Consider the following 530,175-nt stretch of genomic DNA (forward strand, 5'->3'; position numbering starts at 1 on the left):
TCACAGAGCAAGATACAGCAGGCCAAAATGAGCTCAACATAGATCACATACAAGATGTAGAGCCAAGCGATCAAAACGTATCATTTCAGCCTGCAATTGAGCAAGTTAAGGTGAAAAGTGAAAAGCCAGATCTAGAAGAACTGGCTTTGAATAGCAGCTCTGGATGTGGTTCTCCTTATCCTAGTCCAGACTATAGTTTTGACCCAGCTTGTAATGAGGAGTTTGTGCACAACAGAATGACTTTAGTTCAGTCAAAGCTGCTAGAAGACTGGAGGCCTGATCCAGAGAAGCCACAGAAGGAGACTGAACCTTTGGATCAAGAACCCAGCCACAGTCATGGTAATGGTTAATCCATAATAGAGTATCACAATACTGAAATATTGTCAGTGATTTATGTTTTATTTTCTCAGGCTCCTCAAAAATCAATTTGCCATCCAGTGGCTGCGTTTCTCTAGTCTCCACCCCGTTTCACAACCTCTACCTATCAGCAGACGACAGGACCTCCCTCACACAGTCAGCTCAAAACTGTAATGTGCAGGTGAGGACAAACATCCATTACAGCCTGTATATTCTGTGGCCGTGTATTTCACAGTTAAAATGATCTGTGTAATCATCACATTTAGCATCACAGAACCATATTAATGAGTGTGGAAGAAGGCACTGTCGCAACCAGACCAAGAAAACAGCAGCTTTTCCCTCCCGGGTGCAGCCCGTATCACTGCAGCATGTGCAGACGAGACTTCAATCGCCTGGAGAACCTGAAGACTCATTTAAGGATACACACTGGTGAGCGTCCGTACAGATGTTCATTGTGCGGGGTGCGGTTTCGCCACTCGGGGGCACTGACACGGCACTTCCGCATTCACACCGGGGAAAAGCCGTATGTATGTAAAGAGTGTGGGAAGAGTTTTAGAAACTGTGGAGGTCTGCGCTACCACCAGAAATTACACCATCCTAGTACTGTCTTTGACACATCAGGCATATAAAATGATTTAATTGGTCAGTTTTGATAGAATGCTTGTTGGAATATACAATCAGGTTTGAGGTTCTCAACCTGGAACCTTCTGTAGTACTGTTGGACTTTCCTGTGGATTTGATATGATTAAAGGAACACTCCACTTTTTTTGAAAATAGGCTCATTTTACAAGTCCCCTATAGAGTTAAATAGTTGAGTTTTACAGTTTTTGAATCCATTCAGCCGATCTTTGTATCTGGCGGTAGCACTTTTAGCATAGCTTAGCATACATCATTGATTCTGTTCGGTCCATTAGCATCTCATTCAAAAAATTACCAAAGACACTTTGCTGGGGGCTTCTTTCAGGCGCTGCATAATATCATTGTGCTGCTGTAGCCATGGTACGGCCACGAAGATCCGCGACTATTATGCGGGAATGAGAAAGTAGTTCCTAGTCATATAGGTATAGAAAATCGCAACTTCTCATTTTCAGTTGGTCTTAGCACACGATGTAACTGTAGAAGAGTCAAGTTTTAAATAGGAAAAATATTGAAAGTGTCTTTGGTCATTTTTTGAATGAGATGCTAATGGACTGATCAGAATCAATGATGTATGCTAAGCTATGCTAAAAGTGCTACCGCCAGATACAAAGATCAGCTGAATGGATTCAAAAACGGTAAAACTCAACTATTTAACTCTAGGGAACTTGTAAAATGAGCCTATTTTCAAAAAAAGTGGAGTGTTCCTTTTAAGTCATGGACTGTGAAACATCAACAACTATCATAAAGTTGAGTGTTTGTGTTTGCTGAAACATTGTTATTGTTTTATTTACATGGATTTTGAAATAGGATCTGATCTTTGTCTGAATAATGTTAAATAAACACCTTCAAACCCCTTAACTGCACTGTATTTGAAAGGCCTAATTAGAAAATGTTCTGATGTTACAACTTGGCTGAGAAGACGCAAGTATATTTTTAGGCTTGTAATTATTAAATATGCATTTGAAACGTTTAGCTGTCTTATGTTGTCAAAATGAATTATAAATCAAAATGTTAAAATAATCATAAGAATATTAGGTCACACTTTAGATATAGGATGCCTACTACTATTAACCAACTATTTCGGATTTATTAAATTGATGAAAAGTGACAGTAAAGACATTTATAATGTTACAAACATGTTTTTTTGTTTTTTGTTTTTCAAATAAATGCTGTTCTTTTGAATTTTCTATTTATCAAAGGATCCTAAAAAATATTTTTCACAAAAACATATTAAGTAGCACAACACGGATAATAATATTTTTTGAGCTTATCAGAATGTGACACTGAGGACTAGTGTAGACATTGATGCCTGCTGGAAATTCAGCTTTGCCATCACAGGAATAAATTACATTTTAAAATGGTAATATTTCATAATATTACTGTTTTTCGTATTAAACAAATTCTACAGTGAAGAGACATCTTTCAAAAATAGTCATATTGACCCCCAACTTTTCAATACTGGGAAGAAAATGTAAAGAAATATTGGACTGTAATATGAATAACGGGAATCTAATACCCTGTCAAGTCACATATAAGCCTTCCTCTGTGCCTTTTTTAATTAGGATCTTCCTTCATCCATTCATCTCCACAATCCAAGATAGACTGGAACTCATATGGTAATGTATCTTGCTTGGTTCTTTAACAATATAAGCCATTAGTGACTTCTGAAAATTAACTAAACTTAAGAAGTTTAACTCATATTAAACACAATTTGTGTTCAAATTCTGTTTTAGTTATCTCAAAATGTATTATTTTATTTATATCTTCAATTCTTATCGACTCCAATCCTATCAGTGGTCAGTATAGGTCACTGGCATTGTTTGGGGTAACGCATATCATCTAATGAGAGTTATGTAGTCAGATTACTTTTTTCGAGTAAAGTAAAGCATTACCTTCAAATTTATAAGAAAATATTAAATGTGTATATATATATATATATATATTAGGGATGCAACAATACAGTTAGTCCACGGTTCAATACGGTTTTTAACCACGGTTTTCGGTTCTGATGGCTTCAGTTTATCAGTTTTTTGCTATTCTATTTTTAAGCGACAGGAACAGCAAGAGGTTAAGGAGAAAAAAGACTTTTTCTATTGCAATACTCTTTCTTTATTTTACTTAAAAGAATTGGAAAACCTTACTTAAACTTAAAACTTTACTTGTACACATTCCTAGTGTATTGTATAATATAAAATACATATATATAAGGGTTTACACTGGCAGCTCAGAGCTGTACAGCAACATTTAAGTATGAAATTGAATGAATAAATGTAAAAATAAAATACTACATAGACTTCACTATAAAATATACATTGATTCTTATTAAAGCTACTTTATTAGTTTTTCGGTCAAGAGCAGTGAGGGATTTTCTCTTTGTGTTTTGTTGTTGTATTAACATTAAAGGGATAGTTCGCTCAAAAATGAAAATTCTGTCATCGAGAAATGAATACAGGTTTGAAACAATATTAGAGTGAGTAAATATTGACATAATTTTAGAGGTGAACTGTCCCTTTAAGAACAGCGTGTTCACTAGTAGTCGGGGAGCCAAAGTCTCAAAAATGGGTTGAACCTGACATGGTCTGCCATACCTTTGATTTGTGTTTTTTCTGTTAATGTTGACCCTAAGAACCAATAATTGGAGGGTCTGCTCTGCCGGAAATATCGCAAAAAAAATTGTGGCCATTTTAGTGTATGCACCCTTTATTTTTTATCAGAAAAATGTTAAAGGGGTGGTAAAACACATTCTTTTGAAGGCTTGACTGTGTTTGTGGGGTGCACTGTAACATGTGTTCATGCTTTGTTTTAAAAAAAATTGCCTTATTTTTCATATATTTGACCTTTATTCTACACTGCTCTGTCCCTCCTTGTAAAACGGTCTGATGCTTTCCGGGTTGTATGAAGCCAGTCCCTCAAAAATACGCAATGGGCTCAGATTGGTTAGCTGGCCCAGTGTGTTGTGATTCGCTAAACGCCTAGTGCACGTATGTCGGAAACGTCACGCCCCTTACCGGAGGCTGTGCTTTGGTCAGTGTTAGAAACAACGGCGTCAATAAAACCATACCAATCTGAGCCCGAATCAGACCCAGAACATTTGAGTGAAGATGATCGAGCAGAACCTGTTCAGTCCTCAAGGGTAAAGACTGCGGATCTATAATGATCGCTACTGAATGGCACTTTAACTTTTGTATTTTTAGAACGATTATAGCCAAATATCTGTCACAAGAACTAACCCAAAACAAACACTAAGCACTGGCTTTAACTAGTAAGTTAGCCACATCACACACAGAACCATGTTTAGCATGCCTGTAGATAAATAATACATAAAAGCTCTACTCAAAGAATCATTTACACTAATGTCAGGTTCGCTGTTGAGATTTTAACGTTAGTGTTTGTAACGTTAGGTGTTCGTCGGATAACGTTAAGTATGAATGAGCATTTAACAGACTGGTTTGCAGAACAGCGTTGTCATCTGTTTACTTCCTTGCTACAACCTATTACAGGAAAACACATCGATGAAAAATAAATCAGACTTACAGGTTGTGGCCCGTAAACAGCTTCTGTTTGTAAATCCAGCTTTCAGGACAAGCCGTTGTGCATATCCTGTATTGAACTCGTGAAGTTTGTGGAAGTTTGTGTTGTCCTCCGTGAAATGTGCAGCGCGCGCGTCATGCATCCACGCACCGGCAGTGTTTTTTCACGCAGCTGACGTTGTGCAAATCTGGCATTGAAATCGCGAAGACGGTGGATGTTCTCCTCCGTGGATGTGCTGCAGGAAGCCCCGCGCGCGCCTGTTCCCCGCTGACTCAAACACACGTGCATATAACATGTTTTATGTTAAACGCTCTGCAACGCACCCCCGTCCCTATGAAGGCTGAACAGAGCAAGTACCCCAGACCTGCAATCCGGATGAAAATAACAGCGTTTCCTCGGCATCGCGGCAACAACACTCCAGCCTGACTATACCACAACAGCGCCGCGATACAAAATGGCCTCACCCCCCCCTTATTTAATCTTCTCGGAGGAGGGGTTTATGTAAATATTGAGCCTGGTGATGTCACCAACCCTGGAGGAATGTGTGTAGTCGCCTACTGGCCGTTTGCTGTAGTTCTTAGAAACTGATTTCTTTAAAAGCAAATATCTCCCTTTGCTTTAAACTTTGAACGTTGTAGCTTTGCAGATGTTGTTTATGCTATAGAAGCAACATTACACGTTAGCTAAAGTTAGAATAGTGAAATCGTGGTTTACCACCCCTTTAAAAATAATTTTTTTCCTCAAATCCTCAGTGGGTTGGGTAAGCTGTTAATAGATGTATTCCAGATACACAGAACACATGTGCTGACAACATCCACTGAAAAAATAACTTTTAAAACACATTTCTAGATGATTTTGCATCAATTTAATGCAAAAAATAGGCGTTTTCTCACTTTTTTTCCAGTATTTTCATCTTTACTTCATTGGCAATCAACTATTCCCCCAAGTTATGACATCTGTCAATATGCCATTCTTTTCACCAAATAGTATACTCATTCCACAGAAAAAATTATAAAAATCCAACCAAAATCAATGGATCTGTGATTTCACTACTAGTTTGCGATCAACAAGCTCAGAACCTCAATAGCATTTTAGGCTGCTCTCAAAATTCCGAAAGACATACTGGATATTTAACATGGTTGTTAATGTCCACATTATTAAACATCATGGCCTAGGCATCTTTTTAATTTCAACATAACCCTGTTCTCCCAATGGAAGAGTGTTGTGATCTTGGCAACTGCTTGGCAGACATCCTGGGCAAGGTTGAGAACTTGTTCTTGCTGCTTAGGACTGACTTTCACCCGGTCGTCCTCACCTAACTGTGGAGTTGCATCTGTTATCATCCATGCCAGGTGGTTATACAGGTAAGAGCTTACTCTTCGGGATGCATCCAGGTATGATATCTCTAGCTGCAGTGATGGGTCTTCAGTCATACTTTCAGGCATCTGCTGACTTCCACTGGCTTGAGCTGTTCTGGCTTCTCTTGCTTCCTTCAGGATCTGCGTACGTTGGTTCTGGAGGTCCTTCCATGTTCTCTTTGCAGTGTTGTAGGAAGAGACTATGGTGTCATCTGGTGTCAACTCAGATATTTGCATCATCTGAGGATTTTTTCCAGAAATAAAATGCATAATTCTCTCGTCTCAGGGGGATATGAGGGGGGAAAGTACCATAATTTGAATATACTACCGGGTTTCTACTGATACAAAGCTTAATCAAAGTCAAAGTCAACTTTATTGTCAATCAAAACCATGCAACAGTACATTACACAGCAGACTGAAATTGCGTTTCTTCCATACTCCAATGTGCAATATTAAAAATAGAGAAAGACTTGACACACACTAAGCACAGACTAACCATAGACTAAACATAGGACACCACTAGAAAAGTGCAAATAGATATTCCAGAAATATAGTTCGGTTGAGGTATTTTAGTGTAGTATAGTGCAATACAAGGTGCAATTTGGAAAAAGTGCAAGGTAGCAGCATGAAGATAAATACATTTTGTAAACTTGTTACCTTCTTGTGCAAGGGGATATTGGCATATGTACATGGAGTAAAAAGAAAAATGTATTGTATTATGTAAATACATTATTTATGTATTTTAGTCTTTGTGTGTATGGGTTGTGGGGGTAGGGATTTATAATCCAATTTTCGTGAGTGAGTTGAGCAGTCTGATGGCTTGTGGAAAAAAGCTGTTGCTGAGTCTGGTAGTCCTGCAACGCATACTGCTGTAGCGCTTGCCAGATGGTAGGAGGGTGAACAGTTTGTATGTAGGGTGGGTGGGGTCTTTGATGATGTTTGTGGCTCTTTTGTGGCAGCGGGATGGGTATATGTCCTGGATGGATGGTTGGGCTGATCCGGTGATCTTCTCAGCTAACCTCACCACCCTCTGTAGAGCTTTCCGGTCAGCAACAGAACAGCTACCATACCAGACTGAGAGACTACTTGTGAGGATGCTCTCAATGGCACCCCTGTAGAAGGTAGTGAGTGCCAGTGGGGGGAGGTTGGCTCTTCTCATCCTGCGTAGGAAGTGGAGGCGTTGCTGAGTTTTCTTGACAAGGGAGGTGGTGTTGGTGGACCATGACAGGTCATCAGTGATATGCACCCCCAGAAACTTGGTGCTTTTCACTGATTCCACAGCGCTGCCATTGATGGTAAGGGGTGTGTGTGGTTTGCGATTTCTCCTAAAGTCCACAGTTAATTCCTTTGTTTTATTGACATTGAGATGTAAATTGTTGGTGTCACACCAGTTGATGAGTTGGTGTACCTCATCTCTGTAGGCTGAGTCGTCATTGTTACTGATGAGGCCCACCACCGTTGTGTCATCTGCAAACTTGATAATATGGTTTGAGTTGCTAAATCACTGAAGTAACCCTTAAAGTTCCTTCAAATTTGAGAGCATGCAGCCAACATTAATTTCTGCTGGAACATACTTTCTGTGGAACAACCATTATTTTACAATTGCCACCTACTTCATTGTGCCTTCTAAGGCGGGCAATCAAGGACTGACATCTGTATGAGGTAACATTCTGAACTCCATGGCTTTCCAAGTATTTACAGAATTCATCCCTCAAAGCTGTAACTAAGAATATGGCTCTTTGAAAAAGGGCTCATCTATCTGAGATATGAGTTGGTTCAGTGCAGCATCATATGTAGTGGTGGCAGTACTAGTCCTTTCCTGTGAACTAAGACGCTTTGTCAGGTAGTTGGTCATGCATTCCTTGTGGTACCGGAAGACCTCAGCAATCATATCAGTACACTTGTTTCCATCAGGACCACACATCTTGTGTAGTATCTCTTCATCTTCAAGTTTGTTTGCTTTTTCCCAAACTGCATTCTGTCTGTCATAAGTGGCGATCAAAATGAGGGATCTATTCCCCCTGGTCGTGCGTGCTCTACTGATCTGCCCACATTGTCACCATGGAATAATTGAAATGAGCTGGATGAAAGAGCTTGACTTCTGGCTTTTCAACTTTTTTCCTCTTCTGGTCAACAGTTTTACGATTTGTGTACTTCGCACAACATTGTGTGTGCCACAAAGTATTCCTCCTAAGAAAGTCACATTGAGGTTTCAGCCCATTGTCAAGTCTGTATGAGACCTCATCCTTTCTGTTGGTTACAGCATATAGGAGGGAAGGGGTAGCCTTGATTTGTCAGTTTCTGAAGAGGATCAGCATCTCTGTCTGTTTTCTGACATATTATGCAAGCAGTATAGTTGGGTCTGAGCAGCTTTCTCTTCAGCTGTTTGGTTGAGAACTCAGGCTTCATCCTTCATTCTTCTCCAATTCACATCACTCCTCTCCTGTTCTCTCCTGTTCATTCCTCTCCCCTCTCCTCCTCTCCTCCACGCTTCTCCTCTCTTGTTTAATCCTAAAATAAGATCAGAACCAAATCTGCAAATGGGAAATATTGTGCATTCAGGTGAAAGAAATCATCTCGGGTTACGACTGTAACCCTTGTTCCCTGAAAAGGGAACGAGACACTGCATCTAACGACACTTTGGGGACACTCCCTAAGCTGTGGAAATTAAAGAGTGCTTCGTGGATGTGTGTGACCGACTGAAGGTATTAGATCAAAGAGTGACATTGATTGAGGAGCTGTATCGTAACATCTCAGCCCGGACTGCGGAGACGCAGGGAAGAGTGGGCTCCATCGGGGGTCAGGCTAGTGAACTGCTACGCAGTATGTCTGGTCTGACCATGAAATTGGATGAAATGTCCAGGTCCATTCATGAACCGGACGCTCGCCGCTGACGCTGAGGATCAGAACGGATTGATTGATTATGGTCTGGAAAATTACAGAAGATCAGCTAAATGGATTAAGATATTTTCCCTCATCCCAACGTCCAGCCTGTCCCTATCTCTCGGTTGGGAGGTCAGCTTGACAGCTGGGTCCTGCTATCTTGCTTTCGTTCCCTGTGCACGGCCATATCTCCTTTCAAGGACAAGCCACAGAACTGAACTTTGAAAACATCTTAAGTTATGGCTAACATTCTCACACAACACAGGAAGCCAAGACTCTTACTCGCATCATACACACCTCACCCCATCCCTGCCCGCCATCCAACCGTCTGCCTCCCCTTTCCTCCTTCCTATCTCCCTTACTATTCCCAACAAAAAATACCATCACGTGACCACGTGTACTGTGTGTACTATGTATGTAATGTTTGCATGTATGCTTAGCAATCTGCATTTCTTTATTTCTGGAGAGCGTGTGGCGGCGCTTTAAATAGCTGCGGCTCGGAGGCTTGCTCCAAACTTCATTTCGTTGCATTGTACTTGTACATGTGTAATGACAATAAACTTGAATCTCATCTCATAGCGATCAAGCAGACGCTCCATGCGTCTCATTCCCTTCTCAGGGAACAAGGGTTACAGTTGTAACCCGAGACGTTCCCTTTCGTGGGAACTCGCACTGCATCTAACGACACTTTGGGGAACGAATAACCACTAGGCCACACGAGAATCACGCCCACCCTAGTGCGAAGCTGGAACCCACGCACACTTAGGACGCGAGCACCCTAGCGCCAGGCGTCGCAGGGAGTTGCAGATTGTAGAATCTATAAAGGCGTGCGGGGTGGCCCACCCGGCTGCCTCACAGATCCTCCTGAAGCGAGATTCCAGAAAGGAGGGCCACAGAGGATGCCATGTCTCTGGAATGAGCCCTCACGGCTATTAGTGAAGGCAAATTACGCACCTGATAAGTTGTGGCTATAGCCTAGACAATCCACTTACTGATTGTCTGTTTTGACGCAGGCAGCCCTTTCTTGGGTGAGCCAAAGCACATCAACAACTAGTCTGACTTCCTCCACTGTGAAGACTTTTCCAGATAAACTCTTTTTTCCAGAACTCTGCTCTGACCGGGCAGAGCAGGTGAAGTCTCCTTTCTTCCGCCATCACGTGAGGTGGAGGATGGAAGGCCTAAAGAACCACTGACCGTGCCACACTCGATGGCAACTTGGGCACATAGCCCGGCCTTGGAAGTAAGATGGCCTTAACTCCGCCAGGGACAAACTCCAGCAAGTTGGCGTAACCGACCCCGGTCCCCCACCGTCCTCAGTAAGTGATAGCAAGAAGAAAGGCCACCTTAAAGGTCAGGTTCTTTGCCTCAGCCGACTCGGTTCGAAGGGAGCCGCAGACAACCCTTCCAGAACCACTGCCAGATCCCAAGTTGGGACTCTGGACCGAGTCGCAGTTCTCATCCTCCGAGCTCCATGGAGGAAATGTACAACCAAATGGTGCTTACCCAGAGGCCCATCACCTACAGGCGAGTGGAAAGCTGCAATGGAAGCCATGTACACCTTAAGTGTTGATGGGGTAAGACCGGCGGAGAAACCGTCTTGGACGAACTCCAGCACTGAAGTCACTGGGCAGTTGACTGGGTCCACCTAACGCTCTCTACACCAAGTGGAAAACACATTCCACTTCATGCTGTACAATCTCCTCGTGGAAGGAGCCCTGGAGCTGAGTAAGGTCTCAACTACACCTGCCGATAGGCCCGTCTCTAGGTACCAGGCCCCCTCAGGGGCCAGTCCCAAAGGTTCCACAGCTCTGGCCGGGGGTGAAATATTGTGCCCCCTGCCTGAGACGGGAGGCCTGCTAGCAGTGCTACGATGTTCGAGAACCATACCTGGGTCGGCCAGCAGGGTGCTATTAAAAGTAGGCTGATCACTTCTTGGCGGACCCGCTCCAAGACTCCTGGGAGCAGAGTGAACGGGGGAAATGCATAGACGCAGCAGCCACGTCTGCACTTGAGAGAAAACCACAGAGGGCAGTGGAATGTTTCTCGAGACGCGAACAGATCCACTTCCACTGGGCCGAACCTCTCGCACATGGCTTTCACCACCTCTGGGTAAAGTCGCTACTCCCCAGACCTCAGCCCCTACCTTGACAGGACGTCTGCTCCCTGATTTTGGTCCCCGGGGACATATATTGCTCGACAGTCTCCCTTGGGACCACAGGAGGATCTGGTGTGCCAGTCTGCATAGAGGGCTGACCACTGCGACCTCAGACCCCCATGATTTGCAGGGTTGTCCCAATACTTTTGACAATATAGTGTATTTCAGACTGACTGCAAACTCAATGAAAGTTTCTGAATTCTGCCAGCTACTGCAGGCCCACCTGCCACAGTCTGAATGTTGGTCTTTCATAACCAATTTCAGTTTTCCAATTTTACTTCCAATAGCATATTTCCAATATTATATATTTCCAGTCTCTTATGTAGGGGAGCGCGGGGCACAACCTAACGCGGGGCTAGTTGTAACACGCATGTTTTAACCCTTTCCACACATCCCAGAATGACGAAACTTAGTGTATTTACTAGTTGCCATATCAACATTATTTAGAGAAAAAATAGCGCCAAAATGTATAAATCTCTGGAAGATATTACTGAACATGTGTTTAACCATAGCAAAAGTAAATTTCTTACTTAAGTTTAGTTTTCATCTCTGTTTTTTGTGTTTATTCAAGACAAATCTGATAATATCTTAATCTTATATCTGTTATTAAACAGTTGAGATCATTCTTTAATGCTGATCTAACCAGCAGAAGACACGAGCTGCGGTTTAAATCCCAGTTGTGCAGGTGGGGTGTGTTGTAACACTGTGTTACAATGAGCCCCTATTAGAAATATGCCATTATATTCTAACTTAAACCACGAAACCATGAGAAAAGGGTGAATAATGTCTGAGAGTTAATGTTCAGAAATTATTAATTATTATGATGTTTTGAACTGTATAGCTGTATTTAGCGATGTGTTTGTAGTCAAACTCAAAAATGCTTATATTTTTAATGATTAAAAAATGCCATTATTTTATTTTAAAAAGTTAATACTTGTATTTTGTTGACAAAATATTTTAGTTTGTCTTGTATATATTTTTTTGATTATATCAGGTAACATTTTAAGCTGTTATTTGGTCATGTTACATTGTGCCCCACCACATGTTACAATGTACCCCACCTATGGAGCATGTTGTCACATTTCACTTCCATTCTTTCGGGGTAAATCAAGAAAAAAGTATACACTGTATTAATGAAACAAAACCACATAATTGTACCAGACATGTGTGCAATTAATGTGGGAAAAAATAAATACTCTGAACCCCAAGTGGATTTACACAAACTGAGAAAGTCAAAAAGCGTTAGGTTGTGCCCCGCTCTCCCCTACGTTAGTACCACACTCTTATAGGGAGGAAACAAATGGTACAAAAGGCTTTTTTTTTCACTTTTATTCCATATGTACTCTTAGAGGGTGCATACTAGTACCTTAACGGTAAATATTACCTCAAATGTACATATCATATAAGTACCTTTTGAAAGAATGCCACCATAGTGACAGCTTTTATACAATTTTGTGTGTGTAATGTGCTGATATTTTTAGATTTTGTGATTGAAAGCAATGGCTCATTCATATTATTTGCAAAGTGACAATAGGTTTACTTTACTTTATTGTCAGTATACATACATGTACAACAACACACACACAATAACATATTTTATAATAATTTATTTAAAAACGTGATCACAGCAGGTATAAAGGAATTCTTGTATCTTGCTTCTACAGGTCCCCCGTGTGATGTATTACAAAAAAATATTACAGAATGTTTTGAGTGAAATTTCTATAATTTCCCAATTCCCATACATTATACATTCCTATGCTAATGAACATTGCAGTCACATTTGATTTACTTTTATTGTCATGCACCAAAAATTATTTTCTGTGCACGTATAGTGACAGAACAGCATGTTAATTCATTTAGCATTAAAATAAATACTGATTTCACTGTTATATACTGTCAGACACATGTAAGTGCGAGCAGAATGTGTTTGTGAGAGAGAGCACTGAACGCCTTCTGGGGTCTGTTGTCTTTATGTCAGACAGCAGGAGGCCCGTCTGCACTCTCAGCTTCAGCACAAATCTTACATGCTTTTAGCTTCATGAATAAAACATTTGCTCGCGCAATGCTATTATTAATCACACTTTATATCCATCTGAACATAAGCGGTTATGTCTATCCCTGAATCAATGACAGGTTTCTATCTTATCCAAAGCATATTTTTCCGTTAGTAAAGCACTTAAAGTATGCACTAATTGGCTTGGTATTCTAAGACTTCGTTATGTGGGTTATTCAATGCAATAATCATCATTTGTCATTGGTTCTCAACGGTGCAGTGAGGTATTTTTCTGACTGAAAATCTGGAGAACATTAAACCTGCTGTCATCGTTTTCTCACCCTCATGTTATTTTATACTTTACTTTGCTCTGTGGAACAAATAAAATGAGAATTTCTGATAAATATTCATGCTGTTATTTTTGATACAGTGAAAGTGGATTGGGACATGTAACAAAAAAGGAATTTCATTCAGTTGCAAGTTGAAAATCTTGTTTGCCAGCTGTGGTCAGCATCAATTATGTTCCAACAGGATAAATTTGTTACCTGGGTAAATTCAGGCTGATCTAAGAATAAAAACATACTGGTAAAGTTTTTAGATTTCAGAGCTTTCAGTGAATTTATACTAACATACTATAGTTTTTGAGCAAAGTGAAATTTGGTTGCCATATTTTCTGTATCGAAACATCTCTGTATCTGTCTGTACCATCCTCTAAAGTTTAAAGGGTTAGTTAACCCAAAACTGAAAGTTCTGTCATTAATTACTCACCCTCCTTCAACACATTAAGATATTTTTGATGAAATCCGAGAGCTCTCTGACCCGTCCATAGACAGCAATTTAATTAACACTTTCAAGGTCCAGAAAGGTAGTAAAAAGATTGTTAAAAATCTATGTGACTCCAGTGGAGAATATTTTTTGTGTGCAAAAAACGACTTTATTCAACAAATCTTCACGTCCGTGTCATTCTCCTACGCAGTTTACAGTGGCCAGCTTTGCATCAGCATCAAACGCATGCGTTGTGGTGCTCATGTGAACAGCATCGGCCAATGGTAAGCCGCCGTTCTGGCGTAGCTCTGATGTAACTCGGAAGCACTGGGCTGTATTTACTCGGTCAACAGCACAGACGTGAAGAAATTGTTGAATATATATATGTTATTGTAGTTATTTTTGTTTGTTTTCTCCTCACAAAAAGTATTCTCAACGCTTCATGAAATTAAGATTGAACTACTGGAGTCATATGGACTATTTTAATGATGTTTTTACAACATTTATGGACCTTGAGCTCTTGGATTTTATCAAAAATATCTCAATTTGTTTTCTGAAGATGGACGAAGGTCTTACGGGTTGGGACGACATGAGGGTGAGTAATTAATGACAGAATTTTAATTATTGGGCCCTAAAGCCCTCTCGGGGACAAATGTGGGCAAAATAATTTTTAAATAAATAAATAAAAAATACTTTCCTTAATCTGAGCGGTACAAGACTTGGCTACTTTTCCTAAGTTTGCCACCTGAACACACACACACACACACAAAATTGACTAGATTCTACAATGTTAAGTGCTTGAAAAAAAAACATAAGAATGAATGGGAAAAACTGTAATTCTGAGCATATTTTTTTTAATTTGTCCAATAAGAATCAATAAATCCAACACAATGCAGGTCATACATACACACAAATGATGGAGTGAGCCTATACAACATTCTAAATGTGGCAAACACTCACACTCGCGCACACACACACACATTCACAAAAGCATTGCATTGAAAGCCATTAAATGAGCCTATAATAAACAGTCACTCACACATACACAAACAAAGGAATTAAATGAGCCAATAACTGGGCAATTTAAAAAGAAAATTAACACACAAAAAAAGGTTAAAACATTGGTTTACAGAGTTCAGCCCATGTGCAGCCATTGAGTTCTATTGTCATCTAGTGGCTATTGATATTGTAGCTTTACAAACGAATTAATACCATCATAGGTCACCAAAGTCACCACATTTTTAGGTTTTGGCTGAGGTTAAAGAAATATTAAATATAACATAAAAATAAGCATATTTTACATAAAAAAATATGGTACTTTTAGAGGTAAATAAATTCATCAATACCCCAAAAATCACAAAAAAAAGGCATAAATTGATCTAATTTGTTTTATTCAAAGTGGTGATAACATTTATTTAAAAAAAAAAAAGTAGGATCACACCTAAGACCTTCTTGCCCAAAGGTGGGATTATGGGCTGTTATGTGAGGCAGGCTTGGGGGTTAAACCTTTGCCAGCTTTCACTCCAAAAAGATGATAGAAATTTGAAAATTTAAAAAAAAAACATTCTTAAAAAAAATTTAAGATTTAAACTTGAAAATATACAAAAAGTTTTAGGATTTTGATTAAACCAAAATTTACAGAATGACTAAACGAGTAAGAAATTCTGTACTATCTCTGAGTCACTAATATTATATATGTACATTTGTGACATTGATCAGGTGACTCCTTTGTACAAACAGTCAGATGTTCTTCCACTGAAGCACAAGATGCTCTTTGCATCATTCTCAAATCAACTTATGAAGTTCATGCAGCTGGAGTTCTGCTGCCATTAAAGCCAATGGGGGACAAATCAGATACTAAGACATCATTTTCAAATTAACAGTATTGAATGTTTTGTTGGTGGCCATATTTTCTAAATCGAAACATTTTGTCTGAAGAACCATCCTCTAAAATGTAAACCTTTGGCAGCAGTCACTCTAAAAACATAGAAATTAAAATATATCATCACATCAGACATTAACAAACTGACACCAACCTACATATTCTGTTCAGAAATGTTCTTTATTGTCAGCAAACTATATTTCAAAGATCCCTTATCATTTGCATGAGAGGTTTTGACAAAAAAAAATTGAAGCATAATTACTTTATAAATACTTTGATGGGGGAAAATGGAAGTATCAAATTAAAAAAGTCACAGCTTTTTTATTTGATGGCTGCATGAATGAGTTTTGTGCGTGTCTGCATGTGTCATTGTGCTTTCAGTTTTTCCCACTGCTCTGGTGTCAATGTTTTCTGCTCGAATGCATGGATCTCTTTCAGCTCCTCGGCAAGGCAATTATTCACCATCCTAACAACAAACATAAACACAGACATTTATAAAAACATTGCATGAGGTCAGTAAGTCTATTGATCCCAGCATGCCTGTTCCTCACAGCTTGTCTCCACAGCGCCATCCTCTCTAAAGACAATACTCTTCCACATGACTTGGTCCTGTAAAAAGACCCAGATCATTCTGCTAAGCCTGCACATCTGCGCCCGCGTCTCAGGCATTCTCAGCCAGCTGGGACTCTTATCAGCTGCGGATGACCTTTGCACAACACTCTTCACTGCATCCTTGATTCCATCAAACCACTTTTTCCTTTCATTTTTAGAATGTTCCGTATCAGCATGCCAATTGTGTTCTTAAATGGCAAAATCCATTACTTATATGAAATGCAACCAGCTTGCCACATAACAGTAAAGTGCACTGACTGATTAACATAAAAAGGGCCACATTTATTTCTCTATATATTATCAACAAATATCAACATAAACTGATTTTACATAAACTGTCCTTCTATATTGTGTTAAATTGACTGCACTGCAAATAACTTACTGTCTATTAAAAGGTGCAGTAAGTGATTTCTGAGGAACGCTGTTGAAAGTGGATCGGACTGAGCACCACAACACACTTATAGCCAATCAGCAGTAGGGCACGTATACACTCATGATGGGGGAGAAGATAGAGTGAGAAAGAGGGAGATATGAAGAAAAAGAGATGACAGAGATAGGTGTGGGCAATATACTGGTAGACACAATAAACCGGTAAAAATTTGTCAACCTGTAGAGATTTTGGACTATCGTGCTTACTAGGGATGGGTACCGAAAACCCAGTATTATATGAGCCCCGGTTAAATTATGAAAGGCCGCAGTATTGATAAGCTCCAACGCTATCGGTTCTGCTGTCGGTACTGGAGAAATTAAGACAATACACTTACTATTTATTATTGATATAGACATTATCTTGCAAATTCTATCTTAACAGCCGTTTCTAAATTAGATAATATTAAACCATTTGTCTGCGATGCATTTTTGCTATTCGCAATCCAGAAGAGAGAGAGCGAGCTCTCTCACGTGGAGCTACAACGCGACAGTCGCTGCTTAATGAGTGATGATGGCCAAGAGAACTAACAAAAATTTGTTTCTGCTTACACTTAAGGGCTGTGAAATTAATCTAATTTTATTTTCGATTTCGGCTTCCAAGGATTATAAAAAGAATATATGAGGTAAAACTATTATAAACTGGCCGAGTTCCGTCGAGCGCTACTTCCGTCCCTTCAAAGAGGTGTGCTGTCATTTCTCCCTAACCCTAAACTTAACGTCATAATCAGTGTTTGTTGTAAAATGCAGTCTTTACTGTTGCTAAATTGCGAGACGTGTTTGATAATAAAAAGAGCTATTAAATGCACAATAATCCACGCAAGAGACACTGTTTCCAACTTCAAGGCGGCTTATGTGTGTGTGTGCTGCAAAACAGACGTGCACATTATATTTTAGGCTTTGTGTGCACGTCTAAACATCAAATACACAACAAATAGCCTATGTCAAAATGAACGGCTTGGAGAGTATTCACTTAAACACAGTTTATATCTTAAATGGGCATAAATAGTTTGGATAAATGGTATAATATGATATTATTAGATCTGCACTCGATCTTAAAAGGGCAGCGTCTAATAAACCTGCTGACGATTGATCCATTCATTTAAATCAAAGAGCTCACAGCTCTAAAATGAATAACTTTAGCTTTAGTAATCGTTAATCTATCAATTTATACAGTGAAAACTATGCAGTGTTTTTAACATTTCATTACTTTATTAGATTTCTTTGTAGGCCAGTGTTTCCCCTACCATTGTTTTGGGGGGGCGGCCCGCCCTCCCAAAATGACCCCCCGCCCCCTCTGAATGAATGACAAAAAATATTTGTCATTACGGTCGACAATAAGAGTTGCCCGATGGTCCAGTGCAGCATTAAAGTGTCTCTCAGTTTGATACTCGCAAAGCACAGCAACAGCACACAAGCACGGCCATGCGTCTCACAACGCGCAAATATTCACACAAAATTATATAAAAATGCCTGTCTTGTTGAGTATCATTGTAAACATAGTCGGTAAGGTCTTTTAAATGAACGTAAACATTACATTTGCCAGTCACCGCCAGCATTTATGGTCATTTTCACAAGTTTTAAAGGAACACTCCACTTTTTTTGAAAATAGGCTCATTTTACAAGTCCCCTAGAGTTAAATAGTTGAGTTTTACCGTTTTTGAATCCATTCAGCCGATCTTTGTATCTGGCGGTAGCACTTTTAGCATAGCTTAGCATACATCATTGATTTTGATCAGTCCATTAGCATCTCATTCAAAAAATGACCAAAGACACTTTCAATATTTTTCCTATTTAAAACTTGACTCTTCTACAGTTACATCGTGTGCTAAGACCAACTGAAAATGAAAAGTTGCGATTTTCTACACTTATATGGCTAGGAACTACTTTCTCATTCCGGCGTAATAGTCGCGGATCTTCGTGGCCGTACCATGGCTGCAGCAGACTTAAAGACTTGGATTCCCATGCTAAACATGGACAAAGTTTTTTTTTTTTTTAAGTTGGACTTTTGATGGAGTATTTCTGTGCCAAAAATACTCCTTCAGGTTTCTCATAAGTTTCGGAAAGTTTTTTCCGAGTATGAGCCAAAGTGACGTCAACAAGGGCGGAATGTCCATGTACGGGCTCTTCTCCTGGAAGGGGCGCGCGCGACTAGAGCGAGAGAGCAAATGCATGCCCATTAATGCGCTGTGCTCGGCTTTAGGGTAGTCATCGGCTGCGCGCTGCAGTCTGAGGACTTCACGAAATCAACAATGTCACCAAAGAAGTGTGTTTTCGGTTTTCAGGGCAAGACAACCCTGCACAGCGTCCCAAAGAACCCAGCGTTAATGGGACAGTTGATGGAGTTTGTTTTTCCGGAGCACCAACGGAGTTGTGTAAGTGTTTTTGTTTGTACCCTGAATTTCGCCGACGATGGTTTATAAACAAGCCCCAGTTCAACTCCGGATTTGTAGCTCGTCTAATGCTGAAAGATGGAGCAGTCCCAGCGATTAAGGTTCACGGTCGTGCGTTGCAAGCCGGCGGTGAGTAAAACTGCTTCAAATGTTTTTGTGTCGTTCATTCAAATGCGCTACTATTCCATTTTTTTTCTATGTAAACACGCACTAGTCTGACGTGCAAAACCGTTCCGCTTGCTACTGCTAACATTAAATCGCATACAATAGTACATAAACCAAATCATGTCCTCATAAACCACGAGTAAACACACAAAAACGTTGTAAAACTCGCGCATGACAAGCCGCTAAGCAAGTATATAAGTTACAGTTACAGTACATACCATTGAGACGTCCTGCTGTAGTCGTCATTGCTGCTTGTCCTGTTCAATATCAGCCTCTAGATCTGATTCTGGATCATAAATGTATGGCTAAATCTGATTGATCTCTATAGTTTATTTAGGATAACGTTTTTTTCCACGTTTAAGGATGTCACAGCTTCCAGACGCTCTCAACGCAATAGCTGTGCGCGCTCGTGATTCTTTAGCTCCGCCCACACGATACGCCGCTCTGTTTTTTTTTTCCGGAAAGACTCTGTACACCGTATCTTTCTTTTATACATATAATAAAACTAAAGACTTTTCGGAGACATGAAGGATGCAATACTACTCTATAGGCACTCAAAATTGACCCTTTAAGGGCGTTTTCACACCTGAAAGTCCCCACCAAGGTCCGAACCGAAGTTCATGTTTTGATACTTTTTATACATTCGGTTAGTTTTGGTTTGGTTTCACATTGCAATTATGCAAGCGCACTAAAGAACTTTACATGACGCACTTGCGTCCACTCGTCATCATCTATGTGGGCGGCATCTGGACATTGATTGGTTTGTAAACGGACGTGCGTCTGACGTCAGCGTCTTTGACAAGAATGAAAGAACGGACGCATATCACCGCCACTATTGAACAGTGCGCAATGCTTGACAATTTTTTTATTCGTTACGTTTAAAAGTGGACATTTCAAGCTTTATATACACATATTTCTCATGTTTGTGAGGCAAGTAGCCTGCTGAGTTTCGGTTTATTTGAGACCCACTCCAGTTCATGTGTAAAGCATGTGATCGCTCCCGCGATTATTGTCTGCTATAGACTATTTGCTTCTTATTTATTAAATCCAGGCAATTATCTGATTAAAATTAAGATACAATTTATACAAAACAAAATTCCCATTAAAGAAATGCTTTCTAAGCAAAATCATACAAAATTTAGTTCAAAATTATTTCGTACTTTCTGTCTTCTGACATATTGCGCATATTTTCACTTTTCATAATCAATGTAGCCTAGATTGAATTTAAAAATAACATTACAATATTTAAACATAAACAGGAACTTCCTGTAAATGGTCTGAAAGTCCGAACCATACAGAAAATGCTTTCACACTAGAAACGAATCAAACCTTTGTTCAGTTTGATCCGGACCGAGACTACCTCTTTTCGTCGGACCAAATTTCGTCTGTTTGGTCCGGACCGTGGTACGGGGGAGGTTTCACACCTGCAATTTTGATTTGGACCAAACTGAAAAGTCCGAAAATCCGGACCAAACAAGGTAGGTGTGAAAACGCCCTAAGCCTCTGCTCATAGAGCGCATGAGAACTGAACTGAATGCTTTTTGCTGCCTAATTGGGCTTGAACAGTTAAATACACATACCTGTGTCTGTGTGTAAAAGTGACCACATATTTGCAAGTAAACAGAGTAATTTATGTCTTAAAGGTCCCATGGCATGGCATTTTTCTATTATTTTATAATGTTTCCTGAGGTGTACTTATATTGTTAGTATGACTTTTACATCATAAAATGTCATAATTTAGAAATAAAAGGCATTTTTTCTATACTGCTGTTTGCCCTGTGGCTGAATGCCCTGCTTAAAGAGGCGTGTCTGCTGTGAGACTTCAGTAAAAACGCCCACTGTTGTGATTGGCTGACATCTTTGCATTTTAAATGAGCGGAGGGGGCGTGGTTTAACGAGGTCTACGAGGCACGAGCAGGCACGAGCTGCTGCCAGAGAGACGGATGGACCTGAGTTCACTTCACATCAGTTCTCAGCATGTCTGAACTGTTGTAGTTACAGCATATACTTCAGGTTATTAGTCTATTTCTAGTCGGAGGGGCTGTCACTCATGTCAGAAAGTTAGTAACTTTAGTAAATTATGGATCAGCGCTGACTGGAGACGCGAACCGTTTAGAACGATTCAGTCCGATTTGGTGAACTGATTCGGTTCACTAAAAAGAACTGGTTCAAAAGAAAGATCGTTCGCGAACCGGACAACACTAATGTACCAGAGATGGAGCTCAGCGATTGCTAACAAAGTTATTTATAGTAACTACTGAGTTATGAGAGCGCTGTCAGTCAGCACGAGTTTATTGTGTTTGTATCTGAGAGTTCTGAATAAACACGAGTCCCAGTCACACCGAGTCCGTCTTCATCATTATTACCAACTTTGTAACACACGCAAAGTACCATTACAGCTGTCGAGATGAACGAGTTAAAAGTAAGTGTTGATAATAGCATTATTTTTTAAATAAAATAAAAGCGTCAACAGACACAACAGCAGTAATCGAATGTAATCCAGTTTATTGTGGGGCTAGGCTGGCTAGCCCGGATATGCTCACGCTTACCCCCCTTCTGCTTAATCTCGCGCCGCGTTTGGTGCCTCCGCTGTGGGCCAGATGCAGTACTGGGGGTCGGGGATGTTGAAGGCCGAGCTTCGGCGTGTGTGAGGTTTATCTCTAAAGATGTGGCTCTGCCGATGTTGAGCAGAAACTCATGACTGTATGCACATTTTAGAACCGATAGACGCGACGAGGACGTACAAAAACACTGACTCACAAGATAGAAAACACGAAAACACCGTTCTGTCGGGAGAGAGAGAAGCCGCATTGTGTGCACGAATAATAAATAATTAGCTACACATCAGAAATCACTGATCACAGATCAGAAGGAACTGAAAAAAGACTTCTGTTTTCATTTGTTCATCCAAACACAGAGAAACTGCCAGCATTCACTCGTTCACAAGCCATGATCTCTCCAGCGTTTGCATGGGCGTGCCAGATTCTCTGGGCGGAGGAAAGGGAGGGAACCGTTCCTGCTTGGACGTCAAACCAGGAGACTTCAGGATTGGCTAGTCTGGCCTGTCATTTTCTCAAAGGCAGAGAAAGACAGCCAGAACTCGGGTTTACACCGATCAACATTTCTATCCACTTGGGGACAATATTCAGGCTAGGGGAACTCATATTAATGTTGAAAAACCTCATAAAATGAAAACTTCATGCCATGGGACCTTTAAGTAAACATTATATGAGAAAAAAAACTGAGAAAATGAGAAAGAACTACGCACAAGTATAATGGGTCCGTGCAGTCAGTCTTAAAGTGACAGCATCCAAATTTACCTGCCATTGTTATGCTAATCAAAAAAAGAGAGGAAATTTCTCACTGCTCTTTATTGAATCACTTGTTAAGTTGAATAAGAATAAATGCATATTTAATTTACACAGTAAATACTAAAAAAAAATTATATATATATATATATACATTTGACTACTTTATACATTGTATGTAGTATTTCTCGTGCTTGAAGTTTTTTCAGGGTTTTTTCTCAGTTATTGATTTTCAGATTTCAAACTAAAATTGTTCAGCTTTTAACTAAAATTGTTCAGCTTAAAAAATAAATACTAATAATAAGAAAGGTGCCATATAGACGCATTTTCACTACTGGTTTCAGCCTTTTGTATTTTCTAGTATGGAACATAACTAATTCTCCAGTCCAAAGGAATCGTGTGCAGAAGAAGTAACTCACCTGTGTCTCTGCAACAATGGTTTCCCTTCAAACTGAGGGGATACTACAAGAACTTTAAAACTGGCAGCACATCTATTGGGAGACGTGTCTTCTACATCCTGAAAGAAAAACGGATTCTGATCAAGTTTAGGCATTTCCATGGGAAAAAGCAACTGCTGCCTGTTTAACATCGCACATGTATATTGTATGATCTGTAATTCATTCTGATTCCAACTTCATCTGGCTCTGCGGTTATTACATACCACGTGTATCGCACCAATCTCCGCGATCAGTTTTTCACGAATCAGATCTGGGGTGACAGACATAATTCACGGATAAAGTACAAGCTTTGGTGACGGCGACGTTTTTATAAACGCTGAGGTTATGTATTTTAACGTACAGTTGACAGCGTTATGCAGTAACTACCGGTATGCCTTATTAGTAAGGAGGAGCTTAGTAATAACAACCATTAGGGTTTGGAATGTTACAGAGGCCACGCCTCTTAAATAGTAGTGACCAATCCCTTTATCGAACTTTTTACCAAAGGCGTGAAAACTGACCAATCAGAGCAGAGAATTTGAGGTCCTTGTTGTTATCGGTGTTCCTTTCATTTACTTGATCGGAAAAGCCAAATCATTATTTTGGAAGATGATTCAACTAAATTAAATCTATATAGAGGGTTACATTTTTATTTTTAATAACCTTATTTATATAAAAAAATATTTAACTTAATATTGTATACGCTTAATAAGTGACTCGCATCGTATATTTGCTCAGGCCATACCCGGACATCTTTGACGGGATAGTTTGAAACGAAAGAGCCAACATACCAAAACAAATGAATGTTTTGATGATTCAAGTGAAGAAAAATAATCAGTTTGTAGTCTTTACAATTATGCCGTATTTATTGATTTTAAATAAAAATGTTCGATTATAGTATATAGTTATATCGCTCGAGATAAGGAACTCTTGAAAGGTGCTGTATAAATGGCGAAATATTAAATATTTTCAAGTGAATTGAACATATTACATATGAATGAGTAGGAAAGAATAGTCTCCACGTTACTAGCCCCTGCAAAGGTATTTGAGCTAACGTTACTGTAGAAAATAGGATGGTGGTAGAGGTGGAGAGTTTCTATGGCGTGTATATGCTGTACTGTACTAACCCGAAATTCAAGGGTCGAATATATATTGGCTTCACTGTGAACCCAGAGCGCCGTATCGGTCAACACAACGCAGGACGACACCGAGGAGGAGCCAAGAGAACCAGTGGCAGGGGGCCGTGGTGAGATATCAGCTGAAATTTTCATATGGAGAACAAATTACAGATCTCTAAACAAAGACCCCGGTGGTTCTGTAAATGTACGGTTTTTTTTATTCATTTTAAGGGAGATGGTTCTTATTATCCATGGCTTTCCATCTGATATTGCAGCTCTAAGGGTAAATATCATTTTCTGTTTTTGTGTTATATCTTGTCGTTCATTTCCCCTTTGTACAAAATTATCTTCTTTATATTTACTTTAATAATACTTTAATTAATACCTGTACTTTACCCAGATACTTCGAATAATAATGATTTATATTTTAAGAGCATAGCATGTAGTTAATCTGGATTGCATTCATACGGTGTACTCATTCATATAGAACAGGGTTTTTCAAACTGAGGTCCGGGGACCCCCAGGGGTCCTCGAGAAGATTCTAAGGGGTCCCCAGAAAATTTCAGAGAATAAAAAGACAAAGCAAAAATGGATTAAGTCTACCGAACATTCTAACTGTTTAATTTCTAAATGTTTCTCACCTTTCTTGCTGTATATATACAGTCAAACCAAAATGTATTCAGACACCTTCAACATTTTCTCACATTATTACAGTTTATTTGCTATAGTTTAGAAAATGAAATTAAATATGACAAAAACTTAGTTAAACTGCATCAGAACAAATTCATCTTGATAATGTCAGATAACTTTGATAGAAAGGTATGTAATGGATTACAATCAACCAATCAGCTGTCAGCAGTTAAATTTAAAGGATTAGTTCACTTAAAAATGAAAAGTTCCTGATGTTTTACTCAACCCCATCTCATCCAAGATGTTCATGTCTTTCTTTCTTCAGTTGAAAAGAAATTAAGTTTTTTGAGGAAAACATTCCAGGATTTTTCTCCTCACCACAGACTTCCATGGCAACCAAAATGTTGAAGGTCCAAATCAATGCAGTTTCAAAGCGCTTCGAAGGGCTTCAGAGGCTCTGTGCCATCCCAGACGAGGAATAGGGTCTTATCTAGCGAAACAATCGGTCATTTAAAAAAAAATTTTTTTTAAAAATGAATATACTTTTTAACCTAAATTGCTCATCTGGCGCTGCTCTGTGACGTGCCAAGGATTGCACAATCACTTCGGCAAGGTCACGTAGATGTAGGCAGAAGTACCGCCCCAAGCGAACATGCGAGGACTAATACAAATGCCCTTTACCAAAAAAAATCTTCAATTTCAAAATCGTCAGACATCGTTGTTTTACCTTTTTTTTTTTTGCTAAAGGGCGTTTGTATTAGTCTTCGCATGTGCGCTTTGTAAACAAGTGGGCGGTACTTCTGACTACGTCTAGTGTGACCTTTCCGACATTTTTTAAACAACCGATCGTTTCGTTAGATAAGACCCTATTCGGCGTCTGGGATCGCGCAGAGCCTCTGAAGTCCTTCGAAGCGCTTTGAAACTGCATTGATTTGGACCTTCAACATTTTGGTTGCCATGGAAGTCTGTGGTGAGGAGAAAAATCCTGGAATGTTTTCCTCAAAAAAAATTCATTTTGACTGAAGAAAGACATCTTGGATGAGATGGGGGTGAGTAAAATATCAGGAACTTTTAATTTTGAAGTGAACTAATCCTTTAAGTACACAATTAGATAATACCAATTTAGGTCAACCAATGACCAAGCAATGCTTCATTTTGTTCAGTCTGTGCATTAGCAATTAAAGAAAAACACTTAAGGTCAAAACATGGTCAGGTCAAAGTGTCTGAATAATTTTGGTCCCAAATTTTTATCAATTTTACTGGTAGTCCACTGTATGAAGAATGTTTGGGTATAATATGTCACAGTTTGCTTTATTTTGCTATCCTCACTTACATAAATGAACTATAGTGTCCTGTACCCACTAGTAAAAAATTATATCTGGGGTCTGAATTATTTTTGGTTTAACTATACCTTCCAGAATTGTATATGTTTGCTTTGTGTCTTCTCTTTATAGTCCCTTTATCTTGCTCACTGGGGTTGTAAGGCAGTATTCTAAATTCAGTATGCTAACTTACATTTATTGTGAAAGTTGCTTATTCAAATAAGTTCTTCAGGTTTATACAGCCAACATTAATTATAGCCAATTTAAGTTTGGGAAAAAATATGTTGCATTTATAATGTCACACTTACTATTTATCTAACAGTTTAAATGTTCTTCATACATAAAGATATATAGATGGATTTTAGGAAGGGGGGTCCCTCATAAAAGGTTCATCATATTTGGGGGTCTTTGGCATCATAAAGTTTGAAAACCCCTGAACATACTTTTTTTTAGCTCTGGAAATGTAAGTACTTATCATTCTTCCCTCGGGTCATTTTGACCAGAAACTTATTTAAAAAAAAAAAAATTTAAATTGTGTGATCATCAGAGTGGTCCAAGACCTTAGACTTTTGTCGCACTTGAACCACGAATACACACACACACACACACAAAAAGACTGGATTCAAGGAGTTTTGTGGTTGAAATTTTAAAAAGTAGCAAGTCCTTCCTTCCCCTTAGGAATGCTTCCCTATATATATATATATAATATCTGATCAAAGTACTCATAAAACAGTAAGACTATGCAAAAAGTACTCGGATGACCTACTATTTTGTGTGTGCATATGATATAAATATAAATATGATATAAATGAATATAAATATTATGTTATCCTTTGTTCATCTTTCCTCTGTTAGTTTGAGTGGGCTTGGCAGCATCCGCACATCTCTCGTCGTCTGTCCCATGTTGCCCGCCGCAGCCGTAAAGAATCCAGTTTGCAGTTCCACTGGCGTGTAGTGTCAAACATGTTGCGGGTGGCGCCATGGAATCGACTCCCCCTCACTGTGCGCTGGCTAAAGCAGGAGTACCGGATGGACTTTAGCCCTGTGCTGCAGCCTCCTCTGCACATTCCTCTAGCGTTTGGCGGTGTGCGTGCTAAGAGGAAACCGCAGCACGAGTGTGAGAGCCAAGAGGAGAGACAGGTGGAGCGGTGTGTGTTGTGTGGGGTTCTTGTTAAGGTAAGTTTCACTCTGCTTTCAAAGTAGTTTTGAGAAGCCAGATCAAAATCTTGCAGGAATAACTGTCTCAATCATTGGGTTTTTCTTTTTTTTTTTATGATTTCAGACTGTGGATAGACTATCGTGTCTCCACCCTTCCTGTCAAATGGTTTGTCATCTGATTTGCCTGGCTAAACACTTTCTGAAGGCAGACCCTTCCCACCTACTTCCTGTCGAGGGAAAGTGCCCTGGCTGTCATCACTCTGTGCTGTGGGGGAGTTTGATACGACATAAAAATGGCTGTTATGGTGATTTGGAAGAAATGACCTCGTCCTCATCTCAGGTCAGCTTTAATATGCTATCAGAGTGTATGTGTTGTCAATAAATTAAACAATTTTCATTAAAACCTCAACATCGATTGCCACCAGAGAGTTATTAGAAGCATATTTTCAGTTATTTTACAGAGATGTCATATGTAATAGTGATGCATGTTATTAAAGTGCCCCTATAGGGGCTTTCGCACCAGGTAGTTCTAGGAACTAGGAACTAACCACCAGGGTGGTTCCCAGAGAACTAAAAGGTAGGCGCATTTTCCTGGTTGCATTTGCACCGCCAGTAGAAGCTCTGGCGAACCTTTATTTTGACGCCGCTGCAAACGCCAGAGCCTGAGCACACACATTCTCCATCTTCATTAGTTTATGATCTGTTTAACAGTCCTGTCTAATACGTTATTAGATAGAACTATACAAAGAAAGTAGACAGTATATGAAAAAGTATTAGCTTTTGCCGTGTGGATGATGTCCAATGTCGCTAGCTTAGCTGAAATACATAATCATGTTTCGCTTGGTACCCTCAAAGTTATTTTGGATTTATATGAATGTAAAGGTTGAGATGTCCATCTATCACTGTTTTCCATGTTCGTAGAGTTAGTTTCTGGAGTAAATATATAGACTATAAACAGTATGTTTGCATGGCTTTTTAAAAAAATGGCGGGTGCTGGTGTTTCACGTGGGTTCGGCCAATCATCATACACTTACGTCAATGGTAGTTCATATTGTGCTGGGTTAGACCCTACTCTGAAATAGGAGCTAAATTAGTTCCCCCAAAAGGATTCCTAGAACTAAAATCACTGCTAGTTCCTGCGGGGCGGTTCCTACTTCCGCCATTAGTTCTAGGAACTATGAAAAGGTTCCTGCGGTGCGAAAGCCCCTTATTATGTTATTTTAAAGGTTTCTAATTTAGTTTTGAAGGTCTCCTACAACAGGTTTATATGTATCAAAGATAGAAAAAAACACTTGAATTTTCTCATAATGTACATTGCACTACCACATTGTGCAATGATTCTTAAACGCATCCAGATTCAGTCTCTCTAAATCCCACCTTTCCGCGAGCTACTCTGCTCTGATTGGCCAGTTAGCCCAGTCTGTTGTGATTGGTCTACTGCTTACAGTGCGTGTCGGTAACGCCCATTACCATTTCTGAACTTCAGCTCAAGAAGATTCCCAACGCTCAGTGATTGAACACACTGTAAAGACAGTAACTATGTTGTCAATTTTACCATATGAATCCGAGCGCGAGTCCGATGATGAAACATTGGAAGAACTAGTTATTCAACCTGAACCTCCATCGCAAGGACGACTTGATCAGGACGTTTCTCAGTGATGCGCTACTCAGTTTGACGTACATTATGTGAACTAATGTGAATAAGTTATTTGACATTAAAGTTTGTAAAACAAATTTTACTCTATCCTTTATCATTACTCTAAGTAGTAAAAGCGACATTACTGGACACAATCACACACACTGGCACACAGCTGATTAGCAGAACCTTTACAGTTCAAGGTCCTTTCACAATGGACGCGATTTTGACACGCAAATAATTTGCGCAATGGTTTTATTTTTTGATCAGCTGTTTGTGTAATGAGTGCTTCCACACAGAAAGGGCCTTAAGACTAGCCTGACAAGCCAGACCCACATCAAGATGGGTCTGGGAACACACCATTGGCAGGGCTCAATCCGAGGGGCGGGATAAACGGTTGTCTTTCAAATTCCCTCTGCACGCAATAGCGCTACAACCAACCAGAGCAACGAAGAAGGTGAAGCGGAGCTAGTTGATAGATTAAACTTTGGCCGTACTCTGCAAAATTCCGAACACATCTTCCTTTTTTAAGAATGACTTCAGTCCCGTTCCTTGTTCTTTTCTCAAAGAAAAGCTTAACTCCAAGCCTTTCAAAGCCGATTCAAAAGACCGCTGTTCGCCAGCTTCTTTTCTTTCAAGTAGCACACGGAACCGCCGCAAGTCTGCCGTCATTATGTTAAGCCCGCCCACTATACACAATGTGATTGGCCTGACTAGAGTTTGGTTTTTCCAGCTCGCAAGCCAACGGAGAGTTGCTAGATGCCCTGGCTGCAAATTATATTTGCTGCCGCTAGGGTGCGTCTAGATTTCTAGGCTACCTTAATACAATAATAACGCGAGTTAGCTGGAAACCTACACAATATAAAACACAAAACTACCTATTTTAAAGAAAATATATACATCAATAATTATTCATACTTACAGGTTCTGATTTTGAGGAGCAAGTTGTTCCAAATAAATTGGGTACTGTCCAATCTTTAATGTACAAGCATTTTTTAAATCGTATTTAGACCTCGTGGAGATTTTGAGAAGCAGTCTTTCCCCAACTGATATTGTTCACTTAAAGCATAACCGACTGTGTTTATATGAATACTCGTTAAGACGGCCATTTTGACATAATTGTGTGTGTATTTGACAGTTCGAGTGTATAACAAAGCACAAAACAGAACTGAAGGGATCACACACTTTCAGAGAGGTGGCTTGTGCGCACATCTCGGTGCGTGTGTCAGACAGCGTGAGACTGCAAGGAGTTGTTTTTGGCAAGTTATTGCGTTTAATAACTCTTTTTAACGCCAAGCAAGTCACATAAGTAACAGTCGTCTGCCCTGTCTATTCTCTGCTATATGCGTCAACCTAAAACGTACACTTTTCACAATGTTGAAGTAGCCTATTAAAATCATTCAGATATTGCGTGCCGTTGCGATATGCAGTTCGCGATATGAACATTTGCGATATTTCGATAATTCCGATATATTGCGCAGCCCTAATTCACAGACAGCTATATTACACACTGCATGAAAGGTAATATTTGAAAAAGCATAATAGGGGCACTTTAAAAACTAGTTAAGAGTCTGTGAAAGTTGCAGCTTTTAGTAAGACAAGTTAAAGAACTGAGATGTCCCAATGATTTCATTAAAGAACTCAATAATTGTTTTTATTCTTTTAAACAGAGTCATTGGACGGATGAACTACAGTTGTGAAGAAAATGTGATACAGTAGTTTCTGCATTTTAAGAAGTTATCATTGGACTGGAGAGTCTGAACTGACTCCGAATGCACAAAGATTCACAAAATGAGATGAAGCATTTAACTCAGGTGACCTTTTGACCTTCAGACACATTTTAAAATATGAAGTAAAACATTTTAATTCAAAAATTGTAATTGTTAAAACATTGTGTGAAAGCTCAGTCAAGGCGAGAATAATGACTGAATGACTAAAAATGTTTTTAAAACTGTGACAAAAGTTTTTAAATGTGGTTATTTTTTATCTGAAATCATGTGTGGTCATATTTATTGGACAATAAATCAGTGAATTTATGTTTTAGTGTTTTTTTTTTCCCTTGGTTGCAATGTTGAATTATCACTTACAAACAAATGTTCTATTTGTATGTTTACACATAGATGGAAACAGATGAACATTAGTAAGAATCTATAAACCGTGAGGATTATTGATGCAACGAATAAAGGCTGAAGAGTGTAAACACTGCAGCTCAGTGGCTTTTTATTATTGCTTGGTTTGATCAAGTAGTTTGACAACTAATAGTGAGTTTAAAACGGGATTACCTGTGCAAACAAGGAGGATGTTTGAAAGCAGTCATAACAGTTCTCCTAATTATTATAATTTTTTTTGCAATACTGATCAGTGCCATTGGTGGGGCAGAAGGTCTTACTGGAACAATAATAATTTAATGATATCTGTTAAAACATTCAATTGACAAGGTGATTAAATTCAAAGGGTTTTATATACAGTATTGTAGGTAGGAAATAAAACATTTCATACTGTATGTAAATTAAAATGTATACAAATGAAATGATCAAAAGTGATGGAATATTAGAAACAGATGATGTTAAACTAAATATGTTTCATAAAATATTGAGGGTAAACACAGTAATTGTTGGTTAAAGTTATTTTTAAAAATAATGTTACAACATTACATTACTTTCTAAAAAAAAAAAAAAATTGTACTGCTACTTTTTATGGAAAGTAATTGAAAGTAAATGACTTTTGAGTTACTTTTTCCTCATCTGTGCTGGGCTTACTTGATTGCAAATGCAAATTCACGCCTGTACAGTAGAGGGAGCAGCTCAAACAAACCTTTCAGATGTGCTGCCATTTTGTATTGCAGAAGAATAGGACACATGAGAAGAAAGTTCAACACTTACTTATGCAAAAAAAGAAAACAAAGTGATGTTTATCTAAAGTCATTTTTGCTTATTAGTATGATTGAATGGAATCATCTAAGGTCAGCAGCAAAGACTTAAATACATAAAATGCATCAAGTACATGTGTATTATTTAACATATTTAATTACTGCCAGTTTGCATTTCACTGTTTTTATTCATTTTGAGGAATACTGAATCTATTTTTGTGCAAGTGAGTTGTGTAAATGCATGCCCACATTTAGACTACAATAACCATCATGTTTACACACAGCGCACCCAACGCCTCTGCATCTTACTCCCGAATTCTCTTAACATGGGGACAGGAGACGTGTCAGTCAATAAATAGGAAAACAAAGTAACTTGCGTAACTTATTTGAAAAAGTAACTTTGTTGTCAATTTAAAAGTTATGCACTACTTTACTTGTTCCTTGAAAAAAGTAATCGGATTACGTAACTCAAGTTACTTGTAATGCGTTCTCCCTAACACTGTTCACAGATACCTTAAATGTATATTAGATTTGAATGATCAGTTTTATACATGTTGAACAAACAGTGGTTACATATATATATATATATATATATATATTGTGGATATATGTATATTTCTCCAGGCTCTGAAGGAAGGTCTTATCACGGAAATTGTCCTCACCTAGGATCTGGAGGTCTGATAACCGTGATTACCGGCTGAAAGAAAACACAAACACAATTAGTGAGTTATCATATCTTACAAAATGATTTACAGTTTGAATGTTCACAGTGTCTTACCACACTCGGCGTGGGAGTACAGCACTGAATGACCTTGCAGCAGTATGCAGCTAAAGTGGCTGAAAGGGCAATCAGGACTGCCAGCACCAGCATTTGTAATGCTAGGTAATTTTCAAAACCAGTCTGTGGGTAAAAAGATCAAAAAGTCAAGTCCCATTTAATTATATAGCGCTTTATACAATACAGATTGTTTTAAAGCAGCTTCACAGTAATGAACAGGAAAATAATAATAGTGATGTTGCAAAGTTCTTCCATTATGAAACGAACTCAATTTCAGCTGCAAAGCAGCTTAGTGTCATTGTAGCAAAGTTCATCAGTTATGAAGCTAACTCAATTCAACTATAAATCAGCATTATGAACCAAAAATGAACTGTGTGCCAACCAATCCTGATCTCCCCTACCCAGAATACCATATGATAATTATTCATTTGCAATACATTTGTATGACTTACTTGTAAATGTATACATATTGTATTTTGGGGAGATTTTTCTTTAGCCAGCCAACAATGAAATGTGTTATGGAAAACATTAAAGTGCATGAAAATGCAGATCACAGAGGCCGAACAGGCCACAGCTTGCATTCCTAAACAGGCTTTCAGCTGAAAAAAATAAATAAAATACAAACAGTGTTATTGGATGCACCAAGGTCATTTTTTCCTTATTGAATTAAATCAAATTGCTTATGACTAATACACACGTTTTTATGTGTCTGGCAAAATGTTATGATCTGAAAACTTACAGTTGGGAGGTGAAGATTCTGTGCAGCTATTGCCAGACTTCCAGCGATAATCATCTATAAAAGGGAAAGATCAGGACATACTATACACTGTCCTTAGAAAACATTCAGATTTTAGCCCTTGACTTTTCTCATTTATTACACATTTTCAGGGTTGAACTTGTTTCAAAATAGATTTACTGAATGATTGATCTGTTGTATTGTATGGTGACCGGGAGGGGACATGTTCGGTCCACTTAGTTTTGTTGTGGCCACAGTATATTAATGTGATAATATGTCATAGCCACAAGATATTAATTTGTGGGAACGCCATGTAAACCCGTAGGAACATGATAAGTAGTGGCCACGAGATCATTTTGTCGAGATAACGGCATCCTTATGTCGAGGCCACGTGATGTAAAGTCGCCACGACTTCTTTATGTTGAGGGAACGACATCTATTTCTCATGGCCATGAGTTAAATGCGTAAACAACCTGCACGACCATAGCAAGCTGGAATTATCAGAAATGGATAGGCTTCTAATAATATTTGTTTTTATTAAGAATGACTAAATAAGGGCAGAATTAAGGAATTATTATATTAACCTATATTATAGCACATTGTGTTGCGTGCGATGTTGCTGCTGTTTGTGTCCTTAAAGTATATCGAAAAACAAAAGAAAATCACTCACTGCTCTTGACTGAATAACTTTTGTAACTTTAATAAGGATTCATCTATATTTCTATCATGACAACTATCAGAAGATTTTTAGCATGGTAATGGATATGACAATGTCAATGAATTTGGTCTTGGCGGAATAGATCTGCTATGCTGCTGTTGATAATTGCTGTTGTAGATTATTGCTACTGCTGCAAGTACAGGAACTTGCTACTGTCAATACATGAGCAGATATGCTGCTGTGAGCAATATATAAATATAAATAGCATATAAAAATGTATTAGTTATACAAAGAGCATATATAAAATTACTCGTAGCAGATCTATTCAGGTGGAACTGGGGACGGTGAAGGGTTTCAGAGGAATGATGGGTTAAGGACCCATCAGCCTACGCCATCGAGATATTCATGGCAGAACTTGGTATTTAATTTATACAATGAAGAGAATTGTTACTTTACATTTGTTTATTCAAATTCTGTACATGATAACTATTTTTAGACCTACCCGAAAAAACTTAAAACACTGTTTATTTAATTTCTATCTTTTACTTGTTTTTTGTTGTTGTTTATAGATAAATTATATATAGCCTAAACAAATAAATAAACTCTTATTTATGACAGTTTCCTTGTCAATGTTTGTTAGTAGTTTTTGCTGTGTTTTATATTATTATTTTTTGTGTGTGAAGGTGCCAGTGAAAATGTTTTCAGGGCAAATTAAAATTTGAGCTACTGGCCCGAACGAGCAACAACAAAAACCCTTAGCGTTGAGCCCTGGCTTTATTCACTGAAATGAAAAGTGTGACAACTAACCCCAGTCTTCCCTTATATCCAATACTATATTCCTGCAATACCAGAGGCTGCAGTTTTCGTTTCAGTGTTATATTTGTTTATTTTTAGCTTAATCAAATAAGCCGTTTCTATTTTAATATAGGCCTAGTTAATTCATTAATTGGCCCCTATAGCTATATATTGTTTTTATAGTGAAAACCAAACGAAATACATATTGTTAAGATGACAAATGATTCTGCAACATGTGAAGTGTAGACCTACTCACGATCATGGAGGCAATGCCACTCACTGTCCATGAATACATGGCCATGTCATTCACATATAACACCACGATCACAGATGTATAAAACACAGCCAACACAATCTGCGTTACCTGTAATGAACCACAACACATTTACGAAAATTATTAACCATGGGTATTAGGCTATATTTTTTTTTGCCTGACATTTAGGCTAACCATAAATGTGCAAGTGTTGTTACTAAACCATGTTTATAAAAAAAAAAAAAAATCAATCTGCGGAAAAAAAGTGTGTAGCTCTACAGTTAGTCATTTTTCACATCCATGAAAACAAGAGTTTGAGAGCACAAAAAAAGGTTTGTCAGCGGTTCAGCTGAAAAGTACACGCACTCCTAGTATTTTGGGTTCAGCCTCCAGGTATTTAAGTTTTTGATTGGGGTTTTTCTGAAATCGGATGTCCAAAATCTCTCCGGAGTGATCTTCTCCAGACTCAATCTGTGGTTCATCTGTCGACGACAGTTTCATGATTAAAGTGATTCATACACTTACATTTATTAACACGAAAATAAAGCTAAATCGCCATACTCATATTAGTTTTGATTCAATTCAACAGCATAAATAAATCTGTGGATTTCATTTTTGGATGCATTCCTGAAGCATTCCCATGAGCATTCCTAACTGAATTAAGAGGAAGAATAAACGTACCTGCCATTTTGCTGATCCCCTAAAGAGGTAGCCTAAATTCTCTCGAAAATAGAGGTAAAATATTTTTCCTTTCTCTACGCACTTATGTACTGTTTACTGTTTTGGAGTGAATTGGTGCCGCCCCTTTATGGAATCAAGTTCAGGAACATCTGAAAACAGTTAGTCGGCTGTCAGGAGCCTGAATAATAGACGAAAATACATCCACAAATATCCACAGGCTTATCTATTCTCTTATTGTCTCTTAGTTAAAGCTGTAGTCTGATAACCCTTACAAAATAGAAGCTTATTCAAGTGTGCTATTATAGCCTACTTCTTTTAAACTAAAAACAAGAAAGATTACTTTCAGTTAACTTTTTATAAATATATTAAAATTAGGTACACTCATGGGGGGGGGAGTTTTTGGCAAAATATGGGAAGTTGTGTGATGAATTACAAGTGATATTCAAGTATCAAATCATGTCGTATCAAATCATGTTTGCTATCATCATTGTGTTTCAAATCATGAAACATAAGTTGCATGGTGATGCTCCAGAGCGGTGTCTTCGAAAATCTGCTGAGAAATATTGTCATAAATGCATTTCAGTGAAGCATTGAGGAAGAGGTGTCATTGTGTGGGGAGCCTTTCTAGCCGCTAGTATTGGTGAGCTACTTCACTGTGAAAAGTTATAATGTTTTGGAGTAGGCCTACAGGAGAATATTGCAGAATGGCTTGCTTCCCACAAATGAGAAGTTGTTATCTAAACAGGAATGATCAGATGTTATTTTTCAACAAGACAATGTTCATGCCTGGTTGGTTGCAAAAGCAACCAAGAAGTGGCTTGAGAACAAATCCATCATCAGGCTCATGTTTTGGTCTTGATCAGAGTCCAGATTTGAATATTTGGTCTCACATTAAAATTAAATGAACTGGGAGCATTTTTCAACTAGGCTACAGACTCTTCTTTCTGTAAAAAGCTGTCTGGAATTTTCTAACCAGTGATGTGTTATTAAAATGGTTAAGACCATTTAAAGACCACTAAATATTTTGCCATTTTTGATAGACATGTACTTAAAAGTATAACTAAGTATCCTAAGTACAGGCTTATCGCAAGCCACCCTGTAGCCCAAAACTGATAGCCCCCTGAAGCTAAGCAGGTTTGAGCAATGGTCACTACCTGGATGGGAGACCTCCTTGGAAAGCTTACAAGTAAACTAGTAGTTTACTGAGAGTATACTTCATAGTGTACTTTCATTAACTAACAAATGTGCTACAAGTATTTGACTAGACTATCAGTATATATAAGTTCACTAGTACATTTGGAATGCAAATGAAAAAACGTGGTTGTAAAATAGTTGTGTACATGTGACATAAACAAAAATCCATTAACCCTTTCAAGTCTACTACACTCAAAGTTTATTAATGTTACACTTAAAGTATACTTTTGCTTAAAACTGGGCCGATTTAGTCTAGTAGGCTATACAAAAAAATTCACTTGAACTTTACTTATACTTAATAAAATGAGCTTGAAGTAGCCTATACTTTTTTTGTAAGGGGACCCACAGCACAGTCTGATGTCTTTCATGATCAATCTTTGTTTGTACATCAGGAAAAGTAACAGTACTTCAACACACTATTTTTTATTATTTATTTGTTACTATCATTATTATTATTTTTTCCATATTCATCAACCCATTTTCTGAGACCATTGGCATTTAAAAAAAAAATCTATTTCCTCTTTATTTCTCATGTGAATTTTGTTTAAAAAAAATAAAAAAATTCTATACATGCAATTCATCATAAAAAATGTACAAAAAGTATGAAAATGACCTGATGAAAATCACTTGAGAAGTTGGACACTCTTTTACAGAGATAAACTAGCAAATAATCCGTTTTATTCAAATAAAATGTTGGGATTTTTAAATCTTTCAAATTTTTGTTAACATGCTGTTCAAAAATGATCAAAAAACACTGTCTTGAGAGGTAGTTTTATTTTATTTTATTCCAAATAGCATCACAAGGCATTCACACATACAGCCATTCACACACAAACACCTTCAATAAATGTTTCAAACACAAATGTACATTTATCTTCATCATATATAAATTATAAAAATAGAAACTTAGAATACAACATATCTGTACATCAATTAACATATTTATTTATTGAGAATAAACAACAAAGAGCATGTAACACTAACTGATCTGTTATTTTTTTAATGAATATTAACATAAAACCATTGTGGACAAGTCTAACTACAGCAGATTTATTACGGTACATTAAGAGGGTGAAGGCATGTTAAACTCAAAAGAAGATCAGGATTTTGTGAAAGAGAAATTAATGGGGTTAAATGTACCTGTTTTTATTATTTTACTGAGCGCAGACAAAGAGTTCTATTCAGAAGACAAGATATAATGTACATAATCCAGAGTGTTACCTTCACTTTGTTTGACATTACAAATATTTGTTTTACAAAAAAAAACACAAAATAAATAAATGGAGAACGTAAGGTAGATCCAATGTATTCTAATGGAAAATGGCAGGATGTGGCATTTAATGTCGTCCAACATTTAAGATGGCAGTGGGACTGCACCACCTCTAGTGGTGAAAAGAGAGAATAAAAACACGCTTATTCTGATCTTTCTCACATTTTCTTTTATATTCACAGATATTTACATACTCCTGAAACATACATCATTATGGCTACATATATAGAACACTCTTTGTACAAGGAGTGCTTTAGGTAACGCCGTAGCCCCTGATCATTGTATTACAAATCTGTAGCTCTGTATTCATAGCTACTTTATCTCATGCACTTTAGTGGGGATAAATATACCTTCAAATGGCACATTCTCTGTCCTTAAAGGGAAACTCAAAACAATCAAACATTTCCTTCACACTTCATTTCCGTTTTGACAATTTCATGCAAAACGATTTAAAGCGACATCCATCATCTTGTGGTCCTTTGTCTGTGCAGATGATTAGCCTATGAACAGAACATGCTACATCTGGTCCCTGTACGATGGCAGAGGTTTGACACCACAAAACACCGCCAGTCCCATTCCAGAGAAGAATAACTGCCTTGCTCTGGGAATGTGGTTGGTTTATTTTGCAGTGGCCAAGTCCAATCCTCACCATCTGCTATCAGTTCACAGGTTCGACATGCTCTCTCCTAATGAGAGAAGATTGCTAAATAGTTGTGTTACGCATTTTCTCTCTCCATTAAGACTTGGGCACTACGGGTCAGGACCGGATCATGGTCCCATGAGGGCACACTCTTTGGAGGTCCATTTTAGACATTATTTCCATATATCTTACACCAAGGTGCCCAATGAATCAGCTCGTACTGTATGCTTTGAGGGCCCCTTTCCCTGGCAAAGACCCTATAATCCAGCCCTGCCATAGGCCACAGTACCTTCATTAGCAGTACTCAGACCTCTTTATCTGTAAGGCAAAACATCATGTTCCCAGTATCTCCGTCATTCAGTCATTATTTGCTGCTGTGAAGCATCAGTCACAGAGCCCTTTTTGGTGACAAATCAAATTTGATTTCAGTAATCGGCCCAGGATGGGCAGATTCTTCACAGCTTTGCACTGCTCTGGTCTGGTCTGCGGACCTTTTGGACGTTGAATCCTTAAAGAGGAAACAACTACAGAATTACACACACACAGATGCACAGACTGTGTATGTCCACGTTTGTGCGCATGGCTTTAAGAATGGTACACAAAAGTGCTATGAAAAGAGCCTGCTCGTGGTTCCGCTCATATGTCTGATCAAACACATGCAAAAACTGTAGAATAGACACAGATCTACACAGCATGTTATGTACACAGGAGTGAATGGACTGGATGGTGATGTAATGGAGTAGTAGAGGAGTCAGTTGTGTATGTGCTTCTTTGTGTAACTGCGCAATCGTATATTTGGAATGTGTATCTTTTCTTTGATTGTCTGCTTTCCTCTTCTCCTCCAGCCCTCCATCTGTGTTTGTGAGAATTTCACAGAGTTTAGTTTCAAAAATCACGTGTGTGCCAGTCTTCAGATAGAGCTTTCTTCACACTGTGCCAGTGGTGCTCCTCTTAGGCAAGGCATCTTAGAAAACTCCTCCTCCATCTCACTAAGAACATCCCCAAGTCCCTCCTCCTCTCCATCTGGCCCCGCCCTTTCTCTACCGTCCATCTCCTCAGCCAGGTTCACAGCTGATTCCTGCAGTTTCAGTCCACTTGAGTTGGTATAAATATGCCTGCCATTGTGCCCGCCCTGGTGCATGCTGTGTCCGTGACCGTTCAGCGTCCCGTTCCTTTTCTCTGTTAACGGAACAGCCTCCGACAACAGACTGGCACTGCTTGGAGACTGCGGCGTGTCTGTAGAAGGAAGCAAGTCCCGGCCTTTTTCCAAAGTGGACGATGAGTGCCCGCTCCCTCTCATGCCACCTTGCCGTTTGTAAATTATAAACAACAGGATGACACCCAATACAAAACCTGCGACGAAAAAAATGATGTGCGAGGCCAGGAAGTGTCGGCTACCCGCCATGGCCACGTTCCCCTCCATGCTGGGGTTGTCAAGGGTCAGTTGGTACTCGGCTCTGCGACAGGGTGGCTGATCTCTGCCCACTTCCTCACATAGGCACATGTAGGTGCCCAGGCTATCTGCTGTGACCTGCACCTCCAGGTCATAGTTGTGGCGGCGGGTGTGACTATCAGGGGGATGCTCCCAGCGGCAAGGACGAGGAGACACTTGCACACAAGAAAGCAGGACGCGCAGACCCTCTTCGACGCGCATTTCAATTACAGGTGGGGAACAAAGACCTAGAGTTACAGAGAAAAAGTGGGATACAATTTTAGTTTTCATTGCAAAAAAATTAAATGCCAAGGACCCCCCAAAATAATGCCTCTGTTAGGATGTGGGACCTTCTTCCTCTCTATCGCTATATATATGCTCACTAAGGCTGCATTTATTTGATCAAAAATACAATAAAAACTATTAAAAAATGTGAAATTGTATTACAATTTAAAATGACTTTTAATATATTTAAAAATTTAATTTATTCATGTCATAGCAAAGCTGAATTTTCCTCACGCATTATTCTATATATATATATATACATATTATTATTATTATTATTATTATTATTATTATTTTTTGGGATCATATATATTTGTTTTTTATTTGTTTTTTATTTTACTTACATTTTCAATCCAATGTAATTTGTACAGCACTTTTAATAATCATTAAAATAATCCCATTCAATAATAATAATAATAGTAATTCAATTTAATTTCAAAGCAACAAAAGGTAATGGTGTGGAGAAGGGGGTGTAAAAAGATGCAAAACAATTGCAAATTAATCTTCAAGAATGGAGATTAACATACACATTTTCTCATAAAACTGTATGTATATTTAGTTTTTATTTCTTAAAATACATTGAGCTACTTTTTCTTGAAATTTACACACACTGAGATTAAATTATTGTCTGTGTTTCTACAGTACCAGATACGGTAGACATTAAATACCACAGTCAGACTTACCTTCACCTTTGTTGCATTGCCTGACCAAATCTTCTGCTTCTACCACTTCCCCAGGCCTGAAACATAAATTTAAATTGTTTTGACGACAATGAACAAAGGAAGGAATTTTGTGAGTCCTCATATGTCTTTGTGTGAATACGTGTTTGTGTGTAACATACTTTGCCATAGCACAAGCTCCCTCTTTATGCCTCCATACACAACCAAGGCCTCGGGCACGTGCACACACCTCGCAGGTAGAGTACAGAGAACAACCGACTATGGGTACCTTCACCAGAGAGAGAGGAGAGCCCACCAGAGCCTCATTCTACAGGAGAAAGACAGAGTGTCGGTTAAGCATTCACTAGTCTTTAGGTTAAAGATGCACTATTGTTCTATATCACAAAAAACACTACAATAAAACATTATAAAACAGTATGTGATTACTTTGTATAGCAATATGTTATTCACTGGCTCCTGTGCAGAAAACAAGGGGACTTCTTCAATAAGAGTTGCATTTGGACCAACTACAGCGACTTTGTGTAGCTCTCCATGATCTATAAATACACATGCATGTATATAAGCCACACATTATTAAACTGAATCAAGCATATCAATACACACAAATCCACAATTAATTATAATTGTAAAATTAATTAATCCACAATTAATTATACAATTTAAAAACATTTTTTTTTACATTTTATGTTTAATCTCTCTTACTTGTTCCAAGGTGCAAAACAGTGGCTATTTGTTGCTTCGTGCCACTGGAGGATGTTATTAAGGTAACGGCAAGTTTAGTGTATGTGATGCCATTTCTGATCATTAATGGTGCTGCCACCACACTGTTCTCCATGAGCGGGTGATCACGCATGAACGTCAGCACTTTATCAGGCAGCTTCAGAGAGGACTCAAAGCCCTGCTCCTTCAGAGCACTATTCAAACACTGAGAGTGATAAAAGAAGAGAGGATTATTACAGATTTAAAGCCAACAGTAATGCTAGTAGTGAGTGAAGCATAATGCAAGCAACTCAAAGGTCAAGGAGTCCTTGGAGTACATATACTGATAATATACAGCCATGCAGTCGTGGGCTAATGGTTAGAGTCAGACTGGTAACCCAAAGGTTGCGGGTTTGATTCTCAATACTAGCAAGAAAGGACTGAGGTGTCCTTAAAGGGTAACTTCAGTGATTTAGCATTAGGCTTTGTATCAGTAGAAACCCGTAGTATATTCAAAATATGGTACTTTCCCCCCTCATATCCCCCTGAGACGAGAGAATTATGCATTTTATTTGTGGAAAAAATCCTCAGATGACGCAAATATCGTCATTTTGCGTCCTCGGAGGATTTTTTGGCCAGAGGCTAAAGACTACAGCCACTAGATAGAGCTGTTCCGCATGTTATCAACCCGCCCACAGGGGAGAGATCTCACGCACAGAATGTAAGACACAGACGGCCGCACGGACAATCATAACGGAGAGCGGTGCAGAGTAAAGTGAGTGTTTCAACTTTTCAATGAATTCCTGTGATAGTTTAGCTTCCATATGCGATCTGAAAACGTGCCAGACTGGCGCTTAACGTTACCTCAGCTCTGCTCAGCTCGAATGAAATCTGACACTGCTGCGTCTGTGCCGTGACTTTCGTTCGGCTCACTCACACTTTATTGAAAAGACACATTCAGTTTTTAATTGTAGTGTTTATTCTCTAACTGAACGAAATGATTGTATTACTATGAAGATCAAAACGACGGTGTACGGAGTGGCTTTGTAGGGCAGCGAAGCAAGTGCATTCTGGGAGTTGTTGTCTTTCATCCACATGAGACAAAAATACATTGTCTGTCTTTTCTCAGTCTAGAAGGCACCAAATTCAAAAATAATTTCACATTTCTACAGCATAAATGACCCAGTTTAAATACAAAGCTTAATGCTAAATCACTGAAGTAACCCTTTAAGCAAGGCACCTAACCCCCAATCACTCTCCAGATGCCACAACAAAAATGGCTGCCAACTGCTCCGGGTGTGTCTGCATGGTTTGCAGTGTGTGTGTGTTCACTACTCACTACTCCACATCTACTCACTACTGCACTATCTTGGATGGGTTAAATACAGAGAACAAATTGAGAGTATGGGTTACCATACTTGGCCTTCACGTCACTTTCACTTTTTCACTGTCAATATACAGTATATCTTGTATATCCCTAGTTACTTTGGATTAAAGTGTCTGCCAAATACATAAACGTAAAGGCTGGAATACACTACACGACTTGAAAATCTGAAAAGATTTTAAAACACTAGACAGCACTTACACTTGCTGACTTTGTAAAATAAAAACTTTCCATCACATACTACGACAGAGGATCACAAACTATCACATTATAAGTTATTCCAAACATTATAAACTCATGCAGAAACATGAGCTTTAACTGTAGTAGTTGCTCAAACAAAACAAATCAAGCCAAATGCATGTGGATGGGTCTTGGGTAGGTATACATGGTCCTTTACATATTGCAACAGTGGCTTTATAGTCAGTTAGGCATGTCATACACTACAATAAGTGTTCTAAAATTGGCTTAAAACATAAAACATAGATGAAATCATAGTCTGAGGCTGTTCCCATCATACACTACATGAATTGAATTTTTGAGAAATCTGCAGACTGGTTATGACTTTGGGCAACTAGCATGGACTCCACCAGGCTGAAAATCAGGGCAAAAATCGGAGCAAAAGTCATGTAGTTTATTCCAACTTTAGGATTACAATGTGTAGATTACGTGCATATTTGTATTATATCATCCCCAAACAGTTCCCACAAAGTTGGAAGCATGAAATTGTCTAAAATGTCTAGGTATGCTGAAGCATTAAGAGTTCCTTTCACTGGAACTAAGGAGCCAAGCCCAACCCCTGAAAAAACAACCCCACACCATAACCCCTCCACCAAACTTTACACTTTGCACAATGCAGTCAGGCAAGTACCGTTCTCCTGGCAACCGCCAAACCCAGACACTTTGCATTGCACTTGGTGATGTAAGGCTTGGATGCAGCTGCTCTGCCATGGAAACCCATTCCATGAAGCTCTCTACGCACTGTTCTTGAGCTAATCCAAGAACAGTAACACATGAAGTTTGGAGGTCTGTAGCTATTGACTCAGCAGAAAGTTGGCGACTTCGGCGCACTGTGCACCTCAGCATGCACTGACCCCGCTTTGTGATTTTATGTGGCCTACCACTTTGTGGCTGAATTGCTGTTGTTCCCAATTGCTTCCACTTTGTTATAATACCATTAACAGTTGACCGTGGAATATTTAGTAGTGAGGACATTTCACAAATTGCACAGGTGGCAACCTATCATGGTACCATGCTTGAATTCACTGAGCTCCTGAGAGCGACCCATTCTTTCACAAATGTTTGTAGAAGCAGTCTTCATGACTAGGTGCTTGATTTTATATACCTTTGGCCATGGAAGTGATTGGAACACCTAAATTTAATGATTTGGAGGGATGTCTCAATAATTTTTACAATATAGTGTGAGTATAGTACTATTCTATTTTATATGTTATTATACAATGCTATCACACGCATATAGTATAATAACATATAACATAGAATAGTACAACATTGTACTATATGTGTACTGTGTTTTATGTACTATATGTGCTGTATCATCTAATATTGAATGATGAGGTACAATGTACAGTATATCATAAAATTGTACCATACTGTATTGTATCCACCTTCTTTTTTCAATACAGATGTAAGCTATTTTCTGGGAATGTACAATACTTCTAAATTACAAGGTAAATAACTGGAAGAATTACAAAGTGTGGTAATTGGTACACATATTTGTGCTACAAACCAGTATGTTTATAATTACAACCAAACATTTAAAGAATGTGGGAATGTGGGAAATACCATGAAATAAGAAAGAAATACCTGTCCTGGTCGTGGTGTTGGAATGGGCTCTGGATTAATCCAGTTCTCACAGCTCTTCTTCAGCTCTTTAAAGGGTCCATTCATCACCTTAGTGATCTCCTCCAGACTGTACACACACACAGCTGACAGCTCCTCTCTTTCCCTACACATTAAATATCAACACATCAGAACACACACAAGATCAATTGAGAAAAGAAAAGCAAAGAAACAAAATTATTCTGAAGAGATGAGATCAGCTCAGAAGCTCTGGTCAGGTCAGGTCAGGTCAGAGGTTAAACAGATAAAAGTACCACTGTGAGGTGAATATGCCATAGAAGTGTGTGCTGCTGGGGTCTCCAGGCTGGTGCTGTACAGTGAACACATCAGTCAGAACATTAAATCGCTGTCCACTTGCTCGATCTTCACACACCAACTGAGCCTTTAGAAACGTCGTCCACCGCCTCTGCAGAGTCTTCATACCACCTACATCAGACTAGAAAACAGAGCGAGAGACCAAAATAGATCAGATATGATATAAAATGTGTGATGAAACACAGACAGATGGCAAAGAAAATAGGAACTTTATGACTGAAGAAATATTAACTCAAGTGGAACAGTACAATTACATAACATTTCAACTGAGAGCAGAACTACTGTACAACATCCCTCTGAGACATCACAGGCAAAGCCATGAAAGACTAGAGGGACAAGAAAACACACTAAACACACGTCTAGTTCCTACCTTGCAGACCCTGGCAACTCTGGGCACTTTGACTTTGGTGTAGAGGTCATATTCTTTAGCCACCTCAGTGAAGAAGAAGTACATTTTGTCATCTTCACCGGTAGGATTGTTCTTCTCGTCCTCTTGAATGAAGGCAGAACTGACAAACTCTGGATCTGAGTTCAGAAACAAGCAGGAGTCAAGAAGACTGTAGTTATAAACAATCTGGGTGTAAATTCACATCAAATGATGGCTTTAATGTGTAAATCCATGTGTCTGGATGGATAGATGAGTGTCTTACCACTAAGCCAGTTGATTGATTGCTCAGTCCGGATGCGTTCCTGCTCGATGCCCGTTGCCCTGGAAATGTCATACATTGTGCCAAGGAAGTTACTTGTGGCGGCAGTGTAAAGGATCCCTCCTGAATGAGTGAAAGAGAGAGCAGCAGGTGAGGAGTAAAACCGAAAAACACATATTTTATCTATGTATTTATTTATCTTTAATTGGTAACACTTCAGTTTACGGTCCAATTCTCGCTATTAACTAGTTTCTTATAAGCATGCATATTACTAAGATATTGGATGTTTATTAGTATTTATAAAGCACATATTAATGTCTTATTCTGCATGACAATATTCTACATCCCTTAATCCTACCCAATACCTTAACAACTACCTTACTAATTATTAATAAGCAGTAATTAGCAGTTTATTGTGGCAAAGGTCGTAGTTAAAAGTTAATAGTGAGAAATGGACCCTAAACTAAAGTGTGACCCTTTACTATTTTATTAAATCAAACTGCTTAATGATGATCTAAATATGCAGAAATGTTTCTGTGAGGTTTGAGTTTAGTGGAGAGAAAGCATCATCACATCCTCAATCGGCCAAAATTTTGGGAGAAAAAATATATATATATATTTTAAAAATGCAGTTTTAATTTAGGGTTAGGGTTTTGGTTAGCATATATAATTAGCTTTACAGTGTACAGAACAATAATAGACTAAATCTACAATTTCAAATTTAAGTAGCAACTGCAGTCAAAGCACAAGGTCACTTGCAGCTTTTATTTTAATCACCTATTTAATTATCTATGCCCTCATTTAGATAGCTATGTACATGTGTTTCTTACCTGCCATGACAGCGGTGTAATGCTGGCTGGGCTCAAAGGGGCATTTCCCCTTCCCTGTCTCCATCTTCATGCTACCATCATCATGTTTCTCCAGAGTGAATGAAGAGATGTTCTAAACGAGGCAGAGAACAAAGACAAATGTATTAATTGTCTGTCCATAATTTTAAAAAGAAATTAGCAAACATGGGATCAAGAAAGGAGTAAGAAAGAGAGAGAGAGAGAGAGAGAGGCACGTGCTTATGGTCATATATATATACCGCAGGTGGAAAAATGTAAATCATTCTAGGGTAACAGATTTATTGAAGTTCTTTTGCCACAATCCATACACACACAGCATATGCATACCCACCATATTTTGTGCATGTGCTCACATTTCATCATCTTTTTCATCACACATTTCTTTTTAACTGTCTTACTTAATAGTATGACAATACTTGAGTCAGTGTAGTTGTGGAAACATGCACACTTACAATAAAAGCACACTGGGGATCAAAGGCGAATGTCCCACATGCATATATGCGTCCATCTCCCAAAAACTCCAGCAGACGGACGTAATTCTTGCAGTCATCCTGTGAGGGGCAGCAGAGTAAAGCATGACAAACTGTGAGACATTTTTTTATACTGCGAGACAAAGAACATTCACATTTTATGTGTTTTGTTACATTATATACACTACTGTTCAAAAGTTTAAGGTCAGTACCTTTCTTTTTTTTTGGATACTTTTATTCATCAAGGATACATTCATTTGATCAAAAGTGACTGTAATGGCATTTATAAGGTTACAAAAGATTTCTATTTGAACTCTCTATTCATTAAAGCACAAAGGTTTTCAACATTGATAATAATAAATGTTTCTTGAGCACCAAATAATCATATTAGAATGGCTTTTAAAGGATTTAGTGACTGGATTAATATATATAATCTCACAGCACATATATAAAAGCGTTTAGGTTTTATGTAAGAATATACCAAAACCAATTTAAAATTTAAAAGGTAATTAGTTAGAGATTTTAAGTAGCAATTGCAGTCAAAGCACAAGGTCACTTGCAGCTTTTATTTTAATTTTTTATTTTAATCACCTATTTATTATTTTTTGGCCTATTATTATTACTATTGTTATTATTATTATTATTATTGTTATTATTATTATAATTATAAAGGTAGTGGTGTAAATGTATCTTTGTCAAAGATTACAAACAATATTCTGGGCCATTTCCAAAAGTTAATGTGTGTAACAGCACTGATGTACACAGCTTGTGTGAATGTGTCGAGTTTCCCTATCAATAACAGTGATTGGTAACCTGAACCCCACTGGGCTGTATCTAAGACCCCTAGATGTTTTCTACAGTGACACCTCCCCCATCTTTTATCCTTTAAAGGGCACCGTTAATCGGTAATGATTGACATTTCACAGTAGGACAATTTATAATGCACACAGGAGGTTTTCTTGCACAAGTGCACCCTAACTATCATATAGCCTACACCATGCTGGAATTTTGATGAAAGCCATTTGGCTTTACTCGAAACGTTTCCGTTTCAGGACTAGGCAGACCATTAAGTACATCAATAAAGAATTATGAGAGACCATTCTTTATCGATTCAGATTTTTCCATGTGTTGTAATCAAACGTGAATTTTTTTCAAGAAAAAAAAGTGTATTCAAATGACCAGCCGCAGGTCAGCAGGGTCAATTAGCTCACTTTTTCAGATCTTTCTCTTTCGTTTCCTCTCTTTCTCCATTCTACCATGACATACCTTTTGTTTGCCTAATCACACCCTTTCTGACCCTCCCCCACTGGGGCCTCAGCCCACTTGTCAATCATCCACAGGCCCCTCCCCCCAACATTGCAGCAGTGAATGCTAAACACAAATAAGTGAGCTCATTAGCTCGCTCTCACACTCACTCGCCCCATGTGCCGCCCTCAGCTGAGAGAAAGACAGAGAGAATGACATGCACACAGGGAACAATACTAAAGTCTGAGTGTATAAGATCAGGGGTTTTTTTATAAAAAAGGTTTAAACATGAAGAAATGAATATTACTTTAGGAAAATAGGTTTCAAATTATCGTCAGTAGTCAAATAAGACTAATTTTATCTTGGTAAACCCCGTTTTTGGACACGTTCACTCACAGAATAAAATCATTGCTGACTTTGAATTTGTGCATTTCTATAGAGGCATCTGTAACTGAGAATATTTGCTTTTGTGTGATGCTTAAGAATATTCTTTAAAATAAACAAAGCAGGCAAATGATGGATTTTGGAATTAGGAGCTTTTCCAACCCTTTTCCACAAGATTCACATAGTTTGTTTGCTTACTATTGAGCTCTTTAAATCCCCCCAACAAAAACACACACACACTACATCATATGAGTTTACCTCGGTTTTTCCCTTAGCAACACACGATTTCCTCCTGTCTTCTGGAACACTCCACTCAATCTACATAGATATTGAGAAAGATAGAGAGAGAGGGAGAGAGAGAAATCAGTACTTCAGATTCTTTCCTGGTTAAAAAGAAACTATGTCAGCCATGAATATGCAAAGCATGTTTGGCCTGTTAAATACAGAGGTTTATATAACACATGAGAATGTGAATTGAGTATCTGTAAATGTTATTTACTTATTTATCCCTATTAATGTCATATATAACTTTCGTGGTCATTTACACAACATTGTAATCTAGAGTTCAGGGTACAATTCTTTCAAAAATGAAAATAATTTGAGTAAACTGACATTATATCATTTTGTGTTGGACAATGGGGGTGAAGTAACAAATGTTGAGGTGAAGTACGTTGTTTCATCGCCAAAAAGCTCAATTCTCATTATCAAAAGTAGCAATATATGAAGAACAGCTCACACAGAAATCACTTCCAAACTAAGCAGCTTTCTGTTGGTCAGCGTGGCGAATTCATGTGAATTCAACTTGAATCCGATTCCAGATCGTGTGTGGATTGTGGACTTCTCTTGTAAAAACTTGCTGAACAGTTAGACCAATTTGTCAGACTATGTCCATATTGGACTGTACATTTTCCTGCTCTTTTAAAAAAAATACATGACTGCAGAATGCTGCGACTGACCAATCACAATCAAGTATTTCAGACAGCCATTAAAGCTTCTACACTGCTATTTTCACATATCTCACAGCACTCTCTGGTCTTTTTATTCACATAATCAAATCATTTCAAGCCAAATCAATATTTCATGTCCATTTGATTATTTATTTATTTGGCAAATTACACCCCTTTATGATACAGTACCTGACCGCCTTGAGGTTAGAAATGAGAAATGAGGTTAAAAAGCAATATGTGTTTGTTCTCAATAAGCTGAAAAAATATTTGAAAGAGAAATTATAAACCACAAAAATCTAAAAACTCTTTGCCTATAGGGACAAGATCATGACTTTTTAGCACAGGAAATGAGTTACCATGATTTCAGTGCTATGATCTCACCACAGTAGCTCTCCTTAATCTTATAGGCCTATCTAATATTACATGACACTTGACTGAGTAGTTTTGCTTCCAGATAGTGAACAGTTCAGATGGAGGTATGGTGCAAGCATGTCCTGTGCTTTGACATCCTGTGTGCTCGAGGGTAAACGGACGTGAAGCTACATTACGTGTGTGATGAATTTTGACTCTGATGACAGGAGACAGTGAGAGGTGACTGCTGGGGGAAATGGGAGTGCCGTCGTGGAGGGTTAATTTGGTTAGAGAGCTGCAGTAGCGTCCAGGGATGAGATCATCTAGTTTAGCTTGATGAAAAGCGGTGTATTGAATCCTGTTGGGCTGTCTGTTATGATGATTATATGGGAGTATGTTGGTGTGCAGTTATTGTTATTTGGCACAAAGCATTTTACGTAATGATTTAGCTGATCATTCCACTTGAATTAAATATTTTCTTTTTATTCGAATTAAACAAACACAGACGTCTCTCTTGTACTCTACAATTAGCGTAAATTGTAGCACTTGACAGTAAGGTCACATTTCTTAACATAAGTAAATGCATAAGCTATCGTGAGCTAACAATGAACAGCATTTATAGTAGAGTATATATAGATTATTGGGGCGCATGTCTGCAGCAGGTGCTGAAAGGATCTACAAAGTTGCAGGCACTTTGAAAATGGTTCAATACTTGGGAATCCTTCTGAATACAATGAAGCCAAGTATGGAGGATCTGTGTGGAGAGCAAATGTTTATTTACCAACATGATAACGATCCTAAACACACCGTGCGCATGCAACAAAGTTGTGCACAATTAAAATTCATGCTCAGCATTTGCACCAGTCTTTGGGCCCTATTTTAACGATCTAAGCGCATGGTCTAAAGCGCACGACACAAGTGCACTTAGGGCGTGTCCGAATCCACTTTTGCCAGTTTAACGACCGAAAAATGGTCGGCGTGCCCACCACATGGTCTAAAAGGATGTGTTTAGGGGCGTAACGTGCAATAAACCAATCAGAGTCTCATCTCCCATTCTCTTTAAAAGCCAGTTGCGCTTGCACCATAGCGGATTCACTATTTACATGGCGGAATTTGCAAGCAGAAAGACTGAATCCTTTTATTTTTAATATTTAAAAATGTTTGTGTGCTGCTGCACGATGTGGACCTGCCTTTAGACGCATATTACTAACGTGCTCTTAAAATAGAAATAAAAATATTGCGCCATTGACTTTGGACCAGGTTTTTGTTGGTTAATGGCACATTTCAGTTCCTCAAAATAATACACCTCGTTTTCAGACCAGCACCACCATGGGCATACAAATGGGCGCAAATGCATGTGCTATTTGACGCAGGACGTGAAAATGATAACTGTGTCAGGTTGAAACTAGCAAAAAAACACTTGCGTCGCGCCGCATTGTGCCGGGTGTCTGATAGGGCCCCTAAAGTGGCCTCTTCGGTCCCCTGACTGTAAAGCCATTGAAAACCTTTAGGAAATTATAAACCTGAATTGTGATCAATCATGCAGGTCTTCCAATGAAGCTCAACTTAGGAAAGAACTTAAGGAGGATTGGAAAGACATGAAGCATGACACATGCGTAAAGTTTAGTGAGTCAATATATTGTGCAAATATTCCCTACGGACATATCTTAAGATTAGTATGTAAATTAACAGTATCTATATATGATTTATTTATACGCAAATTAAGAGTGCTGACGGGATGATGTACTTTTGTAGGTCAACCTGGAAGTTAGCATCCCCTTGGTTTCCTCGACAAAAAGGCTTTTGCATTATTGTCAAGCTGTGACATTCACTGCAAGAGAAAAGAGAGCTCACCAACTTCCTCTTCGATAGGTTAGCAGTATCCACGGCAATGATTGCATCACGCGCGCCAAGGTACAGCATCCCAGACACACGGTCCAACAGGAAGGTGCTGAAGTTATATATGCTCCTAAACTCAAGGGAACCCAGCTTAGAAATGTCTGCTGAGAAGAAGAAAAAGAGAGAAGCATGGATTAAATACCAAAAGATTTATCACAGCAAGTTAGTAAATTAATTCATATAAGTCACACATATAAAAAAAAAAAATATATATATATATATATATATACACTTTCTTCCTTGCATCCATGCACACACAGATTCATTCTAAGATTATGATATTTGTCACATCCTATACACTAGCCCATTCACAAACCCATTGATATGATCAAATTTAAAGCTAAATATGATTTCACCCTTCAGATAGTGAAGACACATGAAGAAAAGTCAAGAAAAGTGAAGAAAGTCGGTTTTACTAAATTTGTGAGGATATTTTCTTTCAAGAATAGCCAAGCATTTACATATATGCACACACTATGAATGTCTGTTTCGCATCAGTAAGGATGAGTAATTCTGTTCAGATATGTATATTAGCATGTGGGTTGAGGCTCTGAAATTTTAATGCGGTTTAAGATGTGCTATATCTGATGCCCATGGCAAATTTAATACAGCATCTGCACTGCACTGCATTTAATCTGTTCCTCTATATTTAAAATGTGAAACACTCATTTGCTCCATTACCCTCGTCATAAGTGTATTTAAGAGCTTAGAGAAATATATATATAGACACAGCGAAAGAAAGAGCACAGCAGAGACAATTTGAGGAAAGAGGACAGATCACACTCATCTTGTAGTGTGATATGAGTGTTAGAGGGTAAGTGACACTAAGAAACATAAAAGTCTGAGCTGAGTTTGCTTGTTGAAACCAACAGAAATGTTATTCATTCAATGAACGCTCATTTCTTGAGCAGTTCAGACTCTTAGTATCCTGTGTCCTGTCTATTTAATGTCTGAACTCATGAAACGACATTAAACACAGATTTGATGTGAAACAGAAAGGCTGTGTGTGATCAGCCTGGTATGTGTGCGTATAGATCTGTTTGCCTTTATATTTGTGCTTGTTTGTACTGACTGCAGCCATTGGCTCTGGATCTGAGCACATGTTAATCACTTGTAATCGCTCTTCTACCACTCTCATCTCAGTCAATCATCCTCCATTTCTTCTTCTTCTTTTATTTGCATACATATTCTTTGTAATTCTGGCCTGAAATGTTTAGACAAAATTCTATCCCACACTAAAAACAATCCCTATATTAAGGCCTATTCACACCAAGATTAAACTTTGTTGTGATACATTTTTGAATTTGAATTAATGGAATATTAATGCGTAAAGGCCGACAAGAACATTTGCATACCATCATTGAGACTGATTTAACGAAGAGATGTTGTAATATCTTTTTCATTGGCCAAACAATAATATCAATAAGCAAACAATAAGAACGTTTTGGTCATGTGCCCGAAGATGCTGCTGTTACATAATATGGTTGCTCAGGTTTTCTGAGTGTTTGCTTTAGTTGTTGATTACTGACATTTCTCTTGAAGTGCTCTAAACATTAGGCTTCTAACATGATATCCTTTTCCCAATCATATCAAACAAGCACACACATTTATCTTCTTAAGAGGCAATGAACAGCCTTTAATACAACAAGATAATCACCTCCTTCTAAAGCTAATATCTGACAGCTGCCAAGCCAAATGTGTCCTGATATAATACCTCACTAATACTCTATAGCACAAAAGCATGTGTGAGAGTACATGGATACACACATACCGGACCTGAGATAGAAGAACACTGAACAAACTGTACCACTTTACCTAACAAGCACATTTGAAACTGACCATCACAACTCACAAGCAGCCATTTTATATGAAATGCAACTGCAAAACCTCTGTAAACTGTAAAAACCTGTAAAACTCTAAACAAACAAAAAAAAACCTTGTGTTATGCGATGACATCAGAAGAATGTCTCAGCATTTTTCTTTGTAGTCAGCCACCAAACCTGCTGTTCAACTTCGAAATCTGTTTTACAATTCAGACTAACATACACACAGTTTGACAGGTGTAAGATTATTCTCAAATGAATTCACAAAATGGATTATCTGCATGTTTGGTTGATAGCCAGAAAAAAAAAACTGCTGTACTTTCCAAAGATGGATGGCTTACGTGAAACTGTTGAAATGCAAACAAAGCAAAGAAATGTGTACATGTTTTCTACAGTTTACATCAAACACACGGAAGACATAATGGATAGTTCAGATCACAGATGCTGATTGGTGCTAGCTTAATTAGCCTACACTATACAATATAGACCTAAAATGCTATAATTAGCTAAAATACACAACAGTAACAGTTATGATCTGAAACATACGTTCACCAGTTGCTGTGTATGTATAACCCCATGCAGTACCCATAGATCCCAATTATTAGTCTGCCAAAGTTGCCAGGGACTGTATCTTTAGACACCTTATTGCTTAAATAATTTGTATAGTACAAGAAGAGTATATCGAAATGGAATAAAACAAACAAATTCAAACAATTCCAAGCCGTGGCACCAAAATTTCTTTTTTTAAATGGCTATGGCTCCAAAATCTGATTGGACAAACCAAGTTTAATATAGCCTACGTACATGTGACTGCACATCAAATCAATTATTAATATGTTTATTGTGAAAAGAAAACAGCAGTAATTATTATTATAATTATTGCTGTATTGTTATTGCTATTTATCAACAACTATAATTATTATTATAATAATAGTTGAAGTAGTAGTAGCAGAATTAATTTTATTATAATTTAATAATAACAATACAATTATTTGTGTTGTTATTATTATAATGATCACAATAATCGTATTCATTTTTATAATAATAATATATATTATATATGTAATAATAACAATACTTTTACAACTTAAATACATTAAAAGACCTGATTTTATCAAAAAATAATTTGAATATTCTTCTCATTGTCTCCTTTTCCATCCAACTCTCTCTCTCAATCTGTGCCTCACAACCTGCCAATAACAAACCCCACCCTCTTTCATCATTTCTAGCTGTCATTCCCAATGAGTGAGACAGAAAAGCGGAAAGCAAATGATGGAGGCAGTAGATGGAAACAGACAAAGACACTTGCTTTAGGCAAGGTCCTGCTAAATGTCATTGTGTCACACTCTATCCTCTCCCTCCAGGTCCTTCCAGAAATGTTTCCCCCCTGCTGCGCATACCGATGTGGTTTTGGTTCCTAGAGCTAGGCCATCTGCCACGATTCCCCCAAACCAAATGCCAATCTCCTACAACTTTATGTCTGACCACTCATCTGTGAGGGAGTATGTGTGTGTGTGAGAGAGACTGACTGAGACAGATAAGACACATTTAGAAATGCGCAGCAGGAATTGATGCAAGAACAAATGTTCAAAATTTTCTTGCAGTCCACAGGCAAGTTGAAATGGTAAAATACAGAGCAATGGATCTTGTCACTAAGGCTTCAGTGCGGCACTGTCATAGGCTGATACAGCAGCCAAAGCCAACCTCCCGCCATTAATCATTCATTCAGTCTCAGCACATTAATCATGAATGACGAACGAGAGAGAAGGGGTAAAAAAGGGGGAGAAGAGGGCAGGAGTGAGTTTGGCGTGTTTGGTCTCTCCTCATACCGCTCTGTAAAATATTTTCTTTCTCCTTTGCTGCCTTCTCATGCCCAAACTTCTAAAATCATATTGATTTCCATCATTCCCTTTCTCTGACACGCTGTACGGCCACACAGTGTGTTGAGTGGGCTGCATAAATGCTCTCTGATTGGCTCTGGCTGCTGGGGGATTTCGAGAATTGCCATTTTAGGAGGAGGAGGAGGGGGGGGGGGGGGGGTTACTACTGCTGAATAATGTACTCTAAAACTGAATCTGTCAGTCATAGAGAAAACTGCAAGGGAAGAGAGAGAAGCTTAACAGTATTGCAAAAAGCATTGCAGTTTGTTGTGTTTAAAGTTGTCTTTTTTATGCACAAACATTTAAATTTCATGGACCAAAAAAATGAAAATAAAAATATTAAAACTCTGATAAAAATGTCAAAAAAATAGTTTGCAGTGTTAATATTCTGACAAACACATCTAAATATTGCAACCCAGGCAGAGAAAAATGCCTCTACCTTATTAAGGAAAAAATAATCAATGTAGGCTTTATAATCAAATAATTATTCAAAAAATCTGTGCCAACAAGGAAAACCCCTGAATTGCTCATACAAACACATATTACTAATACTAAATACACACTCGTTCACCTGGTCTAATTTTCCAGTAGCCCTTCAACCTTGACTCATCCAAAATGACTATTCCTACTGTGGTTTCCCCGCTGGGAATTTTCTGCGGCTTATCTGCTGTGTCAGGAGTAATAGAGAGAATAAAACGCTGAAGCCCTGATTTATGGTTTATTCCTCATGATCGCTTCATGGTTACTGTGGAGACTGTAGTTGCAGCTGACTGGCTGAATTGATAAAGCAAATTCAAAGAGTCAGGGAGAGGAAAAGAGATGGATGGGGACGAAAAGGGAGGGATACTTCTTGCAAAACGAATGCAATAAATTTTACCTTGTGCATTTTTACACACCATAAAAACCATGGTGTGACTTTTTACAAAGGTGGGGACAGCACACCAGACATGGCCATAAATGATGTCACCGCGGGTAATGGCTCACGATGTAATTTTTATTCATCAATGAGATTGTTTGATTAGCGTCACGGTCATGTTCATGTTTAGTTTAGTTTTTGTCATGTCATAACACTCTGTGTACTCCTTTACATCATAAGATGAATGGCATTTATGCTAATATTGGTCTCTCTGTTTATCCCGAGGTTTACTATAGTCAGCCGGATCCGGGCCTTATCCAAATCAGATGGTGGACCAGCGACTAGACATGACCACAATGCTTCCCTGAAGTGTCAGCAGAGATTGCGTCAAGACCAGTAGTTCTCAAACCTATCCTGAGGACCCCTCACCACTGCACATTTTGTATGTCTCCCTCATCAGACACACCCAATTCAAGTCTTGTAGTCTCTACTAATGATCTGATGAGTTGAATCAGGTGTGTTAGATGAGGCAGACATGCAAAATGTGCACATGTGGGGGGTCCCCAGGACAGGTTTGAGAACCGCTGAACTAGACTGTCCCCTGTGAAGGCCTCATCGACACGACAGTGGCACTGATCCTCAACAAACCCGTCTCCAGCGTGATGACTCCGATTTTCAACCAGATGGAACTGGATAAATATTCTGAATGTTCCGATCCAATCTGACTTCTGTAATGCTGCCTGAATCATAATCATGCACTGTTCGTTCATTGGCCAGAGAAGAACTGGCTCCCTGACTGAGCCTGGTTTCTCCCAAGGTTTTTTTCTCCATTCTGTCAACTGATGTTTTGGTTCCTTGCCACAGTCACCTCTGGCTTTTTGCTTAGTTGGGGACGCTAAATATTCAACTTTATTACTGATCTGCCTGCATTGACACCATTGTATGAGAATTGGACTGAGTTGTATGAGCTGTATTTACATCACTGTTTTCTCCACATTAGTTATCATTCAGTTTAGCTGTTCCTGTTTAGTTCCCTCTTTTAACCTGTGTATATACAGTATACTTCCTGTTTTGTTTGGTTCTCTGTCCGGTCTTGTTTATGTAAAATGTTGTGATTGCTAAATCTTCTTCGATCTCATAAGTTTCTCTATTGTGTATTCAATAAAGTCAGTTTTTGTCTGATACTCCTTCTTCGTGCGCTTTGTACATAGCCAATATGTTACAATTAGCTTATCCTTTAAAATGTTGAGATGGTGAAGTAAGTAATATTGCACTTCACACACTAGTCTAAATCTAAAACAGAAACAGATCTTTAATACATGCGTTTGAAATAGAACAGATGCACATCGATCAAACAAGAAACACTTCCTCTGTCTCTTACTGAAAAAAGCAAACATGACAAGTTATCTCAGGAGTATATGGAGCACATAAAAATTTGCTTTGAATATGAGCTATAAGATATCATCTCTCAAGCGTCATTACAAAAGCCCTTGTATTTGGTTACATCATTGATAACAGATTTCCTTAGACAACAATGATGCAACTGACACCTATGAGTCACAGGAAATACTTTGTATTCATTCTCTCAAGTAACTAACAAACACATATCATTTTTTTCCTGGGGTCAAAAAGGAGGTTTATTCCAACAGCTCAGGTTTAAAAGTACGTCAAGAGTTTTATTTCATAGTACATCACGACAGAGCGTTGGGTTTAAGTGACTAAGTATGTGTGAACTTGCTTTTCTACTATAGGGACTTTGAGTGTTATTGTTGTGGACAGGTTATTTGACAACAGTCTGGAAGTGGATTGTGTATGTACACACTGACTATATCTCACTATCAGTCTCTCTCACTTCATGTCAGATCACATTATTGTTAATTCAACCTGTCAACAGATATAGAATTTAAATCGAATGTGTAGTTCACTGCAAGGTTTTGAATGTTGTTACATCAGAGACACATTAAATTGTGACTTACTAGCATTTCATCTAGTCTTTATTAATATTTTATTCAAAAGCGACTTACAGTGTATTCAGGATACATTTTATCAGGCTATTTATCCCATGATACTGGCATTACTAATGCTAAGGTATGCTAACTGAGCTAGGCAAAAACACTCAAGAGAAAGACGTCCAAATTAGTCCTGACTTGACCACACACAAGGGTCTATTGGACATAATCTGTAATGACAGGTGGCCTGGAGGGGAGACTGTAAAAAATTCAGGGTTAACTTGACTCGACTGCAGTCAGGCTAAGTGTTTAGAGTGTGTTGAGAGTCCGTTTGTAACACTAACATTTAGCAACTGAGTGAATTTCTCAGGCCCAACATTAACAAATAGAGAAGGAGAGGAAGTAAACTGCAAACACTCTAGTCACCTGAGAGTCTGTGATAAATAAGCTCAACAGCAGGGGAAAAAAACAGCTGCAAGGAGAACAATAACCTTGATCATTTAGTACTTCCAACTGGGCTGTGTTTCTCAAAAGCATTGTGAGCTAAGTTGATCGTAGAGATCATTGGTCCCCATGAGGAAAACATCTTATAAATCAGACTAAGTGATGTTTTTTGAAAATGTAAAAATGCAGAATGTTTCCTGTGATGGGTAGGTTTAGGGGTAGGGGCAGTGTAGGGGGATATAAAATACGGTTTGTACGGTATAAAAACCATTACGCCTATGGAAAGTCCACATAAAAAATGAAAACACAACATATGTGTGTGTGTGTGTGTGTGTGTGTGTGTGTGTGCCCGTGTGTGTGTGTGTGTGTGTGCGCGTGTATTTTGTTACAGTTTGTTTAAGCTATTTGACATATTTCTTGATATTTATGTCTTTCTTCTGAATACAGAAAGGCTTCAAATATAGATCAAGACATTTTCCTAAATTGTTTTTCACCAATATAACAATATATACAATACAATATGATTACTAATTTCAGTTTTGAATCAGTGAAAATGAATCAGCATTTGACTACTATTTGACTACTCAGCATTTGACTACAACTCTAACAACTCTACTTCACATCTCTGTCTTAACACCCTCAAACTCACAAGTCGGAGGATGGATTATGAAACTAATCTAATGACACAATATTTAGAAAAGGGAATTGTGAAAAAAAAAGTTCATAAAAAATAAAAGATTTTATATTGTCAAGAAAATCCTTGAATACTGTGAATATCTGATATACAATCTCTCCCAGCCTTTTTTCCATTGTTGGGTTAGAACAAAATCTCTGTTTTGTTTCAATTTGTTTTTCAATTGCCTCATAAACATGACATCAATTGCCTCATAAACACGACATCCTCAATAAACCCGTCTCCTGCGTGATGACTCAGATCTTTCGAATATTCCTATCTAATCTGACTTCTGACCTGTAATGTTGCCAGAATCATAATCATACACTGTTTGTTAATTGGCCAGAGGAGAACTGGCACCCCGACTGAGCCTGGTTTCTTCCAAGGTTTATTTTTCTCCATTATACCACCTGATGGGGTTTTGGTTCCTTGCCCCTGTCGCCTTTGGCTTGGTTTGCTCAGTTGGGGACACTAAATTTTCAACTAAATATTCTAATAAATTTTCAACTATATTACTGATCTACCCGCAATGTCACTATATGATAATTGAAATGAGCTGGATGACTGGATCTCCAGAATCAAAATCTGTTGCATTATTTTCCTGTTTAACACTGTGAAGCTACTTTGAAAGAATTAGCATTGTAACAAGCGCTATAAAAATAAAGGTGACTTGACTTGATTCAATTAAATTTCATATTTTGAACAATCAGCATAACACTAATCATCTGGAGGACATAGCATTACAGTTTGTGCTGTTCATACAGTAATTATCTTATCTTTCATCCTTCCTTTCTTTAGTTCTCATCAGTCACTCTATACAGAATGGTTCATGTCTTTGACCAACCTGCTCTTTCAACCCACCCATATACACACACACACACTCACTCAGAACAACAGAACACAGCTGGCGGATAGACGTTCACCAGCTGCACATACAGTATGGCTGCTGGTGTGTCTGCTGCACAGTTTGACAATAGAAGGTCACATTGTATTGTTTTCCATTGTTATGTTAATTGCAATTAGCATGTAGAGTAACCCTAACTAATCTCTAAATCTAACTTTTTTTTGCAATGAAAAATAGATAATTTATGGTATGTATGAACCATTTTCCATTTGGAGTGCTTTTGCATTTTACCTCCAAAAGAATAGCTATGTCAAAAACAGACACTAGCACACAGTGTTCCATTTTGATTTGTCTGAAATTTTGTATAGCTCAATATAAATAAAATGTTCAATACAGATGTAATAGTGTTTGACTTTTTGACGTAACACCATTTAATAAGGTTTAGTATAATTAAATTAAATAATTTAAGTAACATATGTGCACACATATTATTCATAGGTCAAGCCATTGTTAAATTTAGCTGAATTACAACAGACAGAAGTAGTAGTAAATGAAGATCCAAGTCTTATTGCTGAACTGAGCCAAATGATCTGGCTCACCAAATAGAGACAGAATTCCCATCACTATTACACACACACACACACACACACACACACACACACACACACACACACACACACACACACACACACACACACACACACACACACACACACACACACACAGTTGATTTGGCTGATATCAGATACACACTCACAGATTTAGCAAACGGATACATTTGAAATAATAGAAAGTAGTGTCCTTTGAATAGTAATGCCAGTAAAGTTTGACCTTGTGGGGACATTTTTTTGTCCTCATGAGGTAACAAGCTTTTAAATCATACAGATTTATAAAACATGGAAACCCAACATGTGTGTGTGTATGAGTGTGTGTTTGACATTAGCTGACTGCTTGCATTGTTACACTGAAGTACATTGTGTGTTTGCTGATTGATGGTAGAGGTCAGTCACTGATCAACATCCTGTTCACAACAGAGCGTGTGTGTGTGTGTGTGTGTGTGTGTGTGTGTGTGTGTGTGTGTGTGTGTGTGTGTGTGTGTGTGTGTGTGTGTGTGTGTGTGTCAGTTGCAGAGAAAAGCAGACAACTCATACATAACTGTCTTACTGGGCCTAAATAGGTTTCATTGTCTTCTAGTGATCCTTCCATTCTTTTAAATGCTTCCACTGGACTAGTTGTTTGTAACATTTTATCAATCGCTGTATTTTTATGTAGTTTGTTGTCAATAGTTTTATTTCATTTAAAGTAACATCTAGTACATTAATTACAAAGACAGTGTCCTGGGAATCATCTAAAAGAACAATAATGACAGAGCAGGATAATCTAATAATTATTACTTAATATCTTATAATATGTAATATTTTTTTTACATTATTTATCCATGTTCAATGTGCACAAACTATAAAAAGCTGTAAAGAATCCATGTAATGACTGTGGCTCAGTGACACATTCAGCATTGTTCTGTTTGTTTGAGTATCAATGGACAGGACTGCCCGTTTGTCCAACCAATGGCAGATTAGAGAGAGTGTTTGGGATCATTATTTTTGCAATAGCATTTGGTTTATGCAGCTAGTGCCAGAGAAATTAACCAATTCACTTTTAAATGTCTTGTCTGACATTTTGTCATTTACCACATTCTACAAATACGCAAGGATATTATTGCCTATAATATTGCTGTCTCACAAGCATTAATTGCAATCTGTGGGTATTGTCCATTATAAACTGATACGGTCTGATATTTTCTCACAGAGATGTTCTCAACATTTCACGTTTCATAATGCGTGTACGCAGAAATATCACACTAATGCTTTTTATGTTCCAGTTTCTCAGAAACCATAATTTGCAAGTGTTGAGAACATCACACGTACACAAAAACAATAGCAAATGCACATACATATACAAAGACCTTGCTTGTTCTTATTTAATTCATAACCAAATTATATAATGTATCCTGACATTTGAAATATGCTCATTGCTCACAAATTATACACTCACCTAAAGGATTATTAGGAACACCTGTTCAATTTCTCATTAATGCAATTATCTAATCAACCAATCACATGGCAGTTGCTTCAATGCATTTAGGGGTGTGGTCCTGGTTAAGACAATCTCCTGAACTCCAAACTGAATATCAGAATGGGAAAGAAAGGTGATTTAAGCAATTTTGAGCGTGGCATGGTTGTTGGTGCCAGGCGGGCCGGTCTGAGTATTTCACAATCTGCTCAGTTACTGGGATTTTCACACACAACCATTTCTAGGGTTTACAAAGAATGGTGTGAAAAGGGAAAAACATCCAGTATGCGGCAGTCCTGTGGGCGAAAATGCCTTGTTGATGCTAGAGGTCAGAGGAGAATGGGCCGACAGATTCAAGCTGATAGAAGAGCAACTTTGACTGAAATAACCACTCGTTACAACCAAGGTATGCAGCAAATCATTTGTGAAGCCACAACACACACAACCTTGAGGCGGATGGGCTACAACAGCAGAAGACCCCACCGGGTACCACTCATCTCCACTACAAATAAGAAAAAGAGGCTACACTTTGCACAAGCTCACCAAAAAAGGACAGTTGAAGACTGGAAAAATGTTGCCTGGTCTGATGAGTCTCGATTTCTGTTGAGACATTCAGATGGTAGAGTCAGAATTTGGCGTAAAAAGAATGAGAACATGGATCCATCATGCCTTGTTACCACTGTGCAGGCTGGTGGTGGTGGTGTAATGGTGTGGGGGATGTTTTCTTGGCATACTTTAGGCCCCTTAGTGCCTGAGCATTGTTTCTGACCATGTCCATCCCTTTATGACCACCATGTACCCATCCTCTGATGGCTACTTCCAGCAGGATAATGCACCATGTCACAAAGCTCTAATCATTTCAAATTGGTTAATTGAACATGACAATGGGTTCACTGTACTAAAATGGCCCCCACAGTCACCATATCTCAACCCAATAGAGCATCTTTGGGATGTGGTGGAACGGGAGCTTCGTGCCCTGGATGTGCATCCCACAATCTCCATCAACTGCAAGATGCTATCCTATCAATATGGGCCAACATTTCTAAAGAATGCTTTCAGCACCTTGTTGAATCAATGCCACGTAGAATTAAGGCAGTTCTGAAGGCGAAAGGGGAAATATATATATATATATATATATATATATATTAGTGGTGGGCATAGATACATTTTTTTAATCTAGATTAATCTCACTGTAATCTTGGAATTAATCTAGATTAAAATGGCTCATTTGAATGCTGCCGAAGGCATTCAGAATATGTGTGCTCGTAAGTGATCCTTTGTCTTTTTGTAGTTTGAATAATAAATAACTTCTGTCCCTTTAAGACCTGACGCACGCGTGGATCCCAAACACTGTTCCTGTGAGCTGGTTACGACTGTGTTTACGTTAAAACTCACCAAGATGGGCATTGAGACATTTTTGAGTGTATTTGACCATTATTAAGATGGAAAAAGGAGCTAATTTTTGCACTTGTATGTCAGAGGCGGCTTTATTACGGTATGTGTGTGTGTGCGCTTCAGACGCGAGCGCGAAACCTGCGGGAATGAGTAGAATTAACGTTATGTGCAACCCCACGCGAAATTCAGACCGGTCACACCAATACTAACACGCAGTCTGAGGACAAATCCTGCAGAACACGCGTTCACCGTGTTCAGAGGGTTAACCGGCCTGCATGAGAGGAGGCGGGTGTGTCAACTCGCTGTCAGTCGGAGAGGAGAGGAGAGCACAGCTGATATCGATACTGTAGAAAATGAGTATCGTATCGTTTCAGATATTTCAGTATGGATACATATCGAAATATCGATATTTTTGACAACACTAGTAGGCATACACACAGGTTCGGTCTCTCGCCCCCTACAGTGCAATTCGGCTAGGTATACATCCGCGCTAAAATATCAAGGTGAAAGTCATCATAGCTTGCGTAGTATAGACCCAGCTCCCAACCCAACTTTGAGAATAGATTAACGGCAATATTTCTTTTATCGCCCGATAAGAGTCTCGAGTGTTAACGCAGCACGTTAACGCCGATAACGGCCCACCACTTTATATATATATATATATATAATAACTGTAATAGATTATCAATATTCAATGCATTTCAGCACCATAAGTATTTTCATATTCCACCAACAGTAACTACCAAACCTACACTAATCTATGCTAAAGCTAAGATCAACTCTGTGCTTTCATTGGCTTAGCGCTGGAGTCTTCAAAAGCTCAGCGCTTTGGCTTTAAGTGAAGCTCTTTGAAAGTGTCTTCAACAGAGACAGTTAGCAGCTCCTCCAGAGAGCTGAGATTTACAAGACTTTAGACATGGGAGAAATAGGACTAGAGCAGGACTGAGGACTGCAGATAGACAATAAGACAAACACAGTATTTTGACAAGTGGATGAGTATTGGGAGAGTTGGGTACTCAGTGGGCCTCATTTATGAAACAAACATATGTCAGAAAACTGTGTACGGCTGTTTCCACGAAAAACTTGGCATTTATCAATATGGACGTGAGCGGTGGCACCGATCAAATCTCATGTCAGGTCTCAGCTCGTCTACTTTTTAGTTAGCGGGAATTTGCGTACAGCATAGCAAATCTGGCGAAGAATTGAAATGAGAGCATTTTGATTATTTAGATTATGTTCCTGACTGACAACCAAAGCTCATTAGTCTCATTTGTCATTAGGCTCATTAGTCGACCATTAAGTTTAGAATGTCAAATTATATTAGCTTTTCATGAGCAAATAGCAGCATAAACAACAGAACACGAGGATTCACACATCGTCACATCTCACACCTGCATCGCTTCTGTGAATGGAGAAAAACAGAATAAAATTAACTTTACACACACAACGTATCAGTTCTAGCGTGTTTTTTTGTAACTAGACATTTCAGCTATTCCAGGGTTTTTCCTGCATTGAAAATTTTTGGCCCGCCAAAGCCTTATTTGATGAGTTATTGTGATTTATGAGTGTAGAATAGATGACTGCTGCACTTGTGATACGGCCGTGTTAACTGAGTGACAGAGTGACGAGCAGAGAGCTCCTCCCCCCCGCGCACGCTCTCTCTGTCTGTCGATATCTTCTCATATTTCACATATTGGCTCATATTTCACATATTAATCAAAATCAAAAGGTCGGAAGACCGAATCCATGTTGCACGTGCCACATTCGGACAATTTTTTCCTTGAATTACCGCTGGGTGTGAACTGCGCTCAAAAAACGTTGACTCTTCTCTGACCAGCTGACATAAACCATAGTTTCAATAAACGGGAAAACATTATATTCAGTTATGAAGTGTATTCTGTATTGACAAATCTTTTGCGATGTTCTAACAGACGGGATTCGCACACAATGCGTCTGCTAATGTCCGATTCGCAAACCAATGATTCCTTTGAATCTAATCATTTTAGCGACTGGTTAGAACAACTGATCCGTCCAACACTGAACGAACGAATCAGTTTATTCATTTACTCAGAACGCCTCTGAAAAGAGAACACAAGTGTGCTTACACAATTTAGCAAGAGTGGATAGTAAGAATTAGTTTAATCATCCACAGTCATTCAGCTTATTTATGTTGACAATGTGTAGTGAAATATAATTTAGTGTAGACTGGAGTTAGGTGAGACCAGAACAAAGTTGTTAGCTAGCTGATAATTGTACTAAATTGTATATGGTAGAAAATTAGGCTATTTGTTATTTTTTTAATGCTACTTTTTAATATTGATATACCAAAACAATTATCAGTAAATATTGTAAAAAATAAGGATCAAAAGGAACAAACATCAAGGTAGAGATCATACATAATATCAGATGTCAAAATAAGATAAGCAAAAATTACAAACGGTTTCTTTGCATTTATTTTAAATTTATTGTCAGTATTGCGCTCACAGATCACGTAGGTAGAGTACTTTTTTACTGTGTGTGTGGATGACCATGTCTGTCAGACACCACCGAAGACCATTTTTGACCCAGGAAAAACCCTGTATTCATTATCAAACTAAAATGCAGTCAACCAAACATAAAAGTTACACTGCTTAAATTAAATGGTAAAATCAGCATGCCCAGCGCCCAACCAAATACATTTTTGCGCATGTGAAGAATGCTGTTTTCTGTGGATATTGAAATGCAAGTGAAGTACGAAGCCTTGTTTGGCTGGGTTATATCCCGCTGGAAAGATGAATGTGTATTTAAATTGGGTCATTTATGTATTAGAAATGTGAAATTAATTTAGAAGTTGGTGCCATCTAGACTGAGAAAAACCAGAAAATGTAAGTTTGGCCCATATGGATGAAAGACAACAACCCCCAGAATGCACTTGCTTCGCTGCCTATGAGGCCACTCCCAAGCCACACCTACTAGGGATGGGCGTTTTTGTCAATTTCTCATTTCGATCATCGATAGGTCTCAAAAACGAGTACTCGAGTAATTGGGGGCGGGGCATGTACAGGGGGCGGGGCATGTGCAGGGGGCGGGGCTTGTCCGTCATTGAGATAATGAAAATACTGTTATGAAAATGGTTGTTGACAAATACAAACGTGACATGAAAACATGAACATATAAAACAAAAAATAACTGCTAGATTATGATGCATAAATGTCTTTGAAAAAGAAACATCTTTATAAAATGACCGTCTCAAATAACCAAGTCAGTAATATCGAGCTTTGCCTTTGAGCTGAAACTGTGGAATAACACCACCCTGCAGAGCTTGCTAGCGGGTTAATAAACTCAACCAAACGCACCCTATATCAATATTAATATGAAGATTATTATGAACCTATTACGACATAAATCAACACAAAAGGACGTGAATGCGGACGTGAACTTCAGCGTGCTAGATTTTACAGCCGAAGGGTTTGAAACGGAACATTTTGAATGCGCTCTTCCCTTAACAACGCTGATACACGGACAACGAAAGCACACAGAAACAACATTTTATTAAAATCCTGTTCTCATTATAATGCTTTGACAGATTGACTCTGCACATCATGCACTTAATTTTATTATTCATGATCGAAGCGTTTACAGACATCACTGCGCGTTTTCGAACTCATAGCGAAAAACCAACTTTAAATAAACTAGGTCTACTGTTAAAAAATACGAGAACAGTATAGCAGTGCTGCATTACTAATATCAATGATTCTGAGAAAGAAATAGCCTATCTAAAAAGAATATGACTGTCTCTAAACCATCATGTCGAGCATGAAATATGCGTTTGAGCTGAAACTGAAGAGAATGAACAACAGCCGGTATAACGGCAGCGCTTTTCTATCTTATTAAGCTCAACCAAACGCTTCTTATATTAGATTAATCAGATATAGACAACATAAAAGTATCTTACAACGTGCATCTGCAGATAAGGACGCGAATGCGATCATGAACTTCACGCGCCTGTCTGAGTGTTCTCGCTAGTTTCTCTGTGGATCAGCTGATACACGGGGAACTAAGCACAGATCATTTACAGCTTTCTATTTCCATCGTGTTTTCATTATAATGCTATGTAGGCTATGACAGATTGGCGCTGCACATCTTGCACTAACCATTTAATGATCTCATGATTCCAGACATCACTGCAGTGCACGCCTTTATTTCGCCGCGGTCTGAAGGCGTGCTGTAAAACGCTAACCAATCAGACCTCCGCAAAACGATGCAATAACCAATAAAAAAGAGACAAATATATTTTTTTCAGGGCGATCATCGTTCTCATGATCGATGATCGCTGTCACGTTCGAGTACTCGATTACTCGACCACTGTTGCCCATCCCTAACACCTACCGGTTACATCACTTGCCCACCGCGGCACCACCCCACCGTCGTGTTAATTTTTATAGTAATAAAATAATTTAGTTCAGTTACAGAACAGACACTACAAATAAAAACTAAACGTGTCTGCTCAATACAGCACAAGCCGAATGAGTGTCGCAGCACAAACGCAGCAGGAGTCAGATTTCAATCATCACGAGAGCAAGGAGCTGACAGAAAAGATGATCACAGAAGATTTGGTTTCAAAGCGAAATGTAAAAGCTACTATTTAAGTGAGTTTGTCATAGTACCGTTTTGTTGTTGTGTTTTTCATTGGGAATAATAGGCTAATGAACCCACAATTCAAGCATTCATTCACGGTCTCACAGTCATTCACGGGGGGGGGGGGGGGGTTAGATTAGATTTTATCTAATCTTTTGACTACAACTATTTGTCCTAATATTTCGTTTTTATGTTATTATGTTATAATAATGTGGGTGAGATGCATGTGCAATGCAAACCCAAAATCCCTCCACATACCCCCTGAAACCTGTTTTAGCACCTTGTGCGGTGCACGTGCCCTTAGTTGATAATCCTAGCTTTATATATTTCTGTTGTGCTTTATTTCTCTCCATACTGGTCTGTTTAGAGAATATGATAAGAGCGTGGGGCCGTCACTAATCGCACTTGCCCTAAATTCGCTCCTGCTCAAGAGGATTACAGAGAAGAGTGGAACCAAAGCTCAACTTAAAGCACTTGAACAGCAAAAACTAGCATAGTCTTGATAATTCTTTAAGTACTGAGTTATCTTTGCAGATTATCATATTTATTATTTTCATAGATTAGAAGCACCAAGCATTGTGCATCTTTTGTGCAAAAACGATTTGCCAATAAACATTTTTTGTTATGCTGGTTGAAAGTCTCTTCACATCCTGATAGCAATCACTAAGTTAAGTGGTCTAAATGTATTTGTATATATACACACTACCAGTCAAAAACTAAGGTTTTTTAATGTTTTTGAAAGTAGTCTTAATCTCACTAAGGCTGCATTAATTTGATCAAAAATACAGCAAAAACTGTATTATTGCGATATATTTTTACAATTTAAAATAACTTTTTTCAATTTAAATATATTTTAAAATGCAATTTATTTCTATGATTCAAAGTGAGCATCATTACTCCGATTTACTGCTCAAGAAACATTTATTATTATTATCAATGTTGAAAACAGTTGTTTAAAAAAAGTTTTCAGGATTTTTTAATGAATAGAAAGTTCAAAAGAACAGTATTTATCTGAAATATAAAGCTTTTGTAACATTGTACCACCGTTCAAAAGTTTTGGGTCGGTAAGAATTTGTTTTGGGGGGGTGGCTAAATTAATACATTTATTCAGCAAGGATGCATTAAATTGATCAAGTGACAGTATAGACATTTATAATGTTACAAAATCTTTATATTGACTAAAATGTATGCATTTCAATGGCAACACTATCAACGTCGAACGCTCTGAAGGAAGGGTGGGATCTCATGCTTTCAAAGCTAGCTTGCTATTGCTAAACTCTCCGAAAATTGCCTACCCTACCTTTAAACACTTCAGCTGATATTTTTATTATGAGTGCACATAACTCAACTACCATCCTCTTGGTTGTACTCGTTTAGAAGTCAGAATGAGTAATCCTTTACGAAAAAGTACTGTGGGTGTACAATGGTACAGTGACTACATGCTAACATCATTGAACATGACTGCCATTTTCATTGCCATTGCCATTTTATGTTCTCCAAGGTAGTTTAAAGAATAGAATGGCATCATTATGGTACATGCTAAAAATAAAAACCATGGTATTATCATGGTATATGCCAAACAACAATGATATTATAACCATGCGTCAAAAACATAATATTGCCATGGTGTCTGAAAACCATGGTACCATACTAAGCATTGATACAAAACGTGGTATTATGTTGTTACTTGTCAAGACAACAATGGTATTATGAATATGCCAAAAAAACATGGTATTGTCCAAGGTACATGTGCAAAGAAGGATGGTTTTATGATGGCACCATGTTTAAAAAGCAAAGTATCACCATGGTAATTTTTAAAAACACAAAACATAATATTATTGTGCCAAACAACAATGGTATTATGTCTGAAAACAAAGTTTTATCATTATACATTTCTAAAAACATGGCATTTTCATACAAAAATGTGGTATTATCGTGGTACATGTCCAGAGATCAATGGTACTGTGACCAGGGGCGGGTCTAGACAATTTTTCGTGGGGGGGCCAGGCTGGGGCACAGACTCAGAGAGGGGTGGCACATTTAAATACATGTAAACAGTGAACCAGTATAAATAGCCCTACACTGGAGGTAATAATACTGTATATTATTGATATCAAAACACATTATAATGAGTGAAAAGGAATTAAAAATGAGCAACTTCAAATGTGATATGAAATAACAAATAACTCAACAGTAGTAGAAGAACATGGGTTGTAGTAAATGGAATGCAAGCATGATTTTTGATGGACCAACATTAGACAACAGTAGAAAGGCTTTTGAGCTCAACAAGAAGCTGTAGCAGTGTTTATTCATATTCATATTACATTATAAATATATTATTTTTGTTTCCCACAGGATTTTGTGAGACTGTGCTAGGTAGACATTGGTCCCTCTAGGCTAGGGGTTGCTCCCCAAAAGAAAATTTTGTTCATTTTAAATTTAAATGCATAAATCTGGTGCATTTTGAGAGAAAAATTAAGTGACTAGATCCATAAAGAAATTTGTTTTTTGTAAACAATTTTGTACTTTAGTAGTAATTTATTTATTGGTTGCATAGATATGAATGGTGATGGTATAGGGCACATAAATGATAGTTCATAAATGGTAAAACATGGAGAGTATGCATTCAAACCATCAAAAATATACAGCAAAAGAGGTTACCTTCGATGAATTAACTTATTTCTAGAATAATTAGTGGGGGCCTGTAATACATATTTTTTATGTGAATATTTAGGCTATAGGGTCTAACTGTTCAAATTACTCATGGTTCAGTCTGTATGTGCTATATTCAGGGAAAAAAAAAACTACTGTCAAATAAAAATAAAGAAAATATAGAAAATAAAAACAAATAATCTAACTATGCAAAAGCACAAATAAATACAATCAGAGCAAAGATACTTATAAAATAAACAGTGCTTTTCAGGTTTTTCTGGTAGGTCTAACATTAGTTCTCAGAAATGGAATATCAGTAATCAAATGTAAAATTACATTGCACATTTGACTGTATAAATTAAAGACTGTTATTAAAGTTATAAAAGCTAAAGCAGTGAGTGATTTACTTGTCTTTTGTAGTTTGATTAACATTAAAAACACACACAGCAGGAATATTAGTTTGCTAGAATACTCAAGACGATCATGTTGACAATTTTTGTGTGAATTTGTCCGTTTAAGCGCAAGACTTTAAAGAGAACTCAATATTTGCTCGAGACGCGAGTTTGCGCGCTTCGGATGAGCACACACACACACACACACACACACACACACACACACACACACACACACACACACACACACACACACACACACTTCTCACAGCGTGCACAACTTCTCATTCGCGTTTTCTAACTCCTGAATTGGTTTAGTTTTAGTTTATGTTTGTGCTCAAATGTTTTTTTATAAGCTTTAAAGTAGAGAAACCAACCACCGCACTTCGCCGTCCGTTTGCGCCCACTATTTACTCCGATAACAGCACGTCATGGTAGAGTGGTTCCTCCCCAGTGCGGAGGCGCTCCACAACAACAACAGGGCGAGGAGTGCAGTGGCCACTTGCATGCATACAATAAAATATAAATAAATCAATGCTCTGTAAAATATTAGTTTTAGTTAAGAAAACCGCTGGAACTACTTGTAAAGAATTCAAACTGACAAGTCCAACAACATATTACCTTCCGATTCTGATGGGTGGGGGGGCACTTGGGGTGGCCAATTACATTTTGGGGGTGGCCCATGCCACCCCAGGCCCCCCTCTGGCCCCGCCCCTGACTGTGACCATATGTCAAAAATTATGATTCATCAACGATTATATATGTCCAAAAACCAAATGGTGGTATAATGCTACTGGTACATCTCCAAAAATATTAATCCATTCAGCTCTAGGTCAGTGAGCCAATGAAATTTTCAAAGCAGCTGAACTGATGCTTGAGCTCTTGACAGTGATAATGACTAATGGACTAGTGGTACTATCACATTATTAATCTAATGCAAATTATAAGAATCTGTAATGCATGAATCTTCATCAACCTTTTTCAAAATCACCTCTATGTAATTCTGAACACATATCCAGCAGAAACAGGCTAAGGGCTGGGCTCTTCTGTGACCTGATTAGGACATTGGTATTAAAGCTGGATCCATAAGCACAGTGTGTCATTAGGTCATCTTGGGGTCAGTTTTAAAGCCGTTCTTGGTACTTAGACTGTGCCATAGGCTTTTAATCTCACTAAATGCTGGGAATACCAAACACAATCTTCAGTCAGTCTTGAACACATGTGTCTGCCCGTCTGTCTGTGTATCTATTTACCTGCCAATCTGTTTCCATTTATCTGTAAAATACAGATGGTAGAGTGGAACGACAGATGATTTTCAAAGAGAAAAATGTGATATGATCACACAGCAGATGGAGCGATCCATGCATGTCAATCTACATGTCTTCCACAAAGGGGTGAGTTCATAGTTCAAAGAGCTGTTGCCATGGATTCGGCTTGCTAAAGTTCCAATGTTTCTCCAATCATCAATGTAAAAAACAGCTACTGAAGCAGTACTAAACGTTTAGCTTCATGCTCACTGACAGTTTCCTAAACAGTGCTTTCAATTCCATTTACAAAAACAGAAATGCCAGGGGAAGAGAGAGAATATAAGAGAAGCTGAATCTCAATGTGCATAATTCTACTTCTTGCTAAAAGCAGGCCCTATACAGAACTGATGATGAACTGAATATGTACTCTTACTTACACTACCACTCAAAAGTTTTGGATACAGCTATTAGTTTATTGCTACTAATTTTTTTTTTTTTATAAAAGTAGTAGATACACAATTCTTCATAATTCCTATACTTCCATTATTACATTGTAATAATGGAAATATAGAAATTATGTATTGACTAAAACAGATGTTAAACAACTCAACCTATCTTATATTTGACCTTCTTCAAAGTTGCCATTTGTCTAGATAACCGATCAGCACACTCTGTTCATTCTCTAAACCAGGGTGGTTTTTAAATAGTATTGAAGGAGAGAAGGAAGTGGTCACATTATTACTATTACAAATTTTTTTGTTGCAGTTGTGCTAAATCTCAAGCATTGTTTAATTAAATCCATTTCATAAGAAACAGAAATAAACTCAGTAAAGTGTGTTCAAATGTTTGACTGGTATTGTGTATGTCAAATAAGCATGTAAAATGCCTGTTTGTCAGTATCTGGTCATATTTATGATATGGTAGTATTATACCATATATGACTATCATCTTTATACAACAGACTCATTTTTTTGTGATTTGAGCACCTGATGCACTCTTAGATGTTCAACATGTTATAATTGGAGACACACTAACTAAAATCTAGCATTCAATGTAGTATGGATAGTATGCAAATTGGAATGCAGTAAATAAAGCCATTGGGACAGTCATATAATATCACATGCATCTCACCCACAGAGAAGTGAACTTTTCAAAAATTGTTTTTCTGAGCCTCGTCGTTTAAATTCACTATGGGCCATTTGTGGTGTATAATCTCTCATGCAAGTCTCAAAAGACAAGCTTTCATCCTGCAGCTCTCATAAGTCATCCTCTCCTCTCAGTGCCCAGAGCGCTGGATATATATTCGATTGAGGATTATCATTGTGCGATTTACCACATAAGATGTGGAAAACTGGATATGAAAAGACAAAAGTGATAAAAAGCATGCTGCTAAATGCAAACTTACAGTGAGGTACCAACATCTCAAACCAATTACATTATAAATAGATTATAAATATATTATAGTGATTAGTAATAGATTATAAATATATTAAATGCATAATGTATCTTATAATGTATTAACTTCAAGCATGGCTCAAGCTGCATGAACTCCACAAATTTGTGTCAAAGCCAAGGACCATGTTTTCCACTATGACTTAAAGGTGATCAACAACCACTAAACATCTGTTTTCAGAGTGTACCTATACGTGAAGTTTAATCAGAAATGCACCATGCTTGTCTCAACTTTGTTTCATTTAATGGTTGAACACATATCATAAAGCGCAGGAAACACAAAGTGCCTATGGGGTTTCTATTCATTTGCCATCAGTGTTAAATATTAACCTGCATGTGTTCGGCCCACCATCTTGAAATCAATGATGAGAGTATTTCACAAATGTGCACACACACAGATAGCAGATGGTTTACTGATGACTTCAAGATCAGAATCCAAACTCTCTTCTCCCTTACCCAAAAATCCTCTGCTCTTTCTGTCTCTCTCTCTCTCTCTCTCTCTCTCTCTCTCTCTCTCTCTCTCTCTCTCTCTCTCTCCCTCTCTGCCTCCCTCTGCTTTCACTCTTTGGATGACATACTGAAAGCCACTTGGCCAAAACTGAATTCTCATTTCCGGATACTTGTGCTCTACTTGGCACAAGAGTGAGATTATATAAAACTTTTTTCCCCATCATCCTCCTCTTCTCTGCTCCATCCTTGTCTAATCATATACCCATTAATCATTGATCAGATGACCTCTGACCTTACTTTATTGAATTAGACAGAGGAAGTGAAGGTTTGCTAACTTCACTAAATGGACATGTAGGCCCATGGGACTATGGCTTACAAAAGTAAAATTCTCAAAAAGACAAAAAGAATAGTGAGGAGAGAGAGAGAGAGAGAGAGAGAGAGAGAGAGAGAGAGAGAGAGAGAGAGAGAGAGAGAGAGAGAGAGAGAGAGAGAGAACTCAAAGGGAGCGAGAAGACATTATCGCTTTGGCGTATCCATCCCCAGAGTGCAACGGTGGATTAAACTAATGAAACACTCTTGACAGTCATCTCTCCCAGAACTACTGAATGAACCCACAGAGCCTGTTAACAAGAAGAGCTCCAAATCTCTCTCACTCTACCAGTTTATCTTTACTTTACTTTTCATCACTCTTCTCATCACTCTTTCTAATATATACAGTGAGTAAAATAAGTATTTGAACACCCTGCTATTTTGCAAGTTCTCCCACTTAAAAATCATGGAGGGGTCTGAAATTGTCATCGTAGGTGCATGTCCACTGTGAGAGACATAACCTAAAAAAAAAAATCCAGAAATCACAATGTATGATTTTTTTAAACTATTTATTTGGATGATACAGCTGCAAATAAGTATTTGAACAGTAGCCAAATATAATAACCAAATATAATATTTGGTACAGTAGCCTTTGTTTGCAATTACAGAGGTCAAACGTTTCCTGTAGTTTTTCACCAGGTTTGCACACACTGCAGGAGGGATTTTGGCCCACTCCTCCACACAGATCTTCTCTAGATCAGTCAGGTTTCTGGCCTGTCGCTGAGAAACACGGAGTTTGAGCTCCCTCCAAAGATTCTCTATTGGGTTTAGGTCTGGAGAATGGCTAGGCCACGCCAGAACCTTGATATGCTTCTTACAGAGCCACTCCTTGGTTATCCTGGCTGTGTGCTTCGGGTCATTGTCATGTTGGAAGACCCAGCCTCGACCCATCTTCAATGCTCTAACTGAGGGAAGGAGGTTGTTCCCCAAAATCTCGCAATACATGGCCCCGGTCATCCTCTCCTTAATACAGTGCAGTCGCCCTGTCCCATGTGCAGAAAAACACCCTCAAAGCATGATGCTACCACCCCCATGCTTCACAGTAGGGATGGTGTTCTTGGGATGGTACTCATCATTCTTCTTCCTCCAAACACGTTTAGTGGAATTATGACCAAAAAGTTATATTTTGTTTATATAATTTTATGTAAGTTTATATTTTCTCCCATGACTCCTCTGGATCATCCAAATGGTCATTGGCAAACTTAAGACGGGCCTGGACATGTGCTGGTTTAAGCAGGGGAACCTTCCGTGCCATGCATGATTTCAAACCATGACCTCTTAGTGTATTACCAACAGTAACCTTGGAAACGGTGGTCAGCTCTTTTCAGGTCATTGACCAGCTCCTCCCATGTAGTTCTGGGCTGATTTCTCACCTTTCTTAGGATCATTGAGACCCCACGAGGTGAGATCTTGCAGGGAGCCCCAGTCCGAGGGAGATTGACAGTCATGTTTAGCTTCTTCCATTTTCTAATGATTGCTCCAACAGTGGACCTTTTTTCACCAAGCTGCTTGGCAATTTCCCCGTAGCCCTTTCCAGCCTTGTGGAGGTGTACAATTTTGTCTGTAGTGTCTTTGGACAGCTCTTTGGTCTTGGCCATGTTAGTAGTTGGATTCTTACTGATTGTATGGGGTGGACAGGTGTCTTTCTGCAGCTAATGACCTCAAACAGGTGCATCTAATTTAGGATAATAAATGGAGTGGAGGTGGACATTTTAAAGGCAGACTAACAGGTCTTTGAGGGTCAGAATTCTAGCTGATAGACAGGTGTTCAAATACTTATTTGCAGCTGTATCATCCAAATAAATAGTTAAAAAATCATACATAGTGATTTCTGGATTATTATTTTTTTATTATGTCTCTCACAGTGGACACGCACCTACGATGACAATTTCAGACCCCTGCATGATTTCTAAGTGGGAGAACTTGCAAAATAGCAGGGTGTTCAAATAATTATTTTCCTCACTGTATTTATTCATCAATTATTATTGAGCATTGCTTTTAGCCTGTGAATGCCAGTTATTGTGTTCTCATTTGTTTTCTGTTTATCTCTCTCTCTTGCTCTCTCTCTCTCTCTCTCTCTCTCTCTCTCTCTCTCTCTCACACACACACACACACACACACACACACACACACACACACACACACACACACACACATGTTAACTTACCTACAGAGTTCAGAATGAAAACACATGACACATGAAAAAAGAGAACAAATTACATTAGTCCAATTATTTAAACAACACTTCAATTAATTCATCACAACAAATTGTATACCAACAACTTACTGCAATGTGTGAAAAATCACAGTAGGATCTCTAACATCTCAGTTGTTTCTCCCTAATGCAGTGAAATTAAATGTAGAACAAATAGAGACTTTTACTTAAGTGTCCTGCTTCTCCTGAGAAAAAGTTCCATGTAAATCTCACATTCTATTCTACAGTTTCAGAAGAGATCCCAACAATGTCTCAAACTTTGCTCAGATTTGCCAAGATTCAAAGACGTATTGATTACAGACTTAAAAAAATATTAACTCAAACCTTTCTCAACAAATTCTTCAAAACCCAACTTATCTAAGTTACATTCTTGGCATTCATTTTAAAGCTCTATACTTTTTGTCATCAGTTTTTGTTTTTAGGGGAAAGGGGCCGTTCTTACCAAGGACGATCACTGTAACTAGAACATTTTCAGAGCTGATGAACAATGAAAACATTGACAAGTACAATCCACCTGCCTTTGAAGAGCTTGTACATTTAAAGTGGCAGATAACATGAGCTTAGCTTATAACAAAAAGAAAAAAGAATGATATAGTCTATTGACGTGGATGCTAATATGTATTGTTATACAGGTAGTTATTGTTCTTGATGTAAATGGGCCTAAACACCAAAAACTTGATACATGAAGCGCTGAAATCTACATTCAATTCTACATTAAATTTGAAAGAGCAACATCTAAGCAATAGAACTTTTCTCTGTTTGATATCCACTACGACCTAAAATGTTGAACTGCTGTGGAAAATCTGCTGTAAATGCCATGGGTACAAATGGAGACGGCTCCCGCATTCATATGGTGAATACTAGAGACTCAACACATACAAGAGAGCTACAGATGATCATTAGTGTATCTTAAGGCAGTTCTTGGATGACTGGGTTTTTAGTAATATCACTGTGATTTATGAGGCTGTTAAATAAAGAATTCACAATGAAGATAAAATCCAAATTTTCCACCTGTGGCAAGTTAATATAAGCAGGAATATGTCTGGAGACCTTGAGATGGAACATAACAACGCCATGCTTCACTGATAACCCAGAGGAATGAGCCAGTCAGACATAACAGACATGCACACACATTCACATCAACTTACTATGTCTCTGTTTTTCTCCAAGGAGAACAAAACTCTCTCTTACACATGTACACTACCATTCAATAGTTAGGGATAGTAAGATTTTATAAATGTTGTTGAAACAAGTCTGTTATGCTCACCAAGGCTGCATTTCTTTGATAAAAACAGTAATTACATATTAAGTATATTGTAATTACAAAAATATAAATGACATCATTACAATTCAAAATAACAATTTCCTATGTTAATATACACCAATCAGGCATAACATTATGACCGTGAAGTGGTGAAGCGAATAACACTGATTATCTCTTTATCACGGCACCTGTTAGTGGGTGGGATATATTAGGCAGCAAGTGAAAATGTTTTCCTCAAAGTTGATGCGTTAGAAGCAGGAAAAATTAGCAAGTGTAAGGATTTGAGCGAGTTTGACAAGGGCCAAATTGTGATGGCTAGACGACTGGGTCAGAGCATCTCCAAAACTGCAGCTCTTGTGGGTTGTTCCCGGTCTGTAGTGGTCAGTGTCTATCAAAAGGTCCAAGGAAGGAACAGTGGTGAACCTGCGACAGGGTCATGGGCGGCCAAGGCTCACCGATGCATGTGGGGAGCAAAGGCTGGCCTGTGTGGTCTGATCAAACAGACGAGCTACTGTAGCTCAAATTATCAAGAAGTCAAGAAATAATCAAAAAGTTAATGCTGGTTCTGATAGAAAGGATAGGTCAGAATAAACAGTGCATCACAGTTTGTTGCGTATGGGGCTGCTTAGCCACAGACCAGTCAGCGTGCCCATGCTGACCCGGTCCACCGCTGAAAGCAACAACAGTGGGCACGTGAGCATCAGATCTGGACCACGGAGCAATGGAAGAAGGTAGCCTGGTCTGATGAATCACATTTTCTTTTACATCACGTGGATGGCCGGGTGCGTGTGCATCGCTTACCTGGGGAACACATGGCACCAGGATGCACTATGGGAAGAAGGCAAGCCGGCAGAGGCAGTGTGGCAGCTTTGGACAATGTTCTGCTGGGAAACCTTGGGTCCTGCCATCCATGTGGATGTTACTTTGACACGTATCACCTACCTAAGAGTTTTTGCAGACCATGTACACACTTTCATGGAAACGGTATTCCCTGGTGGCTGTGGCCTCGTTCAGCTGGATAATGTGCCCTGCCACAAAGCAAACATGGTTCAGGAATGGTTTGAGGAGCACGATGAGTTTGAGGTGTTGACTTGGCCTCAAAATTCCCTAGATCTCAATCCAATCGAGCATCTGTAAGATGTGATGAACAAACAAGTCCGATCCATGGAACTCCACCTCGCAACTTACAGGACTTAAAGGATCTGCTGCTAACATCTTGGTGCCAGATACCATAGCACACCTTCAGGGGTCTAGCGGAGTCCATGCCTCGACGGATCAGGGCTGTTTTGGTAGCAAAAGGGGGACCAACACAATATTAGGCACAATATTATGCCTGATCGGTGTATTTTAAAATGTAATTTATAGGCCTGTCACGAGAACTACTTTTTGTTTCGCGATATATCGTCCCAGAAATAATTGCGATAAACGATATTATTGTCATTTTAAGACTATTTCATGCCACTGAATATATAATCCTAACCTAACAGCATAATAATGCAAGTAGACCTACACACTTTCAAATTACAATCTTTTAATTCTTTAGATCATGGAAATTAAGGCTTAAAAATATATTATCCTTAAATAAAAATAAAATAAATTGAATAAATAGTAAAAAAACATTTTCCATTGTGAAACGGCTTTAACATTTGTCATTCTGCGTTGACATTTATATGTGCACTGGAACAGGGGATTGCGGCTTTGAAATCGAGTCCATTTGGGCTTATTCTTCCAAACTGTCAGTAGTTGTCAGGAAAACACTATAAAGCCTCAAATAGCGCCTTTTCTTCACCTGTCGATAACCGCTCTCTCTGTGTATGAAGGAACTGTCTGAGAACAGCACAATCGAGTAAAATGTTGATGACATTCATTATCATGTAAACATAATGGGCGATATATTGCATCACAAAAAATTATTGAGGTCATGTACATATATTGTGCGATATATCGATATATTGATTATTGCGACAGGCCTATTAATTTATTCCCTTGCAAAAGTGTAATTTTCAGGAGCTATTACTCCAGTCGTCAGTGTCACATGATCCTTCAGAAACAAGAAACATTTCTTATTATTATATGTTGGAAAAAGTTGTGCTGCTTAATATTTTTGAGTAAATAAATACATTTATTTCAGGATTCTTTGATTAACAGAAAGTTCAACAGCATTTATTTGAAATAGAAATTGTGTGCAACTATAAATATTTACTGTACTGTAACTTTACTGTTTTGATCAATTGAACGCATCGCTCCTGAATAAAAGTTAAAATCTTGCTGACCTTAAACATTTAAACGGTAGTGTACATATAACTCTCACATGAAACCACTGTTCTGTCTGCTAAAGTTCTGCCCCCTACACACACACAGGCAGACATATAAGAAGCTTTATGATTAAAATAAAATCTTTAAGTCACATCTGCGACTCATTTCTTCTGGTCCGCCTCTGTGTGTGTGGTACAAAACATCTTTGAAGCACATGCCGTGTCCTCCAGAAGATCTGGGTTCAGAACAGCCACAAAGCAGCCAGTCACTCAGACAGACAACAACAGGCCTGATGGACAAAACTACTGCACATGTCTGAATCTATTTGTGGTAACCATTTTAAAACAAGAGTCGGTGTTGATGTGTTTGACAGGAAGAGAAAGACTCTTCCAGAGCACTTAGATGCAATTTTGCCATGAGATAAAATGAGAGATGCATTTCTATAGGTTGCAGATTCATCAATATACACACACACACACACACACACACACACACACACACACACACACATCAATTCCCAAAAGCTAGCAAAGTTCTCATTGTTCGTAATTTCATAAAAGATGACAGAGAGTGGAACAGAGCCCCTCTGTCCATTATAGTGTGTGTGTGTGTGTGTGTGTGTGTGTGTGTGTGTGTGTGTGTGTGTGTGTGTGTGTGTGTGTGTGTGTGTGTGTGTGTGTGTGTGTGTGTGTGTGTGTGTGTGTGTGTGTGTGTGTGTGTGTGTGTGTTTGACCCATGGGAAGAGAAACAGCCTGCCCATTAAGTTCAATTTTCCAGGGATTTCACGGATCTTCTGTCCAGTGAGTTCGTATGGAGCTACATAACAACAAGAGCAAAATGACAGACACATACGTGCATGTGTGTGTGTTCAACAAAGCACATTTTAATTCGTCCCACGTCATAAAACGCCAACCAACTAAACTAACCTCATATAAGTTATGCTGTGTCCCAATTCACCCTCACATCGAGACACATTAATTTCAACACAGACCAGAACGGCAGTCTATTTCACGTCTGCTGAGCATTGAGACCTCAGGCCAAGGAGGGTTTAAGCTATTGCATCTGCTATATTTGTCTTTGCTTAAAAATGTGAGGTGAGGTCTAGTTCAGTCAAGGTTATGATTAAGATTGTGTTTGTGTATCTGTGCTGTTAGTGGCGCCAAATAGAATTGCAAAAGGGTGTTCTGGTGGTTGCTATAGGGGATTTATAAATGGTTGATAACTGGACATAAGTCTATATTTAAAAAAAACATACAATACAAAAATGACTTTATATATAAATAATAGAATAAATAAATACATACATAATACACACATACATAAATGTAGCCTACTTCCATCCATTCATCCATTCTTGTCCAATCTAGGATCGTGGGGGTTTCTTGAACTTTAGACAACACCCTGGATGAATGACTAGTCCATCACAATAATGAAAAAATGTATAGGATTTTTTCATCAGTTTCATTGTCTGCAATTATATGAAGTTCTCTGATAATAGCAACAACAAAACTTTTCCTAAAAAATTACATGATTCGAGGTATCATTCATGTCCTGAGCACAAAAAAGTTTGAGCAAAGACTTTTGATTGTAGACCTGTTAAAAAAAGTATTTTTAAAAATCACACAATTGGTAAAGCCAGATGTTGACATGTCAACCTCAAACAGAGGGTCACAGAGCTGCAGCGTTTGCACTCTTCAGAAGTGGAAGAATGAATGGCTTTCTTACAGTTATCTCGGTACACTGAACTGAAAAATTCGAAAGTAGGCCTACATTAAGATCAAAAAGGCTATAGACATCCGCTTTAACGCATTGCTTTGTCTTTATATTAAGATTACTAAACATAGTATAAGGAACTGAACTGTTGTGATAACTGTTCACCTCTAAATTTGAATGTGTGATTGTAACCACTTCCCTCTTCTTCTGTTCCTTTTAATTTTTTGTGAGCATCCTGTGTCTATTACCTATTTTCTGCTCTTATTCCAACGCACAAGCTAGTCTATTTTGTGCTGTTTTACCATTGGATTCCCCTGACCTCCTCATTCCCTTTTTCTGCCACGTCTCCCTCGTCTGGGTTCACACAAATCTGACTGGCTCTATTATCCCTGTCCCATCCCATGCCAGCGGGAAGCCTCTCCTGGGAATCTCATCCCTGTTCCTCATTAGAGTTTCACACTCAAGAGACAAAAAGCTCAGGGACATTAGTAAAGCTATGCAGGACTTTGCTGTGGGCTGCAAACAAAATGCAGAAATTGTGAGGAAAAACTTTTGTCTTCTTGCTCCACAGGAGATCGAAATCAAGCCAGTACTTCAGGAAAACAGCTTGGTGGAGAGAAGTCAAGAGTAGATGAGAAACAGAGAGAGTTGGAACTAGTGACTTTTGGAAAACAAAAACTGGACTGGGAAAGATGGTGATTATAAATCTCGGCGTCAGATGTACTGTATGTTCATTAACTTCCCAGAGTCTATTCATTGACTGTCTGATGCATATTGCACACAAAACTGGTATGAGTAAGGGTGGAATGAGTCCAAGTTGTTATCAGTCTGTTGGGAAACAAAATGGTTTAAATGTATGCACTAAAAGTTTAAGGTCTGTAAGATTTTTTTCATTTTTTGAAATGCTCACCAAGGCTGCATTTGTTTGAAAAAAATAAAAAAATAAAACAGTAATATTGTGAAATGTTATTGAAATTTAGGAAATGGAATTTCTATTTTGGAATTTTAATGTTTTCTTTTTAAATATATTTTAAAATGCAGTTTATTGCTGTGATGGCAAAGCTGAATATTACTCAGCAATTAGTCTTTAGTTTCACATGATCCTTCAGAAATTGTGCTAATATGCTTATGTGGGGCTTAAGTAACTTTTCTTATTAATGACCAATGTTGAACACAGTTGCTTCATATTTTGTGGAAACCATGATACATTTTTTCAGGATTCTTTGATGAACAGAAAGTTCAAAATAACATGTTTTTCATTGTAGATCATTATAAAAGTATTTGATGCCACTTTTCATCTATTAAATGAATCCTTGTTGAATAAAAGAAAATCTATAAAAAAAAATCTTACTGACCCCAAACTTTTAGTGTATTGCATAAGTTCTTCCACCTCACGTATGAGTGTTAATATATTTCTCTTCAGCGTGGTTTTCACAAACTTTGGTTTCTATACAATAAACTGAAATAAAAACTGATGTGCATGTCATCATTTGTCAGTGACAGCACGCGTTAGACTGACACTTCTGAAAAATCATCAGCACAGAGTATGTTACAATCCCCAAACTGCTTTTAACCCCTCAGATAAGTGAGTGATACTTAGACTGATTCCTTATGACCATAAAAGGAGATTTTGGAAGACGCAACAGTATCTTATCTATATTTTTTATTGTCTAAAAGCAGGGAGAAGACAATATTTTCTGGAGCAGTTGCCAGAGAAAGACAAACTAAATAAACAAATGAAAACCATTGTGGGTAAAAATGAACGCAATGGAGAGTCATTCTTTAACGCAGCATGAGGCGGTTTATGATGAAATGCAAATAAGCCATCTGCAGGTGTAGAACATCGTTTTTTTCCGGTTGAGCAGATTCTGTCCACAGGAGATTGAAAACATGACCTTGATCACAGTGAGAGGGAATGTCAGTAAAATTACAACTAAAATACAAATGAAAGTTTCTCACGGAGCACATGGCGATTTGTCACAGTTAAACGTGGAACATTGACCCCTCCGTGCTGTTACCATTGAAGATCCAGTGTAGCAGAGCAGCGATAACATGTGAGCTAAGCATTTTATATTGTCATGTTCAAATCACATCTGAGGAAATGCCAGGCTGAAAACTTGACATTCATTTGCTGTAAACTTGTCTGCAAAACAGCACAGAAGGGGTAGAAAAACTATTCTCACACAGTGAACAATTCTGAAAGCAGGTTGTTAGTCAAAGACTGCATAAACAGACATGGAAGAAGAACCGAGAAAGACGGAGAGAGAAACTGTCCCCCTGACTAAGCTCATGACAAGTTGCTGTAGATCTGCTACCTGAAAGACAAAGAAAACCCTGATCTTACAGTCACATCCTTCTACAAACAGGACAAAAAAGGCATCATAAAAGTTATTCAAATGACTTGTGCACAATTTCAAATAGCTTTGTGTGAAGAACAGACCAATATTTGGATGGTGCTATTTTGTCATTTAGGAGCTTAACAGCCATGGTTATTTTAAACTATCCTTACATAGAAAGTATGAGTTTGAAATTCCTCCTTTTTGTATTCTATGGGGAAAAAAATTACATCATACTGGTTTGGAACAACACGAGGGTGTAAATAATGACAGAACATGTGAACTATTACATCTGGATGCTATCTAGACAGTAACACTGTCACTTCACCTCTGAACTGTGAACTATTTGAAGTCTGCGTTAGTTTGATCAGCTGATGCTCAATGGTCATGAGTTGTTTATAAGCCTCCTCATGAAAGGAGGGTTCATATCACATGAATCAAAATATCAGGGCTGTTTTTTTCCCCAAGGAGGTTAAAACACAAAAGTCTTTGTGTGAGGGAACACAGGTGCTGAGCACGCACAATATAGCGTCACAGACATAAGATCGGCCTTGTCACCAGATACTGGCCTAAAGTCTTATTACTCAGGGCCCAATCTGTTCTTTCATCTGTCTCTTTATGGCTACACACAGACACACACACATCATCCAACCCCTTCCAACATTGACTTTCCAGGTACCCTGTGCATTAAAAAGTGATGCCAAGCAGTCCATATGTGACAATTTGGGAGTGAGAACATAGTCTACAGAGTAGGTTTTAGAACAGAGCTAGACACTAGGATTTTGACTACAGTTACATGGTCATGAATCAGTTAAGATTACAACATCTACCTTATAAAATAGACCCAGTTTGTCCTTTATGAGCTAGGAACACATATAAACACACATAGGCCTAACCCTTGTGGGTCTATATTCATTACAGTACAAGTAATGCATGCATCAACATTAAAAAGCAGCACACAACATTCATGTTTGTCTTCTTAGATCAATAGCTCCTGGACATGTTCATTGACACTCAACAAAACTCTCTTTCATGATGTACTATCCATTACACACAGTTATAGACTTTGAGGCTGCATGTGGATATGTTGAACATGTCATAAAAGCATCTTCAATGAATAATTCCTGCTTTTCCGGCCTCATCAAAGAGATTTAGAGCAGGGAAGATAATGGTCACAGTTGGGGAGTGGAAGAGAGTAGAAAAAAGTGAGATTTAAAAAAACTTCCCTCAAAAACACAAACAGTCAAATACGCTACCGCTGACTCATCTCAGTTTTTCCGAAAAGATTAATTCCCTCAGTTAAAATGTGTGAAATGGTATCTTTACGGTGGCAGGGCCTTTTAATCCTTCAAAGTATAACAGGCTCAAATGCTTTTCCTGCCTAGCGGTTCTCTTACACTGCGACCATTTATCACAGCCATGCCTATTTCAACTTCGTGATCTTTGGCACTGCAAATTTCCATTTGTGTTTACCCATGCAGAACATCCAGAAACTGAACCTATTTCTTATTTTTAAAGCATTTGACCCCAAAAGTTTCTGCAAAGAAAAAAGACAAGTGCGGATCACTTATTTATAGAGATGACACAAAACACAAAAACCAACACAAACTGTTTGCCAGGGTGTTGCTATGCAGTATCTAAGGTGTTCTAAAGCCATTCAAAGTACATATGATAGTTCTTACGGTGTGGTCAAACAAAGTGAGGAGATGAGGATGTAAGTGCAGAAGTTTTAATTTAAATAAAAGAAACAAAATGATAAAAAAATAAAAAAATATTAGCATACCTCTCCCCATAAAATCATTGCATGATCTGAAGAATAGACTTTATAGCTCTAGAGAAAAAGCACTACTAGTAATATTTGCTGTAAATACAGACCTATTTACGGTTACAGAATTACACTAAAACAGTGGCGGCTGGTGATAATTATTTTGGGGGGGGGGGGGGCAGTATCAAGATGCATGTTGACTAAATTCAAGCATTAAAGAGAAAACAGTGTCTTCACTACCCACATATAATTGAATGAGGAAAGGAAAAACAAAAGAAAACAGCAACAACAGACAAGCATGTTGACTACTTGACCATAAATTTTGCTCTCCTTTTTTTCTGGCCAGCAAATTTCTCAATGACTCTATGATTAAAGTCAGTCATCTTACTAGTGTCATGACGTTTGCATTGTTCAGTTAGATATTTGAGGTCACTTACCCCCGTTGTTGTCCACAAAACTTCAGTACTGACACTTTGAAATAATAGAAAGGGAAAGCAATAAAGGGCATTGCTAACAACACATCCAGCCAGCCACCTACGTTTCTCATAACAAGTGCGTGAAGCTCCGAGGGCAGCTAAGTCTTGTCACTGGCCTGCTGGTGGATTTGTAAATTGCGTTGGTCCGGTTCGAGATCCTTTATCCTATTTTTTCTTCCAACGAACGCGTTGTGAAAGAATTTGGTTTAACTGCTGCCATCTCTACGAAAGTGATCATCCTAACAAGGTTTTGGCGGAGTCGGAGTGACGATGTCGCCCGCGCACTTTCGCTTTAGTGGCCAAGAGCGTAAAGTTGAATGACAGGTGACGAGAACCAATCAGATTGGATCAAATAACCCGCATCCAATTCTGATTCTTTAATTCTGGATCTTTAAGAAACCAATTAGAGACCAGCTTCAGGTCACATGCTGCCCGTATATCTTTGGACTCAGATAGACATCCATTTGTCCGGCATCCCTCGCGCATGTAAAACATATAAAATAGTTAACCGATCAAAGCCAGTTTTTATTAAATGCTGAGGCTCTTACTAACAGCCGGCACGTCGTATGAGTAAAGTATTTTATTTTTATTTCACTTTTATATAATTTTTGTATACATGTATATTTCTGGAATTTTGATGGGGGCGGCGCCCCAGCGCCCTCTATTGACCAGCCGCCACTGCACTAAAACTAAAGCAAACTTTCCATTGATGTTTGAGCCATATTTAAATAGGGTGATGGTCAAAAGATGCTTATTTGATCTACCAGTTTGTTTACTGTGACCACATGAAATACAAAAAAAAAACCATACCTGCACACACACTGACTAAAAAAAAGAAAAATATCCCTCTTGCAAAAAGTTTCCTCTTGGAAATCCCTATGCAAAAGTCCATGTACAATGACTAATTCATGCAAATGAAAGAGAGAAACTATGATGGAGGTTTTTAAAACTCAAACAAGGCCATAAACTTTTCCGACATTCAACGTGTTTCTCACAGTTCCGAGAAAGGGCGGACTATATGTGAATGCTTTCTGGTTGCATGGTCTGAATGCATTGTTTGTCAATGCATTGTTAGGCATAATTAGATGAAGATATTTGTGGAGAGAAGTGTAAAAGTAAATATGTATGTGGCAGCACTAAAATAAAGGATGGAAATGAAAGTGCAAGTATGAGGTCTAAATGTACATTCCTCACAGGCCTGTTTGAGAGGAAGCTTTTCTACTTCCTGTTATTGTGCGGATTAGCTCTCACCTTTATACATACCAGACCTTGGGCACTGAGAGTTCATACACACACAAACAAAATGCATGCTAATTACACTCAGAGGATTTACCTGTGAAAGCTCATGGGTTTAGTCTGAGAGTACTTTCTTTAAAAAAACCTCAAAGCCCATTCGCTCTTCTCTTTCAAACAGTCCCGCTCATTCATTCCCTCTGTTCTCATCAACACATTCACAAGCACGAAACGTATGTGACAGATCTGGTTCTTCAGAGCAGCAGGCATCTAAGGCCGTGCTGTGGGAGGGAGAATCCAGGGCCATGGTGCTGTGTGCTGGGGCAAACCCGCCCTGTCACGCACCGCCCCCTACCCCAGATGAGAGAGAGATTTGACTGAAGGTACTGCTGTCACAGTTCAAAGAGACTTACACACCTCGAAGAGAAGAGAAGAGAAGAGAAGAGAAGAGAAGAGAAGAGAAGAGAAGAGAAGAGAAGAGAAGAGAAGAGAAGAGAAGAGAAGAGAAGAGAAGAGAAGAGAAGAGAAGAGAAGAGAAGAGAAGAGAAGAGAAGAGAAGAGAAGAGAAGAGAAGAGAAGAGAAGAGAAGAGGAGAGAAGACGAGACGAGACGAGACGAGACGAGACGAGAATGGAAAGAGATTGGCTTTTTAAAAGATGCTTATTAGAGAGAATGAACTGGAGAGATGGTTATTAAGAGTCTTCAAAAACAATATTCAACTCAGGCTCAAAATAACATTAATCCGGCCTTTGATGAGGCTCTTGAAATGGGTAATTCAGCATAAATAGACTCCACACGTCTTGTTAATGGCCTTTAATATGCAGAGCCGTTATAAGATGATTTTACTGCATGGCCGTAATGAAATAAGAGCTGCTTTGATTCTAATTAATTTTCCCTTCATTGGTCAAAACAAAATAGAGCACAGTTTTTATAGAGTGTGACTAGCCAAGAGTGCATGTTCAATTTCTAAAATGAAGGGGGAACTTGATGAAGGGGATTATAGTGTTTTCTGTCTTTAATGTCAGTTTTTATGAACTAATTCACAGTTTGGGATAGAAGAACTATATAAAATTGCTTCAGAAGGCGGAAAACACAGATCAGATACTTCACAATGACATCAGAAACTGTTCTGAGTTTGTGTTTGCTAAAGAGGTGTTGGAAATCACATAAAAGACCCCCTGTGGTGAAAATCAAGTATTCAATGTTGTTTATATGTCTATGTGGTTTTTAAAAAGCTTTCAGACAAACCATGTGAGAATTCATAAGTCAACACCATTGCTAAGTGTTTTCAAGTGAAACAAAGACAGTCTCAAAAGCGCGGTTCGAAATCCCTGGTGTTTCTGACATCACAAATTACATTGTACCCAATCTCGTCAACGTGCGGGTGGGTTTTAGCATATCATTAACTGCTGCAAAGATTAACCCGGTATATTTTACTGTTGATATGAAAAATCATGTACATTTAGCAATATAGCAGGTGAATTATGTACAGTATATATGATATGATGTCATGATGAACTATATGCCAGTGGCGTTCTATGATGTTCAAAGCGTTTCTAAGGATACTGATTTTTAGAAGGCAGACTGAGATGGCGAACGGGAACATGGTTTGTGTAGCAGTAGCAACACATCATTAGCTGTTTGATAAAGTCAAGCAAAAGGCTAACCATATTAAAGGGATAGTTCACCCAAAAATGAAAATTAGCCCATGATTTACTCACCCTCAAGTCATCCTAGGTGTATATGACATTCTTCTTTCAGACGAATACAATCTGAGTTATAAAAAAAAAATGTTCTGGCTCCGGGGGGTTAATAAAGGTCCTCTGAAGCGAAGCGATGCATTTGTGTAAGAAAAATATCCATATTTAAAACTGTCGTATGCGCGTTCACGAGAGACTGGCGTTCCAGCCTATGATGTAGGACGCAGACGTAGCGTAAGTTCCGGTGACGAACGTGGAAGCGCAGAGGATAGAGCAATACAAACTTGGTTCTCGTGAGAACTAGCACATTCTCACCGGAGAGTCCTACGTCATACATAGCATATGACAGTTAGCGGATACAGTTTGTAAAGTTTTAAATATGGATATATATTTAATATATTTTCTTACACAAACACATTGCTTCACTTCAGAAGGCCTTTATTAACACTATTATATGTAATCTTTAGAAAATTTCATTATAAATATACATTTTTAATACTGTACATTTTAGTGATGTGATGCCTTAATTGAATTGCAGCATTTAAATATATTTCATATTTAGTTTTTTTTAAATTTTATATAGCATAATAGTAGGCTTATAGAATTTTCACATCGGCTATTTATCATTAATAGCAACTAATTATCAGCTTTTGATATCGGTGAATACTTGCATTAAATCATTGATTAGTTCAGGTTCATTATTATTTTTGGTCCATCCAAGAAATAAGAGCCAGAAAAAGCACAGCGCAAAACTATGGCAGTTATGCAATGACAAATTTATACACTTTTTAAAGGCTGAGGAAAGAGTGCGAAAGAGAGGGAAAGATAAATAATTGAAATAGAGAGATTTCTAAATGGATGCTCTCAGGTTCACAGGAGGTCAATGATGTTGGTGATGATGATGGTCTTAATGAAAAGGACAGATGAACTTCTTCATGATTCAGACTGGGCAGTTGAGTTATTCTGAGATCTGAGAGGATACGGGGAACACTTAAAAATTTAACATAATGGCCCTCACATGAGAGACCACGGCACAGTGAATGTTAAGAGGAGCAGATTTTAAAGAGTCTTTTCTTGTTGACACAAGCGGCTCGAGCCCAAGAGTTTTCAAGCATAAACTTTAGGCCAGTGGAAAGGCTTAACTTTATCACATTGCCTAAGCAGATACTTTATCAGCTGAAATTATCATGCTCCACTTGAACAAGAGCTGTGCTTAAAAACATCCTGCCCTTGCAGCCATGATGACGCAGGCCAAAACATCAAAGCTGGAGATAGCAAACAGGACTGTGAAATATATTTAGAACAATGATAAAATATATTAACCACATAACAGCAGCACTGAAAAAACTTAATATGTACACTGGACTGTATACTGGAAATGCAATTGTATTATCCCATGTGCAAATGTGAGAGTTTTTAATTTTTAATGTATTTATTGTCAAATTGTGTTATATTAAGCGAATGAGAAAAAATGCACATTGTGCTTTTAGTTTTATGGATGGCTATAACAATGACAGATGAAGCAAGCCTAAACTACCCTCACATCGTCTACAGAGAAACTTCTGAGGCTTTACAGCTGTGTGTGTGTGTGTGTGTGTGTGTGTGTGTGTGTGTGTGTGTGTGTGTGTGTGTGTGTGTGTGTGTGTGTGTGTGTGTGTGTGTGTGTGTGTGTGTGTGTGTGTGTGTGTGTGTGTGTGTGTGTGTGTGTGTGTGTGTGTGTGTGTGTGTGTGTGTGTGTGTGTGTGTGTGTGTGTGTGTGTGTGTGTGTTAGGACGGGTGTTTTCTGGAATCCTTCCCATCGATCAATAAAGCTTTCCTTCCACTTAAGACCCTAGATCACATGACTCACTATTGTAGAGTATCCATTTAGAACCATCTAGGATTTGCAGGAAAATAGACAAACTGAGATAGAACATTAAATTGAGAGACAGAATGAGAGACAGAAACACTGACCATGTTATCACTGTTGGAAAAAACAGCATATGCTGGTTAGGTTTTTTTGAACCATAGCACCTGGTTTGAGCTGGTTTAAGCTGGTCCTTAGTTGGTCATGAGCTGGTTTAAACTGGTCCTGAACTGGTTATAAGCTGGTCCTGAGTTGGAGCTAGTTGCTTAGGACCAGCCCTTGACCAGCTCATGACCAACTAAGGACCAGCTTAAACTAGCTGGCATGCTTCAAAACATACCTAACCAGCATATGGTTTTTTTTCCACATGAATGCTCATAGTTATTTATGTTTCATGTAAACACATGACCCCCATTGCCATAACATGGATAAGGCAATAATATAATATCATTGTTTCTAGAAATTTGAATAAAACAACTAAGATATGCTTGTGCTAGTCTGTGAATTCTGTGTCACGTAAAGAGCGTATTCAGAATTTTGATTTATTTAACATTTATCTACATGTCTAATCAAAAGTAAATGCAAGTAAAACTTAAATGAATATACAGACAGGATAAAAAAAAACTACATGTTGGAGTTAATTGAACTCTTGTGTGCTATTATCAAGGATATGAATGAGAATGAATGACATTTCTAAATAATTGTGTACAATAACTCAAATGAATTAAAATAAAATAAATGGCAAGAGAGTGCATCCCCAGTAATGAACATTTCTTAGTTTATTCAGTACATGCTAATATATTAGGCTGATATATTCCCATAAAGGAATATTCCAGTCGCTGTACAGCATGCAAGCACCTTCACACAAATAAAGGCTTAACCAGAATATAGACCTAAAACTGTATGTAAACATGGTCAACATGATCTCTATAAATGGGCAAAACAACTGCATGATTCCAGAAGCATATAAGACCATGCACACAGTATACAGTACAGTGTGTGTGTATGTGCGTGCGTGCGTGCGTGTGTGTTTGTCTCTCTTTTTGCCGAGCTCCTCAGTAGTGTGGTGGATATATATTTTTGAGATATATAATTACAGTGCCCATAACCAACAGTGAACATTATGATATTCTCAGTGGGCAAAAAGCCAATAAAGCCAGTAGGTCTAAACTTACAGAGTATGAGATGTGAGCTGGCCTGCGGGCGATGACATGACAGCATGGACTGCAGAAGCCCTCACCCTCCCCCACAAACATAAGACATTTCTCTCACAATCCATTACAATACACACAGCCACACAACACACACATGTCCATAATCTTACATGTATGCAGTGATGGTTTTCAGCCCATCCTGTTATCAATCTTATGTGACAAGCCATTATCTTCCCAATCCCACACACTTATATTCAAAGAGACACACAGAGAGCAAGAAATGCTGACAAAGCTCAACACTAACCACTCTCAGCAGATGTGACCCCCCCCCACCTTCCCATGTTTGTCCAGTCATTAGCCTACACCTTCCATTTGCCCACAGCAAAATGCAAAAAGTAAAAAGACGTGCTTCCTGACTGTAAACCGCACTTACCAATGAAAGCACTACATATTCCATCAGCTAAAAGCCCTATACACACAACAATCCTCATATGAGATACAGAACAACAATTTAGAGAGATTTTGGGGGCAAAAAAGGGCCACTGTCAATTATCAGTTCTGTAGTAATGTATGAAGCAAAGTTCACACAGATTGCTGCAATTTCATGTGACCAACACATTGCGAAATCTGTGAGGGATTCCTATTTAAACGACTGGATTTTGGCAGTGAAAATTTGCCAAACAACAGTATATGTAACCACACCTTTACAGCAATAGACCTTGTGTGGGTATGCCTATATAACATTTTTGACAGGAATGACAATGAAGCTGAGAGATAGAACAGTGCGTTTAATAGATTGTTCCATTGTTTCAACAACATACGACTGCTCAGCGGATGAAACATTCTTTCTGAAAAAAACTTTGCAAGTTGTAAAAAAGATTCCGTGATCTAGGACCTTTATACAGTGCGCGCCATTGTAAAGACTTTAAATCTATTCTTCACTGCCTCGTTTTAATCCACGTTTAATTCAATAAGGTGTTTAACCTGACTGAGGTCTAAAGTGGAAATATTATTTTCTTAAAGAGCAAGTGTATCTTTGTCACTTGTTGTATTGTTCTGTCCAGCTTAATATAATGTAGTATAAGTAATCCATTGATATGATTTTTCCCAAACAAGTTAAGCGCAAACACGCCGCTGATTCTAAAGATTTCTCTGCTCATGTCAATCTCAGTGCTGATCGCCTAACCCTAACCTAAACCCTATCCATAACCTTACAGCATTACTGTTTGTCACAATCTGATCCATGACTTTTCTAAGCTGTGAACTGAATGAAATCTGAACTTTAGTTGACAGGTGACTGAGAGATAGAGTTGACCAATGATACTGCCAACATGGCAGGGCTTTAGTTATCTGGTTTGACACTTGATGGAGAAATAACAAATTTCTCCTTTAAGATCTTATATATCTCCATATGTGTTAGCATAAACAGCAGCGGCTAGGTGTAAAATGTCTCTCCCTTCCTCAGTGTACTGGTATGCAGTGGCAAAGTAGAGCAAAAGGTTAAAATGCATTTCCCTCAATGGCACTGGCTCACTAGGTGGTGAGTGGGAAGCCAGGGGGTGGGGCTTCTTCCTTCCTGGCTGCCTGTCAGCACAATAACAGGGTTTCCCAAATACAACACTGCTGGAGCACTGCTGAGAAACTGCCACACACAAATGATGGCTGAGGACTAACAGGAAGGTTTGGGTGAGATGCAGAGTGGCCTGTGTGTGTGACTAAGCAACAGTCTGCAGATCTGCAGAAATCGCTCTTTCAGATGCACAAATACTGCCCATTCAATGCTAGTGAATCCTAATCTTAGCCTTCAGAAATATATTAAGTTCGATATTTTATATCAAAATGCCTTTAAATGAGACATACAGTAGCCTCAGAAAGCATTTTTACACTTTAGCACAATGTCAGAATGTCATTTTAGATTCAAAATATCAATTCTGAAAACAAATGATGCTTTTCTTAGAACTTCACTTTCTATGTATTTTTTAAATTACTGGTTCCTCTCTCTTCCACATTTGTATCAATAGTTTTATAAATAGTAAACACGCTTATTTTTGTGAGTTTCTTTTTTTAAATTGTGGGCTAGGTATTTTTTTATAATTCAAAGAAGTTCGTGGATTTTTATGGTTAGCAAAAGGTTGAAAAAAAAAAAGAAAAATTGTGTCTTCAATTACTCAACCTCATGCTGCATAAGAACACATTGGTTCATGTGGAATCTCAAAAGTGCTTATGTGGCATAGGAGAACAAACCTCACTGGTTCTCGTTTGTCAAGAAAGCACAGCGTAACTTCTGTTTACCATATTTTATGTGCTCTATGTATGTGTGTTGATCAATGTTTATAAGTGAATAAAAATCTAAATTGAATCTGTTGAAAGCAATCATGTCAAGTAAGTCACCTTCATTTATATAGCGCTTTTTACAACACAGATTGCTTCAAAGCGGCTTTACAGTGATAATAGAAAATGTATTTAGCTTTAGAAAAACATGCTAAAGTAAGTAAACAGCTAAAGTATATCTTATGAAACCGCGATTTCAAGATAGTCGCATTCAAGTGCTTTATTGTCGGAAATAATGGAGGACCCCAGGACCCCATTCATTGATAACCATATAATTTCTGTCATTTGTGTTTCACATATGTTTGTGTTTCAAAAGTCTTATGGGTTTGGAACAACATGAAGGTAAGAAAATGATGACATCATTTTCATTTTTTGAGTGAAGTATCCAAGTTTGACACACTATTGAGGGTTAAGCAAATGTTCAAAAACTTTTTAGGGTCACTGTGTTAGATTGCACGTCATGACATATTATTGATATATCAAACATTTTTCATATGCACAGGTGCAGCAAAATACAAACAAACACACACACACACACACACACACACACACACACACACACACACATTTATGCGCAAGCGCATACATCTGATCGTCTTTTCCTGGTGTCATGTTTGCCGTAAAACTGGTTAATCAGGTTCAGTAACTCATCTGCAGGCTTTTCATTCTTTATTATGAAAACAAGAAACACCCCCACGAGCATTGAACTGCATTCTCTAAGCCTTACACATCAGAGCTGACAGACCAAATTAAAAGTTTTCTTTAAATTTAACTTCCTAAATATTTGACTACACACTCACCCAAGTTTTAGTGGTGGATGAATGCAGCGTGTAAGTTGATGGATTCTCTGTTCATTTTGTGCTAGGGTGATGATGACATTGTGTGCTAAAGGCAGATGCAGAAATAAAACCGTCTGCCTATGAGTAGTATATGTGTGTGTTATATAATATAACAAAGCAACAGGTTGACAATAAGAGTTCCGCATGTGGACTGTGGATGAGAAGAACGAAAGGACACAAGAAAGAGACACTATAAATGCTGGGAATGCAGGGTATAATGATCAGTAATTCCATGACATTTGTCTGAGTCAGACACACACAATTTTTGTGCCACCTGCTGATTAAGATAAACAATATTTTGCCAGCACACCCAGCTAACAAAAGCCATTCAGAAGATGGATCACATGACAATACACACCTGTAGCTATCCAAGAGGAGTCATTTGTGCTTTAACAGCACAGCGTTATTCAGCAATATTTCAAAATATGAATAAGTACGACAGGAACCCCCCCTCCTCCCAATGACATTCCCTTTGGTCACAGCACTGCCTGATCGGATCAGTCCATTTACTAAATAGCAAGGGGTCTGTGACTCTTCATGCCTTATATGGTCCAATCATAAAGGCCAGACAGTGGCTGAATTCACCCTTTTTCTGTATTCATACTGGGCTGGTCGTAAATACCCAAGGGCAGCCAGGATTACTGCCAGCCCACTACTAATGTCCCTATGCTTTTGTGTGCCATCGGAAAGTACAATCATTCACATTCAGCCTCTTTTTTTCAGCATCTCACGTTGTCTTTTTCTTCCAATAATGCTACACACATCTTCAGCAGTTTTCAGAGAGTAATTATTTCTAAATGTTATAGGTAATAACTTGTTTTGTTTCAATGGCTGATATGAATTTAATTTGGTTATTATAAATAAAATACTATAAATAGGTTATATAGACACAAATATATAACTATATACTGTATAGCACTATATACACATGAAGCCCATCAGCATGGAAGCCACATCAGGTTTTCTGTAGAAATGATTTGCAGGCATATGTATGATTAGTTTATTCTGCCAGTGAAAGTCTCCAATAACAGGGGGATTTCTGAGATAAAGTGAGTAGTTTTCATTTGGTCATATGATCTCAGCATGTCAGCCAGTATGGATCGGAGCCAAATGGCTTTTTCTACCACTAATATATATATATATAATCTTCATTTTTATATATAATATTGTGAAATATTTTCATAATTCAAAATAACTATTGTCTATTTTAATATATTTAAAAATGTATTAAAGGGGTCCTATATAATGCCCCTTTTTACAAGATGTAAAATAAGCCTCTGATGTCCCCAGAGTGTGTATGTGAAGTTTTAGCTTAAAATACCCCAGAGATAACTTTTTTATAGCATGTTAAAATTGTCACTTTTTGAGGATGAGCAAAAACGCACCGCTTTTGTGTGTCCATTTAAATGCAAATGAGCTGCTGCTCCCAGACCCCTTTCAAGAAGAGGGCGGAGCTTCAAGAGCTTGTATTAGCAGCTCTGATTACCTCAGGCAGAAAATGTCAGAAACGGTTCAGCCTTTTATGTTCAAACCGGAGTCGGACAATGATGGAGACCATATAGTTGGTTTCTAAATGGATAGTTGACTATTTAAAGTCATTCTTAAAGTCATGATAATCTACAAATCACTCATGTGGGAACTGTTGTAAGATGCCTACAGAGCCAGAGAATAAATGCTGTATGAAGATAATTTAGTTTCTTATTGTATTGCAATAAATGTGAAAAGACAGATGTGACAGCTTGAGCAGACTCCTAAATATGCTCTACTGCAACTCTTTCTCTTCTCAACATGGCCTCACCCCCTTTGTAGCGTGTTCCCGGGGGCAGGGTATATATACATTTTAGGGTTAGTGATGTCACTAACCCGTGAAGAAGTTTGTTGTAGTCCCTACCAGCAGCTTGTTGTAGTCCCTTAAAAGAGATTTCTTTAAAGTCCCAGTGAGCCGGAAGTTGCAACTGATTTTATTTCAGTGCTGTAATGTATTTCCAAGTGAAACGGAATATTGAATAGAGGGCAGGGTTTTGCTTCAGCGCTCCTCCTCTCCATCTCTCACTCGTAGCAGACTAACGGTTGCAGGGGAGTGGTTAAGGATATTCAAACCCATTGCCGTCAAACTGCCGTCATCGGAAAGGGAACGCCATTCCAGACCGGAAGTTACTTTTCAGATTTTGATTAAAGATTACCACGGCAAACCATTTTTTTCTGTGTATTGGCTTGCACGGGTTAATTGTTCACCCTAAGACCTGTAATGTGTGCTAACAAAAGTAAATAAGATCTTTAAAATAAAATATCTCCCTTTGCATCAACTTTGAGCATCGTAACTTTGCAGATGTTGTTTATGCTCAAACAGCAACATTACATACTAACTAAAGTTAAAAAAGATAACCATCTCTTTAATATATGTAAAATGTATAAATGTGATGACAAAGCTGAATCCAGTCTTCAGTGTCACATGGTCCTTTAGAAATCATTCTGAAATGCGGAATTGTTGATTAAGAAACTTTCCTTATTTTTATCAGTTTAATTTTTTCAGGATTCTCTGATAAATGATGACAGTCCAAAAGAACAGCATTTATCTGAAATTTTTTGTAACAGTGTAAAAGTCTTTACTGTCACTTTTTATCAAATGCATGTAAAAGTAATTTCTTTCCTCCCAAAAAACCTCACTGACACCAAACCTGAACGGTAGTGTGTATCATTTTAACCATATTCTTGAAGTACTATGCATTTCTTTACTTATAAAACTTGTAAAGGAAAGGAAACAATTAGTGAGTGCAACACTACAGTGCTAAGTTTTTAATGTACTTAATAACGGTCTCTCTCTCTCTCATCAGCCTCCATGGGCTTATTAGACTTCCCTTCCTCATTTTTGGCTTGCCCTCTTCAAGATGAATGAGTAATCCTTGCAGTCTGGTTGCTAATCTTCTTTACCCTCCAAAACCATGATGACCCAATGACCCAGACTTTAATCACCTGATCCCTCTACTGTAATTACATGATGAGGGGTGTTGGTGGTCTCCCCTCTGCCCTCAAAACACACACACAAACGTGAATTTTTGTTTTGTAGAAACTGGCAAGATGCAGGATTCGAATACCCCTTTTCCACCTGAATGGTTCTGAAGCATTCTGAAGCCAGAGTATGTTCTCAACCAGGCGAACAGGCGAACCAGCCGTGTTTCCTTTGACTTGACCCAATGACCGTTAAAAAGGCATCCCTCCGACACGTCCCATTATGGTTGAAAAATAGTTCCAAAATGAAAGTTGAACGGACATATCTGAATGCATTTTTAGGAAATGTTCTGTGTTACATATTTTTACCGATTTATGTCGTCATACAACTTATGGCCAGGGACACAACGTTGCCGCCGGACCAATGTTTGCTGGGGAGGAACGAATGGTGACATAATTTACCTGTTTACCTGACCAGTCTATAAAAAAAAAAACATTGCACGTCCCGGTGTTTGTTCAGGCAGTGCGGCACTGGCGTTTTGCTTTTCATAGTACAGGGAGTAATTCTACTCTTATCTGTCCTTTTCGGAGATAAATTGAAACTGAAACCGTTGATTAATTTGCTCTCTCACACACTGGGTCTCTCTCACGGGCATAGTTTTATATATTTACACATAAAGAGCAATATAGTGCAATGTTATTAGATTGCTCAACGAGAGAGCGGCAGCATTATTTTGATCCCAGGGTTAAAGACCAGCAAGTTTTTAGGGCCAGAGTTGAACCGGCCTTTCCGGTTCAATTCGAGAATGGACATGGGTCGGGAACTTGCACCGGAACAGTGAAAAGGGTTACCGGAACGGTTGAAAAGGGGTATGACAGAACCAGGATGAGCAGATTATAATACACAATACATCTGTTTGCCAAATATGATATTATATTTCACCAGCGGAGGATATTTTATTTACACAGAACTTTCATATAAATTTGACTAATAAAAGAATCCACAAACATTAGAGTCCAGGTTTTATTGTGATGGAAAAATGTAGATAAAAAAAGAAGATTGAAAAAATAAATAAAAAAATAGAACGTGACAAAGTGAGTGTGCTTTGAACAGTGCATGTGTCAGTGCTGCGTGTGTGTGTGCGTTTGTGTGTGTGTGTGTGTACAGACCAGTTCACACCCAGTCTCTTTATGACAAGATTAATGACAGTGAGGTCATCGCTATTTTGTTTATAGGAGGGTAGCATTATTCAAGTTTATAGTTTCTCATTTATTTCACTTCATGTGCACATAAGGGGATGACTTCATGTGTTTATTTGTTAGCTTAAAACTCAAGGCCGACAAGGGTTTAATGGCTAACTGGGTGACTGATAGGAGATATATATAAGAATGATAAATGAGACACTCTTAAACTCTTAACTCTTCAAATCAAATAAACGCATATTTTACACAGTATTTATAACAGAATATCTATATTATGCCCTGACATGACTCAGCTCAAGTACACTGCTGTTCAGACGTTTTTGGGTCAATAAGATTTTTTAATGTTTTTGAAAGAAGTCTCTTATACTCTAAATAAATAATCAATTGGCTGAGCCTATACTTTGGTCTATCACAATTCAAGACAACTCAATACACAAAAAACAGTATTGGGTCCATTTAGGGACCAGGGCCATACTGCAGAGTGACCTAGAAATGCTCTAATTGGCCTCTACTATATATGTGTGTGTGAATGTTTATGTACTCAGCAGCAGTCATTTTTACATTTTAGCCACGTTCCTGTTTGCACTTTATCACACACTGATATTGTGAAGCCAAAGGCTCACTTCCACTACTAACAATGGCGAACAAACACACTCACACTGTGGCATTGTTTGGAGGTCGCATTAATCTCTATCACACACTCTAATCCAAGGAACACAAGCTGTTTCTTCAGTTATACTGCTGTAATCACGTTTAAAAGGCCCTGTTCAAAAATATTTGCTCATGACGTTAGAGAAAGCAGTATGTGTGTTCATTTACTCATCCATTAATTATTAATGATTATCTAAATGAAGGCGTGCCTGCGATCCTGTTTAGATCCTGCTTTCCTCCTGCATGTCTTTCTTTTTGCTGTTTTCTCTCTCTAAGACCCCTTGAGGGGAGATCACTTCACATCAGTGTGTGTCTCTCTGTCACTGTGGAGTATGAATAGATGCTCTTTCAGTGTAACAAACACACACACACACACACATACACATAGGAGAATAGCAGGGAATACATTTATCAGCAGTGCACTGACTTTCCCAGTTAGTGTCCTTGGACTAAACAATGGTACACATCTGACAGTACAAATAGTTGAGATAAACGCATTAACCACGGACCAACATCTGACCTCTCTCTCTTTTCCTGTCTCTCTTTTCTTCTATCAAGCCTCATTCTCTCTCACTATGTCTTGCATTCCACCTTCAAATGCCATTGCCGTAGTTTGTGTGTGTGTCATAAAGGCATGATGTGATGAATAAACTCTTCAGGGCTATTATATGATTTGGTAGCATACACACCCTGTAAACACTAAGAAATGTTATTTTATGTTATTTTATGAATTATGCATGTCACACAGGTAGACCAGAAAAAAAAGCTGGTTTTCATCTGGTCTTTCGACATCAACACTGAAAATGAAACCACTTTCATGCACATTCACATGTTATTGTAGCCTTGTTTACACTAAACTTTTCCCAGGAACTAGGGACTTTGGTACCCTGTGTGTTTCAACCACAGGGACCAGGGTCTAAATGAAGCTCCGGGTAAAAGTTTCCCCCTCAGAAAGTCAGTGCTTTACTAGGTAATACTTTTTCAAAGTTTAGGAACTTTCGAGGGTGGAACTGCTGATTGGTTGAGTTCACACAGGATTTTGATTGGTTGACTCCATGCAGCATTTTATTTCAACCACCATTTTTAAAAAAAGTCATTTGCGGTGTGTGCAGTAAGAGTAGTTTGCTATTCGAATCAACAATAGAGTTACGATGGACCGATGACAAGGTTCAGGCATATATTAAGTTTATATACGGAGGACAAAATCCAGTGGGAACTGGAAAGTCGCATGCAGTCCTACGTCACCGGACTAATTTGCCTAATCTTCACTATACTTAAAAAAAGTTCCTAGGACAAATTGTTCTGGGTAATTTCGGTGGAAAAGCATCTTAAATGTGTACAAGTAAAATGTGTGTAAGGGAGATCGGGTATAATTGTCACACTTTTCACTTCAGTGAATATTTCTCAGAACCGGTTTATTTCTGAAAATAAATTTTTGCACAGACATAGACCTTTAAGTGCAAATATGTATTTAAAATAAAGTAAACATTTCCAGGTAATTTCCAGGTTATTACTCAGGACCAAATATGCAGATAATTGAACAAATATTAAACTTGTGTGACATTTTTTCACTCTAACGCAAGTTGTCACAATGGAACCTGTGATTAAGTTGCCTGTGATTAAATTGTGATTTCAGGAAAAGTTAAGCAGTAAAACAATTATGAAGCACAAAAGGAAGCATGGAAATCCAAAGAGTAACATAACGTACGTAATTTAAAAATCTTGCACTTCAAACTAAATCATACATAGACATAAGAAATCAAAAACCTACGTGGCTTGCCCTACTGTCAGATGTGTGTGTTTATTTATGCGTTTGAGACGCATTTTCCTCAGCGGATCTTGTGGTTGTATACTTACAAATTCACGAAAGTATTTCCATCTCACATAAAAGGTTTTCCTGACAGCAAGTGGGTCTACGTTTAACATCACAGACTTCAATGAACGATTGCAGGAGCGTACCGTATTCTGATCCCTGCCAGATTTTTAAAACCCCTAAATCCCCAGTATGGGTACATTTAGGATTAGGTGTGGGGTTAGGATTAGGAATCAGGTAACAGCCACAATGAGAGGGGTAATAATTCGGCACAACACTGCGCATGTGCATCAAAAAAGCGCTATATAAATGCAGTCCATTTCAAATGGACAGAGCGGATTAGAAATGGACCACAATATTTTGTAAACATATCAACCATGACTTCAAATCGAGATACGTACCGAAACTTACCGTAAAATTAAATAATATCGAAATATGAAATATTATATTGTATAAAATTATATCTTTTTTTAAAATAAAATTTGGTAACTGGCCCCAACTTGACACTTAAAAAATACACTTTTATTTCCTTTCAGTTAAAAGATAAGTTCACCCATTTTTGGTGTTGTCACAATGTCAGTAGTATATATAAATTAACAATGTGTATTCTTTATCTTTGTTACTACAGAATCAAACTTCCGCATTTTTGTTTCCCCACTCATGGACAGTCGGATCAACAGAGGGACAGCGGCAAAGTCCCAAGTCCATTTTGGGTGTCGTGGTTTTTGGCAAAATTTAACACCACAGCCCTTTTTCTCTGTTATCTCTAGTAATATACATCTATAGTCTATACATCAACATAATTATGATGATACCCTGATTTTAGTTTGGAGGATAACATTTACCAAAACAATTTTAATTTACGTAGGTTTTGATCAATATAACATACAAAAACCATTGCTAAAGAAAACACACATTTGTATAATTGGACTTTTGAGTAAAAACCTTATTTCTAACATATAGATACACTACCCGGATAAAAAAAGTCGCTGTTTGGATTGATTTAAAGATTGATCTGTGAAAGAGTCAGTGATTGGATCATAATTGCAGTGATTATTAGCATGTTACATGTTTGGCAGCAGTTCTTCTAACCCTAATTGGTGGAGTGTGTAGCTTTTCATTTCTTACAAGCACATAGGAAGACACATCATGGCCATATTCCAGGATGACAATGTCAAGATTCATCAGGCTCAAATTGTGAAAGAATGGTTGGTAGGGAGCACGAAGAATCATTTTCACACATGAATTGGCACCTCTGAGCCCAGACCTTAAATTAATTGAAAGTCTTTGGGATGTGCTGGAAGAGACTTTACACAGGGCTTGACTCTTGCATTGTCAATACAAGATCTGGACCAATAATTGACCCACCTCTTGATTGAAATAAATGTTCCAGCAAAAACACTCTAATGTGACAACTAGCCCTGGCCTCCACTATTTTAAAGTAGTGAAGCCATAAGTGTTTTTTTCTACAATATGAAACTATTCTTTCTTTAATATCTAAATGGTTGCTCCTTAGCTCTTTCTCAAAAATGTGGGTCATATGTAAACAAACAAACAATTTTTCAAGTAAACAAGCTGTGCCATATTTCAGAGTCGATATATATAACATACAGACAAACAAGCACAGAAACAAATCTCAGCTGACTGTTGTCAGGCATGGTTGCCTGGTACCTCTGGACATGAGCGCTTACGTCTTACACTAAGAGCCCTCAAGACTAATGAGAGAGAGAGAATGATGTAAAACACATCTGCTTGTGTCCACTGTCAACACAGCCTTTGAAACTGTACATGTAAAACAAACACAATTGTCTGCATTCAGCCATTTCTAGCAGCTTCTAGCATCTTAACACTATATATGGTAAAAACTCGAATGTGATTTATTGGCTAAAATGAAACTGCACTGTTTAAAATGTTTAACTAAATGTCATAACAGAAGATACAGTCAAATGTTGACCTGGTTTATTTTAGACTTTCTACGTTACTGTACATCTTTAGAGTGACATCAACACTGTTGTTTATACACCACAGCTTTACAGAGTCTAGGCCGCACATGCTTATAGACAGCGACTATACATCTGTAAATTGATCTGCTATATATTTATAAACTGAAGCTATCGACCTCTGTCTCTGTGTGCATATGGTGTGTTCTGGTTACAGTCCATTAGTATGTGGTTTAATGTTTATCGAATGAATGTTACTTTGTGCCCGTTAATGTCCTAGCATTGTGATGAGGTCACGGACATTGACAGGGGATCACTCACTTTATTAATATTAGGCAAACATGCCGTTATCTACAACAATTCATGACAGAAAAGAATATTGTAATTTTAACAGTAAAAGACTGTAACAATGCTACATGTCAATTCGTTAACTGTAAGTTCCCTTTAATACATACGATGGGAAAGAGATATTTTAATGTAATTTTAAAGTAAAATAGCAAATGTTGTAAAAAAAAAAAAAAAAAGAGTTAAATAGATTGGTATCTACTAATCAAAGTTTTACAACAGTGGCCTTGATACTTCATGAAGGGCTGTTGGATTTACTATTTTTTTTGTTTGTAAATGACAACAGTCTGTAAAATCAAATGTACAGGTTCCTCTGTAAAATTGTTCATACATTTTACTGTAATTTTATGCTGTTAAAATTACAGTATGCTGAGTTAGCTGGCAATCACAGCTGGCAGTTAAAATCTGAAAAACAACATGATTTATTTTACAGTGTGAGTATTGCGCTAATAGGGCAGCCTTTTGAATACTAAAAATATCTTTGTGCTATGAAACTACCATTTTGCTAAATAATGAAGCAAAATGCACGATTGACTGCATTTCTGTACAATATGATCGTAAGTCTCAGTTGGCTGAAGTATTAAAGGGGTGTTAAACCACGATTTCACTATTCTAACTTTAGCTAACGTGTAATGTTGCTGCTTGAGCATAAACAACATCTGCAAAGTTACAACGTTCAAAGTTTAAAGCAAAGGGATATATTTGCTTTTAAAGAAATCAGTTTCTAAGAACTACAGCAAACGGCCAGCAGGCGACTACACACATTCCTCCAGGGTTGGTGACATCACCAGGCTCAATATTTACATAAACCCCTCCTCCGAGAATATTAAATAAGGGGGGGTGAGGCCATTTTGTATCGCGGCGCTGTTGTGGTATAGTTAGGCTGGAGTGTTGTTGCCGCGATGCCAAGGAAACGCTGTTATTTTCATCCGGATTGCAGGTCTGGGGTACTTGCTCTGTTCAGCCTTCCTTGGGACGGGGGTGCGTTGCAGAGCGTTTAACATACAGCATGTTATATGCACGTGTGTTTGAGTCAGCGGGGAATCAGGCGCGCGCAGGGCTCCCTGCAGCACATCTAACAGAGGAAAACATCCACCGTCTTTGCGATTTCAATGCCAGATTTGAACAACGTCAGCTGCGTGAAAAAAACACTGCCGGTGCGTGGATGCACGACGCGCGCGCTGCACATTTCACGGAGGACATCACAAACTTCCACAAACTTCGCGAGTTCAATACAGGATATGCACAACTGCTTGTCCTGAAAGCTGGATTTACAAACAGAAGCTGTTTACGGGCCAAAACCTGTAAGTCTGATTTATTTTTCATCGATGTGTTTTCCTGTAATAGGTTGTAGCAAGGAAGTAAACAGATGACAGCGCTGTTCTGCAAACCAGTCTGTTAAATGCTCATTCATACTTAACGTTATCCGACGAACACCTAACATTACAAACACTAACGTTAAAATCTCAACAGCGAACCTGACATTAGTGTAAATGATTCTTTGATTAGAGCTTTTATGTATTGTTTATCTACAGGCATGCTAGACATGGTTCTGTGTTTGATTTGGCTAACTTACTAGTTAAAGCCAGTGCTTACTGTTCGTTTTGGGTTAGTTCTTGCGACAGATATTTGGCTATAATCGTTCTAAAAATACAAAAGTTAAAGTGCCATTCAGTAGCGATCATTATAGATCCGCAGTCTTTACTCTTGAGGACTGAACAGGTTCTGCTCGATCATCTTCACTCAAATGTTCTGGGTCTGATTCGGGCTCATATGGTTTTATTGACGCCGTTGTTTCTACTGACCAAAGCACAGCCTCCAGGTAAGGGGCGTGACGTTTCCGATAAACGTACACTAGGCGGTTAGCGAATCACAACACACTGGGCCAGCTAACCAATCAGAGCCCACTGCGTATTTTTGAGGGACTGGCTTCATACAACCCGGAAAGCATCAGACCGTTTTACAAGGAGGGACAGAGCAGTGTAGAATAAAGGTCAAATATATGAAAATTAAGGCAATTTTTTTTTAAACGAAGCATGAACACATGTTACAGTGCACCCCACAAACACAGTCAAGCCTTCAAAAGAATGTGTTTTACCACCCCTTTAATCTCTTCATTTTAAGTCTAATAACAGAACAAAACTGTCCATCGTTACATCCACATTCAATTCTCTGTTTGCGAACAGAGAAATATTTTATGTGGAATTCGTGATCACCTAATACTTTTGCCAAGGTTACAAATTACACTTTACCATGGCAATGACAGCATGGTGGATATAGTACATCCGGATTTCCTTCATACTATACACATTCATACTTTAAAGAGCATACTTTTTAACAACAATAAAGTAAGTTCCCAGACAGTATGCGATTTTGGATGCAGCCATAATTCTCTATTTGGTTGAATTATGCTTGAACTTACATGTCTCGGATTAAAGGGAGGTCGACAAGAGAAACAGGTCAACTAAACCACCGGGTGCTTTTTACAGAAAGGTCTAATAGGAATAATGTTTGATTATATGAAAACACACCTACACTCTCAGACTAAGAGTGTTTGCAAAGCTGCTTGTATCTGATTTTTTGTCTTAGATATCCATATATATTTTTATAGAGCCAGATACCATCCATGTCAATGCGTACAAATAGTTAGTTGCAAAAGGTAAGATCTAAAACAATTTCCTGTTGTAAAAGATCCACCTGAATGCACTCCCTGTCTTCGAAAGAACAGATGAAAGAGACTGTGATAGAGAGAGTGAGTTGTATAATTTATCTCCCTTGGACAAATGCTTTTGAATGATTGGTGCATTTAAATTAAAATGTGTATAGTGATGTTTTTCTTGAATTTACAAATTACAGAATCTACAAGCTTCTGTTATGCAAATCTAATGCTCGCTAAATGACTAACCAGTCAGCACAGAGCGTCTAACTGAAACTGAGCAATGAAGCGCCATGTTAGTTTAGGACAGACAAAAACAGGCTGTAGGAAATGAGTAACAGGTGATTTATGGAGAGAGTCATTGATGGCTCAATAAAATTAAAGGGTTTGTATAATGATAAAAGAAGAAATGAGGTGAAAATCCATTGAATCAGTAAGAGCTTTAAACTGTGGCCAGGAAAACAATGCATTATTTAGTGACCTACATGTTGACTGGAATATTTGACTGTGAACACTAATGCAGAATCGAAGACACGCCCACACAAACCAACTGAATTTTCACTGTGATGCATTGCTCTACTTTCCCCTCCCATCCAAACTGATAGAGTGACTGAAATCAAAATCACCCTCTCAAATGACAGTTTGTCTGAGTATAATTCACAAAGACATGTCTACATCACATTTCCTGCCAAATAAAGGGATTTTTTTTAATGAATGGGGTGGAGGGTATGGTGGAATATTACAATTTAAAATAACTATTTTCTATTTAGATTTTTTTAATATATATATTTTATATATACAGTCAAACCAACAATTATTCCGACACCAGATATGTGCAGGACACTATAGTTAATTTATGTAAGTGAGGATAGCGAAATAAAGTAAACTGTGACATATAATACCCAAAAAAAGTTTTGGTTTGACTGTATATTTTAAATTTTCAGCATATAAATATAACTTTTCGCAGCCATTACTCAGCGTCACATCATATGTTGGTGTTCAAGTAACATTTTTTAATGAATAGTAAGAGATTTGAAATAGATTTTTTTCCTTTGTATCAGTGTTAAAGTATTTACTGTCAACATTTATTTATTTATTTTGCATATATTAAATGAAATAAATATACTAAAACATTTTCACATTACAGTCACATTAATGAAAATAAGATTCTTTTGCATTAGGGTAATTAAAATTAAAGCTGCTGTTTTACAAAAAATTATATAATTATATTCATGTACAACATGAACCCATTTTCCAAACCGTGTTTTTGTCTTACCCTGAATCATTACGGTACACTTATAATAAGTGTTTATATTGGGACTATTTCAGACCAGACTGGTAGGAACCGCTGCGGAGGAGCACAGTCTCTGCGTGACTCGTCATATACATAAACAGAGAGAAGTAGCTCCGGCTGCAATGTTCTTCTGCAGGACGCATGCAGTTCTGTTTATTAACCCCTAGAGCGAAAAAGTTACAGACTGCAGCTTTAAGATGAAAATAGTGTAAACAATGAAACAAATCTTAATGGTCCTAAAAAACAGGCTTACTTTTCTTTTAGGTAAATATAACTACTTCTTTCTTTTGAATTTGGGGTGAAATAAGTTCTTGACAGGTTTTGTGGGATTCACATAAAAGACGGAAATTGTATCACACTGAGACAGACCCCTCTAATGCAATCCTATTAGTGGATAATACACAACACTGAACCTCACATCATTAGAAGTCACTTCTGGTGACACTCTCATTCTCATCTGCCTCATCCCTCCATTCTGTTCTCTCTCTCTGTGTCTTAAACTCCAGTCACTCTCATTATATCACAAAGCTTTCAGCCTGGTTAATATTTTCACGTTAAGTCGAAGTATGAGATCAAAGGCTGTGTGCGCTTTTAGAGTTTCATCCTCTTTCATGCGTCTCTCGATCATGCCTGACTCAGAACCCCTTTTACGATTCAAAAACACAACACTTGAATTACCATAATGGAACAAGGCTATAATAATTTTTTACCAAGCTGCTTTTGCCAAAGCCAGAGGAGCACATGCACCAGAGGGAGGAGAGAGAAAGAGAAAGAGAGAGAGCAGGAAACGCATACACATTCTGCTTCCTGTAACACTCTTTCCTTGCCCTGCTTGGCTTCATTCCAAATCATTTCAATTTGTGAAAGAATCTCTCCAGAGAGACATGCATCAAAATTATTTCTTTGTCTGAGATTTATTCCTGCTCACTCGAAAGAGATAATTCAACCTTTTAGCTTGATGAGAGCGAGAGAGAGAGAGAGAGAGAGACAGAGTGTGGCATCTGTTGCACAGCCACCCGAAACATATGCAAAAAATCATTCCGCATCTTTTTTTCCCCATTTCCCTCCTATATTACAGCCACCACACAGAAGCTAAGGCTGTGCCTGGACTTCCCAGCATCCACTTTTCCCCATATGGCCACGACAGGGAGTCTTTAGTGCTTTTCTTTGCGCTCTGATCAGATCTCAGGCTCAGGGTTGGAAGGGCTGATCCTAGATCGGCGTAAACAGGCAACCTGCAACGAGACCAGTCGGGGAAAACCTCTATTTGACAAATTAACCTTCCTCAGTGTTTCACAAGCCATCCTGCTTTAATTACCACCTCCAGTGGCCAATTACAGGCCAGCAATAAAGAAAAGGATGAAAGAGAGAAGGGACCAAACAAGGCATGGGTTTTACATCTTCAACCTTCACCTCCTCAGCACAATCAGTGATTCCCATTAGTCAGGCCTTTTCTGATTGAAACAGGGGAGGGTCGTATACATGTTTGTGTGTGTATGTGTGTGTGCATGCGTGTAGAGAGAACTCCAGTCTTCCTTTGTTCTCTCAAGGCTGCATCCTGCCATTAAGGGTTTGAATAGGTTTGCTGGGTTTCCTTGCTGGCACAGTCATGGTTGGAGCAGGCCCTGAAAAGAACACCGCCAGAGTCTCACTATATGGTTACCGCTGTGATCTAGGTGGTTATAGAGGGTCCCTCCTTCAAATGTAGACTTTTAAGATTTGATTATAATTCCCAATCTCTCAATTCAATTTGGTTTACATTAATTTGGCCATATTTCAGTTATTTACATTTAGTCATTTAGCAGACACTTTTATCCAAAGCGACTTACAAATGAGAGCAAAAGAAGCAACTAGAACAGTCAAGGGCAACAGTATGCAAGTGCTGTAGCAAGTCTCAGTTAATCTAGCTCAGAACACACAGGACAGTTTTTTTTTATTTATTTTTTTATATAAATTAGACAGACAGAAAATGAATAAAATGAAGTTTATAATGTCAATTTCTCTTACATATGGTATGATTGAGCAATAATAAGTCATGGTCAACCATGATAAGCTTCACAGAGCTTATTGCTTTTATGATATAAATGGCGGTTTCATAAAATAAATACAGAGCAACAAAAATGTTCTACCAAACTATGTAGTTCTTTAGCAATGTTTAAGAGAATGGCTGCAAACAAAGCAACACAGACACAATAATAGATGTAATGAGGTCACAGGTGTGTGTTTATAGAGTATTTTACAACAGCTTCCAATGTGGCTCAGCCAATCATAATCAAGGATACAGCAAGGATTCAGCAGTAGCATCCATCACCACTAAAAAGGAGTTGCAGAAAGCACTGGCATAAAGTAAAAGATTTACCCCATGATTTTAAGAATTGATAGCAAATAGTTTAAATGAACATTGCGATTAATCAGGAAAAGTTTAATTTTACCCAGCCCTCCCCAACTCGCTGCAAGTATCTTTGCTGTCCATAGGAGAAACAGGAGGCACAAAGATAGCAAAGTCTAATGGGTTTAAAAATCACTATCCCCAAGTATGAGTAGTGAGTGCTTGAAGAAAAAATGGTGGTGAAAAAGTAACAGTGTGCCAGAGAGTGCATCAGACAAACCAAAAGAAAGGGCCAGCATTCAGAACTAACTCAATAATATCTAAGAGCAGATCAATACGCACATATTCCTTCAACTGTGGCATCATGTCCCATCTTTCCCTCAGATCAATACTTTCCAATCAGTGCAGAGCTCAGCAGCTCTAAACTCTGTCCCCTCCCGCTGACCCACAGCACCTTCTTCATCAATCATGACGTCTTATCACAAATTCATGAGCTGAGTCAGTCACTGGCCAATGAAAGCAGGTAATTAAATGTGTTCCATTGTGAAATACACAAAACTACTGTTCTAAGGGATCAGTAAGAATTTATTTTATTCAGCAAGGATGCATGAAATTTATTAAAAGTGACAGTAAAGACATTTGTAAAGTTAGAAAAGATTAATATTTCAAATAAATGCTGTTGTTTTGACATTTCTATTATCAAAGAATCCTGAAAAAATATATCACGGTTTCCACAAAAAAGTAGCACAACTGTTGATGATAAGATCTGTTTCTTGAGCACCAAACTGGCCAATGATCATGTGTTTTCAGCTATGCCATCAGAGTAATAGGTTACATTTTTTAAATGTTTTAAAATAGAAAACAATTATTTTAAATTGTAATAATATTACTGTTTTGTTGATCAAATAAATGCAGCCTGGGTGAGCATAAGAGATTTCTTTCAAAAACAAAACTTATTGTAAATGCTAGTTATTGTCTTACACTGTGTCTACACCGGATGTGACCAGTTGTCGAGTCGCACACTCCAACAGCTTGAGGCTGTCTACACTGGACACGACAAACTGACCGTTGCAAATCCATTTTTTCTTCATGCCAGAAGTATCATGAGTGCTTGAAGTTGGGGTGTGCCGGTTTCAGAATTGGTGATGACGGTTATGATGCGAGTCAAATGTGACGGTTCGTAACATAACCGTCGGGGGGGTACATACCTTTATCAAAGAAAAAGAAAAAAGTCGAACAACGACTGTTGTGAGCATCCTGTGCTTTTCAAGGTCACATTTCAGTCAAACCACACCAGAGTTCATTTGGAAGCGGACTGAGACCCACCTTTTAGGAGTCTCGGTCCGCTTAATTGGTGCGCACCAGGGTTCAGATGCCAGAGTTCATTTCAATCTAACCAAACATGTCAAGTGTGAACACACCCTAAGAGTTTAATGCAAAGACTATAACACCAGACCGCAAGACAGACAAATGCATGGAACGAACTGCACATTTGTACCAGACATATGCAGGCTGAGGAAAACAGATAGACACTCATTAAAATAAGCACATGAAACATTTAATGAGACACAGAGAGCTGTTTCCTACCACCCTGCAGTGTGAGTTTTATTGAGGGTGCAGCAGTCTTTACTCAGCTCTTCTAGCGAAGGTTGCCACAGTAGGGACCGTCACACCTTCCCCAGAGGACGCACACACATAGTGTGTGTATATGTCACACTGCACCACAGAAACAGGTCGTTACATCTCCAGGTGTGGCACAAAGCAGCTCAAAGTTCTGCTAATATAAACATCCCGTAGCTGCATTATTGCACAGCCTTGGGCTACTGAAATCAAATCAGTTGTTCCTCTGAAGCAATTTGAATAACTTTATTAAGTTGTAAAAAAATTACGCAATAATGTCAAATGGCGCATCATAATACGGAGCCCTAAAATGTGTAGACTGTGTTCTTTTGATTGGTTGATAGGAATGTTGTTCCAGGACCAACAAGTATTTTGATCCAGCACCATGTTCAACTTCACTCAAAAAAAAAGGTTCTATATGGCACCAAAAATGGTTCTTGGCTCGTAATCATAGGGGAACCTTTTTTAGTGCTATATAGCACCAAATTTGGTGCTTCAGTGGTTCTTCAGCGGTTCTTCAGAGGTGCTATATAGCACCTTAGTCAAAGAACCGGTGAAGAACCTCTGAAGAACCGCTGAAGAACCACTGAACCACCATAATCTGTGCTATATAGCACTAAAAAAGGTTCCCCTATGATTACGAGCCAAGAACCATTTTTGGTGCCATATAGAACCTTTTTTTTTTTTAGAGTGTTGGCAAAATCCCGATAAGCTTATGTCAGTGAGCACTGAACACACTGATGAGTCAGGACACTGCATTACTGTCCGCTCATCCTCTGCTGAGGAGAGTTGGCCAGGTATGTGTGCCAGACATCAGAGGGCGTGTGTCTGATATATCAAGACTTAAGATCTACTTGGAGCCTCCTGCAACACAAAACACTTTTGTACCAGAAAGTTGATCTGATTGTTAAGCTTGAGCACTAATGGATTGGAAGTTCTATATGATGGCGTGTGTCTTATTGGGTGTGAGCCTTTGTGTAGGTCAGGATATGTGCGTCAGCGCATTTAGTTAAAAGCACTGGAGCGAAGAGCAAAATATAACAATAATGCGCAAACAATGCATTTAAAAGCAAAAATGAGCATTCAAGAGCTTTTAAAATCCTATTCATATTAGTTTAAAGGCCCCAATATACTCACGGCAAAGTTCTTTTTTGTTCTTTGCTTCGAAATATATGTGACCAGCAATATACTGTTAGGCCAAATCCACACAAAGCAAGAGCTTTCCCTATCCGTTTTTTTTTTCCTCGTCTCAAGAAAGATCTGCGTACACACGAAACCGCTGAACCCAACTCAAAACGATGTAGTATACATTCCAGACCAGTATGTGTCACTGTAATTCTGCCACAGAAATACACTAAAAACGGAAAAGATCTGCGTACACACGAAACCGCTGAACCCAACTCAAAACGATGTAGTATACATTCCAGACCAGTATGTGTCACTGTAATTCTGCCACAGAAATACACTAAAAACGGAGAAGAAGAGACGTGGCTAGAAGGGGTACAGCAAAGGTAGGACGTGAGGCAAAATCTCACGATAAAATAACAAATAAATGTACTACTTGCCAGATTGTGTTTTATTAATGCCTACACCTACCCTAAACCATGCAAATACAGTAATTAAATGACGCAATATTGATGTGCGCATGCCCAGTGCCCGTAGTTGTATCCCTTCTAGTCTTTGCCGTGCGGGACGTGGTGTGATGGCATCACCGTTTCACAAAATATACGGATTGGCTGTACACACGAAAACGCAAGGGTGTCGGTTTCAGATTTATCCAAATCCAACGCCAACCACACTGCTGAGAGCAGCGTTTAGATGAATATGTAAATTTGTGCTGACCAGATGTCTGACCTCGACGGACTGAAAAGGAGAAAATATTTCCATGTGAAAGGAGGCGGAGCCTCCGCGCACACCTACCTATTACGTAATCACCACAGACCAATGGTAGTACAAAGGTGTTTACCAGCCGTAGAAAACTTTTCCGGAAAGTTCACTTTGTCAAACTGTTTCGAACTCCCAAAACGAACTCCAAACGAAGTTCGTTTTGGCCTGATTTTGTTTGAAATGACGTCACATCAGTTTTTTCGCTTGAAGTATTTCGGGGCCTTATTGTACTTTAAGTACCAATACCACAATGGTGTTAGACACTGCACTGCCATCTATCGACATGGATCAGCGTGATCATCTTTTATGTAAATTACACTGACACTAGTGAGAGGTCTACACAAAAATTAATTCCCTTACCTGTCCAACAAAAAAAGAAGCAAGCAGGGCATCACTACTCCATCATCAAATCTTTACCTTGTGTATGCCATACCAATGTTTGTGTAAATTTTTCAGGCACAGATGTACTGATTCTCCTGTCACTGGTAAAGCATGACAATAAGTGTGTCTAATTGTCACATTTTTGCTCTTCAAATCACCAACCTACCATACGATACTAGCATGTCTACAGAGGTAGCAGCTTATGAGCATGACGATTCTCTCCAACATTTAGTGAAACACCGTGGGTCACAAAATTTCAACATGATGAAAAACACATACTCTTGACAAAAACACAATTTATGTCTTGTGTAAAACGTTTTAAATTTGCACAAAACTAGTATGCACCTTTAACTAAAAAGGACAGACTATGAATGCTATAACACTATTTAATATGAATTCAGAGTAAGATCAAGATGAATATTGAAAAAATGTGAATGGTCAAACTCAAAATAATGAAATTCTGAATGAATTACTTACTTTTCAGGTTTTTATATACTGAAATAGTTAAAAAAAAAAAACACATTATAGCTGGAAAATCTGGCTATTCTCAGACTTGACAGACTTGTGAGAATTAGAAAAGTAAAGCATACGAAAAAAATTTTAGTTATATGCACACAGGCATGCATCAAATATGGCTTCACTGTTCAATCCATTTCTTCATCATTACAATCTACACCAGGTCTGTATTACAGAGTCCAGCAGACAGACGGAAAACAGACTGACATGCCATATTGGCTTTCTCAGTGACGGATTTAACGTCCCTGTCTGAGAATCAGTTGGGACAAGGCCGTAGATTTGTGTTGCCTTGACTGAAATTGTCAGTCTGGGTTGTTAGGTAATCTGTCTGACCATTAATCAGTTCATAGTCATTTTGCAACATGGATCAAAGAGCGAGAGGAAGAGTGTAAGAGAACAACAAGAAAGCTTCAGCAAAGCCTGAAACAGACTAGACAACCTATTCACAAATGCAGCATGACCTTTGACATTTGACCCAAGCTGTCTGCCACACTGGTCTTACCCTCCAACGCCAGAAAGGACCTTTACTAGACCTTGTGTACTGTTAGCCTGCTGTGCTGTTTCTATTATATTAAGTTTGCATGAATATACCCTTGAAAAGAGATAATCTAATCAACACTGCACTTTAAAGTGTTTCTAAAGACATGAAATTAAATTAGAGGGATTCCCATGAGAGCCCCTTCTCAGCCAGCTATAAAACAATAACATTGGAAAAATACATGTTCAATAAAAATAGTATCAGATAAATTGTGTCAGAAAATATCTGATACATTTATGGGGGACTAAGCAAAAGGTTCAAGAATTTGAAAAATGCGGGACACAAACTCTTGACACAGAGTTAAATTGTTATCCCACAAAATTAAAACAGCTCTCATCAGTGTGCTTACGTTAGCGATGACATTTAACACAAAAAACCCATTGCTGGTTTGTTAGGAATGCAGCACAAACGTCTGTGAGGTTTTCTGCTGATGCACGGAAGCCCATAACGCTGTAGGAGTGAGCTGTGAGAAGAATGCAAAAGTCATGACCATGTGTAGGTGGAAGAGAAATATCTGAAACCAACGCACAAGATTCACCTTATTAAACCTGTCTACTTATATATTGCTTTATTTATTACAGCTGTTCCTCCATGTCTCATAATACATTCCATTTTAAGCTACTGCTCTGATGTTTGATTTGAGAGTCCTTTTCTACTAAAGACCACAAGCCAGCATGAATCTGCTAATTCTCCATCACCAAACAACCAGCCCTGAATGTTGGAAATCCTGAATTCTACACCATTGTATAAAGCATGTTTCCAAAACAGGAGATTTTGATTTAGTCACGCTTCACAACGTCACATAAATGTGTGAAACGGTGACCATTGTGTTTGAGCCCCTAATCATTTTCATGTGAGTAGAATTAGAAACTATTCGAGGGTACCCATATGAGCCACGCACTCAGGCGGAGAGGTCAGACGTACATGGACTGCACTGCACTATAACACATTTTGATTATCACAGGAGTAAAGAGAAGTATTATGATCATGGCTACCCATATCACTCTGCCCACAGCAGCTACAAACTGTTAATAAAACTAGTCTATAAAAATGTTCTCACTGTATTTCATACAACAGTGCTCTGATTTAATGGGTCAAAAGCTGTTACTGATATTTAGTATAACATCACTCGGCTTGCCTGTGTTTATGGCATTCCCATGTTGTGATGCATGTGTGTAAATTGAATACAACAGCACAATTGCAAGCGTAAGAAACCATTTTTACATAAAACACTTACATGACATTAAACAGTCAGAAGTAACTGAATATGCTTGATGCAAAGAAAGTTCACTAAAGCAGACTTGTGCCTTGTGGCTGATAGTTTAGTGTTATTTATAGTGTGTCTGAGTGGACTTTCTGTTCAAAGGGTGCTCAGGTGAGGAGAGGTGATGAGTTGGGTGCTTTGGTGTTTCCAAGTAGCAAAATCTTCCTTTCTTCGGACTGGCATTTCACATAATTTCAGCACCAGCAGGCTTATGGAAAGCACAAATCACTGTCTAGTATGCATTATGCAGTCTGCCCCAAACTGTCAACTGCTGCTTCATGGTAGCCTACATATAAGTGCGCAGGTCTGACTGTATCTCCATGAGGAGCCAAGTGCTGAGTGAGACAGTATCAGCAGAATAAAGTGAAACATCTATCCATCTATCTATTTAAGATGCATTAAACACGATCACACACACACACACACACACACACACACACACACACACACACAATGCTGAATCGACAACTGCCACAAATTAAACCATACCGATATGTGTTTTATTTCTATGGTGATTTTTTTCCATAGCTTCCATGTGTGCGCGCGCACAGGTTGTCACCTGCCTCCCGCCTATTACGTTCATACTTTTCGTTGCTTTGGAAAATGCAAAAGCTCTCGCTCACCAAAAGTGTCAAATAACACTTTAATGATTTGCCTTTTAAAACAGCTTTTTATGTAGAGTAGCCTACTTCTCTGCGTTTCAAACATGTCAAATAGAGATGTCATTCTAATAGCTATTGTTATTTCCTGCATCAATTGAACTGAACTCACCTCCATGGCTGTTGACAGTGGCGCTCCAGGATGAGATCGTGTAACACAGCAACACAGTTAAAGCAAACAGACTAGTAACTGACTTCATGTTCCGACAACAGGAACCGCTCTTCTACTAGTTCGTAGACAGTCCTCTATTTCCAGTCTCAGCTCCAGGTCATTATAACGAGGAAGGCTGTAGATTTGGCTACACAGTTTATATGGTTTAAATATGTAAAATATGGATGCTATTTTTACTAAACTAATTTTAAGTCAGCATATTCTTGCTGTCCGCAACAGAACAGAAATTCAAAACGTCCACGATGTTCTTATTCTTTGACTCTCGAAATAATCACCAGCACAATTCGGCGCATCGCACAATATGGGTAGAAGCCAAATCTGCTCGCTTCCAAGAAAATGTTCAACTTTCCCGAAGTTTAATCCGATGTGAAATACATTCGCTGTCAGAAGCTTGAAGCAGAAGAAGCGCGTGTAACCTCGCGTTCAAATCCTCCAGCGCTGGCTTGCCATGAACACAAATTCAATTGTCCCGTATGACCACCGGATACATATGACCACCCGTCCGAGTAAATTATATCTGAATATGTCCAATGTGGGATTTCAAAAACATTTACAACAGAAAGGCAAATGTACCAGCATGAGAAAGAAAACCAAAAGCGTGAATTCGCTCTCCAGCCGTCTCAGTAATCTCTAATAGGCAACAGAGGCTTCAGTCAAGTCCTCGCCGTGCCGTGCCCCGCCCCGTTGTCTACGTCACAACAGGTAAAGCGGCTTGATTTCAAATACATTTTATATTATTATTCTGTTTAACGAATCTGGTTCAATTAACGATTCTTGTAGTACCCTGAGGAATAAATAGCTAGGCTACTTGGAAAAAGATTATTGAATGTAGGCGCTGCCCTCTGTTAGCTGATGAACTCATCAGACTTCAATCAGAAAGGCTACAATTCTTTAAAATATGTAATATAAAATATTGAATGCATGTGTAGCCTATATAATGCACTTCATATATAAAATATGAATAAAAAAATGCATACATATAGCCTACAAATATATGTAGGCTATATTAAATGGAATTATTTCGTACAAAATGGAATCCAATCTAAATAAGACCTGACTCTGAGCCTCGTCTTCCTGGTCAAAATTTCTATCAACTCAGTAATTATTATAATTAGATTCAGTTCTGATTAAATAGCGTATAAACCGTTTCTATTCATCCTTAAAATAATTGAAATTATAAATGAAAAGATGTCCCACTCCCAATTAGTGATAGGATACCGGTATATGACATGATGAGCTGTCATATAGGCTATGTCTATTAGACTATTTATGATTAATGCAAGTTGCGACGGGAACGTGAGGGAGTGCTTTGATGAATCTACTCTTATTCCCGACAAAAGCACGGGGGAGGGCGGATTTGCGCAGGCCACGACCCGCTGTCCATCTGCCTCTCTGTAATCCGCGCAAGAACAACGACATCTGAGGGCTTCAGCACTCCCTGGATTTCACGGGGCAGCAGGACAAAGGCCAGCGAATCTAAGAGGCGGCGAGCGGTCAAAGGTGACGGAGGAACAAGTTGCGGACTGATAAGCTAAAGTTTGTTGAGGAAATATATATATATATATGTTGAGCAACATCCAGGTTCTTCGCTTAAAAACGAATCATCATCGATGACTGTCGTTTGTTTTAACGACCATTTCGCCATTATGTGCAAATGTCATAATGCGCAGTTTGTTTGTAGGACATAAGTATTGACACTCATCACGACGCCCCCCTCTGGACAGGTGAGCATGATGTTTTACGGGATAGTGCTTGATTTTTTTTCTTTCTCTAATTAAAGGGACATTTTGGTAACATTAATTAATTGGTAATCATTTCAAATGTCTTTTCTGTGTTCTCTTTGCGTCCTGTTAGTCTTTTTAGTCTGTTTTATCTTTTGAACTAAAAAGGCAGAGTCATTAATGACCAATGTAGTGACATCAGTGTTGGGTGGTGTTCTATAAAATAATAGAAATTTGGATGATAATAAAAGGTTTTTTTTAATCAACTTGCACTAAACAATGGCTATATTTTTTATGAGCCTGGTTTCTCCCAAGGTTTTTTCTCCATCCTGTCACCTGATGGAGTTTTGGTTCCTTTGGTTTTGGTTTTTGGTTCCTCTGTCACCTTTGGCTTGCTTAGTTGGGGACACTAAATGTTCAACTATTACTGATATACCTGCATTGACACTATATGATAATTGAACTTAGCTGGATGATATCACTGTTTTCTCCAGAGCGGCTTTACTGCAAAAAACTAATTATGTTGCATTATTTTCTAGTTACCACTGTGAAGCTGCTTTAAATCAATCTCCATTGTAAAAAGCGCTGTAAAGGTGACTTGACTATTCATATGTTCAAGTTTTATTGCCATTGTCTAAATAACCAAGCAATAATTAATTACTCTACCTATATTATGTTCTTAAACTCTCATCTAGCATGAGTTCCACTCAACCTACTGAACTCCAAAAAACTCTTTTATGGACCAAACAAAAGGACAGAAGTAGGCATAGGTGAATTCCTGGAGGCCCAAATGAACTGTGTGCTTTTAATACTGTTCTCATATCAGCATCCCATGCCTTCATCATCCCAGATTACATAGAACGACTGATCTCTGGTCAGCTTCTAAGGTCTTTTATATAAAGGTCATTTATATAAAGACCAATCAGCTATGGCACGTTGAAAAGACCTTAAAGGGATTGTCATGGAACTTATCTGGTGGAGGACATTATTATTCTTCCCCTGAGCTGAGCGAGTAACACACAGTGTGGGGCCTGAACCCTCGAAGTGAGGTCTAGCTGTCCCCTGAGCATAATGAAAGAAGTGTCGCGGTTTACATAGAGACCCCGACAGAGACCTCTGACTGGGATATTTCTAAAGGGTCACATCCACAATGTAATATCTTAATGGGGGGAAGTGGAGGAATTATGTGTGTGTATGTGGTTCAGGTATACCCTACATATGGGGACAAAATGTCCACACAAAGACTGCAATATCCAAAATCCTTGACCTTGTGGGGACATTTGTTGGTCACCCTGAGGAAAACAGCTTATAAATCATACTATGACGTTGTTTGAAAATGTAAAAATGCAAAAAAAAAATCTGTCATAAGTAGGTTTGGGTTTGAAAATACAGATTGTACAGTATAAAATCATTATGTCTATGGAAAGTCCCCATAAAACATGAAAAAACTACATGCTTCCGTGTGTGTGTGTGTGTGTGTGTGTGTGTGTGTGTGTGTGTGTGTGTGTGTGTGTGTGTGTGTGTGTGTGTGTGTGTGTGTGTGTGTGTGTGTGTGTGTGTGTGTGTGTGTGTGTGTGTGTGTGTGTGTGTGTGTGTGTGTGTGAAAGGAGTTAACTTTTAAAATATAAAAATGTATCTGCACTCCAAAAAAAAAAAGGTTCTATATGGCACCAAAAATGGTTCTTCGTCGTAATTATAGAGGAACCACTTTTGGTGCTATATAGCACCATATCTTAACATGTTCTGTACATGGTAGCGGTGCTATAGCACCTTAGTTAGCGGTGCTATATAGCACCTTAGTCAAAGAACCGGTGAAGAACCTCTGAAGAACCGTTAAAGAACCACTGAAGCACCAAAATTGGTGCTATATAGCACTTAAAAAGGTTCCCCTATGATTACGAGCCAAGAACCATTTTTGGTGCCATATAGAACCTTTTTTTTTTAGAGTGTGTCACTCTCAATGGATGTGTGCATAGGCAAGATTGAAACTATAAAATCAGACTGAATGAATTGCCTGGTGTGTGGACATGGCCAGAGCAAAAGCAGAACTTGCAACAACAACAAAAAACAACAAATCAAAAAGAACATTAAACAGAGACACTAAATGTGGCCTTCCTCACGGAGGTCCCTCACCAGAACTGACTCAAACAGAAAAGATGAATTATACTCAACCCTTTCATAATAGGGGAATAGACATGATACATACATACACACATAAATAAAATAAATATGTATGTCAGTATATGTCACTATCTATAAATGTGTGCATAAGCGAGATTGAAACTATAAAATCAGACTGAATTGAATGAATTGCTTGGTAATCAGTTAAATGGAAATCATTTAGCAAGCTCTTTAATTATGTGTATGTGTGTGTATCTGCTAGCCACTATCAGTCCTGGACTGAGAGATGACCTTGCGGGAAAGCATAAACAGGCACAGCTATGGACAAACAGTTTCACAATTGGATTAAATGTTTGTCTGGATAGTCACAGCACAAACCCTCATTAATTAGATGTGTGCATGTGTCTCATTAAAATACCAGATAATGTATTAGTACATTGAGGTCAGTGACACTGTGCAGCAAATGTTAATCATTTGTCATAAGTCATTTATTATAAGGATAGCAATTCACAGTTCAAAAACACAAGTGATAATAAAATAGGAATATATGAATATTGGTCTTCCGAAATAGACGGAGCTCTGCAAAAGCAACAATTTATTAAATATAAAAAATATAAAATTCAAGGTTAAAAAAGGTTCTGCTTTTAAATCCTCCCAAAATTGGCCCATTTACTTTCATAAGTGCCTCACCTCATTTTTAAGAGGATGAGGGATGAGTCAAAATAATTTGTTGTGGTAATAAACATTATTCCATAAATGCTGTCAAGCTTAACTTGTACTGAACCCAGAATATTCTGTAATTCTAAAGCTGGCAGTGCTTCGTGACCAATGGCTGTCCAAGATGACTTTGGCAGGCACCCGCCAACCCAGCATGCACACGGTCAAACTGACTTATAGTACGAACACAGATAGAAGTGTGCAAACTAATGCATATAATAATTCTGGAATATCAACAGCTGTGGAAAGAAAATAGCAAATCAGGAAATCATCAAAACACAAATAAATGTGTCCATAACCAGATGCACCAATCAAAAGTGTATTTCACGCACTGATGGGGGGGCACATTTTCAAAGCCAAATATATTTCCATTTCATCAGTATGTGTGACTATTCCAGTATATTGGCCACCTCTACCCCTCCCCCAGTCCTTACCTCTCACCTCCAATAAGTCCTCACCTTCCTCTGCCTCATTACTCCAGCACTGTTCATTGACTGGCTGAGGGAGCGTGTTGAGTCATCAGCAGCAGAACTGCAGGTCATTAAGCGGCCCTGCCATTTACCCCGTGGTCTTGTCCACCCGTGTAATAACAGTATTACTCACTCCTTCACCTCAGGCAACTGGACCAGCAGGACACAGGTGATGTGATACCATCTCTAGAGATATCTGTTCACTATCTCTGGTCCACATCTCCAAATGGCCAATCTGGTTAGTTGCTCCTGAGTAGACGGACATGTCAGATGACTTTTAGCTCTGTGCTGGTGCTCGTGAGGGGGATGGTATGGTGTTACATATACCATGGATGTTTTCCATCCCCCAGCCTTGACAAAAAAAGGAATCACTGAGAATGTCAAGATGAGATTCGATATTTTGTGAATTCATGCAAACAAAGTAAAAGGGAGAAAATATATCATTCAGAATTATTGTTAAAAATATGCTGGAGACATAAAGGAAACAATTACGGCAGCAGCTATTTGCATTAAGTGTAAATAGCAACTAGATTCTATTTACACTAAATGAAAATAGTAGTAAGATGCTATTTATAGGCTACTTATAAATAGTGGCAGATACTATTTGCACCTCAGTGTTGTTGTACATTAAACGGGTATGCAATAATTACAGTATAAATTATTATATTTATTAAATTATTAAATGGGTGCTACATTAAAGCCAATAAAGCCCTCCCTAGACCTACCCCTAACCCTAACCGGTAAGGCCCCGATCAGACAGAATCCGTTTTTCGGGTTTAAACTAAAACTATTAATTAATAAACACACATTAGACACTATAGCCGCTTTTCCACCGCCGGGCCGAACGGTTCTTAGAATGGTAAGGAATACTTCCAGTTGTGTTTCCACTTGAGCCTGGCACGGCACGATTAAAAACTGTTCTCAGACATCTCATATCATCAGTAAACCGTCACGTTACCAAGGCAACGACTGATGCATTTGTATTACATTCCAAAGAGCAGCTGCTATCAGCCCCACACTGGAAAATGAAACCGTACCAGCTGGCCCGGATCGGCATGGAATGGAACAGTTGCGCAATATGAACAATTCGGCCCAACAGTGGAAAAGCGGCTTCTTTTCACTTTTTGAATAATTTCTTCATTTTTATTGAAAATAAATGCCGTTCTGATCTGATAGGTGATGGGAAAAGAGAGTAGAGTTCAGCTCGGGTCTATTTGCGTCAAAACTCTCTACCACACACTTTATCCCTACACTACTGCTACTCTCGTTTCCGTAATTTTATCTGGCCCAACCAGACGTCAGTGGGCGGAGTTAGTGTAAATAGCCTCTGTCAACAAGGCAGGCTATTTGCATTTTAGATGTAAATATACACTCTGAAAAATTACATCATTATGAAATATTCTCAATCTACATAATTTATAAAGTAAATGTAGGGATCTTGATTTGGTGGATTTTTACAACTGAAAATTGGTCAGGAATTGTATTTTAGATAAGAAATAACCATGTAGGTCTATTTTTGCCAACGAAAACCAAATAAAGAGCAGAATGAACTATTGCATCTCCAAGCAACACAAAGTAGCAGTAGTTCATTCCTGAATGAATCAGTTGAAGAATGGATTCAATGACTCGTTCATGAAGACAGGCTGCATCCGAATATGCATACTTCCCTATACTATGTAGAAAAACAGTATTTGAAAAGAGTAGTATGTCCAAATTCAACGGTCTTCTGAAGATTCTGAAGTGCACATATAATGAACACTTTATTATCCCTTGAGGCCATGGAAAAAGATTAGGAAATTACAGTAAAGAGACGCAACTGATGCTGGTATAGGCAGTATTGGGGTAATGCATTACAAGTAATATGAGTTATGTAATCAGATTACTTTTTTCAAGTTACTAGTAAAGTAACACATTACTTTTAGATTAACAACAAAATATCTGAGTTACCTTTTCAAATAAGTAACACAAGTTACTTGGTTTTCCCATTTACTGACTGAAAAAGTACCGCAAAAGTAACATAAAGCAATTTTTTTAAGGGAGTAATGCAATATTGTAACATATTACTTTTAAAAGTAATTTTTCCCAACACTGCTGGTAGGTCGCATGACAATGACAACCTGAGGAATGTTGTTCTTCTGGATTTCATTTATAGCCTACCACACACATTCATACTTTTTTAACAGTCTGAAAGTAATAACTTCTTCAGATGTATATTCAGAGAGTGCGATTTCGGATGCAGCTCTTCACAAACAAATCGGTTAAGTGAATTATTGAATAAATCACACAAAGACTTGTCGCCACCTTCTGCTGAGACACTGAAAACCCACCACTGCACAGACTGACACTGTACTTCAACACTCTTGAAAATCTGCTTGGAAATGTCTTAGTGGCGTAGTCAGTAAAGCGTATGTCTAATGAAAATCCGCTTGGAGAATCAAATTCGAGGACCTGAGGATTTATAATTAAGAATACAACAACAAGTACTTCCTCTACTGCATATGCATACTTTTTTATTACAATACATTTACATTTAATCATTTAGCACACCCTTTTATCCAAAGCGACTTACATATGAGGAGAGCAACAGAAGCAATCAAACCAACAATAGGGCAACAATATGCAAGTGCTGTGACAAGTCCCAGTTATTCTAGCACAGTACACGTAGCAATTAATAACTGTGACTTTGTTTTAACAAATCAGCTGAAACTCAGTCAGATATGCTTTAACAAGTAGTCAAAATACATGGGGTTAAAAAAAGACAAACTTGGACTATACACCCACACACTTACAAACAAAGAAATGTCAAGCCATTATGTGCCAACACAACTTCATCACCTCTAATGTTGGTTTACATCATTAGTGTACTGCAGCATGTTCTTGTACTGAGAAGACTGTTTGATTTAATAAGCACATTACGAAGGAGCCATTTGCTCAATTATAAAGATGAGCTTTCCATTCAAACTAATTAGCCTATTACTCAGACAGGTAGACACACTCACACCTAAAAAAGGCACATACACATACCCTCATTTCCACTGTGTGTTCTCACATAAAATCTTGCTTTTACCCATTAAACCTAATGCACATGCATTTGCCTTCTCTTCCTTTCAGTCTCCCCATATATGCTGCCCACTCATGCACATTTATGCATTTCAACCCCATTTAATTCAATTTGATTACAATGATGGACAGAAAAATGGAAGGAATCTGAGACAATGAAAGTAAAGTGGTAATGGAGTGAAATAGAGGAAAAACAATGAGAGAGCAAGAGTACATTTTGAGACAGAGAAAAGAGGGTGGTGAAATTAGATTCTACTACTTTTCCTGATCGAGTGTATGAAATGTACAAATGTATAGAATAGATTATTAAATGAAACTAAAATACCAAGGATCATTGTGCTAGCCTTATTAATTAGGGCATGACGAATGCAGTAAAGTCATAAAATGCTTCAATCTTTTAAAATCCGAGACATTTATTTTTTTCATAACATAATTTGCAGGACAGAAATCCACAGTAGGGGGTGCGATAAGGGGATTGTGGTAATCTCACGCCTTGACTGCCACACAAAATATCAAATCATCCACCAACAAATCACTGTCTGATAATTACTGAACAAACATCGGGGTCTTACAGGTCTCTAAGGAACTACTAAACATGCCCTCACTAAACAAGCCAGAATATTCATGACTAATCTGCATACCTTTAAGGAAGGGTGACCTACAATAATTAAAGGGAGGATGGGAAATTTTTCTTTATGTCAGATCTTGGTTGTATTAGAAATAAGAGGCTGAAAGATTAGCACATGAACTTTGAGTAAAATTTTTATGAGATAGTGTCGAGGGAATGAGCACACTAAATATGAATATATAAATAAACATGTCTTAAAGAAAACATTTTGGGTGAACTATTGCTTTAAGAGAATAAGAGAGGGTATTATTATTATTTTCAGTTATTTTTTCTTTCAGTTAAAACACATAGGATTGATTAGTCTCAGAAACCAGGTCTCCTCATAAGCAGTGATGAATATGTACAAGCAGGCGGTATGCATAGATTAAGGAGCACATTTATAGAAGACAAGATGTCAGTGAGTGGTTTCACCATACATACTCTTTACAACGAGTCATTAGTACTAATCCACCATGAAAGACCTGAACTAGAAATCCAACGAAGGGCAGATATTATACTTTCAGTTTACACCCCCACTAATTAAGTAATGAATATGCATGAGGCAGAACAGCCAGGGATGCAAAAGAAGAGGTTGGATAAGTTTATGGGAAATTTTGTTTACTTTTTTAGTCACTATAAAGAGAATCAATGTCATGAGTAAGGAAGGATGATATACTCCGTATCTTGAATTAAATGAATGTGGCAAAAGATTGCCAGTAAACTAGAGCACAAGCATGAAATAAATAGAGGTTATGAATATATAATTATGCGTCACATTTTAAAAATAAATAAATAACTTTAAGAAAAATGTTTTTCCCACAAGGAAGGGATTTGGGCAGATGGCTGCTTTCGGGACCGTGTTTCCACAAATACACTCCCCAATGCTGCAAACACAAGATGACAGTACGCTCCGGAAAAAAACCTAGTCCTGCCCTGAAGCGGCTTTGGGAATGTTTCTCTCTGATTACAGGTCAAATAAAGCCAAACTAGGGCTCAGAAAAGTTCTGCAGCTCCAATCCAGTAAACTACTGGTTTATGCATGATGTTATGCTTGTACTGTGCTAAAGATGAATTCTATATGATGGATAATTATAGAAAATGATGCTTCTGGGATCAAGAGGGAATTAAAAAAAAAAAAAACTAGTCCAAAAATAAGGATCATGTAAGGATTTATTTTAAATGAGTCTACTCAAAATCAAATGTGTATGGTACAAGCCACATAACTTTGACCACATACATGCCACAAAAAAAAAAATCTTATATCACAACATGATGGTCATCACTGTTTAAATGAATATTACATGTTCAGTATATTATCTCTACTGTAATTTTACAGTAACAGCTGTAAAAAAATGGGTTCATTTTACAGTATGTATACAGCAGTGTACTGTATTTTCACAGTACAATTGTTAAATGTACATTTTAAATTATTGTCAATGTACAGTCTTAACTGGCAACCAAAGTTGTAAATTTTACTGTAAATTTTACAGTATATTTTTTACAGTGTATATATGACTGTGTAACATGACTGTGCACCAGTGCACAAAGCAAGGTCCATAAAGACATGGATGAGCGAGTTTGGTGTGGAGGAACTTGGCTGGTCCTGACCTCAAACCGATCCTTGGGATGAATTAGTGTGGGGACTGCGAGCCAGGCCTTCTTGTCCAACATCAGTGACTGACATCACAAATGTGCTTCTAGAAGACATTTACATTTAGTCATTTAGCAGATGCTTTTATCCAAAGCGACTTACAAATGAGAGCAAACGGTCAAAGAATGGTCAAAACTTCCCATAAACACACTCCTAAACATTGTGGAAAGCCTTCCCAGAAGAGTTGAAGCTGTTAGGGTGGGCCAACTCCATAATAAACCCATACGGATTAAGAATGGGGCGTCATTCAAAATAATGTGCATGTAAAGGCAGTCGTCCTAAAACATTTGGCAATATAGTGTATATTCCAATATTAAATTGGAAATTGGGCTAATCGGTAACATTAAAATACTAAAAAAAAATTATAATATCCACAAAGCATTAACAATATGCATGTTAACATGATTTTTAATGTTAAAAATCACTTGCAAACCTTTTCTGTGTAAAAGTTAGAATAAAAGAATAAGTAGAATAAAAGAAGAATAGAATAAGTAGATTAAACAAAATTCTATTTAATTTACTTTGTTTTTGACAATGTAACATTTGACCAGTGTAAACCATGCCACAAAAAACAATGATTTAAACAATTTTACACCTCAAGTTTTTGATGTAAGTGCTTTTATGAAACGAAAAGCTTCACATTTCCATCTTTAAACTCTCCAAAAATTGCCCCACATTTACTTCCATTGTAAATGCCTCATTGGAACCTCAGATCAAGACAAGTACAAAGAAACTCCAAATAACATACTATTACACCATGGCGCAAAGGGACTATGCCAAAAGCAAATCACAAAAAGCCAATAAAAACACAAAGACATCAACTGGGCCCAAAGCCTCACCTTCTTTTTGGGATAAAGACAGCAAAAGACAGAGATATGAATAGTGTCAAAAATCATGCTAGTCCCCCTGCCTGACGATACTGAAATTCAACTGAAGTAATTTTATTAGCAAAGAGAGCCAAGACTGAGTTCATTTGATGAAAATAATCTTATAAGGCTTCTTTATGGCAGACAAGCTATTAAAAAATAAATCCATAAAGAAATGCACTAATTAAACATGTAGAAATGGGAAGCAGATGTAGACTAAGTGGCTGCTTCAATATCATACATTCAAAATAATGACTAAAGCTGCTGGTTTGATTGAAAACCATCATTCCTACCACTTCCCTCAGAAAAATATCCTAACAGTAGGTATAAACATTTTTATATATGCAGAGAAATCTTTACTTTTTCTTCAGCATGACTGATCTCTTGGTTGCCGTGGTAACTACATGTACACACTGTAAACTGTGAGACGTTTAACCAGAGGCTGCTTGGCCTTGGATGTGTCAAATCCAAGAGGCTTTAGGATCCTGAGGCCAGCAGCAGACGATCCATCTGCCACCATATTGGCTCTAAGCCAATACTGCAGGCCACCCCCTACAGAGCCAAGATGGCGGAATTGCAAATGGCATTGCAAATACACAGGTGGGGGGCATCAGGTGTTGCGTAGATGTGGCATCATATGGAGACTGTCTGGCTGTGAGTGGGGCTGGGAGAGCAAGCTGTCACTCAGTACGATGGGAGGATTGCATTAGCACATGTGGTAGCTGCTGATGTCTTGATTCTGTGGGGAATATTTTGGGTAATGTTGACCTCAAGGCATATGTTGTGAAATATGATGGATCATATTCAAAGGAATTATAAAGTAAGAAGTGAGATTTTAAAGACTAGTGCTTTGGAAATATATTAGCATGAACATAACAACAACCAGCAAACTGTCTTTATTATGATCTTTATATGTGAATGTTAATTACCCCTATTCTGGCTCCAAAATGTACGGTATACAAAGCAATGAATAGGCAAATGATAAATAAGACCTGGCTTAGACGTGTGTGGTCAAATTATATAGCTGTGTAGTGTATTATATACTGTAAACTATTTCCCGCAGTATATGTTTACCTACAAACAAAGATCTAACGTCCCTCTTTCCCCATCAACTTGACCTAATTTTTGTCTTTGTTCTTCTTGGTTCAGATCAAAGCAAAGCACCGTGAGAGTAAAACACAGAATGGCTGAATATGTGAGAACCTGCCTCATTTTTAGTTGCTCGATAAGAACTCTTGAGTTAAATTTTAACAACTTTAATTTTAACTTAAGTTGGTTTTTAACATTTAGATTGACTGTGCAGTATATTCTTTGTATTTGGGCTCGAGATCTAATGCTGTATTTGAGATTCACCTTTATTTTGCCTTTAAATTCCTTTATTAATCTGCTGTCTCTGATTTAATCAAAACCAAATCTGTTTGGTATAGCAAAGATACACGCATATTTTCAAGAAATGGGTTATTATTTATAATCAATTTATTATGAAAAGTCATGACGAATCAATTGGATATTTCAATGTTAAGGATGTTGTTTGTGTTATTGCTCTGTGTCTGTCTCTCAGATCCCAAACAGACCATGAGGATGTAAGTAATGAATGTTATGCATGTTACCAGAATATTAAGGACATCAAAGATAACATTGATTAAAGTTGTTATCATAGACACAGATTAGACTAACAGACAGATATTCCACATTAAATCCAGTAAAAGTGTCTTGCTGGTGATCATGCAGCTTAAACTAAGATCTTTCTCAGCAGGGCTCTCTAATCCCCATTGGAAAAATTAAGAGATGTCATAGGATGATTGCCAAAGAAAATGGGACAATAGTGACAATAACCAATAAATGGTGCATTAAATTTTAAAAGATTTATTTTTATACTTTTATACTGATCGTTCTTGCTTCAGTCTTTATTTTTCCCGATGCCAATATGATGACAACTGGTGATATGTTTGATGTCAACAACAGTTTAATTTGTGCAGATTTGTTGTATTCGCAGATGCTCAATGTTTAACAGAGACGGAAGAAAAAAAATCCTAGAGAGATGAGACAAGACAGACAGACAGACAGACAGTCTAGGCCATCCAGACAGGACTGATCACTTCTATGTTGGATTAAGACTAGTAAATCCTGGATTATAATTTAAACTAAACTAGATTAAAAAGTTAACCACAGGGGTCATGTGTGTAAAGAAAAGGATGATTGTTTAATTCATTTTGACTTTGTTCAAATGTATACCCCAGCATACCTTTAAATTCTGTTTCATCAGTGCAATTCTGTCAAATATAACGCTATACAATATTTATCTACAAATTTCCTGACAAATCTGTAAAGGGCTAATCTGAAAAGTGCTACAGGCTGTTGTGAACAATCACATGATAAAAGCCTGTTGGCATTTATTGCTTTCAGACATTCGGAATGTGTTTAGAGATTAGGGCTTCACTGCTAGAGGAAGGACTCACAAAATATTGAGTGACCTATTCAGACAGTTGATGTTATGGTGGCCTAATCCATAAATCCGACAAAAGAAGAAAATAAAAATTATACTGACAGACGCAGGAAAGGTGTTTCCTGTTGTAGAAGTTAATCTGAAAGAGATTCATTTTAAAGGCATTTTGTTTTGTGCAGTGTGATTGTATGTTATGTATTTTGTTTTGTTTTGTTGAGGACTGTAATGGATTTGTTGACAAATTGCTTCAATATTTGCATTCTAAAAAGGAGTATGTCAATAAAATCAAAACAGAGTCTATTTGAGATAAGGTCAGTCTTTCCATCAAATGGTTTCAAATCTCTTTCTCCACATTCTCCACACATACAGTAGTCTCAGAGTTGGGATTTGTCAGAGGACATTCGAGTTGAAATGATCACTAAGATATGGAGTTTGCTGTCTCAAAAAGGGGCCCGTTTCAATAAGGAGGTTCAACCAACTCTGAGTTTAAACCCGAACTCTGAGTTGACTTCCTCTGAGATGGGAAACTCTGAGTTTTGGGTTTCAGAACAGCTGAATTGAGCTAGTTCCATCAACTCTGAGTAGACTGACTCTGAGTTAAGCACATGCACCCCAACTATGAAAAGCCATGATCAATGGAGCTCCGAAATTATGATTCACCATGGCAACAGCACCCAACAAAAAGACGTTTGCATACTTCCGGGTCAATATGTAAGTTTAATTCTTAATTAGTTTAATTGAGTTTAATTTGCATGGTATCCAAAAGGCAAAAAAAGATTGTGGCTGCAGCTAAAAATTAATAATAAAAACATAATTCAATCAGGTAAAGCTTAAAGCATAAAAGGTTCATGGGTGTAGGTTTAATGACTTTACAAACATTTGACAAATTAAATAAATATGTCATTTCAGTGTCCAATGTGCAGCAGGTTTTCCCATATAGGTCATCATATCGTAAATCCTGCAACGTTTTTTGTATTTTCATTTAAAAAAATGTTTTTTTACATTTATAACACTAATACTTTGTATTATATTACTTTTGCATCAAATTACAAAAAACAAGTTCCCGCTACTGTGAGGGTGTTTATAATACAGCGTCAATGGGAGTGACTGTCAAATTAACATATTTCTCTCTTTTTACTGCCGTTACCAATCTCACTCTATTTTTCCCTCTTTTTGAAAGTTGTGAAATCATTATTGTGGAGTTTTTCTTTTGCTATTTGAGCAAATGGGGACACACATTTTTTTCTTTTTATGTATTCTCTCATTCACCGCTATAAAAGTTAACCCAACTATGACGACTTCAGCTTCTAAGAAACCTGGAAATGTGAAAAGGGTCTATGTTCTCTGATCCCACCTGTGACATTTATTAATTAGGGTAATGACATTAACATTTGACTTCTACTCAGGCCAGCCAAACACCAGTGACAGATGAAACAGGAAAAAGAATAAAGTATTTATAGGAAATAAAGATGACCATAACATTTTTTAAATAAATGTATTTATCAGCTGTGGTGGTGGCTATGGCATATATCTCTTACTACCATCTGGCAGCATCCTTCCATCCCATACAGTAATCCGTTTTCAGAAAGTGTGATGATGGAAAATGAGTGTCATCAATGCGTCCAAACACTGGAAATCCTAAAGGAAATTCCAATTAATACTTCCAGAGGTTTATTAAGTGAACGTCAGGATCCTGTATAAAAGGACATGCCATTTTTGTCACTTTGACAGTGTCCTCATGATGAAAATATGAGTAATGAATGAATGTTCCTGCACTGCAAAGAATGCTTTTCTTCTCACTATGTATTTTTGTCAGACAATTTAATTAATTTTAAGTAAACTTTGCTTACTTTTGATCATTTTTGATATTTGTACTTGAATTAAGACAAAATACTCAGTAAGAAAAGCATTTGTGGCGTTTGAATGAAGTATTTAAACACTGCTGGCGCTTTAAAAGGGGGAGGAGACTGAAAGAAACTCTTGGTTTACCAAAGAAAACGTCTCAGGTTACGAATGTAACCATTGTTCCCTGAGAACAGGGAACGATATACCCACGCCGCCATGCCGACGGGAGTGCATGCCCACTGGCAGTGACAACTGTCAAGAAAAGCAAATTCTACTGAAATGCCTGAACTCCCCTTCTGGTCACATTAGGCTGTCAGTGACTAGCGCTCCCTACGGTCATAGCCCAAGCTATCGCCCAAGAAGGAACCTTCACACACATGAGGTCCTTCCCAGGCCCTGCTCGAAGGCCTGGAACCACCCATTCGACTTAGAAGGGGTTCCTTTAAGGGAACGTGGCAAGGGAACTACGAGGGAACCCCATGCCAGTCACTATTCGGGAGGTTCTCACCGAATGCCACCAGGGAGACCTGACCAGGTGACCCAGTCTGTTATGGGACACGTAATACGGTCAACCCTGTCTGTACAGTACAGAGCCTCTGGTACTCGCCTCTGAAGAGGCATCCCGCTAGGGTGCTGCAAGAAAGGCAGTAACATCCACTAGCCAGATCTCAGAGACGGGTTATCCCGGAGAGCAGCTCTCAGCGAAGTGCTATATAACCCTTGCTAGCGAGGGGAGTTTAGCCGCTCGATCCTCGGATCTACCCAGCACCTACTTTAAAACGTGCTTAGGAGGCCAGAGGCCTTACAGGCTGATTATGCCAGGGAGGCCCCGAGGGGCCTACAACCCTTAACCAGCGCCAAGCGGCCGTAAGCTCATAGTAGACCCTCATTCGAGAGGAGCTCATAAGCCTGCCTGGTAGGTAGCCATGCAGTAGGCAAACTATGAAAGTCCCCTCCCGTGGGGACCGCATAGCAGCAGTAATGTCTCGTCGTGCTAGGGTAAGAACACCGCCTCCAGGTCTCGTGAACGGCCAGAGACCGGCGCCTGATAGCGGGTGACCACTAGCTGTCAGCGTAAAGCCAGTTGTGCGTTCCCGCCAGGGGAACTTGTTCCCCATGGAGGCCGAGAGGAGCCTCCACCTGGTAACCCTTGCCGACTGCTCGCGTGTCCAACAGCGGAGCTCGCCCTCAGGAAGGCCATACGGGCCTGAAACCTGATCGCAGTCGTGCTAGCCCTCGAGGTAGCTGGGAAGACCAGGGACTCGCTTCATCAGGGAGGCCAAGCGGGCCTACCAACTGCAAAGATATCGGGCACTCCCAGCCTAGCTGAACGTGCTACTCGTAGCACTTCATGCTCACCACAGCGGCTGGGGACCGGGAGCTCGCTCTCAGGGAGGTACCATGCCTACCATCTGACAGCAGAACGTGCCGCTCACGGCACTTCATGCTCACCAGAGCGTGCCCTCAGAGGAGGCCACGTAGGCCTACTACTCCAAGCGAATCCCCTCAGGGAAGCCCCGTGCAGCTTGCCTGACAGCATCCCATGCTACGATCCGTTACCGAACCTGGGGACCGGGGAACGATTTCAGGGAGGCGCAATGCCTCCACCTGATAGCAGTGCGTGCCGCCCATAGCCAGAATGTGCTACTCATAGCACTTCATGGTCACCGCCTCAGCGGCTGCACTCAGGGAGGCCAGCACTCATGCTAGCCATCCAGTGCCTACTACCAGCCATCGAGGGACTTAATGCCAGAGGTGCCCCCTCGGGGGAGACCAGGCAGCGCCTGCTGACCACAGCAGGCCCTCAGGGAGGCCACTCGGGCCTCCACCTGAGCGAAGGTTACCCAAACCGAGAGCCTACCCCTCAGGGCGGCCTCAACGAAGGCTGGCTGCTGCGCCTGGGCTGGCGGCAGATGTCTGCTGCTGACGCCTGGAAATCCAGATCTCACCTGGGAACTCATCCCCAGGGAGACTATGAGGTTACTGCTGACGTCGACACCAGTGGAGAAGATCCTCCAAGGCCCACTCGTGGGCCATGGCGTCGAGACTTCCTTGCAGGGAGGCCGGTTGACGCCTACTACCTGTCCTGAAGTCCAGCTGCCCAGACTGCCCAAGCTGGCTACTAACAACCAGCTGGCTCCTACGCCCGCACCTGGGGCTGGCTCCATCCCAGAGGCAGCTAGGGACAACCGCTTTGCCGTGTCCTAGGGCCCCCCGGACGGCGCAGTCTCTCGGGCAGCGCCTACAAACATGGACCTAATCACATTGCCAACAGCAGTGTACTCAGCGAAAGTGCTTAAACAAAGACCCTCTAAAGCGAGGGGATCCGCCCCACGATCACTGGCAAAGTCTCTGTCTGCTGCAACACCCCGACTGCGTTACTCGTAACCCCAGAACGCAGAGAAGGGGGCGGGCCTTGGCCGGACGACTCTGTAACAAGAGGAGGCTGAAACAAGGATGCATAAACCACGCCATGTTCTTATATCAAAAGACAGGCCAGGGGCGAACAACCTTCATTAAAAGGGAACGCCCCCATCCTTGACAAAGCCTAGGCCAAGTAGTGCGACATAAGAACGCACTAGATCTACTCAGGGCTCGGGAAAGAAATATTATCACCTCTAATATTACACATTGAGGCCCCGAACCCCTTTTCCCAAAGCCCCGCAGAGCTGGGCGCAGATCTTACTACAGCTCGCGCATTAGCGCGTACCCGGTCTTCAGCTACTTCCCACTTTTACGCGAGGAAAACACAGCTAGCCCTCTACACTACAAGCCCTCGGGCAAGAGCGCGAACTAATCCCCCACATAGTGGGAAAAATAACACGGAGAGGCAGCAAGACTCAACTAGCAAAAGTGAGGCATACACACACAACCACATAATGTTGCAAAGAAGATCGTTCTTAGCTTACTCACGGGGAGCTGCAGGCCCTGCGAAATCCCTCGATGATCCAAAATCTCCCCAAGCAACCCCTCAGGGGAGCGACGGTCAAAAAGTCCTGAAAAACATAGTTTTGAAAATGTTTCGCCCTCATAGAGGGGGACTTACCAATCGCTCCTCGCGGTGCTTCAACCCAGCCATCGAGCTAGTATCCGCCCGCCATCCTGAGGGGGGCGCTTTTAACAAACAAACCAGGCGGGCCGGCAGAGTCTTACATTTTCTGCTCATCATAGGCCCACCGGCCTGATGTAAAGCGCCCGGGGGAAAGCCAGAGGAAGGGAAAAAAGCAGCGTTCATCTCCGCGTCCTCGAGGGCGGAGTCCGCTGCCTGCGCTGGTTCCGGTTACCAGCCCCGGCTTCCTTCCTCTTCCTGTTGCGGGTGTCCCGCCTCCCCTGCGCCCCAGTCCTCCGCGGTGGGGCGCTCGAGAGGCGACGCTGGCTTGCTGTTCCCGTCTCCAGCCCTCAGACTGGAACGGGCCGGGGACACCCGACTGCCTGGGCGCGGTCCCGGACCTCAGCGGGATGCATGTTCTAAATGCTGCCGAGCACGCCTTTGTCACAGATGTCTCTCCGTGGCCACCGTCGCCGCCATCGGCGCAATCTGTACGGTGGCCCGGAGAGCGAAACCCGCGGTCCGGCACGACTCGACTTCCGCCTCAGGGGGTCCCTCCCCCTGATCGAGGTCCCTCAGCAGGTCTGCCTGGTACGCCTGCAACACAGCTGTGGTGTGCAAAGCCGCCGCAGCGTGACCAACTGACATGTACGCCCTGCCATTCAGGCATTAGACCGGCAGGGTGGGAGCCACAGTGTCGCAGGCCGCCCAGAGGCGAGATAAACATAACATCTCGTCCACGGGCAGCCCCGACACATACCCAGCCAGGCAATCCCTCAACATCAGCGAAATTTAGCTCGCCGATGTCGACAGATGCAGGGCTGAGTATGGTTTCTTCCATCCCCTCGAGATCTGCTGATGGAGACCTGGAAGGAATGGAAGACTCCCAGGACATGGGCGGAGAGAAACCGATCGTCCAAACTGTTTGGACGCTCAGCCTCTCTCCTCACGCGCCGCAAAGGCAGCTGCAGTCTACCCGCAGCGCGTTCCCTGACCTCCAGCAACTCCCCGTACATGGGACAGGATGGTTTGAAGAGCTTTAGCATCTTTAACTGACTCACCCATCCTCTGCTCGAGCCTCTCGCGATCCGGATCGTCCTCGAGAACATAACTGTCTCCAAGCGACGAGCCAGATCCATCTGGGAAGCGCATTTGGTTTGTTTAGACGCCGCTCAGCCTCAGCTCGAGCGTGGCCGTTCCCAGATGCAGAAACCTCTCCCCTCGAGAAGAGGTCCCGCCGAGAGCGGGGCGTTTCCAGAAGACAACGCTCGTAAATACTTTCACAAGAGGTTCGCAAACCTCTCGTGCGTGCTCTTCTCCCAGGCAGTAAACACAAAGTGTGTGTGTATCGAAAGCGCAAGCTACACATTCTCAACACACTTCATTGTTATCCTTCTTGTAGACGTTTCACGTGAAGACAGGCAAAACAGTCCCTGAAGACGAAAAGATACTGTCATGTTGGCAAGGCGCCCTTATATACTTCCTGGTCGCACCTTGATGACATCATAGGCTGTCGCCGGTCAATAGGATTGAGTTTTTTGATAGTGATTTCAGGCACCAGTCACGCTGGAGGCGTTCCCCGTAGCGTCAAGCTGACGCAGCGCGAGTTCCCTTTCGAAAGGGAACCTGCTCCTGACCAGGTTAGGTTCACAGAGTAAGTTACCCAGGTAACTGACTCAGAGTATAAGTTACCTCTCTTTCAGAAATGGACTTGACTTACCCTGCTTTCTCAGGTTTGACATACATGGATAAACATTATAGGATTAATATGTATATTTCCTTGTAAACTTCCTTGAAATAGACACACAGATGGAACAATTAGATATGGTTATGCAGCATCATTCTGTGCAACGTGATTAGCATAAATGTTTACATCCACAATATGAGGATGACAGACATTCATTAAGAGTTTTCAAGCAAAACTTTTTTATTTATGGTTGCGTATGAAAGTTTATCACAATCAGATTCCATCAATCCAGACTCTCACCTTAAATGAACAGTTCACCCCTTAATTCTGTCATGTACCTTCCTGTTATTCAAAACCCCATTACTTTCCTCTGTGGAATACAAAAGGAGAAAATTCTGAAAACTGAACTACTTACTGAATATCTTGACACCCACTCTCACTCTCCTTGATTAGATTTTTGGTTGGATTGGATTTTTTTTTTTCAATGAATTGACCAACATGGTTCACAAAATGAGTCTAAGGCTATGTCTGCACTAACTCAGATAAAGGCCTACTAAATTAGAAAATGAATGTTTTCTCTACAATTTGGCCTTCCATCCACACTGAGACAATGGACCATCATACACACGGCGCAAAGCGACACCAGGCGCGACGCAAGTTTTTTTCTGCTAGTTTCAGACCGACGCAGTTATCATTTTCACGTCCAGTGCCACAATGTTTAAATCGCAAATGCATTTGCAGCCATGGTCATGCTGGTCTGAAAACGAGGTGTGTTCAGGCGCATTACGCCATTAACCAACAAAAACCTGCTCAAAAGTCAATAGCGCAGTATTTTTTTGTGTTATTTAAAGGGTGCGTTACGCGTTATTTAAAGGTGCACAACACACATACACTCTGATTATTACACACACTAAAGATGCACAGCAGCACACACAATTTTTATTTATTTTTTAAATAAAAGGATTCCTCTCTGGAGAAGCGTTCAGTCTTTCCGCTCGTAAATTCCGCCATGTAAATAGTGAATCCACCATTGTGCAACTGGCTTTTAAAGGAAATGGGAGATGAGACTCTCATCTCAGCTTTGATTACACATGCACATTAGGATGATTTTAGCATTTTCCAAAGTTTGTGTGGACGAAAACACTTGAAAATGCTAGTGTGGCCTGAAAGCATTTTGAAACAAAAAAGTTATTTTCAAATGTATCCGGATGCTTGAATGATTTGTTTATGAGTCAGATTGATTGAGTTCTCGAGTTCAACTTACTCAAAAATCCGATCACAGTGGTTAGCAGATGACTGAAGGGAAAGATTATCCCTGAACTTTAAATAAGTAGGGCTTGGAACAACACAAGAGTGAGTACAAATCATGATTTTTTTTTTTTTTTTTTTTTTTAACAGAGTGTTTATAAAATCAGGTCAGTCTGATGACTTTGATAAATATGATTTCTTTTTAATCTCATTATTGACAATATCGCCACAACATTATACAGCATTTCTGTCAATGGAAAATGTTCCATTCATTTAAACACATTTTAAGATATAATTCTTCTCCCCATTACATTGATGAGAAAATTGTTTGCTTTTATGAAAGTTTATGAAAGCTGAGAGAGCAAATTAAAGGAAAGACATCTGTGGTAGTTGAATCACAGCATAAAGAAAGCGGGAATCTGAAAAACACTTTGCTAGAGACAAGAAATAATTGAACCACCCATAGAGGCAAAATAATGGAAATCTTACTCTCACTCTCTCTGGTTATCAAAAGCGTTGAGCATTCCCACTCCTCTGTAACTCATAGGCAGAGACAGTGAAGTGCAGCACTTTTTCCTTGAAAAGCTGACCTTCTCTATCTGATGGAGGCACAAAGACGCTCTTTCGTGCTTTCTTCCTCTCTCTTTCACTCCTCTTCTCGTACAATAGGATTAATGGCCTGATTTCTATTCCCTCCTTTTACCCTTCCAAGTGGGGAGGTAACTAATCCACTTACTCAATGCTGAGTAAACCGTATGTCCATCAGGACACTAAAACTGGGCCCTAGGTTTTTAATTGGCAAGGGAGAGTCTGATCTGTTTTCTCACCTTGTACAGCTCCACCCACAGTAAAACCAAAAACTGAGCATCAATATTTGTTGATATCATGGTGTTCACAATTTGTGGTATAAATAAGAGATTGAGCATGTGACCCAGAATAAACAATGTCTATATAGAGTAAAAGAAAAGACATGGCTGGTCCATGCAGCAGGTTCCATTGTGCAATGTTCAATGGAAAAAAGCAAAGCCTACAGGGAGAACTCAAATAATAGCACAGGACAATGAAGCCATGGAGACATATAGCTAGAACAGACACAAAAGCTTGAGCACTGCTGTGACTGTATGATGTCATGTCAGTGAGACTGGCTCCTGGCCATATGGGCTTAGAGATCCAAGCGATCCAATGCCTTCTTGCTGTTTCTGGCAATAATAGGCTACATATAATCAAAGCCAGCTCCCTCTGTTTGTCTTGTTCTATTTATACATTTTATGTATACTGAATTTGGGCACATGATGGGATTAAAGCACCCCAAAACTACATTTTATGAAACTGATTTCATAGTTTCCATAGTCCTGATTATGTAAAGTGTTGTTCTCCTCACATTGGGTTTTCTTAGAAAAAGAGTTCAATTACAAGTGTCATTCTGCTTTAATGTTAGAGTACAACATGATTAACATCTCAAAGAGAGAAAGAAAAAAGAGAAGAGAGATGTACTCGCTGACACTGAGGGTGAAGCTTTATGATTGCACAGCTCTCGGGGTTGTAAATATGCCCAGTGGGAAGACATTTAAAAATACCTGGGAAAACTGACAATCGCTAAATATAAACTATGATACCCTTAACATTTATCTTAAACAGTGATGGCAAGGCATAAGAAGATAACCAAATGCCAATATCCATTTTCTACCATTCCCATGACATCATCTTAATGGATTCATTGCACAAAAGTAGTCATTTTATTGGGCAAGGCAGCACATTCTCATATTCTGAGGAATAGGTGGATTGACCCAGGGGCATTGCAAGACCCTTTTATTTATCAAGAAAATTTGACTGGGGCACAGCAACGAGTTCTCGTGCAATCCTCGACTTGCAGTCAGTCAGATGATTATTCATAATTCAACGTTATAGCTAAGGAGAGGTAACTATTATTTAGTTAAATGAGGACATCCCGTTTTTCAGATCTAATTTACTTATAATTTTAGTTTGTAAACTGCTAAAATAATGCATTCAATGAATGAATGAATGAATGTTGTAGTACTTTGAGACTATCTTAAATCTGTGTTCTGTAATTTAATAAAGTCTGTTAATTTACAGTTTATTCAAATTGGGAAAAAAAGAAGGAGAAAAAAATTCTGAAATGCCAACAACTTTCCTTTTAGTAGAAGCATTTGCTACTAAATGATTTTAGCCTTGGAAGTATTTGATATTTTAAAGCACATATACTGTCTATATACAGTATATATATTTGATATGATATTTTAGACTAAAAAGAAAAGTGGTATAACACACCCCTATAAACAGTGGCTCTCAATCAGGGGCCGGGCCCACTAGGACCTCAGCAAACGTCCAGTTTTTCGTTTATTTATTTGTATTACTAGAAACACCAGAGGTACAGATCAGTACAGTATAGATAGAAGAGGCTATTTGTCTTGGACAAATGAGTCAAAAAGTTGAGAACCACTGATAGAGGGGATATAACCACTCTGTGACAGCTCAGTGAAATGAATGCACTGCTGTAGATATACAACACAAGAGGGTGCAAGGGAAGAGATTACTAAGCCGAAACTCATGAATTAGCTACTCTCGATATTCAGGGTGTAGTCAGTAAATTAATTAAAGACTTCAATAACTATAAACACAGAGAGTGCAGAATAATAACACAGCTTTCTATTTGACATTGAATACAATGTATTTGGGGAAAACAATATGGAGATATCCAGTCTCAAGCCTATGAAAAAAAAATACTGCAATATCAAAAAGGCCTCTCTAAATATATCTAGGGCAGGTAAAGTTGACAGACCCTTACAGGGAGACGTCTCGGTGAGAGTCACTAGAGGAGGAGGAAGGAGAGGAAGCTCGACTGCCTCCCTCATCTGTGCAGCCAAGCCTGACCAGACACGTCCACAGTACCAGCATGAATCTCTCTGAAAGAACCATAAGGCCTCACAGCTTGCTGGCAGAACGGTGCGATGTGACACTGCATTAGAATCCTTAGTACCAGTTGGCAGTCTCTCTCTCTCTCTCTCTCTCTCTCTCTCTCTCCCATTTCATTTCTGCGAGTGCACATGACAGAAGTGAGGGCAAAACTTCTGAAGTTTGTCATTCTTCCATGCTTTTAAGTTAATTTCCATAAAACATCTAAGTTTGCAGACATGACTATTTTTTCAATGATCCAGAGCACCACAGAAGCCCATCTGTTTTCTGTGGAAATAGATGTTTGTCTGAAGCACAAGGCTTTTACAGTCAGTTTAGCTTACATCCCAGGGGTGAATACACCATGGAAAGGTGATTAAGAGTTGGTCTTTCAAAATATCACCTAATAACGGTGTAATTTAAGAAAAAATACAATCTGACACCAAGCATACAATTTAGGGTTGCACATTATATTTGCACCACATTGTTTATCTGCCGATATCTGCATTTGAAAAAGAAAAAAGATAGTTTAGTACTTGGCAAAGCTAGAGACTCTGTTGAGAGAGTTGCTGCAAACATGTAACCGTAACAAAACTGTCACAGTCAGGCTTGGACGCATTAACCAGAACTGAGGTAAAACTCAAACAGGTAGGTTTATTTGCAGGTATGGCCAAAACAAAGTGCATAAACAGGTAATTGATTATACATGAGCTTGTTACCAGATGATATAGACTTGTATCATTATCTTAATAATTTGTTACATTTATATAGCGCTTTTCTAGGCACTCAAAGCGCTTTACATATAGAAGGGGGAATCTCCTCAACCACCACCAATGTGCAGCATCCACCTGGATGATGCGACGGCAGCCATATTGCGCCAGAACGCCCACCACACACCATCTGATTGGTGGAGAGGAGACAGAGTGATGAAGCCAATCTGTATATGGGGATGATTAGGAGGCCATGATGGAGAGGGGCCAATGGGCAAATTTGGCCAGGATGCCGGGGTTACACCCCTACTCTTTATCGAAGGACATCCTGGGATTTTTAATGACCACAGAGAGTCAGGACCTCGGTTTAATGTCTCATCCGAAGGATGCGAGGGATCTTTGAGTCTTTGTTTTACTTAATCGCTGGAGAACACACATACACATAAGGGAACAACATTGAGATGAAGGATGACTGGAAGACAACTTGGATAACGTGTTGACTGGATGATGACTGGAGCAAGTCAGGAACATCAAGCAGGTAAGTAGCAAGTTAGGTAGTCGGTATAGCATTAGACAAGGTCAGACAATGACAGAGGGAGTGTGTGTGCTCTATATAGGCCCTGTCCCAAATGGCACACTTCATGTGCACTTTCGGTCTTGTGGACTTACAACGTCTGCTGCGAGACTGCAGGGTGTCCCATTTGTCATTTTAGGTCTCAGAAGGGTGCTCGCGAGCGCCCCCTTTGAGGTCAATATGCGCACTCAATGCGCACTTCTGCCGAGCCTGCACTGGTGCGGGTTACGAAGCGGACTTCTTCCCGGGAGTCAAAGCGGAATTATGTCGTGAAAGTGTGGACTCAGAGGAAGACCGTGAGGGTTTAGGGTGCCATTTGGGACAGGGCCATAGTGCTGGTGATGAGGGCTAGATGAGTTCCAGGTGTGTGTGGTTAGGTGCCAGGGAGGATTACGGGAAATGCAGTCTGCCTGTTACATCTCCCAATGCCATTATAGGATAGGGCTAACAGAACAGTCCAAAGGGGAGTGGAGGGAGGAGATGCAGGAGTGAAGGGTCATAGTGTGATTCAGAGCAGTGACAAAACGAAGGTCCATGGTAGAATCGATGGAGGGAAGAGCCAAGGTGGAGCCAGGGAGCTGAAAATCCAGGGTGACTGATGGACTGGAGGGTCATGGCGTAGCCACAGACTCATAGGACTGAGGCGGAAACAGGGGCTCAGCAGAACAGGGTGGAACCAGTGGGAGTAAGGACAACGGTGAAGCCAGAGGGAAGAAGGAGTCTGATGGGGCCAATGTGGTCTGGACTCAGGGATGAACATCAATAACGGCTCATACACCTGGTCAAACTTGGCAAGCTTCAGCTCTGGGTCTGTGGTGGGCTCTGGCTTGTGGTTAATGCTCATGTCGACAGGGCCGCCGGGTGGTGCTGGTGCAATCGCTGTGACCGCATTGGGTCCCAAGAATGAAGACAGTAGCAACTAAAGTCCATGAAAATTAAACTAAACATTGCATAACCGTGCCAACAATATTCTAAAACTATATAAAAAAAATGCCTAAATGCCTGCCATTATATTTAAAAAAAATGCCTAAATGCCTGCCATATGAAAGCGTGACAGCGGTGCACTGAACACTTCATCAGTCACAGTATGTCATCTGTCAGTGCCTTTATGGGCCATTCTACAGAATTGGTTCAAAGTCAGAGTTAGAAACTTTTTCTAAATCTTTTCCCTCAAATTTTGTATGTATGGAAATTGTATAATATACATATCTAGTCATACGGATTTCAAAGTTAAGGATTCAATCATTTGAATATACATTGAACAAACACTATCATAACATATTAGTTGATAATTCAAATATACTTTATTTTTGACAAAACATTCCATGTTTCAGTCGTGACTGCACATTTTTGGTGTGGCCATGGAAGTGATTGGGGTGTACCCATTTTTTATTTTATGCCGTTAAAAGAAATGGACCTTTATTTTTTGTACTTTTAAGGGGGTCTTGCACAAGCCAGGCAACTGCCACTGGGATGAATAACGATATAATAAAGTATGTATTATACCTCCTCTGACTAGAAAAAGGAAGCAAAGCAGATGAAATGTCTTGCATTTTAATATATCTTATATATCTAATATATCTTATATTTATATTTAATGTTTTGGTAGCGACCACATCACATTACAGAATTTGAACTAAAACATACTAAAATACTAATGATTTTTATAACTGTACTAAAAATTTGTTTATTTCCCCCGAATAATGGATTATGTGTTCACTTTTGTCACTACCAAAACAATGATGACGTTTCGATGGTGACTGTTTTGGCAGTGACAATTTTAGATACTTTTGACCCTAGCTCAAAGATACTAGTCAGTACATGGTTAGCTAGCACAGTTCTGAACAGTTATACACACATAAAAAACAAAATTGTATGGAACAACACCAAAAAAAAAAACCAATGTCACAAACGAAACTTCACGTTTCGGTCGTGACTGTTTCGGTAGTGACAATTTTAGATACCTTTGAGCCTAGCACAAATATGCTAATCAGTACATATTAGCTAGCACAGTTCTGAACAGTTGTACACACATAAAAACTAAATGTTATGGAATAACACCCCAAAAAAAGTGTTCTTAATTGCAGAAAAAAATTGTTTTGTAGTGACATTCCTTAAAGTTACACGCAGATTTTCTGACTTCTGAACACATTTACCTCAAAATGATGGGACCTATCTGCTCACAATGTAGCTATGAGAGAGAGGTACATGAGTGAATGAAAACGAGTGACTGAGTGAATTCAGACAGCCGTTGAGTGTACATTGGCTGTACACTCGTTATTACGGTGCAATGTGGGATAGAATGAGTGCACTCAATAACGTCCACCATGGTTTCGGACACCACTACAAATGGATGTCCCCTCAAATAATTACCTATTTGAGAGTATAGGGAGCAATTTCGGATTCAACCATGATTTACAAAGAAAATATATATATATTTCAACTTTCACTTTAAAAAAATGTATTTAAAAAATATATTTTTTAAAAACAATGGAATAAAATGCAAAAATGATTTCAATATCATTTTCAAAACTTGAAATTTAGGGGTTAGGGTTCGGGACAGGTTCGTTTACAGTACCCAATAAATTATGATTTATATATATATATATATTGGAGTAGCCTATATATATACTCCTTCACGTCTATTGCGGTCTCAAAATTCTAGCCAGTTGATAATACCTAAATCAACTGCTGGCGGTCCATCCTTTTCCTATTTAGCACCTAAACTTTGGAACAGTCTTCCTAGTATTGTTCGGGAAGCAGACACACGTTGTCAGTTTAAATCTAGACTAAAAACACATCTCTATACTATGGCATACACATAGAACATTATACATTTTTTATTATTTAAATCAGTTAAATGATTGTTAATGTAAATGAGGGTGACTTGACTTGACTTAAAGGAACTGTATGTAAGAAATGTATTTCAATTAATCATAAAATGGCCTTGATATGTCACTAGACATTAAGAAATCATGTTAATTTCAAATACTTATATCACTGACAACGGTTGCCCGGCCAAGATATTGTCATTTTAAAAGTGAAGTTGCAGCCCTCAACTGATGTTGATGTTGTCATGTTGTGTTTTGGCCTGAAGCGCCACCCTCCACCTATCTACCAATCACGAAGTCAGTAGTGTTTCTGCATTCGGGTTGCCAGCTCTGCTCTAGTTAACACAGCTGCAGCTACAAACTTTTTGGATAAACAATGGCTAACTTTACGAAACCTAAACGACCTTGTTAAGAATCAGAAAAACGTTGTGACAGTGTCCGAAATAAAACAAGGATTTGTATAAGAGATGCCTTTGAAAGATGGAGACGGCTGAAAACGGAGAATAATTTGAAGACTGATGCCAATGTTGCTAATTTTCTCCTGGACAGGTAAGGTTCATCTATGTTTGGCTAATTTGTACTTAATGTAAATGGACATTTCAAATTTTCATGACAGTCGAACAAAGTTATGCATGTTCGTGCAAACTAACGTTAGGTTAGTGCAGATGGAGGAGGTGGGTCATTGAATTGAAAAGGTAACGTTAAGGAATTGTTTGGTAAATAAAAACGGCGAGTCGTCATTGCTAACATTAGTAATGCATTATCAGAGCCCGTTTCTCTGTCATTATGCTGGGACGCTGAGGAAAACAACATTAGCACGCCTATTATGGCAATGTGAAAACGTATTTGAGACAGTAGCCTAACGTTACCTCGGTAAAAATTATTCCTCATTCGTTCTTCGCATATATAGTGGACAAAACATGCTGCAAGTGGACCTGTATGACCATTGCTAATGTTATTTAGCTTTGCTGTAATTTTACTATAGTATTTTTTCATGTGGGAATGTACTGTCACATACGATCGTTCATATTTACGATTATATTTGGCTAATCGCCATTAGTACATGTTTGCGATTCATAATTACTTCACAAAACATCGCTCTTGAAGCATAAACATAATTAACAGAAAGAAAAAAAACTTACTGTGTACGACTCGTCACTTGCCATTGAAAGCTCCGTGTAGCAGCCTACCTTCCTGCTGGATCCTGCAGCCTAGCTGGCAACCTCGAGTCAGGGGGAGGGGGAGAGGGGATACACCGCTCTACAGTAATTTGAAAGTGATTGCAGTACCAGTTTTGGCCACAGTCCTACATACAGCTCCTTTAAGCTTACTGATATTTTAAATATCATTGTGGGTTTCAATAAAAATTAATTTAGTAAACATTAATATTTTTATACTTAAATGCTTTTTTAATGCGTTTTTTTGGTTGTGGGACAGCAGTTTGCTAGACTGGGTAAACCGAGCCCGATTTTCTGGCGATTTGATTTCGCCCTGCAGCTCAGGCTGGAAACCTGTACATATTTCTATCCTGCTTCTGTTACAAATTTGCGGGGACCAATCACAAACCGGTTTTTCCACCTGGCGCGCTATTGGCGGGTTTAACACAATGACGGATAGAGAAGCAAAGGATCTTTGTTCTGATTGGTTGAAGGACTATCCAATTTCGTACAGAGTCATTTGAACTATGCCCGTTGATCACGCCTCTAGTGGTCTGATTGGTTGAAGGACTATCCAATTTCGTACAGTCATTTGAACTATCCCCGTTGATCACGTCTCTTGTGCAGTAGAAAATACAGAGCAGACTTCCCAGACCAATGTTCAATCTTAAAAGATTGAGCTTGGTCTGGTGATAGCCAGACTAGCAGTTTGCACCAATTCTGAATGGCCCTTATGGAATTTAGCGTAATTAGCTTCCTACGAAAAAACTTTTCATGATGATCTTACACAATGCACATTAAGTCCACTGGTCACTCTGGTGTTTAAATTGTCTTTTAAATTGTTCAAGTGAAATTGCCCATGTGTAGCTACAACATGAACATATAAACTTCTAGTGCTAATTTGGCACATTTAGTGGCCTGGCAGTACAGTATTGATTCTTTTCCACTGTTTTTACAGAGGGAAAAGTCCATCTTTGAGGACTTTACATCCTGTTCCTGTTCTTCCTGACCCAAGGCTGCACATCTCCGCTACCTGCTTCCTGTACCTCAAGCAACAGGGGCTGTAACTGAGGAAACCAGTGCTGAGACGGGTGCCTTGCCCTTTAAAAATAGGGAGGGGGAAAAAGAAAGCCTGAGAGAGAAACACACAGAGTGAGAGAGAGAGATTTCCTTTTTCATTCGGAAAGAGAACTACTCACATGTCAAAGGCACTTTTAAAAGTGCAATTTTTTTAAATACATTCCATATCTCTAGTTTGCATAATGTCCATTTCAAATGTGCTTTGCATTGTGTTTTGTACCTGCAGTGCATTCAACACATGTCATGCCCTATTTCAGTAAAGAAATTAGTCATTAGCCATGCCCTGCTGCTCTCATTCTCCATACTTCAATCAGGAACACAGTTTGAACAAAAGAAGGACTTCAGAGGTCAGGTTCCCCAGCCAACATTTTCTTATTTTATCTTGAGACAGGTTGGTAGAGTCCTCAGGAGACATGACAGATAAGGCTGTGAATTATAGAGAACATTAAAGCAACACTTTTTGCGAAGTGATTCAACCACCCCAGAGCTGTTGGACGGTTGCTTTTAACCAGTATGAAAGAAAGATAAGAAAAGCACATTATTTAGGCCTTAACCACTGAACTGATGATGCAATTCTGTTTTTCTCTTAATAGGAAAAATGTTCAAGATATTTCAGTGAATAAAAACAAACACATCAGTCTACGTCATGAGCAATGACTAGCACACTTCCTGTGTCAACCATGCCACTTCCTGTCCACAGGGGTTAGTGTGACTGGTTTGGGCCTGTTTAAAAAAAAAAAAAGCAGGTTACCAGAAAAACAATTGAAAAAAAATAAAAAAAATAAATCACACACCCTTCAAATTATCTTTCCACAATTTAATGTAGTGATAGTAGGAAAATAAGAAATAATACGATAATAGGAAATAGTGAATCGCAGTAAACAGATAGTTCACCCAAAAACTAAATAATTTGCTCTTTTTATAGTGGGTGGGATATATTAGGCAGCAAGTGAACATTTTGTCAGGAAAAATGGGCAAACGTATAAGGATTTGAGCGAGTTTGACAAGGGCCAAATTGTGATGGCTAGATGGCTGGAATAACTGGGTCAGAGCATCTCTAAAACTGCAGCTCTTGTGGGGTGTTCCCGGTCCGTAATCTATCAAAAGTGGTCCAAGGAAGGAAAAGTGGTGAACCGGCGACACGGTCATGGGCGGCCAAGGCTCATTGACGCACGTGGGGAGAGAAGGCTGGCCCGTGTGGTCTGATCAAACAGACGAGCTACTGTAGCTTAAATTGCTCAAGAAGTTAATGCTGGTTCTGATGGAAAGGTGTCAGAATACACAGTGCATCGAAGTTTGTTGCGTATGGGGCTGCATAGCCGCAGACCAGTCAGCGTGCCCATGCTGACCCCTCTTTACCGCCGAAAGCGGCAACAGTGGGCACGTGAGCATCAGATCTGGACCACGGAGCAATGGAAGAAGATGGCCTGGTCTGATGAATCACGTTTTCTTTTACTGCACGTGGATGGCCTGGATGTGTGTGTGTCGCTTACCTGGGGAACACATTGCACCAGGATGCACTATGGGAAGAAGGCAAGCCGGCTGAGGCAGTGTGATGCTTTGGGCAATGTTCTGCTGGGAAACCTTGGGTCCTGCCATCCATGTGGATGTTACTTTGACACGTATCACCTACCTAAGCATTGTTGCAGACCATGTACACCCTTTCATGGAAACGGTATTCCCTGGTGCTGTGGCCTCTTTCAGCAGGATAATGCGCCCTGGGCTAAAGCAAAAAGATTCAGGAATGGTTTGAGGAGCACATCGAGTTTGAGGTGTTGACATTGCCTCCAAATTCCCCAGATCTCAATCCAATCGAGCATCCAATCGTGGGATGTGCTGAACAAACAAGTCTGATCTGGAGGCTCCAACTCGCAACTTACAGGACTTAAATGATCTGCTGCTAACATCTTGGTCCCAGATACCATAGCACATCTTCAGGGGTCTAGTGGAGCCCATGCCTCGATGGGTCAGGGCTGTTGGCAGCAAAAAGGGGACCAACACAATATTAGGTCATAATGTTATGCTTGATCGGTATATATATATATATATATATATATATATATATATATATATATATATATATATACACACACACACACATACACATACATTTTGTTTGTTTTTGCTTAGTGAAATCAAACAGTCCAGCAATGCACCAAAGATATGACATTGCTATGATAGTCTAATCTAATGACAATTCAACTAATTATAATTTTTAAAAGTATAGTATTTGTCAGTAACATTTTCAGAATGACATTTTTGAATTTCAGAAATCATTCTGAACTCAAGTGCCATGCCATCTTACTAAATTAAACACTTTTTTGGGAGAAAAGAGGCTTTTATATTCTGAGTGAGAACATGCAAATTCCGCATTTTAAAAATAAAGCTCCAATCACCAGTCAGCTTTCCACCTTTTCTCACCGTCAATTTTTTTTTCATGTGGGAGAAGATTACGACTCAAATCCAACCCCCTCAAAATCATCTTTCATGCAAGACTTTTCAAAAGCTCTATTTGAGAGGACCATTTCCATGACAACAGGACTGGATTAGGTTTTTAAAAAAAATACTTGCACCAATTGCAATTGTGAAGACCCTTGATTCTCAAAGGCACTTGATGATTTCTGAGGGGAGTGAAAAGAGTGGCTGAAAAAGAAACAAAGGAAAACCGGAGCAGTGCAATTTTGGGATAAAATTTTAGCACTGTATTTACATGTCTTTTCCATTTAGAACATATATAAAAAGGCAAGTCTCAAAAGCTTTTTATTGGAAGAGGTGTGGAGATTTTCCATTTTACTTTTGGTTCTGCCTTCTCACCTCCATTCTCTCACAACATAATCAAACAGCATGCAACGGACTCATGAATAGGATAATGAGGGGAACCCCTTTAGCTTCCTAGCTGTCTAGCATTCCTGTTAGCGCTTCCTTTCACTATATATAGAGCCATTCAATGCAGCAACGTAACTATCTGACATATATGTGTAATGCATACACATACACACATTTGTATGATCTATATCTGCATGCAGTATTCGTTAAAAAAAACAAAAACAAACAGGCACTATAACAGATAAAGCAAAATGTAAGGCACTTCTGTCTCTTAATATATAATTTTTACATAGAAATAATTGACAAAGTAAAAAGGGCTGCACACTGCAATACACCTTTTAGGCTCCAATGTATGTATGCCCTTTTTCTAAGTTAAAAAAATATGCCAAAAGTACTGTAAATCCACACCAGACACCTGTACCCAGATGACATCTTTGGTAAGGCCATGACCTTGTCAAATAGAGACTCAATCTGGAGCTGATGCAATCACCCAGAAGGCCATCCAGTGGGCGAGAAAATGAGGTCAAAGAACAGTAAATCTTATAAGCTCATGACTGAGTGGGGAGACGGGACTCATAGGATCCTGAAAGTGCATGATGACCCCATCATGGTTTCACAGCTATAGTGCTGACTTGCATGAAATCTTATTCTACTCTATATGTTTAACAACCATTACATGCATTTTATGTACCCGAGAACAAACAGCTAAGCAAAAAATGGAAACACAAAAAAGGCAGTGAGCGAGACTTTCACTTAAGTCATGTGTAATGCCATAAAAAACCAACACAATTTCAACAAACACGTTTGCTAAGATATATTAAAATGCAAGTCATATCATCCGCTTTGCTTCTTTTTTCTGGTCAGAGAAGGTATACAATACATAATTTATTATAATCTATATTGAATCTACCCATTATTTATCCCAGTGGCAGTTGCCTGGCTTGCACAGGACCCCCTTAAAAGTGCAAAAAATAAAGGTCCATTTCATGCTTTTAACAGCATCAACAACAAAAAAAGGACAGGCAGACTCAGGCATACTTATATAAACTATATATAGCAAAATGCTGTCATAAATATGTATATGTGTTATGTATATGACCTGCCGAGTCATTTTAAATACATGTATTTCCACGATTGGTTAAATAAGTAACCAATTTCATTCGTCATTACTGCAAATAGGTAACTCTGATACATGCAATGAATATCCATTATGACATGTAGGCCTTTTTATCTTTATGTACACAAAAATAATCTTTTACATTGTAATCCTTTCATTTTTTATATGTGGCATGTTTGTGTGCTACATGCGTTGTGTACCCACCTATAGGCACATATTAGTAACGCACCCTTTACATAACACAAAAAATACTGCGCTATTGACTTAAAGGGTTAGTTCACCCAAAAATGAAAATTCTGTCATTAATTACTTAACCTCATGTCGTTCGACACCCGTCAGACCTCCGTTCATCTTCGGAACAGAAATGAAGATATTTTAGTTGAAATCTGATGGCTCTGAAAGGCCTCCATTGACACAATGGCACGGTTCACTCTCAAGACCCTTAAAAGGTACTAAAGACGTCGTTACAGAGTCCATCTCACTACAGTGGTTCTAAAATAACTTTAAGAATCGGCGACAATAGTTTTTGTGTGCAAAAAAATAACGACTTACATAGTGATGACGATTTCAAAACAAGGCATCACGAAGCTTCATGATGCCTCGTTTTGAAATCGTCATCACTATGTAAGTCGTTACGTGTCGAACGACATGAGGTTAAGTAATTAATGACAGAATTTTCATTTTTGGGTGAACTAACCCTTTAAGACCAGGTTATAAGACAAACCCGTTTTTTCCTGATGTATTTCTAAGAAAAAACATTCAATTTTCCTTATAACCTTTTATTTGGAATAATATGGTTAGTAAAGGTCATTGTCAAAGGTTGGTTCCACAATGAGTAAAGTAGAGGATCTGTTAGCTGTTTATGCTGCCTTAACGTTCTATCGGAATTATCATAAATATGAGTTTCCTAGTAACTCATAAATATGAGTTTCCTTAAACTGGACTTTTCATGTCATATTTACCACTGGGAAGCTCTGGAATAATTTCGATAGTTTGGGCGGGCCATAAACTTTAAATATGGCGGAGGTGAGAATGATTGCTGCTGTGACTGACTAGTCTACAACAGCTTCATCGTTTATATTTACGCATATGATTAATTAGCAAGTTTACCATCTAGATATAGCATGGTGAATGTTTATTCAGTTTTTAATAAATGTGGGGCACTATTTTGGCTTTCATAAGATTTTCCCTATAAATAGGCAAGAATAACACCGGTGTCCTCCATGATTCCAGTTCTTTCCAACAACTTGAATGCGACAAGCTCATAATCACAACTTCAGAAGTGGGAAGTAGGACATTTCCAGTAATGAAGGCAGCAAAATAATCTTGGGAAATTGTCTCCATTTGGCACGCTGCATTTTTTCTGCGCTTGTGCAGTGTCACAGACTTTTATCAGTGGTGCTGGTGGTTCTGGTTCTTGCATTTTGTTTATCAATTGTTAATGCAACGATTTCAAAAATATATAATAATATAATTTCAGTTGTTATTAAATACATTGTTGAGTCATGCAGTTCAAGTCCAAGTCAAGTCTCAATTCATTAATTCTCAAGTCAAAGTCAAGCAAGTCACAAATCCCCCACCTGTGCTCTGAAGGGACGATGTAATACTGCTTAGTGGGGATCAACCTTTTATTCTCTATACATCCATCAACATGAGAACCTAATCTGGGGCAAGAGTTATTACTTTTTTAATGTAAATCTAGTGATTGGGTTCATGGCGGAACAGATTTCAGATTAAGAAGCTTATGGATACAGAGAAAGAGCTAATTTGAAAATTGGAGAAATATAAGTAATGCAAAATAATTCCACCCTCTATTATAATTATTTTTTACTTCCTTTAAAGAATAAAGACTTTTAATAAATAAAGAAACAGTTTAACAAATATTTTTGTATATGACACCTTTAGTCTAACAATGTGTAATTGGGCTGCCAAGGTGGTGAATACAAATCTTATTGTTTAAAAATATCTTTATGAGACTACTTTGTTTCCATGACATTTGCAGGGGTACTATGTGCACTAAGGTAAGAAAATGAAGGAAAACTATGCAAAATTTAAATAGTAACTACTTGCAACTTTTACTTAAAAAAGTTTTTTTTTATTGCATGGTTTCACTTTTACTATGGAACATACTTCTTGTGCATATTTAACAACAATTGACAATATGGATAAAATAACTTTCTACCAAACATAGAGATAAAGAGAGTAGGCCTGATTGCACATGGGCCAATTCTGGAAAACATTTTTTGGGAAAAATTTACTTCTGAGCATGTTTTAATCCCCTGTTCTGTAATAATAATGGTTGCATAAGAAATTAACACTACAAATAACACGCAAATAAAGCTTTTATTCTGATGTGTTGTAAACAGGTTCAGACTTTGCATCAGGTTGAGGAGAGTAGTCATTGTTTGAGTTCTTTGGAAACACTGTGTTGACCCTAGAGGATGTTCTTCTGACTAAGTATGTGCTTATGTAAAAAAACAAAAAAAAAACACTGGTAACCATTGGGAACCTGAGTTCGGCTCTGGTGGATTTAAAGAGAGGCGTCTGGAATGCTTAGTGAGATGTTAAATTGTTTCTGGTAATTGCTCACATGTTACAGTGGCAAAGTAAGTCCCAGAGTGCAAAACATCTCAACAAACTCCATGTGTAAATGGCTTGCATTCCCATTTCCTTCTTAACTTGTAGACAAACTGTTTTGAGATGAAATGTCCCCAAGCATTCCAAAGCTTGAATTTCCGTTTTGCCAATTTCGGCAACAACGTCACTACTGGGATTGAAGCCTCTGCCTGCTTTCCCTTATCTCCAATGAACAGATGTGGGAGTTTCACGCCGATTCCTGCCTATAACGAAGAGGTGGTGTGTCTTCATGTGTCAGTACTACTGATTTCACAACACAGCCTTCAGCTAAAGCCTCTTAAGGCTTCAGTAAGTGAGTCTGTAACCATCCCTGTGCAAATCACTGATTTTATTCATGCAGGAAACTGAACAGCACAGATTAGATTTCATAATTTGACTTACCCCATTACATGGAAGTTGTGAAACTGCACCTGGGGAGTAACGTTAGCGATGAGAATTTCAAAAGTGTCCTCAGTAAATTTAAAAAGGAAAGGGAATACAAACTGATTGATGGATATGTTCCTTGTCCACTTTTCTGCTAATTATATTATTATATTAACCTCAAGGGAGGCGCATGGAATGAGGGAGTTCTTGATATAAAACCAGTTCATAATAACGATTCACTCGAGAACCGATCAAGATCAGACTCAAAAGAACGATTTGTTCACGATTCGATATCATTTATGAGCGAGCGAGGTGGGGGAGGGGGATTCAGTGCGTGGACGCCGACGGTGGAAATGGATGTGTTCGTCGTCATTTAGTTATTCTGCGGTCTGTAACGAGTGGAGGGTAAATATAAAGTAGCTGTAGATATTTTAAGCACTCTATGAGTCAGAATAATAACAAGGCCTATATTTTGGAGCATCCAGTATCTCGACGTTTTTGAAATTCGGTCAAAAGTAACCAACCCTTCGCGAGATTAGACCACATTAGTGAAGAAAGGTAAATATGTGTAACATACAGCTGTTGAAAATGTACTTAACATTTACATGAACATTTATTTAAATTAAAAATAGTTATTTGTTACACAGTGCTTAAACGAAGCCTTATTGAAATGCACCGAGAGAGAGAGAGAGAGAGAGAGAGAGAGAGAGAGAGCGCGCGCGCGCGCGCGTCAGTGCCCGAATTATATCCAATCCTACCAGTACTTGTAGTGAACTGTACATGAATACTGAAATAACACCTGCTTTGCTCTTTCGTCACCCTTCCTCAGCTTTCTCATCAGCACTATCTGCTGCTCATCTCGGGGCAGTGAGTCTGTGGAGCTGTTTTTAGGGCAGACAAAGTGTCTTTTGTCGCCCTTGTCGTGCTTAAACGGCGGGAAAGGCCCGAGGCGCAGCATTAGTGCGCTCAAAGAACTCTCTTGTCAAGTGGGAAAGCATTGATGAGTCCTTAGATTGCAGAGAGCTGCTGCCTTATTTAACCAATTTGCCCCATCTGTCCTGGTATGGTTAACAATATCACTCTTTGTGTTTTACAGCTTTGGAAAAAGAACTTATAAGGAGTCTCTTTTTTCACAGTCTTTCTTCTTTTCTCAGAAGAACATTTTTGTTCATATTGACTGTGATTAAGCCTAAAGTCCCCTCTTAAGTTATTGTGGTGACATTACAGGACATTTTGTTCTGTTGAAGTATTTATTATGTGTTCCAGAATGAAATGTGACTTTTGTATTACAGGTATTCACTCTTCCCCCCCACATTTCTATACACTTCATTGGTCCAATTTTGAATCCAATCTCAATTGTTACAAGTGGAAGTGAGTCTTGGTTTTGATGGATAACGTTAGTCTGCTCTTATTTAGGTTTCTACCTATGCATGGGGGGAAAGATTGATATTTCATCACCCAAAAACAAAACACCCACATACATTGCTCATCACTGACAATTTACCTGGAAAAGTGGTAAATTAGGCAATCAGTGAATGAATATTATTGTAAATGTTCTGTGATTTTCCAGATTTGATTTTAGTTCAGTATAATTACATCCATATTCATGTTCCTGTGTAGGAGAACCATGAGTGCCAGAAACAGATCCTGCTCTTCCTCCATCCTCCAAGCATGCAGTTCATCATCCTTTACCAGACTGCCTTCTCGTGTGTTGATCGTTGATGCATCGCCGCCCTGGTGGTCAGAGACGTGCACTGTTCTGTGTCAGGCCCTGGAAGATTTCTTTTTCCTGGCCAGTAGTCTGGCAGGACCTGTTCGTCTGCCACTGCTTAGCGTGTTTGCCATCAGTGTACAGCTGGAGTGCCTCCTACCCTTTGTGGTGAGGATGAGTATGTGTGTATTTGTATCCATGTTTGACTAGGTGCGATACAGTAGGTAACCTGTTCATCCAACCTGTTCATTCCTTCGTCTCATTCTCTTCACCAGCAAGTTAAGGGCAATTTGACACGTCTGCTGTCCTGTGTAGAGGAGCTGCGTTCTCTGCCTCAGGAGGGATGTGTTCGGCAACGGGGGTCACTCCTTAAACAGGCAGTGCTGGACAGCCTGCAGCAGTTTAAACAATACATGTGCCATACAGCTCATAGGGACTTCGATAGCAACTGTGTGGAGGTGAGAACTTCCATCGCCAAAACAAAAAGTGCTTTTAATTGTCTATCTGTAAGGAAAATGATTTTAGCATGTTCAGAAAAACAATTAATTTCTTATTAAATATGGGTGAATCTCTTGAAGAGGTCATTTTTGTCACATTTTAACCCAAAAATCAGACGAAAAAATAAATGTAAAAGATAATAAAATCTACTAATAGGACTCTTAATTACTATTATTTTGTGTTTGCAGTGTAAGAGAGATAAGTATAAGGATAATAAGCTAAAGTTTATCATCTCCTAGTTTTTAAAAATGTAATATGACAAAATTACAAATATATAAATGTTAAAATGTTAATGCATGGTGGTACCACAAATTATTGTGCTCCCTTTACTGTACAATCTGTACCGTACTGTTGCAATCATCAATTCAGTCATAAAAATAAAATTTTCTGTATTACGTGGAAAGTAACAGAATTTGCCAAAATTTGATATCACACATATCACACAATTTTGTTTGCTTGTTTGCCAAAAAAAAATGGGAGGATTTGTTTTTAAAAATTAAATTGAAAAAATGTTTTATGCATTTTAAACAGAACAAAAGTTTTATGCATTATTTTGATTACCACCATTTTTATTATACATTTGTATTAAACCATAAAACACAGAATGCATACACAGTTTAATAGACAATTGTATGAATGAAATTCATCCTTTTTATTATTAAAATGGAACCAAACCATTAAAAATGGAATCCACAAAATTAAAATGGAAAACACAGAATTTGGGGAAAAATAAAATGCATTTCAAAGTAATTTCAGTAATGAAAACCATTAAAAAGGGACAATACCAAACGCATCACACTAATGAATATTGGGTGGTAAAATGTGCTCAGTTGTCCTGAAAATATGTCACAATAATGGGTTCTTTAGATTTTTCTCCCATAAATGCCTTAATCTCCTATACAGTAATCAGTCTTGCTGCCCTGGTAACTCATCCTTCAAATCAACATTCACTCGCTGCCTTTCGATCTATGCATCTGCTCCCTGGCTTCCTTTTAGAGTAGTTCACCCCACTGCTTTGTTTAAACCTCACATCACAAGTAAAGAAATTGTCTCATCTGTATTGGGCCTCTTCAAAGCACAGGCATTCACATTCAGATTTCCTACCAATGAATCCAAAGCTCATTTACCCTCTACTATTAGCCTTGAATGAAGATGTTGGCGCACAAACACAGACCACATGGCCCTCAGCAACCACTCTCCTCTCAGCAGGCTCCATTAAAACCCAGCACTAATGTCCCACCACAGGAAGCACAGCAGAGGACAAGTGCAGTTAATCAGATTATACAGAATATTTTTTGTGCCCTAAATGGGATTATATGGTGTATATGGATTTGGTCTCACTTTGCAGTGACATAGACATTAGACATGGACACTATTGTAACTATGCCACAGATGTCATCATAAGATGAGAGAGATGACAGAATCTTTGATGTATGCGATTGTAGCACTGTCTTTGTGACTCTCTATTCAAATATGCAATGATTTGGACAAGTTATTTATGTGGCACAGCTTTGATGACTGATTTATTTGTATCCATAAATATGTTCTACAGTCACATATTCTACACACAATTAAACCTCAGAGAAGATGTTTTGTGCTGTGTAGTTTATGAGAGTTATCTCCCTCACATTCTGAGTTGGAATGTATTTCAACAAGAGAGAGAGAGAGCTAAAAAACAAAAGTGAGACAGCTAATGACCATAATCAGCTTTCATCCGTGCAATCATAAAAAAGGACCATTTGTCTTTTGGGTACACTGTGTGAGTATTGTTTGAAATGTCAGCAGAAATGTGCCATGACTTGCGATATAGAGAGAAACAAATGTAGCATATTTTCTCAAAATCGCTTTCTGTTGGCTATATAAATCTTGAATTGGGTTGGCAGACATTACATTGCATTCTAACTGAAGAATTTACTTTTTTTCAAGGTGACTGTATTAACCTGTCAGTCAGGACAGACAGTCCTCAAACAGCTGAAGCAGGATCTGAAAAACTCTGATCTGATGAGTCTGCGCAGGCTTCTGGTGGTTCACATCACATTACAGCAGAGTCTCTCAGACAGCTCTCTAGCCTGTAGCCTTGAGACACCATCTTCAGAAGATGACCAGGAAGGTAGGAGGGCATATTTAGTAATAACATATTCTTAGTCTCTGAGAAAGTAGGTGAGCATTGGCCTTTATACTTATCTAATGTGGTCATTATGTTCTGCAACATCTGCCAACCATTGGATTAACGGAGAGTTCAACAGGCAGACAGATATTTTTAATACTTTCAGTATTAAGGAAAAAAATCAGCTACATAACACAACAAATCTCAATTCAAAAGGGGTTTCGGGTGATGCTTTGTGTTGTGTTCACGTTTCTGCCAAAACTGAGCTTTCTCTTGTTTTCTTTAATTACTTTAATTAAGGTTTTGCGGTCGACAGTCTCAGGATTTCATACCACAGACTGAGTAAAGTGAGATTCCCAGGGTAAAAGAGCAAACCAGACATCAATTAAAAAAACAGAGCCAAACATTCAAATCTCTGTGTGATCTGATAGGTAGTAATTTAGAAATCAAGGGCGGGCAGGGGAAGATGATTCAAATATAGGGGATGACGGGGCAAGTTTATGTCTGCACATTTATAAACGATGTGAAATTATATCTTTGCCTAGAATTAAGGAATCTCTCTTTCTCCTCCTGTTTAAAATAAATCGACTAGTAAGTGGGTTGCCTGAACAACTAGTTGACCAGTTGGTTTTAAAGAACGATTGTGTCCGTATCTGCATTCCCATTTAAATTTACTTTTTCCAAATAGTACTTTAAAATCTATTGGTTTCATTTAATAACTTGTAAAATCTGGGTGGCACATACGTACACTGCAATAATTTATAGACTGTCATAGTGAGGAATTTAAGATTGTTCATTTAAATTCTGGTTAATGTGTGGCGGCTCAGTGTCTCAATGTTTTCCTCTTCTCCAAGCTGAATATTTACCTAAGTGCTTTGAGTGTGTTGAAAGGGTGGAGCGCTCTTTTAAATTCTTTAACAGAGTAAATCTAGAGCAAACCTCTGGGCTGTCCCACTGCCTCAAACCCAAAGAGGATGCAACCCTTGAAAGTGGGATGAGCTAGAGATTGCATAATGTCTGCTCTTGTGAAAAAGTGTCTTGGTTCTGTTATGTTTGGACTTTTAGTTTGTTTATCTTCAGTCACATGTTTCCTTTGTTCTAGTTTCCCGCCACTCTTTAGTCACTATGGTTACTGATTATGATGATTCATTCAGTTCAGCTGTGTGTCGTCAATTACCCTTGTTTGCCTTACTATTTAAGTTGCAGTCTTTTCAGTCTTGTCTACAGTATGTATACATGTGGTTGTGCTATTCCTGCCTTGATTCATTTGCGTTTGAGTTGGAGCAGATATGAGCAGATGCATATGAAAAAGAATGCGATCATCAGCAATAAACAGCATCTAAATCAAAACGGCTATGTTATTGAATGAAATGTTGACCCAGGACGAGCTATAGGACTGAAGCTTTGGGGGTGTTGATGGACTCCATCTAACAGTTACTCCATCTGTGTTTTGATCATCGTTCTGAATCCGATTTGGATGTAGTTTATGACATAAACGTGATTTTTCATGAAACATACCCACATTCAAGTGTTGATAAAAAAATAATGCATGAAGCTAGAATAAAGCAGTGGATCTGTTCTTTCTTTTGATATATTGGATATTCAGATATTCATACAAGATATTCTGTGGGCCATGAAACTTGTGGAAATGACTAGGGTTGTGCCAATGGACGATATCATCGTCCATCATGATGGCTGACCGACATCACGATGGAGCGCCACGGATGCCACGCCCCCGTTGCGAGTCTATTGTGAGTGCGACACACACTAATCCTCTTCTATAGTATTAGTTAAACTAAAAACTTAGCAGGTCTATTGCTCTGTAAATTAAATTGAGAATGTAACTAATGCATATATATGCTATTTTAAATACTGTAGTCTATCCCAGATATATATAGCCTACATTTTGAAATAATTTGAGGCTGAAACATCCATAAGCATGCGTGTTTATTTTAGCACTTCCATCAGTGAAACAACACTACAGCCTATAAAACATTTAAACGATTTTCAGTAAATAATGGTAACCTAAAGAATATAAGAAAATTAAATATTAGTTAGAAAAATATTTGGGGCTCTGCTCTGCACTTTGAGAGGAATGTGGGACACAAGCTGGATAGACACCTTTTCGAATATCTTCGTCTTCATGTTTTCTCCTGATGTTGCAAAGCAACACTTGTTGTAAAAGGTCTGAAGAGCGGATTTTATCTTCCACAGGGTCAAGACATTTAGGCAATGTTTGATTATTCACTGCCAGAGAAAGCGAAACTAAAATCACTGGTGTGTGTGTATGTCTGTGAAATGCGCTATTCAAATAAACCAAACTTGACACGCCTTACCAAGTTTAATAACAAGAACAAACTGTGTTAAATAAAATTTGAAGTAAAAAGGTATTCGTCCTACAGTGTTTTTTTATACTTTACCACAGTAAAGGATGTGAATAGTTATAATCAGTGTTGGGGAAAGTTACTTTGAAAAGTAATGCATTACAATATTGCGTTACTCCCTTAAAAAGTAACGAATTGAGTTACTTAGTTACTTTTTAAGAAAAGTAATGCGTTACGTTACTTTTGCATTACCTTTTCTCACCTGGGCTGGGCTGTTTTTGTTTATAACAAAAAAGTTATATTTTTGTGCAACGGTAGTAGCCTGGGGCCTCATTTATAAAACTTTGCGTAGGATTTGCGTCAGAAGTGGCGTACGGATGAAACATAGGACGTGCGTACGCACAGAAATATTCGGATTTATAAAACCGTGCGCACGCACATCCTACGCAGTTTTCCCTTAATAAATCACAATCAATTCTAAATGTAGCGCAGCTTTTGCGGCTTCATTTCACGCCCATAGTTGCCCATAAATAGTCCGTGAAACGCCCACAAGTTAATATTCATCGATTGCGAAATCATGGCAAATACAGAGAGGAAATCAAAAAAACGTAACTTCACTCAATGTGAAGTAGAAATTATCGTTGGCGAGGTGGAAAAGAGGAGAAAAATATTTTTTGGAGGGCACAGTGAGGGCATTAGGCCTACTACTGCCAAAAAGGCACTTGAGTGGCAAAAGGTTGCAGACGCCGTAAATACTGTAGCCTCACAACCTCGGACCGTGGCCGAAAAAAAAAAGAAATGCTCGGACATCAAAGTCGAGGCAAAAAAGCGTCTAGCGCTCCATCGCCAGAGTGTGTCTGCCACGGGCGGGGGAGAGGGGACACCGGAGCTGACCCCTCTTGATGAAAGACTGGCGGCAATTATTGGGGAATCCCTATTAATCCCTATCCCTATTATCTACGTGGAAATGGGAAATAGTTCAGTGCAAATGTAATTTCTTGCAGCTTTCTGAATGGTTGAGACATACGTCATATGTTATTTTATCGAAAAATAAAACAAACTAAAGGCATTTGCAAGAATACCATGATTCCGTAGCTGATGAAGAAATTTTTACTATGAAAACAACTTTCCCCAGTGGACAATTAATACATCTAGCCTATCTATTTATCTATATATCTCCCTGATTATCTATCTATCTGTCTATCTAATTGCATCTATATCTGCTCCGCCAGACGGACACATTGACGAGAATATCAGTTTTGTAAATTATTTCGTTCTGTTTACCATATTATTTATGAGGATGAATAGCAAAACATGGCAATATTTCACTTTTTTTTTTTTTTTTTTTGCATTTCTGTTGTAATTTTCGTTTGATTTTGTTTGTTTTACACTGCAGATCGATCAAACGGGTGTTCGTGTAGGCTGTTAATTGCAATACTTGCTTTGTGAAGTCTTCAAGTTATTTATGAGAGGCAGTATTGCCATTTCTTTTACACAACGGTCTACAGTTTCACGTGTTTCTTCCATCTGCCGACGGTGTCGCCATTTCTCATTTCACCCGTTTTTGTGCGTACGCCTGGGTCAGAGCTTGCGTGAAGGACCGCACATTTTCCCGTCAAGTTTGCTTTTTATAAATACCAATTATTGCGTAGAGAGCGGCGTACGCCTTCTTTTGTGCGTACGCAACGTTTATAAATGAGGCCCCTGGATGCCAGCCGAACTTAGCCCCGCCCACAACATTTTTACTCGGGCAGTTCGGTCTGTACTTGCTCAATAGAGAAGTAATTATGCCCGAACAGAAGCTGTTCGGACCAATGAAATTGTCAGGGCGGGCTTTAGACGATGATGGACAGATAATAAACAGTAACGTAATCATTCACGTCATCAAAGAGCGCTTGGGTTGAATTTGTTCTAATCCTAAACGGAGAACTTGTTCATATATACAGTCACCTTTACTATTTCTCTCAGAAATGATGATCGTGTTGGTAAGTACTCTGTGTATCCTTAAATTCTTTTTTTACAACACCGGCAAAGATCGTTTACACTCATCTTTTTCTTCTAACGTTAGGCTACTTATTCCAGCGTACAGACAGGGTTGCCAAGTTTTTACAACGAAACCCGCCCAATTGCTAACGTTCCTCAAAACTAGCCAAAAACAAGCCCAATAGCTTTCCAGGGGGGTTCTCCGGGAAAAAAAAGGCATTTGGGGGGTAAAATATGTGTTATTTTGGCAGGGCTGCCTGCTAAAATTCACATTCCTGGGTCTGTATATCACATAATTGGGGTCGCTTCAACCCGTGGACTTGGCAACACAGTGCAGTTGAGTTCTGTTGACATTTGACAACTAACGTTATGCGTCGCTTCGTTGCTCTGATTGGTTGTAGGTCTATCCAATTGAGGTCTTTCCTGGTTCGGTTGAAACATGCCCCATAATCACAGCCCAACGGAGCAGTATCAGACTCAAATTCTGACTAGAATTGAGTATGACGACGTCAGGCTACAACGGTAGACCTCTTCATACCAAAATTGAAATAATAAGCCCCAGGCTGAGGTAAAAATGCAAATTCAAACATGAACAGTAGAGGGCCAGCTCTGCTGCCATTCTGGATAATGGTAGAATAGGATGCAGGAGAAAAAAGTTTTACCAATAAAAACAAAAAATCTAGTAATTTTCATCATCAAAGGTCAGCAGCAAGACATTGGTAAATTAAATAGATTATGCATAAAAATAGTTGTTTTATTTAACATTTAATTATTGGAGGTTTGCATAGTACTCCTCATTTACACAGTAGCATTTTACTGATTTTATTCATTTTGAGGAGTACAGAATCTTTATTGTGCAAGTGAGATAAATAAATGCTCACATTTAGTCTGGAACTACAATAACCATCATGTTTACACACAACGCCTCTGCACTTATTTTTCTCAACATGGGGGCAGGAGAGCTGTCAGTCAAATTAATGTGAAAAAGTAACTCCGATATATTGTTGTAAATTTGAAAAGTAATACGTTACTTTACTAGCCTGACGTCGTCATACTCAATTCTAGTCAGAATATGAGTCTGAGACCGCTCCGTTGGGCTGTGATTATGGGGCGTGTTTCAACCGAACCAGGAAAGACCTCAATTGGATAGACCTACAACCAATCAGAGCAACGGAGCGACCGAGCGACGCATAACGTTAGTTGTCAAATGTCAACAGAACTCAACTGCACTGTGTTGCCATGTCCGCGGGTTGAAGCGACCCCAATTATTTGATATACAGACCCAGGAATGCCATTTTTAGCTGCCAGCCCTGACAAAATAACACATATTTTACCCCCCAAATGCCTTTTTTCCCGGAGAAACCCCCCTGGAAAGCTATTGGGCTTGTTTTTGGCTAGTTTTGAGGAACGTTAGCAATTGGGCGGGTTTTGTTGTAAAAACTTGGCAACCCTGTACCTGCACGCACGCTGGAATAAGTAGCCTAACGTTAGAAGAAAAAGATGAGTGTAAACGATCTTTGCCGGTGTTGTAAAAAAAGAATTTAAGGATACACAGAGTACTTACCAACACGATCATCATTTCTGAGAGAAATAGTAAAGGTGACTGCATATTAGAACAAACTCAACCCAAGCGCCTTTGATGACGTGGATGATTACGTTAATGTTGATCATCTGTCCATCATAATTACGGGCATAATTACTTCTGTACGGATCAAGTCCAGACAGAACTGCCCGAGTAAAAATGTTGTTGGCGGGGCTAAGTTCGGCTGGCATCCAGGCTATTACTTTACTAGTTACTTGGAAAAAGTAATATTATTACCTAACTCAAGTTACTTGTAATGCGTTACCACCAACACTGGTTATAATAGACTTAATTATAAGCAAACGAAAGGAAAAAACGTTTATAATCCCCTGCGAAAATGGGTGTGATGTGAGTGAAGATTTGGGAAAAGAAACGAGATGTCCATGTCCATTTGGGATAAAATGGACTAGGCCTATTGTTAAAATTCACAGAAAATCGAGTGACCAGATCGCAAAACAGAAAGAAAAAGTGCTCTCTGACTAGGGCTGTGCGATATTGAAGAAAAATGCGATATTCGATATCCTTGTTAAATAATGCGATATTCGATAAGCGATACGATATTGTTTTAAGTGTGTACAATCTATTTCTTTCCCCAACTGATATCTTTCACTTAAAGCATAATCGACTGTGTTTACATGAATACTCATCAAGACAGCCATTTTGACATAACTTGTGTGTGTATTTGACAGTTTGAGTGTGTAACAAGACACGAAAAAAAAAGAAGAATGGCTTGTGCGCATGTTTTGGTGTGTGTGTCAGACAGCACGAGACTGCAAGGAGTTGTTTTTCGCAAATTATTGCATTTAATAACTCTTAACGTCAAGCAAGTCACATAAATAACAGTCATGTGCTCAGTCTATTCTCTGCTATATGCATCAACCTAAAACTTACACTTTTCACAATGTTGAAGTAGCCTAATAAAATCATTTCGATATATTGCGCAGCCCTATCTCTGACCATTATTTCCTTTCTAGGCTAAACAAAGCTTTGTGCTTCACTCCTGTGGTAATATTCACGTGAAACAGCATTCACATATAAAACACTGGGTTAGTAAAATAACAAAATTATTAGAAAATATAAGTAGAAAATAGTATTTATGTAAAGAGATATATTAAAATAAAAAGTGGAAGGAAGCTATTTTTTTCCCCCTCACGTGCAACCTAGCGGATGAGTCATTATTTGGGTTAGTAAAATAACGAAATGATAGTTTTAAGTAGAAAATAGTATTTATGTAAAGAGATATAGTAAATTATCTAGCTATTTACCTAATTACCCCCCAAAAATCCCCCCCAAATGACGATATCATCGACCATCACAATGTTTTACTGTAAACATCATCAACTGCCAATTTAGGGGACATCGCCCAACCCTAGAAATGACAAAAGCGCTGGCGGTGACTGGCATCTTTCATGTTTACGTTAATTTAAAAGACATAACCGACTATGGAGGGCTGTACGATTAATCGAAAAATAATCGAAACCGAAATTGTTCAAATCGTTACAGCCCTACGACTATGTTTACCATGCTACTCGACAAGACAGGAATTTTGACATAATTTTGTGTGAATATTTGCGCACTGTGAGACGCGTGGGTGCGCTTAGCTAGTGTTGCTGTGCTGCGCGAGAACCAAACTGAGAGACACGGTCACTTTCTCATCTATGTGCACTTGAATATTTAAATAGGCAAAGCATACAAATGCGCAAATTATCAGTGAAGATGCAGCACTTGCCCGAGCAGGCAGGTGACAGTTCTGTCAACTGGCCCTAGTGTCTTTCACGCTGGCCCCGGGTCATCAGGCAGTCCTTATTTTCAAGCCCTGCACTCTGTGAATGTCCTTGAGTGGCACAGCTAGAGCCCAGACTTGAACCCAATTGAACCTCTCTGGAGAGATCTGAAAATGGCTGTGCACCGACGCTCCCCATCCAACCTGATGGAGCTTGAGAGGTCCTGCAAAGAAGAATGGGAGAAACTGAGCAAAAATAGGTGTACCGAGCTTGTAGCATCATACTCAAAAAGACTTGAGGCTGTAATTGGTGCCAAAGGTGCTTCAACAAAGTATTGAGCAAAGGCTGTGAATACATGTAATCTTTTAAAAAAACATTTTTTTTATACATTTGCAAAGATTTCAAACACTTTTCTTTCATGTTGTCATTATGGGGTATTGTTTGTAGAATTTTGAGGAAAATAATGAATTTAATCCATTTTGGAATAAGGCTGTAACAACAAAATGTAGAAAACGTGAAATGCTATGAATACTTTCTGGATGTACTGTATTTGGGCCGACGTCTAGTCTTGTCCATCTGTATCCGTTATTTCAACACACACTTAACTTTGGCCCAAGTGTTGGGGACATTTAGTTTTCAAAAGAATCTTGCAAGAAAAAAGAATGTTAGTTATGATGAATTAAAAACCTTCACAAGGACAAACATCTTGAAGATTCGTTGATAGGCTGTCAATTCATTAAATGATCAGCTGTTTTCCCACAGAAGAAGTTTATTAAGTGTTGTTAAGCATCTCCTCCATTGACATCCATAAAAAAAAAACTGCCTCTTGTCTCCTTCCCTGCGTACCACATAACCTTGTCTCAATGCTTTGTTACTGGTAATCCCAAATACCTTGATGAGCTTGTTCATGGATGTTTTATTACGGTAGGGTTGGAGCTAAACACTAATCTGACTGGACTGTTGTTGTCTGACAGATATGTCTAGTAAAGGGAAGTTTGAGGTCATGTAGTCCATTGTGTTTTGCTGGATCAAGTCCATACCAGCTTTATTATTGATTGTTCTGATGAGAGCAGCTAATGGGATAAGAACCTCATGTCAGTTCACCATACACACACATTTGGAAACACTGGCTCTGTTTTGATATAGCTGCCCTACAAACTTAGGTGTGAGCAGCTAGACCGACATTGAGGTCTAGCATCCCTCCCTGTCTGACATCCTGTTTTTAACTTCCAACGTACAAACCCAAGTGTGAGGAGGACCTCACGATTAACATTCTGACACTGTGTGCTTGCGGAAGGAAATAAGACCCTGTGTGTGTGTGTGTGTGTGTGAGAGAGATAGGGAGAGAGAGAGATACTGTGCAATTGGCTGAGATTGTTTCTGTTTGTATCTTGGTCATGTTCTGTATAAAGTGAACTCATTCAGACCACTTAATTCCTTCCATACTTAAAAAAAAAATATTTGACTTTTTTTTTGTCAATGTTGACAGGAAAGGGGCACTTGAACTTAAAATGATTATCGGTGCTGCTTAAATGCGGTCAGTGAACATTTGTGATCGTCTTTCCCTATTGTGACACATATCCAAGTAAAAATGACGTCTCAAACCAGAAAATGTAGGATGGGACTTGATTTTGTCCATCGGGAATTTTTTTGCATTGTTGGATCATTGTCATTTGCTAATTACTGTCTCATGTGAGTGAAAGGAATACATGTTTTTGAAATGTTTGCAAGGTTTTTTTTAAGAAAGTGCTTACATATAATTTATTGTAAGTATTCAACTTCATTCAAAATGTTCAGATGATGAATGACTCTAGAGCCATTTTCAAAATCTCTCACTGGTTCATGAATTTGCTAAGCACTACATAGTGAAACCATATACAGTTGCAATCAAAATGATTCAACTCCCTTGACCTGCAAGACATTTTGCTGCCAAGAACAACATTTTATGAAAACAATTAAATAAAGGCATCAGTAAACTATTATAGAACGTTTATCAATACACATTTGAGTGATTCTGTGAATGTAAAGTTGATGAAAAAATAAATAAATTATTCAACCCCCAAAAGTAGGGATGGGGCCGATCCTATCCAGTATTGGTATCGGACCGATACCAGCTTAATTCACGTATCGGATTTTCCCGATCCAACCTGCGGAGAAATCCGATACCCATGAGCTAGATCTGCGCTTTCCAAAAGTGATTCCCGCCGGCTTGTCTGCTAGCTGGCTGCAAACTATGGAATGGATTTCCTGAACGGAGGCGCGGCTCAATGAGACAGAGTTATGAGACACGCCCCACTCAGGAAATCCATTCCGCAGTTTGCAGCCAACATGTCAGCTGTGTGGAAATACTTCACAGTGGAAACACCGCAGAGCAAGACAATGTTTGCAAAACCGTAATTCAGAGAGGTGGAAGCTCCCTCGCGTCGTACAACACAACGAACGCAATCAAACATTTAAAAAAGCAGACAAGACTAGGGTGACATTTAAGAGATAATAATCAGGGCTTGACATTGACAATCGCCATCTGCGTGTATTTCGGCTGTGTAACACTCACACCAGCCACTTTGGTCTTCTCAAAAGCCATCTGTTATAATCACGTTGCGCATTATAACCAATCACACGTGTTTATATTGAGTTAATGAATAATAATCAGAGGCGTTCAGATTAGCGTAGTTTTGTTCAGAGCGCGCGCGGCTCTCACGCTGGCTGAAATCTACACTCAAAGCAGAGATAAACGTGCGATGTACGCAGGAGATTAATTCATCATACAGTGATTGACAGTTTTTTTTATATTTCAGCACCGAAAATAGTTTCAAACAAAACACAGCAGAACCACAGCGCATCTGATATGACTGGCATTAGGTTGGCTTGACGTTCGCGAATCTAGGGACCGTCTCTAAAGTTACATACAACATTGGTAGGCTATACACCTTTCTAACTTAAATGGCATTTGAAGAGAATGACTTAGTCATAAAACTGACTGTAAAGTGTTCATCTAGGTGTTAGGTATGATGCACACCTTTTGGATTTTTGATATTTAATCAAATAGACTGTCAAATCATATGAAAATATAGGCTTTATTTCACTAGAATACTGTATGGGCTCTTACACAAAATATGCTAGATTTAAATGTGTCATAGCTGATAGAACACTGATGAGAATATTGCTTGAGAATAGATTTACAGATATAATATTAGAGATTTATGCATTATGCGTTGCCATTGACGACGGCCATTATAAGGAAGGAAATCCCACAGAATCTAGCTTAAAAAAGTGCTTAGAGCTGCTTGATTTATTTTTTGTTTGTTGATTTTCAAATATAAATTGATAACCGTGATAATTTGGGTCACTATTATGTTCATATCATACTTGCCTGTTGAGTGGAGTTTATGTCAGCATCATATAAAATCAACAATAATGATAATAATAATATTTAAGCAAACAGCTCTGGTATCGGAATAGTATCGGTATCGGCCGATATCCAAATTCAGGTATCGGGATCGGATCGGAAGTGAAAAAATGTGGATTGTGCATCCCTACCCAAAAGTCAAATTTTGTGCAGAATATTTTATTCTTTATGACCTCCAATAAATGCTGTCTGTAAGTGCTTAGAAGCTTCTGCATGTCTTCTGCAATCTTGGCCCATTCCTTGCTTGAAAAAGCTTCCAGATCACTGATAATCTTTGGCTTTCACGTTACCACTGATTTCTTCCAATTCCAACAAATATTTTCAGTGATATTTTAAAGGTCCTGTTCTTCGTGATCCCATTTTTCAAACTTTAGTTAGTGTGTAATGTTGCTGTTAGAGCATAAATAATACCTGTAAAATTATAAAGCTCAAAGTTCAATGCCAAGCGAGATATTTTATTTGACAGAAGTTCCCTTTCAAAGCCTACAGCGAACGGGCCGGTTTGGACTACATCCCTGTACTCCCTGCTTTAATGACGTCAGTAGAACAGTTTGTTGACTAACCTCCGCCCACAAGAATACGCAAAAAAGGGGGCGTGGTCTTGTTGCTCTTCCACGTGGAGAAGAGGAAGTGTTGCGTTTGTAGAGTGTGTTTGTCGCCATGTCGTAGAGACGCTGTTATTTTCGCATGCATCTCATATTGACGCATGCTTCTCCCCGTTATGGTAAGAGGCGTGACCTTTCCGGGCAACGTGCGCTAAGCTGAACAAAGCACTGATCCCTGAACAAAGCTTAAGTACTGTATATTTTGAGGTATACTTTGCAGTGTTTCCCCGGGGTAGACAGATACTGACACAAACTCTTAAAAACACTTAAAAAGGTGTTATCACTAGTATTTTTCAAGTGACTGAGCATTACAGCCAAACTAATTTCCCTGTTTTAAAAACAAAGCCTTACAAGGTAAAATATACAATAAAAAGAATGGCAGACATTTAGGCCAAAGCGGCAAAGATAATAATCGTTGTCGTTTTTATACAAAAGAATAAGAATAAAGATACACATTACATATACACAACATAATAAATATATAAATGAAATGGTGCTTTATTTTTTTAGCTACAGTAGGTGTATTTAACAGTAGCATTCAAGTAAGAATTTGTTTGAACAATTATAAAAATAAAACATGTTATACACTTCACTGTATAAACTAAACATTAATTTATTAAAGCTACTGTATTAAAGTTATCAGTCAAGAGCAGTGAGTGATTTTCTCTTTGTGTGTTGTTGTTTTATTAACATTAAAGGTAGGGATGCACGATATATCGGCAACATATCGTTATCGGCCGATAAATTATTATTTTTGATGTTATCGTTATCGGTCCAATAAGAAAATTTGACCGATATAGTCAAGCCGATAGATAATGTATTATTTCCTTCAGCTGAGACGGACGCGCTGTCCACCATGATGGGTTTGAATTGCTCTAAATATGTTTGGAATCACTTCGAAAAGGAAAATACAGTTATGTGCAACATGTGCAGCGCAAGTCTTCTATAATCTACATAAAATGATAATGAGAATAGAATAGGCTGTAAAAGAGCGTTGTGTTTCAGCGCGTTTGTTGAGGGAAGAGCGCGCCCACGGAGTTACACCTTCATGACGAGCACAGTCAAGTTCGCTTGTGCATTCACAGCCTTTTGTGCCATTGTAAGTTGTAATATTATATTTATTATTATTCTGTGTATGTAATATCATATAGGATGCGTTTGGTTTAGTTAATAAACGATGCAGTAAAGCACTTCATTGTACCGGTCTTTAGCTTCAGCGCGCGCCCACGGAGTTACACCTTCATGACGAGCACAGTCAAGTTTGCTTGTGCATTCACAGCCTTTTGTGCCATTGTAAGTTGTAATATTATATTTATTATTTTGTGTATATAATCCCATATAGGATGCGTTTGGTTGAGTTAATTAACGATGCAGTAAAGCACTTCATTGTACCGGCGCGCGCATTTCAAACAGAAATGCACAGCATTAATAACTACTGGGACTGTCCTATACATAACACTGCAATGAGAATATTTCTGTTATAAAACGTAGTGAATTCTCTGGGTTTAGTTGTATTTCAGCGCGCTGTTGTGGGAAGCGTCAACAACGCATTCTGACCAGCACAGTCAAGTTCGCTTGTGCATTCGCGTCATTTTAAGCATATGTAAGTCGTAATATTACGTTTTTGTAGTATAAACATCTGATTAAAGTCATATAGGATGTGTTTCGTTAAGTCAATAACCCGCAGTGCTTCACTGTACCGGTGATCATCTTAAGTTTCAGCACGCTCTCAAACAGGGGAAGAGCATCCACAGGAGTTATAACCCTTCACCTATGCGTGATTTTGTGCTAATATAAGTTGTAATATTATATTTATTTTGTATAAATATCTGATTGTTCTCATATATGATGCGTTTAGTTGTTAATTAAACTTCTAAGCGCTTCAGTTTATGGTTGTTCGTTCATTCTCTCCAGCTTCAGCGCGCTCTCAAACAGCAACATTATTCCTAATAGACTAGACTAATATTACAGATGTTTACTATTACTGTAATATTAAACATATTTTTTTTTCAAAAACACAGAAGCATTATTTTTTATAATTAGCACTTTTATTGTTCTCGTATCATTTCCATCAACAATATGGTTTGATTAAAACCATTTCTTTATCGTCTGTGCGGAGGTTATTTCATGCACTTGCATTCTGATTCTTTATTATGCAGCCTAAGTAATGCTGTTCAATTACTTGTTTGCATTATTTAGGTATATTATTTTTATTTTTTAGACAATATAATTTTTGGTAACATTTTACAAATAAGGTCTCATTTTATTAATGCATTAACTATCATGAACAAACAGAGAGCAATAACCTTTGTTTCTTTTAGTAATAAAATGTTTGTGTTTTGTAACAGTCCATTCACAGTTCATAACTAATGTTAAAAGACACAACTTTGGGTCTGAATATGTTGAGATTAACATGAACTAAAATTAATAAATCCTGTTGAAGTATTGTTCATTCATTGTTGGTTAACTAATACTAACAAAAATTAAACCTTATTGTAAAGTGTTAAAAAAAAAATTTGGCCATAGGAGTGTAAAATTAATTTGAAAAGGTAAGGAATCTCACACTGGTTCAAATAGGCTACTGTAGTGTATAGGTTTGATTTATGTTGAAGTGTTTGGGACATGGCTTTTAATGGTGAGCCTTTTGTTTTTGTAATCAGGCTCTCAGAGTTTATTAAAATTTGTATTTAGATTTATCGGCCAATATATCGGTTATCGGCTTTCAAATATTAAGAATTATCGGTTATCGGTATCGGCCAAAATGTTTATATCGGTGCATCCCTTATTAAAGGCATAGTTCCCCAAAAATTAAAATTCTGTCATCTGTCAAGTTTTTTTAAACACATTTCTTTCGTCTGTTGAAAATAAAAGTTACTTTGAAGAATTTGGGAACCAAAGTTGCTGGTCCCCAGTGACTTCCATAGTAGGCTAGATTTTTTCCTACTATGGAAGTCAATGGTGACCAGCAAATGTTTGGCTACCCGCATTCTTCAAAATATCTTATTTTGTGTTCAGCACAAGAAAGAAATTAAAACAGGTTTGGAACAGCATTAGAGTGAGTAAATAATGACAGAATTTTCATTTTTGGGTGAACTCCCTTTAAGGACATGCATGTCCCGTGAGTGTATCTCTACCTCTGGATTAACCAGTGCTTGAAGTGGAAAAAATAAAGTGCCGGTACTCACCAAAGGGGGCGGGCTTTATTGGACCGTGGTTATGGGGGAATTGTTCAGTCAAAAATTCAAGAAGGTACATATTTTAAAGCTCTTTCTAACTTGTACTCAGCCTTAAAGGGTTAGTTCACCCAAAAATGAAAATTCTGTCATTAATTACTCACCCTCATGTCGTTGGACACCCGTAAGACCTCCGTTTATATTCGGAACACAAATGAAGATATTTTAGTTGAAAGCTGATGGCTGAGAAAGGCTTCAGACAGGCCTCCATTTGCATTCAGTACATTGACACTTCCAAGATCCATGAAAGGCACTTAAAACGTCGTTACAAAGTCCATTTCACCACAGTGGCTCTACAATAATTTTACGATGCGACGACAATAGTTTTTGTGCGCAAAAAAAAATCAAAATAACACCTTTATCCAACTTGTTCTCGACTTCCGTGTATGCCTCCACGACGCATGCGCGAGAATATGACGCAGATCCGGCGTTCGGACATATGACCCAGATCCCAGAAGCGATTTGTTTACGAGCAGAGGAAGACGTCTAAGCTGTTGGATTCTACATTGATCGTGCTTTAGGTCTCGGCGTAGTGCTCAAAATGGGGCTTAAGTGTGTATTTCATGGATTCCCGAACGCCGGCGCTACGTCATATTCTCGCGCATGCGTCGTGGAGGCATACACGGAAGTCGAGAACAAGTTGGATAAAGGTGTTATTTTGATTTTTTTTTGCGCACAAAAACTATTGTCGTCGCATCGTAAAATTATTGTAGAGCCACTGTGGTGAAATGGAATTTGTAACGACGTTTTAAGTGCCTTTCATGGATCTTGGAAGTGTCAATGTACTGAATGCAAATGGAGGCCTGTCTGAAGCCTTTCTCAGCCATCAGCTTTCAACTAAAATATCTTCATTTGTGTTCCGAATATGAACGGAGGTCTTACGGGTGTCCAACGACATGAGGGTGAGTAATTAATGACAGAATTTTCATTTTTGGGTGAACTACTAACATATAGTTCTTGAAAAAAAAAAAAAAAGTAATTGTTTAACTATAGCATTTGTTACAATAAGGGTTTATTTACAAAGCAAGACCATTGACTGCTTCTCATTACCATGCAGGCCAATGTTAACTTTTTTTCTTTCTTTTTTTAATCTATAGCATTTGTTATGAAAAATAGCAACACAGTTAGAAACTGTAGCTACAACATGCCACAGATGTATTAAACATCTTTAGTGAAAAATCTATTCCCTTAACTGATTATCTATTATAAATTCTACAACTAGTCAATTTACCACAATAAATAGCCTATAGACAATAGAACGTGATAAATTCTAGTAAATGTGGTCATCATGAGTTTAAAAAACTTGCAGGATGATGTTTTCCCCTCTTTTCATCAGACATTTTAGTGGCTGTTTAGATCATGTTTGACTTTCTGCGTAGTGTTTTACTACATTCTCAATAGAATTCAAATGGGTCGCACATTTTATCACGTCGCATAGGAACAGCTCGTGCAAATCTTAACACTTTTGGAGCGCGCTGGTAAATGCACCTACAATGATTTGTGCGCCAGTTAATTAAACAATTGGGCTTCAGTCACAGTCATATTGCACTGACAATTGATCCGTTAAAAATGCAAGAAGATTGCAACTGTATCATATTAAATGAGGAACCAGTGAATGAAAACAAGTTTGCGAATTTAGTCACTGAGATGCTTTGGAGTAGGGTTGAACGATTTTGGTAATCTAATTGTGACTTTTTTCTTCTTCTTTTTTTACCAGTGTTGCGATTTAATATGCAATAATTTTTTAAGCTCTTTATCTTCTGTATTGTTCAACAAAGAACAGCAATAAATCATTGTATTGTAATGGTGGGAATCTTTAGGCACCTCACGATCCGATTCTGATTCTGGGAGTCACGATCCGATTCCAAAGCAATTCTTGAACTTTTTTTCTTATAAATTAATCTTATTAATACAACTTAAAATATTTTCATTTATTATTATATATGTCATTTTAATTACTTTTTAAAATAATTACACATTAAAATTTATTAAAACAATTGCATGTTAATAATTTTAAAATATAAACTAAAATAGCTTAAAAACATAAAAGCTAATATAGAGGAACAACTTTATTTTATTTTTTTTACAAGTAATGAACAAAAAATGCTGTGAGTGATTTTCTCTTTCTCAGCTTTACTGTTGCTTGATTATTAATGATGACATCATAGACAGCGGACAATCTGCATTCACACTAATGCACAGATCTCTTTTGAAATATAAGATGTGGTTTGTCCTGTCTGTTTAATTCAAGTTTCCTATTTTTAATATATATGCACACTGCATTCCAAACGACATGAATGAAGCCTTCGTAGAGTATTTGTAAGGAAAATACCAGCGGGCGAGGACACACTGTAAATGTAACATCGAGCAAAGCGCACGTTTCTCACAGCACATATACTATGCAATGAAGCCTGCGAATGTCACTGTAATTCGCTTCAACCTTTCCGAACGTTATGAAATATAATTTTTATGGTTCGAGTGGTGTGTGGTCCCCTGAGGAAATGAAAGGAAATGGAAGCAAGCAGAATACGGGTGTTTCTAAAACATACGCAGCGCAATATTGTGCACCTGCAGTTACAATCTAAGTTCAGAATTTATCTGGAATCATTGGAGAGAGAATATTTTCTCCCACCCCTATTGTATACACAATATTAGATCGATTAAACTCAAACTGTTCTTTCTTTTAGATTAACCCAGAATGTAAGCCTTTCTCAGTTAAAAATCTTATCGCGATATTATCGCAAATGCAATTAATCGTTCAGCCCTACTTTGGCGGTGACACATAAACATCTTTGTATCACACAAACATATATTAATTTTGTCTTGTATATATTTTGTCTGTTTTAGGATGTTTTGCTTTATGGTGGCAGAATAACCTCTCAGGTTCACGGTTGTTTGTCATGTTTATGTGTTCATACTTCATAATTATTTAAGTTACAAGCCTAAAATCTTCTGAACCATTTCCGTTTTGAATTATGGTTGAAGGAGTAGATGAGAGCAGTTCTTTTCTTAATTTACTTTCACTGCATGGACAAGAATATCATGAACATTCTGCCCAGCATGTCTTTACGGGTTTGGAACAACATGAGGGTGAATAAATGATGACAGGATTTTTCATTTTTGGGTGAAATATCCCTTTAAATGAGTTCCAATATGTAGATGGAAACATTTTTGGGATGAAAAACCATCTGTGCAGCGCTCCATCAAATAAATCTCAGTGGCTAAATGGAGGCCACTCCTGTGTAAAATTACACATACAAAAATATGATAACCCTTTCCTTTGACTAGCTACCTCTCATCACCAGGCTAACACATGCAGTAGAACACCATAATATCATACTTATAGTAAACCATATTAGTGAGTGGTGACGGCAGTATCATGTGTTATTCTTTTTTAGGTAAAACTTACCTTATGCATACCTCCTTAAAGGGATAGTTCACTCAAAAATGAAAATTCTGTCAAGTCAATTGCTACCGTCAACTGTCTGTGGTTACCAACATTATTCATAATATCTTCTTTTGTGTACAACAGAAGAAAGAAACTCATACAATTTGGAACAACATAAGGGTGAGTTAATGATGACAGAATTTTCACGCTTTTAGACCCCATTAAATATCCTGACGAGCATAGTTCCCTTTCGAAAGGGAACTCGCGCTGCGTCAGCTTCGACGCTACGGGGAACGCCTCCAGCGTGACTGGTGCCTGAAATCACTATCAAAAAACTCAATCCTATTGACCGGCGACAGCCTATGATGTCATCAAGGTGCGACCAGGAAGTATATAAGGGCGCCTTGCCAACATGACAGTATCTCTTCGTCTTCAGGGACTGTTTTGCCTGTCTTCACGTGAAACGTCTACAAGAAGGATAACAATGAAGTGTGCTGAGGCCACTTCTGCAGAAGTGTGTTTTGAATGTGTAGCTTGCGCTTTTGATACACACACACTTTGTGTTTACTGTCTGGGAGAAGAGCATACAACTCGGCTGGACCTCTTCTCGAGGGGAGAGGTTTCAGCATCTGGGAAAGACCACGCTCAAGCTGAGGCTGAGCGGCGTCTGAAATGCGCTTCCCAGATGGATCTGGCTCGTCGCTTGGAGACAGTTATGGTTCTTGAGGACGATCCAGATCGCGAGAGGCTCGAGCAGAGGATGGGTGAGTCAGTTAAAGATGCTGAAGCTTTTCAAACCATCCTGTCCCATGTACGGGGAGTTGCTGGAGGTCATGGAACATGCTGCGGGTAGACTGCAGCTGCCTTTGCGGTGCGTGAGGAGAAAGGCTGAGCGTCCAAACAGTTCGGACGATCGGTTTCTCTCCACCCATGACCTCCCAACTCCTGGGAGTCTTCCATTCCTTCCAGATCTCCATCAGCAGATCTCGAGTGGATGGAAGAGACCATACTCAGCCCTGCATCTGTCGACATCAGCGAGCTAAATTTCGCTGATGTCGAGGGACTGCCTGTCTGGGTATGTGTCGGGGCTGCCCGTGGACGAGATGTTATGTTTATCTCGCCTCTGGGCGGCCGGCGACACTGTGGCTCCCACCCTGCCGGTCTAATGCCTGAATGGCAGGGCGTACATGTCAGTGGGTCACGCTGCGGCGGCTTTGCACACCACAGCTGTGTTGCAGGCGTACCAGGCAGACCTGCTGAGGGACCTCGATCAGGGGAGGGACCCCCTGAGGCAGTAGTCGAGTCGCGCCGGACCGTGGTTTTCGCTCTCCGGGCCACCGTACAGATTGCGCCGATGGTGGCCACGGAGAGACATCTGTGACAAAGGCGTGCTCGGCAGCATTTAGAACATGCATCCCGCTGAGGTCCGGGACCGCGCCCAGGCAGTCGGGTGTCCCCGGCCCGTTCCAGTCTGAGGGCTGGAGACGGGAACAGCAAGCCAGCGTCGCCTCTCGAGCGCCCCCGCCGCGAAGGACTGGGGCGCAGGGGAGGCGGGACACCCGCAACAGGAAGAGGAAGGAAGCCGGGGCTGGTAACCGGAACCAGCGCAGGCAGCGGACACCGCCCTCGAGGACGCGGAGATGAACGCTGCCTTTTTCCCTTCCTCTGGCTTTCCCCCGGGCGCTTGACATCAGGCCGGTGGGCCTATGATGAGCAGAAAATGTAAGATTCTGCCGGCCCGCCTGGTTTGTTTGTTAAAAGCGCCACCCTCAGGATGGCGGGCGGATACTAGCTCGATGGCTGGGTTGAAGCACCGCGAGGAGCGATTGGTAAGTCCCCCTCTATGAGGGCGAAACATTTTCAAAACTATGTTTTTCAGGACTTTTTGACCGTCGCTCCCCTGAGGGGTTGCTTGGGGAAATTTTGGATCATCGAGGGATTTCGCAGGGCCTGCAGCTCCCCGTGAGTAAGCTAAGAACGATCTTCTTTGCAACATTATGTGGTTGTCTGTGAATGCCTCACTTTTGCTAGTAGAGTCTTGCTGCCTCTCCGTGTTATTTTTCCCACTATGTGGGTGATTAATTTGCGCTCTTGCCCGAGGGCTTGTAGTGTAGAGGGCGAGCTGTGTTTTTCTAGCGTAAAAGTGGGAAGTAGCTGAAGACCGGGTACGCGCTAATGCGCGAGCTGTAGTAAGATCTGCGCCCAGCTCTGCGGGGCTTTGGGAAAAGGGGTTTCGGGGCCTCAGTGTGTAATATTAGAGGTAATAATGTTCTTTCCCGAGCCCTGAGTAGATCTAGTGCGGTCTTATGTCGCACCACTTGGCCTAGGCTTTGTCAAGGATGGGGGCGTTCCCTTTTAATGAAGGTTGTTCGCCCCTGGCCTGTCTTTTGATATAAGAACATGGCGTGGTTTATGCATCCTTGTTTCAGCCTCCTCTTGTTACAGAGTCGTCCGGCCAAGGCCCGCCCCCTTCTCTGCGTTCCGGGGTTACGAGTAACGCAGTCGGGGTGTTGCAGCAGACAGCGACTTTGCCAGTGGTCGTGGGGCGGAGTGAAGCGTCTTTCGCTGGTTTGCGATTAGACTTTATCTGCCGTTTCCGCCTTTCAGAGCTTGGTGGCCGCCATCTTTTGGCGGCCCTCGGCCTCTTCCTGGAGGTGGTTCGGCCGGTGGGTTCTATATTTTCTAAGAAAAGGTATTGTTTCACCCTTGCTCTATGTCTCTGCTCCACCTCCTTTAGGGCTCGGGTTGAACTGAACATCGGATAAACCTCTGTGGAGGTTCTGGTCGGATGCTCCCCTGAGGCCCGAGCATTGCCAATGGCTGACGCCCTCGCACTTATGGTTGGCTGCTGCATGGAAAGTAAGACAGCCGCCCCGAGGCAGGTGACGTAAGTTGTACTCCCCTCGCTTTAGAGGGTCTTTGTTTAAGCACTTTCGCTGAGTACACTGCTGTTGGCAATGTGATTAGGTCCATGTTTGTAGGCGCTGCCCGAGAGACTGCGCCGTCCTGGGGGCCCTAGGACACGGCGATGCAGTTGTCCCTAGCTGCCTCTGGGATGGAGCCAGCCCCAGGTGCGGGCGTAGGAGCCAGCCCCAGGTGCGGGCGTAGGAGCCAGCTGGTTGTTAGTAGCCAGCTTGGGCAGTCTGGGCAGTTGGACTTCAGGACAGGTAGTAGGCGTCAACCGGCCTCCCTGCAGGGAAGTCTCGACGCCATGGCCCACGAGTGGGCCTCGGAGGATCTTCTCCACTGGTGTCGACGTCAGCAGTAACCTCGTCAACTAGTCTCCTTGGGGATGAGTTCCCAGGTGTGAACTGGATTTCCAGGCTTTGTCAGCAGCAGACAGCTGCCGCCAGCCCAGGCGCAGCAGCCAGCCTTCTTTAAGGCCGCCCTGAGGGGTAGGCTCCCGGTTTGGGTTACCTTCGCTCAGATGGTAGGCCCGATTGGCCTCCCTGAGGGCCTGCTGTGGTCAGCAGGCGCTGCCTGGTCTCCCCCGAGGGGGCACCACTGGCATTGAGTCCCTCGATGGCTGGTATAAGCTGCTAGTAGGCGCTGGATGGCTAGCACGAGTGCTAGTAGGTAGTAGGCCTCAACCGGCCTCCCTGAGTGCAGCCGCTGAGGCGGTGACCATGAAGTGCTATGAGTAGCACATTCTGGCTATTGGCGGCACGCTCTGCTATCAGGTGGAGGCATTGCGCCTCCCTGAAATCGTTCCCCGGTCCCCAGGTTCGGTAACGGACCGTAGCATGGGATGCTATCAGGCAAGCTGCACGGGGCTTCCCTGAGGGGATTCGCTTGGAGTAGTAGGCCCACGTGGCCTCCTCTGAGGGCACGCTCTGGTGAGCGTAAAGTGCCGTGAGCGGCACGTTCGGCTGTCAGATGGTAGGCATGGTACCTCCCTGAGAGCGAGCTCCCGGTTCCACTGCCGCTGTGCTGAGCATGAAGTGCTACAAGTAGCACGTTCAGCTAGGCTGTGAGTGCCCGATATCTTTGCAGTTGGTAGGCCCGATTGGCCTCCCTGATGAAGCGAGTCCCTGGTCTTCCCAGCTACCTCGAGGGCTAGCACGACTGCGATCAGGTTTCAGGCCCGTACGGCCTTCCTGAGGGCGAGCTCCGCTGTTGGACACGCGAGCAGTCGGCACGGGTTACCAGGTGGAGGCTCCTCTCGGCCTCCATGGGGAACGAGTTCCCCTGGCGGGAACGCACAACTGGCTTTACTCTGACAGCAAGTGGTCACCCGCTATCAGGCGCCGGTCTCTGGCCGTTCGCGAGACCTGGAAGCGGTGTTCTTACCCTAGCACGACGAGACGTTACTGCTGCTATGCGGTCCCCACAGGAGGGGACTTTCATAGTTTGCCTACGGCATGGCTACCTACCAGGCAGGCTTATGAGCTCCTCTCGAATGAGGGTCTACTCTGAGCTTACGGCCGCTTGGCGCTGGTTGAGGGTTGTAGGCCCCTCGGGGCCTCCCTGGCATAATCAGCCTGTAAGGCCTCTGGCCTCCTAAGCACGTTTTAAAGTAGGTGCTTGGTAGATCCGAGGATCGAGCGGCTAAACTCCCCTCGCTAGCAAGGGTTATATAGCACTTCACTGAGAGCTGCTCTCCGGGATAACCCGTCTCTGAGATCCCGCTAGTGGATGTCACTGCCTTTCTTGCAGCACCCTAGCGGGATGCCTCTTCGGAGGCGAGTACCAGAGGCTCTGTACTGTACAGACAGGGTTGACCGTATTACGTGTCCCACATTAGACTGGGTCACCTGGTCAGGTCTCCCTGGTGGCATTCGGTGAGAACCTCCCGAATAGTGACTGGCATAGGGTTCCCTCGTAGTTCCCTTGCCACGTTCCCTTAAAGGAACCCCTTCTAAGTCGAATGGGTGATTCCAGGCCTTCGAGCAGGGCCTGGGAAGGACCTCATGTGTGTGAAGGTTCCTTTTTGGGCGATAGCTTGGGCTATGACCGTAGGGAGCGCTGTCACTGACAGCCTAATGTGACCAGAAGGGGAGTGGTTCAGGCATTTCATATGAATTTGCTTGTCTTGACAGTTGTCACTGCCAGTGGGCATGCACTCCCGTCGGCATGGCGGCGTGGGTATATCGTTCCCCGTAGCGTCGAAGCTGACGCAGCGCGAGTTCCCTTTCGAAAGGGAACGTCTCAGGTTACGAATGTAACCATTGTTCCCTGAGAACAGGGAACGAGACGCTGCGTCGCTTTGCCATGCCGCAGGGCCTGCCTGCCGAAAACAGTCCCTTCAGACGATTAGATACTGTCATGTTGGCAAGGCGCCCTTATATACTTCCTGGTCGCACCTTGATGACATCATAGGCTGTCGCCGGTCAATAGGATTGAGTTTTTTGATAGTGATTTCAGGCACCAGTCACGCTGGAGGCGTTCCCCGTAGCGTCGAAGCTGACGCAGCGTCTCGTTCCCTGTTCTCAGGGAACAATGGTTACATTCGTAACCTGAGACGTTTTCTGTGTTGACATTACCTGGAAGTTGGGATGGGCCATGCCAAAGGATTTGGAAGAGAAGATAACAATACTTGCATTTTTCCCATGACAGATGCTGCATATAAATCCACTTGAGGTTAGTAATTCAACCCTGTTTTGATACCCTGTGCTGGAGAACTGTGGCTATTGTTGCTGTTATCATGACGAATGCTCTCGTAACCACACTCTGGAGTCTTTTTGCAGTATATTGTTAAACTCTTGAGCTGAAGAGATTTCAATTGCTCTCTCAAGTGACTACATTACCATAACATTAAAGTTTATGTTTATTCAATGAACACACTCTGAGACTGTTGGAGCCACTGGATACTTGACCTCTGATTTTATAGTACACCAGTTTAAGTGAATAATGTGCAAAAAGAGGAATGCATCTTTAATGCATAACAAATATGCTTCTTACAGTGTGGCTTGTACATTACTTTATCTTTTTTCCAATTTTACTAAGAAACAAAATAGATCAGGGAGTCTTTGAAATGCACTTTCTGTTACATCACTACAAAGCATGTTAGTCAGAGCTGTGGTGCTGTGGACTGTGCACATGCTCAGGATGTGTGTGAGCTGTTAGCTCACCCAGGTTCAAATCATCATCTCTCACCCCTGATCTCTTTACAATTGGTATGAAATGGGAACTGTAGGATGGTTCTTGTGCTAATATTTTGTCATGGCCTTTTTCCTGGCTGCCATATTAATCTTTAGCAGATAGGTATATTTTTCTGTGGTATATTCTTCTCCAGATGCAGGAATTATTATCCGAATTAGGGATGCACCGAATCCAGGATTCGGTCGAATATTGTGCTTTTTGACTGGGTTTGGCTTTTGCCGATCCTTTGAATTTTTTTCCACCGAACCAAACCCTAGGCTTGCACTATGCTAGTCGACATAATGACGGCGCCGTTGAATATGGGAAGGTGTTTACTGGGTGGACCGTTCAAATGCAGTGTGCTGTGAGAAAGGGAAAATGGAACTTGTGAACAGAAAACGTGTTGTTTGGCAGTACTTTCAGTCAAAAGAAGGCGATTCAAGTCGAGCTACATGTTCAATTTGCAATGCCGATTTGTCTCGTGGTGGCAAGGACCCTAAACAATAGCGGCTGTTAAGACATTTGCGTATGATACGTATTGTTGTTTTTGAATAGTGCACAATCGCTTTAAATATTGAAACTGGCAAGCCTTTAAACGCATTTACTTGACAAACTTTATAAGCACGAAAGTGAAAGCGGCTTCGGGGATTTCAAAACAAGGCATCATGAAGCTTCGAAGCGTTATGAATCAGTGAGCCAAATCATGATTCGGATCGCGTGTCAAACCGCCAAACTGCTGAAATTTGGCGATTCAAACCGCTGATTCGACTCGCTGATTCATAATGCTTCGAAGCTTCATGATGCCTTGTTTTGAAATAGTCATCACTATTTAAGTCGTTATTTAGGGTTTTTTTGCGCACAAAAACTATTCTCGCCGATTCATAAAGTTATTTTAGAACCACTGTAGTGAGATGGACTTTGTAATGACGTCTTTAGTACCTTTTAAGGGTCTTGAGAGTGTAAAGTGCCATTGTGCCAATGGAGGCCTTTCAGAGCCATCAGATTTCAACTAAAATATCTTCATTTCTGTTCCGAAGATGAACGGAGGTCTGACGGGTGTCGAACGACATGAGGGTAAGTAATTAATGACAGAATTTAAATTTTTGGGTGAACTAACCCTTTAATGAAGGCAAACCCTTCCAAACAAAGGTTATTTTCATGTTACTAATAAGTATTTTTTGTTGACATATATATATATATCTACATAATCGTGAAGGTCTCTAGAATAATCCAAACAAAACAATTCTTACAACAGATCTATAGTTTTTTGTACACTTAGTCAAAAGTCCAAGCGGCAACTATGGTTGCCGCTGGGCAAATGACTTGTAAGTACATATAATGGGCAAATGGGGTATACTGGGTTAACAGGTTAATAAATCAAGATTTTTGGTCTTTAGTGCTTTTTGCTTTCATAATATCCCACCTAAAACATAACTTAACCTTTTAACTGTACAGTAGACCTTAATTCGATAGGGAAAAATATCAAATTGTATGATATTATGTCTTGTAAGGGTCAAAATATTGAGGACCCTTCATCCAGTTTGGATGTGTTTCATTCTAATCGGTCAAGGACCCTCATTCTCTTTATGACTTGTAGCTTATGATTCCATTATAATGTGAAAATTCATACAAGAAATGAGTTTACATTTACATTATTATATGAAATCACCTACTACAGTCAGCCATTGAATACTATGGGACTAATTATTTATTTATTTTTTATTGTTATATAGGTGTAATTTTTTCGTCATTATATTAATTTATTTTCATTTAACTTTTTGATACATAATGCCCTGTTGCGGCAATTTAATGGCTGCACTTTGTTCTGCACTATGTTCCACCACTTTAAGACAAATGTATTTTTTTGTTGTATTTTCATATTCAACAGAATTTAAATTAAGATAAGTTTTGTTTTGTTTGTTTTATTTGGTTTTATTTTAGAGGTAACGCAATGTGCAAGATTGGTTTATGATAAGTCAACTATTTTGAGTCTTCGGACCTGTCCAAACAATTGGCTGGGCTATGACTCAAATGGTTCATATTATCCACCTCCTCCTTTTTTATCTTCGATACCTGGTTATCTTCAGTGATGGCCATGCACCTTACCAGTGAAGAGACTGAGGAAGAAACGTGGAAAGCGGGGTGGCTTTGCTGTGAGGCTGAAGTCCTGCCTGGCTCTGCAGTCTGGTGTGCGGTCTTTGGGACGACGTGGCAGGTGTTTGGCCAGTGACTATTTTGTTCGCTGGCGTCCCCTGGATCGGTTATATGAGCAGAGTGCTTCCCTGGTCCCAGCTACGGTGACCTCTGGTGTGTGTGGCTTTCCCCATATCTACCGCCGTCGAGGAGTGTGTTCCGATCATCTGCACACCTTCCCTCGGGTGCAGCGGTCGGAGGAGCTGACGGAGACGGACAGTCCGCTTTTGTTCAGGCTGGGTCTACTTAATTCGAGATCGGTAGTAAATAAGACTTTTATTATAAACGACTTTTTTACCTCGCGTGAATTGGACTGCTTATTTATAACGGAAACCTGGCTTACCGTTGGTGATTCAAGTCCTTTGTCGGAACTTTTGCCTTCAAACTGTTTGTTTTTAAACTCACCCCGCTTAACTGGCAGGGGTGGCGGATTATTCTCTATGTTTAAAGACAAATATTCTTATCACCAAATAGTACAAAATGACTACAGAAGTTTTGAGCTGCAACTTTTTGTATTTGAACTGAATAGCCCACTGTTGATTGCTTTGAGATATCGTCCTCCAAGACACAACGCAGACTTTTTAATTGAGTTTGCAGATTTTTGGGGTGAATTTGTACCAAGGTATGATAAAGTGTTAATTTTAGGAGATTTTAATGTGCATGTGTGTTGCGCAACAGACTATTTAGGTAAAGAGTTTATTACTTTGATAAATGCCTTTGATTTAGATCAGCATGTAAATGTTCCTACCCATCGGGGTGGACATACTCTTGATCTTGTATTATCATACGGTATTTCTTTGTTTGATCTGGAGATAGTAGATAATGGGTTTTCCGATCATAAATGTATTATATTTTCCATTCCTACATCATCAAACTCTTTGAAATCCAAAAAGCTAGTACGGAAATCCAGATTAATAAGTTCTGATACTACTACAATTTTTTCATCAGCTTTTTGTGATAAAATGCAAGTTATGGATACAAACCAGTATGAATTAAGTGCAGAAGAGCTTTTGTATGCGTTTAATTCTACATGTGTGAATGTTTTAAATGTAGTAGCTCCCGTAAAGACTCTAAAACCTTAGACAAGTTTTGATCCATGGGTTGATGATAACATCCGCACTTTGAGGCAATCCTGCAGAAAAGCTGAGCGTAGATGGAAAAAGGATAAGCTTCATGTTTCTTTTGAAATACTAAGTGTTTCATTGTTAAAATATCAAAAGGCTTTGAGAGCAGCAAGATCTGATTATTTCACAAAACTCATTACTAAAAACTATCACAGACCAAGAACTATTTTTACTGTTTTTAATTCTGTTATTAATCCACCTGTTTATGAGTATCCTGCTGCATCAGGGACTCTGTGTGATGACTTTCTTAAATTCTTTGTGAATAAGATCAGTGATATTAGATTGGGGATATCCTGCCCTTCTTTCGATCCTACTATCCCCATGGCTTATTTGGCAGAGCTTTAGCAATTCATACCCATTTCTCTCTCTGATCTGCAAGAAATAGTGGGACAATTAAAGCCGTCGGGCTCCTCTATGGATGCCATCCCTCCTTTTCTGTTGAAAAAAGTTTTTGATGCTGTGGGGCCCTACCTTTTAAACATTATAAATCGATGTTTGGAAACCTCCATGGTACCAGAAGCATTGAAACATGCTATAGTTCGGCCACTGTTAAAGAAACCAAACCTTGACTTAAATATCATGGTGAATTTTAGACCTGTTTCGAATTTGCGTTTTGTCTCTAAGATTTTAGAGAAGATAGTGCTGAACCAATTGCAGAGTTTCCTGGATGAAAGTAAGGTATTTGAGCTTTTCCAATCGGGTTTTAAAAAATACCATTCAACAGAGACTGCACTCCTTAAAGTTTTAAACGATGTGTTAATATCTGCCGACTCTGGGTTTTCTACCATACTTATATTGTTAGACTTGAGTGCGGCCTTTGATACGGTAGATCATTCTATTCTTCTTCATCGTCTGGAGCATTGGGTGGGTATCAAAGGACCTGCTTTAGAATGGTTTAAGTCCTACTTGTCAAATAGGAAGTTAAGTGTTGGTATTGGGGAATATTCATCGAAGGCTGCTCCTTTGTCTTGTGGTGATCCGCAGGGATCCATTTTGACTCCAATTCTTTTCACATTATATATGCTTCCATTGGGGTCCATTTTTAGAAAACATGGGTTGTCGTTCCACTGCTATGCGGACAACACTCAAGTTTATTTACCCCTAAAACCAAATTGTGATGGACTGGAAAAAATTAAGGCCTGCCTATCTGATGTGAAAGCTTGGTTATCTCTAAATTTCCTTAATTTTAATGAAAATAAATCTGAAATTATAGTATTCGGCTCATCAAATTCTCATAGTCAAATAACCCTAGGTAATCTAACACTTCTAGTGAAGTCTTGGGTGAAAAACTTAGCTGTGGTTTTTGATGACGGTCTGAAATTTGATAAGCTCGGTGGTCAAATCATGCTTTTTCCAACTGCGTCTTTTAGCTAGAGTAAAACCAATTATATCTTTTAAAAACTTTGAAAGACTAATTCATGCTTTTTTAACATCGAGGCTAGACTACTGTAACTCACTGTATTTCGGGATTAGCCAATCAGCTTTATCCCGGTTACAGGTAGTACAAAATGCGGCGGCAAGACTTCTAACAGGCACTAGAAAACGGGAACGTATTACTCCAGTCTAGGGCTGTGCAATTAATCGAATTTCGATTTCGATTTCGATTTTGCCTCCCAACGATCACCAAAATAGTACAATCGAGAAAAAACGATTATTTTGCCTTGCGTTCTGAATGAAACGCGCACGCGCTCATCCGCCCCTCCCGAAGCCACAAACTTTCTCAGATCGGGAGTCTCGTGTGCAGAATTTAAAAACTCGGCGCGAGTAAAGATGGCAGAAGGAGGGCAGTTACAGCAGCGTTTGGTGAGCAAAAAATGCAAAACCAACTCCGTTGTCTGGGAACAGTTTGGCTTCGAGGAATCAGACGACGAGCAGAAACATGCTACGTGCAAGATTTGCTACATGGTAGTGGCTGCAACGCAAGGGAACATCACGAATTTGTTTTAAAAACTGACGAGAGCAGGGGTGCCGTGTAAACGTCCTTTTTTCCCCTCATATTTTTCAAATAATTCTCTCTTTGTAAACTTTGTTCAATGCATGCGAGTGCTGCCGTATGTTTGAATATGACCAGTCGTTTTCACCGTCGTCACCCGGGTTTTGTTAGCCTGGTTTTACCAGACTCTCGTACATTTCATTTGTACATAGAGTCTGGCCACTCTCCATTGACAAGCGTTTACTTCCTTGAAGGCGGGTTCTCTGTTGAAGTTTAAAACTATTGGATCTGCCAAGAGTCACTCTGGATCTGCCTAACCAATCACTAACGTTTGGTCGTGACGTATGTCACGCGCCGTTCGCCTTTGATTCTCACATTAACGGTAGAGGTGTGCGATACCGCTAGATTTGGTATCGATCCGATACCAAGTAAATACAGGGCCAGTATCGCCGATACCGATACCAATATCGATACTTTTTAATAATTAAGGTGGATGCGTCTTCAACCGAAATCTAAATGAATTTTCATGACTTTTAATTTGTTTTTGTGATTTGCATTTTGGGTTATTAATCAGTACTACAAAAGCTTTTGTTCAGAAACAACTTTTGGTTACTTCTGTTTTATTTAAATAAACAAAGTTACAAAATGATTACTTCACAAATATAAAAAATGTAAAAACAAATTTTCTTTTCAAATAGCATGTTAACAAAAAATGTTTCTCCTCTTTATTGCACTTCTTTTAAGGATTTTTTTCTTAAATAAACAAAGTCACAAAGTTTTACATACAACGCTCCTCTTTCTCTCTGCTGCCATTCTCCGCCTCTGACTGACTGCTGTTAGAAATGCGCGGCTGAGCGGCGCGCGCGCCTGACTGCTGGTGGTAGCGCTAGTGGTGAGTCACGTGACGGTACAACACAGGAGACGGGGAGGAGAGCAGCGTCGAGCACGAGCAGCACTCTTGAGAGCTTGCTCTGCTCTGTGACAGCAGCAGCATTTTGACAAACACGGCCAGGTCGCGAAACGAGAGAAACTGAAACTTAAGTATCGATATTTTCACGTTGGTATCAATCAATACCGATACCAACGTTGGTATCGATATTATCGATATTAGTATCGATCTGCCCACCTCTAATTAACGGAGCACACCACCTCAGTGTCAGTGATAAAACCTCGTGCATTCGGATTGTTATTTATTCACGGTGGAGAGGAGAGTTTTGTGATCGGAACGCGCTGCTCTCGTGGTGCATATCTCGTGCAATCAATAACATGATTGTATGCTGTCAATAAAATGTCATATATGATAAGAATAAATGCTGCCTTGAATAACAGCCCAATTCAAATGTTTACGTGCTTTTCTTCTTTTATTTTTTGAGCGGTGGTGAAATATTTTGCTCTTGTAAACACTTGCCAGAAATACAAGTCTAGAAATGCAAATTACAGCTCACGCAACCGCACAGAGGGTCTATAAAGGATATAAACAGTGAGTTTTGAAGTGATATATTCTTGAAAACTCAGATGTGAATTCGGACAGCAATTACATTACTACACGACCTTGGTGTTTGTCAAAAGTCGATAATTCAGCAACTCCTTCACCACTAACGGAGCGAGCTGGAAAAGACTTTTCCCGGACCACAACATCAGCAGTACAGCAGTGATTGTTCTTGCTCCGTGTACGGGAGTTCGTTTGTTCAGGGAAGAAGGAGGCGGGAACCGGCGAACGTTTAACAACTTTTAATCAAATAATAAACACAAAATGAAAGTAAAAGCGGCAGCCCCTCACGGAGGACTGCCGCGCACAAACATAACAAAACCCAACTTAAAATCCAGGCCTAGTCCTCTCTCGTCCTTCACCGGTGTCGCTCGTCCTTATGCCTCCGTGCTCCCTCATGAGAGGACTCGAGACCGGTGTGTCTCAATCACGCACACCGGTCTCGCTCGCTCGTCCACCTCGCCACACTTTTAACTTCTGGACATTCGTCAGTGCTACCACACACTCGCATCTTTCACCGCCGCCATTACTGAACTACAACTCAAACTAGCGCATGACATCAACGTCATCGCTCTCAGCCACTCCCTCTGTTCGCTGATTGGACCGGTAAAAAATTGTTCGGGGGAAAACCTAAGCATACACCGCAGTCCCAGACGTAGTACTGAAGGAAAATGAAAATTGAGCGGAAGTACGTAGGAGGGCGGAGCCAGGCTAGGGTTTTGTGCCAGAAGACGCGAATGAGAAGCCGCGCGCGCTGTGAGGAAATGTATCTCTGTCCACTCATCCGAGAGCGCGCACACGTCTCTCAGCGCGCAAATATTGAGTTCTCTTTCAAGTCTTGCTCTTGAACGGACAAACTCACACAAAACGTATGTCAACATGTCCATCTTGATGAGTATCCTAGCAGACATAGTCTGTATATGCCTTAAGTGAACTTTATACAGTCGAGAAAGACGACGCATATCCGATCCGGATTGAATAGCTTTTGTAAGTTTAATAGGATTCATCTTTAATTTATGCACTCAAATATGCAATGCTACCTTACATTTGATACATTTCTGTACCTGAAAACTAATGTTAGACGTACCTGAAAAGCATATCTAGCCGAACCATATTGTTGATCTTATTTATTTGTGATTATCATTTTTATGTGAATACTTTTATACTTTGATTTGAATATATGTTATATTATTTATTTTAATAGTTCAAAAAGTACAACAAATGTTACAATTTCAATTGAATTGTTGAAAGGTGTATTTTTAATAAATACAACACATTCCCAAAGTCATGTGAAATAATCGTTTTACATAATCGTGATTTCAATTTTGACCAAAATAATCGTGATTATGATTTTTTCCATAATCGAGCAGCCCTACTCCAGTCCTACGTCATTTGCACTGGCTACCGGTACAATATCGTGTTAATTTTAAAATTCTTCTTCTGGTTTTTAAATCCTTACATGGTTTGGCCCCTCCTTACCTTTCGGATTTACTGACTGAACATCGTCCAGTCTCTCCGGTTTTCATATCAGAGACTACTATGTATACCGAAAACAAAGTTGAAAAGTAGGGGGGACCGGGCGTTTTCATCAGCTGCGCCCAGACTATGGAATGCGTTACCTTTTAATATTAGATTAGCCCCTTCCTTGGCTGTTTTTAAATCTAGGCTAAAAAACAATTTTTTTGATGTGGCATATGGCTAAGGATGAAATGGATTGTATTTATATTGTGTTTTTACTTTGTCTTTTGTATTGATGTAAAGCACACTGGTCAACTGGTGTTGTGTTTAGTAGTGCTATAGAAATAAAATTGACATTGACATAAAATAGATGCAGCTTTTTTGAATTTGCATCGAATGTTCTTCGACTTCTTTTCACAATACATTTGTTTATGAATAAAGATTCATCTGTTGAAAGCAGTTATTTTGAGTTAGATGCCAAATGTTTTCTTCCTAGTCAAATTTGACATTGGAGGGGTGCATACAACACATTTGCCCATCGGCAACTATAGTTGCCGCACATTCAAATACGATTTTCAAGAAAAAAAAGTAAAACCTGGGGAAAATAAATGCAGAACATGTTCACACAGGACACTATTAACATGACTATATGGATGAAACCATTCAGAAAAATTTGGGCACAAATGGATTCATGTACCAAATGTCCTCTTTGTACCGTTGCTGTGTGACCATAGAATAACCAAAATGGAACGTCCCCCTAAAGTCATATAAGGAACGTTATTATATGACCAACAGATGACCATGTGGGAAAGTTCTGTTACCGCCCCAAATGTCCTCTTTGTAATGTTGCTATGTGACCATAAAATAACTAAAATGGAACATACACGCAAATATAAGCGAGTCATTAAAGGAACCTTAAACTGCAACACTTTCATAACCAAAAGAGGATGTTTTAGGAACGTCCATAATGTTCTATAAAGGTTCGGGATTTTCGTTACCTTTAGAGAACTTTTAGGGAACGTTGCGCAAAGTCGTGAGAATGTCCCCTGACATGCTGAACTGTCATCAGGTACCGAAATGTGTGCAGTTCTGGTATTAAACTGTTTAAAATTTTTGGTACTGTAGTATTGTTTACCACACAAACCTAGTCCATAAAATAAAGTGTTGTCCTAAAAATGTAAATGTATATCTTTTTCACATATGGAAAAGACAACGTATTTCACTTTGTTGAAGTTATGGTTAACGCGTGGAAGTCACTGGCTATCTAGAAGACAACACAACATGTCTAGTCTGTCTATCGCTCCCCCTAAACTTCTACTTCTCAACTGCTATTTTTCTCATATATTCCATGCCTCTTTTTCTCCACCTCTCAGTCTGCAACCCTGTTTTTATTCATTTCAGAAGTGACAGATTTAGCGATGTGGTTTGGGAGAGTCATGGGAGCAGAAGGGTCCTGTCGTACCACCCATGCCCATCTCTCTCTCTCTCTGTCTCTCTCGCTCTCTTCAACTCACCCCTCCTTTGGGTCTGTAGTGTTGCCATGGTAATTTCATGGCGTGATTAGGGTAACATGCTGATGTGAAAAGCAGGACCTATGTTAATGTCACTCAGGCTGTTGTTTGGTAAGATAAAGTGTGAGTGGATGTGAGTGTGTGGAACTTTTGGGATTTATTGCCAGTTGTTAGGAAGCTCACAGCAAAATAGGCCTGTAGATTAGCCCCATGTGGCAGGACTGGCCTCGACAACAGACAGAATGAACCATTTTTTTATTTGTCAATTGTGCTGAAAGGCTTAGCGCTCTGTGTGTGCACCAACCATCTGTTGCCATTGCACATTTCCTCATTTTCAGTTTCATCTTGTACATTTTCAATTATGCTAACTCATTCATCACACTGCAACTAAAAATTCATAGCCTAGCAATTCATAATCTCTTTTCTTATGCATACATTTATTCATGTAGCTGGTGCTTTTATCCAAAGTGACTTCAAATGAGCAATACAACAAAGCAATTCATCTAAAGGAGGCAGTAACATGAGAGGTGCATTACCAGGATTCAATAAGTTTCTCTTTGAAAAAAAATGAAAAGATAAGTCTGTAATCATTTCTTGAAATTGCAAGTGACTCGGGGAAGATCATTCCACCAGAACAGAACAGTGAATGTGAAATTTCCCTAAACTGATTTTGTTCCCCTCTCTTATCGTACCACAAGGTTTTAGTGAGACACAGAGACTTCTGAATTATAGCTTACATACACTTAACATCTCCATATCTTGAGTAGGCTTATGCTTTTAATGCATGATGATACATGATGTCTATTTAAAATAAATGCTGTTCTTTTGAACTTTTATCAAAGAATCCTGAAAAGAATGGTTTCTAGAAAAATATTAAGCAGCACAATTGTTTCAACACTGATAATAATCTGAAATGTTTCTTGAGCACCAAATCAGCATATTAGAATGATTTCTTTAGAATCATGTGAGACTAGTGTTGTTTTCGTCAACGAAAAGTATGACTAAATATCTTCGTCAACGAACCTTTATAACGTGACGAAAACGAGACGAGACGCAACGTAAATGCTGGTCATGTGACGATGACGAATAAAAACGAGACTAAATGTGGTTCACAAAATAAAAACTATGCTAAAATGTCTCTTCATTTTCGTTGACGAAAATGAGACGAGACGAAAAGTCGTGTTTTTATTCTGCAGTATTTCTGTGCGTCTCAATCAGGGGCTGCATCAGGTCTCACCGCGCAGACGCAGGCCACATCACTCTCTTCAAACCCCACTCGCGCGGCGTCTCCGGTGAGTGAACGGGTCCGATGGCCGGCCAGTTGGGGTTCGTAAGCCCTATTCGGACGGTAATTGTTTGTCCTGCGGTCGTAAGGTGTCTTCATTATTTACAGGAGCTAGTCAGTGATTTTATTGTCGTCTTAATGCAGAATATCAGTGTTTTTCTCCCACCACCCGTGTAAAAATCTCCGGCCGAATTACCTAACTGAATTACTGTTTGACAAACACCAAGGTCGTGTGGTGCCGTCTGAATCCACATCTCTGAGTTTTCAATCACTTCAGAATTCACGGTTTATATCCTTTTTGGCCACTGCAGAGCACCGTGCGGTTGTGCTTCGCTGTTATTTTGATGCATTTTAAAGATCTAGACTTGTATTACTGAAATATTGGCAAGTATTTACAAGAGCAAGATATTTCATCACCGCTCAAACAAAGAAAGAAAGAAAAGCACGTAAACATTTTAAATGTGCCGTTATAACGGCAGCAATTATATATGTTAAAATAACCGCAGCATTATGAATACCTCTTAAGCGAATAAGAGGCTATATTCACTTATTTCCACTAATTTCCATGTGGAATAAAATTACATCCTTTATTTTGAGATAAAATACAAGACAGAAAAACATTTTAACTATAATGTGGGTCTAATTTTAAACATAAATAATTAAATAATAATTTGGATATTATTTTCCTATTAAATTAAATATGCATTTATTCTTATTAAGACATTTGGAAAAACTTTTATTACATTGAAGTGGAAAATAAAACGGGTGTTGTGGAAATAGATGGGGAGAAATGTGGCCACAAAAATCACAGGAAAAAACACCACAAACCTTAAGAGACATCTCAATGTTTTTATTTATTTTATTTAAATGTATGTGTGTGTGCTTGTTTAGTTGGTAAAATAAATATGTTGTAACTTCAAATCAGAGCGTCTTCCGTGTCTGGAATGGATGTATTCTTGAGTCTATAAGGTAACAATAATATAATAAGATAACATTGTTTGAAATGGGTTTGGCTAAAAGAAGATTTTGGTTTTGTCTATAATACGTACTTATACTATATTGACTGGGTTAAATAGAATTGCATTACTAAAAAGAGACTAAAATACAATTTTCATTGACTAAAACTTGACTAAAATGTCATTAGTTTTCGTCGACTAAAACTAGACGAAAATAGTCATAGATAATTCTGACTAAAATAAGACTAAAATGCTCAGACTTTTAGTCGACTAAAACTTGACTAGACTAAAAAGAGTATGACTATGACTAAAACTAATAAAAACTAAAATGACTGCTTGACACAAAGACTAGACTAAAACTAAAATGAAAACAGGCCGCCAAAAACAACACTATGTGAGACTGAAGTAATGGCTGCTGAAAAGTCAGCTTTGCCATCACGGGAATGAATAACATTTTGCAATATATTAAAATAGAAAACAATTGTTTTATTATTAAATAGTTTTACTATTTCACAATATTATAATATGTATTTTTGATCAAATAAATGCAGCCTTAAAGGTACAATCAGGGAAATGCTAACTTTAGCCTGCTAGCATTGAAAGTGTATGTCCCACCCTCCCTGCAAATTGCCGTCCAAAGCACGTCTCCTCCAAAACACATGAACGCGAAAAGACCAGAAGCAAGGATTGTTGGATGTTGGATTACACATCATGTGTCATTCACCTGTGAGAGAACTTTACAGTACAAGGAGTAACAGTACTATTGAATGTAAACAACTTTTTAAAAATGGAATTAGATGCAGCAAGTTTTCAGTTGTGTAGCAAAACACGTCTGTGTGTAAGGAATAATTGACAACGTGCCAATGAAATATTAGAAAAATAATGCACACCCGAGGTGGTAATGCAGTCATGACGCGGAGCAGAGTATATGCACGTAACGTTAGTATAGTTATAATATTTATTGCATGACAGGGTTTCCGATTACACTCTGGGTGCTTCTGTCATTGAGCAAATTCGTAAAAGTTCACAAACTACATACATAATGCATTATCAAAACACATCAAAATCTAAAAATACCATGTACCTACCTGTCCAGAAGAAATAATGCAACCATGGCCATCATCTTTCAGCCCCTTTGACTCTCGCAGTTGTCTCCATCGTGGAAAAGCTACACTACTTTTCTGATACAGAAGTTTTTTGTCGTAGCCTTTTCAAAGTAACGCTGTCTTTCTTTTCGTATAATATTTCCAGTGACACTGGTTGTCGGTTCAGAAGAGCACTTTGGTTGTTGCTGCTTGTCTGCCATTCTTGCTCTGTCTGCACAGTGTACATGGAATGGTGCAACTGTGTGCGAGCTCTCCCTTTCACTACCCGTAGACTATAATAGCCATCAAAATAGGAGTCCTTCTTAGTAGGACAGATAATGTAGACCTTAAACATATCTACAATTAAATTGAAACCAGTTTAATATGGAGAGGCACTGAAATGTAGACCTTCGTGTTTTTGACCTACAGTGTTACATGAGAACAGTTAGTTATTTCGGTTTGTATATTAGCAGGGACTTTAATCGTAACTTAATGAGAGTATGACAAACAGAAAATCCTCTCAGGATCCCTGGAATCAGTGTTACATTAACTCAGGCACGACATTTTAGCATTTTTGTAGCATAAACACCATCAAACCGATGAGAGCTTCGGATTTTCCAATGTTTCTCTATGGTGCTGAAACCTAAAGAAGTTACGGTCGCCGTGCAACTGATACTCAACTGCTATTGGCTCATCTGCGTTCGAGGGGAGGGGCTTACCGATAGGTCAATTACTATGAGTTATGACACTGTCATTTTGGAATAGCAATATAAAATCGCCCATTTGGTATTTCAATTCCTCTGTGTCCTGCCACAACCCTCACAAAATTCAAATGGAATCACAATCCCCTTTGCACTTGCATTTCCTATGTATAACACAGTCAACTGTCAATCAGTCTTGAGGGAGGGGTTTATTGATATAGTCTGAAAGTATGCCAGTATGTTATTTTTCTTTTGCTATTCCAAAATGGCAGTGTCATAACTCGTAAGTCATTGTAAATGCAACTGCAAACGGACTTAGCATTTCCATTGGAAATTTGGCAGACATGTTACATACACGGAAAAGAATATCCAAGCGCAATTGCAAATCACGCATTTGTGTTTCCAGTATGTCACAACATATGCGTGCACAAATTGGAAATGCAATTGCAAATACAACTTTCAATTCCTTTTGAATATTGTCTGGAATATAATTTCATACTTCCACAGACGATATATATATAAAAAAAATACATTTAGACCGCTTAACATAGTGATTGCTATCAGAATATGAGGAAACCAGCATTACAAAAAAAAATTTGTACAGAATCACTGATTGCACCTTTAAAGGTCCCATGGCATGGCATTTTTCTATTATTTTATAGTGTTTCCTGAGGTGTACTTATATTGTTAGTATGATTTTTACATCATAAAATGTCATAATTTATAAATAAAAGGCATTTTGTCTATACTCCTGTTTGCCCTGTGGCTGACTGCCCTGTTTCAAGAGGCGTGTCTGCTGTGAGACTTCAGTAAAAACGCCCACTGTTGTGATTGGCTGACATCTTTGCATTTGAAATGAGCGGAGGGGGCGTGGTTTAACGAGGTCTACGACGCACGAGCTGCTGCCAGAGAGACGGATGGACCTGAGTTCACTTCTCATCAGTTCTCTCAGCATGTCTCAGTTCAGGGTGAACTTTTGTAGTTACTAGCATATACTTCAGGTTATTAGTTTATTTCTAGTCGGAGGGACTGTCACTCATGTCAGAAAGTTAGTAACTTTAGTAAATTATGGATCAGCGCTGACTCGAGACGCGAACCGTTTAGAACGATTCAGTCCGATTTGGTGAACTGGTTCGGTTCACTAAAAAGAACCGATTCAAAAGAATGATTTGTTCGCGAACCGGACATCACGGAGACGGAGCGATTGCTAACAAAGTTATTTATAGTAACTACTGAGTTGTGAGAGCGCTGTCTGTCAGCGCGAGTTTATTGTGTTTGTATCTGAGAGTTCTGAATAAACACGAGTCCCAGTCACACCGAGTCCGTCTTCATCATTATTACCAACTTTGTAACACATGCAATGTACCATTACAGCGAGATGAACGAGTTAGTAAGTTTGATTAAAGCATTATTTCTAGACATGTTCCAATCATATGAAAAGCGTCAGTTACGCGCATTGAGTAACTTACACAGCGCAAACAAAGACACAACAGCAGTAATCGAATATAATCCAGTTTATTGTGGGAATAGCTGGTTAGCCTAGCCGGATACCCTCACGCTTACCCCCCTTCTGCTTAATCTCACGCCGCGTTTGGTGCCTCCGCTGTGGGCCAGATGCAGTACTGGGGGTCGGGGATGTTGAAGGCCGAGCTTCGCCGTGCGTGAGGTTTATCTCTAAAAATGTGGCTCTGCCGATGTTAAGCAGAAACTCCCGACTGTATGCACATTTAAGAACAGATAGACGCGACGAGGACGTACAAAAACACTGACTCACAAGATATAAAACACGAAAACACCGTTCTGTCGGGAGAGAGAGAAGCCGCAGTGTGTGCACGAGTAATAAATAATTAGCTACACATAAGAAATCACTGATCACAGATCAGAAGGAACTGAAAAAAGACTGAAAAAAGACTGTTTTCATTTGTACATCCAAACACTGAGAAACTGCCAGCATTCACTCGTTCACAAGCAATGATCTCTCGAGCGCTTGCATGGGCGTGCCAGATTCTCTGGGCGGAGGAAAGGGAGGGAACCGTTCCTGCTTGGACGTCAAACCAGGAGACTTCAGGATTGGCTCGTCTGGCCTGTCATTTTCTCAAAGGCAGAGAGAGACAGCCAGAACTCGGGTTTACACCGATCAACATTTCTATCCACTTGGGGACAATATTCAGGCTAGGGGAACTCATATTAATGTTGAAATACCTCATAAAATGAAAATTTCATGCCATGGGACTTTTAATAAACAAAAGGGACTTATTTCAAAAACATTACCAACATTAGTGAAATTAAGGCATCTTAAATATTCTTAATGTGCTTGTACATCTAACATCTCCAGATCTTGTGTATACTGCATAGTATACTACATGCTATATATTTTATTTTATTATATGACTGTTTGTAGCGGTTAGTGAGTTTTGTGAGTCATCACTTTTGTGTCTATGAAGACATTGGTGTCACTTTTGAGTCTAAATATAACAAAAAGAGGCTAAATTATATCAGGTGTAACACTCTCTTATGCACACAGACTCCTGACGCAACTTGCCATCAGTGCAAGAGTAATGAAGACAGCCTTGTAATCTTTTAGAGGCAATCCAAACACTTTATCCAAGTTCTGGAAACACACCATGTTTCACCAATCAAATATAATTTCATCAATCCACAGGGATTGAATGTTGTTTTCATTGCTCAGCCAGGGCTGGTCTCAGATATACTTCTTAGAGATATCCTCATCTGACTTCATTAGTGGTTAGTTTAATGTTGTAGAAATAAGTTCTCAGTAATGTCTTGTTTGAATCGGCAGCATTTTGTTTCATCTATTAGGGGTGTCGAAATTAATGGTTTCTGCGATACATCGCGATGCAGACGAGGGCGATTTGGTATTGGTTCAGTAATAGACCATAACCGATTATAATGTAGCCTGCTGATTATTTTCTAACATCATTTTTCACGTACGTGCTTTGTCGCGGTAGCATACAATGGCAGAGGGAGGTAAAATGTCAAATAGCCCATAATACCCTCTCATATGCGCGTACATTTGTTTTAGCATTGTTGCGAGGAGTAAAATATAAAATATTGGCCCACACCACCTGAAGAAGTGGCTTTTTTAATATTTTGTGTATTTGTTCTAAATGCTCCTGTTGTCTTATGTCTTCTGTGTCCAGACTTGAGTTTTGTTGATACATTCAAGAAGCGTGTTTTCTTTGAGCAGGTAAAATTAAAGGTTCAGTTCATATAACTGACTGACAAAATTGCATACATGAGGATGCAGTGCATCGTCAATGCATTGTGATGCATCGTGATATGGAATTGAACCGAATCGATGGCATGATAATCGTAATCGAACCATGAGACCAGTGTAGGTTCACACCCTTATCATCTATTGGTCCATAGTTTCTCGATCTGAGCCTTATCAACTTTATTTTGCAAGATATTTTCTGTGAATGTGCAAGACTTCTGATTCATTAGGCACTATAGCTAAATAACTAGTAGATTAACAATGTGCAGTAAATGTTAAAACATTTTGCACTAAAAACCAGTGTTTATGAATATGACAGTAAAAAAAAAAAAAAAAAAAAAAATATATATATATATATATATATATATACAAATACCAGTTTGCAATATCAAGCAGCATAACGGACGGTTAAAAAACACTTTTTTTGTAGTTTCTATATAACTGGAAGACGATGACACCGGAAACCTTGCACATTCAAGTTACAAGTTGCTGCACCCGCTCTTAAGTTAAAAATAAGGTGGATAGGCCCTGGTTTCAGAGGGCTAGTTAATTAATGTATTATTTGGTTAACAAATCTGAATGTTCCTCTTCCTAGAGCTTAAAAGCCAAGGTCAAGGGTTTGATTAATCGAGACATACAGTACTTTGTGTGAATGCACTATAAGCTTCTTTGAATACTGTAAATGTTCATGTGGAATTAATAGGTGAGACAAATTAGATTAGAGGTTAAAATCCATAGAGCAGAAATGCTTAAAAGGTGAGAAAGAAACAATGGAGGAAGCAGAAACAAAGGAGAGTAGATGAAACTTGGAAAAGGGGAACTGGAGGAAAAAAGGGGGATTAAAGGTGCACAATAAAAGAATTAAAGGTGTCATGAACTGGCTTTTTAATTTTTTTTATACTGTTGTCTGAGGTCAACTTATTACGTTCACGTGTTTTTTACATTCAAAAACATCATAATGAATAAGTAATAGGATATTTTCTACCCTGGTTTTGAGCCTCTCTCCTGGAACACTCGGTTTTTATGGGCGTGCCACACTGAATACTTGGAAGTAAACGGCCACTGCTATGATTGGAAAATAGTTTTGCATAATAATGAGTTTCAGCTCCCCCGTCAGTACTAGGAATGTGAAGTCCGGTTCTTTTCCGCGAACCGGTTCTTTCACCGGTTCTTTCTTTTAAAAAAAAAACGTTTTTTCTTGTGTTTTAATCTCAATATGTCTGCAAATCCAGTCTCGAACTGTATCTTGTTTACAAACGATTCCGCGGTGAAATGAAGCGAACAAACATGCCATGTCTTACGCATGTGAGCTAAAAATGAAGTTCAACCACACATTTCTAATATTAGAATCCGAAGGAGGCTTATGCAGCGACTGTGTTCTTCCACAACCAGGCACAGCGCAATATCTTGCTATCTTCGAAATGTTTATTGCTCAGTAGTGTGAACAGTTTAGCTCCACGTGTCGGTGGGCGGGCTTGAGGCAGCGTTTCACCACACAATGACGTCAAGGGTTGGCATATTCTGAGATTGAGCGTTTGCTGGGCCTGGTGTCAATAAAAGCTTTTCTTTGACTAACAAGGAAGTTTTCAGCTCCGAAACTTACAGGATATTCTTATATCACTATGAACTTTTATATAGCAAAGGCTAAATGAAAAGCTGATTTCTCAATTCATGACCCTTTAAGAAATGAAAGAAAGGAAGATGTCTGATACATAAAAACAAGAGTGTGAGCATGAAGGACGGTGCACTAACTTAAGCCTGGCTGCAATAAAGGAAACAGAATGTGGTAAGGAGGATGATGTCAAAAACATCTTTTGCCTGCAGCGAATGTGCAGAACAAAGAATAACCATAAATTCCCATTCATATAGGACAGATTAACTGACTCATCAGTAGGAGTCTTTTTCTGAGGATGTACACATTCAGCTGGCTCTTCTCTTGGATCATGTAGAATCTATGTCCTCTGCCCACATGCCAAAACATCAGAAGGACATTTCATATGAAACTTACTACAGGCATGTCTGTAAATAATTTGTAGTCAAAGGATGGAGGTTTTGTTCTTGCATTGCACTGAGAGACAGATTAAAAAGACACGTGCCCTTGAAACTAATTGGGGTTTTCTTTTGCATGTTGTTTTTATGTGCTAGTATAACATTAAAATGACCTAAATTCTAATTTTGCCCTCGTATGATTCAAGGCTAGAGACTTTTTTGTAAAGCAACAGAAGCATTTAGGATATTTAGATTTGCCTCTCCATCTTGGTTTTTGTCCCTTTCCAAAATGGAGAAAACGTAGCTCTTTGAAATTAGATGATGGATGTGTGTAGGAGTGTGTGGGTGTGTGTGTGTGTGTGTGTGTGTGTGTGTGTGCAAGAGCGTCTGGCTGGCACGGTGGTCTGTCCTCACACTCATCACTTAGTGTGCATTTCCCATGAGAATGTGACTATGGTGATGATTCTGTTTGTAGAGGATTTAAAAGTAAAATGTTCTCTCTCTCCCTTTCTGTGCTTTTGATCTTGGTCTGTCTTTGACTCTCTCTTCTTAAAAACAGGAGAGCTGTTTTGAGTTTGCGCCTTACCTGATGAAAGAGAAAGGGGCTTTATGCTTGGCTCTGCTTGTTGACTCTTTCAGTTTGATGTGTCTGTATCTGTAATGTAAATGACAATTGACGAAATTGTTACACAACAAAGAGACATCTTTGTTAAATTTGGTACAGTAATGTGCCATGCGCACCCTGAGCAGGCAGGCAGTTTATGCCAGTAACTGATTGGTTTTAAACCCAAATTTCTGATTTCTGATTATCTGCAGTCTTCAGTGCCACAAGATTCTTTAGAAATATTTGTGATACGTTTGTTCAGGATTTTTTGATTATTAGAAAGTTAAAAGAAGAGCATTTATTTGAAATACAAATCTATTGTAACATTATTTGTATATCAAATTAATTTACTGTCACTTTTGATCAATTTAATGAATTGTTAAAAGTATAAATTTTTTAAAAATAACATCTTACTAAAGCTTAAAAGTGATATTGATACAACTGGTAATCAGTTATACAATTATAACTTGACATGTATGACTCCAAATTTTCAAAATGGTTATGGGACGTTTTTTTATTATGAATGGGAGGTATCTGAAACCTTTCATAAAGATTGCCCCATGAACGTTGCATAAAAAGCAAACTGTAGTTGGTTATTTTATATATACAAAGCCTCTGAGCATCAGAAATGTGGCTATTAATCACCCAAGGTTAGTTCACACAAAAATTCTGTCATCATTTACTCACTCTCAAGTCTTTCCAAACCTGTATAACTTTCTTCTGTGGAACATTAAGAAGATGTTCTAAAAATGTCTCTCTTACATTGAAAGTCAGTGGGATGTAAAGTTGTTTTGGTAATGCAAAACACTGTTTTGTGCTTGTGTTGCCTCTATTTCAACGTGCTTATAATAATGTTTTTACTTTTCTTGGAAAGAGTAGCTTCAACTGAAATTTTCCATATTGTTGCTTTTCCATGCGTGCTAAGCTGGAAGAGTATCCATCCTGTACAGAGGCTGAACTCAGCAGTCTGTATATCAGGAAATTACCCTCAGTGCTGACAGTGGAAAAGGTCACAGCAAGTCTGCTGGTATGGTTATGTTTCCATCAAAATATTAACAGGTGTGTGTACAGGTGATGGCTACTCATCACCCTTTAATATTAATTTTGTACATGCTGACACTGTATTTCCCAATTGTCATCATTTATTGTGATAATGGACGCAAATAAATATTCTTTTATTGTTTTTACATCAGAGAATAAGGTGATTTGTTATCACATTATCACAAAAACTAATTAATTATCTACTTAGTCGGGGCATGATGCATGTTAAGTCAAAACTTGCCTGATCTCACTTTGATTTAAAATGATATATTACCCCCAACCCCCAACACACACTCCAGTCCATGGCCTGCCAGATTGTTATCTTCACCGAAAGCTATTAGAGAGTCATCAAGATACATGGATATGGATGTTTCAAAGTTTGTGTAAATGGATTTGGGGTGATCTATCTTTTACATATGTTTAGGAAATTCCCTAAACTGATTTTAAAAAAAAAATCTGTCTTCATTACATTTATGAATGACTCTAATCTTGAAATCATGCAAAATACACGTTTTAAAGGCTTCAAGCTTGTTTTTTTTAACTTGGGATCCAAACACTTAATAAGTAAAAATAAGTAAACTAAGCCACTAAAATGTTGATATGTTAGTTTCATGTCCCCATTTTAGATTATATTTCTAAAACTGCAAACAGGTTTTTGCCTCTTTTTAAAGTGTCCCTATTATGGATCTTTGAAAATTACCTTTCATGTAGTGTGTAACATAGCTCTAAGTGAATGAAAACATCCTGCAAAGTTTTAAATCTGAAAGTGCACCGTATATAGTTATTGTCTCTTAAAAGTAAGAGTTGACTCGGAGTAGTGCTGGGTGGTAAAATTTTTCAAATACCGCTATACCGGTGCGTTGCTGAAACAGCTGCTGTATCTATCAAATGGCCATGAAGAGCGGCGAGCGCTATAGAGTGTATTGCTCTATTAACTGCTTATCCTTCTTACACTAACTTTAGAACACAACAATAAATAACTCACAAAACTAACTCTCTTTAATACTGCAAATACCACGTAGGGCCATATGATGTCCGCGATGCAGAAAACAAGGATAGAATCACGGAATCCAGTCACAAATTTAACTTACTATATAAAGAGGAACGTCACAGAATTTGCCAATTTATGGATGAATAGATCAAAAGTATCATCATACAATGAATTAGATATCAATACGTTATAAAAGCTCTGTCTACCTTGAAATTATTACAGAAATTACACTCACGTAAAGGATTATTAGGAACACCATACTAATACTGTGTTTGACCCCCTTCGCCTTCAGAACTGCCTTAATTCTACGTGGTATTGATTCAACAAGGTGCTGAAAGCATTCTTTAGAAATGTTGGCCCATATTGATAGGATAGCATCTTGCAGTTGATGGAGATTTGTGGGATGCACATCCAGGGCACGAAGCTCCCGTTCCACCACATCCCAAAGATGCTCTATCGGGTTGAGATCTGGTGACTGTGGGGGCCACTTTAGTACAGTGAACTCATTGTCATGTTCAAGAAACCAATTTGAAATGATTCAAGCTTTGTGACATGGTGCATTATCCTGCTGGAAGTAGCCATTAGAGGATGGGTACATGGTGGTCATAAAGGGATGGACATGGTCAGAAACAATGCTCAGGTAGGCCATGGCATTTAAACGATGCCCAATTGGCACTAAGGGGCCTAAAGTGTGCCAAGAAAACATCCCCCACACCATTACATCACCACCACCAGCCTGCACAGTGGTAACAAGGCATGATGGATCCATGTTCTCATTCTGTTTACGCCAAAGTCTGACTCTACCATCTGAATGTCTCAACAGAAATCGAGACTCATCAGACCAGGCAACATTTTTCCAGTCTTCAACTGTTCAATTTTGGGGAGCTTGTGCAAATTGTAGCCTCTTTTTCCTATTTGTAGTGGAGATGAGTGGTACCCGGTGGGGTCTTCTGCTGTTGTAGCCCATCCGCCTCAAGGTTGTGTGTGTTGTGGCTTCACAAATGCTTTGCTGCATACCTCGGTTGCAACGAGTGGTTATTTCAGTCAGTCAAAGTTGCTCTTCTATCAGCTTGAATCTGTTGGCCCATTCTCCTCTGACCTCTAGCATCAACAAGGCATTTTCGCCCACAGGACTGCCGCATACTGGATGTTTTTCCCTTTTCACACCATTCTTTGTAAACCCTAGAAATGGTTGTGTGTGAAAATCCCAGTAACTGAGCAGATTGTGAAATACTCAGACCGGCCCGCCTGGCACCAACAACCATGCCACGCTCAAAATTGCTTAAATCACCTTTCTTTCCCATTCTGATATTCAGTTTGGAGTTCAGGAGATTGTCTTGACCAGGACCACACCCCTAAATGCATTGAAGCAACTGCCATGTGATTGGTTGAACAGATAATTGCATCAATGAGAAATTGAACAGGTGTTCCTAATAATCCTTTAGGTGAGTGTATGTATATGTATATATATATATATATATATATATTAGTGATGCAAGGATCACTGTTATATGCGAATAATCAAGGTTATTGTGTCGGCGAATAATAACCTTGCTAAAGGAATAATCAAGGTGTTTTTTGACCTTGCATGCATGTAAACCTGTTGTTGGGGACTCCCAAAACAAAATAGGAACCTTTCAAATGCCATAATAAGGGCACTTTAATGGATACAAATAGCAAGGGTTCGTCAGGCCCCAACAGCAAGGCATGGCTTATAGGCACAGCACCACTTCTCAAAAACATTGATTTAAGCAAATCTCTTACAACTGTATGAATCAGTTTATAAACTTGTGAATGTACAGATCTGAAAAGAAGAAAGAAGGGTTAAAGTGGCATTTAAACAGTAAAGCAGCAAGCACATTTGAATGTGACTGTAATGAAATTGAAAAGGGCATAGTTTGATATGAAAAAAGAATGATAATGACAAGTGGCATCAGGAGATGCAATCTTTGTGTCAAAAGGAAGTGATACGGGGGATGTGTGTCATTTGCCTTTTACTCTAAGCCTTTTACACTCTCCATTCACACTTGTGTTTTTCTCACCCTCTCCATCTGGGCCACATCTACTGCATATGAGCACGAGCATCGAGATGCACAGGAATAGGCTGTATTTATTTAGTTCTTGAATTTAAGGACTGCTGACCTAAACTGTTCTGCACCTCATTAGTGCACATTTGAATCAATGATACAGTAGAAGCTGATTCCAATGTAGGCTGACAGTTTGTTTGGAAGCATAGGGATGAGCAATTCCTTTTAATAAACTGTATCTAATTGATTTAAATGCTGATTTGACCCTGAGCGTTTAAGTTTAACCTTCGGTGCAGAATTTATGTTCACCAGAACTCTACAATTGTGCCCCAGTGATTGTCATGTTTGAGATGGATTTCATTTTCTCCTTCTCTTACTCCAGCAGTCTGTTTTTCAAATTGAGTTTGTTTGGGAATGAAAGATTAAAGATGTACTGTGAAACCCCCTTACTCACTTAAGACCCTATAGCACTCTAGAGAACACTGAATAATATAATGAATAATTTATAGGGACTCCGAGTCCAGAGAGAGTGGCCATGATTGTTCACATACATTTCAGTTTCCACTTTAACTGTTTCCACTTTAAAGTCAGCATGAAATAAAAATGCATCCTACTTAAATGCATATTATAGATTTAGTTGTGAACAATTCATACATGCATACATTAAAAAAAAATATTCTGTTTCATCAAAATGTCATAAGTGGACCTTCCAGTGAAAATTACTTCTCTCTGGTGTCGTATGCAGGACTTCTTCTTCTTCTTCTTCCTCTTAAACTCTGCCCTTGCAAGCTCATGTCCATCTGCTTCTGGTTTGGAGTGCAATGCCCACATTTCAAAATCCAGTCAGAACCAAGTCACAATCACAATACAGAAGAAAAGATTGGTTGCTACTTCAGTTTCTTCGCGACTATGTCCATACAGCACAGGCGTGACCATTTTACAATGTTTTGTTAAAAGAAATAATGTGTTTTTTAAATTTCGTTTCATCATATGAACCCATCACGTGGCTTCAGAGGACTTGGATTATAGTACCCAAGTCACTTGACTTTTACAAAGTGTCTAATTACAGTGCAAATAGTCAGCCTTGTTGGCACATGCTATGTACCCTAACTCCGCCCACCATTCTCTGATTGAGCCAGACAAAATTACAAAAGAAATCCCACTGATAACAGGATAAGAAGCCACTTTTCCAACGTCGGGCTGAAAGGCAAAAATGACGTCATCGCCATGTTGGCGGGAGTGTGCGCAAACCCATTTCGCATACATTTTTTGTAACTTTTCACACGGTTCTGCTTCCAAATATGCATGACTTCAAGGTGAATCTGGCCAAGCAGCTACGGCACCCTGTTTGCGTGTCTAAATTAGTTGCTTACATTTACAAAATGAGCCTACAATAGCAGAAATTTTAATGAAAATAAATGTCCATGTTTAATAGAAATGTTCACGAAATTAAATGAAAATGTTTAGTGAAATTAGAAAATATTTAAGCGATCATTGTTTAATTTAGTTGTAAAAATGCCTGGTCCGTTTGGGAAGGAGCACGCGTAGTCAACGGAGGTTTGCGGTGCGGAGCCAGGGGAAAGTATAAATCAGGCTTTCGCATGTTAGCCTGGGTTCAAAGCGTCAAATGACCGTAGGCCTATACAATTACTAAATAAACTGAAAAAAATTGACATGTAGATTCTGTTTCGCTTTAGTTTTTGTCCCTGTGTTTTGGTTTGTCTTTGTTTTCTCAGTTTTCCAGCCACTTGTTACAATGGTTCTTGATTAGTCCTCACCTGTTCATTTTTCTGTTGATTGCCATCCCTCTGTATTTAAGCCTCCAGTTTCATTAGTCCTTTGTCTTGCTTGATGTTGATAGTGTTATGCTAGTGTGTTACTATTTTCATTAAAACTCATTTTGCTTTCATGTCCTCATCGTTTGAATTATATACACTGCAAGTGTGACAATTTTCGAATACATTTATTTCAAGCACGGATTGCTTCTGACAGTGCTGCATGAGCTTGCGGCGCCATCTGCGGGTCATCATTAGCTTGTTAACCAGGGTTCAAAGCATCAAATGCGAATAAAAATCGTTTACATTTTAGTGTACTTAGTGTAAATATCATCTATTGTTATTTGCATCTAATGCAGATTGCCGCTGCCTTACTTTTATGGTACTTTGCATCCTTTTGATGCTTTGGTTCATCAAAATTTATCCTCGCATGTTCAGCTTAATAAAGTGGACAGTAGTAAATGAGTAGATAATGCCAGCATTGTCTTGGATAAATTTAAGAAATTTAACTGACATTTATGTTAAGTTCAGAAATAAATATTTCAAATGTGAGACTTTGAAAGATTATTCATAATCTCTGTACAATCAGTCATTTTAATTAGAAATGAGGGTTTTAGCCAGGTGACATCACAAATTTACTGAGCATAAAACATCTATGTAAATATTTGCAAGATTGAATATTACACAGAACAAGCACATTTTGAGACATTTCAAGCTGTCTTTGGAATGTTTTTCCTTGATGAGATGAATGATGAGAATTGGTTTAACAGCATCCTCTACTGGTTGTTTTGAATACTGCAAACTTTATCTCACATGACATAGGGTGCTTCTCAAATGGAAGGCTGTGTCCTAGTAAGGCTGCATATCTTGGCTGCCGAAGGCCGTCTCAATTTGAAGGTTCCTTGGAAGGCAGTCTTTGTTTCAAATCCTTTATTCAGCTCATTTTCAAGGATGCACACATTCCAATTCACGAAAAAGAACTGATGGAAAACTAGTAACTAGCTTTGAGCTTGTCTGTAAGATAAAAAATAATGTTTTATGAGAAGAAGGCATACATGTTATCTTTTGGTGTGAATGAATCACTTAACCATCGTTCACTGTATTACATTAATAGAAAGCCAGTTAACATAAAGATTTTCAAAGTTCAAGTTTAGGGGTTAAACGTCATAACAGAGCCATTATAATTAATAAAAGGTCATGGATTAACACGGCTTTGATTTGAACAGCCTTTTTAGGATGAACCCCTGAACAATTATGCTGCTAGTTTGAGTTAAGTTTGAAACAGGAGTGTGATATCCACCTTATTTTTTAACGTAAGAGTGTGTGCAACCATTTTTTACTTTCAGTCTCAGCTGCTTCCAGTTATTTTTCGGTCTGTTATGCTGCTTGATGTTGCAAACTGGTATTTGTTATTATATTATTTTAATTTATCGTAATTGTTAACAAATAGTTTAACCATTTACTGCACTACCTATGGAGGCTACTGAATTAGTAAAATTTTGTTTTGAAAACTAAGGTGGATAAATTTATCTCAGTTCTTTTTTCCCATAAATTCAATGGGGTACTGTATTTCCCTTCCTCCTGTAGAAAATCTGATGCTGGGTACAGAGATGGATATCCAGCTGGTGGAGGGCACAGTTGTTGCCTTGGAGAGTGCTCTGAAAATGTGGCTTCATGACCAGGGCGGAGACAGAGAACAACTCCACTTGTTGTTACCCCCTTCTCTCACAGCACAGGGTTCTACACCACATCCTGCCAACAACAGGCCAAGCCCAGGTATACACAGTTTGTAAACAAATTTTAACAATGTATTTTAGACTTAGATGTAGGTTTTATCAACTAAAATATTTATGCGATAATCAATTTCTTGCCTTGCGCAACTCCAAAATGAAGATTTTAGGGAAGCGTGTGTTGTGTATTGTGTGTCTGCTAACTCTGCTTATTATGGGCCCTATCATACACCCGGCGCAATGCGACAACAGGCGCAACGCAGATATTTTTTTTTAATTTCAGCCTAGAAGTCTGAGCTGTTTTGGGGCCCTTTAGAAGTTTTGACATGCTCTGACATTTGTGCTTTTTTCATTTGCTTTTAAACACATTAATGGCAAAATGTAATTACACTGTATTCAGCACAAACTGGGCTACCATAATATGTAAGCAACATGTATGTACAGTACATGCTTGTATTTTTGAGAGAATAATGTTTATGCATGTTTTTTGAAAAAAAATAATTTGTTTTAAAATTAAGGTCTCAAAACACCCAATAGATATGTGACAAGACTTTTGACAAATGGGTGTTGTTGCCTAGAGTTTTTGCTTCAAACTGATGTGAGAATCATTGAGCCTACTTATTCACATAAAACAATATATTAATTTACATTTTGTAAGACACTTTTTCTTTACAAAGACAGTATGCGAGGAGGGGTGAATGATAATGAATAATGCTGGGTATCACCCGAGAGAACAAAAGAATGCATAATGGGCCACATAATGACCTGCATAATGAATGAGCTTCAGGTATGTGACTGAGAGGGAGCTGAGCAACAGGACAAAGGAAATATATTTTGTTGCAGTTTATTTAGAATGTAGTCAACAAAGGCCTATTATATTTTTAATGATCAAAAGATTTGACTACACTGCAAATATCTAAAAAATTTTAAATCAAGATTAATTTACTAGATAAGTACAATTTTACAGTACAGTTTTTGCTTAAAACAAACTAAATTATCTGCCAAAACAAGAAACAAGATTTCAATCAGAATTTTTTTTGAAAGAAGTTTCATGCTCAAAAAACAGTAATATTGTGGCACTGAACCCAATCCAGTATTCAGTAAATACAAATAACTAAATAATAGGTAATGATGATTGTTATAAGTAAAATATTTGGGATTTAAAACAACATAATGCCATGCAATTATGATTTCAAATAGTATAGGGTGAATTCAGGTTGATTGGGACACTTTTTTCCCCAGTCATTTCAATGGCGGCAGGATTCATATTTAAACAGTCTTTTTGTGTTGAATATTCACAGATGCTAACAGAATAAACTACCACAATCAGTGGTTGCTCTGAATAGAACATGAACAGCTTTTCATGAGGAGAACTATTCCAGGATTATTCCTCAATGCGTCTCAAAACGATGTAGCTGAAGTATAGCACTACACTTGTTTGAGTTGATGTGTGGGCGTTGACGCATGGATCGCCTCATTATTTGAATCTCAAAGAACGCGCGCTCCGTGAGCGTGGTTGCATTAGCGAATAATGAGACGCTCGGGAGCGACTGGCATCTCTATCTTTTCAAACAGATTACATAAACACAGAATATTTGTTTTCATTTTGGTTTACATTATTTAAAACCTGACATTTTAACGTTTCTTTAGATATGTCTCATGTTTGTGTGATTAGTTTTCACTAAGCTACAGGTCATTTTCTGAAGAGAATCCGATTAGACATAATTGAGAGAGAGGCTGCAGATCGCGCATCATGTTTGTTTTCTTTATTTTGCAAAAAGCACAACATTTTGTTTTTATTGTGACTTTACACAAAAAAAAGAAACTTAACATATTATAATGATGTATAACACTTGCCTGAATGATAAAAAACGACTTATAAGCACTTATAAGAAAAAAAGCGAGTCGATCACGCCGGCGCCACTGCCGACTCGAGGGGGTTAAATAGCAAATGCACTCGCGCCCATCTGTTCGCCCATGGGTGTGTTGTTCTGAAAATGTGTTCAGGCATTTTTGGTGTGTTGTTATTTTGAGCCAACTGAAATCGAATTGACCAACAAAAGCCTGATCTAAATTCAATAGCGCAGTATTTTTTGTGCTATTTAAAGGACGCGTTAGTAATATGCGCCTATAGGCAGGTGCACACCGCATATACACTCTGCTTGTTTACACACACAGCAGGACGCTCAGCAGCACACAAACATTTTTAAATATTAAAAATAAAATCATTACAATGTAAAAGATTATTGTGTACATAAAGATAAAAATGTCTACATGTCATAATGGATCGTAATTGCATGTATCAAAATTACCTATTTGCTGTATTGATGAATGAAATTGGCTGATTATTTGACCAATCGTGGCAATACATGTATTTAAACTGACTCATCAAGTTGAGGGTGTCTATATTCCACCATGTAAATAGCAATGCACCATGTCAGGCTTTTATCCGCACCTGGCTTTTAATGCACATTACGCCCAAAACACACATGACTCATTGAGAGACTAGGTACAACCCTTTTGGACCATTTTTTCCTTAAAATTAGCAAAAGTGGATTTGAACACGCCACGCCCGAAGTGCACCTGCACCATGCACTTCAGACCATGCGCTTAGATCGTTAAATAGGGCCCCATGTGTGTGTATGTGATGTTGCTTTTTCTCATATCCCCCTCTGCAGTTTGTTTGAAGTGTGACATGAAGGAGAGACTTCTCAGTCCAGCCCTGCTTCCCAGCACTACTGACCTTGGAGTGAGGACTGAGAACACGCAAGATTTTCAGCCCCCAAACAAGAGTCTGGCCAACCCCTCACCACAGCGCCTACGAGTTGTCAAGTACAATCTGTAGTTAAATTTTGTTTTAGGAGCTAAGCTGCAAGCAAATTACAGTAGAATAGCCATAAACGCGACTTTTTTTTATGTATTTTTTTAAATTTTTTATGAATAGGGTTTTGTCAGTGTTGTGATGTTTCATATTGTAATATAAAACATCACAGACCTGGGAAAGTCCATAACAGTGGTTTTGATGGCTAATAATGTTCAGATATATTCAATAGCAACACAAAAACTCAGTATGTAGGTGGCCTCTGAAACAGTTAATGTAATGTAAAAGTATGCTGTGTGAGAAAAAAAAAATCTATGCAAACGTCAATATGCTCTACGGAGACTGCTCTGTTTGAGTCCACTGTTTCCAACACACAGTCATACATTGTATTCCTGTCGAGTGTTTTGCATATGATTTTCATGCACATGAGGTCATTCTTCCGGGCACTGTGATACAATCATACCACTTGTCCCCACCTAGCCATTATAGGCCAATTTGACATTCCCTTGCATAATTCCCTTTGCGCTTACACTTTTTAAGAAATTAATTTTAAAAAATTCAGCAAGGATGCATTAAATGTATCAAAAGTGACAGTAAAAACTTGTATAATGTTACAAAACATTGCTGTTCTTTTCTGAACTTTATATTCATTAAATAACCCTAAAACATATTAAAAGTTAAAAAAAGAAGCACAACTGTTTTCAACATTGATAATAAAAAAGAATGCTTTTTGAGCCCCAGATCAGCATGTTAGAATGATTTCTGAAGGATCATGTGACTGAGGACTGGAGAAATGGTTACCTTTTAAATTACATTTTAAAATAAACTAAAATAGAAAATAATTATTTGAAATTGTAATAATATTTCACAATATTATTAGTTTACTGCATTTTTTAAAATCAAATGAATGCAGCCATGGTGGGCATAAGAGACACTTCTTTCAAAAACATTTTTTAGAAATAGGCTTATATATACAGTTGAGATCACATGTTTGCATATCCCTTGAGGAATCGTAAATAGTGCATTTTTTTGTTGTTGTTTAATAGTACTCTGATTAAACTATTTCACACAACATAACGGGTGTTTACATACAGTATATTCCTCAAGATAAACTAATAACTGAATTTATACCAATAATATATATAGTAATAATATATTTTAATTAATTAATAATAGTTCAACAATTTAAAGATAAACTTCTTTAGATCTAGCTGTTGTGTGTGTTTGTGTGTGTGACAGAGTTCTTCATGCCGATGGAGTGTGTCAGTCAGTGCTGTATGGACTACCACTCGTCATCACACCAACCTTATGCTGGCAGCTGGACTGGGATGAAATAGAAACAAACCACCAGACATTTCATGCTCTCTGCCACATACTAAAAGTCAGTGCTTGACTGTGTGTTTTTGTATATGTGTATGTTCATAGAGCACAGCTGTGTGATAATCTGTTATGTACGTGAAAACTACACTATATATTTCTGTTTTTCAGACTCGTGACTGGTTCCTGTTGGTGCGCTTAGAGCCGGGATCAGGCTCAGGTTCTGGTGTGTTCTCCTACTATGTACTTCAGTCCTCTGGTTCGCTCTCTCTGCTTTTGAAACCTGTGCTGACACGAGAATTGATGCTGCCCTGCTGTCTGACTGTCTCAATGGAGGACCCACCACTTCCTGCACTCGCCACTGTGGAGGTGCCTTTGCATAAAGACAGACATCTAATGCGTGGCCCTGACATAATGAACAGTCATTGTTTGATAAACACTGAATAATTCACATACAACTTGAATCTGGTATTTACTAGTATTAAATGGATAGTTCACCCAAAAATGACATTTCTGTCATCATTTACTCATCCTCGTGTCACTCCAAACCTGTGTGAATTGTTTTTTCTTGAAGAATTTTTCTTGAACGTATTTTGAAGAATGTTGGGGTCCAAATAACATTGGAGTTTCTTTGTATACAATATACAAAAGACATACAAAATATCTTCTTTTGTGTTCTACAAAAGGTTTGAAATGACTTGAAGAGTAAATGATGACAGAATTGTTTCCTAACACTTTACAAAATATAATAATCTTTAATCATATTTAATCATGTTACACCTCCATGATGATCATGTGATCACTGTGTCCAGAGCTCCCTAGAGCAGCTTGAGAAGGATCCTGTTTTTAACCCTCTTGGTCTGGACTCCAACCTTTACCTGCACCTGAGAATTAGAGGTTTGCTCACCCGCTCATCACAACCATTTGGAGCACAAGGCCAGGGCCGAGGCCATCGCAGGGGCGCCAGTCGACCACCAGAGGGCTCCACACAGCGTCAGGTTAGAGGAGTAGAGTGGAACTAAATGTTTGAGATACAGTATGTGCAACACAGAAATTAGTAGAAAAGAAATAAAGATCTGTGTTGTCTAGAATTTGAATGATCTGCAGTTTGGACAGTAAGTTAGAGTTGATAGCCGTAGAATTATTGGTATTATTATGATGATTGAGTAGCTTGTTGATGTTCTAGGGAAAATTTAAGAAATAGTTTTATCATGGCTCCATTATTAAAACATGACATAAAATATTACATAAAACCTGATATTGTGCCAGTAGTGTTGACTTAAGTTGACCTAAATAGATTAGATGTAATCAGGTTAAAGCAAAGAAAAGGCGTGTCAAACTTCAGTAACCTTCCAACTAAAATGTCAACATGGTGCCATTTAAGTTCAGCTCTAATTCTGACATTTGAGAAAACAAACTAAAATGCAAATAAATAGAGAGGAAATATCTTTCTATTAACCACCTATCAACAAAGACAGTGGCAAATGGTTGAATTGAGAAATTCTTTGTGTGTGTGTGTGTGTGTGTGTGTGTGTGTGTGTGTGTGTGTGTGTGTGTGTGTGTGTGTGTGTGTGTGTGTGTGTGTGTGTGTGTGTGTGTGTGTGTGTGTGTGTGTGTGTGTGTGTGTGTGTGTGTGTGTGTGTGTGTGTGTGTGTGTGTGTGATGTTGAAAGGGGAAATTTATTGCCCCAGAGAGCAAAAACGAAACCAGGCACTGGCCTAATATTGATACACCCACGCAAAGGGAAGACAAGAAGAGAGCGGGGAGAATGAGAGATAAAGAGAAATAAAAATAAATGGGTTCCTATTTTGAATCCGTCCACAATCCGACTCAACATGACCAATTTTCCAACCTCAAGTGCTTTGTGATGTCACACATTATAAATAGAAGATATTTTTCTGAAAAACAGATGTAACAAGCTCTTATATTCTAAATAAAGCATGTTAGTTCCATCAGTTGATAGGGAGTTGATCATTATATTCTCCAGCATGATCTGAGATGAGCATGCAACTTCACTTATTTAACTAGTGACCTAGAAACATTGCAGAAACCTTTCCTATGTATTTAATTTTTATATCAATGTTCTGCTTCAAAATACTTTCAATTGTATTTTAACCAAATCTGTGCAATTCAGGATTTTTTTGCTTAAAGGGCTAAAACTGCATCCAGAGAAGTGTTAGAAATCACAATGACACTTAAAGCTTGGCTTGGAGGAGGAGGAGCAAAATTACATTTTCCATTCTTCTTAGCAAACAGAATTTCTAGTCATTGCTTTGGAGTCTTGAATAAGATTTTATTTTAAAATGTGCAGCCAAACTTGAATCCTGTGGTAGAGAGTTTGACATGATCTGGCATTATGCTTGCTCTTGCTCACTCTCTTATTTTTCCTGTGCTGTCATTTTTGGTTGCAGGGTCGGCAGTCTCAGAGTCGTGCGCGAGCCACAGTGGCCCCTCTTCCATCCATTCCTTTAAACAAGATGCCTCGTCCTTCACTAAACCTCAGCCACTCCCGACCCTGTGCCCCTGCCCTCTTTTTCCAGGACAGCTATGAGGAGGAAGACCCTCTGATCATCCAGTAAGGAGAGAGAGAGAGCATAATACTTTCACTGTGAGAGGAAATCACACATTCACACTCTCACTGACTAACACTAAATGCTGTGCACAGCCAGAAATTCAGAGCAGTCGTTTCTAAACTCCCACAGACAGGATGTTACATACTTGCACATGACCGGATATATACTATTATATGTACTAATTTGAAATGTGTATGTGCTTTATAAACGTTGTTTACTATTCAGAGAACGCTGTACTGTTCTGCTGTACATCCCTGCTTCTCTCATATAACACATAGCAGTTTTAAAAACTCAATATACACCTTCAGCTAGCAATACAAACAAAAATACTAAAGAAGAAAAAAACACTTTTCCAAAAAAAAAAAAAAAACTTTACAAGATTTAAAATTAAACATGACAGCTATTTCTTAGTTAATTCCTTGGTTTTCAGAGTACAATTTTACACCTCAAATGAAATAACCTAATTTCTTCTCCAAATAAAAATGTCAGCAACTTTTGACACTGGCACTGAAAAATCATAACAAAAAAAGCTGTTTTGTTACCCAAATGTTTGCAATTAAAACAGTCCTCATAGTAACTGCATGATTTCGCTCTTTTGGAGGAGTAATTAAACTAACCGTCATGCCGTACCGTTTAACAAAGGCTGGACCGCAACTGGGAAAAATAGTTGTGAGCTGCACAAAATAGTTGTGAGCTGCTGCTAAATAAAATACAAAACCACATAATTGTAAAAGGACAAGAAGAAAGGCTGTTTAAAGAGAGCGAACTGCCTTCTCAGTGTAAATGCTGTGGCTAGAAGGCTCTGTAGAGAGTTGAGGAGGAAGAGGGCCAGAGTTGTGGAAAAGTAGAGCCATTGTCTTCCTTTATGGAAGCCTTCAGTACAGCCCCAAGGGAAACACACTGTACTCAGCTGAGCAGGAATTCAAGGCCTTCAATGAGTTACAGAGAGCAAAGAGGGGGAAAGACAGAAAGAGGTCACTCTGTGAAGCTCTGCGACCTCGCGAAACAAGGTTCAGCGTTGGAGGCGCTGGTTTAGAGTTGTGAGAGCTGAGGGATGCGATTCTGAAAGCAGACTAAGGTCAGAGCTCTAGTGTTACTCAATGGGCCTCTCTTACTAGAGCCCATCAAGTATTGCCTCATTAAGCTTTCCGCCATTCCACCCACCTGGCACCGCCTACGCCTTGTCTTTATGACATCTTGGTGAGGTTTGGCATTGTGCAAACGGCTGAAAAAGCAGACATAGAGAGATGATCTCACGTCATTCTCCTCTCTTTTTCATATTTTACGTTCACAATTTCCTAACTTGTTCAGTAGTTTTTTTTATTGTTTTCCCAATTTCTCTTACTCATACCTCTGATCGACTAATGTCTTAAGCATGTGTTGTTTTAGGGACCAGCGCCCAAATCACTTAAGTTAAGTGTTTTCACAGTATTGTTTAAAATACAGATCTAAACAATCTGATTCAATTTATTAATTCTAAACCGTTAAATTAAGTAGTTCTCTGTTTCTTTACTTTTAATTTTGAATCCTTTTTTTAACTTTTCTTTTTCTTAATATTGTACATTATTTATAAACCAAGACACTATACTAATAAAATTTGTATAAACAGTGTTTATTTATATATTATATTCTATATTTCTATTGACACCATGTATATTATTACTTGGATAAATGTTTTTAAAAACATTAATTGCTGTTGTTTAATGTTTTGCTTTTGCCCTTTTAAGAATAAAAATCTTTAAAAACTGATACTTTACATGAATAATCAAGTCTAATATATTTTTGTGTCAGAAAATCCATACATTATTGACAATAAATCAATGTATTATTGATTATAGTTATATTTAACAATATAATTAATATTTACTATATATAAATGCTGCTTAAACATATATTGATTATATTATTTATTACAATAAGAAGGTTTTTCCAAAAACAAAATTAAATAATCATTTGCCAATGTGCATGCTTTTCAGGAGTATGTTTTATGTATCCAGTAATGCACATTTGGGTGATTATTACAGAAATCATGTTGAGTAGAATTTTAGTTGAAAGACAGCTTTTTCAAGAAACGGATGCACTTCCCCATCATTTGCTTCAAACTTTAGAGAACAACAGCTCAGTTCTGTTTTCCGTTTGGTTATCCAAGCATCAAGTGGCCAGCAGAACGAAAACATAAACGGAACATTCAAGAAAAAAAGGAACTAGTACAACATGAGAAGTGCATCCAAACTGAACCAGTGTGCACCTTTTTTATCCATATGATGCCAAAACTGAAACTGATAACTTGACCTCTTTAACACATACACTATTTAAAGTTTTGGTGGTTATGTAGTTCTTTAAATAGAAAGCATCTGTGTGTAGCATGATGAACCAACTTTACACCAAATTTAGCTTGTCTCAAATATTTACTCAGTATGTTTGTATTATATCCAACAACAAGTAATTCAATAGACAAATAACTGTCAAGTCAAACTAAATTAACAAATGATATGGATTACAATTGATACAATGATAAGAAGAGAGAGGAAAAGAGGTGTTGTCAGTCCACTTCCTTTTTAATACCTATGAGTAATCCGTTGTTAAAATGTATCACTGCAACCCAGTATGATCGTAAACTATGCTTAGCCAGACCTTGGACCAAATGAATGCATTCTTTTTAGATTAAAGACTCTGCTCTGTCAACATATTCACTGCTTTTCTGCTTAAAAGCACTAAACATTGAAAAAATACAGCAGAATGTGATGAATAGATCAGATTTTGGCGGTCCACATAAAATAAAAAAAACTTTAGCAGTGGAAGAAAAGACTGGGGGAGACTGGAGAGAGGACAAAAGGAAATGAGTGAGAGGGGGAACGAGAAGGAAAACAGGACAGGGAACAGTCTGTACCTTCACACACTGCCAGGCAGACACATATTAACTCAGCCAACTCCCATCTGAAGTAAGGCCACTATTCTACACAGATGGTTAATATTCACTTTGCATCAGGATTATCCTTCAGATGTCAGATGCTTTTCAGGACGACAGAGGACTAGATGAATAAGGGATTTAGAGTGAAGGATGGGGTATTCAGGGTAATTTTCATGCCCCCTTAACAAACCAGAAGTCCAGAGTTTTCCAAGGATGTGCACATACTTTTTTTGGAAAATCATAATCAAAATAATTTTTGGAAATCGAAAAGTATTCTCTTGTACTATAATTTTTATTATTATCATCATGATCATATTGAACAACAGCACAGCTGCTGACTCATCCACATACTCTCATACATATGAAAACACACACACACACACACACACACACACACACACACACACACACACGCGGCAGTGGATTAGTATCCTTTTGCTACAATCTCCATGCAAAACGATGCAAGGTTTGTATGTGCAATAACTGACCTGCCAGTGCAGTCTTTGTTGCACTTCAACCATTAAACTGGATCTGTCAGATAAGGTTCAGACAACAACACTCAAATTCCCCATGCAAGAGAACCAAGTTTTATGACAAGTATGCAATGCAAATATGCAAGTCACAGACTCAGATTTACAAAACAGGATTACTTTGCCCAAGAAGTGCAAAACTCTGGAATATGCCAGTACAAGCCCTTTCAGAGGGCATTATCCACACAAAAGTTTTGTATAGTCCTAGCGCTCAGCCATTTTGACAGTCAGTGACCACATGACTAAGGTTTCAATCTGAGCCCTGACACTGAGCACCTCCCTTCTTTAATCATGGACACATTTCCTTTATCCATGACTGCCTAAATGTCAACACAGGTTAAGTTAAATGTCTCCTAAGTTGTCGTAGATGATGTCTGGAGACTGCATGGTCGGATGCCACGCATTTGGAGGCTGATTTCTAGATACTTTGTTGTACATGTCCATGTTGTTTCCAGCACCAGCACCTCTTCTACCAACTTCCACGCTTTCATGGCTGTTGCTACAGTTATTGTTGTTCAGGTTAGCGCTGCCTTTATTTTGATACAGGGGAAGAGGGTCTTTCTTGGGCAGTGCTACTTTGCTTGGTTTGGGTGCTGTGACAGGTTTGGGGCCTTTTGGTCTGGGCATTGGAAGCGGTTGTTGAGCCACCTCATGACCTTGAGGCTCCTCCAATCCCCTGGTTTTCCAGGGATGCATTTCCAACCGTGCTTCATCATAAAGCGTGATGATAGGCAGTGCAGATCCGGCACGTCCCTCTGGCTCATCATAGATGTGCTCTGTTGGACCTCCATCTGCAGGGTGCCTGCTTTGCCCATCAAGTCCCAATGCCATTGTCCTTTGCACCAAGTCCAGACTGATCTGATCATAGATGTCTGAGTAGAATGGGTCATGCTTGATTCCTGAGGGGTGGCTACCCCCCTCTTCGCCAGTCGGCCTGAGGCGTGGGTTAGGAGTGGGCATGACTTTGATACTGTCCACTGGGTCAGAGTACAAACAGTCTCCTAGACTGGGCGGCGCACGGACCGAGTCAGCAGGCTCCGAGTACAGACTCCTTTGATCCTCTAACATATTTTTGGGCCCACGAGGCATGGGAGATCGTGGAGGGGTCCCACCAACTGGAGGAGGCGGCTCTGGAAGGCTTCGGCCCTTTAAGTTTTTCCCATCATTCTCCTTTCGACCAAATACACCATCCGCAGACCCAGGCTTGCTACCACCAGAATCTCCATCTGGTTCACGACAGTTTGCTTCTGAGATGGCAGCACGGATCTGCTGGAGAGCTGGGCAGTCAGAGTCTAATGATGGAAAGCTTTGGTGTCGTTCTTCAGCTTGGGCTTTCTGCTCCCGAATGGATTCCTCAACAATGTGAAATATTTCATTCCCCTGCTTTGTCTCAAAGGTGAAGTTCCCTGGCCCAGATTCACAGCGTCGCCCGGCTTCAAAAGAGAACATAACCTGCAGAGCATGTCAGAAATGTGACAACATGTTTGTAACATTTCTTCACTTTTATTCTAATTCTCTTGTACACAACATACATGCTATTTAAATTAACCTCCAGAAACCCAATATGGACCCAGCACACTGGCCTTTTTGGACCCACTTTATATTAGGTGTCTTTAAATACTATGTAATAAAATTTAAATTAATAATTTGATATAATGCACTTATTGGGTAAATACATATGTCTACATTTACTTATAATTAAAAAAATCCCTACATGTAGTTAAATCTGTACTTAATTTCTCTGTTGACCTGACTTATACCCCTTAAACCCACCCTTAAACCTACACATACTTGAGTAAACCTGTCCCTAATCTTACCCTTGATAGCAGCAAAATGTTTTACAATGCAACATAAAAACATACAGTAAGTGTATTGTACCTAGGGAGGGGACGGTATGAACAATCCAACGCTCTCCATTGACTTTGAATTGCATGAAGCGGCCTCCTTGTCATTTCTGACTTATAATATAAAATAGAACAATGTCTAAAAGCTGCTATGCGACCCAAAAAAACGAGCGCTTAAGGAGACAAAAGTGGATACAGGCAATAAGACATGAAGCATCAGCAGGAAGAATGGGTACATTTGGGGATCCTGACACTCAGTATGCCTAAGTGTGCAGTAAACATTTAGTCACTGTTAAGTCAAATATCCAAATGTCAGTTTTTTATATTATATTTCCTGTCGCTGATTATGTTCCCCTCTAGTGGGTGTAGTTCTCAGTGTAATATAACATGTCGCGCTCTGTCTCAATTGCCTGTATCCACTTTTGTGTCCTTAAATGCTCGTTTTTTGGGTTAACAGCTTATAAAAACTTCTGGGTTTTTGGTTCTGGGTTTTTTAGCTTTTTTGCTGTACACCTTGTCACATATCAGCTTTTAGACATTGTTCTGTTTTTTTGTTATAAGTCAAAAATGACAAGGAGGCCGCTTCATGCAATACAAAGTCAATGGAGACGGTTTAATTGTTTTCCCCCCCGGTGGGCGCGGTCTTCAGATTATGACGCATGTTGCTCTGTCTCTATTTCCTTACTTTATAATGACCGTCCGCATTATAACACAACACATCCATGTATCACAACGGACACGCTCTCTCGATTCGTTCAAATGCAACTTGTCGTCTTGCGTCTCCACTTTTGATTGTATTGAAAATTAAATCAGAGGACTTTACTATTAATACTACTATAATATTGTTATTATCATTTTGTCTGTTCGATTGTTTTGTACGCAGTACAAAATGGATTTATAAACAGGCAAGATTTAAAACATTAGTCTCAATTCAATATGTCCCTGTAATTATTTGTGTGGTAAAAAATCTGTTTAATAAGTGTACAATATACATTATTATCCCTTAAATGTCACCCTTAATAGTCTTGTTTGAATTTGTTTGTTTGTCTTTGGCTCAAAGCCACTTGCTGCAAACTTTTCTTCACGGAAGCTTCATGTCAATTTCAAGTGAGTGAACAACAACATTTTGTGTCCAATTATTTCCCAGACGTAGTTTTGGTATTGAGGTCAAAGTTAAAGGGTTAGTTCACCCAAAAATGAAAATTCTGTCATTAATTACTTACCCTCATGTCGTTCGACACCCGTAAGACGGAACAGAAATTAAGATATTTTAGTTTAAATCTGATGGCTCTGAAAGGCCTCCATTGGCACAATGGCACTTTACACTCTCAAGACCCTTAAAAGGTACTAAAGACGTCGTTACAAAGTCCATCTCACTACAGTGGTTCTAAAATAACGTTATGAATCGGCAACAATAGTTTTTGTGCGCAAAAAAACCCTAAATAACGACTTACATAGTGATGACGATTTCAAAACAAGGCATCATGAAGCTTTGAAGCGTTATGAATCAGCGAGTCAAATCAGCGGTTTGAATCGCCAAATTTCTGCAGTTTGGCGGTTTGACACGCGATCCGAATCATGATTCGGCTCACATATTCATAACGCTTCGAAGCTTCATGATGCCTTGTTTTGAAATCGTCATCACTATGTAAGTCGTTATTTAGGGTTTTTTGCGCACAAAAACTATTCTCGCCGATTCATAAAGTTATTTTAGAACCACTGTACTGAGATGGACTTTGTAACGACGTCTTTAGTACCTTTCAAGGGTCTTGAGAGTGTAAAGTGCCATTGTGCCAATGGAGGCCTTTCAGAGCCATCAGATTTCAACTAAAATATCTTCATTTCTGTTCCGAAGATGAACGGAGGTCTTACGGGTGTCGAACGACATGAGGGTAAGTAATTAATGACAGAATTTTAATTTTTGGGTGAACTAACCCTTTAACTTGCCGTGCATTCGCTATACAACAGTGGGTGATGGTCACAAAGACGACTCTGCAGATTTGAAGTGTTTCCCCCCTATTGCAGCGACGTTCTGCAGACAGGGTGACCATCCTCGATTAAGTTTCCCTCGGGACTTTTGTAAAAAGCCAAAATATGACCACACCTCAGAGTTGGTCCTTTTAGAAGGCTGAAAAATCTCCCAAACACTGTCACTGCCTTCCGCCATTTCTTCCCGTTCAAAAAACAACACTAAGCACTGCGCCAGACTAATGCTGGCTCGACAGGATTTAACACAAGTTTTCAAAATCGCAATAATCAAACAATAATACTAACGTCAGTACATTTTATTGTGGTTTATCGTGAAACCGGTAATCGTCCCATCCCTAATTGTACCTAACATTTATTTTTTTCATGAGTATATAGTCATCAAAGACACCTAATATAAATTAGGACCATCTTTTCTAACCATCATGACCTGAATTCAATAGTCATCTACCGCATTAGCTCTGCCTTCCGCCCACTCATAAGGGATAGAGGAAGGCCAGCTTCCTGTACCAAGGCAGTTTCTATAGTAAAGACAGGAAGCAGAGTTGGAAACAACAGTGGCTTAAGTTCCTGCTTTACATGTCATCTGTAGTATGAGGCCAGCTGTCTGCAACAATGTTGGTTTAACGCAAACAGCCGTTATTTTATTTTAGACACAATGCGTGCTGTCTGCAAGCTAATGTGTGGGTGTCTATTGACTATGTATATGCAAAGTCAAGGCTGTCAATTTTGAAGGTCTTCTATCAACTATTACCCTCCTACAGAAGATATTCGGTGGCATTGAATATCATGCAATTGACCATTTTTAGCACTCTACACTGATTTTGTATTGGTTTGAAATCTTTGTATGCTTTAATTGAGGATAGTTCAAAATCAGAAAATAAAACTCACCCGGTCTCTTCCATAGCGACGGAGAAGTTTGTAGGGCCATATGAGTAAATCCTTTTTAGTCTTGGGGTCCTTCAGAATAAGGTTGTCCACATTAGCCCTCAGCCAGTAATTACCAGAGAGACCACAGCGCTCCGATGCTTCTGTCCTCTGGACACACACCCTAAATTCATTAACTGCAAAATGGAAAATGTTCACTTCAGATATAATATTGCAAGTCAGGTATAATTTGTATGTGGGTCAATGGCAAAAAGAAAAATCCATGATAAAGAAAAAGAAACCTCTTTAAAATGTATGTATAAAAGTTTTGTTATGGTTTTGAAAAACTATTTTCAAGAACAGGTTCAAAAAAATTATGTAAAGTAAAAACATTTTCCTTAGATCTTCAATACATCCGTGTATACATATCTTAATCATTAAAAAGTTTTCAAATGTATTTTTTTGAGGTATAAAGTATATAATTTGCAGTAAATTATATATTTCTTAGTATATCATTTCACATTTAATCTCCAAATGAATGTAGAAACAACATAAATATTGTATATTTTAAATATTTGATCTAACAGGTAGGATATATACAGAAATTGAATTAAGTTATCAAACACTTCACAGTCTTCATTGCATAAATTATAAATTAAATATAGATTAGATCCTTATTAAAGCTACAAATGTTATTCAGTCAAGAGCAGTGGGTGATTTTCTGTCTTTTGTTCTTTGATCATCCTTAATGACAGACAGTAGCAGGTTTATACAGATTACATTCTTTCTATAATTTTTATAATTAAAAAAATGCCAAACTATTTAATAAGCCTTTTCTTTTCATTATTTCAATGAGGCTTTTTTCTCATTTTGACACCAGAACAGCTGTAATATATGCTAATCATAGTGATTTATTTAGGTTATTTTGTCGCTGTAACTTAATAACATTAAATATATATGCAGTAGGGCTGTACGATTAATCGAAAAATAATCTAAACCGAAATTCAGAACCTTTAGGTTTAGTCACGTGACTCCGCCCCGTCAGTCACAATTATCTTAGTTTATAGATGACCAGAATCACTATAGTAACTGCATGTTTTACACAGTTTATACTGGTAAGTTAATTGCGGTTCTTATAGCCTACGCGCTGCCACATACACACACACAGCGTGATCGCTTTCACTTTCGTCCTCATAAAGTTTGTCAAGTAAATGCGTTTAAAAGCTTGCCAGTTTGAACATTTTAAAGCGATTATGCACTATTCAAAAACAACAATAGGGAAAACTTATCAGTTCAGTGCTCAGCTTTTTTCTGTGACACAGAGAGCCGAGCCATGTCGCGTCTCTGACAACGCGCACGCGCGCCCTGAAGGCAGACCTCTTTCACCTGCGTCCTGACAGAGCTTTGTCATTTGTATGTGTTTTAAAGCCTGCCAGTTTGAACATTAAAGCGATTTTAGTCCATCAGATGTGTATTATGTTGAACTAATGCCTGATATATTGTGACACTGACATGAACACTCAGACAGAAGCTCGCACATCACGTGAAGATCGAGCGCAGAGAGCAGCGCAGAAACGCAGTGTTAACGCTGTCCTTGTGACTAAAGTAAAGTCACTAAAGTAGCTTAGAATCTCAACCGTTATAGGCATATATTTTAACACCTTTGAAGTAAGTACAAACCACAGCTTAATAATGAATAGAGACGGTATGAGTAATTCACACACACAATCTCTCAGACATTCAAATAAATGTAATGTAGGCCTATGTGCTAATTTATCTGTATCAGATGTACAAGCAGAAATCTGCCCCATAGACAGTAACTGCTGAAAGTGAACGGTTTCCTTTTAAAGTATTTTAAAATCACAAAGAAATGCACTTTTTCATTAGAAAAAAAAATTCCACCTTTAATAGTAGAAAATATTTACAGTAAAAACCTTATCAGGAACTTACTAAAAAACCTTATGAGGGCAAAAAATGTAAAGCAAAAAAAAAAGCAAAATAAACGTTCATTAAACGTAATCGTGGTAAAATGATCAATTAATCGAGGTTTTTATTTTTGGTCAAATCGTTACAGCCCTAATATGCAGATAAGATTTTTTTCCCCAGTTAAGTTGATTTTTGAAGTAAGTCAAGTGAAGTTTCAAAGAAGCATAATAGAGTTTCATAATTTGAGTGTACTGTATGTATACGGATAAAATTAGATATAGTAGTTGGGATTATTAATTTGTTTTGTGGTGATAGGGAGGATCATGAATCCATAAGGTTTTGTACAATTTATAACATTTTGTGTTGGGGTGTAACAATTATATCGTTATATCGATATTAGGGATGTTAACGAATAATTGATGATCGATTAATTGTCGATAATACATTTAATCGATCAAGCGTATCGATCATCGATTAAGCAGGGTCATGCACGCGTGCTGCTCAACCGCGAAACACAGGAGGAAAAATGAAGCGAGTGTGCAGCTGTTCTGTTTAGGACCATTTTACAGCTGGAGTTACACCATCCGACCATACATACCGAGTCATGACTATAAGTTTGCATGTGCATTCGCGACCTTTTGTTTTGTGCAAATGCAAGTTGTAATAATGTGTTTATTTTGTGTAGGCCAATCTATATCTGATTTATCTCATATTGGATGCATCTGGTTAAGAATTAGAGTGGTAGTAAAGCGTGCCAGTTATCATCCTCAATGGTGCAGCTCAAACAGCAATGCACAACTAATAATGACCATGATTGGGACTGTCAAATTACATAACATTATAAAGAGAGCAATTTTGTAACAAAACATTGTGAATGTTTTTGTTTAGTTGCCTGTTTCACCACGTTCCTCTAGGAAGAGCATGTCCACAACAAGAGTCACTCATTCTGAATAGCACGTAACTTATTTCAAGTTCACTTGTACATTTGCGTCATTTTGTGCAGATGTAATTTGTAATATTATGTTTATTTTGTATATATCTGATCAATCTCATATAGGATGCATTTCTTTGAGCTAAATAACGCGCTCGCAAAGAGCTTTAGTGTACCGGTGTTCATTCAGCGCAGCGCATTCAGCGCAGCTCAAAAATGCACGACTAGTAATAACTTGGATTGGGACTGTCATATTACATAACATTACTGAGGACACTATTTTAATAAATCGTTGTGAATTCATTGGGTTTAGTTGCCGTGTTCAGCGCGTTGTTCCAGAGTTGATCAATCATGGGAATTTGTGTAAATTGACATCCCTAATCGATATATCTCGATATAAATATGACAACATGTATGAGTGATATGTATTGCGATATTAAGTTAGTTTCAGCTTACTGTATTTATAAAGCATACTTCACCCAAACATGGATATTCTGCCATTATGTACTCACCCTTTAGTTTATTTTCCAAACAAAAATTAAGATATTTTTTTATGAAACCTGAGAGATTTCTTAATTTCTGTCCCTCCATTTAAAGTCCCTTCCCCTAAAACGTAAAATCCCTAAAAAGGTCATAAAGGCATCATACAAATAATAAATCGAGCTGTTTTCTGAAGAGACACAATCATTTTATATAATAAACAGATTTACTGATCAACAGTTGATTGCATTGAACACCTGAACCGCATGAAAGCACAAACATAATTTAAATCACCATATCGTGTTTTTAGTAATTAATAGAGGGAGAGACAGGATAGCGTGAACAGTGGGAGAGTCTGCATTGAAAGCGTGAGTGTACTGCGTGAGAAAAAATTTTAAGTTTTAGTGACAGTACAACATTAAACTACTATATACTGTATAATGTTGAAAATAATGTATAATAATGAAATGGGGGAATATTTGTGGGTCCTGATATTGTCAAAAAGGAGGCCTTTTTTGACATTATTTAAAAAATACTCTATGTAGTCAGTGACAGAGTGTAAGCATATGCGTCTCTACATAATTCTGTATTTTCAGCTTTAGAGTCATTCATATTTTTATTCTGATGTCACTATTGTCCTGTGTATTGAGGACTAGTCCTCCCCTGATGTAATACTAAATTTAGCATTTTAATCAACAGTACACTTTAACTTTTTACCATATGTCTTAGAAGTCGTAATAATAATAATAGTTAAAAAAAACCTCTTCTTTATTTTGGCTTAAAGTATCGTGATAGTCTTGTATCGTGAGTTCAGTATCGTGAATTGTATTGAATTGTGACACGAAATTTGTGTACTGACAAGAGTAACAGAAGTAAGTTCTGTTGCTTATATGTAAAACTGAAAATTCTTTGAATCTCAGGAAATTGGCCAACACTGGTCTTTTTTAAATCAATCTCACAACCCCAATATAAAAAGAACAACTAGGATGTCTTTCATTTGATGGGTCCTGTATGCTATTTCCCTGCTAAATTCATCACAGATACGCTTCTGCTTATCAGAGACTAAAGGCCATGACCGATTACCTGACTTTCCTCTGCTTCTCGAAATGCTCCCATGCAAACTGATAAATCAATTCACATTACACTCCGATGCCCACAGAAAATGCCAGAAAATGTCTATATAAAAGAGATAATTGAGTCAGAGTGCCAAGACTGAATTGTTGCTAAGTCTTTTAAATGTCAGCTCTCACACTCTTTGAGGAAGTCAGTGCTGCCCTTACTAAAAACAGAAGTGATCACAAACTATTTCCCTAGAAACACTAGAGAATGCACAGCAGGAGAAGAGGTAGTTTAAGCATTGAGTGGACTTAACAGTGACTCCTTGACAGTTTACCTTGCATAGCACTGGATGAAGTGAGTGCCAGCAATAAAGGAGGGGGTAGGGGAAATGCCTGAGATTCTGCTCTACTTTCTGTCCTCCTCCATTTCGCTTGTTAGCCCTTTGCGTCTTTCACTGTGACTATTCAAATAAAATGTGTTACAAAAACAACGATGTCTTTCTGGAAACGGCTCTTGAATGTGTAACTACATTCAAAAGCTCTAATATTTTGGGCTTTGTGACTAACATGAGCAGGGAATTTGCATGCAGTCCATTTGCATCTAACAGAACATTTCTGTCTATTCACTGATAACAGATCAGTTTTGCTGGTCTATGCATATAACTTCAATCTATTAACAAAAAAGTAACTGAATTGAGAGTGGAGATGACGTCTAAGTCATTTGTTTTGAGAAACTCAAAATGAAAATCTAAAAACTGCTGGCTCAAACACAGTTTGTTAAAACACATAAGTAAAAAATATTGTGCCACATGTCCCTTCTTACCTTCCTCTCTGGAGTAATAAATGAGATTCTCTGCCATTTGAAGCTCTTGCTGTCCATTTGGGTCAAAACTACCAAGAGAACCACTTCCTCCCTTAGAGTGATAGAGATGGAGAGAGAGAAAGTGAGACAGAAAGAGAGAGATGCTGAGTTAGTATTGGGGCAGCTGTGTTATTCCCTTTTGGAAATTCCCAACATGTCTGACATGGATTTTCATGTTCCAGCTACATCCATAACCACGTTATAACATGGTTGAAAGGTTATCACGCTTGTCAAATAGTTGAACTGAATTTATTGATTGTTAAACCAGTAAAACAACGATCATACATTGTAAAATTGAAAGACTGTAAAAGCTTTTTTTTTTTTTAAATCAGGGGCCGGGTTCACGAAAATCTTAAGAAAGAAGTTAGGAAAATTCTAAGAAGTTCTTAAAGGGTTAGTTCACCCAAAAATGAAATTTCTGTCATTAATTACTCAACCACATGTCGTTCCAAACCTGTAAGGCCTTCGTTCCTCTTTGAAACACAAATTAAAATATTTTTTGATGAAATTTGATTAAATAGTCCATGTGATTCAGTCCAGTGGTTCAACCTTAATTTTATAAAGGGTGATGAAAATACTTTTTGTGCGCAAAAAACAAACAAAAATAAAGATTTTCTTCAAAATGTTCTCTTATCTGAGTCTGAGTATCCAGCTCCTGCATCAGCATCACACACATGCATCGTGGTGCTCATGTGAACAGCTTCGGCCAATGGTAAGCCGGCGTCCTGGCGTAGCTTTGACTTATTCAGAAGCACTGGACTGTATTTACTAATGTTATTATTTTTGTTTGTTTTTGCGCACCAAAAGTAATCTAGACGCTTCATAAAATTAAGTTTGAACCACTGGAGTCAAATGGACTATTTTATCGATGTCTTTACTACCTTTCTGGGCCTTGAAATTGTTAATTATATTGCTGTCTATGGAGGGGTCAGAGAGCTCTTGGATTTCATCAAAAATATCTTAATTTGTGTTCCGAAGATGAACGAAGGTCTTACGGGTTTGGAACGACACGAGTGTGAGTAATTAATGTTAAATTAATTAAATTCTTAAGAAGTTTGCAAATATTTTCTCATATTTGTTTACTTGAGAAGAATATGAAAGGTGTTATTGTTATTTGAATGAAAGTCGGGTATTGCTGAAGATTCGCTGAATGAAAAACACCTCAAAGCCCATCTTTTTTGCAGTGCCTGCAGATTACCGTAGTTATCATAATAAGAGTGCAGACTATTTTCCAAGCGACTGGCTTGACGGGAGTTAATCACTCTGTATCATGTTTTTAATGTGCTGTAAAGAGTAATATGTATATTTTGCTAGCTAATGTTATGTTGTAATGCTTAATATTTGAAACAACCCACTAAATCAATTAAACTACTTACATTTGGGTATTTGTTGGAGGTTATCCTAACTGTAAGAAATTATTTTATGATTTTTAAGAACATTCTTTTGGGAATGTAAAATATTGGGAATACAAAATATTCTTATCTTTTTTTCTTAAGTTAGAAAATAAGAAGAAATTGGCAATTAAGAAGAACTTAAGAATGTTTTGTGAATCTGGCCGCAGGCCTCAGATTCTTCTTAAAACTCAGGGGCAACGTCACAAGCGTTAAACACATCGAACCTTTAACCATTAAAAAGTCTCCATGATGTCATCTCACCTGAAAAGCAATCTCACACATCTTCTCCACCCACTCATTGGTTATATATTTCTCAGCTGCAAAGATGTATGTCTTGTCATTGGTCTCCACATAGAAGGCAGCCATGTTTTCTTTGGGGCAGGTTTCAGTGACAGCAGGGAGTATGCTGATGCATTCTGACAGACGGATTATCTTCTTGTCCATTTTCTTAGTGCTAGGTTTGTCACTGGCACTGCCTGAGCAATCATAAAACTCGAGCCGTGCAATGCCGTTTTGACTGGCTGGGTACAGTACGAACCAGTTCTTCTTCCATTTCTAAAAAGGAGAGAGGGAGAAGAGGAAGTTTGTACTCTTCTATGAAGATCTGGCAGTGTCTTGGTTAAATTCAACTGTTATTCACTTATCGGTCTGAAAAGTTCTGAAAATACATACACACACAACTATTTCTGTTAGTTTGAAATCTAAACCAACACACAGAACATAGGCCATGTCATCTCATGTTGCCTCAAGTCGCTATCCATTGTGGGAAAGGGAATTTACCCTTATCTATTTTATAAATGCATCTTATTGTGAATTATTTATCCATGGATTTATTGCATTCTTCTTTTTTAAAGGGATAGCTCACCCTGAAATGAAAATAAAGTCATCTTTTACTCATCCTGCTGTTGTTCTAATGCCCTATGTTCTTTTATTTTTTTCGGACCTCAAAAGGAGAAATTTTGAACATCCTGCTCACGCTCCTCCATAATGGCAGTGAATGGCGACCAGGCTAAAACTTAAAAAAAAAGGATACATAAGTATCACGTAATGATACAGTGAGATGCGCAACACATATGGAAAGTGTTCAGGAGGCGTACTATAAAGGTTTTGCGGGAAAGAAACCTTATTATTCAGTCAAAATACTGAGCTTTGCCGTTACTCTGTGGCCGTTCCTGGGAGTGCATGTGAGCCGTCAGCAGCCGCTTGCGCTTACTCACGATGTCGCGATGAACTATCCCTTTAATTATTATTTTGAGCTAGTAATTTTTAATCAAAAGGTCATAATTAGACAATGGCAGACTTTTCTCTGGTGATGTACACTGGAATCCTCTAATCATTTAGTCTTGTTAAACGCCACCCTGTTGTTAAAATCAACCTCAAAATCATGTTCAGATCTGCCTCCATCCAATTAACAACCAATGGATAGAACCAAGTCCCTGCCCTACATTTTTCATTTTCAATAATTTGTTTCTCTCGGATACACGTCACAATACGGAAGAAAAGATCTGTCGCTACTTCCGTTACATTGCAATTTTAAAAATGAACTTCCACGTAGCTGCAAATCATTGTTAAAGGTCCCGTTTTTCGTGTTTTTTTGGAGCTTTGATTGTGTTTACAGTGTGCAATATAACATGTGTTCATGTTTCATGTGTAAAAAAACAGTATTTTTCACACAATTTACTTATCTGTATACAGCTGTTTTCACTGTCCTCAAAATGGCCTGAGAATTTCCTCGTTCTATGAAGTCCCTCCTTCAGAAATACGTAACGAGTTCTGATTGTGCCAGCGGTTCCCGTGTTGTGATTCGACAGCAGCTTAAGGCACGTTGCCCGGGAAGGTCACGCCTCTTACCATAACGGGGAGATGAACGCGCTCAAACTACAGCCCCTGAAGGCCAAACAAAGGTTATTTGACTCCGGGATGAAAATAACAGCGTCTGAACGACATGGCGACAAACGCAACTGAACCGAACCGAACGAAACACTTCCTTTTCTCCACGAGGGAGCAACAAGACCACGCCCCCTTTTTTGTGTATTCTTGTGGGCGGAGGTTAGTCGACAAACTGTTCTACTGACGTAATTAAAGCAGGATGTACAGGGATGTAGTCCAAACCGGCCGTTCGCTGTAGGCTTTGAAAGGGAACTTCTGTCAAATAAAATATCTCGCTTGGCATTGAACTTTGAGCTTTATCATTTTACAGCTATTATTTATGCTCTAACAGCAACATTACACACTAACTAAAGTTTGAAAAATGGGATCACGAAGAACAGGACCTTTAATTTCAACCACTATTAAATCAAGGTCATAAAATCCGGAATTGTACTAGAGGAGTTTCAAACTTGCATCACTTTCTTTATTTAGCATGTAGGGTCATAATGCTGAGGTCAACAAGAGGAATTGACAATGACATCTAAGCCCCTTCCTCCAGATGGACAACGAAAAACAGACTCTGCAGCAAACAAAAGACATCTATGTGTGTATGGGTGTGTGTGTGAGAAGAGTGTGGGTCAGTTCCTCATATTCTTTGTAACGTAACAAGACAATGATCTTCAAACAAAGGCACAAGTGTTTCAAGCTGATTCAATATTGTGTTGCAGATGTGTTGTTGCTTGTATCTAAACTAATGCAGTGTACACACTACCAAAGACAGTCTAATAGATGAAAAGGAACAGATCATCGTGATATTTGGTGTAAGGAATTGCATTTTTAATGCTCAGGTATAATGTTGGTAGGATTTTTACTTGAAAAGCGGTCATAATTCCGAAATAATTTTCAGAATAATTTTTTTATGCTTTGGTTTAAAGGGGTGTGTCTTCTTTAAGACTTCAATATAAACACCCACTGCTATGATTGGATAACATCTTTGCATTTGAAATAAGCATTATACATGAGGAACAACCAAAGCTTGTTAACCAACAAGATTGTCAAATTAGAATTAAATTAGAATGGTTAATTGTCTGTGACCCATTAAAAACTATTGAAATTGGTTTCAAATTTTACATGCGTAAATAGCAGCATAAACAACAGAACATGAGAAATCATCACATCACGGACATGCAGCGTAAAAACAGTATATAATCACATATATGAGAGAAATAAATAGGCCTATATACGCAAAATATATTTCACTTAAACAATTGACAGAAAAACTGCAACAAGTAGTATATGCTGAGTTTCGGTTCATTTTTGTGACACGCTCCACAAACAAATTAACGGAAAGGAAATCGAGACAGCAGAAAGCGGCATCCTGTTTGTTTTCTTTATTTTACAAAAGCACAATGTTTTTTGTGTACACAAATAAAAGTAGACGCTTTCGAATGGTGTATGATCATAAATGACAGAGTAGTACTTTAAGTTGTTACAAAGGAAAAAATTGATCGCAAAGAAATTGAAAAAATGATCGCACAGGAGCATCACGCATTCACACAACATATCAGTTCTTGCATTGCTAACTTGACATCACAGCCTGTTCATTATCAAAATAAAATACAGTCATCCAAACATACAAGTACACTGCCCCACTGTGGTGTTCCGCTCATTTTTGTTAAGCACATTTTTGCACGTGTAAAAGATGATGTTTTACGTGGATATTGGAACACGAGTGAAGTACAAAGCCTATAGTTTACATAATAAATAATAGTTTAGCATCCAAATACATTGTGAATGGAAACATTTGGTTTTGTGGAGGTAAGCCCAACGTTGGTTTCTGTTTCACTTTACATTAAATTGTTTTGGCTTTTATACAGCTGCTTATATTTTTCATTCTTGCTCTGTTCTGAATACTGTTACATTTAACAGATTTGTTTTGTTGTGATGGGAACTAAAATAGCCTATAGCTGTTTATAGTATTTATAATATTTGTAAACGTTTTGCTTTATTTACCGACTTATGTTTTTCTCTCAAATACGCAATTTTTTATGAGTATTTTTCTTGGCAAACGTTTTAAAACACCTTGAAAAATTACTTAAAAATTACTTGCCCCTTTTACAAGATGTAATACAAGTTTTAAACTCAAAATATCCCACAGATAATTTATTATACCATGTTCTAAATGCATTTTTGAGTGGAAGCAAAAACATGCTATTTTCGAGTATGTATCTTTAAATGAAAAATGAGCTGCTGCTCCAGAGATGAGATGCTATCTTCTTTATCGCAGCCACGCTCACGTGACATTGCAGTTCTTCGTCATCATGAAAGTTTATTATTTGCATGCTTTAAAGCCATATCAGTTTAAACTTCAGATATATGGTTTTATGAGGGCAGACAACTGAAGCACATGCACAGAAAGCTGACTTGTTTGCAAATTTCAAACAACAGTACCAGTAAAAAAAACAATACCTTTTATTTATAGGCGCCTTTCCAGGCTCTCAAGGACACTATACGGCATAAAAGCAAGTCAATAAAATACAAAGCTATGCGAAAACACATACAGATCAAACATACAATCAAACAATCAAGTCACTAAAAGCTATTCTAAACAGATACGTTTTAATCGAAGCTTTAAAAAGGGAAATCCAGCTGGCGAATGTGCAGTGGTAAAGAGCTAAAAGCCCTCCCACCAAATTAACTCAACGTAAAATTTGGAACTGTCAATAATTCAGAAGATGATCTCAAAGAGCAGAAAAGATAAAGAGGAGCTAAATTATGAAGGGATTATGAAGGGCTTCGTAGGTGAGCAGCAACATTTTGTAATGGATACAATAACGAACAGGAAACCAATGCAGCTGAGTTCTGAATCGATGGAGTTGTGTTTCAGAAAGACCAAATAAAAGAGAATTACATTAATCCGTGCTATGCTGAGAAATCTAGCAATGTAAATTAAAAAATGCAGTACATGAAATATTATTAATATGGGAACAATGGGAACCAGCAAATATAACACCAAGACTTTTCACCTGGGTGGAAATATTAACCGGACTGCGTTTTAGACCTAGACTCAACAAGAAGGGTGCTAGTTTTGTTGGTATTTAGCTTAAAAACATTGTTGGTCATCCATATGTTAACATCTTGAAAACATTTAGTGAGTACTGTAAGGGAATAGGAAGCATTAGGTTTTGTAGATCTGTACAATTGTGTCATCCGCATAAAAATGGAAGTTAATATCATAAGTGCGAACAAGGAGTCGAATACAAATAATAAATAAAAGTGGACCCAACACTGACCACTGTGAAACACAGTAACTATGACAGACATTCTTAATCCAGACTAACTGTTTCCTGTCACTTAAATAAACTGGTACACCCACCAGCGTTTTGTGAATCATGTGACAGGAACCCAACAAAAGGTTGGGATTATACTGCTGCAGTATCATTGTAAAAATGAATTCTAGCTTCTTTATATCTATATCTGATTTTATATATATATATATATATATATATATATATATATATATATATATATATATATATATATATATATATATATATATATATATATATATATATATATATATATATATATATATACAGTATATATATATTTTCTTTGGAAGTGAAAATAAGACGAACACAGGTGTTGTTTGGGCAGCCAATCAAGAACATAGATGGGAATTATGCAAATGTGTTACCGCGTGACACATGGCTCCGGACAAAAAAACAAAACAATTAAGGAGCCATTGGCTCCTATAAGGGGAAAGATAAATGCCAAATAAGTGCCAAAAAAATAAATACACTTATTTATTTTTTCCCCCCACTACAACTTTGCAGCGCGTTGTCTCATTTTATTACGTCAACACAATAAAGGATGTGATGGGCTACTCATCACAGAACATGCTGGTAAAAAAGGCATGCAATTTCTTAATCATAACATGTACATTTATATGGTGATCTCAGCAAAAATATCACTCGCAAATTCATATTTTTGGTCGCATGTGACATCTTAGGTTGCAGCTGGATTAATATTTAAACTGTCTTTTTTCGTTTACTGAGCTATAGGTCATTTTCTGAAGAGAATCTTTTACAGGGAGGCTGCAGATAATCATCTTTGTTTTTTTTATTTTGCAAAAAGCATAACATTTTGTAGTGTACACAAACAAAAGTAGAAACATAACAGATTATAATGATGTATAACACTTATAAAAATGTACAGAGTTTTTTGAGTCTCTTTGGCACTGATAAGAAAAAAAAGCGAGTCGATCATGCGGCTATGTCTGGTGAGGAGCTAAACATGACTGTGTACAGCTCACTCAGGGGAGGAAATAAGCCAATAGGGCAGATTCCTTCACCAGTCGTGGGTGGAGCCTGTTCTAATGTGACGTCACATTGGAGTACATTCCTGAATGGATCATTTTGAGACACTGTTTCAGATTTATGGGGAAAATAAAGTGAGTAGATGTTTTTTTTTAGTAGATGTTTCTTCACAGTAGGGTGGTTTTGTATACACACTGAGGGCACATAATTAATGTTCAAAAACAATATAAAATGATTTTTGCATAATAGGTTAACCAGTTAATTTTGAGTATCCCTATGTGGAACTATTAAAAAGGCAATTATGATTACAGTTGCTGGGTAACGGTAAAAGGGGGTTTGGCAAGAGAGCAGAACTTGCATTGAACAAAAATCATTAACAGCTCTAGGATTATATAGGGAGCGATCTTTCTTTGATCACTTTCTGTATATATTTTAATGACAACTTGAATAAAATTTCAGTCAATGGCTGACTACAGGAGTCGTTACATATCAAGACAATCATTTATCAAAATAATGAACGATTATTTTGCTTTTTTTTTTTTTTGCCCTCATAAGGTTTTTGAGTAAGTTCCTGATAAGGTTTGTTTTCTAATGAAAAAGTGCATTTTTTGGTGATTTTAAAACACTTGAAGGAAACAGTTCTCTTTCAGCAGTTATTGTCTATGGGGCAGATTTCTGCTTGTTGTACATCAGATACAGATAAATTGACACAGTAGGCCTACATTACATTTATTTGAATGCATTAATGAGAGAGGGATTGTGTGTGTGAATTACTCATACCGTTTCTATTCATTATGAAGCTGTGGTTTGTAGCCTACTTACTTCAAAGGTATTCAAATATATGCTATAATGGTTGAGTTTCTAAGCTATTTTAGTGACTTTGCTTTAGTCACAGGACGGCATTGACACTGCGTTTCAGCGCTCGTCGCTGCGCACAATCTTCACGTGATGTGCAAGCTTCTGTCTGAGTGTTCGTTTGTCATATTGCCATTTATATCAGGCATTAGTTCAACATAATACACATCTGATGGTCGAAACTCGCTTTAATGTTCAAACTGGTAGGGCTTAAAACACATAGAAATGACAAAGCTTTGTGAGGACGCAGGTGAAAGAGTCTGCCTTGTCAGAGACGCAACACAGCTCGGCTCTCTGTCACAGAAAGATTGTTTTTGAATAGTGCACAATCGCTTTAAATGTTGAAACTGGCAAGCCTTTAAACGCATGTACTTGACAAACTTTATGAGCACGAAAGTGAAAGCAATCTGGCTTTGCGGCTTGCGCGCGCCGTCTGTGTGTGTGTGTGTGTGTGTGTGTGTGTCGGTGGCAGCGCGTATAGGCTATAAGAACGGCGATTGACTGACCTGTATATAAACTGTGTAAAGCATGCAGTTACTATAGTGATTCTGGGCATCTATAAACACAGATAACTGCTCCTGCATCTCTCTATGCCTGCAAACTGCGCTTGATGTGACTGACGGGGCGGAGTCACGTGAAAACCGAAATAACCGACATGGGAAAAATACGTCGGTTAGAGGTTCTGAATGTCGGTTTCGGTTAATCGAATTAATGCTCTTCCACAACAACAGCCATCGGAACAGATACTCAGCAAAGACCACAACAACCAGACAAGTCCTCTGCACAGACCTGACCAGCTTTGTCTCCACACTGCCGTGATGAATCTGATCTTCAAGCAAAAAGAACCGGATGAAATATTGAATGCTACGATCCACAATCTAATTTCTAAATTCAATCATAATCACACCATGTTCGTTCATTGGCCAGAGGAGAACGTCTCGGTTACGTATGTAACCCTCGTTCCCTGAGGAGGGAACGGAGACGTACGTTAGTGACTAACGAATGGGGGTTTCGCCTAGAAGCCAATTACCTTCGAGGTGTTTAACAGCGCCCAATGGCGTGCCAATGCCATGGGCATGCGGAATTTGCATGCGTAACTCCGCCCCACCGCGTGGGTATATAAGGAAGTACGCTGGCAACATCGCATTATGTATCTGCTGCGGAGCCAAGATCTGAACTCCGCGTTCCAGCAGCACAGCTGACGTGGCTGAGGAACGCACGTCTCCGTTCCCTCCTCAGGGAACGAGGGTTACATACGTAACCGAGACGTTCCCTTTCGTTCAGTCACTACAACGTACGTTAGTGACTAACGAATGGGGGTTCCAATATAACCGCGCCACTCAGCTGTCGTCCAGTGCCCTGCGTAAGTGTGAGATCCCGCCACTTAAGGCCGTAGGACTCCCACTTATCACAGGATTACCAAGGTTCACTGGGAAGCATATCCCAGTGAGGGAATGCCAAAGATGCCTACCCGTGGGGAGGACTTAGAGAGTACACATATGACCCGCTGTGGGCTGCATATGGGAAACTCTAGGGTACCAGCCGAAAGTGGATTTTTAACCCTAGGGGTGGCAGGGGCTTGCCAAGGGAAAGACACCTGCTCACTGAGGAGGCTTACGGTGGAAATACTCGTGTGGGGGTCGCCGGAGGGAACCATGCACACGGGGCACCTGGCCGGACATGAGGGTCTGGGCTCGAAAGGGCAGACTGAACTGATGTCGGCGTCGACAGTGCTGGAGGAGCTCAGGGCTCTCGGGGAGCTCACCTGAGGAGAATATCGCACGTATCCAGTCCGTGGAGTGGAGTGGCGAGCAAGCAAAGACACCTAGAGCCTGGTCCATTACCGGCCCCTCGGGGGGGCGAGTACATAGTCGGACACTGGCTCCACTCGGAGATTGTAGAATCTGGCGAATGTGTTGGGTGTCGCCCAGCCTGCAGCTCTGCAGATGTCTGTTAGCGAGGCGCCATGCGCTAGAGCCCAAGAGGAGGCCACACTCCGGGTGGAGTGTGCCCTCACACCAAGGGGACATGGTCGATCTTGCTGCTGGTAAGCCAAAACAATGGTGACCACTATCCAGTGAGACAACCTCTGCTTTGAGAGAGCTCTTCCCTTCCGCTCTCCACCATAACAAACAAAGAGCTGGTCTGAGGTCCTGAAACACTGCGTCATGTCTACGTAAGCGCGGAGAGCGCGTACTGGACAGAGCAATGCCAAGGCTGGGTCTGCCTCCTCCAAAGGCAGCGCTTGCAGGTTCACTACCTGATCTCTGAAGGGAGTGGTAGGAACCTTGGGCACATATCCAGGCCGGGGTCTCAAGGTCACGTGAGAGTTAGCCGGCCCGAATACTAGGCACGCTTCGTCAACTGAAAAAGCCTGCAGGTCCCCGACCCTCTTAAGAGAGGCCAATGCGGTCAGCAGAGCCGTCTTCATTGACAGGAACTTAATGTCAACCGACCGCAAAGGCTCAAAGGGAGGCCTTTGCAGAGCACTTAGGACTACTGAGAGGTCCCAAGAGGGAACGAGAGGAGAGCGAGGAGGATTCAGTCTCCTCGCTCCCCTCAGAAACCTGATGATCAAGTCGTGCTGACTTACCTTTTTGTCTCCCAAGAGGTCGTGATGGGCAGATATTGCAGCCACATACACTTTGAGGGTGGAGGGAGACAGCCTTCGCTCCAGCCCCTCTTGGAGAAAATCAAGCACGGAACTGATCGGGCAATTCCAGGGGTCTTCTTGGCGGGAAGAGCACCAGGTGACGAAGAGGTTCCACTTCAGCGCATAGAGGTGTCGTGTAGACTCTGCCCTAGCGGAAGTGATGGTGGCGGCCACCGTAGGTGGCAGGTCACTCAAACCTGCCGCATCCCGTCCAGAAGCCACACGTGGAGCTTCCAGAGCGCTGGACGCGGGTGCCATAGGGTGCCCCGTCTCTGAGAGAGGAGGTCCGGTCTCAGAGGAATAGGCCAGGGAGGGGCTGTCGCAAGGAGTAGCAGTTCTGAGAACCAGGTCTGGCCGTGCCAATACGGGGCGACCAACATGACCTGCTCCTTGTCCTCCCTGATCTTGCACAGTACCCGTGCGAGAAGGCTCACTGGGGGAAATGCATATAAGCGTAGGCCCTGGGGCCAGCTGTGCGCCAGTGCATCCGTGCCGAGCGTGCCCTCGGTCAGGGAATAGTACAGGCTGCAGTGGGTAGAGTCTTGGGAGGCAAACAGATCTACCTGTGCGTCGCCGAACTGTTCCCCAATCAGCTGGACCGTCTGGGGATGGAGTCTCCATTCTCCAGGAAGTGGCTGAATCCGTGAGAGCTCGTCGGCTGCACGGTTCAGGTCTCCCGGGATGTGGATAGCACGAAGGGACCTTCTGACTCCATAAAACAAGATGGCGGGCGAGTTGAGACATACGGCGGGAGCGTAGACCGCCCTGGTGGTTGATGTACGCTACAGTGGCCGTGTTGTCTGTCCGGACAAGTACGTGTTGACCCCTCAGCAACGCTCGGAAGCGGTGCAGGGCGAACCGTACTGCCAGCAACTCGAGGCAATTGACATGCAGAAGGCGCTGGGGTCCTGTCCAGGAGCCCGCGGCTGCTTGTCCATTGCACATGGCACCCCAGCCCGTGGAGGAGGCATCCGTTGATACAACAACATGCCTGGAAACTCGTTCTAAGGACACGCCGGCCCGTAGAAAACTGAGGTTCGACCACGGAGTGAGTGTCTGTAAGCAGGCCCGGGTTATTTGGACCCGGAGCGTGCCAGACCGCCATGCCCATCTTGGGACTCGATCGCGAAGCCGGTGCTGAAGCGGTCTCATATGTAGCAATCCGAGCGGCGTTACCGCGGCTGCAGATGCCATATGCCCCAGGAGCCTCTGAAAATGTTTCAGTGGAACCGCACTTTTGCTCTCGATTTGACGGAGGCAAGTCAGCAGAGACTGCGCGCGCTCGCTCGTAAGCTGCGCGCACATGGCGACCGAGTCGATCTCCATACCGAGAAAAGAGATCCTCTGCACGGGGCTAAGTTTGCTCTTCTCCCAGTTGACCCGAAGGCCCAGACAGGCTAAGTGGTGGAGAACCAGATCTCTGTGTTCGCAAACCTGCTCTCGAGAGTGACTCAGTATGAGCCAGTCGTCGAGGTAGTTCAGGATGCGAACCCCGTGCTGCCATAGGGGCGTAAGGGCTGCCTCGGCAATCTTCGTAAAGACGCAAGGGGACAGAGATAGCCCGAATGGGAGGACCGCGTACTGGTATGCCCGCCCCTCGAAAGCAAACCGTAGGAACGGTCTGTGTCGAGGTAGGATGGAGACATGAAAGTAGGCGTCCTTCAGGTCGATCGCTGCAAACCAATCGTCGGGACGAACGCATTCGAAAAGGCGTTTCGCTGTCAACATCTTGAACGGAAACTTGTGAAGGTAACGGTTCAACATGCGCAGGTCCAGGATTGGTCTCAACCCACCGGTCTTTTTGGGTACAATGAAGTAGGGGCTGTAAAACCCCGACTTCATCTCGGCTGGAGGGACAGGTTTGATCGCACCCTTCGCCAGTAGGGTGGCAACCTCCACTCGCATGACAGGGGCATTGGCCCCGACCATAGTAAAGCGGACTCCCCGGAAACAGGGAGGAACCTGCGCGAACTGAATCGCGTAGCCGCGCCTGATTGTCTTCGCGACCCAGCGGGACAGCCCTGGAATCTGAAGCCAGGCTCCCAGGAACTGCACCAGCGGGGTCATTCGAACTACAGGTGTACCCGGTGTGGGGCAGCGATGCAGCGTTACCGACCCGGACAAGGGAGGCTGTTGGGCGTCCCGGTGTGGAGGTGCGGTTAACAGCTGCGTCCTGACAGAGGAGACCAGGGAAGGACGCACGTTCCACTGGGGTCTGCTCTGCCAGGAGGCTGGCGACAGAGTGGGATGCGAGTGGCGGGACCCGTGGGTGGCGCGCACTGACATCACCGATCTCTGGGGGCTCAGGGATGGGAGTGTTAATTCTTTCTTTGACCAAATTAGGGGGCCAGCAGCTGAACAAAGGATTCTCCCCCGGCCCTCCACCGGGGGAAGGAGTGGTCCTGCTACCATCTCCTCGAAAGAATTTCCCATCCCTGAGCCGTCCGTCTCAGGAGCGCCGCTTGGCCTGGCGTTTAGCGGGGCGCGGGGCGGCCTGAGGGGACTTGGACGCCTTCCTACGGCTTCCTCCGCAACCCGGCCCGGGTGAAGGCTGCTGCTTGGACCGGGTGGGAGGGGCGGGAGCCTTAGGAGGGTGTCCTCGGCGGCGAGCAGGCTGAGGCGACTGTGCCGGCGGCTGGGTGGAAGCAGCAGCTGGCCGCCGGGGCAGTACATGTTTGAGAGCCTCAGTCTGCTTCTGGGCGGTTGAAAACTGTTGGGCGAAGTTTTCAACCGCTCCGCCGAAGAGGCCAGCCTGGGATATGGGGGCATCGAGGAAACGTGTCCGCTCGGTGTCCCGCATATCGGCCAGGTTTAGCCACAGGTGTCGCTCCTGGACCACATTTGTGGACATCACTTGACTCAGGGAGCGTGCGGTCACCTTCGTCGCCCGGAGAGCGAGGTCGGTGGCGGCACGCAGCTCATTTAAGAGCCCCGGATCAACTCCACCCTCGTGCATGTCCCTGAGGATCCTGACCTGGTAGACCTTGAGGATCGCCATGGCATGCAAAGAGGCGGCAGCCTGCCCTGCGGCTCTGTGCGATTTCGCCACCAATGTAGATGTGAATCGACAGGCTTTGGAGGGGTGCTTAGGATCGCCTCGCCAGGTCGAAGCGCTCTGAGGACACAGTTGCATCGCAACAGAACGTTCAACCTGGGGGACCCCAGTGTACCCGTTGGCCGCGGCCCCATCGAGGATGGAGAAGGCGAAGGAGACTGCAGACCGGTCACGGGAAGACAACGGGGACTTCCAGGACCGGGCAATCTCCTCATGCAGCTCGGGAAAGAAAGGTATTGAGGGCGGGGACTGACGTGAGTCAGCGCGGGCCCCCAGATACCAATCATCGAGCCGCGAGCGTTCGGGACAGGGCGGAGGGTTCCACTCTATCCCTAGACTCGCGGCTGCCCGAGACAGCATGGTTGTCAGCTCTGGGTCCGACTCGGGCAATGCTGGCGCGCCCGAAGGCGGCAGCACAGCCGAGTCATCATCCTCAGAGGACTCGAGCCCACCCTGTGATGCAGTGACCGACATCGCGTCATCTTCCGGAGCGCCAAACGAAATGTGCGGGGGAGCCGGAGCTGGCCCCGCGATTTCAGCCTGGACACTCGCGGGTTGCGGAACGCTAGAGGGAGGTGTGACCCGAGGCATGAGCGTCGGGGCTTTGTTCCACACCGTAACCCTCAGGTCACCCTGACCACCAGCCGAAGTACCGGCCACGGGGGGCACGGTAGATCAGGGTGTGGTTGAGGGGACTCTCACTTCATTACGAAGATCCTTGAGTCTTGACCGCAGGACCGCGATGGTCATGTTCCCGCAGTGGGAACATGACTCATCCACGAACGCTGCTTGAGCATGCTGAACGCCCAAGCATACCAAGCAGAGATCGTGCCCATCAAAAGAATTCAGCGACCGGCCACACCCAGAAGTACACGGGCGAGACATCCTGAAAAGGACGTGCCACGTGTAAGCTCTTTTATCAGAGGAAGCTTCGCAGAGACGCCGAAGCGCCCAGGGACCACACACCAGCTGTCAGACGGACCACTGCGCAGATCAGCAGGCAGGCAGTATGCGATCACTGGAACGCACCGTAGATCCAACGCCTCTGGAAAGCTGCTCGTCTCGAAGGCTTGACAAAGACTCAGTTGTAGGCTTGAAGGAGTGAAGAGGTTCTCTTGGCTCCAAAGCAGAAACATAATGCGATGTTGCCAGCGTACTTCCTTATATACCCACGCGGTGGGGCGGAGTTACGCATGCAAATTCCGCATTACCCAGGGATTACCCAGCAGGCTCTGTTTCCTCTACCACTCTGCAGATGTTTGTGTAGCCACGTTCCTTTTAAAAACTGCCCCTTTCCTTTCAACTGACTAATGCATTCAATGAGGACTATACCAATGCCAGTGGATACAAATACAAACCTTGGTTTAACTGAACAATAATAATAATAATAATACATTTTATTTGTACTGCACTTTACATTTGGAACAAATCTCAAAGTGCTACAGTTAAGATCATTTAGGAAGGATAAAATACTAATAGATTGAATGGTTAAAAGTCATAAGTTCTCCTAAAAAGAAATGTTTTTAGTCCTTTTTTAAAAGTCTCAGTAGTTTGAGGTGCCCTCAGATGGTCGGGGAGGGCATTCCAAATCCGAGGAGCGGCAGAACAGTTCATGAACAAAAAGTTCATATCATAGTATTAATGCCAAATCAAATTAATCAATAATAGAATGGGGTGGTGTGGCATTATTTTATTCATAAAATAAACAATTGAAAGGAAAAAGAGTGACTTGTAACTTCCTCAAATCTGCATCCGAAGCTAATCTGATGAAAAGTCTGCTTCTGCAGCTGTGCTGCATGTTCTATATGCTAATTAATTAAGAACATATTATACAGCTTGTTTATATGAAAATATGCTCATAGTAAAAATTAACATACAGGCTTAAACCTGAAAATAATTACAATTAATAAAAATATAAATTTTATGTGGGTAACAGCCTATTGCTTGGAAAGCATAAACATGTAAAACTAACCAAAGTATGCCAATAGACACAAATACAGTCACACTGCACACAGTGATTCCATCTTGTTAATATGTAGCCAAAGTCACATTAAGATGTGGATGATACAGTAACTTTAAAGTTCAAACTTTAATATATATATATATATATATATATATATATATATATATATATATATATATATATATATATATATATATATATATATATATATATATATATATATATATTTTTTTTTTTTTTTTTTTTTTTTTTTTCATAAATAAATCATTGATCCCCAACAATGGCACCAAAATGAATGACTCCTTCAGAAAATAATCACCTGTTACCAAACAAGATATTCTGACATAGGGGTGGGCGATATACCGACACGGTAGAAATTTATCAGCCGGTACAGTTTTTGGACTGCTAGTTCATGTTGTTATGAGCAATTACCGTAATTACAAGATTTCAACTTGAAAAAAGTGTTCACATCCTCATAGAGCTTGTAATTACAGCTAGTAAGATGGGAATTTTCTGCTACTACTTGTTCCACGTGACTGCTCAGGGTTCCCACTCTTTTTCAGCAACCATTTTCCAGTACTTTTCCAGGACATTTTCAATTTTACTACGGTGGGAATAAAAGACAAGGATCATGCCAAATATTGCTTTCTAAGCCTTTAAAAGCCGTACAGTTTATTGCCATTACTTAACAATCCAGCATTTTTCAATATGAGCTCTTAATCATACATTATGACTATGGTAGCTTGTTTACACCACAGAATAGAAAGAAAAGGTAATTGTGACTTTTTATCTCGCTATTCTGACACGCGAAAATTGTCGCAATTCTTTTTTCCTCAGAATTTGACTTTATAACTTGCAATTGCAGTTTAGATCTCACAATTCTGAGAAAAGAAGTCAGACTTGCAAGATATAAACTCGCAACTGTGCAAAAAAAGTCAATTGTGAAGAAAAGACTTGCGAGTTTATATCACACAATTCTTCTGACTATATCTTGCAATTCTGACTTTATAACACACAAATGTGACTTTATATCAAAATGATGTGATTAGGTAACAGCTTACGAGTTTACATTCACTGCATACATTCGAGCAGTTAATAGCATTATCTAACGGCTGCAAGTGGCAACACAAGACTAAACATCATTATTCAAAATACTACTCACACGTATCAAACTCAACATTCCTGAAAATGTGCTTTCTGTAACTAGCGCTAATTGTTTGGGCCAGCGATAAACTCTTTATACTCGGCTAAAGAAATAACTTTTTTTTAAAGAATTTTCCCAGACGACAACAAGATTTTCCAGGACATTTAGGCGTGGCCATAAAAATGCATAAGGACGAGTCCAAGGATGAGAACAGCTCTGAATAGAAAAAAAATTACTCATATTGTGATACGATTTTGGTCATATCCCCCACCCCTATTCTGCCATATGCATTTCCATTCATGAAGTTGGAAATTAACATTCAAATTTCAAAACAATTGGATTTTATTAATATTTTGCATTATCAAACTCCAATCGTGGTCCAAATACTGATATAAAGTAGAAGTACAGTTCAATAGTAGTTCATAGGAACTATATCTTGCCTCCCAAATAATTCACAAATGCTCTTTTAAAACTGTATGACTGATTCTCAGTGACATGCTTAGAGATGATGAGAGAAAACAATCTTTAAATAAAATTACATAAAACTCTTAATTCACCGCACAAAGTGTGAGCAATTGCCTTCCCACTTACCAATAAAAGTAGCAGACCACAGTTAAAAAGAAAGAACAAAACAATTTTCCATTGTGTATTTGAGTACTTTATAAAAGAAAGAAAAAGTGCAAGTATTGATCTTTTCAGGGCCTGAATTTCAACTCTGGATTGTAAGTATTGTGCATAATTTGAACTAAGCTCCATACTTGTAATGCAGAAAATAGTAATAATTTGAAATCTTTCTTTCAGACTGTAATTTCACAAACAGTGAGAATAAAACAACGCTTCTGCATCTTTCTCTCGGTACATAGGCTAAGAAATCGGTAGTCAGTATTGGCTGCAACCGGAACAGCCCTAATTTTAAGTTTATATTTCAACATGGTTTTTAACATGGTGGGTTCAATCTTTACAAGAACCAACTAACACCACAATACAAACATTTATGTCTTGAATTCCAACCCTCAAGCTTTTACCATGACAAATACTCAAGCTTTCATTTTGGCAGAACATTGGTGAAATTCAGTAAACTTTGAAGTTAGAAGCAGCATTTACTGTGAACTGAGTCATTCTGAAAACACTGTATTATAAGCTGCACATGTGGAAATTAACACAATGAAACTTCATTCTGAAACTGACTATATACTTCTTTTATTAAAACATGTCTTATAGAGCAGCATGCAAGACAATTTGTTCAGAAAAAAGCCCAGAAAAGCCTGTACACATCGTACTGTTTGGGAAGGATCAGAAATGTGTAAACTACTTCCATTAGTGTAGTCATTAGTGTTTTTATATTTAATGTACAGTACGTATTTGGTTGGTTATCAAACAGAGTGCTCAGTTACTCTGAAGTTCCTTGAGCTGTAGTAAAAGTAAGAGCAAAGGCCAATGTGAGCTAGGAAAAAGATATCACTCCTCCATCCATACACAAACAATTCTAATGACTGTAAACTGTTTGGGCAGTCACATATGTCTCACACAATGACACCAGTAAAGGCCAGGTTTCAAACAATGCAGAGATACCGTTAACCTCAAGAGCTTTGCAAATGTCACCCAAAAATGAAAATTCTGTCATCATTTACTCACCCTCAAGTTGTTCCAAACCTGTATGAGTTTCTTTGTTCTGCTGAACACAAAAGAAGATATTTTGAAGAATGTTTGTAAGCAAGCAGATAGAGCAACCATTGACTACCATAGTATTTTTTCCCCTACTATGGTAGTCAATAGTTGCTCTATCTGCTTTGTTACAAACATTCTTCAAAATATCTTCTTTTGTGTTCAGCAGAACAAATAAACTCATACAGGATTGGAACAACTTGAGGCTGAGGAAATGATGACAGAATTTTAATTTTTGGGTGAACTATCCCTTTAATTTATCCCTATTTGCACTTTCTTGAAAGGGTTTAATTCTACTTTTATGAAAGTGGTCACTTTTTGTGGTGATTTTACACCTTGACTGAGGTGTACGGTATGAAACAATGCAGTGTTAGAATGTTAAAGCAAGTGTATGGGGTATTTTGTATATAAAATATTATAATATCACATAAATTATTGGTAATTTAACAATGACAGCAGCTATATGGTGTAATATAAGGGAATGAATTGGGAAATAAGTTCTACTTCTTTCCACACCCTTTCGAGCAAGTATTATATGTGTAAATAATGTATGTATATATATATATATATATATATGTATGTATGTGTGTGTGTTTGTGTATAATTATTATGTGTAATGTATGTATGTATGTGTATGGATATTTATGTATAGATGAGATGTATATGTATATATGGGAGATAAACTATTATATTTTTTCTATGTATATTGTATTAGTATATATATATTTTTGCTCGAAATAACCTTCAATCAATCAAAAACTGTCCACCAATCATAAACCGCCTCAGTGCTCAATGACTATTCATGCACTTTGTTCAGTAGCACAAATATTTAAGTGATGCTTAGTCTCTCTGTCTGAAAGAAACAGTTTGAAAATGTCAAACAGAAATGTGTTACACAGTTAGAGTGACAAAGAGACACGATCATGTTATAAAAGAGATCTATGTGGTGACAATTCCATATATGGACAAGCAGTTATTGAAAAAAGGTTACATGCTTGTTGCATGCTGTATTTGGCAATGTTATTGACCTCATAAATATGAAGGTAAAAACCTTTATGCAGGCCTTACAAATGTAGTGTGTGAAATATTGAAACCTGCCTACCATGGATAAAGCTCTTCTTAGTTCAGAAAATAGAGAAAATGTTCAATCATGTCTGTGCTCATGCTAATGTTGGGCAAGCAATGAAAACAGGTCTCTAATAACATGGTAAGAAAAATGAAATAAACATAATTGATAGTACTAAAAAGCAATGGCTTTGTTTGGTCTTAACATTTTTACTCACTGCACTGACACTATTGGACGAGAACTGAACTGAGCTGGACGATGACAACTTTTCTGCAGAACTGACATGTACTAATTTAATAATCGACGGTCTTTACAACGGAACTGAATCAACACTGAACTGACTTCAGGTTAAAAATGACACTAGTTTCTTTTAGAGCTGCTGTACAGGGGGAATGAACTGTTTGCACCATGGACCCTTTTCACAGACTGTGCGTTCAACAGTCATCCTGCAAAGATTTTTCTTTTTTTTTATGCATTTACATTTATGACACTAATACTTTGTATTATATTACTTTTGCATCAAATTACAAAAAACAAGTTAACGCTGCTGTGAGGGTGATTCTATACAGCGTCTATGGGAGTGACGGTAAAATTAACATATTTCTCTCTTTTCACTGCCGTTGTCAATCTCACTCTATTTTTGCCCTCTTTTTGAAAGTTGTGAAATCATTGTGGAGTTTTTCTTTTGCTATTTGAGCAAATGGGCACAACAAAAAATCTATTTAATGTATACTCTCATTCACAGCTATAAAAGTTAACCCAACTATGACGACTTCTGCTTCTGAGAAACCGGGAAATGTGAAAAGGTTCTATTGAATAATTTTGCTGTTATATCTGTAAAGCTGTTTTGAAACAATCTGTATTGTATAAAGCACTATATAAAAGATGACTTAACTTGGTTTAACTTTGCACGCCTTCCAAAGAGTTGACGGTGTGATTCACAAGGCTACAGCGACATGTTGCGTTGTTCAAAACTATCCAAACCTTCATTACCAAACAAAAGCTTTACATCAATGAAGGCAATGAGGTTTTAGGTAGTCGGTATTGCCCCCCCCCCCCAAAAAAAAAGTGCAACCATATCTTCATGATGCAACTCACATGCTTGTGCAGAGTAAAAATTCTCAGCACAATGTAATCATTCATTTTTTTATTCACTCTTTTGCATTTGGTATGTTGATACTTGTATCTATTTCTGCTGCATATATAGACAGCATTATTAATCTGTAGACCACCAGGACAACAACTCCCAACAGCAGCACGATCCTATGATTCAGCCATCAGACTATGAGTCCATCATCAGCCTCTCAGCTGCTAAAGAGGCGTCACCAAGCACACAAGATTATTTTTAGTCATAGAAATCTAGTGTTATTGTTGACAAGATATCTTGCATTTGGCTATTTAGTTGTAGAAACTAAGATATAGGAAAAACCTGCATGAATGAATGGCAGCATTATATCCTCAATTTGAATTTGTGCTGTTGCTTGAGGCTAAAGACATAGCTGTGCTGTGTGTTCATAATTTGCTTACTTCCATATCACAAAGTAGTTTCAGACAGAGGAAGTGAATAATGAATTAATGACAAGCCATTGCTCCAGCAAGACGTTCTTGATCCAACACAGGTCTGACTGAAGACATGACCCATATCAACGTCTAAAGAATGACAAAAATACATGCCTAACATATTCAATAAGAGAGAAAACAAACAGAACCTTTTGTGGTCATGTGTCTGTGATGTAGCATTTTCCACTGCACGTGGACAGACGAGAGTGGAAATTATTTCTAAACACAGCTGGCCGCGTGTATGTAGGCTATAACCTACTCTTGTTTGGTGGTTAGATATCACTCATGAAAAAGAAAAGGAATCTGTTTATGTAGTTAGTGACTCTAAAACAGAATACGCATGAAGACAGTTTAAACTTGAAGATGCGTTGTAGCACAGGATCTGATGTAGGCTACTCATTCATGTGACTATCTCATGATGCAAAGGAGGAATAGACATAAGAGTCATTCCTTCTTACTGTAAAAGAAACTATTTTTAATTAAAAAAATGTTTAAATGTTGACATTTTTAACATTTTGGCTGACGTTGTAGTTGCCACTCTCTATATGATTGGATACATTTTAATTTGTTAATGTTAAAACATTGTTTTCAGGGTCAGTGACGTGATAAGGTTTTTTTTTTTTTGTTATATGTAAAAGTTATACTTAAAAATACATGCATTTCATTTATAGTGACTGAAAGTCTGCGATCATGAAATTGTATGGTTACGCATACTTTTTCATTATTTCTTTAAACAAAAAACAGTTATGCAAATTTGTTTTAAAGTATTATTAATATATGAAGATAAAAACACCAAATTTGTCCACCGAATCAAAGTCAGTGTAGCACAAAATCATGCAGGAAGTCTTTTTTCTCAATGTCATAGTTTGACATTTCATAGAAAAGACTAAACATAAAAAAACATCTTGATATTAATGACTCAAGAATGTGTTACACTTTTAAAAACAATACTTTTTAACTTGATAAATGTTAGGAAACTTGATGATTTGTGCACACTCAAGTGTTTTGAAGGTGCAAAGAAATTCGTTTTTTATTTTATTTATTTATTTTACTTGATGGCTACACCACATAAGTCACCGAATCAAAATTTGACATTTTGAAATAAAAACATGTATTTCAAACAAGAATACAAAGATGACATGTCTAAGAAGTTGTCACATGCGTTTAAACTAGTAGGCTACGATAACGATACTCGTGTTCATCATGTCAGACATGTCATTGGTTGCCTCTCAAATCAAACACAAGTTATATGTGACAAGCTCTTACCTTTCCAAACTTCTGATGCTGGACATACAGTTGTCCATCCTTAACGTGAGTGTCCATTTTTAAAACACTCTACCGCGGCACAGCAAGATAAGGGATAAATATATATTTCTCACTCTTTAGACTTTGTTCCGATTTCCTACCGCGCGAACTTCCGCTTGGCAAAACTTTTTCTTCAGGGGCGTTTCGACTGGAAATCATTAAGATTAATCTAGCTGTTAAATGAATGTTTGGAGGGAAAAGGCGAAATGTTATAACAGAGTGTTTTCATGCTGCTGGTCCTGAGTTTTGAGACGCTGCTCTGCTGCTGATCTCTCTCTCTCTCTCTCTCTCTCTCTCTCTCTCTCTCTCTCTCTCTCTCTCTCTCTCTCTCTCTCTCTCTCTCTCTCTCTCTCTCTCTCTCTCTCTCCTCGCGATAGAGGAAGCGCGCGCCCACAGCCTTTCCTCCCACCTACTCCTCAACCCAAACATAGGCAAGGCATGACGCCTGAAACCAACTCTTTTCACTTGCAATTATGATAGTTTTGTATAATGTATATGTTATAATACCTGTTATAATGTTTTCAGTGAAAAATTACAAGACAGGTGCAACAGGTGCTGTTGCCAATTTATGGCTGCAATTTATGGTGCCGTTACTGCAATGTATTTACCACCATTCATTTGATTTCTCAACCATTAACATTTAGCACTGAAATAATTATGGTCCTATTATTGGCAAATCCTGGGTGTCCTATTGACTTACATGATTAGTCTTTTTATTTTTAGAGAGGAATGCACTGTTTGGCCTAAGCACTTGATCCATGTCCTTCATTGGTCTGCCTCTCATAGTTTGCTCGCACGTGTGTTTTCATATTGTAGATCAACTGATATGTTTGTCTTTTATCCTTTATCTTGTACTGTACATGTTTTGCAAACATAAACATTTGGTTTCTGTTATAAATTAAACATTGGTGCAAATTGTTAATGTCGCCACGATAAAGATGTGTTAGGCCTACTTATGGAAGCATGTGAAGCAGTAATAATGGGTTCAAGTAATAATGGGTTGAAGCAGTAATAATGGGTCCAAAATTTACAATTAAATCTGAAATATTTTGCACCTTGTGCCATAATTTTGCAGCAAAAGTATTTTTTGTTATAATGTTATAGTATAGATGTATAATTTCCAGCTTTTATAGCAAACATTAAAAGTTACAGTATTAAATTAAACTACAGTAGAACAAAGAAAAATAATTATATACATCTATATTATATTATATTTATATACACTATATTGTCTGCATTTACATGCACATGAACTTTAAGGATATCCCATTCTTAATCCATAGGGTTTAATATGAAGTTGGCCCACCATTTGCAGCTGTAACAGCTTCAACTCTTCAGTGAAGGCTTTCCACAAGGTTTAGGAGTGTGTTTATGGGAATTTTTGGTCCATTCTTCTAGATTTGTGAGGTTGGAAGAGAAGGCATGGCTCACAGTCTCTGCTCTAATTCATCCTAAAGGTGTTCTATCGGGTTGAGGTCAGGACTCTGTGCAGGCCAGTCAAGTTCCTTCACACCAGACTCGCTCATCCATGTCTTTATGGACCTTGCTTTGTGCACTGGTGCGCAGTCATGTTGGAACAGGAAGGGGCCATCCCCAAACTGGTCCCACAAAGTTGGGAGCATGACATTGTCTAAAATGTCTTGGTATGTGGAAGCATTTGGAGTTCCTTTCACTGGAAATAAGGGGCCAAGCCCAACCCCTGAAAAACAACCCCACACCACAATTCCCTCTCCACCAAACTTTACACTTGGCACAATGCACACACACGTATAGGTATATATATATATATATATATATATATATATATATATATATATATATATATATATATATATATATATATATATATATATATATATATATATATATATATATATATATATATATTGTGGAAATCTGGACTACTGACCCAACCAGCAAAAACAAAAAGAAAACGGAATGGTTAAAAAAAAATCTTTAACCTGCTTTGATCTAAAGATCAGAATCAAAACCATCTACACTACTATACTAAATTTGATATTGTGATTCAGAGATTTCTGTAACACTTAACACAAGTGAATGTCATCAACTTTTGGGAGTGCATATTCATGGTGGAATTATATTTTCTCCACATTAGCCAGACGATATGTGGATCAGCAAAGAGTGAATCACAAATGCAGTGGGGAATACTGCTCACACAATCACTGCACAACACTTGAAAAATGTCATTTGTAATTCTTTTTAATTAGCAATTTTGAAAATAAATAAAGTAGATTCTGCTGCTGTATTTTGTTGTCTTGTAAACGACAGCATTTTGAAGAATGCAATGTAAATAATAAAAATTTAACAATGTTAAATGATCATAATAATACAAAAATTGGGTAAAAGAAAAAACTAGTTAATTTGTCATTGTAGCCAACATCTGTGGTCATGTGAGGACTGGGACAGCAGTGATTCGTTCAATAATGCTGCCATCTATTGGTCAGAGTGTGTGATGCATAGATGTTTTTTATTTATTTATTTATTTTTAATCTATATTTTGTATTTATGTTCATTGTTTAAATATGTTTATAAATATATTTTTTTACTACAAACAAACGTGCTGAAATAATTCTGGGGGGAATAAACTAAAATATGCGAAAAAAACGAATCATATTATCTTATCTCCTCTTAAATCTAGACAGATGATAAAAATGGGTGTGAATCGAGATTTTATGTTGATTTGGGTAATAAAAATAGCTATCTGTCAAAGTCCGTTTGTTACTCACTGGAAGTGGTTTGAAGCAGCTGACTGAGCGGTCATGTGACTAAAGAGGAAGCGGTCGAGATGAGCGCGGTGTACGGAGGAGTGGAGGGGTAAGTTTATGATAAATAAAAACATTATGAAAACGAATATAATCCAATTAAATGATATTTTTACATAAAGATACTAAAAAGCAACAACACTGGCTTTGCACTAAACGTGTTCTTCCTGCCTATCGTTTGCGAATGAACAAGAGAAAGTGACAGTATGCTTCAGAGTAATGAATGAGAGAATTTCCTTGACTTTGATTGACAGTGGTGGGACACACTCTAAAGCAGTGCTGGTTTCTGCTGAGGGACACATCCTCGCTGAGACAGATGGACCATGTACCAACCACTGGGTGAGATCGGAGAACATCCTTCAGTATGGACTGAAGTCACATATTGTGTACTTGAGTCTGTCTACAGCCTTTTCTGTTCATTTGTAGTTGGTTGGTGTTGATAATTGTATCAATGGTATCAACGACATGGTCCAGAAGGCTAAAATCAAGGCAGGGCTGGACCCAGACACACCAGTTTGTTCATTGGTGAGAAGATGCATCGGTCAGTCATTCTCAACGCATTCACCTTCATCAGGTCTCTTTGACGTTGTCTACATTTGTGTGTCGACAGGGCATGTCTTTGAGTGGGGGAGAGCAGAAGGATGCTATCCAGAAGCTGATTGATGACATGAGGAAGAGATACCCTAAACTGAGTCAAAGTTATTTCATCACCACTGATGCCATTGGTGCTATGGCAACTGCCAGTGACTATGGTATTATATGCAGTGTATTTTCAACCAGAAGTAGTAAAAAGTATCAGGACACAACTGTCACAATAACCCTTTCTCTCTGTCTATTTGTCGTAGGAGGAATAGTAGTGATATCAGGCACTGGTTCGAACTGCAAGCTGGTGAATCCAGATGGAACACAGGTTGGCTGTGGGGGCTGGGGTCACATGATGGGAGACGAGGGCTCAGGTAACCGATTCGATAAGAGAAACCGATTGACATTACAGCACTGTGATATCACACACAGTCTTATCTTAGAAAAGTGTTATCTTATCTTACAAATGAATTAGATTTTAACATCCACCACCTCAATTATCTCATCGTAAGTGGACAGCTTGAATCTAGTGTGTCCCTGAAACGTATTGTCATCTGATCACGTAAAGGTGTCATGAACTGTTTTTTTTTTTTTTTTATACTGTTGTCTGAGGTCAACTTATGACGTTTGTGTGGTTTTTATATTCAAAAACATCATAATGAATAAGTAATAGGCTATTTTCTGCCATGGTTTTGAGGCTCTCTGAAGAAACGATCGGTTTTGATGGGCGTGCAGCACTGAACACTTTGAAGTAAACGCCCACGGCTAGGATTGGATAAGATTTACATATTTAAGGAGCTTCAGCTACCGTCAGTTCCAGGAATCGTCTGGGGGAAATGCTCCCCCATAAATCACACACACACTCTCGCGGACACACACACTCGCGCGGACACACACACACACACACACACACACACACACACACATGTGTTTTCAGAAGGAAGCTTATGCAGAGACGATCCTTAGCTCACGAGTCGGTGGGCGGGGCTACAGAAGCATATTTATCTGTATCTCTAGGTCCTATTACGTAAGAGATCCGCATATTCTGAGAGCTCTGGTTTTCTGAGCCTGGTGTCAATAAAAGCTTTTCTTTGACTAACAAGGAAGTTTTCAGCTCTGAAACTTACATGATATTCTTATATTACCATGACCTTTTATAAATCAAAAGCTCAAGGGAAAGTTGATTTCTCAGTTCATCACCCCTTTAAACAAAATTCAGAGGTGGTCAGAAGAAATACACCGGGTCACTTCATGCATTTTTACTGATCAGATGGCTGTTCATGGTAGTTTGGGAGCCCTGCAGTCCACATAATATAAATGTGCACACCTTTTTGGTGTAAATATGCTCAGAGACATACATTCGTCCTGTGCAATAGCTAAGCATTACCTACTTAGTAATGGGTAAAGATTGTACTAAAACAAGTTTGCCAGCTTGCTAAGTCTTGATCATTTGTCAAATTAGGAAAAAGTAATACTGTTCAAAAGTTAGGAGTTGGTTTTTAAAGGTTTTGAATACCATTTCTTCATTCTGCTCACCAAGGCTGCATTTATTTAATCAAAAATACAGTAAAAACGGCAGTGTTGAGGAAGCTAATCTGAAACTGTAGTTTGACAAGCTACTCATAAATTAAAGTAGTTAAAGGGAACCTATTATTCACATTTTTACAAGATGTAATTTAAGTCTCAGGTGTCCCCAGAATGTGTCTGTGAAGTTTCAACTTAAAATACCTATATAATATTTATAAATCCATGTTTCCACTCCCATTTCTTTTTTGTGTGCATGTGCCTTTAAATGCAAATGATCTGCTGCGTGCAGCCCCCTCTCCACACAGTTCCTGCCTCAATCGGATTCTCTGCCAAATATACTAACAAGACATCTGCTTAGTTTTGATTATCATCTATAGAGATCAATCTCACGGATAGCATAGTTCTTCTTTCATCATTAAAGTTTAATATTTATACGTGTTTTAAAGCTATATTGGTTTAAACTTCTAATGGATAGTTTTCTGAGTGCACTTATCTGAAGCACACGCACACAGACTGGCTTTCAGACGTCAAGTCTTGTGAGTAACTTGAGTAACAACAGTTTTTGTTGTGTTTAAACTGTCATATACACACAAGTGTCTTGTTCACCGTTGTCGCTAGCGAAAACAAAATAGCGGCTCTGTGGGTGGAAACCTGCAGATTAAAGGGTTAGTTCACCCAAAAATGAAAATTCTGTCATTAATTACTCACCCTCATGTCGTTGGACACCCGTAAGACCTCCGTTCATATTCGGAACACAAATGAAGATATTTTAGTTGAAAGCTGATGGCTGAGAAAGGCTTCAGACAGGCCTCCATTGGCATTCAGTACATTGACACTTCCAAGATCCATGAAAGGCACTTAAAACGTCGTTACAAAGTCTATCTCACCACAGTGGCTCTACAATAATCATACAATGCGACGACAATAGTTTTTGTGCGCAAAAAAAAATCAAAATAACACCTTTATCCAACTTGTTCTCGACTTCCGTGTGTGCCTCCACGACGCATGCGCGAGAATATGACGTAGCGCCGGTGTTCGGGAATCCATGAAATACACACTTAAGCCCCATTTTGAGCACTACGCCGAGACCTAAAGCACGATCAATGTAGAATCCAACAGCTTAGACACGCGCGTTTTCCTCTGCTCGTAAACAAATCGCTTCTGGGTCATATGTCCGAACGCCGGATCTGCGTCATATTCTCGCGCATGCGTCGTGGAGGCATACATGGAAGTCGAGAACAAGTTGGATAAAGGTGTTATTTTGATTTTTTTTTGCGCACAAAAACTATTGTCGTCGCATCGTAAGATTATTGTAGAGCCACTGTGGTGAGATAGACTTTGTAACGACGTTTTAAGTGCCTTTCATGGATCTTGGAAGTGTCAATGTACTGAATGCCAATGGAGGCCTGATTGAAGCCTTTCTCAGCCATCAGCTTTCAACTAAAATATCTCCATTTGTGTTCCGAATATGAACGGAGGACTTACGGGTGTCCAACGACATGAGGGTGAGTAATTAATGACAGAATTTTCATTTTTGGGTGAACTAACCCTTTAATTACTTAACCTCATGTCGTTCGACACCCGTAAGACCTCCGTTCATCTTCGGAACACAAATGAAGATATTTTAGTTGAAATCTGATGGCTCTGAAAGGCCTCCATTGGCATGATGCACTGTACACTCTCAAGACCCTTAAAAGGTACTAAAGACGTTGTTACAAAGTCCATCTCACTATAGTGGTTCTACAATAATTTTATGAATCGACGAAAATAGTTTTTGTTTGCAAAAAAAAAACTAAATAATGACTTCTATAGTGATGACCGATTTCAAAACACTGCATCGTGAAGCTTAGAAGCGTTATGAATCAGTGAGTCGATTCAGCGGTTTGGATCGCCAAAGTCACGTAATTTCAGCAGTTTGGCGGTTTGACACGCGATCCGAATCATGATTCAACGCTGATTCGTAACGCTTCGAAGCTTCATGACGCAGTGTTTTGAAATCGGTCATCACTATATAAGTTGTTATTTTGTTTTTTTTTTGCACATAAAAACTATTCTCGTCGATTCATAAAATTATTGTAGAACCTGCACTGTAGTGAGATGAACTTTGTAATGACGTGTTTAGTACCTTTAATGGGTCTTGAGAGTGAACCGTGCATTGTGTCAATGGAGGCCTTTCTGAGCCATCGGATTTCAACTAAAATATCTTCATTTGTGTTCCGAAGATGAACGGAGGTCTAACGGGTGTCGAACGACATGAGGGTAAGTAGTTAATGACAGAATTTTCATTTTTGGGTGAACTAACCCTTTAAGGGGCAGTAATATTATAATAAGATCCCCTTCCTACGTCAGAAGGTGAGAATCTGAGCGGCTCGTTTTTTTCACATGCTTGCAGACAAAGGCTTACCAAAACAAAGTTACTGGGTTGTTCTTTTTCACGTTTTTTTGGGTTGGTAGATGCACCGGGGACCCGAGCACTTAAACACAGAAAAAGTCAGATTTTCATGATATGTCCCCTTTAAGATACAGTCAAGCTACCCTTAATACTATTAAAAAGAAGATAGCTACATTGAAACTACTTTGATTATTATTATATTTTTTTACAATGACATTGTATATTACAAATAACTGAATATTTGTTAATAAAGAATGTTTTAAGTAAAAGATTTGGGATTTCAAACAACATAATGCAATACAATTAGGAGGTCAAAGACTATTGTTTTATTTTGTAAACTATCCAAAGATACAATACTCAAATAAATATCTCAAACTCTCAAATTGCTACAAATGTAACACCAATGCAAGAACAAAACTTAAATTGGATACTCGGGAGTAGTCAGAAATGCACGTTACACTCGCAGCACATGCAGTGTTTGAGCTCGCAGCATTTACTGTAAACGGAGCCGCTCTGAGATGCGAATCATGAGCTGCTTGCGTGAACACAGAGCGCTTCACTCAGAAGCCCGCAACCTATTAGATCAAGTCTTTACCGTGTGATAAGCGAACTAAGCTATATTGTGCTTTTGTTTTTCTGTCTGATTGACAGATGCTTTGCCAAAGCAATGGCGCAAAACACAATGTTAGTGATCTTTTAAGTTCATTACAAAACTAGCGAGACCGATTAAACTTTGGCGGGCCATCATTGTAATCAAGTCAGAAATAGACATTTGATATAGAATGCAATAAAGCAGGATAATTCATCAATTTAAAAAGGCTATTATTCACCTGTATGTGTTTGAAGTCTTCGCAGACGTTTTAATCTTTGGAAAAGTGAAACCTTTCATGTGAAATATCAACCCACTCCTGTACATGCTTTATATAACTATCAGACGATGTCTTCTCAGTGAACTGTAAAGCCGCAAAATGCATGATATAACATAAGATGGTGGTAATGCACAATTTGTGTGATCTAAAAAGTGCTGCATCAATGCATTGTAGGTTTGTTAAAACGTAAAACGTAATGTAGCTTTTGGTCACACTACACTGATACTTGATGGAAAAAGTGGTTTGCTACTGGAAAAGCTACACTGTTTTAAAAGCAACTGAGCTAGTCAAGCTACTGAAAAAATTTAAGTTAATTGCATCGCTACATGTAGTTAGCTACTCCCCAACACTGAAAACTGTAATAATTCAAATAATTTATTCCTGTGATGGCAAAGTTGAATTTTCAGCAGCAATTACTCCAGTCTTCAGTGTCACATGATCCTTCAGAAATCATTCAAATATGCTGATTTGCTGCACAAGAATGTTGAAAACTATTGTGCTGCTTAATTATTTTGTGGAAACCATGATACACCTTTTTCCAGGATTCTTTGATGAATAGATGCAACAAATGCAACACATCAAATGCAAATGTGATGCATTAAATGAATGTGTTAAATGAATGTGTCCTGACCCCAGACTTTTAGAGTATATTCACATAACCTTATGAAGCATTTACATTCTGTCTGATGTCAAACTACCAGGTCCAAATGACAATCTGTATCGACCCTTTCTGATCTGATCATCTGAGATGGATATTATTACCAGAGGTTAACAGGGCCTAAGCTTTTGCTTTTTCTCTGTCTTTATCTTCATGTAGCATACTGGATTTCTCACTTGGCTGTTAAAACGGTTTTTGATACCAGAGATAACCTTGTCACATCCCCTCATGATATCACCTATGTTAAGAAGGCCATGGAAGAATATTTCCAGGTTAGGAATCGTTTTCATTTAATTTTATATAGTACTTGTATTGATACTTGCATAGAAATGATGGTGTTTCCTTGTCATGTTAATCTCCAGGTGTCGGATTTGATGGGAATGCTTCCTCATTTGTACAGAAACTTTCAGAAGTCACACTTCGCAGGGTTCTGTAGGAAACTAGCTGAAGGTATGCTACTGATGTATGCCGTGAGGTTGTGTGTGCATTACACCACACATTATGACTCTTTGTGTTTGTGTGTGCATCAGGTGGCAGTGCAGGTGATGCTTTGTGCCAACACGTGTTCACGGAAGCTGGAAAAGCCCTCGCGCAGCACATTGTAGCTGTCCTACCCAAAGTACACCAGGTAAAATTTAAAAGAAAAAAACACCCACAGTAATACAGCCATTCTCACTCAGTTTCTTTTTCTTATCACTTGTCACTGTTGTGTCTCATTCAGGATCTGTTTTCTGGTGAGCCTGGCTTGCCTGTTCTGTGTGTCGGTTCTGTGTGGCACAGCTGGGAACTGATGAAATCGGGTGCGTAATGTATTTATAGAGCTTTTCAGCTTCCCTGCAGTCTCACAATTAATCTCACATCTGAGAATGATCAACTTATTCATGTAGAAAATATGTAGTGATACAGAATTGTGGCTGGTAATTTCTTTTTTATGGCCTTTAACCAGTATGATTTTTAATATAATATTGCTCACTGTGTAAACATGACGTTATTGTAGTTCTAGACTGAATGTGAGCATCCATTTACTCATCTCACTTGGACAGATTCAGTATTCCTTAAAATGAATAAAAACAATGAAAAAATAACTCAAAATATTATGCTAACCAGCAATAATTAAATATGTTAAATTACACAAATATACTTTATGTATTTAATCTCACTGTATTAACCAGTGTCTGTGCTGCTGAGCTTTTATGATCCAATTCAACCATACCAATAAGCAAAAATGACTAGATTAACATCACATTTATGTTTAATTTTTTATTGCTGAAGTAAAGGCACCCACACGCTATTTCCCCTTCCGTCAATCCTAGCTAAAGTTCCGATTATCTTGACGGTTCTACAGATGATCTTATCAGATTTTCCTGTGGTGTGAGGTGTGTGAAGAGTGATTGAATCTGCTTGGAATAATGTTGGGACTGCACCAATCTCAAACATGTTTAATATTTACGATCAGAAATCCTGTTGTGTGGGGGGAACCTTTTTTAAAATAGCCTATAGCGTTTTGTTTATATCACAGCTCTCTCTATGGCTCTGATTAGGTGCACACCAGCACACACACGCAAGGTCTCTCGCTCTCTCTCCCTCTCTGCCGTGCGCGCGCATGCACAGTTTGCAGTTAATTTTTACCTCTTACTGCTACAAATCTGACTCCGTTTAGGTCTGCTCTGCCGTCTTGTTACACGTCAGTAACAGCGAACCATGGCCAATGAGGGAGAGGAGAGAAGTGGAGATTTATGATTGATTGGTTAGTGTTTTGTTATTGTGTGAGTGTGACAAGCTCTGGTGTGACCAATAACACGTGAACGCAGCATGATCTGAGGGAAATACACGGAAGTGAATCGCCAACATTAAGAAATGAGATCGCATTTATGTTTGAATCGAGATCGTGATTTTTTTTCGATTAATCGTGCAGCCCTACCCTGGGGCAAGTTCAAACTGGTGCACAACGTTTTGCTATGGTTTCCGGGTTGAACGACATGTTTCCTGGAAACGGTGTGCAACAGGGTTTGAGATACGTTTTCTCTCGTTTGGTGGGTGTGTCAAATATGTCAGCCCAATCAGCAGCAACATTTATATAAACCACGCGGTATTAAAGAGACAGTTCGCACAATTGGTCCAAGTAAAGTTGCTTACAAATGTGTCCGCTACAGCTCGGTATGCGCAACAATTGAAGATATTAGAAGACATGATTGTCGTTTTCAACGAAGAGTTTTATAGTAAAAATATAGCATATCAACATCATGATGTAGCCTAGTTGTTTATATTTTTAGCTTCATTGCAAGGCAAGTTTATTTATACCGTAAAACTTCAAATAATAGCCCGGGCTTCTATTTACCCAAATCGCCGAACTGCACCGGCTTGTATTTGAAACAGGCGTCTATAAGAGACAGGCCTTTAATTTAGTGTGGATATGTTCAAGCGTGATGGTAGGAGGTTACCACATTATATTACGTTTTATTTATAATTAATTTGAATGTGTTTAACAAATCATTTAATGTAAGAAATGTCTTAGGTTATTGGCAGCACAAAAAACGAAACGATGTGACAGCAATGGGCAGAAGTAGAACAATATAAGTTACAGCTAAAATCCATTGAGCGTATGAACTTGTTGCCCGAAACACATCAAGAAAGAATGAAGGCTACCCTGTAAAACAACTGCAATCATGTGATAGAAAATTACTCTATTCATCACTATCATCATCCCCGCGGTTCTCAATTACAAGTTCAAGGGCGAATTCCTCCTCCACTTCTCCCTCTCCAGCCTCCGCTAACTCTGCCTGCCTTGCTCGCACTAACAGATCCCGCCCAGATGCGCACGGCTCTCCCTCTTTGAAACAATTCCATCAGAAGCTACTGTCAGGCCACATACCTAAGGATAACATCCCGAAGTTAATGAAATATATCTCCTCCTTCTCCCTCGCACACACAAACACACGCGCACGTCTGCGCGCAAGAATTAAAGGAATTTTTCAGCCGCTCCGTATCCAGCTTTACCCACGCTTGAAATTTGACAACTGTCAGCTTAAATGTCAAATTATACTTTTCTCCATGGTGGTATTGAGAGAATTAAGAAAAGCTGAAGACTGAAAGTTCGTTAACCTCTTTGTTATGTTGCCATAGTGATGAGTCGTTCATGAACGGTTGCGTCTGTCACGTGAAATCTAATCAAAACATAGAACAGAAGATCTGACGGGTTTGAGAAGATCAAATACAGCCGATACTAAAAAACAGACCCGGCGTCTATTTGAGACCGGCCTTTATTTACCCAAACCTGTCGTCGCACCAGGCGTTTAAAAGAGACAGGCGTCTATTTGGGACTCGGCTATTATTTGAAGTTTTACGGTATACCAAATTTCATACACAATGGTAATTAAGTGCTTTACATAAAATGAGAAAGAAAATACAAGGTAGTATTAAAAAAAGTAAGAACTAGAAATTAAATGATTTAAATTAGAATTAATTACCAGGAGATAAAAAAAAAGTTAATTAAATGGAATGGGGATGTTCTCTTTTATTCTGGACGGCAAGGGCAGTGATTCCATCATGCGTATTTTGCAATATTAAACACGTATTTATGTCGATTTCATCAGGTTCTGAAAATTCTTGAAAAAGAACACAAAGAATGGCCTTCTCAGCTGCCATAGTTGCAACTCTTGCATCATCAGAACAGGGTGTTCAATGTAGCACCGTTTCCATTTAAAAAAATAAAAAGCAGCCCTGTTTTATAATGTAGGGGCGCTTTAGATTCTAGAGAGCATTTGATTGGACAGAAAATCTGATGAGAAGCTGAAGTGCAGTGATGTAATCAAAATCATTGATCTATATTGGCAGAGTAACGTAATATTTTAATGCATTACTTTTAAAAGTAATTTTCCCCAACACTGGTTACCGGTATATTGTGCATCCCTACTTTAAATAAAATCTGTTTGAGAAGAAAAAGTCGACTACACAAGGCTTGCTTGTTTCTTGTAAATAGCAGCTATGTTTGCTCCAAAATCCTGTTGTTTTGATACTCAGTCCACTTGTGTAGGAACTTGTGCATTACTCAGGACAATAAGACCACAATGTTAAGACCACAATCACATTAGGGCTGTTTGATTATGGCAAAAATCGCAATCACAAATATTTTTGTCAATATTGAGATCAAGATTATGTAACAGTTACTAATTGACTTTTGAACCATCATGCACTTATTGAACATTTATTTAATAGTGGATTTGCTTGAACTTTGAATATTATTTAACTGAAAAATAAATAAATGTAATCATATAGATCATATAAATCTAAATAATTTAAAAACAGTTAATAAAAAATCAAATGCATCAAAATAAGATGAACTATGTTGTAGTGCACTTCCAATACCTACTGCAAACTACTACACATTTAGGGAAGTGCAGAAGCTAGGAAAAAGCTGTGCTGAAATTATAACACAAGACAAAGCGAAAAGAGCATGCGGCACAATCATTTTGATTATCCTGTTTTCAGAATTGATGGAAGCCAAAATCATAATTGAAAATAAAATGTGTTTAATCGCCCAGCCCTATTTTACATGAACTAAACATTGTGATGTGGTGTTTTTGTGCTGCAGGTTTCACTCAGGTCCTCTCACAGGCTCAGGGTTTCAGTCACTTCCGTAAGTACAGCCTGCTCACTTTACGTCAGTCGTCCGCTCTGGGTGGCGCTAAAATGGGGGCGCAGACTGCAGGAGCCACGCTCCCACTGGACTACTCAGCCAACGCCAATGTGTTTTTCAGCCACACCTTCAGTCAGTGATCGGGAACAAACAGAGCTGAGATTACAGATGCCACTGCAGTCTTATGTTGATGATCTGAAATGAGAACTTCCTGTTTTTAAACTGATATAAAAATGTTTCCAGACATTCCTCTGCTGGGTGCTGTTTCTCAAACACCCATATCTTATCAGTTAACTTCTTGTATGTATCCAAAATATGAATAATCTACAAAAAACGTTGAATGCTTCCTGTTAAATGCACATTTTAATTAAAAAAGAAAACAATTTCTGAACATTTGTAACATGATAATCTTTGGTAAAATTTTGGTAAATATGGTTAAAAATGTAAAATTATCATGGATTCATTTTGTTTATAAACATTTGCAAAAGCACTTTCTTGTTGTTATTAAAAACATAGTTTTTTTCTATAGATAATTTTTAAATAAAACTGATTTAAATATAAATTGTAAATATGTAAATATTTAGTGTAGCAATGACGTGTTTCTCAGGGTTTCCATGGGTCTTAAAAAGTCTTAATTTGACCTTCTACAATTTAAGGCTTGAAAATGTCTTAAATTGGAGCAGAAAGTCTTAAATTCAATATCATGGCCCTATGATTTCCATGATGCAATCGAATTGCAGAATCCATTCATAAAAATTGATTTTACTTTGTGGTATGTAATGGAATTCGTCAACGTTTGGATGAATAAATCGAAAGGTTCAGTACACTTAAAGGGAGAGTTAACCCAAAAATGTAAATTCTGTCATTTACCCTCATATGAATAAATAGTTCACTCAAAAACAGTGGTCAAAATAAAATGAAATTTGTAATCATATATCATAGAGCCCCCCAAATTTTGTAGTTGTTGTTGAACTTTTAATAAACTGCTGTTAAATTGTATCTGTTTTATGATGTCAATTAATTAGACATGTTTTTTGACTAATACAATTTAATTTAACCATTAAAACGGAGGGAATTTTTTTTTTTTTACAAAAAATTGATTTTATTGAGCCCTAAATAAAATTAGAAAATTAAATTGCATGCACTGCAAAGAAAAGTATAATAATCTTTTGTTTTCTAGTACAAATATCTAAACATAATTAAATCAAGATACATTTACTTGACATGCAAAATGAAGAAATTAAGGTTTGTTTTCTGAGAAATTGTTCAAAATTAAGTGTTTAAAACAAGAACAAAGTATTTTGACATATCATATGAAAATTACTTTTTAGTAAGTAAAGTTTTTCTGAACTCATTGGCAGATATTTGTTCTTGTTTTAATCATAAAATCAGTTTCACAAGATTTCTAAAAAAGACTACAGTGCAATTATGAATTATGAACTCCAAAATGCATAACAACGATTAAAAAATAATAATAGGACTTGGACTTGACAAGGTGAACTTGGACCCAACACTATAGTCTAAGACCTTCCTCGTATGCTGATAGCAAAAATGCTTGCTCAACCAAAATAGTTCAGTTTTGGTTCAAGTCAAAGTGGTTTACAATGCTGATTGTTTCAAAGCAGCTTCACAGTGTTAAACAGGAAAATAATGCAACAGAATTTGATTCGGCCGTACGGCGGCTCCGGAGAAAACGTGATGTCATCCAGCTCATTTCAATGATCATATAGTGACAATGTGGGCAGATCAGTAATTTAGTTTATATGGTTAATTTAGTTTACTAATCAGATTTATTTGGATATTTAGTTGAAAATGTAGTGTCCCCAAGTGGTTCAGGAGCTTTACCACTTACCGTAAATACCCATAGCTTCTGGTGTGCCCCATTAAAATGTTCAAATTCAAGTTATCTTTAGGCAAAAAAAAAATGATGTAAATGTAAAGTTCAGATTATTGGTGGAAGCAAATGACTGTCAGCATCATTGTTCCTATAACCCCAAACATCCCCTCCTTTTCTCTTCCTTATCACCACGTCCTGTGTGTGACCATACAAACAGATGTAAAAGACCCGCCTCTATTTGTCCTGGTTACAGGATGTACTGACAGTAAGATCGTCATGAGACATTTAGAGACTTATTTTAGGCAAGCTGGTCCTTCTAAGAACTTGCGCAATGAACAGTGATAACGGGATCAAAAGATCAATGATTTCTGCATCAGTTATCATTCAGCATTCATGAGTGGCAATGAAAATGAACAAGTGCCATACGATCATGGGAACATAATGTGTCTGCAGCAGTGTTATTTTAGTATCATTTATAGTTTTTGTTAATATCTTTTTGTTTGGTTAATAAAGTATTTTGTATCTTTTTATTCATTTTTATTTATTTAGTACTTCAAATTAAACCAAGCAAAAATGAGAAATGTTGTCTTGGAAACTAGCTAAGCTAGCTAATTTGGATATTTTAAGTAACAAAAATAGTTTTTATGTTTTAGTTAATTATAATAACCCTGGACATCAGCAGTGAATACGGGTGGATCAGAACAGTGTGTTGTGTATCTTCATTGAGAATCAGGTCTCGCAGTGACAGTGTGGACTGGCATGATGGTACACAGCACTTTGCATTGATAAAACAAAAGCTTGATCGCTTTTTTAAGGACAATCAGTTAAAATTTGTAGTGCTCATCAGACGTTTGCATCTTGCTGTAGCCTCTGTAAATTCTGCCGTCAAATTCTCCCTTTGTCTCAAAAATATTTTTACAAAAAAAACCTTTCCAACCCCATACTTTTGAATGATAGTGTATAATCAGCAAATGTTCGAGGTTGATACCAATAATAATAAACTGGGTTTAGACATTATATATACAGAGTAATAAAAATGTTAATGCAGTGAAAACCAGAGTAAGAGCACACAGACAGTATATAAATCATATTAAAAAGCTGTCAAGCACAGGTTGTGTCCGTCTGTCTTCCCACAGTGGTTCTTCTGTGTCCTTTTGCCCTTGTTCTGCTGATGTCTGCTGTTGTCCATCTGTATCATCTTCACTGCACACACTGAGATCAAGTTTGCGTATGGCCAATAAAAATGTGACCTGTTATCTGAACAGTGTGTACATAATCAATAGGGTACGAGTGATCTCACGGTTTGGGACCTTGTCTAAAATGAAAACTATTGTTTACATTTTAAACCATAATTGAGTAATCAGCTTTTTAGAATTTGATTATAAATTATTAGAATATATTGAGAGTTTTGAGGCCAAATGCATTATATATTAGTAGAAGGAACGCAGGAGGTAGGGATATGCTATAACGGGGCCTGAACTGAGATCTTTTTGAGAACAGCTGCTCTGTTGAGCATATTATTATTCTAAACTTGCTGTTAAGATCATGGCAGACCATCATTGTCAACTACGCCTGCATTTCCATAGATTGTTTTATTTGGTATGCCAAAAAAAGTTATACATCAGTAAAAACAAATATATATATATATATATATATATATATATATATATATATATATATATATATATATATATATATATATATATATATATATATATATATATATATATATATATATATATATATATATATATATATATATATATATATTAATGGTAGCTACATTTTGATGTTCAAATGTTGTAATTGCTGTAATATATAGTCCTGCTAACAATATTTATTTAAAGAATTAAAGAAATAAAGTAGAGATAAAGGGATTTCAGAATGAGATTTAAATTTGGTTTTGAATTTGGTTGTGTGCCTACTTGTTAGATGTAATACATTTAAAACAAAAGTATTACATCTAACTAATATATGTAATTATGCATATGTAAATCGATTCATGCATATTATGCATATGTTAAATAGATAGTATTTAACGTTAATTCTACATTAAATGTGGGAATTAATACCAAGTTTCAGTACACATTTTACTGAAAGAATTCAGCTACAGCCAAACACAAGAAATGGTCCAATTGGGTACAAGCCATTCTTCTTTATTTGCCATTTTTCCTTCCATTTTTTAAATGAAATTCAGTCCTGCGTGTAACGATTTCAATTCAAAATCAAAAGTTGAATTCACGGGAATTCCCCAACATCCTTTCCTCAGCATCCAATTCAAACCAAGGGGCTGAGCCCACCACCAGCCACACCCCCAGTCTTTATGGCCACACCCCTTGAAACTCAGGAATGTGAACAGATGCATCAAAACTTCCTGCTACAAAATATCAATTAAAAAAAAAACACAGCGGAGGGAAAGCAAGACCTGATCAGGCACAAACTGTGAAACAATGACAAGAACAGCCCTTTCATCAAGGGTAGAACAACATAAAACAGCCTGGTAATGAGTTTGATATTAGCTAGTCACAGCACCTCCTAGAGGTCATGTTTCAACTTAATACCCTTGGTTTATACATAACAGAAATATAAAGCTTATAGACAATCACCCCCTCCCCAAAAAAAATAATCTGTTTTCCTGCCCCTTCAAAAATGTGTAGAAGAGTGCATTTATGTGACCATCCAAAAACATGGGCACAACAGTCTCTGAGTATATGATCAGATGTTTGTATGAGAGAGGAGAAACGATGATCCCTAGTATTTCACCCCTGGCACAAACTCCTTGGCTTCAGGGTTTAAGATGCTCTTTCGCTGGGGACAAAGAGAAAATAAATCAATTACAATATATCATTACAATTATAGATATTACAAATTAGTGCTTTTTTTATATATATATATATTATTTATTGTGCATTATAAAATATATTTTTTGTCCATACAATGAAAGTCAATGGTTTCCAGTGTGGTTTTGGACTCCAATAGAGTGCAACAGTGCCCGACCACTCTTTCAGCGGCTTGGTATCTGAAGTATTTTTCCCATTCATTTCTCCCATAGGGATTAATTAAAAGTATTTGTTATAGCCAATGAACCAAACCAGCCAGCTACAGTGTGAATTACAAAATGACTAACTTTGAATGAAGCAAATACACACACACATACATATATATATATATATATATATGAAGTATAACATAGTAAAGCTTCCAAACTTTTGACCGGCATTGTGTGTGTTTATGTATGTGTATATAGATCAGGCATAACATTATATCCTAATATTGTTGATGGTCCCCCCTTTGGCTGCCAAAACAGCCCTGACCCATCGAGGCATGGACTCCGCAAGACCCCTGAAGGTGTGCTGTGGTATCTGGCACCAAGATGTTAGCAGCAGATCCTTTAAGTCCTGTAAGTTGCGAGGTGGGGCCTCCATGGGTCGGACTTGTTTGTTCAGCACATCCCACAGATGCTCGATTGGATTGAGATCTGGGGGATTTGGAGGCCAAGTCAACACCTCAAACTCGTGCTCCTCAAACCATAGCATCACACTGCCTCCGCCGGCTTACCTTCTTCCCATAGTGCATCCTGGTGCCATGTGTTCCCCAGGTAAGCGACGCACACCCACCCGGCCATCCACGTGTTAACATGATTCATCAGAACAGGCCACCTTCTTCCATTGCTCTGTGGTCCAGTTCTGAAGCTCACGTGCCCACTGTTGGCACTTTCGGCAGTTGACGGGTCAGCATGGGCACCCTGACTTGTCTGTGGCTATGCAGCCCCATACGCAACAAACTGCGATGCGCTGTGTATTCTGACACCTTTCTATCAGAACCAGCGTTGAGCAATTTGAGCAACAGTAGCTCGTCTGTTTGATCGGACCACGTGGGCCAGCCTTCGCTCCCCACGTGCATCAATGACCCTGTCGCCGGTTCACCACTGTTCCTTCCTTGGACCACTTTTGATACTGACCACTGCAGACCAGGAACACCCCACAAGAGCTGCAAGTTTTGGAGATGCTCTGACCCCGTCGTCTAGATAGCCATCTAAATTTGGCCCTTGTCAAACTCGCTCAAATCCTTACTCTTGTCCATATTTCCTGCTTCTAACACATCAACTTGAGGACAAAATGTTCACTTGCTGCCATATATATCCCACCCACTAACAGGTGCCGTGATAAAGAGATAATCAGTGTTATTCACTTCACCTGTCATAATGTTATGCCTAATCAGTATGCATATATTTATTATATAATATTTGAGCATAAGGACTCGGAAGACTGACTAGAATCATCTTTGCAGAAGAAGTTTTTTTCCCCCCAGAAATTCTGCTGTTATAATAATTTAAAAATATTATGGCATTTAACATCCATTATAACAACTTTGTAGCTTACAGTAGATTGGTCTTTAAAGGTTTATAACTTAATGTTCAAAATCAGCTGATCAAATGAATGTCCTTTTTACTTCAGGATCTCAACTGTTGCACTCTATGACTTGCATTATAAGAACAAAACCGGTAGAAGCAGTCTTCAAAATATCTTTTGTGTTTCACAGACATTTTTTGTATCCTTTATTTAACCAGGAAGATCCTGATCATTGAGATATATAAAATTCTTCTTCCAGTGAGACCTGGTCAAGACGGCAGTACATAGAATTTCACACAGAGAACCACAAAAAACTCATACAAAACGATTAATAAAAGTAAAAGCAAGGAAAAACACTTACAGGACTCCTTTAAAAAAGTTTGCAAAAGACATTTAAAAGTACTCAGAGATGGCAAGATCTCTAGTTTAACTATATTTTGCAGATTGATCCAAGCCCAGGGAGCATGAAAATTCAGAGTATACCGTGGAACTTTTAACAACATGAGGGTGATTTCTCATTTTGGGTGTACTATACTTCTAAGATTATTTTACTATTTTATACACTGAATGTCCATGACGATTAAAAGCTCACCAAGATTTCCTCTGCATTGCCGTCACTGACAGAAAGTCCGTTGAGCTGTTGCTGAATCTGTCCGACTGATGGTAGGTCTCTCTCAGGAATGAACCAATCCTGATCCTCCTCATCCAACATCTCTTGGAAACAACGCTCCAAAAACTCTTGCTCAAGCAATTCCTCCTCCACCTGAGATATAAACAAATTGACAATAAGGTAAAAGTTCACTGATTAAAAAAAAAAAACAATGTGTAAATCCGTCAAATTTACATTGGCATTTCAAGAGCCACAGAACTCTGACCTGAACTGTGCTGAATGCTAACACGCGCCCCAGTCTAAGGTATGAAACCCAACCTGATCAACTGCGTACGTTTGTGTGTTTTTAATGGGCTGCAAGCGGGTGTATGTACAGACCTGCCGATTGTATTCCTCCTCGTTCTCCATCCACATGTACTCTGCAAAGGGGTTGGACTCATTCTCTGCATGCCCATTGGCTACTGGCTCCTTTCCCTCACTTCCTGAAACCCCACTGCCCGGCATCTTTGCTACGTCAGGCCCGTTCATTTCTGCTGGCTCTGAAAAAGATAAACAACATACAAGACTGTTTGTGGGGCGGCAGTGGCTCAGTGGTTCATGTAGGTTGTCTACAAAGGTTGGTGGTTCGATCCCCGGTTCCACCTGACCAAGTGTTGAGGTGTCCATGAGCAAGACACCTATCCCCAGCTGCTCCCGACGAGCTGGATGGCGCCTTGCATGGCTGACACCGCCGTCGGTGTATGAATGGGTGAATGTGAGGCAAAAATGTTAAGCGCTTTGGATGGCCGTAGGTCTGTTAAAAGCGCTATATAAATGCAGTCCATTTACATATTATGGATGCGCCAACACTGAAATCATGTCTGATTTTCATGGTAAGAATACATACAGTATAATATTTAGTTTAGTCAACCATTATGAGCAGCAATTTTAAATGTATACTTCTTTGTTGCAAGAAAAGCAAACTAAAACTGCCACCTGGAATTTAACATTCTGCAAATAAGTTCAGACATCAAAATAATATACAGAAATCTGGCGTGGTCAAAGAGAGCAAACTGTTTGAACTGACTAAGAATGAGACTGGCCTAATTAGACAGAACACAAAAAGCACACACATAAACACACACACACAGACAAAGTGGATGACACAGATATATCATGCATTCCAAAAACATATTCAGTATTATTAAACACACACACACCCAAAGGCTTGGGTTCGATAAGATATTTTTTTGACGTGTTTTAAAGTATCTTGTGCTCAACAAGGCTGCATTTATTTGATCACTACTAAACTAAATAGTAATATTGTGAAATATTACAATTCGAAATAACGTTTCTATATTAAAATAAATGTATGTAAAAATAATTTATTTCTGTGATGTCAAAGCTGAATGTTCAGCAGCCATTACTCCCAGCTTCCCAGTCACATCATTCTGCTAAAAAATTATTCTAAAATGCTGATTTGAAATGCTATTCTATATATTTTATCAATCCTGAAAACAGTTGTGCTGCTTAATATTTTTTCTGGAAAGTGTGAAACAACGGATCAATAAAGCTTTTTTTGGACCAATAAAAAGTTCAAAAGAACAGCATTTATTTGAAATAGTTCACTTTGCCCCTTTTAATCAGTCCTTTCTGAATAAAAAGTATTAATTTATTTTAATCCATCTACACTGCTTTGAATGGCAAATATAAAAATAAAGAATTAGATAAATATTTTACAATCATTTGTTAAAATAAAATGAAGAGTTGAGACACTAGTCACGACGGCTGCTGAAAGGATAGCACGAGGCGAGTAGCTGTTCATAGTATAATGCTAAAGACTATAGCATAAGGCTTGTCATAACACAAACACACCTACTCATTGTGAACATGGACAGGATCACGTTTCATAATGATGAAGTATGCAACATGGCTGAACACATGACCTGTTATAGATGATCATATACTAAATTATACAACGAATTCACTAAATTAATAAACAGCACACACTAATAATATATGTAATGTGCATTCCCAAATAATTTCTGATAGTTGTTTGATTTGGTTCCAATTCTTTTTCAGATTTTCTGGCAATAAACTATGCATTCTTAAACCCTGTACAATCCATTAAAAACAGAAACGCATAACTAATTCAAAATATATGCGTTTCCTCTCAGCTGCAGGCGTCAACAGTAATGCCTGCTGTAAACACTAGAGGGAACCATGAACCTGATACATAATAAAAGGACTGAAGAATCTTAACACCAGCTTAATTTCACACATAGGCCTACACTGTCTGTTGCATGAAGCTAGCTGAACAAACTCTGAGTTTCCCAGAGTAGGTTTAGAGTTGACAAAACCATACAAATCCAACCTGGATTGTTTGATCCAGAGTTTCTGATTAAAGGGATAGTTCACCCAAAAATGAAAATTACCTTCCTAACCCTCAAGCCATCCTAGGTGTCTGACATTCTTCTGGAATACGGAAAGCGGTCTGCCAGAAGCTAGATATTTTACTTTATAATGTGTTAAATATGGATATTTTTCTTACAAAACTCAATCGATCCGCTTCAGAAGGCCATTATTAACCCCCCGGAGCCGTGTGGATACTTTTATAAATGGATGGACGCATTTTTTTAGTATTCAAATTTTGGCCTGCCATTATTAAGCTTGGAAGAGCCAGAACATTTATTAATATAACTCTGATTGTATTCGTCTGAAAGAAAAGTGTCATATACACCTAGGACAGCTTGAGGGTGAGTAAATTATGGGATAATTTTTGGGTGGCCTTTAACTCTGAAGCACGTGCACCTGAAAGTGTGAGATGTGTAGTGAACAGCCAATCACACAGAACACGATGAGCGTCGGTTTGATTCACTTCTTACGAGAGAGCCGGCACAATTCACACATGAAGATGAAAGTTTGAGAAGGCAACTAAATGAAAATATCTGAATACATCAATGCAAGTGAATCAACTGAATTTAAATAATTTAAATAAGATCACAAAGAGCTCAAAAGAAAACATGCAAGCTTAGTTCATTTTAAAAGCTTTATATATTAAAGCTTGTATTTATGTGTGTATTTATATTAATTAAAATGAAAAGGTTAATATTAATTGTCAATTCATATAATTCTTTGACTAAGAATTACAAATCAGGAGAGATAAAGGGGGAGTGGCTTTATTGCATCAGATGTCACTTTGCTCACAGCTGATTGGTCCAGTTTTGGTTTGCGAAGTCTAACACAGAATAAAACCTGCTCTGGAGCAGGTTAGCCGTGTAAAGCAAGTTACCACATCAATGAACACAGCTAAAACCCAATTCGCCTTCTTGAGCCCAAAAAAAACAGTTTGCTCATACTAATCTCAAACTTACCTGAGGTGCGTTTCCCAAAGCCCTTACGCACCCCTGGATAGGAACTGAACCGGCTTCATGCAACAGGCCTCAGGTGTGTCCAATCCTGCTCCTGGAGGGCCACTGTCCAATCCTGCTCCTGGAGGGCCACTGTCCTGCAGAGTTTAGCTAAACTCTGGAGGACAGTGGGGCAGAAGCAGGACTAGGATTGGACATTTATGCATTTTGGCAGAAACAGATTACTTATTTGGACACCCCTGGTCTAACCTGTTGCAGCACAACAATAAAAAAAAAAAAAGATTTCTCCTGCTTACACACAGACTGATGGCACAACAACCCAACCCCCCTCCTCCCCATACAATTTTTTTATTATAGGCCTACTATTAAATTAATTGGCATAAGCCGCCTTTGTTTATTCTATAGTATTTGTGCGCCGAAAGTGATGTGGTTGAGGTTGGCGAAAAAAGAGAGGTGAGGGTCTCCACAAAATCCGAACACAAGTGGTTACAGAAGACATATTTGAAATGTGCGTAATAGCGTGTAATGGTAATGCGTCTTAGCTGAGCACCTGTGATCTATTCACCCAAAAAAGCCAACTTAATAACAGGCTTGCTCTCTCACTCACTCGATTTCTGGGATATTGTATATCATTTTCATCAGGGAGCTGGACCTTCCAGGAGAGGTGGGATGTCTGTAGTTTATTAATAAAAAAAATTATAATTAAAAGCGATGATTCTGCAACATTTCTTTCTTGACCAAACACTGCCAAATGTTAAGACAATTTTACACAACATGTAGGCTAATTAAAACTAACATTTTATTTTATGTTACTTTTTTTTATTTCCAAGATGATAAGTGAATGCGTCTTGCTGAATTTAACATATGAAGTCATGTGACTAATGCATAGTGAGGTGTAGTATGTAGAATACTGTTGTTTGATTTATAGTAGCATAATGCCAATATGCAAAATAGACAATAGGCAATATGCAGTGTCTACTGTGTGTGCAGTGCTCAGTTCATAGGAAGCAGCAGAATAGAATAGCAGAATTTTAATTGGCTATAACCACAGACTAACAGAACATTTGTGGCTGTCTAAACTTAACACACATGATGTATGAGAGATCAGAGACTTAAGGCATAATAATAGCAGTGACATCACTGGAGGAAATAAGCTCATCTGTGAGTGATGACGACAGGATGAGCTACTGAGAAGACTGGGGACTTTAAACACACACCTGACAGGTGATGGATAGCAAACAGAGACACATACCTTAAACAAGCAAACAGAGTACGACTTCACTGATACAAGCGTTCTGCAATGCTTATAATATACTTTTTGGGTTAATCCATCAACATTTTGCATCTTCAATCATTGATAAAAAAAAACCCAGAATATTATATCACAATCCGCCGCCTTTTCAATAGCTGGTTCAGACAGACATGTCTACACTAGTTGGCAGAGTTAGTGATCATGGTGTAGTGAGCATTTACAAATGTATGCATTGCTTCACAGTGTACCAGGCATTTTGATTTGCAATGCAATCTCTGATGATTGAACACACAAGGAAACATGTTTGTATGAACAAACCAATCAAAATTATTGCAATTTTAAAATATCTTATATTGCAATATATTGGTGTCTGTGTATCGATACAATATCACAATACTATGCTGTATTGCTGTAGGAAATACCAGATGAAAACATGGCCCTTGCTCACATTTCCAGTATATGGGTGCAAGTGATAAGCCTGAGGTAGGTACAGGCTCCAGAACATGGATAAAGCCTATAAAAAAAGCCTATAAATAACAGTTACGAATATAAAATAGTTACAAAGAGGAAAATTATGGGCGCTGAATCAACACTGAACTGACTTCAGTTGAACAACAGCTCACCATTTTCCTTTTTTAGAGCGCTTTACAGCAGAATTGATCTCTGTTTGCAGCAGCATCATTAAATCATTTTCCTGTTTTCCGTTCACTGTAAATTTGCTTTGTCAAATCACCTGTATTTTTATAACGCATACGATACATATTGTTTCAATAATTCAAAATTGTTTATTATTTAGCTAAAAAAATTCTAAAACAAATATCACTTTAATTTCCCAAAGCTTGGATTAACCCCACAGTTTGTTGTTAAAAAAAAAATGTAGGCTCAATCTAAATCAGGGGTTTTCAAACTGGGGTCTGGGGACGTTTTCAGTTCTAAATGTTTCTCTCCTTTCTTGCCGTATACATACTTTCCAGAATTGTATATTGTAACACAGTATGTAGTTATGGGAAGAAAGAGGTGTGAACCGGCGAACGTTTATGAGAGCCTCTGTGAGAGATCCAAGACTGGTGTAACGTGCAGCTGACACTCATCATCCAATCACTCACCGGCCTCGCGTCGCTCTCTCGCAGCTCTCGCTCGCCCTGCTCGTCACATATAAGTTTGCTTTGTATCTTTCAAGTGAGTTTTTCTCACTATAGTCCCCTTTATCTCACTCACTGGGGTTGTAAGGCGGTATTCTTAAAGCAGTATGTAAGCTGCTTAGTGCATACATTTATTGTGAAAGCTGCTTTAACAAATAATTTTTAATTGAAAATATCTGCTTCAGGTTTATACATCCAACATTAAGTATAGCCAATTTAAGTTTGAAAACTTACTATTTATCTAACAGTTTGAATGTTTTTTCCATATAGAGATGGATTTTAGGAAGGGGGTCCCTCATAAAAGGTTCATCATGTTTGGGGGTCCTTGGCATCATAAAGTTTGAAAAACCCTGATCTAAATGACTTATTTTACCTAGAATGTGTGTATTATCTATTTTACGCTTTGTGCCAAGCATGATGTCATCATCAAACTCTATTGAATCGATTGCAAGTGAAATGTATCTTGTGGAGAGCTATTTAGAGTTGTCTATGTACCCAGCACTCAAAATCAGTCAATTATGATGCAAAATATAGTTGTCAGCACAGTATTTGAATCCTTAATATGGTTGCATTCACACATCTTGGTTATTTATTTACTGAACTGAAAACTGCATTCTACAACCGAACTCGCACCTGTACATTTTCAGGACTCACAACTGATTTTATGCAAAACTTGCTGTGAACTGAACCGTTCTGGACAACTAGTTGTCTTTCATGTGTACAAAAGAAACACTGCACATAAGCGTGTCTACAGAGTGTAGCAGGCTTTTGTGTGTGATTTTGGAGCCACAGATAAGAGCCATTTGATTTGAAAGTTTTAGATCCAGACACTGTCTTCCCCTGGAGTTGCTCCTGTTAGTTTTGTGGTCTGTGTGCGACTCAAATGCTGCACTCGGGTATAAAAGATGTTGTCTATTAATGAAGATTGGACGGATGAACTCGCACCTCAACTGGACTCGTCATGCCAAATGTAAAAAGACTTTTCAGTTTTATGGACGTCACCAGCTTTGATTTTACTTTAGTCAAGTTAGACATGATGATAGACACCAATATAATACAAGCTTGACTGTGTCTTGACTGTCGCAGCTGTGTTAACAGTATGTTTTGAGTCTCACACTTGTAAATAAATGCAGTTGTCAATACCAAATAGTGACAGTGTGAACATAGCCATTGACAAGAAAAGAAAAACTCCCCAGTGTATATAGCATCTTCCTCACATTGCCACATTTTCATACACACACACACACACACACACACACACACGTTAGGCCATTAGGGCAGCAAATGTAATCCAGCCACAGAGAGCATTTATAATATTGACAAACTTCACATTCTTTGACAAACGTATAATACTGACAAACTTCACATTCACTTCGGATTCCCGTTCACATGGATCCGCGTAAATGACTAAAACCGTTATATAATGCATGCCAGACAAGTAATGTGGCATTTTGACAAGTCATTTTGTAAAGGAAAAGTACGCACATGCGCACATACGTATTCAAACGTGCTTGCCTATAGACTAAACACGAAATGCTTACGCGCATACCGCCACCCTTCTCACAGATTCACGTTTTTTGAAGTTTACACGAAGATGATAACGGTATCGTTTCAAAACTATTTCAAAGTTTGCGTTCTCAAGCCACCAAACACTGTTGCCATGCAAATGAACGGCCAGAACGCATTAAAAGATTTCTATTCTAGTTTAAAGCTACACTGTGTAACTTTTTTAGTTTATTCTTAGCTAAAAACACTTAGTTCTTTAAAAAAATATATGTGCTTATTAATGTATATTTACTTCTTTCAAGTAATAAAGTATTCTCGTAAGTTTGTAATATGCCATTGAAAATACATACGGGTAAGGGGTTCGAATGCGGGTCGCCATGTTGCCCCTCCATCTTGAAAGTACATTAGCCAAAGAGGGACATACCCGTAAATTCAAGCTTCGCCTTTCGCGTTTTAACACTCGATGGCACCGTGTCGAATGTGGACGAGGTCGAACTGGAAGCCATATTAATCTTGGACTAAATCGGCCACCGTAGGAGTTAAAACGAAATCGGAATTGAGAGGAAGAGAAACTAATATTCACTGGATGGTCATATACCTTTTAACCGCTAGATGGGGGAAAATATCACACAGTGTAGCTTTAAAGTGGTGTTGTGTAAGTGGCCCCAAAGTAAATAACTAATGATTTTTACAATTGAAATGAATTACTTAATTTGGCTGAAAACTCTCTTCCATTAATTTCCTATTTTCACTGTAAAATGTAAAAAGCGCTATAAATGAAGGTGACTTGACTTGACAAACTAGAGCTCTTTTTCTTAAAACTCAGCATCACTGCCAAAACTGTGCTACAGGGTTATGTTTAAAAATAAAAAAATAAAAAAAACAGTTTTCACTCTTTTGAATCTCATTCTGCCCTCATTTTAAGATATAGGACAAGGCCAAATCACAAGCAGCTATGCATCATAGTTCAATGTCATAAACAAGAGTTCACTAAAACTAGTCCACAACATCCTACTACAGACTGTTTTATGGCTTTTTATGGCCCCAATGCTATACAATATACAGTGATATATTAGGTCAACTCGACCAAGGTGTTATTTTAGAGAGTAAATCTTTATCAGCTCACTTGTCAAAACATCCAATAAAAACAGTCACAGAGTCACTCTTTCACCCCTACAAGACAAGCAGCTAGGTCAGGACAACTCGATATAAGAAGCTAATAATGGCAATAGTTATACAAGTTACATTTTCTTCAAACACAGATAGTGATGTTTAGAATGTGTGACAGACTGCAGAAAACCTGGAGCTTATGCAACAACATGCCACTGCATGTGTGTTTATACAGACACAGTGTCAGAAAAATCAAAACAATAACCCGAACACACAGATAACCTTTCCTTCTTCAACACAAACTAGACAAGCACTCTGATATTTGGCCACAGGTGAAAAAAATAGAAAACAGTAAACAAAGTCTTCGGCAAAACAAACAAACAAACAAAACAAAAAAACAATAAACGAGTTTAAACAAGAAGGCACTGAAACAAGGCGAAGTTCGCCGAACCACACAGACTGATTATCCGTTACACCGTTTCCTGCACGAGCTTTATAAACACTCTCAAGCCAATTATGTAATCTACTTTTACAGTATTACACCGAGAAAGCGGAATAACTTATTTAGACAGACAAATAGCTCTCAGCAACGCGAATATTTAACTCCATTGTAGGCTATCTCCGAATAGGATAAGGCTCAAAACAATGAGAGTAAACTGCCATAAAGGTCGTTTTGAGAAATGCAGTGACAGCTCAAGTGGGCCTCAACACACCCCCTGATGTGTGGGTTATCCGTTCATCTAGTAGAACTTCATACACAAACACGAGTTGCCAATAACGCAATGTTAAACGTGTAACGTTACGCGTAAAGCACTCCTAAATGACGTACAATCAAACAAGTCTCAGTTTGCACGACCATATGCTGTCGGAACCGCTTATTATAGACATTAAGACAGTGTCCAGTCAATGACAGCGACAGACAGACGCTGTGAAGTCAGGTCGAGACGTCCAAATAACTTACACACACACACCGAGAAGACAGTGTAAGCTACGGAAACCGTGCAAATATCGTACCTGGCATCGCTGGCGCTTGTAATGCCCGTCAGATCTCTTGGAAATCTTGAGTTAACAGTGTACGGAATGATTAATCCTTAATTTGCAAGGTAGTTGAGCTGAGATGAGATGGCTGACTGCCATTAGAGAACCACAACACATTACGAGCAAGATGGTCATGTGGTTCCTGCTTAAACAAACATGCATCAACCCTCCTCCCTGTTTGTGTGTCTCTCAAACACCAAAACATGAATAAAAATGCAGCTATAGCGTATCTGATAATTTAACATACACAAATGTTATGGAACAGAGTTAAAAAAGAATGCATGCTATTAAATAAAAAAAATGTAAAATACCGTTGACTTTGTCATTACATTTACAAAGCGAACTTTTTCTATAAAGCTGCTTTTCAGAACAATGTGTGAGACAGGCTATATAAATAACATTCAGGGTACTTGCAGGAAAACAGCAATGCATGAGCTTGCCAAAGTAATGATAGTTAGCCCGAATCAAAAGCGAATCGGTTCTTTCGAGTGGTTTAGTTTAAAAAATAGTTCAGGTTATTATTGTACGTCGTTACGCAATTACGTCATAACGTGGCGTCTGACATGCCAGCGTGGGATATAACCAGGATATTACGTTACACACATAACACAGACATAGGCATATAAAATGAGGCGTCTATTTATTTTATATGTCTATGGTTCCAGTGGGCAGGTATTCCTGTTATACGTTGTAAATTGTGTTTTATTAATAAGTGTTTTTTATTGTTATTTAATTTCCTAGTTGTTGTTTTTTTGCATCCTAAAATATATAGTCGCAATTACAATAATCATTAGGCTAAATGTTTTGCACGTTTTAATACAATGTATTAGACCAACTCGTGTGATTAAACTGTCATATCAAACGTACAACAACGTACAGTTGACGACTGAATATGAATCTTGAACGAATCGTTTAGTGAACATGGTTCATTGAAAAGATTCGAATCAAGAAAGATTCACTTCACTTAACATGCATCGAGCGTCCTCCCTGTTTCACCCACAAACACAGAAACACACATACGAAACTACTTTTTATTATATTCAACTGAGCGTTTAATCATTTTACATATTTAAAAAAAAATACGAATGTGTTCTGAAATAGGTATAGTTTATTTGTTTAAAACAAAAGAACCGTTTGAAACGAGTTGGTGCAGGAAAACAAAATGCTGTGCATGAAAATAAATAATCTACAGGTTAATTTGTTTTTCAAAATATGTCAATATGATGCTTAACAAGATGGGACTCCCCAATGTAGTCATATGATATGCATTCAAATTCCCATACAACCGAGTAAAAATGGTTTATAATATGGTTCATGCTGCCCCATATTTCTATCTGATTATGTAATGTTTAATGACTGTTATTTGCTACTTACTTTTAGTAAATTCCTCCGATGCTCGATGGCAATAACTACATCACAAACCAGAGGAAAATATTTCTGTAGACTGTCAGGATGCGGGCCAGTCTCTGATCGGATATTGACTTAAAATGAGTGGACACACTGGAAAAATGCTGACAGAGGAACCGTGCCGCTTTGTCTTGATGTATTCTTTTCTATGTGCTCCGTAAATCACCAAATTTGCTAGTCACGTGATCACAGCTGATCACACTCACATTTCCATTGATTGAAGATGTTTTGTATTTTGCTTTTTAACTTTGCATTTTATACGTAGCCTAACGTTGTTTACAAAAAGAAATTGCAATGACACGAAGCAGACCTTTTGTAACCATCAACAACGACCAGGCACCATTTATCAATACGATAATTTTACTGCTTGGCTGATCCAGTCCAGTGGAGCTTATTTTATTAACTTGCTGAAAGGTACTTCTTTCGTAAAGTGTTAATTTTTTTCGGTAGCATTTATGATTATTGATCGTTGTCTGATGTGTGTGTGTGTGTGTGTGTGTGTGTGTGTGTGTGTGTGTGTGTGTGTGTGTGTGTGTGTGTGTGTGTGTGTGTGTGTGTGTGTGTTTAATGAAAAAAATATTTTCTGTAGTTAGCTATGAGTTTTAGGGATACGGGATAGTATAGGCCTATAAAGTCTGTACAATATAAAATTAATGTCTATGAAAAGTCCTCATAAAATACAAAAATCCAACGTGTGTGTGTGTGTGTGTGTGTGTGTGTGTGTGTGTGTGTGTGTGTGTGTGTGTGTGTGTGTGTGTGTGTGTGTGTGTGTGTGTGTGTGTGTGTGTGTGTGTGTGTTTAATGAAAAAAATATTTTCTGTAGTTAGCTATGAGTTTTAGGGATACGGGATAGTATAGGCCTATAAAGTCTGTACAATATAAAATTAATGTCTATGAAAAGTCCTCATAAAATACAAAAATCCAACGTGTGTGTGTGTGTGTGTGTGTGTGTGTGTGTGTGTGTGTGTGTGTGTGTGTGTGTGTGTGTGTGTGTGTGTGTGTGTGTGTGTGTGTGTGTGTGTGTGTGTGTGTGTGTGTGTGTGTGTGTGTGTGTGTGTGTGTGTGTGTGTGTGTGTGTGTGTGTGTGTGTGTGTGTGTGTGTGTGTGTGTGTGTGTGTGTGTGTGTGTGTGTGTGTGTGTGTGTAAAAGGCCTTCAACACGACCCTTCTCCCAAGATTTTGTAGTTTTCAAGTATACATGTTTCTTGAGATGTCCACAAGGTGGCGTAATAAAGCCGTTTACAATTATAATCCTTCATTACAGTTTTTTACAATCGTTATGACAATTTTTTCAATACTTTTAACAATTTTTCTAAACTCTTAACGCTGTTAGCACAACATCTGTCTGTGTAGGCTATACAATTAACACATTTATTGTTGCTTTTACACAAAATGCATATAGTTAACACAAATATAAAATGCTTGAACTTATTTTACACACAAGCTCAACCAAGACCAAAACAATGGATTTTTACCGCCAAATTTACCAATGCTTTAACACTTTGTCAGAACAGATAACACCTTTTTCTAAACCTAACCTTATAGACTAAGGTATATATACACAAATATATCCCCTGTATTTTATTCCATTGTTACAACAGCTGATTGAAGTTATGAAGTTATGCAAATATATAAATCACAGCTGATTCCCATCTAGGAATTGTTCAGGTATTGATGTTCTTTCAATCACATGACCATATGGTATACAGTAAAAGAGGACATCTTTGGGCTTAGCATGTGTGAAAAAGGAACAATATAGAGCAACACAAAGAAAATAAGAAAAATGCGTGCACAAGGGAGATGAGTACCAGGACAAGGGAAAGGATTGGGACAAGGGCAAGGGAGAGATTGAGGAGTTAGAATGCATGGTGACGCTCAAAGAAGGGCCAGAATTAGGGTAATTGATGAGATAAGAGCTACTATCATTGACCATGTCATAAACCACAGGCTATCATACAGAGAGGCTGGTGAACGAGTACAGCCAAATCTCAGCCGGGACACAGTGGGGTCCATCATCCAGATTAGGAAATCAACAGGTAGGATATTCTATAAGGGCTTCTCCTACTGCAAAGTGTAAATTATTTTACCATGTATTACAGTGACTGTATGCCTCTGGTCCCTAACTGTATTTTGTCTATCTAAGGATTCAACATCTACCTCACTCAGGGGGCAGAGGAAAGCTCCTAAATGAAGAACAGGAACTTCTTATTGTCAACATGGTGATTGCTGATAATGAAATAAAACTGAAGGGCATTCTACAAAGCTACTCTGAGATGGGTCATTCATTTTTTGTACTGAATTTCTGCAGCAAAATAAACAAAATGCATGCATTTACTAAACCCAACAAAACAAAAATGTGGAGAGGCTTCAAAAGACACACAATCTATGATCAATAAAATATACTGTCTATTGAATAAAGGCAGACCTGACACACAAAATAATGCAGTTTCTGTAATTCCATCTAGTGTTAGTGTTTTTATGACATTGTGCTATGCTTGACTAAATGTTCCTGTTGGAAGAGAACGTGTTAGGGTTTTGGTAGAGAGTGTTTTGTGTATTGTGTTAGTGAATTGTTGTATTTTGAAAATTAGTTTTGGAGTTTAGTTTATAATGTGTTATTTTGAGCATGAAATTAACCGTTTTGGCAATTGTGTGATGTAGGTGTGTTGGTGTGTTAAGAGTTTAGGAAATTTGTTAAAAGTATTGAAAAAATTGTCATAGCGATTGTAAAAAACTGTAAGATGTAATTTGGTCATGTTACATTGTGCCCCTCACATGTTACAATGTACCCCACCTATAGGGCATGTTGTCCCATTTCACTTCCATTCTTTCGGGGTAAATCAAGAAAAAAGAATACATTGTATTAATGAAACGAAACCACATAATTGTACTAGACGTGGGAAATTAATGTGGGGGGAAATAAATACTCTGAACCATAAGTGGATTTACACAAACTGAGAAAGTCAAAACGTGTTAGGTTGTGCACCGCTCTCCCCCTAGACTGTGTGTGAGAGATGTTTAAACTGTCTTAGACCAAGAGCCAGTTGCATAAACTGCTAAAACTAGTCTTACAAGTTAGTCGTAAAACATTTTTTCTTGAACAAGACGGTTCATAACTTTTTTCAGTCAGTTACATGAAAACATACATTGGCCTAATCTGATACGAAAAGTAAAACTGACTGCCCCTTGACTAACTGCAAGTGGGTCATACTAGATCTTAAGATACTGTCTTACAGATTTTTACAATCGCTATAACAATTTTTTCAACACTTTTAACAAATTTCCTAAACTCTTAACGCACCACCACACCTACCACACAATTGGCAAAACTGTTAATTTCATGTTCAAAATCACACATTGTAAACTAAACTCTAATACTTATTTTCTAAATAAAATAACACACTAGCACAAAACACTAACACATGTTCTCTTCCAACAGGAACATTTAGTCAATCATAGCACAATGTTATACAAACACTAGATGGAATTACAGAAACTGTATTATTTTTTGTGTCAGGTCTGCCCTTATACAATAGACTGGCTATATTTTATTGATCATAGATTGTATGTCTTTTGAAGACTCTCCACACTTTATGTTTTGTTGGGTTTAGTAAATGCATGCATTTTGTTTCTTTTGCTGCAGAAATTCAATACAAAAAATGAATAACCCATCTCAGGGTAGCTTTATTAGAATGCCCTTCAGTTTTATTTCATTATCAGCAATCACCATGTTGACAATAACAAGTTCCTGTTCTTCAATTAGGAGCTTTCCTCTGCCCCCTGAGGGAGGTAGATGTTTATCCTTAGATAGACAAACTACAGTTAGGGACCAGAGGCATACAGTCACTGTAATACATGGTAAAATTATTTACACTTTGCAGTAGGAGAAGCCCTTATAGAATATCCTACCTGTTGATTTCCTAATCTGGATGATGGACCCCACTGTGTCCCGGCTGAGATTTGGCTGTACTCGTTCACCAGCCTCTCTGTATGATAGCCTGTGGTTTATGACATGGTCTATGATAGTAGGTCTTATTTCATCAGTTACCCTAATTCTGGCCCTTCTTTGAATGTCACCATGCATTCACCCTTGTCCAGGCATTCCTCTCCCTTGCTCTTGTCCCATTCCTCTCCCTTGTCCTGGTACTCATCTTCCTCTCCCTCATAAAGGAATTTTTCTTACTTTCTTTGTGTTGCTCTCTATTGCTTTTCCCCCACAAGATCAGCCCAAAGATGTCCTCTTTTATACCATATGGTCATGAGATTGAAAGAACATCAACACCTGAACAATTCCTAGATGGGAATCAGCTGGGATTTATATATTTTTATAACTTCACTCAGCTGTTTCTCAGTAACAATGGAATAAAATACATTCTCAATATAAACAGCTGTTCACTTTTACTTTAGTCTATAAGGTTAGGGTTTAGAACATGGTGTTATCAGTTCTGACATACAGTGTTAAAGCATTGGTTAATTTGGCAGTAAAAATCCATTGTTTTGGTATTGGTCAGAGATGTATAAAGTACTAGAGACACATACTTGAGTAAAAGTACAAGTTCCTTATCAAAAAAGTGACTTGAGTAGAAATTGAAGTGCTCTTTAAGCACCACACTTAAGTAGAAGTACTAAAGTATTCAACATTTTTTGTACTTAAGTATTGCAAGTAGTTTATTTTAAAATGTACTACTCAAGTACTGAAAGTAAAAGTACAAGTATTGTGTTATGTAGTTATTAAAGAAAGTAGTCAAAAGTTTGAACATTATATTGTTTTTATTATTTCAAATGATTAAGCTAAAGGACAATCACAATGTTGGTAGGTAATTTTTCTACCTTTGTCATATAAATAACCTGAAAATACTGTAGTTCATTAAGATTAAATCTTACTATAACCACTCTTACTAAAAAAATGGGGTAAGCACACTTATATTCTCATTTCAAGAGGTGTTCTGAGTAAATGATTTGTTTGTAACACTTTACAATATGGTTTGATTTGTTAACATTACATTAGTTAATGTAGACTAATAACTAACATGAACTAACCATGATCAATATTTGTTACTGTATTTATTAATCTTTGTTAATCTTAGTTAATAAAAATACAGCTGTTCATTGTTTGTATATGTTACTTCACAGTGCACATTAACTATGTAAACAAATAAAGAGCAATTTGAGCGTAAGACCCTCGTGCTCGCGGGGCTCTCTCGCGCTCTCTCTCTCTCTCTCTCTCTCTCTCTCATGCGCGGTAATGTGGGTTTGGAATGGAATGATTCATAACATTTTTATAATTGTAACGAGTAACGATGCAGCACATAAAAAAAATAGCGGAGTAAAAGTATTAAACTAATCGAAAATATGTACTGAAGTAAAAGTGGAAGTAGGAGAAAAAAATAATACTCTAGTAAAGTACAGATAGGCCTACTGCCTTTTAGTACTTAAGTACAGTAGTGAAGTACTACTTCGTTATAGGCTACATCTCTGGTATTGGTTGAGCTTGTGTGTATAAGAAGTTCAAGTATTTTAAATGTGTGTTAACTATATGCATTTTGTGTAAAAGCAACAATAAATGTGTTAATTGTATAGCCTACACAGACAGATGTTGTGCTAACTGCGTTAAGAGTTTAGGAAATGTGTTAAAAGTATTGAAAAAATTGTCATAGCGATTGTAAAAAACTGTAAAATGTTACCTGATATAATCAAATAAATATCCAAGAAAAACTAAAATATTTTGTCAATAAAAATACAATGATTAACTTTTTCATATAAAATAATGGCATTTTTCAATCAATAAAAATAACATTTAGTTTGACAATAAACACACCGCAGAACACAGCTATACAGCATAGTTAAAAACATAATAATAATTAATCATTTCTGAACATTGACTCTCAGTCTTTATTCACCGTCTTCTCATGGTTTCTCAACAGAATTCATAAAAGCATAGAATACAATAGCATATAATAGGGGCACGTTGTAACGCAGTGTTACAAAGCACCCCAACTGCACAACTGGGATTTAAACCTGGCTCTTGTCTTCTGCTGGTTAGATCAGCATTTAAGAACTATCTCAACTGTTAAATAACAGATATAAGATTAAAATAATATCAGATTTGTCTAGTTTAAATAAACACAAAAAACACAGATGAAAAATAAACTTAAGAAATGTACTTTTGCTATGGTTAAATAAATATTCAGTTCAGTGATATCTTCCAAATATTTTTTAATATAGTGTTGATAAGGCAACTAGTAAATACACTAAGTTTAGTCATACTGGCATGTTTGTAAATTAGTGGCATTAGTTTTAACACACAGGATCATTTGTTCAGATATTTAAAAGTGCATAATTCTGGTGGGGTGGGCACATGCTTATGCCTCAGCTATACTAAGGGTAGCCTATGTTTACATGACAACGATGTGCTAAAAACTTAAAGGTTTTTACTTTAACTTTACTTTAATATGCACGAGCGCATGACGTTTTCACAAATGTGCAGAGACGGTATTGTATTCAAAAACGTGCACCTGGAAACGCTTTCAAAAGTTAGCGTTTTCGCAGCGTTGTCATATAGGCCTAAATGAACGGCCAAAATGCATAAAAAGTTTTCAGTTTTTAGTTGAAAACGATGTTGTGTAGACACCCCCTAAAGTGCAAGTTTTTGAATACGATACCGTTATCGTCTCAGTGTAAACTAAAATAAACAAATTTTGTGAAAACCGTGATGCCACACGCATAGGTGTCTATAGGTGTGTAGTGTTTTTTTTTACAAAGTGACATTGCCAACCACTGGCCTGCATGCATAACACAGCGTTTTTAGTCGTTTTCGCAGATCCTTGTGAACTTCAGTTTTTAGTGCATGTATACGTTAATGAATGCCCAAAATGCATTTAGTTGAAAAACGGTGTCTTGTGAACATCCTCATGATGAGCAGTCCTTACTGGACTCCAGTGTTAGTGGGACTTATTGAAAACTGATTCACGAGTTCACACTTACATATAATTAAGTAGAGTAAAGGTTATACGTATTTGGCATGCTTTTCGGGGGGAGGGCTCAGAGCTCGATATTTTGGAGGGATGCTGATAAACTGTCAATGAACTGAGTTCATTGTAAGTCTGCTGTATATATACCTCTTATCATTAATTGAGTTGATTAACTGAATGTGCTCCTCCCGAACTTTGTTAATAAAACATAATTTGTGACACAGTTATCTTCAACATCTCTAGTGAGTTTTCACTATTACATCACTACTGACAATGTTTGACCTGCTTGAATCATTAAACATCTCTGGATCCTGTTTGTGTCATTTGTTTCTGCCTACAATTAAGGGGAAAGCTTGAAATCCTCTTTTTGTCGAATCATAAAGCGCCACTGCTCAATGCTGATTTGTTGCAAGAAGACTACACATTGTAGTCAATTAGTGAGGTTTTTAGTTTGAATTAAGAGACTGTACAGCTTCTAATCGTACAAATATTATTGCTGTCTAAAACTCACCAGTCCATTAAAGAGTATGCTGCTTCGCTTTCTTTCCTGACAGTATAACAGTATCATTATTTATGAAAACCACCCTAACACTGTGTTCCCAAGGTCCTCCAGCTCATATGGGCAAGGGGTGGGTAGATTTTGATGGTGTGGCTGTAGTCATAGAGTAATTCTTGCATTACAATAGAGTTAAGTTTGAGTCTCATTGAAAATAGCAATGTGTGTGTCAGTGTGTGTGTGACTGAGGTCAGAGGAGTGGACCCACCTTTTCCTCAAGTACAGACAACAGTCACAGGAAAGGCAAGGCTGGAAGGCATACATTCATGTGCACATAGTACTTAAACATGCATAGATTATACACATACATGCTGATAATATGATATGTTTGGTGATACAACATTTTATTTAGATGAGAGGTAGAACTGATAGGGAGCAAATCTATCAATTCCTTTAAAAGGAGAACAGGTGCAATAAGTTAAAAAATGACTATTTTCCATTCTGATTGCTAAAGAAAGGCTGACGCTTATGAGCAGCCCTTCTGAAAGCGGAAGGGTGGTGTGTAAAAGAGGAAGCTTTAGGGTGTGTTCGTGATCAGAGCCAAAGCACTTCCTGGTTCAGTGTGCAGCACGAGTAGCTTAGTCGGGGGTTGTTCACTTCCTCTCAAATCACTTGGTTGTTTCCTGTCTGACCAAGAAAGCAATGTGTGGTCTGGAGTGTTTATACCAGAACATGCTGGAGTGGGTCGGCTGATAGGTGTGAATGGATAGGCCATGAACTTACAGTCAAAGATGGAACAGAGAAGGTGTGAGGGCTAAAAACATTGAGAAAAAGTAGAGGGACTTTCTTTTTTTGTTGGCCTTTGTGAGATTGGCCCTGGTGGCTCACAGGGAGGTAAATGCCATTGGTAATGTGTTCCAGACTCACTCAAATTAACATTGAGAAAACTGGAAATAAATGGATCCATGAAAAGTTTTCTTGTTCAAGAGAAATGGATAGGGGGAAGAGTATTTGTGAGCGCATTTGAACATTCCTCAGACATTTCAACAACCACCTGAGTGCCACGAAAATGAACAAATTTTACTGTTGGCAGCAGACATTGTATATTTTACTTAAAGTGTAGTACTTAATATCACTGTGTACGTCTGTTTGGAACGTATGTTAAAGTATAATGAACTACAGCCAGGAACATCTATTTAGCATTCATTTATTTTTATTTCAGTTTTAGTTTTCGTAATTAAAAAAGCTGAAATCAACAACTGAAAACGAGGGCTAAATATACACCAAGAAACACTAGGGACAAAACAAGGTAATTAACATGGGTGAGACACTGAGGGCAGATCAAAATTCATGGTGACTGATGAACTAAGACAAATGAAACTGAACTAGGAACAGTGTAAATCTAACTCAAAGTCCAACTCAAGCAAAACACTAACACAGATCAGACATGACCCCTGGGAGATGTGGATGCTGCTCCGCAAGGCACACGATTTGCGTGTTAGAACTTAAATGCCGTTGGACACATGCTTATTTGAGAAATGATGCCATGGGCCAAATTTAAATAAAAACTAATATAAAAAATAAAAACACTTATTGCAAAATGGCACTTATCTAGTGAGAGGCCAAAAGGGCAGGTGCTTGAGCACCACTTATGGTCTATCTGTGCACGTGTCTGGGAGAAGCCATGGTGGAGACACCAGGCGTAACCAGGGGAGGACAGACAGAGCCAAAAAGAACAGAAGAGACCGGGTGAAACACTCGAGGTCCTGGAGACCAAGGTGGAGCCACAGGGACGAGCGGCCGAGGTGATGCCAGGGTGCCGGTGAACCGAGGAGGAGCCAGAGGGAAGGAGCCCAATGGAGCTGAAGGGGTGGAGGGCTGAGATGCAGACAAAGACCCGGAAGTCCGCGCCGAAGGCTGAGCCGGAGGGACGAGGAAGCCCAATGGAGCCATAAGACGATGGTCCTAGGTGGAGCTGAGGAAGCAGGGAGCAAAAGTGGAGCTGACTGTTCACCTGGGCAGAGCTGGCCAACTGGAAACCCAAGGTGGATCTGAGCTGCTAGGTGGAGCCAGCAAGTCGAAGGGCTCCCATGGAGACAGGGCCGAAGAACTGGATAGCACAGGTAGAGAGTTCAATAATAGCTTCCTTGGCCGAAACGGGACAAGCAGAAAGTTCAATAGCAGCCTCCATGGCCAATACGGGACAGGCAGAGGAGGTGGGAGTGGGAGGCAGGGTATCCCAGGAGATCCTGGGAACCATCCTCCTCCAATTCCTCACACAACTGTTTAGAAGTTATGCACCGCTCACCCTCAGTGGTGTGAGTATGTGCGGGGTTCCACATCATGCCCACGTACTTAATGAAAATGCCCACCGGAACGGACACTTGGACTGGCTCACACATCTAGTCAGACATGATGGTAGCCTTAGGGTTATGCTCCTTGGTGGAAGTGAGGGCTGGCTCACGGAACTGATCAGACATGGCACTTTTTGGCTCTGAGTCTGTGGTGGGCTCTGGTTCCATCTCTGTGGTAGGTTCACTGATAGGCTGGTTGGGTAGGACGGTAAAGATTCACCTCACTCTCCACGATCCACACTGATGTAATACCCACTCAACAAATTAGTGGAATGTCCCCGAGGACTGTCTCCAGGCAGGCACACTTTGATCTGTTGATTTAGACCTGGGGGAAAAAATGCACAGAGGCTGATGTCATTGTAGTGCATGAAGGGGAACAAATCAAAAAACCTCTGTGTTTGCACCTTGAGGGACAGATCCCCCTCGGAAATCAGGAGAATCTGAACTGCAGAACACCTCAGCAACTGCAACACCCTAGAAACCACCTATTCACTCCAGAATCATGGCCATGACTTATGTGTGAGCAATATGTAGTTCTGTTTGTGCAGAAGTGCATTTGTTAGAAATGTAGCCAAGAGTGAGAATTCATGAACATTTACAATAAGAAGTTTAGACTAATGCAACATAGATGAGCTAACATGCATTTGTTTGTATGCATGTATAGTTTTAAACTGTTTTAAAAAGATTGTTGTAGTTTGGAAAAAGCTTTGTTAGAGAGAGAAAGGGGAGTAAGACTGCAACGAAACAGAGAGTGAAGAGAAGACAGGAAAGACAAGAAAAAAGATCGAGCTGGAAGAGAAGCTGAGAGGGAAGAAAGAGTTGGACGCAGGGGGGTGGGCAGAAGGAAAAGAGGGGAAACATAAGGAGGGGGGATCGGATGACTTAATCAGTGCACACTGCCACTCCAAATACTCTCCACCCTCTCTCTCTCTCTCTCTCTCTCTCTCTCTCTCTCTCTCTCTCTCTCTCTCTCTCTCATTCCAACAAACACACCGGTACACAGTGATTGAATCTGTGTCAGTATGAAGTCAGATCCCCTCCCTTTCCCCCTTCACTACAGCAACCTTCATATCCAGCCCCTGTACATGTGTCTGTGCGCGGCTCTCGCAACCATTCCTCCCTGACATTCCACAGCAGATGAAGGATTGACTGCTGGGATACAGAAACAAGTCAGAGGAATATTATTTGGATCTGATCACTTTTAAAACTTTTTTCAACTTAAGATCAAAACTTCTGTGCTTTTCTTCTTTCAGACATTTGGCTGAAACTTCTGTTGAGAAACAGCATCAGTACATAGATTCTGCTACTGAAACATCCAATTCCTTTTGGGATTTTGGACTTTGATAAGGGACTAATCAACCCCGGGCAGGGGACACTAGAACACATTCTAAACAAAAGGGTGAGTACAAATCTAGCATGCTAAAAAGTGAAATGTTTGATGGGACCAGCATCAGGTGCAGTGCTTTGTCTTTTTTTGTGTGCTGCGATGACTGACAGGAGTGGGATTGATGGGGGCTTTCTAGAGAGATGGGTGACTTAATGGTGCTCTGTATGACATGTGGGACAAATGGGATTTTAGTGGACATTCAGACCACAATTACCCGATGGACATTGAAATACGACTTTGCACATCCTCCAAAGTGACTATAATTGTAATGTAGTAGGAAAGGGGTTGGCAATTCATCATGCTTGACCTCAGCTTCTGCAAAGTGTCGCTGTGTCACAAGTAGCTCTTGGGTGGAAATTAATAGGAAGATTTTCCTAGAAAACTCTTGGAGGAAACAAGATGCGGGTTTGTGGTTTTAACAAATTGAGGTACAAGCTGAAATGATTTTCAGTGGTAGTCGACTATATGCCAAGGTGCTTATGGATGGTGAAATATAAAGAGGGACGGGTGTACATTGGACATGTTTTAGTATCATTAATATGCTATCAAAGTTTTTAATGTTTTCAATTAGATTTTTCTATTTTCTCTTTTCTTTGTAAATATTTTAGTTTTTTTAATATCCCTATATATATAGTTTTATATATTAAGTTTGAGTTTATTTAGCTTTAGTTATTTTATTACTTCAACTAAAACTAAACAAAAAAGACAATTGTTGCCTTGGCAAATAGTATAATTTTTTTTAAAACATTTTATTTCAGTTAATTTTTAATTAACTTTAATTAAATGTGTTTTTTTAATGGTTTTAGTTATAATGATAATAAACCTGAATATTATGAATATAACTGAAATGTCTCACTATAGCAGACAGAAGATTTAAATTCTGTATGCTCTTTGCAGTTGGTTCATATTGAAGGTGATGGCAAAACAAAAATTGTAAGAGGAAGACTAGATATAAAACATAAAAAAACATTAAATCAAATGGCATATTAGTATATAGTATAAATAAAGGATACACAGTTTACTTATATTTCTGAAGTGCACAACTTTATAAGTGAACAATGTAAATTATGGATAGGCTAAAACAACAACACAACAGCCAGCAAAACAGGTAAAAAGAAAAAAGAAAAAGTATACCATAAAGAAACATTTCTTTGTTCAAATGATTCAGCCTCAGTGCCAGAAAGCCTCTTTGATGTCATTTGTAATCTGTGTGAAGTGTGTCTGAAACCATATGGCGAGGCAGTGATAAATCATATCATCTGAAGGCAATCAAGTTCAATGTGCTCGTATCATTTGAAAGTTTTTAATTTTTAAACTATACAAACGTCTTTATGTACCTTTTCTGCAAAAGAGTTTGATCTATATGAAGTGCTCCATGCCAAATGTATTACGTCTCAGATATGAGCATCTGGAGATTATATTTCAGTCAGATCCATTTACTAAACATTCATTGTGGGAGGCCCTCATCTCTCCCTCTTCACCTTTTCCCCTTTTCCAAAAACCTTTTTCTCTCCTGAGAATGCACACACACACTCACATTCTTGAATATGTGGTGTACTATGGAGACTATTGGATGATTTACAAACCATAGTTTATAATGATTTTTATGATTTACAAATCGTAAAGCTGCTTTAAAACAATATGCATTGTAAAAAGCGCTATATAAATAAAGGTGTCTTGACCTGACACTAACCCTAACCCTACATTTTCAAAAAAACTAATTCTGTATGATTTATATGAGTCAGTGTGCATTCCGGTTGAAGTCCCCATCGGGATAGAAAAACATGAACACACACACACACACACACACACACACACACACACACACACACACACACACACACACACACACACACACACACACACACACACACACACACACACACACACACACACACACACACACACACACACACACACACACACACACACACACACACACACACACACACACACACATGTTTGTTTTTGTGAAATGTGAGGACATTCCATAGGCGTAATGGTTTTTATACTGTACAAACCGTATTTTCTATCCCCTTACACTGCCCCTGCCCCTAAACTTAGCCCTCACAGGAGACTGTGCAGTTTACTTTCTGTGAAAAAAAACTTGTTCTGTGTGATTTATAAGCATTTTGAAAAGTGAGGACATGGGGAACGTCCTCATATTTCACCCTCTTTTTGTAATACCTATGTCATACCCATGTCATTATACACATTTGTGTCCTGATATTTCACGAAAACATGCCCACACACACACACACACACACACACACACACACACACACACACACACACACACACACACACACACACACACACACACACACACACACACACACACACACACACACACACACACACACACACACACACACACACACACACACACACACACACACACTGTTAAGGGATATGCTGCTTCCCTCAAACCCTACATCTACAACCATTGAGAGGGTTTGAAACTAACAAGAAAAAGAAAATGGGAAAGAGTCCAAAGAAAAGATTAAGGCATGGGGGAAATAGGGGGAAAGGGGAACACTTTGGGGGTAGGGGGAAATGAGGTTGATTTTCAGAAAGCACCATACTCAATTTTCCCTCAGATAAGATAAATTAATGTAAATCCATTGTATCGTAAACTAAAAACAGAATTCGTCCCCTTGGAATTATAAGGTTCTATCTGACATTTTTGTCAAAATTTAGTTATTCACATATTCTTATTCTGTGACAACTTCTTTACATTATGTGATGTTGTTTTTTAAGTTTTAAGTTTTTTGGAACTTTTTATTTAGAAAATAAAAAGGTTCTTTCTACACAGTCAAATGGAATGCAAAAAACTTTAAAGCTCAATATCTCCAAACCAGTCAGAATGCAGATAGAACCTTATAATTCCAAGGTGGCGAATTATAGTACTTGTTTGATATCAGGCTAGCATTTAACAGCATTTACTTAACACATTTCTGTGTTTATTGTGTTTCTTTCCTGTTTCAGATCATTTGGTCTGGAAAACAGAGCCCAACAAGAGCTTTGGGAGACAGCATGACTAATACACACCCACTAACACATCATGTCATGCTTTTGTTGTTGCAGCTGGGACGTCCTAATATGATGTTTCAGAAAGAGAGAGAGAGAGAAAAAATATAGATTTGTAGTCAAAGATATTATATAATTTATTCTGTATTCTGTATTTACATTTTTTAAAACATGCAACATTCTAAGAAATGCAATCCAAGATGTATTCATTTTGATTTCTTATGTTCTTCTGGTTCTTTTAAATAATATGTATACTGACCCCCTAAAAATGTAATCTGCAAAGTAAAATCAAATTCAAATCAAAACATATTTTCCTAAAACCTTGAATTCATATACATATCTTAACCGTCATTTCATACATCACATCACAATGGATTTTTTAATTCAATGAATTCAATGAAAATGTTTAAAATATTAATTAAACCCTGCTTCACAGGTCAGAGTCATTCTTTTCCTGTTAGGCTGTAAAAGCCCTGTGACCTCTACAATGGCAGACGTCCTGCAGCTCAGTACCAACAGTCTACAAGTGCCAGGTAACATTTCATAAAAAATATTCTGGTATGATACTAAAATGAAAAAAATATATATATATTTATTAATAATAATTTAATCATATTTAATCGTAGAATATCTTAAGGAAACTAGGTTATAATAGTTGAACAAGTACTTTTGCAGTATACAACCAGAATTTATATACAGCAGATTTGGATTACAAAATGTAAAGCTGAATTGAAACCTGTGGTCATCCACATATTTCCACAGGAATTATGCTGTAATTCCTGTCTATGCCATCAACAATACTGGACCAGGGTGTGACCCTCTCTTATCTACGCTCTGCACTCTTGAGAATATCTGTACATGTCGATAACATTCCTGTCATACTCTTGAGTGAATTCCACCCATGTTTGAGTGCGTGCTCGTTTGAAGGCATATTAGAGTGACCTTGCTGGAAGGGGTCAATCCATGTTGAATGCACTTGCCATGGAATTAATTTTGACCTGAAAAATGTCACACGCACACTTTTGATCGTGTTTGGAATTATGGAATGTTCGGAATTCTGCTCCTGAAATTCCTTGCTGTCAGTGTTGCCACAGATATGAGACACCAAAAATCAAAGTGTTAATGCTAAGTGCACATGATGACGTTGTTGAAGAGAACACCTCACATTTTAACTCCCGTGTTAGATCATGTTAATGATCTTATTGTAAATGATTTTTATGGTTAATTTTTATCTATGCTCGGATGTACATCATAATACAGAAAAGATAGGTTGCACTTTATTTTACAGTTATCTAAGAAAATACTGGGTAATAGCCTTTAAGGATAACACTTTATTTTACAGTGTCCTTGTTACATACGTTACATGTACTTACCATAGTAATAACAGTAAATGATGCATAATTACATGCAACTAACCCTCAACCAAACCCTATCCTACCCTAACCTAACCCTATAGTAAGTACATAGTTAATTCATATTACTCAGTACTTAAATATTGTCATGACACCTCATAAATAAACCTTATAACCCTATAAGGTAGGTTTTGGGGGTATAGGTTCAGGTTTACCTATCACCCAGTTATTGCAATAACTATAATAAGTACAGTGAGGAGAACAAGTATTTGATACACTGCCGATTTTGTAGGTTTTTCTACTTACAAAGCATGATTTTTAGTTTTTATTGATTTTTATCATAGGTACACTTCAACTGTGAGTGACGGAATCTAAAACAAAAATCCAGAAAATCACATTATATGATTTTTAAGTAATTAATTAGCATTTTATCGCATGACATAAGTATTTGATACATCAGAAAAGCAAAACGTAATGTTTGGTACAGAAACCGTTGTTTGCAATTAGAAATCATACGTTTCCTGTAGTTCTTGACCAGGTTTGCACACACTGCAACAGGGATTTTGGCCCACTCCTCCATACAGACCTTCTCCAGGTTTCGGGGCTTCGTCGCTGGGCAATACGGACTTTCAGCTCCCTCCAAAGATTTTCTATTGGTTTCAGGTCTGGAGACTGGCTAGGCCACTCCAGGACCTTGAGATGCTTCTTACGGAGCCACTCCTTAGTTGCCCTGGCTGTGTGTTTCGGGTCGTTGTCAGAGAGAAATCAAATACTAGTGTATCAAATACTTGTTCTCCCCACTTTACATAGCATTTACATGGGGAACAGAACTGTCGCTACTTCTGTTTCAATGTAACTTTAAATACTTCTGAAAAGAAGGTTAGATGTATTTATTTTTATAAAGGTATAAGGTGCTATGAAATCTAAAATGATCCACACTGCAGTTCCAACAAAACCATCCATTGGAAATTCTGATGTCGCCAAACACATGCCAGTTGGGCTTGAAAGCTCAGGCAACCAATTTGGAATTTTCCAGAAATTCCTGAATTCTCTTAATTGCTCAGCCACTCAGTTTTTTTCACATACAGGAAGTCCTGATCTTGTTTTTCCATTTCAATGCATGAGCAACTCACTGATTTAAATACCAATAGGATTTCTCCCTTTATCCCTCATTCTTTTATCCTGTCTTCTTCAGGTGAAGACAGATCAGCCTCTACATCTCCATCTGGTTCTCCATCTCCTTCCAGAAATGAGTGCAGTATCACTCCTCTTACCCCCTCTCCCTCTCCGGTAAGATCATGTCAGACTGCACTCTCTTTAGCACTTTATACGACAAACCTGAATTGAATTCCAAAATCAGATGCTTCAAACTACAGTAATGTTGAAAGAGGATGTGGTCCCACCAGAAATATGCAATTATGCTTCTTTACTTAGCACTCAGTCAGTTGGTTTAAAACAGCACTATCATTAGCTAATCCTCCAGTCAAAGTGCACTGCAATCTGTGGTAGCACAAAAATGTTTTGTTCGAAAGCCGACTAACTCCTGTATCACTTAAAGGTGAAGTATCATTTCTGCACCATTAGAGTTGGACAAACACTTAGTCCCAACTCAAACTCACGCCATTGGTTGAGCCAATGGCCCTGTCCCAAATGACACAGGTCTTGCGGACTTACAGAATGTGTTTATGTATTTCACTGTGATGCTTTTCCATAGTTTTTTATGTTTTGGACCATCGCACTCATGTTCTAAAAACATGTTCTCAAAACATGGTGTCAAAAGAAGTTTCACTTAAAAATAACATCTCTAGACCATGCGGTTTTTCATTCCACTGTTGTGCTTCTCGCATATTTAAACACAAAATTGCATTCTGTGTGAATACCCCCTTATTTTTTCCACTGCTCTACCCTATTGTTTTTTTATTTAAACATGCACTAGATGTACATGTTTGACTGTTGTACCTCTTTGCTCATGACACAGCACTCTAAATGCTTCTCTAAACCTTGCTTTTCTGTTTCACTGCCCTGAGTCTCGCGCTTTTAAACACAAACACATACTTTCATAAATCACCATAAGCTGAAAGTGATACATGATACACTCCCTTCTGAGGTGTTTGGTCAATGTAACACTCAGGTCAGGGAAATGATCTAGAGATAAGAGAAGAGAGGGTGAAGGTGGAGTCAGTTACTCTCCGTACCAGGGAGAACTTCTGTTGTAAATTCAACCCTCTGAAAAAATGCAAATAGGCAAAAGATTTTTATTTTCTTTGTGTCTACCTTGTTTTTTTTTTATTTTTTATTTTATTTCTCTCTGTAGAGGACAGAAGTGAGACCACGTGTGGCTCGTCCATTTTCTGTGGTGGTTGCTATAGATTTTGGCACCACCTCCAGTGGCTATGCCTTCAGTTTCACGGAAGATCCTGAGACCATTCACATGATGAGGTATTTATGACATCTGCACAAAACTGTCTACCTAAAGTTATTATAAGTTTTTATAAATCCCCCACTCATTTCTTACCCTATTTCTCCTTGTTTTTCTGACAGACGGTGGGAGGGTGGCGACCCTGGTGTAGCCAATCAGAAGAGTCCAACTTGTCTGCTGTTGACCCCTGAACTCCGGTTTCACAGTTTTGGCTTTGCAGCTCGAGACAGCTACCACGACCTTGACCCAGAGGAGGCCAGGCATTGGCTCTACTTTGACAAATTCAAAATGAAAATCCACAGCACCAGTGTAAACAGAACATCTACTTGTTATTGACTGTGACTTGTTATTGACTTTTTTATAGTAGAATTTATTCAGGTCAAGTAAGTTCTCATGTTAGGGGCATCAAACATTGTTGATAAGGTATCCCAACACTGTCTTAAAAAGAGGAAGCTAGATCTACTGTCTGTCTGAAACAAAGCATAAGGGGAGTGTATTATTTATGACACTTCTGTCAGCATTTCTACAGAAGTCTTTCTTGGTTTTCTGTAGGATCTCACTATGGAGACTGAGCTGGAGTCAGTTAGTGGAAGAAGATTCCGAGCCATTGAGGTGTTTGCTCATGCTTTGAGGTTCTTCAGAGAACATGCTTTAAAGGTGAACACACACACACACACACACACACACACACACACACACACACACACACACACACACACACACACACACACACACACACACACACACACACACACACACACACACACACACACACACACACACACACACACACACACACACACACACACACACACACACACACACACACACACACACACACACACACACACACACACACACACACACACACACACACACACACACACACACACACACACACACACACACACACACACAAAACAGAAGCAGGGTAGTACAAAGACTATCAGCTAATTAAGGATTTGTTCTAAAGCCTAAAGAGGACTTATGGAAGCAAGCTTAACTAATCAGTGAATAATATCAAATGTAGGCCTGAGATAGTTCCTAATTAGGTTATCAATGATTACTGAATAATATTAGTCTCATTAATAACTTTAAAATAACTCTGACAAATTATAAAGAATTACCAATTAATTACTATAATCACATTAACGTGTCTAAGACGTAATCAGTCTTTTTACTCTGAATATTGTCATAAAATGCATCAAAAATTACTCAAGTGTTACCTAGTCACTCTTCAAGAGCTACTACACTCTTAAAAAAAAGTCTCGTAATCATAAGGGAACCTTTTTTAGTGCTATATAGCACCAATTTTGGTGCTTCAGTGGTTCTTCAGAGGTGCTATATAGCACCTTAGTCAAAGAACCGGTGAAGAACCTCTGAAGAACCGCTGAAGAACCACTGAAGCACCAAAACTGGTGCTATATAGCACTAAAAAAGGTTCCCCTATGATTACGAGCCAAGAACTATTTTTGGTGCCATATAGAACCTTTTTTTTTTTTTAGAGTGTAGTGTTCTGGACCATTATTTTAAAGTGCACAAAAAGTTTTGAATAATGGTTCAGAACACTAATAGTTCCTGCGGAATGACTAATTAATTGGTTGTGATTAGTAATTAATTGGTGATCTTTATAATTTGTCATAGTTATTAATGGTGCTAATCTCATTTAGTAATTATTGATTACCTAATAAGGAAACTCAGTCCTAAATTTGATGTTACTTACTAATTAGATAAGCTTGCTTCCTTAGGTTAAGGTTGGTAAACCAAGTAAACTAACAGTAGTAGCTGAAGTGTTAATATAGTACTGTAGTTTTCCTGCATTATTCCTGCAAAGTTACCTATTAATGACGGACCATTATTCTAATGCGTATCAAAATGATATATTAAATTGGCCCAACATACTGGTATGGATTCCCATAGGCATGGTTTAGAGAATGGATGGATATTAATTATAAAATTTCTGAAATATATAATTTTGAAAATGTATTCTATCATAAAAATATATAATTTCTTTGTACTTGTATTTGACTAACTAATTATTTGAACATTTAAATATGTGAAACACATTTTTCCAGTGTTGTTATTGTCCTGGTTCTTCTTTTCTTATTTAGACATTTGTTGCATATTTTAGTCGAGCAATATAAATCTCCATCTAGGGCCAGACTGAACATGAACCCCCAGTGTAATGTAGAGCAGTAGTGGGCTGTGGCTTTGGTCCAAATCTTTCAGGACGTACTTTTCCTTTACTCAAACAAGAACACATCCAGTCTCTGTGAACAGTGGGGGTCGGGGGAGGTGGAGGTTCTGGGCCAATCTGTAGTCAGTCTTAGTCTTGGCTGGACCCAAACCTTCTTCCTCTTGCTTCCTGGAGCCCCTGAAGGCTTGTGGGAAAACACTAACATGGAGATTTCTACCAAACCTCCGGCCATGCATCCTGGGGGTCATGAGTTCGGCACATCACGTTACATTTTAGAGCGGAACGGAAATAAGGGATATCAATAACTAATAGAAGTATGAAAATGTTATCTGTGGAATGTAGTTTAGATAAGAGTAGGAAAATGTGTAATGTTTGTGTGTGTGTGCCTTTCAGGAGGTGAAGGACCAGTCCTCCTCTGTGCTGGAAAGTAATGAAGTACGATGGGTCATCACTGTTCCTGCGGTGTGGCGACAGCCAGCCAAGCAGTTCATGCGAGAAGCTGCATATTTGGTAATGTAGCATAACTGATCCGAGATCAGTTTCCACTTCATATATGAAAAATTACAAATTACAATTTTTCTTTCTTCCTCTTCCTCTTCCTCTTCCTCTTCCTCTTCCTCTTCCTCTTCCTCTTTCTCTTACTTCCTCTTCCTCTTCTCTTTCTCTTTCTCTTTCTCTTTCTCTTTCTTCTCTCATGAACACAAAAACAAATGCACACTTCCACATCGAATGTGATGTCCTTCAGCTCCCCATTGCAGTTCAGGAAATGTGCGTATATGAAAAGGAATGCAATAGTCACTGCACACACACAGTAAATGGGAATGTTGAAAGACTTTTGTTTGAGTGGAGCGAAATAGTGTGCCAAGAGGGGACTATAACCTGATATTCATTATATATATGTGTGTGTGTGTGTGTGTGTGTGTGTGTGTGTGTGTGTGTGTGTGTGTGTGTGTGTGTGTGTGTGTGTGTGTGTGTGTGTGTGTGTGTGTGTGTGTGTGTGTGTGTGTGTGTGTGTGTGTGTGTGTGTGTCTGCCTGTGTGACATGTGCAGACTTGTCCGTTTCCCTATGAGCATAACACTACAGAACAAACTTTTAAAACAAAAAATTTATTTACAAAAAAATTACAACAGCATTTTTACATACAACAATCAACAGTGCAGGCAAGAACAAAGACTGTTGATTCAACCACTACCAGCTGCTCAAACACTCTCAGAAAAAAGGTACAAAAGCTCTCACTGGGGCCTTTTCAAAAGGTACACTTTTGTAATTAAAGGGTGCATGTTAGTACCTAAAAAGAACAAAAGTGCACATTTTGAAAAAGTACCACCCCAGGAAAAGCTTTTGTACCTTTTTATCTGAGAGTGTAAGACCACTGAAATCCCACCGAAGTTATACATAAACCAGCCAACAACTCTACATATTAAATAGGCCCATGTCAGAACTGTAGTTGTTCTAGTAGCCCTGGATCTTTCACTCTCACTACCTTACTAGAGGTAAGGCAGGTTGAGGTTAATTTCCTCTTTGCAATGTCACAGAGGTTAAACAATGCAAGAGACCAGCACACAAACACAGGAAACCACGCCTGTCCCAGCCAAGCAAGAGAGGGGGAACGAGGCAACCCACCACCTCCCATCATAACTCCATGACCAATGGGGCAGTGTACTAATACTGTACTTCCACAATGTACTGAAACCTTCTTTCCGATTATCTTGGTGACCATGCTACCAGTGCTTATTGTACAGTAAACATGGTGTTTATATTTTGTAGAAACACTTGATGTTGTGAAACATTATGTTTACATTAAGTTTTCTAAAGGAAATGTGTCATGCTAGGGTGTAGGGGATGGGTGCCAGGGTGTTGCTATGTTCTGAAAGATCTTACTAAATTGTTAACTAAATCACTGGTCGCTAAGGTGTTCTGGCTTGTATGCTAGGGCATTGCTATGTTGTCTGACTGCCCTAAGTCAAAAGAACCCAATGCGCCACACAGTACAACAGCACTGGTACTTTTCAGTTTGTATCAGTTTGAATTTCTCCAGACCAGGGCTGGCCCAGACTTTTTTGGTACCCTAGGCAAGATTTAGATAGTGCCCCCACAAGCAAACTCACCCCAGTTTTGCTAATGTCAATACTAATGCCGGCAACTAAGCTGTTATGCATAATTAACGCATTATGCTAATGTATTATAATCATGTCTGTGATTGGCTTCATTGCTCAACGCTGCAAAAATACGATGTACTGTGAATAGAAACCCTTTGACCCTTTGAAGAATCTCCAAAGCGCAAACACAAATTCGCACTGGTGTGTTTGTCAAGTCTTGATATTATCAAAAGTTTCGCCAATATGATTATTACAGTATCAACTGAGTGTGCTCTTGCTTTTATCTGAAGGGGCTTCACCCAGTCATTTTGCCGGCCCTGCTCAATTCAAACTTTCAATCTGGGCAATTCGTTGTGGGGATTTTTCAGTCAGCTGGTTGCTTTGGTACTTATGCCAGTAGGTGGGAACAAGTGTCTTTATGAGTCTTTATGAATTATTCAATTGTTCACCAATTCATTTAAAACATTAATTCATTCAGGAACAAAACAAATTACTTTCTATACGAGAGTCATTGAATTGTTCACTCAACAAGTTCCTTTAAAACATATATTCATTCAGGAATGAAACAAGTGGCTCAAGTGAGTCATTGAAATATTAACTGAACTGATTTGTTCAAAACACTGATTCATTTAGGAACTAAACAACACTCTGTGTGTTGTTAATTATTCAATATTAACTCACTAATTAAGGCTCGTGTTGTTTTTCTTATTGTAGGCAGGTTTGGTGACTCCAGATTCTCCTGAACAGCTCCTCATAGCTCTTGAACCAGAGGCTGCATCCATCTACTGCAGGAAGCTCCATCTACACCAGGTCATTGATCTCAGCCAACGACCAGTAAACAATGGTTTAGATGTAGATGGCTCCCGTCCTTTCGATTCCAGTTTTAGGCAGGGTAAGAAAAGTTTTTTTTTCTTCTTTTTCTAAACCAATTAGCATTATACAATATCACTCGCTCTCAGATTGACCCTGGGAAGGAGTCCAAATCTCTTGCTTTGAGTGTATCACATTTCTCTATAAACATTAAATGGGAACCATGCTTAAAGCATGGGGAATACAGGACTGTCTTTCATCCTTTGAAATTAGAGCGCTGTTTTTGCTTTGTGTGGGTATGTGCGGGTTTATGCATGGAGGACAGTTAGATCGGGGTCAGATTGATCCAGAACCAAGTGGGTCTTGGTAACTATGAGAGCATGTGGTTTGGTTTAAGACAGAAAGAACAAGATGACATTTTCTCGAAGGTTAGAGTGTCCCCTGAGGTCGCAGAGCTGAAAAAACGCTTTGAAAGATTGACAATGGTTTTGTTATCAGTGCTTGAAAAAAGATAAAATGGGGCTCTTTTACAAACACTCTTTTCACATTTATATGCAACAAAAATAAAGCACCGTAGACACTATCATTCATTCCTGTTTTTACACTCAAACTAAATATACTTACACTTATACACACACATTTTACATTATAATTGGAACAAGGTGCTGCGGACCATGAGCTCACCCTCCTCTGGACTGCTTGCACTAGTTTCCCTGGATGATCCCTTTTGTTCTTTCATTCTTTCTTGCATTTTTGCTTGCTTGCTTATTCAAAGCGTATATGTTCCAAAATGTAATCTCCCAAAAAATGTTTTACAATTGGACAATGTTCATGTACACACAGAAATCAAGGGACACAAACACACGCTTCAGCTGCGGCACTTTTATGTTCCAACTTTTTATTTACACCACAGGTCTGTGTTTTTTTCTTTTTTTTCTTTATGAACATGACAAACTTTCCTGAAAACCTTATATGCTATAAGGGTTTCAGGAAAGTTTGTCATGTTCATGTTCATGTCTTATTTTTTGCTCCTTTTGAATTTTTTCTCAATGCGTTTTACGCATTGATTGTGTTACTCGTTGTATACCTTATTTACACTCGTTGCATACAGTATTTATATATTTTATAATATAAATGTTCATTACTTGACAATTGTGACACATAAAATGACAATTATGTCATGCATGTACATATACTGTTGATATTAATAAACTAATGAAACTAGCGAGTGTGAGAAGTCTGTTTTAAAACTAGTCCAAATAATTTAGTCCATCATTATTGTCTGTCCTCTCATCTATATTAAGACCATGTACACATTATTCATCACTGTCTCTGCTCTACCAAACCACATAGGTTTTAGAGTAAATTAAGTTCAAATCAGTTTATTTTTCCTTTTTCCTTTTCCCTCTTTGTCTTGTTTCAAATGCTGTTTCATATTGTAATGGGTTCCAGATTGTCCCTAAAGTGTAGTTGTTTCTCTTCTTTTCTGTGCGCTTGCTGCAAGCTCTGGGAATGTTCAACAGCATGTCAGTATTTTCTAGTGTTCACAGACTGTACCTGAAAAGAAAATGTTTGAAGTAATGCATTCCATAAAAAGAGTTCCTCAGGAAATATGGCATCCAGAATAGCCGAAGTAACCCCGAAAGTTAAGCAGAGATCATTTTTAGTTTAGCAGGTCATTATTCACTAAAAGCACCCACTATAAAACTGCAGCCATGAAACAAGCTGGTTTTATTAGGTATAAGAGCAAAACATGAAGTAAATTGTGCTCACATCTTGTTTTACAAATAAAAGCTTTAGGTTCATTAAACCAGGGTCTGTTTAGCAGACTGCCTTGTTATTGATCCAGGTATCTGCAATATCTTCCTCTCTCTCTCTCTTGCTCTCTCTGTGAGTTTCATTGATTCTAATGTGATAAGGCTTTGATTAATGCTGCCCATGTGTGAGTTATTCAGAGATTAAAGGAAGCCAATGTGTCTTTCAGCCCGCGAGCAGCTCCGCAGAGCCAGGCATAGCCGAACTTTTCTAGTGGAGAGTGGTACTGGAGAACTGTGGTCTGAGATGCAGACAGGTAAGATATTGAGTGAGACACACTTATTTGGCCATAAAATTGAGGACATAAGATAGACTCCTATTGTTTTAAAGTTATAATGGCTGCAATAAATAAAATGGCAATGGTGGCAAAAAATAAATAATACAATGTAATTTTGTCCTCAGACAGACAATGTATATTGGAAACTGACATATTGTTGCCTGCAGGCCTTATAGAGTGCAGACACTGTAACAAATTAAACATGAAGATGCTTTCATAAAGACACATGAATGTCTTTTTTATTTGTGATTCTTTTGTCATAATACAGGTAACCACAAATAGATAACGATGCTTTCCAGGGAAATAATTTCCAGAGTATTGTATTGCACTACTTTTCCTATCTTAAAACATGATTTCCCCTAGCCACACTTTCTTGTTCCTTATGCACATATGATATTGTTTATATGACTGTAAGTGCTGTGCATATGTGTTAGAGACCCTCATTAAGGAGCAATCATTGGTATGTTATTACTGGCTGCACAGTCTGAGCGCATGGCTGCAGTGTGTGTGCGTGCAGTTCTCTGCATGACTGGCACAATGACAAGGTGCAGGGTCAAAATAATCAGATCTTTAGCTCCAGATGTTTCCTGGAGAGAGAGAGAGAGAGAGAGAGGGATCGAGAAGGAGAATTTATTACGATCTAACTCATACAATACTAAAAATACAGATCTCCTTAAATTTCTCATAGTCCCTTGCAGTTCTTAATAGTGCACACATGTTTATAGATTCACAAAGAGGAGGCCCTTTTCCATGAAACTGAGTTATTACACCACTGTAAACAAACAAGAAACACACTTTCCTGTGTAGTTAACTAAAGTAAACTGGCAGGAGCCACTTTTATCTCGAATTGTATCATAAATGTCTGAAGGCTGTTTGGTAGAAGATCTTCATGACTGCAGCAGGTCTGAGAGAGGAGAATGCGGTGTTATTGTTACTTCAAAAATCTGGTAACAATTATTAAGCAGGTAATGAGACAGACTCAAGGTCAAGATTAAATAACCATGTGTATTCTCAAAAGGTGATCGGTACATTGTGGCAGACTGTGGCGGTGGGACGGTTGATCTGACGGTGCATCAGATTGAGCAGCCACAGGGCACACTGAAGGAGCTTTACAAAGCCTCAGGTAAGTTGAGGACCAAAGCCAATACCTTCATCACACTTACAACTACTCCCTGTCCATTCATTTCAAAGATAGAAATACTAGAGTGAAATGATAGGGCATTACTGAAGCGAACCATCATGATTTACCAAATTTGTCTCAAATGCCACCTTGTTGGTCTCCTCCGATTCACACTTAGGTGATTTAGTGCCAAATATATGGAAGTGTTTACTATGAGTGTGGGTTTGGCAAAAAGACACATGAAGGGTGCTCCTTAGCAGGGAAGGGAGACGAGTCTAATCCAGCAGAAGGCAAATTCCAATTGGAATTGAGGAGGAGGCAGGGGCAGGGCACTTGTGTTTTATAATGAAGCCATTTGGAATGCACTTGCCAATGAAAGACTTCGTAATTTCCTCATTAGCTTCACATGGAATGTTACCAAAACAATGCTAGGTAGTGACAACATGGGGCAGTCACTACCTAGCAGTCACTACTATAATGGAGCAGTCGTGGCCTAATGGTTAGAGAGTCGGACTTGTAACCGGAAGGTTGCGGGTTTGAGTCTCACCTCCGGCAGGAATTGTCGGTGGGGGGAGTGAATAACCAGCGCCCTCCTCCACCCTCAATACCACGACTGAGGTGAGACCCTTGAGCAAGGAACCGAACCCCCAACTGCTCCCTGGGCGCCGCAGCAATATGGCTGCCCACTGCTCCGGGTGTGTGTTCACTACTGTGTGTGTGCACTTGGAAGGGTTAAATGCAGAGCACAAATCACACTTCACTCACTCACTCATGAATGTCTTATTATTGCTATTAATAGTATACAAATAGATGTACATTTATAGTTACGTTTTTAAAAAATGCTTTATACGTGTGTGTGTGTGTGTATTCCTGATCTGCTCTTAGTCTTAACTTTATAAGCTTAAGTTAAGCATTAAACACATTTCTCACCTATGAAACTTTTTTAACCTTAATATGAAATGCATGATGAAAATGTGTGCAATATATCACAACAAAACAAAACAACTTGAATTATTCTGTTTATACGTTAACTCCAACTCTCCAACCATATCTAGATTTAAATTGAACAGTGAGGACTTGTCATCCTGGGTCACATGACCATAAATGATTAAATTACTTCCTTGAAGTGACCATCACATGTTCCCCTCGTGAAGAGATTCAGTTGTTCACTTTTGATTTGTAACGCCCCTACAAATTGGCATCCTCTTCCCAAAGTGCCCCTCAAGGGTGCAAACACGCTATTTGTAATTTGCCCAGAGCTTTGCACCAGCCCTGATTAAACCGTGGCGTGTTGGAGCTAATCCCTGCATGAAAGTGGTCCTCCAAGATCAGGGTTGGACACCCCTGGTTTAGGGGAAGGGGCAGGGTTCAAACTATATTCTTATCAACCTATCATTTTGAATCATTGATTTTAAAGGGATAATTAATGGCAGTTAGTAATGGAAGTTAGTGTCTCTGTATTAAGTGTAAGGACTTAGCAAATCCAGGAGCACATCCTACTAATGTTTATCACAAGTTGGAATAGAATCAAAGCTGGTCAATCGTGATTGTTCACTTTGGCCATGACTTGTTATTTCACTCCAATCCTGAAAAAGATCTGATGCTGAAGGTTGCCTTGAATAATCACGATTATTCAAAGGATTTCCTTTCAGACCTGAAGAAAAATGAGGTGAGCATGCAAATCGAGTGGCTTCATGTGACCCAAACCGAATTGATGCATACATGTTTCTCTTTCAGGGGGTCCTTATGGAGCAGTTGGTGTGGATCTTGCCTTTGAGGCCATGTTGTGCCAAATCTTTGGGGCAGACTTCATTGATAGTTTTAAAGCGAAACGTCCAGCAGCTTGGGTAGACCTCACAATTGCATTTGAAGCCCGTAAGCGCACAGCGGCCCCTGGCCGGGCCAACTCATTAAACATCTTACTGCCCTTTTCTTTCATTGACTTCTACAAACGACACCGGGGGCAGAGTGTGGAGACTGCCTTGCGCAAGAGCAAGTAAGTCTGACTCATTGTGAGAGCTTTATTTGCTAAATTATCTCTTGGTTTTAACTTTGTGCAATATTTCTGTTAGTATGAATTGTATAAAGTGGTCATCTCAAGGGATGCTGAGATTCTCTGCAGAGGCCATGAATGAGCTTTTTCAGCCAACCATCAACAACATCATAAAACATATTGGTAAGAGACGTCTCTCAAACAAACACTAAGCCAGGGATCAGAATTGAATTCTCTGATATCTTATCGATTTCTCTCACCCTACCAGAGAACCTGATGCAGAAGGAAGAAGTAAAGGGTGTGCGTTTTCTCTTCTTGGTTGGAGGGTTCGCAGAGTCGCCCATGCTTCAACGTGCAGCCCAAAATGCACTAGGGCGGAACTGCCGTATCATAATTCCGCATGACGTAGGTCTAACCATCCTGAAGGGTGCAGTCCTGTTTGGACTAGACCCCACTGTTGTCCGTGTACGCCGTTGCCCGTTAACTTACGGTGTTGGGGTTTTGAACCGCTTTGTGCAAGGCCGACACCCTCGTGACAAGCTGCTCATCAAAGATGGCAGAGAATGGTGCACTGACATCCTGGACCGCTTTGTTAGTGTCGATCAATCGGTGGCATTGGGTGAGGTGGTGAGGCGGAGCTACACTCCAGCAAGAATAGGACAAAGGAAGATCATAATCAACATCTACTGCAGCGACACTGATGATATAACCTACATTACTGACCCCGGGGTGAGGAAGTGTGGTGCCATCACGCTAGACCTGCTTGAGTCAGGGGCAGTGGCAGCTATTGCTGGTGAAAACGATAAAGAATCCGCATTTGAACGCAGGGAGATTCGCACTACCATGCAGTTTGGAGACACTGAGATTAAAGTCACAGCTGTTGATGTGGCAACCGGCCGACTGGTGCGAGCATCAATTGATTTCCTGTCCAACTGATCCTACTATGCTGTTTCTGGAGAGAACTGGAATTCATAGAATGCGAGGGACATTTAACGACAGCTAATGTCATCAAAAAATTATCTCAAATAACAGCTTTGAGTTTCAACATCTGGATACTTAATAATTGCAGATGTACTAACTGGAATGTTATTGGGATTCCGTTTCATTGTGCAAAGCACCAGCTATGAGGAGTGTCTCTGTATTAAATGTACTGTAAGCTTTAGATGAGAAAGAGTCGAATTATGAGTAAATCTCAGTTAGGCTATGTCGAGAGCAACAGACAATTTTAATTATACCTTCAATGAGTAAAAAATAACGGGAAATGCATTTACAGGAATCATCAAATATTCCATATTTGGCATAATTTTTGTAAATGCATCTCCTGTCTGCTTGTGGTGTTTACCAGCATGCAGTAAACTAACACTATATTATTTTAAAGTTTGCAGACACTTAGTATTTTAATTGAATTATTAAATAAAGCCACTTAATTTTTTATTTTTGTAAACATATACTCTATAACTAAATCATTTTAAACTGGTATTAAAACAGAGCTTGTGTTTATAAATTATGGTTGCGCCACCTGGAGGTAAGAAGAGGAAGTAATCATTTGGAATGATGTTACGGTGGCTGGTTAACAGACATCGAGTTTAAATACATTTGTGGATTTCCTAGGTACAATTTTGAAATGCGAATTTGTTAACTTTTTTTCCTGCCTGGATGTAATTGTAGTTTTACTTATTTGCACCATTTAGGTTTGTTCCAGCACCATTAAAATAGCTAAAGCCAAAGAAACACTACCTCTCTAGACTTTAAATTATTCCAGGTCTAAACATTTAAGCCTGCCTTTTTTTTTTTTTTTGATACGTTTCGGCTATAAACTTTAAATGATAACATTTATCACTGACATTTGAAATATCATTCTTTAATCTGTTATGTAAAAGCCATGTTGTTGGCTTTTCGCCTAACAGGAGGTAAGAAAACCAAAGGAATTGTAATTTTTACATTTCAGAAACCCACTTCAAAGATGTTAAATTTCCTATCAAATATGCCAGACAGCAGTTCGACAAAAGGGAATCAAGCTAGTGGTTTAAATCACAATAAAATGTCAGAATAATCCTAAAACTTTGACTTTAGTTTGATACTTACTAAGAAACTGTTGGTATACTAATCAATGACTGAAAATAAAGTTATTTTTCTTTAATTGTTTCCCTGATCTCATGTATAGTCACTTCTCATCCGTGACTGAAAGAAGAAAAGCTCACACAAATGTTGAGAAGCAAAAGTACTGCTTTTAATGGTCCAATAAATAGTTCCGAATGACCAACACAGGAACGTATCTCAGCAGAGTGCCTGCATATCAGTGCTTATACAGATCTACAAACTGACCACTTTTTTTGAGTGCGTGCATGGTTTGTGTGTGTTCTCAGACTATCACAAAACAACATTCAAATCTCCAACAGATGATTCAATCCCCATCGATCTGGAACAATTACCAAGAGTTACATTTTATTCTGTTTTAGCCTTGGTAAACACAGAAATGCATGGATTTAGTGGGACCAGGGAATAACAAAACAGGTCAAGGAAACAAATCAAGGCCCTATAAGAAGCCAGCATTTGTTTTCACCGTCTGTAAGTCCAGAGGTTCTGCCCAAGACACTGCTGGGGATGGGTGTGGATTAGTGAGCATGTTGGGGTCTACCACGACCTCTTCCTCTGCCAGCAGGTGCCGCTGGGCCGTCAGCAGAGGAGCGAGGGTTCTTGATGGTCTCATCCACTGAGAGGATAAGGCATGCAGCCTCGGAGGCAGCGGTCAGGGCATTGATGCGCACAACAGAGGGCTCCCATACACACGCTTTGAAGTTATCCGCTATATCTTCATTATTTATGTCCACTCCAAACCACATGCCACCCTGGGGGAGAGGGAGATTATGCAAATGTACATTACAACATTGACATTACATGATTAAATAAAACATGATCAAGCACGACTTGAGTAGCTACCTGTGCATGCTTGGCCCTCAGTTTATTTAGGATATTGGTAGCATCAAAGCCTGCATTGTCACACAGCTGTCTGGGAATAATCTCCAGGGCTTTGGCATAGGCTCCGATCAGCAGCTGCTGCTTCCCTGGAATTGTTCTAGAGTAATCCCTCAGATACTTCGAAAGCTCCATCTCTATAGCACCACCTCCAGCAACAATTGAGTCATTCTGTGCATGGGAAATAGGAGTGTTAATGATTTTTTTGTTTTTACTTAAAGGCTTAAGAAATTTCCCCCCTGCTGGCAGTTCATAAAACATTCTGAAATTTTAGCATGTCATGATTCCCTGCCAGCATTTTTGATCATTTTCAGAATTTCATGGGCACCAGAATATTTTGTTGTACGAATATCTGAACATACAATATATAGAAATAATTTTTTTTTTTTTTTTTTTTGCTTCATGCATTCTTTTTAGTCAAAACTTGTGGGCTATTGTCGCTTTAAAAAACACTTTGAAAAAAATTAAAATAAGGCTGAGAAAATCCCTTTTTTGTCAGGGAAACAGGTCATTAGTGATGGAAAATTCCATCAATGACAGGGAAAGAGTTAATGAGGACATTAGTGCTCTTGCATGTCATTCAGCTAACTGTACATTGTTAAACATTGGGAATCAGCATCCATCTGCATTCAGGTTTTGTAATTATTAACTGTACTTGTTTAGTAGTACATAATTGAGCATTTGATCATTTATGTAAACTCATATCAGCTAAATGTAAGGCGAAGGAGATGGACAATTCGGGGAAACAAATTAATAGGAGAAACTCAATATAGTGGTTGTAGGAATGGTCCTGCCTTTCAGTTAAGAGCCAACTGCCTTCTTGAAAGAGTCAACAGCTATTTGTTTACACTGTAAAATGCATTTCAAAAACAGATTTAATTTGGCTGATAAGGCCAAATTTATGTAAACATTTTTCAGATTTTAAAGCTAATTTGAAGCTTTATCTTAATACAATGTTTTCAGCAGTCTTTCCCAAAAAAGTACTACTGACCAAAGGAAATCAAGGATTACTAATTCTGCAGTTGTAATCATTTGTAGCAAGATTTCCCCACCTTGATCGCTCTGCGCACAATCATGATAGCATCATGCAGTGAGCGTTCCGTCTCTTCCATGAACTGCTCTGCACCGCCCCTCAGGATGAAGGTGCAGGTCTTGGCTTTCGGGCAGCCTTTAAAGACGTTGTATCTGTAATGGAGTACAAATCGTTAGTATGGAAAGCGTTTATGTAAAATATTTGATTAAAATTAAAATCTCCAGTTTCATGGACATAATCACTAAACTACACTTACATTAACATATGAAAAAATAAACAAACATACCTTTCTCCACCAACCTGCACTTCTTCAAAGAGCTCACATAGTCCAAGCACATCTTCAGTCATGGCACCGACACTGGTCTGAATAGAGCCGCCACAGGCCTGGAGGACACAGTACAACTGCTTTAACAACTACATGGGCAACACCACATCAGGACCAAACATTGCATGTGCAAAAGAGAACAGATATTGGCCATTAAAATAAATCACAATAACATTACAGAGTTCGGCACGGATTACATTTTTTGTAGGCCAAAACCCAGAAAAGAGAATTTGAAGAACTTCCAGTTCCATCCCTATTAAGTCAATAGGTTTTTGGTTAAATTCCTGAAACAAGGTCTGTCCAAGTCTAAAAGCTTAAAGCTACACTGTGTGATATTTTCCCCCATCTAGCAGTTAAAAGGTATATGACCATCCAGTGAATATTAGTTTCTCTTCCTCTCAATTCCGATTTCGTTTTAACTCCTACGGTGGTGGTAATATGGCTTCCAGTTCGACCTCGTCCACATTCGACACGGTGCCATCGAGTGTTAAAATGCGAAAGGCAAAGCTTGAATTCACAGGTATGTCCCTCTTTGGCTGATGTACTTTCAAGATGGAGGGGCAACATGGCGACCCGCATTCGAACCCATTACCTGTATGTATTTTCAATGGCATATTATAAACTTACGAGAATACTTTATTACTTGAAATAAGTAAATATACATTAATGAGCACATATATTTTTGAAAGAACTAAGTGTTTTTAGCTAAGAATAAACTAAAAAGTTACACAGTGCAGCTTTAATGGTGGTGATGGTCATGCGACCATGGTGTAGTTCATTTATAGCCTATGTTTAGCTGTATATTTCAGGTGATTCTATTTATTCCTTAAATTGTGTTAATTTGTCAAGATTATCATGATGAACAAGACATGCAAGAATCATAAACTTGTGTTGGTCATGAGCTAATTTCCATAATAATAATCCAAAATCTAATGAAATAATCCTATTGGGTTTTGTCAAGAGAAACAGGGTGATGTTAACTTTCAGGTTGGCCTACAAAAATGCATCATCACTTCAGTGCTCTATTACAATGCTAAAAGAAAACTGGAATTAATGGTTTACCCAATACAACCACAGACTGGAATTGAATCATTAAAGATGTACTGATACACAGTCAAAGCTAAATAACAGGACACGGGATAGCATCATACCATCATAGTTCTCTTGAGATCTTCCTCAACAACACGGCCTGCACAGAACAGATCTCTGTCTGCAAAGTATTGTGTGGCCACATCTCCGATGGGCAGCTTGGACAACACCACTTTAGCTCCAGATTTGTAGATCTTCTCCAGTTTATCGTACAGAATGTTCCATTCAGCATCAACAATGGCCTGATATTCCTACAATCAGCCACAAACACATGAGGGAATACAACTTCGTTTACATTGGGCATGATGGTTTACTGAAACAAGAATCTGCTACAGAAAATATTGGCTTTGACTTTAACGCTAGTTAGTGTCACTTCAATAAAATATCTTCAGATGATACTAATGAGCCTTTTACCACTTCTGCCAAAACATCGCTCTATGTTTAACTGCACCCAGAATTCAACAATCAAAAGGAATATACTTGACAAGTACATTTTAGAAAACCTGTGACAGTGAAGAGCAGTACTGACCTCCACCGAGTTCACGCGAACCTCAGCATTGTCCTTCTCTGCCTTCAACTCCAGCTCAATGTTGAGCAGTGCGATCTTTGGGTTCACATAGCGCTTGGGCTGCATCTCAAAGCCAGCATAGGAGAAGGTCTTCTTGAATGCAACACCAGCCACAAGCTGAGATTCCTGATAGACAGCAAAAAGAAAAGAGTTTAAAGTTAAGATTATATTTTCTTTCAATTTGTCAGTAGAGAGAGCTTTTAAATTAATTGCAAAGTTTAACCATAAAGTGAAAGTTGTATTATTTGCAAGTGTTTTGTCTGGCCAATTTACACATTCAAGCAATGTTAAACAATTACAGCACAAGAAGGGGCAAAAGAGAACTCAATTCGGTACTCGCGCTGTTATCTGTGTCTTAAGTGAAAGTAAACCATTGAGAAAGAAATCGGATGTGTATCATTAAAATGGATCAGTGCATTAGGTCTTTAGTTAGTCAAACAACAAAACACATATTTAAAAAAGATTAATCTACTTTTAAATTAAACAGTAAATACTTTAATATTATTTTATTTTAGGCCCAATTAATGCATTTCTGTACCTGAATACTACTACAGTTTTATATTTATCAATGCTTGTAATAAGTGTATTTGGTTCCCTTTTTTTTCCTGATCCATGTCTCAAAAGCCGTAATATGATCCTTCAGTTAAACCCTGATATGAACCACTTTTTTTCTGTAACATTTGCAAAGTAAGAAAATGTATGATGCCTAATTTCTTAAATTGTGAAAAGACGTGGTGTATTCCAGCCCTACGTCATGCTGACCCTTGCATCATTAAAGCAACTAATAAGAAACACAATAGGGATGGGCAATGTCGGTCCTGTAGGGTCACTGTCACGCAGAGTTTAGCTTCAACCCTGATAAAACAATTCACCTGACTGTGGCCTTAAGCCCTATTCGGACGGTAATTGTTTCTCATGTGGACGTCCATGAAAATAAATTTGCATGCCACCTCAGTGATATAACTCTTGCATTCAGATGGTGATTTATTCATGGTGGAGGAGTGTTGTGATCCCGCACACCTGGGACGCACTGCTCACGTGGTCAATAACATGCAAATAAAATATCATATGCTTGGTATAATAAAAAAATAAATTGCATATTTAATTTAATAATAGGAAAATAATGTCCTAATTATAATTGTATTATTTAAATCTGTTTAAAAATAGTAAGACAGACGCAAATTAGTTAAAATGGTTTTCTGCCTATTTTATCTAGGCTATATAAATAATGAATAAAGTGTTTTATCTAAAATAAAGGATGTCATTTTATTCCACATGGAAATGAGCGGAAATAAGTTAATACAGCCTTATTTACACGAGGTAAACGTAGCTAATGCTGCGGTTATTTTAACATATAATTGTTGCCGTAATAACGGCCCATTATGTTTACGTGCTTTTCATCTTTTTATTTTTTGAGCAGCGATTAAATATATTGCATTTGTAAATATTGCCAGCATTTCAGTAATAAAAGTCTAGACCTTTAAATGCATCAAAATTACAGCAAAGCGCAACCGTACGCCAAAAAGGATATAAACAGTGAATTTTGAAGTGATATATTCTCGAAAACTCAGAGATGTGGATTCGGACAGTAATTAAATTACCACACGACGTTGCTGTTTGTCAAAAAACAGTATGTAATTCTGCCGGGGATTTTTACACAGGTGGTGGGAGAAAAACACTGACATTCTGGATTCGGACAGCAATAAAAATCACAGACTAACCCCTGTAAATGATGAAAATCCCTTACGACCCCACGAGAAACAATTACCATCCGAATAGGGCTTTAGTAATCCTGAAGAAATGTATTAGCTTGTCAGGTGTTTGATTAGGGTTGGAGCAAAACTCTGCAGGATAGCAGCACTTCAGGACCAATGATGCCCATAATATGCAGATTTCCTTTATGAACATGCAATTCCTTTAAATTTAGAATACAGCTCCCTCTCACCTCCAGAGCGCCACCCTGAACCTTCTTCACTCCAATCATCTTCAAAGGCAGCAGATCATCCAGCATCATCACTGCATCCACCACCATCTTGGAGAAGAAATCCTTCTGTCCTGCGATCAGCTTTGAGTTTAAAGCTGTAGAAGCACACTTCTCCAACAACCTCCTTTGTTCTCTGTGGTGGCAAGAGAGGACAAATGATCACCTCTATAATATTAATGTGATACGAACACATAACTATAGGGGCTTTCGCACCGGGTAGTTCAAGGAACTAATCACCAGGGTCATTCCCAAAGAACTAAATGTTCACCTAGGGCCGTTTTCCTGGTTGCATTCGCACTGCCAGTACGAACTCTGAAGTGACAAAAGGTGACTGCGAGACGGACGTTTATTTTGACGGCGCTGAGAACGCCAGAGCCAGAGCACACAGCGCTCGCATACTCCATCTTCATTAGTTTACGATCTGGTTAACAGTCCTGTCTAATACCTAACTATATTGAACTGTTATACAAAGAAAGTAGACAGTATATTAAAAAAGTTGCATTGGATTTTCTCTTTAGCGTAAAGGTTGAGCTCTAACACTGTTTTCCATGTTCGTAAAGTTTGTGTGTGGAGTAACTATATAGGCTATAATCTGTGCGTGCATTCAGCCAATCAGCGTAAATTTACGTCACTAGTTCCTATTGTGCTGGGTTAGACCCTACTCTGAAATAGGACCTAATTTAGTTCCCCCAAAAGGCATTCCAAGAACTAAAATTGTTCCCAGTTCCTGCGGCGCGAACACCCCAAAAAGCAGGAACTTCTGCCATTAGTTCTAGGAACTACGAAAAGGTTCCTCCAGCGACAAAGCCCCTTATTGAATTGCAAACAGGGTCTGGACTCACTGCTCGTCATCCTTTTTGACGGTAACAGAGATTTCCTTGATCTTTTTGACGGCAAGCTGGGTGGCGAGGCGAAAAGCTCTGATGATGGTCTGGGGGTGAAGGCCCTCCTCCACGTACGGCTTCAACTGCTTCAGAAACTCAGCAGCAAGCAGAGTGACTGAAGTTGTGCCATCACCAACCTGAATAAACAAACAATGTAGATGACACATTTTAGTGTATTTAACTAGTTATCAGATAATTATGCAATTTGAACAACTTGCTCAAAATTAAGTTCTAATCAAGAAAATGACATGCAGCGGACTCTCTTCAATTTTTTAATGGCTAGCCTTCCGCTAGAAAATACACTTTCTGTACTAAACCAGAACAGGTGTTTTACATCATAGCTGTACAATATTGTGCATTTTAGAATAGTTTGTCAGTCAATGATCACTGAGAACCAGAACTTTTTCCTTATAAAGTAGCCTAATGCCTTGCTTCAACTGAGCGGTATGGTTCAGTACAGTTCAATACGATTCAGGACTGTAAACCCTGATCCAGCTCGCGTTTCCACCGCCAACAGCACCCTTACTTGATAGGCGGTGTAACGATCGACATCATTCTCATGCGAAGAATAAGAAAGCGACACAGTAAACAACAGTGGATGACATACAGCAGATCTTGTTCTTGCTTCTTGTCATGTGGCTGTTTGTCACAAGAAGACACGCTTTGTTTGAGCAAAGGCTGCAAGTAAAAACACAGCCGATAAAGCATGCGCAAGTGACGATTCTCTGACAACCAATCACCGTTCTGCAGTGAGTCTAGCTCCACCCTTTAGTTCCAGACTACTGTGCTAGGTACCCCAACGGAAGGGTGCCAAAAAAGAGGTACAGTACGGTATTAGGGTACCATCCACAACTTCTGGCAATGGACACAGCAAAAATTGCATACCGTACTGTACTGCTCGGTGGAAACAAGCCATAAAAGAACAAAGAGAGGGAATCTTACCTCAGCATCCTGAGATCTGGCAATGTCTACCAGAGTCTTGGCCGCAGGGTGTACAACTTCCAAAAGTTTCAGAATTGTGGCTCCATCATTAGAAATAGTGGCTTTGCCTGCAATATAACATCATGTAAATCACAGCATGAAGCAGAGCGTCATACTAATATATATAAAAAATGACAAATTCTTCCCAATAAAACAACTTGTATACCCGATCATGGAAGAGCAGACTTACCTCTGTTATCCACCACAAGCTTGTCCATGCCACGGGGGCCGAGGGTGGTCCGCACAGCCTCTGCCACAACCTGGCAGGCATTGATGTTGCTGATCAGTTGCGGGACCCCCTGAGAGGAGTCTGTGCCCTCCTTCAGGAGGATGACTGGAGTGGGCTGAAAGAAGAGATTCAAGAATGTTCATAATCAATGCAATATCAAAATGACAAAAAAAAGTCATTTTTTAATGTTTAAGAGCAGACCAAAGGAAAATGATTTTATTTACAATATAAATGTCCACAATATTTTATAGAGTTCCATGACCTTTCCAAGCCTGTAAATTAAAATGTGAAAATGCACTGATTTTTCAAGGTTCTCAATGACCATGAAAGAGTTTTGATAGTTCCTGTACAGACAATGAAATTGACTATTTGTGCAAGTAAACAATGCTGTGATCTTTATTTAAAGGGTTTACAAATACACACTACAACGTGCGAAACAGTAATTATCTATTACTATTATCTTAGTTAGTAACTCCATGTCATGCAAACAAGAGAAACACTAATATAACTCTGTGCTAATATATAACGGTACGCATGTGCTAAAAAAATATGGCTTTTATACAGAAATGAGTGCTTTATAAAGTCAGATTTATCATAGTGAATGTCGAGATGAACAGTATTAAAGGGTGTAACCGGTTATGTTCATAACAGTTCATTACCTCTTTCTCCGTTACCGAGAAGATGCTAAACTAAAGCATTTAGCATTATTTAGCCGCCAAAACTACTATGAAATAAAAATGTGTAAATGGGTAACGTTACATATGCCATACACAAGTCATATTTTGCACGTCGCGTCGTAATGCACATCTCTAAATTCTGCCTGTCACTCAAACAGAAGAATGAATCGTTAGCAACCAAGCTAGCTAGCATCAATGTAAAACTTTAGGTGTATTATCTCATTTAAAATAAAAAATAACCTCGCAGACATGTCCTTTATACTTTAATATCTCTGCACGTTTATATCCCAACACTAGGAGAAGAGTAAATTGCTAAGATGACGATGGATTTGAAAACAAAACAGGCATGAATGAGCACTCACCATCATGTTTGCAGGATAGAGGAGGACGGTGCCGGGTGAGGTTCCCACAATGCAACTAGAACTCTCTAGAACACGAGACGCGTCTGTTGTTCAACTGAGGGCGGCCATTAGAGGGCGCCACTTACTATAGTTTTCATGTCTCTTGCTACGCAACCCAAAAAGAGGACGCTCGTTTTCATTCACTCCTTCAAGTGAACAATATTAGTGGACTAACGTAGGGAGTAGTGAATGAGGGTTTAGAATGTGATTTCGGATTGAGCCTGTCTAGAACACGAGACACGTCTGTTGTTCAACAGAGGGCGGCCATCAGAGGGCGATATTAGGCTACTATAGTTTTCGTGTCTCCTGCTACGCAAGAGGATTTTGTCCCCCAACATATGAACTTAATTAGTTGTTATAGTAAGTAAATAAATAAATAAACAAACAAGTAAGCAAGTAAAGAAATTAAGCAAACTAACTTTGCTGGCCACAATACGTAAAATGGTTGCTTTGTTGCTGTAGCCTACTGGCCTATGTAAAATATTCATTAGGCTAATCATTTCTAAATAAATAATGTGATATAAAAGGTAAAATGACATGTCCATGAGGTAATATAATTGGTAAAGTCAGAAGAATGTGGTAAAACTATTTAACATTTATATTTTATACTAATCATTTATTTGGCAGTTTTCACAGTTTCTTACATTTGTTTACATAGCCTAGGCCTACTAAAATAGTGAGTATAAATAAACAAATTAACAAGTTGTAATACATTAAATTAAAACAAGTTTTAATAAATAAATCAATAAACTCTGAGATTAGGGAGGGATGAGATTGAATAGAGGTGATATAAAATAATGAAATATGCAGATTATAGATCTCTCTCTCTTTCTCTTACTCCCCCATCCACCTGCACCTCTTATTTATATCCTGCTTGGACCTATATATTGATTTTTTTAAAAGTTTATATAGATTTTTTTCTAATTTGTCTGCCTCTGTCTTATCACCAGGCAAGCTTATACATAATTTGTTCTGCTTTAACACGATTTTTTTTGACCACAGAGAGATTATCCTTCAGAACAACACGTTTCTGGGCAAATTAAAATACGTCACAGTGTGTAAAGCATAAATAAAACTCAGACTTCTGGTCTTTTTCTCTCTGCTTTCCGCATGCACATGCCCATGTACACACACATCAATGTTCAACATGGCCTGTTTTATTCACTGTGTTATTCTCTATATATTTAAGATGTAACAGCATGAGGATGATTTTTTTTACCCAGTGTAACTACAGGCTTAGGCTGCTGTGGTTTGCAAGCGGTTCTGGATAGTGAGGGTGGCGCATGTTTCTCTCTGTGATGTGTCTGCAGTCTGTGGCTGAACACGAAGCTCTCAGGGTTCCCTGTTTTAGACACATGTAATTATCAGACGTTATATATACCCGCCCTGCCTCGCCCTTATGGAGGGTACCTTTTAACTGGGATATTTCTGGCCTCTATGGCAGTTGACCCACCCATTTGAGAGACTGCACAAGCTGAAGATTCAGCACTATGTAAAATGCACCAGCCCTCATCCAGACACACAGAGATCTCTGAAAAATACACAGTAGAACATAACCTGCCTTGCTGCAAAGCCATGACTGGTCAAGCGAAGCCCTCTGAATGTGATTTGAATTGTCAGTCAAACCCTTCAGAGCCGAGCCCTCACTGACAACCTTTACAAATTGAACTAGATCTCAGGAACCCTGCCTTAGCACTCAAAAGAGACCTACCACATATCTCATTCTGCCTTTATGCCCCCCCCCCCTCTTTCTATCCCTCTGTCATTATCAACCCTCTTTCCAATCTCTCCTCCTTTACTGTACCCTTTAATGTGGCCATACCACTCCATAGGTCCTCTGTGTGATAGAGCTCAGGCTGTAATCACAAACACCAGTGATGAATTGGGGCTACTGGTGGCTTTTGGCACTGACAATCTTTTCCCCCTCTCTTCTCTCCAGTCTATTACATGGACCACCAAGCACTGGGTGCCTCATGTGGACTAGATGAATCCAACTAGCACAGAAATTCAGCTATAGATTTGTGAGATAAGGCTGGGTAGTTCCGAATAGTTCCATTCTAGGAATACTGCAAACAGTATTTTAAGCATGACACAATGTTCTGAGAGATGGATGTGCATTGGGTTCACACATCTTTAGACATTAAAGAGCAGTGCAGTGATTTGGATCCAAGAACTGGCATAGCAGGACTGAATCGGTTACAGTATAAGAGAGCTCGATATTTATGCGTGTTTCTTGTTCCCTTGTTTTTTTTTTTTTTTTTTTTACTAATTCCTATATAAATGTCCATACATGTACAAGCAAATCCATGGCCAAATTTGTTGTGCATGTGCACTACTAGGGCCATTCATCTGAACACTTGCATCATGCTTGACAATTAAAAAGCCAATCCATCACAGCCTAATCAATAACGTCTCACTCTGAGGTGCAGAGGTGTTTGTCCTAATAACTGTTTTGTGACTTGCCATTAATCTTTATACAACAAATTGTGTGAGTTTGAATGTGTGTCAGTGTGTGTGTGTGTGTGTGTGTGTGTGTGTGTGTGTGTGTGTGTGTGTGTGTGTGTGTGTGTGTGTGTGTGTGTGTGTGTGTGTGTGTGTGTGTGTGTGTGTGTGTGTGTGTGTGTGTGATGACCGATTTGAGTTTTAGACCATCTGAGTGTGGACAAAAATGAGTAAAGTATGGACATTTTGGATGGTCCTTACTTTCTGAGACCCATTTAAAGGTTTGAGGGTCAAGACTTGGGGATGGGGTTAGGGAAAAGGTTAATATTATGTTAAAGATAGGTTTATGGTAAGGGTTCGGGTTAGACACTCAGTTATGATGGGTAGAGATTGCATTGTCAATGAATGTCCTCACAAAGATATGTACAATAATGTGTGTGTGTGTGTGTTCATGTTTTTCTATCCCGGTGGGGACTTCAACCTGAATGCACACTGACCCATTGGGACTAGTGCCACCGTGGGGACCTACATTGAGGTCCCCATCAAGAAACAAGCTTATAAATCATACAGAATGCGTTTTTTTTTTTTTTTTTTGAGAGAGAATGTAAAAATGCAGAAATGTTTCTGTGATGGGTATAGTGTAAGGCGATAGAATATACAGTTTGTACAGTATAAAAACCATTACGTCTATGGAGAGTCCACATAAAGATAGTGAACCAGACATTGTTTGTGTGTGTGTGTGTGAGAGAGAGAGAGAGAGAGAGAGAGAGAGAGAGGGGGGGGGGGAGAGAGGAGAGAGAGAGAGAGAGAGAGAGAGAGAGAGAGAGAGAGAGAGAGAGAGAGAGAGAGAGAGAGAGACGGATGATCTCCCTTATTGAAGATTTGGATTATAATTTGACTGATTTGAGGCAATTAGCTGCATGGGTGCTGATAGTAAGGATGTTACCATCTTTAGGATGAGAAATTAATATTGAGAAATTAGCCACTGAGAAATTAATATTGATTGACCATTAATCTGAATGTCCTTCAATGTCTGTGGTGGTTACGGCCACCAAAACACATTCACCAAACAAAGACATGTTTTGTTTTATGTCAATAAAGAAGAGTCTGTGTATTAATGACATTGCATATAACCACAGGGTTATATGCTGCCAAAATAACTGCTACCAATCACTAGCAATTGTTTATATTTCTTCTTTTTTGTTCCTTATCACCTGGTACTAACACATTCAGTTTGGACTGTCTGGTGGATCGCACACATGCTGACCAATACCATCACTCTAGAATATGTACACTGTACAAATACATTTTTTGAGGTTGTAAAAAAAAAACTGATTATTGGAATACGTGTTACAAGAACAAAATCTCAGTCTTTACTTCAGCATTTCATGTTTTATTCAATTTGTTATTTGCAATTTCTCTGTAATTATTTGTGAAATTTACTAGCAATTTTTGTGTGAAAATTGTTTCAAAGTAGGCTAGATCCTGCAAAAAAAATGTCAGTGTATATTCTGTGTGTTGTTGTATAGTACTGGTATGTTTATGCATTATGAAGCACGCTGAGCTCTGATTAAGTGTTATATAAAAATATTATTATTATTGAAGCACAAAACGACTTGTCATGTGATGTCAACATGGCAGCACTCATGAGGAAAACAAAACAAAACAGTTTGTTCATGAAGACTGGCAGTCATCTAATGAGACTGTAACATATGTCAGTTTAATGATAGGCCTATTGCTCACAAGTAAACAAATGTTCTTGTCAATTATCAAATATAATAATACACCTTTAATTGTTCCACTTAGTAACATGCCGTAGAAACGCACAAGTCTAACCTGTTTTTAAGAATGATGTATGGACCAAGTCATGTCTACTCTCTCTCTCTCTCTCTCTCTCTCTCTCTCTCTCTCTCTCTCTCTCTCTCTCTCTCTCTCTCTCTCTCTCTCTCTCTCTCTCTCTCTCTCTCTCTCTCTCTCTCTCTCTCTCTCTCTCTCGCTCTCCCCCCCCCACCCCCCACCCCCACCCTCGGCACCGCAGCTGATGCTGATGCGAGTACACTCATTCAGACTCTCACATCCTGAGCGGAGACACACTGTCTGTCACCTGCTCCTCCTTTATTCTCTTTATTGAACTTTGAGCTGCGCGTTCATACTGTAGTCAGCGGCGTTACGTCTCGTTATTCTCAATGAATATATGACAAGAGCAACCTCTCACGAAAGGAATTCGTTACAAAGAGGGTGATCAATGGAGGAGACGTGCGTGGACACTAAACCAGTTTGATCTTTGCAGGACACATCCCAGAGGTTTTGAGTCTTAAGAGGAAGCTAGAACCGTTTCCATTCCCTAACACTTCTAAACAGCTCAAACAGTTTCAAACGGGAACTGACGGGGCTTTGAAAACAGATCGTAGCCTACTCAAGACCAAAGAGAGGTGGATGAAGACAATTTTTATTTAGAGATAGCCTACGTGTCAATACACGAGCAGCGGATGAGATAAACCTGTAGCCTATTACAAGAGCTAGCGAAGATCGATTCAACTGACGGTGCGCTGCATTGAATTTGGAAGGTAAGTTGTCAACTTCATGAAGTCAGTCATGTCTAAGTTTTGAATTACATTTAGAAAGGATTTAAAAGGCGCTGTGATTTCACATGCTGAACAAATATTTGGTTGTTTACCAAGTTACTCAGATGTCTTTTCTAGGCTACTGTAAAACATTAGACTATAGAAAAAGTAAACAAATAGGTTATAATGTTTAAAAAGAAAACATTTTATGGTAGCCTACAGTGTAGTTAAAATGAAGTTAAGTAAAAGGTATGACATGATTATCCCAATTGAAATTACTTTTATGCACATCGCTAACATCATAGGATCGATTCCATTTGCTTTGGATGAAAACATCTGTCAAATGTGAAAAGTTGTTGCCATATTTAAGAAGACAAACCATCAAACCAACTAAAACTAAAATATTCTTCTAAAATTATAGTTTCAAGTTATGTAGGATACATTGGTGTGCTTTTATTGCTTTATGTTTTTCAGTTCATGTTGCATTACAGTAAATATTAGGTAATAACACTTCACTTGTCAACCTTGGTTTCCAACCCTGCTGAATTTTTTTTTAATAAAAAATAACGGCCAGGCTAAAACCAGCCTTAAGCAGGTTGGCTGGTTTTAGAGGGGTTTTGTCTATTTTTTTTTAGCTGGCCAGGCTGGTCTTTGCTGGTCAAGCTAAAACCAGCTGAACGCAAGCTTGGCCAGGCTGGATGACCTACCAGCCTGCTTGGGAGACCAGCTTAAACCAGCTACATCCAGTTTAAACCAAGACCAGCCAAGAGTAGCCTACTTTTCCAATTCAAAGTTCACATCTAGCCAAGTATAGTTAAAATCCCCGGATGTGTCCTTGATATGCCCCTTTTATCGAGGATGCATCGAGAGTTTTTTTTGTTAGTTTTTTGGATGCATCTAGAGGTGACTTGTGTGGACTGCGAGCGTCAATAGCGGATGAGAAACTCTGCATAATTTAAAAATACTACTGTTAATGTGTCACAAAATGTAGTTTTAAGACTTTTTCAGGCAAAAATATAGTTGTTTAATGCTCAAATTTGTGATTTATTAACACTGAACAAAATTATAAACGCAACACTTTTGTTTTTGCCCCATTTTTTATGAGCTAAACTCAAAGATCTAAGACTTTTTCTATGTACACAAAGTGAAGTTATTAAACGTAATTTCGGGAGTAGTACGCCCATCTAATCTTCCCATTTTTAGTTCCTGCAGCATCCCTCCTCCTCCCCTGCTCCTCCTTTTGTACAATTCTGCCTGTTATAGGGGGGCAATCGGAGCTCGGGTAGAATATCCTCTCCGAGCCCCTCTATAGCAAGCCAAATCTGTTTACCACTTTCACTAAGACTATATGGGCACACAAACTCGTTAAAGGCCCATTTCTCTCAAATATTGTTCACAAATTTGTCTAAATCTGTGTTAGTGAGCACTTCTCCTTTGTTTGAGAAGTATTGTTGGCATTAAGAAACGGCCACAGTCTGATAAAATGACAGAAGCAGCTGTTGCTATCCTCTGCGATTTCTGTTCGAGAGTAAATAGCCTACCTACATTTAGCGATTAATTTATAGCCTACAATCTAACTTTTGTAGTTAATGAGATGCGAAAACACTGTTAAATCTTTAAGAGATGCATGCATTCTTTCAGTCAGTCGCTTTTGCTAAGTGGTGGTCGCTGCAGAGTCAAATGACCTCCAGCTCCACCTCTTTGGACGTCTAATGGGTGGAGGGATAGAGTTATGGTGAGGGTTAGGGTGTGGTTGGATGTGAGCAGCCTCTCTCTTTTGGGGGTTCAAGGTTAGAGCATAATTTAGTCCCCCAATCATTCGAATCCTCTGCCTAACCTTGATTATAAAAATGTGTTTCACATCATCCATTTCAGTTAATATGATAGCCTACAATAATAATTACAGAATTCTCAATTCTTAAAATAATACAAAGGTAAGCATAAGTAGCATAAAGCGCGCATGGTTCATTAAGGTTAGGCTACACAACTTGTTTGAGGCGCGCCGCGTAGCACAGCGATCAGAGAAATGACCGCCTCCATTCTATCGTGGCTAGGTGATTAAGTTGTTTATTTGCGTTACAGTTGGGTCAGCGGGATAACCGCACATCACTGGGTCTCCTCATACTGAAAAGCTAGTTGTCTGTCTGGACACCTTCTCGCCTCGGACGCGCTGCGGAAATAGATCCCTGACATGAGCGACTAACACCATCGACAAACAACAACACCGGTGGATAATCCCCGCTGATCCCTGCGAGTGACCACCTGTTTCCAGTGCAGACCAACCAGTAAGCGATTAACTTTACCGAGGGACAATACAAGAGAATAGGCTACTGTTTGTATACGTTTCCAAGTGTGTGAATATTGCCGTTTGGGCGACCAATACATTCATAAAAGCGCATTAGATATCTTGGAAATGTTTTAGTCATTGAGTTCGCATGCTTTAGTTTATAATCCAATCACTTTGTGTAGTTTAACCACTGAACAGGGTTGAATGATTGTTAATCAAGAGCACAGAATCACGCTCAAACAAACGAGGTACTTTGAGGATCCAAATCCTCTTTCATCTCTATGTGCGCACTCATTCTTTTCTTCTTCTCATCTTTTCAATCAGACTCTATCAGTCACCCATTCCCCTCATCTCTCGCTCAGATTATTTCCCTGTAATCCAACGCACACTGAAGTAGCGTTTGAACCTGAGTTATGCAATTGGTGACACTGCTGAGGATGTAGTCATAGGCGCGCGCAACCTGCGTGTGTTTCGTGTGGAGCAAATCCCTCTTAAATGACAGATTATAGAGGAATGGGAAAAACATGGGTGTGTGATGTGTTGGTTATACATTTAAAAGTGTATTTTTTGTTTTCTTATTGTTATGAGAGGCTAATTGCTTTGTAGTGTCATTCCTAAAATGTCTTGCTCAGAAATAGGCCTACCTTATTAGCCTAGTCACAGATAATTTTCCAGTTATGCTTGATATTTTGTCCTTTGCGTGTCCTTGCTAGTACACTGCCAACATTTCAGACACAAAACAAAATAATTTGACCAACACACCCAAGCAGGCAGGGAGAGACATACTGTTTTAATGAGCAATTATACTGCCAGATGCCTTTCTGACCCTTGTTTGGTTTGAAGGAACTACATCAGCCCAAGCCAAGGAGATCTATGATGTGAGGGCTGTGACATTAAAGACCGCAGACTAGGGAAAATATACGCCTGTTTAATGCTTTTAAAAACCCTCCGAAAAATATCCTAGCACTGGTAAAACATCTTTGTTTGTACTATTTTTTTATTTTATTTTTATTTTCTTTCAATCGATTGTTTGGAAGTGTAATTCAGTCCTTTCGAAAGCGTCTTCATTGCTTTTATCCACGGTACCCAAGTGTTGCGCTGATATATAGAGTATATGGCTGTCTTTCTACAGATGATCACAAACAGAGATTTTTAGAAAAACAATCCATCCACATAATGCAAGTGTTGCCCACATAATGCCTCAATGTTGACGCTTCAAAAACCACGCAAAACAAACGCAATGGTAATCCATACGGCCCCAGTTCATTAATCAATATCTTCTGAAGAGAAAAATACTAATATTTTGCATGTTGTGAAGCGTGATATAAGTGTGTTGTATATTGAACAATATTATTGACTTGACTGCACTGACACTATGAGAACTAAACTGAGCTGATGATGACATCACTGTTTTCTCCAGAGCTGCTTTATAGCTAAATTGCACTAATTTAATAATGAATGATTTTTACAACGGAATTGAATCAACACTGAACTGACTTTAGCTGAACAATTACTTTTTTTTTCTTTTTTCTTTTGATTTGCTGTACAGCCGAATTGAAATCTGTTTGCTTTATTGAATCGTAATTTTCCTGTTGATCACTGTAAAGCTGCTTTAAAACAATCTTTATTGTATAAAGTGCTATAAAAAATAAAGGCGACTTGCCTCGTGAAACTCGCATGGGAAGTGACAGTCCTCTGTGCTTCCAAAACACTCTGATTGCCAACATCACGCTTCACAGTGTGTTGACATTTATGTCGAGTGAATGCACGAATGACAGTTGGCTAGAAGCAGTGGTTTATAGTTTAAAAGCGTCAAAATATTAGTTTTTGTAGGATCTCACACACCAATGGTTTCACTTCAGAATTGATTCATCAACTGGGGTCGTATGTATTACCGCTGTGTTCGTTTCGCAAGGTTTTTAAAGTGTCCTCTTGGAGGGGCCCATGATTTTTTTTTCTAAAAATCTCAGTTTGTTTTTATCTGAAGACAGAAAGTCATATACATCTGGCATGACATGAGGGTGAGTAAATGAGAGAATTTAAATTTGGGGCTTTATCCCTTTAAGAAAGGGAATAACTTCCTGTCGCATTTCGAGTTCTGATCAATACTGAAGCCTTATTGAATCACGGCAGTGTAAGTACACAAATGGAATTTAAGTGTGGGAAAATTAGTGGCTGGCTCAACAGCTATATAAGGCAGTGTTGAACGCCATTGCCTTTCTCCTTCAGACACTTGCTCAGACAGCTCAGCTACTGATGCAAAGTCAAGTGAATCGAACTCGAAAGGGAATGTCTCTGGTTACTCAACATAGCCTCGATTCCCTAAAATGAGGGAAATAACTTAGAAACATTGCTTAAGCTGCTGTGTTACTTACATAGCTCAGAGTGTCTTATGAGCTCCACTCTACCCTCAGTCTACAGATTCTGAAGCAATGGCATTCAGCGTCATCTTATAGTCAGCTGCCGTTTTCACACATTTGAACGCCATTGGCCACTCAAGGCTTCAGTATTCCCTCATCTCAGGGAACCGATATTATGTTGAGTAACCATAGATATTTTAGTAGGAAATATGCAAATACAAGAAAGGACTGTGCTTGTCTCCACATTAATGGGTTAGATGCATGTAGTATAAATAATACTAAACTATTTCAGTATATCTTATGAAACTTGTAGTCAACCTGCTCATTGGAAAAATGTGCCTCTACTAAACTTTTTGCAAAACTCCAAAAACATACCTATACTTGCAATTCGGCGAATGGTTTCCAGCTGAAATGACTACTAGTGGCAGTAAAACACGTTTATTCTTGTTCACACAAATTGTGATTACAGGGGAAGATTAATGATTAATAAAGACTCATGGTGGCTTGAACAATACTATGTAATGACCCTTTTACCATAGTGCATTAGCCTACTTTTAATTGCCACTCTCTGGATATTTTATTTCCAACTGCTGCGATACAACAATCAATGTAATAAAACATTAACAGACTCAGGTTCATCTTTTTTGGATAAAACTGAACACATCGCATCACTGGACAATGCACTATGAAAGTGCTGTGAAATGTGTAAAAAGCAATGTCATCACATGCACATCTTTCCAGTGAATGAAGGCTAAACGTTTCTTAAGCCATTCTGCTATTTATTTGAGACTAGGAATGCTTTTTCTGGTCCAGGTCACATTTTTTTATTAATATGGAGCATAAGTGTGCTAGGAAATATGTCTTATTTGACCTGCGGGATTGGTGGTTGGCGTGAGCCAGGTGAAGAGGTAATTAAAATAGATGGGTTGAGGAAATTGAGATTGGCTTAGAGAGGCTAACGTTATGGAATCACTTGTCAAAACCAGCACTGTCATTAGTCATACCTATTTATGCAACAAGAGAGGCAACAGCAGGTTATGTTTGGTGACAACCATATAGTGTTGTTGAATGATGTGTTTATAATCGAAAAAGGAAGCACTCGGTTTTGATAAAATTATAAAATGCTCGGCATTCTCTTACTTTTTTTGTCAGGTGGTATTATATCTTAAAATTCTTGAAATGGGGTATCCGGTATGGTTCAAATCAATCTATCGAGGCAAAGGGGAAAACAGAGCTGAAATATAATCCATATCTGATGGTTTTTGAGCTGGTTTAATGGCACAAAGACTCTTCCAGAGGTATTTGTTTGTTTGAGGTGTAGATTAAACCTAATTCTGCACCGAATCCCTCATTTAATTACTATTGATAGTTTAATTGTTTTTTTCTATTCAATCCCTAAAATCCAAAGGTTAAATGAGCCTTTTCTAAAGATGTGTCAGTTTCTTGATTGGAATAGTTGTGGAGCTAAAAACCAAAGTTTGCACTTGAAAATGTTTGCGTGTTACCTCAAAAATCCTTCTAAATATCACAGAATATAAAAGGGTGGTAAGATTGTTAATACCTTGTGCAGAATTCATTGCCAGGGCAAACATAGGTATTCCTTTTGTGGATTATGATTTGACATGGTTCAAACTATTATTGATCATCGATCTTGATGAAAGGCATTACCTGACTCCTCAAACAGGAAAATGGTCATATACTGGAATGTACTGACTGGTGTCAAACATGCAGAATCAGCAAAATGAAAGGCAAAACGATCATTTTCACATGAGATTTGGAGCCAAATTACAGGGGGTAAACATTACTTTAAAAAGATGGCAGCATCATGATTTTTTTACACAGAGATTGGCAAGTCTATTAGTAAAATCTGTTGACTTTATCCATCTTTGTTGCATTATATGCCAAAAAAGTTTGCATGCCTGTAACTCAAGACGTATTAAAGATATCTTAATATCCTTCTAGGTTCTAATTCTTAATACATTTTTTTTTTTTTGGAATCTTCATTCCATTTTACGGTCATATATGGTTCAATCACATAGATATGGGAATCCTAATGCGACTTCATGTTCAAATGGTTGAATTTTTCCCAATTTCAATGTCGAAAACCAAATGTAGGTTACTTTTCAAACAGCTGATACTTATTGTGTTTAAAGAGGAATGTCTTAAGAACAAATAATACTGAAAATAGAAATGTATCCAGTTTCCCTTTATCAAAATAATTACATACAACATACCTCTCTGAGTGTCAAAAATATATTTTTTTCTGAAGTTTACATGTAACTCAGAAAGAGTTATCTTAACATAATTTTATGTTCTTGTTCCTATGAAACTTTTCTTTGGAATCTTAATTCTTAAGACCCTGTATGGTTCAATCCCAGAGATATTGGGATGTCAATACTGTGTATTTGAACTTTTGGTAGTTGCAGAAGCTGTCAATTTGACCCTTTCAGTGGATTTTTGGAAGAGAAGGCCTGGCTCAGTTTCCGCTCTAATTCATCCTAAAGTTGTTCTATCAGCTTGAGGTCAGGCCAGTCATGTTCCACTACGCCAAACTCATTCATCCATGTATTTATGGACCTTGCTTTGTGCACTGGTGCGCAGTCATGTTGGAATAGGAAGGAGCAATCCCCAAACTGTTCCCACAAAGTTAGGAGCATGAAATTGTCTAAAATGTTTTGGTATGCTGAAGCATTAAGAGTTCCTTTCACTGGAACTGAGGGGCCAAGCCCAACCCCTGAAAAAAACCCCACACCGTAATCCCCCCCTCCACCAAATTTTACACTTGGCACAATGCAGTCAGGCAAGTTCCGTTCTCCTAGCAACTGCCAAACCCAGACTCATCCATCGGATTGCCAGACAGTGAAGCATCACTCCAGAGAACACGTCTCTGTGTCAACTGGCGGCATGCTTTACACCACTGCACCCGACGCTGATGTAAGGTTTGGATGCATCTGCTCTGCCATGGAAACCCATTCCATGAAGCTCTCTACACATTTAGTTATTAAACTAATTTGAAGGCCACACAAAATTTGGAGTTCTATAGCTATTGACTATTGAAAGTTGGCGACTTCTGCGCAATGTGCGCCTCAGCATGCGCTGACCCTGCTTTTATGTGGCCTACCACTTAGTGGCTGAATTACTGTTGTGCCCAATTGCTTCCACTTTGTTATAATACCACTAACAGTTGACCGTGGAATATTTAGTAGTGAGGAAATTTCACAAATGGACTTATTGCACGGGTGGAAACGTACCATTCTTGAATTAATTGAGCTTCTGAGAGCGACCCATTCTTTCACAAATGTCTGTAGAAGCAGTCTGCATGCCTAGGTGTTTGATTTTATACATCTGTGGCCATGGAAGTGATCAGAACACCTGAATTCAATGATTTGGAGGGGTGTCCCAATACTTTTGGGAATATAATGTACATTTCTAGTTTCATCATCATTTATTCTTCAGACATTCCCCTTAAAAAGGCAGTATGTATCAGCTGTGAACCACATTTGGTTTTTGACCATTGAAAATGGGTAAAATACAACAAATTGAGCATGGATCCGTATTGAGATCCATACATCTATGGGACTTACGGTAACCATATAGGGCCTTTACAATGAAGATTTCAAAAGAAAAGTTTAAGAACCAGAATCTAAAATCCTATTGAGACATCTATAATACTTTTTAAGTTACAGTTTCAGTTCACACAAGTTTGGAAAAACAATATGGCACACAGATAGGTATATTCTGTGGAATGGTGTTGATGAAAAATATTTGATACATTTCTAGTTTCAACATTATTTTCTTATTCAGATATACCTCTTAAAAAAGTATCAGCTGTATGCAAAGTGACCCACATAAGGTTTTTGGCCACTGAAAATGTGTACAATTTACCAGTATACTCATAGAGCCACATTCAAATCTCTACATCTTTGGGATTGAACCATATAGGGCCTTTAAAAATACTAATAGTTAAGTTACTAAATAATTTTTTGTTAAAAAACAAACTATAAAAGTATATTAATATATCTTAAATAATTCTTGAGTTACAGGCATACAGGCTTTTTCCCATTTTTGAACTGTCACCGTTGGAATATAATGCAACAAAGATTGCTAAAGTCAATGGATTTTACTTATAGACTTACCAATCTCTTTGTAAAAAAATAAAATAATGATGCTGTCATCTTTTAAAGTATTTTATACTCCAAATCTCAGGTGAAAATTGTCCCCCCTCTCTACAAAATAGTTGAATACTCAGTAAATATACACCGATCAGGCATAACATTATATTGTGTTGGTCCCCCTTTTGCTGCCAAAACAGCCCTGACCCATTGAGGAATGGACTCCACTGGACCCCTGAAGGTGTTCTGTGGTATCTGGCACCAAGAAGTCCTGTAAGTTGCGAGGTGGGACCTCCATAGATCTGACTGGTTTATTCAGCACATCCCACAGATGCTCGACTGGATTGAGATCTGGGGAATTTGGAGGCCAAGTCAACACCACAAACCTGTTGATGTATTCCTCAAACCATTCCTGAACCATTTTTGCTTTGCAGGGTGCCAAACCATTCCTGAACCATTTAATGGTAGGGCGCATTATCCTGCTGAAAGAGGCCATAGCCACCAGGAAATACCGTTTCCATGAAAGGGTGTGCATGGTCTGCAACAATGCTTAGGTAGGTGGTACGTGTCAAAGTAACATACACATGAATGGCAGGACCCAAGGTTTCCCAGCAGAACATTACCCAAAGCATCACACTGCCTCCGCCCGCTTGCCTTCTTCCCATAGTGCATCCTGTGATAGAGAATGACCACTGCAGACCGGGAACACTCCAAAAGAGCTGCAGTTTTGGACAATTTGGCCCTTGTCAAACTCGCTTAAATCCTTACGCTTGCCCATCAACTTGAGGACAAAATATTCACTTGCTGCCATATATATCCCACCCACTAACAGGTGCCCTGATGAAGAGATAATCAGTATTATTCACTTCACCTGTCAGTGGTCATTATGTTATCCCTGTCCGGTGTACATCCATGACACAATATATATTTTTGTATATGTTATTTTTATATTGTTGGTTGATTTTGACACGGAATGATCCAGATATAAGTATATTTGATTGTGCTGAAATGGAACTGTTGCAAATATACTTTAGGTACACTTTAAATATCTTGCATTTAAAGACTGATATTATACAGAGATCATACTATACTAATAGTAATACTAAAACACATTTTAGGCTTAATATTAAGAAATGTGCACTGTGCAATAAAGAAGTACTCCAAATAAATGTTAATTATAATATACAAGTCTCAAGCAATATGTCAGTAAATATGTTAATAGTTTTGTAGTATACTTAGTATGAAATAAATGTATTTTAAATACATTTTGGTATAGGTTTTTTTCAATAGGGATAGTTCACTCAAGAATGAAATTACTCACCCTCATGGTGGTTATTGCAACTTCCTGAGCAAAAGTTTTTTTGAAGATGTTTTTAAAAATGTCAGACAGAATTCAGTTGTAGCAATAGATCTGGAAAATGTTCAAACACAAAACAAACGTATCCTCGTTATTCCAAATTATTTTCTTTCTTCTGTTGAACACAAAAGAAGATTATTATTATTTTTTTAATAGCCTGTTAAAAGTTGTCCATATACTGTGAAAGTCAGTGAGGTCCAATGTTGTATTGCTTATCCACTCATAGGAACATCTGAAATGGTATTCAATGTAAATCATAAGAAGTATCAATAGTCAAATACAAAAAAGTATTTATAATCAAATCGATAATAAAATTGGCGGTTCATTTCTTTAGATCATTGATGTCATGTGGAAGGGTAGGGCCGAGGAGGTGATTGATGAAGGAGGGGTGAATGCTAAAGTGAGAGATGATCTCTGATTATCTGATGAGGGGAGACAGTCTCTCGCTCTTACATGTCAGCTGATTTTAAAAAAGTGATGCGCAACATCTGCATGAAGATGGAGAGAACATGAGAGAAGCACAAAAGAGTGAGAATTAGAGGCGTGAGGAAGAAATGTATGAGGATGTGAAAGAGAAAAAACGAAAGGAAGGCTTTTTTTTAGGTCAGATTTCTCCCAGAGGCTCTTAATGTTAGATACCACTCTCAGACACTCTGGAGAGAAAAAATCTTTTGAATTGGGGACCTACATCTCTCGGACAACCCTTAAACAGCAACACAGACCACTGAGACTGTAGAGGTGCATGCAGTGGCCCCAAATGAGAATTTGGACACTTAATAATGTATAAATGTCATTAAATTCACGGTTTGAAATGAACCTTTTCACTCACCAGCCAATATGGCTACTAAATCATTCAGAACTTCTTCTATCCAAAACAGAAATATCAGAAATAAATGCATTATCAAAATCACATAGATTTCAATATATTTAATATAAAATCTGATTATGAATTATTGAATAGCTTTCCATTTTATGACAGTCAATAATTGTTTGCGGATAACATAAAAATGAAAGAGTTGTGCAACAAACTGACTTCGCCTGTCATACAATTCTGTTACTTCTCTGATAAAACAGCACTTATTTACTTATACACTCCAAATATAGCTCACTTTAAAATGAATGTTTAATGGAAAGTATGCAGAAGATTAGCGGACAGGGTGTCAGTTCATAAAATCATCAGATTCTTCCTCAGAGAAGTCAGTGAACACAGCAAATTGAAGCCTCTCCTCCAATGACGCATTAAAACCTGTTCTCAAATAGAAGGCCTCTGATGTCATAATGATAGAATTATACCCCATATAATTATTTTCATGACGATAAAATTCACATGCCCTTAATGTCAGTATTTGGACGGCAGTGGCTTCCAGTGGTGTTATGAAATGAAGAGGCAAAGTCCTCACAATGTTTTTTAATAAATCAAATGTACGCTTAATTTCACATAAATTAAATATAAATGTGACCTAAATGTCACTTTTTCCTAGACTGGGTTAACCCAGCCCGATCTGATTTCGCCCTGCAGCTCAGGCTGGAAACCTGTACATTTTTCTATCCTGCTTCCGTTACAAATCTGCGGGGACTAATCAAAAACTGGCTTATCCACCTGAAACACTATTGGCGGGTTTAATAGAGAAGCGATGGCAAAGATTTTAAAAGATTTCAAAGGCAAGTTTTCTTTTAAAACAGAACAGAAACTTGCCCTGGAACAATTCCTACAAAAGAAGGATGTGTTTGTCTTACTACAGACCGCTCTGCAAAGTACGTCACCCAGATCGTTGGTCTGATTGGTTGAAGGACTATCCAATTGCTTACAGAGTCATTTGAACTATGCCAGTTGATCACGCCTCTTGTGCAGTAGAAAATACAGAGCAGACTCCCCAGACTAATTTTCAATCTTAAAAGATTGTAATAATTGTTCTTTTATAAATGTTCTTTTATTAAAACCCAGTATAAATCTCATCAATTTGTTGTTTTTTAAGCATTTTCACATTTATTCCAAAACAATAACTAAAGTCAGTAATAATTTAAACAATATATTTTATTTGTGAACTGATCATCAGTAATCAAGCTCAGTAAATATTGGTCACAGATGCGAAGATGTACCCCCCACAGTCATCATGTTTTCAGGCCTTTTCAAGTTTGTTTTTGATTTGACGTAAAGTGGCGATATCTAAGTGGGTGAGTTGTTTACTTTTTAATAGTCTTCCCATTATTCAGACTGATGCGCAAAAGCGGAACATGCACAAAAACAAGAGGCGGGATTTATCGGCAATCATATCCGATCATGGTGCATAGCTTTCACGTGACTTTCCCCCATTCATTCCCATCTACCCCCACCGAACCCACCACTCGCTTTAGGGGGTCCATTAAAACTCAATGGGCTCAGGGGAGGCAAGAGAGATGTGGCCTCCTGCTGTAACTTTACCTGCTGGTGTCGCTGTTGGACAGTGTTACTTTTCTTCTCGTCCAATTTTTTTGCCTCCTTAGTGGAAAATCCCCTGATGGACGGCAAATGTTTCTTAACAATTGGTTAACTAGCAGCGTCAGAGTAAAGATGCTAAAGGAAATCTTGGTGTCTGTATAGTGACGTGCTGAAGTCTTGGATATGAAAAAGTGGTCTCTTCTCTTTGCCAGTGTACCATAGTGTTATGTGGTGTTTTGCTAATTTCGGAGGTTCTGATAGTGATGGCATGCAAAGTAATAAAACATAGTCATAACCTACTAGTGTTGTAGTCAAGACCACCTAATCCGAGACCAAGTCGAGACCATGACCAATGCGTGTTGAGACCAAGACCAGACCAAGACTTTGAGGGTTTGAGACCAAGACAAGACCAAGACCAAGGCAGGGTGAGACCGAGTCAAGACCAAGACCAGACCAGCACTCCTTAAATTCATAAAGATCCACAGTATCGCCTGAGAAATTACTTATTTTTAATCAATAATTAGAATAAGACATTTATATAGAGCTGTTACCAATCAAATAACAAAATTCATCTTTGCACTGCAGAGGTGGTAGCCTACTGAAGATGCATCTCCATTGGTCAATTACAAATGCATAAATAATGTTTTTTTTTAATTATTGAATGTTTGTATAAAAGCAATATCATGTTTGCAGTCATGCTCAAATTTGTGGAAACGTCTCTCTTGCTCTTATGATTTTGCTTACTTATATCACTTTTAAAATATAAAAATCCAGATTTCATATAAGTGTGTTTTTGCAACAATATCTTGATTTTTGTGAGCATTTGTATTAATTTTAGTGACATTTTTGACACATTCCCTCATTAATTTCTGAACCGGCACAATAAAAAAAAGAAAAGAAAAAAGAAATAAGTTATTGATTGCATCTGAAGCAATTAGTAATATCCCAGCAGTTGTGGTCTTGACCGATCTTGAAACATAATCCTGAGTCCTCTAAGTCTGAGGCCGAGACAAGACAGAGTACAAATGTGGTCGAGACCAAGACAAGACCAAGGCCGTTCTTGAATACTTCAACCCTATTACCCTCCACAGTTGACTTTCACTGGCATTTTAATTTCACATACATAGTTAATTTCAAACCGTGATTGCATTACACACAAAATATCAAGCCAAATGATTGCAAACAAATAGTGCTAGAGTTTTTCTTTTTCTAGAGCCATCTTTGCAAGGACTTTTAACCAGCTGGTGTCAAGGTGATTTTTAATGAATGAGTTTCCTAGTGAACATGATTCACTAATATTAGATAACCTGAAAATGTTTGTTTTGTCCTAGTACAATATGTGTTTGTTCTCTGTTTATTTAAAATAAATGACACCACTTTATGGTGTTTCAATTGACATTTCAGATAACCTCTTCAGTTTATTTTGCCATATACTCATTTTACAGCATTTCTACTCTGCCAGATGCTGTCTGCCACACCTCCAGATGTTTTCTTGCATCCTTGTATTTATCTTAATGAAACATGATGTTCACAGACCTTTGCCACTGTGAGCCCAGATGTTAAACGACAGAAAAAATATTAGTTTGTAAAACTCTGAGGGGATGCAGAGATTAAGTGTAAGAAATATCAAACGGGAGGAAGCAGAAAAATATATAAGGGAGGTGTGGAAGACCAAAATGTGAAGTCAGGTGATGTTATGGGTTCTGCACTTGTAGCCACTGTCCACTTGAGGACATTTTTGTTTGACAGTAGCAAGCTGTGACTCTGAGCATGGAACTCAGCATGCAGACAACCATTTGGGGCTGCAGGGATGTAAATTGCTCATGGTTAGATGCCACTTTGCAAACTGTGTGTGTATGTGTGTGAGTGAAGTATACCCTCCTACTGTCTGCTAATGTCACGCTGTCTATTTGGCTGATGACGCTCAGCATGGCACAGTTCTGCTCTTCCTCAGTGCTACGGGAACCATCCAACAGTGACGGTAGTTCCAGAGCTTTTACTCACAGAATTTGAAAGCCTTCTGAGAGCTCTGAGGGGTTTTAAGGAACAGAGACGACTCGTTTCCGTGGAGAAGTTTTAAAATCTAAAGTGACACAGATTTGACATCTCTTTCTCTGCTGGATTCTGATTGAGCTCATGAGTATTTTTAGATTTCATTTGTAGATTTCCTGTTTACATTTTTGGAAGGAATCTAAACAATATGTTTAGAGTATGGAATTATGGCCCATTTATAATGTACACTGTACCCGCATAGTACACATACGTTTTCAGGATAAACATCTGGGGCCAGATATACTTAACAGGGCAAATTAGCATGAGAGCGCAATTCCATAAAAATGGCGATGGGATACAGTTTATAATGTACACTGTACCCGCATAGCACACATACGTTTTCAGGATAAACATCTGGGGCCAGATATACTTAACAGGGCAAATTAGAGTGAGAGCGCAATTCCATAAAAATGGCGATGGGAGTGGAAAGTTCTGCGCGTGATCTACTGACACTATGCAAATTAAAGCACACAGACGCAATTTTTTTTATTCAAACTTTTATTGTTGTGCTAAATATTTGAAAGCACACACATCCTAAATCTAAAATAAGTTTTGATGTGGAGATCAATATATAGTTTTTACCAGGAATGTACATCCGTATATTTTAAAGCCAGCCAAGTTTAATGACAAAAACGTGCTGCTGTATATTTTGTTGATTTTCTTTTTCACGTTTCCCATCAGTTTCAAAGTGAAATGTCTCGTGAGTAATGCTAAAAATACATTGAATTTTCTCTGAAACCAATGAATATGACTGTGACAGTATTTTATTAAATTAGATGTTGCACATTTTGTGTCACCAAACCTTACCCTATACCTAACCAGTATTGTAAGCAAAAGCAAATGTAAGATACAAATGCATTTGCTGAAGCAACCTTGCCATTTAATCTTGTGTTTACAGCATACAGTAGTAGAGCTCTAGGGCCCTATTTTAACTATCTGAGGCGCATGGTTTAGGTGCACTTGGGGTGTGTCCGAATCCACTTTTGCTAGTTTAATGACGGAAAAAATGATTGGCACACCAGGCGCATGGTCCAAAAGGATTGTACATAGTCTCTTAATGAGTCATGGGTGTGTTTTGGGGCGTAATGTGCAATAAACCAATCAGAGTCTCATCTCCCATTCCATTTAAAAGCCAGTTGCACTCGCACCATGGTGGATTCGCTATTTACATGGCAAAATTTGAAAGTGGAAAGACTGAACGCTTCTCCAGAGAGGAATTTCCTTTTATTTTTATTATTTAAAAATGTTTATGGGCTGCTGCATGTCCCTGTGTGTGTAATAAGCAGAGTATACGCGCGTTGTGTACCCACCTATAGGTGCATATTAATAACGCGGCCATTAAATAACACAAAAAGTACTGCGGCATTGACTTTAGACCAGGTTTATGTTGGTCAATGGCGCAGTTGTTTTCAGTTGCCTCAAAATGGCAACGCACCAATAATGCGCCTGAACACACCTCGTTTTCAGAGTCAGACCAGCCATCAGACTATGGGCAAACAGATAGAAGCTGATGTCACCAAGACAATTCCTTCTGAGTGTAAGCATCCTTGGCAATACATTACATTCTCATTGTTATTCTGATTCTGATCCACCACCAAACTCATGCTATTGGTTTAGCCAATGTTGCTGAGGTCTTAGACTTTTTCTGAGTCAGTGTTTACATTTTGGATGAGTCATAGTGCAACTGACTACACAAGTTGTCTCTGCATATTTAAGCTAATATAAAAGAAAGTGCATTAATAACATTACTCACACATAATTTTAATATCAGTCAACTAAGTTCAGAGATAAACATGTGGAGGACTCCCTGACAAACATGACATACACCATATGTGTGCTATCAGGGTTAGTTAACTATTAACACTAGCCATGTCCATGTGTGTCTGACAGATGGGAGATTTTCAGCCCCAAATGCAAGAATTAGCATTATCCAAAGTGGCAGTTAGCGCTGCATGCTGCTTTTACATCACCACCACCAGTAGCACAATCAGCATGTGCAATTACTATTTTCAGAGAGGAAGCCACTCTATTCCCTTCCCTTCATTTTCTATTCCTCTCGATTTTTCTGTCCATCACTTTGCACATTGTGATTGTTTTTAATTTTATTAAAACCAGGTACTAAAAGAGACAGATGAATTGTAAGTGAACTAATGCACTAGTATTTTTTTCAAGCGAGCTTAATATTTTCACAGAGAATGTCACCATTGCAAGCAACATTCATCATTGGTTTTATCTTTTTATGCGCTGCATGCGCGTGTATAACATTGGCCAGAAAATCTCTTGAGAGATTCATTGTTTTCTTCACAGCAGGGCTCATTTCTTTTCATCAGTGAGTTCTTTTTATCAGCAATATCAGCCATGTATTTTTGTCTTTTTCTGTCTTCCCTTTGTTTCTTCCTCTCTATTTCACTTCTCCCTCATCCTTCCATTGTTGCATTGCGTTCTGTTCCGTTCCGTTGTTCTGTGGTTGTGTTGAAACAAGTCGTTAATTAGAAGCAGTGAGGTTTAATTATTTAGTTTCAGTAATTAGATCCCTTCCCTGTATATCAGCATACTTGGATTTTACTTTTGTACGGTGTTAGTCTTGGGTGTTAAGGTGTCATCTGTTACCTTAGATGCCGTTCTGAACAGATGCAGCTTGCTGGATGTGCCCTCTGTGTGTTTACATCTGGCAGAGTATTGTTTTGCTTTCTTTTTGGCTGGCAGCCTATATGAGTGTGAGTTTATGTCTAAGTTTGTTCAGATATGTGTGTGTGTGTGTGTGTGTGTGTGTGTGTGTGTGTATGTGGTGAAATGGAAGAGTGCATAATTAATTTATTGGGGGACAAGAAGCTGCAGTCCTGTGTAATCTCATTTGGTCAGCTGAGAGATTCATTGCACATGGTGGAAAGAATGATATAGTCATCCGGGAATAATCATAAAATAAACATCAGTGTGATCATGACACGAAGCTACACACCAAATAATTGTATACATTACCATTCAAAGTGCCAGTGAGTTTTATTTTCTTTTTATTCAGCAAGGATGCATTAATTAATCAAAAGTGACTGTAAACTATTTTTCATTGTTACAACATGCTGTTCTTTTAAATTGTATATTCAGTCCCTTGTAAAAAATGTATCACAATTTCCAGAAACATATTGAGCAGCAACTATTTTGCATTGCATTGATAAAATTAGAAATGTTTCTTGAGCACTAAATCAGTATATTAGAAGGATTTCTGAAGTAACATGTGACACTGAAGGATCCATGTCAACACAGGAATAAATACATGAAAATAGAAAATAGTTATTTTATATTGTAATGTTTCTCAATATTATTGTTTTTACTTCATTTTTTGATTAAATAAATGCAGCCTTGGTGAGCATAAGAGGATTCCTTCAAAAACATTGGGTTACACTTTATTTTAAGGTGTCATTTGTTACAGTGTAATTATATATTTAAGTACTGAGTAATATTAATTAACTACATGTACTAACTATAGGGTTGTGGTAGGATTAGGGTTTGGTTGAGGGTTAGTTGCATGTAATTATGCATAATTATTGTCATTATGGTAAGTACATGTAACATAACATGGACACTGTAAAATAAAGTGTTACCAAAAATTGATAGCACTTTATTTTACAGCCCTGTTTACTTATTATAGTAAACTAATTATAGTATTTACAATCACTAGGGACTAACCCTGAACCTACCCCTAAACCTAACTTTAACCCATGTAGTTACATTAAATTAACCAGTTATTTTTTAGGGTACATAAGTGCACGTACTGTAAAATAAAGTGCAACCAAAAATGATCAACCCTAAATTTTTGAACGGAAGTGTAAATGGACATGAAATATTGATTTGAGTCTTAAAGAGAGTTATTCAAAAGTCATGATGCCAGCAGTGTAGGTAATAACTGCCAAGGATAATATTAAATATAGTCAAATACATTTTAGCAGTTATTGAAAACATATTTTTCCTCTAGTCAGATTAATTTAACACTGCAACTGTAATCCATTTGTAAAGATGGGAGATATTCATCTAACCAATTTAAAAGTTATTATTTATTTTATTTTTTTTTATCAGAAGGTTCTCAGCCCTTCTCAGAAGGTTCCTGGGATATTCAGTCTATTTAGTTAGGAGTAGCACATTTTATCCTTATGTGTAGGGTCTGTTCCCTTTTTTTTTAGAAGGATGGGACATATGAAGGGCAACATTAGTCCAGAAAAGTTATATCAGACCTTAAGTTATATCAGGTTCTATACATTTGAGTACAGTGGTCCAGCTTACTTTCTTTTATGCAGTAGAATAAATCGTATACATTGTCAGCCAGCCAAAATATCTAAGAATACGATGTGATATTGATCAAATATTTCTTTGCCTGTCGGCTGTTAAAAATGACATTAGGTTGAAGAGCATTATGGTATGTTTTGGTGAATCCTGTCTAATGAAGCTCAAGTCAATCAAATGTTGAGTGTCCATTGAAGTGCTGACATGATCATTGAATCGAAGGCAGAGATTCTCATGTGAAAACAGAGTAACAGCTTGTCTCCTTTAGCTCTCCCTGGAGCGATTCAAAATGTCAGTGGGATTAGTATTAATTTAATGATTGAATGAGAGGATGACGTTACGCCTTGTTTTGTGATTGCTGTTGTGGGATTGATTTACAGAGTTAGGTCACTGAGCCAGTCATTTCATTTTCAATACCCTGCCCTTTCTGTTCATGCACAGAAAAACTGAGATGCGGATGGGGGAGCAGTGCTTTGGGACAGACTGAGAGAGAGAGTAATAGTGTGTTCACTTATTTGAAGGGCAATGTGAAGCCATAACCTTTACCTTTTCATAGCATATTAATCAGGGAAAACAGCAAAGGCTGTAAACTTCTGGCATCTCAGAGCTGTCAGTTCCCCTCCAGTTTCTAATTGATGAGCTCGTATCCGTGCGGAAGTTTGGCCATCAGTGATCTCCTATGAGCCAAGACACGGGAATGTGGCCTGTACGCTTCATCAGTCAGAGGCCTGCTGAATTACTGCTGTTCAGAGTGAGATGCTGTGAATACAGTCCAGAGTTACTGGATATTATCTCACTGTCCTCTGGAACACTTTATTCTGATTGGTTAATTGTGACATTCTGTAGTCAAGTATTTATAACACCAAACTGTATAATTAATGGATGCATATTATTGGTACCATGTCATTATCAGTCATTAGTAACGATTTTAGGGTAGGCAATTTTTTTGTTATGCTGGTTGACAGTGTTTTCACATCATGAAAGCAATCACTAAGTTAAGAGGTCTTCATATATTTATTAGTGCTGGGAATCGTTTTTTTTTATTTTTTTTTAACTAATTAATCAAATTTTTTTCTGTAATTAATCACGATTAATCGCAAGTTTTTAATATTTTAAGTTTTTAATATTTTGATATTGTAATAATTTCAGTTACTCTCCAAATGAATGAATAAACTATTTAAAGACAGCATATTTTAAATATGTGTTGTAATGGCATCTTTTTATGAATGAAGGCCAGTATCACTGATTCTAATGTCTCTATGAAACATTAATGACGTTACATTACAGTATAACTGAAAGCTCCCAATTTCAACATTTATTAGGCTTTAAAAAAAACAACTTTTAATTGAAGTGAACTTAAAACAATATTTACATAAACCCAAAATAATAAATGTTATATTTACCCATGGCCTTCCCTGTTAGACATACGTATACAGAAATGTAATAGTTATCAAACACCTTTCTTAACTGCATAAATAATAAATGAAATATAGATGAATCATCATTAAAGCTACAATTTTCTCTGTTCCCGTTGTTCTTTGATGAACATTAATGACAGGCATCATCAGTGCTGCTGTCACTTTAAGAACAGCCGCTGACGAACATGACGCAGATCTGACGCGCTGTCATGCGCATCTCATTTCCTCACAACTCTTTTAGTTCATTTAAGCCATTATTTAACTAATTTAAGACTCCTAATATGAGAATACTCAAAATTCTCTGTGTTGTTGTTATTGTTTATACTACGGGGCCGTTGAATGCTTGAATCTGATTGGCTGATGAACGTTCTGAGGTGTGCAGTTATTTTCTGGGAGACGCACAGCGAACGTAGTTCCAGGCAGCTCTCTTGACCGCATTACAGTTCCATATCACTGCGCATAGTTAACTGTAATAACGGAAATTACAGGACTAAAAAACAACAATATGACAGAAGATTTTCCTAAAGTAAATCTTAATATTTACAGTGATTATAAAACGTTCAACAACTGGGCGGCAGCAATATTAGACAGTCCAGATGAAAAACAACAAAGGCAAGCTTTTCTGTCTCATTACTTTTGAGTATGTGACAAAAAGCTGTCAGCGCTGCCCTGACGATTTGATCAGTTCGCCTATATAGTGGAGCAACTTAAAGGCTACACGTGACATTTTTTCACTAGCGAGGTAAGTTAATAACAGCGCTGTTAAGAGACGCACAGAGGGAGCCTAGTTCACACAAGCGCTCTTTCTTTCTTTCTCTCTCTCTCTCTCTCTCTCTCTCTCTCTCTCTCTCTCTCTCTCTCTCTCTCTCTCTCTCTCTCTCTGTCGCTCTCATTCTCTTTCTAATAACTTTATTAATAACTGCAGTAGAATGCTATCAACGGCTCAAGCCTTCGTTAACAGCTTTAAAATGACGTTTCGGAACTAGCAAAAGAGCTGTTGGATGAGACGCGGAAGAAATAGTCCTACTCACAATAGCGATTTAAGTACAAAAACCGGACGAATCCCATTAAATATATAATCGGATCGATGTCTTGAGGTGTGGTAACCGTAGTATAAGCGGAATAATTGACTCCGGGCCGTTCAATTATTAGAATGATAATGCACACCCGAGGTGTAACGGCCACTTCGCTTCGCGTCGTGACCGCATCACCACCTCGGGTGTGCATTATCATTCTAATAATTGAACGGCCCGGAGTCAATTATTCCTTACTTGTTCAAGAGCAAAAGAGAACTCGATGTGAGCAGGAGACTGACGCGAGTCTGTGTGCATCGAGTGTGTGTGTGTCAGAGTGTCCCTCGATTAGCTGACATGAGACACACAGACAGGACATTGACATACAGCGCGTTCTCTTGTTCTCTTCATACCTCCGCGCACCCAACATCACGTCATCAGCGTGTTTCATGCTATGCAGAGTTAGACTGACGTCAGTCACAAGCTCCACAACCGGGAACCGCAGCCACATTAGTTCCTTCCTTGAATAGCATAAGCTTGTTATCTTATGCTGTGTTCACACCACAACTATTGTAATTTTTAGATGGAAACCTGTGACGTTATACACGGAGCAGTTTGTGACTCTAATTTATGCATTTCAATGGCAACATTATCAACACTGAAATGAATCTGCAGCTGTCAGGTGGTACTTTCAGTGCTCTTTATGTTGTTTATGTTCATTATTATTTTAATGTTATGTGCTTTGAGACATAAGATAGTTTTAACGCGGTCTCTTGTGACTTGCGCTTTTGGCTGGACTTCCATCGTGTGCGATCAAGATGCTTCAAATTATTCAGTCTTATCTTCAACGAGCCCAAAAGGGCCCATGTCACACCTCTCTTCATCTCTCTGCATTGGCTATAACTCGCTGCTCGCATCAAGTTCAAGGCATTGATGCTTGCTTACAGATCCACCACAAGCTCAGCACCCGCATACTTTGACTCGCTCGTACGAGTCTACACCCCCGGCAGAAGCCTTCACTCAGCTAAAGAGCAACGGCTCATGGTACCATCACAGAGAGGCATAAAATCCCTTTCCAGAACATTTTCGTTCTCTGTTCCTTGCTGGTGGAACAATCTCCCCAACTCCATATAAGACTTGGAGTTAAGCTTTTCTTTGAGGAAAGAACAAAGAACAGCACTGAAGTCATCCTTAAGAAAAGATGATGTGTTCAGAGTTTTGCCGACCAGATACGGCAAAAGTTTAATCTATCAACTAGCTCCGCTTCACCTTCTTCGTTGCTCTGGTTGGTTGTAGCGCAATCCTATTGCGTGCAGAGGGAATTTGAAAGACAACCGTTTATCCCGCCCCTCGTATTGAGCCCTGCCAATGGTGAGTTCGCAGACCCAACATCTTGATGTGGGTCTGGCTTGTCAGGCTATTACAATTTGCCATCAAAGCTCACTTAAAATGAATCTTTAAAAACACTAATAACACTGTAAAATGTAATCTTTACAAATCTCGAAAATGATATTAAAGGGATAGTTCACCCCAAAATGAAAATTAGCCCCTAATTTACTCACCCTCAAGTCATCCAAGGTGTATATGACATTCTTCTTTCAGACGAATAAAAGACGGAGTTATATTACAAAATGTATAGCTGCTCTGTTTTTGAAGTCCATAAAAAGTGCATCTGCCCATCAAATAACGTGCTCTACGTGGCTCTGGGGTGTTAATAAAGGCCTTCTGAAGCGAATCGATGCGTTTGTGTACGAAAAATATCCATATTTAAAACTTTAGAACTTTCGGCCGACCGCCTTCCCTGTTCAATATATGGAAAAATTGTTGAAAGTTACCCTGCCCATCGAAAGACTAACACGACCAGGTAGCCTCGTCATGACGTCACGTACGCATCTTGAGTTTCACTTTCAACATTCAACACTTTTCCACAGAAGGCGGTCGGCCGAAAGTTTACTTGATAAAGTTTTAAATATGGATATTTTTCTTACACAAACGCGTCAATTCGCTTCAGAAGACCTTTATTAACACACCGGAGCCGCGTGGAGCACATTATTTGAAGGACAGATGCACTTTTTATGAACTTCAAAAACAGAGCAACTATAAATCCAATTCTAATGCTTGGATTAGAGCCCGACCGATAAAGGATTTTTAAGGCCGATACCGATACAAATATTTGGTCACTTAAAAATCCGATATTCCGATATATCAGCCGATATATATAAAAAATAAAAAAATAAAATAACAGAAACGCGTAAAAAAACACAAACAGATTTCCCTTATACATCAGTTATTTGTAGTTATTCATGATCCCTCAGCCTCTCTAAAATAATATGATAATGCAGTTTAAAAATAAACTTGTTTGTTTTATTGTTACAACAGAACAGAGGAACATAAAATATATTAAAGTTCTGATAAATAAAATGTATAAAAATACAAACTTAAGATATGAAACTTAAAGTCGTTTGGACGAAAACACAATAGGCTAACAAAAACAAAAAATCAAAGTTACCAGTATTAATAGATGTGGTAAGCTTTATAAATATAACTTTTAGCAAGACTGGAAAAAAAATATTCAGTTAAGTTCTAGAAGTTCTGATAAATAACAACAACAGCAAAACATAAACTATATACAGTATAAAAATGAGCCACCTTATAATTACAATGTCAACTTGCTTATCCCTTTACATGCACTTTTAATTCTATCCATCAAGCTACCACAAACCATTTTCAATCATCATTTGCTGCCTGCCTTCTAAAATCTACTAACGTTACTGATGATGACTCGTGTAATCCATTATTTGACTCGTTAATGCGGCGTCTGAACGAAGTCACGCACTTTCGTTCACTCTTCACGAGCCTAACTTACGATTTACAATGCAGAGACTGGAACTACAAATATACTAGTTATAAATACAGTAATCATTACTTTATTTAGGCAGAATAAGTTTGTTGTGATTTCCAAGGCGCATTAATGTTAGCGGTCTCCCACTGATAGCCATGGCATTAGCTAGCTTTGTGGTTAGCGTCTATGATAAGTTATAATTTAGAAATATGTATACTTTTTCAAAATAACGGGCAGGGGAGAGATGATACGTCTCATGCTGTCAAACTGTCAGACTATTAAAGAAATACATTTTATTCAGTCACATTGTCCGAGGTAAAATAAGTCAGTCAACTGTAACCTAGCGTAATTACCAGCTCTCTTGGCTTACATGTAACAGCAAAACTGGACTTGGCAGTTACAAATTGTGTCATGTTATTTGAGTTAAGAGAACTGATGGGGATGTTCTTTTAACTGTTATTCAATTCAAGCAATGTATGTCTCGTTGCCAACTTACATGCATTTCGCGGATGATCTGTGTTGTGAATGCAGCGCTCAGAGCGCTGAAGCTCAGCATGACTCTGCTGGATCAGCTGGTGGTGTTGCCAGCCGGCACGTTGTAGAGTGCCCTCTGGTGGACAAACTATGAAACGCCAACACTCAATGTGTTTGAGAGGCGTTTCGTCCGGTTTTTTTATTTTTAAAAAAATATTCATTTATCGGCCATCATAAATGCCGATACCGATAGTTTGGAAAAAGCCTAATATCGGCCGATAATATCGGCCCGCCGATATACCGGTCGGGCTCTAGCTTGGATTAGCCTGGACTTTTGTAATATAACTCCGATTTTATTTGTCTGAAGGAAGAATGTCATATACACCTAGGATGACTTGAGGGTGAGTAAATTATGGGCTAATTTTCATTTTTGGGTGAACTATCCCTTTAATTGTTCATACTGGATATTGCAATGTTTAGCTTGACGTCATCATACTCAGATTCTTGTCAGGATCTCTGAGAGAGGACTCAAATTCAGAAAGAGTGTTAACGGGTTAACAATAGATGCGAGAAGAGTTTGAGGAAGAGGAGGTGATAACGGTCCAAACCCCAGCCCAGGGTGTGAACAGGCTGGTGTGCTGTGGTAGAAGTGAAGCACCAGGCCAATGGATGAAGTGAGAGTCAGACAGGATCACACAGCACACGTGGATAGACTCACAGGGCACGATCAGGCATAGCACCGGTCTTGCTGCTTGGAAGAGAAAGTTAGCAGCCAGAGATACTCAGCTTGCAGGGCAGGACTGGAACAAACAGGACACCCAACAAACACAAGACAAGGCAAATAGCAGAAACAAATGCTTGGCAGTAACTAGAAACTACTACTACTACTAGCAGACAAACTGTAACAGCAAAAATGAATAACGAACTGGCAAAACATGAGTGAGAGAGCACACATTATAAAGGAAGCAGAAAACATGAAGAACATGAGAACACGAGGAAAGGGTGAGCACACTCAGACAAGGAACAGGTGAGCACACTCAGACAATGAAGATTAAACAATGACTAAACAAGAGGGTGTGGTAATTGGAAGCAAGAAGGCAAGAACAGGGGAGCACATGGCCAACACAAACCAGGACTGAGCCATGTGTACAAGCACATCACAAACAAAGACACATTAAACAAAGACAAGACTGAGAACTGTCAGAAGAGAACCCTGACAATTCTAGTCAGAATATGAGTCTGATACTGCTCCATTGGGCTGTGATTATGGGGCAAATATGCATCTGCACTCAATTGGATAGACCTACAACCAATCAGAGCGACGCATAGTTGTCAACAGAACTCAACTGCACACACGCTGGAAGAAGTAGAAGAAGAAGATGAGTGTAAACAATCTTTGCTGGTGTTGTAAAAATAATTTAAGGATACACTGAGTACTTACCAACACGATCATCATTTTTGAGAGAAATAGTAAAGGTGAATGCATAGATGAACAAGTTCTTCGTTTAGTAAACAAATTCAACCCAAGCACTCTTTGGTGACGTGAATGATTACGTTACTGTTGATCATTGTATAAAGCCCGCCCTGACAATTTGATTGGTCCAAACAGCTCTGGTTCGAGCATGGTTACTCTACAACGGATCAAGTCCAGACCGAACTTGCCGACCTCAAATGTTGTGGACGGGGCTAAGTTCGGCTGGCATCCAGGCTATGCAATGTTGCCATGCCTAAATTTATTTAGACAAAATAGTAATATTGGCCATTTATTGGTTTATCGGCCATAACATGAAAATAATTATTAACTTGAATAATTATCAGTGAGCATTTTAATATCAGTGCATCTTTAATTAATTAACTAACTAATTTTCCCAGCCAACTGATTTTCCAACTTTATTTTCATGTCTCTCTTGCAACACAATCACGTGAGAATGCATATCAATAGTACCAGTGTGCAATGTCGTGGAATGTATATGCCAATATGAGTTTTGGCGTGCATATGGTATGCAGTTTTTCGCGTGCATGTGATACGCACTTTATGGCGTGTATGACACGTTCTTGGTAGGATGGGGGTGGGGGGTTTGTGCGTATAATACGCCATAAAGTGCGTACCATATGCACGGCAAAACTCATTTTGGGGTATACATTCCAAGACATTGCACACTTTTATTATTTATATGCATTTTCGTGTGATCGGGCTCCTCTCAAGTCACTCTGCAGTCTCTTATCAAATCTCATAATAAAATTGCTTCAATTCAAATGAATATTTAATGTCCATTTATTTATTTATTTGGTAAGTAGACATGTAAAAAGTAGCTTACTAAGCTTCAAGAAAGATTATCTAGAAGCTGAAATGATGGCTGAGGATCTGATGAGAAATCAGGCTTTGGAGCTTTTTGAATAGGACTAAATTAAAATGGGATGAGGCTGCTTTATCTCCCCTAAACTTGGCACCTTCTCTCTCACTCTGATTCTATGTTATTTTCTCCATCACTTTCATTTTTACACCCCATGTCTTTTTATAGAGTGTTTTTTTAGCACTCACTCTCTTACAATGTGTACTTTTTCATCTATTGGTGTCATCTCACCACCCTCAGTTCCTGACTTAATCTCTCAACCTGTCTCTCCTGGTGAATTTAAGGACACCTTCCCTCACACGACCATTCTAATGTCATTCTCACCACTCACAAATCCTTTACTTCTCTCTTAGTGATCCTGTGTGTTGAAATTTACAAGGACAATTGTTTATCAATATTGTAAAATGCCTTCAGGGCTGTTCTAGCACCTGTTGTTAGCTGGACAATCAAGACTGGGACAGATCAATTGTCTTATCAGCCATGAACGATGCAGACAGCCACAAGAATAATGAGGTTTTACCAGTAGCAGGTAGTTGACTGGTCCCAATGTAATCAATTTAACACTGTTGTGTGAGAACTATGTGTTTAAAGCTATTGAACTGGGAGACACTCTATATTTTATATACAATGATTCAGTATATAAATATCCAGTTTTTAATCCTGCTTGACCGAAATATGAAATTTTCATGACAAAATCATAAGCAAAATCATAATTCTCAATTCCTAACAATTTCTAGGCTGTGTCTGAAAGCTTAAAAATGCTGCCTTCGGATGCTGCATTCCAAGGTAGGGAGGCATTGAGGCACATCCGAATCTGTTAGTTTCATATCCTGTCTCCTGAGATACCCTCATCTGATCGATTTTGAAGGCAGCATAGATCTTTGATATCCCACAATTCTCTTGATAGTTAAGCTAAAAAATAAAGATGGCGCCTGAAAGTTGCGGTTGGTGGTCATGTTTTTTTACATGTCATTTCTACAGAGAAATTAGTATTGTAGTAATTGAATATTCGCTTAGTTATCATCAAAGCTCTTTGTTTTGTTGTAGATCATTAAACTGTTATGCTGCCTTAGAAGTCTGTCAGGAATCGTGAGGTACCTTCATGCACAAATGCAACAAGTCAGCTGTCTAAGCTTTCGGACACAGGCCTAGAAAGTTATAGGCAGGTGATTTTGATCAAGGTTGGAGCTAAACTCACAGCTAAAGTGCACATCAAGGCAGAGATTAGATCCCCTGTAATGACTATTAATAATATGTTATTAGCCCCCACAAAAAATTATTCAGTCCATTTAGAAATGAGTCGTTCTGGAATTTGTGTAGAAGATAAAAATGTCTGAAGGGTTATAAATCCAAATTATGCTTTCCTATTATGCATAGCTTCGCAAATGTGAACATAGAATGGACTGTGCTGTTTAAACTGAGGCTTTTGATTATAACTATTGGTTTTCAATTTCAAGGGCACACACACTCTGTCTCACACACACGCTGGCGGTACACTCTCCTGCTGAGCGGCCAGCTGCTTGTTTTGTTAGTAGTGGGCTGTCTGGTTCTGAGCTTGCTGTTCCTGTCCAACAGGCTCCAGGATTCAGCTGCTGCTGAAGGTCACCATGCATATATTTACTGTATACTGTATCTACTAAGATCAGTCTGTGTAGAGGTCAGGGAACTTGAGCTGCTCTGACCACTGATATGTTCCCTACTGGGATCTGAATGACTGGGAACATAATTTACCTTCTGCAGACTTGTTTGCGATCCACTGCTGAGTTATTCCGAGACTTATGTAATATGTGAAAATAAGGGGAAAACAATAATACAGAACTACAAATTATTGGACACATTTGGGACAAATCCCTCCTGGAAATCACAAGATTTCAAAACAGCAAGGTTTACAGTTCACCATAAAAGAAAAACTCCCTTTTTTTCCTCTGTCAGGGTGCCAGTTCCGGAGACGGTGCCCAATCTGGAACAGTTTCATACAAGGGATCAAAGATTGGCTTGACAGGTAGATGCCACAATTACACCATCTGACACTTTAACATACATTTTTTATTTCAATTAAATTACTTGTTAAAATATGTTCTCAGAAAAAATCCAAATAAATACGGAAAAATTGATTTATTTTCGGACTTAAGCTGGCCAATAACTGCATATATTTTATCATTGGTAACATAAGCCACACTGAAAAAAAAAATCTCATTATATTTAGTTTCTTTTTTGCATGGGCTTTTTTGACATTTCCTCAAAAATTGGGATGAATTGGATAAACACAATAAATTAAGTTTAATCAAATAAAATACAAATTTAAAGTGTTCACAGATCCCCTGACAGTGGACTAGATAGCACCGATACCAACCCCAGCACCAATTCACTCTTTCTCTCTTTTTTTCAATGCTATTTAATTTATTTATTTTATTATCTGTCTGTTCTGTCTTGTTCTCTTTCTGTCAATTCAATTTTCTACAATGCTTATGTCCTACAGCGACCTTTCTTCTCCTGTTGCCCTTTTCACACTTCATCTCCCTCTCTGCCTCTGTGTATTTGCGTGTAGTATGCACTGCGGTGCTTTCATCCATGAGTGGACATGTTCTTAGAGGGCCTCGTCAGCGTAGAACACAAAGGTGCATCCACACAATCATCCACACACACACACACACGCGCACATTACATGCACACTTCCATTAAAAGTTTAGGCTTATATTGTGATCGCTCATTTATAGTGAGAATGAAAGTCATGACCATGAAGACATTTATCTCCTGTCCAATCCTATGTTGCAGCATTTCCCACAACAGTTACCAGTAAGCATTTACATCTATTTAACATGCATGGCCAAGGCACCTGCGCAAGAAATCCACTGGCCATCATCATTAGCTGCCAAGCATGCAATTAGCTAATTATGAAATATAATAGCCTGCTGCTGCACATCTGACTGTGAGACTGATGGTCTGAGTCCTTTATCTTGAGTTTTAGAGGGATATATTATGAGCTACACAGTGGTTACATTTGGTCTCCATTGCCCATAAATCCCTATTATGGATGTACTTCTCTCCGCCCCATTGGTTTTGCCTTCAGAAGTCAGCAGGGATCACAGTCAGTAATAGTGAGCCTCTGTAAAACATTTTCGAGAACAATGAACTAGATGAATAAAAAATCTAACATTTGACAGTTGTTTCAAATAGCTGATTTGAAACAACTGCTCCTGAGAATGTGAATTTGAGCATCACTCTGAAGAGACGCTGCATAACAAATTTCAAGTTATAAAAAAAAGATAAAATGACAAAACGATGAACACCAAGTAAAAATTATTTAACTTTAGAACTGTCTGGCTGACACTAATGCCAACAAATATGAATATATCACACTGAGAGCTGTCATGTTTTTTGAAGGTGCACCAGTGACAGTCCTGGCTCATTTGCCCTAGATGACATCTCGGGCCTCATTTATAAAATGTTGCGAAGAAACTGTCCTACATTTAATCTTACCATCATTTCTCAAATGTGCATATGGAACGCACAAAAAAAACAAAAACGTGTACACGCTTCTTTCCCATATGTGATATCTTTCAATCCCAAAAGATCTAGAAATTGTGCGCTGCTGAATGGTTACAGATCTACACTCTAAAAAAAAAAAGGTGCTATATGGCACTAAAAGTGGTTCTTGGCTCGTGATCATAGGGGAACCTTTAAGTGCTGTATAGCACCAATCTTGGTGCTTCAGTGGTTCTTCGGCAGTTCATCGGTTCTTCACCAGTTCATTGGCTGAGGTGCTATATAGCACCGCTGACTAAGGTGCTATATAGCACCGCTATCATATAAAGAACATGTTAAGATATGGTGCTATATAGCACTAAAAGTGGTTCCCCTATGATTACGACCAAGAACCCCTTTGTGCCATATTGCACCTTTTTTTTTAGTGTATGCCTTGTAATCACTTCCTGAATAATGTTATTAACATTGTTATTAACACTAGTCAACATCCAAATCCTTTACTTGAGAATGGCGAGTGGCAAGAATTGCTTAGATTTACAAATACCTGGCATACTCCAACTCTCTGCCACAAGGAAATGCGTGTATGCCTGCTTAGACACTGACATGGAGCTAAGCACTTTTCCACGTCAAAAGCCGTTATTATAAATATGAAGGGTGCAGTGAATTTTACTGTACACACACTCCAAGTTCAAATCTGTGCGTATGCATGTTTTTTAAATGAGGCCCTTGAGATGTGCAAAGGAAAACAACACTTTTAACTACAGTTGTTCTTTATTCAAATGTTTGATGGGGACTGTGGTAGAGTTTAGAATAAAAGAGGACCAGGGTTCAAGTTTTAAACAAGCATGTGTTTTTACCTAAAATAATAATGCAGATAAATTTTCAAAGATACACTACTGTTCAAAAGCTTTAGGTCAGTAATATTCTTTAATGTTTTTGAAAAAAAAAAAAGAACTCCCTTACGTTAAAAACTCCCTAAAAGTGGTTCTTGGTCGTAATCATATGGAACCACTTTTGATGCTATATAGCACCATATCTTAACATGTTCTGTATATGGCAGCGGTGCTATATAGCACCTCAGCCAAAGAACTGGTGAAGAATCGGTGAAGAACCTCTGAAACACCAAGATATACAGCACTTAAAAAGGTTCCGCTATATGATTACGAGCCAAGAACCACTTTTATTGCCATATAGCACCTTTTTTTTTTAGAGTGAGGCTGCATTTATTTGATCAATTTAATGTGTTCTTGCTGAATACAAATTTCCATTTCTTTGAAAAAAGAAAAAAAAAATCGTATTGACCCCACATGTTTTGGTGGTAATTGGTAATTTACCTTTTGTTGCATTAAAAAAACACTTTTAATTAAAAAAAATTAATTTAACTTGTTAAAGAACAAGTTAGTTTTTTAGACTTGTTCTAAAAAAGGATAGTTCACTATCACTAATATACATTTTTTAATTCTGACATATTTTAAAGAATGTTGGTAACCAAAAGGTTGTGGTTTACGGTTAATGTATAGGCCTACTGGTAACAAAAAAGTTTTGGTTACCATTACCTTCCTTCATTGAGTAGTATGTCCGAATACATAGTATTTGAAAAACTGGAGGCGAAAATTACCCGAAGATTCTGAAGTGTGCATTCGATTGACACTTTACTATCCCATGAGGCCACGGGAGAGGATTTATGAATGGCAGTGATGCGACGTAACTGACACTTGTAGGGTCATGTGACAGTAATGACAAAGTGGATATAGTACGTCCAAATTTCATTCATATTGTATTACCCATATGCATACTATATAGAACATATCGCAAAGTACAGTATGTTCAAATTCAAATGTAGTACGTACTCAGACAGTATGCGGTTTCAGATGCACTGTGAGACATTCTTTAAAATATATTTTTATGTTTCACAGAAGAAAGAAAGTCACATGAGTTTGTGTAAATAAAGACAGAATTTTCATTTTTGGGTGAATATCTTAAAAATCTTAACTTAGTATTTCTAAATTCTGACATCCTGTATAGAAAAGAACAGGTGTTGTGGCTATCCGGTAGGTCCTGAAACTGAACATGAGCCAGCTGGTGAGAGGCAGGTTCAGTGAGAGGCTGTTCCTGGGTCAGACCACACTGTGCTGGTGTAGGACAGGTGTGACACCTGCAGCCTCTGACTGTGATCAGGCTTTTAAAGAGGAAAATATAAGAAATGCAGGTGGTGGACAAAGAAGAGCGGTAGAAAGGATCACAGAGGGCAGGTATGATTGGGAAAGTAATGAAAAAGATGAGTGGAGGGTGAGCCACAGGCCTCTCAGTGCCTCACACACTCTCTTCTCGCTTTTTCTCCAAGGTCAGCTATGATGACTGCCCTTTAAAAACAGCCTACAAATTATTTGATAATGAAACTGATTCCACATGTGCATCAGTAGGTCTTCTCTTCATCTTATTTCTTTCATTTTCTCCACATTGTGTCTTATTTATGATAGTACTTTATACTCCTATTGATTACCACTAATGGATTCACTAAGATAAGAATCCTTCTGAGACAGTCCTTCAGGCAGTCTGTTCAAAACCTGGTAATAACAAAAAACAAAAAAAACAAAAAACACACATTTTAACATAATGAAATGTTTTACTTTTGTTAAGAATTTTGACTGTTCTTTATGTGCCAAGTGTAAAGTATGGACAGCATAGAGTCATGTGAATGAAATTCAGTGTTATTGGTAGCTGTTTATGGAACAAATGCACAAGGAGGTTGATGACAAAATAACAAAATCTGTTTTGCCTTCTTCTACCCTGCACCCATCAGAGTGGTGCTGGTTCTAATACTGGTTGCCACTTGGACAGAGAATCTGTAGACCTTTTTGAGAACCAGATTATAATATTTTAAAATAAAATCTGAAAAGTTGTTACTGTTTTGAAAATTTTATGTGGTGAGGACACATTATCTTATCCCCCTGGACATGGCCACTGACGTTAATGGCTCCTGACATGCGTCAGTATTTGCAGAGATGTTTCCCTTCTTAAAATGTCTTTTCCTTGGTGGAAACCCATAAAACAAGGCCAAATTGGGCAATTGGAAAAAGGTTTATTTGCTGTGGTGGCTTGTTGTCCCTGCAGGTTTCTCAGCTCAGACCTTATGCTGCCTTTATGTGCTATCAGAAAACTTCCCAATTCTGAAGTTGTGATTATGAGCTCATTGCATCCAAGTGCTTTGTTGTCAGACAGAACAGGAATCATGGAGGACACCAGGTTTATTCTTGCATATTTATTGGGAAAATCTTATTAAAGCCAAAATGATATTTAGTGTCACATTCAATTAATTTTCTTTCGCTAATTACATGTAGATTGTCAGCTTGCTCACAATTCTGGAATTTCAGTTAAATACAGGCTACTTTCATGGTGTATAAAACATACAATATGCTTCAAATGATTATTCATATAAGTAAATATGCACTACTTTAACGACAAGACAAGGCGAAGTAGGCGAAACGTTCAACTCCGCCATATTTATAGTTCCATAAATCCAACTCACAAACTTGGGTATCAAAATTCTCCCCGAGCTTCCCAGTGGTAAATACGACTTGAGAGGGTCACATTTTTACCAAGGAAATTCGTATTTAAGATAATTCCAATAGCATGTGAAGGCAGCATTATTACACTCTTAGCCCTGGAGGAACTGTTGTAAAGGACACTCTTGATTGCCAATTACAGTATGTTACTTATTGACAAGAGCTCATGTCAAGCTCATTTTGATCGATAATAATTCCTGTCTGTGTGAACCTCCATAAGCAGCTACTTTTGGGCAAACAAAATACAAGTTCCTTTTTTAATGATATTTTCATTTGATGGTTTTATCCAAAGTAACAACCTTGCCTACAGGGATTAGATTGTCTTTATTGTATACAATACAAATCTGCATAAATTAATTAATCGTAATGGTAGATTTCCTAATTTCCTACATCTTCTTTGATTCTTCTGTTGAAAACAGAACTAGTAAACTTAAAGGGATAGTTCACCCAAAAATGAAAATTTGGTTATCATTCACTCATCCTCATGTCTTTTCCACATGTCTGCAAGTAGTGGCACTGTTCCTAATCCCCTCAGTCAGGTCATGTAGTAGTGGCCCCGCCCACAGAGACTGTAGTGGATTTCAGCTTCTGTACCTCCAGCTAAACTCTTTGAAAGACTAATGGCAACAGGGACCCTTGCAGGGGTTTTGTGTAAAACGGAAACGAATGGGCTTTTCGCACTTGAAATTGCTATCTCAGTGTCATTCTAAAGCCTTGGTTAACGTAATTTAATCCTGGGTTGTCAGATTTTGAAATACTATGCATTACTCCCTGGGGGGTTAACATTCTTATTTACATATTTAAGAAAGAAACATTTGTATCAGGGCTTAAAGGTCCCATGGCATGAAATTTTCATTTTATGAGGTTTTTCAACATTAATATGAGTTCCCCTAGCCTGAATATTGTCCCCAAGTGGCTAGAAATTTTGATCGGCGTAAACAGAGTTCTGGCTGTCTTTCTCTGCCTTTGAGAAAATGACAGGCCAGACTAGCCAATCCTGAAGTCTCCTGTTATGACGTCATAACAGGAACGGTTACCTCCCTTTCCTCCGCCCAGAGAATTTGGCATGCCCATGCAAGCGCTATATTTGTCCTCAAGAGATCATGGCTTGTGAACGAGTGAATGCTGGCAGTTTCTCAGTGTTTGGATGTACAAATGAAAACGGAAGTCTTTTTTCAGTTCCTTCTGATCTGTGATCAGTGATTTCTGATGTGTAGCTAATTATTTATTATTCGTGCACACACTGCGGCTTCTCTCTCTCCCGACAGAACGGTGTTTTCGTGTTTTCTATCTTGTGAGTCCATGTTTTTGTACGTCCTTGTCGCGTCTATCTGTTCTAAAATGTGCATACTGTGCATAAAGTTGTGAGTTTCTGCTCAACATCGGCAGAGCAACATCTTTAGGGATTAACTTCACGCACGCCGAAGCTCGGGCTGCACTGGCCGGTCGGCTTTCAACATCACCGACCCCCAGTACTGCATCTGGCCCACAGCGGAGGCACCAAATGCGGCGCGAGATTAAGCAGAAGGGGGGTAAGCGTGAGCATATCCGGGCTAGCCAGCCTAGCCCCACAATAAACTGGATTACATTCGATTACTGCTGTTGTATCTTTGTTTGCGCTGTGTACTCAATGCGCGTCACTGACACTTTTCATATGATAGGAACATATCTAAAAATAATGCTATAATCAACACTTACTCGTAACTCGTTCATCTCGACAGCTGTAATGGTACATTGCATGTGTTACAAACTTGGTAGAATAATGATGAAGACGGACCCGGCGTGACTGGGACTCGTGTTTATTCAGAACTCTCAGATACACACAAAATAAACTCACGCTGACAGACAGCGCTCTCATAACTCAGTAGTTACTATAAATAACAATGTTAGCAATCGCTCCGTCTCTGGTACATTAGTGATGTCCGGTTTGCAAACTAATCATTCTTTTGAACTGGTTCTTTTTAGTGAACCGAATCAGTTCACCAAATCGGACTGAATCGTTCTAAACAGTTCGCGTCTCCAGTCAGCACTGATCCATAATTTACTCAAGTTACTAACTTTCTGACATGAGTAACAGTCCCTCCGACTAGAAATAAACTAATAACCTGAAGTATATGCTAGTAACTACAATAGTTCACTGAACTGAGACGTGCTGAGAACTGTTGAGAAGTGAATTCCGGTCCATCCGTCTCTCTGGCAGCAGCTCGTGCCTGGTAGACCTCGTTAAACCACGCCCCCTCCGCTCATTTCAAATGCAAAGATGTCAGCCAATCACAACAGTGGGCGTTTTTACTGAAGTCTCACACGCCTCTTGAAACCGGGCATTCAGCCACAGGGCAAACATCAGTATTGAAAAAATGCCTTTTATTTCTAAATTATGACATTTTATGATGTAAAAATCATACTAACAATATAAGTACACCTCAGGAAATATTATAAAATAATAGAAAAATGCCATGCCATGGGACCTTTAATAACCCAAGGTTAAAATCAGTGCCTTATTAAAACATTGCTTAAAGGCACAATCTGTAAGAGTTCACATTTTCAAAACAATTACAAAGGCGAAGCTTGATGGCGCTATGAAGGAGAGTGGAACAATGGGAGATGTCGTTTTCACCATCCAGAGATAAATGGAATACACGAATCATGTTCACAGATGAGGTCATTAATTCGTTTTTGTATTACCTTATGGTTGATCACTCTATTTTATGTCATCGTTGATTACGCGTTTAAAACAATCGTACTAAAAGTATATTTGAATGAATCCACAGTATTTGCAAGTAATGGCTAAATATTTTTGAGCAACACTCGCCTGCTTGCCTCAAGGCCAAAGTACACCCGTTGATCAACGTTTATGTTTTGGGGGATTTTCTGTACTCTCCAATGAATAATCCTGACCCATGATGACTGAACAACACAACAGCGGTGTGCTTCCGCGTTTGTTCACGTGTGTTGCCATGGTTTCTACAATCGGAAGCCGAGGATAGCGCAGATATTACGTCATTTAAAGGTGACAAGGACAAGGGATGAGCCAAAATTTAAAATTGGAATTTCTCTGGATTTACAAACCCTTGGGAACTTTTGGGATAATGAAAATACACAACTGCATGAAATATATCACACAGTGGAAGTGGTTTTTGGATATTTTATCACAAATATCTTGCATATTGTAGCATATTGTGACAAGGGCAGGAGCCACTGCCCTTTCGCTGAGGGCAGTGTCTCCTAAAAAATAATAGATCAAATTTAGGTGGAGACACTTTCTTTTTCTTCCCTTGCACTGCAAAATATGTATGCAACTCTCAGAGCAGCTGTGGAGATGAAGTTCATGTGTCCTCACATATTAAGATGACAGATGCTGGACACGTCTGTGTCACATGTGCTTAAGTATGTGTTGATGAAGAAACTGCACCGCTCATTCACACAGAAACTTCATATTTAAATACAGACACGTGTACTTTTGATTTATTTATCTTAATTTTTGCCAAAGTCCATCGCTGAAACCATTGGGCCCTAATGAATCTGTGTTGACGCAATCGATTAAACAAATAATTAAATTACTCACTCATAAAGATGGTCACTTGTCGCCACCTGTTGGCATAACAGTGTAACTTACAGAAAGAGTCACTGAATAATTAGCACCCGACTGACAGTCTGTCTGGAACGAGCAATATTCAGAGTATATTAACATTTGTATGATATAAAATGGAATGTGCCTGGTGCCCTTTAACAGTTCCCAGTGGTGTATCAGTAAAATAAACAGTGTTTGGCATTGTTTATTTTACTAGCACTTTACTTTGTCAAATGAAACATTTAACGTCACTGCTGGGCTAAGTGCAGTGTGAAAAACCCTTTCAGTAGGATGCAATTTCCAGTAAGCACCATCCAAAGAAATCTGCAGTATTTTTATCTCCTCATCATAATGTTTTTCGCTTTTTAGTATAAAACAGCTTGCAAAATATACTGCATTTATCAGTGAACCAAAATGATGTCTCAAAGCAAAGTACATATTTTTATAAACTTGGTGGCTAGTTTAAGCACTATAAAAATCCACCAAATGAGCGTGTTTCACATGGGAAGCTATGGAAATGCATATAGTAGGCTATAATCTTTGTGGACAACCCTATACTATAACCCACACTCATCCTCATCATCACCATTCATCCTCCCCACTTTGGGTTAAACCTCAGCCCCTCCATTGGGAGGGTGTTTCTCTGAATGGGGAACTAGACTGGGTTCTAAAAATGGTCATGGTATAACGTAGAACACCCATGGATAGGCCTGGGAGATCATACTTGCCGATCCAATCTAACTGAGCTAGCATTGAAAACACCTGGTGCTTTTTTTGCCCCCTGAACTTTGCACAGCAGCTTGTAATATCTGCTGCTTCTTCAAGGAAGAGAGAACAAAATATGAATGCATTTTCATAGTGTGCCAGTGTCTGTCTGCATATTTTAGAGGATTGAAAAGATTTCTGGAGAGAATCAACAGTGTCTCAAGACAGACAGAGTGCACGGCCTCCAACACCCATGTGTGTGTGTGCGTGTGTGTGTGCGTGTGTGTGTGCGTGTGCGTGTGCGTGTGCGTGTGCGTGTGCGTGTGTGTGTGTGTGTGTGTGTGTGTGTGTGTGTGTGTGTGTGAAGGTCAGACAGGACATCTGGTGAGATGGTAATGAGGCATATGCTGAGATGTCGTCAACCCTTCCATAGTGAGGGCACAGTAACACACTGCATCTATACACACAAACCCAACTGCAGGAACATGAAATGCACCAATGGACTTGCATACACAAAGAAAAAGAGAGTAGGCCATAAGTGAGCTAACTGAATCAGTCAACTTTATACATTCTGCTGCATCTACCAGTTTGTACCAAGTTATAAAGACTAGTTTTATCTCAAGATCCTGAGTTTTGTGAGAGAAATTATGATGCTACTTCACTTTTATTGTACCACTAAATCTCACTGTGGCCCAAAGATATTCTTTAATGTGTTATTGAAACTGATATTTTATCCCTGTGGACCATGAGTGAATTTTGTTGTGTTGTGTGTGACTACAACCATTTTTTTATGGTTTTCATATACAGCAAATTATTAATCCATGTTTTTTTTTCTTCTTCTCCAAACCCCACCCCACAAATTATTTTTCTGGTCAACTCAATCACATAGTCACCTGTCCAGAAATGTTCAGAAATGTTAAGACTTCTGGAAATATAATTGCTGTACATGGCTGTTTATTAGGCTACCAATGCTATAGTTGGGTTGTCATTATGGGGACATTCCATAGACATATTGATTTTTATACTGTACAAACGGTATATTCTGTTCCCTACCCCTTAACCCAGTGGTTCCCAACCACGTTCCTGAAGGACCCCCAACAGTGCACATTTTGGATGTGTCCTTTGTCTGACACACCCACATCAGGTCTTGGAGTAGCTACTAATGAGCTGATGACCTGAATCAGGTGTGTTTGATTGAGGAGACATGCAAAATGTGCACTGTTGGGGGTCCTCCAGGAACGTGGTTGGGAACCACTGCCTTAACCTACCCATTACAGAAAACGTTCTGCATTTTTACATTTTCAAGCAACATCACTGATTTATAAGCTGTTTTCTTCATGGGGACCAAACATGATTATGTAATGATTATGCAATGTTCGGTATACCTGACCCCCCCCCCCCCCCCCCCCCCCCCCCCACACACACATATGCACATATGCACACACAGACACATTTACTGAAAAATGTCCCAATTTATCTATCAATAGACTTCTGTTATCCCAAACTAATTCACCCCATAATCCTACCCATAAAAAGTTATTATTATTAGCTTTCTTTTTTAAACTTTATTTATGAATCATGATTATTTATGAAATTTAACTTTGAAGATGTCTTTGGATGTCCCTAAAGGGACCTTCATCAGTTTTAGCCCACTTTTGTGGACAGTTTGGACTACCCAACTACCCAAACACACACATCACACATTTCAATATTTGAATACACAACCTGATACCCACTTTGATATGTAATTTGTTCAAATATTGTATTGTTAGTTGTGTATTTTATTTATTTTTTTTTTTTCATTTACACAAATCTTAACCCATTCTCAGTGGTCATTCATGTAGCATACATGAACTTGTAAGCACAAATTCATTTAGCTTTTCGGCCCTCATACAGGCACACACGCCATTGAATGTTCAATACTCGATTAATATAGTGCCCTCTTTTCTGGTCAAAATAATTAATACACTACAATATATCCAGGATTCGGCAGCAAGGGTCCTCACATATTTCACGTAATCAACTATAACACCCTCATTTCTCCTTATAGAATTCACTAGTTACCTGTCTGTTAATGTATTCAATATAAGCTCAGGTCAAACTGACATTTTTGGTTGGCACTGCATTTGTGTGATGAATGAAAGTCATTATTAACTGACAAGAGACTGAAAATAGAGATTATAAATCAAACACTAGGAGGCATTCACTGAACCAGGTTTTTGACCCTGTCAAAACAGAATCTAATATGACAGGAGTTGAATTTCCTGAAGCACTGAGTAGAAGGTTAGTTAAACAGGAGTAAAAATTAAGACCCGGGTATACTTTATTTTCTGTATTTCCTATGTTCGGTCTCGCACAATCCTTCCTCAGTCCTCAGTGATTGTTTACACTGTATGACAGTAAGGATGGCGTCGATTTTACCATATCAATCCGAGTGCGAGTCCGATGATGAAACATTGCCTCCAGCGCAAGGATGACTTGAGCAGGACTTGTAAGCCCATTACATGCAAACTGCTTTTTGTTTGTTATAATGTATGGTAAAATGTAAAAGAATGTTATTAAACATATAATTTGTATGAACTATAATAAATTATGTGGTAGAAATTTTATTGTGGTGGACACATTCATGCTGGTTCAGAGAAAACAAAAGCTTCCTGTGATGTGTATACTACTGTATACAGTGCATCCGGAAAGTATTCATAGCGCTTCACTTTTTCCACATTTTGTTATGTTACAGCCTTTTTCCAAAAATGGATTAAATTCATTATTTTTTCCCTCAATTCTACAAACAATACCCCATAATGACAACGTGAAAGAAGTTTGTTTGAAATCTCTGCAAATGTATTCAAAATAAAAAACGAACAAAAATCACATGTATATAAGTATTCACAGCCTTTGCTCAATACTTTGTTGAAGCACCTTTGGCCCCAATTACAAGTCTTTTTGAGTATGATGCTACAAGCTTGGCACACCTATTTTTGGACCGTTTCTTCCATTCTTCTTTGCAGGACCTCTCAAGCTCCATCAGGTTGGATGGGGAGTGTTGGTGCACAGCCATTGTCAGATCTCTCTGTTCAATCAGGCTGGGCCACTCATTCACATTCACAGAGTTGTCCCGTAGCCCCTCCTTTGTTATCTTGGCTGTGTGCTTAGGGTCGTTGTTCCGTTGGAAGTTGAACCTTCGCTCCAGTCTGAGGTCCAGAGCAGGTTTTCATCAAGGATGTCTCTGTAGATTGCTGCATTCATCTTTCACTCGATCCTGACTAGTCTCCCAGTTCCTACCACTGAAAAACATCCCCACAGCATGATGCTGCCACCACCATGCTTCACTGTTGGGATGGTATTGGCCAGGTGATGAGCGGTGCCTGGTTTCCTCCAGACATGACACTTGCCATTCAGGCCAGAGTTCAATCTTTGTTTCATCAGACCAGATAAGTTTGTTTCTCATGGTCTGAGGGTCCTTCAGGTGCCTTTTGGCAAACTCCAGGCGAGATGTCATGTGCCGTTTGGCCACTCTACCGTACAGGCCTGATTGGTGGAGTGCGGCAGAGATGGTTATTCTTCTGGAAGGTTCTCCTCTCTCCACAGAGAAATGCTGGAGCTCTGTTAGAGTGACCATCGGGTTCTTAGTCACCTCCTTGACTAAGGCCCTTCTCCCCCGACTGCTCAGTTTGGCCAGGCAGCCAGCTCTAGGAAGAGTCCTGGTGGTTCCAAACTTCTTCCATTTACGGATTATGGAGGCCACTGTGCTCATTGGGACTTTCTATAGCTGTGTCCCAATGTGAAGGCCGCGCACTTCGAAGGCCGCATTTGAAGTGCAATTGCGTCATAGTGTCACTACGAAGGCTGCCGCAATTCGAAAGCGACTTCAAAATGCGCTCTCCGTTTCTCAGGCAAAGGAAGGGTACAGCAGATGAACCCAGAGGAATGACAGACAGAGGAATCCGTCTGTCAGTTCTCTCCCTGCTCTTTCTTTCTTTTTTCTGCACTTTCTTTAAATACAAATTATATCTGCGCGAGGCAGTTTTTTCGTTCCGCTCCCGCTATATGATCTATTCCGCTACCTCCCGCTCGTGCTTAAAATTCACTCCGTGTTCACCCACTAGAATGACTTTATTCCCGACCTGACGGATCCCGCTACATTTTTATTTAGTTTCCAGAATCTCTCATTTAAATGTCCCATATAGAAAGAGAGAGACTGTGGATGGCAAATGTAAAATGTTGCCTATACAATCATTTTCAACACTGAAAAATTATTTTCATCAATACTGTCAAAACCGTAAAAATGTCACAGAGAAAAATTGGCTAAATCAAATACGATCTCTGTCACTCAAAACTATAAGCCAAAATACAAATAAACGAAAACTGTTGGCTTACTAGCTATACTGCAAAATGAAGTATTTTATATGAATGTATGAATGTATGAATGTATGAATGTATGTATGTATGTATGTTATGTATGTATGTCATTCACTGACAACGGTCCATTACCGAAAGTCTCTTCCAAAACCCGACCACAAAGGCTGAATGTTATTCTCTCTAAACTCGTAGCCGGGATGCACAGAACAATTTTTCGATATATTCTTTTTTTAAAACGTAGGCCTATACATTTTTTTTTTTTTTGTAATGTAAGTTATTTGTAAATGTAACAAAATAATTGCTCCATTGTTCATTTATTTTTGTAATGTATAGACCTAAGTTAAAAATGAAAATGTTCTATAGCCTATATTTATTTTTGTAATGCAAGTTATTTATAAATTAACCAAAGTAAAAGCCTACTATACATTGTTTATTTTCGTACTATAATTTGTACATTTAAACAAATTCTTCTATACATTTATTTTGTCATGTAAATTAAAATGTGTAAATGAAAATAAATTGGTAGTACATACATTACTTTTTATACATTATAACATTATACATTATATATAAGTTTAACAGTTTAAACTAACAGCTAAAAAAGAAGAAAAAATTTGTTTGTACACTTTAATTGAGCTGATCGGGAGACGCTGGTGCTGCTGGACCGCAATGGGCTGTTGTCACACACCTGCTATAGACCATTTAACGCCGCTCGGTTCAGTGTTGCCAAGTCTGGAATTGGGATACTTTTATACTGTTGCTGTGAGTTGTTTGTAGCCTATAGTCCACAGGTTTAAGTTGTCTTTACTTTAGTAGAGTAATAGTTCTATCGCCCACCCCTGCGTTTTTGGTGCATTTTTGCGTTTCGGCTACTTTTAATTAGCAATTGGAGGGGTTTTGTTGTGCAGACTTCGAAGGTCCATTTTGTGCACTTCGAAGGTCTGGCCTCCGAAGTCCTCGGCCTTCGAAGTGCGCAGCCTTCACTTTGGGAAATTTTTTTTTGGTACCCTTCCCCTGATCTGTGCCTTGATACAATTCTGTCACAGAGGTCTACAGACATTTCCTTGGACTTCATGGCTTGGTTTGTGCTCTGACATGCACTGTTAACTGTGGGACCTAATATACTATATCTAATCAACTGAATTTACCACAGGTGGATTCCAATCAAGTTGTAGAAACATCTCAAGGATGATCAGTGAAAACAGGATGCACCTGAGCTCAATTTTGAGCGTAATGACAAAGGTTGTGAAATACTTATGTACATGTGATTTTTTTTTTTTTTTTTCTTTCGTTTTTTTTTTTTTTTAAATAAATCTGCAAAGATTTCAAACAAACTTCTTTCCTGTTGTCATTTTGGATTTTGTTTGTAGAATTGAGGGAAAAAAATGATGAATTTAATTCACTTTTTCGAATAAGGCTCCAACATTAATTTTTTTTGGAAAAAGTGAAGCGCTCTGAATATACAGTATAGTTTATTTTTTGAAAGTCCACAAGGCCAAAAGTGCCTGTGGTTGAAGAAACACCCACTCACTGGTGACCCAAACAACTAATCTTCTTTAAAGCTCTATTTCTTTTCCATTCAAGTACACGTACACAGCCTGCATGACCTCTTTAATTTATCGTGTGTGTGTGTGTGTGTGTTGTGTGTGTGTGTGTCCTGAGTCAGCACTCAGCATTAGAAAGCTCAAGAACAGCAGCACTCTCCACTCAAGCGGTGTCTCTCTCTCTCTCACTCGCACGTGTACATACATTACAGATCTGAGAGGAACTTACTGACTTCAGTCTACAAGCCTATAAACATGTTCAGACATCTCCCTCTGCAGTCTGCACACACACTTATAAGCCGTCCATTAGGTTATTAACACCGTCATAATTTACTGATGACATCACAGCACATTTCTCTGTGTATGCGTGGTTTATGTGTGTAGGTCTCAGAATAGTTTTATTGATTTAGCTGGTGGCTAAAATTTTCTGAACTCACATTTTCATTATTTATTTATAATCCATATGAGGATTGAATGGCATCTTATGAAATACTGTCTCCTTACCAACTGTAAAAGTTTAAGAATTAGTCAATGAAAAAAGAAAAATAGATCATCAATCTTGAGTTGTGAACAGTACAGTGGATGTTGGGTGTGCTGATATTGTCAAATTTATGATGTTCATCAGTGGTTAATTTAGGAGAGAGGGACAAGAAAGTTTTAGAAATGATGAAAGACATCATGGGAGGATGAAAAAGGTAGAGAAGATGGAGCAAAAAAAAAGTCAACTCTGCAAACGGGAGGGATGGAAAGAGGAAGCTGATCAAATGTGTATGAAGGAAGTAAAGAGAGGGATGTATAGTACGAACGTGTAGGCGTGTCGAGATGAAGCAGAATTAATGTGCTGAGACAGAACTACTGAGAGAGCTGGGCCAACCGTACAAAGAAAGTGACAAGAGAAAGAAGGATTTTCCCACCAAATGCCTTGTAGAAATGGTCTCAACCTATTTTAAAGCACATATCTAGATTTTACCTGGCAACCCAACACAGTACTAAAAATATTTTTTTGTTCAAAAGTAACAAGGAGTACTTTATGCTATAAATAATTGATCATTTTCAATATTCAAAATTTTTCTTGAATATTGAAGAGTTCACTGAACAAAAAATGGTGGCCAATTTTTGAGTTATGACTACTACTTATTGATAAAAACAACCTTTTAATTCTATGGAGTTTTCTGTGCAGTATAGTGCAGCATATTTAAATTTCCTTCTCTATCAGCTTCTCCTTTTCTTTTCTAATCTCTTTATACTGTATGAATGAAATGCAAGTCAGAGTTTAAAACTCAGTGTCTCTCTGCTTCTTCTTAGGTGGTGTGAAGAATTGTTGCAGAAACGTATCAGCCCTACCTCACCATGCCTTTGTCCTTCAGTTCATCACGCCTTTTCCCCTTCTCCTTCATTCCCTTGATCCTCCCCCTCCTTCTCCTGTCTTTCTCCATCCCTTCTCAAGCTGACTCCCAAGACGTAGTCCAATCTACCTCCAACTGTTCCCAGAGTGAAGTGTGTGCAGACGGGGTCCTTTTACCTGTTTGGAATCCTCTAAATCCTTCAGTTGGTGACAAAGTGGCTCGTGCCATTGTGTACCTAGTGGCACTAGTCTACATGTTCTTAGGTATGTCGATAATTGCAGACCGCTTCATGACTGCCATCGAAGTTATAACTTCTCAAGAAAAGGAGATCACTACAAAGAGACCCAATGGTGAAACGGTCACCACGACAGTTCGCATATGGAACGAGACCGTCTCCAATCTGACCCTCATGGCTCTGGGTTCATCAGCCCCTGAGATTTTGCTTTCGGTCATTGAGGTCTGTGGGCATAATTTTGAGGCTGGTTCTCTTGGTCCCAGCACCATCGTGGGAAGTGCTGCCTTCAACATGTTTGTGATCATTGGCATCTGCGTCTACGTGGTGCCTGACGGGGAAAGGCGGAAGGTCAAACATCTTCGTGTGTTTTTTGTGACTGCGGCGTGGAGTATCTTTGCCTACATCTGGCTCTATCTTATCATCTCTGTGTTCTCGCCTGGTGAGGTGGAAGTGTGGGAAGCGGTGTTGACGTTCCTCTTCTTCCCTCTCTGCGTGGTCCAGGCCTGGATCGCTGATCGGCGATTGCTCTTTTACAAGTATGCTCGCAAACGCTACCGAACCGACAAGGGCCGTGGAATTATTGTGTCAGAGGGCGGGGAGGAGGTTGGGAAGGAGGCAGGATTCACAAAGATGGACATGCTTGAAATTGATGGAATCACAGCACATCTGGACGGAGCGATGGGAGGGGAAAGTGGGCTTGGAGGACGTGATCAGGAGGACGAGGCCAGGAGAGAAATGGCCAGAACTCTAAAGGAACTGAAGCAAAGACATCCAGACAAGGACATGGAGCAGCTCATAGAGATGGCCAACTATCAGGTAAAAAAAAACATTAAAGTTTTAAAATGTAATTGTTTAATAATTTATAATATTTACATCAACTTTATTTGATAAAATGATAATTGTATAGTTATTGTATGTATAGTAATAATATTCAAATTCACCACACACACGCACACACACACGCACACGCACACACACACACAAACGCACAAACACACACACACACACACACACACACACACACACACACACACACACACACACACACACACACACACACACACACAAACGCACAAACACACACACACACACACACACACACACACACACACACACACACACGCACAGACACACACACAGACACACACACAGACACACACACACAGACACACACACACACACACACACACACACAGACACACAGACACACACACACACATACACATACACACGCACACGTGCTTTAAGATATTACAAAACAACATGAAATTACGATCCTAAACAAATTATTGTGTGAAAATTCCAGAATTTGCCCAGGATTTGTGAAAATTTTCATTAATCTCTATCTCTAAGAAGTGCTATTCTTTGTCATTTTTCTTTTTGTTTTTAGTTTTTAGTATTTTTACAATATTAAAGTACACTCCCAATTTAGTATGCAGAGACAAATTGTAAGTAAGCCATTCATAGATTTCCCAAAAACTATCAACTGTTTTTATATATTTTTTACATTGTTCTGTTTATTTATATATGTACATGGACTGTAACAATACTTTTTTAAATGTCATGTAATTGCTATAATAGTTCATATAATATAATAGTTCATATGAATAATAGTTCAACTGAAATCACACCTGACTGTTTTTTCGTAACAGTCGCACATTCGCACAGTCAAATGAAGACTGTAGCTTAACCCAATGGCTTATCAATGGTGTAAGTTTGGTGGAGACACCACCTGTTTGTCCAAACAAGGCAAGACTAGAGAATAGTTGAGTAAACCTGTTTAAAAACAGTGATTTACATTTTAAAATTCCATTTAGTGCTGATTCTGGTGCAGAATTGACCAAATTTAAGAGATGTTTTCAGCTTGAGAAATCGGCCTGCGACTAAACTGCAGGTTAAAAATAACTTTCTCAAACTTACCTTTGTAGGTTCTGGTGCAGCAGCAGAAGAGCAGAGCTTTCTACCGCATTCAGGCGACAAGGATGATGATCGGTGCTGGAAACATTCTAAAGAAACACGCAGCAGATCAGGCCCGTAAAGTGGTCAGCAGTGGGGAACCTCGAGAGCAGGAGGACGACCCTCATGTTACAAGAATAGACTTTGAACCTGCCCTCTACCAATGCTTTGAAAACTGTGGGTCCTTAAAGCTGACTGTGCAAAGGCATGGAGGAGATGCCGGGTGTACTGTTAAGGTGAGTTTAAAGTAAAATACTCTTTAGTTTATTCATTTTACTAGGGAAATGGATACTTCTAAACTTTTATTCTCTGACTATTAAATGATGCAAATTATGGAACAGAATTTTTGGCTTGTTTATTTAATGAGAACAAGGATCTTTGAATTTTTTAAATGTTTATTCATGCAAAACTCCAGGTGGATTATCGCACAGAAGATGGCACAGCCAATGCTGGTTCTGACTATGAATTTGCTGAGGGCACACTCATCTTCAAACCTGGCGAGAACCTTAAAGAGCTAACCGTCGGCATTATTGATGATGACATATTTGAGGAAGATGAATACTTCTATGTCCGCCTGAGCAATCCCCGTATAGTTGGGTGGGCTGATGGACATCCTATTGCTTTGGAGACTGGTGCACCTGCCCCTAGCGCAGCCCTTGGTGAGGCCCACACGGCGACCGTGACGATCTACGATGACGACCACGCAGGAATTTTTACATTTGAGAACGAATCGGTGCGAGTTAGCGAAAGCATCGGCATCATGCAGGTGAAGGTCCAGAGGACATCAGGAGCACGTGGTCTGGTGGCGGTACCGTACCATACAGTGGATGGGACAGCTTGCGGAGGGGATGACTATGAGGGAGTGTCTGGAAAATTGGAGTTCCAGAACGACGAGACAATGTAAGTGGTTTCTGTCAGCCAATGTGCTTGTGTGTTTAAGAATGTGTGTCTCTGTGTTAGTGCCTTTATTTAGCTCTTTCTGTCAGGACATTGTACCGCATGAGTGACCCTTCACTGTGAAAATTATTTTAGGCACATAGTTAAAAAATGTGTCGCAAATTACTAGTTGAGAACCACTGATCTAGGGAGTTTCTTTGCAGCATGGGTTAGGATATTTGAATTTTCTTCGCTATCAGATAAAATTTTGTTCTCTTTGTTCTCATTTTGTTTTAAAGACAATCTACAGACACGTTTCGAAGATTAAAAAAAAAAAAAAAAAAAGCAAACTATTATGATCCTAATCTAACCTGAAGTTGTATGAAGTTCTTCGCAGGCCAATACTGATGTGTATTAATTTTTATGATATTAAAGTATTCTCCCAGTTTAGTATGCAGAGACATTTATAAGTAAGCTATTTGTAGATTTCCCAAGTGCTATAAACACTGTCTGTACTACTTTAAATGTTGTTCTATTAATTGGAGTATATTTACATGCACTTTAAAAGTAGATTTCAACCCGACTGCAACACTAAAAAAGTCATGTAAATGCTTTAGTTCAACTGAAATTCAACAGTCCATTTTATATTAAGTGAAGTTGTACTAATTGTGCTGGTACGCAAGAAAAAGTTAGGGAGTACGCTAGGGATTAAAATATAGAAATAAAATATGCTGCATACCGGCCCACTTCTAGAACTGGCTATATCCAGTCTAATTTTTTTTTTTTGAAGAATGTTGGGAACATATAGGTTTGGCAGTTTGATATGCCTCAAGCTTATTGCACAAAATAGCAGGTGAAAGGCAGTGTTACTCTAAAAAAGTAATTCATTGCTAGCTAATTACATCTTCTATAGTGTAATTAGATTACTGTATTACTAATAAGTATTGCATAACTTTTTTTAAACGTATGAATAATTACTTTCTAAATCCCATATCAACCTCAACTAGTTGAACTATACAAGGATAGACAGAAAACCGCACTTTTGATTCTTTCAAATAAACAATATACAATAGCAAAAATGTATTCTTGAACTGACCAAAGTGTGTAAGGGGAGATGGTTACATTAAAACATACATTTTAACATAAAATGTTGATGTTAAATCCACTATTGTTTTATATACAATTGTTTTTATAGTCTATACGGTATTTAATGCAATTACATCAGAAGTAGCTGCAATTAAACAAATCCCTTTAAAAGTAATCCCTTACTTTTATTTTTTCATGGGAAAGTAATTAATTTACAGTTATTAGACTTAATTACTTAACTTAATTTTAGACTTAAAAACTTAATTACACCCAACACTGGTGAAAGGGAAATTGAAGTGTTCAGGTGGTTGTGAGGTGACCTGTTTCTGTGGCTCAATTTAACCTTAAGGTAATGCTGGTAAATTACTTGCCGTGGATTATGGTTGGCTTCATATTGAGAAAGCTTGCGATAATGTGTGATGCAGTTTCAACTGTGCCTGTACATAACATTTGTGTCATTCAAGCCTGTTACCACAGGTAACAGCGATAGTCCCTGGCTGATCATAATATGATGCTGCTATTACATTAAATTGAACCATATTAATCTTCCACTATTAATAAAAGGCTATAGCTGGTGGTCTTTTATTGATCTATCGGTAAAACAAGCTTCATGAAAGCTTTTTTATGTCTAATGCTTCATGTCCCGGTCTATAGTTAATCTGACATCATTTAATAGTCTGGATACTTTTAATACAAAGACCAGAAATGCTTTGGGATGTTTTTTGAGATCAGTTATGAACATGCGCTGGTTCATTCTTGGTCTCTGGAGCCTGGAGCTTAACATAAATACAACTGTGATAGTTCCTCAGTCCCAGAAGCAAACTTTTTTTTAATAGATAATATAAAATATATTTTTGGGGGGTTATGGCGGTTAGCCCTGGTCTGAATTTAAAGAGATCAGACAGAGGACAAGGCAAATGGCTTGTATCATTTTTGTTACAGTTGGTCTCTGCTGATTTATTATCCAATAAGCCTTCACAACAGGGGCACACGGCAAGCAGACCTACAGCAAAATGAAACTGAAAACCCAGCCACAAAATGAAATACACACACACACTCACACATCAGGGGGTCTCTAATAGACAGAGAAGGGCTGGAGACAATCAGAAATATTGCGTAGATATGCTATCCTCTCGCATCTCTGCTTCCCTGGCACCTGTCTCACTCTCTCTCCTTTCTTTCAGTCCACAATCCTCCCTCTTCTCCTTTTCAATTCAAGTCACTCTTACTCTCATTCCCGCTGGAAAAACCAGGTCATACCAGCTTAACCCTCATGTTCTGTTGAGATTGATTTGTGTAAAAATAATGATAAAATAACCTCTTATTTTCCCTTTAATAAGTTCAATAAGTTCATCTGACCTTTCAAACCCCAATAGACGGACATTATTGAAACTGTATCTCTCTATTTAACCATAAAGTAGGCATATGGTATTTTGATAAATGTCACTTGTTGTCATGGGAGCATAATTTGACCTAAGCAAAAACACGTACTAGAAAAATAAAATAAAATAAATTAAAATAGCCAACTGATATGAGCATGTACGTCGTTCAGAGAATCAGATGATATGAACATTCATTGCATTATGTAATGGCCATACTGTATCTGGGGTCTCTGAATATAAATAATGTAACATTCTTAAAGGAAAACGGTGTTTAGAAGTCTCATTAAGAAAAATCATGTTCATGAACCTAAAACTTGAGGGACATTTCACCATAAACTGAAAATTCTGCCATCTTATGTTGATCCAAACCCATTAGTTTTGATGAAGATATTCTATTGAAACCGGAGAGATTTCTGTCCCTCCATTGAAAGGTTCATAAGATCAGGTCTTATTGGTTTCATTTTTGGGTGAACTAACCCTTTAATAATGTTTAACAAGATGTTAAAATGGCTATAAAACAGAACATGATGGTTTTTGGGACACCATTTTTCCCTCCTTGTCCTTTCTCTTTATTTCCCCATTTTTCTTTGTTTCTCCACATTTCTGTGAACAAATGAGCTCTTTGAATGCCATTTTTTCAGTACTGTTATTCAATTTAAATGTAATTTCTTCAGTTTCGTAACCTTTCTCAGTTTGTTCTCCCAGCCTTTCATTTATCCTTCATTACTCACTTAATTCATAATCATTGTTTTATTTACAACTTGAAAGAGATTCGAGTAAATTACATTCTCAGTCTTTCTACTTCAAAATTCACGTTACTTCAACGTGTTATTTACTTTTGTAATTTTTTTGTAAAACTTACTAGCAATTTCTGAGTGAATATTATTTCAAAGTAAATCCTACACCGATATTTTTCAGTATAATATAAAATATGTGTAAGTGTCTGTGTGTGAGAGAGGTGGGTAGGTTATTATTCGTCTGGCCCCAGTGGAGCTCTGCAGCACCCTGAGCTTGACATAGACATAGAGACCAGTGGACGGGTGAAGAGGTGGCAACACACCATAAGTGAAATACAGAGAAGACACTGATGAGATGAAGACAGGCAAGGAGGTCTGGAGGATTAGTTTGTATTTGTCTGAATGTGTCTTTGCCTGTTACCTTCATGCTACGATATATATCGAGGGCTGTGCCTTGATGTCATTCCATCGCTTTCACCCTGATTTATTGCTCATATTTCATGAAGGATTTATGAGGTGCTGAGAAGCGCTCTCACATACGCATGCTCACATATGAACTGTCTCGCCATCCTGTCTCTTTGTATTCCTATCATTTTACGCTCAATCTGTCTTTATAGTAAGATTTTCCTTTGCTGTGTTTGCACAGATTCCATATTTCAGGCACACAATTTAATTCTGTCCTTTCAATTCTCAATTTCAAATCTTTTGTTTTCTTAGCTGACTTTTTCTAATTCGTCCCCTCTATGTTTCTTGTCATACCAAATGTTCTTTTGCCTCTCTCTCGTGACATGGGATTCTGCATTAGGCCTGTCCCTAGGGTGACCCAGAATACTGTGAGCACTAGATATGTGTTCCAAGTGGACCACAGCATGAAATCGCTCATCTTAGAGTTTGTGTGCAAAGTAAAAGTAGATCACTTCTCGGATTCATGCGTTTCTGTACAGGCAAATTTAGACATTTAAAAATCTGCTCACCATTTACACTTTTGTTTACACTTTCTGCCAATACTTTAAACTACAGAAACTCAGTATACAGAAAGTAAAATAGATATTATTTATTAAGAGACAAAACAACACATTTAAGGGATAGTTTACTCTAAATGAAAATTCTGTCATATGTCAATAAATAAACGGCAGTAGTTAAGTCAAGTACATATAACGTGCACTATATTCCAAGTCGTTTAAAGTCATACGGTAGCTTTGTGTGAAGAAAATAATATTTCAGATAACGGCAACACTTGACAACAGATGACACCTTTGGATCTATCATTGTGTGCAAGTGATCATTGTGTCTGCTTAAATGAATACATGATGTTTACTAAAAAATAACTTGTATTATCTTATAGCTGTACTGTATGTAACTGCTATGGACTATATGGACATTACTTTGACAAACTCATTTCTTGACTGATATAACAGAATACTTCCTGATTGTAACTTTGAAACATATTTTCTGTGAAGCTGTTGTGAAACAATATGTATTGAAAAAAGTATTTCCAATGTACCTCTCAAATCGTATTTGTGCAATTTTTAATATGCATACGTTTGAAACGCATTCATGAAGCACATTCTCCACCACTGATTTCAAACTTAGCTTGACTTGTCTGAACATGACTTTGAACATTAACTAAATTTGAGAGCTGCGGCTGAACAGATTTTCATTGAATAATAACTTACATTTTGGTTTGTGAATACCAATATTTTGCATTACTTCAGAAGACTTTAAGGGGGCATTTCATGAGAATCTAAATTTTCCCATTTATAAGTGCTATAATCGGGTCCCCGGTGCAACTACCAACCCAGAAAATGTGAAAAAGGACATCCCAGTAACTTTGTTTTGGTAAGCCTTTGTCGCAAGCACGTGAAAAAACGAGCCGCTCAGATTTCCCTCCCCTTCTGAGGTAGGAAGGGGATCTTATTATAATATTACTGCCTCTTAATCTACACGTTTCCACCCACGGCACCGCTATTTTGGTTCGCAAGCGGCAACGTTGAACAAGACCCTTGTTTGTATTTGACAGTTTAAACACAACAAAAACTGTGAAAGAGAAGTTACTCACGAGACTGTGTGCGTGTGCTTCAGATGAGTGCGCTCAGAAAACTATCCATTAGAAGTTTAAACCAATATAGGTTTAAAACACGTGGAAATAATACACTTTAATGATGAAAGAAGAACTATGCTATCCGTAAGAGTGATCTCTATAGATGATAATCAAAACTAAGCAGATTACTTGTTAGTTGTAGCCTGGATGCCAGCCGAACTTAGCCCCGCCCACAACATTTTTACTCGGGCAGTTCGGTCTGGAATTGATCGGTAGAGAAGTAATTATGCCCGAACAGAAACTGTTCGGACCAATGAAATTGTCAGGGCGGGCTTTAGACGATGATGGACAGATGATAAACAGTAACGTAATCATCCACGTCATCAAAAGCAGCTTGGGTTGAGTTTGTTCTAATCCTAAACGGAGAACTTGTTCGTATATGCATTCACCTTTACTATTTCTCTCAGAAATGATGATCGTGTTGGTAAGTACTCTGTGTATCCTTACATTATTTTTTTTACAACACCGGCAAAGATCGTACACTAATCTTGTTCTTCTAACGTTAGGCTACTTATTCCAGCGTGCGTGCAGACAGGGTTGCCAAGTTTTTACAACAAAACCCGCCCAATTGCTAACGTTCCTCAAAACTAGCCAAAAACAAGCCCAATAGCTTTCCAGGGGGGGTTCTCCGGGAAAAAAAAGGCATTTGGGGGGTAAAATATGTGTTATTTTGGCAGGGCTGGCAGCTAAAAATCGCATTCCTGGGTTTGTATATCACATAATTGGGGTCGCTTCAACCCGCGGACATGGCAACACAGTGCAGTTGAGTTCTGTTGACATTTGACAACTAACGTTGTGCGTCGCTCCGTTGCTCTGATTGGTTGTAGGTCTATCCAATTGAGATCTTTCCTGGTTCGGTTGAAACACGCCCCATAATCACAGCCCAACGGAGCGGTCTCAGCCTGACGTCGTCATACTCAATTCTAGTCAGAATATGAGTCTATGTTAGTTGCCTATTTGTCAGAGAATCCGATTGAGGCAGGAACTGTGTGGAGAGGGGGCGGCACGCAGCAGCTCATTTGCATTTAAAGGCACATGCACATGTTCTTGACTGTAGTCAGAAATGGGAATTTACAACATCACTGTAAGCTTATACAGGTTGATTGAACTTAAAAAATTTATGGAAACTCGTTGCCCTAAAAAAGTTAATTTTGTCTTGTTGAAAAAACAAAACATTTCCAGTTTAATGTACTTAAGATTTCAACAGCATTTAATTAAAAACTTTTAGTTAATTGAACTAACAAACTAACTTAAATTTTAGGTCACCATGATGCAGATGAGTGTTCGTTTTAGTTGGGCTCTTGCCGCAATGCATGCTGGGACCCATGGGGGAGTTTTGATTGGTGGTACCCAGCATGCACTGCAGCATGAAGCTTTTCATTGTCACCATTGTTGAGATTCATACGCAGATTCTTGATGTCTGCATGTGTTTAAGTAATGCCGTAGATTTAAACCTTTTGAGCACTACATGGTTTTAAAATCTTGAATATTATTCAATTACCATAACAGTGCTGGATCTCGTGTTATAGAATAACATTAATAACATCACGTAAACACAAAATTGATAACACATTACCTCTATAAACAGAACATTTTAGTGTGATTGAGATTAGTGATTCAGCTTCTACATGATGATGTCATTATCATCAATACAGTAAGTCAAAGTCACCTGATCACATTTTCTCTTTGGCTTGTCTTGGCATAACTAAAGTGTTTTTTTAAACACACAGTTAAAGCAGCCAAAGAAAAGAAAAAACTAATGTTAAAGAGCCAAGGGTCAACTAAAACAAACACTTATCTCCATCATGGTCAGACAGAAATAAAGCCAGTCTGGTTAGTGATGTGTGAAGCTGGTAATGCTGTTGGTGGAGTTGTTTAATCCTCCTCTGCTGAGATCTTCAGAGATTTAATGTCTTCTTTTATCTTCTGTTGATTTATTTAGTTATTTCAAAATGAAAACCTTAAACAAAATAAATTGTTTAAATAAAGTCAACAGTATCGTAAAATAATTTTTTGAGTGTAAACACAGCCTAAACTTACATTTTGTTTTACTGGCTAACTGTTATACATCTAATTTATTAGGGATTAATAATGTATTAGCTGTTTGAGACCAAAATGTAAAGTTACAAGGCCTATACTGAAGCAAACGTTGATAAAAATGCGTGCAGCTGCATCCATGCCTGACTTCAGTTCAAAGAGCCAATCAGCATCTTCCTTGTATTGCGTTGTATTGACAACCGACTAAAATAGGCTTCTTTAAGTACATTTAATCTAAACAATTAAATAGAATGAAAAAAATCATGCAAATCGTACAACAAACGAAAAACATTTAGTCATTGAACAAATCTGTTGGAGTTTATGTTTATTGTACCTAAATAATTTGAATTAAAACAATTTCAGGGATAACAGTGATGGCTTTATTAAATGATCTGTGAGGTATTTTTAGCTGAATCTTCACAGACACATTCTGGGGACACCTGAGACTTAAATTACATCTTGTAAAAATGGGCATAATAGGTCCCCTTAAAAAAAAAAAAAAGAAGCCATATAGTCATATGGACCGCTTTTGTACTTTCATGGTGCTCTTTGTCATTTTTAGAGCTTGACAGCCTAGTCTGTCATACAAGTTTGGAATGATGATGGTGAGTAAATGATGACAGAATTTTCCTTTTGGGGGAACTATCCATTTAATCTCCGATTTCATGTGAACATTCACAGATTTTTTTGTCAACTCTGTATCTTTGAACAATCTGCAGTTCCAAACATCTACTCTCAGATCTCTTTTAAGTTTCTTTTATTATTTACTCTATTCCTCCAGTGATGTTTCAGAATGCTCTGGGTTTTACATGAATGCAGCCTTGGGCTTGCCAGGGCAACCTCGTAACTTTGGGTAAATATAACAAAGAAAGACAGAAGAGAAAAACAGTCTCAACTCACTCTCAATGTCTGTCTCTCAGTGTCAGGTCAGGTATCTCTGAGTATGTGTGTGCATGTGAAAAAGAGAGTATCGAATGCAAACTTGAACTGCTTAATGGAAAGTCATCATTGAAAATAATATAATAATAACAACACTAATTGTTATAAACAAAACATTGGCATGCATAGAGTGACATACATAGACTAGATGCACACTTGTTGCAAAGTAATGAAAATATACTATAATGTAAATTTTAGCTGTATAATTGTCTACATACTGCTTCTTAATATGTGTGTGTGTGTGTGTGTGTGTGTGTGTGTGTGTGTGTGTGTGTGTGTGTGTGTGTGTGTGTGTGTGTGTGTGTGTGTGTGTGTGTGTGTGTGTGTGTGTGTGTGTGTGTGTGTGTGTGTGTGTGTGTGTGTGTGTGTGTGTGTGTGTGTGTGTGTGTGTGTGTGTGTGTGTGTGTGTGTGTGTGTGTGTGTGTGTGTGTGTGTGTGTGTGTGTATTCATCTTTACTGCAATAGAGCCTTATCATCAGTGTGCCTGCCATGTCACTAATTTTAACATGGGTGTATCCTGCCCTAACCTCATTCTACCACCAGCTATCTACATGTAAAACCACATTACTGGAAAAATACAGAGGTCTGCTGCTTTTCCTCCAGTTGTGCTCTGAAGATAGTTGGGATTTAGATGCAGAAGCTGTAATTGCCTTAACCTGAAAGAAAATTTGTATTTCTAGTTTGTAATTTAGGAACCTTGCAAGAGGGCTGCATAGCATAATAATATGTGAGCATGAGTGTGTGTGTGATTGATATAGCCAGAGAAACAGTAAAAAGGACTGACTTATGAAAAAGTGTCATAAGCTTCTTGAATTTTGCAGAGTAATTCATTCTTCACTTCAAGGTGCTATGTAAGATAACCTGCGTACTGCAGAAAGCCACAGTGCCCTTACTGTTACGGCTGTGCTATAATCTATAATCTTTAAAGGGATAGTTCACTCAACAATAAAAATTAACCCTAAAAAGTCTACTCTATCATATTTGATAATCAAATATTCGATTGAAAACCTCTAAATTATCAACATGATCAAAACTTTGCTGAAAAACATGTAAAAATGTATATTAAATGCCTTCTGTCGTCTTATTGATAGTTTATACTTCTTTTTTTTTAGAAAGCCTTTTAATGTAATTCTAAAACTATCCACATTTCATGCGTCATGTGTCCATGTGTCTTTTTGCTGTGGAATCTTTACATATTATATAGTGAATGTAAGAATAACTTTTTAAAATTTTTAGTAATATTTCAAGATGACCTACTGGACTGAAACAATTTACATGTTGTTTAGGAACGTTTGGTTATTGCATTGCAAGTAGTCTGCTATACTGGTAGAAACATATCATTGATTTACATACAAGCCATCAAAATGTCATACATTTTGGCAATATAAATATCAGCAATATAAATATCATCACATTAAACAGTAAGAAAACTAACTAAAACAGACATAAACTAAACTTTTTCTTGATGATTTTCTGTCAACTATGAGCATATTCGAGCAAAGTGTTAATAACATACATAGTTATGTACAGCTATAGTGTATGTCACAGCAACGAGTGGAAACTTTAACAGATAATGTCGCAGAGCGATGCTTGCTAGATTTAGCTTTAAGCATGTGCGTGTCAGATATTGTTATCTACTCATTTGTTCTGGGCCATTTCGCAGGGATCCTCCCGGCATGCCAAGGCCCTAGGCGACTGGCTGCTTCACCTATAGCTGCCCCGGCCTGCATATATCCACATACACTCATCTGCACACTTACACACTATGGAGCTCTTTAATTAGAGGGCAGATGTCCAGGCAGAGGGAGACTGCAGGCCTGTTGTCCAAGTCATGATTAGAGCCTTCACAGCTGCCTCAGTGCTCTCTTGGGCCCCTGGAGCCTAGGTGGAGGGCAAAGGCCTTCTCCCCAACTCAGCATCTCTTATTATGCATGACCAGCACACATGCCAGTAAAGTCCTCTGCTGCATTAGGTGTATGAGTAGAAATGTTATATAATACACTAAAACTATGATTGGGCTGTTTTGAAATGCATCTAAATTAAAGTGCATAGTGATTTGATTCATTGTGATGGAACCAAGACATCCACGGCCCGTTGCCATAGCGGTGAGTCTTGTGCCAATTTGTTAAAATAAATGCAAAAGCTAATTTGGTTTAGGCTATGTTGAGACGGAAACAGAAAAAGCATTTAGATATATAGGCCAATAATGGTGAAGTATGCTTTGAATATGAAAAGAAATGCATCCAGTTGGAGAGGTCTTTCTTTCTCTCACTCTTTGTCTTTCATCACTGTTTTGTCTTTAACACAATGGGCCCTATTTTAACGATCTGAGCGCATGGTCTGAAGCGCATGGCGCAGGTGCACTAAGGGCGTGTCCGAATCCACTTTTGCTAGTTTTACGATGGAAAAAATGGTCAGCTGGACAGGCACATGGTCCAAAAGGGTTGTACCTAGTCTCTTAATGAGTCATGGGTGTGTTTTGGGTGTAACGTCCAATAAACCAATCACCAACCAATCAGAGTCTCATCTCCCATTCCTTTAAAAGCCAGTTGCGCTTGCACCATGGCGGATTCGCTATTTACATGGTGGAATTTGCCAGCGGAAAGACTGATCGCTCCACCAGAGAGGAATCCTTTTATTTTAAATATTTAAACATGTTTGTGTGCTGCTGCATGTCCCTGTTTGTGCTATAGGTGCATATTACTAACGTGTCCATTAAATAACACAAAAAATACTAGCTTTTGACTTTAGACCAGGTTTTTGTTGGTCTATGGCGCAGTTGTTTTCAGTTTTCGCGCCAACAATGTGCCTGAACACACCTCATTTTCATACCAGCACGCCCATGGGCGAACAGATAGGTGCGAGTGCATTTGCTATTTAAACAACGTGGCACTGGACGTGAAAATGATAACTGAGTCAGGCTGAAACTAGCAAAGAACACTTTTGTTGCGCCTGGCGTCGCATTGGGCCAGGTGCATGATAGGGCCCAAAGACACACAAACTGATCATACAATGAAAGTCAATAGGTTTTTAAAAGATATTAATAATGTTATTCAGAATTATAGTAAAGACTTTTATAATATTTAATTAATCAAACAATTCTGAAGAAAATGTATCACGGTTTTGCATAAATATTAAGTAGCACAATTCAATATTATTAAGTAATCAGAAATGTAACTTGAGCACTAGATCAGCACCATTTTCACAGACTATGATGACGTGTTTCCAGTTAACGTATAGCAAATTGCCAATTTTTTCTTTTCTTTAAAAAAATAAAAAAACAATATGCATGTACATATATACCACTATACTTTGTGGTATATCTTGCCATTAAATAACAGAAAACTAGTTAATGCTGCTGCATGAGTAAGGCCAATTCCCACCACACCGACAGACGCAGACCAAGGCGGACAATCACTAGATTACAGTACGTCCCTTCTCAGACTTTCCATGACCCAACAAAGGAAGATTGAACATGTTCAATTTGCATTTCCATCGGCGTACTGGAGACCAAACAACTGCAACAGATGCTGACAGGGGTAACAACGTGTCTGTTGCTGTCTGTCAGCATCTGCCGGTGCAATGTGAATTGGGCTTTAATAATACAACAGCTGAGAGTGATGGCAAAAATATACATTTACATTTATGCATTTAGCAGACGCTTTTATCCAAAGCGACTTACAACTTGGGGGTACAATAAGCGATTGGTCGTGAAGAGTCGAGTGAGCGCAACAAGTGCTTGAAATACTTAGTCCGTGTACATTTCTCAGTGTAGCACAGGCTAGAGTAGGGAGGGAAAGAGGAGGAGAAAGAGGAAAGGAAAGTGTTTTTTTTTTGTTTTTTGTTTTTTTTGTTTTTTATGTCCAATGTGTATATATATATATATATATATATATATATATATATATATATATATATATATATATATATATATATATATATATATATATATATATATATATATATATATATATATATATATATATATATATATATATATATATATATATATATATATATATATATATATATATATATATATATATATATATATATATATATATATATATATATTTATATATTTTTCTTTTCTTTTCAGTCCAATGTAATCAATCTCTTGATATTTGTTTCTCTTTTATTAAGTCAGAAATGATATTATTTTTCTTTTGCTAATGGGAAAAATGGGACGCAAAAATTATATTTGTTGTAGTTTCCGATTACCACTATTGAAGTATACTGTCAGGATTATGTTATGTTATGTTTGTGTTTGCCTTAGTTCCTGTTCTTGTTTACTATTAGTTGCTATGGTTACTTGTTGATTGTTTGATTTATTTCACCTTTTTCTCATTTAGTTTCCTTCTCCTCAAGCCTGTATACATAGAGCTCCGGAGGTCACGTGACCCATTCTGTTTACGACGCCATTTTAGCAGGCAAGATCAGCCGGCGCCAGCATGAGTTTCAAGGCAACGGAGTTCACTGCGCAATTTAATTCAAAAGACATAGACTTTTACATAGCAAAACTTAAAGGGATAGTTCACCCCCCAAAAAATTAGCCCATAATTTACTCACCCCCAAGTCATCCTAGGTTTATATGACATTCTTCAGTTATATTACAAAAGTCCAGGCTAATCCAAGCATTAGAACAATGATTCATAGTTGCTCTGTTTTTGAAGTCCATAAAAAGTGCATCTGTCCGTCAAATAACGTGCTCCACGTGGCTCCGGGGTGTTAATAAGGCCTTCTGAAGCGAATCAATGTGTTTGTGTAAGAAAAATATTCATATTTATAACTTTATCAAGTAAACTTTCAACCGACCGCATTCCATGGAAAAGTGTTGAATGTTGAAAGTGAAACTCAAGATGCGTACGTGACGTCATGAAGAACCTATCCTGGTCTTTCGATCGGCAGGGTAACTTTGAACAATTTTTCCATAAATTGAACAGGGAAGGCGGTCGGTCGAAAGTTTACTTGATAAAGTTTTAAATATGGATATTTTTCTTACACAAACGCATCGATTCGCTTCAGAAGGCCTTTATTAACACCCCGGAGCCACGTGGAGCAGTTATTTGATGGGCAGATGCACTTTTTATGGACTTCAAAAACAGAGCAACTATGAATCCAATTCTAATGCTTGGATTAGCCTGGACTTTTGTAATATAACTCAGATTTTATTCGTCTAAAAGAAGAATGTCATATACACCTAGGATGACTTGAGGGTGAGTAAATTATTGGCTAATTTTCATTTTTGGGTGAACTAGGCCTATCCCTTTAATATATTAAACATAACAGATACCTATAATGCCCCCGGGGTGCTTTTCACGTATATCGATAAAGGAACGGATAGCTTTCCAGTCAGGACATCTGTTGCACCAGCGGTGCGTAAGTTACAACTAGCCTAGTTTGGACGTAAATGGGCACTAAGTTACAACTTGTGCACTCCTAAATATTTTTGCGTTGCACCATTAAACTTAGTTGAAGCCAAAATCTACGTATAAACTAAATATTTACGAAAGCCTCCCTGATCAGGAGTAACATTAACAGATAGAATAGCAGGCAGACTGAACTGCATCAATAAGCTCTTGTTTTACATGACAGACTTTGGGTGCGTCACAATCAGCTCCCTAGTTCACTAGTCAGGCCACTGATCAGGGAGTCAGCCCATTGCCTTATGTCCTGATCAGTGCCCTAACTACTGAACCAGGGAGCTGATTGAGACGCACCCTTCAATTCTTTACACGTATATGATAATGCTGACATATAGGCCTACATGCGCTTACATTTTAAGAGAGAAAACATGTGAATGGATTAACTTTATATGCTGTTAACACGAACCCATCCAAAACAGCGCGCCGCTGTGTGCATCTGTTCCATAGGTCCGTGTTGTGAATGATAAATAAAATCAGTCATAATCAATAAATGTAATTTCTTATTTTTTGTGTCAGTATTTATTTATTGATCCTTAATTTTGTTTCAAATAGCCTTTCTTGATGTTATTTATATATAAAAGCACTTATGTTATTCACGATTAAGTATCGTATTTAATGGGAACGTATTTTTATCATTAGTTACGTGAGGCAAAATTTGTAAAGAATAAGGAATAAACTGAAACTTACTGTGATAAAACAATTTCCCATTTGCTTTCCCCTGCCTGTTCTAACATCCTGGCGCACATCAGCTGTCCATCATGTTGAAATAGTAAGGTTTAAACAGTCCGGTTTTAAATTATTTTATAGATACCAATGCAACAGCCGCTCTAGCGCCCCCCTGGTTGCCTGCCAAAATGGCGGAGTTTAGGCTGCGTGACATCAACCTCTGGAGCTCTATACTCCTGTGTTTCAGTTTCTCATTGTCTTTCTTGTTTACGTTTGCATGGTGTGGATAGCTTTTTTCTTGTTTTGGAAAGTACCATGAGCAGGGACGCCGAACGCAAGCATGCTATTTGTCGGAGTGCTACCTACAAGGCTATCGGTTCTGACAGGTTAAACCTAATTAAAATATATTACACTCCTGTGTTATTAAACACCAACTCAATCTCTGCTTCACTGTCTCTCTGTAATTACAAGCGGGATCAGACCTGTGGTGGTCAATCTAAAGCTCAGTCAGTGGTCTATAGCAAATACTTTTCTCTCTTCTCTTTATTTCTTTCGGCTTTCTTTTTCTGCTCATTCACACACTGAAATTAGATCGACATTCTTGTACTTCGAGATAAAACAACGCAGCAAATGTTCAGTTATCAAGGGAAGATTTCATTCCTTGCTTAAAACAAAGCTTTTAGCACTGTGCGTATATCACACCCACTTAAGATGCAGCCAATAAGGCGACATTACAGTGGCTTCCCAGAATGCAGAGCATTAATGTGTCAGGGTTTGGTGAGGGATGAGGCGAGGACTCATTACTGCAGATAAATGGGCTTTTTATTTAATAAAAAATAAAACAAAAACTACCCCGAGGGGATGGACTTGACTTGACTTGACTGAGAGGGAACATTCAATGGTAAGCATATGATGACGATCTGGCACAGTACTGCAAACACAAGGGCTAAATCCGAAATCCCCCCCTACATCCTTAAATAGGGCACTATTTGAGAGGACATCCATTTGTAGTGTCCAAATTTGCTCACTTGTTTTCATTCACTCCTTCAAGTGAACTGTATTAGTGGACTAAAGTAGGGAATAGTGATTGAGGGTTTAGGGGGCGATTTTGAAATCAGCCAAGGAAAATAAATAGGGAGCAAACAAGGCAGGTAACGAGGGAGGACAGGTGTGGAAAATGAACCAATAATCTGGAAACAAGATGGGCGGGGTAAGACAATAGACTGGAGAGCACATGGCACAAGGAAACATACATGACAAGCCATGTGCTCACACCAAACATGACAAAAACACGAGCACATGGCCAGCAAACACAATCATTTGTTCCATGTGCTCAAACAAGAGAGCTAATAAAGAACATGCTGCTAATAAGAACACTCATAAGCCACGTGTTCACACAAAATATGATATGAAAGCATGCTCATTCTGTGTACTCACAACAGAAGACAAACACACGGTGCATGAATGTCCAAATCCTGACGCAGAACCAAAACCAAACTAGACAGAAGTGCCGGGATCCGAACATCACCCTCCGTACACAAGACTACTCACAGGGACAGAGGAAGGCTCTGCCCAAAGGAGCTCGGAACTGCACGCTCAACAAGACTAGACGATAGCAGTGTCAGAGTGCCTGTTACCAACCCAAGAATAAACAGACTGAAGTGACAGAACCCTGACATGATGTTCCTTCAACACCTCTGGTTGTTGATCTTGGATTGTTTGGTTCTTAAAAAAAGCTCATCCTGGACTTGCTGTCATAGCAACAGATCCATAAGCTTAAACCTGCTCGGGAGCAGGCTTATTTTATGAAAACAGGATTAGATTACATCTTTTGAAGCGGCATTGATACTCAAAATCTGTCCCAGCCACTGCTACTTTATTACAAGAGTTCCTTACCGAACCAGGGGGCGATAATAATTTAAAATAATAATAATAACATAAAAAAGTATTTTAAAATAATATTATAATGTTGTTTAGTCTATAGCTGTCTTGCCGCCAGCCAATCGCTGCATTGCTGATTGTGGTTTTGAGTATCGATGCATCTGCCCTCTTCAGGGAACATGAGAACATGCAGTTATCTCAGACATCTTAATCCAGGGGCCGTATTCACAAAACATTTTATCTTAGCACTAAGAGTTCTCCTAAATAGCAGTAAAAGTTCTTAGTTACAAGTTTTCTCTTAAAACCTATACACAAAGCTGTCTATGTTGCTTTATTCAAATAAAGGTTTTAAATTGTAGGCTAAGTGTCACTAATTAAACTAGTATATGTTCAGCTAATTTTCAGCCTCTTTACATGTCTGCATCTCGAGAGATTGTTTATAAAACATAATTTGTCGCTTGAATTCTGCAAAGTTCGGGATATACATTTACCATGTATTAAGCGAGGTACAAAGAACTGACCCCTGATCTCATCTCTTTTGTATTATGGCTTTTTGAAGTCTTATCTCCCCCTCATCCTGAGCATTTATTATCTCTAACCTGGACATTTGTTAGCTGGATTTATGTTTGCATATATTTTGATTTAGGATTAGTCTCATTACTCTGTTTGCTTTGTTTTTCATTTTGAGCGGGTTTGTAATTATGCAACAAAACTTGGAACCTACGCTCTGTTTAGCTTTGCTCTGTTTGAGTTTAGATGATGCCCTAACCGTAGTTAGTTTTCCCCCCATTTACTGTTTGTCATCTAAATCCTACACTTCTAAATTGGAAGTGGCTTAATTAGCACTGCAGAGACAAGTAGTTGAGGCGTTCCCTGACGATTAACTTGAAGTGACAGTGTGTGCTTGTGTGTGCTGTTCTATGTTTAAAGGAGATGTCAGACCGAAGTAGACATGGGAAGAGGAGCAACAATGAGAGAGAACACAGAGTGAGATAACATAAATTGAAAGAAAAGAAAACACTCTCTGCTGAATTTAGTTATTTATTAGTAAGTACCAGTCAAAATGTTTAAGGAAGAGATGCTGAATAAATGTTTTGAGGTGATTTGGAGGAAGATTGTAATGCAGAGATACAGTCTATGAAAGACAACAGACTGAAAAAAAGTTGGTAGATAATATATTTCAGAGTAAATATTACAGTGGAAGTTCATAAAAATATAAAATGATGACCTTTATTTCAGTGGAACACAGAAGGATACATTTTGAATAAAGTTCATACTACTCCTATTCAACAAAAGTACGAGGACAAATGCACCATAACATTAAATGCAAAGCTATAACACATTTGTGTTAAGAACAGACAGAAATATATGTTATTCAATCATAATCAACCCAATATAGCTTAAAATATTCATAGCTGATGAAATTTCACAAAATGCTACCGCAAAAACTAAGATACTAAACTTCTCTGTGTTTGTGTGTGTGTGTGTGTGTGTGTGTGTGTGTGTGTATTTCTCAATAAAGTTTGTGTTATTATTCACAAACATACACAGTATAAAGATTAATCATAAATAAATAGTCAAAAACAAAGAAATAATTAAGAGATTAAATTAAGATGCTTTTTCTTGTCAGTAATGTTGCTTGATTTATATTATAATTTAAATAAACAGTAGCAGATTTAACAGGCTACATTTACAATTCAAGGCCTAATGCACAGATCTGTCATTTGTTTCCCACCGACTTACATTTACTAAAGACAAACCAACAGTCCATTCATGCATCACTGCTTGTTCTATAGGGTCGCAGGGATGCTGGAGCCTATCCCATTGTCTTTGGCCGTAGGCTGGGAAACACCCTGAACTGGCCCAAACCAATGGTGTTTACATTATTATCTTACCAAAATGGACAATTCAACATGCATGCAGCCACATTAGCACAAGGGGCATACAAGTGTGTGAATGCAGCCGCCTGTCAGTCAAACAGTGTGTTTTGGTCGAATTGTGCCAGGACTTTAGCCTAGAAATCTAGACACACCCTAGCGGCAGCAAATCTAATTTGCAGCCAGGGTAGTCTAGCAACTCTCCGTTGGCGTGCGAGCTGGAAAAACCAATCTTTGGTCAGGCCAATCACATCGTGTATTGAGTCGGGCGGTGAGCGGGCTTAAGAATCAGCAGAGCAGTTCCGCGTGCTACTTGTAAACAAAGAATCTGGCGAACAGCGGTCTTTTGAATCAGCTTTGGCCGCAACTCTGGAAGACTTGGAGTTAAGCTTTTCTTTGAGAAAAGAACAAAGAACGGCACTGAAGTCATTCATAAGAAAGGAAGATGTGTTCAGAGTTTTGCCGACCGGATACGGCAAAAGTTTAATCTATCAACTAGCTCCGCTTCACCTTCTTTGCTCTGGTTGGTTGTAGCGCTATCCTATTGCGTGCAGAGGGAATTTGAAAGACAACCGTTTATCCCACCCCTCGGATTGAGCCCTGCAAATGGTGTGTTCCCAGACCCAACATCTTGATGTGGGTCTGGCTTGTCAGGCTACCAGGACTTGGTAATACCAATACTGTAGAAAGTTTGTTATAGAAGTACCAGTACTTTTGAATTGAGTACTGAAAATTGGCCAGGCGCGCCACGCCATATTTGACATCACTCAACACCAAATGCCAATGGTTGTCATGTCTTAGACTTAAGATAAAACAGAAAGAGAAAAACACATAGAGACGTGCAGGAAAACAGCTGCTAGTGCCAAACTTTGGCTCCATGAGCTGCCATCTTTCTAGAAGATGTTGACAGACTGGCAGCAGCAGGCATGTCATCTCATTAAACCTCATCCAATCACACGGTCACCTTCAACTTCTGAAAAGTGCCAATGGTCCTCTGAGGCACAGGGTGGGTAATGAGTTATGTTCAAAGTAAGCTAAATAGGTAATGCTGGCAGGAAAGAAGAGGATAAAGACTGATGTGAGGATGTTAAAACATACATGAGAGGAGAAAAAAGAACCGGGTATGATAGATGCCAAATGAGTGAGTGGAAAACTAATTTTTAATGAAAAAGGAGTTTGCTGCTATCGAGGCCAGTTCATCTTTTTCTCTTTGTTTCTTATGCTCTGGGTTTGGAATAAGCAAGATTTTTCAATTTCCACATAGACTGTCTGAGATGTCGAAAGAGTCACACCATCTGTCACTGTTTATGTGTGTGAGAAAGAAAGAGTTGTGATTATGTGATTATCAAACCTGTTAAAGCTTTCGCAGGTTTGATTTGATAGGAAGATGAAAAGAACAAAAGAGAGAATGAGAGAGAATTTCTGTTGTTACTTAAGGAAAGATAATTCAAGTCAGTCCTCAATCTCACTATAGAGCTTTCGGACAGGATTAGTTTTCAAAATTACGTTTGAGTTACATTTATTTGAGCAAATCTTTGATTTCAGGTAATAATTCAGATTGGATCTCTGTAGTTTTTAGGAGTGTTTGGATCTTAGTGTTACTGAAGGTCATGTTCTCTAGACATGTGCATAATGAAACTCTCTGAAAAAAAAAAACATTATATAAGTTATATGAACATTATGTAAATAATTAAAAGGAGGAGATTATTCCTATTTTTTATTCTAATTTTTGAATTCCTAGTTTTAATTCTTTTTTATGTCACATGGAATGCCAGCAGTACTGTATTTACACTTTATTTTGCACAGAAAGCTGGAAAAAGGTCTTAATGTATGATGAAAGTGCACCAGTGTAACATTAAATGTGTCCTTAGTTATGTTGTTCGACCAAGGTCAGAATAAATGAGAAAATGTGAAAAATAAAATATCACACGGTAAAAATATCCTGTTAAATTTACAATAACAAAATCTGCCTGCTGTGGTTTGCAAGAAATTCACTGTAAAAACAATCTGTGACATTGTTTCTGGTATTTCAGGATGGCATATTGGTGTCTGTAGTTTTTTCCCCCCAACTTTTTCATAGGTGATTTAAAAAAGCCACATGATAAATCCGAGTTCATTATAAGTGGCATGTCTATAAAATTGTCAATACTCCGATAGAAACAAATATACAGTATAGTGACAGCTTCAGTGTAACACTAAAATAAATAAATAACATAAATTGTAACACAAAACACCCTAATGTTACTTGTTACAAAAAGAAGAAGAAACAGAAATATGTACAGTATATAATATACAACCATGTTTCGTGTTGGGACTTATAGGAATGTCCTTTTTACTGTTTTTCACTGGAAATTCAGAGACACTATACAGTATATAATAATTCATAGTTTTAGTTGCAAAAAAACTAATTTGACAATATTTTACAATCAAATTATTCATAATGTGATGTTAAAACAATTTCCCCCAACAGTTTTCCTCCAATATCTGATATTTTTGATGCTGCCCTGCTGCACGCGCCGCTCTGTTTGTTTTTAGGATGTCAAAAGTTTAAAAGTAAATTTTTTGGTTGGAATGCCTAAAATGCCGGTCTAACAGTTCTACGTGTAGACTCTATCGTTGTCACTGAAGACTTGTAGCGCACAATCTCAAATATCTAAACCAATGGAAAAAAAATCTCTGTAAATAAAACAGTGAGGCAAATGGAGAATGGTAATACTGTTTCTCAAGGGCCAGAATTGAATAATATTTTACATAATCTCCATAAAGGGATGTTTTTGTGAAGCATTGTGTGAACAGGGTGCCCATGATCATTTTAAAGAAAGAAGTGTTTTACATCATATTCACACAATGTGATAAAACTGTGAGACATTTGAAAAGAAAATACTGATACTGATACTCATTGATTTTTGCCAGCCATGGCTTATTTCTGTATCGTATCTGCTGTATCTCATCTTCTCTGTATCTTCTCTGCGTCTCAGCTGGTTATATCACTCCTCTCATCCCAGCACTCAAAGATGTGTCGTTTCCTCACTGTCTTCTCTCTTTCCTCATTGAAGGATCAAACAATGTATATGTCATCCCACTCATCCCAGCATTCAAAGGTGGCAATGGCATACTGGCGGCCATTAGAGGTGGCAAAGGAAATGTTTGGTGTCCATCTTGCCGTTTAGCCTGCCGTTTATCAATGCCCTTGGGGACAGATGACTTGACTTGTGAGCCTGTGGAGTTGCTTTACTGCCTTCTTTCTTTCCTTTGACCAGCTTTCCAGCTTCATCAAAGAACAGCATATGTCATCCCACTCGTCCTAGTGTTCACAGCAGGCTTTACTGTTACTAAAGGTATTTTGCAGTGCGAACATCACATCTGACTGGCTCTCCAGCTTTACATTATTAAACAACTCGGTTGTCTCTTTCCAGCCATTATTCCATGCAATCCAGTCAACATCCTCATCCCAAATAACAGTAGCTTGAGTAGACCGTAGACTGGCTTCATCAGACCTGGAGACTCTGCTGGCAAAGAGAAAATACTTCTTTTGCAATAGTTGGTACCCACAGTTCTCTTTGATTCACTGTGTGCTTGGCAGATTGGTGGATCAGCCTTCTAAAGCTCCTCAGCTCCTTAATTTTTCTCACTGGGGTTGGCTTCTCCTCCTGTCACCATTCTATTATTTCGTCCCACTTGTTCCACAACATCCAAGTTCATTACCCTGTTGAAAATAAACAACAGCATATGCTGCTTAGGTATGTTTTGAATCATGGCAGCTGTTTTGAGCTGGTTTATGCTGGTCCTTAGTTGGTCACGAGCTGGTTTAAGCTGGTCCTGAGCTGTTCCAAGCTTTTCATTCACATCTCATGTACTTTAATTCATAGCAGCCAAATATGAGAATATTAGTCTATAAAATAAGACAATAATATAAATTGTTTTGTGTGTAATTTCAAAATGTAAGTCATAGTACCCCAAACTTGACCATTGGAACACAACAAAATGTGAATCTTCTTCTCATGAGCTTGCATTTCCAGTCTCCAGCAATCGCATGCGTGAATGGAAGTGAATGAAACGAAAAGTGTAGTGTGACCCAAACATCCAAAGCGTGGACACAGAAACACCTTCAGGGTATGAGTGCTGAATTGAGATCTTTTTGGCAGATTATTGTGCTTGAACTAGTGTTTAGGATTTTTTAAATGGCTGATTTATAACTTTCTGGAAAATATAAATTAAGCCCTAGATACGTTACCATGGGAAGTTTTACCAGTGCGGATTTTTCTCACCTGGTTTATGAATGTACATACAGGATTTGTTTGGCATTTGATGGTCACATTGATTTGACTGATGCCCCTGCAGATATGTTTCAGAACATCACCACATGGAAAAGACATTGAAGCATTCTGTCATCGCCTCATCTCAGAGTTAAAAATCTAAATCTGGTTGAAGATGGAAATACATTTGGACATCTTTTCCCAGCAATGCAGATGTTTTGCTCCATATTAGTCCAAAACATTAGTGGAACAGTCCATAGCTACAGTTTCATGAAGTCTAAAGTGTAGGGGTGTGCATAATTTGGCGTCTTCTCACTGCAGGGTTAGTGTAGGTAAAAGGCTGTAAATTGAAACCTGCATGAACAATTATCATTATATAAGCGCCAGACTGCTCCAGAGAAACTGTACCTGTAATAAGTGCATTTGTATGTTGCTTCCAATTATTAGTAAATTGCAGTATTTTAGTGATTATTGTCGTTCTAAGTGTTATCACTTTGTCTAAGGATTTATCATTTATAACTCTTTGTTTGGAAATGGATGAGACTATGTGGGTGTATTATTGTAGTAATTTGACTAATAATCCAATTTCCTCCACGCCCTCAAATAAATCATCTGTTAATCGTCATCAGTATATTTGCTGTTGCTGTCTTCTTTCTCCTCTATGTTGAGCGTAGAATCATTCAGACAAAGACAAAGGCGTCTATCTCCACAAGACAGATGAAGAAAAACAGTGTGTGAGGGCAAATGTAGAGAGTACAAACCTGTGTCTGTAGAGCAATTTATATAATGCTCTCTGTTCGGCCCACTGCCAGACATAATATGCTCCTGTCTGTTGCATGCCTAATTCCAGAAGACATATCCACCCTTGTTAAAGGGCTACACAATCTCATCTATCCTTTGCCAGACACTTCTAGAAGCAACACTAGAAGGTAGAATCTGAAAATTCTCTCATGTTTCACCTCTGTTTAGATCTCTACATTAAAAATCACTTGTTTTAAATACTACATTTAGGCAACACATCAAAATGTAGCACAAGGGTTCTCAACGCTGGCCCTAGAGATCCACTTTCCTGCAGAGTTTAGCTCCAACCCTGCCCATACTCACCTGCCTGTAACTTTCTAGTAAATCCACTTCAAGGCAAGCCTCCAAGGTTAGCAAAAAAAAAAAAAAAAAGGCTTAACGCTGTGGTGTGCAGGGAAGGAGACCAGAGGCAGTTTTTTAATGGATTTCAATGGAGGAGAGGCTTAACTACATTGAATAAACTGATTTTAGGGGTAAACAACTGATAATTTAACGAATTGTCAGCCTATCAGCTAATCTTTATCACAGTAAAATGCTGTTTTATAAAATAAGTCACAGACAATGTTGCAACAGGAAGGATTCTGTTTACATCACTTCTCATTCATATGGTATCCGCAAACAGTGACTGACCGTCGCACAATTTTGACAGAAATTAAATGATGTCAAGGCTGTAATGTGATTGGTTATCAAGGCTCACGTGATTCAAGTTGGCCGACCATTACGCTTCCTCAAATGGTAGAGTCACGGACCCTCGTATCTCCCAAAAATAAGACCATCTCTGGCCATGTCTCAATTTGCGTTCTTAAGTGATCTTGTGTCTGTGTGTTCTCGTTCTACGTCATCATCAACTGTTGAAGTTTAATTCTAATACTCAAGAATGCAAGTACAGAGGAAGCATGAAAGTACCCAGATGTGTTCTTGATATCGAGGATGCATCGAGAGTCGAACCATTATAAATCCCAAAGACGCTGCGGCCGGTTGACGTACAGAGGCCTGTAAGCTTTAAACTTCGTTCTCCCTTAAGCTCGCAAATAAATGACGGCTCATGAATTTGTCTGTTTGTTTTGCTTAATTTTTATAAAGTGATAAAGACCTGAAGAAAGCCTGAGGCACGTACTGGAAATATTCTTATTATGACTACTATTATTAAATATCATTATTAAAACTTGCAAAAACAAAAAAATGTAAATACATTTTACTATGGTTTATTGTGCGTGCAGATTATTTTTTTTAAGCTAAATCAAGTTTATAAGACTTGTTTATTCTTTCTATATAATTAAGATGTGTGGAACATATCCATGTTTGTGCATTAATGTCTATAATGTTTTCTGTAGGTGCAAAACTTTTAGGAAACTTATCCAAGATGTACAGTAGGCTACTCAATATTGGTCAGCCATATCCAACATGAAGAATCAGTGAATGAAACTGACCACAAACACCATTAACTTAAGTAAATTTAAGGCCATAATCAGCAATATGTGTTTACACAAATAACTTTATTTGCATGTTTCATTATATAACAATGAGCTGTTATAAATGCAATGCATAGTGACATAATTGTGTGATGATGCAAGGAACCAATGAATCAGGGTTTTTGTTTTTGTTTTTTTTACCAGTTAATTGAAACAAACTGAACCGGTTTCTGGAAATGAATCAGACTTTACATCACTAGTACATACACATTATTTTATTTCATTTTTGATACTTTTTGGCTTGTAGCAGACATACTGACAGAATCATGCCTTTGTCTTATAAAGCTAGTTCCTCAAATGCTAGTTCCTCAACATTAGCGCAATGTTCAGAGACTCTGCCTGGGCCAGCCATAAGCTGCTTGTCATTGTTCTTTAATTAGAAAGCTGTTATCCAGGGAGTGCCAGATAGAAAAACATGTGCATGACAGCAGAAAACTGTTAAATTATGACTGAATGCTACAGCCTAAATCTACACTGTTGACACCTTTTGATCAATAACTCCACCCAAGATGCGTCACCTTTCATCATGAGGGAGGAGAGCGCATGTGTGTGTGTGTGTGTGTGTGTGTGTGTGTGTGGCTGCTCCGAGCAGTTCTGCCCTGGTTTCAGTGTCTTGTGTGTGTGTGTGTGTGTGTGTGTGTGTGTGTGTGTGTGTGTGTGTGTGTGTGTGTGTGTGTGTGTGTTTAGAGAGGGGAGCAGGTGGTGAAATTTGGAGAACATGACCGACTCATAAATGATGAATATCTCGGTCCCATTGCCCTGCCTGGATGCATCACAGCTATGATATATAAAGCTGCACGACCTCGCGTCTCACTCTCAAGCACACGTTGTTTTTTGCTGAACAAACAGATGCTTAAGACAGTGTGGGTGCTTCTAGGACAATGACCTAAACCCATCTGTGCTTAAAGGGGTACTTCACTTCTGAAGTAATGGGCTTTCAATAAAACCTGGCTGCCTATACAGTAGAAAGTTGAAAAAAAATTGTAATCGGTGCTACCTGACTAGAGAAAACAGAGAAAAACTTCAGCACCTATAATGCACTGGGCATGTTGCCAACCAAGGCCACTCCCACCAGTCTGCTCTGAATACACTTACCAGAGTCAAATAATGCTTGCTTTAGTATGAGATGCTTAGAAAACTATTCATAATGGTTCCTGGGTGCAAGAACTCAGAGTAAATGTTTTCGATCTCCAGTGAAGGATGACCATGAACACAGTGTTATAGGCTTAACGGAGGGGAAAAACTGAAAGAAACTGCTGCCCTTTCAGTTCCACCCAACCCCCAGAAGCAAACCGTTGCATCCTGGTCAGAAATCTGTTTCCATAATGTTCCATTTTTACCATAATGCTGTTTATGGAGTAGGCATAGTACAATACAATTTTCAGTGATAAACCTACCCTTACAAAAACTGTTTTGTTAACCTTCTGTCGATCCGACTGTACGTGAGCGGAGATACAAACATGTGGAAGTATAATCTGTAGTTTTAACGAAAGCCCTGGAGCTGTCAAAAGTTGGACTTTTGTTGACAAGTATAAAGTATGTGAATTTCTCAGTAACACTAACACGGATAATGAGTAAACATTAATTTACATATACTACAGACATTGTAGCAATACAAAGCGGGTTGAAAAACAGAACGACCACTTTTTTGACAAAGAACAACTGAAAGCGTGAGAACCGCAAGGGACTAAACGAGGTAATTAACAAGACACAGCTGAGACACATGAGTACAATTCAAAAACCATGGCAACAGAAGAGCATGAACCAAGAAAACACAGGAAACTAAACTGAGAACAGTGCAAAACTAACTCAAAGTCCAACTGATGCAAAACTCAAACAGATTAAACGTGACAATATTAGATGATAATTTAAACAAGAATGTCAATTTAAAGTGTCATTATTTATTATTTAATCTTAAAAAGGAATGATGACATTCTATTAAACAATATTTCAGATAAAACTTTTTTTGAATTTGATGCAATTGACAGCCCTAAGTGGAAGTAATTATGAGAGGATGTTATCAAATCCCTCGTCTCTAAATAAACAGCCATCTCAATGCACACTCACCCCCTATGGAGGAAATGTAGATTGCATTACCATGTAATATTCATTGCAGAAGTGTTTTTGATTGGATGCTTATTTTGAGTTGAGGCTTTATGGATTGCATGGAAATTGCATGCATTTGATTGTAGGGGAGAGCGGGACACAACCTAACACTTTTTGACTTTCTCAGTTTGTGTACATTTCTTTTTTCCCCACATTAATTTCACACGTCTTATACAATTGTGTGGTTTTGTTTCATTAATACAGTGTATACTTTTATTTATATACCCCGAAAGAATGGAAGTGAAATGTTGTGGTACATTGTGTACATGTGAAGGGCACAATGTAACATGACCATATGACAGCTTACAGATCTGATTCGAATAGAAAAAAATATACAAGACGAACTAAAATTGTTTGTCAATAAAATACAATTATCAACTTTTTTTTTAATACAACTTTTTTAATAATAAAAAATAACCACATTTTTGAGTTTGACAACAAACACACCACAAACACAGCTATAGAGCATAGTTCAAAACATAATAATTATTAGTCATTTCTGAACATTGACTCTCAGTCTTTATTCACCTTTTTCTCATGGTTTCTCAATAGAATTCTTAAAAGTATAGAATAGAATAGGGACACGTTGTAACGCAACTGGGATTTAAACCCGGCTTGTGTCTTCTGCTGGTTTGATAAGCATTAAATGACTATCTCAACTGTTAAATAACAGATATAAGATTAAATTAATATCAGATTTGTCAAATTTTAAATAAACACAAAAAAACAGAGATGAAAAATTAACTTAAGTAAAACTTTACTTTTGCTATGGTTAAATAAATGCTCAGTGATATCTTCCAAAGATCTTTTTATTTCGGCACTTAGGTTGTGCCCTGCTCACCCCTATATCTGATGCCATGACCTCCATATTTGTGTGTCTGAAGTTTAAGTATGTTGGAATACTTATCACAAGTGATGTTGCATTAACTCCCTGTATGTTTGGCTCAAGGCGGGATCTGCAAGGTCACATGATACTGAATGCTTATATGTGTGCACTGCTACACTTCAGTATGAGCAAGAGATTAGAGTTTGATTCAGTTGCCTGTGGAAGTTTGTGTGTCAGTATATGTTCTTGTCTCTGTGTCTTACAATAAGGCCTTTGTCCAAAGAATAGTTAAAGCATTAAATCAGAGCATGTGTTTGCCAAAATGTAATTATTATTTTGTCCACTTAATGGCACTTGTTTTAAGAGGCTTTCTTGGTCTTAATATGACCTTGGATGTCCTCTTTACATAGTACCATAGAAGTACCATCATAGAGTGATGGGATCAGATGGTGGTTAATACAGCTCTGGAAAAAATTAAGAGACCCTTGAAATACTACATTTATCTATTTCTATTTATCTATCAGAAATTAGGTGGTAACGTTGCTGTTTTTTGAAGTAATTCAACACACAGCTTCACTATTAATAGAGAGATTCTGCATAGATGAAGGTAATTCACACACGCACAAATTCATTCATTTATTTGAATGAAATAGAGAGAGAGGCTATTTAAAATTAACACCTAATCGTGGATTATCTCATTCACTTAAAAACAATATATTGATTTAAATTTTGTAAGACACTTTTTCTTTACAAAGTCCATATGCGAAGAGGCATGAACGATCATGAATAATGCTGTGATTTATACCCGAGGAGACAAAGAACCACACAATGAGTCCATAATGAATGAGCATTTGAGTCAAGTCTGTAAAAGAGGGGAACTCTTTACAAAATTTACAAAAGAAATGAATATTTTTTGTAGTTTATTTAGAATATAGTTAACAATATAAAGTGAGAGCCAAAGGCACATTACAAAGGCCTACTATATTATAAATTATCAAAAGATTTGACATTACAATTTTTTTATGGTTTTGAAAGAAGTCAAATGATGCTCAAAAAACAGTAATATTGTAACATTGAACACAATTCAGTATTCAGTAAATACAAATAACAGAATAATTGGTAATGATGAATGTTATAAGTAAAACATTTGGGATTTAAAACAACATAATGCAATACAATTATGATTTCAAAGAGGATAGGGTGAATTTGGGTTGATTGGGACACTTTTTTCCCAGTCATTTCAATGGCAACATCTTTCTGAATCATTCGATTTTTGTAAACTATCCGATACACACAATACTTCAATATCATTCTGTGTTTCGGTTCATTTATGAGATGCTCCAGTTCACATGCAATGCATGATCGCGCAGGCGCCTATTATAGGCTGTTGTCTGCTATATTTTTTTCTTATTTATTAAATCCAGGCAATTGGTTGATGAAACGTTGATTTAAAATCAAGATACAATTTACACAAAACGAAATTCACTTTAAAGAAAGACTTTCTACACGACTTCACATCTTGTAAATTGGAAAAAAATATTTATTTTAAAACTGATCCAGAAACCATGATTTTTATATTCATAAACAATAGTATTTGCATGACAAGGAACGTCATACTTCATACCAAGGAATACTATGGTATAACCATGTTACCATGGCCACAAAAATCTGTTTGTAAATGGCATTCTTCTTCAGACATTTTCACTGTATTTTTCTGCTCTGCATTGGTGGACAAACATTTTCAGTCTGACTCTTTTCAGTTCATACAAAAACTACACCACATGTCCCTTCTTTTGCTTCTGACTCTGACTGCTTCTGTCAAGCCAGCACTTCTCAGAGTGACTGCAATTGAAATCCTCTTTGTTTCACATCTGTTGGGTATTACTATCTTTGTCTTCCTTTCTTTATGGTCTCTATTTGTGGAATTTGTTGACTGTAACTTAATGACTTAAATCGTCCATGACTATTTTGTAGAGGGTTCTCTGGGCCAGACTATCACATCTGCCCTCAGCTTTGTCACCCTTAAAGGTGAAGTGTGTAATTTTTTCGATGTTAAAATATTCTCTCCTATCGCAGCCTAATGTGCAGAGACAACTATAAATAAGCTATTCATAAGTGGATTTCCTGAAGAGTGGAAACATGGTGGCTCGTTGCCACTTTCAAAGCATTGCTGTATTTGAGTGGTTTGATACATCATCTTTTGGTTCAACCAGTGGCGTGATTTGGGGGGTCTTTTTCCAAACTTTTAGTCAGGTGATGGTGTGAAAGAGCTGGTAAATGTCTTGTGTAAAATCTGTTCCAAAACAGGGGTTATATTATTTTTTATTTATGGCACAAATTACACACTGCAGCGTTAACTTGAATAACTTGTGGTCATCCATCCAAACCAACCTTGACCTTATGTAGTATACTGACTTAATGTTTTTTTTTAATCTAAACTATGTAAGTGATTAAATATCTTGTCATCATTCTTCATGCAGCTCTATGTGTTTGGGCATGAAGGAACTGTACTGCTGTACACTGCACAAATGAGTTCCTAAATAATGAAATGCTAATAATAATAATGAAATTCAATCAATCCTTTCCTCTGATCATGTAATTATAAGTTGGTGTGTAGCATTTATCTTTATTAATCCGCTTCCGTTCGAGTGTGAGTTGCATTAATTAAACTATGTACACAGTTCAATGTACTGAACATGTCGATCCTTGTCTCTTATTAATTATCAGCAACCACAACCTGCTAATCATCATGATCAGCAAGAGCTACTGGAAGTAAAGTGTGGAATTTTCATTTGTGTGTGTGTGTTTGTGTGTGTGTGTGTGTGTGTGTGTGTGTGTGTGTGTGTGTGTGTGCGTGCGTGCGTGTGTGTTCAAGTAAACCATATGTTATGGGGACGAACGACGGCCACAAAGATGACAATATGCAAAATTCTTGTCCTTATGGCGACATTTTTGGTCCCCATATAAATCCTACTAATTGATGTTTTTTGGAGAAAAAAAAAAAGCTGAATATTTTCTGTGATGTGTAGGTTTAGTGGTAGGTTTAGGGTAAAGGGGTATAATACACAGTTTGTACAGTATACAAATCATTATGTTTATGAAAAGTCCCCATAAATGAAAACACAATGTGTTTGTGTGTGTAAACAATGACCAGGTATCTTTATCTGAAGGTGACTTCAGAGCAGAATTGCTAATATTGGCACTCTGCGATTCTGGCTGTGATTCTGTAAGATATAATTTAATGCTTCAAGGCTTTCTTTAGAAATGAAAACACTCAAGAAAATGAAAGTGGAGAGTTTAGGACTCACACTTAGAGAAGGAGCTCATTAATGCTTCAAAATTCAGTTGAAGTTGAGAAAACACTCAACATACCTTTTTATAGCAACACCCTTGGCAAAATGATACTCTCTGGGGCGATTTCACTTTTGCTTATGTTATTACAGTGCCAAAAATTGTGTTGCGTGTACATATTTTGACAATTTTATAGTCTGTTGTACGGCTCTTTGATTGATAATTTTGATACAGTTGTAACAGAGTTTCTGCGACACATTTCTGCGAAATTTCGAATAGTTTCGTAATAGCGCCCCCCTAGCGTATAACAGTGGAAACAGAAAATTCCGTGTTTGGCAGGGAAAGAGTTAAAGAACCAATAAGAGAACATGTTTTTATTTGAGGATCTATCCTTTCGATACAAAAGTCAGTATCAAAAGTATCGATATTACAGGATCGATCCGCCCACCCCTGATGACCTGAGTAAAATGTATACCTAATGTAAATGTAACGGTGTGGTGACCCACAAAGAGGACTGTTAGAGACATTCACTAAGGGACTGTACCTTTAAGGGAGAAGGAGAAGATTAGGCGGTTCCGGTTGAAACGTTTTGTTGTGATGTTTTGATCTCACTCGCTGTTCAGTTCTGAGTTAAATAATAAGTGGAGAATAAAGCTGATTCGACGCATCTCCGTCTCTTGTCTCCTCCTTTATTGCACTCCACAACGGTATCATTTCAAAGTTTCCGTTCTCAAGTCACCAAACACTGTTGCCATCCCAATTAAATAAAAAAAAATATTTTTCGTGTAAGTGGTCCCAAAGTAAATAATTAATAATTTTTTTACAATGGTAATGAATCAATCAAATACTTAACTTTTTTCTAGAGATGATGTACAGACAAAGCAATCTCTCTTCCATAAATGTCCTACTATCACTGTAAAGCTGCTTTGAAACAATCTATATTGTAAAAAGCGCTATATAAATGAAGGTGACTTGACTTGATTTGACTTGTTGATTTGGATAAAAGCTTCTGCCAAAAGTAAACAAGCACTTTCTACGTGATAAAGAGCCATTTCAGGAGCTTGTGATGGAGTGATGCTGTTCAGTCCCAGTAAAGTACACTAGATCAAGGTAATCTGCTGCATCCTACACAACATAGCACTCAGAAACAACCTGAAAGATGGCATACAAATTGTTTTTAGCACAGATGCTTTGGTCATGCTTGCACTGTTACCCATTTGCATAAATCATTTAGTGAATTGGGTGTTAAAACAACACAGACAGCATTGGGTAAATAAAACCGTGCTAACAAAGATTCAATCTCAGAGAATCCACTACTCTCTCTTACTTTCTGTCCTTCCTTTGTTTCTTTACCTCTTCTCTATCTTCATCTCACTTCTTCCGTACTGTTTTACAATATTGAAGAGTAGTGTGTGTGTGTGTGTGTGTGTGTGTGTGTGTGTGTGTGTGTGTGTGTGTGTGTGTGTGTGTGTGTGTGTGTGTGTGTGTGTGTGTGTGTGTGTGTGTGTGTGTGTGTGTGTGTGTGTGTGTGTGTGTGTGTGTGTGTGTGTGTGTGTGTGTGTGTGTGTGTGTGTGTGTGTGTGTGTGTGTGTGTGTGTGTGTGTGTGTGTGTGTGTGTGTGTGTGTGTGTGTGTGTGTGTGTGTGTGTGTGTGTGTGTGGGAGAAGCAGCAGGCAAACACAATAAAACATAGCTGACAAGATCTTAATTGAGCCTCTGGATTCAGCTCAAGAAAACAAAAAAATCTAATAAGAGCACGGCGAAGTGAGGGAAGGAGGAGGGAACAGGATGGAGGGCATGGGGAAATGTACTAGAGAGGTAGATGTGAATGAGAGATGGTCAGCGGGAACGCAAGAGTGAGTTGGTACAAAAAGTTAAGAGGAGAGCAGGAGGTTGAAAGCAGGAGGCCAGAGAAAGGTGAAGAGAGAATTTTCTCAGTCCTCTGAGGAGAAGCTTGGATCTCAGCTCATGAATAATCTAAGCTAAAGGTTGATCAGTCAAACTGACATTGCATTAATGGATTTGAGAGAAACACGAGGAGAGGAAAAGTGTTGAAATTGCTACACTGGGAAGGAAGATTAAATTGAAGAGGCACTTATAATCTGTAATACTTTCGGATTCAGAACACTTTCTTCTGAGTGTGTGCAGTGTGCTTATATACTTTAGGAATGTACGTCTCTTTGTCGATTAGAAAATCCCAACGTCAACCGAAGTTTTCATCCTCTTTAAATAATGTATTCGCTCTCTTCGTCTTTCTCTCTCTCTCTCTCTGTTCCTCACACAGAAGAAGATGAGGGCTATTGATTAAGCCTGCTTTAATTTAATGTGTCTGTTGGTTTTAATTGAACTAAGATGAATGAATGAGTAATGAAGTCAGTGGGTGGTGAAAGTGGGGAAACTGAGGTATTACAACCACAATAATACTCTGTTCTTCTTGAGTTTGACACAGGGGTTTGTGACTTCTCGCTTATCCATATATACACGCAAATACTGTTGAGACTCTAAAATGAATAAATATATAATATATAAATAAATAATATATCACTCTTCCACTCTCTCCTTTTTTTACAGACTGTCACAGATTTGATATCCCTTACCAAAAACAACTATGGTACTATAGTGGGTAGACCTCTGCATATTCTCTATTTTTACCAACGCTATCTCCTGAAAATTTGTATGTATTTGTACGAGGTGGCTAATTCGTATTAATTCGTATGACCTCATTCATACATATTCGTACGATTTGTCTAAACCCCAGTGAGAGGTAGGTTTAGGGGCAGGGTTAGGGGTTGGTAATTCGTACAAATTCATACGAATTGGACAACTCGTAAAATACGTACAATTTAGCAAAAAATCATACAAATAAGTACGAGTAAGGTCATACAAATTCATATGAATTAGCCACCTCTTAAAATACGTACAAATTGCCATGAGATCGGGTTGAATTTTTACTAAGTATGTTGTAATGTAGCGTTTTCCTTAGCTTTTTGGGGACATTTTTGGTTTTCATTTTTACAAAACCTTACATTTACAGCTCAAAAATCAAGATGCAATTATATTGTGCACCAGGTAAATGGTTCACAGATGTTTCATAAATAAATTCAGACCAGAAGTTTTTATTATATGCAGAGTTTATTGATTAGTTATCATATTATTATTATTTCCAGAAACTATGCATTCAATTGATCAAAAGTGACAGTATAGACATTTATTACACAAGTTACAAACGATTTCCACAAACATTTTAGGCAGCACAACATTGATAATAAGAAGAAATGCTACTTAAGCACCAAATCAGCATATTTTAATGATTTCTGAAGGATCTGTGACACTGAAGACTGGAGAAATAGCTGCTAAATTCAGCTTTGCCATCATAGGAATCAATTGCATTTTTAAATATATTATAATTTAAAAAGTTTTATAAGTTAAGCTTCTGTTAAAGATTTAAAAAAATGTACCGACCCTAAATATTTAAACAGCTACTGTGCTACGTCAAATAATACCATGGCACGCAAGTATGAATATCATAGATTTCTGTGCAGGATATTGGCTGACCAGTTTCAGTGTACTTGTTATATTATGCAGTTCTTATTATAGCTCAAGATTGTTGTTACTGCTGTAATATCTCTCTATGGGAGTATGATGTCCTAAATTTGTTTATTAATTATGAAGCAATTATTCTCAATCCAGTACTTAAAGTTTCCACAATAGTGGCACTTACATTGGCACTACAAAACGTCATTATTACTGTATGGAATGATGTATTTTGGGTGTGTGTTTGTTTACTGTATGTCAGGGTTATGCAAATCCTGCCGTGAATTACAGATGAATGCATTAAACTCAAATTCTTGTTGTTTGGAGTGAAAGTTTCACAGCATGTGTGATTTAGAGTAATTAAAATAGAAATTATGTAAGTGTGTTTAAAACAATGACAATGTTTTTAGCTTAATGTCTCCTGTGTCTCTTTTTCTCTCTCTACAGGAAAACAATTGAGGTGAAGATCATAGATGATGAAGAGTATGAAAAGAACAAGAGCTTCAGCATTGAGTTAGGAGAGCCAGTGCTTCTCGAGATTGGACAAAAACATGGTAAAGTGTGTAAATATGCGTGTGCACATATGTTCTTACATGTCTACATGTTAGAGCTGAACTGAAAGGCCTTTAAAATTTCAATTCAATTTCTGAATTTGAATTGAAAGGTGCAGTAAGCGATATCTGAGAAACGCTGTTGATATTTGAAATGCCCATAACACTGTAAAAAAAATTCTGGTCTCCAATTGAAAATTTTCAAGTGACCGATCACATCTACATTTTTCAGTTGGCCAAATTGAATTTCTGTGAATTGATGCAATTTAATTCACAGAAATTCAATTTGGCTAACTAAAAAATGTAGATGTGATCGGTCACTTGAAAATTTTCAATTGGAGACCAGAATTTTTTTTACAGTGAAGAAACACACCCCTACCCAAAAGGATCACACCACTATATTGATAGCTCCGCCCCCAAATTCACAAACACACTATGGCTGCGTTCCACTCCAAATTTCTATGCCCTTCACTCGCTAACTTCGTGGACTCAGATGTGCGTCATTGCTTGCGTTGCATGAGTGCCCACTACTGGTGGAACTTGTACATAAGATTTAAAAGTGCTGTATGTACGTTTTCGACCGTACCAAAGCATACAAATACCATAATATGTTTGCAGATATTTAGGAAACATGCTGAGTTCACATCCAGATTTTTCCGAAAAATTATGCTGCAACCAGTTATTCTACTTTGAAACAGCGTTGTTCCATGTCGGAATGTCTGTTTTTGTTTTGGTCTGTGCAGTAACGCACGTTGCCAATTTACCGAATAGTATTTCGACACCACAGGTTGCCAGTTGGTGAAAAACACAGCGTATTGCTGCCATGTATTCGCAGATTCTACCCGACCTAAAAAGCCTCGGCATCCATCTAAAAATCTCTATGAACAGAAGCACATTAAAATGCAGATAAATCAACTTAGTGTGCAAGGTTTATTGCCTTCCATTGTCAATTGCGCTCGTTCCTGTTGCGTGTCCTCAAACTGGCAACCCGTGTGAATGTCGAGTCTGAAGAGGAGGGGGCAGGGGAAACAATAGTTTGAATTTGGACTGCAGTACCCATTTCAACCACTAGCTGTTATTCTTACATATGCTGCGTCCCAATTCGCATACTATCCGTACTAAATAGTATTCGAAAAAATAATTAGTATGTCCCAAATCTTAGTATGTTGAAAAAATATTCCAAAGATTCCCGGATGGTTACCTTTTCCGGTCAGAATCCGAAATGCAGGTCGATGCGCACTCTAATGGCTGATATTGCCCACAACCCATTGCGAGATGGACGAGGATTTGATTAGAACTACAAACGCGGATAAAAAGTGTTTAAAAAACTACAAACATGACGGTTACGCGAGTCTGACGGTTAAGTGGAGAGGATTAGATAAAGTGGTTTGAGTGAGCAATTATCAGTATTTAACCTGACGAAAAGATATTTATTCAATATTATCCACATTATATTTCTCCTTCAGCAGCATTGAGAACTTTTGTAATGATACGTTTGGGCATTAACTTTGCAAACACATGAGAGGAGTCTCTGCATTAAAGACCCACGAAAGGCAGATCAACGAGCGACTACATTTCTCTCCGATACGGTAGGAAATTAAATTGAAAGTGGGGGATTTGAACTGTGACGATGATTGACAGGGCAGTTTAAACGGTGACGGGACGCACGTAACAGAGTCTGTTAAAGATGACGAAGTAGTATGTCCCAAAGCTTGCATACTCTTCTGCTACACACTCAAAAGTATGTACTTTTTCTTCACAAAAAGAGTACATACTTTTAGGACGTAGTATAAGTAGGCAAATTGGGACACAGCCATACACTATTAAATGAAAAGCCCTTGGAATTCACTATGGAGCTGATTTATTATTTAAACCCCTTTTTTACTTATGAATTTGTTTCATGCACTATTCTATATGCATATTGTTGGAGAAAATATATGAAATCCTAGGTTTATGAGCTGTTGGAGAAAGAGACAATGTTTTAATAAATAAATAACAATAGTATAAACTTTGACTGTGAACATAAGGTAGCTACAGGTATTATGTGATTAAATCTCAGTATAATTAATATATTACACACTATTATGTGATTCATTCACAAAATAATTAATATATCATACACTTTTAGCTTTTCACTCAGTTAAGCGCGATCTGCTGTGGCGTCACAATCAAGTTGAATTGTGGGATATAGAGGAGCTTGAAGTGTACATCGGAGTGAACTTGCTCCCTCTGTCAAAATTGAGGGGAAGAGGGTCTGTCCATATAAACTTCCCTCATCGACTTCACGCAGTGGAACGCACATCAAAATGGCGGCGGGGATTCCCCCGAGGGGAAGTGCTTAGGGAAGTTTGTGAGTGCATGTCTAAAAGTGGAATGGAATGCAGCCTATGTAACCCATGCACCTCCACCCTTATGACTGTAGGATCACACTCCTATGTTGATTGCTCTGCCTCCAAATTCACAAACACACTATGCAACACAGGCCCCTCCCCCCTTACTTCTGATTGGCATAAAGTATGTTTTGGTGCTCGGTCCAATCCACTTTCAAAAGTGTTTCTCAGAATTCGCTTATTGCACCTTTTAAGTGAGGTAGCAAACCTGACACAAATTGCAATTTGAATTTGAATTTTAATAAGATTCAATTTGAATAAGATTCAAAGAACATTAAAAATGTTTAAAAAAATTATTTCATCCATTAAAAAAGAAAAGAAAAATAAATTGGTCAAATTAGTCTTCAGTAAAGGTTGTTTTTGTGTGTGGACAACATTTGTGTGTGGATCTTCAATTTACCAGCCATTATTCTCACGATTTCACACTTTTGCTAATCGGGATGGATAGTAATAAGAGACTGCTTGCTAATTAGCCATTGGATTACAGAAGATGGAAACAGTTGAATGTCTTCTGCTTTGTTTACACCAGCAGCCGTGTTTTGTGCAACTTTCTGCTGCACATTCTCAGATAATAAAAAAATAAATAAAGCCTGCAAATGAGCAGTGCTGTCGAAGCTGCAAATAAAATGATTGTCATTTAATGACGAGAACATGAACAAAGTGATGAAAGATGAAAGGTTACAGATAAAAGAAAGGAAAAAGGCTAAATTAAAAAACAGAAGGGGATGAAGAATGATTACATAATGCTCTTTTAAGCTTAAGGACGTGGTTTTTAATGGAGTGAAAATGATTTCTTTCTCTCTCTCTCTCTCTCTTAGAATGCATCATTTCATATCCCTTGGCTTAGTAAATAATGTTTACTCATAGGAAATATGTTTACAGTAAAGTATTATACACTACCTGCAGTCTGTGAAGTTTGTTACCTCAGGAAACAAATTGGCTGTCTCTAAATCACCTTGTGCTAGCAGTGTGACTGGAGGCTATCACTATTCTCTACATTATTTATACAGCCTTCTCCGGAAATGACCCTTCCATCTTAAACGCCTTATTTTACAATTCAATTAACACAGTGACGCTCATAAGATTTACGAAATTTCCTGCTTGTCATTTTCAGAAATTGAGAAGTGTATCTTTCCATCCAGCCATCAGTCACTGATGTACTAGCTCATTTTTGTTCGCTCTGATTATCTTCATGAGATTTAATATTTACATCCTACTAGCTGGAGAAATAGAGGGAATATGTTTCTAATATAGCTGCTGTTTTTCTTTGTCTACTTTGTCTACATACATGTTTGTGTATGTATGTGTACTGTAGGGGACTCTAATGAAAATAAGCCAGAGGTTGGGGCGGAGGAAGAGGAAGTAGCTAAAATGGGATGTCCTAGTCTGGGAGAACATACCAGATTGGAGGTGGTGATTGAAGAGTCCTATGAGTTTAAGGTACAACTGCCTCTAACACCCTTTAGTAGAGCAACAATGCAAAATGAGATACAAATAATAGTTATTTAGCAATGCATGGTGATCAATGTATAATATTTAAGCAGTAGGCCTACCACCACAGCTGTGCTAATATGCAGTATTATTGTGAGTGTGATATTGCTTTTATGTAATAGTTTAATATACAACAATATAACTATATATTTTTCTCCACCAACAAAATAGTTCCAAGTAAAGCCAAAACATCAAACAGGTCTGAAACAGTTCTTAATATGTGACTGAAACTGTGTGTGTGTGTGTGTAGAATACGGTGGATAAGCTCATTAAGAAGACAAACCTGGCTCTGGTAGTCGGCAGCAGTAGCTGGAGAGAGCAGTTTGTTAGTGCTGTTACTGTGAGCGCAGGTAAGCTATACTTCCTTTTTGATCATCCTTTACGTTTTGTCACATGGGCATCATTGTATGGGCACCATTTATAACCCATACAATTATGAATATGCATTAATGTGCAAGGACATGTTAAACTGGTCAAAATACATTTATAATGTTACAAAATATTTATATTTCAAATGCTGTTCTTTTGAACTTTCGATTCATCAATGCCATGAAAAAATATCACTTTTTCCATACAAATATTACGCAGAATATAAGAATATAAGAAATGATATGAAACGTTTCTTTAGCACCAAATCCGCATATTAGATTTCTGAAGGATCATATGACACTGAAGACTGGAGTAATGATGCTGGAAATTCAGCTTTGCCAAAACAAGAATATATTATATTTTAAAACACATTAAAATATAAAACAGCTATTTTAAATTGTAATAATATATATATATTTTAGTATGTACCTTGAGATAATATCGATATCGTGTTTCCAATAATGGAAACACTTTACAATAAGGTCTCATTAGTTAACATTAGTTAATCCATTAGTTAACATGAACTAACTGAGAAATATTTTTATAGCATTTATTACCCTTTGTTAATATTAGTTAAAAATATTCATATTCATGTTAGTTCACAGTGCACCAACTAATGTTAACAGATACGGTTACACGTTACAATAAGGTTTTATTAGTTAACATTAGTGTAACTAACATGAACTAACCATCCATGAGCAGTACATTTGTTACTGTATTTTTTCATCTTTGTTAAAGTTAGTTAATAAAAATACAGCTGTTCATGGTTTGTTCATGTTAGGTCACGGTGCATTAACTAATGTTAACAAGATTTAAATCAAGTATTAGTAAATGTTGAAATTAACATTAACAAATATAAATAAATGCTTTATAAGTGCTGTTCATTATTAGTTCATGTTTACTATACTATTACTATGTAGTTAGTTAACTAATGTTAACTAGAGAACCTTATTGTAAAGTGTTTGCACAGATACAACCTTTGACTTTAATAATGTATTATATGTTGAGATTGACAATCTTAGATTAGTCTAAGATTAATCAATGCTGTAGAAATATTGCTCATTATAGTTCATGTTAACTAATGTAGTTAACTAATGAAACCTTATTGTGAAATGTTACCACAATAATGTTAATAAAGTATTTTGCTCAAATAAAAAAATGCCATATATTATTTTCAACCCTCATTCTGACCCTCTGGCCGTTTACTGACAAACCTTAAAGGAGCCACCCCTTAAAATCAGATTATTTCAGACAGCGGGCTCCTTTAAGGTTTGTCAGTAAACAGCCACTGTTATGAACGTCATTGCATAGGAAACAGTATATCATCACTCCCTCGCTATTGCTTTGAAAACATTATCCATATAAAAGCGTAATTTACATACAAACCATTATGAGATGATTTACTTGTGGTTTGCGACGTAGCGGCAGTTAGATCTAATACAGTTGGCTGCTACTGTACATCTATACATCAAAAAGTGTGCAAAGATTTATGAGGCACATTTTCATACAGCTTTAACATCCTCATGCCCACTAACATATACTACTCATCTTTCTTTGACCTCTCAGGTGATGACAATGAGGAGGAGAGTGGTGAAGAGCGTCTTCCATCCTGCTTTGATTATATCATGCACTTCCTCACAGTCTTCTGGAAGGTTCTGTTTGCCTTCGTCCCACCTACAGAGTACTGGAACGGATGGGCATGCTTCATTGTGTCCATCATTCTGATTGGTGTGTTGACGGCAGTCACAGGAGATCTCGCTTCCCACTTTGGGTGCACTATTGGTCTGAAGGATTCAGTCACCGCCGTGGTCTTTGTTGCCTTGGGGACATCTGTCCCAGGTAAGTGTCCAAGTTACCAAGTCTCTCATAATACAGAGAAATGGCATCTGAGGCATTCCTCAATCGTTTCTTTTCTATCTTAACATGTAAGAATTAATTCAGGAATTAAATGAATCTATGAAATAAAGAACATGTGAATTGTGCTTCCACATTCAAAACAATCCTGCAGTATGCAAAAGCTAATTCAAAATATTAATAAATACTATAATAGTATAATACTAAAAGAACATCATAATGACACTCTCACGTCCGGAGAAAGCAGGCTGAGGCATGGATCTAAGTGCAGCGGTTTAATAAAGAAACAACTGTTCAAACGAAAGGAAACATGGAGAACAAGGAACCAAAGCTAACAGAAAACAGGGACCATCACATTCAACAACTGACAGAGCACAAATTAAACACAAGGGCTATATACAGGTAGCCTGGCTCCGCCCTCCTACGTACTTCCGCTCAATTTTCCTTTTCCTTCAGTACTCCGTCTGGGATTGCGTTATATTCTTTGGTTTTCTCCGGTCAAATTTTAACCGGCCCAATCAGCGAACAGAGGCACTGGCTGAGAACGATGACGTTGATGCCGTGCGCTAGTTTGAGATGACATACCTCATGGCCAAATGTTAGTGATTGGTTATGGCTGACCCAGAGTGGCTCTGGGCAGATCCAATAGTTTTAAACTTCAACAGAGTACCGCCTTCAAGGAAGTTAACGCTTGTCAATTGAGAGTGGCCAGACTCTCTGTACAAATGAAATGTACGAGAGTCTGGTAGGACCGGGCTAATATAGTATACACATGGGCACACAAGCTCAACAGAAGTAACAAGGAAACAAAATACACCTGGGGAGACTAATCAACATGAAAAACTACAAAACTACGAACATAGCCAAGGGAACAGAACACATAAATATTCACAGAAACAATAGGAACATAAACAATTCAAAATAAAAGTCCAACACTGGGATTGTTACAGACACAGCTTGTTAATCTACATAAATGCCACGTCTATTACCTAGCACAGTGTTTTCCAACCTTTATGTTGTCACGGCACAGCACTAAGCAATAAAATATAACAAAATTGCACAAACATGCATTGCTTTAAAGTGGCATATTAAAACTGGATATAATATTAAAAGTAGTGCAGAGGTGAACAAAATAATGTCATATAGGTAGCTATGATGTTGTTGGTGATGATAAAACAACAAATGTACATGTCACCGTCAGGCGGAAACCCTGTATTTTTTAAATAATTAAACACGGTGTCGTCAAAGTTGGTAATGTGGCTTTATATATGGTCAGACACTTGCATTTGACTTGTTTTTGACCAGCAAATGGCAAAGATATGTGTTTTGTCCGGCATCTGAAGCAGCCAGTGCGTCACATTACATTTTCATCAACTTACAGGTTATAAGGTGCGCTATAATATGTGCGCTCAGTTGTTCTTGTTGTTGAATACAACTGGCAAAAATCTCATGATATAAAAGATAAAGCACTATGCACAGGATATTTAAAACAGTTTAAAAGGGAGGAGTTGGGGTGGTTGAGGGATGCTGGAAAAGGTATTTTGGCGATATATACCTCCTCTTGCGTTAATTAGGTTAATTATCTGAACATGCTCCTCCCAAACATTGTTAATAAAACATCCTTTTGAGGATCTAATGGAGGTACAAAGTTTAGTCACAACCTTTTCATTGGTTAGATATTTGTAAAAACCCACATACAGATACAGTAAAGGATGACCAATAGCATTAGTTTTTTAAAACAATCAAACAAATGATGAAATATAGAGATACTGCCAGACAGCGCGCAACAATATATTCTTATTTGTAGCATATATTTTATTCAGTTTTTGGAATTTGATCATTTTCCATGGCACACCTGACAACCTGTCATGATACACTAGTGGTTGGGAAACATTGACCTAGCAGACACTTTTCTTCATCATAGACCAGGTTTATGAATTTGGCTGTGTATGTTTTGAGCGTGGCTGGTTATGTTTGCAGCTGGTGTATCAGTGCATATGTCTGTACTATATGTGTGTCTGTTTGTTTTTTCTTTGATTCTTTCCAGTGCCCTCACCTCAACCCTGTCTCTTTTTTTCTCTCTTCCTCCTTTTTCTTTCTCTTCCTTTTTCCAAAATTCCTCTTTTGCTTTTGTCTTTTGCTTACCCCATTCCTTGACCTTTCTTTCTGATACTTCCCACTTCAACTTTCACTCAAATCCTGTTCTTTTTCATTCAATAACAAGATCTTGCAGCTCAAATTGTGATTGTATTAGTCTGATCAATTTAATTCTGTCTCTTCTTTGCACAGACACTTTTGCCAGTAAGGTTGCTGCCATCCAAGACCAGTATGCTGACGCCTCCATTGGTAATGTGACGGGCAGCAACGCTGTCAATGTTTTCCTGGGCATCGGCGTGGCGTGGACCATAGCTGCTGTATACTGGCGTACCAAAGGCAAACCATTCCAGGTTGAGCCTGGCTCTCTGGCCTTCTCCGTCACACTCTTCACTGCTATGGCTGTGGCGGCTGTCGGTGTGCTGTTGTATCGTCGGCGCCCCTCAGTGGCTGGAGGAGAGCTCGGCGGCCCACGGACTTGCAAGATATTGACATCCTTACTTTTCGTTTCCCTCTGGCTGATCTACATCCTGTTGGCCTCATTGGAAGCGTACTGCCACATCCCTGGATTCTAAGGCAGCAAGGCCTCATATTATTTAAGCTTTGAGAGGAATATGAAAATGGCCACTGAAGGAGCTTTTTTTTTGTATTTATTAGATATTTATCTTAACTTTTTATTAAGTCAGTTTTTGTAGTTTTCCATTTTCTTCCTTAAAGGGATAGTTCACCCAGAAATTAAAAATGCCAACATTCACAGCTCCCCGTAGAGTACAAAAAGTAATTTATTTAAATATTTTTTTTTAAAAGAAATTAACTTTTTGGAGCAATAGGAGCATTATGATTGTGTATGAAGGTACGTACATTTTTGATAAACTGTCCCTTTCAATTATTTGAATGCAGAATCTTACACATCATTCCTTGTTCCCTTGCCTTACACTTGTATCCGTCTCCTCAGTGCTGTCTTAAATTTTTCCAAACCTGAACCAATATTTTTTTTTTTTTACTCCTGTTTGAGCCAATCCGATCTTTCGGTTAATGAATGAAGGAGTTTACTTTTTTTATGTTATGTGTCAGTATTACTCTGTAATGATATGTAACTGTAATGATAATATTTTTAAATATTTAAATGAACAGAATGATCAAACAAACTTTGACTTATTAAGAGCAGAGTGAACAAACAGAATGGATTAACTATTGCTTGTGTAAGAAGAAAAGCATGTTTCAGGACTAAATAAGGATCGGACAGATGGTCTGAAAAGCATGTCAAGTTCATAACTGATCATATATCATGAATGAAGGCTGACATTATTGGGAAGTAAAAGGAATGAAACTCAAAAAAGTGTGGAAAATGGACTGGAATAATCCCAAAGAGGGCAGAAGAGCAATTGTAAAATAATAACAGTGACGGTGCTGAATATCATTCAAAATAATTCTAATTTAAATATGTATATAACGTACGTGTGTGTGTGTGTGAGTGAGTGAGAGAGAGAGAGAGAGAGAGAGAGAGAGAGAGAGCACCCAACCAAGAATAAACGGCTCAGCTGATGTTCTCTTTAAATAACAAACCACGTAATTGATGTAATTAGCTGTCTGTATCTATCTGTATTTGTCTTGTCCCATGATGGTCACACTCCTTGACATCAAATACTCCATAGGAAATACTAGCCAGTTAACACAATGTGACATTTGACATGGTGACAAATGCTCTTACTGAGTGTACCACACTGTATCCCTAAGTTCACCCAAAAATTACAATTCTGAGCATTTACTCACCCTCATGTCATTCCATACCCATATGAACTGTGGAGCATAAAAGGAGACGTTTAGCAGAATGTTCATGCTGCTCTTTTCTGTACAACATAAGCAGACATTGACATAAATAAATATTTCAAATATAAATATAGTAAATGTAGTAAGTATACTAAAATCAATCCACTTAGTAATATAATATTGTAGTATACTAATTCACAAAATTAGCCCACTTTTTAGTTTATAAAGTGTAGTAAAGTGTAGTAAAGTGTTAAGTGTAGTAAACTTTGAGTACACAACTAGTTCACATCCAAACTTTAAAGAATATTCTGGGTCAGCTACTCATTTTAAAGAAATGTAATACTGCAGGTATGCTTGTTTTCTTCAAGTGACCTTAGCTTCATACTTGGTATACTTAAGTTCTTAAGTATACATAAGTATAACTTTGTCTGATAAGTAAATACATAAGAGTAAATACAAGTGAAACCATATGGTGGAAAGGATCATTTTCAGTCTATTCGTCAGACAAACCTTAGCTTTAGTTTGTCTTCGGAATATAGCACACAAGTCACACTGACTACTTTTATAGTGCTTTTGTAAGGATTTCTGGATTAAAAATATGGGTTTAGAATGAAATGAGGCTGCATGCATAATGATTGCACTAATTGCAACAAACGCAAGTACTTTTATTTATCAGTATTGGTTGTTTTATTGTGTCTGTCACAGTGCATTTTCAGTTGTCACTGTTTCAGTGTTCACTGTCTGTCTATCTGTTTCTGACTGCTGTGTAATTATTCTGTGAGACATTTAAGGAGATTGGTGGGAGGCTCTGGCATGCTGAATGATGGAGAGCACAGGAAAAGAATGAATGAGACAGATTTAGCTGCAGCGTAGATATTTAGCTTTCTCAAGTAGCTTCTATCCTCAGTCTAGTACAGTATTTGGAGTGAGAGAATGTGCACCCAGAGTATTTTTAGCATTATCTTGTTGCTAGGCGACCCGCCCAGAGAGTCATTGTCTTGTCTGGGCCCAGTGACGAGTCCGTCAGTGTGTGTGTGTGGGTGTAGCTGTATATGTATATGTGTAACACCCACTCATTTAAGTCTATTTACGGCTTAAATCTGTGAATAAACCAACTTAACTTCTTATACTAACCTAAGTTTAGTGGGGGTTTTTAAGTGAACTAAAATGATTTAGCTTTGTATGTGGTTGACGAAAAGATGATCATATTGAAATGAGTTTTGATAGTGTCATTTATTTGATTGAATGGATGATCATTAACGATCATGTCAGTCCATGCTGTCACAAGGATCAACTATCATCAGTAATGAATCCCACATCAGACTGACATACAGCAGAAGAGTGTGCACATAATTGCTTTATAGGATCACCGTTTTCTCTCTCTCTCTCTCTGCCAGCTTACTCTTGAAGCACAATGAATTGAAGTGCAATCCCAAATGTCACACTGAAAAACAGCCATCGTAATTGGATTAAGCAGCCTGGCCAGAGAGAGAGAGAAAGAGAGAGATATTTAATACTATGATATTTGACCCTTAAAAACGTAGGAATGTCATTGCATTAAATACAATATCAAACAGTCAAGTGCAAACAAATGATGCTAGAGCTTTTCATGGTCCATAAACATTTTGAACGGTATATCTATTTTTTTAATGAAGCAAAGCCAACAAAGTCTTTTTTTCTTATCATATTGTGAATAATTCATTCTGCCTTCATCTAATCAACAAGTGATGAATAGAACCAAGTTCCTGTCCAATACAATTTTCTTTTCATTCAGAAGTATGTCACAATACAGAAAAAAAGATGTCGCTACTTCCGTTACATCGCCACTTTTGATATTTGTTATCTAATGCAATTACATTCATACAGTGCCCTGAGTGTTCATTTTTTTTGCTGGGGGAAACTAAAAACACTAAGGCCGCAAATCATCAAGATACGCAGACAAGCGTATGTTTCCTATTGCTTACCCATCCTAACTGCCCTTGTGCTACAGAAAAATGTTATATTTTGTGTTTATATTTCTTGAATTTGTGTGTGATTGGACTTCTGTGCATAGCGCTCATGTGTACAGAAGATACACTAACAGAAGAGGTTAATATGATAAGCTAACAGTTCATATGAAGTGCCCTGAGGAAGCAGTCACCATGTCATCCTGTATCATTGTGCGTGTTGCCTTTGGCTGGACTTGTGTGAAGCATCTCTCTGATATTTCTGTTCATTAGTCTTTTGATTATTCCTTCATTAATGGTTTGATTGATTTCATTGTTAATTTCTCAGTCTTTGTATCTCATAATGAGTGAATCACCAAGTGCTTTTCTTTTCCTTTTATAAGCAGATTTCAGTTAGATTCTTCCTATTTTACTTTACTCTTATCTCCATTCTCTTGATTTGATGCATGAAACATTCTCTTGTCCTAAATGTTTTAGAAATTGTTGTCCTGAAACCTTTTTTAAAATGTCTTTTATTAAAAAAATCTGAATTAAACACTACAAATCGAATCACTTATTATTATGGAGTGGATGATTTTTATTTGTGCATAAAACTGTATGCATTCACTTCATATTCATATGTATTCAGCCAAAGAACATTCTTAATGACCAATATGAGAGTCATTGAATCATTCACTCGAACGTTTTGTTTGTCTAATAACACTAATTTGAACTAAATGCCACTACTGTGTGTTGCTCTTCATTGGTGAAGAAAAAATACTAAGTAAATGGATCTGATATTGTATATAAAAGCTATATCATACAATCAATTATGCTGCTGGTCTGAATATCTTGTCATAGAAGTCAAGAAACCTTTATTAATAGCGATATATATTGTTTAAAAGCAGCTTTACAGTGATAATAGGAAATTAATGCAACAAGATTGTTTTGGCTGTAGGCACAGCCGCTCTAGAAGAAAGTCATTGTCCAGTTTAAGTAAGTTCAGCGTTGATTCATTTCCGTTGTAAAAATCATTAGATACTGACACGACACCGTTTTCAACTGAAAACAGAAAACCTTTCATGTGTCATTCAAGCCGTTCATTTACGCGACAACAGTGTTTTGGTGGCCTGAGAACGCAAGCTTTGAAATAGGTTTTAAAGTGCCCGTTTTTGAAAATAATACTGTTATCATCTCTGTGTAAACTTAAAAAACGTGAATCTGTGAAAACAGTGACGGGATGCACGTTTTACATGTTTAGTACATAGGCATGCACGTAGGCGCGTAGTCTTTCTTTACAAAGTGACATTGCCAACTACTTGTCTGGCATGCATAATACAGCATTTGTTTTTGCAGATATGTGTGAATGGGAATCATTTAGTCATCTGTGATTCCTTTAGTCATCTGGAAAAAAAACGGTTGGTTTAGTACATCGTCATGTAAACATAGGGGTGAGCGGGGCACAACCTAACACAGGGCTAGTTGTAACACACATGGTTTAAATCTTTCCACACATGCCAAAATGGCGAAACTTAGTGTATTTACTAGTTGCCATATAAACACTCTATATAGAAAAAATTGCACAGAATTAAAAAAAAACGTTGGAAGATATCACTGAACATTTATTTCACCATAACAAAATAAATGTCCTATTTAAGTTAATTTTTCATCTCGTTTTTTGTGTTTATTTAAAACTAGACAAATCTGATATTATTTAATCTTATATCTGTTATTTAACAGTTGAGATCGTTCTTTAATGCTGATGTAACCAGCAGAAGACAAGAGCCGGGTTTAAATCCCAGTTGTGCAGGTTGTAACATTGCGTTACAATGTGCCCCATTATAACTATGCTATTCTATTCTATACTTTGTAGGATTGAAAATAATCAAAGACGTTTGAAAATTAACAAAGACATTTGCTTTTTTTTTATTGTTTCAACCCCTATCTTTCTTACCACAAGGGCCATTTGGAATTTCTAAAGACAGAGGTGTTAATAGTCCTCAAGGCCTGTAGGCCTTGTGTGTCCCACCTTTACAATGGGGGAGGTTGTAATTATCTGATTGGTCACATGTCTCACATTTGGGTTTTAGTCACATGGTCAAGGAAGGAATAAAATAATATTGCAACTGTTGCTCTGGGTCTGTTATGCTCTCTCTTTTCTTGGGGCCTGTTCTTTAGCTCTTTTCTTGATTCTGGCTCTCTCTCCTTGGGGCCTGCTCTCTAGCTCCTCTTTTCGCTGGGGCTTCTTTGCTCTGGCTCTTTCTCTCCGCTCATCTCTTCTCTTTTCTAAAGCCTTTCTCGCCCTCTCTCTCTTTTTATCCCTCAAGTAACATTATACATATATGCTGGGTACGATTAATGCTATACGTTTTTATCATCTCATACATTTATTTTGAAACTACTTACGTGTAACCATAACAGGATCCATCCATCCATCATCTTCCGCTTATCCGGGGCCGGGTCGCGGAGGCAACAGTCTAAGCAGAGACGCCCAGACTTCCCTCTCCCTAGCCACTTCCTCCAGCTCCTCCGGGGGAACCCCGAGGCGTTGAGACATAATCCCTCCAGCGTGACCTAGGTCTTCCCCGGGGTCTCCTCCCGGTGGGAGGTGCCCGGAACACCTCACTGGGAAGGCGTTCAGGAGGCATCCGAAATAGATGCCCGAGCCACCTCAGCTGGCTCCTCTCGATGTGGAGGAGCAACGGCTCTACTCTGAGCTCCTCCCGAGTGACTGAGCTTCTCACCCTATCTCTAAGGGAGCGCCCAGCCACCCTGCGGAGAAAGCTCCTGTATCCGGGATCTTGTCCTTTCGGTCATAACCCACAGCTCATGACCATAGGTGAGAGTAGGAACGTAGATCGACCGGTAAATCGAGAGCTTCGCCTTACAGCTCAGCTCCTTCTTCACCACGACAGACCGGTACATTGACCGCATTACTGCAGAAGCTGCACCGATCCGTCTGTCAATCTCCCGTTCCATCCTCCCCTCACTCGTGAATAAGACCCCAAGATACTTGAACTCCTCCACTTGAGGCAGGAATTCTCCGCCAACCTGAAGTGGGCAAGCCACCCTTTTCCGACTGAGAACCGGACTTGGAGGTGCTGATCCTCATCCTAGCCGCTTCACACTCGGCTGCAAACTGTCCCAGTGCACGCTGAAGGTCCTGGTCTGAGGAGGCCAACACGACAACATCATCCGCAAAAAGCAGCGACGAAATTTAGTGGTCTCCAAACCGGACACTCTCCGGCCCTTGGCTGCGCCTAGAAATTCTGTCCATAAAAATTATGAACAGAACCGGTGACAAAGGGCAGCCCTGACGGAGTCCAACATGCACCGGGAACAAGTCTGACTTACTGCTGGCAATGCGGACCAAGCTCCTGCTCCGGTCGTACAGGGACCGAACAGCCCTAAGCAGGGGGCCCCGGACCCCATACTCCCAGAGCACCCTCCACAGGATGCCACGAGGAACACAGTCGAATGCCTTCTCCAAATCCACAAAACACATGTGGATTGGTTGGGCAAACTCCCATGAACCCTCCAGCACCCTGGAAGAAACACTTCCCGGGGAGGCTGAGAAGTGTGATCCCCCTGTAGTTGGAACACACTCTCCGGTCCCCCTTCTTGAAAAGAGGGACCACCACCCTGGTCTGCCGGTCCAGAGGTACTGTCCCCAACCGCCACGCGATGCTGCAGAGGCGTGTCAGCCATAACAGGATATTTTCATTAAACTATTTCAATTACAAATTATGTGCTAACTAGTTTTGATTCAGGTTTAACTTTGAAGTGCTACCTATTGCAAAACAATATCGTAACACTATAGCAACGCTCTCCCACATATTTTGCTATTGTAACTGTGCATATTTCCGTTGTTGGTATAAGTAGCAGTGGGTGGTAATAGACAAGATATGTACAGTTTTCTATCATTTTGCTGATAATGTTTCTTTAGTCATTTGGCGTCCCTGCAGCCTGAACAACTGTAAGCAAACCACCCTTGCAACTTTTATGAATTCTATTGAGAAACCATGAGAAAAAGGTGAATAAGTACTGAGAGTCAATGTTCAGAAATTATCAATTATTATTATGTTTTGAACTATGCTGTGTGTTGCGGTGTGTTTGTTGTCAAACTCAAAAATGTGTTTTAAAAAGTTAATAATTGTATTTTATTGACAAAATATTTTAGTTTGTCTTGGATATTTATTTGATTGCATCAGACAAAATTTTAAGCTATCAATTGGTCATGTTACACTGTGCCCCTTACATGTTACATCACATTTCCCTTCCATTCTTTCGGATTAAATCAAGAAAAAAGTATACGCTAGATTAATGAAACAAAACCACATAATTGTACTAGACATGTGTGAAATTGAATACTCTGAACGCTATAAGTGGATTTATACAAACTGAGAAAGTCAAAAAGTGTTTAGTTTGTGCCTCATTTACTGCCCTAATTTAGTGAAGTCATGATGAATACTGTTTCCCAGGTCAAGCCTCTATATTCTATTTCAAACGAGAATAGCAGTTTATGAGAGCTATTCATTTATTACACATCTTGCTTTTAAAAACTCAGGTTTTCAGTCTTCTACAGTTTCCGACCTCATGGTGTCCTGGCCTCTAATATTTTAATGATTCAGAAAAATTAATCACTGTCTGGCCAACTAAGCTTTCAGTATAGAGATGATTGGAGGATCATGTTTTTTTAGTAGTATTACAGCACACCGTGATTGTATATTAGCTCCGTTTGTTATTTGCTTGTCAATTGCTGATTAAGTGTTTGGACCCCGAAACAATGACACATGACGTCAGACTTAAAGGTGCACTATGTAACTTTTCCACCCGCTAGAGGTCGCCTATTCAAAGCAAAGACATAGTTTGATGACGCCAAGTTTCAGCGCAGAATCCTGGGACATGTGGTCTTTACCTCACAGCCTGTGGAAAAGAATCGGGATAGGACTCGGGCAGAAATCATGTTCATGGATGCGATTAATAACTTTACTGTAGTATGAAGCAGAGCAGGACCGAGTGTTGTGGGAGCTGAGCAAGGCCGCTGGAGCGATTGTTAATAAGATGAAGGCAACACACGCCTCACGAGCAGCGGGACTTTTATTATGCCACAGTCGACATTTATGCTTTTCCGGTCATGAGTATGAGGTAACGCAGCTCTGTTTATCATATTAGATATACATCTGAGTGTGTTTAAAAATTATGTTATGGTGTTACTCTGTGCGTTCGCCTGGTGGCTGCTATGACACTTGTTGCAAACTGCAGTGAGAGTAAAGCGTTTCTGCAAAATAAAACCGGAAACTTGGATATTTTACTGAAAGAATTTTACATAGTGTAGCTTTAACAAGCAGATACAGCTGAATAACAAACATGGTAATTTCCAGAACAACAGCGTGATATTGCTTAGATAAACTTATTCAGTTGAGTTACAGAAAAGCAGACTGGATGCATGAGGTGCTACAAGTGAGCAAGAAGAGTGGGATACATATACATGTACATAAACTGAGTTGATGGATGTCAGGCAGGACATTCGGTGCTCTTACGCCAACTGGACCTGTCCACTGGAAAGAAAGAAACGACAGAACGAGAGCAGAAAGAATGAGGCGGAAGCAGATGCTCACTGGGGAATAAAGCTGAAAAAGGGAGAGAGGAGAGAAGCTTTGTGCTTGAAATACAAAGGCAGGAGATAAGAAAGAGAAAGAACGTGAAGAGTTCAGAAAAAGAAAAATGAATGAATGGGAAATTACTTGGAAATCTAATTAAAGACTGACTGGCTGCTGAGGCTATTGAGAGGCTGTGAGAGAACTTGAATGCACAGGTTATGTGCCTCAGATATGGAGTGAATTGGATTGTTCAATGCAATGTTACATACAGTGGGGTTCAAAAGTCTGATACCACAACTGGGTTTAAAATCTAATTTAAACCTAATTTAAAAGCTTAACAAAACTAATTTCTGATTATGTTCTACTAAGCATATCTGTTACGGAGTGTCTATTTGCACTAAGTGCAAATAGCCAGATGTTCTTGCTTCCATTGAAGCAAAAGATTCTCTTTGGATCATTCTCAAATTGTGCATCATAAGGTTTGACAGAAAACTTGTGGAGTTCATGCATTTTGAGTGTTGCTGTGAGTAAAGCCAAAAAGAGACACAACATTTTTCAGTTCACACATTGTTGAGCTGATATAATGCATATTGTTGTGTTTAGTAAGAAATAAGCTAAATAGAAGCATTTGGACTGTCTCCCACAGTGTCAACCAATGGAAATTAATGACTGACGCTTTCCTGTATTTGTTTTATTCTAATGTCTGATTTTTTAATGTTTTTATTTTTAGCATAGTAATAACCTTCATAGCATCAACTAACATGTATTCAAAAAATCCTAAATTTATATCCTAATATTTAATGAGATTGCGGAGGATTGTTTTTTTTTTCAGTCACTTGAATGTTTGATGTTAAGCTGCAATCAGAAATGGAGTTGTTCCAACCAGCATTTTTGCAACATCACTGTCCCATCAAAAAAACAAGCCTTGCAAAGCAATCCCAGCTGTAGATCAAAGCAAACAGGCTTTTTGTGTTTTTTACTGTCGCCATCTTCAAATAAAGACCGGAGAGGCTTTTGTACTTAGAAGCTGTTGAAGGGTCTTAAGAATTGCATTCAGCTCTGAGGCGCTTTCATAAGCCTCACAATTATAATATGTTTTTTTTAAATAGTTGCTCTAAAAAGGAGACAAATCCCCTCTTCTATCTCAAACTCTGTGGTAAAACTGTAGCAACTAGTCAAAATGGGTCAAAGGTTATTCTAAAAATCATGTTTCACAGATGTCTTTCAAAAGAAATCATCAGGAGACAAGTGAGGAAGTATTAACTCTTCAAAGCAATGTCATATGACAATAGAATAGCATCTATTTATAAGCAAACTGTACAGCAATGCTGAATGATATTCAACGTCAGGATGCTTTATGCATATAATGCCTTGGTGTGTAGATGAGGTATTTAAAAACAATAAATCAATTTTCAAGGGTGCGCTGCTTTTGTTTTGACAATTCCCATGTCTGAAACCCACACATTGGGTTTTCATCTTTTATGGGAACTTACCATAGACATAATGATTTTTATACTGTACAAACTGTATATTGTATCCCCTAACCCTAAAACGTTCTGCATTTTCAAAAAACAACATTTATATGCTGTTTTCCTCAGGGGGACCAACACACACACACACACACACAAATTTAAACAAAAATAAGAAATATTGCCTTGCATAACTCAAAATAATGTTAAATTCAAGTAATAAATTGACTAAAAATGAAATAAAAGCTAAACAGGCATAACAATTATAAAAAAAAGTACATATGCTAATTCAAAATATTAATAAATACTATTATAGTTCATAAATATTACGAAACACTAGACATTTTCTTTCTTCTCTACACATTCTTTGTAATAAGAAAATAACTATCATTACATAATTGAGGATGTCTCGCACACCTTCATCTTGTCACGTAATCTGTCCTTCACAAAACCATTTCACAATCTAAAAACTTGTTCTCATCCTATAAAAGTAGAACTGAAAGAGGGAAGCACCAGCCAGACATGTTTGGCAATGTTCTGTATTTATTGAATGTACAGTTATATTATTTATCGAGGCAATAAAAATTACATCCAGAGTAATAGTTTTCCCCTTAAACAAGGCAGACCAGTACATTATCTACATACAGTGTTAACAAATAGTGTGTCAGTAGAAGCTGAGAAAGAGACAGACACGGAGAGACAGAAACTATGGGATATGTAGGCTACTTGGTTAAAGCTGTAACTGAGGCCGAGCAGAAGTTAGCCCTTGGTTAAGCAGGTTTTGTCCCTTAAAAGTCTGACTGCAGTCCTCACAGATTTCAGTACACAAAGTATCACTCAGTTTGGGCCCACAAGTGTGATGGACCAGCCTGGCTCATCCCCTGAGGACGTATGATTATAGACTGAAATTAACATGCTAATGTCTGCCTTGAAAAAACAAACCGTATACCAACAATTAACTCAATTTACAGGACATGATTTGCAAAGCATTTACAAAGTAAAAGGTGCTAAAATTAAAAAAACAAAAAAAAACAAACAACAGAAGAACAACAACCTGAATTTTGTCCCATTTTAAGACACTAAAAAGTGGGGTTCTAAATCCCATGATTTAAAAAAGAAAAGGAAAAAAAGGAATTGTTGGGTTTTTAAAATGATAAAGTAGTGCCATTCAACCATTACTAAACATAAAAACCATACCACGTTATTACACAGGCAATCATAAAGTGTCTACAATTAAAAAAAATAATACAATTACAGGCCATAAAGTATTTAGGTGCTTCTCATTAAAACACTTGTACCTCATTTGAACCAAAACAATACAATGACAGACAGGCAGTAAAAGACAGCTGAATGGTGCTTAGGATGACTGTAGAACGTGTGCATGTTGTTGGGACACTGGATCAGCCTAACACAAGCAAAAGACAGACGTCGCTCACGACTTCTCCTCTAGTCAGTAGTAGAATTCATTTACCTCTAAAATGGAATGAATTACATGTAGATCGATATAAACTCTCATGTGGTTTCGAATGAAATACACACACTAATATTTCCTGGTAGTATGTACAACACTAATGTCCCTCTCCAAAGATAATGAGACGTGGAGAGAGGAAATGTTTACATGCAAGTACCATTTATCCCTGCTTATACGGGTATATAAAGCTATTGACTGAACATGCGAACACATTAAATGGGCTCATGAGTCATATAAACACCCTCAAAGCTCGCTTCTCATAGTGAATGATGGGGTTTTCCCATCTCACTTCAGCCCTTTTACCTTCTGGCCTTCTAAACTCTACTGTGCAGTGTCCATTCTTGCAGCCATCACCCACCCCCCCCCCCCCCCCCCCACACCCCACACACACACACACAAACACACACACACAACACACACACACAACACACTTAAGGAAATTTTTTCATCAATGCATGGAGAAGAAACGTAACGTGCATATTGCATATTACGTTACTTACTCTGCAAATGTAATTGTTTGATAGTCATAAGTGCTGTAATCATTGTCTTTGTCAAAGTGCTTCGATCGAGATCATAAAGCACACTGTCATGCTCTGGTATGATAGTGTGATTAATGCACGCTAGCACTGGATACATGTACGTCAACTCCAACAGTCTTAATTTTAAGCCTCGGAGCCCTGAGAGATACGAAGAGAGTGAAAGGATGGTGGGGAAAAGACGCAAATGGACTTAGAACCAGAAAACTGACCCAATTTATAATAGTAAACAGGAAGAGGAGGGTGACAGAAGACTAGATTACAATACGAGAAGGCAAAATCCAACCGTCATGTATTCTAATTGATTACTGCCAAATTTACACTGCCACCTTCAGGACGACTCGTGGAACTACACGTAAAGCTGCAAAGTGCACAATATACAACAGAAATAAATAGAGAAGTCCCTCTGTTTTCCACAGGTTTCTTACGTACAGGCATTAGTATGTACGAGAGCCCAAGTCATTAAAGCTAGATAAAATCCACAATTCATTAAAACAGAACTTTGGTTTAAAAAAAAAAAAAAAAAAAAAATTGTCTGATTTGATCCAGAAAGACAGATTTAAAAAAAATCCTCAAAAAATGCATAACATTTTTAGTAATACTATGCATATTCTTTAAATCCACTGTGGACAGAAATGGATTGGAAAAACAAATAAAGCAAACTTTAGTATCACTAGTACACTCCTGTCGAACCCGTCTCTGACTTGACGGGAGTGTTTGAGGTTGAGGAGGATTCCAGCAGTGAGATATTGCCTATGTTGCTCCAGCTGTGGTTCGGGGAGGAGTAAGGGGGTGTGCTGCAGTTGGAGGAGGGGCCAGAGCTGGGGCTGTCATTGGCCTGACCTATCAGGGTGTCTTTACGAGGGCCTTTGCTCTCGAACTCCAGCAGGAGGTGAGAGACCTCCTCTGGCACGAGCTTCAGCACCGCCTCGTACTCGAAGGTCAGACGGTTCTGGTTCTGCAAAGATGTGAGGATTTAGAGTGCCATTCCACATGGAGTAAGAAGAAAAAATAATTCAAGCTCAATAACATTATTATGAGATAACAAAAAGGTTGGGTTATATGACCAACTAGGGTTGGGTGATATGACTAAGTTTTTATGTCACAATAAGCAATTTTGGACCCACTTTATATTAGGTGTCTTTAACTACTATGTACTAACATTTAAATTGATAATTTAATACAATGCACTTATTGTGTACATACATGTTTTTACATTGTACTTACATATTAAAAAATACCTCCATGTAATTACATCTGTAATTCATTTCTGTAGTTACGTTTATAATTACACTGTTGACACTTCCCTTACACCCAACCCAACCATTAAACGTACCCATACCACCACACCTGTCCATCCGCTTGTTAAGTAGTGACATAAGGAACGCCGTTTCTGGGTCCAAGCCTCAACTCGTTTCACTTGAGAATGCCATCGACGGCCGTTTATGAGCGCTATTTATTCGTATTAAAAATCAAACATATATATATATATATATATATATATATATATATTAAAATTACTTAGTCAAGAGCAGTGTTTGATAAAATTAAGGACACTGACAGCAAAAGGTATATTAGGATGTTGTCCTAATATATGTTCATATAAGACCGAACACTCAGATCCAATATAATGATGCATATTCGATTTCCCCCCAGCTGTTTAAGACATAATCGACTATGTTTACCTGAATACTTTCCATTTAAAAGGATAGTCCACCCAAAAATGTAAATATAATAAAAGCCTAAATTAAATCTGATCATCAATACAAAGGGATCGTATCTCTTCACAGGACTTGGGATTCATATTATGATGCCTTTGTGACCGCTTTGGTTACCAGTACTTTTAATGGAGGGACCCCAGGTTTCATTAAAAATATCTTAAAGGCACAGCATGTAAGTTTTGCCACTAGAGGTCACTTATTCATAGCAATGCGTAGCTTGATGAGGCTATGGATGAGCCAGGAATCATGGTAGTTGTCGTCTTCACCTCCACAGCCGACTGGACTCATGGAAGACAAATTCAAATTATGGGGTAACGCAGCACTGTTTTACTTGGTAAAAATAGTCATACTAAAAGTTATGTTATAACGTTACTCTGTGCGTTAGCTTGGTGGCTTGCTACGAGACACTTGTTGCTGACTGGAGTAAGCTAGATCGATTTTAGAATAACACATTAACAAAAGCTGGATGACTTTTGTTGCTAAATGGCATGCAGTTCATTTTAAAATATATTGTATGGTGGAGAAAATGCTATATTACTGTTACTACAAATAAAGCTCTTTCTGATTATGCGGTCAGCCACTTGACAAAATAGTGTTGTCTCTGAGGCATATGGTACATACCAAAAAAACAAGGTAAATCAATTCAGTACTTACAAACTATTACAGGCGGCTTTCTGCGCATACACTTTGGATATGTGCGTTTAGAAAACAGTGTGTCAAACTGCGTGCAAATACGGAATTGAGTTCTCTTTCTTGTCTTGTTGTACTTGAACAGTTTAAAATCAAGGCAAGGAAATGTATAGCAGTTGTAAAAATCGTACTGGTTTATCGTGACTGGTATATTCCCTACCCTTACTTGAAATAGTGTAAGAAGCTTTAAGAACCTGAAATTACATTACTTTTTTCTCACATCATTTTGAAGCAAAAACTCAATGCAAATACACACATTATTCAAAGGTCTTTTGAACACATATCTATTGTGTGTTTTGAAGCCTTAATTTTAAAACAAATTTTTTGGTTTTTTAAAAATTATGCATAAACATTATTCTCTCAAAAATACAAGCATGTACATACATGCTGCTCAGATATTATGGTAGCCCAGTTTGTGCTGAATACAGAGTAATTACACTTTTGCCATTAATATGTTTATAAGCAAATGAAAATAGCACAATTGTCAGCATGTCAAAACTTCTAAAGGCCCCAAAACAGCTCAGACTTCAGAGGGTTAATGACAGTGACTGACATTATATCTCTTGTAGCTATCGTATTTTGGCAAAAGCTATAGTTACAATGGGACACATCTGTAAGGGATACTTTCTAAAGTTTGCCTTAAAAAGTAGGAATCGATCAGTAAAAGATAAAAAGGGACTAGCATGTCAGGACTGAAGGCAGAAAAGATCTGTGCATGGACTTACCGCAGGAACCTCCTCCTCTATCTTCTGAAGGATTTCCTTGTGAAGGATTTTTAACTTGTCTTGACGCTTCCCCTGAGACTCTTCCAGCTACACAAAGAGAGAGAGGGAATTAAGGGAATTTATGAGGAACATTGACCTTGATTGTACAGGCGTATGTTTTATATGGCTCTGTACCACTTTGTCCTAACAAGGTGTTGAGCAATAACAGTGTCAAAGACAGTTTCTGTCTAAAAGTGATGAGACATTCTGTTGAGTGCTTGTTTATTAGACAGTTTTCTTGACTAGGACCAGTCAGGTTTTTACTATGGGTGGAGCTACCCAGCGATGAAACGAAAACAGAAACATCCAGTATCTATGGCTCTGATTGGCTATTTATTGTCTTGTGCTGTATTAAGGCTGTGACACACACCAAGCTGATGATCGGCAAACTTCGGCCATCGTTGAGTGACTGTCTGTCTAGTTTTTGCTCTGTGTTCCACAGCATTGGCACTAGTCTGACCCCTGTGGGCAGCTTTTTGGCCAATTGAGCATGTTGACTCTGCGATGGAGCACAGCGGTGACAGATCATTGTGACTGGCTGTTCAGCTTAGTGAACCAGTGCTCAAGAAGGGAAATTAAAGTGACGAAAGCAAGCAACTGCTACTGTGTTTTACGGTTCATACCACAGTCATAACCACAGTCATAGCCACAGTCGTAGCTCTTCCGGTTAACCTTTTGAATGACGCACATGCTGGAATGGAGAGATTTTTCCAATTATGCAGGCACAGAACGTACGTGGTAGCAGCCTGCTGGCTATAGACTTTGCAGTGTATAGGCAGTGTTCGAAAAGCGGAAGCTTCAAATAGGAGCGTAAAAAAATTTCCACTGCAGCATGTTTCAATGACTATGGCCATAGCATGGGATTGTAAAATTCAGCACTGACTGATACTTCTAAAGACACCAACCTCAGTATACAATTGAAAACTGTGAAACAAAGAAAAAAAAGGTGTCATAATATTCTGATGCATATTTTGTGATTTCAAGGGGAACGTGCAAGCCATACTATGTATGCGCAATCTGATCACCTTATTTTATTGCAGAACTGCAAGAATACAATACAAACAACATTTCACATTAAAGAGCATTAGAGTTAGATATATTTTTTAATATTATTTACAACTTAAGTCTATTTTGGGGGGATTAAATTAAAGGTTTTGGGGGAAACTTATATTAAACAATAATGTTCAAATTTTTCATGCACTTACTTTATGATGCAATTTTTAATAATTACATCAAATTGAAGTTGTTTAAATAAAGGAAGATTTCCAGCTCATAGAAGATTATTCAAAAATATCTGGTTTGATCATCAAAAACTATTCATATCCTCCGTGTTTGAGTGCAATGATTGGATATTATTTATACTGTAGACAATAATGGGGGGGTAATACAATGCAAAAATTAACAAAATAACATTAAAAATTAAATTAAATCAGTCTGATTATTCATCTGGAAGTAACTTTAATCTCATGGCTGGCATTGATGTCAATCGCACCTCTCAGATAATGTTACAATAAAACAACACAGCCCTGAAGTGTCAGCAGAGATTGTTAGATTGCTAGACTCTACCATGTGAAGGCCTCATCAACACAACAGCCAGTGGCACTGATCCTCAACAAAACCGTTTCCATACCGGCGTGATGAATCCGACCTTCACCCAGATGGAACTGGATTAAATATTTTGAATGTTCCGATCCCAATCTGACTTCTGAGCTGTAACGCTGGCTGAATCATAATCATACACGGTTCGTTCATTGGCTAGAGGAGAACTGGCCCCCCGACTGAGCCTGGTTTCTCCCAAGGATTTTGTTCTCCGTTCTGTCACCTGATGGAGTTTGGATTCCTTGCCACTCTCGCCTCTGGCTTACTTAGTCGGGGACACTTAATATTCAACAATATTATTGATCTGACTGCATTGACACCATTGTATGAGAACTGAACTGAGCTGGACGATGACATCAATGTTTTCTCCAGAGCTGCTGTATAGATAAATTAACTCAATAACTTTCTTACAACAGAAACAAATCAACCCTGAACTTAAGCTGGACAATGACACTATTTTCCTTCAGAGCGGCTGTACAGCCAAAACAAACTATATAAAAAGTGCTATATAAAGGTGACTTGACTTAAAATAAGCAACGAAATACATAGGTATCATGTAAGTCTAAATAATGAGTTTTAAATATTGACGTTTATTGTTAAGGTAACTAAATTAGTTTAACTTTCTTCTAAAAACTGCCATCCGTTCATTGACAATAATTCAGGCAGAAATTTCTTTACACTACTAATCGGAGCAGGATGTGACGACACGGGGACTGTGATAAAGGAATATTCAAACGCAATTTTTTGGCCCAGATGCAGGCGATGTGAGGTGACACCACAGCTGGCTTTTGTTGCCCCTTTGATGTCAGTTTGGTGTGTCTGGGCCTTTATGCTCTCAGTACAGGCCAAAAAAAATTCTTAAAAAACCTGACAATGGAAACTTAAGGGGCACCTAATTAGGACAAGGTGTAAAGTCTTCAATAATTATCAGTTCGTATAAAAGAGCCATTTACATAAACAAATCCACATAATACTAAATCCAGACACTTCCAGAACTCACCTGACGGATTAAGTTGACCGATTCATTGATGTGTTTTCTATTGATCTCGTTCTGCTCCCTGCTAAGTGAGAGAATGACAGAAGGAGGTTACTTTCCTTGTACAATTGCTATGGGGTGAGTCGAGGTGCCGAGTGCAATGCTGAACTCTCCAGATGTTAATGGCTCGAACAACCTCAGCAGCAACTTCAAAAAATGCTCTCATTTATCTTTGCGTCAATGTTTCACTTGGCACAGTTTCAATAACAGGACAGAGAAATAGGTTGATCTCTTTTAAAAGATCTTTAGGCATTTCAGAACATTTCTAGACTAAGCTACAGGTCGAAATGTTTTTAAAATAATTCAGAAAAACATTAAAGGGCACAGCAGACCCCATTGTGGGGTCCCCATTGTGTAAATGTAAATTGTCTTTCATATATGGACAAAATACATGATGACAGAATTTAAATTTTTATGCGAGACAATGAGACAAAGAGTTAAATAAAAATTCTGTCATCATTTATTCACCCTCATATCGATCCAAACCTGAGTGGTTTTCTTTCTTCTGTGAAACATAATGAAAGATATTTTGAGAAATGTCTTTATCCAGTAAAAGTTAATGGTAATCAAAACTGTTTAGTTACCAACCTTCTTCAAAATATCTTGTTTTGTGTTCTGCAGAAGAAAGAAAGTCGTACAGGCAGGGGCTCCGCTAGCAATTTTGGGCCCTATGAAAGAATATGAGTTTAGGCCCCCTACCGCACCTATTCCGCACCAAACATACAAGCCAACCTAGCTATCCAAAATCTAATACTGACCTATTACGCAAGCTCGCTCATTCCACAAGAGAAATGCACATTTCATTATCAGAGAGTAGCCTATTTCTTTTCGTTTTGAATTTTCATTTATTTTGAAAATGTCTCATGTCTGTGAGATGCTCTCCAGTTCACGTGCAATGCTATTAAAGGATTAGTTCACTTTCAAATAAACTTTTGCTTATAATTTACTCACCCCCTTGTCAACCAAGATATCCATGTCTTTCTGTCTTCAGTCGAAAAGAAATGAAGATTTTTGATGAAAAGATGAGAGGTTCAGTACAGAGGTTCCAAAGGGCTTTAAACCACATCAAACGGTACCAGGCGATCAATAAGGGTCTTATCTAGCGAAACGATCTGTCATTTTTTTTTTATAAATAAAGTTTAAGTTTTATAAGCACAAATGCTCGCCGTGCTCTGTTCAGTGATGCGTGCTCGTGACGTCACGTAATACACAATTACGTTGAAAAGGTCACGCTAGACGCAGGCGCAAAGACGTTTGAATATGTGGATACGGTCCTCCTTCCGCTCATTTGTAAACACTGACTCGGTACTTCCGCCTGCGTCTAGCGTGACCTTTTCAACGTAATTGTGTATTACGTAATGTCACGAGCGCGCATTACTGAACAGAGCACGGCGAGCATTTGTGCTTATAAAACTTAAACTTGATTTATTTAAAAAAAAAAAAGACTGATCGTTTCGCTAGATAAGACCCTTGTTGATCGTCTGGTACCATTTGATGTGGTTTAAAGCCCTTCTGAAGCTGTACTGAACCTCTCATTTGGACCTTGAACCGTATGGAGTCTATTGACTTCCATTTTATGGAGAAATATCCTGAAATCTTTTCATCAAAAATCTTCATTTCTTTTCGACTGAAGACAGAAAGACATGGATATCTTGGATGACAAGGGGGTGAGTAAATTATAAGCAAAAGTTTATTTGAAAGTGAACTAATCCTTTAATCGCGCCGGCGCCTCCATGTCTTGGTTATATTGTCTGCTATATTTGCTTATTGTTTATTAAATCCAGGCAATTGGTTGATGAAACATTGAATAAAATAAATTTATACAAATGAAATTCATTTTAAAGAAAGGCTTTCTACAAACCATAACTTAATGAAGTGGTCAAAATCATTTCTGACCTGCTCCATTTCTTCCAACATATTACGCATTTATGATGTGTCCTTTCTTACTAATGCTGTTCACTTTTCATAGTCAACATAGATTAAATAAAAAAAATAACATTATAATATTTAAACATAAATATGAATCTAAATACATTTATTCTTAAAGGCTACAACAAGTATAGTTGCCTACAGTACGGAGAAAGTTCATGTCGGAGCGGATTCATGTACGTAGTTTTACTGTTGAGCGTGAGCTGTTCATGAGTGGAGCGTTTTGCCGGAAATGCAGAAATAAGCCATAATATTGTTTTATTTGTAACTCTTTGGTAGATTATACATTTATGTGAATAAATGATGACAGATTTTTCATTTTTGGGTGAGCTAACAGTTTAACCCCAGGACTGCAACAGGCACTGTCCTTGAGATGAGAAAAAAACATTACTAACGTCTCAGCCTTTTCCTTTTCTCCTTTCTTGGCCTCTGTGATGCTGTTTACCCTCTTCCTTTCCAGAATTTTCTGTAACTCTTTCTTCTCTCTGCAAGTAGAAATGTGACATTTCAGCATTTGTCCAAACACACAAATGCACCTCAAAACACAACCAAACATTTCTTACTTGTCACACACGTCCTTGAGTTTTTTGATCTGGGATGCTTGACAATCCTGGGCGATTTCCCTCAGTTTCTGATTGGCCTGAGACAGAAGCACAAAGTCACAAAGAATCAGCATTTTTAGCAGTGTGTGTGTAGTGCCTCTCAGAGCAGCTGTGATCGCGATGTCTTTGGGCTTTTGTTATGCGTGTCATACCTCTTGGAGGTGGCATTGTTTAGCGTCTTTCTCTAGCTTATGTTGTGCCTTTCTGCGCACAACAAGCTCCTTCATCTGCTCTTCTCTGAGCTGCTCTGTCTGTTTCTGTAGCTCCAGATCCAGCTCGTTCAATTCTCTCTGCACGGGCTCCTCTGACCCACTGCGCACATACAAACAGCAAACAACCATTTATAATGATAACAATAACAAAAATTCATAAATAAATTATTCAACGTGAACACTCTCCAATGTTGTTTAAACCAAGGGCCAGTTTAAAATAATTTGATTAATTTATAACAAAGAAATGTTCTACTATAAAGTGAAGAAATATTTCCGATTCTGGGTCACTAATCAAATAAGCTAATTTGTGACACCGAGCATGTGAAAACTGCACAAAAGGTCAGATGTTCTCTGAAAGGTCAGAGTGTTTGAGTACTTATAACTAAATAAGGCAGTCTGTGCCTAAATACTGGTGTCGTTCCCTGCCTTAAACATTGTAAAATACCCATCAGAGGGCTGAAGCCCATTCCTATGCTTTATTCTCTGCTTAACACGATGTTCCTCCTCAGAACTGCACATTCAGTCTGCTTTACCACTCTGAACTCCTGACCTTTATATGATCATAATATAAAATACAGCAAACAGTTTCACACAACTACCTGGTCAACATCAATTAAGGTAAAAAGGTCAATGCCGACTTTAATTGCCCTCACTTTTTCTTCAGACTGGAGCGCATACGCTTCTCCATCTGACTCCGTTTCCTCTGGAGGTCAGAGTTCAGCTGATTACAGCGGGTCCTTTGTTCCTTACTGAGAGCCCACATCTGAAACACACAAATACACATTCTTTTTTTTTTTAGTTACTCTTTGGTCTTTCTGCCTTTGTTTGCATAGGACAGTCGAAAAGAAACAACTGGAGGGGAAAGAAGGTAATGGGACTCTGCTGGCATTTATCACAACGCTACAGCGCTGATATAAGTTCACCATTCTTATGCCACAGCACTTCTGAAAGCTTGATTGTGATTGGCTGATAGATGTTTAAAGGTGTTGATTAATTGTCTATAACAGCACGTTTATGAAGCGATTCCAGGTCTTGACTGCCATCATTCCAGCAAATGATCAAAACTTCAAAAAAGCCATCAAAACTACTAGAAATGACAAACAAATTAGATTTTCACCAAAGTAGTTTTTAATCATGTGACTGTTCAGCTAGCTCATTACTGAAATAAAACATCAATAAAAGCATCTAAAAACTAAACAATGCTCTTGCCTCGCAACTGAAAATTGAAGTTAACTTCGCTATCTACTGAGAGCTGTGGCAGACTCAATTCACGCTCTCAAACTATAACATTGTTACACTGTAACTGCTTAGAAACTGTGAGGTTTTCAAATTAGTAAATGGTAAATGGACTGCATTTATATAGTGCTTTTAACAGACCTACGGCCATCCAAAGCGCTTTACAGCTTTGTTAGTAACAGAGGCTTGGAGTTATTTCAACGAGAAGAAAGCAGTTTTACTTGCAACAGTTTTACAAATGAAAAAATGTCTTCAGATAAACACGTGTACATGTTTTGCTAACATGTTTTAGCACATTGTTGAAATATATTAGCAATGTGCTAAAAGATGCTAGCAACTTGCTAAACCCCCTTTCTAACCAGGTTTTCTCAACCCAACATTAAAGTTGATCTTGAAGAACTTTTTTATCAAGTTAAAAATTATTACCCACCCATGGTTGAACGTGACCATGTTGGTACATACATACAACATCATTTAAGCGCTTTTTACCTTTTTCATATGTTTCTTGCTCAACTCCTTGAGTTCCTTGCACTGCTTCTTCAACAGCTTCTGGTAGGAGTTGTGCTGTTTGAGCTCATCAATAAGCTGAGGTTCGATTACTGCAAAATACAAACAGACACACAGCTTGACCATGATATACAACACCTCTCAGTGCTCTGCAAGAGGCAAGTGACTGATGAAGATGAGCGTATGATGGTTAAATGATGGGGAGTGGATCTCACCTCTAAGAATATTGTTGACTAGATCTTCTTTGGGGCCTAAAATATATTATACACGAACATACAGGTCACTTAATGGACATTACATGCATATTCATAAGTAGACATCAACACAAAACTGACATGACTAACATTATGGCCAAAATGCAGACAGGTAGAGAGAGACAGATAATGATTGAGAAGATGACAGCAGGAAAAGATTTAGAGTTAGACCGAACCTGATGGAGGAGAGTTCATGACATCTGTGACTACAGAAGGAAGTGTTGGAGATGGCAGAGGGAAGATAGGGTCAGTAGAGGTCACGCAGCGAGAGTCAAACTTGTCTCCTCCTTCTTCTGGTTTCGCAGGTCCACCCTACATACAAACAAACACACACACACACACACACACACATGTTGGGATTCCATGTTTTATGGAGACTTTCTGGAGACTTTATGGAGAATGATGTGCTCATGAATAAAACATTGCTACTTACTTTAGAAGACTTGTAAGTACAGACACTAGCCATATGACACTTTTATGGTGATTTTTTTTTATTGGTTTTGAAGCTTGACAGCCTCTGTTCTCACCTAACTCACTTTCATTCATTATAATAAAAAGAGTGGCCAGAATATATATATATATATATATAAAAAAAAAAAGTGGTCTGCAACCTTATGGCACACAGAAGGATGTTTTGCTGGATCTGCGCGCTTGCGCAGGTTAAAATAGTATTTATAGTACTTAACTTAAAACAGGTGGTGTGACTAAAAGGAATCATTACCTCAAAATGTACGTCCATATGCAAGTTTGAGGGACTTTATTTAAATTAAACATGTACACCTCCCTAGCTATTAACACATGCCAGTGATTATCCATCCACTTGCAAATGTTAGCGAGCATGTCATAGTTTGTTCTAGAGTAAAAAAATCTTAAAAGTTTGGAACGACACAAAGGTGAGCAAATGCGGATTTTTTTCAAGTCCAGAAGAGAGATCAGAAGAAAGAACTGGTTGGTTACAGAGATTCAAATTTGACTGCGGACACTACTAGTATTTCTACTAGTGCTGGGAATCGATTAAAAAAAGTTAACTAATTAATCAAAAATGTTTCTGTAATTAATCGCGATTAATCGCAAGTTTTTAATATTTTAATAATTTCAGTTACTCTCCAAATTAATGTAGAAACAATTTAAAGACAGCATATTTTAAATATGTGTTGTAATGGCATCTTTTTATGAATGAAGGCCAGTATCAATGATACTAATTTCTCTATGAAACATTAATGACGTTACATTACAGTATAACTGAAAGCTCCCAATTTCAACATTTATTAGGCTTTAAAAAAGCAACTTTTAATTTAAGTGAACTTAAAACAATCTTTACATAAACCCATTATAATAAATGTTATTTTTACCTGTGGCCTTCCCTGTTAGACATATACAGAAATGTAATAGTTATCAAACACCTTTCTTAACTGCATAAATAATAAATGAAATATAGATTAATCATCATCAAAAGCTACAATTTTCTCTGTTCCCGTTGTTCTTTGATGAACATTAAAGTGGGCATGAAATCAAATTGTACAATTCCTATTTTTATATTTAATATTGTAGTGTTTACTATAACTGATTTATCTGTGCACTTCATTATTTTTAAAAAATTAATTTACACTTATAATCTTTAATCAAATACGTTAACTTTCCCTCCCCCATCGAAACGACTTCTCTTCTCTCCTGGTCACGTGCTACGGCGCGAGGGCGGGGTTATCGCCCCCTTTCTCGTTTCTGCACCGCCTCTCAGAAACTGTCACTGATCGTATGAATATGAAGGTTAGGTGCATTTTTCTCGATGCACACAATACCTTCTTCAGGAAGGACTTGAGGCAAAAAAAAGAGAAATATATGAGAAATAAAAGCTTTTTTTATGTAAAAAATGACTCAATATAGTCGGACGAACAGCTTATCGTGACGGCTCGCACTTAGGAATGCAGCGTGTGTGAACGCGCTCACGGCGCGCCCCCTTATAAGGGAGAGCTGAGAAAAAAGTTTTACAGAAATAAAGCCATAAAAGGCTTAAAATGAGTTAAATCTGTAGCATAAACCAGCGAAAAGTGAGGAAATATGCAGAAAAGATTTAGAGAGAAAAGAAATGTATTTAAGAGATAGATCGAGTTTTTCCTCCACAACTGAGTGCAAACTGGCATTCAAATCTGTTGATAATCCGTTATTTAACTAATTTAAGACTCCTAATATGAGAATACTCAAAATTCTCTGTGTTGTTGTTATTGTTTGTTCAAGAGCAAAAGAGAACTCGATGTGAGCAGGAGACTGATGCGAGTCTGTCTGTGCGTCGAGTGTGTGTGTGTGTGTCAGAGTGTCCCTCGATTAGCTGACATGAGACGCAGCCACACAGACAGGACATTGACATACAGCGCGTTCTCTTGTGTCTTGTCGCGCTTGGAAGCATTTACATAGGAGCGTGATCATGTAACGCTAGGCAAAAATGGATATAAAAACGGAAGCTGCGTTATTTGCGTAAAATATTTTTAATACGTTAAACTGAAAAAATGTATCGCCCGCGTTAACGCGTTACTTTGCCCAGCCCTAATTTCTAGTAGTAATTTATATAGTGTCAGTCACATTAGATTTGCTAAATGGCACCTGACTAAGAAACACAAAAAAACAAGCATGACTGACCTCAGTGGGATCCTCCATAAGTGCTAATAGCTGCCTTTCTCTCTGGACCAGCAGAGAGAGATGTTTGATGGGGTTTGTCAGAGCATCTGCATACTCTTCACACACAAAAAAAAGAGGAAGACAGTGGGAAAAGTAAGGTAGACACTTATCAGAGCTTGTAAACAAAAGACTGTTAATCCCACTCTTCAAAGTTCAAGACATTTAACTACAGTAGTTTCTACAGTAGTTTAATGACTACTTGCATAAAAAAGATTTCGGAACACACTGCAGCTAAATACACTAGTCATTTTTATGCACAGAATTGAACTATTAGCTTTGAACAACAATGCAGTAATGTGCATTAATTCAATATTAACATGAATTAACAAAATACTCCATCTCTGTCATATAATGAACCTCTGTCTATCGTTTTGGCAGATTTATTACACACAAACACAAATGTATACTTCACCAGTTGCAAATATTAATTCTGTGTAGCAACATATTTCTTTCTGCCATTCATAGTCCCATAGATCGCTCTTCTACCTTGGTGCTCGTTGGGGATGTAATCCTGTGCTTCAGTGCACACGAGTAGGGATGACAGCATGAGTGGCTGGTTCAGCTCATTCTTCAGACTGATGTAGTGATATCCTAACACACACACACACACACACACACACACACACACACACGTGCACATATTAGATGCGAGCCAGCAGATCAGAACAGCAAGTCTATTATAACACAGCCATGTATTTAATACAAACCTGGGCGCAAAGCCGATACTGGCAAGATACGATGACCAATAAACTTCCCATTTTCCTCATACACCGCTACTCGAAGAGATGCCAGGGTGGGTAATACCACCTAGAAAGAGATTAACAGCAATTTATTTTCATTTAATAAAAACGTGTAGATAATTACAGTTCAAGTATAGTATTAGACATCTTCACAGTTTTGTGCATGACAGAACTGACATGATTGGATGAACTATTCATTTAATTTGTTACCTTGTTGAACACAAAGGTTTCATCATCCCAGACTGGGTCCAGAGAGTTGTTATTAGAAGTTTTCGTTCGATATTTTCTTTTGGTGTCTGCAGGAAGTCCAAACATGTCTACCTCCACGTAAACACCGACCTTCTTATCATTCAGAAACTGACCTGAGACAATCTGTGTATGCGAGTGAAAGGTGAGAAGTGATCTGTTTGTACATAATACATTTTTAATAAATAAAAACTATTACTATAACAATAATTTTAAACATAATGATACATGTGAACACGATACCTTGATTTTAATTGTGTTAGCTACAATGCCATCCACAATGTCCATAGTAAAGGGGTCAAAGTGTTTGTCAGTGCGTCTCATAAACTCCGGCTTGAGCAGATAACCACAGTGACCATTATATTCAAACACTCCCATGTTCAGCTGCATCGGCAAGTCTGAGAAACAGAAGCTTATTTTAACCAAAAGCACCTAAAATATACTGAACTTAAATGTAGAACAACATAAAAAAAGGCGGCGGCAATAACAGAGTACTATCAGCATGTCTGACCAAGAGTTTGGAAGTTTAGCGCCACCATCTGGCAGCCCACGTTCCAGAATAGCTGTGGCATATAGTTACTGGAATCCACACGTGTCCCTTTGGGGTAGATGCGACTTAGCTGCTTTTTATTGTATCTGAACTTTTTGCTCAGGAAGAACAACATTATTTGAATATGACAGCACAAACATGACACATCAAACATATGTAACGGAGACCATTGCTGAGTCCAAGCAATGTGGATGATTTAGTGCATTACTAAATCATTAGAATTAGTGAGTCCCAAATCACAGTATGCCAAAGTTACTCAGATGGTCTGCTATTTCTGGTGGAAATTTATGCACACTATATAATGGCTAATATTGCCCTCAACACATTAGGCTTTGAAAGAGGATTACAACTACAAACACAAATAAATAGAGAGTAAGAAGACAAGTTTAGAAAAGGTGATTGAGTAATTAACAATCAATATCCAATCAATATCCGAGGCTGGTGAAGGATACTCGACAAACTCGCTGGGAGAACTCTTCAATGTGTCCATGCCTTTGGTCTCCACAAAAGATGACATCTCAAAATACTTATTCCTCTCTGAAAAGAGAGAAAGAGAGAGAGAGAGAGAGAGAGAGAGAGAGAGAGAGAGAGAGAGAGAGAGAGAGAGAGAGAGAGAGAGAGAGAGAGAGAGAGAGAGAGAGAGAGAGAGAGAGAGAGAGAGAGAGAGAGAGAGAGAGAGAGAGAGAGAGAGAGAGAGAGAGAGAGAGAGAGAGAGAGAGAGAGAGAGAGAGAGAGATCATTAAAAAGTAAATAATTCTGTCCTGGCTTCTGATTGGTCAACACAGTTTTGCCGTTCCAGCCATGCTAGAATACATAATATAGTAACAGCTATGATGTGAAAGGTATCATTACTCACTGGATGCCGCCTCAAAGGATTTGAATTTGACTGGTTCTATGTAGTTGACCAACGTGGACATCTCCTCTGTAGCGTTCACCTCACTGTACGCAGTACCCTGGAACAGAGAGACACATCAAAGATGTGCACAGAAAGAGACAGGGTGCAGAAACGTGAAGAGAACAGTGAACACGTTACCTCATCAGTGTTGTTATGTTTCTTTGGATCTGGAATGGGTTCCTCTTCCTCCTCTTCATCACTTTCTCCATCTACCCGGTCTATAAGATAATATTTAAAAAAATAATACACACAGAAAATTTAATATACACTATAAATGCATTGACCATGAACTTCCATACTGGTGCCTAAGTGACTTCGGTCTTCATCCTGATTGGTTGAAACCACATGTCAACTAGGCACAAACCCACCAATAGACTTGCGGCTATCAGGGTCTTTGACCATCCTCTCTGCAAGCTTCTCGCCCCCATTGGATATGTTCTGGCCCACCTCCCCATCAGACAACGGACAATCTAAACACAAATTTAATGATGAATGGGTTTGAACGTGAAATGAAATTGGTAAATGAAAAAATTATCATGTGTATATTTAAGTGCTCATGAATGGACCTCAATGGTTTTGGAACCACAACGAGAGTTCAAATTTAACAACATATTTGCACTGCAGTTGAGTTGCAAAATGTAGCTAATGAAAGAGTCCAAATGTTTGCAAAGATATAAATGCCATCATTTAGAGGTAAGAAAGAAAGCAAGACGAGTTTGGAATGACATGAGAGTGAGTAAATTATGACAGATAGTTTATGAGCTAACTCTCTAATCAAGAAGATATGAGAGAGATGAGCAATAAAATGTCCCACGAGAATAAATGATGATTTAAAAATGATCTCAGAATGAAATAAATGTTATACTTTGTCATAGAAGATCAGATGAGAAACGGTTGTTGATGATTGTGTAATACCAGTGTGTATATAGGAATTGAAAATACACTCAAAGGAGTTCACAGTAAAGGTTCTTATTGTTTCAGTGAGTGAGCTTGCCGTCAGGCTGATTCATATGAACACATCATGGATTTGAAACTGATTTATCAAAAGAATTGGCTCATAAGTGTCATTCATTCACAAATTGGACATCAGAGGCTGTACTGTACTTTCTGGGACAACAAGCAGGACAACATAACACAACAATGCTGATGCAGGAAACACTGACGTGTACTCTAAAGGGGCCGTTCTTACAGAACATGTTTTTGCATTTCACTATACTGCTTTTCCGTAGTTTTTCAATGAAATTGAATAAACCAATGGGCGCTGCATAAAATGCAACCTTGAGTGATATACCTCTACCCAAAAACTTTTCACAACCAGAACAGAACTTACTTAAGAAAGGGACACATGGAGGCAAACCACCCGACAACACAACGACACGGAGGTAAAGTATCCGATGTGAAGCGGAGACTTGAATGGTAAAAGTGATGGTTATTTTGTCAACGGGCTGTTAGATCTACCATTCTGCTCACTTTAAAACAGACACAGAGAGAAAGTAGTTCATCGAGATTACATTTATTTGAACGAATTAAAGAGAGAGAGAGACAGTGCGGATGTGTTGAATTACTTCAAAGTTATTTTAGTAATAAAAGTTGCGGACAGTGTTGACAAGAGCGCTGTGTGATCTCTGATCTCTGTCTGCATGTGTCGCATGTACTTCAATAAAGCTGTACAGTAATAAAGAGGATGATGTCACAGCTTTATGGATGCGGGCCCATATGCACATGCATACCTAGAGCTACGCCACTCCCGTGCTTCCGTCTCCTGTCTTTTGCTGCACTCTTAAAACACAACACTCAAGATAATAGAAGTTCAACTTATAAAATAAAATATCTATCTTTTTCAAATACAAAAATGAGTTCTGTGTAAATGGCACCAAAGTGTCATGAAATCCCATTTGAGGCAAGTTGCTATACATATTTCAATTATTTTGTGTGTGTGTGTGTGTGTGTGTGTGTGTGTGTGTGTGTGTGTGTGTGTGTGTGTGTGTGTGTGTGTGTGTGTGTGTGTGTGTGTGTGTGTGTGTGTGTGTGTGTGTGTGTGTGTGTGTGTGTGTGCGTGTGTCTTTAACCTACATTGTGAGGACCAAATGTCCCCACAAAGATAGTAAAATGTGAACATTTTGACATTGTGGAGACATTTGGTCAGGCCCCATTAGGAAAACAGCTTATAAATCATACCAATCATAAAAATGCAGAACTTTTTCTGTGATGGGTAGGGTTAGGGGATAGAATGTGCAGTTTGCACAGAATAAAAACCATTATGTCTATGGAAAATCTACGTAAAGATATAAAAACAAGTTTGTGTGTGTGTGTGTGTGTGTGTGTGTGTGTGTTTACATACCATTCAAAGGCGAGGAGTGTTCGTCTGTCCCGTCCTTGCGTCTGATGCTCCCACCGACAGATGCCCTGTGCTGATGTTTCTTCTTGTTCTTGATCAAGATCTTCCCCATCAGCTCCTGGGGGCTTGGCAGTTGTTGACCAGGAACCAGCTGTAAAAACATGATTTTAAAACCCACTGAAAATCTACTATTACAAATCTACTGACAAATTAAAAATATTATTGTTTACTATTCTTAGTTATTACATGGCCAATCATTCTGTGATCAAAAAAATATTTTTGTAATGACCAAAACTGTATAATGAACTACTGTTGCAGCCAGCTGATTTCCTACACAGTTGTCCATGCTCTCTTTCTTCTCACAATAATTCAATGATTTCAGATCAAATAATCATTTAACATTCATTTATTCTTTTATACGGTAAGTAGCCGTGAAATAAGTTGGAAACAAATGCTTTGAGGATGATACAAGAACCTTTCACTTTGCACTAGGGTCCTGAGCACCCTGTCTAGGTTTATTCTGTGATGATGACAAAACGACTGCACATCATCCTTAACTGGAGGAGTAAAGTTTAGCACAGCAATGCTGGCTTTAGAAAGCCAGGCCTGAAATGTTAAAATGCTTTAAACATTTTGAATTTTGACAGTTTTATGGATGGATGGATTGGATGGATGGATAAAGACAGACAGACAGATAGACATGTGCCTTGCAGATTTAGAATTTTTGTTTATTACGAAAGTAAAAAACTGATTAAAAAAGAAAAACTCACAGGATATTTCTCTAGTGGATCAATGAGCAGTGCGTCTCCGAACATAGAGCGACAGTACTCTGCCATTTTAGCCTGCTGCTTTGCTCTAAAAGACCAGATAATAATCAAGATAAATGATAAACAGGAAAAAAGACAAGTAATTATGCATTATCCACACACTCATGCCTCATACTTACGAGTCTACATGATTCTCAAAAGACAGGATGAGAGGATAGGGTGACGTCTTGAATGCACTTTCAGCAATTGCTTCAATCACCTCCTAAAAACACAAAGATTGAAACATTATACACAAGTCATCTTTATTTATATAGCGCTTTTTACAATACAGATTGTTTCAAAGCAGCTATACAGTGATGCAACAAAGTTTGTTTCGGCTGTACAGCTCTAGAAGAAAACCCACTTTATATTAGGTGGCCTTAACTACTAGGTACTAACATTTTAATTAATCACTTGATACAATGCACTTATTGTGTACTTACATGTTTTTACATTGTACTTACATTAAAAAAAAAATACATGCATGTAATTACATCTGTAATTAATTTCTGTAGTTACATTTGTAATTACACAGTTGACACTTCCCTTACCCCTAACCCTAACCTTAAACTTACCCATATCATCACACCTGTCCCTAACCCTACCCGCATCCCACCTCAATATCAGTGTTTTGCAATACAATTTGAACACCGTAAGGACATTGTACTTATTTTTTGATGTAAGTACATAGTAGTTAAGGCCACCTAATAAAGTGGGGCCGAAAATAGTGTCATAATCCAACTACGTGTTGATCAGCGTTGATTCAGTTCCGATGTAAAAGTCATTAGTTATTAATTTAGTTTGTTTATCTATACAGCAGCTCTGGAGAAAACATTGATGTCATCGTCCAGCTCAGTTCAGTTCTCATACAATAGTGTCAATGCAGGCAGATCAGTAATATAGTTGAATATTAAGTGTCCCCAACTAAGCACGCAAGAAGCGACAGTGGCAAGGAACCCAAACTCCATCAGGTGACAGAATGGAAAAAAAAAACCTTGGGAGAAACCAGGCTCAGTCGAAAGCCAGTTCTCCTATAGCCAACAAACAAACAGTGTATGATTATGATTCAGGCAGCGGAAGTCGTCATAGTTGGGTTAAATATTATAGCTGTGAATGAGAGAATACATAAAAAAAAAATTGTGTGCCCATTTGCTCACATAGCAAAAGAAAAATGCCACAGTAGTGATTTCAATACTTTCAAAAAGAGGGAAAAAATAGAGTGAGATTGATAACAGCAGTCAAAAGGGAGAAATATGTAATTTTTTTACCATCACTCCCATAGACGCTATTACTAAACACCCTCACAGCAGCGGTAACTTTTTTATTGTAATTTGACGCAAAAGTAATAAAATACAAAGTATTAGTGTAATAAATGTACATATATATTTTTTTGAATGAAAATACAAAAAACGTTGCAGGATTTACGATATTGATGACCGTTAAAACGCGTCATCACAGTCTGTGAAAAGGGTCTATAGCGCATTAGCAAAATTTTGCAGGTTAAAAAAAAAATCTACTTCTTATTGTCAACATTGTGCTGATGCATGAAGCAAAGCTCACCAGAAGTCACTTTCAAACCAGGCCTCTTTCTGCTGGTCAATGCAGAAAATCCATGTGACCAACTTGAACCTGTAATTTGCGGGTGGGACATGTCCCCGCCACTTTTTGCCAAAGTTGAATTTGTCCCAACCACTTTTTTTGAAAAACACTGAAAAATAGCATGAGCTAGGCTTACAACATAAAGATTATCCAATTCATCGTTCTTCATAATATAATTTATACATGTACCACAAAATACATTTGCGCTGACGAGACAGACCTGATATATAAACCTGGTCACATACATATTGGGATTTATAAACAATAAACAGTTTAAACAGCGCTATATAAATGCAGTCCATTTTAAATATGTGCAATATACACTCTGGACCGAACACACTCTTTTACTGTGTGATTGAAGAGATGAAGAGAACAGAATGCTTTCCATTTAAATGTTTTTATTAAATGTGGCACTCATGCAATTAGGCACACAAATTACATTAAATAATTATCCTATCATTAAATAGAAGTTAAAAAAAAATATTGCGATGTGCTTGAGTTGTGTGGCTACTGAACACTGCACATCCCGTGCTGTTAAATGCACTAGTGTTAAGACCTAATGGTGCTTCTGTCTCTTTACCAAGCACAAAAAACACAAATGGTGTAGAATGATTATGCACTAATATTAGTACAAATTAAACTTATATCTTTCTAGATTATCTTTCTAGACACATAGAACTTTTTGTAGCACAGCCCTTAGGAAAGAAACATACAATTTATCTTGTTGCCATGTAAACTCCCAATGTAAATTCCCAATCCTAAAGGGTTTCTACCGAAATGACTGAATTTCTGCCATGAAAATCTGCAGAACAACGCTAAATGTGACCGTATCATAAAAGGGATGGACACTGAGATGGTAAAATGGGAGCAGGGGTCATAAACACACCTTGAATGGAATCTCAGTTGTCATGGTGAAACCGTGTGTGATGATTGGCTCTTCTTCAGGTGGGCGGCCCTTCCAGCAGTCCAGCTCTATACAGCGGCATCCTGTCAGCAACACTTGCCGGTACATCTCTACTGACGACAGGCCCGTCAACTGCCCCACTAAAAAGTGGGAAAGCACAGAAGGGTGTTAGTGCGCATTTATGACCATATTTGTGTCTTTTAGATTGTGTGTGTGTGTGTTTGTATACCTGTGAGGTATGTGTTGTGTGAAGAGTTGATGAAATAGTGGGACAGGGGTTGGTTCATATCATCGATGATGTCCAACCTCTCTGGAGGAACAACAGAGTTCTCCTCCCCACCAAGATACTTTGTGAAGCCCATTAGGGAGATCTGGTCTGCTCACACATGGACCCATGAAACAAAGCACCATCAGTCTCACCGTCACTATGTCTAAACGTGTGTGTGTGTGTGTGTGTGTGTGTGTGTGTGTGTGTGTGTGTGTGTGTGTGTGTGTGTGTGTGTGAGAGTGTGCTTTGTACCTCTTTCCAGCTGGCTGGCATTGGTTTCATATCTTTCCATGAGCTGGCGGACCTGCTCTCGCTTGAGCGGTGGGTAAAGAACCTCATTTAGTCGAGAATCTCTCTGTCTGCGATTTATAAAGTCCATCAACTGATCGAGAGACAGGAAGGGCTTCCCTTTAGAGCCACTGCACACACACACAGTAAAGATCACTCTAAATTGTAATGTAGACATGCATTTTCTGTAAAGCTGCTTTGAAAATACAAATACATTTGAATTGAATCAAAGAATTACACATTGTGCAATGGATCTTTACATAGTTGTTAAGACATAAATTGCCCCCAAAAAGTATTTGGACAGACTTAATAATGTATACATCTTACAGTACATCTCTGGGCCATTTTTACATGGATATGTACAATTACAGGGTTATTACTTTAAAAAAATATTTTGAATAGCATTTCTATGTTTTATAATGTACAAACCTAACAAATGTTTTAGTGAAATGTTTTGCTTGAAAAGTGTACTTGTGCCATCTTTCTTTAAAGGGGTCATGAACTGGCTTTTTAATTTTTTTATACTGTTGTCTGAGGTCAACTTATTACGTTCGCGTGGTTTTTACATTCAAAAACATCATAATGAATAAGTAATAGCTACTTTCTGCCCTGGTTTTGAGCCTCTCTCCTGAAACGCTCGGTTTTTATGGGCGTGCTGCACTGAAGACTTGGAAGTAAACGCCTACTGCTACGATTGGATAACAGTTTTGCATAATAATGAGTTTCGGCTCCCCCATCAGTACATGTGGGGAATTGTTTATAAAACTTCCAATGTGGAGAAACGGCAACCGGAATCCGCCCACAGGGCTCGCAAAATGTCTTTATCAAACAAACAAAGTACGTGCATCAGCAAAACTTCACTGCAGACAAATCAGCATGTTCAAAACTACCGCAACATAATCAGTAGATGTCAAACGATCTGTAACAATGCAATACTATCACATATAAAAAACATTTTTTACCTCACATAAGTGTGTTGCACCATTCCTGTCGGATTCAATATAGAAGGCACAGAATTGTGTTTTAATCTCAATCTGTCTGCAAATCCAGCCTCAAACTGTATCTTGTTTACAAACGATTCCACGGTGAATTGAAGCGAACAAACGTGCAATGTCTTACCCACGTGAGCTGGATCTTCATTAAAAATAAAGTTCAACCACACATTCCTGATAATAGATATAGCTGTATGAAATTATAAACAGTCGTATCAATATCATTTTGATTGTTTTATAGTAATAAAAATAATTTAGTTCAGTTAGAGAACAGATGCTACAATTAAAAACTGAACTGAGCAATATAATAACAATATACGACGGAAGATTCAGTTTCAAAGCTAAATGTAAAAGCGCCCATTTAAACGAGTTTGTCATTCTACTGTTCTGTTTTTGCGTTTTTCATTAAGAATAATATTAAACACACCATTCAAGCAATTTGCTCCCAAATTGCTCATTATAAAGTGAAAGTATAATCCGCACGGCCGCATGGGAATTCATAACGGTGAGCATTATATGCAGCCTAGCACCATTCTTCGTGAAAGATGAAGATAAAAATGCGCACAGGAAACAAAAACCTTGCAAAAATTATATACGATCCGCCTAATCCCGGCCAAAACAGAGATGCCGATTCGCACGGGACTAATATTATCACAGGACCTCGGTGTTCGGCGAAATATGGTAGGTAATTTGCGGGGGAATTTTTACTTTACAAATTACAGACATGGCTGATTCGCACGGGATTAAGATCACAGACATTCTCTGCAATTATTACAAATCACCAGAGGTCCCCAGATAATACTAATCCCGTGCTAATAGGGCTTTAGACTAACAAGGAAGTTTTCAGCTCCGAAATTTACAGGATGAACTTTTATATATCAAAGGTTGAATGAAAAGTCAATTAGTTGATACGTTATGTAATGGAATGGCATTCATACATTTTTAAATGTGGCCGAGTATCCAAATACTTTTTTGGGGCCACTGTATCTGTGTCATTGCTTTTGGACTCTGCTTACTCACAGCTCCACAAAGATACGCTCCACCTCTGGTCTGGGACTTAGTTTGTTGAGAAAGTTCTGGAACATTTCCCAGGTGAAGTCATCTGGCTTTATACCATGGTCCGCCTGAGAGAAAAATAAATGAATAATACATCACAATAAATAAAATGAATATATAAATACAATAAAAATAGAATGAAATGTCTCCATAGTTTCCATCTTTAGTGTCACAAATAAAAGACATAAAAGGGGACATAGCCATGGAAAACAGGATTTATCTTGAAAGATTGTTATGTACTATGTAGGCATACCATTTTCACAATGCAATGTAAACTGAGATGCAAAAGGGGTTCTACAGCATTGACCCATATCCACATTAACCAGTGTACAGTACCTGATAGCACAGGGCAGATCAATTTGGCTAGAGCAGAAATCTGATCCATTTCAATTGCTTGGTTGCGCGAGTAAATATTTGTTCTGCACTACGTAGTGAGTTTTTGGATTCATATCTGCACAGTAAATGATTAGAAAAAAGAAAAAAGACCGCTGGTGTAGAATAAGGCATCTTTAAAGGGATAGTTCACCCAAAAATGAAAATTCTGTCATCCCCTCACCCTCAAGTTGTTCTAACACTGTATGAGTTTCTTTCTTCTATTGAACGCAAATGAAGATATTTTAAAGATATTTTAAAGAATGTTGGTATTCAGGCAGTTGATGGCACCCATTAACTTTCATTGTAGGAAAAAAATAAGATGGAAGTCAATGGGTGCCGTCAAATGTCTGGTTACCAACATTCTTTAAAATATCTTATTTTGTGTTCAACAGAAGAGTAACATTTTCATTTTTGGGTGAACTATACCTTTAAGTCTCCATTCTGAAATGTAACCAGTAGAGGGCAGTGTAAGACAGTGAACAGAATGACATGTGGACATGTGCTGATCTAAGACCAGATCCTCTGTGTCCAAACTGAACCATAAAAGGATTGATCACAGATTATCATGAAGCAGAAAAACAAATTATGAGGAACATGTGACAACTGAGGGAGACACTACAAGAGATTAGACTAAAGAGATGATCAAATCTTCAAAGCAAGTGTGGGTTATTAAAAAACAGTTCAGAATTATGGAAAGAACAAAAGAGAGAGATGGACACAAACACTTCTTATGAAAGCTCGGCAGACATAACTGAAAGGTTCGATGTGTAATAACTGGTGATTGGTGCACGACTGATTACCCTGTTATTGACCAGACCGCAGTGCTCCAGTGCAGTCTCCACACGTTTCTTATCCGAGAACATTTTCAGGATGCTGAGAGAAGTGAAAGAGAAATAAAAAGAGAAGAAGTGAAAGGAATGATGAAAGAAGAAGTGGCACATTAGCAACAAAAGCCCTAAAGAACTGGAAACACAACTGTGTTTGATTAAGACAGCTTGTGTTTACTCACTTCTTCACTGGGATTTTCCCATCCTGATTTACCTGCAGCTTCAGCTTTGAGTAACTATGAAAAATGATACAAAAAAGGCAGACAGGTTATGTTATATCTACACTGATTATTTGCACTTGATGTACAGCAACTACAGACACTATTACCAAAAAAAAACTGGCATTGCCTACGAATGAGGAAAAGACTATGACAATAAGGACTGTGGTATTTTATTTTAGAGGATACGAAGCTAAACCCAAATCCTGCTGAACCAAAGACCCTGTGAACGGATTTGGGGCCATCAAATTTAACAGAGATAGTTCACCCAACATTGAAAATTTTGTCATTTACACACCCTTGTGTCTTTCCAAACCTGTATGACCTTCTTTTTCCATGATTTGGAACTGGAGCTTTAAAATGTAATTTTTGGGTGAACTAACCTTTTATAACCATACGTGACCATCAATTACAAAATCAAGCCTAAGGCAAACCAAAAGTTATGTGAAAAACCGTCTTGAACTTTTGTCTGGTGCAGTCGAGCTTGAGTTGAGAGGATTAGAAGAGATATAATATGTCACAATGTGACTTTATAAGTCACATAATAAAGTGCAAATGCGAGAAGTAAGCAGCCACAAAAGTCACAATTGTTATACGTCGCAATTGTGAGAAATAAAAGTCACAATTCTTAAAATAAAGCTGCAACCGTGAGACAGTCATACTTTTAGACACATGGTTGCAGTTTAGAGATATGAAGCCACATTAGTAAGATACAAAGTAGAAGAGAAAGGAAATTAAGTAGCATTTGCAAGATATAAAGTTACAATGCGAGATATAAAATTCACATTTTAAGAAAGTCTCACAATTGTGAGATATAAAGTCACATTTAAAGATTTAGTCGCAATTGCGAGAAACAGTCACAATTAGGAGAAATAAATGTTGCATTGTGAGAGGTCACATTTTCAAAAACAACAATTAAGAGAATTAATCACAAGCAACTGTGAAATATAAAGTTCAGTGAAGTCAACTGAGACTTTTGGTAAGGTCACCTTGCCTCAACAATTGTTTCAGACGTTTGGTTAGTATTGTATATTCGGCCCCACTTTATCTTATGTGGCCTTAAGTACTATGTACTTACATCAAAAAATAAGTACAATGTACTTACTGTGTTCAAATTGTATTGCAAAACACTTTCTGATATTGAGGTGGGATACGGGTAGAGTTAGGGACAGGTGTGGTGGTATGGGTAAGTTTAAGGTTAGGGTTTGGTGTAAGGGAAGTGTCAACTATGTAATTACAAATGTAACTACAGAAATTAATTACAGATGTAATTACATGCAGGTATTTTTTAAAATGTAAGTACAATGTAAAAACATGTATGTACACAATACGTGCATTGTATCAAATGATTAACTAAAATGTTAGTACATAGTAGTTAAGGCCACCTAATATAAAGTGGGTCCGTATTTTCTATTCCCTAATTCTAAACCTACCCATCACAGAAAACTTTCTGCATCTTTACAATGTAAAAAAACATCACTTAGTATAATTTATAAGCTGCTTTCCTCATGGGGGCAAAAAAAAAAAAATCACATTTGGTCCCCACAATGTAGGGTTTACCAGCACATCATCCATCCACACACACACACACACACACACACACACACACACACACACACACACACACACACACACACACACACACACACACACACACACACACACACACACACACACACACACACACACACACACACACACACACACACACACACACACACACACACACACACACACACACACACACACACACACACACACACACACACACACACACACACACACACACACACACACACACACACACACACACACACACACACACACACACACACACACAGAATACTCACGCTTTGAATAAGAAGATGTTGCGGGATGCATTCTGGGACAGTATGTTTGTGGAAAGTTTAAACAGTTCGTCGGTCCACACCTGGAAACCCAATCATAACAGAAAACAAACGTGTATAAATGTACTCATGCATTTATTATGTAAATATGATAATCCTATAACTAAATCAAAACTCCATGTGTGCCAAGGTTTTGAAAAGAGAGGAAAAGAAATATATAAATCGAGAGTTATCTGATATAATTCAATCAGAGCGCACACTTGCAAAGGTAGAAAGTGAAAAAGCAGTTCAGAGGGAGAGGGAGCAATAGCATGGACATGGTATCTAGGTGACAGGGACCGGTCGTCATGGTTACCTTGCAATAGCCATCCTGCACAGCTTGGAAGTTGAGGAAGGAGATGTTGACCAGGTCGTTGCCGTAGACAACAGTTAGCAGCTTTGAGTCGGAGTTCCCTTCTCCTTTGCCCAAACCCAACGTATCACGTAAACGTTGGTCCTACAAACACAGGCAAAGTTTACCACCCACACACACTCCTGACATATGAAACTTTCCAAACATAACCTTCATACTGACTTTTTCCGACACAGGCACTCTTAAAAACGTACCTTTGGCATCTTGGCAAATCTCCCTGTCCTGGTGTCCCTGATTTGACTGATGTCCAGGATTTCCACTTCCTGTAAAATAGCGAAAAAGAGATGTGCAGAGAGATGATGTGTTACAAATATACAACCAAATAATACATATTCTTGTTTATTCTTGGTTCTCAACCAGGAGAAGGGGTGTCAAAATGACTTGATTTAAAATAAGACCAGACAAGCAGTAAACGTCAGTAAAAAACAAACAAACAAACAAACACACACACACACACACACACACACATATACATATATACACACATACTTTTAAGCCAAGCTTTAAAATTTTAAAATTGTTGTCAGGTAGAAATTGTCATTTATTTAAACCGAATCAACAAACAGCTGGGAAAACTGTGGGGCCCTTTGAATATCACTGTGGACAGTGTGGTCCTTGAGAGTCAAAAATGTTTAGAAGTAGTTCGCACTTTTCCCAGAAGAAAATGCGAGCAGTCACCACCACGTTTCTAGGGTGTTATGGCTGGTTGCTAAGTTGCTACAGTTGCTAAGGTGGTCCGAGTCGTTTTAGAAGGCTAAATGGTTGCTATGTGGACACACAAGCTGTGTCTCATTTTCGAAGGCTCCGTTCTCCGGAGGTCGAATTTGAATGCTGCATATGTCATCGAGGCCGTCCATCGAGGCCGTCTCATTTAAGAAAAGTAACCGTTAGATTACAAAGAAAGAATTTACAGTATTTTACACCTCACAAGGAATAACAGTACATTTTATTCCGGTTACTGTTCTTAAATAACAAGAACACTACAGCTTGATGACGTATGCAGCCTTCAAATGCGACCTCCGGAGAATGCAGACAGCGACAGTGTCTACACCGGAGTGAACAGTGCGATGTGAAGTGACAAAGACATTAGAACTCATTATAATCAGTGACACTGTCTACACTTGATGTGGCGCAGCGCGACATTACAAATGCCTGAGCGATACCTCTCCTGAGAAAAATATTGATGACATTAGGGCTGGGCGATATATCGCATGACATTGTTAGGCGCATCTCGTCAGTAAAGCCGGTTCCTTGATTAGTAGTAAATCGTCATCACCTGCTTTCAGATAGAGCGGGATTTACTACACAGAGCCGTAGTTCACTGACAAGCTGAGCCATATCGCATGAATTATCGCAGGCGATACGTCCGTGATAATTAATGCGATATGGCTCAGCTTGTCAGTGAACTACGGCTCTGTGTAGTAAATCCCGCTCTATCTGAAAGCAGGTGATGGCAATTTACTACTAATCAAGGAACCGGCTTTACTGACGAGATGCGCCTAACAATGTCATGCGATATATCGCCCAGCCCTAGATGACATCCTACACTGCATTGATTTCTGTCCAATCAGATGAGCTCTAGAATAAGAATGCCCCTCTCCCGAATAACACCTGTCACCGACTGGGAAGTAGCAAATCATGGCTCACAGCTGTGATTTTTTACAGCTTAAAAAAGGAAGAGCAGTTAATATGTCCAGTCTGTTTCCGTAAAATATGTCAGCACAGTAAAAAAAAAAAAACTGCACTCTTCAAGTGATTTCATGGGATCTTTAAGAGCGATCTGGAATGAAATAACACTGAACAGAGGTCCAGAGAATCCCTGACACACCACATACACATAAGCACTGACAAAGTAAAGGATCCTGTCACTGAAGCGGTGAAGCAGTCATAAGTTAAGAGTGAACTTTAACTTTATGGCAGATTCACTCAACACTTCAGGATTCTCAGACAAACTCAGACAAACATCGTTCACTTCTTCTGCTTCAAATGTTCGTGGGCTCGTAAAGAGAATAGCTGAGTAAATGAGCTGGACCAGTGGTTGGAGGACTGTGCTTGTAAACTTCAACAATAAACAAAGCAGATCTGGACTGTAAATACTTGCTCTATAGCCGAGGGCTCTCTCTCCCTTTCTCTCTCATTCTTTATCATGATCTTTTGCTTTCCTGTACTCTTGCCCCCCTCCCACCATGGAGTGCAACAGTGTGGATGAAGTTGCTGAGTTGAACGTTCCCCAGAGTGTGTGCGAGGGTCATGGGTTACTGGTCGAAGTCTGCTAAGGACTGGTTCCAGTCCAAACAGGCCGAGCAGGATGGACCCACACACACACACACACACACACACACACACACATCTTTTCCTTGCAGCTATTGACTCATCATGTAATACTGGCTCTCTGAAGTGATACTGGGACAATTTTATTTATATTTTGATGATTCATTTTACGATACTGGGACGATACAGTGATGTCACTCAGTCCAGCACATTTACTGTTCAAGTTTTTATTCATAATTTACAAATTAAATAAAAGCACACGATTAAATAAAATAATAAAATAAAATACTTTTAAGTTAAAATCCAATTTATTTGAGATGTGGACTTGACAGAAAATAAAAGCTAGAAAGTATCCCTTCTGTGGCTGTAAAATAAACAAGTAATCTGAGATTTCTACTTTAGAGTTCTTGCATATTAAAAAAATAATTAAATCCAAAGCTCACATTAATTTAACACTATGACATAAACAATGAATAAAACCAATTCATATCCCAATAGAGAAACGCACAAAGCTATATTTACCACAACTGTAAAGTAATGTAACCTTGATGGTAACAGGTTGCATTCGACTAACCGCTACATGCTCAGACTTGTGAAATATCTTCCTGAAAATTGAGCAAGCATGTGAGCACAAGGGTGTATGCAAGTGTGCGACTGTTCCTGGCATACATACATTCCCCTCATTCCTGGCGAGCGAAGACTGTTGACCTAAAGTTTAATATTTAGCCACACTGTCACTGTAGTATTATTATGTCATTTATAAAGTTCAGTGAGAGAAACACAATACATTCACCAAATACACTTATAGACACAAACATTCTTGTACTAGTGGCAGTGACTTAACTCCAGATCAAACATCAATTCTCTATTTATTACCCAGCATTCTCACGGACACAGAGGCTATGTTCACACTGCGAGCTTTTGCACTCAATTCCGATTTATTGCTCAGATCTGATTTTTTGTATAGCTGTTCACAATGTTGTTTTAAATGTGGCCAATATCAGATTCCAGTGTGAACAGATCATTGTCATGGACTGATCTGCATGCACAAAATAAAGATAAAAAAATTACAGGCAGCAAACAGAAGTAAAGAGGACATTAAAGTAAGCAATTACGCGTTTATTTATAGCGAATTTATGCTCAGGCAATAAAAACAAGGATGCGAAAAAAGAGAGCAGAGTTTTTAAACATTTATGATACAAGCCCTCATGTTTTGCTTGTATATAGAGCTGTCATGTAACTGTAAATTACTGTATACTTTAACTGTAAAAGTTCTGACACATCACTGTCCTTCCACTGACTACATTTTAAAATGGTCTCGATAACTCGATAACTGGGTATATAAGTGACATATATTTGAAGAAGTGATTCCCATTGAGCGCAGAATTGTGACGAATGTTGCTCTAAAGTGACGTAAAAGTCACATGAATTCCAATAAGTCTAATAAGACTGTTCCGACTGAGGTCATATTGCAAAACAACTGACCTGGCCCAAATTGGAATTAAAATTATCAGATTCCAAATGGCAAAAATAGATCGGAGTCACATATTAGCAAAATTGGATTTGGGCCACATTTACCTGCAGTCTGAATGTAGCCAGAGTAATTCTCCTGCTCTGTTCTGGATTACAGCATTTACCTTACATTGCCACACAGCTGACTTTGGTCTTGACTTGTTAACTTGCATCAGCTTGACAGCAGTTGACAGAGTGTCAATTTATATAAACCAGAAACGCACACAAATGCCCCCCATATTAAGTTGTTAATTGTCTATGTATATGTACACCTATGTCACAGTCGTTTCTGTTAAGTTTCAGTTATCATGGACATTCATTGTTTTCATTTATCACGTGTTTCTTTGTTCAGATTCCTGCCACTCATCTGTCTCCTTGGTTACCGTCATTAATAGTTAATGTGTCAGCTGTGGGTAGTCATCATCCTCATTTGTGTTCACTATTTAAGCTCTGCCTTTTCAGTCACTCCTTGTCCGTTCACGGCCGAGTTCACACTGCCCGATTTTAGGGCCGATTTTGACTCGTCGACAGGTTTTGGGAAATCGCCGACAAAAGCCCGAAATCATAGGTAAACTGGTGCTCGTGCACGTGAGTGACAATCACGCAGTGTGAATTATCAAAGACGCGATCAAAGAGAATCGCCGAAGCCCGTGAGATATTTGGCATGCTAAATATCTGGAACTGTCGGCGATTCAAACTCCTGCTGTGTGAAATGTGTTCTGACTGAAAAATACATCAGCGGCAGCAGGAGGTTCAGGGAGGAGTTATAGACCCGAATATCAGTTTTTTAATAGATATATTTACAATTCTATCAATCAGAAACAAAGCATAAGCATTTGCTTGACCAGCCGCAGAACACAAATCCTTGCTCCCTGTGTCTCCCCAACCATTTCCTCCGTCATAATCTTTTTTTCTTTTTCTCCTTTTGCTGCAAATTTCTGCAGTTTATAATTTTTAATAATTCCAGTCCATTCCATGTATTCATTTTTTTGTATTGATGCTTTGGCTTTGTTTATAACAATCATGACTATTAAAACCAATGAAATTGAATTGAATATTGGTTAAAAGAGATGCAGATCTACACACTCTATATAAAAAGATGTGATATCCAGATGAAAGTGGACCTTCTACAGAAGGTGGATTAATTTCACTTAACTTTCCAAAATACGCATCAAAATTAGGATGGTTATGTCCACAGCAGCTGGGAAAAAAGTAAGGTTAAAGAGAAAGAAAGAGAGAAAGAGAGAAAGCGAGAAAGAGAGAGAGAGAGAGCAGGAATCTCCAGGGTACAGTCATTCATCCTATTATTGCAATGCAAAACAGTACAACACAATAGCGAGCCACCACACCCTGACCCCAATTTACTGTCTTTGCATGTGTGCATGTGAGATAAAGAGGGATTTTCATGTTAAAAGGTGATTTATATGAGGAGATGAGTGAGTGCAGAGGTCATATGCATGACTGATGTGATGTCCCCTGTACTACTTCTCCCATTATATCTTCCACAAAGCCCCAGGGGCGGTTCACTCTTGAGTGACTGGCCTTCTTGTCGCCTCTTGAGGGGTCAGACCTTAATTACTGGCAACAATTAATCTCCCAAAACAAAGCCCTCAACATGAAATACAGCTTCCTCTGCTGATTAAATGAACACAAAAACTCATGCGCACAAGAGACGACACATACAGACCGTTCTGGTGAAAGGGAAACTACTATGTGTGTTTCTGTGAACATATCATGCCGTAACTTCCTTGTGTAGCCCTGGCAACAGTCACTTCCTGTTGCGTCTGGCACTGGGGGCGGGCACACGGGTGTTGAGAGTGAGCGAGTGTGCGTGTGAAAGCTGTAAAGATGGTAAAATCCCATGGCTTTGAGTGGCATTGTCGAAATACAACACCCATGAGAACAACACACCTTGCCATACAGACTCGTTTTGTTTCTTCCCTCCCCCATTCTCCTCTGTTTGTTTCACTCAAGGTTACTGATATTTGGACTTATCCCTGATGACTTGAGGCAAAAAAATTAAAATAAAAACAATGAGAGAGAGAAAACGAAACAGACAGACAGACAGAAAATATATCTGAAATGACCCCTATGCCCTCATTGACTGTTCCCTACATTAGTCCACTATCGTAGTGCATTTGAATGAGTGATTAAAAGCTAGTGAGTGAATTCAGATACTCAGTGCACTTTTGCGTAGTTTGTGCTTTCTCTTTAATAATCATTTGATACTTAGCTAACTGGCAAGCTTCAATAGTAAATAATTTATCTTGAAATCTGTAATGGAAACTAGCTTGTATAAGCCTTAATCAAACAATTAATAATCAATTAAAAAGGAACACCTGTGTGAGTCTACTGTGGACACCATATACTGTTGAGACACGACCCTCACAGTGCATTATGGGTATTCTTTAGCCATTCAGTGTGCGCTATTTACTGATATGGGGTTCATTTCAAACACCAGGGATGTATTTTTTATTAATAAGTAATGCATCTCCTATACAATTTTTGTTACTTTATAGAAGAAAACCTATTAAAGGCTTAGTTCAATGGAGGGACAGAAATCTCTCAAGTATCATGGAAATATGGTTACACTTTAATTTAAGGTGTCATTATTTCAGTGTAATTACACAAATAAGTAAATATCCTTACTTTAGGGTTGGGTTAGTTGCTTGAAATTATGCATAATTTACTGTTATTGCTAAAGTATGTAACATGTCTAACAAGAACACAGTAAAATGAAGTGTTACCAAAAATATCTTTGTTATCTATGTGTTTTTAAGATGAACGAAAGTCTTATAGGTTTGGAACAACGTCATGGTGAGTAAGGGTGTGTTCAACATTTGTCAGGTTTGGTTTGATTAAAACGAACTCTGGTGCAATTTCTCGGTTAGTGTCAAGTCAAGTCAAGCCACCTTTATTTATATAGCGCTTTTTACAATGCCGATTGTTTCAAAGCAGATTTACAGTGTTAAACAGGAAAATAATGCAACAGAATTTAATTCGGCTGTACGACGGCTCTCGAAAAAACGGTGATGTCATCCAGCTCATTTCAATTACCATATAGTGACAATGCGGGCAGATCAGTAATTTAGTTGAAAATTTATTTGAAGATTTAGTTGAAAATTTAGTGTGGTTTATTTGAACGCCGACCCCTGAAAAGGTGGGTCTTGGTCCACTTCCAAAGGAACTCTGGTGCCGTTCGACAGAAATATGAACGTAACACAGACCAAAGACATCTAAACAAACCAAAAACAGAAGGTTATGTCATCAAATGCAACCCTAAAATGGACAGAATGCTAAAGCATACCTGTTTTTTCTCGTCATAGGAGCTAAAGTACGTTGCCCATTACAGTTCTGTACAGGCGTCAGAAACGCCATCTCCGTTTGCTTTTTTTTTGGTCTCATTTACACATTTCACTAATTTGTTTAGGTTCGGTCTTAAAAATGGCAGTGTGAATGCTAAGCGAACTAGGACTAAATGTATTATATTCTTTTTTTCGTCCGAACTACAAGTGTGAACACCCAATGATTTTGGTGTACTAACCCTTTGATTACAAAAAAATGTAAAATACAGAAATACAATTTAATAGTAAATCTAAATAAAGCAACAAAACAGCACATACAGTTTATGCATAGACTTAAACAAATAGGAATAGGTGCTGAATCACAGGTAGAGAACATAAAGAACATTTCTAGATAACAAGTCAAAGAGATTTGAGGTAAAGTGAAATGAAGAAGTATTTATTATTTCCTGATTCCTTATTTGACTGCATCCGTCTCACCCTGAAAAAATATCATACACCCGACGCAATACGACGGCAGGCGCGACAAGTGTTTTTTGCACGTTTCAGCCTGACGCAGTTATCATTTTCACATCCAGCTCCACGTTGTTTAAATAGCATATGCACTCGCGCCCATTTCAGCTGCTCTGAAAATGAGGTGTGTTCGGGCACATTGTTGGCGCGTTGCTTTTTTGAGGCAAGTGAAAACGAATGCGCCATTGACCAACAAAAACCTGGTCTAAAGTCAATAGCGCAGTATTTTTTGTGTTATTTAAAAGTCGCGTTAGTAATATGTGCCTATAGGCGGGTGCACTCTGCTTATTACACAGCACATTACACAGCAGCACACCACACAAACATTTTAAATATAAAAAATAAAAGGATTCCTCTCTGGAGAAGAGTTCAGTCTTTCCGCTCACAAATTCCACCATGTATATAGTAAATCCACCATGGTGCAAGCACAACTGGCTTTTAAAGGGATTGGGAGATGATACTCTGGTTGGCTTATTGCACATTACACCTAAAACACACCCATGACTCATTAAGAGACTAGATACAACCCTTTTGGACCATGCGCCTGGCATTGACCGTGTTTTCCTTCGTTAAACTAGCAAAAGTGGTTTCAGATACGCCCTAAGTGCACCTACACCATGCGCTTCAGACTATGCACTCAGATTTTTTAAAAAGGGCCCCAAATATCAAACAGTACATTTCATATTAGACAAATAAAATAATGAATTAAGTGTTTCAAGTTTTCATTATGTATAGAAAAAGTCACTAATATTTATAATGCAAAATAGTGCAGTACACTAACCAAGCTTTAATTAAGTTAGGAATGGATGCTGTATGCCTGTGTTCAGTCTAAATGAGGAGTACATATATCATTATTAATTATATGCATTTACTTTTTAACCACCCAGGAGACCAGGAGAAGAGGTCACTTGAGAGTTTCTACACACTGACAATGCAACATTAAAAGCAAATGCTAAAAAAGCTGGCAGAAGAAATAAACCAGACAGTTCTTCAGGGGAATGCCTGATCTTAATCTTCAGTGTGAGCTGAAGATTCATTGTAATTGAGTGATGCTGCGAGACAATGATTCAAAACACAGAACCAATTCCACTTTGGAATGGCTGACAAGAAACTAAATTAAGGATCTACAGTGGCCTAGTTCAAGTCCTGACCTGAATCCTACAGAGGTGATGTGGCAGGACCGGTTCAAGGTCTACTGTACCAATCTGTCAAAGCTTTTTTTCCAAGGAAGAGCGAGCCAAGATTCCTCAACAGAGATTTGGAAGACTCATATTAAATTACACGTGGTGTTTAGTTGCAGTGATTGCTGCTGAGTGCTGTCAAACCAGATATTAGGCATTTACTTTTTCACAAGGTTGAGCCGTTGCAATCTGATTTACACAGCTTCTGAAAATATTAGTCCACCTGGAAATGAAGAGATGATAAAATGCCCTGGATGATAAAACAAGTGCTTCTAAAGAAGAACAGATTTGCCTGTGTTAGTGTCTATTTTGTGCACACAATGTGGATATATCTACAACAGGTAAACATGTCAGCTGTATGGATGCTAAGGCTGGATTTCTCAATTTTAATTGATCTTTTAGATAAGCCAATATCGACTCTTCAATCCCAAGGAACAATCTTTTAGTCTATGCTAGGGATGCACCAATCCGATATTTACTATCAGATTCGGCTCTGATACTGCAATTTTTAATACAGGACCAATCCAAATACGATCCTATGCGTACTCATGGTTGTTACAGTTAAGCTCCACAAAAGGCAAAAATGTATCAAAGCACCATAAATGTTTTTGTGTCTTCCGAAGCCACCCGTCAATTTAATGTGGAGAACAGATTAAAGGCACAATATGTAGTTTTTCGCTGCTAGAGGTCGCATATACAAAACAAAGGCGTAATTCGATGATGCAGAGATTGAGCGGGGATTCATGGGAGAAGTTGTTTTCACCGCACAGCCAGTGGAAAAGAATCGGGATGGGACTCAGGCAGAAATCATGTTCATGGATGAGATTATTAACGTTACTGTAGTATGAAGCAGAGCAGGGCCGACTCAACCGTGCAAATTATTATTATTGTTATACTTTGTTCTCAAATTGTTAATGTTAACAACATCAGCATTGTGTAACTACGTATATTTAGTGTGTATTAGCATTACCAGTACCTCTTTTGCTTTTGACTACTGGTAAATCTCCAGTTGTCGTTTGGACCTTTCTGGATTACCACAATCCGCCATCAAAATGATAAGTATAATTATTCCAGTTGCTGTGAGAAAAGGCTATAAATGATCCGCCACTGATGAAGTCCTTAGCAATGCATATTACTAATAATAATACATTTTTTATATATTTATGGTAGGAAATGTACAAAATATCTTCAAGGAACATGATCTTTACTTAATATCCTAATGATTTTTGGCATAAAAAGAAAAATCAATAATTTTGACCCATACAATGTATTGTTGGCTATTGAGACAAATATACCCGTGCGCCTTATGACTGGTTTTGTGGTCCAGGGTCACATATTATAATGCCAATCTCTTCCTGCCTAAGAGGCCGGTTCTTGGCCAGAATGAGCTGTAAATTGGACCAGGCATCCTGCCTATAGTCAAAAGTCAGGCTTCAGGAGACTAGATTAGAGTCGGCAGAGAACTGGGTACTTTTGAATTGGGAGACGCACAGGAAGGTGAAACAGGCAAACAGAAAATATCACAAGAGATGTATTTCTCCATTCCAGTGACCCTCCCTCTATCACTCAACCTCACCGCACCACATCAACACAGGACGGCTTTGTTAACCTTGTCGCCTGTCTGTCGCTCCAGCTTTATCCCTCCACCCCCTCTCTCTTTCTCTCGCCTTTCTTTTTCTTCCTTGTTCTCTTTCTTCTGTGCAGTCTCTTTCTTCAAATTGGTATGGGTCAGGAGTTTGTGATTCTTGTCATTTGTTTGCCACATAAGAGTGAAAACCCTCTTTCACTGAGCAGTACATTAAGAGTTATACTCTATATATAAACACAGAAAAAACAATGAGAGAAACACCTGACCACTTAATGGTGGCTTGTACAGGCTTGATTTTCAGGCATGAGTCCAGAGCCATCTATAACAGGAAAATTGGATGTCAGGAATATAAGCCTATACTTGTAGAGGAAGAAAGGACAAGGATATGAACGAAAGGAAACCATTATATTATCATCCCAGAAAACACATTTCCTGTCTGTGTGTGAAAATGTGCGTCATTTCTGAGCGATGCGTTTCATTTTTACTCTCATGGAGTCAAACGTCATATTTTACTGGTAGATAATTCATATGAATTTTGATCTTATTTGTATGCTTTTGTATGCTCTGCTTATGTACTACTGGTTAGTTTTAGGGGTGGGGTTAATGGTCGACTTTCATGTTTTCTTTTTTTTTTTTTTTTTAATCCCATTGTACAAATTCATACAAATACGTTTTCACATGAGATTGGGTGGGTATTTGGGCACTTAAGCTACACTTAAATGTATAAATGTTGCTGCATTAAATACCAGTTTCATTTGCATAGAAGAAAGTCATTACACAGACCTGTTCATAGTTAGTGGTTATAGTTAGGAAACTTGTGTGAACTTGAGAGGAACTGGCTCAAAGAACTTAAAACTGTGGTCACACAAGGCTTTTGAGTGTGTGAAATTAATTCAGGCATTGTATGAATATTGGCCACAGAATGTTGTAACACTCCAGCATTGTTGGCAGATAAAATGTTAAAATATACCATCATCACCCACAACACGAGCATACCTGCTTTGAAGTCTGTATCCTTTGTATCGAGCCAAAAGGTAAATCTGTGACATTTAGATCCTCTGTTTGTCAAACATCTTTTTCACTATGCAAATTCATTGGTCAGAGTTCAACAATAGTAGAATAATAGTTCGATAATAGACAAAACATCTAAGGGATCTGCTTGCATCTTGACGTTATTTCATCAATAAAAATCATTCATCATCAAGTCTGAGGGATAGTTCTTCCTAGTAATTCAGTCTACATTTTCTCACACTCATATCATTCCAAACCTGTATGATTTTCTTCTGAGAAGCAAAAAAAATTAAAATAAAAAAAATTCTAAAAATAATAATACAGGTCATACAAAGTCATAGAGGTTTGGAACAACAACATGAGGGTGAATAATTGATGAAAACGTGTGTATTTTATTATATTATATTATATTATATTATATTATATTTATATTTATATATATATATATATATATATATATATATATATATATATATATATATATATATATATATATATATATATATATATATATATATATATATATATATATATATATATAATATATAAATCAATATATATATATATAAATATATAAAAGTGTCTTATAAGTGTCTAAAAACCTTTTGAGGCCACTGTATATTAGCAGACATGGAGTTATTCTTTTACAGTGGATATAAAAAGTAATACACCCCTGTTTTTCTCTTCAGCCCATGTCACCTTCAACAAACAATAATGACTAGCAGCAGTGTCCATTAATGTAACACTTCCTTATGAATGAACTATGAACCACCATGAGCCATAACGTCTGGGAGCCACTCAACTAAGATTAATACATAACAAAACACAGAGATTAGAGTTATATCAGGCTGGACGGCTTTGAAGAGCTCTCTCTGACTGATATCTCTCTTCCATTATCTCTCCTATGCACTCTTTTTATGTGGTTTGGTTTCATTAATGGGCTTTGTTTTTCCTGAGGTATTTTGAAAATGCGCTCTTATCTTTCCTCAGTCTACAGGGTGTGTTTTAATGCTGTGTCTCAGGGGCAATTTGAAACCGCAACTTTTTAAAAGGATGGAACTCTGTGCCTATCAGACTGTTGTTAATTGTCCATGACCCTCTTGAACAAAAAAAAAACAGCTTAAAAACCATGCAGGTAAGGTGGTTGACTGGCAAACTGGTCAGACTGCTCTGTTTTTCAGGTTTTAGAAAGGTTTTGTACACTGTTTAGAGTGCGAAAAGAAAAGTTTACAGTGGGTGATATGCTTCTATTTTGCATTTTTGTAATAAAATACACTTTCAAAAGTTTGGGATCAGTAATATTTTAAATGTTTTGAAAGAAGTCTCTTATGATCATCAAGGCTGCATTTATTTGATTAAAAAAATACAGTATAAACAACATTGCGAATATTATTCCAATTTAAATAACTCTTTTCTATTTCAAAATATTTAAAAATTCAAATTTCAAAGCTGAATTATTAGCAGCCATTACTATAGACATCAGTGTCACATGATCCTTCAGAAATCATTCTCATGTGTGCTCAAGAAAAATGGTTGTACAGCTTATTTTTGTGGAAATTGTGATACATTTTTGTTTGTTTGTTTGTAGGATTCTTTGATGAAGAGAAACAGAAGAAAATTTATTCAAAGCAGAAATCCTTCGCAATTAGTGTCGCTTTTAATGCGTCTTTGTTGAATAAGTATTCATATAATTAAAAAAAAAATGTTTTACTAACCCCAAACTTTTGAACAGTAGTGTATACATTTTTCTGTTAAAAATTATACTATCAGCATAAAAAAATTCAGTACATTAGAAGTTTAATGGAAAAATTCACATGAGGATTAGTGTCACACATTTGCTTATGGCTTCATTTTTCATTATTGATTTATTAAATTTCCAATTTTTTAAGATTTCTTTATTGTTGCTGATTTCCAGATTTAAATTTCAGATTTTGAATCCCACATTTTTAAAGTCGGCATGAAACGGAAGTTGAGATCGTCTTTTTCTCCTTATTGTGACGTATATCCAAGTGAAACGGCTTCTGAAATTAGAAAAAATGTAGGGCGAGGCCTGATTTCGTCCTTCGGGAATTGATTGGATCGTTGGAAGTTGGGCGTTGCTAACAAAATGGAGGCAGATTTGAATGCCAGTTTGCACTCAGTTGTGGAGAAAAACTTGATCTATCTCTTAAATAAATGTATTTTCTCTCTAAATCTTTTCTACATATGTTACTGAGCATATTTCCTCACTTTTCACTGGTTTATGCTACAGATTTCACTTATTTTAAGCCTTTTATGGCTTTATTTCTGTCGAACTTTTTTTCTCAGCTCTCCCTTATAAAGGGGGCGCGCCGTAAGCGCGTTCACACACGCTGCATTCCTAAGTGCGAGCCGTCACGACAAGCTGTTCGTCCGACTATATTGAGTCATTTTTACATAAAAAAAGCTTTTATTTCTCATATATTTCTCTCTTTTTGCCTCGAGTCCTTCCTGAAGAAGGTATTGTGTGCATCGAGAAAAATGCACCTAACCACCATATTGCTACGATCAGTGACAGGTTTCTGAGAGGCGATACAGAAACGAGACAGGGGGCGATAACCCCGCCCTTGCGCCATAGCACATGACCGGGGGAGAAGAGAAGTCGTTTCGATGGGGGAGGGCTAGTCAATGTATTTGATTAAAGATTATAAGGGTAAATGAATTTTTAAAAATGAATGAAGTGCACAGATAAATCAGTTATAGTAAACACTACAATATTACATATAAAAATACGAATTGTAAAATTAATCTTTAAAAATCTAGCCGTCTTTAAATGTGGATCTTGGGACCCCACTGCATAAATCTATCGTCACCCCAGGCCATTTGTTCACCACTAAAGGTGAAAGTGAGAGCAAGAAAGACGAAGAGAGCGTGAATGAGCAAAAGAGGGAGGGAGGAAGAGAGCGAGTGAAGTTTTTTTGTTTCGTTTTTTGGAGGGCATACTATTGGTGGAGGGCACAGGGCAAGTTATGCTCCAAAACTACCCTAACAGTCTGAACGATTTCCTGTATGCTTTCCCACGCTTGCAGAAAGTGAGAGGGGGAGAGAAAGAAACCAAGAGAAGAGAAAAGAACGAGAGGAAGGGAGATACTACGGAGAGAGATATAGAGAAGGAGAGAGGAAGTGTCATGTCTCCGTTTACAATTAACGGATGCACTGACGCCTTTCTGTTTCTCACTGATGACAACCAGCTGTCCATGACAGAGAATGACAGCGCTGAGGAAAAAGAAAATGAAATGCAGAGAGCAAGGGGAGAAGAGAAAGATGTATGAGGAGTGAAAACGGACACATGGGGAGAGCAAGAAAAGCCAGAATGAGTCTGTGGGCTAAAATGAACCAGAGCAAAGGCTAATGCAGCCTTAGTCCCATCATTAGCCATTAGCTTCGGTGCAGATGGGCTCCTCATCCTGCTCTACCACAAACAAATTCTGCTAATTGAAGAATAGTGAACGCAAGAGTGCTGTAATACCCTCCAATCACATGCCGCAATGTGCCATTTAGGACAACAATATTAATGTACACGATCCCACATCCTTTAGAGAACCACAAGTTTACTCAAATCTGACCAGATGCATGTCTGATGGAGCTTTCAGATGCTAACGCTAATCTATTATTGATTCCTCAAAATGGCAGTGGTTTGCATGTTTTAAGCTTCCTTTTGTTGAGAAAATCCATTAATTCAATTTAATTTCTAAGATAACCATGTTTATATGATATAATCGCCTCACTTTGTCATTAATTCAGTTCGTTTTGCAATTATGTTAGATGCTATGCTTTCAAAGAATATTACCGAATGGATGGTTAAAACTATATAGCTACACTGGCTAGAAGCACAGACTGATCTCTGCCCTCTTACTGACCGTTTATTTGATCTGAAACACTTACAGATGTTATAAATGAGCAACAGTGTGTTTTTGGTACACTGTAAAAAAAAAATTGGGGAAAAATTGTGACAATTGATCATTACATATTGGCCCAATAAATGACTTCCAAATAATTTTCCCCATGCAAAAAGATGCATTGTACTAATCATAGCTTAAGGTCTTAACTCAAAATTAAAATTGTATATTCACCGAACATATTTAATTGTGCTCAGTCAATCTATGAAGTCGAAGTGAAAAATCCATGTTGGCTGAACAAGTCCTACGTCCGAAAAACGGTAAACGCATGCGCAAAATGCGCTTGAGGAAAACCGTTCGTGTGGAGATTTCAAATGCGGATCGCGGGAGCGGCAGCGCGAGCGGAGCCGAACCAGCAGTTGCTGAAGACCGAAACAGACATTCCCAAGAGAATAGAGAGATATTCATCTCACAAAGACGTTGGTGAGTATTTAGCACTGAAATTATTCTCCAGAGTTTTGCTTTATGACCCGATATGAAGTTTAAAAGACATTTTGTAGAATCACGAGTTCATGCATTCATTGGTTTCATGAGTGTGTTCTCATTTACTCTAAGGGTAGCCAATAGTTTTATTTTCCTCATGTCTTATATGTCTAAAATGATAGGTAATAAGTAAATTAAGTCATTTGTGTGATATATGCGGCATGCGACCGTTGAACACGGTTCCGGAGATTGCATTTGGCGTCGGCCTCTTTCAGGGCTTAAAGGGTTAGTTCACCCAAAAATGAAAATTCTGTCATTAATTACTCACCCTTATGTCGTTCGACACCCGTAAGATAGGACTCCATTGGCATTCAGTACATTAATCCTCCCAAGACCCATAAAAGGCACTTAAAACGTCGTTACAAAGTCCATCTCACCACAGTGGCTCTACAATAATTTTACGATGCGAAGACAATAGTTTTTGTGCGCAAAAAAAAAATCTAAATAACACCTTTATCCAACTTGTTATTGTCTTCCGTGTGTGCCTCCACGACGCATGCGCGAGAATATGACGTAGCGCCAGCGTTCGGGAATCCATGAAATGCACACTTAAGCCCCATTTTGAGAACTACGCCGAGACCTAAAGCTCGATCAATGTAGAATTCAACAGCTTAGACACGCACGTCTTCCTCTGCTTGTAAACAAATCCCTTCTGGGTCATGTGTCCGAGCGCCGGATCTGCGTCATATTCTCGCGCATGCGCCGTGGAGGCCCACACGGAAGACAATAACAAGCTGGATAAAGGTGTTATTTTGATTTTTTTTTGCGCACAAAAACTATTGTCGTCGCATCGTAAAATTATTGTAGAGCCACTGTGGTGAGATGGACTTTGTAACGACGTTTTAAGTGCCTTTTATGGGTCTTGGGAGGATTAATGTACTGAATGCAAATGGAGGCCTATCTGAAGCCTTTCTCAGCCATCAGCTTTCAACTAAAATATCTTCATTTGTGTTCCGAATATGAACGGAGGTCTTACGGGTGTCGAACGACATGAGGGTGAGTAATTAATGACAGAATTTTCATTTTTGGGTGAACTAACCCTTTAAGTTATTGCCTTTTAATATCAAACACGTCAAGCTCGATTTTCTTATTCATCCATTCATTCGTCACATCCTCATTATATAATGAAGTAACTTCTGTTCTGTCATTTGCCTGATGTGATGCAGGTAAACTTTGCCATTAATGTTAGTTTTTATTTTTATTTGCAGGTTTTTAGCTTGCAGTGCCGTCTTTTCTTCACCACTTTAAGACATCCTGTTATGCAGAAGACTTCTTGAATATTCAGAGTTTTCCTTATTGAAAATAAGGTATTTTCACCAAATATCCTGTGTTGGAATTTACTTGTTAATAAAGTAATGTGATAAAATGTCAACCCTGTTGTCTGTGTTCTGTATTTTGCTTAATATATTTGTTTTTAGTCATTTTGGTCTTTTGGGACAGTGAGAAATAAACAATTGTTACTACAATTTAAAATATTTAATTGGACCAACCTCATAGTTTCACTTTAAAACATTTCTCCAATTCAAAATTTTCTAGTGAGCGATTGAAAAATTGGCCAAATTGAAAAATTTAGATGTGATCGGTCACTAGAAAATTTAAAATTGGAGAGGCCTGACATTTTTTACAGTGTTGGTAAATTAAATTTTCCATTGGCTCAACATATTTCTAATTGAGCCCATGTTAACAGGCTGTTGCCACAATTGATAAAATTCAATTCACAGAAATTCTATTTGGCCAATTGAAAATTTAGATGTGACCAGTCACTAGAAAATTTTGAGTTGGGAAGATTATAAATTTTTTACAGTGTAAGAACAAGCATTTTTTGGTATTTCAAGTAGCTTCATTACATTTTATCACTTGAAATGCAGTTATAAGTTGTCAAAAATACACCAATATACCATCTCGAAACAGAAAATATGGTCATTACTGAGAATTTTTAGTAACAGCTGCAAGTTTTTACTGTAAATTTAACAGAATATTTATTTAGTTTATTAAGTGCAATTATATATGTGAATATGGATTGCTATTTAGGTATATCTATTAAATACATTACATTTAATATTATATTTTCTATAAAATATTTAATATAGATATATAATATATGTATATTATGATATAGAATATATTAATAAATATATATTTATTCTAACATTGCCTTTCTAATAAGTACAATTTTACAATACATTTTGGCCAAAACATTTTGGCTGATTTATAAGCCTTTTTAACTAGTGAGGACCAGTAAAATATAATAGGTTTTCATATTATTTCAGTAAGTGAGGACATTTGGCCCTCACAAGTAAAGCCAAACACGTACACATACACACAGAACAATGTGTTCTATAAGGAAGAATAGTAGTGTACTTTATATATACACATACATACAAAACACACAGTTATTTTCCTCTTTCTAACAAAATGAAAAAGTAAAATTACTTTATTAATTTGGTATGTGCCATATTCTTACCCAAGTGACTTAAATTATTAGTTTACTGCAGAATTAACATTTCCTGATAATTTATCACCCCCATGTCATCCAAGATGTTCAGGTCTTTCTTTCGAAAATAAATTAAGGTTTTTGAGGAAAATATTGCAGGATATTCTCCGTATAGTGGACTTCAAAGGGGCCAACAAGTTGAAGGTCCAAATTGCAGTTTCAAAGGGCTCTACACAATCCCAGAAGAGGAATAAGGGTCTTGTCTAGTGAAACGATCTGTCATTTTCAAAAAATAAAATAAAAATGTATATACTTTTTAACTACAAATGCTCATCTTACACTATAGCTCTGCGATGCATGTCCACAACTTCACGCATTACTTAGTCACGTTGGAAAGGTCACGAAAGGAGAACCGTTCAAAAGTTGTTGTATGTTGAATGACACATTGTGTTTAAAATGGTCCATTCGTGTGCGCATCCTGGATGTTGAGTTTTGAGTTTTAGTTCCCAGTACAACGTGGCTTTTCCAGCGTGACTATGTAATGTGTGAAGTCGTAGATCGCATCGCATCGATGCAATACGAGCATTTGTGTTTAAAAAGTATTTAATACTTTTTTTTAATATATGGATTGATGTGCTCGATAAGTGTAGAGCCCTTTGAAGCTGCATTGAAACTGCAATTTGGACCTTCAACCCATTGGTCCCCTTTGAAGTCCACTATATGGAGAAAAATCCTGGAATGATTTCCTCAAAAACCTTAATTTCTTTTCGACTGAAGAAAGAAAGACCTGAACATCTTGGATGACATGGGGGTGAGTAAATTATCAGGAAATTTTAATTCTAATGTGAACTAATCCTTTAATGTGACGGGGGTCTGGACATGCCGCATCCCTAACACATACGGAGTGAGTTTTAACTAATAACTGAGGAATACAAGCAACCAAGGTAAAGAATTGAGCAGGACAATGGGGGAAAGTCCTAAAAGACAACTGATTCCTGGTATTCATGTCTCTACCTGTAGAGCTGAAGGCTGTGTGTGATCAAGTAACCACTAACCAGGTATTTAAATTTGCCTTGAAAATAGGCCACACATGCCATCACACCCACAAACATGGTACACAGAATAACAGCATTGTGACTGACACACATGCAAACCTGCCTTGAATATTCAGTGGGCAGCACAGGGACACTGTGGCTTAGCCACACACAAACAACAACAGCAGAAAAGAAACCTCAGGAATACAGTTCTTTCAATGCACGGGTGTTTTCCTACACGCAAAACCAGTTCTACCACAACGTGTGTGAATGTGCCTGCAAAATCAGGTTTCATTTCTTGACAAAATGATCAAGCTCGACTGCGCATGTGCTGGGATGAGCCTGTGAGAATGTGTGTGTGAGATCGCCGACATTATCCAACTTGCCCAAAAAAAAGGGAACAGAGAATGACATAAACTGGATTCATGGAAGTGTGGCTGACTTTAAACAACCTTTCAGTACTTAGAAGGAAAAGAAATGGAGTGTGTTGGATAATGGCATCATTAAATATAATAATAGCGACATTAAATATAAATGTGCCTGAATGTGCGAGTAAGTTACTGAAGAGACAAGATGAGGTGGCCTCTTTACTATTAACTGGAGAGGACGGGCTCCCCAGGGTCAATATTCCCTACACCAAACAAGGTTACTGTCTTTCCTCAGGCAAAGATCGGCCTAGTGTCCTAATACCGTATCGCAACACAAATGCAACTTCCTTATCGATTCAAATACACAGGCAAAAAAAATATTCTCAGCTTGTTGCTTCAATGTTTAGGAAGTAAACACATTAGCACCTTCAGCACATGAAGGAATCCCCAAATAACATAATCAGATAGCAAAATAAACAATAAGCCTTGGCAACCTGACATGAATTTGCTGCCGAGTTTATGCGAGTTTCACACACATTGCTGTGTCGTCTTAGACTGCAGAAAGTCCCTTCTCTAAATTCACTGGAACCAGTTTGAGCTGCGTCCCATACCACACATGCCATACTGATCAGCATGAGAACATGAGAAAAGAGGGAAAACAACATATCTAATAACTAAAGAGAGAGCGAGAGAAAGGATGGGAGGATGCCTTGATTGAATTTCACTGGCTAAAATTTAATTTCATTCATGAGCACTCACATGATAAGCCAGTAGCCCGCATGGCAGGAGGAGAAAGAGACGTACAGAAAGAAAGAAGTGACGCAGACAGGACTGATAATAAATATGGCAGAATTGGGAGGACAGGTAAAATTAAGTTAGGGGTAAAAAAACAACAACAACTGTGTAGTCATAAAACAAATCAGTTGTGTTTCTTGGGTATGATTGAAAGACATATAATACCTGACTTTACTAAATGCTCCAGTGGTCATTTTATCTGTGCGCTAAACTCAATTCTCTTGGACATGGGAGCCGACATTTATGTGCTCTGGCTTAGAGTCTATGAAACATACATTGCATGAGAGTGTTTAAAAGCTCCATAATGCTTGCCTTGCTTTGGATAAGAATAAAAATGCCGGGTCATGCATAATATCTTTGAATTTAAATCTAGATTCATTCACATTGGCCCATGAAAACCTCTACATGGACACTTGCCCGAAGTGCGGGGGGGGATTTACACGTCCCCTGTATACTCTACACCCAGGCTTTTTCAAGAGTACTGTCTTTTTCTCCGTTCAATGGTGCGCTTGATGAATTCATTACACAAAACGTATTATTGTCTCGCCAAGAGAAACACACGGAATGCAAATGCAATACCAACCAAACTAAAACATTCTTTCCATGAGTGTTTTCATGAGTCGCTCTCTCGCTGATAAACCTGGTGATTCTGGAGTTATAATTTTATATAATTTTAACAAAGCATGCTTGCTTGACGTGTGAGAACCAGTGAGGATCATTCTTGTGTGTTGTGCGTTTGAGCTTCGGCTTTCGAGGTTTGTTTTCGCGCATCAAGCAAGTACAGTTGAGCTTCTGTTTAAATTTGCTGATCAAACGTTTAAATGTGAATAAATTAAATCGGTTCATCATACAAGCGTTCATCTCTCTTCAGAAAATATTGACCAAACCTCTCATTTCATATGGATTAGCTTTACGTTCTCTTTATGAACTTTTTGAAACGTCAAAGTGGTAGTTGCAAAGACTGTCAATGGAGGGAGAGAAATCTCTCAGATTTCATTTAAAATTTCTTCCTTTATACAACATTTCATTCCAGTTCACTCGTTTTACCGTTTGTATTAATCCGCTTACAGCATTTTTCACAGTGAAGTGTCATGACGAAGAGCAAACCCACCAGAATTTGTCAAATTAAAAAATACTACTGTTGTTGTTTCATGGAATGTAGTTTTAAGCGCTTTTTTTAGGCGAGTTATTTAGACCTTAAATATGCAAATTATATATATATAATCATGGAGCCTATTTGACAATTTGTTTAGACGTTTTTGGAGATGTGAGCTCCAGGCCGCCAGTGGCCATTCAGTGTGCTCATCTACCCTCAGAGAATAGTTTCATCTTGACCAGTCCTTTGGGAATTTGCCGCTGGCTCTTACATAGATAGTGGTTAAACATGAGATATAATTCATTTTGGGTATTTCAAGCGGTCAATCTTTGGTCTTATTAATCTATTACTTGTTTCAAAGCACATCAATTTGGCTAAGGGCAAAGTTAAGTTTCATAACTTTATATTTTTATTGAACTGAAATCCTGTACTATAACGAGCGCTGCTTTTGTACTTTTGCCTGTTTATTTCCTATTGTACAAAATTCCTATACTTTTATAATTGCTATTTAAATATTATTTTTCAATAAATCATATTTTAAATAAATAACATGCTGTATTTGGTATTGAGAAAGTGTCCAAGATTGTAATTTCAACTTCATTAAAAGTTACATTATTGCACCATTAGATAGCAGAAAAGACTGTATTTATGAGTGAGTCAGTAGAAAAGACTTTGATATTGAAAGGGACTGAAACAAGGATGTTGTTTTTGCTTTAAACATCACCTTATAAGATGCAACTTACAAATGCACTGACTAGCACTGTCATGGGAAATCCCCTTTAACTGTTTAAAGGACAAAGACAAATACATCAATTTCTTCAGCAGACATTCAAATTGATTTTGTGATTATGAATATATAACATTGACCTGAAGAATAACGGCTACTGTAGATGCAGGTATGCACCTGCTTAGTCGATCTCTCTCTCTCTCTCTCTCTCTCTCTCTCTCTCTCTCTCTCTCTCTCTCATTATACTGTATAAAACAATAACACTTCAATGAAGCAACTCAGTGTTCTTTCCTTGCTAGTTCTAAAGTGATGTTTTTGAATTAATTACGGAGACTTGGGCTCAGTTGTTAAACTGTCAACTGTTTTATATATTTGTAATATCACACTCGTAGCCATGCAATATGGCTCTATATCAGCACAGCCGAATCACAGCCGTGCTGATTTAGAGTGATATCACATGGCTACGAGTGTGATATTGCTTCATTTGTGTTTTGTAGATGAACCAAAGACATGCGGGCGAGTAAAAGATGACATAATTTTCATTTTTGGATGAACTCTTTAACGTAGACCCATCCTTGACCTAACCACAGGCTCTACTCTTTAGCACAATGGTAACCTCCCCAAAATGTAGATATAACAGAAACCAGTTTAAAACCAAACATAAAAGAACATTAAACAGTAAAAAATCTCCTCCTATATGTTAATCTACTTAAATAAAACTTAACATTTACCATTTAGTATGAAGCGAAGCAAAGCAAGATGGGAATTAGAAATCTGCTGTAACTCATTTAGTTTAAGTTCTGGCAATATAATCAATATCTTAAAAAGGGTTTTCAGAGTAACAAAGGCATAGTACGTGAACAGTACAGATTACTAGATTTTTACAATGGGATGACTTTTTTGTGGAAAAAGGATCTTGTGTATTGGCTGGTACAAGCAAAAAGGAAAAATAACTGACCATGTTGGTCCCTCCAGACCAGTAGAGGAAGAATCCATCTGGGTCCACTTTGAGGGTGACGAGGCTGGGTGTGCTGTTGGCCTCCTAACACACAAATTAAGAAAAAAAAACAATGGCATTGGTGGCATTCAGTACATTCATACAGTTTTACCAACAACATCAGTAGGCCTACTCCTTGTACAGAGAGCAGATGTCATTCACCAATCACTACATTAGCAACTGACATGACTACTAATGAAGATCACTGGGAAACAATGACAAGGTTTACAACATATTACATACAACTAATTGCTAATTCAACTGCAACTTAATTAAACTGATACCATAGTAACCAAGTCACAGTGACAGCCATGTCACAGACATCAATGATGAACATACAGCCAATAAGAAGAAGAATGGCAGAGACATGGGCATAATGATTTAAAAGTAAGTCAGATAAATGGGAAGTGCTTGGAATGGGTGGATGGTCCTGAGGGACAGTGCGATTTAGAAACTAATGTAATGACTGAAACCAAAACCTCAAAAGTCACAGAGAGAGACATTAGAGGAGTTTAATGCACAAGTCACAGAAAGTGATGGCTGCATATGACTGTAATTGCATATTAACATAATATATACTGTACTTGTATATATTTTAAAGTATGTAGTATACTACACAAAATACACTGCCGTTCAAAAGTTTGGGGTCAGTAAGATTATTTTAAATAAATGAATAGTTTTATTCAGCAAGTATGCATTATATTGACCAATAGTGAGAGAATAAAGACAATTGTAATGTTACAATATTGTTACATAGTTCTTTCACATTTGAAATCTACAGTTGCAAAAAATATATATTTTTATCTATAACAGTTTAGTGGTAAATTAAAAGTGATAATGTTAAAATATAATGTAATGCTTTTGAGTTAATGATTCAGCCCCTATCCAACGATGCTGTTTTTAAGTAAATTACAAAATTGTATTAAAACACAATTAAGCCTTTGAAAACTCTATAACAAAACTTATATTAGCTAAATTATTAAAAAGAATTAGCTTGTGCGGTTACACATTCATACATTTAGCCCATGCATGTGCTTAAGTTGAGTAGCAAATACGGCCAAGTCAAAAGAGCTCTCACAAAAGGTATAGAGAACAAAATGTTATTACATTAGAAAGTCTGTGGCTTTAAGAAGATTTTTCAAAACACTAAAAGTTCCTAGAGACACAGCTGGCAGCCTTATTCATAAGTTTTAAATGTATTTTGAGGGTTTTGAGGGGGAAAAGCACAATATCATTCATGGGTATAAAATGTTTGATAAGAGCAACTGAGAAAATCCCTCAATTTACTGCCAAAGACTTGCAAGATTACCTGACGAAAGGAGGAAAAAAACATCTAAATGCATAGTATAAGAAAAACACTAGACAAGCATGGCCTTCAGTTGGGACATCTTGTCGAATGCCACTCTTGACCAAGAAGAAAATAAAAGGCCAACTTGAATATGAATAATGAATTTGGATAGACCTGTGGAGTTCTGGAAGAATGTTTAATGGAGTGATGTGACCACACTGGAACTTTTTGGACCCATGGAGCAGCAAAAAAAGGCAAAGCTAATGAGCAGAAGAACATCTCCATGGTCAAACACAAAGGCGGTACAGTCTTGTTATGGGGGTGCTTTGCTGTTGCAGGAAGTTAAAATTTTGACTGTATGAAGGACATCATGAATTATTTGAAGTATCGAGCCATTTTGGCAAAGATGGTGATGCCTTCGGAGCAGAGTCTGAAGGCTTGATGATCAATGGACTTTCCTGAAGGGCAGCCACCTACTGCCATCTACTGAAGCTTGGTTCAGGGATCAGTTGTAAAGTGTTCTTGAGTGGCCTGTACAGTCTTCAGATTGAAATCTCATTGAAAATATTTGGTGGAATTTGAAGAAAGCAGCGGTAATGTGAAAACCAAAGATGATCAGTGATCCTGAAGCTTTTACAAGCGAAGAACGGGGCAAGATTGAAGTAGAGACTTTTAACCACTTACATGAAGCATTTATTGGACGTTACAAAGAATAAAAGATTCTGCACAAAATTTTACTTTTGGTGGTTGAATAACTTTGAACACAAATGTTTAGAGCCAATTTGATTTTTATTTCTCATCAACTTTACATTCTCAGAATCACTCAAATGTGTATTAATAAACTTCCTATAATAGTTTACTGATGCCTTTGTTGAATTGTTTTCATAAAATGTTCTTGGCAGCAAAATGTCTTGCAGGTCAAGGGGGTTGAATAATTTCGATTGCAACTGTGTATTAATAAATAATTCCTTAAAACAAAATGTATCATGGTTTCACAAAAATATTAAGCAGCACAGCTGTTTTAACGATATTAAGTAATGTTTCTTGAGCACCAAATCAGCATATTAGAATGATTTCTGAAGGATTGTGTAATGTGGCACTGAAGACTGGAAAAAAAACATCAGCAGCCTTTGCCATCACAAGAATAAGTTACATTTTAAAATATATTAAAATACAAAACAGTTATTTTAATAAATTGCAATAATATTCCACAATATTAAAAAAAGGATGTTGACTCTTATCTATGTCCCAAAGAGCTAAAACAAAGCTCTGTTTTAGCATGTTTTTTTTATTATTAAAAATTCTTCACCGGTCAATTACTGAAAATATTTCAAAAGACACAACATCTGATGTGTTTGGACAATCAGTTAACAGCAAATCTCATCTGTATGTGTTCGCCATGTGGCCATGTGGAAGTTACATGTGGCTGCTGATCTAAAGAACTAGATGCAGTCCTGTGGAATGTTTGCATATGATTAAATTAATCTGGGAGCACAGATTTCCTTTACAACCTCTCTGGAAAAACTCCACCTAGCACTAAGAGATATAAACACACACACATACACAAACACACCAGCTGTCTCTAAACACAATCAAACGCATTTGCATGCTGACTGCTTTTAATGTTTTCATAAACAAATGTTAGCGTTGCAATACTACTGCTGAGTAAGCTTTATTTAAAGCACCATTTCCTAACTGTTTGCACAGACCTCTCAAAACTTCAGGTGAGCTGAAAATAGTATAAAAGACAGCAGAAAAAAATGGACAGACAGCATTTGAGAGAAAGAGAGAGATAAGTAGCAGACCCTGGTATGGGCAAACAGCATATTGAATTTGACATGAATTAAAACAGGGTTATGAAGGAAAAATCGTACGGTCTTAAAGGGATAGCTCACACAAAAATGAATATTCTGTCATCATTTACTCACCCTCATGTGATTACAAAACGTTATGACCTTTTCTTCTGTGGAACTCAAAGGACAAAGTTAAGATATGTCTCTTTTTTCAATTCAATAGAAGTCAATGGTCACCAAAACTGTATGCTTACCAATATTCTTCAAAATGTCTTCTTTTGTGTTCAGGCAGAAGAAAGAAATCAATGCCAGTTTGGAACAACATGAGGGTGAGTAAAGGATGACATGACTTTCATTTTGGGGTGAGCTATACTTTTAAGGTCCTTGGTTACTACTATTCACAAACTGGAGTTTTTGGTGCACTGGGAATATTTTGGAAAGACAAAACAGGGTAAACAATATTACAACTTGAACACGTGGAAGGGAGGGAAGTGACCTTCACCCTGTAAGGGTCTCATTAGTTTGTGTGTACAGGCTTATAAAAACCTGTCAAGCTTCTCTGACTCCCAATGTCAAGCCCTAATGATCTGACACACACGAACAACACACACAAAACCATACCCTTACACTAATATAACATTTTACATTAAAAAAGTAATATTTGACGATGACCACAAATGGAGGTTGTCATTTTGCTAATATGTGAGGAGAACTTTATCCATGTTTATCCAAATTACAGCTTCGTCTTTGTGTGCATGGTTGACATCTGCACATGACAGAGAACTTTAAATGGTTATTTGGGTAAACCATTAAAGTGAACTGAAGCTTGTGGCCTGCAAACAACATCAGTGCGTGCATTCTCTCAAGCAGAGGCGCACAGTTAATGCATCAACAATGTCAGTTATTTCAGTGGGCGAGTGGCCCGCTCTCTTGGCTCTTGGGTGTATTTTGGTTTCCAAAATGCTTTTACATGCATTTGGTTTTACATGCTTTTATAGCCCTTACATAATGCCCATACAAACTACGACATTACTGACTTTAACACCTCAAAGTCTGAAAAAGCAGGACAAGTAGAGAATGACAGAGACAAAGAAAGATTTTAGAGTGAAAATCTGCATAAAGCTATCAAATTAAATCAGGGTTTCGTTTTTCAGCATGTATATTATATGAGTCGCCTTGTCAACATGCAGCTTTTTATGTCAAGACTTCACCTTTGGACTCAGCAGATTAGCAGGGCATGGACAGCATTGGACACACACACACACACACACACACACACACACACACACACACACACACACGTACAGTACATACAGGTAAGTAAGGGATAAGAGAACCCAGTCACTCATTATTGCTAAATGGACCCTGACCTGAAGCAGAGGGGTCATGGATCACCCTGAAGGGGTTTGTTTCGCGATAATGACCACCTGACTGTACATTATCCCACCTTATTACATGGTTACTTTCCCTAACAAATAAATGGACATGAAAAACTGATTTGTGTAAAAAATATTATCATATTAGTAGATTAGCTTAAAGCTTTTGTTAAAAGATAAGATATATAATATATGTATATTAAAATATATAATTTATACATATTGACAAAAATATTGATTCATATTAAAAAGTTATACATATTGCAATATAATGCACAAAGCCTGCGCACACCAACACAACTGTTCGGTATAAACATTTGGTCTGGTTTGCAAGAAATTTGTCTGTTCAGAAAATGTGAAAAAAAAAAAAAAGCCAGACATGCTGAATGAAAACGCAAATTCACTCCAATAAGTAGGTGGCACTTATTGAAAAGCAGAAATAACCTGGTTACCCCAGTACAAAGCACTATGCAACTTTCCGTGTCGCAGAAGAAAGGAAGTCAAACAGTATGAGTAATTACATGTTTTCAACCAGCCAGCCAGAATCCATTTATCATAATTTAATGGAAAAGTATGACCAGCACAGTCTTCAGAGTCTGTTCCACAAAAGAATGAAATTCATACAAATTAGGAATGACAAAAGTAAATAGCTATGTTTCCATCCAAAGTTGTGAATATTGGAATATCGCATAAAACATTTGCAAATAAAGCACAGTTTCCATCCAGTCAGTCGAAAAGAACAAAATCATCACTTCCTGATAAACTGGCGATAAATATCACTAAGAAAAATGGAAGCTGATGTGGTAGGAGAAGCCACTATATAGTCAAACCAAAATTTATTCAGACACCTTCAACATTTTCTCACATTATCACAGTTTATTCGCTATAGTTTTGAAAATGGTAATAAAATATGAGAAGAACACAAGATAAACTGTATCAGAACAAATTAATCTTGATAATGTCAGATAACTTTGATAGAAAGGTATGTAATGGATTACAATAAACCTATCAGCTGTCAGCTGTTAAAATTTAAGTACACAATAAGATAATACCAATTTAGGTCAACCAATTACCAAGCAATGCTTAATTTTGTTCAGTGTGGTTAAGCAATTCAAGAAAAAAACAAGCTAAACATTGTCAGGTCAAAGTGTCAAATTTTTGGTTTGACTGTATATAATAATGTTTATATAGCTTATATAATATATTCCTCAGAGTGCGCAGATGAAACGCAATAAATGTGATCATGTTAACTTTCTTTCTGAGGTCATGTTTTCGCACCTTCCGTATTCAACTTACGCAGAAAGTGTAATGCCTCTCGCAGTTCAAAATGCTTACGCTACGTTCTAGTGATACTTCACGGAAGACAAACTCAATGGACCCCGTCAAAGCTTGGAAGCGTCAGGATATTTATTAATATAACTCTGATTGTGTTCATCAGAAAGAAGAAAGACATAAACACTTAAGTCGAAAGTATACTTCATTGTTTTACGTGCATGTGTACAATCGAACGCACAACCTTGCAAAGTATACTTCTTTTGACTTGCGAGTTACAACCCATGTATATACTGAAAACAAATTTAATGCACATTAAATGTACAACCTTCCTGTACACAGTACGCGTGGTTACAAAAATCCGGCGGTGCGCATTCAGTACGTGCATACTCTTCTGATGACGAAATTCGCATTACTGTAGCTAGACATGTGCCGGTAAACGGTAATACGATATACCGCAATAATGAACATGCACAATATTGTTATCGTGGGCACTTCAAAATACAGTGAATAATTATTTATTACGAATTATTTCGATTTTTAGAATGCATTTTAAGAATACTTTACCCATCAACCGTACTGCACTGATGTAAACAAAACCCAACGAGCTGAGCACATGGCGGAACAAGTGAAGGACATGCGCCGAATGAAACGCACATTTGCAGCCGTTTCCCCGGTAACCCTTGTAAACAAAACCTAATACTTAATACTTAAAGACTTAAGGTTATTCATTTTCAAACTTAAACATTTTATATTTTAATCTAAATGTCAATGACATGCCCTAGATATTGTTTGAATATGTTCTGACTGTTGTTCAATCACACACTTTACAATAAAGGCTCTATTATTTAACATTAGTTCATTCATTAACAAACTGACAATGAAAAATACTTCTAAAGCATTTATTAATCTTAGTTAAATGTACATTTCAGCATTTAATAACACATTATTAAAATCAAAAGTTGTAACTGTATTATTTAATGGACCTGAGCTTACACTAATAGTTTCTTTTTTTAAACTAACATTATCAAAGAAGAATATATCTTCTGTAAAAATGTAGCTATTCATTCTTTGTTGATGTTAATGCATTAACTGGTGAGACATTATTGTAAAGTGTTACCTATTGTTCTTTATAATTCTTTAGCACTTTAATCTGTTTTAAATATTTGTTTACTTTATACATTTTTGTGTATTGCTTTATTGTATTTAAATGTTTGGTTCTTTTGTTATAAGAAAGTTATTAAACCTGTTATAGTATGACAACACTTTTTTGCAACGAATTTCAAAATCGTGATAATACCGTATACCGTGATAAAAGCTTCAGCAATTAATCGCAACATGAGAATTTGATACCGGCACATGCCTAACTGTAGCTGACCCTTGCCTACGCGTAAAAAGTAAAGTATACTTTGGCTTTAGGATAACTTGAGGGTGAGTAAATCATGGGGTGATTTTCATTTTAATGTGAACTACTCCTTTAATATGCTGGACCACTTTGTGGACAGACTGCTCAGGCATTTCAGAATGACCAAAACAGCATTTCAGATGCAGCGCAACAAGATCGGTCCACTGGTTGGTCGCAAATGTCTTTTTTGTTGCGCATCAAGAAATCGCATCAGTAAATGTGTTTCTATTGTAGTTTATACACATTTTCATATAGGATAATGTATCCAACTCTATAATAAGTTTTGAATGCATGCGCATATTTCTGTTTACGTCCAATGCTTTTCTTTTTATGAAATATCCCAAAATGTGAATAAAAATAGGTGGATGGAAACATAACTACAGATGATGCATAACAAAAGATTCATTTTAGAGTGAATAAACCTTTTAATGCATTTACCAAGGATAAAAGCAACTGGTGAAAACAAGGAACGACAGAGTGGGAGGAAAATGCCAAATAAGTCCCAGGTTAAAAGAAAGAAAGAAAGAAAGAAGGAAGGAAGAAGGAAGAGAGACATTTTCTGATGCACTTAAAGGCTGATTTACAGCAACCTTTAATAAGAGCAAATGACTTGGTCTAAATTACACACACACACACACACGAAAAGGTCTCCTTCCTGAATGAGAGGGGCGAAACAGAAGGAGAGGAAAGGCTGGAGGGGGCGAGCGGAGGTCAAACACACCCATATGTGAACTGTGGGTCATCGACTCATGACACATGTTCTGTTTGAGTATGCGATACGCCTCTGTTCTTCATGTTCTTCCTCAGTCTGTCTTCAACTTGCTGAAAGTGTGTGGAGGCTTGTTTTGCAGTGAGGTGAGACTCCATTAGCAGTGTAGCAAGAGTCAACAAACGCAAATACAGCTGCAGTGGGTTACCTGGATGAGTGTTACCCTCTCAGCCCTTTCCAGGAAACTGTTCATAGACAGCTCTTATACTGAATAATCAGCACGCGCAACCAAACAGCTCCTGGATGCAAAGCTCCCGGATGATGTATTTTCTTGTATTTGTGCTTTGTTGCTACTTATTTTCTGTATTATTATCTCAAATCGCTGAATTGTTTTCTGGCTGCAAACCAAAATAACATGCTGGTATGAGGTCAGTCGAGTTTTGCATGTTGCAAACCACATCAACCCCTTGCATTGTGTATCTGTGTGCACCTAGGGCGTTTCTCCCTGGAGAAGGCAGGAAGCAGTGCAATGAGTGCACAAACAAATTTCTGATAAGAAATAATACAGTACAAACAAATATTATGAAATATGTGATCGAAACGTGTTCTTCTAAAGCAATACTGTCCTAAAGTAATAGTCAAGTTTCTGACAGAAACAGAGCATATTTTGCTCCCTTGAGCTGATGTCCAAAAGTGCACCATGAATATAAGGGTCTACATGCAGCTGTGCTTGGCTTACCTATTACGTTTGCAACAGGTCCGCAAATCACCTAGAATCGGTGGAAATGGATGGATTAAATTACAAAGTAAACAACTCACCCACTATGATATCATCAAAACAAACTTGATCACATAATGATATGCGAGTGAGTATTGCTGGGCGGTATACCGGTTCATACCGAATACCGGTATTTATTTTTGTTATGATATGAATTTTGATGATGCAGCAATACCGGTATGTGTCGCTTAACCAACGTTCGGAACGCGGCACAGCGCGTCACTGTTTGAGAGGATCCCGTTTCACTGTTGCACTGTAGTGAGAGCACAGCTGAGATCGCATCACCCCCTAAAGCCTCATTCACTATTCCCCACATTATCCACTTATATTGTTCACTTGAAGGAGTGAATGAAAATGAGAGATTGAATTCGGACAGCCGTTGTGTGTGGCTGTACACTCGTTATTGCAGTGCAATGTGGGATTGAATGAGTGCACTCAATAACGTCCACTATGGTCTCGGACACCACTACAAATGACTGTCCCCTCAAATAATGCCCTATTTGAGGTTATAGGGGGCGATTTCCGATTCAGACCTTGATTACAGCGGAGAACTCGAACTACACGTGACGCGCTAGAGAGACCGGTTTCTGCACGGAGCGCCGTGATGAGATTAACAACGCTCGCCACATGGATCATATAGCACAGATATAGAACGGAGTGAGCGCTTTTAAGCTTTTTATGGACCCATTTCATATACTCTAGTAATCTAAACACAAACCAGCAGCGTGTATGCGCACATATTTAATCATGTCTTCTTCAAATGAAATGTATGCAAAGGACACTGAACTGTAGGCCTACGTCTGATCACGACCGCAATGTCACGATAGATTATTCTGCTACACAGAAGACGACGTAAGTTAATAAATAGACTGACAATTCAAAGAAGAATGGGCAAAAATGTTACTGCTTTATTCTTTCTGTTTTAAACCTACGCGTGTCATTTGTTCAGAGACATTAGTGCTCTTAATGTACTGAAAATATATCCTCAGACGTTTTAAATGTTCTCCCGCGATTTTCGACTGATTTCGAGCCGAATTCTGACTCGTGCGACTCTTTTTTTGGCTCGGGACGATTTTCAGCTTTATTGTGCGTCGTTTGTCGTGAGGTGTTCGTGCAGTGTTCAGGGGGAAACGAGAGGCGACAAACCTCTCCCGATCGGCAATCGGATGGTCGGATGAATTTCTGGCATGTCAGAAATTCTGGTCGCTCCTCGTGAGGTTATTAAACAGCTGAAGCAGAGCTACGAACTGATTGCCCTATTTCTCATCACTGCGCCTGCGCGAAAGCAGAAGTTGAACCATTTCATCTTTAATGCAGCAAGAAAGAAAACGAAAAGAGGGAGATCTTTAAGTTCTGTAGGCAGTTATCAAATAGCAGATATTTAGCAAACCGTTGCTTGCCTCCAGTTCGTGTTCTAAAATGGATAATCTAAGACTTTTTTTATTGCATTGTTATGACATATAGACTGATAATCATTTTAATTATAGGCCTATAATTCCTTAATTGGGCAAAATGTATTTAAATAATGAATAATTAAGCTAATCTATCTATTCTTTTATTATGCAATGCATTGATGCGTTATAAAATTAGGCAATAAATGTAATATCAATATAATAATAAAAGTAGGCCTACCTTAATAATAATGTTCATTTAAATTGTAAATGCTAAATGCTCTTGATATCGATAGCTGATGCATTTGATAGGCTATCTCTCTATTATAGTTTTTTTCGCGCATATTTCACTCGTACAGTGTGAGCAGACAAGTCGCGCTCGACCATCGGACCGCACAGTGTGAGCACATAAACCGTGAGCTTTGGCTTTACATCGCATGCGATCTACTCGTACAGTGTGAGTAGGTAACCTTGCTGAAATCGCACAGAAATCGCACAGTGTATGCCCAGCTTTAGATTTTTAAAATGCTTAAGGCCCTCAAATCAGAATCAAATGGTCATATTTTAATATTCAGGTGTCTGTAATGAGCGTGTTGCAGGTCTGTGTTTTATTGGTTGTAGTCTCTCCACAGCAAACCTGTAACACTAGTACGGAATTTTTCAACAATATTCACTCGTCATGACAGTAAAATAGGGCATTCTAGTCAATCTACTAAATTATTTCCTCTCTCAATCAGTAGAAAATGTGGTTAACACCCGGTCATGCATAGGGGGGAAACCTATTTTTGGTCATACCGTCCAGCACTACGAGTGAGACACTTTTAATGAACATTCAAGTGCAACCGTCATCACATTTGTACCATTTATTGAGGATTTGAAGTCTTTCATTGACATAAACATAGATCAATGCACGAAGAAAAAAAAAAAGCTACCGTACTTGCTTGGCACAAAAGTACAAACCTCATTGGTTCTCAAGTGTCTCGAGTTTCTGTTGACTACATGTGATGCAAGTGCATTGATCAATGTTCATATGTGATTAAAAGCCTAAATTAAACTTGTTCAAAGCGCCTGCGTCTCTTCAGAAGACTTGGAAACTTAAGACTTGGATCACTCAATTCATTTGTATGATCTCTTTTTGAAGTGATAAAGTTTTGGTGGAATGAACATCTATTGCTCAGGTTTCATAAAAAAATATCTTCAATTGTGTTTCAAAGGTGATCAAAAGTCTTATGGGCTTGGAACAACTTGAGGGTGTGTAGAATTGATGACAATTTCCATTTTTTGAGTAAACTCTCTCTTTAAAATGTGACTTTTATAAATTATGTAAGGGATAATCCATTATTTGAATGCACAACGTGGAGGCAAAGGACCACCTGATGGGGAGCGGTGTGTCCTTCAATAAAAGCAGCACAATAATATATAACTGTGATTAAACTGACTTGGAACTACCTGTGTGTGCGCATTAAACGGTTTTATTGCACTTTCCAGCCAATCAGAATTGAGTATTCAGACAGACCATGGTATAAATGTTAATATACACATACGGTCCTAAATTATTGCAGTATTAGTTCTTTGATAGTCCCATATACCTTAATCTGGAAGCAGTATAATAATCAAATTGAAATGGAGCACACAATTTAGACTTTTATTTGGACTAAAAAGCCAAACTCAGAGAGAAACCATTGCCTCCACATTTCTGGTGTGCATGCACATGTGTTCTAAACAGAGTGTGTGGTCTTTCGTGTGACAAACACTAGATAGACGTGTGAGGAATGAAATAAGAAGGGAGAAAAATGGGGGAGGACAAGCAAAAAACAAAATGAATAACATAAGGAGGAAATGAAAGAGGGAAAAATGTGAAACCACAAGAAACATTTTTTTTTCCCTGAAGAAAACAGAGTGGCACTTACAGTTGTAAAAGTATAGTGTAGCATACTTGTATGCATACTAGACTATGCTAGTAGGTGCTTATAAATGTAGAAGTAGTGTGATGCTAGAGTGTTGTGGGTGGTTTCCAAGGCGTTGCTAATTACTATGCAGTTTCTAAAGTGTTCTGTGTGGCTTCAGCATGTTGCTAGGTGGTTGCTATGGTGTTCTGGTTGGTTGCTTACTGGCCCAAGTAAAAGGAGCCGAAAAATCGAAAATCTGAAACAAATCAGATTCTTTCTAAGCATGATCACAAGTCTCTATACACAAACACACACTGCCTCAATTAGGATATTTAAAAGGACCAACAAAACATAAACAAAATTAATATTATAATATGTGGAGCAATTCCCTTCACAGGATGTGCCAAACTCTTGTGTACACATGCGCACCAGACATGACTAAACATGCACAGCTCCCTTCTTCCTCAAAGTCAAATAAAGAGTCTATTAAACACACACACACACAGATTTTGTCACACTCAATACAGTCAAAACAATAATATTTACCCTGAGACACATTACTTGTGGCCTTAAGAGTGTGACATTTCCAGATTTACACCACGACATACAAACACGCACGTGTTGTGTGACTAATAAATAGAGCAGTTAGGATTAGTACATGACAAGGAATGAGAAAGGGGAAGCAAAAACGAAAGTGGAAAGAGAAGTGAGGAAGACAGCAAGTGGGCCATCGGGAACAGAAGTAAAATCTAGTGTTCATCAGATGTTCTGTCTTTTTGGGTTTCCTGTGATTTTCTCCTCTCTACCTACATGGCCTCTCATTTCTCTGCGCCTCAGATTTCGAGGCGTCACTTCTCAATATTTTCCTCCATGTTATCTCCTTGTTTGGCCTCCGTGTGTGAAACCTCTCTCCGCTCACGCAGTTTGCCCTCCCTCCTTCCCTCTCAGAATTATCCTCCTACACCAGCCAAACTTTTGGTCACCCTGTGTGTCCAAGTCGCTGCTGTTTTTCTGCTCCATTGAGAGAAATACTAGCATAGTTTCTTGCAGTTCACACAGTTAATCACAAACCCTAAATACTTCCTTTGGAATTCCCTCAGAGAGAAAAGGATGAATAATATAGTCCCTGTGAATCCTCTGTCAGATTGCTTTGTTTAGACAGAGGGCATGTTCATTACAAACCGTCCTTACTGGGTTTGGACAACATTTATATTCCTGCTTGAAAAGCAGTTATGCAAGACAGCTACATCTGTACTGTATTTCTCTCTCTCTCTCTCTCTCTCTCTCTCTCTCTCTCTCTCTCACACACACACACAAAACACAGAGATATACAGAATTTGTCACTGTATCATATATGTACGACTGTATCTAACTCTTCATGGCTACATAATATTCCCATTACTACGACCCTCAATGCTCACGTTCACCCCAGACACCTGTCAAGCGGAAGACTGAGCAAAAATTTGCAAGTCAAAGTTCACAGGGAGCTGATGTGCTCAGGGGCATAAGTACTACAACACTAGCTTCACTGAACTATAACCAAGGACTTAATTATCCATCTTAAAATGATTCACTTGCCACGTTCAGTTAGGTGCCTTGTTCAAGGGCACCTCAGTCGTTTTCTTCCAGTACTGAGAATAGAACCTGCAAAGTCCAACTCTCTAACCATTAGGCCAAAACTGCCATTGACTATGGTTTGAATAAGTAGTATAGATGAAATTCAGAACAATGCATTTAAATAGAGACTGTTTAAAAGAATGATGGTTCATTCATTCATTCATTCTACTGTTCAAAAGTTTGGGGTCGGCAAGATTTTTTTAATTTTTTTGAAAGAAGTCTCTTATGCTCACCAAGGCTGCATTTATTTGATCAGAAAAACAGTTATAAAAACAAAAAAAACAGTAATATTGTTAAATACTACTACAATTTAAAAGAACTGTTTTCTCTTTGAACATATTTTAAATGTAATTTATTCCTGTGGTAGCAAAGCCGATTCAGATTCAGTCTTCAGGTGTCACATGATCCTTAAAAATTATTCCGATATGCTGATTTACTGCTCAAAAAACATTTCTTATCAATGTTGAAAACAGTTGTGCTGAAGCTGCTTAATATGGTTGTGGAAACCATGATTTTTTTTTTTTTGATGAATAGGATAGGAAGTTCCCAATTTCTTCCACGTTGCTCAGAGGCATGGCATTACTAAATATGGTAGTTGTAGGAATAAAAAAAATCCTGCCTTACAGCCAATCACCTGTTTGTTTACACCAGGGGTGTCAAAATCAGTTCCTGAGGAGGGCAACAGTGCTAAAGAGTTTAGTTCCAACCTTGCCTGTGCTGTGTCTGAAATCCAGAGATCTGAGTATGTATTTTGAATTCCCTTCACGACCGTTAAAAAAAAAAGTATGTAACATACCATGAATAGGAGTAGTATGAATAAAATTTGGACATACTATATCCGCTATGTTGTTACTGTCACGTGACCTACCAACGCTAGTCACTTCACTGCCATTCATGAATCCTCTCCCGTGGCCTCGTGGGATAGTAAAGTGTCCATCGAATGCGCACATCAGAATCTCAAAAATAGTAGATAATTTTCTCCTACTGTTTTTCGAATGCTATATGTGTTTGGACATACTACTCTTTTGGCATATTGTTTTTCGCATACATAATAGGGAAGTATCTCATTTCGGATACAGTGCTGTAATTTTCAAATAAGCCTGAAGGACTGGTTCCGGGGTCCTAAAGGTGCATTCGCGGCATGTTGAAATTACCGTAATTACGAGATTTCAACTTGTAAAAAGGATTCATGTCATCGTAGAGCTCGTAATTACAGCTCCTATTTGAAACCACGTGACTGCTGTACCGCCAGACCACTACAGATTCACGCATGATTCCCTGTTCAAGGACATGAACAGCTTCAAATACAACGTCACACACGTGTTGTCATTTCGAGACTATGGTAATTACAACATGGCCACACCATAAAGTCTGCAGGGCAGTGATGCTTTAAACAACGTCCATGAAACAACAAGTGTTCAATGCTTCGAATTACAGTTTAATTGTTCAGTTGAGTGCTGCACACAGTATGCAGATTTAATGAAAATTCGATTTTCACTACCTACAGTCTTCCGGAGCAAATGTGAATTTGTCACAAATAACCAAACTCTTTATACAAAGTGAGATTGATCACTCAGAAAAGAAGTTACAACTCTATTTAGCTGCAGTGTGTCTGTAGCCAGAGAGGCAACAGACTTGATGGAGGGGATTAAGTTTAGATGCAGTCCATTCCATGATCAATTGGGATCCTATCCAAGCCAGCTTCCAATCCCAGACAAGTCGAGGGTTGGGAAATGATCCATTGAATGTTTAAAGGTGCACTAGAGCATTACATCTTACAGTCCGACTCAAACCGGTTCATACTGAGAATTAGATAATGTATGATGATCATTAGTTCACATCAGTAGCCACAATGTTTGACTCGTTTCTTTCAGAGAGAAGACGAGATTAACAAGACAAACAGGAGGGTGGTAGAGACAAAGATGAAGAGAAAGGCACTGCTTGCATCATCCTCTTTCTCGTTGATGTCTGACATTAAGTACCATGTGAATGTCCTCATCATCAATGACACAAACTCATAGCCACAGCATTAGAAGCATGCAAGAAATAAAAGGGACTCAAACACACAATATACTTACTTCACAAAACAAAAAGCCATGCCATCACTAAGAGTTCAAGCCCTGACATGACATATTTGCACATTATGAGTTTGCTTGCACAGCTTAGAAGCTTTTATCCATGTCTGTGTTATTTAAAGATCATACAAAATGCATTATGACATCAGAAACGCTGTGTGACTTTCATCTCAGAGTTATAGAGCTAAAACATAACTGCTTTCTCCCATACGTAACTAAACAGCATTCACCTGTGATCTTTGAAAACCATTAAAAATGCATGTGTTCTTGATAGTACAATGGATTTAAAGACTCCCTTGAGGTGTTTTTATCTTGAAAAGTGTATTATGATAAATAAAAAAAATCATTATATTGATGGGAGTAACACAATTTGAGACACAACCTGGTTAGCTTCAATCATTTCATAATCTCACATTTAACAACTTCTGTATTATTCTGCTATTATTTAATGAGAATAGTTCAATTTAAAGGTCCAGTGTGTAGTATTTATGAGGATCTATTGACAGAAATGCAATATAATATACAATTTTCAGTGGTGTATAAAGACCTTACATAATGAACCGTTATGTTTTTATTACCTTAGAATGAGCCATTTTTCTATCTACATGCACCGCGGGTCCCCTTACAGTGAAATCGCCATTTTGCGTCGTCATGTTTCTACTGTAGCCCTAAACGGACAGACTTCTCTGCAGAGCACTAGTCACTCTGTGCTCTCTCCGACGACCAATGTTCCCTTTAATTTATTTTCTCGCTGAGCAAAACTTTTCTCTATTGGGCGGACATTTAGGTCACCTGAGCAAAAACATTCTTTACCTGTACAGCGTACGTAAACACACACACACACACACACACACACACACACACACACACACACACACACAAAAAGTGGTTTCATCATCCAGTTATAACTTTTAACTTTAATGTGCCATTTCTATTTTATTTAACCCTTGTTGTAACTTAGTGATATATTAAATAAATAATAAATAAAAAACAGTTAATTCAGAAATCACTAAAATTAAGCACATTTTACAGTGCTGTTAACTGTCTTCTTAACCAAGAAATACTATTAAAATCTCCCCCAGGACATTTTAATTCTTTATAATAATATAATTAATATAATATAATATAATATAATTAATATAATATAATATAATATAATATAATATAATATAATATAATATAATATAATATAATATAATATAATATAATATAATATAATATAATATATGAAAAAAAAGGTGAGATGGTTCTTAATGTGTTTTTGTACAGTCATTTATTGGTGACAGGCAGCATTAAACAATCAAAAATTAAATGTTTGTTTATTGCTTATGAATTTCCAATATTTTCTAAATCAGGGGTTTTCAAACTGTTTAATTGCAAGGATCCCTAAACAATCCCCTTGTGAGATCAATACTTTATTAGGCTTACAATATAATACAATTATAATAGCCTATAATATAATATAAAAACTCATTGAAGTATTTAAACTGATATATTATATCAGTTTAAATGCTTCAATTTGTTTTTAAAAAAAAACATACTGAAGTAATTACATAAATCAAATAGCTAAATATGTTCAAGGGAAAATGTGAACTTTTTCATAGTTGTCTAAACATCCCTGAAACCCAAGCCACACACAAATCTATTTAAACTGACGTGTGTTACTGAGGTGTTTAGAGTTTGCACGCTACACTTGTGGTAGGTTTGTAACTGTAAATGTCTGTTTTGTTACCGTGCTGTGTCCATCATCTGTTATCCACCACTTAATCAAGCCACTCTTCTTTAAAAGATGAGGTTTTATTTCACATGCGTTTCACGTTGCCTCTCATATTGAGCTATTTGGACCACAAACACGACTCACTGCTCACGTGACATCACTGTCTTTCAATGAAACCCGTAAACCGCATTCAGCGGTTCTAACACGATAGCGATTCTAACTCCATAGCGGTTCAACAGAGCACTGCAATTGTTTCTCATTTAAACTACAATCAAATGGATTTCTCCCCACATTTTGCGTCTGTGTCTGTCGTCTGCGCGGCCGCAGCATCACAAGTGGGGGAACATTGCCAACAGCGACATTTTTGTCCTGTGTCAGCTACCGTCTAAAATTCACACACTGCACCTTTAAGAGCTATAAAAACAAATCGCAACTGGGATTGGATTTGCACACCCGTCTCAACAAGTCCATTTATCCCCACTTATGCAAAACTATTTGTTATGCTACAACAGGTGTTTAGGTATTTAGTGCTACTGTAGCATAGGAGACAATTACTGTACATCCAAGGGGCTTATACCCTGGTGATTATAACCTCACAGAAAAGCATGTGTGAAAGCCAATTCTTCAAATAAATCCAATTATTTCTAGATCATAAAAAACAAACACTTTTTGAATATAAAAAAAATTATAAAAATTGGCTTTTGTTTAGATATTGACAAAGTCTTGTTCCAATAGCAAAAACTCTTTACCAAAAATGGGTCAGAAATTGCCTGAAGACAATAGAAGGTTAAACTGGCTTTGTGGCAGATAGGCAATTATGTCCTTAACTATAGCTATGACCTCAGTTAAGGATATAATAAGACCCCATTATAGTTAAATACAGCTAGTTATTTATTTATGGATGCCCTCTGAAGACACAGACTCATCTGCCAAAGGATGGACACACACTCCAAATGAAATGCCGCTTTCTGCGTACAACAATAAGAACAGTTCTATTGAAGGTTTATTATAGCCCCTCTCTCTCATGCACACACACCTGGAGCATGTCTAAGTAGAGTGAACTCAACACAAACCACTCAGCATTTATGGGCTGCTTAAGTTAATTATTAATGACTTTTAAGACATGGAGTGCACCAAGTTGTACAGGCCCACTTTCTCCTTACTCAACGCTGCTCTTATCAAAAGGTGTTGGCTCTTTAAGCTCCAGTTAAGAGCAGTGGGGATCAGCTAAAGCAGCGCTCAGTGATTTGATCAAATAATGGAAAAGAGGCAAAGATTTTCTCCCCCTAATCCTTCAACATAATTACAACTGTAATGGCTATCCAATGCGAGATTTGAAACATGATCTGTACACACACACACACAGGCCCTTGTTGCCAGGAGAGCAACTACGCGGAAGAATTTAGAGGAGATGGTGATTTCTTGTAAACATATGGGTTTATGTTGGCATTAACCCTTTAAAAGAAATACTCAAGGGGGAAATTATTTATCGGTTTCCAGTGAGTGAAATAACATTCAAAACCAATTATTCTGACCTTTCATGAAAGCACTACTGTCCCACAATTGTTATTTTATGGAGATGTCTACAAGAAATAAGATAGATGAAGAAGAAATGCAATTATGTCTAAAAATCTAATTCCTATTTCCAAGGAAAATATAATTTACTTAATTCCAATTCCAAGACATTGAACTGAGTTCACCTATATATAGCTAGCCTACTATAAATTAACTTTATCTATGAGCTAGCTGGTCATCTGCATTACCTACTGGACGTACCTTTTGGATCAGGTTTTTAACAAATGTGGCATGTTTGATAATGTGTATTTCTGAAATCTGATAGGCATATCAAGCAAATCTCCTCCTGATGTCCCTTACCCAATTCCAAACAATTTCGTAACATAAGCATAATATTGTGATGATGCTGTTGAGCTTTACTTCCTCCTTCAATGTGAAAAGGTTTAACCAGTTTCACTGTCTAATGACTGGATAATAATGGATCAGAAAATGGGCCTGATCCACTGCAGTGTTTTTGATTTGACACTAAACTGGTCTATAAATATGTCTAGAAGCAGTTAAAGGGTTAAACTCAACTCAATATACGACACGACTCGTGAATTTGATGCATTTATATTTAGCACCATCTTATTTCTCGGTAGAAAACAATTTGTTTGCGAGGAACAACCATCAAACATAAAACACAAGTTGAGTGAGTGTTATGAACATGAGATAGAACACAACTCGATCTCATTGGAAGAGCGTTGAACTCCAGAACAGTCTTGGGTGTCAGATGTTCTCCTGTAAATTACTTCAACATGTAGTAACACAAGTCGGGAATCACGCCACATAAAATCACAGAGACGCGCGCGAACGCGATCTTCTTACCTCGTCCCATTTGATAAACTTGCTCCCCCGTTTGAGCACATCATGGACAGACACCGGTTTGAGTTGCAACGCGTGTACTCCCGGTTTCGCCCCGGCCATGACTGCTGAATCGACGGGTGGCGACGCCTCTGCTTCTCGGTTTGAAGTCTCTGACCTTCAGTGTAGCCTACAGAACCAGAGCCCGACCCAAAGCCTCGAGTCCGGATGGCTCAACGCACGCGGACGCGACTGTCACACATTCACGAGCGAGCGTAGTTTATGACTTTCACGATTGTTTATTCATCTAAGCGCTTATCATGGCAAGGACTTGAATTGATATTTTCCTTCCTGTCCGTCCATCCGCTTGGTAATGATGAGATCCCCGCTCAGGAGAAACTTTCACTTGACTTTGGTCCCCGCTGGAATTTGCTCCTCTTTTCCTTCATGTTTTCTCCGAACTAAATGGGAGCGCGAGAGAAGGACAGGGAAGGAAAGAGAGAGAGACGGGGGGAGTAAGGAAGTGAAGGAAGAAAAAGCGAACAGACGAGGGAGTGTTTTTCTTTTCTTTTCTTCTGTCTTTCCGTTGTCATTCCAGTCTTTATAGACGCATGTGCTGCTGGTATGGTGTCTCTAACATTAAGAACCATTGCTTTCGCTTTCCTCTAGTACAGTTTTTCCCCTCTATTTAAGCGTGTTTTCCTCATTCCAAGAAAGAATGTTAAACACTAATCTCGCTGTGAGCCAAAGCACTTGATATATAAAAACAAAAACAAAATCCATTAACATGCATATTAACTCGTCATCTTTTGTGGATATAAAAAACAATTGTATGTTATCTATGGTTAATTCATTTTTTTTTCTAAATCAAATAGCCTATATATATATATATATATATATATATATATATACACTCTAAAAAAAAAGGCTCGTAATCATAGGGGAACCTTTTTTAGTGGTGCAATTTTGGTGCTTCAGTGGTTCTTCAGAGGTGCTATATAGCACCTTAGTCAAAGAACCGGTGAAGAACCTCTGAAGAACCGCTGAAGAACCTCTGAAGAACCGCTGAAGAACCACTGAAGCACCAAAATTGGTGCTATATAGCACTAAAAAAGGTTCCCCTATGATTACGAGCCAAGAACCATTTTTGGTGCAATATAGAACCTTTTTTTTTTAGAGTGTATATATATATATATATATATATATATATATATATATATATATATATATATATATATATATATATATATATATATATATATATATATATATATATATATATATATAATATATATATATATATAGAACAAACTTTTTTTTTTTCAAACCTTACCAAGTACTATAATCCATATATATAGGCCTAGTTATAAATTCGGATATACTTTCAGTCCTCTAACTGAATTTATCCGCATGCATAGCCTATCACCAATACATTTTAGCCTTGGCTTCTTTAAGGAACAATTTTAATTGGCAGAAAATAAAAATAACTCCCTATTTTTAACTTGCCGTAAGTTACTTTATGTGGATTACTTGTTCACTGTATCAATAAAGCCAAATAATAGCATAAGTCGGTTTAAGATGCCCCCCCCCCCCCTTCACCACCTTATTTTTTTCCCTCCTGACCGACCATAGATGACACAAAATATCATCTCAGCACTTTTGATGAATGGCTATGATATTTTTAGTTTTTTCATTTCATCTGATTATCAACATTTGTGAGCTTTAGTCAGCCGAAACTGTTTTGAGGTTAATTGATCTAATTTTGTGTTTCTGGAAAATAGTGATAAATGATAAGTGTTATGTTTAATATATATATAAAAAAAATGTGTCTTTGTTAGTGAGGGATTTGTAGACAGAATGTTTTCGCATTTGTGGAGTAAAAGCTATATATATTTTTATATGAAGTAAAATGGTAAAATTAGACCCTTGGGTAAGATGACCCCACACCCAGAATGGGCACAGGAGGTCCGGGGGCCTCTATGAATAATTTTACATTTTGTGCTATAACATCTCAATTAGCACAATGTTTCTATTTTTTTCCTATAATAACACATTGGCTGATGCATCATCCTCCTGCACATGCTAAATTTATATCTAAATATGTTACAATTTAAAAGTAAATGCACATTGTTCTTAAGGGGGGCATCTTCCCCCATGCTATACCCTATATCAATACAAATGATTACATTCAAGCACTCTTGCATACCATGTTTTGTGCACACCAGCTTGATCAAATCTCTAGTAAATCAAATTAGCTAAACAAACTGTCACAGTAGAGTTAAAATGTTTTGATAATACAAATGAGTCCATGCAGTGAAATCATGGATGTTTGAGAGACAGCCTGGATCCAGTCTTCAGGTAGGCGTGGCCTGTTGCTTTTGGCTGCATACAGTGCTGGAAGGTTCTAGCTTGTCAGCGCCCATTAATACTGCCCCCCTTTCTCCTCCTCATTCCTGAACAGGTGTCCTCTTCCCAGATGAAAATATACAGTAAGTCTCCTGGGAGAGTCTGAAAGCAGAAAGACAGTCAAACAGTGACCCTTCAAAGGTGCACCTTGCAAACGTTCTCAACTTTTATTACTTTTTGGGACACTCACCACACACACACACACACGCATATTTTCAATGTCAAGCCCAGCTGGGCCTCTCATTCTGTGCTCTGAATTTGTCCCCGGCTGTGAAGAATGAGATTTGTGGACTCAAGAGGGCATGTAGCTTGGTAAAGCTGGAACAGAAAGTTTGATGAAGAATAATAACCACTGGAGAGAGAGAGAAAGATGAGAATATAAGGTCATGAGAGGAGAGATAACTGTAACTTCGATAACTGAGTGGTCCAGTCACTCTAATCACAGACTATTTCTGACCGAGAGCCAAGCACTCACAAAGACACATTGTATTTTAGCCCAGAGCCACAAGTTAATATACACACACAGCCTTATACATAGCCTATTTGATAAAATAAAAAAGAAGAAAAAAAAGCCTTTTAAAGATGTCATATGAACTTTCGACAAAGTTCCTCCTCTATTCTCTGCTCTGTGTATCTTCCCCCCTGTTTTACCTAATGAGAAGTCCCTGACAGAGTCTACAGTAGCAGCAAAGGCAGATCACATTACTTTTTAGATAGCAGAAATGTGTGCCAAATGCTCTGAAACCTCCTCAAAAGCTTCTTTGTTAAACCTCAGGCAGGACTGACTCAAGGTCTTCGCAGTCAAACGGTTCATTGTTGCCATCTAGTGGTAGGCTACGTCATAACTCTGGAACGGTAATACTAACCAGGGGAACGAAAGCTAGTTACAAACACAGGAGCAACATGCTTTATATTATTTACAAATTATAGCATGCAATTAATATGATATTTTTTATAAGTTCCAACAAATGTGGTTTAAAATGGTCAGAAGTCAGTTTTTAATAGCCTTTTCTAGAGCATTTGGTTCTACGTCAGGGTGTCTGAGTCCACTAGGGGGCGTCAGCAAACTTCCAAGGGGATCTGAAGATAACTCAAAGCCCCGGTTTCACAGACAGGGCTTAGAATAAACCAGGATTAGGCTTTAGTTAAATTAGGGCATTTAAGTAGCTTTTATAGACATGCCTTAGAAAAAAAACCATTACTGGTGTGCATATTGTGTGCTGTTTTAAGATATGTCCGTGCAATTTGCAGGTAAGACAGCTCAAACATGCATTTTAGTCTTGGACTAGGCTTGTCAGTAAAATCGGGCAAAAATGATTTAAAATAAGATAAAACAAGCATTAAAATAAACAAAACCAACTAAAATTTTAATTCACCCTCTCGACAAGTATTTTAGGATTATAGAATTTAAAATTAGTGTTCCCACTCTTAGTTCTTAATCATTCATTATGACTATGGAAGCTTGTTCTGCCACAGAATAAAAAAAAAAAGTCTCTTTTTATCTTTATAACTAGTAATTGCGAGTTTATATCTAACAATTCTGAGAAAAGTAGTAAGAATTGCGAGGTATAATATCAATTGCGAGAAAAAGTCAGAACTGAAATTATAACGCAATTGTATTTATATCACGCAATTCTGACTTTAACTTGCAATTGTGAGTTTATATGACGCAATTCTGACTTTATATCATGCAATTCTGACTTTATAAAACAATTGTGAGTTTATATCTCGCAATTCTGACTTTATAACACAATTGTGAGTTTATATCACGCAATTCTGACTTTTTCTCGCAATTGCGAGATATAAAGTCAGAATTTTGAGATAGATCACTTTATATGACGCAATTGTGAGTTTATTTCACGCAATTCTGAATTTATAACGCAATTGTGAGTTTATATCACGCAATTCTGAATTTATAACGCAATTGTGAGTTTATTATGTAATTGTGAATTTATAAGGCAATTGTGAGTTTATATCATGCAATTCTGATTTGATAACACACAATTGTGAGTTTATACATGCAATTCTGATTTTATAACACAATTGTGAGTTTATATCACACAACTCTGACGTTATATCACGCAATTCTGAATTTATAACACAATTGTGAGTTTATATCATGCAGTTCTGATATTATAACACAATTGTGATTTTATATCACGCAATTCTGACGTTATATCACGCAATTCTGAATTTATATTGCAATTGTGAGTTTATATCTGACTTTATAACAATTATATCTTGCAATTTTGACTTTATAACACATCAAACTTATGTAAACACGCGAGATTGCAAGAGCATTTAATTGTGAGATAAAAAGTTGCAACACACATCTATAACACACAATTGTGAGTTTATATCATGCAATTCTGATTTTTATGACGCAATTGTGAGTTTATATTTCACAATTCGACTTTATAACACAATTGTGTTTATTTCACGCAATTGTGACTTTATAACTCACAATTGTGACATTATAATGCAATTGTGAGTTTATATCATGCAATTCTGACTTTTTCTCGCAATTGTGAGTTTATATCACGCAATTCTTACTATATAACTCACAATTGTGATTTTACATCACGCAATTCTGACTTTATAAGTAGCAATTGTGATTTTATATCATGCAAATGTGAGTTTATATCTGACTTTATAACAATTATAATTTATAACAACACATCAAACTTATGTAAACTCGCGAGATTGCGAGAACATTTTTTTAAATTGTGGTTTGCAATTCAGAAACAAGCTTCCATACTTTATTGCCATGACTTAACTATAAAATATTTTTTTAATATGAGCTCCTAATCATACATTATGACAAATGTTCTCGTTACCAGTGTCAATATCATAGAAAAGAATTTTAGAACTATTTTAATTTAAATTTAATTTTAATAAAAATATTAGTCAAAGACAAAGCTGATGAACAACAAAGAAACCCATAACACGTAGTAGAACATGTGGCAGGTCTATTAGTCTGCATTTACACTATTTGACATCCCGTCCCATGCTGGTTATCACCATGTCAATCAATACAATTTTGGATTCAATCCTGCATTTAAAAAAAGTTAGTCATTCCTAAAACTTTGCAGTGTGTATACTTAGCAGCATGAAAAATAAAACTTTTTTCAAATTGCGAATGGGTTATATACAGACACCCCTCTACAGAGCGTTCCCTTTATAATCACTGCAGCTGTCAATCACTGCAACGCACGCTCACAGATTTTTGCACTGTTGTGAAAACTCCTGTTATAATCAATGAAGCTGACTATACTGCACAATGAATATCTTATAAAGTAAGCAAGTTACTGAATTAGCTATCTGCTTACCAGTTGACATTCACTGCATACATTTGAGCAATTAATAACATTAGCTAAATGCTGCAAGTCAAGTCAACTTTATTTATATAGCGCTTTTTACAATGCTGATTGTTTCAAAGCAGCTTCACAGTGAACAAAGTGGCAACACAAGTGGCAACACAAACTAAACATCATCAATGAAAATACTACTCTCACGTGTCAAAACTCAGCATTCCTGAACATTGTGCTTTTTGCAACTAATGATAATTGTTTTGGGCCAGTGATGAACTCTTTGTTCTTGGCTAAAGAAAAAAACAAATTTTCCAGGACAACAACAAGATTTTCCAGGACATTTGACATTTTCTTTAATTCCCCATGTGCTTTCCAGGACTGAAAAAATGTGTCATAAATTTTCCAGGTTTACCAGGATGAGTGGGAACCCTGAACATTAATTAAGTAGGAAATTTGAGTAGTTCTTGTTCTGTAAACCATACAACTGCAATGTCGGTTTTCAAATATTGTGTTGGGCAATGGGGGCCTTGGAGACAAAAAGGTTGAAAACCACTGTGTTAGAGCCTGAATTTTTACACATTAACACAGCAGCTGTGTTATTAATGCATCGGTTTCCTCATCATTCCTTCAGTTGCTCTCAATGGCCACAGCTGTGGACTAATCAAACTAATCTCTCATCAAAATGGTGCTTTTGTTTCCTCTCCCCACCCACTGCAGGCATCCTCATCGCTCTATTCCTTCCCAGATCCCTATTTCACTGGCTCGCTGTTGTTATACCCCTAATATAGGTCATTTTCAGTTTGCCAAACACTCTGCTGCCAATTCACTTTCTCTATCTGTTGTTTGTTGTGATGCCATCTTTCACTTCAGCCAGGTGGCAGCAGCAGCACAACTGAGATTAATGTCTTGGTTGATAATTCACATAAGTAGTACTATCTTTCTCGGTGCAGGTTGTGTAATTCGATACGTATTGGTGAGAATTTATTTTGAGGTTGTCATTTTATCCTGGGTCAGTCATGAAGGCCATGAATCATGTGTGTTTTCAGAGAAATGCTATTAAGGACGGGTTTGACAAGGACAGATGCAGCAAACTTCATTGTTTATTTTCATGAATAATATTTTGAGAATAGGTTCTGTAAATCTGAACAGGTCTGCATCAGATTAATTCCGATTTCTGGCGGAAGCACAAATATAACACACATTAATTTCTCATTTTCTTGATTACTCAGGACTCTCACATTGAGCTTTTGCCTGGGTGACTGGGGAAGACAAAATAAAAGGCCTTCCTTTTCTTCCAAGCTCACACAATAATTTTACCTTTTATAACAAAACTATATTCATTGTTCACAACACATCACAATGCGTGAGTAAAATGACAAGTGTTTTATTTCATGGGGCAAATCTGACATGATTTATTGTGTTTTTTTTTAGCTGTTTGGGTATATCCGGTAGTATTAACCATTCTTAAGAGATTATTACAAGTTCACGCAAGAATCAAGTCATGAATGCAGCACATGCAGATTTACCCACTTAACCCTTGCACACGTAGGGATCATAAAATGCTACTTAGAGACCATAGCAGGGTTGCAAGACTACACATACAAATCTACACTAGATTAAATCTAGTGTAGATTTGTATGTGTAGTCTTGCAACTTAAATCTAGTAGATTTATTATAACATACAATTCAATAGAAAATAAATAATCAGCAATAATGTCTGAGTGTACTGATGCATATATGAGAAAAATTGTGTCACAGCATGCAGTGAGTTTACTGGACTGTAAAATCCAGACACAGCATTTTGAATAATTCATTGTCTTCATGCCACTTGTAAAACATCACAGTTAGAGGTAGGAATGTGATGTGGCCTCTGTAATCAGCCTACAGCATTCTAACAACATTCCACTTAATGTTTTGTTTGTTTGTTTGTTTTTTTAACTCAGTAAGTTTCGGCTGAATCTAAAATGTCTACTGGCTGTCTTGCTGTCAGTATGTAAGGAATAATTGACGACAGGCCATTGAATTATTAGGAAATAATGCACACCCAAGGTGGTAATGCGTCCACGACACAAAGCGAGTGTGATTATTTTCGAATAATTCAATAGACCGGAGTCAATTATTCCGCTTATACTACGGTTACCACACCTCAAAACATTGTTTAGATGTTTCAAGACATTTTACTTTTTTTGTCCTTAAAACGCTCTTTTATGCAGGGCTAATTTCTTACGCATCACATCCCACGGTTTTATTGCTAAGTCATTGTAGAGCTAACGGAAGCTTGAGCCATTGACTAATTCAGTTATTAGAGAGAGATTGATTAAGCGTGTAAATTACCTGAGTCTGTGCGTGTTCAGCAGCAGCGTCTCTACTTTATCTCCTTCAAGAACATCAACATTATACCTCGCTAGTGAGAAATGTCATGTAGCTTTTAAGTTGCTTAACTATTTTACTGATAAAGTTGTCAGAGCAACGCTGACAACACGTTTCTATTTGTGTGTGTCCGTACTGTATATGTGCTTTCCGTAAATAATAAAACATCATTTTGTGGCAAAAAACATGGAAATAATTTGTCGTTTTTATCCTATTGTTTACTATATCTATTTTCTTGGTCAGTGTCGTTGTGCGTTTTTGGTTCTTTTGCTGTTGTCGACTGTAAGGACCTTTGAAATAACTGAAATCATTTGGCAAAGTGATATGGAACTGTAATGCGGTCAAGACCTGCCTGGAACTACTTTAGCCGTGTGATTCCCTGAACATAATTGCACACCTTACAAATTTCATCAACCAATCAGATTCAAGCATTCAACAGCCCCCGTAGTATAGCCTAAATAATAGTAAAGGCCCGTTCACACCAAGGATGATAGCTATGAAAACGATAAAGATATTTCTAAAAAAAATTCTAAATATAAAAAAATAGCTGAGTCCACACCACAACTATAACAATAACGGCACAGAGACACAGTATTGTTGGAATCACTTTCGGAAGGATTTTTTCCCAGCTGATGAACGATAAAGCATTGACAGCCAATCAGAATCCATAATACTTAAAAGAGCTCAGGCATTTAAAGCTGCAAGCGACACAACAGGAGTGGATGCTTAGAATAAACAGAAAAAAATGTATCTTTATAGATATAGTTGGTGTAAACGGTTATATGCTAGTATGCTATTTTGAATTGAGTGACTGTGAAACAAATAACGTACTCTTATTTGTCCCAGTATTACCAGTGTGGTGGAATGGATGCATTTTACTAATGCTGCTTCTTTACAGAGAAGTTTATCTTTTGTTTCTTTTTGTTTATGTTTTTGTTTTTCTCCCACATTTTCACACATTCAAATAATAGACATTCAATCGCAATTGTCGCACATTGTTGCCGGTTCATTATTAGTAACTCAGTCAATATCTTGACATGGCTGGTCATGTGAAGTAAATATGGCATAACCCATGAGGGGGCGACCCGCTCCACATAGAATAAAACAGCTTTTTCTGAAAGCTTGATATGTCTGAAGCACGGTCACACCAAGAGTGATGACTATAAACTATAAGCATCCACACCAACGGACGATAACATTCTGTTTATTATGAGCGTGCTCTGCAATTATGTTTTGCTCTTTAAAGCCAGGTGGATTCTGATTGGCTGTTAATGTTTTTATCATTAATCAGTTGGATAAAAAACATTCGGAAAACAATTTCAACACATCATTTATTTTTGTGTAAAACGTTTTTAATTAGTTGTTTGTGTGTAGGCCACCTTTAAAGTCGGCATAAAACGGAAATAGTGATAGTCTTTTCATTCCTATTGTGACATATCCATGTGAAACAGGGGCGGGACTTGATTGTATCCATCGGGAATAGAATGCAAAGTCGGGTTCCTGAAGTAAAAACTTCTCCATAGGGAAATAGATTTTTAACGATAACTTGTAAAACTTTGTTGTGAACTATGAGTTTGTTAATTGATAGAATTTACTTCTGTTGAAGACGTCAGCCCACATTATTTCAACTTAAAATAATTGTGTTTAACAGTGGAATTTTAGCTCCGCCCATTCCCATGATCAAGTCAGTCTGATTATATATAAACAAATAAATAAATGTGTAGGTTTTTATTTCTCCATTGTTTTTCATTTGATTATACTGTTTGCAATGCCTCGTGGATTCTTGGGCTCACTAAAGCCGTTAAGTAGGATACAAAGTCTTTTTGTCAGATTTTCAATTACTTGTTTTGTTTCAAATGAAATCTTTTAATTTGTAATTATCACCTCATAGCGGGTTGGCTTGGTTCAGGGCTCAGAACACTTCCTATGTGAGAAAAGAGTGGAAAAAATGCTGCTGAAAAAGTGGGCGGCCACTGTTGCACTATTAATTGGATCATTGTGGTTTGCTATTGCTGCAAGCTCATGTAAGTGACCGTTTGTCCCGTCCTCACACTAGTAAACACGTCATCAGAGAGGAGAAGAAATGTCGCTACCAGAAGGAGGGGAAGTTGATTAAAGATTATGACGGCACATGGATTAAAAAAATAAATAATGATACATTTAAATAAAACATTTATAATAAATACTGCAATATTCCTATTAAAAATAAAATTTGTTTTGATTTCATGGTGACTTTAACTCACAAATAAAAAGTTCTGGTTTGGCTAGTTATAGCTAGTCCTGCTGGGACAGGCCTGGTGTGAGGAAAAAATATTGTTATTCCCTTTCATACACTAATTTCCTGATATATAAAATAAATAAAAAAATTAGCCTGCTGATGAGTAGTCTAGAAACAACATCAGAAAGAAAATATAGCTGCAAGCAGCAATACCGGGGCCAAGCGCAAAGAAGAAGACAAGACATGCCAAAATGGCTGGCAGTGTCAGATCAACTGGAGCAATGAGCAATTAATCACGTTTTAAGATGATTTTAGGCAAAAGGCTGAAAAATGCATTGTAGTCTGAGAGTGTCAGACCAACTGCAACAATTAACAATTTTACAGTTTAAGAAGATTAGGCAAAATGGCTGAAATATCATATATAGAGTCACTGATAATATAAGTTAATGGTTTATCACTTTTGACCAATAGGTGGCACAGTTACGAAATTGATGTGGTGTAGTCAGAATAAGGGAACAATGACACATGCAAAAATTGATGCCAATATGTCAAAGCATTGCAGAGATACAGCCTCAAGAGTCATTTTGGCATCATGGCTCAACTTCGTCACTGCGGTTTACAAAAACGGTTTCATCTATTGATGCAAAATCCCTAACTTTTTGTTGACATAGTCTGAAGATGATACGATTCGATTTTGGTGGAAATTGGATAAACGGTCTAGGATGAGTTTGAAAAAGTAGGTTTTGATCAAATAAGAACATTGAGGACAGGATGTTTGACCAAATATGGCAAAATTAGTATCTCTGTTCTCGGCATGAGCCAATGACTGTATTATGACCAGTTTCATTAAACTAGGCTAATTTAATCAAAAGTTATTAGCATGTTTGTAAATTTTGTTATAACCTCTGACCACAAGGTGGCACTGCCCCAAAACTTTTTGAGTACCTTCAAAGCATGGTGCGGAAGACATGAATTTTGGACAAACAGTTCATAAGTTAAAAGCAAAAATAGCCATTTTTTGTATCTCCGGACCAGTAGGTGGCGCTGCGCCGAAACGCTGCATGTTGCCTCAGGTCATGCTTGTGATGACATGTACCAAGATTGGTTTGAATACGATAAAGCGTTGTGGAGATATAGGCTTATGAGTGTTTTTGCAACCGCTACGCAAAATTTGTGTGCGCGTTTTTCGAAAACGATTTGACAAATCAACTTGATTTGCAAGATTTTTTGTCAGCAAGGTCTGAAGATGATATGGTTCAATTTCTGTGCAAATCGGACAAACCGTCTAGGACGAGTTCGCAAAAGTAGGTTTTTTGGAAAATTAAAAATGTCGGGGAAATTATCATGACCGAAAATGACATCATAGGTTGCAATTGAATCGGCATGAGCCAATGACTCTATTATGACCAGTTTCAATATACTAGGCTAATTTAATCAAAAGTTATTAGCATTTTTGTCAAGTTTGTTATATCTTTTGACCACAAGGTGGCACTGCCCTAAAACTTTATGAGTACCTTCAGGGCATAGCATGGAAGTCACATACCGAGTTTAGTAACAATATACTAATGCATTTGTAAAATATAGCATTTTTTGACAAAATTCAAAATGGCCGACAGCCAAAATGGCCGATATGGTAAAATTGAATATCAGACGACTCGGCATGCCGTCCTGAATGTAACGAGACCACTTTTATGATTTTTGGACAAACAGTTCAGAAGTTATAAGCAAAAATAGCAATTTTTCGTATCTCCGGACCAGTAGGTGGCGCTGCGCCGAAACGCTGTATGTTGCCTCAAGTCATGCTTGTGATGATATGTACCAAGTTTGGTTTGAATACGATAAAGCGTTGCGGAGATATTGCCTTAAGTGTGTTTTTGCAACCGCTAATTAAAATTTGTTTGCGCGTTTATCGCAAATGATTTGACAAATCAACTTGATTTGCAAGATTTTTTGTCAGCATGGTCTGAAGATGATCTGGTTCAATTTTCGTGCAAATCGGATGAACCGTCTAGGACGAGTTCGTAAAAGTAGGTTTTTCGGAAAATTCAAAATGGCGGGAAAATTTTTATGACGGAAAATGACGTCATAGGGTGCAATCGAATCGTCTTGAGCAAAGGAATCAGAGGAAAAAAGAATTTTGTTTCTAGCCCTTATGGTTCCAAAGTTATTAACATAAACATGAGTCAAATTTTGGACTGATGGTGGCGCTAGAGGGATTGAATTAGAGACTCCAAATTTGCTATGGAGACACTTCAGACCGTCCTCTATAAGTGTGCCGAATTTCATAACTTTTTACCATACGGTTCTATGGGCTGCCATAGACTTCGTGGCGGAAGAAGAAGAAGAAGAAGATGAATAAATATAGCTGCAAGCAGCAATACCGGGGCCAAGCGCAAAGAAGAAGACAAGACATGCCAAAATGGCTGGCAGTGGCAGATCAACTGGAGCAATGAGCAATTAATCACGTTTTAAGATGATTTTAGGCAAAAGGCTGAAAAATGCATTGTAGTCTGACAGTGTCAGACCAACTGCAACAATAAACAATTATACAGTTTAAGAAAATTAGGCAAAATGGCTGAAATATCATATATAGAGTCACTGATAATATAAGTTAATGGTTTATCACTTTTGACCAATAGGTGGCGCAGTTACGAAATTGTCATGGTGTGGTCAGAATAAGGGAACAATGACACATGCAAAGTTTGATACCAATATGTCAAAGCATTGCAGAGATACAGCCTCAAGAGTCATTTTGGCATCATGCCTCAAATTCGTCGCTGCGGTTTACAAAAACGGTTTCATCTATTGATGCAAAATCCCTAACTTTTTGTTGACACAGTCTGAAGATGATACGATTCGATTTTGGTGGAAATAGGACAAACGGTCTAGGATGAGTTTGAAAAAGTAGATTTTGATCAAATAAGAACATTGAGGACAGGATGTTTGACCAAATATGGCAAAATTAGTATCTATGTTCACGGCATGAGCCAATAAATGTATTATGACCAGTTTAATTAAACTAGGCTAATTTAATCAAAAGTTATTAGCATTTTTGTAAATTTTGTTATAACCTTTGACCACAAGGTGGCACTGCCCCAAAACTTTTTGAGTACCTTCAAAGCATGGTGCGGAAGACCCATACCAAGTTGCGTAACGATAGACTAATGCGTTTGTAAAATATAGTATTTTAGCACATAATTCAAAATGGCCGAGAGCCAAAATGGCCGATATGGTAAAATTGAATATCAGACAACTCTGAATACCGTCCTGAATCTAACGAGACAACTTTTATGATTTTTGGACAAACAGTTCAAAAGTTATAAGCAAAAACAGCCATTTTTTGTATCTCCAGACCAGTAGGTGACGCTGCGCCGAAACACTGCATGTTGCCTCAAGTCATGCTTGTGATGACATGTACCAAGTTTGGATTGAACACGATAAAGCATTGTGGAGATATAGCCTTATGAGTGTTTTTGCAACCGCTACGTAAAATTTGTGTGCACGTTTATCAAAAACGATTTGACGAATCAACTTGATTTGCAAGATTTTTTGTCAGCATGGTCTGAAGATGATCTGGTTCAATTTTCGTGCAAATCGGACAAACCGTCTAGGACGAGTTCGCAAAAGTAGGTTTTTTGGAAAATTAAATATGGCGGGGAAATTATCATGACCGAAAATGACGTCATAGGGTGCAATTGAATCGGCATGAGCCAATGAATGTATTATGACCAGTTTCATTATACTAAGCTAATTAAATCAAAAGTTATTAGCATTTTTGTCAAGTTTGTTATAACTTTTGACCACAAGGTGGCACTGCCCCAAAACTTTTTGAGTACCTTCAGGGCATGGAGTGGAAGTCACATACCGAGTTTAGTAACAATACACTAATGCATTTGTAAAATATAGCATTTTAGCACATAATTCAAAATGGCCGACAGCCAAAATGGCCGATATGGTAAAATTGGATATCAGACGACTCGGCATGCCGTCCTGAATCTAACGAGACCACTTTTATGATTTTTGGACAAATGGTTCAAAAGTTATAAGCAAAAACAGCCATTTTTTGTATCTCCGGACCAGTAGGTGGCGCTGCGCCGAAACACTGCATGTTGCCTCAAGTCATGCTTGTGATGACATGTACCAAGTTTGGTTTGAATACGATAAAGCGTTGCGGAGATATTGCCTTAAGAGTGCTTTTGCAACCGCTACGTAAAATTTGTTTGCGCGTTTATCGCAAATGATTTGACGAATCAACTTGATTTGCAAGATTTTTTGTCAGCATGGTCTGAAGATGATCTGGTTCAATTTTCGTGCAAATCGGATGAACCGTCTAGGACGAGTTCGCAAAAGTAGGTTTTTCGGTTAATTAAAAATGGCGGGAAAATTATTATGACGGAAAATGACGTCATAGGGTGCAATCGAAATGGCTTGAGCCAAGGAATCAGAGGAAAAAAGAATTTTGTTTCTAGCCCTTATGGTTCAAAAGTTATTAGCATAAACATGAGTCTAATTTTGGACTGATGGTGGCGCTAGAGGGATTGAGTTAGAGACTCAAAATTTGCTATGGTGACATTTCAGACTGTCCTCTATGAGTGTGCCAAATTTCATAACTTTTTACCATACGGTTCTATGGGCTGCCATAGACTTCGTGGCGGAAGAAGAAGAAGATGAATAATAAATATAGCTGCAAGCAGCAATACCGGGGCCAAGCGCAAAGAAGAAGACAAGACATGCCAAAATGGCTGGCAGTGTCAGATCAACTGGAGCAATGAGCAATTAATCACATTTTAAGATGATTTTAGGCAAAAGGCTGAAAAACGCATTGTAGTCTGAGAGTGTCAGACCAACTGCAACAATTAACAATTATACAGTTTAAGAAGATTAGGCAAAATGGCTGAAATATCATATATTGAGTCACTGATAATGTAAGTTAATGGTTTATCACTTTTGACCAATAGGTGGCACAGACACGAAATTGATGTGGTGTGGTCAGAATAAGGGAACAATGACACATGCAAAGTTTGATGCCAATATGTCAAAGCATTGCAGAGATACAGCCTCAAGAGTAATTTTGGCATAATGGCTCAACTTCGTCGCTGCGGTTTACAAAAACAGTTTCATCTATTGATGCAAAATCCCTAACTTTTTTTTGACACAGTCTGAAGATGATACAATTCGATTTTGGTGGAAATTGGACAAACGGTCTAGGATGAGTTTGAAAAAGTAGGTTTTGATCAAATAAGAACATTTAGGACAGGATGTTTGACCAAATATGGAAAAATTTGTATCTCTGTTCTCGGCATGAGCCAATGACTGTATTATGACCAGTTTCATTAAACTAGGCTAATTTAATCAAAAGTTATTAGCATGTTTGTAAATTTTGTTATAACCTCTGACCACAAGGTGGCACTGCCCCAAAACGTTTTGAGTACCTTCAAAGCATGGTGCGGAAGACATGATTTTTGGACAAACAGTTCAAAAGTTATAAGCAAAAATAGCCATTTTTTGTATCTCCGGACCAGTAGGTGGCGCTGCGCCGAAACGCTGCATGTTGCTTCAGGTCATGCTTGTGATGACATATACCAAGATTGGTTTGAATACGATAAAGCGTTGAGGAGATATAGGCTTATGAGTGTTTTTGCAACCGCTACGCAAAATTTGTGTGCGCGTTTATCGAAAACGATTTGACAAATCAACTTGATTTGCAAGATTTTTTGTCAGCATGGTCTGAAGATGATCTGGTTCAATTTTCGTGCAAATCGGACAAACCGTCTAGGACGAGTTCGTAAAAGAAGGTTTTTTGGAAAATTAAAAATGGCGGGGAAATTATCATGACCGAAAATGACATCATAGGTTGCAATTGAATCGGCATGAGCCAATGACTCTATTATGACCAGTTTCAATATACTAGGCTAATTTAATCAAAAGTTATTAGCATTTTTGTCAAGTTTGTTATATCTTTTGACCACAAGGTGGCACTGCCCTAAAACTTTTTGAGTACCTTCAGGGCATAGCAAGGAAGTCACATACCGAGTTTAGTAACAATATACTAATGCATTTGTAAAATATAGCATTTTTTGACAAAATTCAAAATGGCCGACAGCCAAAATGGCCGATATGGTAAAATTGAATATCAGACGACTCGGCATGCCGTCCTGAATGTAACGAGACAACTTTTATGATTTTTGGACAAACAGTTCAGAAGTTATAAGCAAAAATAGCAATTTTTCGTATCTCCGGACCAGTAGGTGGCGCTGCGCCGAAACGCTGTATGTTGCCTCAAGTCATGCTTGTGATGACATGTACCAAGTTTGGTTTAAATACGATAAAGCGTTGCGGAGATATTGCCTTAAGAGTGTTTTTGCAACCGCTACGTAAAATTTGTTTGCGCGTTTATCGCAAATGATTTGACGAATCAACTTGATTTGCAAGATTTTTTGTCAGCATGGTCTGAAGATGATCTGGATCAATTTTCGTGCAAATCGGATGAACCGTCTAGGACGAGTTCGTAAAAGTAGGTTTTTCGGAAAATTAAAAATGGCGGGAAAATTTTTATGACGGAAAATGACGTCATAGGGTGCAATCGAATCGCCTTGAGCCAAGGAATCAGAGGAAAAAAGAATTTTGTTTCTAGCCCTTATGGTTCAAAAGTTATTAGCATAAACATGAGTCAAATTTTGGACTGATGGTGGCGCTAGAGGGATTGAGTTTGAGACTCCAAATTTGCTACAGTGACATTTCAGACTGTCCTCTATTAGTGTGCCAAATTTCACAACTTTTTACCATACGGTTCTATGGGCTGCCATAGACTTCGTGGCGGAAGAAGAAGAAGAAGATGAATAATAAATATAGCTGCAAGCAGCAATACCGGGGCCAAGCGCAAAGAAGAAGACAAGACCTGCCAAAATGGCTGGCAGTGTCAGATCAACTGCAGCAATGAGAAATTAATCACGTTTTAAGATGATTTTAGGCAAAAGGCTGAAAAATGCATTGTATTCTGAGAGTGTCAGACCAACTGCAACAATTAACAATTATACAGTTTAAGAAGATTAGGCAAAATGGCTGAAATATCACATATAGAGTCACTGATAATATAAGTTAATGGTTTATCACTTTTGACCAATAGGTGGCACAGTTACGAAATTGATGTGGTGTAGTCAGAATAAGGGAACAATGACACATGCAAAGTTTGATGCCAATATGTCAAAGCATTGCAGTGCTACAGCCTCAAGAGTCATTTTGGCATCATGGCTCAACTTCGTCACTGCGGTTTACAAAAACGGTTTCATCTATTGATGCAAAATCCCTAACTTTTTGTTGACATAGTCTGAAGATGATACGATTCGATTTTGGTGGAAATTGGATAAACGGTCTAGGATGAGTTTGAAAAAGTAGGTTTTGATCAAATAAGAACATTGAGGACAGGATGTTTGACCAAATATGGAAAAATTAGTATCTATGTTCTCGGCATGAGGCAATGACTGTATTATGACCAGTTTCATTAAACTAGGCTAATTTAATCAAAAGTTATTAGCATGTTTGTAAATTTTGTTATAACCTCTGACCACAAGGTGGCACTGCCCCAAAACTTTTTGAGTACCTTCAAAGCATGGTGCGGAAGACATGAATTTTGGATAAACAGTTCATAAGTTATAAGCAAAAATAGCCATTTTTTGTATCTCCGGACCAGTAGGTGGCGCTGCGCCGAAACGCTGCATGTTGCCTCAGGTCATGCTTGTGATGACATGTACCAAGATTGGTTTGAATACGATAAAGCGTTGTGGAGATATAGGCTTATGAGTGTTTTTGCAACCGCTACGCAAAATTTGTGTGCGCGTTTTTCAAAAACGATTTGACAAATCAACTTGATTTGCAAGATTTTTTGTCAGCATGGTCTGAAGATGATATAGTTCAATTTCTGTGCAAATCGGACAAACCGTCTAGGACGAGTTCGCAAAAGTAGGTTTTTTGGAAAATTAAAAATGTCGGGGAAATTATCATGACCGAAAATGACATCATAGGTTGCAATTGAATCGGCATGAGCCAATGACTCTATTATGACCAGTTTCAATATACTAGGCTAATTTAATCAAAAGTTATTAGCATTTTTGTCAAGTTTGTTATATCTTTTGACCACAAGGTGGCACTGCCCTAAAACTTTTTGAGTACCTTCAGGGCATAGCATGGAAGTCACATACCGAGTTTAGTAACAATATACGAATGCATTTGTAAAATATAGCATTTTTTGACAAAATTCAAAATGGCCGACAGCCAAAATGGCCGATATGGTAAAATTGAATATCAGACGACTCGGCATGCCGTCCTGAATGTAACGAGACCACTTTTATGATTTTTGGACAAACAGTTCAGAAGTTATAAGCAAAAATAGCAATTTTTCGTATCTCCGGACCAGTAGGTGGCGCTGCGCCGAAACGCTGTATGTTGCCTCAAGTCATGCTTGTGATGACATGTACCAAGTTTGGTTTGAATACGATAAAGCGTTGTGGAGATATTGCCTTAAGTGTGTTTTTGCAACCGCTACGTAAAATTTGTTTGCGCGTTTATCGCAAATGATTTGACGAATCAACTTGATTTGCAAGATTTTTTGTCAGCATGGTCTGAAGATGATCTGGTTCAATTTTCGTGCAAATCGGATGAACCGTCTAGGACGAGTTCGTAAAAGTAGGTTTTTCGGAAAATTCAAAATGGCGGGAAAATTTTTATGACGGAAAATGACGTCATAGGGTGCAATCGAATCGTCTTGAGCAAAGGAATAAGAGGAAAAAAGAATTTTGTTTCTAGCCCTTATGGTTCAAAAGTTATTAGCATAAACATGAGTCACATTTTGGACTGATGGTGGCGCTAGAGGGATTGAGTTTGAGACTCCAAATTTGCTACGGTGACATTTCAGACTGTCCTCTATTAGTGTGCCAAATTTCACAACTTTTTACCATACGGTTCTATGGGCTGCCATAGACTTCGTGGCGGAAGAAGAAGAAGAAGAAGAAGAAGAAGAAGATGAATAATAATAATAAGAACGGGAACGGTTTCAATAGGTGCCTTCGCACCTTCGGTGCTTGGCCCCTAATAATAAGAACGGGAACGGTTTCAATAGGTGCCTTCGCACCTTCGGTGCTTGGCCCCTAATAATAATAGGAACGGGAACGGTTTCAATAGGTGCCTTCGCACCTTCGGTGCTTGGCCCCTAAATATAGCTGCAAGCAGCAATACCGGGGCCAAGCGCAAAGAAGAAGACAAGACATGCCAAAATGGCTGGCAGTGGCAGATCAACTGGAGCAATGAGCAATTAATCACGTTTTAAGATGATTTTAGGCAAAAGGCTGAAAAATGCATTGTAGTCTGAGAGTGTCAGACCAACTGCAACAATGAACAATTATACAGTTTAAGAAAATTAGGCAAAATGGCTGAAATATCATATATAGAGTCACTGATAATATAAGTTAATGGTTTATCACTTTTGACCAATAGTTGGCGCAGTTACGAAATTGATATGGTGTGGTCAGAATAAGAGAACAATGACACATGCAAAGTTTGATACCAATATGTCAAAGCATTGCAGAGATACAGCCTCAAGAGTCATTTTGGCATCATGCCTCAAATTCGTCGCTGCAGTTTACAAAAACGGTTTCATCTATTGATGCAAAATCCCTAACTTTTTGTTGACACAGTCTGAAGATGATACGATTCGATTTTGGTGGAAATCGGACAAACGGTCTAGGATGAGTTTGAAAATGTAGATTTTGATCAAATAAGAACATTGAGGACAGGATGTTTGACCAAATATGGCAAAATTAGTATCTATGTTCACGGCATGAGCCAATAAATGTATTATGACCAGTTTCATTAAACTAGGCTAATTTAATCAAAAGTTATTAGCATTTTTGTAAATTTTGTTATAACCTTTGACCACAAGGTGGCACTGCCCCAAAACTTTTTGAGTACCTTCAAAGCATGGTGCGGAAGACATACCACATTTCATAACGATAGACTAATGCGTTTGTATTTTAGCACATAATTCAAAATGGCCGACAGCCAAAATGGCCGATATGGTAAAATTAAATATCAGACGACTCGGCATGCAGTCCTGAATCTAACGAGACAACTTTTATGATTTTTGGACAAACGGTTAAAAAAATGATAAAAGCAAAAATATCCATTCTTTGTATCTCCGGACCAGTAGGTGGCACTGCGCTGAAACGCAGCATGCTGCCTCAGGTCATGCTTGTGATGACATGTACCAAGATTGGTTTGAATACGATAAAGGATTGCGGAGATATTGCCTTATGAGTGTTTTTGCAACCGCTACGCAAAATTTGTGTGCGCCTTTATCAAAAACGATTAGACAAATCAACTTGATTTGCAAGAGTTTTTGTCAGCATGGTCTGAAGATGATATGGTTCAATTTCTGTGCAAATCGGACAAACCGTCTAGGACGAGTTCGCAAAAGTAGGTTTTTTGGAAAATTAAAAATGGCGGGGAAATTGTCATGACCGAAAATGACGTCATAGGGTGCAATTGAATCGGTATGAGCCAATGAATGTATTATGACCAGTTCTATTAAACTAAGCTAATTTAATCAAAAGTTATTAGCATCTTTGTAAATTTTGTTATAACCTTTGACCACAAGGTGGCACTGCCCCAACACTTTTTGAATACCTTCAAAGCATGGTGCGGAAGACACATACCAAGTTTCATAACGATAGACTAATGAGTTTGTAAAATATAGCATTTTAGCACATAATTCAAAATGGCCGAGAGCCAAAATGGCCGATATGGTAAAATTGAATATCAAACGACACGGCATGCCGTCCTGAATCTAACGAGACTACTTTTATGATTTTTGGACAAACGGTTCAAAAGTTATAAGCAAAAATAGCCATTTTTTATATCTCCGGACCAGTAGGTGGCGCTGGGCCGAAACGCTGCATGTTGCCTCAGGTCATGCTTGTGATGACACGTACCAAGATTGGTTTGAATACGATAAAGCGTTTCGGAGATAGAGCCTTAAGTGGGTTTTTGCAACCGCTACGTAAAATTTGTGTGCGCGTTTATCAAAAACGATTTGACGAATCAACTTGATTTGCAAGATTTTTTGTCAGCATGGTCTGAAGATGATATGGTTCAATTTCTGTGCAAATCGGACAAACCGTCTAGGACGAGTTCGCAAAAGTAGGTTTTTTGGAAAATTAAAAATGACGGGGAAATTATCATGACCGAAAATGACATCATAGGTTGCAATTGAATCGGCATGAGCCAATGACTCTATTATGACCAGTTTCAATATACTAGGCTAATTTAATCAAAAGTTATTAGCATTTTTGTCAAGTTTGTTATATCTTTTGACCACAAGGTGGCACTGCCCTAAAACTTTTTGAGTACCTTCAGGGCATAGCAAGGAAGTCACATACCGAGTTTAGTAACAATACACTAATGCATTTGTAAAATATAGCATTTTTTGACAAAATTCAAAATGGCCGACAGCCAAAATGGCCGATATGGTAAAATTGAATATCAGACGACTCGGCATGCCGTCCTGAATGTAACGAGACCACTTTTATGATTTTTGGACAAACAGTTCAGAAGTTATAAGCAAAAATAGCAATTTTTCGTATCTCCGGACCAGTAGGTGGCGCTGCGCCGAAACGCTGTATGTTGCCTCAAGTCATGCTTGTGATGACATGTACCAAGTTTGGTTTGAATACGATAAAGCGTTGCGGAGATATTACCTTAAGTGTGTTTTTGCAACCGCTACGTAAAATTTGTTTGCGCGTTTATCGCAAATGATTTGACGAATCAACTTGATTTGCAAGATTTTTTGTCAGCATGGTCTGAAGATGATCTGGTTCAATTTTCGTGCAAATCGGATGAACCGTCTAGGACGAGTTCGTAAAATTAGGTTTTTCGGAAAATTAAAAATGGCGGGAAAATTTTTATGACGGAAAATGACGTCATAGGGTGCAATCGAATTGTCATGAGCCAACGAATCAGAGGAAAAAAGAATTTTGTTTCTAGCCCTTATGGTTCAAAAGTTATTAGCATAAACATGAGTCAAATTTTGGACTGATGGTGGCGCTAGAGGGATTGAGTTTGAGACTCCAAATTTGCTACGGTGACATTTCAGACTGTCCTCTATTAGTGTGCCAAATTTCACAACTTTTTACCATACGGTTCTATGGGCTGCCATAGACTTCGTGGCGGAAGAAGAAGAAGAAGAAGAAGATGAATAATAATAATAATAGGAACGGGAACGGTTTCAATAGGTGCCTTCGCACCTTCGGTGCTTGGCCCCTAAATATAGCTGCAAGCAGCAATACCGGGGCCAAGCGCAAAGAAGAAGACAAGACATGCCAAAATGGCTGGCAGTGTCAGATCAACTGGAGCAATGAGCAATTAATCACGTTTTAAGATGATTTTAAGCAAAAGGCTGAAAATGCATTGTAGTCTGAGAGTGTCAGACCAACTGCAACAATTAACAATTATACAGTTTAAGAAGATTAGGCAAAATGGCTGAAATATCATATATTGAGTCACTGATAATGTAAGTTAATGGTTTATCACTTTTGACCAATAGGTGGCACAGATACGAAATTGATGTGGTGTGGTCAGAATAAGGGAACAATGACACATGCAAAGTTTGATGCCAATATGTCAAAGCATTGCAGAGATACAGCCTCAAGAGTAATTTTGGCATAATGGCTCAACTTCGTCGCTGCGGTTTACAAAAACGGTTTCATCTATTGATGCAAAATCCCTAACTTTTTGTTGACACAGTCTGAAGATGATACGATTCGATTTTGGTGGAAATTGGACAAACGGTCTAGGATGAGTTTGAAAAAGTAGGTTTTGATCAAATAAGAACATTGAGGACAGGATGTTTGACCAAATATGGAAAAATTAGTATCTCTGTTCTCGGCATGAGCCAATGACTGTATTATGACCAGTTTCATTAAACTAGGCTAATTTAATCAAAAGTTATTAGCATGTTTGTAAATTTTGTTATAACCTCTGACCACAAGGTGGCACTGCCCCAAAACGTTTTGAGTACCTTCAAAGCATGGTGCGGAAGACATGATTTTTGGACAAACAGTTCAAAAGTTATAAGCAAAAATAGCCATTTTTGTATCTCCGGACCAGTAGGTGGCGCTGCCCCGAAACGCTGCATGTTGCTTCAGGTCATGCTTGTGATGACATATACCAAGATTGGTTTGAATACGATAAAGCGTTGTGGAGATAGAGGCTTATGAGTGTTTTTGCAACCGCTACGCAAAATTTGTGTGCGCGTTTATCGAAAACGATTTGACAAATCAACTTGATTTGCAAGATTTTTTGTCAGCATGGTCTGAAGATGATCTGGTTCAATTTTCGTGCAAATCGGACAAACCGTCTAGGACGAGTTCGTAAAAGTAGGTTTTTTGGAAAATTAAAAATGGCGGGGAAATTATCATGACCGAAAATGACATCATAGGTTGCAATTGAATCGGCATGAGCCAATGACTCTATTATGACCAGTTTCAATATACTAGGCTAATTTAATCAAAAGTTATTAGCATTTTTGTCAAGTTTGTTATATCTTTTGACCACAAGGTGGCACTGCCCTAAAACTTTTTGAGTACCTTCAGGGCATAGCAAGGAAGTCACATACCGAGTTTAGTAACAATATACTAATGCATTTGTAAAATATAGCATTTTTTGACAAAATTCAAAATGGCCGACAGCCAAAATGGCCGATATGGTAAAATTGAATATCAGACGACTCGGCATGCCGTCCTGAATGTAACGAGACCACATTTATGATTTTTGGACAAACAGTTCAGAAGTTATAAGCAAAAATTGCAATTTTTCGTATCTCCGGACCAGTAGGTGGCGCTGCGCCGAAACGCTGTATGTTGCCTCAAGTCATGCTTGTGATGACATGTACCAAGTTTGGTTTGAATACGATAAAGCGTTGCGGAGATATTGCCTTAAGAGTGTTTTTGCAACCGCTACGTAAAATTTGTTTGCGCGTTTATCGCAAATGATTTGACGAATCAACTTGATTTGCAAGATTTTTTGTCAGCATGGTCTGAAGATGATCTGGTTCAATTTTCGTGCAAATCGGATGAACCGTCTAGGACGAGTTCGTAAAAGTAGGTTTTTCGGAAAATTCAAAATGGCGGGAAAATTTTTATGACGGAAAATGACGTCATAGGGTGCAATGGAATCGTCTTGAGCCAAGGAATCAGAGGAAAAAAGAATTTTGTTTCTAGCCCTTATGGTTCAAAAGTTATTAGCATAAACATGAGTCAAATTTTGGACTGATGGTGGCGCTAGAGGGATTGAGTTTGAGACT

General features: G+C 38.4%; 13 protein-coding genes across 23 annotated transcripts in view; 6 read left to right on the top strand and 7 right to left on the bottom strand.

Moving 5' to 3' along the window:
* LOC307138962 (uncharacterized protein) overlaps window positions 1-1,851 on the top strand; it is a 2,946-nt gene extending 1,095 nt beyond the window's left edge. Inside the window, exons 2-5 of one of the 3 annotated variants that reach the window (XM_079837699.1) lie at window positions 7-339; window positions 411-538; window positions 624-1,134; window positions 1,657-1,851. In XM_079837699.1, the coding sequence (XP_079693825.1) occupies window positions 7-339; window positions 411-538; window positions 624-986 (824 nt within the window). In that variant the 3' untranslated portion in view covers window positions 987-1,134; window positions 1,657-1,851. The remainder of the gene's footprint in view (window positions 1-6; window positions 340-410; window positions 539-623; window positions 1,135-1,656) is intronic. The other 2 variants (XM_079837700.1, XM_079837701.1) reach the window with 2 other exon arrangements.
* A 12,667-nt stretch (window positions 1,852-14,518) lies between these two features.
* LOC307121075 (bolA-like protein 2) lies at window positions 14,519-23,367 on the bottom strand. The gene is made up of 3 exons (XM_079808489.1): window positions 23,129-23,367; window positions 22,887-22,984; window positions 14,519-16,029 (listed from the first exon to the last, which is right to left on the bottom strand). Exons 1-3 carry the CDS (start codon window positions 23,189-23,191, stop codon window positions 15,930-15,932), a joined length of 261 nt encoding a protein of 86 aa, XP_079664615.1. The 5' UTR covers window positions 23,192-23,367; the 3' UTR covers window positions 14,519-15,929.
* A 66-nt stretch (window positions 23,368-23,433) lies between these two features.
* Window positions 23,434-31,114, top strand: slx1b (SLX1 homolog B, structure-specific endonuclease subunit). Its single transcript, XM_079808500.1, has 5 exons — window positions 23,434-24,150; window positions 24,254-24,305; window positions 26,830-27,150; window positions 27,257-27,472; window positions 30,439-31,114. The coding sequence occupies exons 1-5, from the start codon at window positions 23,978-23,980 to the stop codon at window positions 30,466-30,468; spliced, it is 792 nt and encodes a 263-aa protein (XP_079664626.1). The 5' UTR covers window positions 23,434-23,977; the 3' UTR covers window positions 30,469-31,114.
* Window positions 31,115-32,257: 1,143 nt separating this feature from the next.
* LOC307121094 (uncharacterized protein) lies at window positions 32,258-35,676 on the bottom strand. The gene is made up of 7 exons (XM_079808511.1): window positions 35,539-35,676; window positions 35,224-35,339; window positions 34,861-34,968; window positions 33,155-33,208; window positions 32,868-33,014; window positions 32,416-32,538; window positions 32,258-32,334 (listed from the first exon to the last, which is right to left on the bottom strand). The coding sequence occupies exons 1-7, from the start codon at window positions 35,543-35,545 to the stop codon at window positions 32,296-32,298; spliced, it is 594 nt and encodes a 197-aa protein (XP_079664637.1). The 5' UTR covers window positions 35,546-35,676; the 3' UTR covers window positions 32,258-32,295.
* A 1,817-nt stretch (window positions 35,677-37,493) lies between these two features.
* Window positions 37,494-119,214, bottom strand: sema4f (sema domain, immunoglobulin domain (Ig), transmembrane domain (TM) and short cytoplasmic domain, (semaphorin) 4F). Of its 2 annotated transcripts, none has more exons than XM_079837728.1 (14): window positions 118,487-119,214; window positions 52,044-52,192; window positions 49,150-49,209; window positions 47,245-47,343; window positions 46,775-46,886; window positions 45,948-46,067; window positions 45,668-45,822; window positions 45,237-45,418; window positions 44,947-45,088; window positions 41,742-41,964; window positions 41,466-41,575; window positions 41,201-41,346; window positions 41,043-41,098; window positions 37,494-40,322 (listed from the first exon to the last, which is right to left on the bottom strand). In XM_079837728.1, exons 1-14 carry the CDS (start codon window positions 118,572-118,574, stop codon window positions 39,553-39,555), a joined length of 2,412 nt encoding a protein of 803 aa, XP_079693854.1. In that variant the 5' UTR covers window positions 118,575-119,214; the 3' UTR covers window positions 37,494-39,552. The 2 variants fall into 2 exon arrangements, with proteins under 2 accessions (XP_079693854.1, XP_079693855.1); XM_079837729.1 differs by having other exon boundaries at window positions 52,044-52,189; window positions 118,487-119,188.
* Window positions 119,215-157,869: 38,655 nt separating this feature from the next.
* m1ap (meiosis 1 associated protein) lies at window positions 157,870-218,731 on the top strand (the record flags this gene model as incomplete). The annotated part of the gene is made up of 8 exons (XM_079803524.1): window positions 157,870-158,121; window positions 158,229-158,411; window positions 160,378-160,561; window positions 211,872-212,060; window positions 214,693-214,846; window positions 216,075-216,216; window positions 216,324-216,521; window positions 218,564-218,731. 8 exons carry the CDS (start codon window positions 157,870-157,872, stop codon window positions 218,729-218,731), a joined length of 1,470 nt encoding a protein of 489 aa, XP_079659650.1.
* A 1,973-nt stretch (window positions 218,732-220,704) lies between these two features.
* dok1b (docking protein 1b) lies at window positions 220,705-255,293 on the bottom strand. Its single transcript, XM_079810656.1, has 5 exons — window positions 254,930-255,293; window positions 233,776-234,069; window positions 232,082-232,172; window positions 226,888-227,060; window positions 220,705-223,618 (listed from the first exon to the last, which is right to left on the bottom strand). The coding sequence occupies exons 1-5, from the start codon at window positions 254,984-254,986 to the stop codon at window positions 222,509-222,511; spliced, it is 1,725 nt and encodes a 574-aa protein (XP_079666782.1). The 5' UTR covers window positions 254,987-255,293; the 3' UTR covers window positions 220,705-222,508.
* Window positions 255,294-257,742: 2,449 nt separating this feature from the next.
* On the top strand, window positions 257,743-270,330 carry nagk (N-acetylglucosamine kinase). Its single transcript, XM_079839164.1, has 10 exons — window positions 257,743-257,803; window positions 258,006-258,090; window positions 258,178-258,276; window positions 258,362-258,503; window positions 258,597-258,707; window positions 263,939-264,051; window positions 264,142-264,229; window positions 264,310-264,407; window positions 264,501-264,579; window positions 268,371-270,330. The coding sequence occupies exons 1-10, from the start codon at window positions 257,775-257,777 to the stop codon at window positions 268,553-268,555; spliced, it is 1,029 nt and encodes a 342-aa protein (XP_079695290.1). The 5' UTR covers window positions 257,743-257,774; the 3' UTR covers window positions 268,556-270,330.
* Window positions 270,331-272,392: 2,062 nt separating this feature from the next.
* LOC307140788 (polyadenylate-binding protein-interacting protein 2B-like) lies at window positions 272,393-285,124 on the bottom strand. Of its 2 annotated transcripts, XM_079840502.1 has the most exons (5): window positions 284,924-285,084; window positions 284,589-284,754; window positions 275,593-275,753; window positions 275,197-275,367; window positions 272,393-273,060 (listed from the first exon to the last, which is right to left on the bottom strand). In XM_079840502.1, exons 2-5 carry the CDS (start codon window positions 284,593-284,595, stop codon window positions 273,004-273,006), a joined length of 396 nt encoding a protein of 131 aa, XP_079696628.1. In that variant the 5' UTR covers window positions 284,596-284,754; window positions 284,924-285,084; the 3' UTR covers window positions 272,393-273,003. The 2 variants fall into 2 exon arrangements, with proteins under 2 accessions (XP_079696628.1, XP_079696627.1); XM_079840501.1 differs by having other exon boundaries at window positions 284,589-285,124.
* Window positions 285,125-296,836: 11,712 nt separating this feature from the next.
* Window positions 296,837-316,484, top strand: hspa12b (heat shock protein 12B). 4 transcript variants are annotated; one of them, XM_079808388.1, is made up of 15 exons: window positions 296,893-297,008; window positions 297,093-297,238; window positions 300,215-300,789; window positions 302,804-302,898; window positions 303,923-304,047; window positions 304,150-304,336; window positions 304,580-304,684; window positions 306,618-306,734; window positions 309,039-309,216; window positions 311,119-311,205; window positions 312,245-312,349; window positions 314,084-314,193; window positions 314,314-314,342; window positions 314,419-314,522; window positions 314,608-316,484. In XM_079808388.1, exons 3-15 carry the CDS (start codon window positions 300,744-300,746, stop codon window positions 315,273-315,275), a joined length of 1,956 nt encoding a protein of 651 aa, XP_079664514.1. In that variant the 5' UTR covers window positions 296,893-297,008; window positions 297,093-297,238; window positions 300,215-300,743; the 3' UTR covers window positions 315,276-316,484. The 4 variants fall into 4 exon arrangements, with proteins under 4 accessions (XP_079664511.1, XP_079664512.1, XP_079664514.1 ...); XM_079808387.1 differs by having other exon boundaries at window positions 300,693-300,789; XM_079808385.1 differs by having other exon boundaries at window positions 296,837-297,008; window positions 314,084-314,342.
* A 63-nt stretch (window positions 316,485-316,547) lies between these two features.
* Window positions 316,548-325,660, bottom strand: cct7 (chaperonin containing TCP1, subunit 7 (eta)). Its single transcript, XM_079808424.1, has 11 exons — window positions 325,448-325,660; window positions 324,370-324,523; window positions 324,141-324,247; window positions 323,157-323,335; window positions 322,276-322,447; window positions 320,292-320,456; window positions 319,825-320,013; window positions 318,635-318,732; window positions 318,368-318,500; window positions 317,280-317,486; window positions 316,548-317,188 (listed from the first exon to the last, which is right to left on the bottom strand). The coding sequence occupies exons 1-11, from the start codon at window positions 325,451-325,453 to the stop codon at window positions 316,955-316,957; spliced, it is 1,644 nt and encodes a 547-aa protein (XP_079664550.1). The 5' UTR covers window positions 325,454-325,660; the 3' UTR covers window positions 316,548-316,954.
* Window positions 325,661-329,959: 4,299 nt separating this feature from the next.
* slc8a4b (solute carrier family 8 member 4b) lies at window positions 329,960-426,520 on the top strand. The gene is made up of 10 exons (XM_079811110.1): window positions 329,960-330,495; window positions 359,388-359,457; window positions 375,992-377,083; window positions 378,196-378,459; window positions 378,639-379,123; window positions 413,964-414,070; window positions 417,773-417,897; window positions 418,199-418,298; window positions 419,884-420,156; window positions 422,461-426,520. The coding sequence occupies exons 3-10, from the start codon at window positions 376,037-376,039 to the stop codon at window positions 422,838-422,840; spliced, it is 2,781 nt and encodes a 926-aa protein (XP_079667236.1). The 5' UTR covers window positions 329,960-330,495; window positions 359,388-359,457; window positions 375,992-376,036; the 3' UTR covers window positions 422,841-426,520.
* Window positions 426,521-433,555: 7,035 nt separating this feature from the next.
* plcb3 (phospholipase C, beta 3 (phosphatidylinositol-specific)) lies at window positions 433,556-506,022 on the bottom strand. 4 transcript variants are annotated; one of them, XM_079803074.1, is made up of 34 exons: window positions 505,545-506,022; window positions 485,814-485,897; window positions 462,818-462,886; window positions 462,567-462,707; window positions 462,215-462,294; window positions 460,329-460,382; window positions 460,120-460,192; window positions 458,909-459,012; window positions 456,861-457,027; window positions 456,570-456,716; window positions 456,323-456,480; window positions 453,978-454,060; window positions 453,802-453,886; window positions 453,035-453,182; window positions 451,062-451,163; window positions 450,832-450,911; window positions 450,655-450,751; window positions 450,251-450,335; window positions 449,760-449,884; window positions 449,492-449,646; window positions 449,213-449,374; window positions 448,970-449,069; window positions 448,749-448,853; window positions 448,224-448,318; window positions 445,766-445,901; window positions 445,551-445,586; window positions 445,318-445,427; window positions 444,246-444,355; window positions 443,533-443,692; window positions 443,342-443,418; window positions 443,174-443,263; window positions 440,814-440,871; window positions 438,176-438,262; window positions 433,556-435,997 (listed from the first exon to the last, which is right to left on the bottom strand). In XM_079803074.1, exons 1-34 carry the CDS (start codon window positions 505,641-505,643, stop codon window positions 435,713-435,715), a joined length of 3,747 nt encoding a protein of 1,248 aa, XP_079659200.1. In that variant the 5' UTR covers window positions 505,644-506,022; the 3' UTR covers window positions 433,556-435,712. The 4 variants fall into 4 exon arrangements, with proteins under 4 accessions (XP_079659200.1, XP_079659199.1, XP_079659201.1 ...); XM_079803073.1 differs by having other exon boundaries at window positions 440,814-440,874; XM_079803075.1 differs by lacking the exon at window positions 451,062-451,163 and having other exon boundaries at window positions 440,814-440,874; window positions 505,545-505,775.
* Window positions 506,023-530,175: the final 24,153 nt, after the last annotated feature.

Source organism: Gobio gobio, assembly GCF_949357685.1.
Source record: "Gobio gobio genome assembly, chromosome: 2".
In the NCBI taxonomy this organism is placed as follows: Eukaryota; Metazoa; Chordata; class Actinopteri; order Cypriniformes; family Gobionidae; genus Gobio; species Gobio gobio.

Excerpts from the sequence above, each read along its gene's own strand:
- nagk (XM_079839164.1), top strand. The coding sequence starts at position 257,775 with ATGAGCGCGGTGTACGGAGGAGTGGAGGG. Across the intron at positions 257,804-258,005 it reads GTGTACGGAGGAGTGGAGGG|TGGTGGGACACACTCTAAAG; the intron begins GTAAGTTTATGA and ends TTTGATTGACAG. Across the intron at positions 258,708-263,938 it reads GATGGGAGACGAGGGCTCAG|CATACTGGATTTCTCACTTG; the intron begins GTAACCGATTCG and ends ATCTTCATGTAG.
- LOC307121094 (XM_079808511.1), bottom strand. Across the intron at positions 34,969-35,223 it reads CTGAACCCAAAATACTAGGA|GTAACGCAGATTGTGTTGGC; the intron begins GTGCGTGTACTT and ends GGTTCATTACAG. Across the intron at positions 33,209-34,860 it reads GTGGCATTGCCTCCATGATC|ATGATTATCGCTGGAAGTCT; the intron begins GTGAGTAGGTCT and ends TCCCTTTTATAG.
- hspa12b (XM_079808385.1), top strand. The coding sequence starts at position 300,744 with ATGGCAGACGTCCTGCAGCTCAGTACCAACAGTCTACAAGTGCCAG. Across the intron at positions 304,048-304,149 it reads GAGACCATTCACATGATGAG|ACGGTGGGAGGGTGGCGACC; the intron begins GTATTTATGACA and ends TTTTTCTGACAG. Across the intron at positions 314,343-314,418 it reads ACTGCCTTGCGCAAGAGCAA|TATGAATTGTATAAAGTGGT; the intron begins GTAAGTCTGACT and ends TATTTCTGTTAG.
- plcb3 (XM_079803073.1), bottom strand. The coding sequence starts at position 505,643 with ATGGCCGGGGCGAAACCGGGAGTACACGCGTTGCAACTCAAACCGGTG. Across the intron at positions 449,070-449,212 it reads AAACCTTTGTGTTCAACAAG|GTGGTATTACCCACCCTGGC; the intron begins GTAACAAATTAA and ends ATCTCTTTCTAG. Across the intron at positions 445,428-445,550 it reads AGTCAACAATATTCTTAGAG|TAATCGAACCTCAGCTTATT; the intron begins GTGAGATCCACT and ends TGTATTTTGCAG.
- slx1b (XM_079808500.1), top strand. The coding sequence starts at position 23,978 with ATGGTGGTAGAGGTGGAGAGTTTCTATGGCGTGTATATGCTGTACTGT. Across the intron at positions 24,151-24,253 it reads ACCAGTGGCAGGGGGCCGTG|GGAGATGGTTCTTATTATCC; the intron begins GTGAGATATCAG and ends ATTCATTTTAAG. Across the intron at positions 27,151-27,256 it reads TGTGTGGGGTTCTTGTTAAG|ACTGTGGATAGACTATCGTG; the intron begins GTAAGTTTCACT and ends TTATGATTTCAG.
- sema4f (XM_079837728.1), bottom strand. The coding sequence starts at position 118,574 with ATGAAGTCAGTTACTAGTCTGTTTGCTTTAACTGTGTTGCTGTGTTAC. Across the intron at positions 45,823-45,947 it reads ATCAATCAACTGGCTTAGTG|ATCCAGAGTTTGTCAGTTCT; the intron begins GTAAGACACTCA and ends TTCTGAACTCAG. Across the intron at positions 41,576-41,741 it reads TGTTTTGCACCTTGGAACAA|ATCATGGAGAGCTACACAAA; the intron begins GTAAGAGAGATT and ends GTGTATTTATAG.
- dok1b (XM_079810656.1), bottom strand. The coding sequence starts at position 254,986 with ATGGACACTCACGTTAAGGATGGACAACTGTATGTCCAGCATCAGAAG. Across the intron at positions 232,173-233,775 it reads TGTGTGAGATTGCTTTTCAG|GGAGGAAGTGGTTCTCTTGG; the intron begins GTGAGATGACAT and ends TATCACTCTAAG. Across the intron at positions 223,619-226,887 it reads GTCGCTATGGAAGAGACCGG|GTTATGTTCTCTTTTGAAGC; the intron begins GTGAGTTTTATT and ends CATGCTCTGCAG.
- LOC307121075 (XM_079808489.1), bottom strand. The coding sequence starts at position 23,191 with ATGTCTGTCACCCCAGATCTGATTCGTGAAAAACTGATCGCGGAGATT. Across the intron at positions 22,985-23,128 it reads AGATTGGTGCGATACACGTG|GATGTAGAAGACACGTCTCC; the intron begins GTATGTAATAAC and ends TTTTTCTTTCAG. Across the intron at positions 16,030-22,886 it reads CCATTGTTGCAGAGACACAG|GATGGTGAATAATTGCCTTG; the intron begins GTGAGTTACTTC and ends GTTTGTTGTTAG.
- slc8a4b (XM_079811110.1), top strand. The coding sequence starts at position 376,037 with ATGCCTTTGTCCTTCAGTTCATCACGCCTTTTCCCCTTCTCCTTCATT. Across the intron at positions 378,460-378,638 it reads ATGCCGGGTGTACTGTTAAG|GTGGATTATCGCACAGAAGA; the intron begins GTGAGTTTAAAG and ends GCAAAACTCCAG. Across the intron at positions 417,898-418,198 it reads AAGAGTCCTATGAGTTTAAG|AATACGGTGGATAAGCTCAT; the intron begins GTACAACTGCCT and ends GTGTGTGTGTAG.
- LOC307140788 (XM_079840501.1), bottom strand. Across the intron at positions 275,368-275,592 it reads AGGAGGAATACAATCGGCAG|GTGGAGGAGGAATTGCTTGA; the intron begins GTCTGTACATAC and ends TTTATATCTCAG. Across the intron at positions 273,061-275,196 it reads GCAATGCAGAGGAAATCTTG|CGAAAGAGCATCTTAAACCC; the intron begins GTGAGCTTTTAA and ends CTTTGTCCCCAG.
- cct7 (XM_079808424.1), bottom strand. Across the intron at positions 318,733-319,824 it reads ATCTCAAGAGAACTATGATG|GCCTGTGGCGGCTCTATTCA; the intron begins GTATGATGCTAT and ends TGTGTCCTCCAG. Across the intron at positions 318,501-318,634 it reads GTGCAGGTTGGTGGAGAAAG|ATACAACGTCTTTAAAGGCT; the intron begins GTATGTTTGTTT and ends ACTCCATTACAG.